This window comes from Manihot esculenta, chromosome 1 (genome assembly GCF_001659605.2).
Source record: "Manihot esculenta cultivar AM560-2 chromosome 1, M.esculenta_v8, whole genome shotgun sequence".
In the NCBI taxonomy this organism is placed as follows: domain Eukaryota; kingdom Viridiplantae; phylum Streptophyta; class Magnoliopsida; order Malpighiales; family Euphorbiaceae; genus Manihot; species Manihot esculenta.
Genome location: NC_035161.2, coordinates 34,091,472 through 34,633,380, shown reverse-complemented (window position 1 = coordinate 34,633,380; position 541,909 = coordinate 34,091,472). Strand labels below are relative to the sequence as shown.

General features: G+C 34.5%; 65 protein-coding genes, 3 long non-coding RNA genes, 1 other non-coding gene and 1 pseudogene across 147 annotated transcripts; 38 read left to right on the top strand and 32 right to left on the bottom strand.

The window, feature by feature from the left end:
- The first annotated feature begins 3,918 nt into the window (after nt 1–3,918).
- LOC110620987 (phosphoinositide phospholipase C 4) lies at nt 3,919–7,889 on the top strand. Its single transcript, XM_021764955.2, has 9 exons — nt 3,919–4,947; nt 5,118–5,314; nt 5,660–5,795; nt 5,882–6,124; nt 6,218–6,426; nt 6,535–6,652; nt 6,911–7,063; nt 7,147–7,233; nt 7,424–7,889. Exons 1-9 carry the CDS (start codon nt 4,630–4,632, stop codon nt 7,715–7,717), a joined length of 1,755 nt encoding a protein of 584 aa, XP_021620647.1. The 5' UTR covers nt 3,919–4,629; the 3' UTR covers nt 7,718–7,889.
- Nucleotides 7,890–11,175: 3,286 nt separating this feature from the next.
- LOC122721874 lies at nt 11,176–11,282 on the bottom strand. The gene has a single exon (XR_006348655.1). It is a non-coding gene; the product is annotated as a small nucleolar RNA R71 (small nucleolar RNA).
- A 5,985-nt stretch (nt 11,283–17,267) lies between these two features.
- Nucleotides 17,268–20,096, bottom strand: LOC110621390 (putative serine/threonine-protein kinase-like protein CCR3). The gene has a single exon (XM_021765673.2). It carries the CDS (start codon nt 19,942–19,944, stop codon nt 17,548–17,550), a length of 2,397 nt encoding a protein of 798 aa, XP_021621365.1. The 5' UTR covers nt 19,945–20,096; the 3' UTR covers nt 17,268–17,547.
- A 3,037-nt stretch (nt 20,097–23,133) lies between these two features.
- LOC110613547 (zinc finger CCCH domain-containing protein 66) lies at nt 23,134–26,385 on the top strand. Its single transcript, XM_021754777.2, has 2 exons — nt 23,134–23,384; nt 23,925–26,385. Exon 2 carries the CDS (start codon nt 23,968–23,970, stop codon nt 26,074–26,076), a length of 2,109 nt encoding a protein of 702 aa, XP_021610469.1. The 5' UTR covers nt 23,134–23,384; nt 23,925–23,967; the 3' UTR covers nt 26,077–26,385.
- Nucleotides 26,386–29,108: 2,723 nt separating this feature from the next.
- On the bottom strand, nt 29,109–31,604 carry LOC110619524 (omega-3 fatty acid desaturase, chloroplastic). The gene is made up of 8 exons (XM_021763036.2): nt 31,062–31,604; nt 30,880–30,969; nt 30,725–30,791; nt 30,548–30,640; nt 30,138–30,323; nt 29,968–30,048; nt 29,716–29,853; nt 29,109–29,609 (listed from the first exon to the last, which is right to left on the bottom strand). The coding sequence occupies exons 1-8, from the start codon at nt 31,337–31,339 to the stop codon at nt 29,418–29,420; spliced, it is 1,125 nt and encodes a 374-aa protein (XP_021618728.1). The 5' UTR covers nt 31,340–31,604; the 3' UTR covers nt 29,109–29,417.
- An 8,665-nt stretch (nt 31,605–40,269) lies between these two features.
- Nucleotides 40,270–70,589, bottom strand: LOC122724655. The gene is made up of 9 exons (XM_043960316.1): nt 70,482–70,589; nt 69,857–69,949; nt 69,573–69,644; nt 69,350–69,432; nt 45,103–45,757; nt 42,009–42,172; nt 41,371–41,924; nt 41,160–41,232; nt 40,270–40,705 (listed from the first exon to the last, which is right to left on the bottom strand). Exons 1-9 carry the CDS (start codon nt 70,587–70,589, stop codon nt 40,270–40,272), a joined length of 2,238 nt encoding a protein of 745 aa, XP_043816251.1.
- LOC110613473 (omega-3 fatty acid desaturase, endoplasmic reticulum-like) lies at nt 69,446–72,683 on the bottom strand. Its single transcript, XM_021754660.2, has 8 exons — nt 72,141–72,683; nt 71,965–72,054; nt 71,810–71,876; nt 71,626–71,718; nt 71,331–71,516; nt 71,171–71,251; nt 70,942–71,079; nt 69,446–70,830 (listed from the first exon to the last, which is right to left on the bottom strand). Exons 1-8 carry the CDS (start codon nt 72,416–72,418, stop codon nt 70,639–70,641), a joined length of 1,125 nt encoding a protein of 374 aa, XP_021610352.1. The 5' UTR covers nt 72,419–72,683; the 3' UTR covers nt 69,446–70,638.
- A 2,107-nt stretch (nt 72,684–74,790) lies between these two features.
- LOC110613306 (U-box domain-containing protein 44) lies at nt 74,791–92,550 on the bottom strand. Of its 3 annotated transcripts, XR_006351754.1 has the most exons (6): nt 91,860–92,550; nt 90,995–91,783; nt 90,067–90,373; nt 89,379–89,843; nt 75,138–76,444; nt 74,791–74,910 (listed from the first exon to the last, which is right to left on the bottom strand). XR_006351754.1 is itself a non-coding variant. In XM_021754401.2 (5 exons), the coding sequence occupies exons 1-5, from the start codon at nt 92,292–92,294 to the stop codon at nt 75,333–75,335; spliced, it is 3,108 nt and encodes a 1,035-aa protein (XP_021610093.1). In that variant the 5' UTR covers nt 92,295–92,550; the 3' UTR covers nt 74,791–75,332. The 3 variants fall into 3 exon arrangements, 2 of the variants coding, with proteins under 2 accessions (XP_021610093.1, XP_043815149.1); XM_021754401.2 differs by having other exon boundaries at nt 74,791–76,444; XM_043959214.1 differs by having other exon boundaries at nt 74,791–76,444; nt 90,995–91,776; nt 91,860–91,993.
- Nucleotides 92,551–93,903: 1,353 nt separating this feature from the next.
- LOC110613130 (selT-like protein) lies at nt 93,904–95,806 on the top strand. The gene is made up of 4 exons (XM_021754133.1): nt 93,904–94,250; nt 94,324–94,394; nt 94,787–95,105; nt 95,460–95,806. Exons 1-4 carry the CDS (start codon nt 94,056–94,058, stop codon nt 95,562–95,564), a joined length of 690 nt encoding a protein of 229 aa, XP_021609825.1. The 5' UTR covers nt 93,904–94,055; the 3' UTR covers nt 95,565–95,806.
- Nucleotides 95,807–97,581: 1,775 nt separating this feature from the next.
- Nucleotides 97,582–101,668, bottom strand: LOC110613200 (PHD finger-like domain-containing protein 5A). Of its 2 annotated transcripts, XR_002487584.2 has the most exons (3): nt 101,523–101,668; nt 98,454–99,729; nt 97,582–97,875 (listed from the first exon to the last, which is right to left on the bottom strand). XR_002487584.2 is itself a non-coding variant. In XM_021754251.1 (2 exons), exon 2 carries the CDS (start codon nt 99,691–99,693, stop codon nt 99,361–99,363), a length of 333 nt encoding a protein of 110 aa, XP_021609943.1. In that variant the 5' UTR covers nt 99,694–99,729; nt 101,523–101,582; the 3' UTR covers nt 99,109–99,360. The 2 variants fall into 2 exon arrangements, 1 of the variants encoding a protein (XP_021609943.1); XM_021754251.1 differs by lacking the exon at nt 97,582–97,875 and having other exon boundaries at nt 99,109–99,729; nt 101,523–101,582.
- A 366-nt stretch (nt 101,669–102,034) lies between these two features.
- On the top strand, nt 102,035–104,798 carry LOC110612786 (probable inactive receptor kinase At5g58300). Its single transcript, XM_021753625.2, has 3 exons — nt 102,035–103,317; nt 103,420–103,809; nt 103,901–104,798. Exons 1-3 carry the CDS (start codon nt 102,468–102,470, stop codon nt 104,485–104,487), a joined length of 1,827 nt encoding a protein of 608 aa, XP_021609317.1. The 5' UTR covers nt 102,035–102,467; the 3' UTR covers nt 104,488–104,798.
- Nucleotides 104,799–105,391: 593 nt separating this feature from the next.
- LOC110613054 (probable aquaporin TIP3-2) lies at nt 105,392–106,349 on the top strand. The gene is made up of 3 exons (XM_021754012.2): nt 105,392–105,524; nt 105,625–105,875; nt 105,950–106,349. Exons 1-3 carry the CDS (start codon nt 105,392–105,394, stop codon nt 106,340–106,342), a joined length of 777 nt encoding a protein of 258 aa, XP_021609704.1. The 3' UTR covers nt 106,343–106,349.
- Nucleotides 106,350–106,481: 132 nt separating this feature from the next.
- LOC110612867 (acyl-carrier-protein phosphodiesterase PptH) lies at nt 106,482–119,187 on the bottom strand. The gene is given in 7 exon segments (XM_021753738.2): nt 106,482–106,901; nt 106,903–107,062; nt 108,038–108,214; nt 109,379–109,542; nt 117,561–117,614; nt 117,733–117,852; nt 118,029–119,187. Coding segments are annotated over 7 exon segments (1,197 nt in total). The 5' UTR covers nt 118,434–119,187; the 3' UTR covers nt 106,482–106,784.
- Nucleotides 119,188–120,172: 985 nt separating this feature from the next.
- LOC110628129 (alpha-galactosidase) lies at nt 120,173–123,147 on the top strand. 2 transcript variants are annotated; one of them, XM_043959196.1, is made up of 15 exons: nt 120,173–120,468; nt 120,569–120,627; nt 120,717–120,773; nt 120,877–120,911; nt 120,999–121,102; nt 121,294–121,369; nt 121,557–121,615; nt 121,734–121,799; nt 121,888–121,971; nt 122,088–122,152; nt 122,252–122,334; nt 122,406–122,496; nt 122,571–122,596; nt 122,698–122,838; nt 122,946–123,147. In XM_043959196.1, the coding sequence occupies exons 1-15, from the start codon at nt 120,281–120,283 to the stop codon at nt 123,051–123,053; spliced, it is 1,242 nt and encodes a 413-aa protein (XP_043815131.1). In that variant the 5' UTR covers nt 120,173–120,280; the 3' UTR covers nt 123,054–123,147. The 2 variants fall into 2 exon arrangements, with proteins under 2 accessions (XP_043815131.1, XP_021630332.1); XM_021774640.2 differs by having other exon boundaries at nt 120,175–120,468; nt 122,571–122,620.
- A 1,581-nt stretch (nt 123,148–124,728) lies between these two features.
- Nucleotides 124,729–127,719, bottom strand: LOC122724391. Its single transcript, XR_006351744.1, has 2 exons — nt 127,587–127,719; nt 124,729–125,006 (listed from the first exon to the last, which is right to left on the bottom strand). It is a non-coding gene; the product is annotated as an uncharacterized LOC122724391 (long non-coding RNA).
- Nucleotides 124,999–127,742, top strand: LOC110620902 (pentatricopeptide repeat-containing protein At4g33990). The gene is made up of 2 exons (XM_021764852.2): nt 124,999–127,404; nt 127,607–127,742. The coding sequence occupies exon 1, from the start codon at nt 125,066–125,068 to the stop codon at nt 126,989–126,991; it is 1,926 nt and encodes a 641-aa protein (XP_021620544.1). The 5' UTR covers nt 124,999–125,065; the 3' UTR covers nt 126,992–127,404; nt 127,607–127,742.
- A 7,369-nt stretch (nt 127,743–135,111) lies between these two features.
- Nucleotides 135,112–141,638, bottom strand: LOC110612619. The gene is made up of 7 exons (XM_021753418.2): nt 141,138–141,638; nt 140,832–141,070; nt 139,476–140,157; nt 138,791–139,151; nt 137,857–137,951; nt 136,440–136,634; nt 135,112–135,866 (listed from the first exon to the last, which is right to left on the bottom strand). The coding sequence occupies exons 1-7, from the start codon at nt 141,339–141,341 to the stop codon at nt 135,285–135,287; spliced, it is 2,358 nt and encodes a 785-aa protein (XP_021609110.1). The 5' UTR covers nt 141,342–141,638; the 3' UTR covers nt 135,112–135,284.
- Nucleotides 141,639–143,242: 1,604 nt separating this feature from the next.
- Nucleotides 143,243–157,094, bottom strand: LOC110618962. 6 transcript variants are annotated; one of them, XM_021762235.2, is made up of 8 exons: nt 156,740–157,094; nt 156,282–156,454; nt 149,235–149,455; nt 148,907–149,153; nt 148,115–148,200; nt 147,301–147,392; nt 143,610–143,871; nt 143,243–143,526 (listed from the first exon to the last, which is right to left on the bottom strand). In XM_021762235.2, the coding sequence occupies exons 2-8, from the start codon at nt 156,384–156,386 to the stop codon at nt 143,505–143,507; spliced, it is 1,035 nt and encodes a 344-aa protein (XP_021617927.1). In that variant the 5' UTR covers nt 156,387–156,454; nt 156,740–157,094; the 3' UTR covers nt 143,243–143,504. The 6 variants fall into 6 exon arrangements, with proteins under 6 accessions (XP_021617927.1, XP_021617931.1, XP_021617933.1 ...); XM_021762239.2 differs by having other exon boundaries at nt 156,282–156,447; XM_021762241.2 differs by lacking the exon at nt 156,282–156,454.
- Nucleotides 157,095–188,680: 31,586 nt separating this feature from the next.
- Nucleotides 188,681–192,816, top strand: LOC110612032 (ABC transporter G family member 11). Its single transcript, XM_021752708.2, has 10 exons — nt 188,681–189,354; nt 189,535–189,824; nt 189,971–190,142; nt 190,236–190,358; nt 190,460–190,588; nt 190,708–190,902; nt 191,416–191,502; nt 191,622–191,894; nt 191,991–192,098; nt 192,185–192,816. The coding sequence occupies exons 1-10, from the start codon at nt 189,001–189,003 to the stop codon at nt 192,536–192,538; spliced, it is 2,085 nt and encodes a 694-aa protein (XP_021608400.1). The 5' UTR covers nt 188,681–189,000; the 3' UTR covers nt 192,539–192,816.
- Nucleotides 192,817–192,892: 76 nt separating this feature from the next.
- Nucleotides 192,893–196,627, bottom strand: LOC110612114 (histone deacetylase 8). 8 transcript variants are annotated; one of them, XM_043959159.1, is made up of 5 exons: nt 196,227–196,627; nt 194,982–195,562; nt 193,754–193,868; nt 193,563–193,648; nt 192,893–193,033 (listed from the first exon to the last, which is right to left on the bottom strand). In XM_043959159.1, exons 1-4 carry the CDS (start codon nt 196,480–196,482, stop codon nt 193,566–193,568), a joined length of 1,035 nt encoding a protein of 344 aa, XP_043815094.1. In that variant the 5' UTR covers nt 196,483–196,627; the 3' UTR covers nt 192,893–193,033; nt 193,563–193,565. The 8 variants fall into 8 exon arrangements, with proteins under 8 accessions (XP_043815094.1, XP_021608951.1, XP_021609042.1 ...); XM_021753259.2 differs by having other exon boundaries at nt 192,893–193,217; nt 193,559–193,648; nt 196,227–196,626; XM_021753350.2 differs by having other exon boundaries at nt 193,559–193,648; nt 196,227–196,626.
- A 1,069-nt stretch (nt 196,628–197,696) lies between these two features.
- LOC110611905 (protein transport protein SEC23) lies at nt 197,697–205,959 on the top strand. 2 transcript variants are annotated; one of them, XM_021752584.2, is made up of 12 exons: nt 197,697–198,598; nt 198,703–198,876; nt 199,276–199,437; nt 200,236–200,378; nt 200,704–200,779; nt 200,869–201,044; nt 201,146–201,227; nt 203,209–203,286; nt 203,512–203,673; nt 203,769–204,032; nt 204,693–204,797; nt 205,683–205,959. In XM_021752584.2, exons 1-12 carry the CDS (start codon nt 197,876–197,878, stop codon nt 205,821–205,823), a joined length of 2,286 nt encoding a protein of 761 aa, XP_021608276.1. In that variant the 5' UTR covers nt 197,697–197,875; the 3' UTR covers nt 205,824–205,959. The 2 variants fall into 2 exon arrangements, with proteins under 2 accessions (XP_021608276.1, XP_021608198.1); XM_021752506.2 differs by having other exon boundaries at nt 204,690–204,797.
- A 1,696-nt stretch (nt 205,960–207,655) lies between these two features.
- LOC110611552 (N-acylphosphatidylethanolamine synthase) lies at nt 207,656–215,387 on the top strand. 13 transcript variants are annotated; one of them, XR_006351724.1, is made up of 7 exons: nt 207,656–207,979; nt 208,077–208,204; nt 209,623–209,708; nt 211,133–211,270; nt 213,678–214,106; nt 214,399–214,505; nt 215,077–215,387. XR_006351724.1 is itself a non-coding variant. In XM_043959125.1 (7 exons), the coding sequence occupies exons 1-6, from the start codon at nt 207,783–207,785 to the stop codon at nt 214,457–214,459; spliced, it is 813 nt and encodes a 270-aa protein (XP_043815060.1). In that variant the 5' UTR covers nt 207,656–207,782; the 3' UTR covers nt 214,460–214,505; nt 215,077–215,387. The 13 variants fall into 13 exon arrangements, 7 of the variants coding, with proteins under 7 accessions (XP_043815060.1, XP_021607817.1, XP_021607908.1 ...); XR_006351723.1 differs by having other exon boundaries at nt 215,058–215,387; XM_043959125.1 differs by having other exon boundaries at nt 213,678–213,880.
- Nucleotides 215,388–217,204: 1,817 nt separating this feature from the next.
- On the top strand, nt 217,205–228,352 carry LOC110611440 (kinesin-like protein KIN-14E). 3 transcript variants are annotated; one of them, XM_021751888.2, is made up of 24 exons: nt 217,205–217,387; nt 217,758–217,897; nt 218,067–218,139; nt 218,296–218,427; nt 218,512–218,750; nt 218,987–219,314; nt 220,323–220,422; nt 220,513–220,694; nt 220,825–220,940; nt 221,114–221,216; nt 222,195–222,347; nt 222,461–222,607; nt 222,718–222,921; nt 224,087–224,251; nt 224,331–224,435; nt 224,532–224,672; nt 224,757–224,951; nt 225,055–225,181; nt 226,129–226,331; nt 226,461–226,643; nt 226,762–226,857; nt 227,009–227,206; nt 227,342–227,613; nt 227,898–228,352. In XM_021751888.2, the coding sequence occupies exons 2-24, from the start codon at nt 217,788–217,790 to the stop codon at nt 228,088–228,090; spliced, it is 3,765 nt and encodes a 1,254-aa protein (XP_021607580.1). In that variant the 5' UTR covers nt 217,205–217,387; nt 217,758–217,787; the 3' UTR covers nt 228,091–228,352. The 3 variants fall into 3 exon arrangements, with proteins under 3 accessions (XP_021607580.1, XP_021607517.2, XP_043815036.1); XM_021751825.2 differs by having other exon boundaries at nt 217,205–217,497; XM_043959101.1 differs by lacking the exons at nt 217,205–217,387; nt 217,758–217,897; nt 218,067–218,139; nt 218,296–218,427; nt 218,512–218,750 and adding an exon at nt 218,789–218,899.
- A 658-nt stretch (nt 228,353–229,010) lies between these two features.
- LOC110611303 (2-oxoglutarate-dependent dioxygenase DAO) lies at nt 229,011–230,322 on the top strand. Its single transcript, XM_021751578.2, has 3 exons — nt 229,011–229,423; nt 229,502–229,820; nt 229,922–230,322. Exons 1-3 carry the CDS (start codon nt 229,092–229,094, stop codon nt 230,174–230,176), a joined length of 906 nt encoding a protein of 301 aa, XP_021607270.1. The 5' UTR covers nt 229,011–229,091; the 3' UTR covers nt 230,177–230,322.
- Nucleotides 230,323–231,833: 1,511 nt separating this feature from the next.
- LOC110611372 lies at nt 231,834–233,677 on the top strand. Its single transcript, XM_021751701.2, has 4 exons — nt 231,834–232,083; nt 232,232–232,399; nt 232,546–232,729; nt 233,026–233,677. The coding sequence occupies exons 2-4, from the start codon at nt 232,391–232,393 to the stop codon at nt 233,481–233,483; spliced, it is 651 nt and encodes a 216-aa protein (XP_021607393.1). The 5' UTR covers nt 231,834–232,083; nt 232,232–232,390; the 3' UTR covers nt 233,484–233,677.
- Nucleotides 233,678–234,322: 645 nt separating this feature from the next.
- Nucleotides 234,323–238,395, bottom strand: LOC110611228 (subtilisin-like serine-protease S). The gene is made up of 11 exons (XM_021751453.2): nt 237,987–238,395; nt 237,803–237,900; nt 237,607–237,704; nt 237,362–237,520; nt 237,017–237,128; nt 236,375–236,903; nt 236,205–236,299; nt 235,872–236,114; nt 235,659–235,773; nt 235,371–235,557; nt 234,323–235,119 (listed from the first exon to the last, which is right to left on the bottom strand). The coding sequence occupies exons 1-11, from the start codon at nt 238,083–238,085 to the stop codon at nt 234,557–234,559; spliced, it is 2,298 nt and encodes a 765-aa protein (XP_021607145.1). The 5' UTR covers nt 238,086–238,395; the 3' UTR covers nt 234,323–234,556.
- A 1,756-nt stretch (nt 238,396–240,151) lies between these two features.
- LOC110629694 lies at nt 240,152–242,921 on the top strand. 2 transcript variants are annotated; one of them, XR_002490271.2, is made up of 3 exons: nt 240,168–240,712; nt 240,796–240,865; nt 240,971–242,921. It is a non-coding gene; the product is annotated as an uncharacterized LOC110629694 (long non-coding RNA). The 2 variants fall into 2 exon arrangements; XR_002490270.2 differs by having other exon boundaries at nt 240,152–240,712; nt 240,796–242,921.
- A 3,792-nt stretch (nt 242,922–246,713) lies between these two features.
- On the top strand, nt 246,714–250,645 carry LOC110611102 (diacylglycerol O-acyltransferase 2). 2 transcript variants are annotated; one of them, XM_021751268.2, is made up of 9 exons: nt 246,715–246,992; nt 247,068–247,142; nt 247,225–247,310; nt 247,672–247,778; nt 247,861–248,016; nt 248,774–248,860; nt 249,204–249,301; nt 249,615–249,702; nt 250,027–250,645. In XM_021751268.2, the coding sequence occupies exons 1-9, from the start codon at nt 246,805–246,807 to the stop codon at nt 250,126–250,128; spliced, it is 987 nt and encodes a 328-aa protein (XP_021606960.1). In that variant the 5' UTR covers nt 246,715–246,804; the 3' UTR covers nt 250,129–250,645. The 2 variants fall into 2 exon arrangements, with proteins under 2 accessions (XP_021607029.1, XP_021606960.1); XM_021751337.2 differs by lacking the exon at nt 248,774–248,860 and having other exon boundaries at nt 246,714–246,992.
- Nucleotides 250,646–252,542: 1,897 nt separating this feature from the next.
- LOC110629253 (diacylglycerol O-acyltransferase 2) lies at nt 252,543–255,633 on the top strand. 2 transcript variants are annotated; one of them, XM_043959074.1, is made up of 9 exons: nt 252,543–252,826; nt 252,947–252,970; nt 253,044–253,129; nt 253,457–253,563; nt 253,656–253,811; nt 253,957–254,043; nt 254,722–254,819; nt 254,956–255,043; nt 255,376–255,633. In XM_043959074.1, the coding sequence occupies exons 1-9, from the start codon at nt 252,642–252,644 to the stop codon at nt 255,475–255,477; spliced, it is 933 nt and encodes a 310-aa protein (XP_043815009.1). In that variant the 5' UTR covers nt 252,543–252,641; the 3' UTR covers nt 255,478–255,633. The 2 variants fall into 2 exon arrangements, with proteins under 2 accessions (XP_043815009.1, XP_021631860.1); XM_021776168.2 differs by having other exon boundaries at nt 252,546–252,826; nt 252,896–252,970.
- A 1,788-nt stretch (nt 255,634–257,421) lies between these two features.
- On the bottom strand, nt 257,422–262,096 carry LOC110623654 (protein PIN-LIKES 3). The gene is made up of 10 exons (XM_021768660.2): nt 261,501–262,096; nt 260,870–260,949; nt 260,641–260,765; nt 260,053–260,174; nt 259,720–259,959; nt 258,669–258,758; nt 258,307–258,407; nt 258,142–258,194; nt 257,856–258,041; nt 257,422–257,767 (listed from the first exon to the last, which is right to left on the bottom strand). The coding sequence occupies exons 1-10, from the start codon at nt 261,633–261,635 to the stop codon at nt 257,643–257,645; spliced, it is 1,257 nt and encodes a 418-aa protein (XP_021624352.1). The 5' UTR covers nt 261,636–262,096; the 3' UTR covers nt 257,422–257,642.
- Nucleotides 262,097–263,171: 1,075 nt separating this feature from the next.
- LOC110610966 (AT-rich interactive domain-containing protein 6) lies at nt 263,172–272,988 on the top strand. Of its 2 annotated transcripts, none has more exons than XM_021751083.2 (13): nt 263,172–263,353; nt 263,641–264,925; nt 265,019–265,058; nt 267,046–267,098; nt 268,237–268,282; nt 269,622–269,714; nt 270,952–271,059; nt 271,165–271,216; nt 271,319–271,394; nt 271,510–271,576; nt 271,664–271,714; nt 272,301–272,393; nt 272,488–272,988. In XM_021751083.2, the coding sequence occupies exons 2-13, from the start codon at nt 263,649–263,651 to the stop codon at nt 272,587–272,589; spliced, it is 2,058 nt and encodes a 685-aa protein (XP_021606775.1). In that variant the 5' UTR covers nt 263,172–263,353; nt 263,641–263,648; the 3' UTR covers nt 272,590–272,988. The 2 variants fall into 2 exon arrangements, with proteins under 2 accessions (XP_021606775.1, XP_021606854.1); XM_021751162.2 differs by having other exon boundaries at nt 272,276–272,393.
- Nucleotides 272,989–273,564: 576 nt separating this feature from the next.
- Nucleotides 273,565–277,312, bottom strand: LOC110610248 (annotated as a pseudogene).
- A 2,957-nt stretch (nt 277,313–280,269) lies between these two features.
- LOC110610874 (thioredoxin reductase NTRB) lies at nt 280,270–284,092 on the top strand. The gene is made up of 2 exons (XM_021750979.2): nt 280,270–281,417; nt 283,729–284,092. The coding sequence occupies exons 1-2, from the start codon at nt 280,379–280,381 to the stop codon at nt 283,797–283,799; spliced, it is 1,110 nt and encodes a 369-aa protein (XP_021606671.1). The 5' UTR covers nt 280,270–280,378; the 3' UTR covers nt 283,800–284,092.
- A 786-nt stretch (nt 284,093–284,878) lies between these two features.
- On the bottom strand, nt 284,879–288,061 carry LOC110610776 (3-hydroxy-3-methylglutaryl-coenzyme A reductase 3). The gene is made up of 4 exons (XM_021750882.2): nt 286,962–288,061; nt 286,350–286,531; nt 285,875–286,221; nt 284,879–285,503 (listed from the first exon to the last, which is right to left on the bottom strand). Exons 1-4 carry the CDS (start codon nt 287,936–287,938, stop codon nt 285,243–285,245), a joined length of 1,767 nt encoding a protein of 588 aa, XP_021606574.1. The 5' UTR covers nt 287,939–288,061; the 3' UTR covers nt 284,879–285,242.
- Nucleotides 288,062–291,711: 3,650 nt separating this feature from the next.
- LOC110610235 (AT-hook motif nuclear-localized protein 10) lies at nt 291,712–297,170 on the top strand. 2 transcript variants are annotated; one of them, XM_043959061.1, is made up of 6 exons: nt 291,712–291,846; nt 292,221–292,757; nt 293,345–293,394; nt 295,070–295,201; nt 296,365–296,523; nt 296,718–297,169. In XM_043959061.1, the coding sequence occupies exons 2-6, from the start codon at nt 292,250–292,252 to the stop codon at nt 296,937–296,939; spliced, it is 1,071 nt and encodes a 356-aa protein (XP_043814996.1). In that variant the 5' UTR covers nt 291,712–291,846; nt 292,221–292,249; the 3' UTR covers nt 296,940–297,169. The 2 variants fall into 2 exon arrangements, with proteins under 2 accessions (XP_043814996.1, XP_043814995.1); XM_043959060.1 differs by having other exon boundaries at nt 291,729–291,846; nt 292,272–292,757; nt 296,718–297,170.
- Nucleotides 297,171–297,425: 255 nt separating this feature from the next.
- Nucleotides 297,426–305,368, bottom strand: LOC110610639 (RNA polymerase I-specific transcription initiation factor RRN3). Of its 2 annotated transcripts, XM_021750695.2 has the most exons (15): nt 305,017–305,368; nt 304,142–304,225; nt 303,976–304,047; nt 303,823–303,894; nt 303,479–303,739; nt 302,611–302,718; nt 302,425–302,535; nt 301,911–302,033; nt 301,745–301,813; nt 301,373–301,476; nt 300,226–300,309; nt 299,990–300,077; nt 298,787–298,906; nt 298,438–298,622; nt 297,426–297,979 (listed from the first exon to the last, which is right to left on the bottom strand). In XM_021750695.2, exons 1-15 carry the CDS (start codon nt 305,131–305,133, stop codon nt 297,679–297,681), a joined length of 1,899 nt encoding a protein of 632 aa, XP_021606387.1. In that variant the 5' UTR covers nt 305,134–305,368; the 3' UTR covers nt 297,426–297,678. The 2 variants fall into 2 exon arrangements, with proteins under 2 accessions (XP_021606387.1, XP_021606460.1); XM_021750768.2 differs by lacking the exon at nt 301,911–302,033.
- Nucleotides 305,369–313,028: 7,660 nt separating this feature from the next.
- Nucleotides 313,029–316,461, top strand: LOC110610560 (plant intracellular Ras-group-related LRR protein 4). The gene is made up of 5 exons (XM_021750576.2): nt 313,029–313,451; nt 313,745–314,481; nt 314,698–315,611; nt 315,701–315,888; nt 315,979–316,461. The coding sequence occupies exons 2-4, from the start codon at nt 313,836–313,838 to the stop codon at nt 315,854–315,856; spliced, it is 1,716 nt and encodes a 571-aa protein (XP_021606268.1). The 5' UTR covers nt 313,029–313,451; nt 313,745–313,835; the 3' UTR covers nt 315,857–315,888; nt 315,979–316,461.
- Nucleotides 316,462–319,632: 3,171 nt separating this feature from the next.
- LOC110610427 (eukaryotic translation initiation factor 6-2) lies at nt 319,633–322,372 on the top strand. 2 transcript variants are annotated; one of them, XM_021750455.2, is made up of 8 exons: nt 319,633–319,761; nt 319,868–319,890; nt 319,992–320,088; nt 320,175–320,260; nt 320,358–320,402; nt 320,970–321,100; nt 321,687–321,797; nt 321,899–322,372. In XM_021750455.2, the coding sequence occupies exons 2-8, from the start codon at nt 319,881–319,883 to the stop codon at nt 322,154–322,156; spliced, it is 738 nt and encodes a 245-aa protein (XP_021606147.1). In that variant the 5' UTR covers nt 319,633–319,761; nt 319,868–319,880; the 3' UTR covers nt 322,157–322,372. The 2 variants fall into 2 exon arrangements, with proteins under 2 accessions (XP_021606147.1, XP_021606071.1); XM_021750379.2 differs by having other exon boundaries at nt 319,636–319,761; nt 319,857–319,890.
- Nucleotides 322,373–324,437: 2,065 nt separating this feature from the next.
- Nucleotides 324,438–328,315, top strand: LOC110610159. Its single transcript, XM_021750070.2, has 6 exons — nt 324,438–324,728; nt 325,044–325,104; nt 325,190–325,325; nt 325,468–325,795; nt 326,699–326,827; nt 326,927–328,315. The coding sequence occupies exons 1-6, from the start codon at nt 324,638–324,640 to the stop codon at nt 327,394–327,396; spliced, it is 1,215 nt and encodes a 404-aa protein (XP_021605762.1). The 5' UTR covers nt 324,438–324,637; the 3' UTR covers nt 327,397–328,315.
- Nucleotides 328,316–329,519: 1,204 nt separating this feature from the next.
- Nucleotides 329,520–330,696, bottom strand: LOC110610270 (RING-H2 finger protein ATL8). Its single transcript, XM_021750152.2, has one exon. The coding sequence runs from the start codon at nt 330,321–330,323 to the stop codon at nt 329,715–329,717; it is 609 nt and encodes a 202-aa protein (XP_021605844.1). The 5' UTR covers nt 330,324–330,696; the 3' UTR covers nt 329,520–329,714.
- A 1,714-nt stretch (nt 330,697–332,410) lies between these two features.
- On the bottom strand, nt 332,411–337,762 carry LOC110610061 (MLO-like protein 10). Its single transcript, XM_021749966.2, has 15 exons — nt 337,203–337,762; nt 336,615–336,672; nt 336,193–336,401; nt 335,158–335,274; nt 334,820–334,880; nt 334,640–334,728; nt 334,388–334,462; nt 334,224–334,312; nt 334,038–334,087; nt 333,896–333,936; nt 333,647–333,820; nt 333,355–333,390; nt 333,188–333,255; nt 333,005–333,065; nt 332,411–332,913 (listed from the first exon to the last, which is right to left on the bottom strand). Exons 1-15 carry the CDS (start codon nt 337,386–337,388, stop codon nt 332,512–332,514), a joined length of 1,716 nt encoding a protein of 571 aa, XP_021605658.1. The 5' UTR covers nt 337,389–337,762; the 3' UTR covers nt 332,411–332,511.
- Nucleotides 337,763–339,744: 1,982 nt separating this feature from the next.
- On the bottom strand, nt 339,745–343,080 carry LOC110627473 (MLO protein homolog 1). The gene is made up of 14 exons (XM_021773805.2): nt 342,757–343,080; nt 342,619–342,676; nt 342,272–342,501; nt 342,056–342,172; nt 341,894–341,954; nt 341,704–341,789; nt 341,510–341,584; nt 341,226–341,314; nt 341,092–341,141; nt 340,971–341,011; nt 340,720–340,893; nt 340,606–340,641; nt 340,387–340,515; nt 339,745–340,292 (listed from the first exon to the last, which is right to left on the bottom strand). The coding sequence occupies exons 1-14, from the start codon at nt 342,883–342,885 to the stop codon at nt 339,897–339,899; spliced, it is 1,671 nt and encodes a 556-aa protein (XP_021629497.1). The 5' UTR covers nt 342,886–343,080; the 3' UTR covers nt 339,745–339,896.
- Nucleotides 343,081–348,017: 4,937 nt separating this feature from the next.
- On the top strand, nt 348,018–353,004 carry LOC110609865 (protein PIN-LIKES 7). 3 transcript variants are annotated; one of them, XM_021749796.2, is made up of 11 exons: nt 348,018–348,175; nt 350,419–350,729; nt 350,820–350,899; nt 351,126–351,250; nt 351,369–351,487; nt 351,588–351,806; nt 351,895–352,011; nt 352,100–352,200; nt 352,285–352,337; nt 352,539–352,625; nt 352,727–353,004. In XM_021749796.2, exons 2-11 carry the CDS (start codon nt 350,595–350,597, stop codon nt 352,849–352,851), a joined length of 1,161 nt encoding a protein of 386 aa, XP_021605488.1. In that variant the 5' UTR covers nt 348,018–348,175; nt 350,419–350,594; the 3' UTR covers nt 352,852–353,004. The 3 variants fall into 3 exon arrangements, with proteins under 3 accessions (XP_021605488.1, XP_021605416.1, XP_021605555.1); XM_021749724.2 differs by having other exon boundaries at nt 352,440–352,625; XM_021749863.2 differs by lacking the exons at nt 348,018–348,175; nt 350,820–350,899 and having other exon boundaries at nt 350,592–350,729; nt 352,440–352,625.
- Nucleotides 353,005–354,196: 1,192 nt separating this feature from the next.
- Nucleotides 354,197–364,345, bottom strand: LOC110610219 (exosome complex exonuclease RRP44 homolog A). The gene is made up of 24 exons (XM_021750079.2): nt 364,120–364,345; nt 363,893–364,030; nt 363,656–363,813; nt 363,495–363,550; nt 363,183–363,305; nt 362,902–363,032; nt 362,560–362,800; nt 362,131–362,284; nt 361,518–361,758; nt 361,205–361,361; nt 361,016–361,084; nt 360,661–360,786; nt 360,492–360,544; nt 359,516–359,622; nt 358,603–358,657; nt 358,381–358,480; nt 357,853–357,964; nt 357,012–357,132; nt 356,559–356,618; nt 356,370–356,475; nt 356,191–356,286; nt 355,736–355,817; nt 355,555–355,620; nt 354,197–354,560 (listed from the first exon to the last, which is right to left on the bottom strand). Exons 1-24 carry the CDS (start codon nt 364,171–364,173, stop codon nt 354,362–354,364), a joined length of 2,805 nt encoding a protein of 934 aa, XP_021605771.2. The 5' UTR covers nt 364,174–364,345; the 3' UTR covers nt 354,197–354,361.
- A 1,625-nt stretch (nt 364,346–365,970) lies between these two features.
- Nucleotides 365,971–372,718, top strand: LOC110609724 (serine/threonine-protein kinase/endoribonuclease IRE1a). Of its 3 annotated transcripts, none has more exons than XM_021749539.2 (7): nt 365,971–366,448; nt 366,863–367,097; nt 367,273–368,765; nt 370,377–370,549; nt 370,836–371,082; nt 371,282–371,585; nt 372,435–372,718. In XM_021749539.2, exons 1-7 carry the CDS (start codon nt 366,273–366,275, stop codon nt 372,564–372,566), a joined length of 2,760 nt encoding a protein of 919 aa, XP_021605231.1. In that variant the 5' UTR covers nt 365,971–366,272; the 3' UTR covers nt 372,567–372,718. The 3 variants fall into 3 exon arrangements, with proteins under 3 accessions (XP_021605231.1, XP_043814931.1, XP_021605313.1); XM_043958996.1 differs by having other exon boundaries at nt 366,314–366,448; nt 366,928–367,097; XM_021749621.2 differs by having other exon boundaries at nt 366,325–366,448; nt 366,823–367,097.
- A 1,299-nt stretch (nt 372,719–374,017) lies between these two features.
- On the bottom strand, nt 374,018–377,955 carry LOC110622272 (glutamate receptor 3.6). The gene is made up of 6 exons (XM_021766737.2): nt 377,367–377,955; nt 375,885–377,233; nt 375,508–375,785; nt 375,259–375,290; nt 374,755–375,161; nt 374,018–374,563 (listed from the first exon to the last, which is right to left on the bottom strand). Exons 1-6 carry the CDS (start codon nt 377,656–377,658, stop codon nt 374,099–374,101), a joined length of 2,823 nt encoding a protein of 940 aa, XP_021622429.1. The 5' UTR covers nt 377,659–377,955; the 3' UTR covers nt 374,018–374,098.
- Nucleotides 377,956–382,017: 4,062 nt separating this feature from the next.
- Nucleotides 382,018–385,344, top strand: LOC110631124 (probable protein phosphatase 2C 47). The gene is made up of 4 exons (XM_021778849.2): nt 382,018–382,858; nt 383,503–383,697; nt 384,015–384,220; nt 384,371–385,344. Exons 1-4 carry the CDS (start codon nt 382,661–382,663, stop codon nt 384,927–384,929), a joined length of 1,158 nt encoding a protein of 385 aa, XP_021634541.1. The 5' UTR covers nt 382,018–382,660; the 3' UTR covers nt 384,930–385,344.
- A 248-nt stretch (nt 385,345–385,592) lies between these two features.
- LOC110619622 (pentatricopeptide repeat-containing protein At2g17525, mitochondrial) lies at nt 385,593–388,167 on the top strand. Its single transcript, XM_021763142.2, has one exon. It carries the CDS (start codon nt 386,191–386,193, stop codon nt 388,084–388,086), a length of 1,896 nt encoding a protein of 631 aa, XP_021618834.1. The 5' UTR covers nt 385,593–386,190; the 3' UTR covers nt 388,087–388,167.
- A 3,408-nt stretch (nt 388,168–391,575) lies between these two features.
- Nucleotides 391,576–393,400, top strand: LOC110609516 (amino acid transporter AVT3B). Its single transcript, XM_021749168.2, has one exon. The coding sequence runs from the start codon at nt 391,789–391,791 to the stop codon at nt 393,067–393,069; it is 1,281 nt and encodes a 426-aa protein (XP_021604860.1). The 5' UTR covers nt 391,576–391,788; the 3' UTR covers nt 393,070–393,400.
- A 147-nt stretch (nt 393,401–393,547) lies between these two features.
- LOC110609390 (epidermal growth factor receptor substrate 15) lies at nt 393,548–402,527 on the bottom strand. The gene is made up of 13 exons (XM_021748974.2): nt 402,170–402,527; nt 400,136–401,267; nt 399,409–399,627; nt 399,103–399,320; nt 398,799–398,873; nt 398,476–398,547; nt 398,287–398,385; nt 398,054–398,125; nt 397,865–397,979; nt 396,037–396,105; nt 395,507–395,846; nt 395,318–395,435; nt 393,548–394,981 (listed from the first exon to the last, which is right to left on the bottom strand). Exons 1-13 carry the CDS (start codon nt 402,296–402,298, stop codon nt 393,896–393,898), a joined length of 3,744 nt encoding a protein of 1,247 aa, XP_021604666.1. The 5' UTR covers nt 402,299–402,527; the 3' UTR covers nt 393,548–393,895.
- A 3,257-nt stretch (nt 402,528–405,784) lies between these two features.
- Nucleotides 405,785–408,941, top strand: LOC110622709 (SRSF protein kinase 1). Its single transcript, XM_021767314.2, has 4 exons — nt 405,785–406,242; nt 406,978–407,760; nt 408,112–408,159; nt 408,242–408,941. The coding sequence occupies exons 1-4, from the start codon at nt 406,057–406,059 to the stop codon at nt 408,560–408,562; spliced, it is 1,338 nt and encodes a 445-aa protein (XP_021623006.1). The 5' UTR covers nt 405,785–406,056; the 3' UTR covers nt 408,563–408,941.
- Nucleotides 408,942–413,833: 4,892 nt separating this feature from the next.
- On the bottom strand, nt 413,834–416,271 carry LOC110609268. Of its 2 annotated transcripts, XM_021748855.2 has the most exons (3): nt 416,133–416,261; nt 415,772–415,841; nt 413,834–415,434 (listed from the first exon to the last, which is right to left on the bottom strand). In XM_021748855.2, exon 3 carries the CDS (start codon nt 415,356–415,358, stop codon nt 414,159–414,161), a length of 1,200 nt encoding a protein of 399 aa, XP_021604547.1. In that variant the 5' UTR covers nt 415,359–415,434; nt 415,772–415,841; nt 416,133–416,261; the 3' UTR covers nt 413,834–414,158. The 2 variants fall into 2 exon arrangements, with proteins under 2 accessions (XP_021604547.1, XP_021604461.1); XM_021748769.2 differs by lacking the exon at nt 415,772–415,841 and having other exon boundaries at nt 416,133–416,271.
- A 10,180-nt stretch (nt 416,272–426,451) lies between these two features.
- On the top strand, nt 426,452–432,923 carry LOC110619207. 12 transcript variants are annotated; one of them, XR_006351679.1, is made up of 4 exons: nt 426,452–426,573; nt 427,013–427,112; nt 427,428–427,648; nt 427,893–432,923. It is a non-coding gene; the product is annotated as an uncharacterized LOC110619207 (long non-coding RNA). The 12 variants fall into 12 exon arrangements; XR_002488618.2 differs by having other exon boundaries at nt 427,013–427,115; XR_006351677.1 differs by having other exon boundaries at nt 427,013–427,115; nt 427,411–427,648.
- Nucleotides 432,924–439,800: 6,877 nt separating this feature from the next.
- On the bottom strand, nt 439,801–445,346 carry LOC110608984. Of its 4 annotated transcripts, XM_021748465.2 has the most exons (7): nt 444,374–444,619; nt 443,640–443,703; nt 443,266–443,469; nt 442,985–443,061; nt 441,154–442,866; nt 440,905–441,073; nt 439,801–440,620 (listed from the first exon to the last, which is right to left on the bottom strand). In XM_021748465.2, the coding sequence occupies exons 3-7, from the start codon at nt 443,345–443,347 to the stop codon at nt 439,986–439,988; spliced, it is 2,676 nt and encodes an 891-aa protein (XP_021604157.1). In that variant the 5' UTR covers nt 443,348–443,469; nt 443,640–443,703; nt 444,374–444,619; the 3' UTR covers nt 439,801–439,985. The 4 variants fall into 4 exon arrangements, with proteins under 4 accessions (XP_021604157.1, XP_043814874.1, XP_021604006.1 ...); XM_043958939.1 differs by lacking the exons at nt 443,640–443,703; nt 444,374–444,619 and adding an exon at nt 444,949–445,346; XM_021748314.2 differs by lacking the exon at nt 443,640–443,703.
- A 2,250-nt stretch (nt 445,347–447,596) lies between these two features.
- LOC110619455 (cancer-related nucleoside-triphosphatase) lies at nt 447,597–449,882 on the bottom strand. Its single transcript, XM_021762917.2, has 6 exons — nt 449,753–449,882; nt 449,569–449,656; nt 449,389–449,479; nt 448,463–448,547; nt 448,215–448,371; nt 447,597–447,927 (listed from the first exon to the last, which is right to left on the bottom strand). Exons 1-6 carry the CDS (start codon nt 449,792–449,794, stop codon nt 447,812–447,814), a joined length of 579 nt encoding a protein of 192 aa, XP_021618609.1. The 5' UTR covers nt 449,795–449,882; the 3' UTR covers nt 447,597–447,811.
- Nucleotides 449,883–452,159: 2,277 nt separating this feature from the next.
- On the bottom strand, nt 452,160–453,583 carry LOC110626205 (HMG1/2-like protein). The gene is made up of 7 exons (XM_021771989.2): nt 453,439–453,583; nt 453,272–453,326; nt 453,079–453,180; nt 452,930–452,987; nt 452,755–452,799; nt 452,567–452,647; nt 452,160–452,441 (listed from the first exon to the last, which is right to left on the bottom strand). Exons 2-7 carry the CDS (start codon nt 453,316–453,318, stop codon nt 452,361–452,363), a joined length of 414 nt encoding a protein of 137 aa, XP_021627681.1. The 5' UTR covers nt 453,319–453,326; nt 453,439–453,583; the 3' UTR covers nt 452,160–452,360.
- A 702-nt stretch (nt 453,584–454,285) lies between these two features.
- LOC110608770 (heterogeneous nuclear ribonucleoprotein H) lies at nt 454,286–457,407 on the top strand. 4 transcript variants are annotated; one of them, XM_021748087.2, is made up of 3 exons: nt 454,286–454,453; nt 455,105–455,163; nt 456,450–457,407. In XM_021748087.2, the coding sequence occupies exons 1-3, from the start codon at nt 454,311–454,313 to the stop codon at nt 457,136–457,138; spliced, it is 891 nt and encodes a 296-aa protein (XP_021603779.1). In that variant the 5' UTR covers nt 454,286–454,310; the 3' UTR covers nt 457,139–457,407. The 4 variants fall into 4 exon arrangements, with proteins under 4 accessions (XP_021603779.1, XP_021603874.1, XP_021603833.1 ...); XM_021748182.2 differs by having other exon boundaries at nt 454,315–454,453; nt 456,361–457,407; XM_021748141.2 differs by having other exon boundaries at nt 454,320–454,457; nt 456,361–457,407.
- Nucleotides 457,408–459,401: 1,994 nt separating this feature from the next.
- On the top strand, nt 459,402–464,732 carry LOC110608597 (rab escort protein 1). The gene is made up of 9 exons (XM_021747894.2): nt 459,402–460,227; nt 460,641–460,763; nt 461,006–461,105; nt 461,449–461,487; nt 461,598–461,841; nt 461,934–462,009; nt 462,927–463,119; nt 464,017–464,097; nt 464,360–464,732. Exons 1-9 carry the CDS (start codon nt 459,488–459,490, stop codon nt 464,438–464,440), a joined length of 1,677 nt encoding a protein of 558 aa, XP_021603586.1. The 5' UTR covers nt 459,402–459,487; the 3' UTR covers nt 464,441–464,732.
- Nucleotides 464,733–468,112: 3,380 nt separating this feature from the next.
- On the top strand, nt 468,113–471,642 carry LOC110608687 (probable serine/threonine-protein kinase PIX13). The gene is made up of 6 exons (XM_021747995.2): nt 468,113–468,459; nt 468,562–468,899; nt 469,501–469,636; nt 469,748–469,890; nt 470,657–470,780; nt 471,081–471,642. Exons 1-6 carry the CDS (start codon nt 468,375–468,377, stop codon nt 471,500–471,502), a joined length of 1,248 nt encoding a protein of 415 aa, XP_021603687.1. The 5' UTR covers nt 468,113–468,374; the 3' UTR covers nt 471,503–471,642.
- Nucleotides 471,643–472,799: 1,157 nt separating this feature from the next.
- On the bottom strand, nt 472,800–475,622 carry LOC110608508 (4-hydroxy-tetrahydrodipicolinate synthase, chloroplastic). The gene is made up of 3 exons (XM_021747790.2): nt 475,194–475,622; nt 475,005–475,088; nt 472,800–473,945 (listed from the first exon to the last, which is right to left on the bottom strand). Exons 1-3 carry the CDS (start codon nt 475,277–475,279, stop codon nt 473,018–473,020), a joined length of 1,098 nt encoding a protein of 365 aa, XP_021603482.1. The 5' UTR covers nt 475,280–475,622; the 3' UTR covers nt 472,800–473,017.
- A 6,507-nt stretch (nt 475,623–482,129) lies between these two features.
- On the top strand, nt 482,130–485,673 carry LOC110606505 (aspartic proteinase Asp1). Of its 4 annotated transcripts, none has more exons than XM_043958902.1 (9): nt 482,130–482,308; nt 482,486–482,691; nt 482,854–482,971; nt 483,055–483,278; nt 483,967–484,191; nt 484,283–484,421; nt 484,814–485,011; nt 485,128–485,200; nt 485,301–485,673. In XM_043958902.1, exons 2-9 carry the CDS (start codon nt 482,501–482,503, stop codon nt 485,411–485,413), a joined length of 1,281 nt encoding a protein of 426 aa, XP_043814837.1. In that variant the 5' UTR covers nt 482,130–482,308; nt 482,486–482,500; the 3' UTR covers nt 485,414–485,673. The 4 variants fall into 4 exon arrangements, with proteins under 4 accessions (XP_043814837.1, XP_021602089.1, XP_021602692.1 ...); XM_021746397.2 differs by having other exon boundaries at nt 482,134–482,308; nt 482,581–482,691; XM_021747000.2 differs by having other exon boundaries at nt 482,134–482,308; nt 482,562–482,691.
- Nucleotides 485,674–486,118: 445 nt separating this feature from the next.
- Nucleotides 486,119–488,199, top strand: LOC110608371 (dehydrodolichyl diphosphate synthase CPT3). The gene is made up of 2 exons (XM_021747686.2): nt 486,119–486,435; nt 486,881–488,199. Exon 2 carries the CDS (start codon nt 486,915–486,917, stop codon nt 488,028–488,030), a length of 1,116 nt encoding a protein of 371 aa, XP_021603378.1. The 5' UTR covers nt 486,119–486,435; nt 486,881–486,914; the 3' UTR covers nt 488,031–488,199.
- Nucleotides 488,200–488,946: 747 nt separating this feature from the next.
- On the top strand, nt 488,947–490,515 carry LOC110605691 (disease resistance response protein 206). The gene has a single exon (XM_021744692.2). It carries the CDS (start codon nt 489,786–489,788, stop codon nt 490,341–490,343), a length of 558 nt encoding a protein of 185 aa, XP_021600384.1. The 5' UTR covers nt 488,947–489,785; the 3' UTR covers nt 490,344–490,515.
- A 144-nt stretch (nt 490,516–490,659) lies between these two features.
- Nucleotides 490,660–499,990, bottom strand: LOC110604931 (phosphoinositide phosphatase SAC6). 3 transcript variants are annotated; one of them, XM_021743570.2, is made up of 21 exons: nt 499,689–499,990; nt 499,423–499,596; nt 499,261–499,344; nt 498,858–498,985; nt 498,674–498,765; nt 498,130–498,187; nt 497,790–497,846; nt 497,672–497,705; nt 497,492–497,572; nt 496,685–496,791; nt 495,893–495,979; nt 495,715–495,792; nt 495,354–495,424; nt 495,167–495,265; nt 494,897–494,996; nt 494,592–494,700; nt 494,365–494,437; nt 493,389–493,482; nt 492,772–492,864; nt 492,328–492,394; nt 490,660–491,126 (listed from the first exon to the last, which is right to left on the bottom strand). In XM_021743570.2, exons 2-21 carry the CDS (start codon nt 499,568–499,570, stop codon nt 490,996–490,998), a joined length of 1,791 nt encoding a protein of 596 aa, XP_021599262.2. In that variant the 5' UTR covers nt 499,571–499,596; nt 499,689–499,990; the 3' UTR covers nt 490,660–490,995. The 3 variants fall into 3 exon arrangements, with proteins under 3 accessions (XP_021599262.2, XP_043814829.1, XP_043814831.1); XM_043958894.1 differs by having other exon boundaries at nt 490,660–491,081; XM_043958896.1 differs by lacking the exon at nt 495,167–495,265.
- Nucleotides 499,991–500,161: 171 nt separating this feature from the next.
- Nucleotides 500,162–503,696, bottom strand: LOC110621051 (catalase-2-like). The gene is given in 9 exon segments (XM_021765081.2): nt 500,162–500,562; nt 500,764–500,857; nt 500,947–501,014; nt 501,242–501,331; nt 501,449–502,209; nt 502,212–502,224; nt 502,740–503,017; nt 503,103–503,199; nt 503,298–503,696. Coding segments are annotated over 9 exon segments (1,476 nt in total). The 5' UTR covers nt 503,313–503,696; the 3' UTR covers nt 500,162–500,502.
- A 1,777-nt stretch (nt 503,697–505,473) lies between these two features.
- On the bottom strand, nt 505,474–512,200 carry LOC110603092 (ubiquitin domain-containing protein DSK2a). Of its 3 annotated transcripts, XM_021741822.2 has the most exons (9): nt 511,719–512,198; nt 509,285–510,040; nt 508,575–508,786; nt 508,382–508,495; nt 508,074–508,132; nt 507,861–507,889; nt 506,639–506,728; nt 506,414–506,554; nt 505,474–506,054 (listed from the first exon to the last, which is right to left on the bottom strand). In XM_021741822.2, the coding sequence occupies exons 1-9, from the start codon at nt 511,954–511,956 to the stop codon at nt 506,050–506,052; spliced, it is 1,644 nt and encodes a 547-aa protein (XP_021597514.1). In that variant the 5' UTR covers nt 511,957–512,198; the 3' UTR covers nt 505,474–506,049. The 3 variants fall into 3 exon arrangements, with proteins under 3 accessions (XP_021597514.1, XP_021598253.1, XP_021596733.1); XM_021742561.2 differs by lacking the exon at nt 505,474–506,054 and having other exon boundaries at nt 506,125–506,554; nt 508,575–508,783; nt 511,719–512,200; XM_021741041.2 differs by lacking the exon at nt 505,474–506,054 and having other exon boundaries at nt 506,125–506,554; nt 511,719–512,197.
- Nucleotides 512,201–513,732: 1,532 nt separating this feature from the next.
- On the top strand, nt 513,733–521,794 carry LOC110601729. Of its 3 annotated transcripts, none has more exons than XM_021740054.2 (16): nt 513,733–513,978; nt 514,097–514,172; nt 514,280–514,393; nt 514,668–514,765; nt 514,898–514,981; nt 515,131–515,261; nt 515,444–515,516; nt 515,616–515,661; nt 515,741–515,850; nt 516,060–516,167; nt 516,272–516,328; nt 517,464–517,525; nt 519,429–519,741; nt 519,922–520,760; nt 520,877–520,987; nt 521,480–521,794. In XM_021740054.2, exons 1-14 carry the CDS (start codon nt 513,913–513,915, stop codon nt 520,672–520,674), a joined length of 2,091 nt encoding a protein of 696 aa, XP_021595746.1. In that variant the 5' UTR covers nt 513,733–513,912; the 3' UTR covers nt 520,675–520,760; nt 520,877–520,987; nt 521,480–521,794. The 3 variants fall into 3 exon arrangements, with proteins under 3 accessions (XP_021595746.1, XP_043814824.1, XP_021595081.1); XM_043958889.1 differs by having other exon boundaries at nt 521,359–521,794; XM_021739389.2 differs by lacking the exon at nt 521,480–521,794 and having other exon boundaries at nt 520,877–521,212.
- A 1,144-nt stretch (nt 521,795–522,938) lies between these two features.
- Nucleotides 522,939–525,925, top strand: LOC110622928 (G2/mitotic-specific cyclin-2). Of its 3 annotated transcripts, none has more exons than XR_006351635.1 (11): nt 522,939–523,215; nt 523,318–523,450; nt 523,575–523,631; nt 523,898–523,943; nt 524,049–524,198; nt 524,297–524,422; nt 524,560–524,649; nt 524,729–524,950; nt 525,044–525,142; nt 525,234–525,433; nt 525,530–525,925. XR_006351635.1 is itself a non-coding variant. In XM_021767682.2 (11 exons), the coding sequence occupies exons 1-11, from the start codon at nt 523,161–523,163 to the stop codon at nt 525,672–525,674; spliced, it is 1,299 nt and encodes a 432-aa protein (XP_021623374.1). In that variant the 5' UTR covers nt 522,941–523,160; the 3' UTR covers nt 525,675–525,925. The 3 variants fall into 3 exon arrangements, 2 of the variants coding, with proteins under 2 accessions (XP_021623374.1, XP_021623366.1); XM_021767682.2 differs by having other exon boundaries at nt 522,941–523,215; nt 524,052–524,198; nt 525,255–525,433; XM_021767674.2 differs by having other exon boundaries at nt 522,941–523,215; nt 525,255–525,433.
- Nucleotides 525,926–526,308: 383 nt separating this feature from the next.
- Nucleotides 526,309–527,876, top strand: LOC110600099 (phosphoserine aminotransferase 2, chloroplastic). The gene has a single exon (XM_021737215.2). The coding sequence runs from the start codon at nt 526,431–526,433 to the stop codon at nt 527,706–527,708; it is 1,278 nt and encodes a 425-aa protein (XP_021592907.1). The 5' UTR covers nt 526,309–526,430; the 3' UTR covers nt 527,709–527,876.
- Nucleotides 527,877–529,056: 1,180 nt separating this feature from the next.
- On the bottom strand, nt 529,057–540,644 carry LOC110629538 (protein GRIP). 8 transcript variants are annotated; one of them, XM_043958862.1, is made up of 22 exons: nt 540,422–540,643; nt 539,504–540,062; nt 539,013–539,128; nt 538,076–538,245; nt 537,214–537,307; nt 536,715–536,801; nt 536,529–536,609; nt 536,155–536,280; nt 535,459–535,567; nt 535,291–535,370; nt 534,416–534,544; nt 534,227–534,327; nt 532,068–532,201; nt 531,845–531,942; nt 531,631–531,750; nt 531,496–531,538; nt 531,304–531,362; nt 530,556–530,627; nt 530,422–530,469; nt 529,998–530,103; nt 529,806–529,864; nt 529,057–529,462 (listed from the first exon to the last, which is right to left on the bottom strand). In XM_043958862.1, exons 2-22 carry the CDS (start codon nt 539,973–539,975, stop codon nt 529,352–529,354), a joined length of 2,415 nt encoding a protein of 804 aa, XP_043814797.1. In that variant the 5' UTR covers nt 539,976–540,062; nt 540,422–540,643; the 3' UTR covers nt 529,057–529,351. The 8 variants fall into 8 exon arrangements, 7 of the variants coding, with proteins under 7 accessions (XP_043814797.1, XP_021633403.1, XP_021632627.1 ...); XM_021777711.2 differs by having other exon boundaries at nt 539,504–540,024; XM_021776935.2 differs by having other exon boundaries at nt 539,504–540,643.
- Nucleotides 540,645–541,909: the final 1,265 nt, after the last annotated feature.

Here is a 541,909-nt window from a genome sequence, read left to right as displayed (position 1 = left end):
GGGCAGTCGGTTTACGATCCTCACCGACAATGTTGCAACCAGCTACTTCCAGAAGCAGAAGAAGCTGACCCCGAAGCAAGCAAGGTGGCAGGACTTCTTGGCAGAATTTGATTATGCCTTGGAGTACAAACCTGGGAAGGCCAACATGGTAGCAGATGCATTGAGTCGAAAGGCAGAATTTTCCTCCATAAGCAGCATGGAAAGTAACCTGCTGGAGCGCATAAGGGAAGGTATGTCCCATGATACTTTTGCTAAACACCTTCTTCTTTTGGCTAAGGAGGGAAAAACCAGAAGATTTTGGGAACACGACGGGCTGATTTATGCTGTTGGAAATCGGGTGTTCATTCCTCGTTGGGGAAATCTTCGGAGGGAGCTGATGAAGGAGTGCCATGACTCCTTGTGGGCTGGCCATCCTGGCATACAACGGACTCTGGCTTTGCTGGAAAGATCATACTACTGGCCAAGGATGGAAGAGGACGTGGAAGGATACGTGAGGACCTGCTTAGTGTGCCAGCAGGATAAGGTCGAGCAAAAACAGCCTGCGGGTTTGCTGGAACCCCTTCCCATCCCAGAAAGGCCATGGGAGTGCGTCACAATGGACTTCATATCAGCCTTGCCAAAATCTGAAGGATGTGGATCCATAATTGTGGTCGTGGACAAATTGTCAAAGTATGGAACCTTCATTCCTGCCCCACGAGATTGCACAGCCGATGAAGCAGCCCGCTTGTTTTTCAAGCATGTGGTGAAATACTGGGGCCTTCCTCGAAGCATCATCAGTGACCGAGACCCACGGTTCACTGGAAAGTTCTGGCGGGAACTATTTAAAATGATGGGTTCAGAACTGCATTTTTCAACCTCTTTTCATCCACAAACAGATGGGCAAACAGAGCGGGTGAATGCATTGCTGGAGCTCTACTTAAGACACTTTGTGAGTGCTAATCAGAAGAATTGGGTAAAGCTGCTGGACGTCGCTCAATTCTCCTACAACCTGCAAAGGAGTGAGTCCACACAGCAAAGTGCGTTTGAACTAGCTACTGGACAGCAACCATTGACTCCCAATGCAATTGCTTCAGGATATACTGGAGTAAGTCCTTCAGCGTACAAATGGGCTAAAGGTTGGCAGGAACAACTTGATGTTGCAAAAGTGCACCTCGACAAGGCAGCTAAGAAAATGAAGAAGTGGGCAGACAAGAAAAGAAGGCCATTAGAGTTTCAACTGGGCGATCTTGTCATGGTGAAGCTGCCACCCCAGCAATTCAAAGCTTATAGACAGGTTTACAAAGGGCTGGTAAGGAAATATGAGGGGCCTTTTCCTATCACCAAGAAGGTGGGAAACGTATCCTATCAGGTTGAACTGCCACCACAGTTGAAGATTCATCCTGTTTTTCATGTAAGTTTTCTTAAACCTTACCATGGGGACCAGGAGGATCCAAACAGGAGTCAATCGCATAGAGCACCACCAGCAATGGTAACCTCGTTTGATCGTGAAGTAGAGGAAATTATGGCTGATCGGATAATTAGACAACGGGGGATTCCAAGTTACACCGAGTTCCTGATAAAGTGGAAAGGATTGCCAGAAACAGAAATGAGTTGGGAGAAGGAGGCTGAACTATGGCAGTTCAAGCAAAAGATCGATGCCTACAAGGCAAAAGAAGCTTGACGAGGGCGTCAAGGATTTTGGTGGGGGAGATTGTCAACCTCCAAATTTCACCCCACAAAAATTTTGAAAGGAGGAAGACCGAAGTAGCCATAGGCGAGTGGCAGGCTGGTTGGCCGCTGGAATGCTGGTTGGCCGCTGGACGCTGGTTGGCCGCTGGACGCTGGTTGGCCGCAGGACGCTGGTTGGCCGCAGGATGCCGGTAGGCCGCTGAGGAACGATGGGCCGCTGGGAAAAAGCATCGCGGGATAGGCTGGGCGCGCAAGTCACTGGGCATGCGGATTGGGCTGCCAGGCGCAGGCGCTGGTCATCAACGGGCTGGACCTGAGGGAGTCCACCCAACAGGTTGCTGGGCCGTTCTCTGTGGTTGGCCTACGGATCTAATAAGACTGCCAGGCAGAGGGAACATTCCAGAACTGGGGAAGCTTGTCCAGCACACCTCTGCCAGACTGGGGGAAGATTCCAGAACACCCCAGCTGACAGGGAAATCTCCAGAGGCCTGAAACACTGCTGCCTTTGTCTATAAATAGGTGTGCCACGAAATTGTAAAGATGGAAGTAGATTATTTACCTTGTGAAAGCTCTTGTAAATTGTACAGCCACTCTAGTAAAATACACATTTCTCCTTCTGCAATTCTCTTCTTCTTTGCTAGTGTGATTGTTCCCATTTGTCCATTACTTTGCTGGTTTGTTGGATAGGCTTACTTGTGTGGGTTTTGGGGAGAACAACCTCACAAGTGCTGCACGTTGACAAGCTGTGAGTTCTTGTGGCGTGACATTAGGCTCTTAAAAGGAATAAGAAAGAAGAGGATTGGGCTGTAATCACTTTGGGTGCGTCATATGCCAACGAAGGCGAAGCGACGAGATGTTGGGGCTCGTCTCAAAAGATGAATGACGATTAAGGCTGCAAGGCCAGGGACACTGGACCGCAGGTAACTAACGTGGGTTTACTTGAAGTATAGAGCCTTTAATTGAAAAAAGAATTTTATATTCAACGTTCAACTGAAAATCTCTAAGCTATATAATTTTTATATATTTTAAAAATTAAATATCATATGAGAATGAATTTAACAATCATTATACTAAATTTTGTGCATTTAGTATATATACTTTAATTAATTATACACAAATTTTGATTTAACTATTTAATTTAATGTATTAATTTTTTTCTTATATAAGGTTGATTTCATATTAAACCCATTAAAATCATTATAAAATTGATTTTAAGTAAATACTATAATAAATGGATTATGTTTTTATGCATGACCTAAATAGAAAACCTTTTAGTTTAAATAGAAGAATTTTCAGTTTGATATAGTCAAAACATATAATTTTTTAAACGTTGAGTTATGGGAGCTAAAACACATATTTGTTAACTTTTGACAATAATTCAGAGGAAAAAAAAGGGTTTTTATCATTTGGTTTAATTTTAATTAAAATAAAGGGTTAAAACTTGTTATTTTTAAAATTTTAAAAATAAAAAAAATAATTTTAATTTAATAATTGAATTTAAAATGAGTTATTTTTTTAATAAAATTAAAATTAATTTTAAATCAATTATGATAAACTAAGATCCGGCGAGTTTATCAAATGTGAACCCGTGATTTGATGTAATGGGCGGATCAATAAACTATAATCAGTTTGATGAGAGGATAATACTTTTGAGATTTCATTTAGGTGCTTCCGTACTCAATTTTAAGAAAAGTGTTTGCAAAATGTGAAGAAAAAGTTATGAGTCTACCGAAATGTCTAGTGAAGACTTTTCGAGGTCCAAATTAAATATGGGATCAGTGTTAAGAGAAATAAAATAGAGAGAAAAAAAGAAGAGAAAGTTATGGAGAAAAAAAAATGGGATCTAGGGTTTTATGGGCGACTGAATAATAAATACTGAGCTAATTAGTTCGTACATACTGCGCGCGCATTTATAATATTTGGTGCTATATTATGAAAATGGATATTTTTATTCAACTTAATCAGCTCATGTCCGACTGTGAATTTTTTTTTATTATTGAAGTCGATTATTATATTTGCATTCAAAATCTCATTGTAATATGAAATTTAAAAAAGTCTATTCATTATTTCCGAATTTAAAAAATAAAATTTATCGATGTTTAAAAAAATCGATAAATGTGTAACGCATTATCAATAGACTAAACTTTTTTATCATCCATTTTGACATAATAAAAAATCTATATCATAGTTTTATCGGATTTTATTTATTATATATTACCCAACTTAATAAGGTCATGTCCAATTCACATGACCGTAAATTTTTCTGATTATTGAGTTTGATCATGTCTATATTCAAAATCTCTTTGTGATATGATATTTGAAAGAGTCTATCCATCATCTCTGAATTTAAAAAAAATTGATCAATCATTGAAGAAGTTAGCATGTCTATACAGCGTTATCAATAGGTTAGACTTTTTTTATCATCCAATTTGACAAAATGGAAAACCTATGTCATGGCCTTACTGGGTCTCATTTATTATATGTTACCAAATTTTTTGAACCGGCATTGCCCGATTCTACGACCCAATGAAGAAAGAAAGTGGCCAAGTGAAAAGTCATAACTTCCCTAACAAAAAGAAGTTGGAATAAAACACGAAAAAACAATTCAATGTATTTTTTATTTAATTTACTTTTTTTAAAAAATGTCTTATCACACTTGCCGTGCCAATGCGAAAGTGAATTTCGAAAAGTTTTAGTTTTTCTTCTTTTACAGAGGCAGAAAAGAATCTCGAAAAGTTTTGAGGATCAAACACAGCAACATCCTTGTTTTGTTATGTATGAATGGAGACAGATGGAGAATCAGAATCATATGCCATTCTCTGTACTATTCTTATTATTCCTTAAGTAACCAAGAAAAGAGCGGGAAAATCAAGCGTTCAACCTTAAAGATATTCCACCATCTCTCTCCCCTAGCCTTCAATTTCTCTCCTCCTTACTTCACTCTCTCAACTCTCTCTGCAAATGGGTAACTACAGATTGTGTATGTGCTTCATTAGGAAGTTCAAAGTCGTTGAGGCCGGTCCTCCTCCCGACATTAAGGATCACTTTAAGAAGTACACCGACAGCGCCACCCACATGACGGCTGAGCAGCTTCGGACTTTTTTGGTGGATGTGCAGGGTGACTCCACTGCTTCCATCGCCGATGCTGAGAAGATAATCGAGCAGGTTTTGCACAAGAGGCATCACATTGCCAAGTTTACCGGACACACTCTCACTCTTGATGATTTTCACCATTATTTGTTCTCTGCAGATCTCAATCCTCCTGTTCGAGAAAACCAGGTATCTCTCTCGAATTTTCTGCTTGTGCGTGGGTCAATTTCTGTCTAATAATTAAAAAAAATGGCTTTTGTACTTTCAACAAATGAGTTGACAATGATTATTAATTTAAACCCCATTTTGAACAACAGAAGTGTTCAACGCCTGTTAACAATTTTTTTCTGCCGTTTCAGGTTCACCAGGATATGACAAAACCATTATCCCACTATTTCATATATACTGGCCATAATTCCTACCTGACAGGAAACCAACTCAGCAGCGATTGCAGTGATGTCCCCATCATAAATGCATTGAAGAGAGGCGTAAGAGTGATAGAGCTTGATATATGGCCAAATTCTACCAAGGATGATATACATGTTCTACACGGAAGGTATTGAAATTAAGTTCAAGTGTTGTCTCTTTTTCCCAACTTGTCTTTAATCACTGTTGAACAACAGTTTTCTCTTCTGCATTTGCTGTTTTTGCTGCTTGAATTCTCATCTGGGCTTTGTGTTTGGACAATCCATAATTTGGGATCATCCTCTTCGATAAAGAAACTTATGCATTTAGCTTAATGATCGACCTGGCGTGCTATCTTCTACTATTGATTTGACTAAAATGTTTCAATTTCCAATTGTTATTTGTGTGAACTGTGAACTTGTTATTTGTTAACATCCATTTTCATTTGGCGTTGTGGCTTTTGGCTGACATCTGACATCTATACACTTGAACTTAGGACACTGACAACTCCGGTGGAGTTCATTAGGTGCTTGAAATCCATAAAAGAACATGCCTTTTCATTCTCTCCATATCCTGTCATAGTAACTCTAGAAGACCACCTTACCCCAGATCTTCAAGCTAAAGCTGCTCAGGTAAGCTTTTGCCTCGCCATCTGAATTTAATCTGACAATTTTTCTTAAAATTACAATTTAGTAGCCACAAATTTTTTGCGTTTTAGATGGTTATGGAGACATTTGGGAACATGCTGTATTATCCTGAATCCGAATGTTTAGAAGAGTTCCCTTCTCCAGAAGATTTGAAGCATCGCATAATCGTTTCAACCAAACCTCCCAAAAAATATCACAAGTCTAAAAATGTCAAGCGCAAGGGAAATGAATATCAGAAGGATAAGGATTCTGATGATGATGCTTGGGGAAAGGAGCCGTCAGACGTTGTATCTGATCAAGAAGACAGCGTCTCGGTGCGTTGATAAATGAATTGCACCTCCTTACAGTAAGTGAATATATACTTCCTGCGGTCTAATTTTTATACATCGTGTGCTTTTTGCTTGCAGATTGAGAGTGATACTAGTGAAGATAGTGATGATGAGTCAAACCATGTAGGAGTAGATGCATACAAGCGTCTAATTGCGATTCATGCTGGTAAGCCCAAGGGCGGCTTGAAGGAGGCACTAAAAGTTGATTCCTGTAAAGTTAGACGCCTTAGTTTGAGTGAGAAAGCACTGGAAAAAGCCACTGAAAAACATGGAGTAGATATTATTAGGTAATTATCCATGTCGAACTTCTGGTGCAAGATGCTAAATTGTCTGCTTATAATGATTCGTTTAATATTTCCAACTGCTAAATCTATCACCTCAATCTCCGTGTAAAGGTTCACCCAGAAAAATTTCTTAAGAGTGTATCCAAAAGGCACTAGGTTTAACTCTTCCAACTACAACCCACTTATTGCTTGGATGCATGGAGCTCAAATGGTTGCATTCAATATGCAGGTTCGCTTCAATTTTCTTTCATTAGTTGCTGAGATTTAAGTCATTTTAAGTGACTTGCTTTTTGTGGTATGCCTAATATGGAAAAGAAAACTCTCTAAACTTTGTGATATTGAGATATATGATGCTAGCAGTTCAATTGAGCAATGTTCTTTTCCCTTTTCATTTTCCCCATTTGACTGAGTTAAAACATTTACGACAAGTGGTTTCAGGAAAAGTTTCGAGTTTGAGATCCAAATATTCTCTCTTTCTCAATCACAGGGATATGGTAGAGCTCTTTGGATGATGCATGGGATGTTTAGGGCCAATGGAGGTTGCGGTTATGTGAAGAAACCTGATTTTTTTATGAAACTGGGGTCACGTGGTGAAGTATTCAATCCTAGAGGCAAATTGCCTGTAAAGAAAACTTTAAAGGTGACTGCTGTGCATGAAACAACTGCCTTCCTCTATCCTTTACTGGACATCTTTAAAAACTGAGTGTAGTTGTTACTTAACAGGTGAAAGTGTACATGGGAGATGGTTGGCATTTGGATTTTAAACCGACACACTTCGATTTGTATTCCCCACCAGATTTCTACACCAGGGTGGGTGGATTAATAAATTGTTTTATGCTTGGTATAGCTTTCAATTCATTACTTTACTTGTTCTTCTTCCATGTTCTGTCAACAAACTGCCACAAAACAAGAGTTGAAACTTTCTTTGCGAACTGTCATCGTAATAGCTGAGAATAAGGGAACTTTCATGCACATATACACCTGTTATTTCATATGGCAGGTAGGCATTGCAGGAGTGCCAGATGATATGAAAATGGAGAAAACTAAGACAAAAGAGGACAATTGGACGCCTGTTTGGGGTGAAGAATATACATTTCCATTGACTGTTCCTGAAATAGCTTTACTTAGAATTGAAGTTCATGAGTACGATATGTCTGAGAAAGATGATTTTGCTGGCCAAACTTGTTTCCCTGTTTCTGAAGTTAGACCAGGGATCCGTGCTGTCCCCCTTTTTGATCGCAAAGGGAAGAAGTTGAACTCATCGAGGCTTCTCATGCACTTTGAGTTTGTCTAAATCTGACATGACATTTCAGTACAGATATCTAACTCAGTTGAATTCTTCCAAGATTATGATGTCCATGCATTTGCTGTTTGATATATTTCTTTGTTAAACTTTTTTTTTTTCCTAGAATTTCCTGAGAATTTGTTATAAACCTATTGACTTGTAAAGGATTTTGTGTTTCTTTTCCTCATTTGTAATGCTCCATCATTCAATTGTCTTTCATACTTGTTCACACTTGCGAGTAACCGAAGGTGCTTTCCCTTTGCAACTGAAAGGAAATTCGTCTAATTGCACGTCTCAGCTTGAGCTAGCATGAAATTGAAAATGCTACAAGAACAAATGGAGCTGACATTGTCAGGTAACTATGATCATTCCTCTAATTACAATGCTGTAATGTGCTGGTTACTCCTTGAAGTGTCCAAATTGACATCAAAACCTCCAAAATTTTGTTGTACTTGTTTTTTTAGTCCAAAATTTTTAATCTTCTTGTGCTATCCTCTGACTTCTGATTACTAATCCTCACTACAAAAAGGAAAAAAGAAAATACTACAGATATCATTCTAGGCCTTTTCCTCTATAAGATGTTTAATGAACATCTTCTAACAAGAAGATTCAGATGGCTGTTCACGACATGAATTGCATTCGCACTCCACGTTATATGGCTTTTATTTACTGCTCTTTTCTTCCCTCCTTAATATGGGAAACATCGCTGAGTTATGCATGGAAAGTTTAAAGCCAATATTGGTTGCTGTGGTTATGTGAAAGAACCTGATGCTCATTGCAACTTCGTCCAAACGATATTGTCTTTTATCCCTCTGAGCAATTACCTGTAAAAAGAATTTCTAAGGTTTTCGAACTTTTTCTATCATGTTGACAGGTGAAATTCATCAAGAGGGAGGATTTGCATTTTCACCTGACACATTTTGATCTATATATTAAACCCACCAGAATCCTTGGTCAAATTAAGAATATCTATGGCAATCTGTTTACGAAGTTTGTAATCTGCATAGAGAGTTAGTACGTGTGGTTGGAATCAGATTTTGAGAAATGAGCTACTTGATATTTTTCTTATTACGTGCATTTACACTACGGTCCATATTCATCCTCAGCAAGAATTGCCCTATTGTTTTTCACATGCTGGCATTGTAGACTTCCCTCTGAATGTGGAACATGTACAGTTGATCAAGCATAATTTAGCCACATTTTTATCATATCTCTTACTGTTTATTTACACATTTTTCTAGCTTAATTTGTGTTTTTGTTATGTTTTTACAGAAAAGGAAGAAATTGAAAAGTTGGAGAAAAAGTGAAGAAAAAGCTGGAAAAGTGATTGGGTCAAAGTGATTTGCCCAAATCACTCGCAGGAACTGGCCAAGTCATTCGCAGAGTCAGAGGCAAAAACTGGACTGAATCCCAGAGAGCGATTGGGGCAGATTGAGCAAGTGACTTGCCCAAGTCACTCGCAGAAACTGCCCAAGTCACATTGACAGCAGAAGTTGACAGCAGAGGCGGGAAAAGAGCAGAAAATCCAAATTCAAAGAAAAGAAGTCCAAGTCCACTTCAAACACCACAAGATCAGTCCCAAGAGCCACGCCCTTCACTTAGAGAGTTCCATTCTCAATCAAATACAAAATCCAAAGAGGAATCAAAGACTACAAAGAAGACCAAATCAAATTGAGATTCCAAAACCCTAATCAAATTGGAATTGGGATTCTCCAGCTATATAAGGGCAACATCCAAACCAGCATCCTATCATCATCTTTCAGCATCTGCCATCCTCGGAAATTCTCCAGCAACACAGCAGAAACTTTCTTTTTCTTTTCTTCTTTATTTTTGTGTATTTTAGTCACCATGAGTGGCTAAATTCATTATTTTCTAGTTGAAATTGGAAAATTCAGATTTGTGATGAATTGGGAGATTTAAATCTCCATTGTTAAACTTCTAGTTATTTTCAATATTTATGCAATTTGATCTTTCTATAATTGTTGCTTTGCTTTTAGAATCAATTTAGGCCTATTGCTTTTAATTGCTTGAGTAACAATTGTTTGAATAATTTAAGTCCGTAATTGCTTATATTATTTGAACACAAATTTAATCAAGTTGCATGATCTAAACTTGACCACGCGGTTGGCAAGGTTAGAATTAGGTTTCTCTAAATCTTAATGCAGTTAACAGTTGTTCGATGCCAAAGGCCCCAAGGACGTTCCTTGGCAACTTGTTAACTAGTGTTTGATTAGCGAACGTTTCCTAATCAAACTAGAACTAAGGAGGAATTTGGATTGTGAGAAGCGTCTTCCACATCCTAAACTAATTTATTGAGATAAATAGGAGTATTAAAGAATCAATGATCAATTCTAAACAATCTGAAATATATCCATACTTCAACTAGAAGCTTTTCTCTTATTGATTTACTCATCTTTAATTTATTGCTTTCTTTTGCTATTTAGTTTTAATTCATCAAATCAAACCCCCCTCGTTTAATTACTTGTTATTACTTGCCTTAGTCATCAATAGGAAAATTCGTAGTGTCAAATCCCTGTGGTTCGACCCTATTGCTACTATCTACAAGTTAATTGTTGATTGTTTAATAGGTTTATTTTTGACGGCTTCGACAACCGTTATCAAAAACTTGGCGCCGTTGCCGGGGATTTGATCTAACTAACATATTTTCCTTTTATGACCAGGGCTGATCGTAAAGAAGCTCTTCTTTACGATCCAGAAATTGAACGTATTGCCAAGAGCTTGAGAAAGCAAGCAAACTTGAGGAACCAAGCCTTAAAACCATCTGCATCAGCATCGGAAACAAAACTGGTGTCCACCATTCAATCTGCTGCATAAGTTACTGAGGAACCCGCTGTTGCATTTGCTGAATAAAGTTGCTGAACCAATTGTTGAAACTGCTGTACATGCTGCACTTTTTGAATCTGTTGCTGCACAAGCTGCTGCACTCAGAACCAGCCCCTAAAATTGCACCAAAACCAGCCCAAAAACCAGAAATTTTTGCCAACAAAATCCCAGAACCAGCCCCTGAAACAGCAACTACTCTTGAACCAGCTGCTGTCCTTGCTGAATTTGAAGCTAAAAATGTTGAGGCAAGAGCTCCAATGGCACAAGAAAGAACTCTTCGTGAATTAGCAACACCCTTGGATGATCAAGCACTATGGTGCATCACTTACCCACCTTTGGCAGCCCCTTTTGAGCTCAAAACCGGATTAATTCATCTTCTTCCAAAATTCAAAGGTCTTAAAAATGAGGATCCACACAAGCACCTCAAAGAATTTCACATTGTGTGCTCAACAATGCGGCCTCAAGGTATTTCCGAAGAGCATGTTAAATTAAGAGCTTTTCCCTTTTCTCTTGATGATTTTGCCAAAGAATGGTTGTTCTATTTACCACCTGGATCCATCACTTCATGGGATGGGATGGTGAGAGTCTTCTTGAGAAAATACTTCCCAACCTCAAAAGCTATTGGCATCAGAAGAGAGATTAGTTGCATCAAGCAAAAGGATTATGAAGAGCTATATGAATATTGGGAAAGATTCAATCGATTGTGCATAAGCTGCCCTCAACATGACATCTCTGATAAGTCACTCATTGAATACTTCTATGGAGGTTTGCTACCTTCAGAAAGAAAGTTCATAGACGCAGCATGTGGAGGATCAATTGAAGACAAGTCACCTCAAGCCATAAGGGATTTAATTTCCACCATGGCAGCAGCCTCACAGCAATTTGGAGACCAAGAACAGCCACCAAGAAGGGTGAATGAGGTGAGTACATCCACTTTAGCATCCCAAATTTCTGATCTCACCAATGTTGTCCATAGCCTTGTTGTGGGTCAAGCCCAACAAATCCAGCAGATTCAGCAGCCCAAACCATGTGGAATATGTGCAAACTTGAGCCACCCTACTGACCTATGTCCCTCCCTTCAAGAAGAGGACCAACAAGTAGGAGGATTTAATGGGCAAAGAAGTTATGCAAGGGCCAATCAATATCCAAACTACCAGCAAATAAATCCAATTCAAGCTGCACCTCAAAAGTCCAATGCACCCTTTGAAGAGATCGTGAAGTCCTTAGCACGCACCGTGCAAAATCTTGAGCAACAAATGGGACAAATGGCTTCATCCTTGAGTAAGCTTGAATCACAAGGAAAGCTACCTTCCCAAACTGAGATAAATCCAAGGCAAAATGCTAGTGCCATCACATTGAGGAGTGGAAAAGAGCTGCAAGACAGTAGGGCTGAAAAATTGCAAAAACAGGCCATGGAAAAAAATCTGCCAGAAGGTGATCAGCCCAAATCACCCAGTCGATCTGCCCAAATCACTGACCCAATCGCTAGGCAGACTGAGCTGCCCAGCAGTAGTGATCTGTCCAAATCAATGACCCAGGCAGAATTCAGCCCCAAACAGACCAAGGCAGATCAGCAACTAGAAGAAAAATTTAAGGTACCTCCTCCCTTTCCCAAGAGATTTGCAAGATCACAAAAAGAAAAAGAAAAGAAAGAAACACTTGCAACCTTTCACAAAGTGGAGATCAACATACCTTTGCTTGATGTTGTCAAACAAATACCAAGGGACACCAGCCAGGAAGATGAGGAAAATAGGAAAAATTTGAAAGAAACGGAAGAGACAGCATGCTGCACAGACTGGTCCAGAGGTGATTTGCCCAAATCACTTGTACAGATAGAATCTGATTTGCCCAAATCACTTGAACAGGTAGAAATCAGATCAACAATGCAGACAGATTTTGATTTGCCCAAATCATCAGTTCAAGCAGAATTCGATTTGCCCAAGTTCAGTACTAGATTGCAGCCACCTTTTATGGAGAAATATGAATTGGAGTTCAAAGTGCTGCCCAATCACCTCAAAATTTCAAACATAGGGGCTAGAGGCACACCTCACTTGAAAGAGGAGAAATTAATCATGCTATTTCATGAGTACATGAAAGAAATAGGATGGATTATAACCAAAATGAAAGGTGTGCTACACTTCTTACTTAATTCTGTGGGAATCCTTTTCCCTCCCCCTATTACTTGAGCCTTGATCAAGTCAGAAAAGTCCAGCCCGCGACTTTAAACTAGGGCGCTACTGGGAGGCAACCCAGCAGAGGTGATTTGCGCAAATCAATGGAAAAATCAGCAGAACTTAACTACAGCAGAGGTGATTTGGCCAAGTGATTTGCCCAAATCACTGCCCAAATCAGCAGAACCTCCAGCAGCTGATCAATCTGCAGAATCTCGCCTTGACAGAATGGAGGCCCGAACCATACACATGGAAGGCATGCTGCAGCTGCTGGTTCAACACTTCATACCTGCAGACCACCATCACAGCTGATTTGGCCACTGATTTGGCCAAATCACCACCCTAGGGAGTCCCTTTCTCTCTTATTTTTCTCTTTATATGTTTTGCATTGGCCATGAGCGTGTGTTCAGGATGAAGACAGCTAATCAGACAGCATCCTGCCCCAACAGAAGAACCAGCAGATGTGAATCACTTCCTGCCCACAGAACAGCAAAGACAGTGATTTGGCTGGGTGATTTGCCCAAATCACTGAGGCAATTTGCCCAAATCACCCCAGGCCAGGAAGTCCCTTTCCCTTTCCTTCTTAATTTATATGTATATATGTTCACACATTGGGGACAATGTTTGCAATAGGTGTGGGGGGTGTTTGAAGAACATTTTGCACAGTCTTCACTTGCACAGTCCTCACCATGTTTAGTTTTCTTTTACATTCTTTTTGTTTCTTTTTGCATTAGTCTTACCTCTTTCACACACCAGAAAATTTTTTCTTCCACACATATGCACACACACACAGAATTTTGTTTTTTTTTTTTAGCCTATTGCTCTACTCAGCATAGATGACTAAGCCAAAAGAGTTCCTTACCTCATGACCCCATTAAATTATCCAACCCTTTAAACCTAAATTGAACCATGCACAGTGTGTAGCCCTTACTTAGGAAGTTCTTTTTCTTGAATTGAGTCCTTGAAACTACTGTGGCCAATAGGAAAGGAAAATAAAATACATGCAATAAAAAGTTAGTGTAATTCTCTTAAGTTGATTTGCCCAAATTGTTATAAAAAGGAAAAAGAAAAAGAAAAACTCAGCAAATCAAAAAGCACAAAACACAACCTGTTCCTATGATCTAAGGCTATGAACTGAGCTAACAGTCACTTGGACAAGTGACCAACTGAGTAACCGGAGGTGTATTACCCATGTGCACCGTCGCGTAAAAAGGTTGGTGACTTTTTCAGGCATCAAAAATAAAGTTCCGATGGCCTAAGATTATGAACAGAGCTAGTAGCCACTTGGAAAAGTGACCAACTGAGTAACCGGGGGTGTATCACCCATATGCACCATCGCGTAAAAAGGTTGGTGATTTTTTCAGGCAAAGTTAAATAAAAAAAAAAAGTGCTGATAATTAAAAATGCTTAAAATAGGGCAAGTCACTCTTAAGGGATTGCATTAAACCTAATATAAAAGAATAAGCATGATCAAATAAAAAACTTTCCCTTGGCCATGGTGTGTGATAGGAAACAAGGAAAGAAGGGGGGTAACCTTAGTACATGCATCCTACACTGTAGTGTTTCAAATTAGGAGTCTAGGGGGGCTGATTAAGTGGTACTTAGGATCAAAAGAAAAAGGGGCTTGATTGACTAAATTGTTTGTTGCTTGAGGACAAGCAAAAAGCTAGGTGTGGGGGTATTTGATCAAGCATAATTTAGCCACATTTTTATCATATCTCTTACTGTTTATTTACACATTTTTCTAGCTTAATTTGTGTTTTTGTTATGTTTTTACAGAAAAGGAAGAAATTGAAAAGTTGGAGAAAAAGTGAAGAAAAAGCTGGAAAAGTGATTGGGTCAAAGTGATTTGCCCAAATCACTCGCAGGAACTGGCCAAGTCATTCGCAGAGTCAGAGGCAAAAACTGGACTGAATCCCAGAGAGCGATTGGGGCAGATTGAGCAAGTGACTTGCCCAAGTCACTCGCAGAAACTGCCCAAGTCACCTTGACAGCAGAAGTTGACAGCAGAGGCGGGAAAAGAGCAGAAAATCCAAATTCAAAGAAAAGAAGTCCAAGTCCACTTCAAACACCACAAGATCGGTCCCAAGAGCCACGCCCTTCACTTAGAGAGTTCCATTCTCAATCAAATACAAAATCCAAAGAGGAATCAAAGACTACAAAGAAGACCAAATCAAATTGAGATTCCAAAACCCTAATCAAATTGGAATTGGGATTCTCCAGCTATATAAGGGCAACATCCAAACCAGCATCCTATCATCATCTTTCAGCATCTGCCATCCTCGGAAATTCTCCAGCAACACAGCAGAAACTTTCTTTTTCTTTTCTTCTTTATTTTTGTGTATTTTAGTCACCATGAGTGGCTAAATTCATTATTTTCTAGTTGAAATTGGAAAATTCAGATTTGTGATGAATTGGGAGATTTAAATCTCCATTGTTAAACTTCTAGTTATTTTCAATATTTATGCAATTTGATCTTTCTATAATTGTTGCTTTGCTTTTAGAATCAATTTAGGCCTATTGCTTTTAATTGCTTGAGTAACAATTGTTTGAATAATTTAAGTCCGTAATTGCTTATATTATTTGAACACAAATTTAATCAAGTTGCATGATTTAAACTTGACCACGCGGTTGGCAAGGTTAGAATTAGGTTTCTCTAAATCTTAATGCAGTTAACAGTTGTTCGATGCCAAAGGCCCCAAGGACGTTCCTTGGCAACTTGTTAACTAGTGTTTGATTAGCGAACGTTTCCTAATCAAACTAGAACTAAGGAGGAATTTGGATTGTGAGAAGCGTCTTCCACATCCTAAACTAATTTATTGAGATAAATAGGAGTATTAAAGAATCAATGATCAATTCTAAACAATCTGAAATATATCCATACTTCAACTAGAAGCTTTTCTCTTATTGATTTACTCATCTTTAATTTATTGCTTTCTTTTGCTATTTAGTTTTAATTCATCAAATCAAACCCCCCTCGTTTAATTACTTGTTATTACTTGCCTTAGTCATCAATAGGAAAATTCGTAGTGTCAAATCCCTGTGGTTCGACCCTATTGCCACTATCTACAAGTTAATTGTTGATTGTTTAATAGGTTTATTTTTTACGGTTTCGACAACCGTTATCAACAGTGTAAACGACATGGCAGGAACTATGAGTTACATTGGAAATTTTATTAGTTAACATGTCTAATCAACGTTGGTACCACGTCAGCATTATATTGCAAGCAAATAGGATAAAGGCATGGGTATAAAATGTAATTATATATATATATATATATATATTAAAAAGAAAGCTATTACTTGGTTGATAAGCTAGAGGAAATGGAAAATTAATAATGCCTTCAATTTACCATTTGTATTATCAACAGCCTAGTGCCAGAAGTGCAAGCAAGATACTGGCAGGGCAACAAGACAAGAACATTGGATAATCATCCTAGCTTTGACAATAATTCAATAATTTATATGTTGAAAAACATCCTCTTCTAGAAACTATAATCGTGAAGCTACAGAAGTTGATACCTTAAAAAAACACTCTAAAATAATTTTTTATTTGTTCCAAATTGATTAATCTAAATTGTTTAGTAAGTTTCAAGTAATTATACGTGCACTGCGCTTATCACACCAATGTTACATTACTTACTGAATTTACGAGCAACAGTGAACTCCGGAACTCTGTGTTGTATCATGAAAAAGTTGATCAGATAGGAAGTGATGATTAGATTGAAGGAAATTTATCAAGTCTCAGCTTCTGTTGTTGCACAACAACTTAGCACCTAATGCAGATTCGTTGCCACTTGCCACCACAAAGTAATCAGAAGAATCCATAGAATTTGTTTATTTTGAAGTCAAATACGCAGAGTTGGCATCTGGATCTGGGTCCCTTCCACCTGTTAATCATATATGATATCCCAGTCTTAGCTTCTATTCTTTTCTTTTCTTTTTTTTTTTTCTCTCTCTCTCTCTCTAATTTAGACATCACATGCTCTACTTAACTGGACAAGCAAATAACAATATTAAATTTCCATGTCCACCAGATAGTTTAGACTTTTCAGAATGCTCCCACAAATAACACAGCCTGTAACGCAGATCATATGATATTGAAATATGACAAGGCAGGATGCCACCCTTTGAAGTTTTGGCCCTCACCGCCTGGCCTGCCCTTCTGCCAAGTAACTTCAAATTCTTTTGCCTTTATTTGTGTCTATATGAAGGGTCCCACGTGTTTCTCTCACTCCCGCCATTGCAGGTATATTATGGTTGAATAATATAGTAAATTAAACCCTTCAAAGTAATGCAGAAACCTAAGACAGATCTAAATCCATTTTGTGATAACCAAAGGACACAGGTTGTTTCATTGAAACTCAGCCACTCTATTATGAACCCATGTGATTCAGATCCCACTAAAGCGTTTAATTATTTTTCTTGGAAACAAAATAAATTTCCCTGCTCTTATGTCTCCCAGCAAATTTTGAACTTTGCTAATTAATTATCCATTGCAAGGCCCTGACAACTTGGAAAGTAAAAAAGAAAAAAAAAATTGGTAAAGTGAACTGATAAAGAAAGCAAATTCAATAAAGAAAAAGGAACTGCTCCAATATCCAAAGTGAATGCCTATTAACACTACAAACAAGATAATTGGGACCATCATGTTAGTGACAAGTAATTTTTGCAGTTCTTTACACTTGTACAAAGAATAACAACTGTGTAGGATACTACCCTAGCTATACGGAGAAAGAGAAAATGTTAGAAAACAACTTACAGATAAACAAATAGAAAGTGAATTTTTTCTTTCTTTCCTTCTTTTTCCATAGTGTGGAAATTTCAGTTTGATGGAGTGGAGAAGCTAGCTGGGGTCACATCACAAAGAGCCAATGCTCTCTCCAAAGCAGAAACAACATCAACAATATCAGGCCTCTCCTTTCCCTCCAAGTTTACACAATGCATTGCAGTGTAGGCCATCAACTCCACTGCCTCGGCCTCAAGCATCTCTGGTGGACAAACCCTTTTATCCAGAACCTTTTTCAGTTGCCCTGCTGATATGAATTGTGTTGCATACTCCACAAGTCCCATTGGCCCTGCACCTTCTTCTTCACTCTTGAACACAGCTCTCTTTCCAGTCAAAAGCTCTAATAATACTACTCCTAGACCATAAACATCGCTTTTTGCTGTTAATACATTTAATACATAGTACTCAGGATCAATATATCCTACTGTTCCAACTGCCTTTGTTGACATGAACTCTTGGTCAAATTCTGGCCCCATCAATGATAAACCAAAATCAGATACTCTAGCAGTCCAATTTGCATCTATAAGTATGTTGGAGGTTTTTATATCTCTGTGAATTATCGGTGGTACCGCATAGTTGTGCAGATAGTTGATTCCCCTGGCGGCGTCCAGTGCAATTTTAATCCTCATTTTCCAGGAATTCAAAATGCTGCTGTTCTGTTCAACGTTTTGGCTGTAATGCAAATGATTGTGCAGTGCCCCATTGCTCATGTACTCATAAACCAGCAACCTCTCATCCTTTTCGTCGCAGAAACCTACTAGCTCCACTAAATGCTTGTGGTGAAGCCTTGATAATAACGCTATTTCTGAATCAAATGCACTTTCTTTGTCTTGGAATTTCTTTATCTTTGTTCCAGTTTCTCCTCTTTTGATTGCTACTTCGCGACCATTTGCAAGTTTGCCTTTGTAAACGATGCCAAAGCTCCCAGCACCAATCTTGTTTTCCATTGAGAAATTGTTCGTAGCAGCAGCAAGCTCTGATAGGGAAAATTTCTGAGTCTTGTCTGTATGCTTGGAAGATGATCCACTTCTCTGCCGCCCCAATCTTCTCGAGCTACAATGCTTAGCAGAGAATGTTCTTAAAGACGGGGTAGTGGAAGCATTATGAGCCGTAGCAGCAGTATTCTCATTCAGGCTGGCATTTATACTTGAGGGCTGAACAGAATTATGATGTAAAACCCTGTGTAAGCAATAAATAATAGAGGAGATGCCTGCAAAGACACCTACAGATCCGACAATCACAAAAGCCAGAGGAAGATTATTTTTGTCCCTTGATGGAGAGAGTGGCTGTACTTGTTGAGATGGTGGTGATTTTCTTGGGAGCAAAGGCACAGCAATTGGAAGTTCAGTCTGGCAGGATTTGCAGATATTCCCATACCCATCACACAAGGATTCAGAATTCGGATACACACCACATGTACCACAAGAAGACTGAACACAAGGACCAGGAATTATCATTCCCAGTGCAAGTTCATTTCCATGGTGAAGCACGTTAGACCATCCAAGACCCCAGCAAATAATCGATAAATTCCTCGTTGTAAGCCCACATGTGAAATCCAAACCAGCAACAATCAACTCAAACGGAAAATTTTTCAATATGTTGCTATTAAGTTGAAATTTATTTGCCCCACCCCAGCATGATAATAATCCATCGCTTTGCTTGATAGCACAGCTAAAATCTGATCCTAAAGCAAGACCTGAAAATGCAAAACCCGAACTAAAAGGAACATCCAATTGACCAGCGCTGTTGCTCCCTTTGCACACCAAAAATCCACTGGTAGTCAATCCACAAGCATGAGACTCTCCGGCAACCAAGTTTAGCATTGTTAAATTGCCAAACTGTGTTTGAATCTCATCTCCAACATCATTATTACCCCAACAATAAACTCTACTGTTGTTCCTCAAAATTCCACACGTAAAGCCACTCCCAGATGTGAGAGTACTAAACCTTAAATCCACCCCAGGTGATGGAAAAGGAGACCTACCTCTGCCTTTGCCTCTCCAGCACTTAGCTATGCCAGAGTTGACCTCTCTTGCGCAAACCTGATTATCTCCAACAGTTAGATCAGTTAGCTGAATGCTGTTACTGCAGTAGATGCGCTTGGGTTGAAAGCTTGAGTTGGTTGCAGCTAAGGTCTCCCAGCATAAAACACTGAAGCCTCCAGAGAGGAGGCCACAGAAGAAGGTCTGTCCTCCAGAGATAGATTCAAAGGAAACATTGGGTTGTATATAAATGATTTGGCCATTTTGGTAGCATTGTATTCTTTGGGTGGCCTCACCGGCGATGATGCCACAGACAGTAGCAGTGCTATAAGTGACGGCAATAGTGGAGGCAGAGCCAAGGCCGTCAACCACAGCAGCAGCATAGAGAAGGGAGGTGATAATGGCAATGATGATAAAGACATTGGTGAGATGGGAAAGATTGAGTGTCATTTGAGAGATTGGAATTGGGCAGAAAGCAAATGCAGAGGCCTCTCTGGCTTTCTCTTCTTCATTGAAAGCTGAAGAAATGAATGAACGAGAAGAGAGCTGAAGCACAAGAAGGGAGAGAATAATAATAAGACGGAGAGACTATAAACGAAAAGGAGTAAGGCGTGGAGCGTGTGGTCCCTTGGAATGGGTTATGCTGTTGAATGGTATACGATAGGTCGTTTTAACCTATAACTTACCTTTATTTGCTGGTTAAAGTTAAGGTAAGATTTGTTAAAATGTAAGGTGACAGATGATAAGATGAAATATATTTAATTTTTTATCTTTATTTTTTTAAAAAATAGAGTAAATGATAGTTTAATAATTTTGTATTATTTAATTGAGATATATGAAAAAATTTATAAATATTTTATTATGTAAAAAGATTTTTTTAAAAAATCTTATTAGAAAACCGGTAAAGTATTTTTGAAAATATTTACTCACTCATAATAATTAAATTCTTTAACTCTATCTAATAAATAAAAATAAGGAGTTTTTAATATTTAAATAAGTCAAAATTTAAAATAAATCTTGCTTGAAGGAAAAAAAAAGGTTTCCCATGCTTGAACCGCATCAAATCAAAGGCTTCCTTCAATTGAAAGTTGGAACGATTTTAGTCCGCAGCGGCACATGGATTAGGTGAAAGAGAATTTCTTAACGCTTTGATCTATGGGTTCTGGCCTCTGAAATGATACTTTACAGTCGCAGGTACTTGCTGCTCTGTAATCAAATTCTTACTCAACATGAGATGAATATTAAATGGTAATTAACAGTTATAATAAAATAATTAAATATGCACATGATATTATAAAAATTCGCGAAATAATAACATATAAAAATGTAAATATTAATTAGATCCATGATTAAAGTTAAAAAAATAAAAATAAGAAATATTCACAGACAGTAGTAGATTGCACTTAAATAAATTTTAAAGTTTTACTTTTTCAATCCGGTTAATTTTAAAAAAAAAATTTAAAAAAATTAAATTTTCTTATAAGTAAAATTGTAAATAAATCAATTTTGTGAACTGTTTAAAATTTTGTGTAATAAAAATTTGATTTATTTTATAAATAAGTAAAATTTATTTTTTTATAAATGAGTTGAATTCATTTTTAATTTTAATTAATAAATAAAATAAATTTAAATTTATATATATTTAACTCATTAAAATTTAAATTTTTTTTTTATTATAATTTACAAATTGAGTCATAAATTTTTCTTATTTAATTAAGTTTATTTTTTTAAACTAAAAAAATTAGCGTTATTAATTAATTAAGTTACTAATGAAATTTCGCTCGACAATTTAAAATATATATATAATATAATATTTGGCCAAAAAATTTATTAGAACCTCCTGCGATAATTTTCAGTTATAATTGCACCTGACTAGGCCCATACGCCAAGGAAGAGGAGAATAGGCTATTTTCACAACAAAGCACAAACTTTTAGGCCCCAAGAACCAAATCTGGCTGCCACCCAAAACATTGAAGTTCAACTAGCGTCCATGGTCTTTCCAGAAACGAATGATTCTATCTCCATTTTTGTCCAAGGAATCAGTGTCCTCTTCATCACCCTCTGTAAACTTCCTCTCATGCCAGTCTATACATACAACAATTGCAAGAATTAAGAGGAAGATGCACTTGAAGGGGGCAGTAGGAGGACCAAAACCAACATTTAAGCCAAAATTTGGTAGCAGAAAGTGACAAGAATAACGCCGACCAACTTCCCAAATGCGTCTTTAGTGTTTCAAAAATATGATTTATTATTATTATTATTTTACCATACCAGGAAGTATTTAAAATCCAAGGCAGTCAGTTGAGGTACAGCATAAATGACCAAGCGAAGCTCACCCAGAAATCAGATTTTCTCAGAACTTCTGTTGTTTTTCAAATTCCTAGCTACTCTTTGGGAGGTTTTGCAATATCCAGATCCTGCACAGGGCATCTTCTTTTTCCCTACCAAATATTCATGTCATGAATTCAAATTGATGTATTTACTTTGTTTCAGATCACGTCTTAAATTAAGAATTGTTTGAGGGAATTGAATTTCACTTTAAGTTCAATAGGATTCCACACATAACCTGATAATGATTTTGACATGCAGGATTGTTCAATCTGTGGATATTTGCTCCCGATCAAATTTCTTCAACTTCTCATCGATTCCATCTGATTATTAGGTTATGAACTGATAGCATCAATTGCATGATCCCAAGCAGCATTCAGCGAGAGAAAAACTACGCTGCTTATTCTATCAAATTTCCTTCTCATTTCTACTGACTACCGAATGGGAATAGCAAAGCTTCGAAGAAAAATCACACGAACAAAAAGGTAGGAGAATAAACTGCCGTGTGTCTGATCTCGGGGTTCAGTCCCAATTCAGCAGTTACGGATTCGATTTCAATTTCAATTGGGCTGGGCTGAACTTAATTTAGCTGAGCCCATTAATTTGGATCCACGGCCCTGGCCTATTAGCAAATAGCCCTGCGATTGCGCATAATTCTTATATTTTGTGTAATTCTTATATATAATATCACTTTTATATGATTTTATATAAATGTGTCTTGAAAATTTATCTCATAGCATATAAAATATTTTTTTATATATTTTTGTCAATATAGATAATAATTATTGCAATATAAAAATAGATGAAAAATTTTATTAATAAAACAAAAATTATGTGGGGGAGATCGTTTCCTCAGCAGAGAGCAGAATGAAAACTTGACTACATTATTTTAAATAAAAAATTAACGTGCAATTTTTAATATATCAAGAATTAAATATAATTTACTCCGAAAAATGGTTTTTAATCAAAAGACGGATGGTGGATATAGCAAAATTCAAGGACCAATAAGATAAATTCATTTTTTGTATATAAAAAAAACCTGGCGTACGATGACGGCGTAGCTACGTCCACGTCATCCACCAGAGACCAAAAACGCGTAAAGCGTGATGATCCGGAATCTCGATACAGTCGTCTTTGGTGAGGCCGTTTCCACACAGAAATCGAAATGTGGCGTCTCATTACTCGATCGCGGTTAGATATTTGAATATAGTGGGCCCCTGACCTTCATTTAAATTTGAATTTGCTTGTGCATTTCATTTGCATTTGCCTTTTGGTTTTATTTTTCCTTTTTTCCGCGATGGAAAGAATAAAAAAGTTTTAAAAAACAATAATAATAAAATAAAGTACTTCCATAGGAGGAGCCATGGAAGTAGCTCCATAGGGCTGTCTTTTTGAACCCCCACAAAAGAACGCATTAAAAGAGAAGCCAAAATTCCCTCTCTCTCCCTCATTCCATCTCTGGTTCAAAGCGAATGATAAAACTCGAGAACTGTAATAAGGCAGAACTTAATAGTTCTGGGTTTAGTTTTTTCCCTGGTGCTCTCATTTTTGCATTTAAAAAGGTTTGTTCTTTCTGATCTTTTCGATGTTTGCTGGAATTTATTTTTCTTGGCTTCGTTTCGGTGATGATGTTCTGTTAGGTTGATTTTAAAAAGTAGGTAAATAAGGGAACTTTAGCTGTGGGTTGTGGTGCTTGGCTTGATATTTATGGAAAGTGGAAACTATGAACTGTGAGATACAGAACTTTTATTTGCTTTTTAGTATTAATTTTATCCTCAAGAATCAGACACAGGATGGGCTAGATGACGCAGTTATGTTTGTTAGGATTGCAACCAGTTTCTGTTTCCTATGTTTATTTTAGTTCTGCAAAATCTTGTTTTGTGGTTGATTGTTTAAGGGCACATAATTCTTCTGCAAGATAAATGGTTTTAGGTTTGTGGTAGTTTTGTTGCAACTTCTTCAAGTTGAAACCGGCCTTTTGATTTGTATTCCCTTAAACAAATTACTTGTATTAAACAAACCCGTATTGTTTTTTCTTTCGTCTGTTTAAATGTTTGAAATTGAAAGTGTGATTTTGAATGTTCTTCGTTACAACTTTGTAGAAAAAAGGGAGTTCGAACAAGGTCTGAGAAGAGAAGTATTTCAATGTGCAGTGGATCAAAGAAGAAACCAACTCATACAGGTGTCTTCATGGGGAATGAATTTCAAAAAGATGGGTATTGCAGTGATCTCTCTGTTTTGCTTGAATTGTCTGCCTCGAATGATCTGATTGGATTTAAGAGAGAAATCCAAGGAGGCCGTGAGGTTGATGAGCCTGGCTTATGGTATGGGGGAAGAATTGGCTCAAAAAAGATGGGGTTTGAGGAGAGGACTCCCCTCATGATTGCTGCCTTATTTGGAAGCAAGGATGTCTTGAGTTATATCTTGGAAATGGGCCATGTTGATGTTAATCGGTGTTGTGGGTCTGATGGCGCCACAGCCCTTCACTGCGCTGTTGCAGGTGGTTCTGCATCTTCTGTTGAGGTTGTCAAGCTCTTGCTTGCTGCCTCTGCTGATCCTAACGCTGTTGATGCCAATGGAAATTGTGCTAGTGATTTGCTTGTTCCAGTTGCTTGTTTCAGTTTTAATTTGAGGAGACAGGCACTAGAGCTTGTGCTAAAGGGTGGCTGTACTAGTGATGAATCTTGTGTTTTGGCTGATCAGAATCCTGATGAAATAGATGTGCAACAGCAGCAGGAAGTTTCAACTCCAAGATTATTTAAAGATGGGACTGACAAGAAAGAATATCCTGTCGATCTCACTCTTCCTGATATCAATTATGGTATATATGGTACTGATGAATTTAGAATGTATACATTTAAGGTGAAGCCTTGCTCAAGGGCATATTCCCATGATTGGACAGAATGCCCATTTGTTCATCCTGGTGAGAATGCAAGGCGGCGAGATCCAAGGAAATACCATTATAGTTGTGTCCCATGCCCTGAGTTCCGGAAGGGTTCATGCAGGCAAGGTGATGCTTGTGAATATGCACATGGTATTTTTGAGTGCTGGCTTCACCCTGCCCAATATCGAACACGTCTCTGCAAAGATGAGACTAATTGCTCAAGAAGGGTTTGTTTCTTTGCTCACAAGCCTGAAGAGCTTCGACCCTTGTATGCCTCAACAGGTTCAGCTGTGCCTTCACCAAGATCTCTCTCAGCCAACGGTTCAGCACTAGACATGGGTTCTATCAGTCCACTTGCCCTCGGTTCTCCATCTGTCATGATACCACCTACATCAACCCCACCCGTGACTCCTACTGGGTCCTTATCTCCTCTGGGTAGTTGGCCCAGTCAGTCTAATATTGTGCCCCTTAACTTGCAGCTTCCTGGTAGTAGGCTGAAATCTGCACTGAGTGCTAGAGATATGGATATGGATGCAGAGTTGTTTGCGCTTGATAGTCACCATTGCCGGCAACAACTGATGGATGAGATTTCTGGTCTCCCCTCACCTTCCAGTTGGAACAATGGTTTGTCCACTGCTTCAGCTTTTGCTATCTTTGGTGATCGAACTACGGAGTTGACTAGGCTTGGAGGAGTGAAGCCAACTAATCTTGAGGGTATTTTTGGATCTCTTGATCCTACAATTTTGCCTCAATTGCAAGGACTCCCAGGGGATGCCACTGCATCGCAATTACAGTCTCCAACAGAGATTCGGATGCGCCAGAACATTAACCAGCTGCTTCGCTCAAGCTACCCTACCAACTTCCCATCTTCTCCTGTGAGGACACCATCTTTCAGGATTGACTCATCTGGTGCAGCAGCAGCAGCAGTTTTGAATTCAAGGGCTGCCTTTGCAAATCGGAGCCAGAGTTTCATTGAGAGAAGTGCTGTGAACCGTCATACTGGGTTTTCTTCACCAACTTCTTCAGCAACTATACTGCCTTCTAATCTTTCAGACTGGGGTTCACCTGATGGCAAATTAGAATGGGGCATGCAAGGACAAGGGCTTGATAAACTGCGAAAGTCTGCTTCCTTTGGCATTCGAAGCAATGGCAGCAGTTTGGCAGTAGCTGCAGTCTCAGAGCCTGCAACTGTTGACAAGCTAGATGTGTCATGGGTTCAGTCCTTGGTAAAGGATACCCCTCCTCAGCATTCTGGGCACTTCAGCTTTGAGGAACAGCAACAGCAATGCCTTATTAACACTGGAGGTTCAGAAATGCTTCCAGCTTGGGTAGAGCAATTATACATTGAGCAGGAGCAGATGGTGGCTTAAAACAACAGTAGCCCCCAGTTGGCTCCTAATTAACATTTTAACTAGTAGTAATTTTTTCTTATTTTTTTCAATATTTACTAGCTTAATATATATCTAGGCGGAAAGTAATTGAGAAAGAAAAGAAAAAAGGTCCAAGAAGAAGAACAAAAAAAAGAAAAGCTGGGCAGGATGAAGGGTTATCTGCTCATGGTGTTATTAGGTAATGATAAACAATAGATTCTTTCTATTTACTGGGTATAAATATATTCTTATGAGGCATATTTTTGTGCTGATGAGAGAATCCAATGCAAAATATCTAATTTCATTTTACCAGATGGCCTATTTTCTGGATTATCTTCACTTTGGAGGTTGTATGCGTCATATGTATTAAAAATGCTGTTTACATTAATTACTGAATAAATATATTCCAATTTTCAAAATGTTCTTCATGTCATTATGCTTATGGATGTATTTGAGTGGTTTCAGTTAGAAAAGACTGAATGCAGGCTTTGGCATGCAGCTCTCTATATAAAAGAGATGCCAGCTTCCAATGACTTCTGTGCTTTTTTTTTTTTTTTTTTTTTCTTGCTTACTTTTAATGTTGTGTCAATTTTTGCCGACGTATGAGCTTTTTGAGTTCTGCAAAATACTTTCGGCACTCAAAAGGAGAATATTAATTGGCTCCGTCTCCATGATTCTTGAATGGGGAAGATCGTTGAGCACTGAGGAAAAAGGTACTTATCATGCATCTTTTAGTTCAACTTTCTTAGTAGTGGTGCGAGCACTAAATTAAAGAAAAAAGAATATTTTTTTTCCCGTTTCTTGCTGATGCGGAAAGCAAAAACAAGAAGAAAAAGAAGATTTTGTGCATCCCATTAGAACTTCAGTTTGAGGTGGCCGGCGGCTCTGTCTCTACTGAAGATACTCTAAGCAAATGTTGCTTCCATACTTATATTGGATTATTTTACAGTCGAGAAACGAAACATTCTCTTGGTCTGCTGCTTGCCGAAGTTATTAAGTTTATCCCCATTCAGAAGCCGCCTCCTATTTGCATATTGCTATGCAAATTGCAAAGCGAGAAAGGTGATCATCTAGTTTTAATAGATGGGTCTTCTTTTGTGCTTGATGCTCTTATTATTTTTATTTATTTTTTTCACATTAAGAATCGTTTACTTATTTTCATAAGTTATGGTTGTGTGTGTTGGTTTCTTATTTGTGATTTTTGAGATGAAATTGAAATTAAGGGTAGGATTTGGTATGGGATTAAGATAAGATTAATGACTAATGATGCATTCTTTACCTTTAAAAAATATCTATTAACTCATTAATTTTTCTCACATTTGGTATAATAAAATGATAAATAAAAAAAGAATTAGAAGGTTAAAATTTAATCAATGGCATAATATTATTCTAGATGCTACATTAGATGGAAGGTAATACAATAAATACGTATTAATTTGATGATATTTTAAATTAGTGTAAATTTTAACTCAAAATCAATTATAGTTAAATGAAATTAAATTCCCTTTTAATTTATAATAGTGTATATAGCAAGATTTATAAGAGAGAAAGAAACGGACGGTAAGAGAAAATGGAAAGAGAAACATAAGAGAATGAAAAAAAGCCAAAAAGGTTAAATTTAGCTGTAAACTATACAGAGAGACATTAAAAATATTAAATTTTATTTTTTAATCTTAATTTATCTCTAAATTATTATTAAAAGACTAAATAAAATTATTATTTATTAGAATTTTAAATTTTGAGTTGCTCTCTATTTAATTTATTCAATAGTATTTATATATATTTTTAAAGATAATTTAAAATATTTTTAAAATAAAAAATTAAATTTATTATTTTTAATATCATCATATAATTTGGAGGTAAATTTAATTTTTTGTCAAAAAAAAAAAGTCAAAATGAATAAGACATGAGAGAGAGAAAAAAAAAAAGGGGGCAATTAGGGTCTTTTAAAAGGGTAATTTTAGAATATAAATTTTAGTTTTTAAATTTTCTATAACAAATGGAAGATGTCATAAATCTTAATTTCATGATTAAATAAATTAGAAGGATGATGTTGTAAAAAGGAAAAAATAAAAAAAAGTTGAGATTTGATACATGTGCTTGTGCTTGTGGTAGGTGGGGAAAAACTGAAAAGAATAAAAGGAAGAGTAGGTAATAGCGGGCTCTGTCCTTGAATTACGGCAAAGTTTGAGAATAGTTCATTCACCACGGGCTGACAAGTCGAGTTTTTGCAATTTCTTATCTTTCGCTCATATTATACTCACAATCTCAGAAAAAAAAATAAAAAAAGCACAAAATCATCCCAATGGATAAAAAATAAAATTAAAGATTTAAAAAGAAAAAAGAAACAGAAAAACATGGAATCTTTGTAACTAGGGCTTGTGTCTCTGGGATTCAAACTCCAATGCGACATTGAAATGAGAAAGAATGGCCCGATAATCTTAGCATTTCAATAGAATTTCAGTGGGTCTAAGTTGCCTAAGGTCTGGCAGACTGGCACCTCTCCCCTTGCAATGGGCTCCACAAATTTGGGAAATGTTGGTAAATCTTGCGAGGGTTTAAATTGGAGGGCATACAGATTTTGGGAACATGATTAGACAGCAAGACACCTAGGATTTTGGGAAAGCCAAAAAGAATTTTACCTTTAACCGGCAACAACCCAACTTAGAACCCTAGCTCGACAAGCCTCTATACAAATAAAATCAACTCTGGATTAAAAATCCGCCTTAATTGAATTTGAGTCTAATTTCGATTGAGTTTAAAATCATTTTTTAAAATCTTTTAAAAAGTACAAAATTTTAATAAAAATGATTCAATCATATTTTTATTCATTTGCCCAAGAACCAGGTTCTTCCCTTGAATAAAGGAACTTTGGGCAAATGAGCTGTAACTGGAAGGGAGCTGGCATGTGGGTGTCCAAGTTGATCATGTGCCGTGCCTGCAAAGCAATGGGTTGCAGCAGCAGAATTTCTGCCCTGCAAATTTTACAATTTGGGATTCCATCGTAAAAAAGACGCAAACTTACAATTTCAGCAGGAAAAGCCTGACATCATTTAATAAATAACCATACATTATTACCAAACCCCATTACTTTATAATTTCCTCCAACAGATGCTACAAGTATCCTATTGAGAGCATCTCTTCTACTTAGAAGAGGATCCAATTGTTTAGGAAATAAAACACAAGACTGAACCCACAAAAGAAAACAAAAAGAAGTCATACGATCAAATCTTTCAATGACAAGACCATTGCTTAGGCCTAATTTCATTGAAGAAGATGGTGATTATGACTTGGGGCGAACTGTGATCTCCTTGTTCTTGGCGATGCTCTAATAGAAAGAATCAGTTTAACTTGCTTTTAGCAGATTTATAAAAATTGGGATCGGTCTGATAGTAGAGAACCCCTCCAACGTCACTCACATAGTGATCTTCTCTAAAGCTTTTTACTAGATTTTTGAACAAGTGAAATGGGAATGGCCCAGATTTCTTGGGCTCTCGATAATACTTTCCAAGAACTGGCTTAGCTGCCTTTGTCTGCATTCCAGAGAATCAAATCATAAAAAACTCTGCTCCCAATTGTCTTTATTTACATTGAAAAATCTTCTCTCTTGCATAAAATTAATAGAGAAAGTTTGATTACCGCTTCTATTAAATGATAGTGTGGGATCTGAGGAAACAGATGATGTATAACATGTGTCCCAATATCATGGTGGATGTTGTTGATCCATCCATAATCGCGATCAACTGTTGTAAGCCCTCCACGCAAATAATTCCATTCCTGTCAAAATATTTATGCACAGGGGTGTGACGAAAACAATCCCTGATTGCTTGTACCTGGCAAAATTTCCTTTTCATAGGATTATGTACTTAAAAAGACTGGTTAGATTAGTACCTCTCCCCTGTACCATGGAAGTTTCTGCTCATGCCCATGGTGATGCAGATATGTAACGAAGTCCAGCCACATGACAAAAATCTGCAATAAGTAACAGTAGATTGTCATATTCAGAGGATAGGCAATCCAAATTCCAAAACGGACGCACAGAAACATTAATTGTAACTCACGATATATGGAACTCCGTATAGCTTAATCACTTGGACGGGGCCAAAAACGAAGCTTGAATAAAGGAGTAGAAGAAGCATTATTGTCCAACACACGGTTGAAGTTAACACTTGTTTCCTCTCTTCAGGGGCGAACAAATTACTGGAGGGATTAAAGTGCGAACCTTCTTTCCCTGGACTTCTCCACCACTGCAGCGCAGTTCAGCACCCAAAAAACAACATTAAGCCTTCTATTAAAGCCAATCTATATTCCCCTAACAAAATGATTCAGAACGCTTTAAATCTTAATCCCAGTAAGTTTTATCTATAATTTCACAATCTATTTAGATTCATCTGAACCACGGGCCGATAGTACCACCACAATGTCCAGATTCCGGCACACCATTAGACATTCCATGTAATTATGTTCTTACCAGATATAAAGGGTATGCAAGCAACGGGAGAGGCACAGTGTATCTCATAATCCGAGTACTTGATTCTAATTTCTTGTAGATCTTCTCTGGCAACTGAAAAAAAGAGAGAAAGGACACTAATCATTATATATTTGCTTAAACCAAGAAGTGAATAAGATGTTAAATGATGAAACTTGCCGGAACCCAGGATTCATCCTTCTCCACATTTCCATGGTTCTGATGGTGAGTCCTGTGGCTGATTCTCCTGCAAAATTATGCAGAGTTTAGAGCTAAGGCATAGTAACAGCAACAAAATCATAAAGAAAAAGAAAGAGCAAATCAGGAAAGCTCACCATCCATGATAAGGTACAAGAATTGAAGAATGCAAGATATGCCCCACCACATTATTTAGCAAGGGACTATCCGAAAAGCTTCCATGGCCACTACAGATCCATAACAAGCCAATTAGTTGAATGCAGATTGCCAAGCAAGAAGAAATAAGATTTGCAATCAGAAAAAAAGTAGTAGTTAATACCAGTCATGGCCAAGAACAAATATAGCCCAGAACATTGTCCCCTGAGCAAACCAGTAAAGCAGCAATACAGGCCAAGAATTGAAGTAGAGTGCAGCTGCAGCAAGAGCGAAAATGACAACAACGTCCCTTAAAACATAGCTGAAAGAACTCCATGGATTCTTGACCCAACAGTGCTTAGGAATGGCAGCTCGGATCTCACCAATCTTGAAAGGAGGGGGAGTTCTAGGGTCGAAATCATCAATGGGATGTACGCCATTAACGAAATCTTTGGTGCTCATTAGATTGGAATAGAAGACAAGATTGGTTTAGGCTTAAAAGGAAACAGATGGAGGGGACAGTGAGCAGGCGGTGGAGTATAGGGGAGAAAAAATAGGGCAGCAGGCGCCCAGATTTATAATGCAATGCTGCAGTGTACGCTCTTCCCCAAGTATGAGACTCCAAGTTGCGAGCCAAAGCCTAGGGCTTTGAAAACAAAAAACTTGGAAATATTCACATACATGAAAAGCACATTTTTTGCATTCACATTGGCATTTCAATGTCACCTGAGTATTCGACTTCTTAATTAGAAACCACAGCAGCAGAATCGGATGCTGATTTTGTCAAAAGATGAATTGCTCAGTTGCTTCTAAATTTTCAATTTTATGTAAATATTATATCAAATTTATTAGCTTTATTTTAATTTATATATTCATTATATATGAATTTTTAGTATACATATTTAATTTTATAATTATTAAATCCATTCTTGTACCAAACTAAAATTATAGTTGATGCATTTATTTCCAACCAAATTTAGCGCAAGCACACATGGGCGGATTTAGGGTTCGGTGGGGGCAATGGGGCACTTGCCCCCACTTGTCCTTGAAATACTTTCTGTATAAATGAAGTATTTTAGTGTTGTCACACTCAATTTTTCAAATTTGCCCTCATAGTTTAGTAAATTTATTAACTTTGTCACGCTAAATTTATTAAATTTGCCCCTATAGCTTATTAAATTTATTAATTTTATTTTTTAAATTAATTTAATATTTAAGTTACTTATTTAATGTACTTAGATTAAAAATAAATAATAATTTTAATTTTGATAAAGTATTATTCAAACTTAAGAAATAAATAAAATTACACTAAATTAAATTAATATAATACATATTTTTTAAAATTTAATCTCATTAATAATATTTTATACTATTAAATTAAAAAAGGGAAAATTATTTTTTAGTCCTTCAGGTTTAACGTAATTAACACTTCTGTCTCTCTATTTTGGCGACCCAACACTTAAGTCCCTCACTTTCTCTTCCATCCAAATTCGCAGTCCTTCCATCCAAAATAGCCGTTTGGGACACGTGAATTGACAAAATTAACCCTCACTAAACCCAAACCCAAATACCCCTCCTTCTTCTTCTCCTTCTTCTTCCTACCATTTTCTACAACTTCTTCTTTTCTTCTTCTTTCTCCTTCTTCTTCTTCTTCTTCTTCTTCTGCAACTTCTTCTTCTTCTTCTGCAACTTCTTCTTCTTCTTCTTCTTCTTCTTCTTCTTCTTCTTCTTCTTCTTCTTCTTCTTCTTCTTCTTCTTCTTCTGCAACTTCTTCTTCTTCTTCTGCAACTTCTTCTTCTTCTTCTTCTGCAACTTCTTCTTCTTCTGCAACTTCTTCTTCTTCTGCAACTTCTTCTTCTTCTTCTTCTGCAACTTCTTCTTCTTCTTCTGCAACTTCTTCTTCTTCTTCTGCAACTTCTTCTTCTTCTTCTTCTTCTTCTTCTTCTGCAACTTCTTCTTCTTCTTCTTCTGCAACTTCTTCTTCTTCTTCTTCTTCTTCTTCTGCAACTTCTTCTTCTTCTGCAACTTCTTCTTCTTCTTCTTCTTCTTCTTCTTCTTCTGCAACTTCTTCTTCTTCTTCTGCAACTTCTTCTTCTTCTTCTTCTTCTTCTTCTTCTGCAACTTCTTCTTCTTCTTCTGCAACTTCTTCTTCTTCTTCTTCTTCTTCTTCTTCTGCAACTTCTTCTTCTTCTTCTTCTTCTTCTTCTTCTGCAACTTCTTCTTCTTCTTCTTCTTCTTCTTCTTCTTCTGCAACTTCTTCTTCTTCTTCTTCTTCTTCTTCTGCAACTTCTTCTTCTTCTGCAACTTCTTCTTCTTCTGCAACTTCTTCTTCTTCTGCAACTTCTTCTTCTTCTTCTTCTTCTTCTTCTGCAACTTCTTCTTCTTCTGCAACTTCTTCTTCTTCTGCAACTTCTTCTTCTTCTTCTTCTTCTTCTTCTGCAACTTCTTCTTCTTCTGCAACTTCTTCTTCTTCTGCAACTTCTTCTTCTTCTTCTTCTTTTGACTCTTTGACCAAACGGTTTAAATGGACAGAAGAGAAAGTGAGGGACCTAAGTGTTGGGTCGCCAAAATAGAGGGACAGAAGTGTTAATTTCTTCTTCTTCTGCAACCGAAGAAAGCATGAAAGAGAAAAAAAAAAAAAGGAATTTAACATTAAGATAAGGGTATTTCTGGAAAAAATATTATCACCTCTCACTTTTGACTCTTTGACCAAACGGTTTAAATGGACAGAAGAGAAAGTGAGGGATTTAAGTGTTGGGTCGCCAAAATAGAGGGACAGAAGTGTTAATTTCTTCTTCTTCTTCTTCTTCTGCAACCGAAGAAAGCATGAAAGAGAAAAAAAAAAAAAGGAATTTAACATTAAGATAAGGGTATTTCTGGAAAAAATTATCACCTCTCACTTTTGACTCTTTGACCAAACGGTTTAAATGGACAGAAGAGAAAGTGAGGGACTTAAGTGTTGGGTCGCCAAAATAGAGGGACAGAAGTGTTAATTACGTTAAATCTGAGGGACTAAGAAGTAATTTTCCCATTAAAAAAATAAAATATATGTACTGTTCTCTGCTCCCTAAATTTTCTGGATCTCTCTGCATATATATATTTAAAATTTTGCTATAAGACAAATAAAAAAACAGAAAAAGGGTTTGAAAAAAATAATCTGTTTTGAAATAATATGGACGCGGTCATGGTTGCCCATCTTATAGACCATTCAAAAAAATAATAAAAAAATAAATCAAAACCATACCACAGATCATATAATAAATTAAGGGTCAATTTACATTATAATTTTAAATAAAATAAAACGAATAATTTAATTTATACTTTTTAATTAGTATATAAATTAATTTTCAAATTTTTATTTAAATTAAAGGTTGAAAATTTATATAATGAATAAAATATTTAATATAAATATTTTGATATAAATTAAAAATTAAAAAATTTAGTGGTTAAGGGTTTTATTCAACCCTATGGAAATAGATTTAGAATTGCCTATAAAAATAGATTTAGAATTCTTTTTTCTATTTTGGTTCAGATTTTATACATTAAATAAAATATTTTAATTAATTTTTCCATTTCAAAAAAAAAGTATAATTAATTTTTATAATTAATAATAAATTTAACAGAATAAATATTTTATTAATAAAATAAAAAATTTAAAAACTAACCTATTTACTAATTAAAAGTATAAGTTAAATTTATTTGAACATTAAGGTATAATTCAAAAACAAGTTAAATGAATTAAATTTCAAAAAAAAATCAATTAAATATTTTTACATTGAATCATTATTAAAACAGTTACAAAAATATATAGATTCTCTTTCGAAAACGTGTCTTTTTATTTCTTTGTACGATGTACCTAATTAGGTGTTTTTTTTCCTTTTTCAAAATTAAAATTAGAAATATCAGCAATCAAAACTGGCTGGCTCTTCAAATATTTCCTTTTTTTTTTTCGAAATTAAAAATCAGAAATCAAAACTAGCATGCTTTTCAAATATTTTCCTTTTTTTCCAAAATTAAAAATAAAAACGTCTTTAAAATAATATATATAAAATCAAACACGTACGGTAATCATGTCAGGCACGTGTTGATTATTAAGGAAACCACAGCCGGCGCCAAGGTTGAGGTGTGAGGTGTCATCCGCCTCTTCTCCAAGTTGCCCATTCGTTTCGGTTTCTCCATTTTAATATTTGATTTTTCTCTTTTTTAATGATAATTGTTTGTTTTCTTTTTCAATTTCAACCATATTTGTTAATATTGATTTATTGAATTTCATTTTAATCGGTAAATTTACCTGAATTTATAATTAAAATATATTAAACAATTATCTGACCAAATTTGATCCATCTCTCCACTTGATTAATTTCATAGCTAAACTTTAATAATACTAATTAAAATAAGTATAATTATAAAAAAATAAAATAAAAACTAATATGAGCTATATAGTATAAAAGTAATTCCTAAATTGATTTTGCAATGAATCTTCTGAAATTTTCGTATATATTAAATATAGAAAGTTGTGATCTCACTTAAAACTTTGGATTCAATCCAAAAAGAAGGCAAAAATGGGATAAACCTTAAAATGCCAATATGAATTAATTATTACTTAATAATTTTTAATTTGATTGGTTGTTTATTTATATTTAAGTTTAAGTTCATTAAAATTTTAAATATAATTATTACTTATATTTATATGTAAAATTTATTTAATTATATTTTTATCATAACATAGTGTGAAATAGACTTTATAAGACAATGAAAATCGAGCATTGCAATCATAATATAATGTAAAATGAGAATTTTAAATTATTATGCAATTAGATAAGGTAGTATCAACGCATCCGTAATTAAGAAATTTTTATTAATTAAAAAATTAAAATATAATAAATAAAATTAACAACCATAAACTAACATTAATATCAGTTTATATAATAAATAATTTGAAGTTTTAGCTATTTTAATTTGTACCGATTGACGACCAAAGTAAATCCTAATAGGTGAAATAATTAATATAATTCAATATTAAATAATTATTAAATAGTGTAATTATATTAATTAATATGACATAATTTTCGAAGAAATTATGATTAAAAAATTTAATTTTGATATATAAAGATAAAAATTAATTGGTTGGCTATAATCAAATTCATATTAAATTGTAATCTTTTGAAAGTGGCAAGGATTGTTCAAATTAAATTAATTATTAAATTAAATTATTTTATTTTAAATAATAATAATAATTAATATAATTATGTACAATGATATACGCTTTACTCATTATTAATATAGTGTTATAATTAATATAATTAAAAAAAATAAATTAATATCGATGATTATTTTGATAAATGATTTAACATTTTTTTTCTTTTAAATTATATTGAGAATTGAATTTTTATAAATAAAATAAATATTTATTAAAAATATTTTATTTTTTAATTGTTCTATTCGGATTATATAAAAAAAAACTACTTTTGATAATTATTATTTTGAAATTTTTTTATTTTTAAATTATTGAAAATTATAAAAAATAAGAATAATTATAAAATTTCATTGATGAATAGTTAATAATTTAATTATTAAATTTTAAACAATTTTTTTAAGACTTTGATTGGCAAATTTCATTTTTTTTTATTTTTATATTGATTCTGTATGAGATTATTATATTTTTTTTATATTTATAATGACAATTTATTAATAATTTTTAAAATATTTATCATGAATAAATATTAGAAATAATAATTTTAATTATATATTTTTATTATAATTAAATGAAAATAACTATAAATAAATAAAAATAAAATAAAAATAAATAAAATTTAATTTAATTAAAAAATCTCCAAATGATGTCACATATGAATCCCTTGAAAAATGACTAGCTATGCATATAAATAAAAATAATATTGTAATGTAAAATAAAATTTTAAAATATAACTTTTGTTATATAAAAAATTATTATTTCATTAAAATAATTATATTTTAATAAAAATTAAATAAAATAATATAAATTCGCCTTTTTCTTTTAGCAACTTTATGTTTTTAAAAAGCTTATGAATTTTGAATTTTAACATTTAAACCATTACATAGGTTTTTTTAAAGTAAAACTACTAGTTCTAGTAATAAAATTTCATCAAACAAAAAGAGATATTATCCCAAAGAGAGACCGTCATATTTAATAGATTCTCTAGCCAAAGTATGAACAGGTAGAGTAGCATACCGACGAACCCATCTAACAGAAATATCAATTTTAGAATCTAACAAAGATTTACAATCATTCAAAATCAAACTAAGTTCAAAAAAGTCTAAATGTGGAGACTGAAGAGTTTGAACCACTTGTAAACAGTCCATAAAAATGCAGTCATTAAAAAGCAAAAATTATGTCGCAAAGAGCAAACAGTATTTGAGAGCTAAAGTTTCAATAATTATCGGCGTACCATTACCTTCCGAAAAACCAGAAACACCACATTGAAATATACTCTCAGAGTTTTCCACAAAAAAACCGTAACCAATTAAATCTTGAACTTGAAACAAAACTCCATCAACTTGACAAAGCCAACTGAAATTGTCCAAGCATGAAGATGACGCACGAATTTAGAGAGGAATGGCTTCAGGATCACGAGCAGGGTTGGAAGAATAAAACTAGTTCCTAACCTGATATAAAGTAGCAGTTGTATTTCCATGCAAAGCACCAGCACGTTGAGCAGCTTCCCAATCCAAGATATGATGCATGACATATTCCACAAGGTGAGCTGCTGAATTTTACACCTGATTCCATAATAATGAGTTCCTTTTTGACCATAATCTCCATGCATAGACCATAAAGGTTTTTTGAACCTTGTCTTAGGATTTTAAAATCTGCAGTAAAAAATTAAAAAAATTATCATTAGGCTGCAAATCTCCCACTCTCCCTAGCCTCCAAACTTCTTTGGACACAGGACAATGCAACAAAATATGATTGACACTTTCATCTTATGGCACCAAGAACATTTAGCATCCACATCCATACCCATTTGCCTTAAGTTATCCCTTGTAGGTAATATATTTCTACAAGCTCTTCAATAGATATCCTTCACTTTTGGAGGGACCAAAACATTCCACAAACTAGTTCATAACTCACCCCCACTTTTTTTTTATTATTAAAGGTTAGCTTTCATTCAGAAATTTTGTGCATAAAATAAAACGTGCATTTTGAAGTTTTAGCTAATTTAATTTGTACCAATTGACGACCAAAGTAAATCCTAATAGGTGAAATAATTAATATAATTCAATATTAAATAATTATTAAATAGTTTAATTATATTAATTAATATGACATAATTTTCGAAGAAATTATGATAAAAAATTTAATTTTGATATATAAAGATAAAAATTAATTGGTTGGCTATAATCAAATTCATATTAAATTGTAATATTTTGAAAGTGGCAAGAATTGTTCAAATTAAATTAATTATTAAATTATTTTATTTTATTTTAAATAATAATAATAATTAATATAATTATGTACAATGATGTACGTTTACTCATTATTAATATAGTGTTATAATTAATGTAATTAAAAAAATAAATTAATGTCGATGATTATTTTGATAAATGATTTAACATTTTTTTCTTTTAAATTATGTTGAAAATTGAATTTTTATAAATAAAATAAATATTTATTAAAAATATTTTATTTTTTAATTGTTCTATTCGGATAATATAAAAAAAAACTACTTTTGATAATTATTATTTTAAAATTTTTTTATTTTTAAATTATTGAAAATTATAAAAATAAGAATAATTATAAAATTTCATTGATGAATAGTTAATAATTTAATTATTACATTTTAAACAATTTTTTTAAGACTTTGATTGGCAAATTTCATTTTTTTTTTTAATTTTTATATTGATTCTGTATGAGATTATTATATTTTTTATATTTGTAATGATAATTTATTAATAATTTTTAAAATATTTATCATGAATAAATATTAGAAATAATAATTTTAATTATATATTTTTATTATAATTAAATGAAAATAACTATAAATAAATAAAAATAAAATAAAATAAAAATAAATAAAATTTAATTTAATTAAAAAATCTCCAAATGATGTTGTCACATATGAATCCCTTGAAAAATGACCAGCTATGCATATAAATAAAAATAATATTGTAATGTAAAATAAAATTTTAAAATATAACTTTTGTTATATAAAAAATATTATTTCATTAAAATAATTATTTTTTAATAATAATTAAATAAAATAATATAAATTCGCCTTTTTCTTTTAGCAACTTTATGTTTTTAAAAAGCTTGTGAATTTTGAATTTTAAATTTTTTCTAAATTTTTTATATTTAAACCATTAGATAGATTTTTTTTTAAGTAAAACTACTAATTGTATTAATAAAATTTCATTAAACAAAGAGGGATATTATCCAAAAGAGAAAGACGATCATATTTTATAGATTCTCTAGCCAAAGTATGAACAGGTAAAGTAGCATACCGACGAACCCATCTAACAGAAATATCAATTTTAGAGTCTAACAAAGATTTACAATCATTCAAAATCAAACTAAGTTCAAAAAAGTCTAAATGTGGAGACGGAAGAGCTTGAACCACTTACAAACAGTCCATAAAAACGCAGTCATTAAAAAGCAAAAATTCTGTCGCAAAGAGCAAACAGTATTGGAGAGCTAAAGTTTCAACAATTATCGGCGTACCATTACCTTCCGAAAAACCAGAAACACCACATTGAAATATATTCTCAGAGTTTTTCACAAAAAAACTGTAGCCAATTAAATCTTGAACTTGAAACAAAACTCCATCAACTTGACAAAGCCAACTGAAATTGTCCAAACTTGAAGATGACGCACGAATTTAGAGAGGAATGGCTTCAGGATCACGAGCAGGGTTGGAAGAATAAAACAAGTTCCTACCCTGATATAAAGTAGCAGTTATATTTCTATGCAAAGCACCAGCTCGTTGAGCAACTTCCCAATCCAAGATATGATGCATGACAACTTTCACGATGTGAGCTGTTGAATTTTGCACCTGGTTCCATAATAATAAATTCCTTGCTGACCATAATCTCCATGCACAAACCATTACAAAAGTTTTTTGAACCTTGTTTTAAGATTTTAAAATCTGCAGTAAAAAATTAAAAAAATTATCATTAGGCTGCAAATCTCCCACTCCCCCTAAACTCCAAACTTCTTTGGACACAGGACAATGCAACAAAATATGATTGACACTTTCATCTTCATGGCACCAAGGACATTTAGCATCCACATCCATACCCATTTGCCTTAAGTTATCCTTTATAGGCAATATATTTCTACAAGCTCTTCAACAGATATCCTTCACTTTTGGAGGGACCGAAACATTCCATAAACTAGTCCACAACCCACCCCCACATTAAAAGATTATCTTCCTAGCAAGTCCATACACACGAAGTATGCGGACTTCACCTCTTTTATCAAAGTGCCACAAGAAGGAATATTTCTTATTGGTAATACTAATAGGAATACTAATACTAGCCCTGATATCTCTTGAAGAAAAAAGCTTCATTAAAAGAGCAATGTTCCAAACTCTTCCATTGCCTTCAAAAAGATTATAAACACGCAAATGTGGTTCAATAAAATCGGGGTCATCATCCGCAAAAAAGGTAACCTCCTTAGGAATCCAAGGAGCTAAAACCACTAAAATCTTCTCTCCATTGCCCACCCTCCACCTTGTACCCTTTCGAATCAACTCCCTTGATGTCATCACGTTTTTCCAAACAAAGCCAGTACCATTACTTACATTGGTGGAAAATAAATCACCATTTGGGAAGTACTTTGCTTTAAACACTCTATAACAAAGAGTATTAGGATTTGTTAAGAACCTCCACAGTTGCTTGCCAATTAAAGACAAATTAAAGCTCCTAAAGTCCCGAAACCCCATACCTCCCTTCTTCTTCCTACTACACATCCTCTCCCACGCTAGCCAATTAATACCCCTCGCCCTTCTCTTTTACCTCCCACCAAACGCCATTGACCATTCTATGCAATTCATTCAAAATAGTAATAGAAATCAAAAAAATATTCATGCAATATGCAGGTATAGCCTGCAACATAGATTTTATGAGAACCTCCCTGCCTGCTCTAAATAGGAATTTGCTGCTCCATGAATTAATCCTCTTCCACATTCTTTCTTTCAAAAAACCAAAAATTGTTGTTTTGTTCCTCCCAATAAGAGAAGGTAACCCCAGGTAGGCACTATGACTCAATAATGAATGAACATCCAGGATATTACTGATATTATACCTTACAGAGGAGACCATATTGGGACTGAAGAAAATGCTAGATTTGTTAAAGTTCACCACTTGTCCAGAAGCAGCTGCATGCATAGGTATTAAGAATATATTTAATATTATTTGCTTCTTTCGGTCTAGCATTAATAAATAATAGAGAATCATTTGTAAAAAATAAATATGAGATCTTTGAGCATGTAACACCTGCCCTACAGCCCTGCAACCAGCCCCTAGATTCAGCATCTTTAAGTAGTAATGATAAGCCTTCCGCACACACCAAATAGAGATACGGGGAAATAGGATCCCCTGTCGAAGACCTCTACCAGGCACAATAGGACCAATCCAATCACCATTGAAATTGATATTGTAAGAAACTTTCGAAAAGTATATAGTCAACCACCTAATCCATTGAGTAGAAAAACTAAATTGTTCCAACTTGCCTTTTAGAAACTCCCACTGTACCATATCATAAGCCTTAGAAATATCAATTTTAAGTGCATAATTACCATCATTTATGCCCTTATTAATTTTCATATTGTGAATCATTTCAAACGCAATTATAACATTATTGGTAATCGACCGATGAGGGATAAAGGCAGACTGATTCTCAGAGGTAATCATAGAAAGGACCCTTTTAAATCTGTTCGCCAAAGCTTTAGCCACAATGTTATATAACACATTACATAACGCAATTGGACAAAAGTCTTTAACAGTTTCAGGGCTATCCACTTTAGGGATCAAAACAATCAATGTTTCAGTAAGAGAAGAAGGAAAAGTACTTTGTTGAAGTCATAGGCAACAACCATCGGAAACATCATTGCCAATTAAGTGCTAAAATCTTTAGTAAAATGCAGGATTTGACCCATCCAGCCCCGGTGCCTTGTCTGGATGCATCTGAAAAAGAGCAGCTCTAAATTCCTCATTCGAAAAGGGAGCACAAAGATCAACATTATCGACATCATTAATTAAGGCCAGTGCCAACTCAAAAACCCATTCACAATTCATAGAACCACCATAAAAAATAGACTGGAAATAATGCAGAACATGATTTTTAAATTTCTGCTCATCCTCAATCTAGGTACCTGACGACTCTTTTAATTTAGTAATACGGTTCATTCTTCGTCTACCATTAATTTGTGCATGAAAAAATTTTGTATTCCGATCCCCATTTTTAAGCCAAAAGCTGTAACGACCCCAAAATGGACCACCATTGGCGCTAGGATTCAGGTCGGCTTAAGGCCGCCAGAACCCGTAGCAAACCTGCTATACTCTCTGTGTACCTGTAAATCTCATACATGATCATACATTTTCTGTGAAAATAAAAATTCTTTTCTGAACCAAGGCTTAATCTGTGCATGCACTATCTCTGTACTCTGTACTCTGTACTCTGTACTCTGTACTCTGTACTTTGTACTCTGTACCCCTGACTAGAGCTTGCTCTAGATGGGTTAACTCATACCTGTTAAGCCTGGTTTCACACATACGCTGTAAAATATATACATATACATATCATGTACATAATAAAAGATTTACAACATAAACATCACTAAGTCAAGCACAATTCTAACTGTTTACACAACTGTTACATCTCTTTACTAGTACATGTCCACTAACTATTACACAACTTTTCTCTTTTCCTGAACTCTGCTGGATTTTCCCTGTACATTGTACACTGAACCTGCAAGACTGGGGTTAAGGGAGTGGGATGAGCTCTATAGCCCAGTGAGTAGAACAGTAAAACATATCATTAAAACATGACCTGATGGAATGCATCATAACACAGACAATCCACATCAAGGGTAAACCTGTCACCAAATAGTCCCAGTATCTCATACCAGGGCGTAGTCAAAGGCACCTGGATTTCCTGTCTCATATATGTATATGTGTCTATAACACCTGTACTTACCATTGCCAGGGCGTAGTCAAAGGCTCCTGGACTTTACTATACCTGCCAGGGCATAGTCAAAGGCTCCTGAACTTATCTCAGTGACTATTGGATCATTCAGCATTCACCCACATCAACAAATAACGATGCAATGCAACCTCCTGTAGTAACCTGCCAGTCCCAGAAAGCTTTTAATCTCAGTCACTGTGGTGGGTCTGGGCCAGTTAGCTACAGCCGCTATCTTCTTGGGGTCTACCTCAATCCCTTCTGCTGATACCACATGTCCCAAGAAGGAAATGCTCCTCAACCAAAACTCACACTTCGAGAACTTGGCATATAAACCATGCTCTCTCAGTGTCTGCAGAACTATCCGCAGATACTGGACATGCTCCTCTGCATCTCTGGAATACACTAAGATGTCATCGATAAAAACAATAACAAAGTGATCCAGAAACTCGCTGAACACTCGGTTCATGAGATCCATGAATGCTGTAGGGGCATTAGTCAACCCGAACGACATCACTAAGAACTCATAATGCCCATATCTGGTCCTGAAAGTTGTCTTTGGCACATTTGCCTCTCTGACTCTCAACTGATGATATCCAGATCTCAGATCTATTTTCGAGAAACAACCTGCTCCAGCTAGCTGGTCGAATAGATCATCAATCCGAGGTAAAGGATACCTGTTCTTGGTAGTGACCTTGTTCAACTGTCTGTAGTCGATACAAAGTCTGAGGGATCCATCCTTCTTTCTGACAAAGAGCACTGGAGCACCCTAAGGTGAGGTACTAGGGCGGATGAAACCCTTATCTACCAAATCCTGCAACTGTTCTTTCAACTCCTTTAACTCTGCTGGCGCCATCCTGTAGGGAGGAATAGAGATAGGTCTGGTCTCAGGTAGCAATTCAATTTCAAACTCTATCTCCCTACCAGGTAGTAGTCCTGGAAGTTCGTCTGGGAATACATCTAGAAACTCTCGGACTACTGGTACTGTGGTTGGTTCCCTAACCTGACCATCTAGCTCTCTTACATGAGCTAGAAACCCCTGACAACCCCTCCTAAGCAAACGACGAGCCTGAAGGGCTGAAATCAAACCTCTGGGTGTACCCCTCCTGTCTCCTCTGAAGACACACTCTGACCCATCCTGGTCTCTGAGACTAACTAACTTCTCTCTACAGTCCAAGGTCGCACCATATGCAGATAACCAATCCATCCCTAGAATGACATCAAAATCTGTCAAGTCTAGAACCACAAGGTCAGCTGGAAGGCATCTACCCTCTATGAACACTGGACTGAAACGACAGACTGACACTGCCACTGATGGGTCACACTTGGGTCCACTGACCCAGAGAGGATACTCTAACTCAGAAATCATCAAACCCAACCTCTCTATGGCTCTCGAAGCAATAAAGGAATGAGAAGCACCGGGATCCATCAAAGCATACACATCTGAACACCCAATGATGAGATTACCTGACACCACTGTGTTCGACGTGTTAGCCTCCTCCTGTGTCAAAGTGAAAATCCGTGCTGGGGCTACCAGATTTCCACCTCGGGAACCTGCTGCTGAAGTAGAGGCTGCCCCTCTCCCTCTACCTCTGCCACTACTCTGAGGTACGGCTGGAGCTGCTGGCTGTACTACACTGCCTGAACTCATCTGCTAGGATGGTGCAAAAGTCACCTGAGGACAATCCCGAGCAAAATGCCCTTCCTGTCCACACCTAAAACAGGCTGAAGATCCCAACTGACAAGCTCCCTTATGTGGTCTCCCACATCTTCTACATACTGGACTGCTTGCGCCATAGCTTGAGCCACTACCCATTCCCAGACCTGACTTGACTTTACTCCAGAACTTACTCTTTGTTCCTTTTGCTCTATCCCATCTCTTGCTGCCTGACGTTCCTGAACTGGGGGCCTTAGAACCTGAAGCCTGTGCCCTTAACTGTCTCTGAATATTGGCACTTGCTTCCATTTTCCTGGCGGCATCCACAATAGAGTGGAAACTCTCCTTTTCTGCTGGAAGAATCAAGGAAGAATACCTGGGATGCAATCTCATAGTATATCTCCTTGCCTTCTTCTGATCAGTATCATAAAAGCACTTTGCCTGCTGTTTAAGTCTAGCTTCTTCCTGCTCAAGAAGACAATTCCAATCTTCCTTTAAAGAGGCATGAGAAACATTACTGGGCCCATTATCCAATAATCTCTGTATAGTTTTATTTTTTTGCCAAAACTCTCTATTTCTGCTCCTACCCCACAACGAAAGAGCAGAAACTAAATCATCATGTTTTATCAAAAGGTTGTGTGGTATAAAATTAACCCAAGCTCCTTTAACAACCTCAGCCAAACCCTCATTACATAACCATGGATTATCAAATCGAAATCTCCTTCTATCTCCCCTATTATCCTTAGGAGCTGTATTAATCACCAATGGTTTGTGATCCGATCTAGGAATATGAACAATCGAGCAGACAACATTAGTGAATTTACGAGTCCAGTCCTCAGTAGCAAGGGCTCTATCAAGCTTCTCTCTAATCAGATTATTCGACTCTCTACCCTTCTCCCATGTGAAGAAAGAGCCAACAATGGGTATTTGAATAAAATTATTATCCTCAAGCGCCTGTCTAAACCCCTGTATAAAATAATCTGGCAAAGTTGCTCCTCCTTCCTTCTCGTCTCTCAAGCATAAATCATTAAAGTCTCCCGAACAAAGCCACAGAAGAGAACTTCTACAAGATAAAGCTCGAATAAGGTTTCAAGACTGACATCGTTGTTGCGATTTCGAAAACCCATAATAATTAGTAAACCTCCATTGAACATTACCTTCCGAAACAACCGAATCAATAAAATTTGAAGAAAAGCTAACAACAGAAATCGACACATGACTCTTCCACATTAACGAAATGTCTCCTCCCAATCCTTGTCTATTGACTGAGAAGCAACCATCAAAATATAAAAAACTATGAAAAAATTCCATACGAGAACTAAGAGCTTTTATTTCCATCAAAAATAAAATGTCCGGCTTGAAACTAGTAACCAAATCTTTCAATGCATTAACTGTCCGAGGATTGTCGAGTTCTCAATAGTTCTAACACAGAACGATCATTGCTTTCGGCTATCCCGACCTTTGACACAGATTGTCTTCCATGGAGGAATGGAAAAGAAAAAATTAGGTTTAAAAAAGAGAAAAATGCGATAGTATCGAGTCACAGAGAGACCACAGAGGGAGAGATAAACCATTACATAGTTTATAATTTTATATATATTTTACTTGTTATTTTTATTTAATTTTTAATATTAATATATATTAGGGAGATTTTTTTTTTCTTAGAAATGAACAATTCATTGATATAGATAACCGATTGATTTATTTATTTATTTTAAATAAAGGAAAGTGAATACACTTTTCTTTAAAAAATGTAATCTCTTTATTTTTTATTTATATTTTATTTCCCATTCGTTTTTTCCACCCTCCACATTTTGTTTAAGTAAGGTATTAAAAATGTAATATTTCCTGCCTTAACACATTTTTTGCTCGTTTAAAATACCAAAAAAATCATTAAAAAAAATAAAATACAACCTTTCAGCTCCTTCATCTCAATAGGTAATTGAATTTTAGAGTATTAAATCCAACCAATTCAATTTAATTTTAATTAATAAAATTAATTAAATTATAATATCAAATTGATTTAGATATTTTATTCAATTTACTTAATTTTTTAAGTTTTTCGTTAATTTTATATAATATTATTTAGATTTTTTTATTTATATTATTAAAATGTAAAATCTTAAATAAATTACTTTTATTTTATTTTAACTTTTTTAATTTATATAAAATTAAAATTAACCATATTTTTATGCATGTAATATAATTTACAGTAATTTTGCAATCATATTATTTAAACTTTTCGCAATTATTGCAAGTATAATAACTTTTTAATTTTTATAAAATTAATATTAACCACATTTTTAAAATAAGTTAAAATAATGTGCATAAATTATTTTATTATTTTATTTTTAACTTTTTAAATTTCTACAACTTTAGAATTGGAGTTATGATTTTTAATTTTAACTTTTTTTTAATATTTCTATTATGAAAAATATAGTTTGTAAAATTTAAAAGTATTTAATTTGTAAAATTAATTAGATTTTTTTAATTGTTTTTAAATGGGATTAGAAGAGTAAAATTTTGAGATCTCTCATATTTACTCAGATATATTACCACCATATTAAATATCTGCGTGTTTTATTTTTATTCTTTAAATAATTATAATTTATAAAATTTAAAATTTAAATATTAAATAATTAAATTTTTATAAAATTTATGGATTAAAGTCGATAAAAATATTAATATGTGAATTGATTTTTCTATAAAAATTATAGTTAAAAATTAATTATTAATTATGATTATAAATCTAAATAATTAGTATTATAACGGTAAATTTAAATCCAAACTTATCACAACTAACCTCTTAACAAACTAACCGAATTTTTCACGTCCACTTCGATTAGTTAGGCATGTTATACATGTTTTGATGCATTATTTTGTTAACTTAACTTTTCTATAATTATTTTATTTTGATTTTATTTATTCTTACTTTAATTTTATTATTATATTAAATTTATTAATTCGTCAGATAATAATTATTGATAAAAGGAAAATTATAGAACCCTTTCAATAGGGAAGAGCAGATTTCGGTCTAAACCGAAAAATCGAACCGAACCGATTGATTTCGGTTTATCGGTTCGGTTAGTCAGAATGATCGGTTTAGTTCGGTTAATATATTTAAAATTATTCGATTTTCGGTTCGGTTCGGTTTAAACATGTTAAATAACCGATCAAACCGATTTAGTGGTTAGGTCCAAGCCCATGCCCGAACCCGAGCCCTCACCCGGACCTCTCCTATCCTACCCAACCCAGCACCCCAACAACCCCCTCCATCCCTTTTGGCCCCAGCCCCTAGGCGTTCAAGCTCCAATCTCCCTATGCTCCGATTCTCTTCTCTCCCCCCAGAACCCCTATTCTCCCGATTCTCTTCTCTCCCCCCAGAACCCCCTCCATCCCTTTCAGCCCCAGCCCCCAGGCGTTCAAGCTCCAATCTCCTGATTCTCCGATTCTCTTCTCTCCCCCCAGAACCCCTATTCTCCGATTCTCTTCTCTCCCCCCAGAACCCCTATTCTCCCGATTCTTTTCTCTCCCCCAGAATCCTCCCCCTGGCCTCTCCAGTCTCCACACTCTCATAGTCGAATCCCTAACAAATCAATCATCAAATCCCATTAATCTCTTTCTCTTTCACGTCGATCGTCGACCATCAACCTCTTTCCTGTCGATTTTGCTGAGTGTCGCCGCCGACTGTCTACTGTCCTCTTTCAGTGATCTCTTCGGTTGGCTTATTAATTTGAGGTAGGTCTGTCCTCCTCATTCTAAATGTGAAGTTTCTATTTTTTTTTTTTATTCTTGTGTGGTGTTGTAAAATTAGGTTCAATATATAAATTTTAAGCTTTTTCTGTAGGGGTTTAGCAACTTCAGTGGTTGGTGATTGAACTGTTTTATGATGCATGTGATTTTCATTTTTATTTTTATTTTCTGACAACCAATAATGCTTAAACTTCTTTGAGATTGAGAAGGTATTTTAATGGATCATGGAATATGGATGCACCTTTTCTGTTGTGTTTATGTGCAGCTTTGTGTTATAAGTTGTTTGGGTTCTTCATTTTGGTTGAAATTAGAAATAAAAAATTTTAAAAAAAATTTGCAGATTTCGGTTTGAACCGAACCGAACCGAACCGATTTTTATCGGTTCGATTATATTTTCAAAATCAGTTTTTTCGGTTTTTAAAATTTTAATAATTTAGTTTTCGGTTTTATCGGTTCGGTTCGATTCGGAACCGAACCGACCGATTGCACATCCCTACCTTTCAAGCTGATCTTTTCCAATTTTCTTAAGCCATGTAGGGAGAGACACTTAGCAATTTATTTATTTCACAGCATATAGTGTGGATTCAAAAATTTTATAAAATAAAGAAATTCCTTAGTATCAAATATAACTTATTCGTGGTGGTCGGTACTCTCACGTGACCAAATCTCAATTGGTTAAAAAAAATCAAAATTATCATTATAAAAAAATAAAGGAAAGAGAAATTTATGATTTAGTCGCTAAGTATTTTCATACTATTAATAAGTTAGTTGCTATATTTTTAAAAATTTATTAAAATATTTTTATTTTTGTTTTGTCAATGAAATAGTCTTTGTATTCTTTTTTCTGTTAAAATTAAATAAAGAATGAGAGATAAAATTTTTAAAATCTAATTTTATCCTCAAATAAAATTTCTTATTTAGTTTTTAGATATTGCTATTATTAACAAGTCAGTCCCTATATTTTTAGAAATATATTAAAATATCCTTATATTTTCTCATATTTATTAAAATATCCTTATCTTTTTTTATATCTATTAAAATGTCTTTATCATTTCTTTTCATTAACAAAATAGTCCCTCCTCCTCCTTAAAAAAGAAGAAAAAGATGATGAAAGAGAAGAAGAAGAAGATGATGAAGATGATAATGAAGAAGAAGAAGATAATGAAGAAGAAAATGATAATGAAGAAGAAAAAGAAAAAGAAAAAGAAGAAGAATCTCATTCTCCTCTTTCTCATCTTCCTCTTTCTCTTTAAAAAAAAGAATAAAAAGAAAAATTTAAAATTTAAAAAAAAAAAAAAGAAAAAAGAAAAAGAAGAACCAAAGAAGAAGAAGAGGAGGAGGAAGAATCAATGAAAAACAAGGAGGAAAAGGAGGAGGGAAAAAAATAGAAAAATTTGGTCTTTTCATATATTTGTAATGATAAAAATAGACGAAAAGACTATTTCGTTAACAGAGAAAAAATATAAGAACGTTTTAATAAATTTTTAAAAAATAACAATTGACTTGTTAATAATGATAATATACAGAGACTAAATTGTAAATCTCTATGAAAAAAATTATACTTTTGTTTTTATGTTTTTAAAAGTATATGTTTTTAGAAGTACAGTTTAGTAGTTATAGCAGTAAAAATATATTTAATTTTTATTTAAATAATACAAAAATTCATTTCATTTGCAATAATAAATTTATATATTTAAATTAAACATATATATGCAGTTTCTCTTTCATATTTAATATTTAATTAATATTTAATATTTTTTAAAAATAAATAAATTATTTGATTTATCTTTTCAAAAAAGTTGACCAGTTAAAAGAATTGTGACTAAGAAAGAATAAAAATGTTAAAAATAAAATAAATAAAAGGCAAAAAATGTTTATAATGACAAAAATTTAGAGAGAAAATTATTAATTATTGTAATAAAATCAAATTTAATAATATAATAATACAAAATATTTGTTATTATTATTAGAGTTTACATAAATTAAATTTTATAATCTTATTTGTATTTAAATCATAATGGAAATAAATTATATAAGGAGTAAACTATAAATATTATTTTATATGTTTACTCATTAAATTAGATTAATTAATAATTTCATAATTAAAATGTAAATGATGGTTTTAGTAATCCATGGTCCATCCCTCTTTATTCTTTTTATATTTATTATAAAGTTATATTTTAAAATAACAATTTTTTACTTAAATTGATAATTTTTTATAATTTTTTATTTTTTTAGAATCTTATTTCCAATACTATTTCAATAAAGAGAACTATGATTTTTAACTTTATATAAGTAAACTTTATATAAATACTAAAATTAAATTAAATAATAAAAATATAGAAAATTTATTGTTAGTAGAAAATCAAATTTAGTTATTTATTATTTATTGTAATAAAAATAAATTATAAATGATAGTTATTTATTAATTATTATAATTAAAATCAAATTTAGTTTTTATGCATTTTTAATAAGAATTTCTTATTTTTTTAATTAATTACTTTTATACAAGTTCATTTTATATTGTAATAAAAAAATTAATTAAATAGAATTTAAGTATTAAAAAATTATTTAACCAGTTTGGATTTAAATATAAAACTAATTTTATCTTATTAAATTAATTTCCATCAAATTTATACTATTTATCCTTTTAATTTCATATTGTAAAACATTATAAATGGTATGATTAGATACAATACTTTTATTTATATAACTACATCCATACTTCTTATATAATTAAATTATTAGGTATATGTTTTTTTTTTTGAAAAATATTATAATACAAGTATAAAATAGAGGCAAAATAAATAATATATTAACAATTAATTTTATCTTCATATAATAAAAATATTAAAATCAATACTTTTTTTACATAAAATTATTGAATTTAAATTTAGTCATTTATAATGTAAAAAGTATGAATAATTTTTTATTATTAATTATTTTATTTATAATTTTTTAATGTAATAAAATATTATTATTTGTAAAGCTATACTTTTATTAAAAAATGTTAATAATTATTTATTTTAATAGTATTATAATTTTAATAACGGAGATTTATCATTTAATTTCTAGACATTGCTATTATTTTTATATTTTTATAAATTTATTAAAACATTTTTATCTTTTATTTTTTATCAACATAATAGTTATTTTATCTATCATCCCCTTCTTCTTCTTTGGTTCTTCTTATTCTTTGATTCTTCTTCGATTTTTTTTTATTATTCTTCTTTAAGAAAGAGAAGGAGGTGATTTTTCTTTATCATCATTTCTTTTTATTTTTTTTCTTCATTTTTCTTCTTTTTTATCATCATCATCTTCTTTTTTTTTTTATTCTTTTTGAAAAACGAAGAGACTATTTTATTGATAAAAAAATAATAAATATGCTTTAATAGATTTCTGAAAGGGAAAATTACTTTGTAATTCCTGAGGTTTAACGTAATTAACACTTCTATCCCTCTATTTTGGCGACCCAACACTTAAGTCCCTCACTTTCTTTTTTGTCCAACTTCGTAGTCCTTCCATCCAAAATAACCGTTTGGAACACGTGAATTGACAAAATTAATCATCTTCTTCTTCTTCTTCTTCTTCTTCTTCTTCTTCTTCTTCTTCTTCTTCTTCTTTCTTCTTCTTCTTCTTCTTTCTTCTTCTTCCTACTCTTTCTTCTTCTTCTTCTTCTTCCTACTCTTTCTGCAGCAGCTTCTTCTTCTTCTTCTTCTTCTTCTTCTTCTTCTTTCTTCTTCTTCTTCTTCTTCTTCTTCTTTCTTCTTCTTCTTCTTCTTCTTCTTCTTCTTCTTCTTCTTCTTCTTCTTCTTCTGGAATTTCACATTGAAAGAAGGGTATTTTTGAAAAAAATTATCACATCTCACCTTTGACTTTTTGACCAAACGGTTTAAATGGACGGAAGGACTACGAATTTGGACGGAAGAGAAAGTGAGGGACTTAAGTGTTGGGTCGCCAAAATAAAGCGATAAAAGTGTTAATTACGTTAAATCTCAGGGACTAAAAAGTAAATTTTCCTTTCTGAAAATATAAAGAATGACTCGTTAATAATAGTAATAATAAATAACTACATAAAAAATTTTATTTGAGAGTAAAATTATATTTTAAAAATATTATCTCTAATTTTTTAAATCTATTTTTAATGTAAAAATGGCAGAATAACGGTTTCATTGACGAAGATAAAATATAAGAACGTTTTAATAGATTTCTAAAAATGTAAGGACTGACTTGTTAATAATGATAATATTCAGGACTAAAATTTTTTTAAAAAATTATTATAAATAGAAATTAAAAGGTTAAAATTATTTCAAAATAATAAAATAACAATATTAAAATATAAATTTTATACAAATTTATTTTGTCCAATAGAATACTTGTTGTTAAAAATTATTAGTTTCAAATATAAAATATGTCGTTAAAAATTTTAAAGATGCATTATGGCGATAAATTTTTGTTTTTTTTTTTTGTAATATCATCGTTAATTTTATTATTAATAATGAATTCAAGTATACTCACTAAAAACATTATTTTTATGATTTCTTCAAATTTGATGTTTTATTATTTTGGTTAGTTTTAACAATTTTATTTGAGTAGAAATAACTATTAATATAATTAAATCATTAACAATTTAAGTTTTTTTTTTAAATAAAAATTAGATACTGAAAAAGTAAAATTTAAAATTTTTCAGATTTACTTTATGTGTGCAACAATTTAGATTAAATATTAAATATAAGTCTTTATTTGAGTTTAAATAAAACACTAATATAATTATCTAATTAAATTAAAATTTGAAAATAAAAAACATATTAAAATTTAAATGTGTGATTATTATATTTAAATAAAGATAATTTTTGACGAAACTATTATTCCTCTTCTCTATTCTTACAGTTATATATTATAGACATAAATATTAAATAATAAAATTTTCAAATACCAATGATGAAATTAAATTTTATTATAAAAATTTTAATATATATTTTAGAAGTAATCTAAAAAATAAACAATTTCATACATAAAAAGTATAAATCTTATGAAAATTGAATAGAGATGGTAAGTTATTAGAGAACTTGATATTTAAGAATAAATTTTAATATAATTAAAATTCAATAGTAACTTAATAAAACAAATAAAATACATAAACAGACTGCAATTTAATGACGGTCATTTTTACTAATAATTTATTATATATTTGAGTCAAGATATTTATTAATAAATTTTTATTTTATTTTATTTTATTAATAAATTATTTAAATACAAATGTATGCGTTATATTTTATAGCATATATTGGTAGAAATCTACAGTTACACATATAATTTATAATAATATAATTTTAGGGAATTGCTGTATGATGAATATTAAATATTTTTATTTTAATATTTAAATTAAAAAGAAAAAAAAATCAATGTAAGAATTAAAGTAAAATATAAAAAAAGAAAAAAAAAATGAACAATGACGATTGACTTAAAAAAAAAAAAAGTGAGACGTGGTTTATACTCACATGTGACTGAAAGCACATTTTTGAATAAATAAATTTTAATTCAACATTAAAGAAGTAAATAAATTTTTTAACACCACTTTCTAATAAAGAAAAATTATAATTTTGTCAATTTTTTATTTTAAAATTTATATTTAATTGTATTTTAAAATAATATTATATAATATTTTTTAATTTTCTTAATTTGATCGAGGTCAAGAAGAGTGAAAAAGAAAAGAACTGCACAAAGCTATTGCATGGTCTACAATGCAGAGAACCTAGTCCCTGTATCGCACCTACAGTACTTACCTTCAGATGCCACGTAACAAAAGTAAAACCGAAAACGACAAAATTCTCAAAAGAAAAAAAAACAAAAAAGAGAAAGCACGTGCCAAACTTGGACGCATGAAAAATGCACCAACTCTTTTTGGGTTTGGGAGTTGGTACTCACCAAAACTGTACGCAACGCATAACCAAGATCTCGGCTTTCGAGTTTCCAGTAAATTAAATCATTATTACTCCCTCCATTTTTTATATACGTCTAGTCTAGGCGAGTGACGTTTTAGTGATTGAAATATTTTATTAAATATTTTTTTAATGAGTAAAGCATTTTTAAAATATTCATAAACTTTATTATATTTAATAAAAATATAGAATACAAAAATTTAAATATTTATAACAATTTACATTTATATTTAATATTTTAAATGTTATATAATAAAACTAAATATTTTTAATTTATCACTATTTTAACTAAAAAATTAAATTGAATTTAAAAAATTAATAATAAATTATAATATAATTTTTAAAATTTTATATTATTAATAAAATATAATCTTTTAATTTAAATTTTATATTAAAATTAAATATATTTTATATTTATATGTGTATATTTTTTTATATTTGAAAATTTTTATTTTTATTAATAATATTTTAAATAAAATAAAATATTATATATTTTAAATTATAAATTTTTATGTTTTTCCATATTTTAAGTTTTTTATTAATAATTTATTATATTATATAAAAGTAAAAATAAATAATAAATAATGAAATTAATAAAAAAATATTATTATATATCTAGAAACTATTTATTAATCAAATAGAACTTAAAATTTATATTATAATTTATTACTAATTTTTTAAATTTAATTTAATTTAATCAATTTAACTATAATTATAATTAATTGAAAAAATCAATGTTCATATTCATGATGATACTTGAAAAGTAAATTGAATTGCCTCCATCGTCTCCGGAGCCTCACCTGCTTTTGGAGATGAACAAAACATCTTCATGCTAATTCATCAATTAATTTGATATAATTTTAAAAAAATATATAAAATATCATGAAATTTCATTCATTCTCACTCATACTTCAATTTGTGTTAATGTAATACTTGTAATATCATACCTTGTAATACTTGTAGTATCGTACCGTTAATAAACAGAAACAATCGTATAATATTATTAAAAATTATTAATGTAATATGAAAAATATAATAATTAATTAAAAAATATAAAAAATATTATATTATTTCATTTTTATTATAAATTTTGTAATTTAATTTATATTAAATTAATAAATCATAATGTGATTTTCATATTCATATTTATGATGAGACTTAAAAATTATCAAACTACATGATATTACATATATTAATACAAATTAAACATAAACTTTAAAATAAAAACAAATTAAACATACATTTTAAAATAAAATACCGATAAAATTACATTGATATTTTTGTAAATTTAAATAATGTAAATAATTTTTAAAATTTTAATTTACTTAAGAAAAGGGTAAAACCCTTGTCCAATTCATTCGCTTAAATTCACACTTAAGTGAAGTGGAGGTGGATTAATAATTACATAGGTGATCGATTCTTTGTTTTTTTTTTTAATAATATGGGTTGTTTAGATGTTTATTAGAAAACGTATAAATAAAATTTGTTAATTTAATTATATTAATTATTATTTTATTTAATTCATGAAAAATAAAAGTAAAATCTTATTGAAATAAAGGTATATTAACTAGAGACAGCAATGTATTATTTATTATTATGTCATTAATTACTATTATTCGATATATACCACTATGTTTATTTTTCTTTTTTTTTAATCTTATATCGAATTACATGTTTTTTTTTCTTTAAATGATAATTTACTTATTAACTTAATTAATAATATACTTTATTTTTATACATAAAAAAATAACATTAATTATACAAATTTAATAAAAAACGAGTAAGGTGTATTTTTTGAAAATGTGAAATAAAATTTATTGCACGAATTACATAAAATTTATTTCATATCTCCTTGTTCGCTTGTCCGATTGGGAGCTTGGGCAGGCGTAATTAGAAGATGATGGTGTTTAATGAACAGAAAAAAATATATATATATTAAAGTTGTCTTTTTTTAACAAGTTCATTAAACACGTGAATTTTTTTTCATAAATATTGGTTATTATTCTACATGGATTCAATGGTCGGTACACTTTTAATTTTAGAGTTGCAATTCATTTTGAAGAATTCAACCTTTATGATGAAACATTAAAATTTTTCAATTAAAATAAAGTAATTTATTATTATTATTATTAATGATATCTGACATTTAAAAATGAGTTTAAACTCCAAGTATATTTTGATATTTCCTTTCTCTTTTATCTTTTAGCGATACATAATCGCAGTTCAGTATATGTATTTTCATGCTACCGTCACGTTGGTAGTACGTATGGACATATAATGTCATTTTCTCTTTCGTCAAGTAGTTATTTAATTCTCTCTGAGCCACCTAAATAGGATTTCGGGTATTATGAGGTATGTTTTACCATGAGGGGAAATTGGTATTCGGGGCCAGGATTCTAAGGACAGATTCGTGTCCAGCCCAGTTTGTCTAGACCGACCACGATCCCATACATGGCTTAGAGCCGCATATTGAGGCCTCATGGAGCTTATACCTAGTCCTTCTAGCTTGGGCTTGGCCAAGGTCCAGGCGCTTAGAGTCTGACCGTCATCAAGTGTCTCTTTATCCACTCATTAATTATTACACGATTAATGAGAGGGTAAATTTTGAGATTCTAATTATTACCATGTGGCTCTAGAAACATTCTGTCAAAACGCCTCTTCTCTGTTTTTTCCCATTTCAAACTTATGCTTTTGCTTTCGCTCGTTACTCTGCCTCTTACGCTACTTCTACTATCTTGCTCTTTCTCTTCTCTGTAATCTCCAATTTTTCGATCTGAGATATATCTTACTCCTCTCATGGCTTCTACTAGGATTTCTAAGGTGGTCGGTCTGATATATTTTATCATTCCTTCTTTCTTCCACTATTTTTCTCGCGACCTTGCTGATACCACAATCTTCAAAATTGGGGTTCCCTTCCCAATAAGCGTATAGTTCTTCTTAACCCACTGCAGGTAGGCCTGGTATATACTCAACAAGAGCGTAATTTGGTTTTTTTTGTAAAGCAGCACGAGTTCGGTCTTACTTTTTCGTTTACTCCCTTTTTCATCAAGGCCTTTTGTCACTTTAGAGTGATCTTTCCAATGTTATCTCTCAACTCCATCTTATTTATGTGCTGTTTTGAGTCTATTTGCTTGTGTTGGGATTTTGCCCCTTTCCTTGAGTTGTTTTATACCTTCTTCCATTTGGTTAGATCTAACTATGGGTTTTATTATTTTGGTCTCCAAGCTACATTGTCAATATTTACGAGGTATAAGAATTCCATTAAGGGTTGAGCAGAATAGTTTGTTGTCATCGAGCTGAAGGAAAGCTTGGGGATTAACTGGGACATTGACTTTACCTAGGGGGAGATTCCTCGGAGATATAACGAATTCCTTAGGTTAACCCTAATAGATCAAATCTGTCTTCTTCGACTGACTTCTATAAAGAAGAAATATGATGTCGAGAACTGTATATACATGTCTAACCTACGAAACTTCTAGGAAGATGGTACCTTTTGATTTTTTCCCTTTCACGTTCTTCTTTTATTATTTTAGGCTCTAATTGCACTGATTTTTTCTTTTTAGCTTCCGACATGCCAATGGGTACTATTAAGCTCCCCAAGACCTTCAACTTGTCTAGGGAGAGCATGAAGGAGACTTTGGCCGCTTTCAAGGCTAATAAGTTTATCGCCGATGTGACTGGGATGTTTTCCAAGCCGCAACTTCCGCATCGTCAACTCGCCTCTCTTCTCGTACCCCCACACCCTCTTTGGCTTTGGTGCTAGTGTTGGGGGGTTGTCATTCTATAGCCTCCAGGACGTCGGTCCCAACCAAGACACCAGCCTCTTCTAAAGCTCCCTTCGCTCCAAAGGAAATCCCCAAGGAGCCCATGGTGTTTAATGATTCAGTGGATAGCAACTCCGAGGAGGGCATCAGGTCTCCTTCTTTGGACGTTTCCCTATTAGGGCAATGGGGGCTATCACCATGGAGGGCCGAACTGCTAAGCGCACTAGGACTTTAGAGCCCATGGAGGCGGTTCCTTCCCCTCCTGCTGATAAGGGAAAGAAGGTGGTGTAGGACCTATCTTCTGCCCCAGATAACGACTTGCTAAATGCCGCCGAGGACAGTGCTAAGTCAACACCAGCTTTCGTGACCCTTGTCCAATTTAAATAATGTAAATAATTTTTAAAATTATAATTTATTTAAGGAAAGAGTAAAACCCTTGTCCAATTCATTCGCTTAAATTCACAATTAAGTGAAGTGGAGGTGGATTAATAATTACATAAGTGATCGATTTTTTTTTTTTTTTTAATAATATGGGCTGTTTAGATGGTTATTAGAAAACGTATAAAAAAAATTTGTTCCTTTAATTATATTAATTATTATTTTGTTTAATTCATGAAAAATAAAAGTAAAATCTTATTGAAATAAAGGTATATTAACTAGAGACAACAATGTATTATTTATTATTATGTCATTAATTACTATTATTCGATATATACCACTATGTTTATTTTTCTTTTTTTTTTAATCTTATATCAAATTATATGTTTTTTTTTTCTTTAAATGATAATTTACTTATTAACTTAATTAATAATATACTTTATTTTTATAGATAAAAAAATAACATTAATTATACAAATTTAATAAAAAACGAGTAAGGTGTATTTTATGAAAATGTGAAATAAAATTTATTGCACGAATTACATAAAATTTATTTCATATCCCCTTGTTCGCTTGTCCCGTTGGGAGCTTAGGAAGGCGTAATTAGAAGATGATGGTGTTTAATGATCAGAAAAAACAAATATTAAAGTTGTCTTTTTTAACAAGTTCAATTAACACGTGAATTTTTTTTATAAACATTGGTTGTTATTCTACATGGATTCAATGGTCGGTACACTTTTAATTCGAGACTTGCAATTCATTTTGTAGAATTCAACCTTTATGATGAAACATAAAAATTTTTCAATTAAAATAAAATAATTTATTATTATTATTATTATTATTATTAATGAGGTATGAGATTTAAACTCCAAGTATATTTTGGTATGTTTGATTTCTATTTTTCTTACGTATCTTTTTATTTTTTATCTTTTTATTTTTTAGCGATGTATAATCGTTGTTCCGTACATGTACTCTTTTGCCACCGTCACGCTGGCAGTACATATGACATTTTCTCTTTCATTAGATGGTTATTTTATTCTCTCTGCACTATTTAGACACGATTTCAGACATCACGGGATCTATTTTGCCATGAGGGGGAATGGGTGCATGTACCCTTTTTCTCTTCTGTCATATCATGCTCTTCCTCTGTCTCTGTCATCTTGAGCAAATTGGCTGGTTGTTAAGGTTTCATCCTACCTTATGTACTTTTCAGCTCTCTTCATTAATTATAATAAGGTAGTGGGTGGCTTTCTGCATAGCGATCCAAAGAATTTCGAAGAGGTCGTACATTTCTGTATGGCCTCAACAGCCCTTCATTCATCCAGTTCGGGTATCTGCAAAACTTCCGAGTTGAACCTAACAACATATTCTCTCAGAAATTCATTACTCCTTTGTCGGACGGTCTCTAAGTAGCTCATCTTTCTCTCCGCACGAACCCCAGCAATGAATCTGCTGATAAATACGTTGGCCAAGTCTATAAAATTCCTTATGCTCCCTGACTCCAAGTTGTTAAACCACGCCTGAGCTGGTTATGTTAGGGTGGTCGAAAAGACCTGGCACATTAAGGTGTCCGAATGAGTTTACAACTCCATAAATGTCTTATAGTTTAAAATATACTCTCGGGGTTTTCCATCCCGTCATAGGCTGCTAAGGTTGGCATCATGAACTGCTTCAGTATTGTCTCTTGTTGAATCCGTTGTACAAACGGTGATGAAGTTTGCAGCAGGGGACTATTATTATCTCGGGCCCCTAGCTCCATCAACAGTTGCTCCTTCAACCTTTCTAACTTCTGATCTACATTAGTGTTTTCCTTTCTAGACCTCTTTTCTAGGCGATAACATCTTTTTAGCTCTTCACTTTCTGACCTCTCCGCGGGCTCAAAAGAGTAGCTCTCTGCCCATCATTTTCAATGAGCTCCCTCGCTATCCTACCTCTTGCTCGGGCTGCTGGCTCATTTCTTCGACTTGCCTCCCCATCTCCACCTTCTATCCTTCTACTACTTTGTTGAGGGATTTGGTAGTTCAATGTGGGTTAGGACCTATTAAGATTGAGTCCTTCTGCTATGGGTGGTATGCTCAATGGAGTACTAAGCCCTCTTTGCTGTAATATTTGGCTTAGCTAGTGGACAATATTTTGTAACTGGAGAGCCATGCTTTATACTTCTTGGTCGGACAAGGAGGTTCGATGGAGGGTCTCGGTTGAGCTTGGCAAAGGATTGAGCAACAAGGGTGGTTGATTTACTTGGATTGGGCTAGAGAATGAGAACTGTGAACCTTCCTGAGTCGAGCTCAAGTCATTTGAGGTGATTCCTGTATAGTTTTCGCCGTGATTGGCCTTGTGGATCTTAGTGGGTGAATAGGAATAAAAACTCTGGTGATGAAAAGATCTCCTTCGTCCCCACAGGCGGCGCCAATTAATGTCTGAGATCCAAGAATGGGTTTAACCTCCGAGTATATTTCGGTAAGCTTGGTTTCTATTTTCCTTGCGTATTCCTTTACTCCCTTTCTTTTTTGTCTTTTAGCGATGCATAACCGTCGTTTCGTACCTGTACCTTCCCGCCACCGTCACGTTGGCAGAACGTACGGATATACGACGTCATTATTTTATTCATCAGGCGGCTTGTAACGCCCCGGAAATCAGTTAGAGTTTCAGGAGGGGGATCTGGTATTGCTCAAGGTGTCTCCAATGAAGGGAGTGGTTCGCTTCGGGAAGAAAGGTAAACTAGCCCCACGATACATCGGACCCTTTGAAATCTTGCAAAAGATTGGGAATGTGTCGTACAAGCTGGATTTACCTGCTTCGATGGAGAGAATCCATCCGGTTTTCCATGTTTCAATGTTGAGGAAGTTTGTGTCAGATCCGAGCAAGGTTCTTAGTGAGCCTGATGTGGAGGTCCAAGAGGATCTCACCTATGTTGAACAGCCAGTACGGATCATAGACACCCAGATCAGAAAGTTAAGAAACAAGGAAATCCCGATGGTGAAAGTCCTGTGGAACCACCACAACTTGCAAGAATGCACTTGGGAGACACGGGAGTCCATGCTCCAGCAATATCCCCACCTCTTTTAAGGTTAGTCCCCATGTGTTATATGTATGTTATGTTATTTTACTATGCATGTACTAGTTGAGGAACATTCGGGGACGAATGTTCTTAAGGGGGGGAGAATGTAATACCCGGCTAGACTCCGGTATCGGAATTCCTACCGTCCGGTGGAATTTCGGATGTCGGGAACTTCTAGAAGGGTAAAGACATGTTTTATAAAATGTTTTCATGAATTTTAATGTTCTAAGTATGAAAATTTAATGAGTTTTTGCATGAAAATAGCATTGGAGGAAAACCCAGGTTCGGCCGCCGAAAGTCAAGTTCGGCCGCCGAACATGCATGCGTTTTGGAGGCACGTTAGGCCCCCGAAAGCATGAGTGAGGGCAGTCCAGGTTCGGCCGCCGAAAGTCAAGTTCGGCCGCCGAACATTTGCATGGATGCGGAGGCACATTCGGCCCCCGAACGTGGCCTGGCCAGCCACCTATAAAAGGGGCACTTAGCCGAAATGGGCGAGCTTTCTCCCATTTTCGGCCACAGCAAGCTTCCGACCTCCCTTTTTCAACTCTTGTGTTCTTCCTCCAAATCTCTACCATTTTTCTTGCGTTTTAAGCTTGCATTGAAGGTTTTGAGCTTTTAAACCAAGTTTTGGAGCTTTGGGAACTCAGGAGCTCATTTGCTTGGATCTCCGAGTTTAGGTCGTCTCTCTCTCGATCTTCAAGAGGTAAGAGCCGATCTTAAGCCCCATGTATGTTTTAAGTAAGTTTTAAGTGATTTTATGGGGTAGAATGGCATGTATAGGGTTGTATGAGTTTTTAAGTAAATGTTAGGTTTTATGTGATTTATGAACAATGTGACATGTTTGAGTATGTTTGAAGTGTTGTAGTTGGGGTATTTGATGTTTTGAGGCCCCTAGGAACTTGTATGCATGATTTGGTTGAGATATATGCATGAGTGGTGAGTTTGGAGGCAAAAATGCACAAAGGAACCGAGTTTCTGCCCTTTGGCAGAAACCAGGTTCGGCAGCCGAAGGCACTTTCGGCCGCCGAACATGGTTGGGGAGGCAGGCCTTTCGGCTGCCGAAGTTGCCCCCGAAAAGAGACTTTCGTCTCTGTCTGGGACTTTCGGCCGCCGAAGGTGCCGCCGAACCTACCTGAGTTTCGTCTCTGTCCAGGACTTTCGGCCGCCGAAGGTGCCGCCGAAAGTGCCCTGTTCAGCCACTTCATGCATATCTCTATGTGATATTTTTAGGATGTTTTAGGGGGTTTTTGGGGAATATATTAGAGTTATGTTTATGCATGTTTGGTCCCTCATTGGAGTCCACCTGTGTAGGTTCGGACCCGAGGAACCAAGGACCCCAGCAGTGAGCCAGCTGCTGCAGAGTTTGTCAGAGTCAGCCAGAGGTGAGTGGAACTAAGCTTAACCTTTTAAATTAAGAAATGAAATGCTTTTATCATGCTCCATGCATCATGATCATATTATAGGTTGTTTGCATTAGAATTCACGACTATGCCGCATTGTATTGTTGTGATAGATGATAGTGGATGGACATTAGGATGATTCATTAGCCTTCTATATACGAAGTCCTGTGGTGCCCATAATAGGGCCGGGCAATACGAAGACCTGTGGTGCCCATAATAGGGCCGGGCAATAACTCCGAGTACGAAGTCCTGTGGTGCCCATAATAGGGCCGGGCAATACGAAGTCCTGTGGTGCCCATAATAGGGCCGGGCATGGAGTTGAGGGATTTTTGAATCAGTCCATCCGTGATGTGATTTATTTGTGCAGTGACGCATTTCATGATAGCATATTTTAAATATTTTTTTTACAGTTCTACTCACTGGGCATCTAGCTCACCCCTCTCCCCTAACCCCCAGGTTTGCAGGTACGGGATAGATAGAGAAGGCAAGACGAGAAAAAGTCATATGTATGTAATAGTTAGTTTGTGGACATGACAATTGTATTATGGTGAAATGTAAAAATATTCAGGATTTTATGTAATGAGGTTATTGAGGATAGAGTTGTGCTTGACCATAAAATATTGTTAATCCCTTTGTATATACATGATCTTATGTTATGATGTTTATGTAAACTAACTCAACACAGGTTGTTTGCCTTTAAGGCCTGATGAGATCCCACAGAGGGACTATGTTATGTATATGATCAGAGTATGCACAGGTTGAGTTAGTTGATGACAGTATGTATGAAGGAAAGTTTTAATTTTTATGCATGTTGTTGATCATGTATGGGATTATACAGGTTTACAGGTTACATGTCAGGCTTGCTACGGGTCCCGGCGGCCTTAAGTCTACCCGGATCCTAGCGCCGGTAGCGGTCCGGATTTCCGGGGCGTTACACGGCTATTTAATTCTCTCTATGCCACCTGGACACGATCTCGGACATTACGGGGTCTGTGTTACCATGAGGGGGAATGGGTATTCGGGGCTAGCCCGATTTGTCTAAACTGACCCTAATCCCATACGTGGCTTAGAGCCGCATATTAGGCCCTCCTGGAGCTTAGGCCCAGTCCTTCTATCTCCGACTTCGCCAAGGTCTGGGCGCTTGGAGCCCGACTATCATCAATTAGTATTTTAATATTAAAATACTAATTTAAAAATAGTTGTAATACCTAGCTAAATTCTAATATCGAAATTTCAATTTTTCGACGAAATCTTCATTGAAATTCATAATCTTGAAATTCAGAATCTCGAAATCATAATTTTTAGTTGGGTAAAACAAATTTTTATAAAATGAATTTGAAGCATTTTTAAAATATATTAAAAAAATATATGATTTCCAAATTATCAAGGTTTGGCCGCCGAACCTCTCATATTCGACCGCTGAACACTAACTGGCAGACCCAGCTATAAAAGACCTCCAACCCGATTTTGAGAAATTGTTCTCTCTTCTTCCGAAAAAAAGAGGTAAGTCTAAGACCTTTCGATGATTTTTGTTTAAATTTTCTTCAAATCTTCTAGAAATTCATGAGTTTTACTTTCCGTCTTGAAGAATCGAGTCTTGTTTTTCGAGTTATAGCTTTTGGGATCTTCGGAACTCATTTCTTGTAACATCCAAAAAAAATAAAATAAAATAAAAATAAATAAAAAATAAATAAATGAATAAATAATAATAAAAAAAAGAATAAGAAAGAAAAAAAGGGAGAAAGAAAAAAAAAAGAAGATAAATTAAATTTTAATTTAAAGACAAATGACACTTTGCTAGCCACTTAATCAAATAAATTAAAAAAAAAAAACAAGAAGAAGAAGAAAAGACTAGAAGAAGAACCCATCTTCTTCAATTCTCCTTCATTTGCCGTGAACCAAAAAAAAAAATTTCATTCTCCATCTTTTCTCTTCTACACCAAATTTCTTCAAATTTCCACTTCCAATCAATTATCAATTTTCTCCCAACACCTTTTCAAAGTAGAATTTGAAAAAAAAAAAGATAAATTAAAGAGAAAATTCAAGGTTGAGGGAGAGCGAATAATAACAAAGTGTTGAAAATTTTAAAGGTATGTTAAGAGTTTTGATATAGGAATATTTTTTTATCATTTTTATGTGAATATTTATGAAGAATATTGCATTAATATGATTTATTTGTTTATTTTTCATGAAGAAGAAGTGAAAGGGAAGAGTGAAAACTCTAAAAGGAAAGGAAATGAAGATTAGAAAATTTTAAGCTTATGAAAGGTTTTGGAAGGTTTAAGGTTTGTCCTCAACTTTATTTGAATAAATTCAATAATTTGTTAATTAGGTTTTATTTGAAAATTTTATTACCTTAGTAGAACTAGATCAAGTGAATAATATTTTAGTTATATAGTATGATTAAAGTTTAAAGAAGTGATAAATTTGATAAATAGAAAATTTTGAAATTAATATATAATTTGAGCAAAACTCAAGTTATGGATCAAGTGGAATGTCTCTACTTTTTTTGATAGAGATGTAATTTGGCTAAGATATAATAATAAAAAAAAATAATTATTAGTCTAAATAAGGAATATTGTGTTAAATGTTGTAAATTAGTTAAATTAGGGTTGAAAGAAAGTTATTGAATAGAAATAAAAATTAAAAGAAAAAGAAAAATGAGATAAAGTATATCGTGATAAATAGAAAAAAAAATAAATTAGAAAAAAAAATAAAAATAATAAAAGTTAATTAATTAAGGATTAAATTATGAATTTATAATTTATGTAGTTGAATTAAATTAATAGATTTACATTATATGACAATGTTTAAAAGCAGAATTGTAATATGATAAAGTATTAGGGTTTGAATAATTGAAAGTTACACTGTATTGAAAGTTACACTATATTGAAAGTTTTTGTCCCCATGTTTAAATGTATAAATTATTTAAAGTCTGGTCTCGGTAAGTTTGGTGGGAATTGTGAGTTAGTTTAAGGGTGTGGTATGCCATATACAAATATTGAAGTATTGCACTACAGTTACACTGATTGGTACACTACAGGTACGGCTAATATACTCTACCGCTACAGTTATAGACTGTTTTGAGTCATACAATTATTTGACATTTTGTGCCCTATAGATATAGCTTTCTTATCTGACTTAAGAGTCATTTAAATTTATAGGGGCCAAAAAGAAAATAAAAATAATAAATAAAAGTATTAAGAGAAAATAAAACTTTTTACATGATGAAGAAAAAGAAAAAGACTATGAAATTAAAATCTATATATATGTGTGAAATAATAATATGATTTAAAATTATTTCAAATTATTAGCTATATAGTTTATTGTCATTTGTTCGACTTATGGTTGATAAATGAATTTTGATTTAAATGTTTTATTTAAAAAAAAATGGTTGAGCACCACTAAGCAGTTTGCTTAGCGCGTAAGAATTTATTTTTCCTCGTACAGATTGTAGATCCAATGAGCAGTAGATCAAGATCTGCATCAATCCGACCAGAGTTACATCATTAACTATCTTGGGTATATTTTGTAAATTTTATATAAATTTAATTTTGAAAATATGGTATGTACATAAAGATTTAGAGATAAAGTTGTATATGGTTTGAATTAGATATATTTGAAGATTTTAATTTTGGTGTAAATATAGGTTATTAGTATAAGTTTTTGTGTTGAGATTAATGAGATAGTTATGAAGTGTTTAATCTAGTTGAAATTATGTTGATATTGAAAGAAGTTTGGAGCTTAAGGTTGAAGTTTATAGAAGTGTGATTTTACTATTCATAGGTTAAATTAAGTTCATATTTCAGGGAAAATTTTGTCGGATTTTCGGTTTTAAAAAAAAAAAATCATGATTTACGTGATATAAATTAAAGTAAAAATAAGAGAACTGTTATAAAATGTAATGTCTACGGCTCGATTAATTAAATAATCGGATAGGGGGTGTATACCTTTTTTTCTCTGAAATTTTTCTATTATTGTTGTGATTATGTGTTCTTCAAGAGGTGAGCTTGTTTTCTCAAAACTCGTAGCTTTTGAGCTCTTTATGGTTGTGTAGCTTGGGTTCTGGTTTTAGAAAGCATGTAAGGATTATGTCTTTTTCTTCTTTTGTGATTAAATCTTGCATGTCTATGTGAAGAGTGGTTTGCATATTGGTGTTTAGGTATATCTAGAGTTATTTTAAATCTTCTAGTCAATGTTGGATGTTTTTGGTTGTTTGTGAATTGTTACATATGAGTTTTGTTGCGTTTTGGTGGTTGTGGATTCAGACAGAATTGGATTTTATATTGCAGAAAAATTCAGGTTTCACCACTAACCTACCTCCGAAGGTTTGATATTCAGATGTATAAGGAAACTTTAAACCATCGAATTTGCTGACGAAAGTCACCTATCAAGTAATTTTCAACTCATTTTCAGCGCATTTAATGAGAGTTCTACCATGAATTTTATATTTTTCAGTTATGATGTATGTACATATCGAATTTTAATTTATGAAATGAAAATATTTTTATATATTTGTATGATATGTATGAGACTATATTAAATATAACAGAATATACAGTAGTGGATTTCGATAACTTTAAGTTGATCTAAATTCTAATATCGATAGCGTTCCAATTTTTAAATTGTTACAATGATGTTACATATGTAATTATACGAAATTATTTAAGAAGTAAAATTCGATTTGAATTACGGAATGAATCAAACTTAAAATAGAAAATAATCAAATTTGAATTTCACTAAACTTTCATTTCCAATTTTAATTATTTAAGGCTGAAGGGAAGAAATTTCATTTCATTTTATCTTTTCTCCTTTCCATCTATGAAAAAAAGCTTTCGTGCGCATTCGTTCCCTGTAAGATACGTATACAAAGCCACATACGTTTACATATTTTAAATTTAATTTTATTTATTAAATGTTACCGTTGAGGACAAAAAAGAGAGCACATAAATATAATTTAATAATAAATATAAATATAATTTAAGAAAATTTATTATGTAACTAAGATAATATTAATATTAAATGTATTTGATTAATTTTAATTAATTTACAATTAAAACTAACATTTGTTAAGTAACTAACTAATTTAATTCCAACTAGGCAAGTTTGTAATGCACTCTAAATAGTGCCTTGTAGTTCAAAGACAATTTTGTAAAATTTTATAAACTTTTCGATTATATTCATTTTAAAAATATTAAATTTTAATAAATATTAAAAATAAAATAAAATTGTAATAATTCATTTGTATGTATTATAATATAAAAAAATAATTTTAGAATAATAAAATTTATAAAGTGGATAAAATAATATTTAAATTAGTCAATAAATAATTATACTTGAAAATAAAAATTTTTATTTCGATCTCATAAACAAAAATTTAATAACCATTACATTACATTGTAAAAGGTATTTTGGTTGAATTTATAAATTATAAGTAAAAAAAAATGGGTAGATAACATATATTTTCAGCACGTGATCTCTTAATAACATATTTAAATTTGAATTAAAAAATTTCAGCACGTGAATGACTTCTGGTACCATTTTAATTTAGCCAAGTCAGTTGAGTTGGCTGTCTATATGATTATAGATGATATATGTTATGGTAGATGTTAAAAGAATCATAAGAAAAAGAGAAGTCATAAAATACTAGTCATTTAAAAATGAAGAAGAGAATGTTGTGCGCAAAAGTATATAAACATGAAAATTATACATAAATATAGAAATTGTGCTAATATATTTTATATAGAATGGATATATAAAAATATATAAAATTAATAAATTAAAATTATTATAATAATTAATATAATAATATATAATAATTTAAATTTAATAATTTGATTATTCTATATTTATGATAATTGATTTAAAGATTAGGTTTAGCCTGATGGTAAGTGCATCCTAATAAATTTGAGAGATCTCGGATTCAATCTCCCACTTTCCATTTCAAAAAAAAAAAAAAACTATTACTTTTTATAATTTAATGGTAACACTTATTCATCTTTTATCAATATATTTTTAAAATTTAATTTTATATAGATATATAGATATAAATTATAATTAATATATTATATTAAAAAATTATAAAAAATTAAAAATTATATGTAAGTTGTAATAATAAAGATAATAAATTATATTTATTTTTTATTAAAAAAATAAATTATATTTATTTTAAAAATATTAATAATATTATTAAATATAAAAATATAACTTAAAAATAAAATATATGTGCTACTTGACATATACATACTTAAATTTAAGTGTGCCAGGTGATACAATCATGAACATTTGTCAATTTTTTAAAAAATATTTTACAACCAGCTTAGAATTTAAAAAAAAAAATTAAAGTAAATTATTTACCGTAAGTCCATAGACAAAGCATCTACAATTAAAGGAGAGGCATTGTGATCCCAACTCCTAGGACTTGTCAAAGAATGGATTGCCTGTGCAAGAAAATGGAAAATGTTTGTAGAATTGACAAACATGTTAAAATAAAACAGTAGGAATCTCTTATTCAAGAGATTTACAAGTAAGACCAAAAGAAGATGGCAGGGATGGAAAGGAAGTAAAGAGAAGAATCCACAAAAGCCACATCTGATTCCACAATAACACGCTGCCATTGGGGCTCTTGTCCATGAGAATACTTCACAAACCCCTGCAACTTCAAAAATATTTGGAGAGAAAGTTCCCAATACTAGAAAAGAATGAGCTGCAATGAAATTGCCTCTATGATCTGGAGCTTACATATCAATTCCTGTATGAGAATCATGGACATTTGTGGCAATGTCTACATTGATCTTCAGAAAACATTGCAGTGGACGGGACCAGAGAGAGAGCAGCAGCAAGTGTAGAGGAAGAATCAGATACCTTTGACAATAATTGTACATGACGCCAGTTCTTCAAGTATTCAGAAGCAACTAGCACAACTTGCATTAGAGAAGTTACCGCAGAATCCCATGCCTTTTACTTTCTATGAAACCTCACACTACAGCAAAGACATAGCAACAAAGCACAAGAATATGGTAGGATTTTTTATGAACCTCTTAAATTTATGATTCCATATCCTGGAATGAGAGATTACCAAAAACTGGAGGTGTATATAAAATTAATTATTTTGATCGATGGTAAAACCCAAGACGCCTTCATCAAGGCTCTTCATGGAGTAGAAGCCCAAAACCCTTCGAATCCACAAATGCTTGCACAGAGCTCTTTTCTTCTTTTCCCAGAAAAAAATAAAAAAAATTGAAAATCATGCATAGTTAATAATTATTTTTGGATTCATGGGTGGCATGCTTCTTCGACACTTGATATTTTGAGTGTCTAATAATTATGTGATACATTTATTTCGAACAAGTATGACATGTCAGCATTTATTTCGACACTTGATTTTTATTTTATTGCAAATCCGAAAAAAAACTCAGTTGCACGAGCCTACTCCACCACATAACACATTAGCTAATACACGCCACTTAAATTTACTCTAAAAATATACCTGACGATACATTTGGCAGCAAAACATGTTGGGTCTTTCAACAAATTGAAATACAATATCTTCATCTTTCTTTTTCCCCAGCATTCGAATCGAGGATCCAAATACCATTTGTTTAGGAAATAATTAGGTTATGACTATGACCTAAAAACAAAAGAAATCAGTTTAACTTGGCTTTTGAAAGTTTATACAGCTGGGTGTCAGTCTGATAGTAAACAATGTCTCCAATGTCGCTCACGTAGTGATCTTCATTTATGCTTTTTACTAGACTTGTGAATAAGTGAAACGGAAATGGTCCTGATTTCTTAGGCTCTCGATAGTATTTTCCCAGCACTGGCTTAGCTGCCTTTGTCTGCAATGCAAAGGATCAAATTATACAAACTGCTCACAGCTTTTTAAATTCACAAACCAATTATTATTATTATTTTTCTCATGGGTACAAGAAAAAAGAGATTATGTTTACCGCTTCTACTAGGTGATAGTGTGGGATTTGAGGAAAGAGATGATGTATAACATGTGTGCCAATGTCATGGTGGATGTTATTGAACCATCCATAATCCCTATCAACTGTTGTCAGCCCTCCACGCAAGTAGCTCCATTCCTGTCAAATAAATTCATGGAGATCATCATCAGCGTCTCCTTATTTAATTTTCCTTGGCAAAATTCCCTTTCTTTCAGCATTTCAGATATACCTTGCTTCGGTACCAGGGAAGTTTCTGCTCATACCCATGGTGATGCAAGTATGTAACAAAGTCCAGCCACATGATAAATATCTACAGAAAAGACAATAAAAATTATTATTGAGAGGATTAAAAGTCAAAATCCCGAAAATAGAATTAAAGTTGAACTCACCAAATAGGGAACACCATAGAGTTTAAGAACTATTGCAGAGCCAAAAACAGAGCATGAATAGCAGAGCAGAAGAACCATCGCAGTCCAACACATGCTTGATGTTAACACATCTCCCCTCTCATTAGGGGCAAACAAATCGCTGTAGGGATTGAAGTGTGAACCTTCTTTGCCTGGACTTCTTGTCCACTGAAATGCAATCCATAAAGTTATTTCGAGCTATCAATAGATCCATTATAATTGTGTAGTTGGCTAACAGTTGCATGTAATGAACTTGGGGTTGTGATGCAGGTCTTACCAGATAGATGGGGTATGCAAACATGGGAAGAGGGATAGTGTATCTCATAATCCGAGTACTGAAGTCTAAATTCTTATAGATCTTCTCTGGCAACTGAAAGATAGAAACAGAGAGATAGAGAGTCTGATCATTGTTATATTTGCTTAAACCAAGCAATGAAGAGATGTTAAATTAAGAAACTTGCCGGAACCCAAGATTCATCCTTCTCCACATTTCCATGATTCTGATGGTGAGTCCTGTGGCTGATTCTCCTGCAAAATTATGCAGAGTTTAGAGCTAAGGGATAGTAACAGCAACATAATCATATAGAAAAAGAAAGAGTAAATCAGGAAAGCTCACCATCCATGATAAGGTACAAGAATTGCAGAATGCAAGAGATGCCCCACCACATTATTTAGCAAGGAACTATCCGAAAAGCTTCCATGGCCACTACAGATCCAAAACGAGCCAATTAATTGAATGCAGATTGCCAAACAAGAAGCAACCAGAAAAAAGAAAGCAGAAGTAGTTAATACCAGTCATGGCCAAGAACAAAGATAGCCCAGAACATTGTCCCCTGAGCAGTCCAGTAGAGCGGCCACACAGCCCAAGAATCGAAGAAGAACGCAGCTCCGGCAAGAGCAAATATGACGACAACGTCTCTGAAAACATAGCTAAGAGACCTCCACGGATTCTTGACCCAACAATGCTTAGGAATGGCAGCTCGGATCTCAGAAATCTTAAACGGAGGTGGATTACTAGGCTGAAAATCACATCCAGCATCAACAGCATTGAAGTTATGATGGTTGTTCATTGGTTGAAAACGAAAAACGCCCAAGCTGTGAAATGGTTTCGTGCGGAGTCGGAGGCTATATTGATGGTGAGGAGAGCTGTAGGAAGGGGCATGAGAAGGAGAAATGGTCAGACACGTGATGTCCACGTGGCAACAATCCCCGCACTTGGCGCCAATGAGTTTCTCGCTGTGTTGCCTGAATCTTTTATTAGTTTTGGTTAGATGTAATTGTTTATACGTTGCTTTTAGAAAAAGAACAAGAAAAAATGAACAAGAGTTGTGGTCGGAAGAGTTAAAAATTCTTTTTTTTTTTTTTTTAATCCTCAATTCTAATAAAATCTTTTAAATTGTGTTTGATAAAAGAAAAATAAAATAACGAGAGAAAATTTAATGATTGAGAGATAAAATAATTTGTTATAGTTGTATTTAGATAAAAGCAGAAAAATATTAAAAGGAAAGTAAGTTTGTAAATAATAAAATTACAATTATATTCTTAAATTTTTCAAAACAATTTATAAACATAGAGATATTTTAGTCATTTAAAAGAATTTCTTTTCACTTCTCCTTCAATTTGAAAAGAAAATTGTAGATGGAATATAAATTTTATTTTGTTTCCAAAATTTTCTTTTTTCCTCAATTTTTCTCTTAGCCAAACATAAAAAGATAGAAAATAAATTTATTTTCCTCACTAATTTTCCTTCTCTCTTATTTTTCCTCAATTTAAACATAATGGAAAAGACAGAGAGTGACTACCACAACAGTGATTTACTATAATCAATAAATCTTAATATTTAATTTAATTATTGCAATTGATATATAAATAATGAACAAAAGTATATATATTATATTATATTTATTTAATTTTATTATACAATAGTTTAATATATAAAATATAATTATTAAAAATTTTATTTTTATGCATATATATATATGTTTATCATATAAAAATAAATATTATAATTAGTTTAACTATTATCTATAATATTTTATATCTATTTATCATTTATTATAAATTATGAATAATTTATTAATATATAAAATTAATTTAGAAAAAAAAATTAATAAATTAAAATAAATTAAAATAAAATCGAACGATATATGAATTAGTGAGAAAAGCTCAAAAAATTAGAGCTCATACAAAATCCATAAATAAGCACCCTATTAGCTATTTATTGAAAATATTTTCCAAGCAAATTAATTAATTTATTTAAAATATCTACTAATTAAATAGATTTTATAACACAATTATTATATATAATAATTTTATCACCGCTTTTGATTATAACAATCATTAAAAGAAAATATTTAATTAAACATAATCTATCATAAATTTAAAATATAAATAAATGGATCATTTCTTAATATGACGAACTGCCTCTACCAAAACTTACCCGATCTTAGTAAATAATTCCATTTTTCAGTCCTACCACGAAAGGCTTCCACTTTGTTATATGTTAAACGGAAAGTTAACAGAAAACAACCCAAACAAACCTTTTTTTTTTTAAAAAAAAAAAAAAAATTAAGTTTAAGTAAGCTGACTTTTGATTAAATAAGATCTTAAATTTTATATTTGAGTGGAAATAAGTATTGATTTAATTCATGTAAAAAATATTGATTTAATTAAATACTTTTCACTGATAAAATATTATTTTTTTAATTTAAATATTAAAAATTGGGTACTGTTTTTATTCCGTTGCATCCCATGAGGGTTTTAAAATATATTATTAAGAAGATAAAATTGAGGGCTTCATTTCACAAAAGTGTTAAATTTAGATCGCTTAAACTTTATTGGAAAATTTAATAGCTTATTTGATTTTTTTTTTTTTTTGGTAAAAGTTAACATGTCTACGAAACGGGTGTAAGATCAATTTCATTTATTTTTAACTTTTAATTTAAGCTCAATTTACACTAAACATAAAATTTTTGAATTTTTCTTGATTTAGATTTAGAAAAAAGTTAAAATTTATAATTGTTCAACCACACTACTTAATTTTTTTTATTAATTATTTAGTTTACTTTTAGACTAAGTTAAAATTTCTAGATTAATTTAGATAAAAAAATTGAAGGTAGGGTGAAGTTGGTCAAATTAGACATCAATCACCTACAAAACTTATACGACTTTAATTTATCTAGCTTCACGCAATTCTTACTACTTGTCTGTTCTCTTGAATCTTCTCCTCTCTACTTCCCTGGAGCTCATGCAACTTTGCAATAAACAACGGCAACCTCATGGATTACTGATTTTCATTAGTCATCACTTGCGTCACGCTCTTAAACTTCCCACCAATGCGTTCCTCTTTTTTACTGTCACAAGCACCACTGAAGTAAGGATCCCATTGAAACATAACTTCCAATTCAATTGCAGTAACAAATAGAGAAATGACGACGCATACCTTCCAACAGGATAACTCGAGAGGCATTTTGACGACGCATACCTTCTAAAGTGCAACCAATCATGTTACTTAGCCCTTACCCTGCATCATGGAAGCTTCGCGAATCTCTCTTATAGTGGTCTAGCAAAAACCAAGTACATCAATTCCAAAGATGCACAATGACTTCAACTGTTCTCATATAAAACGAATGATATAAATCAGGCCACTCTGATCGCTTACTTATTGCATCAAAAACCCATCGCTTAATCAATTGGACAACATAATATAGTGACCAGGATAAAGAGACTAGCCTAATAAACTTACGCTCTACTCTTCGTCTAACTAAGGGCAAAGCAAAGGAGATTTACTTTTAATGCCTGTCATTTTTAATCTTTGACCTGGGCATCAGAGGATCCCTGCGTGTGCTTGATCATGCACCAAATGTCTCAGATGTCATCTTTCTTGTTTTGCAGGTCCCCTCTAAGACCAGAGCGTGGGACCTCCTCATCTGTGGAACCATATTTTGGCTTCATTGATTTGCAGCATTCATTAACAGTTGTCGATTATCTTCCTGAATGAGCTTGGCTTGTGCTCTTTCCACTAATACAGGATAACTGTTTGAGATTTATAAGAGCATCCTGAGCATGCCTCTTAGTGTTTGCATTACCATGCTTGAAGGCTTCCACCAAAGCCCTAACAAGAGACTGATTAAGGGAATGCCGATGAGAGCATCCTTCCACCCTCAGTATTCTATCTATCATCCAAATTGCCTTCTCTTGGAGATCCCCAGGTCGAACTTCTGTGAAAAGAACAATCACAGCATCAACAACACCTTGTTGTTCAAGCTCATCAATAGCTCTTTTACAACTGTTTGCAGTATCTGGCACAAGAGTTGAAAGTGTTTCAACTGCAGCAATTTGAACATTAGTATCCTTGTCAGTTAGAAGGTCTACCAGGGGTTTGATACAATTGCTCTTTAGCAAGCATAGCTGACTAGTTTCATCACATGGAACACTGTGAAATGGACAAGTGGAAGGTTTAGGAGGACCACTCCCACACATGAAGATCCAAGAAGCACAAAGTCCATGGCGAGGTGGTGGTTCTGATCTATCACATGTAAGCATCTTGCAGGCTTCTGATAAGTTTTTCAATCCGAGAGAAGATAGCTGTTTTGCTCTTGGTTTTGAAGGAAAACAAAGCTGCTCACAGAAAATGGTCATAAGATGATACTCTCTGACCATACCAAGGGTTTGCTGATCAAGGTTCTTCGTGAAGTGGAGTAAGAGGCCGAGAATCCCTTCAATCATGCTTGGTGCTGGCCTTGATATTCTTCCATTGGTACCCCGGTGCAGGTTTTTGAGTAAAAGAACTGCCCATCTGACGAAACTAGCTCCCAGGAGTGCTTTCACTTCATCCTCAGATAGGGGAAGGTTAGCCAGTATGCTTGCAGCATCGGATCTCTCACCATCTGTAGATGTGTCATCCAACAGTTTTTCTTTCAACAAAGGAAGCTTATTACATGGTTTTAGCTCATGTAATAATTGTTGACCAAATCTTCCTGAGAGTAAACTTGTAATCCTAAAAGCATTTATCCTGAGTTCAACCTCAGGATGCTCAAGAAATGGTATAATGGTTTTGATGCCATCAGCAAACTTTATATGAGCTGTAACTGACTCTGCAAAAATGAGAATTCTTCCTTAGCTAAAGTACCATATTTACTTGGGTTGTATTTAACAACATGCATTGGAATGGAAGAAATCAAGAATTTAATTGAATGAAAAAACTAATTTTTGTTCAATTCCTATATTTGTTTGCAAAAATGAAAAATAGTGATGATGTAATGACGATTTTTCTTCTTATCTATTCAGAGGGGGCCAAAAAAGCGGTGGTAGCAGGAAGGAGGAAGGTGGTGTTGAGGGTTATACCGCTATAGTCTTGGTAGAAGTGAAAAATAAACAATAAGGCAACAAGATTACATATAATTTTGCATATAGAATACACAACATTAGTAAAAGCAATGATGACCGCATAAGGGTATTATATTGCTCTTTTTTTTTTTTTTCTGACCAGCCAAACAAACTAATCAGATATTGAACAGTGGTTACTGGTTACATTACAACTTTGATCATGCCTACCAAAGATGGCATGATAATTTTCTGGTTATGCATGTCACTGCAGGATTCCAAACCTTAAAATAGAAAAATCATATTTATTGAATTAATCAATCACTATTTAATACCTATAATACGAAATTACTGAACCCATTTAATGTTGAAGTTGTAAATATGAATATAGTGAACCAAAAACCAAGCAAGAAAAAAACAGAATGCAATGAAGGAAGACCTAAACCATCACTTCAAGTCTCCCCTGCGGCCCCCCTTTTATGTTTTCCTACCTTCTTGGTATTACAAATGTGCAGTAGCCTTCCAACATCGTCAACCACACATTATTTGCTTCGGTTTCCATAAAACAAATGGCTCATGACATATCAAAGTAACTGATACAAACCTGTATGAACTATGAAGCAAAGAACCCTTCTCTTGAATGAACTCATGTAATAGATGTGATTGACAGGACAGAGTGATCAAGTATAATTTAGCCACATTTTTATCATAATTATTATTGCTTATTTACACATTTTTCAGTTTAATTTATGGTTTTTATCTTGTTTTTACAGAAAAGGAAGAAATTGAAAAATGGGAGAAAAAGTGCAGAAAATTTACAAAAGGATGATTTGCCCAGTGATTTGCCCAAGATCACCAGATAATCTGCTCCAATCACTGCCCAGATCAAGCTAAAGCAGAAACCCGGAGGCAACAGGCAGTAGTGATATGGCAAGTGATTTGCCCAAGAAACGCGAGGATCACTGGCCAAATCACTTGCAGAGACATAGAGGACTGACTCACAGAGAAGCGATCTGGTCAGCGATTTGCCCAATCACTTGAAGAAACTGGTCAAATCGCAGGGCAAATCACTTCGACAGCAGAAAATACAGCAGAGCGGGAAATTGTTCAGGAAACCGAATTTCAAGTTTTCAGAAGTCCAAATCCAACTCAATCACTACCAAAACAATTTCAAGAGCCACGAAAGAGTTTCTCACCTAAGGAATTCCAGTTGCAATTAAATTCAACATCAAAAGAGGAGTCACAAGCCAAATTAAAAAGGGGTTTCAAAACCCTAGAAGGATGGAACTCTTCAACTATAAAAGGGCAACCTCCAAACCAGCAAAGGCATCTTCTGCTGAGGAATTGAACTCGCCAGAAACTCTCCAGCATCTTCCTTTTTCTTTTCCTTTCATCTTTTTGTGTATTTAGTCCACCATGAGTGGCTAAACTCTTTTCTTTTCTAGTTGAAGTTGGTGAATTTCAGATTTGTGTGATGAATTGGGAGATTTAAAATCTCCATTGTTAAACTTCTATTTCTTTTCAATATTTATGCAATTTGAGCTTTCCATAATTATTACTTTGCTTTTAGAATCAATAAGGGCCCATTGTTTTTAAATTGCTTAAGTAATATTATTTGAATGATTTAGGTCCGTAATTGCCTAGGTTGTTCAAATACACATTTAATCAAATTGCATGATCTAGACTTGACCACGCGGTTGGCAAGGTTAGAATTAGGTTTCTCTAAGTCTTAATGCAGTTAACAGTTGTTCGATGCTATAATGCCCCAAGGACGTTCCTTGGCAACTTGTTAACTAGTGTTTGATTAGCGAACGTTTCCTAATCAAACTAGAACTAAGGAGGAATTTGGATTGTGAGAAGCGTCTTCCACATCCAAAACTAATTTATTGAGATAAATAGGAGTATTAAAGAATCAATGATCAATTCTAAACAATCTGAAATAAGATCCATACTTCAACTAGAAGCTTTCCTCTTATTGATTTACTCATCTTTAAATTATTGCTTTCTTTTGTTATTTAGTGTTAATCCATCAACTCAAAACCCTCCTCTCTTAATTATTTGTTATTTACTTATCTTGGTTATTATTAGGAAGATCTTTAGTGTCAATTCCCTGTGGTTCGACCCTATTGCCACTATCTACAAGTTTATTGTTGATTGTTTAATAGGTTTATTTTTGACGGCTTCGACAACCGCCTATCAAAAATTGGCGCCGTTGCCGGGGACTTGATTTAAACTAACGTATTTTCCCTTTATGACCAGGTCTGGCCGTAAAGACACTCTTCTTTACGATCCGGAGATTGAAAAACTGCCAAGAGCTTAAGGAAGCAAGCAAATTTGAGGAACCAAGCCTCAAGACCATCTTCATCAACAACACCATCTCACAGACCACCTACTGCCCCTGCTGAAGAAATTTCTGCACCAGCAGAAACTTCCACCACCGTACCTGCTACAGCAGAATTTTTACCAGAAACTGAATTTCTGGTCATGGCAGAAAATCCAGCAATGGCAGCACCACCTGCTGCACATGAAGAAGCTGAAAATCAAGCAAGAAACGTGCCCATTCAAGCACCTCAGCCACGGGAAAGAACTCTCGGAGAGTTAGCTGAACCAACAGGAGATCAAGCACCCTTATGCATTGAATATCCCCTATTGACAGCACCATTCGAGCTAAGGACAGGTCTGATTCATCTCCTTCCTAAATTCAGAGGCCTAGAAAATGAAGATCCTCACAAGCATTTGAAGGCATTCCACGTTGTGTGCTCAACTATGAGACCTCAAGGCATTCCAGAAGATGATATCAAGCTTAGAGCCTTCCCTTTTTCCCTTGAAGACTAAGCCAAAGAATGGCTATTCTACTTGCCACCCGGATCCATCACATCATGGGCTGATATGGTAAGAGCATTCTTGAGAAAATTCTTTCCAACCTCAAAAGCCATAGGCATCCGTCGAGAAATAAGTGGCATAAAGCAAAAGCACTCTGAAGGCTTGTATGAGTATTGGGAGAGGTTCAAAAAGTTGTGCACAAGCTGCCCTCGGCAGGATATTTCTGACCAATCTCTCATTGAGTACTTCTATGGAGGTTTGCTACCCTCAGAGAGAAAATTTATTGACGCAGCCTGTGGAGGAACAATTGAAAAAAAATCACCTCGAGAGATGAGGGACTTAATTTCCTCCATGGCTGCAGCTTCTCAACAATTTGGAGACCAAGAGCTGCCAACAAGGAATGTAAATGAGGTGAGTAATTCCATTTTATCATCCCAACTTTCTGAACTCACCAATGCTGTCCGAAGCCTTGTTGTGAGTCAAACCCAACAAGTTCAGCAGATTCAGCAGCCCAAGACATGTGGAATATGTGCCAACAACCACCCAACTGATCTATGTCCTTCCCTTCAAGAGGAGGACCAGCAAGTCAATGCTGTTGGAGGCTTCAATGGGCAAAGAAGGTATGATCCCTATGCAAATACTTATAATCCAGGTTGGAGGGACCATCCAAATTTCAGTTATGCAAGGGGACAGCAATATCCAAGCTACCAGCAAAGGAACCAAGCTCAAGCTGCACCTCAGAACCCCAATGCATCGCTTGAAGAGATTGTGAAAAATTTGGCAAATACTGTGCAGAATCTTGAGAAACAAATGGGTCAAATGGCTTCATCCTTAAACAAAATTGAATCACAAGGAAAGCTACCTTCTCAAACTGAGATAAATCCAAGGCAAAATGCTAGTGCCATCACATTGAGGAGTGGAAAGGAGTTGCAAGACAATAGGGCTGAAAAAGTGCAAAAACAGGGCATGGAAGAAATTCTGCCAGAAAGTGATCAGGGCAGTGATTTGCCCAGTTTGCTCGTAGAAACTGACCCGATCGCTGGGCAAACTAAGCTGTCCAGCAGTGATTTGCCCAATTCTCCAGAGAAGGCAGACAGTGATTTGCCCAAATCAACAGACCAGGCAGAATCCAGTCAAAGGCAGAAACAGCAACCTATGGAGAAATTCAAGGTACCTCCTCCCTTCCCAAAGAGATTTGCAAGGTCCCAAAGGAGAAAGAGGAAAAAGAGATATTTGAGACACTCCGCAAAGTGGAAATCAACATTCCCCTACTTGATGCTGTAAAGCAAATCCCAAGGTATGCCAAGTTTTTCAAAGAGCTATGCACCAACCGAAGGAAACTTGCTGAACGTGAAAAGGTAAGTGTGGGGGAGTGTGTTTCAGCTGTCATCCAAAGGAAACTACCAGTCAAATGCAAAGATAGAGGAATGTTTGCGGTTTCATGCAAAATAGGCAATGTGGGAATAAAGAAGGCCATGTGTGACCTTGGAGCTTCAATAAATGTCATGCCTCTGTCTATTTTTAACTTGTTGAATGCAGGTACACTCAAGGGCACCAGCATTATAATCCAATTGGCTGACCGATCCATTGTCTACCCCAAGGGAGTGCTAGAAGATGTGTTGGTACAAGTGGACCAATTAGTCTTTCCAGCAGATTTTTATGTTATTGACATGGAGGAAGACAAGAGCAAGACCACCTCTGATATCTTACTTGGGAGACCATTCTTGAGCACAGCAAGAACAAAAATTGATGTGCATGATGGCACATTGACTATGGAGTTTGAAGGGGAAGTTATCAAATTTAATGTTTATGATGCCATGAAATTCCCCAATGATGTTTCTCATGTTTATGGACTTGATGTTATTGATAATTTAAGTCAAGAAGTTTTTGATTTTGATCAAGAAAACTTACTTTATGAAAGTCTTTGCAGGAGAGGAGAAGTGGACAGCAACATCTCTGAAGCAGACAAAACAGCAGACTGTTGTAACTTGCTGGATGTGGGTGATTTGCCCAGTGATTTGCCCAGAACACCAGAAAATCTGCTCAAATCACCGCTCAAATCGGACAGTAGGCAGACAGAAAACCAGCAGACAGAAAAGGCACTAGAACTAAAACCCTTGCCTAACCACCTCAAATATGCCTACTTGGGAGCTGGAAATACACTTCCAGTAATCATCTCCAACCAGCTCAGCCAAGAAGAAGAGGAAAAGCTCCTAGATGTGTTGAGGAAACACAAGAAGGCAATTGGGTGGACATTGGAGGACATAAAGGGTATCTCACCCTCAACATGCATGCATCGGATACTTATGGAGGATGAGTGCAAACCTGTTCGTGAGGCACAAAGAAGGCTGAATCCACCTATGATGGAGGTTGTAAAGAAGGAGATTGTGAAGCTCCTAGACATTGGGGTAATCTACCCCATTTCTGACAGTAAGTGGGTGAGTCCCATCCATGTGGTACCAAAGAAGACCGGGATTACCATTGTCCCTAATTCTGAAGGAGAGCTAGTACCCACTCGTGTACAAAATGGGTGGAGAGTTTGCATGGACTACAGGAAGCTCAACACAGCCACAAGGAAGGACCACTTTCCCTTGCCCTTCATGGACCAAATGCTTGAGAGACTTGCTGGAAAAAGCCATTACTGCCTCCTTGATGGATATTCTGGATTTTATCAAATCCCCGTTGCACCAGAAGACCAAGAGAAGCCCACTTTCACATGCCCATTTGGCACATTCGCATTTAGGAGGATGCCCTTCGGTCTTTGCAATGCACCAGCCACCTTCCAAAGGTGCATGATGAGCATTTTTTCTGACTATGTGGAGAAAATCATTGAAGTCTTCATGGATGACTTTACGGTGTATGGCAACTCATTCCATGAATGCCTAGCCAACTTGGAGAAGATACTTCAAAGGTGTTTGGAGACAAACTTGGTTCTCAACTATGAGAAGTGCCACTTCATGGTCAGCCATGGCTTAATCTTAGGCCATATTGTTTCAGCAAAAGGGATTGAGGTGGACAAAGCCAAAATCGACACCATCAAAAATCTGCCCTACCCAACCAGCATTAGGGAGATTCGATCATTCCTTGGACATGCTGGTTTTTACAGGAGGTTTATCAAGGATTTCTCTAAAATAACTCAGCCTCTTTGCAGATTGTTACAGCAGGATGTACCCTTCAACTTTGATGACAGCTGCAAATCAGCCTTTGATTTGATCAAATCACTCCTAATTTCTGCCCCAGTCATCCAGCCACCTGATTGGACCCTTCCATTTGAGATCATGTGTGATGCCAGCAACTTTGCTGTAGGTGCAGTATTGGGACAGCATATAGGTAACTCTCCTCATGTCATTCACTATGCCTCACGCACCCTAGATGCTGCACAATGCAATTATTCCACCACGGAAAAAGAGTTGCTGGCTGTTGTGTTTGCATTGGAGAAGTTTAGACCCTACCTACTTGGTACAAAGGTGATTATATACTCAGATCATGCTGCACTAAGGTATCTAATCAAGAAAAAGGAGTCCAAACCTAGGCTGGTGAGATGGATATTGCTGTTACAAGAGTTTGACTTGGAGATCCGTGACAAGAAAGGCAAGGAGAACCTTGTGGCTGATCACCTCAGCAGAATTCTGACCGAGATGGAGACATGCCCCATCAATGAGACCTTCCCTGATGAGCACCTCTTTGCTGTCCAAGAAGAGGAACCATGGTATGCTGATATTGTTAATTTCCTTGCCATAGGTGATTTGCCCACTGATTTGCCCAAACACATAAGAGACAAGATCAAGAAAGAGGCAAGGTATTATGTGTGGGATGAGCCTTACCTATGGAAGCATTGTGCAGACCAAGTCATAAGGAGATGCATCCCAAACCATGAGATCACATCTGTCCTAACTTTCTGCCACTCTTACAGCTGTGGAGGTCACTTTGGGCCACGCAAGACAGCCTTGAAAGTCCTTGAAAGTGGATTATTTTGGCCTAACATATTTAGAGATGCTTATTTATTTTGTAGGTCATGTGCAAGATGCCAACAAACGGGAAACCTTGGCAAAAGAAGTGAAATGCCACAAGCACCCATTATGGTGTGTGAAATCTTTGACATATGGGGCATTGACTTCATGGGACCATTCCCACCTTCCTTTGGCAACACCTACATACTACTTGCTGTGGATTATGTGTCCAAGTGGATTGAGGCCAAAGCAACAAGAGCTGATGATGCAAAAACAGTGGGTGATTTTGTAAAATCCCACATTTTCTCAAGATTTGGACTGCCCAAAGCCATAATCAGTGACCGAAGCACCCATTTTTGCAACAAGGTAGTAGAAACTCTCCTCAAGAAGCACCATGTCATCCATAGAACATCTACTGCCTATCATCCTCAAACAAATGGGCTGGCTGAAGTATCAAATAGGGAGATCAAGTCCATCTTGGAGAAAACGGTCTGCCCAAATCGCAAAGACTGGAGTACACGCCTCAATGATGCCTTATGGGCATATAGAACAGCATATAAAACTCCAATTGGGATGTCTCCATATAGGCTGATTTATGGGAAAGCATGCCATCTACCTGTGGAACTTGAACATAAAGCCTATTGGGCTGTGAAGAGCTGTAATCTTGATGAAAAAGAAGCTGGAGTTAACAGAAAATTACAGATTCAAGAGCTTGAGGAGATCCGGCGTGATGCCTATGAAGCTTCATGGGATTACAAAACAAAGACTAAAGCCTTCCATGATAAGAATATCTCCAGAAAACACTTCCAGGTTGGTGATAAAGTCTTGCTTTTTGATTCCAGATTCAAATTATTCCCTGGGAAGCTTCGGTCTAGGTGGATTGGACCATTCTTAGTTGAACATATCTATCCACATGGAGCTATTGACATTAGGAGCTCACAAACTAGCAAAGTTTTCAAAGTTAATGGGCATCGTTTGAAGAGATTCTATGAAGGTTTTACTGTCCATGTTGTGGAGGAGGTTCCCTTGGATCCCCCTTCCCAAGACTGCTGAGCAAGACACTGAAGTCCAGCCCAAGACAGAAAACAGGGCGCTACTGGGAGGCAGCCCAGAGACAGTGATTTGCCCAGTGATTTGCCCACTGCTTACCCAAATCGCTGGGCAAATCGACTGAATGTACCATAGTCACAAGTGATCGGGGCAGTGATTTGCCCAATTGCCCAGATAATTTGACCAAGATCACCGGTCCAATCGTAAAATCAAGCACATCATCAGAAAAGGGCGTGAACAGTACCAGCCCAGCAACTGCAAAGGAGAAGCGATCTGGCCAAGTGATTTGCCCACTGCTTACCCAAATCACTGGTCAAATCACCCTGTCAAGAATCCAGAGGGCCAGCAATAAATGATCAGGGCAGATCACATACCCTAATTACTTTAAATAGTCTTTTCTTTTATTTTTAATTTTTACGCTAAACTACTGTTTTTATCTCTTCTACTTCTTCAAGCTTTCCCCTCTCCGACCACCACTCACCCACCGGCGAACTCAAGACCACCATGGTCCGAATCAAGATGAAGGCCACCGGCGGACCGTTCATGTGGAAGAAACTAGGGCTACCAAAACCCATCCCCTCCGACAGTGATGACGAGGCGCGGGACACACCTCCACCAGCCACCACTTTCTCCGGCCACAAACGGCCAAGAACACAGTCGCCACCAAGATCAGAGCTGGAACCCACCATTGCCATACATCCCGCAGGACACAAAGAAAGTGGTACGCCCACTGATTCCACTGATGCGCCCACGGACTTACCAAGCGCTATGGCCAGCGATGTGCCTAGCGATTTGCCCACTGCTCCCACCATTGATGTGCCTACTGATGCGCCAACTGATTCCACCAGCGCTGTGCCCAGCAATGTGCCAAGCGCTATGCCCAGTGATGTGCCTAGCGATGCGCCTACTGATTTCACCAGCGCTATGCCCAGCGATGTGCCCACCGATGCGCCCATGGACTTACCAAGTGATGTGCCTAGCGACGTGCCCAGCGACACACCCAGTGATATGCCCAGCAATTTGCCCAGCGATTTGCCCAGGCCAGCATACCCAGATCACATCGTCAAATCACTGACATTCAACAAACTTTCTGAGCGCACCAGGCTGCTTAAAGTTTCATCCCTACCATATCACCCAGGTAAGTATATCCACCATGCCACCCTTGGAGCACTGAGACTCCATTCCCAGGTACGTTCTCTAATTTCTGCTATTGGCTGGGACACATTTTTCCTCCTGCGCATGCCCTCCTTCCTTGAACTCACACAAGAGTTCTTCACCACGTTCTATTTTGATAAACCTGCCATGCATAACATACACACACCAGGCACTATTGGATTTAGGTTATTGGGGAAGCGATTTCGCTTATCCCTGCAGGAATTCGGCATAGCCATGGGCTGTGAATGCCCTCAGTCCACCTGGGACTTCCCTGCTGAGTTTGATCCAAGCTCTGTGTACTTGGAATTAAGTGACAATCCACCAGACTCCTACTCACCAACAAGGTCCAAGGACCTTTACCTCAAGAACCCCAGCCTGAAATACCTCCACAGATTCCTGGCTTACACATTTTCTGGGAGGAAGGATGCCTCCAACATCCTGACCAGAACTGAGTTATATATTCTTTGGTGTATGCACACACATAGGAAAATACATCTGGGATACTGGGTTGCCACCCAACTATCTAGCATCATTCAGTATAACAGGCCACTGATTTTTGGACCCTTGATCACTGCCATTGCAGTGAATCTCAAATTATTGCACCCAGCATATACTGACCTTTCCCCCACCCCCAAAACAACCCCCTTGGACCTACGCACATTGGATGATATGGGGTTGCTTTGTAAGGTGGGGGATGTTTTTTCCATTGCACCTGCAGGTCCAGTAACGCCACGCCATGAGCGTGTTTTCAGAAGGAAGAAAGCCACCATAAGCACCACCACCCAGCAGCCAGCCACTATAGCAGATACTGCAGATCAGGCAACACAAGCAATAGGGCAGGAACCAGCAAATGAGCCACCTCCAGCAGCCCACCAACAGGATGCTCCTCAGCCACCTGAAGACGAAGCCCCCAACCAGACAGTAGAGGCTAGTCTCAGAAGGATTGAAGATCGAATGCAAAGGATGGAGCACTTGTTGGACCTGCTGGTGGACCATTTTCTGCCCCAGCACCGTGACAGATAGCGATCTGCCCAGTGATTTGCCCAGTGCTTGCCCAAGTCACTGGTCAAATCACTCACAGGCCAGGGAGTCCCTTTCCCTTTTCTCCTTCATTTTTCTATATGTTTATTCACACATTGAGGACAATATGTGGGATAGGTGTGGGGGTACTAGAGAGTATTTATTCACTGATCACACCACATTTTTACCTTTTTGATTTCTTTTTGTTTCTTTTTGTTTCTTTTTGCATTATTTTTACCCCTTTTTGCACACACCAGAATTTTTCACACTCCTAGCACACACACAGAATTTTGTAGCTAATTGCTTTACTCAACATAGTTAACAAGGTTGAAAGAGTGCCCTTATCTCATGACCCCATTGATTTGCCACCCCTTTAAGCCTAAATTGAATCATTCACAGTATGTTACCTTCACTTAGGGAGTTTTTCTCTTGAATTGAATCCTTAAATTTGCTAAGGTCAAGGGAAATAAAAATACAAATACATGCAAACACAAAGTTAGTGTAACTCCCTATGAGCTGATTTGTCCAAATTATCATGAAAAACCAGCACAAAGCACTAATCACAAACTTGTTCCAATGGTCTAAGACTATGAACTGAGCCTAATAGCCACTTGGAGCAGTAACTGACTAAGTAACCGGGGGTGTATCACCCATGTACACAATCGCGTAAAAAGGTCAGTAACTTTTTCAAGCAAATAAGTTTCGATGGTCTAGACTATGAACAGAGCTAGTAGCCACTTGAACAAGTGACTAACTGAGTAACCGGGGGTGTATCACCCATGTACACAATTGCGTAAAAAGGTTAGTGACTTTTTCAGGCAAGGATAAGAATAAGTGCTGCTGAAAATAAAAACAAAAATAAAAAGAAATAGAGAAGAGAAAAGGGGCAAGTCACTCCTAGGGGTTGCATTAAAACTGACATAAAGGATTAAGCATAATTGATTCAAAAACCTTTCTCTTGACCATGGTAGGTGAAAGGAAACAAGGAAAGGAGAGGATGACCTTAGTGCATGTACTCTATACTGTGATAATTCAGATTAGGAGTCTAGGGGGGGCTGATTAAATGGTACTTAGGCTCTAAGGAAAAAGGGGACTTGATTGGCTAAGTTATTTGTTGCTTGAGGACAAGCAAAAAGCTAGGTGTGGGGGTATTTGATCAAGTATAATTTAGCCACATTTTTATCATAATTATTATTGCTTATTTACACATTTTTCAGTTTAATTTATGATTTTTATCTTGTTTTTACAGAAAAGGAAGAAATTGGAAAATGGGAGAAAAAGTGCAGAAAATTTACAAAAGGATGATTTGCCCAGTGATTTGCCCAAGATCACCAGATAATCTGCTCCAATCACTGCCCAGATCAAGCTGAAACAGAAACCCGGAGGCAACAGGCAGTAGTGATATGGCAAGTGATTTGCCCAAGAAACGCGAGGATCACTGGCCAAATCACTCGCCAAATCACTCGCAGAGACATAGAGGACTGACTCACAGAGAAGCGATCTGGTCAGCGATTTGCCCAATCACTTGAAGAAACTGGTCAAATCGCAGGGCAAATCACTTTGACAGCAGAAAATACAGCAGAGCGGGAAATTGTTCAGGAAACCGAATTTCAAGTTTTCAGAAGTCCAAATCCAACTCAATTACTACCAAAACAATTTCAAGAGCCACGAAAGAGTTTCTCACCTAAGGAATTCCAGTTGCAATTAAATTCAACATCAAAAGAGGAGTCACAAGCCAAATTAAAAAGGGGTTTCAAAACCCTAGAAGGATGGAACTCTTCAACTATAAAAGGGCAACCTCCAAACCAGCAAAGGCATCTTCTGCTGAGGAATTGAACTCGCCAGAAACTCTCCAGCATCTTCCTTTTTCTTTTCCTTTCATCTTTTTGTGTATTTAGTCCACCATGAGTGGCTAAACTCTTTTCTTTTCTAGTTGAAGTTGGTGAATTTCAGATTTGTGTGATGAATTGGGAGATTTAAAATCTCCATTGTTAAACTTCTATTTCTTTTCAATATTTATGCAATTTGAGCTTTCCATAATTATTACTTTGCTTTTAGAATCAATAAGGGCTCATTGTTTTTAAATTGCTTAAGTAATATTATTTGAATGATTTAGGTCCGTAATTGCCTAGGTTGTTCAAATACACATTTAATCAAATTGCATGATCTAGACTTGACCACGCGATTGGCAAGGTTAGAATTAGGTTTCTCTAAGTCTTAATGCAGTTAACAGTTGTTCGATGCTATAATGCCCCAAGGACGTTCCTTGGCAACTTGTTAACTAGTGTTTGATTAGCGAACGTTTCCTAATCAAACTAGAACTAAGGAGGAATTTGGATTGTGAGAAGCGTCTTCCACATCCAAAACTAATTTATTGAGATAAATAGGAGTATTAAAGAATCAATGATCAATTCTAAACAATCTGAAATAAGATCCATACTTCAACTAGAAGCTTTCCTCTTATTGATTTACTCATCTTTAAATTATTGCTTTCTTTTGTTATTTAGTGTTAATCCATCAACTCAAAACCCCCCTCTCTTAATTATTTGTTATTTACTTATCTTGGTTATTATTAGGAAGATCTTTAGTGTCAATTCCCTGTGGTTCGACCCTATTGCCACTATCTACAAGTTTATTGTTGATTGTTTAATAGGTTTATTTTTGACGGCTTCGACAACCGCCTATCACAGAGTTAAGAAGGAATTACCTGCAGCTTGCGGAGAAGATGCAATACCACAAAGGATGCGAAGCACAGAAACTTGACAATGAGGGGAGGCAACAGATAAGAGCCCCAAAAGACTGAATATGAAAGATTCTGATTGCAATGAGTTCCCTTTGCTGTCAGCATATGCTAATTCCCAGTGCCCAGGATTTGATACTATGTTAGCCATTGTCGCAGAAGCCAATTCCTCAAGTTCTGGTGGATCTTTCTGATTTTCAAAAAGAATGTCCGTAAGAGCTGGAAGTACAGCAGAATCAACAAGGATGGTTGCATTATCATCCAAACTTGATAGGTTATACAATGCTTGCAAACTAGGTGCCCTTCCTTCAGGCTTAGACAGTAATTCAACTAGTATTTTAGCACTTTGCCGTGCTATTTGTTCTTTACTGCCATTTGTTAATGTCATCCTTCCCACAATAGATGCCATCTCTATTTTAACATCATCAGAACCTATTCACAAGACAATCCGTTATTCCAATGCAAGTTACAACAACAAAACACAGCCATAGACTCTGCAAAATCAATAAAATTTGGTGCATTACTAATTTCCTTCGTGGTAAATCCTGTCTCTGTGTGAAACAAACTTCCATAGTTTAATTTTCTCTGTTTGCTTCTTCCCCATAATTAAAGAAGATGCTTAAAGATAGACACAGAAACTAATACAAGTCATTACCTTCACATAGCCTAGTAAGCAAAGGTTCAAATCTTCCAGCTGCTGCCAAAGGCTGAATGTTATCTTCCAGCCTCTCCATCCTTTTCAACACCTCTTCTGCAAGCTTTGACAATGCAGGAAATTCCAGGTTTCCTGCCATGCTTGAAAGAAGAACCAATGCCCCCTTTTCGGATGCAATTTTAATACAATAAGCTTCATCACTGGTGAACTCAAGTAATAACTTCACAGCATACTCTCTTTCTTTCTCAGAACTCCCTATTAGGCCATGTATAGCCAGTCTAGTGACACCCCCTTCAAGCATAATTTTCTGGAAATGGTTAACACATTTCCATCAGCAAATATGATGGCAGCAAAGTTACACGGAAGTATGATCTACTAATACAACCATATATCTAAAAGTAGTAGTAATTAATGGATCCAATTTCATACTCAGAATAAAATTTGTATGCACTTATTTAAACATAAAAACAGTTGTTAAGTTTCATCACCCTTTTGTAAATTGTTTCTTTACAGAGCACAAGGGTGTTTACCACTTGAGACAGGAAAACTTGTTCTTCATCTGAAAATCAGAAGTAGTTTTCCAATGCCTATTCAAGAAATTCCAAAAACGACACTTTATTTCTATAAAGAATACTCTTTTTTTTTTTTGGGAAAAGAAAATAGTTGACACTTTTTCAGGAAATCGCAATGTTGAAATTGGCCGTGCAGAAAATATTTCAAAGGATGTAACTATTTTTCTTTGAAGAAAGCATGCATGCCTTTGAAATTCTTTTTCCTCTATAATGAAATTTAGCACTCATCTCTATAGCATAGCACTTCACGAATAGTATGAAATTATAAATTAAGTAGAAAACTTCTCTCAAGCGTATTTCCAGGATATTTAGGATTGAATGATTTAAAATGGACGGCATGTATCCAGTAAACAGACCTTGCTTTCTTCATCTTTCGTCATACTGAGCAAAGCCGAAAGAGATTTAGCTCTCAAATTCGTGCCAATACTCTTGGAAGAGTTCTTTAGCAACTTAATAATTAGCACCACTGCACCAGAACTCCTAACTCGATATCTATTTGAAGGATGCTCCTCCGAGATCTTGTAAATATTATCTAGTGCTCGTTCAATGCAATCCACCTGGACGGGCTCCCTACTGAGATCCTCCACTGCAGATTTAACGCGAACCTCAATAATTCTATTAGTCCACTCCTCAATAGCCCCCGCCAGCCCAATATTGGGCTTCACCTCCAGGGACTTCAAAACCTGCCCAGTGACTGGACAAGTTGGCTCACGACCGTCCTCTATGCAGCGGTGGAACCAATGGTTGATGGCTTTGCGCTCATAAGTCTGAGAAGATTCCAACACCACAGGCTCCTTCATAACTTCCTTAGTCAAAGGACAAAGAAAATTCTTAAGCGGAGAAATGTAAGCATCGTCTTCATTATGAAGGTCCAATTTCAAAGTAGCAATGTCAGGCTCATTAGACCAGTTCTCCAGAATTCTCTCCAAAGAAACAAGAATTCTCCTTTCTAATACAGAATTGGAGAGTGCCAGATCGCATTTTAACAGCCTCACTTGCTCTGCCAGTTGTGCATTATTTTCAGAATCAATGCCTAAAGCTCGAGCTAAATCCATGACAATAGCGCTTTGTACAGCCTTGGTTGTTTGCTTCCCTTGCGCTTCTTTTTCCAATATACGATGCACTCGCTCCTCATTCTCTGTCACCTAAAGCTTGATGCAATTACTTTTTAGCACTTAAACACACACACACAGAGTACATATAAACATCAAGAGCGCTTACTCTGAAGTGAGCTTGTTTCATATCTCGAGAAAGATCGGCTGTTTTCTTGCGGAGATCAGAGACGTCGTCGGGGAGGGAGGATTCTATTAGTGCTAGCCATGCGCCGATTGCAGTGGTGCGGTCCTGGAGAGAGGCGCGCAGCGAGTGGCAGTTAACCAAGACGAAGATCTTGCACCTCTTCCTGTAAAGCGACACAGTTTCCGCAGCCTGGGAGAGATCAATGGAGATGCCTTTGAGTGCAGTCCGTACGGAGGCAGGAAGGTCCTGCGGCGAGAACGACCGAAGAAGATGGTTGAAAAGGAGCTGGAGACGGCGAGCGTAGCCGGAGAACAGGCGAGAGTTTTCAAAGGAATCGGGGTCGGTGAAGGAGCAGAGGCCGGTAAGGGAGAGGTGGATGGAGTCAATGGCCGCCGATATTGGTGGTGATGACATCATGTGGCGGTAACGGAGAGATTGTGAGATTGAACAATAAGCATAAGTGTATAGGAATTTGGAGAAGAATAGTTGATTAGAAGTAGGAAATGGCAAATTTGGTCGGCGTTGTTACGCTCTGATCATTGAGACTTTGTAGACGGAGTCAAACATTGACTTTGGCGCCTAATTGTAACCAGATGATTGCCCGTCACCGCCAGCCGCCAAGCTCAGATCCGAATGGCTTTCAGTTTTAACCCGGAACCTTTCACGCCCGTAGACCAAAACCAAGCCAGGTTCTGCATTGAAAATTTTAACGGTTCTTTTAAAAAAAATAATTTCGTTTTAGAAATAACACCAAATTTTCTGTAAAAGAAAAAAAAATGTTATTTCACAATTTTAAATTTATTAATTTACCCAAAAAAAAGTTTCTCCTGTAAAAAAATTGTTTATTATTATTACTAAATTATTATTATTGAGAAAAGTATTGTTTAAAAGAATGTTGTAAATAATTTTTTTTTAAAAAATTATTGTTTAATTATTTTAATATAGTGACATTAATTAATTAATTCATGTATTTTTAAAAATATATTAAATATGGAGAATAAATTAAGGAGAATAAATTAAGGAAAATAAAAAAATAATTTTTTTTAACATATAGATATATTAAATTGAAATAGTTCAAAAAATAAGTTTTGACTTATACCTATAGCACTAAAAAATCAAGTCTACCCATAAGTTTTCGTAAACCCAATCCATAAAAATAAAATTTGCAAATACACTAAATTTGACTCAAAAGCACTACATCTATTCAAATATATCAATTTTTAATATGTCTATGGATCACATTATATCAATAAATCTTACTTAACACAGTATTACTGTGATGATATAATCAATTGTATAATTATATAAGCACAAAAAAAATTTAATAAACCTCACTGATATAATATTATTTCGACAATACAATCAAATTATAAAAATATAAAAAGAATTAACAAACATCACAAAGGAAATCTAGAACAATAAATTAAATAAGATAAAAGGAAGTAAATATAATAAAATATATCAAATTGAATACCAAAATTTAATTTTATTATATCATTACAAGTACAACCATGCAATTAAAAATTTTTGAATGAATCTATATTAACAACCGGTGAATAAAAGGATGGCTTATAACGGTTTCAATCTAATATAATTATATAGTTGTTTTAAGGAGATATCTCATAGTTTCAGCCCTAAAGGTAAAGTTTAAGTTCAAACATTGTTGAAGGACTATCACTATAAGAAGAGACAAAACAACAAGCTTAAATAAAAAAAAATGTAAATCAAATGGATCCTAAACACACAAATCCCACTCTTGAAAGCATAGATTTCATGAGATAAAAAATAAAATTATATTAAAGAGAAATAAAAAAGAAAATGAAAAAAATGAAAAATAAGAATCTTAGATTTTGTATTTTATTTTTGAAAGTTAGAAATAAAATAATAATTTACTATTCGTAAAAATATGTTTTTATATTTTCTACTCAATATTTAAATATGAGAAAAAAAATATTTTCCGCATGCTTTCATTTTAATATTTTATTTCATTTCATCCATAAGAGTGGGAAAGCAGCCAAACGAAGCCATGCATTGGACGATTTTTATACGCTTTAATTAATTAGATAAAGAGATAGACTTGTTAGGGGAAAGAAAAAAAAAAGAAAAGAAAAGGGACCTTGGCAGTTGGTTCCTTGCACTGAACCTCTCCCTCTTTCCCCCCTCTCTGTGTTCGGGGCAATGGATCGGGTCCAGCTTCTATTGCTAGGCTTACCGCTCTTCCTCTTGTTCACTGACCTCATCAACCTCTTTACCCCACCGCCTCCGAAGCCTTCTCCTCATCACCATCGCCATCGCCATCGCCACCGCCACCACGAACACCATCAGCCTACGCCACCACCGGTTGCCCATGAAACCCTAGGGATTCCGGCTCAGGTAAAAACTAAGCCAATTTTTTCTTTCTTTCCTTTCGAAAGTTTTGTTTACTTTCTCTGCGTCTATATTGCAGCAACAAGTTGTTGGAGGCATTGGTCTCGGCAATACGATCACGATTGACTTTTGCTCTTCTTGTTCTTACAAGTATGCTCCGATCATCTATTTTTTCAATTTATTGTATTTTTTTCAAATCCCAATTTTGTGAATTCATATATATGTATGAGAGTCGACTGGATGGAATTTAGCGAGCCATTTTTTTCTTCAAAATCGTTTTCTGGTGATTTTATGGAAAACTTTACTTCGGTTAGTGTTTTGATTGAATAAGATGGTTCTGAATGGTGAATGCTCTTAATTGGTGGCTGAATTCCGTATAATGCTAAGTGAATTTGTAACTCAGGTTTAATTGAGCTATTAATTGGAATCCTAATTTTTAGGGCAGAGTGCAGGGAACTCTTTAACATTCCTGATTAGGATCAAAATATGAGAATTCATTTGTCTAAGGTTAAGCACTGTAACATTCATCTTGCTGTCTGCAGGGGAACTGCTGTGACAATGAAAAAGATGTTGGAAACCCAATTTCCTGGAATTGACGTTTTGTTGGCAAATTATCCCCCATCCCTACCCAAGCGCCTGTTGGCCAAGTTGGTCCCTGTCGTTCAGATAGGAGTTATTGGAATCGTGATGGCTGGTGAGCAGATTTTTCCAGTGCTGGGCATCATGACACCACCTCCTTGGTACTATTCTTTACGTGCTAATAAATTTGGGACAATGGCATCTACTTGGCTACTTGGCAACGCACTGCAGTCCTTCCTCCAAAGCTCTGGAGCTTTTGAAGTTTACTGCAACGATGAATTGGTTGGTGACCTATACGTTGGCATTCATCCTTTTAATTTTCTTTTATTGTACATATTTATTGTTGGATTATATGAAACTCTACTAGTTTGATCGTTTTGCGGCACAGTTGTGCTGTTCTGTTCTTCTCTTTGCAAGCTTATTGCATTTTTGCTTTCTCAGTTTTGATTATATTATTGTCTATGGTAATTGTTATTTATAATCCACAGGTTTGCAAATCCATTGAGCATTTGAAATCTTGTTTTAATTCATGATGCCTCAGTTTAAAGCCTGATGTGTATTTTATTGAAACAAATATATCAAATCATTTGCATGTCAATGTCTTCATGTATAATTTATTTGGTTTGTCCATTGCAGGTTTTCTCTAAACTGAAGGAGGGGAGATTTCCTGGAGAGATTGAATTAAAAGACCTTGTTGGCAAAAGGTTGGTTAATTCTAGAGTTGCAGATATGTGGACGTAGTGTACTGCCCAAGTATCCCGAGTCTTGAGACTGTCGTTATGACAGTTGCAATTTAGGTTGCCTAACACTGGGTAGAATTGCTGGAGCATGGTTGCTTTCGGTGCATGTAAATTTGAACTTACATGTGTTTGTCACCTATATGAACATTTTTGAGAACTTGACTGTGGGTTTCAGCTTCAATGCCTATATTACATGCATGGCATTGGGAATTTGAGAATTATTGGCTGCTTTTTGATGGGAAATTGTGATTGACCCAAAATAAATACTGTAATAGAAAAATAAATATAGAAATAAATTATTTTGCTCACTATGAGAGAGTAAAATATTATATAAAACATTTAATATCCCTTTGAGTAATAAAGTTCTTGGTGTTTAAGCCATATTAAAAAAAAAATGTTACACGAGAAAAATTCATTATGCAACATCAATTAATTGTGTTAATAAAATATTTACAAATTAAAATTTTATTAATTTACTATATTATTAAAAAATTAAAAAAATATACAATCACTGATTATTTTCCTTGCTCTAAAAACAAACGCTGATATATCTATATATATCATAGCACACGCACTCAATTCATTTTAAACTTTCTATATGACTTTAGATAGATATTATATAAAAGAATCTAAATGTATATGATAATCTATATTTATATTTAACCTTTTAAATTTAAAATGATTAAAGCATATTTTTTCAATTTTGTTATAATTATAATTAAAAAATTAAATTAAATTAATATAAATTAATAATAAATTATAATATAATCCCTAAAATTTTATTTAAATAATGAAATAGTTTTTAAATAGATATTTTTAGTATAACAATGTCATTTTTTTTATTAATCTCATTATTTACTCCCTATTTTCATTTTTAAGAAAAAAATTTTATTATTTAAAACATATAATATTTTATTTTATTTAGATATTATTAATAGAATGTAAAATTTTTTCAATATAAAAAATATATATAATTTATAATATTGAGTATAAATATTCAGTAAAATATTTTAATATTATTTATATGTAATATTTTATATAATAGAAATTTATTTTTAATATATATTTATTTAATATAATATATTAAATTTTAATATAAAATTTAAATTAAAGAATGATATATTTTATTAATAATATAATTAATTTACTATTAATTTATACAAATTTAATTTAATTTTTTTAATAAATTAAAAAATTTTAATTTTATTATTTGAATTTAGAATATTGGATATAAATGTAAATTATTATAAATGTTTAAATTTTTTTTATTTAATATTTTTATTTTAAATTAGTTTAAATTTTAAAAGTTGTAGAATTAAAATGAATTTTATTTTTTTAATTATAAATGAAAGTAACGATATTCATTTAAATTGAATTGCAGTAGTTATGTTTTGATTTCTTATCTATTATTTTATGAATACATATTTTCTAAACGAATGATAATGAAAGGTAGAACGTTAAAAGTCCATCTTATTTGCTAAATTTGTACTCCCAAAGTAAAAAAAATAAAATAAAATTTCTTTCTCTTGGAAAAACCCTCTGTAAAAGATACTAGTAAAACTTGGGCATGATGAGCTCCGTACGCTTTACACCAAAAGCTGAATTTTTTACCAATAATCGCTTAGAGACCCATTAATAGCTTAACAGTGACATAACTACACCCAGATCGGATTTTTATATAATAAAATTGACTATTAATATTTTGATTTGCCCAATTGTAACCGACCGAACGAATGATATAGAATTAAAGAATACCCCATTCCCTACAAATGCATGATCCACCAGCCGTTACATCCAATTTCACAAGAAACAAACAAATTGCCTATCTTACACCTGCAAGATATCAGGTACACTATTCTACACAGGAAATTCATTTTATTCTCTTCCAAAAATTATATTAAGACTCCATTATTAATATAAGCATTGAAAGGGCTGGCATTAAACTCCGACCATCTTACTATTTTTTTTTTCTTATAAAATAAGCCAACAGATCAGAGATGATGGAGATTGATCAAAAATGAAAAAAACAAACATATTATTGTACAGTTGTAATTGAGCGAGTTATTATGCAGAACATCTCCATGCTGAAAGGAAACGTGACATTATTTATGAAATAGAGAATAGGTTATTAATAATATTGAGAGGAAGAATATTATTATTATTTATGAAAACACAGAGCTAGGGTTTCTTGCCAGCACCGGAGTTGTCTCGTGAAGGAGGATCATGCCCCTGATTTGCCTTCGGCCCATTGTAATCATTAAGCGTCACTTTCAGAGATCTTCCCCCAATCCCTAGCATTGCCATCTCATTCTCTGCATAATACATATGACAAGTAGATTAAGATGCTGTCTGTTGTAAATTATAACTCAGTTTAATTAATTTATAAGTAAGATAATATTTTCTTTAGTTAAATATATTTAAAATAAATCAATTCATAATTAAAATAATTTATATTTTTTATTTACTTATTTTATCTTACAGTATTTTCATGTTAAAATTCACAGCTACCTAAGAATCTTATATATTTTTTTATTCATTTTGACATATTAACAACTATTAAAAAATAAATTATAAGTGAGTTTACTTAACACTCCATTACTTATTTTTAAATTTATTCATAAATTAAAAAGTTATATCTGAAACAAAAATTAAAAATAAATAATGAAGTTAGATATTCCCAAATTACTGAGAAAAAGTAACTATTATTTTCAGTCGAGTATGTATAATGAGAATATATTTATAGAGAGAGAGAGAAAGTAAAGAGGTAGATCCTTTAATAATAGTCTTTTTCCAATTCTTTTTGGTTATTATTATTGTGAATCTAATTTTCCCAAAAAGATTTTCACAAATTTGCATTTCCAAAAAAGAAAAAGAAGAAATGAAAACATACCTGAGCCGGAAATGGTGTAACGACCATCACACAGCACCGCAAAAACAAGCACGAGACACAAACACAGGCCAACTCTGAGGCCCATCTCTCTCCCTCAGTTTCCCTCAGATGTTGTCGAAACTTAAAAACTGGAGTCCCTTGATGACAGAGTGAAGGGACAGCCATCTGTCATTTATATATAGGGAGCTCAATTTTGTAGAAGTGACACGTGGCAGATGATCAATTGCAATAAGAGAGTTGACTACTGTGCCAAGTGGGTGCATATGGCATGCCATATTGCCATTCTCTTTCCTTGGATCTCTTATTTCTTTCCACAGACTTATGAGTGCTTTCCCAGCTGTCCAGTTTGGGTCAACGGGGTCGCTTTCAATAGGTTGAGAAGAAAATGGCCAACACTTGTTTTATAAGTTCCAACTTCTAAAACCCTGCTTTTCTAGAATACATTATTAGGTTCTGACTTGCGCTGTGCACGTTCCAGTTCTATCTCAAGTCTCACCATAATTAATCAGCTAATAATATCCGATTTAAAATGAGAAAGTATCGAAATTCTTTTCTGAAGCATACAATAAAAAAAAAAAACTTATTGTATTGGGCTTTGGCCTTTTTTAATGAATCTGGTGATCTTTGACCCAAAAATAAAAAGAAAAGCATACAATGAAAAAACAATCAGCGCACCATGGGGATGACACTTTTTGCCATTCATTTTGCATCCAACAGGTACTTCAAGGTTCCAACTTTTAACTACATAACGTAACAAAAATACACGCGATCCTCACAACACAGTTTCATGATGACCACATGCAACATCTTTAGGTACAAAGTACAAACTTCAAATTATTTAGGACCGTTAAGATTGGTTTCATCCGTGGTTTGCAACATGGACAGCAGGGACGTAAACTACAGCTCTTCACCTTTTCTTAAAACCATATTTCTTGCGTTCATAAAACAAATCTGTTTTAGCGCTCCCCAAATTAACAATTTTTGGACACCCATCCCTATCTTTCTCCTGTTGTGTGCACTCTTTGCAATAGTAGGCATCGGATATACCAACCCCTCCGCAGATAACGCATCGACCTTGGAAGGATCCATAATTGCACTCATCACAAATTCGCACCAGTGTGCAAGGACGCACATAAGAATCACATATTACACATTTCCCATCATCTTTCTCACAAAGTCGTCCTATTGCAATTCCTGGCTGCTTCCGGCACATAATCAAATCTGGATGATGCTTTGCCATGCTTCAAGGCCCTAGTTTCTACCCTATGCTTATAACCTGTAAATATGGCCATGAAACCAATTAATATTAAAACTTTCTCAATCAGGATCCTGAGATTAAATACACACACACAAAAAAAATAGGGTGTATCCAAAATGCAACAGCTGAGCAGAATTAAGAGATAGTTATCATCTGAAGCAGAATTGCAATGGTCAGTGGACACAGTACAGACCCTCACATAAAATGATAATAATAATTAAATAGACACTCCAATGCCAAAGCAGACGCCAAAAAAGAAGGAATTGTTATCCAATCATGTCCATAAATAGGTTAACCTGCTACATTTTTTTCAAGTTTCTTTCACATTGATGAGGTTCATGCAAGAGGCTCAATTTCTAGGATCAAGCTTAAAGGACAATCTAAAACCTAATGTTGTCTAGTCCAACATCAAGGACTTGCACAAGTGTCCTTTTTTGCACAAATAGGACTTGTACAAAATGGCATTATCAGTTTTCTTATTCCGTTCGCAGCAATTATCTATCAAGTTTATGCAAACCAAATAGAAAAATACATGCATAGGTACGTATAAAAATGAACACAAATAATAGAATCTTTGAAAAATACATCTAAAATTTGTAATAAAATTAAATGTAGGAAAATTTAAGCTGTTTAGAATGCTAGACAGATCATCAACAAAGCACTAGCAACTAGCAAGTACAGTACTGAACTAGAAAATCTTGAGAAGGAAATAGAAAATTTAACAGCATCTAATTATTTAGTATAGCGACCTTATTCTGCACAGAACCGAGAATACAAGGAAAAATAAGTGCGAAAAAGTGATGAAAAGCTGCAAGTTTGCAAACAAATCAAGAATAAATTTGATAAAAATAAAAATGTACATGGCGAGGAAATCCAGTAAGATCCCACTGAGAAAATTGTTACGTTAGGACAAAAAGGTGAAAGACAAACTCTATTCTAGTCCTCTCCATTGTTGGTTACACATATTACAAGTTCACACTTCCAATTAAAGGTTGAATACCAATTTAAGCTACATCCAAAATCAGGTTATAGTGAAGAGCATAAAGATAAAACCTGAAAACAATACACTAACTGACAAGAGAAAAAAAAAATCATGTACCTTAAATAAAGTAGCTACTCATTTTTATTATATAATATACTTTAATTGCTGTCACTTTTATATCATCTGTTCAGAGGCCACCTAATTTAACCATTAAGCTGCCAAAGTATCACTCACATGGAAACTAATGAATTTTCCCTTCTCAAGCTGTTAATTTGGTGTTATTTGCAGAATTTGAAACATATTGCGATAAATTTATTCCATTGTTGCATTAATATTCACTAAAAGGAGACACAGCAAGTAATAAATCGATAATTCCTATAATCAAAACTCAAATTGCTCTAAAACACAAGGTGAATTAAGCAGAAATCCATAAATCTCGACAAGAAAATTGAATCTGAAACTTCAAAAGTAATCATGCTATCAAACATGCCAAAAAAGATTTAGGAATTTGACCAATGGATAGAGATTCTCAAAACACAGTTTCATGCTAATTAAAATCCAGCAAGACACATTACTATTTACTAGGGCACTTGTGCATAGATATTCTCATATTACCATAACCAAATTTAATAGAATAAAATACACTAATACGAAGAAAACCTCAAAATAACTAGATCACACAACGTACAGAAACTATAAAAAGAAGCAAACACCAACTTTAATTAAGGGAAAAAGAAACCCTAAAACGGCGCAAGAAAAAAAATTATGTTAAAGAAAAGGTGCAGCAACAGAATTATAGGATCGAATTAGAAAGCAATAAAGGAGTAACCTGAGGCGACGGCGATGGCGAGGGGTTGAAGTTTCGACACTGCTCTCCGCACCTTTAGGTTGGGGAGGACGCAACGCAATAAAAAGGGCGGTTGAGGGGAAAGCCAATTTATATGTGCAAATATGACAGCCCATTTCAATTTTCCTCCCATTTTCTTCTGCTCTTGTGGCCCAATAACTATTTGGGCTTTACAATTAAATTAAAAAAAACAATTATTTAATCTCTTAAATTTAATAAAATTCATTAATAATTTATTAACTTAAAAAACATATTAAAATATTAAAAAATTCATTAATCATTTTTAAAATTTTTTTATTAATTAATCTCTTAATTTTATAAAATTTAAATTAATTAATCGTCCAATTAATAGCATTTTATACTTTTCTCATTATTTAATAATTAAAATTTAAAAAAATTAATTAAAACTTTTTAATAAAATAAAATACTTTCAAAAAATATTTAAAAATTTTTCAATAAACTTTTAATTTATTTAAAGGTAAAAAGTGTCCAACCAATAATAACCGATAATAATAATAATTTATCAAAAAGGTGATCAGCATATATACGATCTTGGTTTAATAATATTAAGAGAAGTGATAACGAATCATATATGCCGAGCCCTTTTGACATTCCTTGCTTTCCCCCCGTCCTTCCATTATCAGCCCAACCCAGTCCATCAGTCTATGAAAAGTAACGCAACATATTAAAAGCTGGCATACAGCTTACACATCCTTTGTGGTCTCCGATTTTGTCCTCAACATTCAATCTCGAATCTCAGCAAGTTTCCTTGCATACTTCGTCAAAACTGTAATCCTAACAATAAGCAAAGAAAAGGAATAATGTGGATGAAAGTTTACTCATCAGATCAATCACTTCCAGCTTCCAATATCACCACACATATCCCAGTATGTCTCTTTTCTTTGTCCAAACTTATCGCTCTTCATCATGACTCTTATTCTGTACATATTTCTTGCAGCAGCACTGCTTCTGCATGTTCCATTTTCAACCTTTGTTATTTCCATCAACATTGATGTTTTTCGCACTGAAGAACGAGATGCATTGTTGCAGCTAAGGGATTCTATGACTTCCTCTTTAGACTTGCATTCAAATTGGACTGGGCCACCTTGTATTGCAAATTTTAGCAGATGGGTTGGTGTTGTTTGTTCTGATTGGCATGTAATTCATCTTGTTCTTGAAGGAATCCAACTTTCAGGCCCTCTCCCTCCTGCATTCCTGCACAACGTTTCTTTATTGACTAAACTCAGTTTCAGAAACAATTCAGTCTCTGGACCGCTTCCTAATCTCAACAATCTTGTTCTCTTGGAATCTGTGCTCCTTTCATACAACAGGTTTACTGGTTCAATTCCACCTGAGTACATTGAATTGCCAAATCTGAAAGAGCTAGAGTTTCAGCAGAATTATTTAGAGGGTCAAATTCCGCCATTTGATCAACACAACTTGACAGATTTCAACGTTTCTTACAATTATTTCCAAGGTTCAATTCCTCGAACAGAGACTCTTCGAAGGTTCCCAGAGAGCTCCTACGGTCATAACTTGGATCTTTGTGGTTTTCCATTAGAGCCGTGCTCAGCTCCATCTCCTGCTCCTGCCATTATTTCACCACCTCCTCCCCCTCCAATAAGACCAAGGCAGGACGAGAGAAAGAAACTCGAAATTTGGATCGTTGTTTTAATTGCTGCACTGGCTGCTTTCGTTCCATTGCTGGTAGTGTTTGTTCTCGTGTGTTGTTACAAGAAGGTGCACGGAAAAGAAACAGCAAAAGAACCACAATCAGGTAATATACACACATTTCAAATTTTTAATGCTCCACTTAAATTTGGCACTCTTGAGTTGTTTAAAAATATATTTTCATTTTCTCTGCTCTGACAACAAACAGGGGTTGGCCCTGGAGGATGGACAGAGAAGAAATTGTCACATTCTCAGAGCTCAAAGGATCCAGAAAGAAGGGTAGAGTTGGAATTTTTTGACAGGAATATACCAGTGTTTGATTTGGATGATTTGCTAAGAGCATCTGCAGAAGTGTTAGGCAAGGGGAAACATGGCACTACCTACAAAGCAAACTTAGAATCTGGTGAAGTTGTTGCCGTTAAGAGTCTTAAAAACATAAACGGCTTGATCAAGAAAGAATTTATCCAGCAAATGCAGCTTCTGGGAAAGCTGAGGCATGAAAATCTGGTGCAGATTATTTCATTTTACAACTCCAAAGAGGAAAAGCTTGTTGTCTATGAATTTGTACCTACTGGCAATCTGTTTGAGCTATTGCATGGTCAGTTGAAGTTGTCTGTCCTTTTTGTTTCTTGTCCTCAACAAAAATTAAAGAAGTCTTACTGATCTATATGTGTATATGCGTGTGCTAGAGAATAGAGGGATTGGAAGAGTTCCTCTGAATTGGGCTGCGAGGTTGACTATAATCAAGGATATAGCCAAGGGTCTGGAATTCCTCCACCGATCCTTGCCTTCTCACAAGGTTCCTCATGCCAATCTCAAAGCATCTAATGTGTTAATCCATCAAGATGGCCAAAGCTACTGCGCCAAGCTCACAAACTATGGCTTCTTGCCGCTGCTACCTTCTCGGAAGTTGTCTCAGAGGCTAGCCATTGGCAGGTCGCCGGAATTCTCTCAAGGGAAGAAACTCACACATAAAACTGATGTATATTGCTTTGGCATTATCCTGCTAGAGGTCATTACTGGTAGGATTCCGGGGGAGGGTTCACCCGGAAATGATGAGATAGTGGAGGATCTTTCCGACTGGGTTCGGACGGTGGTTAACAATGATTGGTCTACTGATATATTAGATGTAGAGATATTGACAACAAGAGAAGGCCATGATGAGATGTTGAAGCTTATAGAGATGGCTCTCCAGTGTACAGATGTGACGCCAAAGACACGGCCAAAAATGAGTGAAATATTGAGAAGGTTAGAAGAGATTGAGCTCAGAAATTGATAAATTATATTTACAGCACAAAGATAATGCAGAACTCAAATTGGGTTAAATTGATTTCTTTTCACAAGTGCTAGGAAATTAATGAATCATTTTCATCTGCATCTCTCTGAAAGTCACCCAACCAGATTAATACGCACATACACTCTCGATAAATTTTAGAATAACACACTAATTTCATACATCTGTGTTATATAAAATGGCAAATCAGCTATCAAAATAGATTTCTAAAATCTTATTTTTACTTTACATCTGTTTCATGCATTAATTCTATATGAACAACGCACGACAAGTTTAACGGTATAATAGTGATTTCATGAAAATAGCAATTCAATAAAAATTAAATAGAAAATAATTATCAAGTAATTTCTTTTCTTTAAAAGAATACTTGCACATATCTACCTGTCAAGTTCTAATAGTTTGGCGTTTTATAACAAAAATCGCCGTTTTAGTCGATAATTTTAAGCAAAATAGGGATAAGAGAACATAGCTCGTAGTTCCTAAATGAGATTAGGTTGAAGTTGTTCCTGTATCCGAACTACGTTCATTCTTATCAGAACTCGTAATTTGAAGCAAAATGGGGATAAGAGAACAAATAAACCGCTCCAGTTGGAATGAAAAGCGAATATACGTGTCAACCTTGATTCATTACCATCTCCCAAGTGTCCACAACATTCCAACTCCTGTTTGGCTAGTTTAGGCTGTAACGCCTACACTTCTCATCCATGCAAGAACCCTACCTCTCCCTTCCTTTCATCTCTCTTTCTATATTTTCCTTTCTAAACAAAGCTCTCGCCAATTTCGAAATCCTTACTTGTAGGGCTTCGTGTGACATCCTCGTAGTCTCACTGTCTGGGAATATTCAAGTTAATTAAGCACAACAGCCAATTAGTTTAGCTAGACAGCCATGTCTACTCGAAGATATGCATTTGGGAGGCCAGACGAGGCAACCCATCCTGACTCCATCAGAGCTGCATTAGCTGAATTTGTCTCCACTCTCATCTTCGTCTTCGCTGGTGAAGGCTCCGTCCTCGCTCTCGGTACATGTTCATTCCATCTCTTTAATTCGAGCAGCTTTCTTTTCTTTCTATAAAGAAAAAAGAAAAGGGGTCTATTTGGTTTGGTGATCTTCCTGTGCAGATAAATTGTACAAGGAAACTGGACCTCCAGCTTCAGGGCTGGTGATGATTGCGCTTGCACATGCATTGGCACTGTTTTCTGCTGTTTCAGCCAGCATCAACGTATCAGGTGGCCATGTCAATCCTGCTGTTACCTTTGGAGCTCTCGTTGGAGGAAGGATCTCAGTGCTCCGCGCTTTCTATTACTGGGTTGCTCAGCTTCTTGGCGCTATTGTCGCTTCTCTCTTGTTGAGGCTGGTCACTAATGGCATGGTATGAAATACATTCAGATCTTGTAAATACATTCAGAATTTACTGGTAGTGTAATGTTAATCGTTGTTTTGCAGAGACCAGTGGGATTTTATGTTGCGTCAGGGGTTGGAGAGGTGCATGGCCTTATACTGGAAATGGTAATGACATTTGGACTAGTTTACACAGTGTACGCTACAGCCGTTGATCCCAAAAGGGGAAGCTTGGGGATCATTGCCCCCTTAGCCATCGGGTTCATTGTTGGGGCCAACATTTTAGTTGGGGGTCCTTTTGATGGAGCATCAATGAATCCAGCAAGAGCATTTGGGCCTGCACTAGTTGGGTGGAGATGGAGGAACCACTGGATCTACTGGCTAGGTCCTTTCATTGGAGCGGGCTTAGCGGGGCTCATATACGAGTACTTGGTCATTCCAACAGAGCCATTACCACACCATACTCATCATCAACCTTTGGCTCCTGAAGATTACTAGTTTATTAATTTACACGCCCATATGCTTGTGTTTGCCAACAATTGTCTTCTCTGTCGTTGTATCTATACTTTGTGCTGGTCTCTTCAACCTTGTGTGTTGTGTCTTAACATGTGCTAGCGACTTTGGTTGTGGATAATGGTGAAAAATAAAAAAGTATGCCCCGACTCCGTTTACTTTCTTCGTGCTTCCCATATTTTTTTCAGTTTCTAGAATACAGTCTCTCTAATAAAATACGTTGTCCATGAGGAGATTTCAAGCATGACAAAACATAACTAAATGCAGGATAGTGCTCAGAAATATTCTGATCATGCCCAAATCGCATCTTAAAGTGAGCCGAGAAGGGGATAATTTCTAATTTGGCTTTGTTTGCACTAGTATTCATGCCAATGTCAACTCGTGTACGCTGCTACACCGAGACGTGGTGAATATACACTGCAGCTGCTCAACGGTTGGACGCATCAATTGACAAATGGAGCGAGAAAAACCTGCCAGAGATAAAATCCGAGTTGTTATAATCGGTTATAGAATCTGGCAACCCACGGAGCGAGTTCAGTGTTATGAGGTGCTCTCGGATTGGCTGCATAATAATCAGACCAATAACAAGGTGAGAGTCTATCAGTCAAGTTCCCATCAGAATAGATACAAAATGGCAGCCAGGCTTCACCCCCGTTCATCCTCCTCTTCCTTTCCCTGGGGTATGCCAGTGGTGCCTGTACATACCTGCACCACGCACGAGACATGAGTTTCTCAATTTTAGTATGAGATACATCCATGTTTATGGCAATTATTTTCTTCGATTATCTGAAGTACTCAACTATACAATCTTTCTGAAAAATTGAAAATTTGGGTGGTCCTGGTTTACTGCAGGCAGCAAAGAAGAATCCCATATCAAACAAAATCATATGAACATTTGATTGTACTATCATTTTCAAACAAATAGGGAAAAATAGCTCCACCCCATACATTGAATAGAAGATGATAATAGCAACTCCATGAAATTAAACATCAATTCACCGATCAAGGCCCACAGGAAACCTACTATCCTGAGCCCAAGCCCATAATCTACAACACAAGGCTTTTGCACAAATAACACAACTGATACAAAACTTTTTGTTTCCAAATTCTATTGGTGTTTGTTACTCTCCGATCTCCATTCCTTGTACAGGACATAAATTAGTGGAGCAAGTCAAGTATTATACTCTAGTTATTGTTGCTTATTACTTTCTCAAATGCACATGATATTTTCACAAGTGTAACTGGTAAGTAACAAAAAAATACATGAACTTTTAACAAGTTCAATAAGTAGCAAAAAATAATTTTAACAAAATGTTTACTCAATATTTACCCATCCTTTAAATCTTATACTACATGTGAGTAACAATCTTAATGTATTAAAACTTAACGTGTCACATTATCTGTACAAGGCAAAGTAAACAGAATCAAATACAATACTGTTTTAACAAAATTAATTATGCAATCTGAAAGTCATCCATGGATGTTGGGACTTGAGTTAGACATATCCAAGTTTGGTTTCTTCAAATATTCAAATTTTAATTGTGTATGCAAGCTTAGTTCATAAGTTTGCTCATTTTTATAGACTAACCATGGGCTTTTATGGCTACAGGCACCAAACAACAAAGAGTGATTTATTGGTTCTTTTATGCATGCAAGGTTGCAACAAGGTGATACGTTTACCTGATACCATCCAGCATAGCATCCCAGCAAAAATGGGTATGGCCAAACACATGGCATGCAGATGCATTCCCCTTGGTTCCATGTATTGATCTTATGCGAGCCTCAAGATAATCAGAACCAATGACTTTTGGGAGGTTTGGATAGAATAGCATTCTCTTCTCTGGACAGAGCTCTTGCCTAGGTTAAGAAAAAGACAAACAAGCATGAATACAGTGGATATACTTCTTTAAGAAAATGTGGTTGGTTTGACATCATTTTATATACCTTTTGTCAATGTGTTTGGATGCTAAGAACATAAATAAAAGATTCCACAATTCATTTTCATTTGATCACTGTAACTTAGATTAAGTAGATCTTTTATATTATGACACCAGCAAAAAGAAAGATGCAAAACACATAAAGCACTGGTCATATATAACCAAACCAAAACAAAATTAGAATTAGATTGAGATTTATATTTTTCATTTAATTAGGTGACGATTTTCCTACTCATAATTAGGATTTGTAGGAGAAGAGTGAGTAAAAAAGAGAGTGTAAGAGAGAGGGGGAAGGTATCTCCATCAAAACTAATTTGGTCTGTGTGCCCTGTTCAAGAAAAGGGCCAAATTGCTTTCTGTGTAACACTTGAAACCAAGCCAAGCCAAAAGTATTTGTGAGCCACGTGCAGTGTGCAACGCATAATTGCAAAAGCCCAATTATTGTGGCAAGATCTCCAATAAGAGCCACTGAAGTTGTGCTGGCTTGTAAAGTGTGGTTATAGTGCATGCCTGTATAACGTGAATTCTCAAATGAGAGTTGTTTTTTGTTGCAATCCAGATTGTTCACAAAAGATCCCAATAATTTTCACAAGGTGCTTCCTTGGCATTTTTAAACTTTAATGCTAACAAGTGATTCAAAGTGATTTTTATTTGTGACAAGCACTTTTGAGATTTCTTTACCATATAAGCAGTGGAACAGCAAGGTATTTTGTTTAGCAGAGCCTTTGCTTTTCTCTTCCTCGGTTTCAAGCACAATGCATTATGCTTTTTTTTTTTGTACTATTTATTTAGGTTGTGAGCATAAAATAAAGGAATTATAAATTGAGGTATGTTACCAGTAAGGAGAAAATGAAAGCAGAACTTTTTTTTTTCAAAGTTAAATTTACATTGATAGTAAAGTTAATCAGCAACGGATGAATAATACAATTACCATGAGCAAAACAAAATGAAATGCACAAGAAATGGATTAGAATTGTTTGCCAACACTGTAAATAACCATATTAGTCAATGAACTTGAGAAAAATTATAACTAATGCATCATCAGACTACAAAATCATGCTTCCAAAGGAGTGGAATAACTGACCTGGGAACAAAGTGTGAGAATGTGATTACTTGGCAACAAGTCTTCTGGATAACCATGATTTCATCCTCATTTTCTTCATTCATTGCATCAAAATAGAGAGCAAGGGAGGTATCTCTGCTCGAAAGTTCCTGTGGCCACTTGCATGCACGAAAATCCTTGCATGCCTACAATAGAAAATTTTCGACTGTGTTAAAGATGTATATACCTTGATGGAATTTAATCACCAGATTAATGAATAACCCTAAAGGCCACACAAAAATGATATTATCATAGAGTCAAAAAAGATTGATCATTGACACAAGTTTCAGGCAGAATCCACCTGTTAAAACTTGGAAGTTATGGATCTCTCTAATATTCAAACATCCTACTTGATACTGCATAACAATCGTCTAATATAAGTTATGAGCTGTTACCACTGAACAGATCCATGCGACAAGTATCTTATAAATGGGTAACGCGGTCCCACCCATGGTTTTAAATCGCGGCCGCGGCCGCGGTCGCGGTCGCGTGCGACAAGTATCTTATAAATGGGTAACGCGGTCCCACCCATGGTTTTAAAATCGCGGTCGCGGCCACGTTCGCGGTCGCGTTCGGTGTGACCGCGACAGCGGTCCATGCGACAAGTATTTTATAAATGGGTAATGCGGTCCCACCCATGGTTTTAAATCGCGTTCGCGGTCGCGTGCCACAAGTATCTTATAAATGGGTAACGCGGTCCCACCCATGGTTTTAAATCGCGGTCGCGGCCACGTTCGCAGTCGCGGTCGCGGTAGCGTTCGCGGTCGATAACGCGGTCGATAACGCGGTCCCACCCATGGTTTTAAATCCCGGTCGCGGCCACGTTCGCGGTCGCGGTCGCGGTCGCGTTCGGTGTGACCGCGACCGCGGTCCATGCGACAAGTATCTTATAAATGGGTACCGCTGTCCCACCCATAGTTTTAAATTGCGGTTGCGTTCGCGGTCGCGGTCGCGGTCGCGGTCCATGCGACAAATATCTTATAAATGGGTAACGCGGTCCCACCCATGGTTTTAAATCGCGGTCGCGGTCGCGTGCCACAAGTATCTTATAAATGGGTAACGCGGTCCCACCCATGGTTTTAAATCGCGGTCGTGGCCACGTTCGCAGTCGCGGTCGCGGTCGGTAACGCGGTCCCACCCATGGTTTTAAATCGCGGTCGCGTCCACGTTCGCGTTCGGTGTGACCGCGACCGCGGTCCATGCGACAAGTATCTTATAAATGGGTAACGCGGTCCCACCCATGGATTTAAATCGCGGTCGCGGTCGCGGTCCATGCGACAAGTATCTTATAAATGGGTAACGCGGTCCCACCCATGGATTTAAATCGCGGTCGCGGTCGCGGTCCATGCGACAAGTATCTTATAAATGGGTAACGCGGTCCCACCCATGGTTTTAAATCGCGTTCGTGGTCGCGGTCGCGGTCGCGTTCGCGGTGGCGTTCGCTGTCGCGTTCGCGGTCGCGTTCGGTGTGACCGCGACCGCGGTCCATGCGACAAGTATCTTATAAATGGGTAACGCGGTCCCACCCATGGTTTTAAATCGCGGTCGCGGTCGCAGTCGCGGTCCATGCGACAAGTATCTTATAAATGGGTAACGCAGTCCCACCCATGGTTTTTAATCGCGGTCGCGGCCACGGTCGCGGCCGCGGTCGCAGTCGCGTTCGCGGTCCATGCGACAAGTATCTTATAAATGGGTAACGCGGTCCCACCCATGGTTTTAAATCGCGGTCGCGGTCGCGGTCGCGGTCGTAGTCGCAAGTATCGGAAACAAGACCTGTAATGGCCATAACGTAACGGTAGCAGTCTGGCGCTACACAAATTTTTTAAAAAAATCTGCAAAGTTCATAAATAAAATGATATTGATTAGATTTAATTTAGAATAATGTATACAAATGCATAAGAAAACATAAATATGTAAAATATAAATTATTTAACTTAAGTTAAACATCATATAGTTTAAAATTAGAAAAATTAACATAATCTTTGTAGATCGAATAAACTAATAGCTCAAAATACAATTTTAACTCAAAACTAACACTTTAATCCACAAAAACTTATAAAAAAAGGGAAAAAAACAACGATTAAAAACTAAAATAGATAAAATTTAACTAACTTTTTAGAAGAAATAAACTTGGAAATAGAGTAGTTTATAATGGATCTAAGTTTATACGAAAAATATGCAAGGAAGATTGAAATTTGAAAGAGAAAGGAAAGAGAAAACTTAAAAAATGTAGTCTTTAAAACTGCTGAAAAGTGTAGAAACTAAAGAAAATTAGATTAGGGAGTAGAAAATAAAGGATATAAAAAAATTTTAATTATTGGTAACGGCCATTACCGTTATGTAACGGTCGTTACGCCTGCAAATCAGGAGGGGCCGTTGTATAACGGGATAACGGGTAACGGCCCCCCCCAAAATCCGTTACATAACGGCCGTTACGTTACGTAACGGCCGTTATTTAAAACCATGGTCCCACCAAAAAAAAGTAAGACCCGGACGGCCTAACACCCAATTCATCATCAAGACTCGCCCTGTCCTCTCCTGAATAGGGTGAGTCTCAACACAAAGTTATCGTTGTCAAGCACAGTCCAGTGTATCCTCATTACGCTTGTAATGGTAGAATCACTAGGGGTGAGCAATCGGTCGGTTTCGTTCAATTCGAATACTGTTCATCCCTAGGGATCACTGACTTATTAGCTGGCGATATTCCTTATTAAGCAGTCGGACACATTATTGTTGGATTATCAGAAAATACTATATTTATCTCCATCTTCTTACCATATAAAAAATCTTCTTACAAAATAAAAAGAAAACAATCACAGAGGCAAAGATACATTATTCTCTAACACAAATACTCTTAAGTTCTATATTTGCCTCATTCTCCCTCTTAAGTTCTATATTTGCCTCATTCTCCCTCTTAAGTTCTATATTTGCCTCATTCTCCAGATTAATGACTTGAGTATCGGAGTAGCTGCCGTAGACGCCCACCATCTCACTTTCTCTGTCTTGCAGGATTAGCCAATTATAGCACAACTCCATTCTGGCCACATCATCATTTTAGTTTCAGCAACATCATTTGATTCCACTACCGAGAGATCCATTGAATTTTCTCTATTCATTTGGATTAAAACCGGTCTCTTATCCCTTTTCTCTTAAAAAGACATCTCTTTTATCTTTAGAATGGTCGACAATTCACGAGCTACTGCTAAGGTTGCTATTGATGAGGATGCTATCATTTCTTCCATATGTGGCAGTGGATAAAACACACCCTCTATGGTCAACAAGGCAGATTTCAACAATCTGAGCATTGAACAAATGCTCCAGTACGTCAGAAAGTTGCAGGTTATTTTCGAGTAATACAAAGCTCGGGAAGAGACATCACTCATGGCTCTTAGGGAGAGGGAGGAAGTTTCCATAGGGGCCTCAAGGACTTGGACAAAGGCAATCCAGACTCAGTCCAAAGGGAAAGACAAGTCGAAGGAAGAGAAGCCATCATATGATATTCCTAAGGACGCTGGCTGGAAGCTGGTACGGGCTTTCCAAAGGTGCCAAAAAACATGGAAAGAGGATAAAAGGATGGATCAGAAGTAAGGCTAAAAGCCGGAAAAATAAGGGTATAATGGAAACCACAGAAGTTATCCGGTCTCCCGAGTAAGGAATGGCTGAGGTAATATACTCCATTGAACAACTCACGAATGCATATTCTAATGTGGATTAAAAAATTTCATGAAAACCACAGACATTCAATGGAGGAGTGCCAGCAATTGAAAGACGATATCGAAAGGTTAGTAGGGAACGACACACTATGAAAGTTCATCAGAAAGCGTAGAAAAGATAGAAGGCCCAAGCTCGAAATAACAATTTCCGAAACTACCTCTGACAGTGAACTTGTGGGGGGTTATTCGTGTGATTGCAGGAGAACCGAATGTTAATAAGGGTGACAATAAGAACAATACCATAGATGTCCGGTTCCTGAGTCAAACTCCAAGTTTTGAAATTAATTAAGTCAGATGACTGAATCTTTTATTTGATCCTTAGAGAAATATTTGTGATTTATGGAAATGTTATAAAATTAGAATGCATTCTTCAAGCTTCATTTTTAATAGGAAAATCAGAATCATTAGATAGATAAAGCGTGGAGACAAGAACAAAGGCCATAAGGCAATTGCTAGGCTATCCGGGCATAGGTCCCGCATATAATCTGGGCGTTAGTCTGCAGAAATAAATTCATAAAAGGTCACAATTGTTATTCCTGCTTCACAAAAAGTTTTTATGGCATTTAATGTCAGACCACAAAGCGAGTATAAGTCAGGTTGACCTACCGAGTGCTAATCCTGCTTTATAAAAAGTTTTTAAAGCATTTAATGTCAGGTTGACCTAACGGGTGATAGTCTCGCTTCACAAAAAATTTTTAGGGCATTTAATGGCAGGCCGAAAGGCAGGTATACGTCAGGCCGAACCACCGGGTGTTAGTCCCGCTTCACAAAAAAATTGTAAGTCATTTCATACCAGGCCGCAGGGAGGTATACACCAAGCCGTGTATTAGTCCCCTATGAAAAGTTCTATGGCATTTGATGCCCAAAGTCACAGGGCGAGTATAAGCTAAGCCGAAAGAACGAGCGATGGTCCTGTAATTGAGACAACAAGGTCAGGCCATTAGGCGGGTACCAGCCAGACTAGGCAAGAGGGTAATAGTCCCATATAAAGATTTTTTCAAAGCTATTTCATGCCGAAAGGCGAGTAACTACCAAGCTGCAGGCCCAGGTGCCGGTCCCACTTTTATGAAACAGGATGGGCTATTTTATGATCAATCGAGATATTATGATTGGGTATTGACCCCTTAGCAATTTTTATCAATTATTCAAGCCTGGTTCGACAGGTTAATAGAAGGGGATTGCGAGTGAGTACCGATCATACAAAACACAAATACTAAAGATATGACAAAATATTTTTCATTAAAATTCTTGAAAGGTTACAAAGAAGGAGAAATGACTTTAGAAGTCTCTATTAAATTGGCATCCCCTACATCTATTATATTTTCCACAGGGTCCTAATCAATGTCATCAACTCTTCCCTCCACATGCTCGTCCTCTTCTTCTTCGTCCTCTGGAAAGATGTCGTTTATCCAGGCAAAGTCCTCAAAAGGGAACCACTTCATTAGCTCATTCTTCATAGAATCTTAGTCCTCGACGAACATCTCTCCTCTCCGAACCACCGTTTCTTGAAGCTCGGGTTCTAGTTCGGCAATTCCGTTGGAGGCAGCTTGATTCTCCTCAACTTGCAATTACAACTCCTAGACTTAGTGTTGAAGCATGGCCACTTGATTCTCAGCACTTTTAGCATGATTCTCAAGGGCAACACGGGAAGCATTGGCCTCACCAAGATCTGTCTAGAGTTTATCCACCGATTTGAGAGTCTTTTTCATGGTACCCTCCACCTTATCAACTCGAGTTTTCAGCCTCGAGCATTCCTCTACTAGAAGCCTTATGTCTGTTTCCTGAGCTCCAAATTCCCGTCTCAGAACTTTGTTACGCTCCTTGGCTACGAAGACACAGAGGGCACTCAGCAGTGCAGAGTGTATGACATTATCAAAAAGATCATCCGACTCAAGTTCATTCAGGCGACGACGGTCCCCGGACCTTAAGGCGTTCTTGGTTAATAGGGCGGCCAGGGAGGGATCATTAAGAAGACAAAGCGCCCAGGTCAGTGCCCAAGCCAGGTGTTGGATGCTAGAAAGCCATGAGGAGTCAACCCCCATATTTGCAAGAACAGGCTCGATAGGAGCATGGATGGTAGCAGAAGGCTCGAAAATAGGGGCAGACTCAATTGCGCTCATGGCAGAAGACTAGGGCTACAGATGAGCCGACTCTTCTGCCATAGGTGGGGGAGGATAAGGAAGTATGATTACTTCTTCTGTTTGGGGGGCACGCTTGGAAGGAGATCGGTTGTCCCGGCGGCAACTTTGCCCTTACGGGCTACACGCGCCGCCTCAGCAAATCTGATTTTGGATCCGGCTATATCTGCATAAATCGAAAAGCAAGTAAGGCAGTTGGAAATCTAAAAACAAGTAGAAAGAAAAGTACCATGATCTCTAATCAAGGAAGTGCTCTCCCTAAGACTCGAAAGTCTAGGCGGGTGAGCACCCCAAGTCTGGCTCGCCTGCAGATGACTTTGCCAAGACAAAACGACATTCCTCGCTGTCTGGGTGATATCAATTTTCTCCAGAGAACTAACCATGATAAAAAAGGAGGCTAAAGCCCTATCCTTCTTCCTCCTTGGTGGGGCCCCATCCTTCCTTAGTTCCACCCAAAAGTTTTAGCTCGTTTGGAGACGACAAATCCCCTCGAACATCCAATGTCGGAAAATAAAAAAACTTGTTTTTCCACCACTTCAATGAGAAAGGCATCCGGTCGAACATTGTATGGCGCTTGCGTCCTCTAAAAAAACTAGAACTTCTCATTTTTGCAGGTACATTGATGTGGTTATTAAGACAAACGAACCGGAAGACCACTAGAATTCTCCAGCTATTAGGATGCAGTTGGGTAATTGAAAACTTGTGAAACCGAAGGACATTAATAAAAAACAGGTCTATAAGGAACCGAAGTCTCGCCTTTAGCTGCTCCTCAAAAACTATAATAGTATACTCTACAGGAATCAAGACGTTCACATGAATGCGAGTAGAAGGGGCAAAGACACAAAATGTCTCTCGAGAGATTTGGTAGGTATCATAAAGGCAATCTACATCTTGCTCTGATAAGACGGATGGGATCTCACTAATTAAGCTACCTTTGTTTTATGGAGCCTACCTCAATGGAACGATAGGGGCTGGGGCTGTGGCATGGATGGGATCGTCGAAGGAAGAGCTTAAGGCAGAATCTCCACTAGAGGTAAGAAAAGAGGAGATATTCAAATTCATCCTAAGAGGAAAAAGAAAATAGAAATTACCGTGGAAGCAAGGGAGTGTGATAAAAAAAAACGATCGGGTCTTTCGAAAGGCAAAGATTGCAGTTGAGAGCAAAAGTGATACTTGAAGAAGAAGAAGGGTTCTTAAAAGACAATTCTGACGGCAGACTTTAAATGTGACTCAAAAAACGAAGTAGCCATCATTAAAAAGCTAGGCAGGCAAAGCAATGTGAGCCAAGAAAAAACCGATATCCGTAAGCCACGTGCCCTAGATCATAAGAAAAACTATCAAATTCAAATCTGAAGAATCGAAGATCAAGACCTTTGATACTACATAACAAACGTCTAAGATAAGCCATAAGCTGTCGCCACAAATTAGGTCCACGTGACAAGGATCTAATAAATGGGTAATGCGGTTCCACCTGAGAAATAGAACATCTGAATACCATAACACTCGGTTCATCATCAAGATTCGCCCTCCCATGAATAGAGCGAGTCTCAATACAAAGTTACCGTTATCGAGTACAGTCCAGTGTATCCCCCTTACAGCTGTAATCATAGCATCTCCGACTTATTAACTGACGATATCTCATATTAAGCAACTGGCCACATTATCGCTGGATTAATAGAAAATATTATACTTATCCCCATCTTCTTACAATATAAAAGGAGAACAATCACAGGGACAAAGATACTCTATTCTCTAACACAAATACTCTCAAATTCAAATTCTATATTAGCCTCGTTCTTCAGATTACTGACTTGAATGTCAGACCTTCTCTGCCTTGCAGGATTAGCTAATCATAGCACAACTCTATTTTGCCCACATCATCATTTTGTTTTGAGCAACATCACTGCCAAATTCCAAAAAAATATTATGAAATGAAAGAAATCCTAAACTGTATTTTTAGGCAGAAAATTCAAATGGTGCTCATTCCAAACTGTAATTATACTTTCTGCTAAGTTCCAAAAAAATATTATGAAATGAAAGAAGGATAAACTGTATTTTTAGGCAGAAAATTCAAATGGTGCTCATTCCAAACTGTAATTATACTTTCTGCAATTATTCTAAGATATCCAAACTCATGACTCACTTCAAATTATAAGATTTATCACTGACACCAAAAATAAACTTAGAGGCTAGAGCTAGAAATCAAAACAGAACATCAAAGGTCCTATTTATAACAAAAGTTTAAATGTGAAGCATGTTGTCATTGTAAATAAAGTTTTGAAAACCTTACGAGGAGAAAGGAAAGTGAATCACCATCTCTAAAGACGGAATTCTGATGCCAGTGATGTCCTGCTCTCTATCAAAACTCTGAAAAGCAAGGGTGTCAATTCAGTACAAAAAGAAAAGAAAAATAATGATCAGCTTTCAAAATCTTGATTTGGTCACTAGAAATAAGATGAAAAATAAAGAACTAAAGATCAATTACCTCATGGTACCAAGAAAACAAAGGTATGATTCCCAAGCCCTCAATAGCCATTGGTTTAGTCTCAACTCCAAGTTGTCTACATGCATCAAGCAATTTATTCAACTTTTCAAGAGAATCAAGCTGGAAAAAAAAAGGCAACAATATGGATTCAGACAACAACTTCAATTAACTGAAATTATGTACTATCAGATCTCATGGTGGAAAGCTGGTATTGAAGTGACACAACATTACAACAATTTATGAATAAATGTATACACATAACAGCATAAGGCAGAAGAACAGGCAAGTATTCTTACACAATAATCTTGCTCCCAACGACACCAGAGATCATGATTTCCAGGTACAAAGAAGACGTGTTGAAATCTCTCCTTCAAAAGGGACATAGTGGAGAAAAAGTTGTTGCATGTCTCAGCAACATCACCAGCAACGAGAAGAATATCTCTCTTGTGCCTCTTACATGACAAGCTCTTGACCCATTTGAGGTTCTCTGGGTAGTCAGAGTGCAAGTCAGAAACTACAAAAACCCGGAACCCAAAAGAATCTCCAAAAGTGGAAGGCAAAATCTGAGGCCGCGTGATGCGATTGCGAGGCTTCCTTATGTCTCTCAAAGCAATTGCGCGTCTGGGAAGATAATTCGAACGGCTAGGCTGCTGCTGAGATAAGCTCAGGCAACAGGGGAGGGATCCTAATTCGCGCAACATTTAATCAGGCCGCCGGTAGGATGAACATGTGAAAAGGTCAGACAACTGATACCCAGGAGAAAAAAAAATGCCCTTTTATGTAGCAGAGAACAAGAACCAGATGGTAAGAAATTGAAAGTTCAGACAAGTGAATCTTCCGGGGAATTGGCTCTTTACAAAAAGAAAATGTCATCAATTTCTAAACTAAAAACTAACTCTTGTAAAACTTCAGACTCATCCTTCCAGAACTAAAAGCTTAAAATCAACTGTATCAGATGTTAATTCGAGAATCTACCCAAAAAAAAAAAAAAAAAAAAAAAAGCCAGAAATCCAGGGACGGACGGACCAAACTGCTCCTGCAGCTATCAAGGCAAGAGAATAATTTGAGATTAGTGCACTCAAAAGCCCATTTAGGACTAGGCTCGCCTAATTAGGCTGTGGATACAGCGATTTCAGGGGCCCAATTTAGGACTAGGCTCGCCCAACTCTGTTTGATCGTACGAATAGGACCAGAAAGCGACTTAAAAAGGTTGAAAGAAGATTCACCGAGAGAGCGCCGTTGCCCAACGCTCCTCTTCCACCAAAAAGAACCGGCAACTCATAGGAGATCTTACAACTACGAGCCCCATCCAAAAACTCAATAAAAGAGAGAGCAAAGAGTAACAGAAATGCTGATGGAAAAAGAAGCAGAAGCAAACTCATACCAAACCATGGGAGAGGTGGAAAAAACTTATTCGACGTAGTAGAGCTTCGGCAATTTCATTCTCGTGTAGCGTTTTGTGATTGGGATACCAATGAAGACAATTGTGGCATTGTGAACGTTTTTGATATGGTCAGTCTCCAGCTTCTAAAGCATAAATCATTCGTCACACACAGCCTTGTCTGAGAGTCCAAAACGAACCACCTGAAAAAAACGACACATGCAAGAATAAATCCAATAATAAAAACACAAAAAAAAAATAGATTTACGGATAACTTACAATCCAAAGGGAAAGCCAAAGCTTCCTCTACCTAGAAGGGGCAGAAGAAGCCATCAGAGCACAGTAAAAATGTAAATCGGATAAATTATATTGTAATGTATTTCACTAACCATCACATAACTAATAGCCATACATAATAAAAGGAATAATTATAATCGAAATGTGGTATTGAATATTATATTTCTAATTGCTTTTTAATTTTAATTTACACATTTTCATATTTCATAGTGAAAAAATAAGATTAATTTAATATATAGAAGTTTTCTATCATCTTGTTTTATATCCTTAACGTTAAATATAGTTAACCAAATAATAAGTCCGCATATTGCTGAATGAACCAAAGAAATACATACAAATCAGGCTTCGTAATGCCAGTAGCTTTGAAATTTTATGGTTGGATTACCATCCAACACTATTAAAAAAATAAAATAATACATGTTTTGACAGTAACATTAAAATTTTAATTTTTAATTTTAATAAAAGTGAAAGAATCAGATACGATCATGAGATACCATCATTGATTCAAAATATATTATTTAATTAGATGCGTATTTTCTACCTGTGAAAGAAAGAACAGTGCAAGAATACAATTTAAACAAAAAAAAAATTATAATAAAATAGGACACTATCACGGGATAATAGCTGGCTGGCTTGGTACGGCATGGTGGGTTTGATATAAACTCCAAAAACAACAATCAAATAATTAATTAATTAATTAAAAGCTGTAGGCTAGCGGACGAGTGGAAGAATTCGTCATTGTTTCATTTGCTTTCCACTTTTCCCTCTATATATATACTCTGTGCTTCAAATGATTCATAAACCAAAACTTTCTTCTTTGATTTGCTTCACTTTCCTTTCTTAGTACATAAAATCAAGTTAAGTTTATGCATGGCTTTGGCTTGTTCTTCTTGGACTCTGATGGTGGCGAAGCTCTTCTTCTTCATCATCTTGCTTGTACTCTTGGATGCTGAGTCTACTGTTACTGCTGCTCCTAGTTCTACCATGGACGACTCTTTACCGCAGCACTATGGGAGGAAAGTTTTGGCAAATGGACTCGGTCTCACACCACCCATGGGGTACTGCATGCTCTTTCTTCTTTTCTGTGTCATTATATATATTAAAAAGAAAAATCTCACCTTGTTTATATTATGTTGAAATGGCGTACGTGTGGATCAGATGGAATAGCTGGAACCACTTTAGCTGTAATATTGAAGACAAATTGATTAGAGAAACTGGTAATTAATTAATTAATTAATTAATTAAAAGTTCTATATCATTCTTCTTTGATATTCAAATATTATTTTATTTTATATTATCATGGCAGCGGATGCAATGGTGTCCTCTGGACTTGCTGCACTAGGATACCACTACGTAAACTTGGGTGAGTAATTTAAATTAAACCAACTTTTAATTAATTTTATGTATTAAATATGAAAAGAAATTCCCTAACAATCTTTTATCTTCTTCAACCCACTGATCTTTAGATGATTGCTGGGCTGAACTGAACAGAGACTCACAGGTTGTGATTCTGTAAATAACATTGATCGGTCTGTGTTGATATTAGTGTTTAATATTAATGGAGTATTTTGATGGATTTCTTGAACAGGGAAACTTGGTTCCTAAAGCTTCAGCATTTCCGTCTGGAATAAAGGCACTGGCAGATTATGTTCATGAGAAAGGCTTAAAATTAGGGATTTACTCTGATGCCGGGTATAATATCATTAATTACTTTCTATATAGCATATAATTTATAATTTATCAGGTTTAATGGTAGTATTTATTTAAAAACTGTAAAATTTTGAATTTTAAAATCTTAGTTAAAACCAAATTAATAATAATAATAAAATTATTCAAGCCACGCACTGGCAGCTATTTAATTTCTTGTTATTTTACTGTTGAAGTTATCAGACATGCAGTCGAACCATGCCCGGATCATTGGGCTACGAGGAACAAGATGCAAAAACCTTCGCTTCTTGGGTAAGTATAACCTCCACAAGCACATAATTTTTTTTTTTAATTGGTCATAATTGTTTATACATGGAAATTTTGACAATTTAATAAACAGTAGAAAATAAATATTGCACAATTTTTTTCAACATAAAATAGATATGCCTAATCAATTATAAATAGATAGCATTTTTTTTAATCATATTTTGATTTGCAGGGAATAGACTACTTGAAGTATGATAATTGCAACAATGATGGTTCGAGTCCAAAAGTGAGGTATTTATTTCCCATTTCATACTTGCAATAAAACACAGAGCCTGTTATTATATTTTGTGAATTTTTTTTTTTTTTGCTAATTATGAAAAGTACGTATGTTATACATAATACATTACAGATATCCAGTTATGAGCAAGGCATTATTAAACTCAGGAAGGCCAATTTTCTTTTCTCTATGCGAATGGTAATTAATTTAAGGCAATTGATTAAACTATCATCAAGCAATCATTTGTTGAAGTTTTGAAATGTTTGTGATTCTAAATTTTTTTCAGGGGAGAAGAAGATCCTGCAACTTGGGCGTCAGCCATTGGAAATAGCTGGAGAACAACAGGAGACATTTCTGATAAGTGGGAGAGGTGTCTTGATATTAATTTTATAAGTTAACTAATCATTGATAATGGCGACAGATTAATGAAATATTATTAGTATTATTTTTTGTAGTAACTATAAGAATTATATATGTTGGAAACAGCATGATATCTCGCGCAGATGAAAACGATAAATGGGCATCACATGCCGGACCTGGAGGCTGGAATGGTAACTAAAATAGTACACATCTCTTCTAAACCAAATATCAAATACTTGGAGATCATAATCATATATAGTAATAAACATAATATACATGATCAAAAACAGATCCAGACATGCTTGAAGTTGGAAATGGAGGCATGACGACGGAGGAGTACCGATCCCATTTCAGCATTTGGGCATTAGCTAAGGTGATCTTCTCTTGAATTAATTACGTAAATATATATAGTTTTTCAGATGAGATATCTGTGTCTATGTATAGGCTCCTCTTCTAATTGGGTGTGATGTTCGATCCATGAGCAATGAAACATATGAAATATTAAGCAACAAAGAAGTGATTGCCGTTAATCAAGGTATGCAAGTATATTGTTTGAGTTAAATTAATTGCTTAAAATGAATAATACTAATTAATTAACTACATTGACAGATAAACTTGGAGTGCAAGGGAAAAAGGTTAGACAAGATGGGGACCTAGAGGTAGAGGTTGATGATATTAATAATTGAGTTAATGTTATTGATGTTCGTTAATTTACTTTGCATATACGTACGTAAAGGTATGGGGTGGCCCTGTGAGTGATGGGAGAGTAGCAGTAGTGCTGTGGAATAGAGGCTCTTCAAAAGCCACAGTTACAGCATACTGGTCTGACATTGGTCTTCAACCAACTGCAGTTGTGGATGCTCGTGACCTATGGGAGGTGAGAATTCAGATACTAATTTAGTAGGTATAGGATATCATGATTGATCATATAATTTTTTTTTTTTTAAAAAAAGAGAATTAATTATATATGTTAAAACTGCGCAGCACAAAACTCAGGCGTCAGTCAAAGGCCAGATATCTGCTGATTTGGAATCTCATGCTTGTAAAATGTATGTCTTAACACCCCAAAAGCATGCAGGGACACAAAATTAAAAACCTCACTTAACTGTGCAATTGCCTGCTTCTTTGACTCCAAAATTTAAAACACAAATAAGTACTATTTATTCAGAGTTTATATTTATTTCTGTTTAATTAAAAGTTTGTTGTGTGTAATATAATTATTGACTTATTATATTTTTTTTTTTCAAAATTACAAAGTTTCATTAATAATAAATAAGTATAGCTCAAATTGAAGGCCCATTGAGAACTCTATTTAAAGAGACTTATACAGAAAAATCCAAGCTCAAGGAAAAGATCAGAAGCCCAAATCCGGCCCATACTAACCAAAGCCTCTTCAGACCCTATAACCCTAAGAAATCAAGTCCCAATCCAACTATAGAACCCGACATCATTATGCATGAGACCTTGAAAGCACCGCAAGTGGCAACTCTCGTCGCAATAAGCATAATCCAAGAAGCCCTTATCTACAGAACTCAACTCATCACAACCATGAAAAAAAAAAACTTCAAAAACTTCTCAAGGAAGATTAGAGGAGGGAGCCATTTACTAGAACTCAAAAATCTAGCCATATACTATGAGGACGAGAAACACTTGTTCGGCTGAAAATAGGTAAGTTTAAAAGAATTAAAAAAAAAAAAATAGCAATAAACATGTATTGGTGGAACGCATAGCTCATAAGGATCAGATCAATCCAATAGTAGTTGGTGTTATAAGTGATTACGAATATAATTCACTATTAAAGTATTAGAAATTGATAAATTTGCTAGATAATAATCACTCGAATGCTAAAAAAAAATATGCAGAGACATAGATTAAAATCAATCACAACAAAAGAAAAGTTAAATTAAAATAATTTTTTTCGCTCTTTGAGTTGTGATTTTTCATCGAAAGAATGAATAAATTAAAAAAAAATAGAAAGAAAATCCACCCAAATAATAGGGAAAGGAGACTCATCAAATGAAAAAAGTAAAATTTTCATATTTAAATGGGTAAAAAAAAACGATCAAATATAATGAAGAGTAAAAGACACTTTGAAAAAAGAGAATAAAGAGATAATGTGATTTATATAATATTTAAAGTTTTTCATATTTAAAAGGATAAGAGAAGCGGAATTGAGAATAAAAAAATACACTCCGAAAAAAGAGAAAATATCAAAAAAATATTGTATAATATTTGACTTTTAAACTTATCTTTACGATAGTATTATCAAATTGATGAACGTACCATAGTTATAATTAAAATCCGTAAGGTGAGTTAATGCTTGCATAATCAAAATAAGTTTTTTCTTTTTTTTTTTAAAAAATTAATTATTATAAAGCTTTGAAAGGCTATTGCAACACGCTCTTCTACTGTAGCTGTGGGCTACCTCGCTCAATTCAGAAGACAGCAAATAATCAAATGTCTGCACTGCAGGAGGAGAGTCTAACAGATGAGAATCAAATGGAAATGAAAACGCATAATTTGCCAACCAATTCTCTCAATTAAGTTCTATGCATATTCACTCACAATTACAATTACATATACATTGTAATAGCGTTTACCTTTCTTATTTTAGATATATAATTACTTTTTTTAGTAAATCATATAATATTATTAAAATTATATATGATATTTTAAAATATAAAAAAATAAATTGATTATGATAATTTCTAACAATCTCAAATTTTCAATCTGTACTTGGATTTGAATCTTATTAATCATAGACAAGTAAATAACAATATAATTATTTATATAATGAATTAACTCTGTATTTCTTTTAAATACAATTAACTCTTGCTAGAGCACGAATTTCAAATTTCATAAGGGACTGCAATATCAAGTACGGAACACTCCACCGGATTACTCCATAACTTCTCCTTTGACTGCCCAGTTCAGTGAGGGCCCACCCTGTAAAATCTATCGTGTCTGAGGACGCTCGAGTTGAATTTGCCTCTGGCTTGGCTTCTGAAAACTAGGTTCGGTGCCTCCATCTTTCTGAAGTACGGCCTGAAAACCATGGGAGAAACACGGAGTATAAGACCGTGACATATACTAAAAAAAAACAAATGAAAAAGCCCCACACTTTACGTTTGAACTCGAAGACACCACTCTACTTATGGAACCTCAAGATTCTCAACTCCACCAATGATGGTCTCTTCTCTGAAACACTCTACCTCTATTATTCCATGCAACAGAGTGGCGTTCATGGCAATGGCTTCACGTTTCCTTTCGTCCTAAAAGCCTGTTCTCATATCAACTCCATACTCCACGGTACTATGGTTCATGCCCATGTACTTCAGTTGGGGTTTCACCACCATGTGTTTGTGCAGACAGCTCTTCTTGATATGTATTCTAAATGCTACGATCTCCAGTCATCAAGGAAAGTGTTCGATAAAATGCCTGTGAGAACTTCTGTTTCTTGGAACTCCATCATTTCTGCTTATTGTCGTTGTTCTTTGGTTGATGAGGCCACCTCTCTATTACACGAAATGCGGGTTCTTGATTTCAGACCTACCTCCACTACTTTTCTTAGTTTTCTTGCCATTTGCGATCTTCAACAAGGCTTATTAATCAAATGCTGCGCATATAAGTTTGGACTTTTATCTAGTCGTGAAATTTCTTTAACTAATGCTTTCATGAAGATGTATGTTAAGTATGGTCAGGTTCATGAAGCTCGCGCTATTTTTGATATGATGCATGAGAAGTCAGTCATTTCTTGGACGACAGTTATCGACGGTTATGTCGCTATTGGCAATGTCTCTGAAGCATTCAGTTTGTTTAATCGAATGAGAACAAGCGTTAAACCAGATTTTATAGTCTTCATGAGCCTTATTTCAGGTTGTGCTCAAGAGCGGAATTTGTTGTTTGCTTCATCAATTCATTCTCTCAGCCTTAAAGGCGGATTTGATAATGGGGATCCGATTGACAGCTTTCTTGTGAAAATGTATGCAAACTGTGGAGACCTTGTGTCAGCTCGAAGAGTATTTGATATGACACGTGAAAAAAGTGTCTTCTTGTGGACCTCTATGATTAGAGGGTATACTCACTTGGGTTATCCTGTTGAAGCTTTGGAACTTTTTAAGGCGTTGTTAGATATGGCTATTAAACCAGATGAAGAAACCGTGGCTACTGTCCTTTTAGCTTGTGCTGATTTGGGGTCACTCGAAATGGGCGAAGGGATTGAAAAGTACATTTTGTCAAACGGGTTACACTCAAATCTACAAGTCCAGACCTCTTTGATACACATGCTCTGTAGGTGTGGGAATTTAGAGAAGGCAAAGGCAGTATTTGACAGAATATCAACAAAAGATTTAGCTGCTTGGAGTTCCATGATAAATGGTTATGCCATCCATGGTATGGGCCAAGAAGCTCTCAGTCTCTTTCACAAAATGCTAAAAACAGAACTGATAAAGCCAGATGAGGTTATTTACACAATAATATTACTGGCTTGCAGCCATTCAGGATTGGTTGAAGATGGGTTGAAAATTTTTCAAAGCATGCAAATAGATTTTGGAATTGAACCCAGTATAGAACATTATACCTGCTTGGTAGATCTTCTTGGTAGAGCTGGTCAACTTGAATTGGCATTGAAAACAATCAATGAGTTGCCTGTCAAAGTACAAGCGGAGGCATGGGCTCCATTTCTCAGTGCATGCAGAAAATACGGCAAGCTTGAGCTGGGAGAGTTTGCTGCTAGAAAGCTGTTTGATTTGAATCCTGGACGCGTTGGCAATTATATTTTAATGTCTAATCTATATGCACAAGCAGGTAAATGGAAGGAGGCTGCAGTGACGAGACGGTTGGTGGATGAAAGAGGATTGGTTAAAGAATCAGGTTGGAGCTACATAGAGATCAATGCTTCTGTCCATGTTTTCCTTGCTGGAGATCGATCACACTATAAGTCAGGTGAAATCTATAACAAATTGGAGGAACTAAATGGTAAACTTTTAGAAGCTGGTTATATTCCAGAAACAGATGATGCGATTGCATGACTTGGAAAAGTAGGAGAAGGAGGAAGCATTAAAAGTACATAGTGAGAGACTGGCTATAGCATTTGGTCTCATCAGCACTGAGGCAGGTACAACTCTGAGGATTATAAAAAACCTACGAACTTGTGATGATTGTCATTCTGCCTTGAAATGTATCTCGAAAGTTACAGGAACGCATATTATTGTGAGAGATGGTCACCGCTTCCACCATTTTGAATCTGGTTCCTGTTCATGTAAGGATTTCGGGTGATTTTTACTCCCTTCTGCCAATTGTTACCTTCTGGCCGAAATGATCTCAATATCAATCGAGGACTTCAACTATGAAGAGATGTCAAGCGTTTGTTGGAATTTCACTTTGGCTGAGAAGGATGATTCTTTTGCTTATTAAGAATAAACTATTTTTCTATATTGCTGAGGTAAATATTTCTCTAACTACAACTTTATGCTAACATTTTTATATAACCTTTAAATACCTGATGGATAGGTGATAAAATGGCAAGAAAAATATTTTGAAAATCTGATGCTCAGATATTTGATTCTATAAAGGTTTAGCTTTTGGATAAAGCTAATGATTCACGGAATGAAGATTTGGTCATACCTGTTTCGTTGCTTTTTCAGGTCTTGATGCTGCATTCCTAGTTTCTTTCAGGTAGGCAGTAGCCACTAAGCATACGGAGCAAGATGGCCAGTGTATATTGAGTTTCACAGGTGGATGCCTACTAACTTCAAATCAAGACAAAATAACATTTGGCCGTAAAACCCGTGTTCATTGTTGTGAGTTTTGTATGATATGATCTAGAATCTGTCAAAGTAACAAGTAGGTCAAAGCATTCATTTAGGAAGCCCGTATTAGAACTGTTCTGATTTATGAGGTTATTTGAAGCAAGGCAAACTGACCCAACATGAGCTAGAGAGAGTGCTTCTTTGCAAGGAAGGAGTTGGAGCTTTCATTTGGTGTTCAAAATCCACTAGTTCGATTAAATCCGTATTTGCGCCGGTCAAGCCCATTAAGAGAGGTAAAGTGCTCCTTCCAAGTTTTTAAAGATACTCCGCATCTAGAGTTCGAATTCAAGATCCAGAACTCTGATTAAAAGAGAAAGATTCGCACCATCCCTGGAGGAACGGAGCTCCCATCTCACTCACCCTTGGAGAACGGAGCACCTTATCTTAAATTGGTCCAGGAACAGAGAAAATGGAGGAATAAGTAATTTACTGTGTGTAGGGATAAATGAACCAAGGATGCTGTTAAAAATTTCTGGAAATGGGATTATATACATGACTACTAGCTCACCAGAACTTCACAAAAGGATCTTCTAGGATGGGAGGGAATTCAAAATTTAGCAGCAGTGATGAAGTTTGTTGGCAAGAAATTGGTCCGGAAGTTGTGGCACAGGACCCTCGATGCTCGTAGATGATCCGAGTAATGCTAATAATGGAAGCTCTGCTTACAAATTCAGTTTAGGGTTTTTGAAACAGATTAGGGACTCAAGCGGCAGATTGCCTCTGTACCTTCTGCAATATTCAAATATTCAGTGATACTCAAGCTGTGATTGCTTACTGCAATTGCTAAATTCCATTATGCTTCATGCACAGCACCGGGATACATTTTTCAACAGGGGAGCATGTATCTTGCACAACCTGTGCTCAATGAGATGAAGTTAGGCAATTCAAAAATAGAGAGATGCATTTAAAAATTATTGAAATTGCTTTTGCATTTTAAATTTTAAGGTTTCAAAAATCCAAAATTCAATACAAGCTGAAATCCTAGGGTTTCTTGGTACTGCTTTTCCACTTAGCATGTTAGATTGGTTAGTAAAGTGAAAAATGCCATTTAGAATCTATCAACTTCGAGATTTATTTATTCTTCAATTAAGCTTACAAACTTTTCAATGTTAAGAAAATTAATATTAGGCAGAAAAAAAAATATATTAATGGCAGTTCAGAAAATATTGATAAAAAGAAATACGCAACACTATGACTAAAACATAAAATATGCACAATTTTACTTCCTCGGTTGGGGTAACTGATGCGGTAAGAAAATAGAGTTATGATGTGATTGTCTAGACTTATAAAAAAGAGAACGTGCAGTGATGAGTACCTACAACAGTTATTTCAATACTCAAATCAATATATTGAAGTCAAATCAATATATTGAAGAATAGGGCGAATGTAATAGATTGTTTAGAACTTGAATAGTATAAGAATATCATACATTTGGCTAGGATCGCGTCACCTACTTATCATATCCTTGCTATATGGACCTATTATGTGGTGACAACTCGTAACTTGCTTTGGGTGATTGTTATGCAGTATCAGAGGTCCTCTCGCTAGTTTTCGATTCTTCAGGTTCGAAGATGACGATTTGTCTTTCCGGTTTGAGACACATGGCACAATTTGGCTGCTATTTACTGTTTACGTCGTTTTGCCTTCCTTTGGTTATGATGGTTACTTTATTTCTCGAGTCATATTCAAAGATTTATTGGGTATGCCACTGTGTAAGAATCCTCTTTTCTCTTCTTTTGTTTACAACTTATCCTCTGGAAGAAATGAATGGGAGTACTTTCTTTTCTTCTCTTGAGGATGAGTAGATTTGTTTGGAGGATATCATCATGGTCTATGAAGAGCAGCTGAAGGTGGGTTTTCACAAAGATACAAGCATACTGTCCATCTTTGTGTATTGGCTGAGGACTGCAACTAGCCCGATTATAATGGGGTTGGATTGCGCAAAATTGATTCTGAAGGCCAGGCCAAGAAAATAGTTGGAGAAATGATCCCCTTCATGCGGTTTTTTCTAGACAAACGATGTCTTTCTGAAGGATGAGGTCAAGCGAAAGGCTAAGGAGAACCCCACTAACTGAGTCTATGCTAATGACGTAATAAATGTCTAGAAAATTATGTTGTAATAGAGACTTGTGAGAGATACTGAAGTCCTCCTTCTTCCCTTGTGAGCTTTTATAATGTAGATATATATTTTGCATATCTATTCTTAGGTGTTTGTTTATTTCATATGTGCCCTTGTTACTACAAATGATTTGAATAATTTTTAACAATTGACCAAGGGGCTATCGCCTAACTAAACCATAAATCTAGTGACCACCTTTTTTTGCCCAAAGGAGGGGGTTGATGCACGTTCACTTTGTAGGACATAACGTCCGATTAATAGACATAAAACAATTTAGAGACTTTTTGCAAAACAATATTAATATCTGGGCATGTGGCTTGGCAGATTCTCACATTCCAATTACGAAATGCTTTGGAAATTTTACAATATGGGACTTTCACTCGGTCGCGTGTCTTGAGGCTTGGTCGTAAGACTCGCCTTATCCACATTAATCTTTGATTGACACCTTCGTTTTTTTGGAGGTTGGTATACTAGCCTTGTGGTCTGGTATAGATGACTTGATTAGTGGGATCAACACCTAGATTATAGTCTTGGCGGAATCTGCCTTGTGATCTAGCATGGTGGAATCTGCCTTGTGGACTTGTTCAGTGGGACTAACTTCCAGATTGTGGTTTGGCGGAACCTATCTTGTGACTTAGCCTAGTGGTATCTGCCTTGTGGCCTTGTTTGGGGCCAACTTATAGGACCCTAGGCGAATGACTTTCGAGACCCTACACGGTCCTTTCCAGTTTTTGCCTAACTTACTAAGCCTGGCACTGCCACCTGTTACATCTGTTCTTTTAAGGACTAGGTCCTCCACATTAAAAGTGCGCGATTTGACCTTACTGTTGAACATTCTAAATATTTTATTTCTGTAAATCGTCATTTTGATTGCGGCATTTTCTCATAGGTATTCGGCTCGATCCAAATTGAATTGCATTTTTTCGGATTTTTTAAGATCTCATGATGTTGTGTTCTAAAACTGCTTACTTTGATTTCCACGGGATGACTGGCTTAGCCCCATATACAAGAGAAAATGACGTTTCTCCTTACTGTCCTAAGGGTTATCCTGTATGTCCACAGTATGTGAGGTAACTTTTTGAGCTAGTTGCCCTTGATTTGGTCGAACCTTTTCTTTAGCCCTTATAGGATGGTCCTGTTTGTCACCTCGACCATTTCGTTAGTCTGGGGTGATAGGCTTAGTTGAATCTCAATTGAATCTCCCATTTCTTATAGAAATCTTTAAACTTGGAGCTTGCAAACTGAGTTTCATTATCAGTGATCACTATCTTTAGGATTTTGAATCAAGTAAAGATGTTTTTGCTGATAAAAGAGATCGCTTGTTGGGTTGTAATGGACTACACTGCCTCAACCTCAACCCACTTGTTGAAATGATCACTACCATGATTACGAACTTTCTCGATCCGGTTACCTTAGGGAATGGGCCAAGGATGTCTATCCCCCACTGAAAGAAAGGCCAGGGGCTTCTACTTGTTGCTTGCATTTCTCCTGGGGTCCTTAGGATATTTGCATGTACTTGACATTTTTTGACACTTCTAGACAAGCTGCTTTGCATCTTGCATTATCATCGGCCAGTAATACCCTTGTCTGAATGCTTTCTAAGCAATTATCTGAACTTTATGGCTCCTGCAATCACCTTCATGGATATTCTTTAAGATTTCTTGACCTTCCTCCGGATAACATAATGTAACCATGACTATGTTAAGGACCTCATGTATAACCAACCATCAATTAGTGTATATTTAGAGGATTTTCTAATTACCTGCTTGGTCGATAAATTATCGGCGAGAAGATTAGTTTGTGTTAAAAATTTGTATACAAGCATCATTCATGATTCCCCTTCTTCTATGGAAAAAGACTCCTCCACGTCCGTTGCTGGAGTGTGCAATTCCTCAAACTGAAATGGCTGAGTCAAATGCTCCTCACCCGCCACCACCATCTTGCTTAGGAAATCTACCTCTTCGTTATTGCCTCTAGCCACCTAGCGAAACTCGCAACTGCCCTACCCATCTTTGATCCTCTCCATTGGGATCCAAATTTTTTTCTCGTATTTGACAAGATTCATTTCTCAGACTTTAAATTGTCTCTGATATTGATTAACAATGAACTGTGAGTCACTAAAAACCTGTGAATTTCTGTATACCTAATTCCTTGATGATTCTCAATGCCATTATGACAGTCTCATACTCGACTATATTGTTGGTAGCATTGAAGGTGAGTTTTGTTGTATTACTAAAGCTTTATACCGGTATGAGATTGCAACAGGATCCTAATTCCAAAACTCCCAGAACTGCATGCTCCATCTATCCAAACCTTCATTTCTTTCGTGGTTGATTTAGGGGATTCTGAAGGCTCTAACGGCGGAGTCATTTCTACGATAAAATCAGCTACTGCCTAGGCTTTCATGGCCTTTCTTGGCATACTAGATATTAAAGGCCGAGAATATTACAACCCATGTGGATAATCGTTCTAACAATTCTAGTCTATGTAGAACCTTTCGCAGAGGATAATCCGTCCCGATTTCGATGGTGTATAACTCAAAGTATGGGCATAGATTTGTGGCTGACATTAGGACTCCAAACACTAACTTTTTAAAAGGAGGATAGTTTAGCTTTGCCCCCTTTAAGACTTGGCTAGCATAATAGACCGGACTTTGGTTCCCATTATTTGTGTAGACGAGTACTGAGCAAATTGTTTCTTGCATTACAGATAAGTATAGAAATAAAACATTGCTCTCAATAAGCGAACTTAGCAATGGAGGAGATGATAAAAAGGTTTTCAAACTTTCAAACGTCTCTGCATATTCTTCCCTCTATACAAACTTACCTTTGCCTTTTAAGGCTTTGAAGAATGAGAGACATCTTTTGGCTGAGCATAATATGAATCGACTCAGGGCAGTGACTCACCCATTCAACGTCTGTACTTAATTAATGGTTTTAGGTGCTTCTATATTTTGGATTGCGCTGATTTTCTCTAGGTTTGCTTTTATACCTCTTTCTAAAATTATATACCCCAGAAATTTCTCAGCTTTTACCCCGAAGGTGTACTTTTTAAGGTTCAGCTTCATACCTGCCTTGTCCAGTACGTCAAAGACTTTTTGGACATCTTCTGGATGGTCTTCCAAGGATTGACTCTTTGCCATCATGTCATCTACGTAAACTTCGACTGTTGATCCCACCATGTCCCTTTGATAAGTCGCCCCTGCATTTTTTAATCCAAACGACATCACCCTGTAGTAGAAAACTCCTTGATCTGTTATGAATGCAGTCTTTTCTGCGTTCTCGGTGTCCATCATGATTTGGTGGTAACCTGAAATGGCACTAAGGAAGGAAACCATTGCGTGACTTGAAGTTGAGTCTACTAACCTGTCGATGGATGGCAATAGGTAATGATCTTTCAGACAAGTTTTATTCAAGTCAATAAAATCTACGCACATTCTCCATTTCCTTAGCTTTCTTTATCAGGACCGCATTGGCAAACCATGTGAGGTATTGGACTTTATTATCCCTGCACTCAAAAGCTTCTTAACTTCTTCTTTGATCACTTGTTGCCTCTCCGGTGCGAACCTTTTTTCCTTTTATTGAACCCACTTGACGGCTTTATCAATAGATAGCTTATGCGTGATGAGAGTCGAGCTCACCCCCGTTACATCTTTTAGAGACCAAGCAAAAGTGGTTACTCGGCTCTTTAACAACTTTATTAATCAAATCATTATTTCACAGGTTAACGCAGTATCGAACCATACTATTTGTTCCTTACTCTACTCCTCTACCGGGTCTGCTGGCTTTGACTTCATGTGAGATTCCGAATTTTCCAGCAAATCGATAGGTATTGTTGTTTTTTCAAGATTTTTTTGCTAGGTGTCCGTAACATTCTTTGGCCAACCTTGGATTGCCTCGGACTACATCTATTCCCCCTGGAGCTGGTAGCTTAAGACACATAGCACTCATGTTAATAATAATATCGTGCCAGTTTAGAACTGGGCGGCCGAATATCACATTGTACGCAAATGAGATATCTACCACTGCAAATTCTACATATAATTCTCGTTTATACTTTTCGTCATCCAGCACTAGGGGGAGATTGATGGTGCCCAATACTGCCACAGTCTTATCTCCTAATCCTATTAACAGATAGGAGACTTTGACAATACTATTTTTATCTAAGCCTAACTTGTTAAAAATATTTAATATGAGAAGATTAATAGAGCTACCTGTATCCACCAATACTCGCATTACTTCGTACCTATTCAGGAGGATTTTAACGATCAATGGGTCGTTTTGAAAGAATTCAATCGCTTTGTCTGCGGGCCGAATCTTACCTCCTGCTTGGCCCATGGTTCTTATTCGACTGACAGAACATCTTATGGTACACATTTATTTTTTGCTTTGCCCTTACCAAGTTCTTCTGCAATGACATGTACGATTCCGGCTATTTTAAGAGATAAAGAGGAGAGATTCCTTTTTTAGAGAGAAAAGGAACAAGAGACCGGTGTTAATTCAAATAGATAGAGAGAATTTAATGGATTTTTCGATAATGGAACTAAATAATGCGACCGAAAAATAGAGTTGTGTTATGATTGGCTAGATCTGTAAGAAAAAGAATGTGAGGTGATGAGTGTCCATGACAGCCACTCTAATACTTAGGTATAAGGCGAATATAATGGATTGCTTATAACTTGAGTAGTGTAAGAATAACGTACCTTTACTTATGTGATTCTTTTTTCTTTTATATTGTAAAATAGAGATAAATATAATATTTTTTTTATAATCCGATGATAATGTAGCCGGCTGTTTGATAAAAATATGGCCTGCTAATAGATCGTTGATCCGCGATTATAGACGTAATAAAAATACGCTGGATGGTGTCTGATAATAGTAATATTGTATTGAAATTTGACTTATCCAAGAGTGGACGAGTCTTGATAAAAAACCGAATATCCGAATCTTTTTTTTCTCGGATGATATCGTATTTTCTACTTGTCATATTTTTATTACGTGAACCTATTCACTACTTATCATATTTTTGTCACATGAGTCTGTTCTACGGCCAGTCTTGAATGATTATTATACAGTAACAATATCTATAATAATTTTGACAATGATTCTCAAGATTTTTTTAGCTCCTTTCAACAAAATTCTATTTTTATTTATTTTGTTAAATTAATCTTCGGCATCCTTAAGCTGGAAAACCCATAAAATTAACAGTATCTCACGAGGAATGGGAGCTCAATAGGGCTTTGCCAATTCTATATCAAAAATAAGTTTAGCAGCTAAAATATTATACATAATCATCTATTGAATTTGATGGCTGATGGGTGTCTCCAGTCCTGTATCTATAAATGGAATTGGCTACTAATTCTCTACACGTCCAGGTCTCCTCGTTTTTGGCAGTTCATGGTCCTCGTATCTTCTCAACAAAGTTCCTGCCCTTTTCTTCGATATGACGTCTCTTCTCTTCAAGTTTGTCTCCCATTTTCTTTCCCAAATCTAGCATCCTTGCTCTTCTGCCCATCCTCTTCGGTCTTAAATCATGTTCTTCCGCGGTATGATTATGTTTTTCGGCAATTGTAAGAGACCTAGATGGTGATTGACGCTCTGACATACAACCTCTACTTTGTTGGGAAATTTCTCGTGGTTCAAAGTTTGCTAATAAAGGACTAGTTAGTTCCTGCAATGAGCTTTCCAAGGCATTGGAAGAATCAGAAACCGATTGATGCGCGCACTCAGTGTTCTTTAAGTGCTTGCTTTCTGGATCATAATTGGAGGCTCTCCCATGAGAGTCTTCCTTGGGTTTTGCTTCATGAGATTGGCAGCCAAGAGAGTCGCATGCAGCGGCATGATCACTACTGGCTTCTCGATTAAGCCACATAAAAGGAGCAGCTGCCCGAGGTAGCCAGTCATTCTTTTCAGCCAACAACCAGGGAATGCATAAGCTTTCACAGTTAGGAAGCACCATAGTTTCTCTGATGGAAGCCTGCGCCAGTGACATCACATTTAGTGGAACCACTGAACATAACCATTAATCCTACTCTATTTCCAAGAAAATGCGAAACAAACAAATTCTTCCAATGAAAAATCTCATCGTACTCCATGTATGCAATCTAGGCATCAATTACATACTTGCTTAGACAAAAATATTGTCTCCCTTGCTCTTACAATGTAGAAAAGAGGACCTTTAACCCACCTGACTACCCCCCTCCCCCCCCCCCAACACACACACAAAAAAAAAGGGCCACTCTTTTCTCTTTTTTGGATGGGATGGGGGGTTGCAGTTGCAGTTGGGAGGATTAGAGTACATAGATGGTCAAAGGGTTCCAACAAGACACTGGTTCCATTAGCACACGTGCATAAAGGGTGTGACTGTGTGGTTGGGATGTTCTGCATCAGTTTCTTGGATCAAGCGTAGAATGAATGAGTGAAGGAATGAAGGATATGCTCAGAAAAGTCATGCAACTTAGTAATGCATGTTATGGGTGCATATACAACTCTTCCTTTGTTAAGAAAAAGGTGAGACAAACAATATCAAGTTAAAAAAGAAAGTTCATACCTTAAACCGGTTGATCAAGAACAAAGCAATATGTGCACAAGTAATCTTGTGTTCCCCAACAGATGACTCCAAGTCAAACTCTATATCAGGCATAGATGTGAATCCATACCATAACTGATCAGAAGGAGGTGGCTTTATATGTAAACGCAGCCTTCCACGAAGGGACGCAACCCTTATGGACAAAGACAGGGGTACCTAAATTGAAACTTCATTAGTTAGGGAAAAACAAATGAACGTTTATGTACTCACCAGAAGGACCATCTAACACTTACAACATTGAGTTTTTTTTTTGTTTTGTTTTTTTTTTGTCTGAGATAACATTGAGGTTAAACAACCACAATTTCAATCTTCTACCAATTCTTCTTAAGGTGTTCGCCTTACATTACCATTTCAAGTTTTCTATTATTTTGTTTTCTTTTTAATGTTTTCTACTTCTTCTTTTTTTTTTTTTTGCTTTAGAGTATGGCTTTGGTATAATGGTAAATTACTCCAGTTGTCACTTCGAGGTCATGCGTTCAGGTCATATAAACAGTCTTTCTGCAAAGGAGGGTAAGGCTGTGTATATCAATTTTCCTAGAGCCCAAGGTAAAACAAGGGAAATCCTTAAGAATCAGAATTAATTTTCACTTGTATTATTAACGTAATCGAAAGCCACTATGGCCCTGCTATTTACAGTTGCCAATTCTTGCAATCAATTCCAGTTACCACTCAAGAATCACCTAGGCCCCAACTCAAACGCTCACCAATTGTATGAATCACACAAAATCAAAATATTTAAATGCCCTCTAACAAAAGTTATAGATCAAAATGATCCATTGAATTAGTTGCAAACTAGTGATCGAAATCCGGCTTAATGCATAAATATGCATCTGAACTTTATTGATTTGGTAGCTTTTCGCCCCATACTTTTTTGTTCCTATGTCAAACCTCTACTGGATTTTTGGTCCCATTAGACACCTAAACTATCACAAAACCCGAGCACTCACTGCACAATTTATTTATTCATGACTATTTCCCTATATTTACATTTTTCTCTCCTTTTCTTTTTTCTTTTTTTTTTTTTTTTGATACTTTGAACGAAATAGTTAAAAGTATAGTTAAAAGTAAATAAATTAAAAAAATCCCTAGAAGTGAGCAAAAGTTATGGAAGAAAAAACATGTAAAGCAATTAAAAGTTAAGGTGTGAATTTATCTGTTAGGCCATTGACTTCCTAATAAATATTAATTTATAAAGAATTCAAAGGTTATTGTTTCAATTTTTTCATGTGACTGAACCATCTAGCAAGGATATTTTTCATCATATTGCATCACATCTACAAATATTTTGTACCATTTATAACATACACAACACACACGCACACATTCGTCCAGGTCTGTGACTCTGTGTTGACAGATATGTATAATGCAGCAGACAAACCTGCGAAACCTGTTTTGCAATAGAATTAAGAATGGACTTCCACCTAGACACATTAGCTGATGCAGACAAATAACTTGTGGAGTCTTTTAACCCATCTGCAACAAGGAAAAATCAGCTGCGATAGGTATTATCCATCATCAGTTTCTGTTAAATAAGTTGATAATGCAGTATAATTGCTCCTGCCTAACTAACAATAAAATAACTGGCTAATTGAATTACTTCCCTCATTGTTGCACAAAGTGAATACAAGAAATTTTACACCTTTCCATTAGAATTAGTTTTATCTTTGCTACTCTACAGTTGTTTTCAGCATAGGTCTGCATGTCATCACTGCAAATATATATTCCTATTTCATTTCAATTTCAAGATCAAAATTACACTGGACTTGGAGTATTGCATAATCATGCATGTCATTTGCTCTATCTTCAATAGGATAAATGGGCAATCATTCGGTCTTTGTAAGTACTGTTTCTTCGTATGATAATGCTATATGAGGATCATGTATATTTTTAGTCAATGCAGAACACTGATTCACTATAGAACACAAACTTGCAAATCAGTGAGGACTTTCAAAAGGTTTTGCCTCATTTAGCATTTCTTCACAGTAGCAATGAGAAGATCCTAGAATAGTTCTAAGCTCTACACATCCATACACGAGCATTCATGGTCATTTTAACTCCTACTACCTAACTTCTGCAGCCTCCAGTAAAAACAATTTTAAATAGAATTTAATTAACATTTTAGTGGATGGCTTTTCACAATCATAGTGGTGAAACAAATTTCACCAGCACAGAATCCCATAATGGAGCACTGCTAATGTATGGATTAAAATATTATTACAGGGACTGAATTTTATTCCATGTCTCAGTATTTAATCACTGGAAAGGATGCATATGAGGAGCATATGTAACCAAATAAATATAGCTTTACTTACCAAGTTTATGATTTTCTTCATTCCTCCTATCTTGTGAATCAGCAGACCCTTCAGGAAGATTCAGCTGTTCTCCAAAATATTCAAATCCTTCCAGGAGGTCTGCAGAGACATCCCCAACAGAGCTCGACTCTGAGTTTGTATCGACCATATCCTTTTGGAGATTCTGAACTTCCAGTCTCGTTTCAATATCTAGCACCAGCCCTCCACAATATTCAACCTCAACTTCCAATGCCCATACCTCATTCATGTCCATAGGAAGTACTCTTATACCATGGATATAAGGCGGTAGACTCCCAAGGCCTATATCCGTACATACAACTTCACCAATGTAATTGGGTGTCCTCATATTGGACAATTTTCTCTGTTATAAGGGAAAAAAAAGAAATTAAAAATGTGCCAGTATCTGAATATATATGTATCCACAATCTACATATAATGATGCAAAATATTTGGTCCTACATGCTTAGATATTCCAGTATGAGAAAAATTTAAAAGCTAAGCAGGTCAACATTTACTAGTTGTTATCCTTTCATGCATCTTAATATCACATTGAAGTTTATATGATGGACGACTCCCCAAAGTGCTGCAGAATACTAGAAATACAATTTAGTGAATCTCCTCTTTTTCTTGGAATGTTGCAAGCATTTATGCATACAAATAAACAACATATTGGGAAATAATGCACCTGAATCCATGCTTGCACTGAACTCTTTATCTTAGCATCGCTTTTGGCATCAAAAAAAATCCGAGAAAAAAGCAAATTCCAACAGAGTGTTCCTTCATCAGTATTGAACTTGTCATCAGAATCAACTTCAGAAACAACAGAAATAGGGTTTTGGCTTGCTGAGCAAGAAAAGGTGGATGATGGAATTACTGCCATATTTTCCTCGGAACATAGTACTGCCTTTGATGTTGGAGCAGTTTTTGCCGAGCTAGTACTCAAAATTGGATCTTGGAAAGACTGATTCTTGTCATTAATCTTTTTCTCTTCATGGCCTGGTGAGGAAGTTCCCCTATTCTCTACGCTGGTCTTTGAAGCCTTTCTTGCAAGCTTTTTCAAAAGCAAGCGAAACTTTGATGCAGAAACATCAAGCTTACTCACCCTATCTAGTGGCTCGGCATTGAATCCCGCTGAGGGTTTCATAAATGAAGGGTATCCTGTGTTTAAGGATGCCAAATAACAGTGGAACTCTTCTCTCAACCTGGTGAACCAGTTAAGTCTTTCTTTGTCATCACATGAAGCAAGCCGGAGGGCTTTACACCACGACTCTTTCTCCCAAGATGTCTCAAGATAAAGGTAAACTGTTTTACTTGCATTATATATCACAGAAGCCTTGCTTTCTACTTTTATGGGAAATCTTTTGGCCCTGTAATGCCATAAAAAGTTGCCCAACGATAAAGATAAATACTGCAAAGATTCTATCACTTTCAATTCATGTAAAACCCCAACCCCCTTGGCTTTATAGTGAAGAAAGTATTGAGAATAAATATTAATTAAAAGAAGAAGTTTCCAATATAATTGAACAGCTCTCAGAGAAGGGAAAGTGCAGGGGAGGTATCTTAATAGTGGCCCAGCATCAGTGGACATAGAAAGTTTAATAAGACGCTTCAGGGTTAGAAGAATTGATCAAAAGGTGAGTTTTTGTTCGGAAGTGGAATGCAGTTGCCGCAACAATGCTCCATAAATGAAAGCGCCAGTTAGAATTCTGAGGCAAAATGTTAGTTTGGCCTCATTTCTAAGTGAAGGAGATTACCACCCTCAACAGTTTCGTTTTCCAAGGAAATAAACAAAGAGTGCAAAGAAAAAATGAGGAAGAAGTGAAGGAGCTCTTAACTCCCTCAAACAGGATATACGGTATGAGGAACATTTGAAGCAGCAAAAAAAGCTAAGGGATGAATATTCTGGCATGAATACAAAACCAAAGTCCAAGAAACATAAAGGAGGAAGCAAAGGCCACTCAGAAAGATTAGACTGCAATTTAAGTCCCATAACATAATAGCACAAAAAAAAAAAAAAAAGAATGGGGCAAAGCTGTTTTACCATTTTCTCGAAGAAAGCTCTGTAGCGGAAACAGCTTCTACAATGCAACCCTTTAATGGAAAAGCTGCATGTGGGGAACCATCTAAATTTGTCAAAATAAGAAATCGATCCTTGATTTTTGCATATTTCTTAACAGGATTAACCTCAAAGACATCCTTTTTCTTCTTTTGCTCTTTTGGCATTTTGTCTCCCGCCCAATTTCTGGGAACTTTATCTGGTTCTAGAACCCAGACAACTCCCTAGTCACAAAAGCAAATTAGCAAGTGAAAAAGAAAAGGTAGAAAAAGGAAATTTAAAGATACAAACCTTCTTGTTATACAAGTAATCGAGGGATTGTTGGGGATCAAGATCTTTATGAGAAGAATCAGAAGATAATTGGGCTTCTTGCTGTCGAATCTTGCGATTCAATCGTTTAAAGAAGACATAGACACCCAAAGCTTCCAACGCAACAACGGCAAGCGCCCCAACGGAAAATCCAGTAACAAATACAAGTAACCACCGCATCAGCATGTTCCCCCCTTCCTTCTTTTCAATGAATTAAACAAATTTTGTTGCACAACCTTGTCTGTTTAATCAGATCAACTTAGCTCCGAAGCTTGGCACATTAATCGAAGGAGGAGGAATTCTTGAACATTGATCAGGCAATTGTTCTACTTAACTTGTTGGATAAGTAAGTAATCAAAATTCCTCCATTAAATGATCTGAAGAGTGAAGAATAAGATCCTTATTCTGCTTTATAAAATTGGAAAGTGATGCTTCAGAGTTCAGAGTGAGACTCCACTGGTGGAAAAGGAGAGTTACCCATCTACTTAACGCGTGATTTTGTTGCGGGTTAGGAACCGTAACTCAACCGCGACAAAATTCTATCAACCTTTGGACCGCCACGTGCTTACTCCCAATTACCCCATCAGTTTTCATTCATTTTTCCTAATATTATTTTATTAAAAATTCAATAATTTCTTTAACTAAAATTTACTAATATTTAATTAATTAACAAAATGAAAATATTTTTATGGAAATTTTATTCTAGCAACAATTATTTTCAATAAATGAAGAAAAACATTCTATAAATGTATACATATTTCTAATAAAATTATAATAGAAAAGTATATATAGAATTATAAATAGATTGTTAGTTGTAATTTAATTAAATTTTTTAATTATTTTTCTTTATCCAATTCAATGAGTTATTCAATTTATCTTCATTATCTACTTTTTAAAATTAAAAAGAATAATTATCATTGAAGAAAAATAAATTGTAGATGAATTAGACATTTGCAATAACAAGGAAGGGGCAATTTAGTAAAACGACACTCAAACCCCACATGTTTTCTCCCCATTTTCGCATTGATTTTTATGGGGCCGGGCCGGGTCACTTCCCCCATTCATGAACAGAGGGTAAATCCTGACAATCTTTCTTTTTTAAGAAAAAAAAAATATATTAAAAAAAATAAAGCAATTATCTCCTACAATCTATTTTTTTATTACATTTATTTGCTCAGTCATAATAAAAAAAAAAAAAAAGTAACTTCAACATTTTTCAATTTTATTAAATTTTCTTTAAAAATTATCGATACATATCGTATTAAATTTTATAATAATGTTACATCAAATATCAAATAATGAAGCAAATTATGTGATGAGATTAAGCTGATTTAAAGGTAACATTTTTATTTGCTGCAATTTGAAACCTGATAATATAATCAATGTTGCAGATAAAAAAATAGAAATTAATTATTTAATTTCTATAGTAGAATAAAATTTATTTTTTTATTTTAAAAATGCATTAAAATTTATTTGATATTTTAAAAGTTCAATATTTTTATTAATTTTAAAATGTTTTAAAATGTTTTAAATATAGAGAAATCAATTAGTAAATTTTTTAAAAATTTAAAGAATTAATTAATAAAATTTTTAAAATTATAAAAATTAAATAATAAATATTTAATGATTAAAATTAAGAGAAAAATTAATAAATAAATTTATAAAAATATCAAAAATATTTTAATATATTTTTTAAAAATAAAAAATCAACTGATAAATATTTACCATGAGATTCAATAGTAATTTTTTTTTTTTTAAAAAGAAAAAGATAACACTAAAAAATTTAATCTGCCATCCATATTCCTTAATCGGCTCGTACTTCCGAGTTGTGTATATAATGAATAATATTTTGTGAATATTCTACATTCTTCATTACAAAATACCATTAATGCTATAATGCAACAAGCAAAGGACAAATTTTTTTTTTTTTTTTATCACCACTTTATCGATGAAGTGTGTTGTAAACCTACGCAAAACTTCACCGACACCTTTTGCAGGAGGAATCCCCCCCGCCTCTCTTGGAACTGATCTTGCAAAATGTGAATTAGTTCTATACAATTACTAAGGAAGGATTATCTAAAAAAGAGAAAAAAAAAAAGAGCATGTTCCACTAAACTGAAACATTCCGTTTACAGGTTAACAGAGTCTTACAGACAATAAGTAAATGCACTCTTTTTCTTTCCCCTCTTATTCTTCCCCACAGTCCATTACATATATATTCAAAAAAAAAAAAAAAAAAAAAGAGCCTACCATGTCAAAGCTTTCTGGAACAAGCCACTTGCTATAACGGGTTTCCAATTCGTCATTTCAGGGCTACACAATTTACATTTGACTCAGCAAAACGCATCATCACTGGGTAATTTCCTCGGAACTGCCAACCACAGCATTAGCACAACACTGGAGAAAGGAAAAAGCCTGAAGGAAAAACAAGTTAAAGGGTACACCACAGGTTACATGGGAGTGTGATAGACAAAAAAGTTGTAATCGGGATGGTGGAAGTCGAGCTGCTTCAACCAGGAATCTGCAGCGTTACGAAGATAGATCATTCTTTCAAAGTCGGACGTTACTGGATTTACCCAAACACCACCTTGCATCTTGTAAGTAGCCATCCCGAACGGAGGAAGCGAAATTCCAGTACTGTTTTTTCCCTTGGATTTAACGCTTGTTGCAGCCAAAGGATCTACCATGACACCATGCTCATATTCATTCTCACAATCTGCATAATCAAGCCAAGAACCACTGAAAGACTTCAAAGAACCAGTGCCATTTACTCTCTCTTATAAATAAATAGATGATGCATATTGATAGATCCACAAGGTAATTAATAAAATGCAAAACTTCATGTTAGTAGTTTAAGCGACAAAAAGATATATCAGCGACCACAATATAGGTTTACCTCTCTCTCCTTTGGGCTTTCTGATCAATCTTCCACATCAATGGACTTCCTGATCCCTTTACACTTGGACAAATTATTTTAAAATATACTGGTTGAAACTTTGTCCTAAAATGGTGCCACCTGCACCTTTCCACTAATGTTATCCATTTTGTAGATGTTCCTTTCTTGTCTATCCATGCACGAAGCATCTTAATTTATATTATTATCTAACCCCACTAATCAATAATTCATGGATCATGGCATATCATCTCAAGTATCCTTGCTCAATTCATCCAAGAATATAACAAAATACTCAAGGACAAAAGGAAATTCTACTTGTGAGATAATTATAGTTGAAAATTTGTCATCGTCACTTCTAAAAGTCCTCACTTTTTGTAACTAATTTTTCCATCCATAAAAGCATTTACAAGTTGGATAAAAACTTACCCTTTTTCTCAGTATCCATAATAGAATTTTACCAGGCACTTTATTATCTGCCTTCTGTAGGTCAGTGTTATGGACTCATTTGTTGGAAAGCTTTACCAGCGGCACAGGACTCTCGGCATGCAGGATTAAGAAGCTGGTTGTTCATTCACATCTTATCAAGATGGTTGCTTATCTACATCCTATCTTCATTATCTTATCTCTTCTTTTAGGATCAGAATCAACTTTATCTGTTTATTTCATTTTATCTAGTAGGAAAATCATTTGTTTTAGAACTTTGTTACTGCTCATAAAAATCTCTTACCTACTAATAGGAAAAATAGTCTACAAAGTGAATCTCCATAGCACAAGAGTAATTTATACATATTGTGATGTCCCTCGATGTGCCCAATCACTCTTAGGAAGCTACAGTAACTCACAAATAGAATGCCCCGATAATCTGTGCATGTTCAAACTTCACTCTTAATAAATAATATGGATAGCAAGCAAATGATGTTTACCTAGGGAAATATATTGTCCATGATCATGGTAAAATTAAAGCAAAATATAGTTCTACTAACAACTTTAAGTCAGGGGAGATGATTTTGAATTTTTGGTAACTATAAAAATGAAATTGGTGAAATGGGGGAATCAATATTGATATACAATTACAGTAATGGAAACAAAAGCAGAAGCAATGCAACAAAGATGGTGGTGGTGACTGGTGATGGACTGATTGCTCTACAAGAATGGGTGCAGAATGGAATAGGTGAATGTAGCCTACGTAATAAGCTTGGTGAAAGATTTAATGGTAAAAATGGTGGTGCAGTAGCTAAGAATGCATTTTGGTTGTAGAAACAGTGGGTGCAATGGGATGACAATGTTAGTAATTGTGATAAGCAGGAATTTATTTGAGGGAAGGGTATTCCTTTAATAAGGAGAAGGGATGCTCATTCAATACTTCTTTCATTTGTTCACTGATCTTTTGTTTTGAATGAGAAGCATTAAGCATATTCAAACAACTGGTGATTACGCCCACAGTTTATTCCTAAAGGTTTCAGTCCTTCATTTGTTTATGACAACCCAGTGTTACCTAAAACGTTACCCCTCCCCCCCCCCTCTCCAAATGGTGTTCCAGAACATACGATTCACAACGTGAGAAATGCTGATCCAAAATATTTTCTCTTTGATTTCTTGATTTTGTTTAAATAGGAAATTAGTTAGTGATTGGAGATATTCAGTTAGCCTAAAAACTTTAAATCTTTATCTACAAAATTACAAACTCCGTCCCATAATATCCTTACTAGTTTTTTAAGTCATTTAATACTAACATGTGAAAAAAGCATGAAAGGGTATTTTAGATAAACTATTATAAATTTTCTAAATTTAAGGCTATTAATTTGTCTTAGTGATTTGGGTGTATAAATATTAAACATGTAATGTGGTACAAAGATAGTACTTAATTAGAATAAACTTCTTTTTATTTTGAACTTTCATATTTATCTACTATTTAATTTTCAAATTTTAAGTTTAAAACTATAGAATGATAATATTTTATCGAATTTTACAATAGAGATTATAACCTATTTATACATGAGAGACGATATCTAAACAGAAAAGAAAATCAAATCTATGATTATAGAATCCTAAGATTAAGCAACTGATCAATCTATCAATATTTACTTTCTATATTAACATATTTACTTTCTATAACCTATAACACTCCTCTCAAGTTGGAGCATAAATATTAATCATGCCCAACTTGTTACGTATATAATCAATTTCAGGCATAAGGACAACCAACCCAAAACAATCAAAATAAACAAAGGATCAAAAGAACAGAACCCGTGAACGGTACTTGTGAACAGTACCCGATGAACCGTGCCCGATGAAGCCAGATGTCTCCAAATATTACCCTTTATGGGTAACCCAAATGAACAGAGCCCTAAATCTCCAAATGTTACCCTTTATGGGTAACCCCGATGAACAGAACTCTAAATCTCCAAATGTTACCCTTTATGGATAACTCAAATGAACAGAGCTCTAAGTCAGGGCATCTCAAAATGAACAGAGCTCTAAGTCAGGGCATCTCAAAATGAACAGAGCTCTAAGTCAGGGCATCTCAAAATGAACAGAGCTCTAAGTCAGGGCATCTCAAAATGAACAGAGCTCTAAGTCAGGGCATCTCAAAATGAACAGAGCCCTAAGTCTCCAAATGTTATTGGTAACCCAAATGAACAGAGCCATAAGTCTCCAAATGTTACCCTTTATGAGTAACCCAAAATAAACAGAGCTCTAAATCTCCAAATGTTACCCTTTATGGATAACCCAAATGAACAGAGCCCTAAGTCTCTAAAAGAATTCAAATCTCTATGGTGAGATTCTGATACCATATAGAAGGATAATATTTGTTGTATTTCAAAATAGAGATTACAACCTACTTATATGTGAGAGACGGAATCTAAACAAGAAGGAAAATCAAGTCCATAATTATACAATTCTAAGATTAAGCAACTGATCCATCTATCAATATTTACTTCCTATATTAACATATTTACTTCCTATAACCTGTAACAAAAACAAATAGGTCTTACTCATTGTTAGGCCTGTAATCAACAATTCAAAACCAAGGGAAGCTGTAAAAGACAATGATGGCAGTCCAAAAAGAAAGTATGCTGCTCCAAGAAAGAAATGAATCCAACTATAATAAATTATGGACAACTACCTTAAAATGACGAGCCTAAAAAGGATTATCATTAAAATTTAAAGTTTTTGAAATTCATCAATTAATCAGTCAAAACCAAAGAACTGTCAAAAAATATGAGAGGTAACAGAAAATCAAAATACCTTGGAAAGATGATGACAATGTATGATAAGTGAGGAAACATGTTGATAGGTCCTTATCATTTCTTTGAGAAGGAATATGATAAATAGGGTACCTGATCAACAATGAAGGAATGCAACTGTTATTTATGAACTTAAGGAAATATATTAAACTTCATTCAAAATAACATAAATTAAAATTAAAAACCAGGAAAGTAAAGCAAATGTTGACCAAGAGAACAGAAATTCTTTTGATGTTAACTGATGTGGTCAGCGTTGCAAGAACCTGTTGATGCGGCGCTGTCATGTACTTGTTAACTCACAGGAATAAACAGGAAGGAGTTTTTGTTGGGATAATGCTTTTACAGTGTTTGGATCAAATGAATGTGGAAGTCATCTTAAAGCCCAAGCTTATTTAAAGGAAAGCCCACTGAGATGACCATCACATAAAACTGCCATGTCTTCCTCACTATTAACTTATTCGACTTCCTTACATCCTGTATTATTGAGGTATTATTGCTTGCACAAATGTCAACAGAATCGGTGTGCATAATGTAAAGTTTCAGCAGGACATAAGGATGCTTACTTTTTTTGGACATACGTTGTCAACAGTGGGGCTTAGACAATCTTATTCACCTTTTAACTATTATATCTAAAATGTATAATGGGGCTTAGACAAATGAAGACTGCATTTCCAGGTTGGTCAAAAGCAACCCAACATAAGATGCATACATGCCTAAAATTCCTACAAATTCCAATCACATAATACAACCAGTGACAATAATAAGAAGATAAATAAACTTGATTAACACATGAGAATATAACTAATCAGCATTACCAAGCAACAGCCATAAAACTTGCTGGAGAAAGATCCACATTCTTGAGTGTCATCAGTCCCGGATGATTTTTAGCTAATTCAGTTATCTGACAATGAAGATTTAGACAAAACAAGTTAAAAATTGATATAATATTTTTAAAATGAACTGGTGATATATAACAGTAAAGAAATGGAGCACATAAATAAGCAATGCTCTCAAAATTCTACTAATTCTCAATGTTCCAAATATGTTAAAGCTCTAGGAAAAATACCTAAATTGCACTGGTATTTATAGAATAACAACTAAACCGACTACTTCGAGGACTATAAATCACAAAAAAAAAAAGGAAAAAAAACAAGAGCTTTTATACTTTCCTAGCCACAGTACAATTCCAATTAATAGAAGCCTAAACTTCCTTCATTGTACCATAAATTCTTAATTAAATATATTAATTTCGCAACTAAAACTTAAAATAACAAAATCCTAAATACCACATAATTGCCTTTTTTAGTAATTTCATAGGTTTGCTCTGATGGACTCAAATAAAAAAGTTTAGGATTTCAAAAATTACATTGATTAGAGCATGCACTTAGCGGACTTATTATTGGATTATGTTGTTCAATGTGAATAAAATTCCCATATTACACTTCTTAAGTTGGTTGGCGCTATTCTAACCAAGAAACAAGCAAGTGTAAGGCTTTCTTTAGCCCTACATCCTACTAGCTCACGCTATGTGTGGGCCCTTATTTAGTCCAAGAGTCTACTGATTCACACAATGTCAATAAAACAAATCAAAAGGAAAAGACATTCACCTTTTCCATGAGTGGAACCCTCCAGCATGGAGAAGATATCTCACAGTAATGTAGGTAAAGATAACCAAACCTATCTTTTGTCAGCAAAGAACCCTCATGGTCAATGCTTAAATCCTCAGAAATCGTATCCCAAGTCCGGTTGGAGTTATTGCTCAGTGATCTAGACAGTTCATCACTTGTACTGTCATCACTCCAACAATCGCTTTCAAAATCCACTGCATCAGTTAATTCTCTTGGATTCAGGTTTCTACAAGAAGAAAAGCATATGAGAAGCAACAAACGAGTCCATTTTTGGTACATAAATAAAAGACCAAGAAACATCACATACCTGGAAGTCAGAGATGACTTATTACTGTAGATCTGAATGGCAGATAGATATGGGACATAATATTGCATGACACTCTCGCCTTTATTCAGCAATACTTGGGTGCCAGCTCCATATGCACTCCATTCACCGTAGCAATCCCACAGATCTCTCAAAGTAAAATATTCAACTATATCCTTCCTACCAGGTGGCTGCCATTCACTGTTTAGATCATGGACACAGCTCTGCGATTTTTTTTTTTTTAAGAGAAGGATGCTGTCAATAAACCTTATGATTTGAAAAGGCGAAAGGAACACGTAGAAGGAGTATTTCCTAGTAGATGAAAATTTTTTCACCAAAAATCTGAAATAATTATTTTCAGTTCCTAGAAACTTGTAATGTGGTTAACCAGAAGGTCATGTAACTTGATGCAACAAATCTAATAAAAAGGAGAACAAATATTCTACAGGCAACTTAGGAAAGAGGGATTTAGATATTTTTTTGAAAAATATAGCAGCTGCTATCCACTGCCGTATTGGATTTGGTCAAAAGCACTTCAAGGTATACAGTCACTTACTATGGAGCTTTAAATTGAGTAATTATCTGATTCTTAGAAGGACCTAATTGAGAAAATAGCCTTAAGTTCTTTGATACTCCGACTCTTCATTTTGCCATGCCATACCCATGTCAATACAACACTTCATGGGATGTGTCCGATACATATTCATGCACTCAATTACGAGTGCATACTTAGTAAAATATTTGTGCATAGTTAATAAAACATTATTTTCTCTCAAGATGAAAAGCATGTATTTGGATAGAAACAGTATTTAGTTGTATTTTGGATGATGTATATAGTTATATTTGGTCATCTACTTAGACTATAATTATTACCATATAACTATATTTTTTTATTCTAATTTATTTTATATAATATAGCATATCCAAGTATCCGTGTCTAAATTGAGATCCATATTCCTATATTTTCTATTTACGAAGTTAATAAGTCATTTCTAACACCAATATCCAAGTCCCAAGTAACATAGTCAAAAGGCTAGCTCAAGTTGCTCACTAAAAGAAAAAAAACATTAAGACAACAAACCTTGTTGGTCCTAGACTTAGGAACCTTGGACAAGATTATGTTATGAATAGGGGATACTAGAAGGAGATAAGCTGACTGTAATAGGCATGAAGTGGCAGAGCAGTCATTCTGTTACAGCTAAAAAATAGGAATTAGTATAAATAGGAGGGTTTGTCCTTGTATTGGCTATTCCAAAAGTTAATACAAATGCGGAATCCCACCTTTCTCCATTCTGCTATTCCTTCTCTCTTTTCTTTCTCTATCTCCTCTCTAATTTCTATTATTTTCTGTGAGAAAGAACCTGGTTCTTGGAGTCTATCAGTTTCATAACAGATGGTATCAGAGCCAACGATCTGGAGGCCTAAATTCCAGGTTTTTCTTCTATTTTTATTCCTATCTCTTTCTTTCTAAGATTTCTTTCTCCTTTTCCCTCATTTTGTTCTTCCTTCTCTCCCTCTAACTTCTTCCCTCACCCCTGAAATTTCTTTCCTTTCTTTTCTGTTTCTCTTCTTTTCTGTATCAAGTCTTATCGCTTTCTTCTTGGCAGAATCTGTCCTCCTTCTTCTTGAAATCCAAATTTCTTCGGCTCTTCATCCTACAATTCTTTTCCTGTCCTTCTTGAATATCTTCCTTCTTTTCTTGAATTTCAAAGAAATTCAAGAAATATCAAGATTATGATCATTTTCCCTCCTTAATTCTCTCTGATTTCTCATATTTCCTCTGTCTCTTTGTATCTTTATCTCTGTCTTCCTATTTCTTCTATCTTCTTTGATCCTTTCTCATACTTCTGTTTCTCTTCTCAACTAATTTCTCTCTCACATCTATCTCTTATGGTTTATATTCCATTTCTTGCTTCATGTCTGGTTCAGATCTATTTCTTGTCCCAGTTGACAAATTCTAGAAAATATTAAGGAAATATCTGATTCTTTTTCTCTCATATTCCTTTCTTCCTCAAATTTCTGGTTCCTTCTTGAAATTCTTTCATTATTTCCTTGAATTTCATGGGACTGAATCAATTTCCAGTTCTTTGGAATTGAAATTATGGCTAGTACAATGATGGTAAGGGTAGCACATCGGAAGAACAAATCAAGATTCTCCAAGAAAAGGTGCAGAAGAATGCTGAAGAGATGAATGGACTAAAAAGGAAAATCAGGCAGTGCACCAAAGACAACGATGCATTAAGGGAGGAATTGTGAGCTTTCACGAAAACTATGGGGACTACTTTGGAAGAAGAAATAAGGCAGCCCACCAATGACAATGATGCATTAAGAGAGGAATTGCGAGCTTTTATGGCTATTACGATGAGTAATAAGTGCAAGGAAATCTGTAGCAGTGAAGAAGGGATGCTCAAAATTGAAAACAGAGGAATGGAATATGGAGAATCTGAGGGCAGAGAACTATCACCCATTTCAAGGGAATTCTTTAATTCAAGGGAATCAAGATAGTTCTGGAAACTCTTGGCATACTGTTGGTACTAATCAAATATTGCCTAAGAATGAATTAGTTACTTTTTGGGGCAAAGAACCTAATGAGGTCAATGGTGCAAAGGATGAGAATATTCACGGTTTTGAACATGAAAACATCTCTGGAGCTTCCTTCCATTGTAAATTCAAGATATCAAGAAGTGGAGCTTGGAAATATTTCCGAAGAAAAACAGGGGAAGAGCTTGAGACTTGCTAATTGCAAGACTTGGAAGAAGGTGTCTTCTCCAAAGACAAAAGTTGGGTCTTGTTCTCTAACTGATGAAAATACTAAACATAGTCTTCTTGTTGTTGGATTTGTGAAGTTTTTGAAATTATGAATGGTGTTTTTATTGAGAATATTTCAAATCAAGAAGACCATGTGGAAGTTTATGAAGAAGATGGCTACAGAAAAGTGTTGAAATTCTGGGAATAGTAAAATTGTGTTAGGATCATGTAGGCATATAATACTCGACAAGAATGCATTTGAAATGAGGAGGCAAAAGAAGAAAGTGCTATTCTTGTCAAGGGATGATAGAAGAAAGTGCTATTCTTGACAAGGGAGGATTTCTGCATTAAAATGTTGAAAAATACCAATAAGAGTGACAATAATGCCTTTATTTCCAATTTTCTGTTCATAAATTGGGGCAGCTGGTCAGTTCCTCTACTCATTCTTGAGGACAAGAATGGTTTCAAGAGGTGGGGAATGTTACGAATAGGGGATACTAGAAGGAGATAAGCTTGCTGTAATAGGCATGAAGTGGCAGAGCAGTCATTCTGTTACAAGAACAAATAGGAATTAGTATAAATAGGAGGGTTTGTCCTTGTATTGGATATTCCAAAAGTTAATACAAATGCAGAATAACACCTTTCTCTATTCTTCTACTCCTTCTCTCCTTTCTTTCTCTATCTCCTCTCTAATTTCTGTTCTTTTCTACGAGAAAGAACCTAGTTCCATAACAGATTATTAACCTTAACTAATTGACCTTGAGAAACTGGAAGGCTTAGATCTAAAAGAACACTTTAAAAGTAAAAGAAGAATAAAAATTGTCAATAGAATGCCCTCTTATAGGCTCACAAGTTGTAGTCCTATACTAGAGGTAGGATGATAACTAGAGATAATAACGATCCTTATGAAAAGAGTCTTTCTTTGCCTGAAATAAAAAATAAAAAATAAGCACCTACAAAGTTTTTAATAATGATAGGGATAGAGAAAAGTTTGTACCCCAGGAAAGAGTCTCACAATAAAAATACATTAAATGACCATTTGGTTGAGTGGTTTGAGAGCGAAATATAATGAAATTTATGAAATTATCAACATCTAAAGAACTATTAAATAATGTTTGCCAAATACAAATGTATGACTTGCTTGAATTAGTTAAGTGGACAAAAAAATTGTGAACTTTAGCATGATAAACAAATAAAACAATCTAAGATACGTATCATAAACATAAACTGCATAGATATTAGGTAAAAATTTTAGATTAGCTTATGTCTTCTAAGTTTTCAGCAAATTAGGACACAACAAGCTACTTGTCTTGTTTTATGTTTGATAATCATGGGATTAGAATGAAATTCATAAAAATGATAATAATAGTATAATACTCTTGTCAGGTCTTTCACTTGGAAAAAAAGTAATTTGATGTATTTAAATTCATATCATTCAAAATATCATACACAGCTATTATTTTGGGAAAAAAATAGAAACTAAAAGCACTAGGAAAGAGATTTTCTTTTACTTGCTTCACTAATAAGGAAGTAAAGTATAAAATTTTAAAGATTGTTTTCCTCGCCATTTTCACTAATATGGAAGTAAAATAAAAAAAAGTTGAGATGTTTTCCTTAGATGTTAGATTAAACACAGGAAAGAGAATAATGCTCCTTAGACTTTCACATGGTGCACATGGTTATCTCATGTCGCATGTAACTCCAAATCCCACCTTTCCCACCGAGTCATAGAACTTCATTCATTTACTTCATTAATTCTTACTTAGTTTATCCTTGCTTTACAAATGGAGGAAACAAGTACTGGTTTCCATATTTGTCATGGCAAAAATCTCCTCTTGGCTTCTACTTGACAAGACTAACTTTCTTGTCCAAGGTTGAGGTTAGACAAATTTTAAGTCTACATGTTTTCGTGATTGCGATAGTGGAATTGCACTAAGACATGAAAAATCTCTTTCACTTGTCATAATTGCACATAAATGCGCAACTTCGAATAGATGTTTCATTAATTTAATCCCATAAATGAAACAAAATGAGAGGGAAAAAAGGGCCTCGACACATGACAAGGATCACCTTTTGCCTTGTCATAATTGTGCATAACCGAACAATTTCGAAATAAATGTTTCACTGGTTAGTCCTACGGATGAAACAATGGAACCCCTACCAGAATGAGAGAAAAAAAAATAAAAGAAAAAGGTTCTGACTAAAAACTACTATGAGAAATGACAAGAACCGCTTCTTGTCCAGTCATAATTATGCATAAAAGTGCAATTTGAAAATAAAAGTCTCACTAATTTACTCCAAAAAATGAAAGAAGAGAACTTTTACTAAAATCAGGGGACCAAAAAGAGGTTTTAAGACAAGAAAAAAAGATCCTTTTAGCCTTGTCATAACTGTGCATAAAAGTGCAACTTGGAAACAAAAATTCCTTTAGTATAGTCCATGGATAAAAAAGGTATCCTCTACTAAAATGCAATGTTTGGAACAAAGGCTCTGATGTGCAACAAGAATCTCTATTTGATCAAAATTGTGTATAAAAATGCAATTTGGAAATAATAGTTTCATTAGTTTAGTCCCACATATGAAGCAAGGAAGAGTTTACTATAATTTGAGGACCAAAAGAAGGGACTCTGGGACACAGTAGGAGTGCCTTCTGTCCGTTATATTTGTGCATGAAAGTGCAATTGGGAAAAACAAGTTATTAGTTCAGTTCCACAGATGAAACAAGGGAGTTTCTACTTTCTACTAAAATGAAAGGACTGAAAACAGGGTGTGCAATTGGGAAAAACAAGTTATTAGTTCAGTTCCACAGATGAAACAAGGGAGTTTCTACTTTCTACTAAAATGAAAGGACTGAAAACGGGGTTACGAGACACAACACAGATTTGTCTTTTCGTAATAGCACGTGAAAGAGCATAGTCTGATGCAATAGATGAAAGAAAGAATCTCCTAAGATAATAGGATTGAATGTGGAAAAAAAAGGTTCTAGACGCGACAAAAATACCTTTTTGTCTTCTAATAACTACAGATAAAAGTGAGTGCAATTTGGAAATACAAGTTTCATTAATTTAGTCCATGAAACAAGGAAGTCTACTAAAACAAGAAGACCAGGAAAAAGAAAAGCTCCGATACACGACAAGAGTCCCATTTGCTTGTCATAATTGTACATAAAATTACATGTGACGCATTATACTCTGGACACCAAAAGCACCCTAATACTTATACCTCCTAAGTTTTACATGCATGCAACACAAAAATATATATAAAGTCAACACTAAATGTCAATGACAACATATAAATATATACACACACACAAGTAGAGCAAGCCCCATCCTCATCTCAAATCCAGGGTATTTTAAAAATCCCAGGTACTTATAACCATACCATTTATGGCTAATTCGTCATTAGTCAAAGCTACTCCTAAAATTATTTGCAGATATTTAATATTATTGCTCATTTAGCATTCAAGGTAAAGAGAGAATTTATGAGAACCAAATAAATTACCACTGCGTATCTAAGTAAAACGCAAGCAAAAAAAATTGAAAGAAATATCCCCATTTAGTCCCAAGAATCCAAATTGGAAAAGAAATAACATAATGGAATATACACATGGAAATATCCAGCACTGGATAGAGATGAGCACATTTACATTGTGTTTGTACGAACAAATATCGGATCTCAAGTTCTCGGCTATACTTGACAAGTTTAATAAAATAAGAAAATTTTTGAAAAGTAAACCTGACAGCTAAGGACTTGACAACAAACGATGAAATGAATAATATGTAAAGGATGAACTGCAACACATGGCTCCGAAACCATGAAAAAACAAAGAAACGATAAGGACATAGCAACATCTTCAGAGGATATTCGCAGCATCCCATGAATAAAAATAGAAAAGGCCCATAGTACTTGACAAACTAAAGCCACGTCGAGCCCACCCCATATCGCATAATCCATATCAGCACGATAATTAGCAATACCACCGTCCCAAAAGTAATTAGCTTTCTATTTTTATAAAAATTATTTCTTTTTAAAGCAAATGCTTTAAAAAAAAAAACAAAAAAAAAAAATAACAGAAGGAAAAATCTGCAAGTGCATAATATAAGACCGGCTTTGAATTCTCAATTTTATTTTTCTCTCTCTTAAAAGCAAGCCTATAAAAGGGAGAATATGCAGTAAATAACAATAATTTTAAGCCAAAAAATAAAAGGAACAAATTCAGTCGGAAACAAAGAATAGTAAGAAGAAGAAGATAATGACGATGCAGAAAATTAAGGAAACAAAAAAAAAAACGCAATGGAGTACCCGAGGAAGGATTCTGGGAGGAACAACCGGAGTCACGCATTGAAGAAGGCGTTCCAGATTTGACTGCGGGTTTCTGGAAGACAGTAACGGAGACCACGAAGACATCGCCGTTCTCCTTTTTCTTCTTCACCAAACAGGAAGTTTTGTAACTCGCACTAAAATCACTCTTTTCCCTTTCAAAACAAATGCAAGCCCAATCAACCAACCCACATACAAACAGATTCACTTTCAAAACATCCTAGTTGTTTTTTTGTTATCATCCATATAAAATAATAATCCTAATTTGGCTAGTTTTAACTTTCTCTGTTCGTAATTATACACTTGCCAAAACAGGGAAACTCATAAAAAAAAAATTAAAAAAAAAAAAAGGTGCAAATTTGCTTACAGAAATAAATACATCAGCATCAAATAAGGCAAGGAGACCAAGGAGGAGAAGAAGAGAGTGGTACTAGACTCACCTTCACCGAATGCTTCCGTTTCAGTCCTTATCAGACTGTGCAACAGTAGTACTCACTCAAATGAAAGCTTCTATCTGCTTAAAGCAGAGAGGAGAGATTTGAGCGAAAAAGCAGTAACGCTTGAATCCAAGGTGAGATCATCATGAGCAAAAGAGTCCAGAAACAGAAAGCGACAAAGGCAATTCATATTTGTTTTGCTTTGGGGGAAAATGAAACCAACTGCAGAAGCAGACAGAATCAGAGGTAGAGAGAAAGTCTACAAAATACAGTGAGCGCCGTGTCGGGGCCTTGGGCGTTCGCTTCGCCGCGTGTTGTGACGGAAATATCACTGTTTCTCTTTTTTATTTGGCTTTTCTTCATTCACGCCTATAGAAATTAGAATTCGATTCGAATTCTATTTTAAATTAAATAATTAAATGTTTTCAGAAAAAAAAAAAAAAAAGAGTTAATTTTTTATGTATATAAAATGAAAGATTTGAATAAATTATATAAAATGATTTTTGTTAAATTATTTTAAAGTAAATGTACTTATTTTTATTTTAATAACAACATAATCTTGTTAAATATCTTAAATAAATTGAAAAGTAAATACATCATATCATGTTTTCTTAAAAAGTTATCATTTTTGAATCAAAATAATTCAATTCTATCAAATTTAAATTTTCGAACATACTAATTTAGTGCAATTAGGTCTTATAGCATTAATGGTAAATTCATTTAGTATAATATTTTATATTATTATTTTAAAAAATTATTATTTAATTTTTATAATATTGAGAAATCTATTAATTGATCTATTAATATTTTAATTATTAAATATAAAAAAAATATAAAATATTTCAACGGGCAAACTGGAGAATTATGGCTGATTTGAGTTATTTTTTTTTAAATAAATGGATAAATTATAATATTTGATCAAAGTTATAGGTCCTGTCAAACTGGATAAGAGATATTCGAGTTAATTGAGTTTTTATTTTTTAATTAATTTTTAAAATTTCAAATTCGAGAATCATCTATATATGAAAAAATAATAGCTATAATTATTTTATTTAAAGTAAAGAAAAATCAATTGATAAACAAATTAAACTTTATAAGCTTTTCCCATATTTGTGATATTTACCTTTTTTATAGAATAATCATTTTATTGAAAATATTAAATTAACATGAGCACAATTATATTTCATAAAATATATCGATATTTTTAAATTAATATTAATAAAAAAGTGTTAAATTAATTAATTTTAAAACGAAAATATTTTATATTATTCATAAATATATTATAGCTTTATGCTTTTGTTGAATATCTAGTTTTTTTATTTAATTTACTTTATTTTATAATTTCCCTCAGCTATTTTCTTTAAAAAAATGTATTATTTGAACAATTACGAAACAAAGTGTATAATGCTTGTTAAGTTTATTTTTTTAAGTTAGAAAATTATATTATATATTTTTAATTATTATTATTATTTTTACATTAGTTTAATATATTCCAATAAAAAATTCAACAAAATTTAAAATTTTGAACAAGATAATGGCACTTATTCAAAACAATAATAAAAAAGAGCATCCATTACTATATCATGATCATGTGATATTCGAGGAAAATGAATTTTAAATATGAAAAATGAAAAAAAAAAAAAAGGATAACAATAATACAAATAGTTTTCTCTTATTTTTTCTTCAATTTCTCTCTTATCCTCATTTTTTTTTCAATTTTCTTTGAATTTCTCATCAATATTTTCTTTTCTTTTATATTTTCTTAAATTTATATCAGTTTAGATTATTTTTTAATTATTTTCTCCAACCTACAGTTATTGATAAATCTGGTGTGTTACTCATGTAAAGGAAATAATCATTGTTTTATATGATTGGTTTATGAAGATCGTCGCGTCGCAATTTAAAATTTATTTTGTGTATTTTTATTATATTATTTTATTAGTTATATATAATTATAATAAAAGCCCTTTATTTTTTATTATTATTAAATATAAAATAGACGATACATTCAAAAATAAAATAAAATAATTATCAAAACCATAATAAATGTATTGTATTTATGAGTAATAAAACATTTTTTTGGTTGAAAATGGAATTGTCTTTTTATAATATTAATAATATTTCTATGAATTTAAGCGGCCATTCGGTTTGCTCAATAGAGGCATGCTGGTACTTGGTAGGGCTTCAAGTTTATCTCATACATTTCTTCTTTCTCCCCAATTTTTTCCTTTTTCAACCCATCTAATAACGAGTAGATATTTAAATATTATAAAAAAAATGTCAATGGGTTAGGTATTTTGAGTATCTTTAATTAGACGAATCTAAATAATTATAATTAAATTTAAGTTTAAAAAAAATAATATTTATATATTTTTATTTAAAATTAAACATTTATATAAAAATATTGAATTTTGTAAATATCTTATTCATATATATTATTATGCATATTTTTTTGAAATAAATAAATTATTTTAACGGTTAAAAGTATAAATCAATAATTATATGATTATTTAAAATTTTTTAAGCTCAAAAAAGTATTTAAACTATTAAAATAAACTTAACCCCTCTATTTAAAATCAAAACTTAAATAAGAGTTTAATTTAATTTATTTGTTTAAATAGAAATGTAACGACCCCGAAATGGACCGTCACCGGCGCTAGGATTCAGGTCGGCTTAAGGCCGCCAGAACCCGTAGCAAGCCTGCTATACTCTCTGTGTACCTGTAAATCTTATACATGATCATACATTTTCTTGTGAAAATAAAACTCTTTTCTGCACCAAGGCTCAACCTGTGCATGCACTATCACTGTACTCAGTACTCTGTACCCAGGTTCTAGATCTTCCCTTACCTCTATAAACAGGAAGATGCACGTACTGACAAGGGAACTTCTCGTCAAACTCTCAAAACCTCAAAAACGTAGCTTGAGTTCTCTCAACTTTCAACACCTTTGCAAACACCTCAACCTTCTGTGTGATCAACCAAAACATGTACAGATGAGTCATAAGAGACGTGGCCTATTCCATGGCAAGAATCTAAGGCCAACATCTGTCAAAATACATGACTCAGCTGGCTGGCCAGCTCACCTTCGGCTGTCCAATCGCATGCAAAATCATGCAACATTCGGGGGCCGAACTTAAACTTCGGAAGCCAAACCTTGAGCACTTTCGGCGGCCGAACTTACCTTCGGCGGCCGAACTTGCCTCAACTGCCTTAGGTCATTTCAACTCAAAACTCACTTCCATTAGACTTAAAACATCAACACAAATCACACCACGTAGTAAAACATAAATCCGACCTGTTTTATAGAATTCCGATACCCCGGATTCCACCAGACAACAGGAATTTCGGTGCCGGACTCTAGCCGGGTATTACAAGAAAGTATTCATTATATATTAAAATAAAATCACATATAATTTTATAAGAATTTATTTAAAATTTTTATTATAAAATTATTTATACTAAACAAAAAGAAAATATAAAATATGCTATATTTTTCTTCAATTCAATTTATAGAGCATGGAGTTCTGATAGGCTACATATATTATATATATGATTTGCAATATGATAGATAGTTTTAAGTAAATTAATTATTTATTTATTAAAGGATTCAAAAATATTCTTTACAGATTTATTGCTTTCCCTTATTTTGTCATAATTGTTTTAATTATAAATTAATATAACATTATGGTAATTATTTTGAAATTTCATTGAGCAGCGAGATAATATACATATATATATAAAAAAATTAAAAGCGTTTGATATATTTTAAAATTTAAATGTTTTATTTAATATTTTAAAAATTAAAGAACTTATATATTATCTAATGATATATTTTTAAAATTTAAAAGTTTATTTAATATTTTTTTAATAGTTAAATATCTTATTTAGACAATTAAAAAGAAATTAAGAGGATACGAGATATTTTTTTTTAACCATACAAAAATACATATCATCAAAACGGCTGGTCCTTTTAATTTACGTTGCGACTTCTGTTTTCCCCAAAATATGTAAAGACAAAAAACGAGAAAAATGAAAATTGAAAAGGGTATCCTTATCTAGATATGGAAGAAATAAAAGCAAATAATTATATAAGTGAAAATTTTGCATTTTAAATTAATTGTTTTCATTATTTCATTTATTTATTATTTTATTTTAAAATATTTATTCTTATATTTTTTGATGTTGCTAAAATCAAATTGATGATATAGTCGAAATCAACCTGTACTATAATTGAATAAATCTGTGAGAAAGAGAATGTAAGATGGTGAGTACTACGGCAGCCAATTCGATGTTTAAGTTAGTAATCTAGAAAATGAAACGAATATAAAGAACTTGAGAGTATTTGTATTAGAAAATAGCGTATTTTTACTTATGTAATCGTTCTCCTTTTATACTGTGAGAATATGAAGATAAATATAATATTTCTTGATAATACAGTAATGATGTGGTCGGCTCATTGGTAGGTGATCTTCACCGGCTAATTGGTAAGCAATCCCATGATCGTAGGTGTAAAGGGATCTGCTGGATTGTAGCTATTTAATGTTAACTTTCTTATGGAGTCTTGTTCTAAAGTTGAAAGGGAGAGTCTCTCCGTCTTGGATCTAACCTACCTTGAGACAGATCTCAAGTGCCCGGGTCTTCCTTTCTACGGGTAGGACCGCGTATAGAATTATCAAATCCTTATCACGTGGCCTTATCTTATGGTGACAGCTCACTACCTACTTTAGGCGAGTCTTATGTAGCATCAGAGATTCCCCCGCTGGTCTTCAATTCTTTATATTTAAAAGTGACAATTGTCTTTATGATTTGGGGCATATGGCTTGTTTGTTTGGGTTATGCGCATGATATTCTTACCTTCTTCTTACTTGCCCCAAAGGCCAGTCAAGTCCAAGATCTTATATGACAAAAACTTATCCAAGTGATATAGTAATACTTTGACGAGTTTACGGGCTTTCTCTAGCCCTGAAGATCACCCGAGCATCTTCTAGCCCTTATGACCCTTGGGTTTTTCCAGCCTTATCGAGTTTCCTTGCATTTTTCAGCCCTGGCGTACTTTCAAGCATTTTCTTACCCCGACTAGTCTTGATGTGCTTCTGGACACTCTCTACCCTTTATAGCCATAATGCGCTTTTCGGTCTTTTACAGCCCTGACGGTCTTACGTGTATTTTTACAAAGAGCTTTCAAGAATTTTCTTAGCTCTAACATACTCCATTGCTTTGTACAGCCCTGACGGGCTTCCTTGCATGTTTTTCAATCCTAGCGAGCTTCCGAGCATTTTCTTAGCTCTACATACTCGGCTTTTTACAGCCTAATGGGCTTTCTTGTATTTTTCCAGCTTAGCGAGCTTCCGAACATTTTCTCAACTCTGACGTACTCCTTAGATTTTTATAGCCCTAGCGGCTTCCTGGCCTTTTATAGCCCTAATGGGCTTTTCGGTCTTTTACAGCCCTAACGGGCTTACGTGTATTTTTTCAACCCTGACGAGTTTCCAAGCATTTTCTTGCCATGGCCAACCTTGACGAGCTTTTAGTCATTTATCTCCTTGTAAAAAGTTTTAAATTTTCGGAAGTAATTATAAGAATAGCGACACATGCCTGTGATTCTCTGGGTGAGATTGGACCAATGCTTTCAGTCGCGTGGCTTGGCTCATACCCGCCTTATGGTATGGGCATCGAATGCCTTAAAAGTTTCTTGTGAAGCGAGAATAACTTTTGGTAGGTTGACCTGGCATATACCCACCTTGCAGCTTGATATCAAATGACTTAAAAAATTTCATCAAATGTGACTAACACACGATAGGTTGGCCTAGTGTATATCCGCCTTGCAGCCCGGCATTAAATACCTTAGAATCTTTTTGTGAGGTGGGACTAACACCCGATTGATCGCCCTGATTGTGAAATGGGACTAACACCCGATAGGTCGGCCTGGCTTATACCCATTTTGCAGCCCGACATTAAATGCCTTAGAATCTTATTGTGAAATGGGACTAACACCCGATTGGTCGGCCTGGCATATACCTGCCTTGTCGTCCAGCATTAAATGTTTTAGAAACTTTTTGTGGAGTGAGACTAACACCCTCTAGGTCGTTGGTCTGGCGTATACTCGCCTTGCAGCCCGACATTAAAATGCCTTAAATTTTTTTTGTGAAACGGAATTAACACCCGGTAGGTCGGCCTGGCTTATATCTTTCTTATGTCCTGATATTAAATGCCTTAGAATTTTTTTATAAAGAGAGACTAACACCCGGTAGGTCGGCCTGACTTATACCCACATTGCGGTCCGGCATTAGATATCTTGTTGTGCGGGACCCATACTCGGATAACCTTATGGCCTTTTATGAATATTTGTTTCCGCGGACCAACACCCGGATTATATGTGTAACAGCCCGGCCCTTTTCCACCGGCGCTGTTACCACTCACAGCCCGGACTGGCTCCAGCGCTGTGAGCAGCTCTTAACATCCTCTCACCCTCACGGGCTCTTGAGGCAGGATTTGTCCCTCGGGGGAGCCATTACGGCCCACCCTAGCCCAAGGGTTTTGGCTTATGGCACTTTTCCACCATAAGTCGCCTCCCCCACTACTCGAACCCTTGACCTCCCACTTTAAGGGAATAGTCTGGTGAGAGTGAGTACCATTTGTTCCACTGGAACAAATGGTACTCACTCTCACCAGACTATTCCCTTAAAGTGGGAGGTCAAGGGTTCGAGTAGTGGGGGAGGCGACTTATGGTGGAAAAGTGCCATAAGCCAAAACCCTTGGGCTAGGGTGGGCCGTAATGGCTCCCCCGAGGGACAAATCCTGCCTCAAGAGCCCGTGAGGGTGAGAGGATGTTAAGAGCTGCTCACAGCGCTGGAGCCAGTCCGGGCTGTGAGTGGTAACAGCGCCGGTGGAAAAGGGCCGGGCTGTTACATAAAAAAAAGGCGCCTTTTTATGTAACAGCCCGGCCCTTTTCCACCGGCACTGTTACCACTCACAGCCCGGACTGGCTCCAGCGCTGTGAGCAGCTCTTAACATCCTCTCACCCTCACGGGTTTTTGAGGCAGGATTTGTCCCTCGGGGGAGCCATTACGGCCCACCCTGGCCCAAGGGTTTTGGCTTATGGCACTTTTCCACCATAAGTCGCCTCCCCCACTACTCGAACCCTTGACCTCCCACTTTAAGGGAATAGTCTGGTGAGAGTGAGTACCATTTGTTCCACTATCTGTAACAGCCCGCTTACCGGACCATCACCGGCACTAGGATCCAGATCGGCTTAAGGCCGCCGGGACCCGTAGTAAGCCTACTGTCAACTCTGTGTACCTGATAAATCCCATACATGATCACACTTAAACTTAAAACTGTTACTTACTCTTCTCTTTTTTTTTTTTTTCTTTCTTTGCTTGACTATCTTTTCTTTTCTTGAAACTTTTCTCATCCACTAAGCCTGGACTATGCATGCTCTGTCTGTATGCACTCGAAGAGTGATACCTGCTATGGTACCATACAGTAACTATAGAGATAGAAAGACTACCATGCACCAAGCCTAGCACATCATAACAACATTATCTCAATCATCCATAACATAAAAGGATCATGTGCAAAGGGATAACAAGCACTAGGGCCAAGCACAATACCATAACTCACTATATAACTTGCTCGTTACATAAACTCTGTACTGTACATCATTATCATGTCCACTTTGCTATACTATTACATATGCCTTTTACCCTTGCTATCTCTTTCTCTTTCTCTTCTCTGAGGCCCTGAAAAATGGGGTTAGGGAGAGGGATGAGCTGCTAAAGCCCAGTGAGCGGAATCTATAAAAAATCACATTTAAAACATGCTATCATATGATGCATCACTGCACAAACATTTCACATCTCGGATTGGACATGATCCCAAAACTCCCTCTGTCAGTGCCCGGCTCCCAAAGGAGCTCACACAGGTCTTTCACTAACTACTCATGGTGCCCGACCCTATAAGGGCTCTCACAGGACTCATCCAAGGTAAATGCCCGGCCCCAAAGGAGCTCACACAGGACATACAATAATGACAGACTTATGGGCTATTGAGATCGCCTCGGTCCAATCCACATATACAAGTAATAATGCAATGCATCAACTTGATGAATACTAATGCAAAGCATCCTACATACACATGGCATAATGATGCATGAATCATGCTAAAACAATTCTTAACTTTTAAAATAAAGTTCTGTTCCACTCACCTCTGTCAACTGCTGAGCAGTCTCTGTAACTCTAACTCTGTGGGCCTCCTTGGTCTCTCGGGTCCGTACCTACACAGGTGGACTCAAATGAGGACCAAACTTACTTAAACATAACTCTTCATATCTCCCCAAAACCCCTCTAAAACATCATAGGCATGCATGGAAAAATGGGCAAAAGAAGGCTGGACAGAGCACCTTCGGCGGCACTTTCGGCGGCCGAAATCCCTCTCCAGAGACGAAACTCATGCATGTTCGGCGGCACCTTCGGCGGCCGAAAGCCTCGTCCAGAGACGAAACTCATGCACTTTCGGCGGCCGAACTTCCTCTTTCGGCGGCCGAAAGTCTCTTTCTCACCCAAAAGCCTAGCTTTCGGGGGCAAGGTTTGGCAGCCGAAACTGCCTCCACAAGGGGTTCGGCGGCCGAACCTTGCTTCGGCGGCCGAACCTGGATTCTCCAGAAAGGCAGAATCCGAGCACAACTTATGCTCTCAGCCTCCAAAATCCTATCAAACACCCATAACATGCATACCAACACTTCTCAACTAACACACAACATATCTCATGCATATAGGGGCCTAAAAACTAGCTCAAACCCCAAAAACAACAACAACACTCATACTAACTCATATGATTAACATATGCTCAAACTCATGCTTATACCCCAAAACATGCCATAAACCTCTCCAAAACTTCTAAAACTTGCTTTAAACATAAGGGGAGGTGAGGATCCATGCTTACCTCTTGAAGAACTAGAGGATTGATGATCCAAGCTTGGAGATGGGGAAAAACTCACTCAAACTCTCCAAGTACTCAACTTTGCTTTCAAAACTCTAAAACAAAGCTCAAATCAAGTGAAAACATGCAAGATTTGAGGAAAACATGAAAAATCACACCAAGGAGAGCTTGAACCTACCTTTGACCCAAAAACAGAGTGTTTAACACTCAAGTCTCGGGCAAAGGGCTTTTGTAGTGACCAACCGACTCTTCCTTCGGCGGCCTAACGTGCATGCAAAACCATGCAACTTTCGGCGGCCGAACTTCACCTTCGGCGGCCGACCCTGGCTTTTGTCCCCTTTGCCTTTTCATTTCAAAACTCAATTTTTTCTTAACGCAAAACATGCAAACATGATAAAAACACTTAAAAACATCTTAAAAACCTTTCTTATACCCTTAGGGCAAGCTCCGACATCCTCGAATCCCGACTTCCAACGGAAAATCCGCCGGAACGTAGGAATTCCGATACCGGGGTCTAGCCGGGTATTACATTCTCCCCCCCTTAAGAACATTCGTCCTCGAATGTTCCTCTCTAACTCAAAACAAAGTACAAACAGAACAGAACATAAAGCACATAACACTCACCTCAAAAGAGATGGGGGTACTGTTGGAGCATAGACTCCCGTGTCTCCCAGGTGCACTCTTCGATGTTATGGTGGTTCCAGAGGACTTTCACCATCGGGATCTCCTTGTTCCTTAGCTTTCTGATCTGGGTGTCAATGATCCGCACTGGCTGCTCTACATAGGTGAGATCTCCTAGGATCTCCACATCTGGTTCGCTAAGAACCTTACTCGGATCTGACACAAACTTCCTTAGCATCGAAACATGGAAGACTGGATGGATTCTTTCCATAGACATAGGCAAATCTAGCTTATACGACACATTCCCGACCTTCTGCAAAATCTCGAAAGGCCCGATGTACCGTGGAGCTAGCTTACCTTTCCTCCCAAAACGAACCACCCCTTTCATTGGAGACACCTTCAGCAAGACCAGATCCCCCTCCTCAAACTCTATGTGCTTCCTGCGAACATCTGCATAGCTCTTCTGCCGGCTAACAGCAGTCTTGAGTCTCTCTCTGATAATGGGCACCACTCTATTCGTGATCTCTACTAACTCAGGCCCTGCTAGGGACCTTTCTCCAACCTCTTCCCAACAAACTGGTGACCTGCACTTCCTCCCATACAGAGCTTCATATGGGGCCATCCCTATGCTAGCATGATGACTATTGTTGTAGGCAAACTCCACTAAGGGTAGATGCTGCCTCCAAGATCCGCCAAAATCTAGCACACACATGCGAAGCATATCTTCTATGGTTTGGATGGTCCTCTCTGACTGTCCGTCAGTCTGTGGATGGAAAGCAGTGCTAAAGTCTAATCTTGTGCCCATAGCCTCTTGCAGACTTCGCCAAAACCTGGAGGTAAACTGGGGTCCTCTGTCAGACACTATAGAAATAGGCGCCCCATGCAACCTCACAACTTCCTCAAGATACACCTGCGCTAGCTTGTCCACAGAGTAGCCACTCCTGACAGGAATGAAGTGAGCAGATTTAGTCAGTCTATCCACAATCACCCATATGGAGTCTAGTCTGTTGGACGTCGCCGGTAACCCCACTACAAAATCCATCGCTATGTTCTCCCATTTCCATTCTGGAATCGGCAGTGGGTTAAGCATTCCAGCCGGCTTCTGGTGCTCTAGCTTCACCCTTTGACATATCTCGCAGGCTGACACAAACTGTGCCACTTCTCTCTTCATTGCTGGCCACCAATAAACTTTCTTCAGATCTTGATACATCTTGGTGGCTCCAGGGTGAATGCTATATCTCGCATTATGAGCTTCTCTCATAATGTCTCCTTTCAAACTAATATCGTCTGGTACACATAGTCTATGCCCGTAGCGGAGAATCCCTTGGTCGTCGAATCTGAACTCTTCGCTCTTGCCTGACTGAACAGTCCTGGCAATCTTGACCAACTCTGGATCCTCATGTTGTTTCTGAGCCACCTGCTCCAGAAACACGGGTGTAACTTTCATCTGTGCAATCAAAGCACCTGTACCAGTTAACTCTAACTGTAGCCCTTCCTCAACTAATCTGTAGAAGTCCTTCACCACCGGCCTCCTCTCTGCTGTAATGTGAGATAAACTGCCTAGTGATTTCCGGCTCAAGGCATCGGCTACAACATTTGCCTTTCCCGGATGATACTGGATCCTGCAATCATAATCACTAAGCAATTCCACCCACCGTCTCTGCCTCAAGTTTAACTCTCTCTGACTCAGGATGTGCTGTAGGCTCTTATGATCTGTAAAGATCTCACATTTCACCCCATAGAGGTAATGCCTCCACATCTTGAGTGCAAAGATAACAGCTGCCATCTCAAGATCGTGTGTCGGATAGTTCAGCTCGTGCTTCTTCAGCTGTCTAGAAGCATAAGCTATTACTCTGTCATTCTGCATTAACACACAACCTAATCCCACTCGGGACGCATCACAGAACACTGTGAAGTCTTCATCACTAGTAGGCAGAGCTAACACCGGTGCTGAAGTTAATCTTCTCTTTAACTCTTCAAAGCTCTCTTCACACTGGTCAGACCATGTGAATCTCTGGTTCTTTCTGGTTAATCTGGTCATAGGAGCCGCTATCTTGGAGAAGTCCTGAACGAACCTCCTATAGTAGCCTGCCAAACCCAAGAAACTCTTGACCTCTGTCACTGTGGTGGGTCTAGGCCAATTGGCTACAGCTTCTATCTTCTTGGGGTCCACTGCTATACCTTGATCTGACACTACATGCCCCAAGAATGAAATGCTCCTTAGCCAGAACTCACACTTGGAGAACTTGGCATATAAACCATGCTCTCTCAAGGTCTGCAGGACTATCCTCAGATGATGGGCATGCTCCTCTGCATTCCTGGAATACACCAAGATATCATCTATAAAGACAATAACAAAGTGATCCAGGTACTCTCTGAAAACTCGGTTCATGAGATCCATGAATGCTGCAGGGGCGTTAGTCAACCCGAACGACATCACTAAGAACTCATAATGCCCATATCTGGTCCTGAAAGCTGTCTTAGGTACATCCTCTTCCCTGATTCTCAGCTGATGATAGCCCGATCTCAGATCTATCTTAGAAAAACAACCTGCTCCTGATAGCTGGTCGAATAGATCATCGATCCTGGGTAGAGGATACTTATTCTTGGTAGTGACTTTGTTCAACTGCCTGTAGTCGATACAAAGTCTCAGGGATCCATCCTTCTTTCTGACAAACAACACTGGAGCACCCCAGGGTGAGGTACTCGGACGGATGAAACCCTTGTCTACCAACTCCTGTAGCTGCTCTTTCAACTCCTTAAGCTCTGCTGGTGCCATCCTGTAGGGAGGAATAGAGATCGGTCTGGTACCAGGCACTAACTCAATCTCGAACTCTATTTCCCTATCAGGTGGTAGTCCTGGAAGCTCATCTGGAAACACATCTGGGAACTCTCTGACTACGGGCACTGAACTGGGGTCTCTAACCTGACTGTCTAGCTCTCTCACATGAGCTAGATACCCCTGACATCCCCTCCTGAGCAACCTACGAGCCTGTAGGGCTGATATCAGACCTCTAGGCGTGCCCCTCCTGTCTCCTCTGAAGACAAACTCAGATCCATCCTCATCTCTGAACTTAACTACCTTGTCTCTGCAGTCCAAGGTAGCACCATATGCAGATAGCCAATCCATCCCTAGAATGACGTCAAAATCTGTCAACTCTAGAACCACAAGGTCAGCTGGAAGGCATCTACCATCTAGAAACACTGGACTATGTCGACAGACTGTCTCTGCCAACGATGGATCACACTTAGGGCCACTGACCCATAGGGGACACTCTCACGCAGACGTCATCAAACCCACTCTCTCTATGGCTCTGGGAGCAACAAAGGAATGTGAAGCACCAGGGTCTAACAAAGCATACACCTCAGAACACCCAATGAGAAGGTTACCTGACACCACGGTGTTAGAAGTGTTTGCCTCCTGCTGTGTCATCGTGAAAATCCGCGCCGGAGCTGACGGACCTCCACCTCTGGGACCTGCAGATGAAGAGGCTGACCCTCTCCCTCTGCCTCTGCCCTGCGTCATAACTGAACCTGGTGGCTGTGGCATGCTAGCTGGAGCTGTCTGCTGGGATGGTGCCGTGAAAGCTGCCTGAGGGCACTCACGAGCCATGTGTCCCTCCTGGCCGCACCTGTAACATCCTGTAATCCCAAAGCGACAAACTCCTCTGTGCGCTTTACCGCACCGACCACACACTGGAACCTCTGAGCCTGAACTCATGCCACTGCCTAATCCCAGACCTGCTTTAATCTTATTCCAGAACTTATTCTTCCTCGACTTCTGCGTGGAACCACTCCACTTCTTACCACTGGAAGTTGCTGCACCCTGTGAAGAGGGATCTGACTTACCCCTACCTGGGGTCTTAGAACCTGAGGACTGTGCCGGCTGCTGTTTCACTGTACCCTGTATAATGGCACTCGCCTCCATTCTCCGTGCTAAATCCACCACGGTGTGGAAACTCTCCCTCTCGGCTGCATGGATCAAAGAGGAATACCTAGAATGCAGTTTCATAGCATACCTCCTAGCCTTTTTCTGTTCAGTATCATAGGCCTGTCCTGCATACCGCAGCAACTCTATAAACCTATCAGTAAACTCATCAATACTCATATCCTCTGTCTGCTTGAGCTGCTCAAACTCTATCAGCTTTAGCTCTTTCGAACTATCTGGGAATGCCCATCCAGCAAACTCATTAGCAAACTCCTCCCAAGACATGTTATCCAACCTAGGGTCCACATAGACGCCAAACCATTCCTTCGCCTTCTTACATTTTAAAGTGAACCCTGCCATCTGAATGGCTCTGGTATCATCTGCCCCTAACTCATCTGCTATCATCTTGACTGCTTTGATGTACTCAAACGGATCATCTCCGGATTGATACTTAGGAGCATCTAACTTTAGGTAATCAGTCATCTTTACCTTGCTCCTCACAGATGGGCCAGGTTGAGGTGTTTGGATAACTGGGGCTTCTGGTTGTACCACTGGTAGTGGTGGTGGAGGTGCAGAACTCTCTGGTGTAGAGTATGCTGGACTGGGGTAAAAAGGTGAGGGTGGATACATGGGATATGGTGGATATGGGGGGTAATACGGTGGATAAGGCATATATGTGGGATATGGGTGAAAACTAGGATAATCCGACGTCCCTCCCATCGAATATCCTGGGCCCTGTGGGTAGGGCTGATAGTGGGGTGGATAACCATACCCCGAGGCCTGACCGCCTCCCTGTGATGATCCCACATCCTCCTCTGTCATGCCAACACCTAACCCTCCATCCCTTCTGGGATCCACTTCCATCTCTTCCCTTGTATCACTAGATCTTCTTCTCTGTTCTGTTTCCCTCCTGCCTTCATCAAAAGACCTTCTAGGGTCCCTTGATGATCTTTCTCTACCTGCCCTTTGGGACATAGCTCTTGGCAAAGCAGGGGGACGCCCTTCCATACCCTCATTCTCGGGCGGAGCTCCAGTCAATCTAGCTGATCGACGGGTTCCTCTCATCTTAGCTTCTGAAAACATAACATAAACTTTAACATCATATGATCCATGTAACAACATGAACCCTCAACTCATAGCATAGCATATCATAGCACATCATTCAATGCACATGCATAAAATCATGGCATTACACATCAAGACAGGACTCAACATCCTATCCTAGTGGACATGATCTTCCTATTGTGCTTGCCCTCTAACACAACCTCTTTCCGATGTGAGATATCTCTAATCCCTAAGCATCTTAGCTCAGCACACCGTACTCTAGAGGCCCTATGCTCTGATACCAATCTGTAACAGCCCGCTTACCGGACCATCACCGGCACTAGGATCCAGATCGGCTTAAGGCCGCCGGGACCCGTAGTAAGCCTACTGTCAACTCTGTGTACCTGATAAATCCCATACATGATCACACTTAAACTTAAAACTGTTACTTACTCTTCTCTTTTTTTTTTTTTTTTCTTTCTTTGCTTGACTATCTTTTCTTTTCTTGAAACTTTTCTCATCCACTAAGCCTGGACTATGCATGCTCTGTCTGTATGCACTCGAAGAGTGATACCTGCTATGGTACCATACAGTAACTACAGAGATAGAAAGACTACCATGCACCAAGCCTAGCACATCATAACAACATTATCTCAATCATCCATAACATAAAAGGATCATGTGCAAAGGGATAACAAGCACTAGGGCCAAGCACAATACCATAACTCACTATATAACTTGCTCGTTACATAAACTTTGTACTGTACATCATTATCATGTCCACTTTGCTATACTATTACATATGCCTTTTACCCTTGCTATCTCTTTCTCTTTCTCTTCTCTGAGGCCCTGAAAAATGGGGTTAGGGAGAGGGATGAGCTGCTAAAGCCCAGTGAGCGGAATCTATAAAAAATCACATTTAAAACATGCTATCATATGATGCATCACTGCACAAACATTTCACATCTCGGATTGGACATGATCCCAAAACTCCCTCTGTCAGTGCCCGGCTCCCAAAGGAGCTCACACAGGTCTTTCACTAACTACTCATGGTGCCCGACCCTATAAGGGCTCTCACAGGACTCATCCAAGGTAAATGCCCGGCCCCAAAGGAGCTCACACAGGACATACAATAATGACAGACTTATGGGCTATTGAGATCGCCTCGGTCCAATCCACATATACAAGTAATAATGCAATGCATCAACTTGATGAATACTAATGCAAAGCATCCTACATACACATGGCATAATGATGCATGAATCATGCTAAAACAATTCTTAACTTTTAAAATAAAGTTCTGTTCCACTCACCTCTGTCAACTGCTGAGCAGTCTCTGTAACTCTAACTCTGTGGGCCTCCTTGGTCTCTCGGGTCCGTACCTACACAGGTGGACTCAAATGAGGACCAAACTTACTTAAACATAACTCTTCATATCTCCCCAAAACCCCTCTAAAACATCATAGGCATGCATGGAAAAATGGGCAAAAGAAGGCTGGACAGAGCACCTTCGGCGGCACTTTCGGCGGCCGAAATCCCTCTCCAGAGACGAAACTCATGCATGTTCGGTGGCACCTTCGGCGGCCGAAAGCCTCGTCCAAAGACGAAACTCATGCACTTTCGGCGGCCGAACTTCCTCTTTCGGCGGCCGAAAGTCTCTTTCTCACCCAAAAGCCTAGCTTTCGGGGGCAAGGTTTGGCAGCCGAAACTGCCTCCACAAGGGGTTCGGCGGCCGAACCTTGCTTCGGCGGCCGAACCTGGATTCTCCAGAAAGGCAGAATCCGAGCACAACTTATGCTCTCAGCCTCTAAAATCCTATCAAACACCCATAACATGCATACCAACACTTCTCAACTAACACACAACATATCTCATGCATATAGGGGCCTAAAAACTAGCTCAAACCCCAAAAACAACAACAACACTCATACTAACTCATATGATTAACATATGCTCAAACTCATGCTTATACCCCAAAACATGCCATAAACCTCTCCAAAACTTCTAAAACTTGCTTTAAACATAAGGGGAGGTGAGGATCCATGCTTACCTCTTGAAGAACTAGAGGATTGATGATCCAAGCTTGGAGATGGGGAAAAACTCACTCAAACTCTCCAAGTACTCAACTTTGCTTTCAAAACTCTAAAACAAAGCTCAAATCAAGTGAAAACATGCAAGATTTGAGGAAAACATGAAAAATCACACCAAGGAGAGCTTGAACCTACCTTTGACCCAAAAACAGAGTGTTTAACACTCAAGTCTCGGGCAAAGGGCTTTTGTAGTGACCAACCGACTCTTCCTTCGGCGGCCTAACGTGCATGCAAAACCATGCAACTTTCGGCGGCCGAACTTCACCTTCGGCGGCCGACCCTGGCTTTTGTCCCCTTGGCCTTTTCATTTCAAAACTCAATTTTTTCTTAACGCAAAACATGCAAACATGATAAAAACACTTAAAAACATCTTAAAAACCTTTCTTATACCCTTAGGGCAAGCTCCGACATCCTCGAATCCCGACTTCCAACGGAAAATCCGCCGGAACGTAGGAATTCCGATACCGGGGTCTAGCCGGGTATTACAATATGCGAGACCCATGTTCAGATAGCCTTGTAGCCTTTTATAAATACTTGTTTCTGTGGACCAATACTCATATTATATGCTGGACCTATGCCCTGATTATATGCGACACCTATACTCGTATGGTCTTGTGGCATTTGTTCTTGTCTCTAGACTTTCATCCATCTAATGATTCTAATTTTCTTATCAAAAAATAAGTTTTAAGAATGCATCCTAATTTTATAACTTTTTCATAAATCGCAAATATTTCTCTAAGGATAAAATAAAAGACTTGATCGTCTGACTTGACTAATTTCAAAACTCGGACTCTAGAGCTGGACATCTGTGATATTCTCCTTATTGTCACCCCTATTAACACTCAGTTCTCCTACAATCACATGAATAAATACCCACAAGTTCATTATCAAGGGTAATTTCAGGAATTGTTACCTCGAGCTCGGGCCTCCTATCTTTTCTACTATTTCTAATGAACTTCCGAAGTGTGTCGTTCCCTACTAACCTTTCGATCTCGTCTTTCAATTGTCGGCACTCCTCCATTACATATCTATGGTCTTCATAAAAATGGCAATATCTGATCCTGTCTCGTTTTTCGGCTTTCGTAGAGTTGAGTTTGAGAGGCCATCTGATCTTCTTATCATTTTTCCTAATCTACATTAGAATATGCATTTGTGAGTTATTCAATGGGGTATATTCCTTATACTTACTTCGGTCATTCCTTCCCTAAGAGACTATATATCTTTTGTGGTCTCCTTCATACTCTGACTTCTCCGACTTTTGATCTTGCTTTTGACCCATCCTTTTGTCCTCTTTCCATCCTTCCCGGCATATTTGAGCAGTCTGTACCCACTTCCAACCAGCGTCCTTCCCTTTGGACTGCATCTGGTTTGCCCCTGTCTGAGTCCTTGAGGTATCTACGGGGACATCCTCCCTTTCTCTGAGAGCCATAAGTGATGCCTTTTCCCAAACTTTGTACTGCTTGACAATAATCTGCAACCTTCGGACATACTAGAATATTTGCGTAATGCTCAGATTGTTGGGATCTGTTTCATTTACCATAGGAGATGTGTTTTGTTTACTGCCAAGAGTGGAAGAAATGATAGCCTCCTCATTAGTAGTGACCTTAGCAATAGCTTGTAAATTGTTGGCCATTTCGAGAGATAAAAGAGAGATTTCTTTTTAAGAGAGCATAGATGAGAGACAAATTTTAATCCAAATGAATAGAGAGAATTTAATGGATTTCCCGACAATGGAACCAAATGATGTCGCTGAAACCAAATTGATGACGTAGCTGAAATGAAGCTGTGTTGCGATTGGCGAAACCTACGAGAAAGAGAATGTGGGGTGGTGGGTGCTCACGACAGCCACTCTATCGCTCAAATCAGTAATCTAGAGAATGAGGCGAATATAGAAAACTTGAGAGTATTTGTGTTAGAGAATATCGTATCTTTACCTCTGTAATTGTTCTTTTACACTATTAGAAAATGGAGATAAATATAGTATTTTCTGGTAATTCGGCGACAATGTGGTCGACTCGTAAATAGTGAATCTTCACCGAAATTTCCGTGAACGTAGCCATGAAGAGGAACTACTAGATTGTAACTATTTAACGATAACTTTCTTATGAAATCTTGCTTTGAAATTGAGAGGATGAGTCTGTTCGTCTTGAGTCTGGCCTACCCTGAAACCGACTTGAAGTGTTCGGGTCTTTCTTTCTACGGATAGAATAGTGTATATAATTATCAAATTCTTGCCATGTCACTTTATCTTATAGTCGAGAAAGATCTCTTGTTCTTATTATAAGATCGTAATTGGATCCGCATATGTTTGGTAAAAAGAAGCGTTGTGTCTGGACTGTGAGAGCTCTCAGCCACATGGATAGTTCAATGTGCTCATCAGCGCCTGACCCTGACAGCTTTCTATCTATTTTGAATGAGTTTTAGATATTTTCAATATTGCATTATTAAATTTTTGTTATCAATTAAAATTTTAAATAATTATAATTTTAAGTCTTGATATATAATTTAATGTAATACATATTTCAAAAAATATATAAAGGACATTTTAAAATAAGTTGATGGGTAAATTATTTTTATATGATTTTAAATTGGTTGTTATGTAGTAATTTTAAATTATTATATTTTTATTTTAACAATGCAAATTAGATTGCATTTTGTATGGCTCAAACGGCTAAAAGAGTACAAAACAGCATAGAACACGAGACCCATTACAAAGTCCAACTAAAGTTGACTTCAATCCAATCAGAGTAAATCAGACCAAACCAATAGAAAGAATCAAACCAAAATACCAAGAAAAAACAAACCACCGACTCAGCCAAATGGATCACCGTCGAAGACAAGAACTCCACCGACTTTTACACTGTCAGGCCGAACGGAGCCGCATCGAAATCCAAGAGGAACGTCTGAAACAGGAAAGATCCACCGCACCAAAACATCCATAGAACCCAGAATCCAGATCGTCAAGCTAAGCAACAAAAAAGCATAACCAGGAGGTGACAGAGGAAGAGCCCATGGCAAACACTGGCCGAAGGAAGATGAACCACCGGACGCATCGACGACTCCCTGTGAATCCACCGTCAACAACATGCAAAGCCCTCCCAGCAAAACAAAAGCATGTTCTCACAACCCCAGCAACAGGATCATCACCATATCGAAGAAACAACCCTCAAGCTAGCAAAATCGGCGACCTGGAAATGAAGCCAAAACAAGACCATATACAAACCCATAAATGCCGACAATTAGAAGCGATGAGGGAGACCACCGTCAAACTCCAATAAAAAATATACAAAAATATACATCTCGACCGAGAGAACTGCCCTTTAGGTAGGAAACGACACCAAGAAAGATTATACGGTCACCAAGGCTGAAAAATCAAAAGACTCTGCGGATTAAGAGAACACCCAAAGCATAGCCTCGATACTCGGCTTCTCGCTTCTTCACCTTTCTCTCTTCAAAATTATTATAATCAAAACCCTTAATTTTGTGCACAAAGATTTTTTAATTTTAATGATATAAAAATGTTTAAAAATATTATAAATAATGGAGAATTTTAGTATTTTAGAGTAATTAATTCATTTAATGCTTCAATCAAAATTATATTAGAAATATCAAATATAGATTGATTTTGCAGTTATATATTCATAATTGCTTTAAATTGCAAACATAATAATTATTAGAAGAAAAATAATTTCAGAATCCACTTTTTGTGATACTATTTAGTAATTGAAAATTGAATATATTTAGATAAAAATTGATTTAATATAATAAAATAATTTTAAATAAAACATATAAAAAATAAGAGTACAATAAATAGGATACATCACATGGCAACTCTTTAAATCTTATAAGGTGATTGAGTTAAATATTTAAGATAGCTAACGTAGTTTTCACACCCAACATTTGTGCGGTATTTATTTGGTAAAATCACAAATCAAACTATTGTTTAGGTTAAATTGCTGCATTATGAAAAATTGTTAAATCGGAAGAATTTATTATCAATAAATAGTTTGATATAACATTATTGATAACTATACACTTATTTTAATAATACAACAGATTATATAATGTAATTATTAATATTCGTTTTACATATAACAACAAATACTATTTGATTAATTTAATTCGTAAAAATATTTAAATGAGTATTATCTTATTTATTCTAGTCAAAGTAAAATAGTAATACATATTCTATAGTTACTTGTCCTTTTATTTGTAATTGTCAGATAATGACTAAATTTAGTTGGCTTTTTCCGATCATTTAGTGATTGATTTGTTCGAGTATACAATTTAGTTTTTACTTTTACTCTACAGACGGTGGTTATAGTAGTTTGGACTTTATGAGCAAACCAAAACTCTATAGTATAGAAGTATGAAAATAGAAATTAGGGATTTAGTTGTTAATGTTCTACCTTACATTTAATGGGATAAGCTACCTATCGAAAGTTTTATACTAAATGTTGATACTGCATTATTTTTACACCATAGTGAATTGTATTTTAAAGGTGAATTTATTGCAGCATGACATCAACGGATTCTTAGTAATTTTAACCTTTTTATGGCTAAAGCATGACTTTTAGAAAAGTTTTAAGTTGGCTTAGTGATGGTGGTTAATTTTCGGTAATTGTGAATCAGACATTCAACTTTTAGTTCGGGTTATAACAAATTCCAATTATCAAGATTTGCCATTATTTAGTAATCTAATTTTTTATTATAAATCTTTGATTTTAGGGATAAATTCTATTTTTATTAATTTTATTCATATGACTACTTATAGTATAGTTTATGTAATTACTCGAGTTAGCAATACTATTTCGAATCTGATTGATATTTTTCTCCCATCTTTTAATTATATTTTTAAGTTAATTATTTTTGAAACTTTCTTTATTAAAAAAATGACTTATAAAAAAATTATTAAATATTTAATATAAATAATCTATTATTAGCTAATAATAACATACATCAATTATATGATTAAAAAAAACATATATCAATTATAAATGCATGCATATTAAAAAATTATTTTTTAGTAAAGAAAATTTTACCCTTAAAAAATGGATTTCTGTCGAAAAAATATATTAGCGATAAAAAATATCTAATTGCATTTCGTCATAATAGACTTTAACACTAAAAATTTTATACAACAGAAAAAAAAAATTTTATAGCAAAAGTATGCATTGTTGGTCGTTAAATGTTCAATTGTAACTGTATTTTAGAGATAATTGCTACAACAATATTTTTATAATTAAAAATTAAATAATTGCTACAATAATACTTTTATAATTAAAAATTAAAAATTTATATTCTCATAAAATTGTAGCAAAAAAATCCTCTCACTATAAATTTTTGTTCTATAATTTTGCAGCCATATAATATGATATTTTTTTTTATAAATAATAAGTTCAATTTTAAATTTACTTAAACTTAATTATTTATATAGTTTAAAATATTTTATTTCTTTTTTACTTTATCGCTACATGTAATTAACATATAAAAAAAAAATCAATAGGCATAATGGAAAGCTTTCCATATATATCACGTAAAAAGTATTTGTTATATTTAATCTAAAAATATTCTCTTGTACGATCAAAATAAATTAGCTCTAAACAAAATGAAAAAAAAAAAGGATAAACTGTAATTTAGTCCTTCTGTTTTAGTAAAAAAAACCTTTCGTCCCTCTGTTTTAAAAAATCTTTAATTTAGTCACTGTGATTTTTAAAAATTATGCGTTTAGTCCCTCTTATTAGATTTTCAATTAAATCACCGTTAATTTTAATTAAAAGACTAAAATACTCATTCTCTCTCCTTCCTCTTCCTCTTCTTCTTCTTCTCCTTCTCGATCTTCTCCTTCTCTATCTTCTTCTTCTCCTCCCGTTAGGTTTTCTTGCTTTGTTTGACATCTTTTCTTTCTGCTGCTATAGATCTAGATTTATTAATTGTTATCTGTAAGTTCTTTTGCTGCACAAGTGTAATAGCTTCTTGATAATTTTATTCTTTCTGGGTTTTTGGGTTTATATCTAAAAAAGGGAGAAACAATGGAAACTGAGGCACCAAGCTGGGCAGATCAATGGAGTGCAGGAGGTATTGGTGCTATGGCAGAAGAGGACACTAGCAGCAAGAAAGACACCAGCAATAACAAGAAGTCAGATGCCAAATCAGGATTAAATAAAGCCAAAGCAGCCGCAATGATGGGAGCTCAAAGGATCAAGAGTGGAGCATCAAACAGCTTCAAATGGGTCAAAAATAAATGCCAGAAAAAGGGCTCTCCTAAATGAGCACATAATAAAACTTGTTCAGCACTTGACATATCACTGCCTGTTCTTGAGACATTTTTTGCCTGTTCTCTTATGGTCAATTGCTTGCATCATATTTTTATGTGGATCATTAGTTCTCTTTTCGCTGGATCTCTCATAAAGGCTGTAATAAAAAGCTCAACTCAGACAAACTAACTGAATCCTTAAAACGGATAGGCCAATCTCATATCAAGCTTCTGGTCAAAGGAGGAGGAGGAGGAGGAGGAGGAGGAGGAGGAGGAGGAGGAGGAGGAGGAGGAGGAGGAGGAGGAGGAGGAGGAGAAAGAATTGGCATTTTAGTCTTTTTAACTAAAATTAACAGTGATTTAACTGAAAATCTAACGGGAAGGACTAAACGCATAATTTTTAAAAATTACATTGACTAAATTAAAGGTTTTTTAAAACAGAGGGACGGAAAATTATTTTTCACTAAATTAGAGGGACTAAATTACAGTTTATCCAAAAAAAATTAATAAATATAATTATATGTATTCAATAGATGAGATTCATTCTAAAAATAAAATAAATGATTTAAAATTAAACGTATGACAGATTTATTCGTATATCTAAAATAAATAAAATAACAAGTTAAACAAAACTCGTAATTTGGAAAGATTTTAAATCCATTTTCCTAACAAATTTCTTATAATTTTAATTTGATTTATCAGGGGGGAGAAGGTGAGAGGGTGAGGCAAGTACGGGTGGCGTGAGAAGCCATTCCACCTCAAACGTCCAGCTTTAAATTCAGCAGTTGGCTATTTAGGCACCGTGTATATTTGATACACACGTATTCCCTTACTTTGCGTATGCAAAAAATAAACATGATATAATGGTTTTTCGTTTACTCAAATAACTAATTTTAGCAGTTGCATTGCATGTGAGAATTCAAGCTGCATTTTAGGATGGCTCAACACTAAATCCTACTTAGATATGTATGATTTTTGTCCTATCATAATTTTTGTCTATATTATTTTTTTATATATTAAAAAAATAATTTTTTATTAATTTTTAATTATAATTATTTTAAAATATTAAATTTTATTAAATACTACAAAATATTTTGAGAAATTTTTTAAAAATAAAATTATAATAATTAATTTATATGTTAGCATAGTATAAAACAATTCAACTAAGAATTTATTATTTTTTGTCTAGAAATGTCCAAATTTAGTATAGTATAAAAAATAAAGTGGATAATAATTTTAAAAAATATATATAAATGGATAAAAAATTATAAGGTGAATAGAATATAATTTAAATTAAATTCAAATAATTAACAAAAAATTATTAAATATCCCATGTCAGTTCTTTAAAATAAAAATTTATTTTAGAGTTATTTTTTGAATATAAAATTTTAAATAGTTATCTTTTTTAACTCACCAAACTAATAGTGTTATACGATAATTATTTAAAATGAATCATAAGTTGTCACACTATAAAATAAGGTTATGTGGTAAGAGTCGGATAAGTGGATGCTCGGTTTCATTCAAGGAAAAAAAATCCAAAAACCATTACATTTGATTTTTTATCAAGACTCGCCCTTTTCTAAAGAGGTCAAGTTTTCCCATAAAGTTATCTTTAGTGGGCACAATCCATCAGACTCTCGTTATGCCTGTAATCATGGGATCACCGATCAGATAAATCAATGAGATCCCTTATCAAATAGCCGGTCACATCATCACTAAATTATCAATAAATGCTATATTTAACTCTATCTTCTTACAGTATAACATCCAACGATCACAGAGATAAAGGTACGCAATTCCTATACAACTATTCTTAAGTTCAAAGTATTACATTATACTTGCCTATTCTCTAGTTTACAGACTTGAGCATAAGAGTAGCTGCCGTAGGCACCCACCACCTCACGTTCTCTTTCTTGCAGGCTTAGCCAATTACAACACAACTCTCTTTTTGGCTGCATCATTTGATTTTGTTACTAAAAAATTCATTGAATCCTTTCTATTCATTTGGATTAAAGTCGATCTCTTACCCCTTTTTCTCTTAGAAAAAATCTCTTTTCCTTCTCTCGAAATGGCTGATAGTTCACGAGCTGCTGCTAAGATTGCTACCAATGAGGGCGCTATCATTTCTTTCAACCTTGGCAGTGGACAAAACACGCCTTAAATGGTCAATGAAGTAAACCTCAATAATCTTAACAACAAGCAAATGATCCAATACATCCAAAAGTTGCAAGTTACTCTCGAGCAGTATAAGACTCGGGGGAGGCGTCAATCATAGCTCCCAAGGAAAGGGAGAAAGCCTCCCTTAGGACTCGAACAGGGGCGATCAAGCGGCAGTCCAAAGGGAAGGCCGAGTTCCAAGAAGATGAATTAGATGATGCACCGAAAGGTGTCTACTAGAAACTGGTACGAGCTGTTTAAAGGTACCAGAAAGAGCAAGAGGAGAATTTTGGTCTAGATGATGCCTCGCCTCTATTAGAAGAAATCTTAGAAGAATCATTCCCAACCAAGTTTCAGCTGCCTAACTTGGACAAATATGATAGAACAACAGATCCTAGAAGTCACTTGGCTATCTTTAGGACAACCATGCAGTTTCAGGATGTCAACGACTTCGTATTGTGCCGAGTGTTTTCGTCAACACTCACAGGTTTAGCTTAGAAATGGTACCAACATCTTAGCCCATGTTAATTTAGAACTTTACATAGTTCGCTACGTTATTTAAATCTAGATTTATTACTTGTATACTTCCTAAAAAATTTTCTCTGACTTGCAAAAGATTCACTAAGGAGAGGGTGAGTCTTTATAGAATTTTATCTCATGGTTCAATACTGAAGCAATACAGGTGAAGGAGTTAAATCACAAGATAGCGTGTGAAGCATTAAAGAAAAGAACATGCAATGTCAAGTTCATGGATTCTTTAATAAAAAACCCAGCTGCAACTTATCAACAGTTGATAGAAAAAGTCCAGAAGTATATAAGGCCGGATGACGAAGTTCAAGCACTAAGAGAGGATAAGAGGGCAAACTAAAAATAAAATCAAAAGCTGGAGAAGCAAGGATATGAAGGAGACCACAAAAGTTACATCATCTTCCGAAGGAGGGATGACTAAAGTAAGTATAAGAATTATAATCCATTAAATAACTCATGGATATGTATTCTAATATGAATAAAGAAAAATGACAATGAGGTCAAGTGGCCACCAAAACTCAATCCCGAGAAAGTGGAAAGACGAGACATGACCAAGTACTGCATTTTCATGAAGACCACAGTCATACAACAGAGGAATGTTGAAAATTGAAAGATGAGATCAAGAGACTGATAAGGGACGAGACTCTTTGGAAGTTTGCCAAAAAAGGGAGGAAAGAGAGGAGACCTGAACCCGAGGCAACAACTCCTAAAACCACTATAACAGGGAGCCTATGGGGATTATCCATTAATTGCAGAAGGTTCTAGTAATGATTAGGAAAGCAAAGCACAAATATAACAGCCGATCTGGTAAGCTCGACAAAAACTAGAAGGGACTATTTTGGGTCTCGAAGATTATTCGCCAAAGGGTCCTATATGCTAACTAAATTAAATGGCCGAGTCATGGAATATTTGTAATCTGAGGAAATTTTATTAATAATAGTTAATGATATATTTTTTCATATATTGTATTCTTCATTGACAAGGAACGATAGAGTTACATTCCTCAAAAAAGATAAGGAGCATTCATGGCAGGCCACAAGACGGGTTTCGACAGGCCACTGGGTGTTGGTCCCACCAATCAAGGTCATAAGAAGGGTTCTGCCAAAACCATAATTCGAGCATTGGTCCTACTAATCAAGTCCACAAGGCGGGTTCCGCTAGACCAAAATCCGAGCATTAGTCCCATTAATCAAGACCACAAGGCAAGTTATGCCAGGCCAGGTCATAAGATGGGTTCTGCCAGACTATAATCCGGACATTGGTCCCACTAATCAAATCCACAAGGTGGATTCTGTCATGCCGGGCTAGAAGACCGAGTGTTAATTCCATATAAATTTTTGACGCATTTGAGGCCTAAGCCATAAAAAGTTCTTAAAGTATGCCCAGATCAAAAGGCAGGTATATGCTAGCCGGACCAACTGGGAGTTAGTCCCACTTTATAAGAAGCTTCCAAGGCATTTCATACCTAGGTCACAAGGCGGGCATTGATCCCACTGACAAAGGTATTTGTGCCAGGCCAAAAGGGCGAGTGTTAATCCCATATAAAAGCTTATAAGGCGTCTGACGTCCAGGCCGTAAGGCGAGTATCCGCCAAGCCACATATCCGAGTGTTAGTCATATTTTACAAAAAGAATGAGTTTTTTTATGGCCAGCTATTAAATAAATGATAGGGTGTTGTGATCGGGTGTTGATCCCTTAGTGATTTTTATAAATTATTCAAGTCTAGATGGGTAATAAATGAAAGAGGGTCACAGACGAGTACCGATCATACAAAGCACCAAAGATCATAAAGATATGAGAAAAGATATATATTTCATTAAAAGCTCAGAGAATTACAAAAGAGGATGGATGACTTCAGGAGTCTCTATCATATCAGCATTCCCTACATCTATTATATTTTCTACGGGAGTTTGATCGATATCATCAATTCTCTCCTCCTCATGCTCATCCTCGCTCTCTTCCTCCTCTGGAAGGATGTCATCTGTCCAAGCAAAGTTCTCAGAAGAAAACCGCTTCACCAGCTCCTTCTTGACTGAGTCTTGGCCTTCGACGAACATCTCCCCTTCTCGAGTCATCGTCTCTTAAAGCTTAGCCTCTAAATCAACAATTCTGTTGGAGGCAGCCCGATTCTCCTCAACCTGAGACTGCAACTCCTGCACTTAGCATTGAAGCATGGCTATTTGGTCCTCGACACTCCTAGCCCGATTCTCAAGGGCAAGTTTGGAAGCGTTAGCCTTACCTAGATTTGCCTGGAGTTTGTCTATTGACTCCAGAATCTCTTTTATTATGCCTTCCACTTTGTCAACCCGAGCCTTCAGACTCGAGCATTCTTTTTCCAAGAGTTTTCTATTCATTTTTTGAGCACCAAACTCCCAACTTAGGACCTTATTACGCTTCTTGGCCATATAGTCACAGAGGGCACTCTTCAAGGCAGAATTCATGACATTATCGAAAAGCTCATTAGTCTCAACCTCGTTCAGACGACGACTGTCTCCAGGCCTTAAAGCATTCTTGGTTAACATGATGGCCAGGCTGAGATCTTCAAGGAGAGAGGCGTTCATGTTAGCTCCAGTGCCAACTATTGAATGCTAGGAGGCCACGATGAATCAACCCCCACGCTTGCAAGAATGGGCTCAGTAGAAGTGGAGACCGCAGCAGAAGGCACAAGAATTAGGACAGATGCAGAGGTACCCATTATAGAAGACTTGGGCTGTGAGGGAGCCAACTCTTCTATTGTAGGTTGGGGAGGAGAAGGAAGAAGTCTGATAATTTCTTCTGCCCAGCGAGCACGCTTAAGAAGGGGATCGAATGCCCAAATGGTAGTTTTGCCTTTATAGCTGGCACACGCCGCTTCAGCAGATTTGCTTCTTGAATCGGTCATATCTGCATAAAATTGAAAAGTAAGTAAGTAAGATAGTTTGAAATTTAAAAGCAGTCAGAAAGAAAAATACCTTAATCTTTATCCAAGAAAGTGCTCTCCCCAAGGTCGGGAAGGTTGGTCCAATGAGGACTCCAAGTCTGGCTCACCTGGAGATGACTTTACCAAGACAAAACGACATTCCTCACCACCTTAATAATGTCCATTTTTTGAGGGAACCTAGCCATTGTCAAGAGAAAGGCTAAAGTCTCATCCTCATCCCTTCTCGGTTGGACCCCATCGTTCCTCAGCCCCACCCATAGGTTCCAGCTTGTTTGAAAGTGTCTAAAACCCCTAGATGTCTGGTGACAAAGGATAAAAAACTTATTCTTCTACTGCTTTAATGAAGAAGGTATCTAGTCAAACATCGTTTGGTATTTTTGCCTGCTAAAAAACTAGAACTCTTCAGTTCTCCGAGTATCCAGTTGGTACAGCTGGGAGAAAAGGACCACACTTGGCTCAATGTTATTATTAGAACAAACAAACTGGAAGGCCACCGAGATTCTCCAGCTATTGGGATGCAGTTGGGCGACTGAAAGTTTGTGAAGCCAAAGGACTGCAGTGAAAAATGGATCCATAGAGAATCGAAGACCCGCCTTCAGTTGCTCTTCATAAACTACGATAGTATCCTCTGCAAGGATCTGGTCATCTGCATAGACACCCAAGGAGGGGGCAAAGACGTGGAAGGTTTCGAGAAATCTGGTACTTGTCGTGAAGGCAATCTAAATCTTGCTCCATTAGGATGGAAGAAATGTCACTGATGAGACTACCTTTGCTTTCATGAGCTGCCCTCAGCGGAATGATAGGAGTTAAAGGGCGGATGGGACAGTCGGAGGAGGAGCTCGAGGAGAAACTTTCACTAGGAGTAAGGGAAGAAGAAGAAGTACTCCTATTCATCTTAAAAGAAAACGAAAAACAAAAATTACCGTAAAAACAAGGGAGTATAAATGAGAAAGGAGCAATCGAGTCTTTTTAGAAGCAAAGATTGCAGTTGTGAGTAAAAGTGATATCTGGAGAAGAAAAGGGGTTCTTATAAGACGATTTTGACGGCAGGCTTTAAATACGGCTCAAGAAACGGGCAGTCATCATTGAAGAGTTAGATAAGCAAAACGGTGTGAACATGGAAGGCCAATCTCAATGGGCTACGTGCTTCAAATCATAAGAACAATTGTCTCCTTCGAATCTAAAGAATCGAAGACTGACGAGGGACCTTTGATGCTACATAAGAATCGCTCAAAATGAGTTATGAGTTATCACCACAAAATAAGACCACGTGGCAAGCGTCTGATAAGCGGATGCATAGTCCTGTCCAAGAAAAAGAAGACTCGGACACCGTTACATTCGATTCTTCATCAAGACTCGCCCTCCGCTGAAGAGGTCGAGCATTCACATGAAGTTACCATTAGCAGGCAAAATCCAACAGACTCTCGTTATACCTGTAATCACGGGATTATCGGCCAGATAAATCAGTGAGATCCCTTATCAAATAGCCGAGCACATCATCGTCGGATTATCAGGAAATACTATATTTAACTTCATCCTCTTACAATATAAAATCTAACGATAACAGAGATGAAGGTACACAATTCCTACACAACTACTCTTAAATTCAAAACATTACATTACATTACATTACATTCATTTATTTTACAATTTACTGATTTGAGTGTCGGAGTGACTACTATGAGCACCCACCACCTTATATTCTCTTTCTTGTAGGTCTAACCAATTACAATATATCTCTCTTTTCGGTCTCATCATTAACTACATGCTTAATTTCACCCATATTTGTTTTAAAAAAATTGTATAACAAATTTAAAATTTTCAGTTTAACTTTAATTTAGTCAACCCAATGAATATTAACAAGTGCTACCATCGCACTCGCTATATATGAGTGATTAGTGTAATTTAGTAGTGCTACTTATAATATATGGAATAAAAAAGAAAGATATAAAAATGATTTTTTTTTATACCATCCTATATCTAAAATTTATTAGTTCATTTAATCTAAATTTGCATTAAATAAATCCATTAAAGAGAAAAACTCCTATAAATTTTAAAAATACTCTATAATAAGAGTTCAACTTAAAAAATCTGATTTAGGAAAAAATAATTTGTGTTTTTTTATCTTATCAATTAATTAAGAAAAAAAATAAAATAAACATTAATTGATTTTTGTAATTTTTAATATACATGTTAAAAAATATATATAAATTATCATATTAACTATAAAATCCTAATCTATATCATTAAAAATTATATAAATTATCATTATATAAACATATGTTTTAGGCGGTCTAAATAATAGAAATTTTTGTATATCAAATAGTTTCCTTTTGTGGTTCTTTTGCGGCTCGATACTCTCGCTTTTTCCTTTTTCTTAAATCTAATTTCTTCTTTCCTCTTCCCATAAAAGACGATCTGCGTCAATTGACTATCGGTGAAGAAGAAGATGTTATTGTCCCTATTAAGAGCTTCAGAGATATTCCGATCGTCACTTATGATTTCTATATATTGGGGATATTTCTCACATAAAATTTAATCAATTTTCAGAATATGCAGACCTTTTTGGCATATTTATGGCGGCAATTCTCGGACAGTTATTGCATTGAAAGATTTGGTTCCTAGTTACAAACCGGACATTTTATTTTTGATGGAAACAAAAGCTCTTAGTTCTCATATAGAATTTTTCATAATTTTTCACATTTTAATGGTTGCTTCCCAGTCAATAGACAAGAATTGGGAGGAGGCCTTTCGTTAATACGGAAGAGTCATTGGTCTGTTTCTGTGGTTGATTTTTCTTCAAATTTTATTGATTCGGTCGGAAGGTAATGTTCAATAGATGTTTACTAATTATTATGGGTTTCCGGAATCGCAACAACGACGTTAGCCTTGAAATCTTATTCAAGTTTTATCTCGTATAAGCTCTCTTCCGTGATTTTGTTCGGGAGAATTTAATGATTTATGCTTGAGAGATGAGAAAGAAGGAGGAGTATCTTTGCCAAATTGTCTTATGCAGAGATTTAGACAGGCACTTGAGGAGTATTTTTACCAATTGATTATAAATTTTTGTTAAACTCTAGAACTGATATTTTTTTAAATAGGTTCATCGTAATACTACTCTAACTACTCATATTTTGACTAAACAATTTATTAGGCATAATCGTCTTTCTGTTTGAGATGATATCTCTTTTTGTTTGATAATTTTATTAATATAGTAATTAGTTTTGCTTTAAAAAAAATTAATAAATTAATAAATTAATAGTGAATTTCACTATATTTTAGATAATATATATATTTTTTAATTTTAATTTATATGTCAGCATCACATTGAACACACTTGGATGCGTGGAAGAATTTCTGGCAAACGATGAAGTGTCATGTGTGAAAGCTCAAGGCAGCGGCGAGTTGATGAGGTTCGGCCTTGTAATAAATGCCTCTACCAACAGGCAACATCCTCCACAACTCCAATTAATTCACAATCATCTCAACTCTCCTTTATTTCTTCCCATCTGCATTACACTTTTCAGATTCAATCTGAGCCACCCACAATAACCAAGCAGAAGAAGAAGAAGAAAATTATTTTGCTCTTGGAGTTGAGGCTCTTTCTGCATGGGATTCTCCTAACCTAATACAATTCACTCGGTCAACACATACATTACCCGTTTCTCCATTCTCATCTATTTCTCGCCGTCTCATCCTATCATATATCAAGCTTCCCTTTCATGTTCTCTTTTACAAAAATCTAAGGCAAGCAACTCAGCAGCAATCACGTAATTATAATGGAGATAGAGGCAAGCAGACCACCAGCAGCAGCAGCAAATGGATTGAGTCCTCTAAGCGAGACTCTGTGGAGAGAAAAGGCCATTACAGAATTCGATGGGGATGTGTCGGCGAGGCTTACATGGAAGGATCTGACTGTGATGGTGACTCTTAGCAATGGAGAGACGCAAAACGTTTTGGAAGGACTCACTGGCTATGCTGAGCCCGGAACACTCACTGCTCTCATGGGGCCTTCTGGCTCCGGCAAATCCACTCTGCTCGATGCTCTCTCTAGTCGCCTTGCGGCTAATGCTTTCCTTTCTGGTTCCATTCTCCTTAATGGTCGCAAAACCAAGCTCTCCTTCGGAACTGCTGTGAGTAGCACTGCTTAATTCTTTAGCTGCCCATCTTCACAAATTATATATACTCGTATGTTTGCATGTAATCTTGAATTTCGCATCAAATAAAAGTTCTGCTATATACTTCATGCCATGACTCTTCGCTTCTCTGTTTTTTTATTGCCATAATTTTGTATGCTTTATACAAACATATAGGCGTATGTCACGCAAGATGACAACTTGATCGGCACTCTAACGGTGAGGGAAACAATCTGGTATTCAGCTCGACTACGACTCCCTGATAAGATGCCTCGCTCGGAGAAGCGGGCTTTGGTTGAGAGAACCATTATAGAGATGGGTCTTCAAGATTGTGCAGATACTGTAATTGGAAATTGGCATTTGCGTGGGATCAGCGGAGGGGAGAAAAGAAGGGTCAGTATAGCTCTTGAAATCCTAATGAGGCCTAGATTGCTCTTCCTTGATGAACCAACCAGCGGACTTGACAGGTTAACCTCACAGATCGAAGTTGCTCTGTACAATTGATTAATGAATTAATAGTGATTCTATCCAAAAACAACTGCAACATTTGTCTTTTCTTGTGTCTCATTGTACGCTGTTTTAATTATCTTATCTCGTCCTTATGGTATGGCAGTGCTTCGGCTTTCTTTGTAACTCAGACATTACGTGGCCTGTCTAGAGATGGAAGGACTGTCATTGCTTCGATTCACCAGCCTAGTAGTGAAGTTTTTGAGCTCTTTGATAGATTGTACTTGCTTTCTGGAGGCAAAACTGTTTATTTTGGTCAGGCTTCAGAGGCCTACGAGGCAAGAAATCCCTGCTTTTAAACCCCATTTTCACCTAATTCACCACACAAGAAATGAAACTTATAAGATTATTTAATTAATTGGTGTTAACAGTTCTTTGCACAAGCTGGTTTTCCCTGTCCTGCTCTGAGGAACCCATCTGATCATTTCCTGAGATGCATCAATTCTGACTTTGACAAAGTAAAGGCTACTTTGAAGGGGTCCATGAAATTGCGGGTATCACAGCTTCCCTTCCATCTAGCTTGATTAAGTTAGTGGCAATGGTTCTTATTTCTTGAACCAAAAAAATTCCTAATTCTTCTTGGTTTTCTATTTAGTTTGAGTCAAGTGATGATCCTTTGGACAAGATAACAACAGCTGAAGCCATAAGAACTCTACTTGACCACTACAGAACTTCCCAGAACTATTATGCAGCAAGACAAAAAGTTGAGGAGATATCCAAAGTTGTGAGTGGTTTTTATTGATGCTGCAGCTTTCAGTCTACTTGTGAGCTTTAGGTATTTTTCTGAGTCCAGTTTTATCCATTTATGGATATAATTTGTGTATTCTTAATTGTATGTTTCAGAAAGGAACTGTTATAGATTCAGGGGGAAGCCAGGCTAGTTTCTTGATGCAGGCCTTTACTTTAACCAGGCGTTCATTCATCAATATGTCAAGGGACTTTGGGTATTACTGGCTAAGGCTTGTGATTTACATCGTAGTCACCATCTGCATTGGAACCATCTACTTGAATGTGGGGACAGGTTACAATTCAATTCTGGTACTGTTTCTATCCTCTGCTCCCATGTGCTAACTCAAGTTTGTGGTTCTGATATGAATCTGAAAGATTGCTTTGTTAGATATTTTCATGCAATTCTTTTTAAACAATCACTTTTTTTTTGCTAAGTTTTTGTTTTATAAAAAAAATAAATTAATTATTAAATTTTTACGAAATTCTTAATTCTAAGCGTGAGGAGAAGGTAACACCTTGGAATAGTAAAGCTACATTAGTGTTGGATTTTCCCTTTTCTTAAAAAATATATTTATTCATGATCAGATATCTGGAGAAGTTGGTTCAACACTCTAATCCAAAATGCGTGTTAAAAATAGTGTGAAATTAAAGATGCATTTTTAGATTAAGAGTGTTTAATAAAAATATAAAAGTACATATAAAATTTATTTAATTTTATAAAATAATCATTTGTGAAATGAATTCTTGTATTGGATATTTCAAGGAAGCATTATTTTGACCTTTTTCTTTTTTACCTTTTATTTGGTAAATTTCCTTGAGCAGGCTAGAGGATCATGTGCCTCCTTTGTGTTTGGTTTTGTCACTTTCATGTCAATTGGCGGGTTTCCTTCTTTTGTAGAAGATATGAAAGTGAGTATTTTCTCTTCTTCTTTATGATAAAAGACTAAATACTAAAGAGCCGACACAGATATTTAAGAATTACTAAGAGAAGCAACAATTGGATTAATCTTTCTAAAACATAATTGCAGGTATTCCAAAGAGAGAGAATGAATGGTCATTATGGTGTCACTGCCTTTGTGATTAGCAACACAATCTCTGCAATGCCATTCCTGATAATGATCACCTTCATCTCTGGAACTATTTGTTACTTCATGGTCAACCTTCACCCAGGTTTCGAACATTATTTATTCTTCGTGTTGTGCCTTTATGCAAGTGTCACAGTGGTTGAGAGCTTGATGATGGCTATAGCTAGCATTGTCCCCAACTTCCTCATGGGTATCATCATCGGTGCTGGAATTCAGGTTTGTTGATGATCCAGTAATTTACTGTGTTGCAGCTCATGAAAATCTTCCTTTCTCAATGTTCAATCGGTTCATGTAATTTTCCCCACGTTTCAGGGAATATTCATGCTAGTGTCAGGGTACTTCAGGCTTCCAAATGATATACCAAAGCCTGTTTGGCGTTATCCAATGTCGTACCTTAGTTTCCATTTCTGGGCTCTACAGGTGATTAACCCATTTCTAAGCCTGCACTGCACATGCTCATGCTACTGTGTTTCATCAATTATTGAAATGGCTTATGTATTTTTCAGGGGCAATATCAGAATGATCTGAGAGGCTTATGGTTCGACAACCAGACACCAGATCTTCCCAAGATTCCTGGTGAGTACATACTGGAAAATGTATTCCAGATAGACGTGCACCGATCAAAATGGGTGGATCTCAGTGTCATCTTCAGCATGATCGTAGCATACCGCATCATCTTTTTTATAATGATCAAGATAAGTGAGGATGTCACACCTTGGATTAGAGGTTATATAGCAAGGAGAAGAATGCAGCAGAAGAATGGGACTCAAAATACAACAGTAGCTCCTGATGGTCTCACCCATTCTCCTTCTTTAAGGACTTACATCGCAAATCGTCCTACTGGAACTGGCAAAAGGTAGATCAAAGAGATGCTTTGATATGGTAGGGCTTTCTGCTCAAAGAGATGTTATTGACACTAAATTTCAAGTTATATTCCGATCTATGGAAAAAAAAAAAACAGGAAAAAAAATCATTTGTATAAAACAGAACAAGAAGGTTATGATCAAGACCTTTTATTTCTCATACATGTTCCTCGGTCAATCAGGGGAACATAAGGGATACTTAATCATTCTCCCAAAACAGAGATTGGAAATACAATCTAAATTATTCTAGTGATCATGAACTTCTTTTTGTTTTAGAACTGAAAACTCCCAAATTTTTGGAGAACCAGTAACTTCTCATTCAAATACATATTTTAATGTTATACATGAAGATACTACACAGTTAAAAGTTTCACATTTTATAGCAGCTCATTAAACTTTCGCCCTTACATTCACATTGACCTGGGAAATTTCAGTTCCAGCATTATGTTCCTAAGAAGCTATAATAGTCTTGAACACCTATCATTCATCTTTCTGCATTAAGGTGAACCTGAGATATGAGTTCAACAAGTACCAATTGCAAAAGTACCAACAATCAATGCAAGGGTATGGCTACTGGCTAGACAAGGCAACAAATTATTGAAAATCGCGTATATTTGTCAGTATGCATGTCTGGCAATGAATTGATGTAGCATCATCACAGACCTCCAGTTAATGGCTGCAAAATAATCTCACTTGGAAAGATGGATATAGAAATTGAGAATATGTAGAGATAATAAGGTAAATAAGAGAATAAGAATTGAATAAAAAAGACTGAAGAGAGCTTGCTTTTGCAACCAAGGTAATCATGAACCCTAGTCATTGGGACATGGCCTAAGTCGTATAATTTGATTCAAGTGGTAAATGTGGTGAGGAGCTTTGTTAACTTTATTTTTTGAGTAAATTATAGGTGAGGTCATTAAAAGAAAGAATAATGTTCATGATGAAAACACTTAAAATGTGATTAAAATATAGATTGAAAGAAATCACAACTAAAGAAATGAGAATTGAAGAAAGTACCTACAAATCAAGCTTCCTTTAAAAATGGAACGGACTCTTTCTGGAATTTTTGGATGGATTCAACAACTTTCATGGCAAAAGCCTCGTCCTCTGGATAATATGCAATGGGATCAGATAAAAGAGGCTGTGGAAGGCTGAGCACACCTTCAAGGGTTGCATGAAGACAATAAGCTGAGTAAGTAATGTGATATCCACCTTCTTGGACAATAAGAAGACGTCCACCGCAGTGTGCATTTGCCAGACTACGAACCATCCGCCCTATCGCTCTATATCCATCCAGCGTCAAGCATTGCCTTCCATTTGGATCAAACTAGAGCAGCAGAAATTTACCCCATAAGCAATTTATATAAACAAGTAGGTTATTGCATGGAGAGACAGCGTGAAAAGGCAGGAGGGGGAGGGGGAGGAGGAGACAAATATGTCACATCACTTTCTTACATTAGAAGTTGGCAAATTTTAGTTTAAACACAAGATAGCAATCAGTAAAAAAAGAAGAGAAACAACAGACTTAAAAAAGTCCATAATCTAAGTACAGTTACATCCGTGAATGAAAGATGTTGAATGGCTTCACTATAGCATTAAGTAAAGGGCATTAAACGTATTAAAGCCTCAAAAAAGGATTCTTGGAAGTCATACATCTAAGACAACCGGCTTAAAATCTGGCTTTATTTTCTCATATATCTATATTTCAATCAGTCATTCCCGGTGCTTCACTTCATTCAGCATCCATAACAAAATGGGGAAAGAAGAAGGAAAGTGGAAAAGGAGAAATACTCAGGCTGCTTGTTTTTAGAAAATATTTCCTTGGAAAATATTTTGTGCATTTTCTAGCACTTGGGGCATTCATAAACACTGGTAAATGAAAAATTTTTTTCTGATCAAAGGGAAAACTAAACCATTTTTAAGGAAAATAACTTTTTTAAGTCATTTCCTGGATTTTGAAAACCTTATTAACACCACCAAACTTTGTTTGTATACATAAATTTATTAACATTTTTATTTTATAACATTGCAATAAATAATGGAAAATGAGTTATTTTCTTAGAAAATATTAAAGTTATTTTCCGCGAAGAACAGAGACTAATGATCAATCTTAGGTATCTACCACATAAAAGCTGCACCTTTTTCCTATTTTGATGTCTACTGGAGCTGTTAATGTATTTCAGTGAAACATGTCATTTTCGCCTTAGCACTTCAATCTTCCTTTCAAGTTTCAACAGTTTATCCATCCCTATTTCGTGTTCAAGGAAAATAAATAATTAAGCACAGATATTTCTATACATGTATGTTTGTACTTTTTACGTATAATCAGCCATAAATAGCCAAATTTTGAAACAAATATGCATGTGATTGCACCTAACCCTTGCCTTATATCATATTCATTATATGAGAAAAAACTGAAACTAAGAATAAATGAACTTACAGCACTTGAATCTTGACCAACAACCATAACCAGCATATCAGGTTTAAACTTGTTTATTGCTGGCATAACCAATTCAGACATGGCATACTCATATCCCTTGTCACCCGTCCCATTGGGAAGAGGTATATTCAAATTATAGCCAAAACCATCTCTTTCACCAAGCTCATCAACAGATCCATTTTGTGGATGAGATGGACCCCATGAACCATGATTCATATGCAGGGACATTGTAAGTACCCTATCAGACTGATAGAACCCCTCAGCAGTTCCATTGCCATAATGAACATCTATGTCAACAACTGCAACTTTTTGGCACCCTGAATCTAAGGCCAATTGAATAGCAAGACCTGCATTGTTAAGGAAACAATATCCATCTGCTTGTGTTGGTTGAGCATGATGACCTGGAGGTCTAACTAAAGCATAAGCAAGTTTTCCATGCCCATCAAGAATATGCTTCATTGCTGATAATGTAGTACCAGCAGCAAGAAGAGAAGCATTCCATGAACCGGGACTTAAGAAAGTCCCACAACATATCATCTTCCCCCCTTCTTTGTCTGCTTTGACTAGTTCATTTATGTACTCTGCAAATTTTATTTGCATTCAGGAAAAAGAATGAGGCAGGTTATACCAATCTAAACTTATAATTAAACATATAGTTATCTTCACAGGTATTAAGAAAATGCAGTTGATTTAGTTAAAACAACAAAGCTTATATTGTGTTTTCTAATATCCTTCTACTCATATTGCTCAATCTACTAAATTAATACCGGAACTAATAAATGCATATTAAATAGGGTATAATTTAGGAAGATAATAAACAAATTATCATTTTAAAAAAGGAAAATGGCCAACAATTTGGGAAAGATGAAAAAGGAAAGTAAGTCTATCTTTCTGCGACGGAGAGAGTATATTTTTCAAAGTGAAAATCACAAGACTGTGGTGAATTGAACAAACTGATAATTCATGGGCCATAATTAACATGTCTGCTGATATTTCATGGGTTTATGGAAAAAAAATGTCTATGATTATTAAGATATATTTTGCCCTCGCTCAATCTCTATTACAGAAGACATAAAATTCCCAATCTTTATCCAGTAATTGAAAACTATTAAGCTGGAATCAAGGCTGCAACTATTGTACAAAATTGATGAAGAAATTCAATGTCGAGAACTTGCATACAGAAACAACTATAAAAAATGAAGTAAAACAAGTGATAATTAGAGGTGTACTAATAATATTACCAACCTGGGGTGTGGAAAGAAAGCAATTCGGAAAGTTGAGCTGGTCTGCCAAGATGCCAAGAAATATATGGAGAAATGGGTCCTCTCTTAAGGATGGAAACCATGTTCTTGATTCTGTTTGCATTCTCTGGGTGCATTTCTAACACATCTAAGAAACCCGGGTCCAATCCTGTATCGAACACGCCCTTCCCAGTATCGTGTTTCAGCATGCCCTCGTGCCAGAACACGTCTATGCGCTCTGTGGCCGAAGCAACAGCCATAGCAGGAAGCACAGTAGTAAGAATAGAGCAGGTAAAGATTCGGATAGCTGGTAATGCTTTACCAAAACTCTATGATTGCTGTATTTGATCGGAGCTCCGACGCTTGTAATGATTATAACGGTAGGTGCCCGGAAATTATCCTTCCGTAAATATTATTTTTTTTAATACCAAAATCTCAATTAAAATTTATTTTAAATTACTGAAATTCCTAACTACATCGAATAACAATATCCGTATTCATCTAATTTTATACATTTTAATTAATAATTTATATAAATATATTTTTATTAATAATTTTCACTTAAAAAATATAAAATTTTAATTATTATATGACAATATATTAAAATTAATAAATATGATTATAAAATAAATATTTTTATTAAATTAATTATTTATATAAATACATTAAGTAATAAGTATATATAAAATTTAATCTAAATTCGTTATGTGTATTAATTTTAAAATTTAAATTTATCTCAATTTTATTTTATTAAAAAATGGGTCGAATTTGTACCAAAAATATTATACTTGTTGCAGCCCTAATTGTTATGCTGGATTTTGGGGTTTACTGTTCCGTCAACTCGTTGGATAGGTTAGGTTGAGATCTTATCTGTATTTCCAGTCTTTCTCGCTTCCATTCCTTGGGCTTTCTGTAAGCATGTTAGAGCTTTACTTGTGATGATTTGTAATAGTTTGCAATTTATGTTAAATGTTTTAATAATATTAATTTATATTTTTTATTGTCACGGTATATTTAACAATTATTTTATATTAAATATTTTTACTCTAAATTATTATATAAATAATTAATTATTAATAATTAATATCTAATTAATTACTATTTAAACTGTTAATATATTCAACATTTTAAAACTACAAAGTTTTAATTAGATTTAAAATAATAAGTTCACAAATTAATTAATTTTAATTAAACGAATTAGTTCATAATTTTATTTTCATATGTCAATTCTCATTTATTAATTCACTCAACCAATAAAAAAACATTAAGTTGTTTTATTAAATTTTAATAAATTGATATAAAGAATTTTAAATCTAATTAATTTATTAAATAAGCTTAAAAATTAAGATGCTTATTTTATTTAGAAAACAAATATTTTTTCCATTTACGGCCTACCCAATTTCACAATTTTTTTTTAATGTTTTTTTTTTTCCAATTTTAAAAGGGAATTATATATAATCGAAAATAGGGAAACAAGAAAAACATAAAAATCAGAGACGGGAACCAGAGACTGCCAAGTCCGGCAGCAAGGGAATGGAGTAGTTGACAAATTCACCCGTTGTTAATTTCACTGGCGCCCTCTCTTATGTATCACTTTGATTTTCATTTTGAATTCAGTTGAACTTCATATTCAATTCAGTCGAATTCGAAAAAATGACGGAATTCCTGGACCTCGAAGCGCAGGACGGAGTGAGAATGTCATGGAATGTGCTCCCAGGTACCAAGCAAGAGGCCAGCAACTGTGTAGTCCCTGTCTCTGCCATTTACACTCCGATCAAGCCCTTCCCCAACACTCCCGTCCTCCCCTACGCTCCCCTCCGTTGCCGCACTTGCCGCTCCGTGCTTAACCCTTTTTCCATCGTCGATTTTGCCGCCAAGATCTGGATCTGCCCCTTCTGCTTCCAACGCAACCACTTCCCGCCTCACTACGCCTCCATTAGCGACGACAACCTCCCTGCCGAGCTCTTCCCGCAGTACACCACCATCGAGTATGAGTCTTCCGGAGACAAGAGCTCGTCCTCCTCGGTTTTCATGTTCGTGGTGGACACTTGCATCATCGAGGAAGAGATGGCCTTCCTCAAGTCTGCCTTGTCCCAGGCCATTGGCCTTCTCCCGGACAATTCCCTTGTTGGCCTCATCACTTTTGGGACCTTAGTCCACGTTCACGAGCTAGGCTTCGGCCAGACCCCCAAAACCTACGTCTTCAAGGGCGCCAAGGACGTGTCTAAGGACCAGCTTCTCGACCAGATGGGTTTTTTTCTCAAGAAGCCCAAACCCCCAACTGGCGTTATTGCAGGCGCCAGGGATGGTCTTTCTTCCGAAAGTATTTCCCGCTTCCTCTTGCCTGCTTCTGAGTGTGAATTTACTATCAATTCGGTAAGTTTGCATATGCCTCTCTCATTTGGGAAATCAAAATCTCAATTTCTCGTCTTCTATACTTGTTCTTTAATTTAACTTTTTGAAAAAAAAATGAATTTAAGGTATTGGAAGAGCTGCAGAAAGATCCTTGGACAGTTCCATCCGATCAACGGGCTACCAGGTGTACCAGTACTGCTCTCAGTGTAGCTGCCAGCTTGTTAGGGGCCTGTGTTCCTGGGTCTGGAGCTCGAATTATGGCTTTCATTGGTGGTCCATCCACAGAAGGACCTGGTGCTGTAAGTGCTTTGCTTTTCTCTACTCGGCAACAGATTATCCTATGCATTGCACATTGATTATATTCTTTTATGGAGCTTGTGACTGATGATCTGGAGGCTTGATACTGTCACTGTGTCCAAACTTGAGCGTCGTGATGCTTTGCTTGGCTATGTCATAGTATAAATTAATTGTTTTCGCTTGATGGTTTACTTCTGAACATGAGAAACTCTTTGCACTTTACTTCTCTTTCCTTATACTTCTAGGCACTTCAACTGGCATTGAACTCCGAACTGAATTTCCTGTTGAAAGAGGGAGATTGTCTTTTTTTTTTTTTTCCTTTACTTTCCCCCCTTCTCTTGTTTGTCTTTTCTTATTGATTTATAATGGTGGGAACTGAATTATTTCTGCATATTTTCTAGATCGTGTCAAAGAATCTCTCTGAACCAATTCGTTCTCATAAGGACCTGGATAAAGATACTGCTCCCTATTATCATAAAGCTGTGAAATTCTATGAAGGACTTGCAAAGCAGCTTGTGCATCAAGGCCATGTACTTGATCTTTTTGCATGTGCCCTTGACCAGGTAAATTCTACTTGTAAATCAAGGATATATGCTTACTACAGAAAATCTGGCATCTGATTGTGAATGATGAGTTAACCTAAGAGTTTCATTTAATAGTTTAGAAAATTTATAAATAATAATTTTTTGTTTTTTTTTTTCAAGCTATAAGCAAATAAAATAACCATCTGAAAGTAATTATATCTGTTGAGTGCCTTTGTAAATAAACTCTCTGGTTCCTGTTTAGTTAAATTTCTCGTTGTAGCTTGTGATTGGAACAGCAATTATAGTGTATGTGGTTTACTGTGAGGCCAATTAAGGCAACCAATACGATAGGTAAATCTCTATCTAAAGTTCCCATTATAATTAGAGATTGGGGAACTGAGTTCCTGTTATCAATTAATTAATTAATTAATTAATATTATAATTTTTAGGCTAGTTTAATAATACATGATATTACCTAGTAGTTTTTTGTCCATTCAAAAATTTAACCCCCCCCCCCCCAACCATAGGTTTTTATATATTGCAGATAGATAGGTTACAGTTCCACAGGACTAGCCAGTTGTACAGGTGGAGGATGGGGGAGGAAGAACTGGAGACTCTCTTTTTTTCCTTTTCAATTGGTGCACTGGGCGCTAATTGGATAGGGTTAAATTGTTTTTTTGTCCAGTCATGTTTAATACATTGGTCCAAGACCTTCGTTAGGTTTCACAATCAATATGCTGCTTTTAATTTGAAGTATTAAGGCTTTTAGCTCCATCTTCATACAGGAAATATTACTTGAAAATCAATTCTCTTTTGCTTGTCTCTACTTCTTCCTAGGTGGGGGTTGCTGAACTTAAAGTTGCAGTTGAAAAAACTGGTGGGCTTGTTGTGCTTGCAGAAAGTTTTGGCCATTCAGTATTTAAGGACTCACTTAAACATGTTTTCCAATCGGGTGACTATGACCTTGGACTATCATCAAAGTAAGAGTTCTTTCTATATTTTGCTTAATCTTAAATGCTCTTAACTCTCTCATCATGCATCAAAATTTCAGTTTTACTTAAAGCTTTCTTTGATTTGTGGTGTATCACCACTGGAGATTTTTCATTCAACTGTTTTTTTATTATGCTCTGTCAACTATCTTGTCTGGTACTTTTGGCATTTCTATGATTAATTTTTGTGCTATCTTCTTCTGAAATTTATTATTATAGCTAACACTTTCCTCATGCATTCTTTTAAATATATATTTGTTGTTGCGCTTGATTGCCATGTTAGAATGTTAATATTTCTCCCCTACTGTGCATATAGTGGTATATTTGAGATAAACTGCTCAAAGGATATCAAAGTTCAAGGTATAATTGGCCCTTGTGCGTCACTTGAAAAGGTATATCTATTGGGTTTTGAATCCTCTTTCCTCCTCTCTTTTCGTTCATTACTTTATTTCATCATTTACTTGTCAATGACTTTATGCAGAAAGGTCCTTTGTGCTCTGATAATGTCATCGGTCAGGGGAATACCAGTGCTTGGAAGATGTGTGGACTAGACAAAGCTACAACTTTATGTATAATATTTGAAATTGTGAAGAAGGACAGTCCAGATTCTTCTGTTCAACCCACAAGCAATCAGTATTACTTCCAATTTTTGACCTAGTATGAACTCCAATCTTATACTTTTTCATGTAGTTCTTTCCTTTTTTTCATTTTGATGGAGTTGGGAAAACATTTGGCTTATAATCGACTTTTTGTTTCAGTTATCAGCACAGCAGCGGTCAAATGAGACTCCGTGTTACAACCCTTTCTAGAAGATGGGTTGCTGGATCTGGAAGCATTCAGGCAAGCTCACCCTTCCTCTTGTATGTGTTGCATTGCTATTTACCAAGAGGTCACTTGGGGTTTCAAAAGCATTTAAAAAGGTGCTGTACTTTACATAGATGTGAAACATTCTGTTTGATGATCTGAGGAGAAACAGTATCAAGAGGAAAGAAGGCAGGAGGAACTTTAGGCATGACTTAGTTCAATAAAAAATAATAATCGTTAGTTGATAATTGTGGCTAGTGGATGTGGATGGTAACATGTGAATGTTAATTGTTTAATAAAATAATTTTGGGGTATTTGGTTCCAGTTTCGTCATGCTTCTAACTAAGAATTAGAAACTGAACCAATCATTTTGTTCTTTGATTTTAGGAACCAATTTTGAAACCAAACTTCGGTTTCAATTCCAATTTAGTTCTAAGTAATTTCCGAACAGGTCTGATTCTGGTTTCGGTTCTATTTTGATTTTAATTTCAGTTGATATCTTAGTTTTACACATAAAATTACAACATTCTTATGTTAATTTTAAAATAATAAACAATTTTAAATTTTTAACATGAAAGCAATAATACAAATAAGAGTACTAACATTAAAATAATAGTAATATTGTGATGCAAATCATAATCACAGAGAATTTAGTTCTCTTGCTTTAAAGATTTCTCAATCGTTTATTCTGGTGTTGCGTCATATTAGTATAAAAAATAGATTATATATAATTCTTAGTAAGAACTTTATATTATCTTCTCTATATTTCTTATTTATGTAGTTTCTAATTATAATATACATATATAATTAACATCTAAAAGATATAATACAATTGTATGCATGATTCAATCATATAATTAAGGAATATTATATAATTTAATGCATTTATGGCTGAAATTATTTTCAAAAGTGTGAAAAATAAAAGAGAATTTTAAATCTGTATACAACTATAATTAATGATAAATTAGATTATATATTTTTGTGCAATTTTAAATGCATATAAATATAGATGAAATTCTATTAAAAATTAGAAAATATATCTAAAATCATATGTATAAAATCAGGTTCTTTGATTAGGTGTGGTTCGTGATGGTTCCAGTTCAATTCATGATGAATAACCTGAAACGAACCAAAGCAGTATATGAGTCAATCCGGTTTTTGCAGAAACGGTTCTTGTTCAGTGTCAGTATGGTATAGTACAGTTCCTCGTGGGTTTTGAACCCCCAGGAAGCTTTCACAGCCCTAACAACAATTATTAGTTGCTGACTTTATTGGTGTCATCTTCAAGGGTCTGTTTAACATTATTGATGCTATTATTGAGAAAAGCATTAGAAGAAGTTTGTTAAGAGACATTAAAAAAAAAATTTAAAGGACATATGTTAGTTGGAAGAACTTTAAGGCAACAAAACTATTTTTTCCAACTGCCTGTTTCAATAACATCTGAAAGGTTGCTTTTCTAATTCAACCTCGGTCCACGCCGGTATAAATTCAATGTATAACTGCTTCTGTTAAATCAATTATCATTTCGTTTATTTGGACTCCAAATTCTTTTTTTTTTGTTTCCTATTTAGGCTATATTCACTTGCATTAATTTAAATTTAAGTCCAACTATTTTGAACTGATTTTAAATAATAGTTCTTTTTTTATCATTTGCAAAACAAAATGGCATTGTTGAAAATAAAAATTACAAATAATCATTTATAAGTTTCCTAAACTTGAATTTTTAAATATTTCTTTTGATAGCTTAAGAAAATAAATAAAGTCTGCACCCAGTTATGCATGTCAATGTTGTGTATGGTAACTTCAGTTTCCATAGTCATGTACTCTCATTTGTGGAGATAAAATAATAAATAATAGATAGCATCCACACATGCTTATTTGGGCTGCTAAATCCTAGTAAACTGGGGGATAAGTTAGATTATGCAAAATGGTATGAAATCTTGTTTGTATTTATTTATTTATTTTTACTGTCCACACATTGTCTTCATGCTTTTGAATCTATTTTAAAATGCTTTAGGATTTAATTGCTGGTTTTGACCAAGAAGCAGCTGCTGTAGCCATGGCACGCCTAGTCTCTTTCAAAATGGAAATTGAGGTAACTAGCGATCTTTTGTGGTTTTTTAATTGTTCAATGCTTTAACATTTTTATTGATGGCTGAAATATTTTGGATAGACTTGTCAACTTCTCTCTCTGTCTCTCACACATGTATGCATGCGTAAGCACACAATTATAACTGAACAAAGTTACATGGACAAATTTAGATTGATGATGCATGGAAGGGGTCCTTGTAAATTATGCAAGATGCTACTTGTCATGCAGGCTGAGTTTGACCCAATAAGATGGCTTGATAAATCTTTGATACATATGTGTTCACGGTTTGGAGATTACCAGAAGGACAACCCATCTTCTTTCAGCTTGTCTCCTCGGTTTTCAATATTCCCTCAGTTCATGTTTAATTTACGGCGTTCGCAATTCGTTCAGGTATATTAATATTATCTGTTAAGGGCGTCGGTATCAATTTTTTTGTAGTCCAATTGAAATCCCCTTGTGTTCTGATTGTAATAAAATTAATACAGGTCTTCAACAACAGCCCAGATGAGACAGCGTACTTCAGGATCATACTGAACAGGGAAAATGTAGCCAATTCTGTTGTAATGATACAACCTTCACTGATATCTTACTCATTTCATTCAGGGCCAGAACCAGCTCTCCTTGATGTGGCTGCCATTGCAGCTGATAGGATACTGCTTTTGGACTCTTATTTTACTGTTGTTATTTTTCATGGTGCAACTATTGCGCAATGGAGAAAAGCTGGCTACCACAATCAACCAGAACATCAGGTAATTTGTTAATTTCTGAACAAAGAGAGGGAAAGGAGAGAGAAAAACACCTTTCTCTTTGTTTTAGGTCTGATATAACAGTGTTCATTTTTAACTGTGCAATCATAGCCTCTCATGAGCATCACATGCTATTCTCTCTTTTGCTTTTTTATTGCCATGGGACAAATAAATAGGTAGCCCATGTTTGACTAGCCAAGCAGACAAATGATCCTACATCTTTTTCTCTCTCCCACTTTTTTATTTGTATATTATAATACAAGTGTTTCACATTTTTCTCCTGTTCATCTCATATGAGTTTGCTTGCTTTTCTAATTGTAATTGGAAGATTATACTAGAGTCAACAACTAGTTGGGGTCAGCTATAATCATTAGTCATCTCTATTTTAGATCAATTCCTCATTTATATTAAAAATTTATATCTTTTAGATTTAATGTTAGAAGGCATTGTCCCCTAATATGAGACAGCCATACATGTCAATGCATAATAAAATCACCTCTAACCTGCATGTGCGTACTGATTATTAATGCCCATAAAGTCTATAGAGTTGGATTTTGGGTCCATTATCTTCCTTTTTGCAGTACAATGCCTTCATCAGTGAAACTGACATAATTTGTCGCCTTAATCCTCAGGTCTAATGTGCTTTTGCTTTTGCTCTAGCAGGCATTTGCCCAGTTGTTGCAAGCACCTCGTGATGATGCAGATGTGATAATCAAGGAAAGGTTTCCGGTTCCTCGTTTAGTCATTTGTGATCAACATGGTTCACAGGTTATTTACTATCACACTTGCCTGTTTTTTGGTTAAACAATACATGAACATACAACTGTTGTAGCATAGTTTGCACACTTCTTTTTTCTTACTACTGGATGTAAGAATGACCTGACATTCACCTAAGGATGTCCCACTTGTTACTGGAAATAGGCAGGACACTAATAAATCATATATTAATTTAATAAACTATGTTAAGTTTTGTGTTTGTGTAATTTACCAAATTTTACTATATCAAAAATTAATTTATATGTATGTACGTTAAAATTTGCTGGTTAATAATGTATAGTCGAGAAAACAATAATATTAAGTAATAGATTGTGTTCAATATGGATGAAATTTTATGTAGTTATTCTAAAATCTGTAATTTTTTTGAGTTGGAGATGGATGAATTAAAGCCAGCAAGCCACTCCAGTCCTGTTACCTTAGGCTTAGCAGAAAATTTTCATCCTTATTGAGGCAGGATCAAATTGCCATCTCTAAATGGAAGTTTAGCCATGCATAATAATTTACATTATTTAGTACATAGCAACTGACCAAGATTGCCAAACTTACTTCTCTAACTTCATTAGGGGGTTTTCATAAACTCAGCTTGCAAAATCAAAATTTTGATTTTTTCAAAACATTACTTGATATACATCAAGATTGCAGATATATCCAATTCCGTGTCCTTTTGTTTATGGTAGCGGTATCTTTTTGGATCATTAACAATGTTAAATTTCACTTATATTAGTTCTCAACGACTCGTTGTGTTTGGATGAATTAATTACTTTTCCCCCCTTCTAACCCATATGATTTGCCGAGGCATATTCCTGTTGGAATGCATTGTCACTTGCCTCAATGTGTCGCTGGGTAGTGCCAACTAACTTAATACTGTTAATGCAGGCCCGTTTTCTTCTAGCAAAGTTGAACCCTTCTGCTACATACAATACTGATTCCCCTCTTCCGGGCGGAGATGTCTTGTTTACAGATGATGTAAGCTTTGAGGTCTTCTTAGATCATCTCCAGAGACTAGCAGTTCAATAAAAACATGCATTGCAATTTTGTAAACTTAATTTTGACATTTTTTGTACAGAAATTATACAATTTATTTTAGGCTTTCTTGTGATTTGGAATAATTGTTGAAAAAAATGAAATAAAATCGTGTAGTGCTTATAATTTACTTTGCGTGAAAAACGCTTATTATGGATTAGTGCTTATAGGCTTTCTTAGCAGGTTTTTGAGATGATTCTATTAGGACATTTACTGGCAATAATCGGAGTTGTAAATTTTGAATGATTCAATTATTTGATCATGTAATGTATTGTGACATAAATGAAAAGGCCAGAGGATGAAAATTCAATTTCTTTCGCGGTTTTTTTTATTTTTATTTATTTATTTATTTATTTTTTATCTCTTTTGACAATGTTCACATGATTTTTTTTTGAATTGGCTGGGGATATTATGAAGCGGCCAGCTCATGAATGTTTGGAGTGAGGGTTTTTATTCCAGGCGAGGCTCGATTGGCATATATATATATATTAAAAAATGAAGAGAATTTAGTTGAGTTGATTTCGATTTATCATCGAATCGTCTCTATCATTTCAGGTGAGGGAATTCAATTTGGTTTTATTGCATACTGAATCAGAATAAAATTTAGTATGCTCAAAGTTTAAATTTGCTTCGACTAAGGCATTAACATTTGGAGTAGGTTTTTGAATGCAAGGTTGATATGTTTGAGAACAAGGAACCTCCAAGATGTTTGTTTATTTTCCAATCTACTGGATTGATAAACAAATAATATTGTTTATATTATATGATTTATCTTCATTATATTTCTTTAAATTCATCATAAACTCTATTATTCTTCTCTTTGTTCTTCTGCAGACTATCATTTTCGTCCACCTCAATTTTTCTCACGCCCGCTATTTCATACCTTCTCTAAGTTATTAAATCTTCACTTATTATAGCTTCCTCCTAAATTTTATGGTGATTAAAAAGCTTACATTACTTTATTTTAACTTACAAAAAGCCTCATCCAACATCCTTACGCACTTAATTCCTTACACTCCTAATTCCTAAACCTAATATCAAAGTAAGAAATTATGTATTATTAACTCTCTAATTTATTACGCAAATTATACAAGATATATTCTATAAAATGATAATTAATATTGCATTTCATAAACAATATTAGTTAATAATTTCTTTTTTCTAGAAAATTTGCAACTGCTTATATGGATAATAATTATTACTAATTTGCTATTCATGATTTCAGACTTGGTTTTTAAAAAAATAAATTAAGTTCTTAAGAAATTATTAATTTATTGTTTATTTTGAGTTCATAAGTTTGCAGATTTTGCTTTTCTTTTTCTTTTTTAAAAGATCCTCTTGACCTACATACTATAGTTTTTCAATGTTAATGTCGATGGCTGCTTTTGGAAGGGCTCTATTTTAGTAGACATAAGTAATTATGGGGTCTTTGAGTCAATCAAACCAATGAGGACGGACTCTCAAGACTAGAGATGCCACAAGGCAACAGTTTTCAATCAATTGTAACCCTGGAAGACGATGTATGAGTGTGATTCTTTTGGACTGCAAATTGCTCTCATCTGCTTTGTATGGCGTTTGATGGAAGTACTCGCGGTCTCTAATGTTTCAGATTGTCGTTTCTTGCTCTAAGCCCATGAATTGGCCAGGCGATGAATGCGGTGCTTGGGGCCTGGCCTGAGGGCTCCATAACCTTAAATTTCCTGGGTTATTGTTCTCGGGTCCAAGCCTTGCCTCTATATTGTTTTGGGCTGGCTGTAATCCTTAGGCCTAGGTAGGGTTATTACGATGGATTTGTAGCTATTATCTGCTCTTTTAATCATCTAATGAAATTCACCCTCCAAAAGGGAAAATAATAATTGGAAGGAAAAAGAAAAACTCTGAACTCAGAAGTCAAGCATGATGTCTGTTTTATTTAGGACCCAGGGCCGGGATTGTGAATAAGTGGGGCGAGAAATGGAATGGACAGGAAGACGGAAGCTCATGGGAGGGATTCCAAGGAAGATGGTGTTCATGGCTGTAGGGGGATTCGCTAAGGCAGTGGCCAATCTTCTCAACACCACCTCTGTTCATAATGCGGATACGCTTATTCACCTTGTTCGATCTCGACCCTCTGGGGTACCCCTCATCACTGTTAGCAATCACAAGTCCACGTAACATGTCATAGCATAACATTCCATTTTCTTTCTTCTTTCTTTCTTTATAGCTGTTCTTCTGTTTTTTAATTTTATTTTTCTTTCTTTTTCATAGCTTGGATGATCCTGTCATGTGGGGATTCCCTGGTTTTCCATCATTTGATACAAATTTGGCTCGATGGGTACTGGCTGCAGAAGACATTTGTTTCAAAAATCCCCTGCTGTCTTATTTCTTCCGCCTTGGTATTTTCTTCAAATGTTCTATTAGCCTCTTTTCATTTTAATTTTTTAAGGGTTCAGATTACTTCTTTTTATCTGGTATAAGCATGAAAAAATCAGCTGAAGGTCACCCCATAATTCGGAATGCTTAGGCTACTAATTCAAGCTGGCTATTGCTCATATTTCTTGAAAATCACTTGAACTACAATCTTCTGTTAGATTGACAATTTTGATGGCTTTTATAGCTCTAGAAATTTAGGAAGAGGATTACGCATATGGTTATTCTTCTGTCATTTTCATTTCACTTGTGGAACTCCCTTTTTTTTTTCTTTTTACCTAGCCAGTTGCTAAATTGGACTGATCAATATATTGTTTTCCCATAAAACTCCACCAGAAGCATGCAAAGATTCGTTTAGGAATTTAGCAATAGTTGCGGTTGGGATTTGAATGAGTATTGGCGTTGTCTACGGTGGAGTTGGTCTCTAAAAGACGCTCTTTTCTCAAATTCAGATCATATTGATGGAGCTACATTCCCATATTAACTTTGTAAAAGGATCAAGAACATGGACACTTGGGAATCAGATAAAACGATAGAATTTCAAAACAATCAGATTAGGGTAACAGTGGTGTGTTGATGAGGATAACCCGGTTGTAACTGGACTATAGGCTTTATAAATGGCCAATAAATATATGGTAAATACTACAATAGATATCAGGATGGACTCAAGTTTGTTGTTTCTTTAGAAGAGGCTGATATGAAGATCGTAATTCTATTTGGTTTAGCTGTAATTCTGCCAAATTTGCTATGTAGAGAAAATTTGAGGTTTCAAACCATTGTGAAGCGTTTTAGGACCCTCTTGATGAGAGCTTGGGGCTAAACCAGCAAGCTGGGAAAACAGTATTCAGATGAGGTGGTTCCATTTGGGCAGGTTGCAAAAGGTAGAAAACCTAAAGAACTCAACCTGCAAACTGCTTTAGATCTGATTTCCAGGTTAATCATCATTCATCTAGATCCAGACAAAGGGTTGTAAAACATTTTCTTATGGCATGTTGGTTATGCTAGGTTCTTTCTCTAAATTGCAATGTTTTGAATGATGCATTAGAAAAAAAAAAAGCTTAACTTCTTTCTCCTTTTTTCTTTTTGTTTTATCTTGAATATGTTACTTATGCTTGATGTATCTCTTTGATCTTTTATGGGCGAAATGAAATAAAGTTTCACAATCACTCGTTTGCCAAAGGATAAATAGTAGTAGTGATTTTGGTTGATCTTCTTGTTTGATGTATGGAAATTATGTCAACTGGCGTGGATGTTGTTCCCCTTCTATTAAGTAGCGCTCACTTGGAATTCCTAGCTATCATAATGATGATTATCTAGCTTTTGTTTGAAACATAATCAATAATATTAACTTTGACCTTTGTTTCTGAAATTGGAAATTGTGCAGGGAAATGTATACCTATTACTAGGGGTGCTGGAATTTACCAAGAACACATGAACGAAGCTCTTGAATGCTTGAGCAATGGAGCATGGGTATTAGTTCCGAGTATTGTACCATTTTCTTCAATGATTGAAGAAGCCTCCTTTTATATGAAGTTTCTTCTGAACATAGTCAAAATGATCAATGATTTGCATTGCTTTAATTTGTGCATTTTTTTTTCTGTTTCCTTAATGAACTTCTTGGGCCTAATATTAGTGATAACTTATCAGTGATGCATCCAATGGTCTAGGAGCTGGTTGCTGTTGAGGAAACCTCAAACTTTTTAAGTTTACTTTTTCTCATTTTTAGATTAGTGACTTACATTATGGTATCTTGGTTTTAGGAATATATTTCTTAGCTGCCCTCCCACCCACTTCTCATGTTGGTGTTCTACTTTAAATAATTTTCTCAGCATTTCCAATCTATCATCTCTTAACCATTTTCTTGAAATCTATGGTCACAAAAGAATAGCTGAAGTTTTTTCCTGAATATTTATTTAGGAGAAAGTAAAAGATCAAAAGGGTTCCATATTTAGGGAATAGGACATGGGACATAGGTTAGTCTTATTAGGCAAATACATACAACTTAGGTTCATCTGTTTAGAAGGGAGTGTATGAGTTCACTTGATTCCATAGCCTTGTTTTCGTTGCCTTTCCTTAATTAATTTCAATCTGCCTTCTCTTTTATTTTTTAATAATGAGTTATGGGCTTATGGCTCAATGGAATTTTGTTAGAGAATGTTTCGTTCTATAAATAAGTGAACTTTTGTTAAATGTTGTTTGGGAATTGATTGGACTTTTTCTATGCACCTCCCTCTCTCTCTTGCTGATATCAGTGTTTAAGAGCCACTTTTCTGAAATCTGTACGAGTGAATATTCCAAAGTAGTTTGATGACCAGCTGCTGCATTTTTTGAATAAATAGAATCAGAAAGGTTCTGGACTTTTTGTAAGTGACCTAGAGATAATGCTGACATACTTATAGGAACTACTACATTAGACATGCTTGCTCCTAAGTCCTAATTCTATCAGATTTTAGACCATATAGTACTCTTACTGTTGTACAAGAGATACAAGGAACAATAATTTTTGCTTAGTCAGTGTCCTTGTTTTGTTAATAAAACTCTGAAGAATTTGTCTCATGATATGATTGCCTTCTTTTGAGATTACAATCCCTTTTAGCAATTGTCAGCACAATTTCAATGAGTGCTTGGCCAGCTTGAACCTGAGTATACTAGTGGCTATTTAATTACTTGGAAAATGTTTGAGATTCACCAGTTCCGATAGATGTGTTTGTGCTTTCTCACAAATTATTATCAATGCATGCATTATGTAGTTAATTTTTGTGAGTGGTTACCCTTTGTTCCATGAGTCAATTCTATGACCATCTGATTCTTCATTTAATTTCTTCCTCTTCAAAAAGATAAATCACATTTTACTTCTTGTTCTGATGGTGTCTTTTTATATCCCTAATGGGCAGCTTCATACATTTCCAGAAGGAAAAGTTTTGCAAGAGGATGCACCAATAAGACGATTAAAATGGGGAACTGCGAGTCTCATTGTCCGTTCCCCTATAACTCCAATAGTCTTGCCCATTGTTCATCAAGGTCTTGAGAAGGTAACTTTATCTTTCTATCTAAATTTATGGGATATTAAGATTTCCTCTCCTTTTGCATTTTGTGAAACTATATAGTTTTGTTTGCAAGTCATGAATGCACCGATTTCACTGTAAAAGCTCATTTGCTGTCTTGGTTGAGCTAGTCTGTACTTCATTAACCATTACCATTATTTTCCATGCATAGATTATTCAGGCATTGCTCCTAAGTGCTCGCCTGGAGATTTGTCTTATTGTTTGACCCAGAGGTTGAACAATGATGCGGTGAGTGAACCCTGAATGGGTTACTCAATATAGTACTTATGAGTTGGGACCAAAAGTACTCCTGATTGAGCTAATGTTTTGAATGTTTGTGTTGCGGACCTTGTGGTTGACCTTGTTTTCAGTTTTCTTAATATGGTTTTTATAGTTACTGGAGTGCATTTAATTCTTTCATCTCTGTGACTTGTAAACACTGTTTGAGAGGAAAACCGAAAACATGTTCAACATAAAATTTATGTATCTATTCTTAAGCCATGAGCAAAGAAAAATAGCTGATAAGATGATAGAGAAGTGTTTGGCTTGGATTATAGAGACTAGATATTAACATAGGGTTTTGTCACAGCACTAGTCCAGTCCATTCTGTTTAAGCAAATAAAATTGAGTAATAAATTATTTTGATCCTTGTTTTCTCAATTCTCATTGATTTAGCATCTCATACTTTCACATTCTTTAGCCTGTTATCACCAAGCTCAACTTTTAATCAATTTGGAATGGGATGTGCAACTTGTTCATGCAAGACAGTAAAGAAGACAATTTCATGGTTTATGATCTGTAACTGAGGTCAGATGAGTACTTGGTGATGATTAACTGTTAACAAAAGAAAATAAGCTAGTCAAATCATTAGCATCAGTGGTTGAAAGGAAGCCAAGCTTAACATGATAAGTATACTTCAATAAAAAAATTAGTTAGGAAAATAAATCAATGAGATCTACCCCTGCTACAGTAGCATCATTGGTATTGTTAATGTTTCTTGGAATGTTGAATTCTATTTAAGGAGAGAAACCCAATATTTATGTTTGTTCAACAATCCAGCAAGTGTAAACTTTAAATTAAAATAAAAAAAAAATACATGCATTTTTGCATCCTAAGAGCTTGTTTGGTATAAATGATTTTGGAAGCCAATTTTAAGGAAAATTAATAATAATGGTTACTAGATATTCATTTCATACTATTGTATATTTTATGGCCCTTGTCCAATTTAGATTAATTTAAAGTTTTATTTAAGTTTTATAATCTTTATTGTTTTTTCCATTTTGTTGATAGAAATAAACTGTATGCAAATAATTAGAATATTTTATAAATACATTTCATTTTTGGATTTATAACTATTTTATAAATTATACAAATAAATTATATTAATCTTCATTATTTGAAGTTTGAAAATATATTATTAATTGTAAATAATGCATAAATGGGATTTACATAGTTTCTTTACATCACGTTTGTTAAATAATTTTTTATTAGACTATTTAAAATTATATATAATTTAAATAATTTTTTAAGGTGTGTATTGACTTGATATCTTGCATATTTAGTTCAATTCTTGATTTATTGTTTATTTTAAATTTTGCTAATTATTTAATATAGTTCACAGAATCCATGGCTAAAAGAACTGAGTGCATTATTTAAAACCTTGATTAAGAGAACTGAAAAGGGGTAGGATGGTATTGTTTATTGTGTAAAGTAGTTCATTTTCATTATTTTGGCAAGTAAATCTAGCCAAATGCATATAATTGAAACAAATTTCTCCATTCAAATGATTGAAAAAATAATTTGAAAGTCCAAAAAGTTTCTGACATCAACAATATAATTATCACACTGATGTTCAGTGTTCCTTGTCTGTCTTTGATTGTTAGATTTGTATTTAACTTGTTGATTTGAAAATTAACTTTTCTTAAACGTTAACTTTTCTCTCAAATTCGTGCCAGTGCCTAGATTCAAAAACCTTTGCACCCCCTTTTGTAATCTCTATGGCCATAGGCAATTGTAACATGATTCCAAGATTCTCCTTGAGGCTCTTGCTAGTGCTAGCTAGATCTGGAAAAATCCTATCTCATTAGCACTTTAAGCATGCCAAACACTTTGTTTAGATGAAGATATTATTTTGGCTACTATGATTTTTGGAGGTATGTAAAATGAAAGCTCTAGAATCTAGATGCTCAACCATGCATACCTACAATATCGTAGTTCTTCCATATTTGAGATATGCCTAAACCTATTATTCATGTTTAAGTGAAATTAAAGATATGCTATTATTATATTTAAGTTGCTGATATGTTGAATCATATGGGTGATTTTATTTTTATCCTCACTGGCCAGTTTTCATTGTATATGTTATCTCATTTTACAACATGATTTATAATCACAGGTGATGCCTGAGAATTATTGGTTTGGTAAAAGGCCTCTTTTTCCACTATGTAACAAAAGAATTAACATAGTTGTTGGTGAGCCAATAGAATTCGACCTTCCGACAATGAGGCAAATGGCAATCTCCATGTCTCGTAATTTGCATTTTCCTGGCAAAGGATGGCCCAGCATTTCCCGTTATGGACTGGATGAAGCAGCACAGAGGTGTCTTTACGTGGCTATTTCAGAGCAAATTCAAATTGTCTTGGAAAATTTAAGATGTTTGGGTAAAAGTTCTGTGAAGTAAAGAGGCTGAATTCCTTGCCTCTTGAAAATTAGAGAATTTGGCATGTCCTTTCCTATCAAGCCCGTGAAGCAGTGGAGAAAATACATTCGCAATTTAGATAAATTCCAGAACTGATAAAGACAATTTTGCTGATGTTCTGGAGAGGTTTGGTTGGTTATGATATTTCGATCTCTTATTGAATTTGATTAATTTATTTAGACCTCCTTTCATTGAGTACTTTATTGGTAAATGTGGCCAAAGTCAATAAACACCATGAGCATAGATTTGATAATGTCAGTGATAACTACAAAGTACAGAGAGTCACTTTAAGTCCTTAAATCTTATTGGCAATTTGAACTTTACACTGTAAATGCATGATTGCTTATGTAAGGTCTGCTATATATACTCAAGCTACACCAATAAATAAAATTCCAAGATAATCCTCTTGGGATTTCAGGTCAACGAGTCAATATGATACGACACATTGTTTTGGAACTTTAAAGGGACGAGTCCTCTGATTGTGGCAATAGTCAGAAGGTCCTCATGGATGGAAGCTACAATCAGGTATTTCTTCCCATCTGCATTTTATTTGTTCTTGGCCGGGTCTTCGTATTGTATTCTCTTTTTGAAAATATGTGTATTTCCAGGAACAAAGTCTGCCCATTAATTGGTTATGTTAAGATGTTTCACATCAGTCTTTTGGCAAGTTATGACTTATGAGTTGCCCGCAAAGAAGTAATTTTCTTGGTTTTCTCACAGGACTTCTATAATTTATTTAAGTTCTGGTCATGGTTATTCCTATTGTCTTGGGACAACAAGAGGATTGTTTTCAATGTTGTTAGCTCCATTATATTATTGTTTACTCTTAAATTTGCACATTCTTTATGCTTTCTTCATGTATGTGTTGTATCTCAAGCAGACCTGTGGCTTATCAAATGATCTAATAAGTTCTCTGAAATTTGATTGGAATCTGCATTGTATTTAAAATATCATGCCAGAAACTGCATGCCATTTGGAGCAAGAAAAAGAAATGAGTGAAGTGCTCACTTGTGTAGTCAAAGTCTGCAGAATATAACCTGTGCTTTTTATATTGAAAAGCTGATTCTAAGTTTGCAGGATTTGATGGTCGTGGTAGCCTATTCTTTCTACTTCGGTCTTTCGATTTTGCGAGCCCATTTGATTTGGATGACAGAGAGATGTGATTTGATATGGTAGCTCAGGACAATGATAAAGATGGAACTTGGTGGTTTATGTTAGGAAATAATGATAAAGGGTTTGTAACCAAAATAGTTTTATGTTCATTGTCTTGCGGTAGTTGCAATGGGTGTCAAAAAGTTAAAAGTGGTTCCATTGAGTAGTTAAAATTCATTGGTAGCATTGCCCAACTTTACCATGTCTGTCTTAAATGCTACAGCTCCTTAAGACTGGGAGTTTATGTTGGTTGTCTCTGGATATGGCTCTTTTATATATATATATATATAGGATATTGATAGGGATAAAATAGAAATAAAATGGATGGTGAGTGATTTTGCCTTTTATGAAGAACAAAAGCTTTGAACCATTTCTTTGAGAATTTAGTTTGGATTATTTTTAAAGTCTAATCTGAACCAATAATAAAAAAGAAAAGAAGGGAAAAAGCTTAAATGAAATCACACGTTTGCTTTGGTGGGCAGCAGTGAAAGCCATCTTGAAATTATTATTCATTGATTGATCAGAGACTTTTTCTTGGAAAGAAGCCGGCATCGGCGGGGCCGGCGATCCAGCAAGCCTTTATGAATGGTCACGCAGCACAAACGTGTAAAACAAATAATAATTGTATAAATATGGGCTGCTTTCTAAGCAAAGCATACTCACACTGTCCAAGTACTAGGGACAAAGATTACGGGAGTGGGGCCCAGGATATTCCCTCACATATCATCCCACTGGGCTCTGATCTGATCTGAGACTAATTCTTGCGTCTTTTGGTCTGGAATTATTCAAATTACTACTAATCTGCTTTGTATTTATCGAAATTTCGCTGCTTTCTATCTACGGTTGATTTTTTATTTAATGCTGTGAGTGATAACTGCTTTTACCCAATTTGAAGAAATAAAGTCGTCATTAATACTATTAGTAAAAAAGTATAGTATTTAATAATTAATTTAAAAAATAAAATATAATAAAGTTTTTTCAACCAATAAAGTAGAGAATGTTAGATAATTTTTTGATAAAAAATATTTTGAAATAAATTATTATTTTCAATTCTTCAAACGTAAAATTTCGTTTTTCAAACTATTTTGTTGAAAGAAATTATGTGAACTCAAATTAAGAACATAAACTTTAAAAATATAAGCTTAATTTATTAAAAAGAAAAGTAAACCAAAGATAATTAAGAGATAGATGGGAATTATACTAAATCCAATAAAATTCATAATGCACATATATAATAAGAATGAAAAACTAAATGGTGCAATATAAATTTAAAATTTAAAGACACTTCTTTAACCAGAGCAAATGTGTATTGGAATGTAAATGGTAGAATATTTGTATTCCAATTTGAATTTTATTTATACGAATAATATTTAAAATTGTATCACATTCAATTAAAAAATATTTTAAATTTAATTATTATTATTATTATTATTATTATTAAAAATAAAATTTAAATTCGTTTAATTTTATATATTTTAATTAATAATTTACATAAAAATAATTTTTTATTAATAATTTTCATTTAAAAATTTAATATTTTTAAAAAATATTTAAATTTTAATTTTTAAATATATATATAAAAAATATAATAAAATATATTTTTTATATTAACTTAATTATTTATACAAACATTTTAAATAATAAATATAAATAAAATTTAAACTCATAATTAATATTATTTTTTAAATTTAATTATAATTATTTAAATATATTTTATTAAAATTTGATCAGATCCGCTGCCTAACACGTTGACATCACTAAATGTACAGTTTTTTTTTAACATTAAAAAATTGAAAGAAATAAGTAGCACACTTTAGTCCCCACCAAACTGTTAAAAAATTGGTGTAACTAATCATAAAAAAAAGGACTGTAATAAGTGAAAAAAAAAAAAGATACAATGTATAAATAATGATCTGGTTTCTTTTTGTCTTGTTGCTGTATAGAAAAAGAGGGAATCAGGTAAATACATTATAATCAGATAATATTGAAGCAAGAGCCAGCCAAGAGGAAAATAAAAAATAAAAATAAAAATAAAAATAAAAATAAAATTACAAGTGTAGTGTCTGAGAAGAGGGTGTTTTGAAATTTGAAGTGTTTTTGAAAGAGCAAAGACGAAAGCACCCATTTATAACACTCTCGTGAATCTTACCTCCATTCTTCTCTTTCTTCACACTTTCTTTCTGTCATGAGTAAGAGACTCCCTCCTCCCTCTTCTTAATCGCTTCAGATCTCTCAGTCTCTGCCTCTGCTTAAAGGTCCTTCTCTTTTCCTTTTTTATGCATTTCTCATTCTTATCTCTTCATCTTCCTCCGCTGCTCGATCTATGAATTTTACTTCCATTCCCCCCATCTTCACTCTAATGTCTGTATGTCTGCGTTCTCTGTGTTTAGATCTCTTTCTCGTTTTGTTATTACTCTTAATTTCAGTATCTGTATTCGATTTTATCCTCTTCATTTTATTTGTCGTTAATTTAACCCAATTTTTTTATTAGTGTTTATCGGAAATAGTTGAGGAGCTCAGGGATTTCATTTCAGAAAGAAGAATAACATAATTCTATTTGGAATATCCCGTTTTGTTTTGGTTTGTTCAATAGTGGACTTGACTGAAATTAAATTTGATGTGCAGCAATCTGTTGCTCAGAGTGTAAGATCGAGTATGTCTTCCTTTGGTTCCAGCTTTGGAAACGAAGACACTCCTTTGCACACTTCTGCTTCTATCTCTAATGGGGATGGATATGACAGTGATGGCTCCAATTTTGCAACACCGTGAGTCTAATATTGCCATTGTTTAGGCTTCTTCTTCTTATTATCTGTTATTTGCATGCTACATTTTAGTCAAAATTATGAAAAGCAAGTTCAAGGTGGATTTTTTTGGGACGTGTGCAAGTCTGTCTAACATCTAACTATTTCTGTTGCTTTTGCTTGCACCTTGCAGCACACAAGCCACACTTTCAGTTGCTATTCCTGCAGAACTTGCTGGTGCTATTCCTTTGATTGATAAATTCCAGGTAACTTGATGAGTTGTCTCTTGACTTTCTGTTATTGTAACATCTGAAATTAAAAAAAAAAAAAAAGAACAGCTAAGGTTTTTTATTGAACTTATAGCTAGTAATTCTGGCCATGTCATTTATGTTTCCATAACTTCCATATAATTGTCCTTTTAGGTCGAGGGATTCTTAAGGATGATGCAGAAACAGATTCAATCCACTGGAAAACGTGGGTTTTTCCTGAAAAAATCTGTAGGCCCTCAAGTTCGGGAAAAATTCACATTTGAGGATATGCTCTGTTTCCAAAAGGTGAAACATTATGCTGTTTTTCATGACAATTTGTTTTCTTGTGTATGCCAAACTCTTGAAAACCTAACTTAGAGCTTTTTGCAGGATCCTATACCAACTTCATTGCTTAAAATTAATAGTGATCTGATAAGTCGAGCAACTAAATTGTTTCAAATAATTCTGAAGTACATGGGAGTTGATTCATCTGATCGAGTAGCCCCAGTCAGTTTGGATGAACGGATTGAACTAGTTGGAAGATTGTACAAGCATACACTAAAACGTGCAGAGCTTCGAGATGAACTTTTTGCTCAGATTTCAAAGCAAACCAGGAATAATCCTGACAGGCATGTGTATTTTTATTTGGTATATATGTGTATGCTTTAGCACTTTTTTCTTTTGTGGGCCGGGTAAGTTTGGAACTTAAGACTGATACCAACCTGCATTAATCCCTGGGGTTAATGCCCAAGTGCATGTCTATTCAATTTTTTTAAAGGTGGACACATAATGACTTGTATCAGATCTTTGACTAAGTCCATTTCTTTCCTGATGCCAACTAGCTCTGTTGATCTTTACATTACAGGCAATACTTGATTAAAGCATGGGAGCTAATGTATTTATGTGCGTCCTCCATGCCTCCTAGCAAGGATATTGGTGGATATTTATCTGAGTATGTTCACAATGTAGCATACAGTGTCAGTACTGATTCCGAGGTTCAAGTCCTTGCAGTAAATACATTGAATGCTTTGAAGCGTTCTGTTAAGGCTGGTCCCAGGCATACAATACCAGGTCGAGAGGAAATTGAAGCTCTTCTAACTGGTCGAAAGCTCACAACCATAGTGTTCTTTCTGGATGAAACTTTTGAAGAAATCACATATGACATGGCAACAACAGTGTCTGATGCGGTTGAGGTACTTCAAAATCTTCAGAACTTCATTCTTGTTGCATCATGCATTGCATATCTTTATGTTTCTGTTCTTCTGGGTTAAATGTAGTAATGCAAACAATCTAACCCCAAGTAGGCAGCAATAAGGGAAGAACTAGGTAGGTTTTGAATCCAATTTATTTTTGTTTTAGAAAAGTGGATACAAAAAATAATTGCTTCATGGTCTAAGGAAAAATAGCATCTTGATGGTTATGTTACATCAATCTCATTGCAGTAAGCAAAACAAATTATGATGAAATTGGTAAAAGTAGTTGAAACTATATCAGAAATTAGCCGGTTTTGTGCATTGTTGAAAGAATCCAAACAAAATTGTTACTCATTGGCTAAATGATGGATCCCTTTTGGTAAGGAAATAGCAGACCCTTATTATGGTCCTCTTTGAATGCTTCTTGTATGTAACTTGCATCTGTAAAGGAAGGAGTCGCCTGCCTAAACATTTTAGAGCTCCAATTCAATGACAGCTTGTCATGTGGATACCCCAAGTCCAAACTATTGAGAATCTGATAATTTTTTTTTCTATATATGGAAATTTTTAAGCTATTTTTAACATCCATGGTTGATTGTTGGCCCACACGAGCAGGCCTAAATCTTTATCTGATTGTTAGGCTAGTAGTCCACATGGTCCTAGGTCATGAAGATGGTATTAGAGCAACAATAAATATAACGATGTGCATATTATCTGGTTAGATCTTGACAAACTGGTGGGTCAATCATTCTTTCGCTGATATTTTTTCTTTAATATTTTTAAAATAAAGAAATACAAAAAGCCATTATAATTGGTTGGAGAGACATTACCTGGTTAGAAATTCCTATAATTGTGTGGAAGTCTTGAGTCAATGTTCCCACCACTGTTCAGCTGGCCTAATTGGAATTCTGGACTAAACTGAAAGCTTTGGCATATGTTTTATTTTAGTATCGTTTTCCTTTGAGCTTTTCAAAGGATTTTATATCAATGTATTTCGTACCATTTCAGGAACTTGCTGGTATAATAAAGTTGTCAGCATATTCTAGCTTCAGTCTGTTTGAGTGCCGCAAAGTTGTTACTGGTTCCAAGTCACCTGATCCTGGGAATGGTAGTTTTCTTTGATGTTATTGATTTTTTTTATGCTCCTCTGGACAAAGATTTAAAAGGATGGTTATCTAATGCATTTGTTCTTGCATAGAGGAGTACATAGGATTAGATGATAACAAATATATCGGGGATTTGTTGGCGGAATTCAAGGCAGCCAAGGATCGGAGTAAGGGAGAAATCTTGCATTGCAAACTAACATTTAAGAAAAAGCTATTTCGGGAGTCGGATGAAGCTGTAACGGACCCAATGTTTGTGCAATTATCATATGTTCAAGTATGTGAGCCGGTTTTTAAGTATTATTCAATTTTTATCCTATAGTTTGAAATGATTTTTGTGCTCCTTTCCAAAACTTAAATTAATTTCTAACTTTTGAATTTACTGATGCATGGCTATCTTTGTGCAGTTGCAGCATGACTATATTTTGGGCAATTATCCTGTTGGAAGAGATGATGCTGCGCAGTTGTCTGCATTGCAAATTTTGGTCGAGATTGGATTTGTTGGTAGCCCTGAATCATGCACGTTCGTATTTCTATTCCTTTGTCAAACTAGCTAAAGTTGGCTGTTTCAATTTCCAATTTTGTGCCAACTTTGTTTTGGTTTCATAGTTGCTAAGATAAAGTGTTAATTAAGTGTTGCATTGCATCTCTTCTTACTGTTTCATTGAATTTTGATGTTGAGTTAACATTCTGCAGCGATTGGACTTCCTTGCTTGAGCGGTTCCTACCTAGACAAATTGCAATCACCCGTGGAAAGCGAGAATGGGAGTTGGATATTCTTTCTCGATACCGTTCAATGGTTGGAACCAAATCTAGAAATTCCTTTTTCGTGATGTCATGACTCATGATATTTTCTTGCCTCAAAATATTTTGGCATTCTGGTTTTTCTGAACATTGATGTCAATCTGCTGACAATTTGCTAATATTTCTTAGGGATACAGTGATCAGTAAAACATATGATTATGAAAATGTTTCTTCTTGAGTTGTGTATAAATTCTTTTGCATTCTTGTTGGAAATTTACTATTTTTTCACTTGTTATTTTGTTTCACAATTATAATTTGACACTTGCTATGTTTTCTTGACAACGCCTTTCATTTCTTTTGTTTGAGAGTTTCCACAAAATCAGTACTAGTAATGAGGAGGTCTATATTTATACACTTCATATCAGAATAATACTATTAAAACCCACTTTTTTTGGGCTTTAAGTTAGCAACAAATCTTTATCTCCCCTCATATTCGGTCAAATCTGGCCAAACTGATCCAAGGAGTTGTGTTCAGTAAGATGTCCAAATCCCATAACTACCCATCTGAATTAATATTCTATTATTTATTTTACTGCTATGTTATGTTTCCCATCCATTCTAGATTAAGGACTGTGGTTTATTGCCACAAAGCAATAAGCTCTAGAATGTGCCATGTAAGGTATAAAGTATTGCAATTAACCAGCTTCTAGTGATATGGCTTCTTCTCCAATTTGCTTCATTGTAGTTATTAATTCAACATACATAATCCTTCAATGTTTTTAATGTTTATTTATATGTAAGAAACAAAATAAATGAGTTCATATTTCACACTTTTTTCTTATTATTGTTTTTCTATACTGCCTAGTTTTTTACTTTTACTGCAAAGCCTAGCTTACTGAATTTGTTTCCTGGTCTTTTGTTTGCTAAATTTAGATGAATATCCCTCATTTTTCTATTCGCTTCTTTTCTTGTGCATCAATATTCATATTTGATGAGATGTTTCTTTTAATATCTAAGTTTTGTTGCCATGTAGGAACATCTTTCAAAAGATGATGCAAGACAACAATTTTTGAGAATATTGAGGACACTTCCTTATGGGAATTCAGTGTTCTTTAGTGTCCGTAAGATTGATGATCCTATTGGACTTTTGCCAGGACGGATTATTTTGGGCATCAATAAGCGAGGGGTGAGATTTAAAACTTCAACATTTTACTTTCATGAGCCCATGCTTTCATTAAGAATGTTCTACGTTAGGTTTTTTCACATTCTGGATCAGTTTGTTTATTCATTTTCCTATAGGTGCATTTTTTCCGCCCAGTTCCAAAAGAATATTTGCATTCAGCAGAGCTAAGAGACATAATGCAATTTGGTAGTAGCAATACTGCTGTTTTCTTTAAGATGCGAGTTGCAGGTGTTCTTCACATTTTTCAATTTGAGACCAAGCAGGTCAAACAACTCTAAATACTGTCCTATTTGTTGATTCCTCATAGCTTGAATTTATATGCTTTATGACCATATTGTATTCTTTGGTTTAGTTAAAATTTTCTTCTTTTCAGGGAGAAGAAATTTGTGTGGCTCTTCAGACACATATAAATGATGTCATGTTGCGCCGTTATTCTAAAGCTCGGTCTGCTGCAAGTGGCATAGTAAATGGAGATCTTTCTAATAGTTTTAAGCCTCCTCTCAATGTGGAAGTGTATGAGAAACGTGTACAGGAATTGTCCAAAAGTATTGAGGAGTCTCAAAGGAATACTGATCGGGTAACTAATGAGTAATGATAGCTATTAATTATGTACAACAAACATTGATAGCATGCTTTGTTTGTATATTGGTGATGATGGAGTTTCCATGCTGTGAATGTGTTTGCATCACCATTATTGAATTATATGGCATTGTGGTTTGTTGTCTGTGTTGGGATGACACTGTGAATCTCCCAAAGCTATTAGTCATGAAGAAAAAGGAAATCAGTTTTTTTTGTGTGTATTGATTTTCTATTCTTTCTTTTTTTAAAAAAAAAAATTTAAAACTTTAATTTAGGATTTTTTGTTTTAATTAGAAAACATAGACATAAAGTTGAATTTTCTGTTCTAATTATGTACAGGGTTTTGTTGCTTAGGAATTTATTCCATATTTAGGTTAATTTGGTTTTTTTACTGGGCTGAGGAATTTTCTTATTTGTTTCTCTAAATAAAGATATATCCTTTTAGGAATTTTTTCTTGAATAATTTAGTATATGTGGGGTGAACTTGACTTAGGTTTCTATGTATCAACGTGTAGGAGAGGAGGTCAAAAGATCAAGTATTTTATTTCATTTAAATTCTAATTTCGTGGAAATTAATTTTGGTAAAAGGATAATGGTGTCTTGATTGAGGATGCACAAAAATTGAGGTGTCATGCGCTGAACTCAATGGACATTTGTTAGAGATGCTTTTGTACTTTTCATAGTAGCAGAGTAAAAAAAATTGAGCCATGATTTAGGGCACAGGTTAAAATAGAAATTACATTTACTGAGAAGATAGGAAAAGGAACATAAAGTTTTATAGGATAAGAAAAAAAGATGCATGTGCTTTATTAGATGGTAAACATATTAAAGAAATAAAGATGAATGAAGTTGTCTATGTATTCATTGTCATGTTTCTTTGTTTCTGCCTATTGTTGTTTTTCCTTTACCTTTTTTTTAGTTACTAAAAGAATTTGATATGTTATTGGATTAGTATTTTGCGACCCTGCATGGACTGTGCCTTTGATAGTTAGCTTGTATCAGTATGCTTGGTTATTATTATTATTTATTTTTTCATTTTGGCTAGGGCCAAGGTGTTGATTAATTGTGAAGCAGCTTTAAACTGAGATACTTTCTAGGATTTGATATTTGTAGTTGCCTGCAAACTTGGGTATGAGTTTAATAGTTTAAACATGTTTATCCAGTTATCAGAAGAATTGCATGAGAAGCAAATGCAAGAAGTAAAATTGCAAGAGGAATTGGAAGGCCTGAAAGATACTTTGAGATTTGAAAAGCAAAAGTTAGCAGAAGTCAGTTCTGATCGGGATAGACTTAGATCAATATGTGCTGAAAAGGATACAGCTCTTGAAGTTAGTACAAACAATTTTGCAGCATTATCCCTGTTGTTAATCATTTTATCTATCTTTAGTAGCGATATTTTATATACAGGCTGCTTTATTGGAGAAGAGAAACATGGAAATGAGATTGGCCACTCTTGGTAACCTAGCTGCGGAGAATAATGCCAAAAAAGATTTGGTTGGGACTAATAATCAGGTAGAATTGTTTAGTTTGTTGCTGCAGTTTTAAAATCAGATTTGGACTTCAGTTTGTTTTGTGATTTAAAATGATTTTGAACTGTGCATAAAACAGGTACCACACAAGCTTCAAGATGAATTGAAACTGCGCAATGAAGAGTTACATATTACCAAAGAAAATATGAAAAGATTGGCAGATGAAAAAGTATCTCTAGAACAGAAGATATCTAGGCTTGAGAAAAAGAAAGCTGAAGAGGTTTTCATAAATTCTTACATTCTCTTAATCAATTTATTGCTGGTTTCACAGAATGATTTGATTTTCTTGTTGGTCATAATGCAGATGGAATTTCTTGAGCAAAACTTGGAACAAGAACGCAAGATGTTAAAGCAACGAGTGATTGAACTTGAAAAGAAGTTGGAAGGGGTTACACGAGAATTAGCTGCTGCTGAATCAACACTTGCAATTAGGGAAGCCGATTTGGCTACCTTACAAAATAATATGAAGGAATTAGAAGAGCTTAGAGAAATGAAAGAGGTATAAGTTATGTGTTTTTGCTGAATGATTACATTTTTTTAGTTTAGTTTCACAGAAACTAGTTTCTCAAAATTCTTGTTCTTTTATTCTTTGATTCTTTCAGGACATAGATAGGAAGAATGAGCAAACTGCTGCCATATTGAAAATGCAAGGAGCTCAACTTGCTGAGCTTGAAGTACTTTATAAGGAAGAACAAGTTTTGAGGAAGCGCTACTATAATACCATAGAAGGTTATTGAAAATTATTCTCCTATATCCTATTGGAAATTATTCTAATAGTTTACTATTAAACTGAACTGATCCTCAGTTTGAACCGAGGCTTAGACCTGAAAGATTAAACTACTTGGAATTGATTTTGGATTTTAAAGTTCATATCTAACATCATTTGGAAATCTTATCATAACCCGAAAATAGTTAAATATTTTATTACCGGTTTGATAGGGTTGTCATTTGTTTGTCCTTTCTTAATTTTAATAAATAATAATGACAATAACTTTTTTTTTTGGCAATAATAATAATAATAATAATAATAATATAATTGGTAAACCATGACATTGTCTTCAAATATATATTTAATAGTGATGTTTAGGCTGAGATGCTTAACTAGCTAAGGGATGCATGTCTAGCTATAAGTAGCCAATATTAGAATGATGTATAGTAGTGATTGTCCAACCAAAACTGAATGTTTTAAAAACGAAAGGTAGCCAAACGAAAACGCCATGCTTTGGTTCAGTAAATATGGTTTGGGTTCATTTATTGGAAATAAATTCAAGAATACCTCACACAAATCGTACTATGTCATCCAATAACATTTACAAGTAATATTAAAAAAAATCTAGTCAAGATACCAACTTGAAGCAAACCAAAAGGTAACTAAATAAATATTAATGTGTACAGTATTTGATTAAAAAGTAATTAGATTAACGAAACATTCTTCAACATCTATAAGCACAAGTAGGGAAGAAAAATGAAATAATAGGTAATGTAGATAGGAGAGAAGAGAAGCAGTCGATGCATAGGAAGTTCTAATCAAATACAGCATCACTTTCATAAAATGGCTAAACTAGCCACTGTTCCTTGTCATATTAATCATTGTCATTGTGTCACTGATTTTCTTTCCCAACTTGAATATATCTATATGTTGTTTTAACTAACACATGCTCCACCAATGTATTTAGATATGAAAGGGAAGATCAGGGTTTTCTGTCGCTTGAGACCTTTGAGTGAGAAAGAAATTGTTGAAAAGGAAAGAGGCATAATTACAAGCACAGATGAATTTACAGTTGAACATCAATGGAAAGATGATAAAGCAAAACAACATGTATATGATCGTGTATTTGATGGCAATGCCACCCAAGATGATGTATTTGAGGACACAAGGGTAAGTTTTATTTTTTTATTTATTAGCAGATGAATTTTTTGTCTAGCTTGGTTTAAGGTTTTTGTATAGCTTGTTTATGGTTCTTCAACCAACTCATAATTCATTCTTTTCCTGGACTTTTCATGTTAGTATTTGGTTCAATCTGCTGTGGATGGGTATAATGTTTGCATATTTGCCTATGGCCAAACTGGTTCTGGGAAGACATTTACAATATATGGCGCTGAAAATAATCCTGGACTAACACCACGAGCGACTGCAGAACTTTTTAAAATATTAAGGCGTGATAGCAAGAAGTTCTCATTTTCATTAAAGGTAAGTTTTAACGGTAATTGCCAGATATTGACAATTAATACAAGCCAAACAAATATTTACCTTTTTCTTTTTTTCATGTTTTTGGTCTTTTATGGTCTTCTTGACATCAAATATGCAGGCATATATGGTGGAGTTGTACCAAGATACGCTTGTGGACCTTCTATTGCCAAAGAATGTGAAACCATTAAAGTTGGATATTAAAAAAGATTCAAAGGTGATTGTTCTTTCATAAGGTGTTTGCTAAAATAAGCTTTTAAAGTTAGTTGTAGATGTATTTACTTCTTATTGATGCTTGTTTTAGAGTACATTTAAAGAGTTTTGTTAACATTACTTTTATGTTATGTGTATCAATTTGTGATGTTTAGGGAATGGTATCCATAGACAATGTGACAATTATTTCAATCTCAACATTGGAGGAGTTACAAGGTATAATTCAAAGAGGATCTGAAAGGAGGCATACTTCTGGTACTCAAATGAATGAAGAAAGTTCAAGGTCTCATCTGATACTTTCAATTGTTATTGAAAGCACCAATCTTCAAACCCAATCTGTTGCTAAGGGAAAGGTATTCATGACATACTATCCTTGTCAATGATATCATGTTTTATTTTATTCTCATGTTGTAGTTTCTTTTATTTGATTTGATTTCGTACATAGTTTAATTTATATTCGAGTATGGTGACTTTTATACAATATGCAGTTAAGTTTTGTGGACCTTGCTGGTTCAGAGAGAGTAAAAAAATCAGGCTCTTCAGGTAGTCAACTTAAGGAGGCTCAAAGTATCAACAAATCTTTGTCAGCATTGGGAGATGTAATTAGTGCTTTATCTTCTGGAGGTCAACACATACCTTACAGAAACCATAAGCTAACAATGTTAATGAGTGATTCTCTTGGTGGTAATGCAAAGACGCTTATGTTTGTGAATGTATCACCAGCTGAATCAAATTTGGATGAGACTTACAATTCCCTAATGTAAGTTTTTATTTCAAAATATATGTTTAAATTGTTTTTTCATGTCTGTTTGTCATTGTTATTGCATAAGAGTTCCATAGTTTCTGCAAATTTATTTTTTTATCATATGCTCTTTTTGATAGATTTTATAGGTAATGACATTTTCATTTTATCGGTATGATAAAATATACTAGAAAATATAATTTACTTCTAAACTTGTATACAATTTGATTTAGTTGTTGATAACTTCTTATACCTTTGAGATTATTTTGGTAGTGATAACATCTCAACTCGTGTCATTTCAGGTATGCATCAAGAGTTAGATCAATTGTGAATGATCCAAGCAAAAATGTCTCATCAAAAGAAATAGCTCGATTGAAAAAGTTGATAGCATATTGGAAAGAGCAAGCAGGTAGGAGAGGAGATGATGAAGAATACGAAGAGATCCAAGAGGAAAGACTCATGAAAGATAGAACAGATGGACGTCATTCAATGTAGAGGCTATTTTTTTGTGCCTTTGGAGGCGAAACTGTGCCTAGAACTTGCAAAATTTTGTTAACAAATGGTTTGTCACATCAATTGTGGAAATGAACATGGTAGATTGGTTAGATAATTTGATATGTATGGAAGGGGTTTCAATGATTTCATTGTAATATTACAAGAAAATCTAGGTTGTATAGTTAGAACGGTGTGTATATATTACTTTCATTATTATGTTGAATACACTCGAATGAAATGAAAATTTAGTGAATTTGTGAAATCTGTTTCGATGTGACATGGAGAGATCTTGTTCTAATGTCTACTATGCATCACTAGAAGTTTATTTAAAGATATGTCAAGCGATTATTAAAGCTTCTTTGATGATGCTCGAGTTTAATTCTTTCGGAGCAAAAATGAAGAAACGACATACATCTTGAAGCCAGCACAGCGAGCTCAAGGGATTTGATTTGATTTACCCAATGAGTAAAAGGCCAAATTAATGAATAGGTGAAAAATGATTTATTAAACTGAAATCTAATGGAATCGACTCTTATCACATTTGATTAATGTATATTAATTTAGTAATTTAACATAGATTTAAGATATTTCATAAAAAAAAATTATCCTAATTAAAGTTTTAAAAAATTAATAAATAATAAAAAAATTAAATAACTTAATATAATACATTTGCTATAATGGATCTAAACGGTTGCTGGAAGGTCAATTTCCTGCTTTTATTTCAAGCTAGAAGTGTAAAAAGCATGAATTCATCATCTCTACACAAATACATTATGTTTTGTCTTTTATGTTTGATTACCTCAATCTTGACAATTTCGTTTAGTGACGGGGATACACACTATGAATGTAACCATATAAAACGAAAGCTTGTCGCCTTGTGGGGCCATTTTAATTCTACTGGGCATATATATAATACTGCAAAATTAAGTGGCTTTGGCAAGAGACGACCATTTGAAGAAGAAGAAGAAGAAGAAGCGTGATCAAATTTCTACATTACAAAGATGGAGAAAGGTGGTGTTCCAACGATAGATCTGCAAGATTTTCCAGGGCAGTTTGAGCGGCTAAGGAAAGCATGCGAGGAGTTGGGTTGTTTCAGAATTGTGAACCACAATATACCCTTACCTCTAATGTCGGAAATGAAGAACGTAGTGAGATCTCTGCTAGACCTTCCCATGGAAATCAAGAAGCGCAACACAGATGTAATATCAGGCAGCGGCTATATGGCACCCTCTCAGGTCAATCCTCTTTACGAGGCCTTGGGCCTTTTTGACATGGGCTCCTCCCAAGCTGTGGATACCTTCTGCTCCCAGTTGGATGCCTCTCCTCATCACAGGTACCCTCATAATTTCTTCTTCCATAGAATTAAGCTCTACTTTTCAAAATTTTCATTGTCAATTTTAATCGTTACCAGAGAGGTCATAGAAATGTATGCAAAAGCAATTTATGAGCTGGCCATGGATTTAGCTAAAAAATTGGCTCAAAGCATGGGATTGATGAGAAGCGATTTGTTTGAGGGATGGCCTTGCCAATTTAGGATCAACAAGTACAACTTCACTCCTGAAGCTGTAGGTTCCCTTGGAGTTCAGATACACACAGATTCTGGATTCTTAACTATACTTCAAGATGATGAAAATGTTGGTGGACTTGAAGTTATGGATAAATCTGGTGCTTTTGTGGCTGTGGATCCGGAGCCTGGCACCCTTCTTGTCAATCTTGGAGATATTGCTACGGTAGCTTTACTTACACATATACAACTGATTTTATAAAATATATATATAATCAATTAATCTTGGAGGTGTTTGATGAAATGCTTACTTACATATGACCAAAGGTGTGGAGCAATGGAAGGCTGCGTACTGTGAAGCATCGAGTACAATGCAAAGAAGCAACAATGCGGATTTCAATTGCGACATTCTTGTTGGGACCAAAAGGGACAGCACTGGAAGCTCCGGCAGAATTTGTGGACTCCGAACACCCACGTCTCTACACCGCTTTCACTTTTGAAGATTATAGAAAGCTCCGACTATCCACAAAATTGCATTCTGGAGAAGCTCTTGAACTCGTACGCATCCAGCCATCAAATTAATAAAATAAGCGTGGGACTTGCTAATTCAACATAGGGACGTGCTTAATCCTCTAAAAAGTATTGCATCTGGTTTGTTGTTTCCAACGGAATGCATCCAAACTCTAATGGCTTGACTGTTCAGTCTCAATTTCAATATAAATTCGGTAATCGGTATGCATCCTTTTCCCATGATTATGATGTTTGCTTTTCTTTTCTTTTTTCTTATCTGGAACTTTGGTATCTCAAATACCCGAGAATCAATTGGGTGACCCAAATCTACACGTGCACGCCCACGCCTCCAAATAGTGGTCAACACAATCTGAAAACAGTCAAATTTTGAAGAAGAGAAAAAAAATAAGAATTAGTAATTATTGGAGAAATTCTGAAATTTATAGGATATAGGACTTAATTTAATTAATATGATTGGGTCTCAATTTTGAACCAACTAATTCAAAATCTAAATTGGCAAGTGGTAATGGTATTTTATATATTAAATATATTTCAATTAAATAAAAAATAAGTTAATCCCCTACGTCCATAATTAGTTAGTTAATAACTATACCGTTCGCGTACTGCCGATTACCGCAAAATAATAATAAGAAGAAGAAGGAGAAGGAGGAGGAGGAGGTTAGGGAGCAATTTTTTTTTCTTTTTATGAATTTAATTTAATCTTTATAGCTAAATAGAATTATAATTATTTTAATTAAAATAATTTTAATATGTATTTATTATAAAATAATATTTTAATTTAGCATATTTTATTTAAGTTTTAAATATAAAATCATAATTTCTTTTTAAATTTAAGGGGTTATTTAAATGATAAATTATATTTTATATTTTAAATTTTAATATAGTTAATGAATAATTTTATATATTTATAAATTAAATTTTATATAATTAAATATCTGTTCAAATTAAAAATCTTTTGATTTATAATTTTGATAATCAATCTGACAAAAAGTAATAAACATTTTAAATACTTAAAACATATTCACTAATACTTAAATTATTTTTAATATAAATAAAAAATTTTATATCATGTAAATTATAGTTTTATCTCTAAATTTTAATATAATTAACGAATTAATTTTTATATTTTTAAAATTAAATTTTTAAATTTTTTTATATTCAATTCGTTTAAAATTATCGATTTTCTATTCGTTATAAATATTACTTTAAAATTAATATATGTTTAATTTTTTTAAAGTATCATTTTTTAAATATTTTTTATAAAAATTTATTATTTATTTAAAAGTTATTTAGTAAATAGTTTATAAGTATTTTTTAAAAAATTTTAAAATTATAAATATTGATGCATTTTAATAAATAAAAAAATAAGAATATTAAAAATTAATTAAATAAAATTTAGTAGATTAATTTTTTTAAATAAAAAATAAAAGATTAAAATATTTAAATAGATGAATTGATTATAGAAATTTAAGTATATAAAATTAAAAATATAGAAATTTATCAATTAATTATATTAAAATTTAAAAAATTTAAGGGTAATTTATTTATTTTAAAAAATAATATTTACATAATTTTAATGATAGAAATGGATGAATAGATCGTTAATTTGGACGGGAAATTTAAATATTTAATTTTTAAAATATAGAAATCTATGCTAAAAATCAGGGTAATTTATCCTTATTTAAACTTTTGTGCCTTCTATTTTTAGCTGGCTTTTGTAGATACAGAAGCGGAAGCCATCAAACTCAGGTTCTTCTAGCTTCTCTAACCTCTCGGTCTCTCCTCTCTCTTCTCCCTCTCTCTGTCACCTTGTCATCTAAAATCTTGCTAACCCTAACACCACTGCCTCAAACGTTTCTCTTCCACCTGACGTGAAGCTAGAGCATAACCGAGAGAAAAAACAAGGGAAAATACTTGAAGCTCTGAGGACACATCTATTCCATGCGCGTTCAAATCGAGTAGGCTTTCTTCTCCTTGTATAAATTTTCTAATCAGTCTTCAAAATTTTTAATTTTTCTTCTATCTGTCATTCCAATGATCCTTAACTTCAATATTTTACTTTGATTTCTTATAATCGTTGAATTGGTTGGTGTTTAACAATTTTAGGTATTCCTTTTGATTGCTTGCTTGGCATAGTTATTTTCAATATCATATCTCGAATAGGATTATGAGTGACTTCACCAATAAGATGAAGAACTAATTGATGAATAAGATTAGGGCATATCTTCATTATTGATATTCTGAGTCCAGAAGATAGGGTTTGCGATGGTTTGGGTAAGCTCTTTCTCGAGGAAGGTGCCCTCCTCTCTTTATCTTTTTTCCTTTGTCTGTCTCCCACCCGATTTTGTCATACAGACCCGTACTTAGGGAAACTTCAGACATACCCATTTAATTTTCCCATTTAATTTTTCCGGTGCTAGTGGACGGGGCCTGCTCGTTTCTCCCGTGTACTATTATTGGGCCGGCTTCCTTCTTGCTGCTCGGGCTTGCAAACGATCCAGCCTATCATTCAGGCTATACTTCGGCCGAAGCCGCTGGTAGACCGACCTAGGAGCCTTTCGATCTCAAGGCCTGATCTCCTTTTGTGGGCCCGACTCAATCTAAGTGAGTGTGAGGTATAGTGGTTATCAATTATTAACATCATACTGATGTCTTCAGTGCTAACGATCTTTATGAGTTCCTGTATGAAGCCTCCGTTATTTATGAAAATATTGTATACGCATTCACCTGATATGTTTAAATAGATGCTATTGATATGTGCCTATATCTTTCTGATACTAATTGACCGTAGCCTTTTGGCCACTGAGAAATAGTTAGAAAAGTTCTCTAAAACCTCGAAAAAAACCCTTAGTAACTTCCTCCAAACAAAGTTTTAAGCTTTTGTGCTTTTGATCTTGCAGTACTGCTGGTGAAAAATACGCAAGATTCAAGGATGCCACCATCAGGGGAAATTGCAAACTCCAAGCCACGCAAAAAGAAATCCTCAACCTCTAGAGTTTCCTTCATCCCATTACAAGGTAATAACATCCAGCAGGCACAGGGCCCGCTGAGAACAAGCCAGAAGGTATCCAAAAGGAGCTTGAAGAACAAGGGCTCTCCACTGATTCAGCAACAGGAAAGATCAAATTCAGATTCATTGCCTGACTCATCTACATCAGAAAATGAATATCGTGCGCTCAGACGGAAGTATTTGCTGTTGGAGGAAGAAAGCTTTGGTCTGGGGAGAGAATTGAAAACGGTGGAAGAGGACGTTAAGACACTTGAAGATGAGAAACTTGCATTGTTAGACCAACTGGTTGTGTTAGAAGGTCTACTTGATCCTTCAGAAGTGCATTGTCATGAGTTTGTATCACTGTGATTCATTATATCTGCCCCTGGCTGTTGGTGACTATTGATTGGTGCACTTGCAAGTTATATGGTTGCATGGCATACTTCAATGAAGTTACATTATGTAATTAATCGCTAGCTCTGAAAGGTTGAACAAGATGACGTAATTTCTCCCGTTTCTATTCTTTTAACAGTAAAAACGTAAGGAATTGTTTAAACATGTTACATTAGAGCATCATCTGCTATATGCAGCACTAAAATCTGCAGATTCTATATTGCTTTTGCCATTAATAAGCTTATTAAGTATTGTCTCTTACAAGCAATTTTGCGAGGTTCTGATTTAATGGGAGGAGTTCATGAAGAGCACAATTACACAGAAAGGGGTGCATTGCCCTCCGAAAAGTTGAGACCTCGTAATCTACGAAATAGTTTCTGGTAATCATCTACGAAGAGAGATTTCAAGCGAGAATCGGTTACATATTTGATCGCAACAGAGGATCATCCATTACTTTGCATTTTACTTTGGGCCTGCCTAGAAACTGTAATACACATATCAAGGAATTGCAACGTAGTGCACCCGAACCAAACCGGTATCGGGCTGATAACTAATGAGTTATCAAGTTCCTTGCTTCGGGTCGGATCCCCCAGATTAACTAGAGTTTTCCTCGGCTTATTGAGTTAAGCTTGTAATGGAGGCCTGAGGTTTTTTTTCCCCCTAGGCTTTGATCCAAAGGCGTATTTTTCTTGCATCTTATGTTTTGAGCCAGATTTGTAATCTGTTTTTTTTTTTATAAAAATGATAATGCTATCTTTGGCAAAAGAAATATTCATATATTACTGAAATATAATCTAGCCACGAAGGAAAAAGTGTTAACAATTAAAACAATGGAAAATTTATTCTTTAACTTATATATATATTCCCATATTTTATTATCCGCTATAACAAAATAATCTTCGAATAAATTCAGCAGCTTGTGTGATCCAAGAATATAATGGCCGTCACCGTCGATTTACAATGTCAGTTATATTTTTGCATTAATATTTCATTTTGTAGGCTGTGGATCTCAAACCTCCTTGACCAACATATATACAAACGAAGCCACATCATCTCATCAACCCCATAGTTGAAGATGCAACCCGAACAACTATAGGGCTAGTGACCCTTGTCATTCTATTTCTCCATGTCAAAAACCCAAATGTATAGCCCTTTGATGGAGCTGCAACCTTCAAATTCACAGTGAACTTAATCTTCTGGCCGTAGCTGTTGAAGACTAGCCGCTTCGGCACAACAGTGACATTGATTCCAACAGGATTAGACACTACAGCTTTATAAATGCTTCTTGGTTTGCCAACATTCGTCACTGTTCGAGTTATAGAGATGTTGCCTTTAAGATTCGGCACAGTGATGGAAGGATAATTGAGGTCGGAAGCTGTTGTCAAAGTCTGATTACATGTGCTATTGTCTCTCGTAACCAAATGCAGCGATCTCTCATCGTAACCAATTGAACAGAGAAAAGCTTTATAGTCTGTTGGCTGTGCATCATATATGAGACCGGGATCAAGGACACTTGTTGGATCAATAAATCCTGATCCATAATCAAAAGCGTTACCTCTTCTTCCACTAGGATCCACTGTAATGGGATTGAGGTTTTTGTCGAGGATGGTAGCTGCAATTTCCATTAGTAATCAATGTTTGTTAGAAGGTTGTTGAGCAAAAGATATATACTTATTCTGTCTCAGGATGAGAACAACGTCTGGGTAAATAAATGGGTTCATGGCCCAAGGTGGAGCATCACATGACGCAAAAAAAAAAAAAGGGCAACCCAGGACAAGCTGTTTGCTCGAGTAAAATTCATTCAGTTGTAATCCCTCTGAGCATGTCTTAAAATTATGAGTAGTCTACTGTAGGAGAATTTACCAGTAGTCATGATTGCAGATTTGATGGCAGATGGAGACCAAGAAGGATTAACTGCTTTGATCAAGGCTGCAATTCCTGTTACATGTGGGCAGGCCATGGAAGTTCCAGAAAGAATGTTGAAATGCATTTTCCCAACTGCAGGAGACCATGCTGCGAGGATGTTAAGTCCAGGAGCTGTGACATCAGGCTACAAAGCAGAAAGTAAAAAATGAAAACAAATAAATGGTCAAACATGAAAAGAGGTTGTACTAATAATTACAAATTCAAGCTACCGGGTTGATAGCATACCTTCAAAATTTCAGGGGTTAAAGCATTGGGTCCTTTGGAAGAAAATGCTGCAATCCGTGGTGCAGGCTGAGAACCCAAAACCGTCTTTGCACGGGATATTTTTGCTATTGGTTTTCTGTTCAGAAAGGTAGAATGGCCCTCATCACGAAATTGGATAAATTTGAACAAGAAGATAAAAGACTGAGTTCCCCATTGTGAGAAATGAAAACAAACCGTGTGCCATTAATATAAGATAGGATCTTGTTCCCTATCTCCTTTCCAACAATGGCAGAGGGAATTAGAAAGGGAATGGCAACATCTTGATCTGCCTCATCAATAAGGACCATCCCAACTCCACCAGCTTCTTTGACAACTGTACTCTTTGCCAGCTTAGATTCTGTTGAACTCTCAGCATGTCGACAGACAAGGACTTTCCCTCTGGCTTTAGTACTATTCAAGGAACTCTCTAAGCAATAACTACATCAACAAGAAAGTAAAACATAAATTAAGGTTTCCTCATGCACTGAAATGCAAATTGCAATGGCTTTCAAGTACCTGTTGCTTCACCTGGATTGGTAAGGAGTGAAGTATCCAGCATAGGCTTCAGAGGCAGAGATGATTCTTGCAGAAGCATTCATTTCAAAGAGACTGAGACTTTCACCCTATTTAATGACTTTGAACAAATGAGGCTTTGTCCTTTACAGGAAAACTTTTGAATGAGAAGAAAGTAGCATTACCGAAAAATTAGCAGCATTTCCTAATATGATATCAGATGCAAAGTCCCTATCTGTTGAACTGGCAGCAACTGTAATCATCCATGGGGCGAGATTTGTTGCAGAACCTTGGTTTCCTTCATTTCCGGCTGAAGCAACTACCAACACTCCACGAGCAGCAGCGTGAAATGATCCAATAGAGATGGCATCATTGAAATAATCTCCCTGAGGGGCATCTGGACCCAGAGACAAAGACAATATATGAACCCCGTCTCTAATCGCATCATCGAAGGCAGCTAGTAAATCAACATCATAGCAACCGGAGTCCCAACAAGTTTTGTACACTGCAATTCTGGCCATTGGTGCACCACCTCTAGCTCCCCCAGTTGCCAACCCCTTGTAATTCATATTTGACACATAACGACCTGCAGCAGTTGAGGCTGTGTGGCTGCCATGACCAGAGCTGTCCCTTGGAGATCTAAATGACAATATTTTGTCTGAATCTTCTTCAGCTTCATAGCCACTCATATAGTATCTTGCTCCAATCACTTTCCTATGTTATAAATTTTAAGTGACACTAAGTATTGCCCAGTAATAATTGTCTATGTCATTGAGCCATCCATTTAAGAAAGAAGGGGAAACAATAGCGTTTAGTATGAAATGAACCTGTTGCAATATGAGGCATTGAATGCTTCTCCTGATTGGCACCGCCCCTTCCATCTGGCTGGCACTGGGGGCATGTCATCATCGCTAAAACTTGGAGATTCAGGCCAGATTCCTGATTCAGATGGGGTAATTAGAATGAATATACTTCTTTTCTCTTTTTTCCCCCCTTTGAAGTACATTTGTATGATGTATCGCATCATAAGGCAATTAATGACGAAATTATGGAATTTCAAGGATCCATATCAATATCAAGTTGGCATTTAAAGGAAATATACATGTATGATTGGCATTGAATTGAGAAATGAAAATTGCATTGGGGAGTAAAAACTAAAAGGGCGTTCTCACCTGTATCTATGAAACCAATAATAATGTTAACTTGGTTCTTAGTAGAATATCCAGGAATCTCCATTGTTTCTTCACCCAAGAGACCCATGAAATCCCAAGAGTGAGTGGTGTGAAGCCTTCGTTTCAAATTGGGAAACACAGAGACCACTCCAGGCATCTCTGTTGCAAAAAAGTATATATTACATTTTAAATTGAACAAGCACTCCAAAAATACCAAACAAAAAGTAAACTATTGAATTAGTTACTAGAAATCTGGGAAGCTTGTTCGTCCGTTAACTTGGCAGCAAATCCCCTGAAGCCATGTTTGTAGCTATAAAGGTGAGAGGCCCGCGCTTGTTCAATGCTATTATATGAGCAAGCACAAAAATGGCAATCAATATAAGGAGACGGAGTAGTTAATTAGCAAGTAGACAAAAGAGAACAGAGAGCAAAAGAGGAGACCTGCCACCGTGAACAGCGGCGAGTATTTGGTGGTTTTGGGCAAGAATGTGGTCTGGGTGGTCTCCAATATTTTTGCTTCCCATATAAACAACATAAGCCTGCAATGGAAAAACAGAATGACAAACACAAGGCCAGGGACTTACAACAATTATCAAACACTTACAAAACAATAAGATGGATGGACCTTAGAAGAAAAGCAAAATCCAAACTGTCCAACAAAAACACAAAGCAATAGCAGATTGAAGATGCAAAGCCACCGACAACTACAGAGTGAAGCACCCATCTCGACTTTCCCTAGTGTGCTGTAAATGTTACTGAGAAGGAGGAGAAGGAGGAGGAAGAGTTGGGCTTCTTTTTTTTTTTTTTTCTGGTTGTAAAATTAGTACGCCATGGAAGAGAGAGAAGAGAAAACGGTGTACAGAGGGAATTATAATTGGTCTGCAGAGAAGAGAAATATATGTGAATGTGATGTTGGAGTGATGGGATGGGAATGGGAATGAGAATGAGGTATTATTATTATTTTTTTTATTATTTATTAATAATAATAATAATAACAAAATTAGTGACCAATTATTCATGAAGGATACATGGTGAGATGCTCCTTTGATAAGAAAAAGAAAGCTTTGCTTTTAGAGCAAACTAACAAGGTGGCCAGCCGCTGTCTCCTCCTCTCTATTCCCAACTCACCCAGATCGCCCTCTATTTCTGGACTCACTTTCATTAAATGGAATAATAACAATGGACCATCCCTAATCCAGCTGGCTAACGACACGCTGAGTAATTATTTCTTTTAAATTAATGATCTGGAGAAAAAAAAAAAAAAAAAAACCTCACTATTGTTTTTTCTATGATACAATAAGTTGTCATTAATAGAATCTATTAGACGAGGAATAATAAATAAATCATGAATTAATACTGAAAACATGCACATATTCTTCTTGTTTTCATAATTTCGGATGACTAGGAAGATTCCCATCTACTGATTAGATTTTAGGTAATTAATGGCATCCAGGTCCAATTTATTAGAACTAAGAATTGTAATTTATTTGCAAATCGCCTTTGTAAGTTCCACATGGGATCTAGATTAGGGTTGATTCATTACCCAAGATTTTATCATTATAGATTATAATTAACAATTATATGCAAATATGGTGGATTCTAATTGGCAGAAGATATTTTCTGCTTCTTTTGTATTTTAGCATCATTTTGGGCACGTGGAACCCCAACCCTTAGTTTGTATGATTCAGGCACAGCATATGACAAATTATTCTGATATTGATATTCATGTTTCCTTCAACTTAGCTCATCAATTATATTAAAGTAAAAATTGTCAACAAGTTGAGATATCTTATAAAAATGAAGCAAGAAGAATTATGAAAAGATTCCGGTAATTAAGATCTCTAGATAATAGTGCAAAATTGAAAAATTGGGTGCAGAAAAATGAAGTGAGGGCTGTAGATAACGGCTAGTAACTAAGTCTTGTTTTGATGTCAAAATGGGAAAGTAATGAAACAGGAAGAAGGGTAGAAATAGTGAATGCATCCGTATGATTAAGTGACGGAATATTAATCTGTGATATAAGTAATAATAACAGTAATGATGAATGATAAAATTTTTAAAGTATGATGGAGATGGGAGAGGGCAAATCGAGTGCGTTAGTTGACTAAGAGCATCTCCCAATCAATTTCGGTGCAAAAAGGAAACCCATCCATCCATCCATTTTCAAGCTTCTTTATCCGCCATAACTTGAAGGATTATGTTTGCTAATTACTTTGATTATCATCATTATGATAGCATGCGCTTTCGTTTCACACTAACCTAACTCTCACTTCTCTTTCGTTTTCTTCTTGTTTCTCATCTTTTAATCCAACCAACTTCCCTACCCACCCACATCTACGATCTCTCTCTAACCGATCAAAATTAGGTTTCCCAATTTTTCTAATAGATCTGCAATTAGTTTTCTCCATCATTATATTGTTTTTTTATAGAATTAAGCGGTAAGCTGACATGTGGCTGAGCAGCGCATCATTAGCTCCAGACTACCGTTCTTCTCATTGGTTTAGCACCTTTTTTTTGGATGTTTAATGTCGGGACTCGGGAGAAAATGAAGAGTAATTAAAAAAGAAAGATGAAGATAAAAGGATAAAAAGATGAAAAGATAAAAAGATAAAAAGATAAAAAGAAAAATATAATTTTTTTTTCTCTTTATATGGTTATTATACTCGTACAAATTAAGGTTTAAAGAATAAAATATTTAAATATATACAACAGTAATTTTTTTCCGATTTGAAAAAAAAATAAATACAAAGAATTGAAAAATATTATATTTTTTTTCTATTTATCATTTATTTAATGTTAAAATTAGAGAAATCATTTTTTTTTATTTTCTATTTTCTCTGTTTCCCTCGATACGAAATAATCTGATACATTTGTAGTTGTTAGATGGAAGATACTGAATCTTGATCAACCCCCAGGGAGAACTTATGGGTGCAGCAACTTTTTTCTCATAGGTTTCTAGTGGTTGCAGCAACTCAAGGTTCTGCATACTCCAGCAAACCCGGACAAATCAGCCTCTCTTGAGCTAGACCAGATTCCGATGAGCCCCCTCCTTGGGCTCGGGATGAAGAGAGTCAATGCCAACGGCAACGCCAACTCTGCAAAGTAGAATATCGAGATTCCCTACCTTGTTTACTTACTTGCCTCAGAAATCAACACAATTGCTGCAATAAGCTTCTTTTTCATTTCTACCCTATAAACCAAGAAAATTAAAATATCAAAATTGTAAATTGGTTCACTGATTAGATTTGAATTGAACGAATGCTGATAGGTTCTGGGTTTGAGTATGTGAATCAGAGCATCTTCTATGATCCATTGCTCGGGTTCTTTGCCTTCACCAGCATCCCAACTTCTGTGAGTTGGGATTTTGTTTTCCTATCTGCTCTTGTTTTAATTAGAAGATATATCTACTTTTTTCACAATTTTGTTCTCCGCAGGAATTTTGTGGTTCAAGTCTGTTAAAATTAGAAGCTGAAAAACAAGACAGGAGAGGTGGATATCTTTAAGGTCAAGAACCCCTGACGCTTCTTGCTTTTCTCTTTGTTGGAATACGAGTAATCTCTTCTCAATTACTGATACAATGTTGCTTCTTCTATTGTTACATTTCTGAAGTTCACCTGTGAATACCACAACGAGCTCAGAGAACAATCTGCATTTCTATGTAAAGAATGTTAAAATATGAAATAAATACATTAATTTTACTTATCAATTGTTTCAAACAATACATTTCAAATGAATTTTATGATTTTGAAAAGTAATCCAAACACATGAATTTTCTTATAAGTTCATCTGAATTGAATTCTATAATGATTCTGGACAATGAGATATAACTAGGTTAATATGCTGAGTAAGCTCAAGTTTTTCAGTGTCGTGTGTAAAAGAGCAGCATTATTTGTCTGTAGAATGTGCTTGACAGAACGGATGGCACTATCAAGCAATCTTGATAAATTGCAACTTTATATAGTATCTAGGCAAAAATTTCCTCATGGCAGAGTTATTTGTCTGTGTCATTATTGCCTGAAGCATAGCCTGTGTAGGTGAATTACCAACAAAGTTGATGGATTAATACTGATAATATGCAACTTGGTGACTTGAGATGACATGGAGGATGGCAGTGAAAAGACTTACCAGCCTCGTAACTATTTGAAAAGATATAGTCCTAAACCAAATGAAATGGAGCAGATAGATTCATATAGCCAGTTCCAAGTAGTTCATGATTGATTGAGTTGAATTTATTATAGAGCACTCTGATTCTCAAGAAAACGAGATTAAAGTCTTAGCAAATGTAGACAAGGTCTAGATTATGATTAGGACGTTGTAGAATCTATATAAAGTCCTAGTTTTGCATTTATACAAACAGGTGCTGCTCAGTCTTTTGTGAAGTCCAGGATGCACATGCAAAGATGTAGATGAGCTGGAATCAGGAAGTAGGTCTCCCCCTCTCTCTCATCTAATTTTTTTATCCAATAAATCCTTTTAAGAAATAATCTTATGACAGGTGAATTAAAAATTTTTTAGTTAAAATTAATTAAAATAATAGTTAAAATATAGATAAATATAAAAAATAAATTTATTATCTAAAATTTTAAAATTAAAATGCGTTTAATAAATGAAATTGGTAAACTTTGTTTTATCATATTTAGAGGACAATCGATTTAGGAATTAGGATGGCTTTTCATCCTGTGAGGTTTGATTGCTTTGGAATCTTTAGGAATTAGGTGCAATTACCTGGTCCTTTTTATCTCATTTTTCCCCTTTTTCCTTTTACTTTCTTTTCTTTTTCTGACACATTCAGATGTGAATACTGGAAAGTACTTTCAGAATTTATGCATTAGACGGCCTTTTTCTTTTTTGATGAATAGACTGTCATTTTTTTTACCCCATTTTGAAAATACCGTTTCTTCTTCTTTTTTTTTTTCGAAAAATTGAATTTCATTGAAAGTTAAATAGGTATAAAGCCAAATATAAATATGTGCTGAGAAAAGGGTGCGTTTTTGTTGATGACAAAGAATCAGGGTGCTTATGATTTTGTCTGTAAAAGTTAGGGACCATATATATATAATATCCCTGGTCATGGAATGGATGATTCAGAGTTTGAAAGTAATAGATTCCACACAAGGGTATCTTAAAAAGAAATTTACATGGCTGTAAATTATTCTGACGGCTTCAGACCAACTTGTCATGAACAGCAACCAGTTATCTAGTTTGACAGGTGAGCGTCACGGTTTTTTTATTGTTATCTTGCTGTCAGACTAATTAAGTTTGTAAGCCTTTCTTTTTTTTTCTCCCAACAGAAATGAAGATTTATTTCTTTGACGAAAATGGTACAATAATTTGGACTTTGGACATATTATTTTCAGTAAATTATTGGAAGTATGTTATGTTCTAAGTTAGCGTAAGATGGAATTTTGAAGAATCAAAGACTTGGAAGACAATTAATTTTGTTTGCTTAGCGGGATACTTTTGATAAATTGTTTGACAAGTTATTTAACAATTTTTCATTTAATTAATAAGAGAAAATTTTCATGGCGTGCAGTGCCGGTGACTAAAATTTTTGCTGTTACTTCACTCTGTTGATGTTTTTTTTCTTCTTTTTTTTGAGAAAGCCTTTCTTTACTTGTTGAATTGTGCATATTCAAGCAAAGTTGAGTTGAGTAACACACTTGTGGATTATACTTATAGGACATCTAAATATGCAAAAAGGCTGACTTACGACATGAAGCTCTTAAAGAAGATAGGTTTTCTTAAGCACAACTGTCCTATGCCTCAAGTTATCACAATCCAGTGACTTAGAAACACAAGAATGAATCGGTGAGCATGATGGTCTTGTGATGAAGCTGGACATGGCTGCAACTCCAGCTAGCATCGACAATTGTATTCTCTAATAAGACAAAAACAATAACTATAAACTCCAAGTAGTCATAGACTTGGTTGTCCACCCGTGATCCCATCGGTGCATAGTGATGCTTAACTCCTTGCCACATGAGTTCTTTCCCCTTCATAATTCGGAGGTCAATTTGCCAACCCTTTTGCACGGTTGTCAATTAAATGAGAAAAACTAAAGCAAGAGTTAAAAGGATATAACATAAAAAGAAGAAAGCAAGTCATATCTGGAAGAAAAAGATTGTATTGGATAGAGATAGTTCGCATTGTAAACATTTTGGAGACAGTCCTAATCTTTCTTTATTGGACGTGAGCATGGCTTTTGCGCATTCATATGTCCAAGGTAAGTGATAAAAAAGGTGCCCCAGGCGGCCACTCGAGCAGTGTCCCACGTATATTGGGCAGTTACATCAGAGTCCCCTGAAACGAATTTAAACACACCGCAAAAAGAAAAAGGACTGGACGAATATGGTATTTTATTGTCTTTCTTTGTATTTCAAAATGCAATTCATGATGGGCGAAGGCCTAAGCCCAATACGAGATCCAATTAAAGATATAAAAGTCTAAAGGTGCGACCATGGACTGTAGCAAATAATCCAATTTCAGCTCTAAACCCAAATCAATCTGAAGTTTTAAGGCCCAAAACACTAAATGCCAACCACCCAGTTTGGAAAGGAATGAGATTGAAGAGAAAACCACGCAAAGCTCCAGAAGCACTATAAAGAGCTCAGCTCATCCATTGCACTCTAGCTGAGCTAAGTAAAGATGCAGCAAAGCCATGAAAATTCAATTAATTCTTGTGCAGTTGTGCATCAATTTTAATTTTATTTGAAATGATTTTTTAAAATTAAATATGAAAATTAATACAAAGGAATTAATTAAATTAAATATTTACAAATTTTTTTATTTCATTTCATATATATGAGAATAAGTGGAATATTTTTGCTGGAGTTAACTATGGCCCACGGAAGAATTGAGAAGCACAAAGGTACAGATAATAGAAGAATGGAGAGGAGAGAAAGCGGTGATCAGTGAGCAGCTTCAGCTGGAGTAAAACGGAAATGGTGGAGACGAAGAACAATGATCCAGACATCACCATATTCAATTCCAGAGAGATAAACCCAACTAACATTTTTCATTCGATCTGTGGATAATTTTTACAAAATGCACTGCAGTCGGGTCTACTTTCACTTGATTGTTGCCATTTGATCTCAAATTTACTCGTTTCTTTTTTTTCTGTTATTTGCATTAGAAAAAACTACTTAAATATTTCATCAAAGAGCTTAAACATGCGACTTTTTCCATTTAGAGTTCATTTGAATTTCTTGGCAGCGGCATAGTGGACTCTGAGAATTTGTTGTTTTGTGGTATAATAATCAATTTAAAATCTCATTTATGCTTTTGACAATTTCTCCTTTCAGATCTCCATTTCCCTATAAACATCCAATTCACGCTGTGGTGGGTAAAACCAATTGAGCTGAAGAAAAATCCACGGCCTACCGTGGAAGAGGTATGCATGCCGCTATACTGTATTAGCTACAATCATCCAAATTGAACTTATATATTAGAAGAAGTGAATATATACTACTTGGTTGCAACTGAAGTTTGCTTGTAACATAGTAAAACTATGGGGGCAAGAGTTGTTTTCACATTCTTTAGTGAAAATAATGTGGTGTCTTGTGAAGATGCCAGGCCATCCAAATTTGAACCAGAACCTGAATGAACAGCAATCGAGGGAACTGGTTCGCTATTCGTAGTGGTTTACATGGGTTAATTCTGGTTTTCAGTGAAAAGGGGTTGGAGACCTGAACTGAAACGGCATATAGATCGAGTCCCGGTTTTCCCTGTCTGACGTGGAATGCTACTCATATGCTGCCTTGAGCAGCAGAGAAATGGCCTATTTCATTGGGAGGTCAATTTATTAGAAATAACTTAACCGAGTTAGGGAAGTAACTTAATTCTCATACAGTGAAGTGACCGTGGCTAGCCAAACCAGCAGAATTTTAACTCTTACTATAAACTTGAAGTTGCTGAATTGAGTTATGTCCAACTAAAGAAATGTGGCCATCTATATTTGAGCTGCTTGCGTTCTGCTTTGGGAAAAAAAAATTATATTTATATTTTGTGTGTTGAAAAATTAGCTACTTTCAACAAAGGCAAAATCAACGCCCACAACAGCCACGTAGAGGGATACAAGATGTATAATGTGTTAGGTCGAGATCTCATGGCGAGATTTCTTTAGGAGTATAAAACAGCGAGATCTATTACACCAAGATGACGCCGTTATTGAGGCTTCATCGAGGGCCCGAGGCCATGGTGGTCCTGTGAATGTGATGCTACTTCTAATCAAGCTCACTAAACATCAAGGCAATGGTAATAACTAATAACATCAAGTCTTTCTAAGTCTCTCCCAACTTCTCCAACCATCTCTTTTGTATTTTATTTTATTTTATTTTATTTTTATATGGTCCTATATAATAACATCAATCCACCAACCTCAAACCAACATTGAAAATAAAATTTAACACGTTATAATAAAAAAAAACTCCGATAATAATAATAATAATAATAATAATAATAATAATAATAAAGAGATGGTTGGCAGTTCACAAAGCATTGTGTACCAGCGAGTATGAGTTGTCGTGTTGCGTGCTCACTCGTAGTAGTAAGCAATAAATGTTGGCAGCTGAAAAATCGAAGAAAGCACGTTCGGTGTCGTCACGTGCTTTCTTTAACATCGATGATCTTAAGAACAATCGAATGACAAGACCCATCTCGTCGTTCAAAATCTTTGATTTGCTTATTTGTTTGAAAGTTAATGAAATCAGAGACCGAGAATGTTTCTGAGAAGCGGTTCGACGATGAGAATGATACGTAAACGGTCGGCGGTGAAAAGCTTAGCAGCTATAATTCCCTTCTTCGATGTCAATATTTGCTTGGCTTTATCACTTGACAACACTAAACTGGAGGAGCTTCATTGTGGAAGCACACAATTGAGAGTGGCGGATCTGAGATTCAGATGAGGAAGAGGCAGTGCGAGCATTTGGGTTTTCTTTTGTTTTTGGAGGACTGGTCAGCTTGCAAACCCGATCAAGAAAGTTTGGGCATAGATTTATAAAAATAAAAAGGGAAAAATTACTATCAACCCTTTAAATTTTAAGAAATTTACTAATACATTATTATTTTAAAATTATTTTATTAAAATATTTTTTATTTTATAAAATCAAAATTTTAGTTTTTTAATCAATTTATTTTACATTAAAAGAAATTAAATAATATAAATATTTCAAATTATATAACTAAATAACACATATATTAAAATTATAAAATTAAATACTATAAATATTAAAAGAAATTAATATTTTTTTAACAAAATAATTAAAGCATGCATGGAGACTAGTTAGAAAATAAATAAATAAAAAAAAGAAAAATACTGGTGAATAAAAAAACTACTTAGGAGTTAAATAGGGGGCAGGGTCTGGAAGAGCGGTCAACACCGAAAGGTTATTGTGGTCTGACTGCAAATTTCTGTTAGAGAGAGAGAGAGAGAGAGAGAAATAGGGATGGTGGAGAAGGAGATGAATGGTAATAATAATAATCAAGAGGTGACCATATTCAATTCCAGAGAAATAAACCCAAGTTCCCTATTTCATTCAATCGTAGCCTTAGGGCTATGGATGGGCGGCATCCATTTCAATTTCCTCTTATTCTTCATCCCGCTTCTCTTCTTGCCTTTCTCCAAATTCCTACTGTAAGTCTCTTCTTCTTCTAAAGTAAATTCAGTTTTTTTTAACAAATCCAATTAACGACAAATCATCTTTTTCAGCTTTTTTGGGTTGCAATTGGTATTGATGTTCATTCCGGTCAACGAAAACAGCAACTTGGGCCGACGCTTGGCCAGGTACCTAATTTTGCTCATCTTTGTTAAACTTTTACTTGCTACAAATTAATCATTCTTTTTTTTTTTTTTTTTCTAAACTCAGGTATTTAGCTAAGCATGTTTCCAGTCATTTTCCCGTCTTTCTTCATGTTGAAGACATCAATGCCTTTCATGCTGATCGTGCTTATGGTTGGTTTCTCTGCATTTCTCACTTTAGCTTTTCCTTGTATATTACCATTTTACTTGAATTAAATTCTGAAACTTCCTCGACTGCTCTATATCTAGTCCTCGCTTTATCTCAAAAGGGTAGACGTTTTTCCCTCCTTTTTGTACTTAATAGGATTGTATAAGCTGTAAAACTGCTTTCATTGTTTAGCTTCTTTTACCTCGGGCTTAGATCTTTCTGCTGGTTTTTTTTTTATTTGAAAAAAAAAAAACCTTTCTCATCATACAGGCCAGGCAATTGATGCTATTGTTTGCTATAGAGCTATAAGTTCTAAATATGCATTTATGCTGATGACATCTGTTATTTATTTCTTTTCACCTGCAGTGTTTGGTTATGAGCCACATTCAGTTTTTCCTATTGGTATGGGTATACTTTCAGAATCTGTGGGTTTAATGCCTCTTCCTAAAATAAAGATCCTTGCAAGTAGCGCCGTAAGACTCTCTAATCCTCAGTTCCTGTGGCCTTGCCCTTGTATATTTAATTAGGCCTTAATCGACCTTTCTCAATGATTAGGTGTTCATCACTCCATTTATAAGGCACATATGGACATGGTGTGGTCTTACCCCTGCAACTAAGCAGAATTTTACATCCCTCTTGAAAGCTGGTTATAGTTGTGTCTTGGTGCCTGGTGGAGTCCAAGAGACATGTTATATGAAGCATGGCACTGAGGTCTCTTAACTTTTTTCCAGATGCACTTTACCTTTTTCTTTTTTCCTCTATAATTTACTTTTCTTCTTGTTGTATTCACTTGGCTTTGCAAATTTTGGGATTATTTCTGCCTGATCCCGCTGACCTACACTGGTGTATGTGATGTTTTGTTGGTGTCCTAATTATCTGCATAACCATGCAAGTGCTGCTATGTTATTATTAGTTAGATTCCTGCTTTGGGTTGTTGAATTTTGAAAGTTGCAAGTATTTCTAGAATCTGTTTGGTTGCAGGAAAAAGAGAGCAAGAATGGAATGAAACTCAGATAATAAGTATTTCCGTTCTGGATTTCTGACTGCTGCTCCCTTTACTTTAATTGGCCAAACATAACACCCAAAGCATGAAAAGAAGACTTGTTAAATCAAAGAAGGTGCTAAAGTTTTTCTCATTTGGCTTCTCTTTCTTCCGATATTAATTGGTGGGGGAAGCTTAACAGTGAGTCGTGACATTTTTTCCATGGAATTTTGGTGATAAGTTCATTTAATTACTCTTTTCTTTTTGTTTGGTTTTCCTCCAATATAACCACCTAGATTCCCTTCTTCCTCCATTCTCCTTTTCAAGTTTCATCCCTATTTACATGGTAAAGGACAGCTAACATTATATATCCCTGGTATAAGAATTTATTAAGCCCAAGAACTGAAATGGTCTGGTATCATATGCTATTGCTAACCATAATCAGTTAAGCAGCTTGGTTGTTTATCCTGCGTGTTCATTTTGCAGATTGCTTTTCTTAAAAGCAGAAGAGGATTTATCCGAATTGCTATGGAGACTGGCAAACCATTGGTTCCAGTTTTCTGCTTTGGTCAAGTATTGGCTAATCCCTTTTCCTTTTCTTTTTCTTGTGTGTAGGTAACATGTGTAACAGGTTTTCTTTCCTAATTGTAATGCAATGTGTTTTGCTTATGGTTTATTTTTCGTAAAATTGGTACCAATTGGAGTTTCTTATACTTCATCATTGAATGCATAATGGCGACAAAAATGTTGCAATTTAATGGATAAATTTGTTGGCTTTTCCATCAAGCTCGATGTATACGATATTACTATTTCATTATTGGAACTATTATTACATAAATTTACATCCTTTTTGCCATTATACATTTTGGATCACTCAAATTAGTAAATATTAACTGTTTTCTTATTCTTGCTGCAGTCACATGTGTTCAACTGGTGGAAACCTGAAGGGAAGTTATTCATAAAAATTGCAAGAACAATTAAGTTTGCCCCGATTATCTTCTGGGGAATTCTTGGGTAAATATTAATATGGAGAAATTTTGTAAGACACTGTAGTTAGGCCTACTTTTGGTTTGATTACCTTGTGATTTGAAATTGGCAATCTGTCCCATTCCCTTAATTAGCTCCTCCTTTCCCTGTTCGAATTAGGAGGTCCTATTAAAAGAATTATTTAAAATTTTGCCCAAAGAGTTCAAAATTATGTAATTCTTTTTTTTAGCATTCATATTGGATTGTTGTAGAGGCCTAGTTGGAATTAAAAAGGTTGTTTTTTGGTGTAAGAATCTGCTTAATACTTCGTTTATACTTTGTAATATTTGTTCCTTTCCAGATCTCCATTTCCCTATCAACATCCAATTCATGTTGTGGTGGGTAAACCAATTGAGGTGAGGAAAAATCCGCAGCCTACCATGGAAGAGGTATGCTTACCGCTTCATTGTGTGGGTTCTGTATTAGCTAGGATCATCCACATTGAACTTGTCCAGTAAGAGTGCATGTATTGTGTACTTTTTGGTTATAACTGAAGTTGTGGAATTCCTTGCTTGTAACATAGTTAATTAGACTTCCTGCTGTACATGCATATATAACCCTCCTTGCTTTGTCTAAAGTGCATTATAGGGCTGTGCAAAAACAATTAGTTCTATATCGAAAAGCTAAAGGAAACTCATGAGAATTTAAACCCAAAATCTCTTTCATATGTTCAACACTTACTGTATTTCATTTCTATTTGACTGTTTTTGCAGGTGGTGGAAGTACAAAATCAGTTCATTACAGCACTTAAAGATCTCTTCGAGAGGCATAAATCACGGGTTGGCTATCCAGATCTTAAACTTGAAATCATGTGATACTTGCATATGATATGTTGTATTCATTATTTAAGAAGGGAAATGAAATATAGAGCAGGTGATAAAGCATCATTTGTGGCATGAAAATTTTGGTTGTTAGTGATGTCAGAGTCGAAAATGCCTGCTGATGAATTAACTGGAAGTTGAAACTAATTAGGCACCCCTTGATGCTGGTCGTCTCAACTATGATCAGCAAAGTTTTGCAAATGAGCAGCAGCTTTTATTTTGTGGGATCATCTTCTATTCTTTTTGCTAGGAAAAACATAATCAGCCATTGATGATATTGGGGCCAAAGTATTATTGTTCAGATGTACTGGAAGCTAAGAATTAGCCAGTCATTCCTCGTGGGGTTGGTGCTGTAATTGAGCAAAGAGTCATTAATGTTAAATCTCGACAAAAAGTCACCTTAAGTTTTAGATTATCTGAAGGGGATTCTTATAAATTGAGCAATAGTCGACAAGTTGTTGCTCACAATATGAACATTTCGAAATGACCCTGCGATTGATGATTTTGCATCTATATGTTACAACGTTATCAAGGTTTAATCAGACAAAAAGGAACCAGAAAGTTCCATTCTCATGGTGTTCAGTACCGTGAGAATTCCCTCTGTGGTGCTATCAGTATTATGGTTATTCCAATTCGATCAAGAAGTTTTCAGATAAGGGTCATGGTTCTATTGAGAATTAGTTCAGAATAGGAAAACAATCCGTATTTTCTAAAAGATTAATACATATGTGATTAAAAAAAAATTATTCAAATGCAAAGGAGAAAGTAAGAAGTAGCTTAATGAGTGAATGAAAAAAACATGTTTTTTTTTTTTATCTATGGGTTTTTGCACAAAATTACCGAACTTGTTGATAGAGTGTCGTCTTGTTCTTTGAAATTAATGTTGAATAATTATATTTCGATCTTAAAGCATAAGATAATTTTTATTATTTAAATTAATTAAAATTTTAAAACTTGTCATATACCTAAAGACAATTTTTTAAAAATTATTAAAATAATTATGGCATTGTTTTTCACGTGGATGGTGACACCTACCTAAAGACAATTTTTAAAAAAAAATTACTAAAATATTAGGCATTGTTGTTAACGTGGATAGCAATTCAAAATTTTAATTAAATAAATTAAATTATTATTATATTAAATTATTAAATAAGATGTGCAATTTTTTGTTTTTGAAAAAGTTAGATGATAATGGAGTAATAATATATTTTAGCTATTAAACTTTTAATTTTTTTTAATATATTTAGTTTATTTGCATTATTTAAATAATTTAACTGATGAAAATTAATATAGTATAATCTTTATTTTTATCTTTATATATGTTAAAGCTTTTTGATTGGATAGAGATTTTTCAAGACTAAAAACACAATATTAATTAATTATTAATTATAGTTTGAAAAACTGAATTCATTGTTTCTATAAATACTTTGAAAACTATTTTCATTCCTTCTATATTTATAGAAACATTGATAATATATAATAAATTGTATTATTGAATTTTTTTTGTTATAAATTAAACGAGAATAAAAATGAGATAAATATAAGAAAAAAAGATAAATATAGAGAAATGAGAGAGTTTATATTGAAATATGTATCCATAAGTTTTGCGTGGAATCTCTATTTATAAACTTTTCAAATATAAATATAATTTACATGAGTAATAACTTTAGGGGGTTATTGATAATACTTTTCTTAGTATTGTGTTTGGATGAGAGGAAAATAAAAGAGTAAGAAAAATTTAAAAGAAAATTAAAATTATTTTATTTCTTATTTTGTTTGGATTGAAGAAAAATAAATGAGAAAATAAAATAAAAAGTAAAAAGTAATAATTTAAAATTACTAGTCATTTTCTTTCTAAATTGAAGAGAAAATCAACGAAAGATGAATATAATTATCTTTCTATTTCTATAATTATTTATTTTACTATCAATATAAAGAGTAAAATAATTTCTTATTTTTATTATTTATTTCTTTACTTCTCATAAAATTTTCTTTCCATCTTTATTTATAAAACTGAACGAATTGAATAAAAAAATTAATTTAAATTAAATTGATTTAATTAAATTTTTTAATAAATTTTTTATTTTTTAACTTTAAAATTTAATTAAAATATTTTAATAAATATAATTTTTATATATTTTCAAACTATATAGTATTAGTAATTAATTGATTTAATTTGATTTTATTAAAATTATATTAAATTAAAATAATTAATTTTATTAAAACTGAATAATCTAAAAATTTAATTAAAATTTTAAATTAATTTAATTGGATGAATTATTGCGATTCCAACAGAATCTGCAGGCATAATCTGCCTCGTAATACTTACAAATTTCTAACAAACAAAAATCAATAAAAAAATAACGGATATGAATAAAGCTGTACGCACGTTTTAAAGACAAAGCTAGTTTTTATTTTTTTAATGTGCACGTTTTAATAAAGTTAGATACAGGTGTCCGGAACAGCGGTAAACAGTAAACAGTGATTCTTGTCTGCAAAATTTTTGGATGTTGGAGAAGATGAATGGTAATAATGATAATCAAGAGGTGACCATATTCAATTCCAGAGAAATATGCCCAACTTCCCTATTTCATTCAATCCTAGCCTTCACGATATGGACGGCCGGCATCCATCTCAATTTCCTCTTGTTCTTCATTCCTCTTCTCTTCTTGCCTTTTTCCAAATTCCTACTGTAAGTCTTCTCTTCTTCTTGTAAATTAAATTCACTTCTTTTTTTTAACAAGAAATTATACGTTCTCAGCTTTTTTGGATTTCAATTGCTGTTGATGTTCATTCCGATCGACGAAACCAGCAACTTTGGCCGGCGCTTGGCCAGGTACCTACTTCTGCTCATCTTTGTTAAACTTTTTACTTGCTACTAACTGATCATGCTTTTTCTCTACACTCAGGTATTTAGTTAAGCATATGGCCAGTCATTTTCCCGTCTTTCTTCATGTTGAAGACATCAATGCCTTTCATTCTGCTCGTGCTTATGGTTCGTTGCTCTGCTTTCTGACTTCAGCTTTTCCCTGTTCATAACCATTTACTTGAATCATATAAATTCAGTTCTGAAACTTCCTCGACATCTAGTTCTCAATTTATCTCAAAGGGTTGATTTTTTTCACTCTTTTTTGTACTTAATAGGATTGTATAGGTTGTAAATATCTTTCGTTGTTTAGCTTCTGTTACCTCGGGCTTTGATGTTTCTGCTGGTTGTCTTTTTTTGCCCCTTTTTGGGAAAAAGTTACCTTTCTAGTCATGTAGGCCAAGCAATTTGTCAACGTTTTTGGTACTCAACAGTGTTATTTCGTTTCTGGTGCAGTGTTTGGTTATGAGCCACATTCAATTATTCCCTCTGGTCTGGGAATATTTTCAGACTCTATGGGTTTGATGCCTCTTCCAAAAATAAAGATCCTTGCAAGCAGCGCCGTAAGACTTTGTAATCCTTAGTTCTTGTGGCCTTGCCCTTGTATATTTTAATAAGGTCTTCATCGAGCTTGTGTCTTTTTGCCAATGATTAGGTGTTCATCACTCCATTTCTAAGGCATTTATGGACATGGTGTGGTGTTAGAGCTGCAACGAAGGAAAATTTTACATCCCTCTTGGAAGCTGGGTATAGTTGTGTCTTGGTGCCTGGTGGAACCCAAGAAACATGTTATACCAAGCATGATAATGAGGTCTTACGCCTTACTCTCTACACAATTTTTTTTTTCTTTTTCTTGTTGTATTCACTTGGCTTTGCAAGTTTTGGACTTGGGATTTCTGCCTGATCCAACTGACCGTCACTGGTATAGTCTAAAATCAAGCATGTTGATTTTGCAGATTGCTTTTCTTAAAAGCAGAAGAGGATTTATCCGAATAGCTATGGAGACTGGCAAACCATTGGTTCCAGTTTTCTGCTTTGGTCAAGTATTTCTTCTTTCCTTTTTCTTGTGTGTATGCTACATGCGAAGCACGTTTCCTTATTGTAATGATTTAAAGCTAAACCCTAGAAAAAGTGGTACTATCTTTATTTAGCATTACATTTTTAAAATTTTTATAAATTTTTGAAATTTTTTTCCTATTTTTCTTTATTACTATTGGATAAATTGAGATTTTATTAAGTTGAAAATTTATTTATTATTATGAAATCTAAATTCATTAACTACATCTATATCCATACAAAAAATAATAAGCTATATTACGTTTTGTATATTTTTCCTCTATAAATAATACTATTATTTTTTATTTATTTTTTAAATAAAATCTTTTTAATTTTCTAATCATTAAATAAATAATTTTTTAGAAAAAAATCTTATCCTTATTAATATTCAATTACGTAAAAGAAATATAAATAAATTAGAATTGTTATGAATATTAATAAGTTAGATTAAATTAAAAAGGATAAAATTGTAAAAGAATGAAATGTTTAGAGATTTTTTTTTTTTAAATGAGGATAGGAGATTGGGGAGTAAAATTTGAGATCTTAAATTAGGCTAAATATGCGAGTCCATATTTATATATTTTTATTTGTTGAATATAAAAGAGGAATAAAATAAATATATTTTAAATTAATAAAATTGAAGATTTTTCTTATTGTTGGTGCAGTCAGGTGTGTTCAACTGGTGGAAACCTGGTGGCAAGTTATTCGTAAAAATTGCGAGAACTATTAAGTTTGCCCCTTTTTTCTTCTGGGGAATTCTTGGGTAAATATCATTATGTAATTCTTTTCATTAGCATTCGGATTGAATTGTTGTAGCCGCCTAGTGGGAATTAGAAAGATTTGTTGTATGTTTGGTATGAGAATCTGATTTATACTTTGTAATATTTGTTCATTTCCAGGTCTCCAATTCCCTATCAACGTCCAATTCATGTTGTGGTGGGTAAACCAATTGAGGTGAGGAAAAATCCGCAGCCTAAAATGGAAGAGGTATGCTTGCAGCTTCATTGCGTGGGTTTAGTGTATTAGCTAGCATCATCCGGAACTTAGCAGATTCAGAAATTTTACGAAATAAAATTAATTTCATGATGGTACTAAAACAAATATTCAAATTCAATGACGTGGATGAAAATTACCCATACTTTTTGCTATAACTGAAGTTGCGGAATCCTAATGAGATTTCCTGCTCTACATGCATTTATAGCTCTCCTTTACAGGGCTGTGCAAAAACAATTAGTTCTATAGCGAAAAGCTAAAGGAAACTCATGAAAATTTAAACCCAAAATCTCTTTTATATGATTTCTATTTGACTGTTTTTACAGGTTGTGGAAGTACAAAATCAGTTCATTACAGCACTTCAAGATCTCTTCGAGAGGCATAAAGCACAGGTTGGCTATCCAGATTTGAAACTTGAAATCATGTGATACTTGCATTTCATGTTTTATATTCATCATTTAGGCTTTGTTTGGATGGTGTTTTGTCATTATTTCATTAATATTTTGTTTTCTATGATATTGTTTTTATAATATATTGTGTTGTACAACATTTTCAAAAATTACATAGTTAATCATAGTTTTATATCCATTATTTGTTTAATTTGATTGTGTAGTATTGCTCTAAATAATAATTAAATTACTTAAATATCTTCATTCATTTTTTTCATACAATTTAATCATTAATTTTTATTTTTAATAATTTAATATATATTTTATATTTATTTCAATTCACAAACAGCTGGCCAATTTTTTTTAAGAAGTATTTAATATATTAAATATTTAATGATAATAGGATATTTAGATGATATATTAATGAGGGTGATTATTAAACCGAAGAAATTGATTTAATTAGTTAAAGTAAATAATTACGGTAAAAATAAATTGGTCTTATACGAGATAAAATAAGAAATAAATTTATTATAACAATGCAAAACCACCACTTTAGTGTTTAAATAATTTATAAATTTTTATAGAATCATGTAATTTAATCATAAAAAATCATAGTCTTTCCGATAATGATTATTTATAGAACAATACATTATATAACTATGAAAAACATCATCCAAACAAGGCATTCTTAAAATGAAATGTGTGACAATTAAGGATATTATCTTTAAATTAAGAAAAATATTATTTTTTTAAGGAGGGATTAAGTGTCTACTTAATTCAAGGATATGTCATCCTAACTTCAAGAATATATATCTTGGTAATTGTTCTTATAATTATTCTCCTTCACCTTCTTCCCTTCCCTTCCTTTCCCTTTCCTTTCCTTTCCTTTACTTTCCTTTCCTTCTTTTTCTTATAACAAAAACTTAACACCATCATTTGTGGCATGAAAATTTTAGTTATTGGTGATGTCACAGTAAGAAAATGTCTGCTTCTGAATTAACTGGAAGTTGCAACTATTTTGGGCACCCTTTCATACCATTCGACTGGCTAATGATCAGCAACGTTATGCAAATTAGCAGCAGTTTTTAGATTGTAGGATCATCTTCTTTTTTACTTTGATATTTAGTTCGTTGCAATCTTTTTTCTTTTTTGTGTTTTTGCTTGTAAAAACATGACCAGCCATTAATGGTATTAGGCTAAAATATTATTGTTCAGATGGATTGGACACTAAGAATTAGCGGCCGGAGCTTGCAAAACCTCCTTTTTGTTTTAATTAGAAAAAAAAAATCAATAATATTAAATATTGACGAAATTTACCATAAGTTTCAGATTATTTGAAGGGGGATTCTTATAATTGAGCAATAATCAACAAGTTACTGCTCATACGATTTGAACATTTCAATATTACCCTGTATGGTATCGACTGATGATTTGCGGAGGTTCTAAACTCCATATCTCAAATCACTTTCCTCCACGTGGAATAAAAAATTTTATAAAAATTTAATTTAATCCAATTAGTTTATTTTTTAAAAACAATTTTATTTAAAATTCAATTCTTTTCTAATTTAAAAATTTTCATTTAAAAAAAATAAAAATCTAACAAAATTCATTTAGAATTTTCTTTTTCTTGTAAGAATATGATGTGCCCTTCTTTAATTACTACTTCTTGTGCCTAAATCGGTCTGCCTTTGCCAATTGTCTATATTTTCTTGTCCATTTTCTGTTCATCTTACCGTTATTGTTACTTGAGATAAGTTGTTATGATTTATGAATAACTAAAAATACATTATTTTCATCCAATTTTCTATGCCTTTATTTCTTTCTTGTGACCAAGTAATTGATTGAAATTTAGCAAATAGATGGTACTTGCATTTTTAATGCCAGAAGATAGGTTTGATTAGCTTCAAAGCCAATATTCCATCAAAATATAAAGCAAATAGAAAAGAAAGGGGAAAAAACTTGAGAATTTCCATTGAAGACGACTGCCCCACACTGTACATGCATGCCAGTGCCATTTGCATTTATATAAATTGCTTGGACATTTCTGGTAAATTTGGCAAAAGGAATACATACATATTTATATTTATATTAAATTCTAGAAGATGGAACACATGGAAATTTCTTATGCCTAACCAAAAGCTGCAATTGACATCAAACAACTTGAAGATAGGGATATAACAATGCAGCTCCAGATTGTCAATATTCTACCCCACAAGCCACATAAACAATGTTGACCAGAGCGTTAGTGAAATTGAGGCCAATGCATAAGTCCATAGCAGAATCACTGAGCATTCACTCTCTCCAGTTCCAAACAACTGGGTCATCGTACCTGCAAATTTCAGAATCCATGTTCAAGTTCGTTTTGAAAGCTCAATTTTGCAGATAAATAATTCTCAGAATCGCTTGGAATATCGTACCTATGTTCATTGCTGGAGGAAGTGCATATTGAAGCAAAAGAACAAATTGATACAGTGGATTTGACTGCACCAATCCCAAGCGCACTGCAGACTTAACAATCACTACCCCAAATATTGGTAATAAAATATACCGAACCACTATGATCCCTATGATGACTGAGCGCTGGACCTCAGAGCCTTTTAGACCTGAAAAGCATCCGGTTCGCGTTAGTCATATAAACTTTGACTGCATGAGAATCAAAAAAGTTAAAATGGACTTGCCAAAATCAGAGCAATTAGTAATTACCTTTAAGAAGATTTGCCCCCACTACCAAGGTTACAGTTGGAATGGCAGCCTCTCTGCGGACACACAACAAAAAGGAATCCTAGGGAAACATGTTAAGTAGCAGAAACTTAAAGCTGTAGTTTATATTGGTTGGAAATCTCTATAGCATCATGACAGGATACTAACCCAAGCAAAGATGCAGAATCCTGAACCACATGAAGAGGTGCATTATCACCAATTAGAGCTTTTCGGAACTGAGGTATGACACCAACAACAAATCCAACCAGCTAGAAAATAGAATATCCAAGTATGTTAGTCTAGAAACTTCAGATGAGTTCAACATGAACAAAATACTGAAGAAAAAAAGACTGGCAAAAGATGCTAATATGGTATCTAAACTTTGTAGTTTGTATGATTTGCGCAGCAGTTATTATGAAAATCTAATATGCATAATCTCCTTTAGGGTTTTAAGCCATGATATCATATATAAAATAGAAGGCCTTTTCTAGCTATAACTGATTTCAATTATAGACAATAGATTAGCATACCGCTCCAGATGTTGAAGGTGCAAGCAATCTTCTAAAGTTGATTTTTGTAAAAACCTGTAAGCTCTGCTTAATCCTTTCCAAAAATGATCCCTGTCACGAAATTTGCATCAAGAATATGATGATCTCTCAACATTACAATCTGCTCAAGGAAATGAAGAGAAGTCAAATCTAGCAAAAAAACTATGAGAGAACACCCATAGGTTTGGCAGTAAGTGCACTCCCAACTTGGGCAAGTTCCCAAGTTTGAGCTCCTTTCCCCTCCTTTGTAGTAAAAATAATAATATTACTATTAATAATAAGCTTACCTAAGAACTTCAAAATGAACATGACAAAGCCGAAAATTATAAGAGAAAAAAAAAATATAAGCCAGTAGATCAATAGTTATACATGTTTGAAGGTTTGCAGCGTAATATTGTACAGATCCCCTCAGAAAGTGAGAGGAGGAGGGCAAGTAGGATAATATACTCATATTCATATCCAATTTAAACCAAAATGTAAACCTTGCTAGTGAAGGTTTCAGACATTAATTTTCATCACACATCTAAAACAATTAATATTACTGGAAGAAAAATGAAAATTATCAAAATACACGCTTTAAGCACCTCAAACCACTGGCTCTTACCCTTGTAACCATGTGAAACTGTCTCTAAGCATCCCACTTATTTACTAGTTCAGATTTGGGTGTTCCCTGTGCTGTGCCTCCAGTCAGAAGTTGGTTTGTGAAATGAAAATTATAAGAAGATCTATCTATTTTGATTTCTAAAGTATTCAAGATTCATGAGTGCAAGCCTGTCGAAAATTGAATTGGTGTGCAGTTTATTTGTGCATGTAATTTCTCTCCAAAGATATGCTCAAGACTTATCCATGGCACTGAAATAAAGAGACCTAGGTGAGAGGTCAAGCACATAATAACAGTAATATATCAAAATAGACGATTATAAAATCTTTGATTTTCACAAATCTTAATGAAACTATTGCAAACAACATATCAGTAAGTTGGTCTCAAAGCACAAGACAAACAAAGAAGTGAAACACAGACATTTTATACTACCTCTGCCTTCCGCTTAGACATTGCGCAATCAAGTTCAAAGTGATCTATATGGTCCTCATTTGGTGAGTGGCCTTGTAAAGGAAGCAGGGGCCCTGTGGAAACTTTTGAAAGATTTTCAGGTGTTTCTCTAGGAGACTTTGCAACTTTAGCAAAGGCCTCCACTTTGGGCACTTCACAGTCCTTGCTTGAATATATGCGCATGATGTTATACACATAAGACCACATGTAGATAGCACCAATCTGAAATTTCGATGGTAAAAATTTAACTCTACATATACATCAAATGAGACAGTCAAGTTAGAAATAAAAAATATATATTCAAGAAAATCATACTGCCATGGAGAGGGAAACATATGCCAATCCATGTGTATAACAGACATCAACATCACCAAATGGACCACCTCTTTCTTTACATACAGCAGGAATGAATATCAGAGGCATGTTCCCCAGATTTCCTGTTCACATCAGCATCACCATTATGTACTACAATTTTTTTTTCCTAGTCAGAGATCAAGCAGAAAAAATCATAGCTGCTGCAAACACATGGTTAATTCTGAGAACTGGGATATGATGTGACAAAAATGCAACTGTTCATATGGTTTGCCATCCCAGGAAGGGAGACCAACTAGCTAACATAAGTACAGATTGCAGAACCTCAATGAGATGGGAAGAACGGATGTTTGGAAACCTCAAAAATCAATTCTATATCATAATAACCTTTACTTAGATTGACTCACACTGTAAGAGCATATTAGGGCGTTATGGCAATAACTTTAAATCTTTATGCCTATGTCAATGAATTCACTGATTCATAACTAGCCGTATTGCAAGACATATTGATGCTTAAAACTTGCATAAATACATTAACAAGGAAGAAAGGAAGAAAAAGAAGAAAAAGAAAAAAGAAAAGAAAGAACCCACCTGCAGAACAGCATCCTAACACAAGCCCCCTCAGACCGTTAGGAGCTTTGGTACTTTTAATAAGTAGCCATCCAAGTACGGAGCCAATGATAAATGTGAGAAGAATATTGAATGGCATGAACCACCTAAATGATTTAACCCAAGCTCATTATCAACTCTCAGGAAAAAAGATGACGCCAAACTGAAAATGGACACTCCCGAGCAAAAATTCTGCATAAAACAAACTCACAATATGCCCATGCTTCTGAGTGTAATATATTTTGCCAGATTGCTACCAACAAGGGCCGGATTGAAGACAAAAAACACAACCTGATTAGATTGGAAGGTAAGGGTGCTGAGTTAGCCTCCTTGATTATCATAATTATACATAAATGTTTGTGTCATAAGAACGAGAAAGACCAACAAAAAGTTAATTTTGCCACCTAAAGTTGAGATTTGTGCCCCACTCTACTTCCTTATAGAAAGCTCAGATACAACTTTCTTCATCTATGATAACGGGGTATACGACCACATACCCCTACATTTATCTTTGAAAAACATTAATTGGCCACCACTTTTAAATTTATTAAACATGATTTAACCAAAACTTGAAGTCTTCGAACTCAAATAATTTTTTTTTTACGCATATATACTTTTTTTGGGTCAAAATGCATAATCACGTCAATCTTAATTACTTGATCCATTTTTGGACTGGCAAGGCAGCTAAATTTTAGAGAAATGAGAAACCGATCAGAAGAGTATAATCCATACTTGCATGCATTAGCTAATTATTAGGCAGGCATGGACAGTACCAGATTACTGTGCAATGTCAGCAGAGCGAATAAAAGCAAAGGCAGAGCATTGTAAAAGATGAAACTTACATTATTCAAATGCTTTCGTGCATCAACTCCCAAAATATCGAAACGATCAATTGCGAGAAATGAGCCAAGAGCAGTAATCAGCAGTACTTTCAAAACAGGCATTAGTGAGGCAATGAAGAGATCCACAACCCCCATAGAAAAAAACTTTACCTAGGTCTCAAAATCTCTCTATTTCCCCCCTAAAAAGCCAAAAAGGTAGAAGAGAAAGATTAGAATGCCACGTTACTTGCAGGAAGCCAGGCCAAGGCCATCAAAACAGTGCAAGGATTAAGAGCAAATAAGCCAACAAGAAGAGAGAAAATGCACAAACACAGAGAGATTGAGAGTGAATTAGAAAGTAAAGTTAAGCTAGAGGCCCCAAATCAATCGAGAGAGAGAGCTTAATTAGTGTTAAATAACTTTTATGATTCTTCTGCCTAAAAGAAAAATCTGAGTGTTGCAGCAACGTTTATGTTTGCAAATGGCAGATTGTATATTAAAAATGGAAAAATCAGAGAATCCAACAAATTAATTTTGCTTTTGGGCTTTTGTAATCATAATCAACATCGTCTGGGAGGCAGCAGCAACTGCAATTGCAAAGTAAAATATGCCTTGAATTTATTGGCTCTCACAATTTCGATCTAGCCTCATCACAAAGAAATGACTCTTTAACAGCAACTCCTGTCCTCCCGTTTCGACACTTGGACTCTTCTGCTTTAGCCACGAATTCAATTATAACTGACATGCCACCTCATGTTATTTTACACTCACGCTCACAATATTTAACTAATAAAGAAATTAGAAAAATACGCATCTATACCCCGAAACACTTGCAGCTTGTTTGGAAAATTTCCTAGAGGGAAGCAATATTTAAATAAAAATAAACGCGAAGGGAAATGAAAAAAAAAAGTAAGTAAATAATATTTTTCTTTTATTATTTTTATCTTTTTATTTAAATAAATATAAAATAAAAAGAAAAAACTTATTTTTTATTGTTTATATATATATATATATTAAAACAAGGGTACATTTATTCTTTATTTTTTAAAAATTAGAGGGAAAATAATTAAATGAGAATAAAAGTTATATTTCTTTTCTTTATGTTTTTTTTACCTGAAAAAGATTTTTTTAAAAATAAATAAAATTATAAGAAATTTATATAAAATAATACAATTTTTTTTGTATAGTAATTATTTTATGAAAATTATTAAATAAAAAAAAACCACATTTTCTATAAACATAAAAATTGTGACACTCAAAAATATAAATGTATAATAAATTTACATAAACAAGCAAATAAAATATTATTTTAATTATAATAATGTTATTAATTTTTTTTATTATTAATGAATCTTGTATATAATTCTCATTAAACTGAATCTGTACAGACCTCGTTAAAAAAAAAAACACGTGTTTGAAGTGAGGATGCCATATGATTCTGATTCTCATTAGGCCTACCAAACAAAATCAAAAACCCAAGTAATAGTGGCCCAAAAGGAAAGCCGATGGACCCACTGGATTTGACATCCGATATTATATGGGCAATATTGAGAAGAAGAGGCTTCGCATGTTCCGACATCGTTTTGGTGAATCATCAAACAATCATACGCGTGGCGGTGGCGTGGCGTTTTTTCATGTCGTGGCAATGGGCAAGAAACAACGAGAAAATAATTATTTATTGGTGAAAATATACAAAATGAAATAAATGTTGCCGAAACGGAAAAAAGCGGTTGAATTAGCAGCACTAAATTAGGATGGACGATCAATCGGAGACAGAAAGGAGATGCTATTAGGGTTCATCTTCTTCTTCTTCTTCATTGAAACCTAAGCTTCTTTCCTCCTACTGGAATCGTCTTTTTTCCTTTCCTGTGCAGGTTAGCCTCTCATTCTTTTCAAATTTTCGATATACAGTTACTTCTTAATAAAGCTATCAGATTCACCTCTGCAACATTTCTGCATTTTTTAAGCATTATTATTCACCTAACTCAGACGAAAAATTAGGGTTTCAACTCAAGGAATAACAACATCATCAGCTAGGGTTATTTCTGATTTTCAACTGTTGCTTCATTGGACGCTCTAACTTCTGTTTATTTATTTATAAGCGTTGGAGTTTTACCTTTTTGTTTTTTTACTTTTTCCCTTCCATCTGTTGAGCGTTTAGAAATTAGAATGGGCAATGCCACAGAAAATGAGGATGAATCTGCTCGGCCGCTGCTTCATCCTCCAGCCAGTGACATGCCAATTGAATCACAGCTTGTTCCAGCAGAACAACTTGACCATGCTTCTCCTACCCATCCCGTCCCCATGGACCAAGATGAACCCTCTGCTATCCCCCATGTTAATAATGTGGAATTGAAGTCCAGTCCACAACATTCTCACTCTGAGACACCCTCCAGTGATAATGGCTTGGAATTGAAGTCTAATCTTCAAAAACCTCAGACTGAGGCCGCCCTCACTGATGACATGGTGACCGATCCTCCACAATCTCAGTGTCATGCCGCTGCAAATGATAACAGTGCTGAGTTCAAGGCCAATATTCAACAACCTCAGGCCGTGACAGATGCCAATGATAACAGTAAAGAGTTGAGGACCAATATTGAACAACCTCAGGCTGAAACAGTTCTCCATGGTGACAATATGGAGTTGAAGACTAGTCCCCAAAACCCTCAGGCTGAGGCGGCCCCTAATGCTAATGATGTGAACTTGAGATCCAGTCCTAAACAACATCATACTGAATCAGTCGAAAGTGATGATAGAAGTGTGGAATTGAAAACCAGCCCTCAAGTGGAGGCAGCCCCTAATGATAATGATGTGAACCTGCGGTCAAGCCCAAAGCAGCATCAGACTGGAGCAGCTGCTAGTGATAAAAGTGTGGAGTTGAAATCCGTTTCACATGAACATTCACAAGGTTCTCCTTACCCAATTCCTTTAGATGATGAAAGGGGTTTGCTCAAGCCTGGTACTGAACCTATTGCAGAGAGAAGACCTGAAGCCAATGAAACGTCTGATTACAAATCTAAAACATGCAGTATTGTTGGCACCACCATTTCAACATGTCATCTTGAAACTTATAAATCGACTCCAGATGCTAAGGTTGAACCTTCTGAAGCATCAGAAAATAAATCAGGACATCATGCTGGCACCCTTACTATAGAGGAAAATGAACCTGCTACACCTCATGCAGGATCTTCAAGCATCAAAACTGAACGTGAGAACAAGAGAGAATCGAAGAACGTAAAGGATAAAACAGATATTGCTACACCTGAAAGTAATGGCAACTCAAGCTCAAAGTACTCATTTCTTTTGGATGATGATCATGATGGTAATGAGTCAGGAGCAGAGGAGGAGCAATGGGCATTTATGAAGGAACTTGAAAATTTCTTTAGGGAGAGGAGCATGGAGTTCAAACCTCCTAAATTCTATGGAGAGGGATTAAATTGTCTGAAGTAAGCTTTTAGTGATTTTCAATGTTTTTCCTTTTATATTATCTTTTCTAAAAACAACTAGTTAGGCTAATAATGTTTGCATTTGGTGATAAGGTTGTGGAGAGCTGTTATGAGATTGGGTGGCTATGATAAGGTAAGCATTGTTTGCCTCCAAATCAAATGAATATTTCCATTTTCACAGGCATCTTTAATGAAATGTTAGAATATTAGTTATACTTGGTTTGGGCTGCTGAAGCTAAAAACTTGATTATGTTGGAGTTAGAGCAGAGTATCCCACTGATACAATTGTGCATGAACAACACTAGCACATGCATGTGTGTGCACACGCTCACAAGCAACCAAGTGCACAGGTACAGTGCTTGCAGCCTCACACACAAAAGGCCGAAGTTGATTAGAAGAACTTAAGCTTCCGTTTGGGAAGGGATTTTTTAAAGTAATGGAAGGTTTTTTAAGGTTTAAAAACCGTGGATATGTGTTTGGGAGAAGGTAAGTTTTTAAAGTAAGGTTTTTGGAGGTTGTTTTCTCTTGAAAACCTCCAAATACTTTAAAAAATCTTCTTTTCTGCCCAAACAGGAAAAAAATTTTCAAATCTAAAAACCATGAAAAATCTCACCTCATAAAACCATACTTTAGAAAACCTTACTTTACCCTACTTCTTCCAAAACAGTGTAAGTCACATATTTAGGCCTAAAGATAATAACTAAAAAATCCCAATACTTTGCACAGTCATCTCAATTTGCTGATCATTTTGATTTTGGCAATTTTATCCAGTTCAATGAGTGAGAATGGAATAGGCCAAAAAAAGGTTGTTCTCTTTCAAAATATTACTTTTATTACTTTCTAAAAGAATAATAATTTTTGTCAATTATTGGAAATTTTTATATAAATATTTTGAAGTTAATATTGTGCGCTGAACAGGATTTCAAAGAAGTTAAAAAGGTATATTTTCTGCCAGTTAAGTAAGCTAGGCAGGGTTATGCAAAAATTTTCATTTATCTCACTAAATTGGGAAAACTTGGCATCAGTCCACCATAATAAGGTTGAAACTAAAACTGTTGGAATTTGAAGGATTTGCTAAAGCTTTAGGCATGTGCCAATGTTTTTACTCTTTTAATTACTAGGCCATTAATTTGTAATTGACTAGACAACAATAGAGAGGTTGGATGTGAGTTTAATAGAAGTAGAGGCATTCTCTACGATCACATTGTCAGGAATTCTAGTAAGTTCTTTAAAAAAATGAGCAAACCATATGCACCTAAGTGAAACATAATGTTAGGATTTAGGAACCCTAATAGAGAGTTGAACTAGTAAATAAGGATTAGAGGAGAAATATAAGAGGATAGAGGCAGAATAGAGAGAATAGAGTAAGAGGAGAGAGAAGAAGAGAATAGATTGAGAGAATAAGAGAGAAATATAGAGAGAGAAAGAGAGAGAGAGAGAGAGAGAGAGAGATTATTTCTTGTAATTCTGGAATAGTTCATACAAGACTCTTCTCCACCTTATATAGCGGCTTAGTAACTGCTGTAACTACTTCTGGTTACATTATAACAGGATAACTGCTATCTCAACTACTTTCCCACCAGTTACAACTAATTCTTAACTGCCAACTATTCCTTCTATCCTGGTACCATTTCCTATAGTACGTGACACAGAGTGAGCAATCTTCAATTAGCTTTTGCAAGTTAGAATATTGTTGTAAATTTGCAATTCCGTATTTTCCTTAATTGATAACTGGAAATTATTTTGGTGCTGTAAGTACCACTCATAACATGGAAATGAAGTTAGTAATTTTAATTCACTCATTAGCTTTCTAGGAAAAGGAGAAACGAGAAAAGGGATCTTAAGAATGGTACAAATTTTTCTGCTTTCTTTTGCTTGAAGAAACTTTTCATTGTTGCTGTGCTGTTTAATATTAATATCTGTATCTATGTAGGCATCTTCTATAAATGAATCTTTACAATAAAGTGATACAATTCACTCTCTCTTTTCTTTTGGAAATTTATTTTGGTTATATATTATTTAAGGCCTGCAGTATTCTGCATGAGGTTGTTTCATTTGAAATTTTAATTTTCTTGGACCATGTTTCTAATATGCTCATAAGTTTTCTTTTGATGGAGTAGGTGACTTCATGCAAGTTGTGGCGGCAAGTGGGAGAATCCTTCAAACCCCCAAAGTAAGCAACTGTGTGTGTTCTGGTTACTAATAAGTTTGATGAACCAATACACATTATATTATTGGTATATGCTGCTTCTTTGTTTATTATTTTATATTCTTGAAGATTGATACGCTTATAGAGATATTGGATCCTACAGCTGAAAATTAAAAATAATGGAGTAGACAGCCACCAAAACTATTATATATTACATGTATTATTTGTATGCCCCAAAAACTTCATTTGAAAACATTGATACACACGGCTAATTGCTAGAAATTTGAACCTTGCCAAAATATCCTTAATCCTCGAAAAGAAAATATTACCACAATTAATGTGAAAGTAGATGAACGCTTCTAAACAAGAATATTATGCAGTCCAAATCCTTGCCCTCAATTTTAGCATATTTAGAAGATTCTGTGGTTAATTGTGCTCTAGAGCAAGCCTCTTGCTTCCCACATCAACAACGGGTCAGAACTTTGAAATTCATGTAGACCTCCTCAATGTTGCCTTGCCATGTGTGCATGTTTGGAATTGCTAGTGAGTAGTGGGTGCTAAATCACTAAAGGAATTTTTTTTTTTAAGAAAAAAAAGAAAAAAGAAAAACCCTCGTTTGGTTTAGTAAATTCCTCTAAATTTCAAATGTTTGCAATATTAGTCATTGAGTTTCATCAAAGCTGGTTGAAATTGGCCAAAATGATTTTTTTTTTCCTTATGCTTTGGTTAGACAATAGAGAAATATTGTTAAAAGTAATTTCTTATTTTAATTGCAATTTCTTTTTGCACCTAAAGTGAAATTCATATACTTAATATTCTCAGTATACATGACAATAAAGAAGAGATTAGAGGAGCAACTTGATGAAAGTAATAAAGTGGGAAAATGGGAATATTTACTCATATATGCACACCCGTGTGTATTCAAACAATTCAAATATCATTTGGCCTAAAACACTTCCGCAGGGAATGCTTAGGCAATCCAGCAACTGATTTTCATATCCAGGCACAGTACATGATTATGGTCTTTTCTTGAGACATAGTATTAGTCACTAATAAAATGATGGAAATACCATATTGCTACATGTTTACCATCTGATGCTTGAAATTTTCTGCCTACATATTTAACATTTTGTAACATTTTGTGCTCTTCTTTTCTATGCAGGACATGTACAACTGTCTCATGGACATTTCGAGGGTTTTATGAGAAGGTGATTTTGGATGGAAAATGTTCATATTTTCTGTTTGCTTTTAATTTGTTGTTCCTTTATAGGTGATTTATGTAAACGTTTGGCATAAGTTTGAACCCCCCCCACACACACATACATTCAATGCATTTTATTGTATGAAGTCATGCATACAACATCGAGTTAGTGTCTTGTTTTCCTCTTAGTTGTAAATTTGTAATCATAATGAGAAATATAAGATGTGAATATATGACACCAAACAAAGTGAAAGGGAAAGTTTATAGAACTGTGTTTAGGCCAGTAGCCAGCAATATTGTTATGGGAGTGAATGTTGAGCATTTAAGGTACCACACATCCACAAGATGAGTGTGGCCAAGAGTACATGCAGCACAAATTGGGGATAAAATGAGGGTGTCAAGATGATTTATTATGTACAACATGGAGAATCAAATGTTTTTAAAGGGAAATGTAATAAATTAATGTAAGGACTTGGGAGTGACAAGGGAAAAGGGGGAACGTAAAATGAAGTGGAGAAAAGTAATATCAAAAGATTTATAACTTTTAAATATTAAATTATTAATGCAGAAGTCTGCAATAGAGCTGAATGGCTAAAATATCCATATAATCGACTTCAACTAGTTCAGGATTAAAGTTTAATTGTAATGAGAAATGTAAGATACTTAAAGCCAGATTTAAGTTGAGCAGTGAAACAAAAGATATATTTGATGTTAGATTTGCTTGAAATTTTTATATAGAGAAACTGCTAAAGATGAAGATGTGCTTTAGAAACTAGAAAAATAAGGAAAAGAGTAGTGAGCTGTCAGTGTGGAAAAATGGGAATAGGAGGGAAAAGAGATGTTCTCCATTAAAAACCAGAGAAATGGAGTGAGGGGGAGAGAGAGAGGACAGGAGAAAGGAAAAATGATAGTTGTAAAGTATTTAGAAGGAGGTTAGAAGAGGATAATTTTACAGAACTACAAAAGTGAAAAAGATAATATGAGCCATCACGAGTAGATCCATGGTGAAGAGCTTATGTTCATTAAATTATATCCTGCATGTGTATTGTGTTGCACATTGACAACATAAAGAAATATGCATGAAAATCAACATTTTGGTGGCTAACTGCATGAATTATAAATTAACTATTTAAATTATGTGAAATGAAATTGGAAAGTTAAATTGCTCAATTATTTTTCTTCTATAATTTTGAGCATTCTTTACAAAATTTGAAATTTCCATGTACCCTTTTGAATTCTCCTTTAGCTGCAACTATATGCTAATAGTGCAGATTTGTTTCCTATGCTGAAATTTGTGCTTATATGATCTCACAGATATTGATGACTCGGTATGTTTTATTTTCTAGGCACTTCTTGATTATGAAAGACATAAAACATGTGGCGGTGAGCTTAGCATACCCCTTGCTTCCAATTCAGAGCCCATGAATGTTGACAATCAGGTAAAATTTGAATTTCACATATTGCACCTACTAAATAGTGTTCAATTTGGTATTAGGACTTGTGGGGGCCCCCTCCTTCTCTCTCTCTGCTCTTTTGCAGCATGTTTAATGCTGTGAAGTCTTTGTTAGTGGTTTCACTAGTACAACACACATAATGATCAATATAGCTCTCCCAACAGCATCAAATTTTGGGCTGGGTTTGATAAGCACAAATTGAATCTTCCTACCTAACATCTTTGTCTCAAAAGTTTTACAATAATATGATGTTTAAAGAGCTTTAGTGGTTAAATCTTATCATAAGATTCTGTTTCACATAATATGCATTTTTTTGTGCATTTTCTGATATTTAGAGCACTTGGGAGAATTGTTCAAGTCATTTTCAAGGATTTTGACCTCCCAATTTCAGAAGGCAATAGTTTTCTGGACTTCGACAAATTTATTAAAATGGAAGAACCTATAAAGAAATAACATAGAAGTACCCATTAGTCTATCAAACACAGCTGCCTGCTGGTGACAATCACAATTTATTTTTTGTGAGTAATTTTCTTTCACATCCAACTATAAATAGGTCCAAACATTTAAAAGAGAACTAATATCTCAATGTACTCCAAATGTTAGAATCTAGCAGACAATTTTGCGCCCTGTGAGCTTAACACTGATTTTTGTGAAAGCATTTTCTATGAAAATGACTTATTTTCTATTGTTTGATTGCGATCCTGAAATTTATTGGAAAATATTTTCTAGCATTTAAAATGTTCTGTAAAATTCGTATAAACTTTTTTTTCCAAAAACAAAAGAATCGATTATATGGAAATATTTGAATTTTCAATGACTACTTATTTTTCTCTCTTAACATAGAGACAAATTACATAAGCAATGGAAAATTTTGTCAAACTTTTGGAAATTAGGTTTGCTTTTCTTTTGGCTAAGAAAGAAATCTCTTTGTTGATGCCTAAAATGTCAAAAATGACAACGCTTTCCAGTGGAAGACATGGGAGCTTAATTTACTTTATGATAATCAAACAACAAAAAATAGTCGATTTCTTAAAAAATGATTTCCTTAGAAATATTTTTCATAGACTAGCGACTTTTTGCATAAGAAATGGAGCCAAAATTTATTAAGTTTGACAAGGTGGTCTTGTTAAATGTCTTAACAATAGGATTGCAAGTCTTCTTTCCCTTTTTCCAAAAATCATCACCTTTACAAGTATTCTTTATTTTTGCTGATATGATTTAGCCACCTGGATCGGGTAGAGCCCGAAGAGATGCTGCAGCACGTGCAATGCAGGGTTGGCACTCACAACGTCTGCTTGGTAATGGAGAAGTTAGTGATCCTATCATTAAGGTCTGTTGAAAGTAGTATTTTGTGGTGTTCACTAATTTGTTTTCTCATGCCTATTCTTGTAATGGAACATATTTGTATAGAAAATAAGGTCTCCTTATTTTGTAGGATAAGAATTCTCCATCTTTACAAAAGCGTGAAAAACAGCTTAAAAGCCTTAGTAAGTAACAGGGTTATTACTTTCTTATGATATATTATTGCTTTTTCTTGTAAAAGCTTAAACCAGTTTCCAATTGAACCTTCATGATAACTCATAACTCAGGTTTACTCAAACGCAAGAAACCATCTTACATGGAACATGCTGTCAAAGCTGCACGCACCAAAACATCTAAACCACAGTTAAGATTCTGTGCCTAGTGGTTTTAAAGATTTATTTAAGTTGAAAATTATGTCAAACATATTTCGCAAATTGGTATTGATTGAATATTGTTAATGCTGGTGCTATTATATTAGATTGGATGTAGAGGTGATTGACCTTGGACCTCCAGCAGATTGGGTGAAGGTCAATGTACAGAGAACGGTAAGTTCCTGCATCTCCATTTGAATTGAAAGCACTAGTAAAACCTTTATAAATTCTTAGTTCAATTGAAATTATATGTATCTACAGAAAGATTGCTTTGAGGTATATGCTTTGGTGCCAGGGCTTCTTCGTGAAGAGGTAAGTACCTTAAATCAGCTTTAAGTTTCTTACCTTACCAATGTGTTCAGTTATTTCACTTTTGGAAGGTATCCTAGTGTCATTTAGAATCATCAAACAGTTACCACCTGATTATAATTGCTATTGTGAGGTCGAACTAGAGGTTGCTAGGCCATTTCTACTTTCTAGGTGCTTAATGCTTTAGTCAATTACTTAATGTTCTCTAGCGTATACCTATTTGGTGCCGCCATTTCAACTTTTGGCAGTCTGAAGGACATCAGCTTTTGTTATAGCTATGTACGATAATGGAGTCAAATGAATGGCAAACTCATTATGCATGAGCTTGTGAACCTTAGCCGTAAGTACGCTCCTAAGACAGTTAATGTTCTGTTTGCTTAGCTATTACACCTGTGAATCCATTCCCCACAATGTTTTATGAGAATGTGCATTATGGATAATGGAATGCAGCCAATGAGATTAATTGTTGGATTAGAAGATTGGTTAAAGCAAAGTTTATTTACCAAATTATGCATGTAAGTACGGCAGTTGCTATAATCTCGGTTTGTGCATCCCTGTGTCCAGCTAAAAACATTGCTTTCAAACTCAGGTTCGTGTTCAATCAGATCCAGCAGGGCGACTGGTCATCAGTGGTGAGCCTGAGCATCCTGAAAATCCTTGGGGTGTTACCCCCTTCAGAAAGGTACTTTGTCCTAAGAATAGGCATCATGGACCTGGGTTTTGGCCATTTCCTCATCAAGTAGGCATTACTAGCTCATTTTCTTTTGTCTTGCCAGGTGGTTAGCTTACCCTCGAGGATTGACCCACATCAAACTTCAGCTGTGGTCACCCTGCATGGACAACTATTTGTTCGTGTCCCATATGAGCAGTCAGAGTAGATAGGAGTTTAATTTAACAAATGTCTTGTGTCCATTCCCCCCCCAGAATCCCACATTTTCAGTTTTGAACTCTGATGCATGCGACTTCTAATAGATGGTAGATTATTAAAGTTTCTTAATGTTTAGCTAGGAGGCTTTTCATATATAGCTCTTTCGTTTTCCATTTACTTTTTCTTACGCCTTTGTTAGGCAGCTGTTTCCATGTTACTCGCATATGGTAGACTTTGTAGGCTAATGTTTTTTTACAATTAGTTTTCTTCCACATGTTATTACCATTTCAAATGAGTCACAAAACGTGTAATGGATGTCGGTTTGCAACGAGTCCAATTGTAGCCCGTAATGGATGTGGTTTTGTATCATGGTTATTAAAGCGTACTTTCTACCTGTTTAAACCTAAAATTTGGAAATGTGAAACATTCTTCAGATTTAAGTTCTTAAAATATTACAAATATCTGGAAAAAGTTTTGGTTGAAGGCATTTGCTTGTGAAGCAACTCTTCCTCATCCACGTTCTCCATTTTGCGGCTGTAAAATGCCTCTTAACCCCCCCCCCCCCCCCCCCCCCCCGGGGGCGGTGTTTCACATATCCAGGTTCAACCTCCACACCCTTGAAAGAATAGGGGAATGTTGCTCATGCGAAGTCTTCATAAAATGAAATAAAATGAAACAACAGTGATGCAAGTGTAACTATGGCCAAAAGTAACAAAAAGAACAAGCTCCTATGAAATCGGTTCTTTTTAACCAAGTTTTATATCTGAACAGGCCCTGCGAAAGCGCCCATCACGAAGACATACACAATAGAAATAACATCTGATTATAAGTTCTCGTAAAGGCACCTAGCAACAGAACTACTTGAAACAAGCAAGTAATTGATACAAAATCATGGACAGATAGGCATTCACAACAAAAATAACATAAAAAAATTGAAAACTTTGCTGATTTTCTTACAAAACCTGTAACGGTCTTTATGTAGCATTTACCATCGAAGCGAGTCCAATTCTTCATCATAATCAATCACATCTTCATAGTCATAAAATAGGCGTTCACCTGTAAAAGTAATGCAAGTATTAAAGAACATGTACTTAAGCAGGGCGGAAAAATCAATGCCTTAAACCAGTAGATACTGTAAGCATGCTAAGTCCATTTTTCAAACCATCCTTGGTAATTTGTCAAAGGGATTAGTGTTGAAGATAATCAATTCAAACAAGATTATTAGACTGCCTTTCCTTTCTGTGAGCTTGGAGTGATAAGTGTTGTTGGAGAGATAAGGCAGTGGAGAGATAACTCATAAATATTTGAGGAGATGTATTTAGTGATAAGAAATTTAAGTTACACTTGGTTTTTGTATTTAGTGGTTATCAGCTAAGATTAGTTACAGACTACTCTATTTATGGAATGTATCTGTCATCTAAGTCATTAAGCCAGAAATAAAAAAGAACAAAATCGTTTTCTCTCTACTTCTTCAAGAATCAGTTTCAATAAGGAAACCAAGGTTCTCATTTTTTTCCTCCAAACAATCGCAAGAAGAAAAAAAGAAACCATAAACCATTTACCAAATTGTGTTCTAACCATTCCAAAACTAACTTTCCTATCGTTTGTGCCAGATATTTCATTCATTAAAATCATCTTCATTCAGCAATATTTCTTTTTCTTTTTCTCCTAACTTTAAAGAATGAGTACTCTTTCTCTCAATGTTAGTTTCATTTGAATGTACAACAATGGAAACATAGACATCAACTATTTTCAGGTCTAATAATAGGCCTGAGGTGAACTATATGCACAGGACACAAACACACATGTAAACTACACTATTCAAATATGAAATATTTAACACATGAACAAAACACCATATCTAAGCCAAAGGATGCAAAACTTTTATCTTCCCATATAAAATATCAAGGGGTAAATATGGAATCAGAGAAGAGTACAGTATCAGAAAGGATAATTCAAGGAAACCTGAAATTGTGGGTAGTCTGGAGCACTAAACACCGTTATTAGCCTTCCAGACTCCACGACATGATCTATGGTCTACCCTTCATCCACTCCTGCAAGACCAGACCTCTTTTCTCTCGCATCGGGACCTTCATGGGATCTGATTATTAGCTACACCAACAACAGCAACAAAACATGATTGTGATATCAGCATTCTAACAGTTCTACACCAGCTTGTTCACAATGTTAATAGCTGAAATCTTGATAATGTAAATATAGACACAAACTACATTTTTTCACAACTCAAATTTATACACAATAAAGGATTTTTTTTCTCAATTATTGTATAAAATTTGGCAAAGATCTTCACAAGTATATTCAGAATAATCAATACAATATTACAATGTCAACTTGGAAGGGTACACTGAATGGCGCATGCAGGAGGGGCCGAGGGGGATCATGGTGGGGCAGAGAGATCTCAAAATTATTAAATTCTGAAAATTGAAAATTTTAATTAAGAGAGCATGAATGTTCTGAAAGTTTTTATATACTTAAAAACTCTTGTTAAGTATCCACAGAAATTTGCAAGCAACCAAAACCATCCAATAGCATGCCAAAGTTGACAGATATTATAGAACAACTACCTCAGCTTAAAAGAAAATCCAAATATGGCACCACCTTTAGCTGAAACTTTTTCAAAAATTCTTCAATCCTATCTGGCCCCCACAATTAGACCAATGCCTCTTTCTTTATCTGGAGAAAGTCCAGGTTGCATTGTTGGATCAGTCCATAAAACATCACCAGGAATCAGGTTCAAACCTTCCCATGGAGGGTCTAGAACTGATCTTCGAGCCTTGGACAATTCCTCAAAACAACCAAGTGATAGGGGGGTGGACTCAGGATGAAATATGATTCTTCGGTTCTTCTTTCCTTTGGATCTCTTTGATTGGGTGACAGAGACACTGCGGACCCATGAGCGGTATATACACGGCCAGCTATAATAGAGGCTAAGAGAAGCCCTTCAAAGATCCCAAGCACTTCCTATATACATGCGTACCTTTATCATTATACTTTGCCAGAACTTCCTTCTCAAAGCCATAAACAGATGTGCCACGGAGGAGATACACCCTTTGAGGCAAAAAGACCCGGCAAAACATTCTCGTAGATATTCTTTGGTTATCAAGAAAAGCCAAAGATCAAGTTTTAAGCACAAAATAAGCATTAGCATCCTGAAGATAACAATTCTCAGACCAAAAAAAAAAAACATTAATGAGGTCCACAAGTTAACAAAGAATTAAGTAAAGTTTACACTAAGCAATTGAATAAATTAAATTAGAAACCCAAAAGGCTGCTTGAATAAAGCTAGTATTATCAAGAACCGTAGTGCCTTAGCAAAATGATCCACAAAATAAACATGAAGGGATGTTTTTGTTGCAAAAGATAGAATCCTGTGTCCTAACAATTGTTCCGAGTTCTCCGTTGTTTGTTTAAAAAATGGCGTCGAAGTAATTAGTCCTGTAACATCTAATTAACTAAAAAAATTTCGGTGCCACTTGGGATCGCTGTAATAAAAAGAAAGGTTAGAAAAATTGAAGTCAACTCATATGGCTAGATCTTCTTTCAATTGCAAAAATAATCTTTAAAAATTTCCTTTCATATCCTCAATGAATTGAAATGTTCAAAAGAATATTTATCGCCCCAGATCAATTTTAGATTATAGTATTAGTAAGATTCCAGAAACAATTTCTAGCTTGCTTTCAAACTCATCCAATAGGAAATGCAAATTAATAGCTTATTATATAATTGCTTGAGCTATGATGCTTAATTTTTATTGCATAAAATATCGTCCAGGTATTGGATTCATGCACTTCTAATTCTCCAGAAAAGCAATTTAGAAAAAGGATAGAAGCGGTTAGAGAGTGCATAGATCATTAGTCCATACATGGTGATAAATGAATTAATAATAGAGGGAAAAGCATCCAAATCCCTTGACAAGTCCGGAGCTGACAGAAATGAAATCTTGAGAGAGAAGCAGTGTCAAAAGATACCATCCAAGCTAAGAAGAGCAAGAAGGTCTCGAATCCAATCGAGAGAGCTCTTGACATCGGGAGGCCAAGAGAGAGGAATATCAACAGGCGGTGAAGACGTGGTAATGGTGGAGGAAGAGGAGCAGCAAGCAATGGTGGCTGCTTCATCTGTGGAATAGTAGGCGTTGATTGGATTTGGATCTGGTGGGCAACCAGGTTGGAAAGAATCTGATGACATGTAAATAAAATAATAAAGCCTAAAACCCTAACAAATAATGCAGTAGGGGAGATAGCAAAGCAGGACAGGAGAGTGATGAGTTTGCTGAAATTCTTTTATTATTATTAATTGGAGAGCTAACCCTCGAGGAAGCCGAGCATAATAAAACAGCAGAAATTTAGATTAAAGGCAGAATAGTAGTTTTGGTGGGTGAAGGGCGAAGTGACCCATCGGCCCTGTGTGGGCTTACGCCTGTCCAGCGTAAACTGCTTGTGCTTGATTTCTTAGACGCGTATGTGTCGTTAAACTTGAAACACAAGCGCAAGTAGGCGCAGGATTTTGTTTTCTCTTGTTACCAAGCACCAGCTGCTACCTACCTAACAAAACATTCAAAAAAAATGCTGCACCTACAGCAGTTGCTGACCAAATTAGCCATTTCTTCTATTTCAAATCTCTGTCTTAATCTCCTTCTTATTCTTCATTTCTCATGCAATTTCTTCAAGCATGTGGGCCAGTCAGTGTCCCATATTTATAAATAGCAGTAAAAATCTAATCCCACATGAAACCCATCTTAATTATTTTTACATGTATTATTCTTTATTTGTTTTATTCTGACACTAATTTCTCTTAGCATAACAACAAAAGTAGTAATTAAAACATGCCTGCCAGCCTACAAATGCTCCAACATAAAAAAACATGGTGAATTATTTATATTATCTAATCATGGAACAAATACAAATCCAAGCTAGCTACCATTAGTTTTGCTTCTTCTTCATGGAATACAGAAAATACCCACCACACAGTTTCCTTCCAAAAAAGGTAAGCCACTCTCTCATGAAAAGAAGACATTTCACAGGTCAAATACTGTTAAACCCATATTTGATTTAAATAGATAGTAAAAATTAGCTTTCTAGAAAATAATTTTCCTCTCCGCAATTTAAGAAGAAAAGCGCTCTGATTTCTAAAAATAATTCTAATTAAATAAATAAAATAGAAAATTTTAAATTTTTTAGTTAAATTACTTGAAATCATAAGGCTTAGACTAATGAATTTGCAGCTTAATTGCTAAATATATTGGGAAGTTAAGAGTTGTTGGTCCTGGAATCACTCATTGATTTATACACCAATTTGGCATTTATTCTAAGCCTACTTTAATTCACTCACCTAATACGAAAAGCGACACTTGCATTTCTTTTCTTTGTCTGCTATGGCCCTACCACTTTAATTATATATTTCTACATTTATTATATAATTATACTTGTGAATCAATGAGCTAGAGCTTAATTATTTTCTAAGATTATGATATATTCATAAAAAAATTCAGGGTCAAAAAAAAATAAAAATAAAAATAAAAAACCCAATGAGACCGTCCAAACAAATAAAACCAGCCATTTTCCAAGTTTCCACACACACCTCGCCCTTCCTTCGTCACCTTCCCCTTCCAAAAAGTCCTCCTTCAACCATATTTATATATAAGCACTCAGAATTCAAAGACGCCCACTTCTTTTAGAATGAGTCATAAGGTGATGGGTTACTCCAAGATTGGGAGGAGATGCCATGGAGCAGGCAGAGGCTTCAGGCTGAACCCAAAAAGATTCTCAGTTCAAAGGCTACGTGCCAGGTTCTTCCACTTGTTCAAGCTCTTGAGTAGATGGAAATCTTCATATGGTCAAGCTCTACAATCTTTAAAGAGAGGTATGGTGACTATAAATAATTACAGTTTGAGGAGAAACAGCAGCACCAACAGCAGGAGGGGATTGGTGGTGGAGGTTTCCAGCCACAACTACGGTCTTGGCGACTGCAGAATGATAACGTTCCGCCGTTCCAATTCTTTCTACTCTGAAGCCATTGCAGATTGCTTGGAGTTCATCAAGAGATCCTCCATTTCTATGGAGCAGAAACAAGACAGTCCAAGATAGGCCATATAAAAATCATACAAAGTACTATGATTTTTGTATAAAAGGGTCTCTGCTGTCTGTTTTTGGATTTCAGTTGTTTTTTTCCTCTCTCTTAGATTTTTGCTTGCCTCCAATCTTTGAAGAGTGCTTGATCTTGTGTATATATGTAATCCAGCCATGGATTTTCTTGAGAAAAAAGGAAAATGTTTGAGAGATTTATATATTAATTAATTATAACTTTTACTATTGGTGTTATGATATTATCCTTGAGGTGCTAATATTGGGAAGGTTCACAGTAGGTATGGAAATGAAGATTCTAAAGCTTGTATTACCACCTAATCCCATTGCCATTATTTGACTAGAAAAAAGGGGAGATGGTCAAGGCTAAAAAGCAAAGCTTTTGTTGAAATTTAGAACAAGGTGCCATTAATATTTTTGAACTTTATTAAAAGCTAACAAGTTATGCCTTCATGATGATGCTCATCTTTTAATTATTTTACTGGAACATAAAGCAGGGTATCTCTGTACTCTATATTCAATAATCACGTTGTTGCCTGCACTAATTACATCCTTTTTGCTAATCTCTTTCACAGTATTGGGCTAAGCTCACAGCAGCATAGCGTCAGAGTTGGCCCAAAATTGTAGGCCTTGTTCAAGAACTTAGATGCAATGCCCAAAGATCAGGCTGTTTCTGATAGAGATGAGCAGCTTTTGATTATAATTGAATGATTGAATGAATTTAATTTTTTTCGATTTTATTTCCAATTGCTGACTCCTAATTTTGGAGTTGTGGGTCATTAGCTAATTGGGCAAAAGAAATTTCCACTTAGAAATTTTGTCATGAGAAATGTAGCCATCATGTTATGTGAATAGGAAGGGAGACAATAAACAGAACAATATGAAGTTTATTTTCCGCCACTTTCTCGAGAATATGATGCCCAAAATAGAGTGTTAACTAGGTCATACCAAAACCAAATTCTGTGGCAGTTTGAGCTTTTGCTCCCAGGACTTGATGCTGGTACAAGCAAAATTCAAAAAGTTATTTTTTTGGTTCACTTATTTTTATAATTAAAATTAAAAAAAAAAGGATTTTTCACTTTATAATATATTCTTTTTATTAATTTATGGTTTTCCAAGCAGTAATGGCTTAGTTTATTGAAAATTCAACTTCTTAATTAAGTTGTCATAAATAATATATGAATTATTTTTCAATTTCCGAAATTGAAATGTGGCAACTTATGCTCCGTTCAGATGTAGATGCAGAATCTAGTGGGCCCATGACGGACGTACATGGACCGGGCCGAAATTTTCGTCCCTTGAATAATAATGATAAATTACAATAGTCGAATTATCAATTATTTTTTATGAAAAAATTGTTATTGGATACATTAGTAATTTTTAAGTTTTAAAAAATATATTAAAAATATTTTTAAAATTATAAATAATTAATAGATGTTTTTATAAAATTAAAAAATTAATTAATGGGTTTTCTAATTTTTTAAATAAGAGGCGAAGAGAAGGAAGAATAAGAGGAATTTTAGATAAGAGGAAAAGTGAGAGAAGGTACGTTATGCTCTCTATGAGATGATTTGTTTCCATTTTTTACTGTACACGAATTGGAGGAAACCAAACCCGTTTTCGCGCCAAAGCGCGTGTGAATAGAACAGAAAAGCGAGGCCTCAGCATAGATAAAGACGGGGCGAAGACAGGGGAGTCATGAATCGAACCCCTAGTAGGCTTAGAAGCCTTCTCAAAAGAGCACGCAGCTTTATTGGACTCGCCGCCACCACCACTTCTCTCGCTGCGTCGTCTCTTTCTACCTCCTCCGCTCCTAAGGTAACCACATCCACCGCCATGGAAGACCTCAAGACCCGTCTCTGCATCATCGGCAGTGGCCCTGCCGCCCACACTGCCGCTATCTATGCTGCCCGTGCTGAGCTCAAGCCTATTCTTTTTGAAGGCTGGATGGCCAATGACATCGCCCCTGGTGGCCAGCTTACTACCACCTCAGAGGTCGAGAACTTCCCCGGTTTCCCTGACGGGATTCAGGGTGGCGAACTTATGGACCGATGCCGCGCTCAATCCGTCCGCTTCGGTACCCAGATCTACACCGAAACCGTTAACAAGGTCGATTTCTCTTCCAATCCCTTCAAGGTGTTCACTGACTCCAAGGCCGTCCTCGCTGATTCTGTCATCGTTGCAACCGGCGCCGTCGCCAAGCGCCTTAACTTCCCGGGCTCGGATACTTTCTGGAATCGAGGCGTTTCGGCCTGCGCGGTATGCGATGGGGCCGCCCCAATTTTTAGGGACAAGCCTCTAGCCGTGATTGGCGGAGGGGATTCGGCCATGGAAGAAGCCACTTTTCTCACCAAATATGGTTCCAAAGTTTATATAATTCACAGGAGGGATACTTTTAGAGCATCCAAGATTATGCAGAATAGGGCCTTAAGCAATCCAAAGATCGAGGTCATTTGGAATTCGGTGGTGGTGGAGGCTAACGGAGACCGCCTATTGGGTGGGCTGAAAGTGAAGAACATCGAGACTGGACAAGTTTGTGATTTGAAGGTGTCCGGATTGTTCTTTGCCATTGGGCATGAGCCTGCTACCAAGTTCTTGGATGGGCAGCTCCAACTCGACTCCGATGGTTACGTTGTGACCAAACCAGGCACCACTCAGACCAGCGTGCGTGGTGTTTTTGCAGCTGGAGATGTCCAGGACAAGAAGTACAGGCAGGCTGTTACTGCTGCCGGCACTGGTTTGTCTCTCTTCTTCTCTCACTTGTGCCCTTTTAAATTTCGTTACCCAAGTCCTAATAGCCCGCTAAATGGTGATTCAATATAGATTCTACATATTCGATAACTATTTGCTCCTCAACACTTGACTTGAATGGCTTGAGTATCAGCAATATGGATCCCCTAATTCCAGCTTAAGGGGAGGTTCGCAAACCCATACATATAACACCCGAGATTACTTCTAAAACCAACGGGCAACGCATCATTGTCAATCCCCTTTAAACTGCGTGTCTTCGTTCAGGGAACTTTCATAGGTTTGCAAGATCATTCATATAACACCCAAGATCATCCCCTAGAACTGATGTTGAATGCATCAATAGCTTAGATCCTTCAAATGGCAGCCTAAACATAATACTGTATTAATATGTTGCAGCACCACAAATCTTGAGCTAGGCTGGACAAAAGCATTTTTTAAAATATTGTTAGATGGTTAAAGATGTCAGCTTGATCTTCCTTCATTGTCGTAATATGCTTAGGTGAATAAATAAGAAAGCAATCTCATTCGGTCGTCCTTGTGTTACTGTTTAATTTTAATAATAAAACCATTCATTATACTCAAATGTGCTATATGGGATCAACTATATTTCTTCTTTTTTATTGTGATTTTTGGTAGATTTTGAAGTTTATGTTTTACTATATACATGGTACACCTCATTAGACTTTGAGAACAGGTTGAAGGCTTTAATGGCTTTAATGGGATTACTACATCCTTCTAAAAATTGTGTTGATACGTTTTTTTTTCACTCACTCTTTCAGTGGCTTATCTGTTTAAACCATTTCATTCTCCTTTATTTAGTGTTACTTTCTTCTGGTTTTTGCATTATGGTAAAGTTGCTCCCCTTCCCAGAAGGATAAATAAACACAAAATTTTTCTGTAAACTAATTGTGGTTCCATAATTTTTAAGCCAAACTTCATAGGAGGCTAATCTTTTCCCTGTTTGCTGTTTATCTGGTAGCTTGGACACACATGCTTGTTTTTGCTTTGGATTAATCTATATTGCATTTCACCTTTTCTTTCTTTTCTTATCATATTAGATTCCGTTGCAAGTTTGCGACACTTATTCATGGTAGGTCAAGCTCCTGCCAGTTTACATTGAACCCTCATTTGAAGACTATGGTCCTAATTGTCTGTGGCTAGCTTGAATAGGTCCTCGTGGGAGTATCTATAAATTTGAGAAGAGTAACTTCATTTTTGCCATATTCTTTTGGCCCCTTAACCATGATTTTTTCCTACTTGTTTATCAGTCCAAGATTGAGTTTGTTTGGTATTTGGTTTATGATGCATGGAAGTCTAACTACCATCAGGTTTTGAGAATGCTTTAAATCAAGCTTAAACAATATCCTGGGATCAATGCTTTAAACCAATCTTAAACAATATCCTGGGATCAAACTGTCAGATACATAATTAGGCCTGTTGTTTGAGCTTAATGTCTTTTGGGTATTGTTTTCTGGGGCATGAATAAATTGATCCTGCTTGAGGTAAAGAAGCTTTAACCAATTCTTGACATGATGGGCTGAGATCAAATGTCAATACATAATTAAGCATGCCTCATTCATACTGTCATCCTGTTTAGAAAGCAATTTTTACCAGTATTCGATATTTTCTAAGTGTTTTGTTGTTGACCACATTTGACACAAAACGCCGTTGTATATTACACCCAATTTGCCTGATGTCCATGTATATCATTTGGGATAATTTGCAAAATTTGAAAATGTATTGGCATCATATGAAAAAATTAGTGTAGTATATTGAGTATAATCTGGTTAAAAGTGCACAATTACTACAGGCTCTACCAATTTTAACATTCTTTTGTTGATTGTTCTGCCATCTGAAATTCCAAGTTTCCAACCATCATTGTCAGAAAAAAAGATGCCAAATGTTTGTTGTTCTCTGCATTTATGGTGTATGCAGGCATATCTGCTTTTCCTAGAACTGACTTTCTCTCTCTCTCTCTCTCTCTCTCTCTCTCTCTCTCTCTCTCTCTCTCTAACCTTTCCCTATTGATTATATTGCAAGCATCCTTCTTTTTGTCTGTCAACTGTATCTTTTTAATCAAGGGCTTGTGTCTTGTTTAATTTGTTGTTGTTTCACAACCATCTTAGGTTGATTCTTATTCTGATTAACTTGAAATATATTTCTTCGGCATACAAAACTGAAAAAATGCTTTCAATATCATCAGTTGAGAAATGTCCCAAAAAGAAAGAGGAGAATTGTATCCAATCTTAGGTTGATTGTTGTTCTGATTAACTTACTTTTGCTTCACGATGTTGCAGGTTGCATGGCAGCCTTGGAAGCAGAACATTACTTGCAAGAGATTGGTTCGCAGGAAGGTAAGAGCGATTGACTATCTAGGATATAAGAGGTAAATTGGAGGTAGTCAGTGATAAGTGATTTTTTAACAACAAAGGTATGAAAGGACATCACTGGATGTGTTGCAGCTATTTAGTTGGATTATAGACAATTTTCAACATTTGGTTACAAAATGAACTTGATTTGAAAAAATGTTTGCTCATTTTATCAATTCAATTTGAAATGGAATTTCTGGGATTTGCTTTTGTGAAGGCCTTATCTTTCCTCTGATTTTGTATGTACTTTCTTAAGGAATGGTGAAAAATTTACATCTTGGTGCCGACTTGTATTGAATGGTATTGGACCCAAACGCACAGTGCAGTGGCCCATGGCCATTGATCGATTTATAAATGTTCTGAATAACGTGAAAATTTAATTTGCTCCTGTGGTGAATGAATGGCAGATTTTTTTTTTTTTTTTTAATGTTAATTTGAGCTGGAGCTATGCTGCTGAATTGCACCTTGTTGATGAATCTGGTTTTTGGCATGCTTGGTGGTGTACGTTGTAGAATAGCAGTCCAATTGAACCGAGGATGATGCTATTTGTGCCAATTTGCAAAGATGGAGTATAATAGAACCAGAAATAAATGATAAGGCGACCAGTAGGGGATTAAGAACATTGTCCCCCGTACGTACGTTCTGAGTCTAGAAAATCACGTTTACCGATTCTGCTATATGCAATCGTTAAATTGGTTTTTTCGTATATAACCAGATTTTGCATCAACTATTAAAATTGTATGTGTACATGTGTATGTATATTGAAAGTGGACTCTCTTATTAGTCTGATATTAAAAGTGAACCTTGCAAAAAGGTTATGACTTTGCTGATGTCTTCGGGCTTCAGTTAGTATGAAGATGTTAAGGTTATTAGACTGATCAAAACAAGAATCTGAGCTCACAAATGTAAGTATTGTGATTACTTATAATAAGCATTCATCAATATGATGATGGGCTAGGAAGAGGATGGATTCACAGCATACATATGCAGAGATGCACCATATAAATGGTACGTATTTAAACAAAGAGTGCAAATAGTCAGTTTGATTTTGAACTGAAACAAATGTGAAAATTTTGAACCATTCAAGTTTCGAGATGTATAAATCGAACTAAACTGAAGTTACACACATGAACAAATCATACTGACCCAGTTCATTCTGTTAGATTCCATAGTTTAGGGTGACATGAAATCAGGCGCAAGTAAAAAACAAATATATGGCACACCACGTAAAACCCCATATCTAACAATTGTAGGCTTGATAAGAGATCTTGGAAGGAGATCCACCAGCTTCACATGGCTTTGGAAAGAGCAGGCTCTATCTATTTTTACTTGTCCTTCACATGGACTTTGTCTTTGTTTGTCCCCACCAACCAACAGTTGCCGACCACTGTTATCCTTGATAAGTAATTTATTTCTAGTTTTCGTCATCTCTACTAAACAAATTAAGCAGTTGTATTACTCTTCAGGAAGTTAATTCGGATGTCTTTGCTAGATCTGTTGTACTTCAAGTGGCTCTTAACCAGCTGCCCAGCTGCAAGAGCAGACATAAGAGATAGCTCACCTGCCAGAACTGAACCAGCGACAATAGTAGCCAGTAGCCTTGAGTTAGACCCTGGGGAATCTTTGCTTGCACCCTTTACCCCAAGAAGGTTCAGGCAAGCTGATTGAGATGCAAGTTGAGTGCCACCTCCAACTGTACCCACCTGAACAAGTACCAAAAATAAAGAATTCTGACTTATGTTGTTTCAAGGCATCTTCATGCGATGTTAAATTTTACTTCGTTTTCTATATTTTAAATCTTAGATATCCTCCAAAGTAATATTCCCTTTTTAAGGAATCGTTGGCATCTTACATCTGGCCTTGCCAAAAGTTTATATATTTTTCCCTTTCAACTTGCTCTTGAATGAGCCAATAAATAAATAAATAACTCCCTCTTAAGTAATTCTGTGGCCATATTCATGTAAAATGCATATATCAAATTATTGTGGATGAATAACAAAATAAGTTATTACTTCTACTAGATGGTGAAGAAAATGAATTAATGAATAATCTAAGGCGGAGAAAGTTTAATAACCTCAATGGAAGGCATGGACACTGAGATGTGAAGGTCCTTGCCACCATTAACAGCTTCCATCATAGTAATGCAGTGAGAGCTCTCCACGTTCTGAGCAGGATCCTGTCCAGTAGCTATGTACACTGCAGTTACTACATTGCTAGCGTGGGCGTTAAACCCACCAAGAGAACCTGCCACGGCTGATCCAGTTAGGTTCTTAAGCATGTTAAGCTCCACCAAGGCGGCCACATTGGTTTTCAATACCTTCTTAACCACTTCTTCCTTTATGATTGCCTCACAAACAACGGACTTCCCACGACCTTCTATCCAGTTTACTGCTGCTGGCTTCTTGTCCGAACAGAAGTTCCCTGAAAAGTTCATAACATGGTTGGAAAATTTTCTTCGTTCTCATATGCTAAATAAATTTAAATTGATTAAACTAGACATCTTATCGTATGGGTGTAGCTAAGGAGAGTAGAAGACAAGAGGATTTTACCGGAGATGCCGATGACATCCATATCAGGAAAATCATTCTGGAGATAATCGAGGACGTTTTGGACTCCTTTGGAGACCATGTTCATTCCCATAGCATCACCTGTGCTGCAGTTAAACCTCATAAAAAGATTTTTTCCTGCTATTGCACATTGGACACCTTGTAGCTTTGCGAATCTGCTTGACCTGCACAATATTTGTAAAAATTAATCAATAAAAAAAAATAAAAACTCTTGTTCTTCTAATGCTAAATGCAAACATATACTAACTAGTAACTTGATGATCTTGGTAAGTACAATAGGTTCACACAAAATATAAAATAAAAAAATCCATCAACATCGCAATCACCAAACAAATAAATGCCAAAAGCAAAGCAAAAAACCAAGTCAAACAAAAAGCGAAGCAGGATAACATGTCCATATATACATGACTCCGAAATTATACATTAACCAGCTAATCAATGCCTAAAGGGAGGGGGGGATGGGAAAAACGAATACGAAATCATTTTTTATGAAAAAGAAAATGTAAATTAGGCTCGTACGACCATCCTCATCCTAAAGAATAACGCTACTACTTGTGAACAGAAAGAAAAAGTAAAGAGGGAAAAAGATCGAACTTGTTGAAAACAACGGCAACGGTGTCGAAATTGTCAGGATCCTCCATAAAAAATTTCAAGTCGGCGGCCCTCTTGGCGGTGGCAAACCTGACTACGGGAGCTCTGGTCATTCCATCCCTGATCAACGCGGAGGTAGCCCCTCCAGATGCGTAAATAGCCTTACACCCTCTATTTGTACTGGCCACCAGGCAACCCTCCGTCGTGGCCATTGGCACACTATATTCCTTTCCATCCAGCAACAATGGCCCAGCAATTCCCACCGGAATCTGCACGTACCCGATTGGCATCTCGCAGCACTGCCCCAATATGGACTCGTAATCGAACCCATCTAAAGGCAGTCCCTCCAATGATCTCTTCGAGATCCTCTGGACCGCCACTCGGCGAATTAAAGCAGCCCTCCTACAGTCCCCAAGTTTTGATTCGAGTGCGTAGGAAGGAATGGAACCAGAGACTACTGATTTGATAATTTGCTCGTCATCATCAGAAAATGAACTACTGGTGGTCGTAGTTGCGATAATGGGCGCATGAATTTTGGCGGGCGGGAAGCAGTCAAGTGAGGCAGAGCAAGGCCCCGGAGGCATATTATCTTCCTTAACTATAATGTTATTATCATCATATTCTTCGTCAACAATGTTGGAAGCTTTAGAAAAGAAGTGGACGAAGCTAATGCCAAAGAAACCAAGAAGATAGATGACGGAAGCCACCAAGCAAAGTAAAGCAGCGATCTCAGGGAAGCTGAGTATGTGAAGAGGAGTGGAGTTATGGATCTTTTCTCGCCATCTGTGGATGAGGAAATAGGCTACGGAGAAGAAGAGCGCGAAAAAGAGAGAATTAGCGAGGTAGAGGGAGAGAGGGAGAAAATAATCGGAAGGCTTTAGAGGAGGAAGATGGTGGCCAAGGCGGAACGAGTTGAGAAGTTCGTCAGAAGAGTTCTTACGGAGGAGGTAGCTGGCCAGTCGCCGGCGAACTTTGTCCATAAATATAGAAAGTCGGAAAATAAAAAATAAATAAATAAACAGAAGAGAAGCGCGGACGATGAGCTCTCGGCAGTTTGAGTCGTTTTTCAGTATTTGTTTTATAAAGAGCGAGGAGAGAGAAGGGTGGCGACTACACACACGTACGGCGTGCTTTCCTGTTTTGCGGTTTTAAACTCTCTTGTATCTTTAATTTTCTTTTTAACACGCAACAATTTTGTTCCACTTCATTTCATTAATTCTCTGTTAAAAATTAATAAATTTTAGAACAAACTATAATTTAATTTTTATAATATTAAAATGTGACACAATTTTAACTCTATAATATTTTTATACCAAATGCAAAAAATTTGATATAATATGCAAAAACTATATCAGCATTTCAATAAGATCTTAACAATGCAAAAAGTTTCAATCAAATAAGTATTATTTTCTATGTGAATTATAATTATTTTTATGAAAAATAAATTATAGTATGAAAATATTTTTCATTATTTAAAAAGTATTGATATTAATAAACTAGAAAAATGCTGTTGTACAAGAATTCAGCACACCAACAATTTTGAATTGTTTAATGAGTGGGTCCACCTTGATTTGATTGGGACCCATTCATCCAACTAGCCCTATTAATTATTTCATGTATTGAATACATGTACGAATTTTATACTGAATAGCATTCACTCCAATAAATTATATAAATATATATAATAACATTAATATGATTCACAAAATAAGGTAAATTTCTTAATAGTATCTTTAGTTATAAATAAATTATTTTCTATTAACCAATATATTTAAATGCTACATAGATTATAATACACTATCGAAAATATAATTTTTAATAAAAATAATAATAATAATAATAACAATATATTTCTCACATAAAACGTGACTCGGTTGATCATTATATAATGAGTAATCTTTTAAATATTTAAATTTATATTTATTGAATAAATTCACAAATAAAGAAAAACATTTATGCTATATATTTTATTTATATGCACACGTGAATTAATTTCATATAAATTTTAATATGAGATCCAGCTCATATCTCATTCATTAATCTTTGAGTTTTTATTTAAACACGTGAGATAATAATGATCATATACTACTTTTTTATTATTATATAACAAAGCAGCAAAAGAGCTTTCACCACTACCCCTTCAAAAAGATTGTTTGCTTTTGCTTTTTTTTTTTATAAAAAAAAAATAAGTTGCATGTTGCTTTATGAGAATATAGGTAAGAATTGTTAATGAAATGAGATACACGAGATATAAATTTTATCTCGCATGAAAAATAATTTAATATTTATTTAATTAAAATATATATAAATTTAAATGGTAAAGAATAATTTGAATGCCTTTAAATAAAAAATTTTCCCAGCCACGACATTTTTCACCTAGTTTTCTATTTAGTGGATAATTTTTTTTTTCTAGAGTACTGCCATGCAATAAATAACTCGGTTAAATAAATATTTTCAATGTAAAATATGGAAATTTATTTAACAGTTTTATAAAAAAAAAAAAAAAAGATAAAAGACTGCTCAAAATAAATAACTTCTAAAAATTAAGGTTTTTCATTCTTTTGGTATATATATATATATATATATATTGAATTATGAAATTTGCAAAATAATATTTATGCATATATATATTTTAAGTTAATATAAATTTAAATTGGACAACAATTACTATGAATGCATAAATCTTAACTATAATTTAGATACGAATCTAACTATTATAAGAAATATCATTATATTTATAAAAGATGAGTAAATCATCATGTTTTATATCTTTTCCACAAATCATTTTCCAATCTTATCGGAAGATTACACAAAAACGAGAAATGCTTCAATGAATATCATATCATACCATAAAAAAGAGCTCATAGGTGATCGACAGCCACCAGCTTCAGATTGATTGTTGAACGTTCGAAGAAAGTTGTTAATGAATCTTGATATATATTCTCAGTAATATACAATTAAAAAAAAGGTATTTTTGAAATATTCAAAATTCAATTTTATTTGTAATATTGTAATGTTTAAAACCTTACGTAAATAAAATAATTTGTTAATAATATTTAAATTTAATTTTTTTTTATTATGCTGTTTGAGCATTTAAAGTGCTACGAAAAAAAATAAATCGGAGAGGAGATTCAATCCCACATCTTTGAGAAATGCCATGGCCAATGCAACTACCTTAGGCTAAGCTTTGAAGCCTAAGCTTTGAAATTTCAATTCAAATCAAGTCCGTCCCTATTCTAACGACACTTGATATTCGACAGATAGTAGATTTCCAGATAGACCCACAATGACACGATCACCAAACGAGACAGAAAGCAAACTACTTAGGGGTATAAATGGAAAACTATGTAAGAAACAAGACTCGCAGGTTGCGTCAAGTCTACGGCTCCATAAAAATCGCTCCCTCTCTACTTCCCCCGCAACGAACCAGCCTCTGTCCTCGGCAACACTACACCATCATGAGTGACGGCCTCACTTAGGAAACTTTTTGAAAATTTAATGGAATATTTATATAATTTTTATTAATTAAAAAAATTAACATTCAGTTTCTAAATTTTTAAAAGAATATATTAATTTTTTATAAATTGACAAAATTAAATGATAATAATTTTATTATTTCATAAAAATTTAAAATACTATAAATACCACTAAACAAATAAAAAATAAGTTTAATAATTTAAGATTATATTTTAAATTTTAAAAAATTTAAATATAATTAAAATATTAAAATTAAAAATATTTTTTAATATATAAACGTTTAAACAACTAATATTAAAAAATTTTAAAAATTTATATTTAATATTTAACACGATCAAATTAATTTAATTTATAAAATTTTATGTATACAATATTCTTTTAGTTTTTTTTATTTAAAATTAAATTTTATTTTAAAAATTTATTTATATAAATAAATATTTTTTATAAATTAAATAAAATTAAAACTATCACTAAAAAAAATAAAATTCAACCCCGATTTAAATTTTTACATCCGTCGTTCACCATCATCTGTACTACTACCGCCACCATTCCACCGTCGTACGGCACCCACATACTCTTCTTCGTCATCTTTTCCGAATATCCATTTTACTAATATATTATATATAAAAGAAATCTTCTCCTTCTATCCCTCTCTCTCCACTACGCACCACCGCTAGGCTCTTTCAACGTCTCTTTTCTTTTATTTTCTTTTCTTTTCTTTTCTTTTTTTTCTGTTTTTGACCTGGCATTGGCACCAGAACTTCTTACTCGAGGTTTCAATGAGGGTTTCTACATTTCTTCAGAGAATGAGAAGGTCTAGCAGTGCAATTTTCTTCCAGAGTTGGATTATTAATATTAACTATTTTTAAGCAAATTATAAAATTTCAATAATTAAAGTAAAATTTAAAAAAAAAATCAAAGGAATAGAACAACCATTTCTTGACTTCTGTTTTAAGTGAACTGAACTTTTACTTAATTAATAAATGTAATAATTGAATTTTTTTTTCTGTGGGAAATGAATTTATATTAAAAAAAAAAAAAAAAAAAAAAAAACAGATAGAGAACTTTGTAAATTACTCAACTCACGCGCTTTTAAGGCCGTTTATTGGATTCAGTTTACGACGCCATGATGATCAGTGACTATGCTTCGGTCTATCTAATTGGAGCGTGGCGTCCGATCGCGTCGGCATCTGCAGGCCATTGTCATTTTTCCATGCGACAGATAATTCAGCCTGCTTTTATTTTTTTTTTTTTTAAGCACATCCTGTTTTTTAAAAGTAAATAAAAATAAAAGAAAAAGAGAATTAAAAATTTTTTAAAAAAATTACGAAAACCCTAGTTTCTGAGTTATTTTTCCTTGGCGCTTCGAAGCTTGCATCGACCTTCATGTACAAAATCCAATTTCCTATTGGTAAGCATTTTTCATTTTTCGGAATTGCTTTCTTTTTATTTTTTTGAAGATTATTTAATAACAGAAAAAGTTTTTTTTTTGTTTAAAAAAAATTCTAGCTCAATTTTATATTCAGTAATAAGACAAGATAAAAAATGCTATCAGAAATTCAGAAGGAACGTTAGTTTCATTCCAGAATTTTAACAAAAATAAATAGAAGTGGATTTCAAAATTTTTCTTTGCAAAAAAATGCCGGGGATTTGGAAAAAATTGCAGAAAATTAAGATGTATGCTCTGAATCGATTTCCCGAAACACACAAAAGAATGGAAATTTGGATTGATAATTGGAAATGATGTTTTAAAGAAAATTGGGTTTATGATAGTCGATTTGTTAGGGTTTTAGAGGTATACGCTGATGAGGTAGATGATGATGATTGGGATCCAAGAAAAATGTCAGGAAAGAGAATCATATGGTGGAGGCGGTGAAAGGAATCAGAGCCCAACCATAACCCCAACATCAAATATGAACTTGGCATTCAGAGCAGATGGGGTTACTGACGTTTACAAGCCCATCATGCCTATTACTAACGATGATACACTTCATCATGTTCAATCAATCCCGCCGCACCACCATGAGATGATGCTAATGGGTTGTGGCGGGATCGGCATAGGTGTTGGTGGTGATGGACTTGACATGAATACTGCGGAACCAATCAAGAGGAAACGCGGGCGGCCAAGGAAATACTCTCCACCCCATGGTAATGTCAACCTCAACCTAACATCTCCGTTGTCCCACCACCACCAGCACCATGAGCCCCACCAGTCTCCTCTTCTTCATTCTGGATTCCAGTCACCTTCTTCCCCATCATCAACTTCAAAGAAAGCAAGGGGCAGACCTCCTGGTTCTGGCCGCAAAAACCAACTTACTCTTGGTATGTCAGTTTGATTGATCAATTGCTTGTTACAGTATGATTTTACTATCGGCTGTGTTCCTCGAAGGTTGAAGCCGAGGATTTTGATTTTGTTATTTATTTTGTTGGGTTTGCTGGATTCTACTGTGTTCATTGCTCAAATGACAAATTTGCCCCTTATTACATCAATCCTCTCCCGTCACCCCCCCCCCCCCCCCTCCTTTTTTTTCTTTATATATATATATATATATTATCTATGTTACTTTTCTTGACTGCTTTTAAAGAAAGGATTTGTTTTTGAAAATGGGAAGGAAAACAATTCCTTGTTTTCTGCTGAATTATTGTTTTAATAGAAATATAATTTATAATTGGAATTATATATTAACAAAACTGAGAAGGCCAATTAAACCAGTTTTGACCGAGTGGTTAGAGGGGACTTGCTATTTCTTTTTCCTTTTACATTTTAATGTGATGCAGAAGTAATAGTTCATATTAGGTCATGTACCCATGATTAAACAAACAAGCACAAAATGGAATTTAATTTAACGTTTTCTCATATATTCGCCTTCTAGTGATGATTTGTTCTTCCTTCAAATATTGATTTCCAGGATCAGGAGTTGGATTTGCACCACATGTTATAACAGTGAAGGCTGGAGAGGTGATTTATTATCACTTAGTTTCTCTCTCTTCGTGAAAATTATCTTTTCAACAGTATATATCTATATCAGAATTTATAATGTTAAACTGAGTTTTGTTTTTGGCAAGGCATTCGATGATCGTTAGAAACTTAATAAAGTTATCTGCATCGTGTTTAACTCGTTCAAGGTTCCTAGAGTGAAATATTTCTCCTTTTCTAGGGGAGAATAGCTTTTATTTTTATCTACTGCAAACTTCGTTATGGAATATTGTGTCAAGACAAGTTCACAATGGGTTAGAAGTTTCATTCGATAAAGTACTTCTGGAATAGAAACATTCAAATAGTACAAAGCTTTTAGCCTTGAAATTTTCATTCCTCATAACATTTAATAATGCTGGTATGGTTTCCTGAAATGTTTTATAATACAGCTTAATGTGTTCGGCTTACATTATTTTACTGGATTATTATGTACTTGCAACTCATACTGCAATACAGGGGAAGATTCATTATTCCTGATTTCCTGTCTTCCTCTTTTTTCTCTCTTTCTTTTTTGTTGATTAAGATATGTTTGTTAAAGGGTGATGCCAATGAACCTAAAACATGATGTGCCTGATAACCAAAATAAGCGTCTCCATAAATTGTAGATGCAATTAATGCAGCACATGGTAGCATTTCTAGCATGGTTTCAATTATTTATATATTTTTTATCCTCCCGTTGGTGAGAAAAATTTGTTCCTGTAACCGCCATTACCTCTATTATATAACACGGAAAATGCCATTATTTACTATTAAGTAACAGTAACAACCGTTACTTTTTTTTTCAAGGCCACGTGGGAATAACTAACTCATTTTGTTTTTTCTAAATTGGAAAGTTTTATACTGTTGTATCTCATTTTTCTCAAATTTCCATGAAAAATTAGCTATCTATTGATAAATGTCTCACTTATTTTCTCTTAAAACTATCTTTCTAATTCTACAAATTTATACCTTATAAAACTTGTGTTATTTATCTTTATTTCTGACTTCTTTTTACTTATTTGTTAAAGAAAATAATGTTGGATGCCACATTCTTGTTGTCAAATTTAGAATATGAAAAATTATTCTTTACTATCTATATCATTTACATTGTTATTTTGGTTATAGATTAATTATTGTTAAAGATGTTTAACAACGATGGATTAAATGTTTTTATTTGATGTATTAATACTTGGATATTCTCATACCTTTATATATCACTTCATTTTATGAGTTTTGCAATTTTTTAAAATTTGCACAGCGATAAGCCGTTACTGTTATGTTACAGCCATTTACGCCATCTGTGACTATAATTGCGAACATGGCCGCTATTTAAATCCATGATTTCTAGTCAAACACTATAAGCATGGTCTAGCATTTTTATGGCTGGGCCATCACAATATTATTTGACACGTTTACGAACTTGTAAATTTATATTCCATTTCTTTTTTTTCTGACAATTTGGAGACAGCAATTGAGATGGCTACTACTCACCTCTTTATTCTACTTGACTCATCTGCTAATACAAATCGATGCGAGTTAAACAACAAAATGCCGTTAGGTTATCGCAAATAAGGAGCATCTTTTGTGCATTTATTTTCTTGCTATTTGAATGTTTTACTAGTATGGTTTCTTCTTTTCTCATGAACAGTTTTATTTGATTTTAAATTTATCCTCTCAGGATGTGTTATTGAAGATAATGTCATTCTCCCAAAATGGCCCAAGAGGTGTCTGCATTTTGTCAGCAAATGGTGCTGTATCCAATGTAACACTTCATCAACCTGCAACATCAGGTGGAACTGTAACATATGAGGTGTGATCTAAGTTTTGGTTGCTTTATTTTGTATATCCATTTACAGTCACAGAAAACAAATTTGCTCCATTTTCTCTTGCAGAACTTTTTTTTTTGGGTTGTAGTAGGAGGTGGTGGTGGTGGTGGTGGTGGTGTAGGAGGCTAGAAAATGTTGTTTACAGAGATTGATGATCTTTATGAGTTTGGAGGAGGGGGAATCATTAGCTAAAGTTGAGTAACTAATTGAAGTCAATAGTTGCAGGGAAGAAATAATTGAACACTAGTTGCAGTAATGGACTCTCTCTCTTGCGCATGTGTGTGTATTCATTGTTTTTTGTTGTGTTGTGGTTGAGTAAGGAATCACAACCACCAAATAATCAGATTTTCTCAGTTAATATATTCTATTAAAAGTACAATATGTAGACCCATAAAACAGCGAAATTGCATATATGTAGGAAAACAAAATAATAATAGTAGTAATAATAATATTGAATTTTAATCTAACATATATCCTCAGCTGCTGAGAGTCTTGTTCACGAAGGAATTGATAAATGATGAAGGGAAACCTGTTAAAACCACGAGAAAAGAGCATCTTTCTATCTCTATGCCAGCAGAGCTTGATTTTCCTTCATGTTAATTCTTAAACTGGACTATTATTAGCCCCTGAGTGGCTTGCCAAAGATGTTCTTCCTAGAATGCTTTCTTCTAGTTGTTAGTGCATAACTGGAAATTCCTATACATGGGTCACAAATTCTGGCTATTTCTCATCTGGTGGTGGATCTAAAGTAGTTGGAACTTGTCTGGTACTGATACTTACAAACTTGAATTATGGAAACCAAAAGAAAAAATATAGATTGGTAAATGCTAATATCGGCTAATGTTGACATATCAGTTATTACACTAGCAACTGGCACATATCGTGTTCTTTCGTGACTGGTCATATTGTTATCATTGTTATAATGCAATTTGTTCTGCCAGGACAACATAACCTGCATCTTGTAAATGTTGTCATTTGCACACATCAATGACTTTGTTGAATTGGATCAGCTAATTTTTTAAGCTATTGTCCTCATTATTAGATTAAAGTTCATGTTTTGTTCAGAGTTCAGACAGGTTTGTGGGGAATTTCATTCTTAAATATTCTGTATTAATCATGCTACACTCCTATTATTTTTTGTGGGCAGGGACGATTTGAGATTTTGTCACTATCTGGTTCATTTCTCCCTTCGGAGAGTAGTGGTCAGCGCGGTAGAACAGGTGGCTTAAGTGTTTTACTAGCCGGGCCTGATGGTCGTGTTCTAGGTGGAGTGGCAGTTCTCCTCACAGCAGCATCTTCTGTTCAGGTTCTTTTATCTTCTGGTCTTCATTATTTCATTTGTGCTGAATCAAACAGTGTTGCACAAGCACTGAGGTTTCAGAAATTGATTCTTTTTATTTCTTCCCTTTTCCTTTTCCTCAGTATTTTGAAAATATGTATTTTTTATTCCCTTACTACCATTTATGGGACTTGCATATTGATGCAATGGTGTATTTGCAGGTTATTGTTGGTAGTTTTATTTCGGAAGATTGGAAAGAATCAAGTCTGGGGATTAACCAACCTGAAACCTTGTATGCTCCAGGCGCATCAATAGCAGGAAGCCCTACGTCCCGTGGAACTTTTAGTGAATCGTCTGTTGGGCTTGGAAGCCCTCCTAACCACAGCACTGGAGGCTGCAACAACAGCACTCTCCTGGGCATGCCGAATGTGCCATGGAAATAGACAAGACTCCCTCCTATAATTTGTTCTTTTGTGTGAGCCTCGACACTCAGAGAGAAGCTGATACCATAGAATGTCTCCTCTTGCGATCCGTAGACAGTGTTGTTCAACTTATACCACAGAATACCTACCCTTGGAGCTTGGTAGGCTATCCTTTTTGCATAGAATCAGGTGTTCTATTTTATATTTTTATATTTTTTTATATTTCCGAATAATGTATGTTTTCTGTAAAAAATATACATATATATAAATTTTAAAGCTTATGCTTCTAGAATTTTAAATATTTTTCATTGAAATTCAAATTCTTTCATTATTTGAAAATTATACATATATAGTTATTTATATTCTTACAGGATGTTTAACTTTATTCGAAAAATAAACTGTTAGCTTTTTTTTTTTTTTTTTGGCCAAGGTTTGCAAACAAAGTAGAAAGAAAATCAATTAAAAGAGGTCAGGAGAGATTAAAATATTCTATGGAACAGTCAAACGTCAATGTAATATACACCTTTGATTTATCATGTTAGTTTAGAAATTAGATTCACTGAAGTTGGAAATCTGAAATTCCTAAATGGTAAATGTGCAAACTACAACCCAACTCAATATACAACAGCTTCGAAGCAAAAGTTGAACCATATACCGTACGATGAATCAACTAGTGAAAGCCAGATTTGTTAAAGCCCAAAAACATATCAGCAGAATATTGTTAGCATGAAGAATGGTCTCTACCATCTAAACTTGGGCATCACAAAGATTCAGGAGTCGTAGAGGGTCTTATTCTTGAGGGCATTTTCATTTGTTCACCTCCAAATCTATAAGTGAACCCATTCTTAGGAGTGATTGACATCTTGTTCATTGCATGGTCAAATTCATCAAGCTCAAGATATTGCTCATCTAAACTTCCTGTCCTTCCTTCTTCCATGGAACTCTCCCCATTCTCTGCAACAAAATCCTCAGCAATATCTGCATCGCTGCTATCGTCCTCATCACTACCATAAGTAGTTCTGACATGCTTCCAGTACACGAAATTTGGCCGTATGTAACCTCTAAAAAGAATTATCAAAAGAAAAGACAGGGGGAGGACCTGTCAGCAAAATACTCGGAATCTGTATCATCACCATGCTTAATAAATCAGCTCATTGCAGCTACATTTATAATACCAGTCAAAACCATAGCGTAGACCAGTTGCATGGTATTAAGGTTTGAATTTAAAATTTTGACAGTATGTTCTGCACAATGAACTTAATGCCACAAAATGCTATAGAACATGAATGAATTGAACGCCTTACCTTGTAGAAGTTTTCTCATTCTAAATCACACAAATGAATTCAGCAACTAATGCAAGTTTACCATCTTGGCCAACAGAAAACCGAAGCAAAATAATGATTCCATTCTTTCTCTATGCAACTCAATATTGAACAGGACTAATTATTGTCAAATGGACAAGCAAAAATGCATCCTCACACCCTCTTCCTCAGTTCATGCCAAAGCTAAGAATGCAAACCTGTCACTTTTTTTCAGCAAACATGGGTCAAATGGGAAGAACATGTCCAGTCTCTCCAGTCCACCAAAGTCCTTAGAAAAATCCGATTCTAACATATCTTCAAAAATGAATGTTTCAGATGTGGTGAACAAATAAGCAGCTTTTGCCTGTTTGAGAAACTCTTCTACTATGGATGGCAGGCAAACCTGTTCATGAAGAATAATGATTAACCATATTCTTCCATGTTAAGACCAACAAAGAAAGAAGAGATGTCCTAGATTTTTTAAGCGGTTCTTCCCCATCACACCCTCTTTTTATTCCCCACTTGTCAATTCCTAAAATTTGAAACCATACTGCAAATAGATCTCACCTTAAGAGGATCCAATTTATGCTTCAAAACAGGCTCTAGAGGCATGAGCAGAAGCTGAGATTTGAACCTAGGAACATCCATAAGCGACTTCATACGAAAGCAGAGCACATACATTATGGCCTGCAGTACAGAATTTGACCATCAAGAAACAAGTTTGGCAACAATGCCAGAATTTTGAGTAGAAATACAATCAACTGAAGAAATTAGGAACTTCAAATTAGCGTGCATACTACAGAGTAGGGGGAGACGTCACATATTCAATACCACCAGCACAAAATGTCGGCCAAGAGCAAAAGAGGCAATGCAAATAAATATGTAGCACTAAACTCTTTACAATTTACAAACCTCTTTATTTCAGAGTAAAAGATTCTGCCAGGACAAGGCATGTTAGAAACTAAACAAGTGACCATTGAATTACATTGGACGTGATGTTCACCATAATTGCCAAGCAGATGAGCACTATATGTCTATATCCTGAACAAATACCAGAACCTGATAATACTGGGGAGAAGGTAAATGCAGGGATCCAACAAAAAATTTTAAAAAAACAAAACAAAACTAGTACTACTTAAAATGTCTCTCTCTTTCTCTCTTCTGCAGATCAGAAAAAAGGCTTGGAAGAGAATGAATAAAGAAATATTTCAGTTTTAAACAATTCAATGTGATGGTCTGCAAATTGCAATAACAGCAAAGATGAAGGTTGCAACATCAGTGCAGCAGTTTCACATGTCATGTCAATGTAGAAGTCCGTAGAAACGAAATTTACCTATCGCAATGAATGAAGACAAGAAATGGTTGCATTACCAGCATACAGAGAGGTAGGAGCAGTGGCCATACCAAGTAATATGTTGGCACTTGCAGTACCAATAATAATTTGGTGGCAGGGCAATGCTGCACTTGGCAGCATTAGATTAAGGCCATCACAACAGCACCAAAGCAAAGCATTTTGAGCAGTAGCAATAGCGACACTAGTAGCAGATATGTAACTAATTGTGATGAAAGGTATAGCAATAACAAAAGTATTCCTTTAAGTTAACCATTTAATGATGTTGTATACATAGAAAATAATGTGGAAAAAAGCACATCTATAAGAATGTATGTACAAAGTGCATTTTCAGATCGAAAAAATCCATGCTCTTAGTCTTTGTGGTTGCGTAAAAAAATAAGATGATTAGCGAGAAAAATTATTGCTATCAAAGATACCTGACATCCAGAGTAGAAAACTCGATGTGCTTTTGGGTTCATGTCACTACCCTGAGTTTCACAATATTCTAAACACCAGTCCACCAGCCTGAAACACCATAGAACAATGTAATCCACATCAAATGGGATACTCATTAATTTTTTCTATTATACCAACTTCATGCAACAGCATCCACCTCAAGTTACAAGTTGATATTCAAGACAAATAAAAGAAGAGTAAAAACATTCTTCAGAACCTTTTCAATGTGCTAGCAACAAAAGCAGGAGACAAAAACTTTGCACGAGCCAAGTAACTAGCAAGATAAGCCACAGCACTCATCCTGCATAGCAAAAAAAAAAAGGGCAAAGAACCATAATTTAGCATGGGAACTAGAGTGAATATTATTTTACGAGGGAAAAGTTTCTGTCCAAATTAAGTGTCACTATTCAAATGTCCTTGAAAATATGAATGAACAATAGCCAAATAAAAGCATTTGTTAATAGGATAAAGCTATTCCCAAAACCAAACTGACTAATTAATGATATATGATATTATAAATTAAGAAAAATAAGTGACCTAGTGCACAGAGCATCCCAAGTTATGGCTCTAAGTAGGGCTGACGCACAAAGCCTTACTCCTGCTTTGCAAAAGGCTGTTTTTATGGTTGTGGCTCAAAAACATGACCTCTCGGTCACAAATAAAGTACTACTACACCAAAATCACCCTCATTATCGATATTATTAAATTGGTTCAACAAAAATGCGCATCCATACGTACCTTCTACCATAACTGTCATTAAAATTGCCATGAAACTATTTTTCTAGTTAAAACCTTAATTTCTCAAAAGCCATCTCTCAACTTCAATGCACCTGATGCTGTTCCAATTAAATACATACTTTTCACCACCCAACTTTTATTTCAAAAACGAAAAAGAAAGTCCGACTTGGGTTCAAATTCTAGGTCCACAACTATCAACTAAAATTAATTGGGGGAAAAAAATTCTCAAGAAACTTGTTGTAACAATTCAAATGCAAAAATGAAAAAAACTATAGAAATGAAGACAAGACACAATTTGGCCCAAAACTCATCCATTACCCATTTGAAATGTAGAAGTCCGCAAATGAATAAAAATTATTGATGACTGTGTTTATTGACCATTTTTGTTATTTTGTCATATTTATTCATTATATTTGCATTGGAACACTGAAAGAAATTGAAAGAGAGATAAAAATCAGTTGATGATAAGATTGAAAAGAAAAGAGAAGAAGAAAAGAACATTCAGTGATGAAAATAAACATGAGTTATCTTCATCTAGTTAGTTAACAACATTCATAAAGTTGTCTATTCACCCAAATTGTTTGTGGAAATAGCTCCATCCTTGTTAATATAAAAAATCATTTTACCTGGTAACTGGATTGTCACTGCAGCTAAACCTATCTGCAAGTGTTTTGGCAAATTTCACACCACATTTTTCAGGATCCAGAGCACAGGCATAGAACATGACAAACTGCATGCAAAAGGTAGTAATTAAATAAGGAGAAAGTTGGGCAACACCTCACTAGATTCAATCTTCTTCAAATGAATGCACATGACAGTTCTCATATACATCCCTTCATTGAGCCTAAGCACTATGATCAGGCTACTTGCTATGCTTACCAGAAGGCTACACACATTACATGATCCTCCCCCACCAACACAAAGCACACAGTCTTGCACTAGGAGTCCCTTTTTAACAGCTCCAGTTCATTTACCCATATGCGAGATAGATGAATTACCTGAGCAAACTTTGATTTATATGTGTTTAGAATAGTTAGCATGAAGGAATCCAGAAGAGTTTCAAACACCTACAAAATAAAAATGACTGATCAATTAAATAAAAAGTCACACGCTTACAACATAAAGATGACTCAGAATTTGAACAAAGGTGGCTTCAGAAAATACCTCACCCAAACGTTTATTGTTTGCACACGATTCAAGATGCTCAAAAGTTAGCACCATCAAGCTATCTAATAGATCAGCAACAATGTTTTTACCTAAACTCTTATGATTTAAAGTTCTTGGAAGCTGCAAAAAGGACAATGCACTAGATGCTTTACAAACAAATTCATAAAGGGAAGAAAAATTAAAAACTTGAGATCAACGCAAACTGAAAAAAATGAACGATAGCATGCACCTGCAAACATTCGTATTACTGTCCTATGCTAAAAGCTTGTCAAGAATTATTTATAAGTTACACGCCTGGTTTCCAAAAGAAAGTTGCATTCCAAAAAGTCTATTTATACACAGAAAGTTTTATGTATGTTACATATTAGCACTCAATTTTTTGGACTACAATGCACAGGGTTTGCCTCAGGTGAAGTTGGGAGGTATATTCCTCCCAGCTATTTTTTGTATGAATCAGAAAATTGGATGCAAGAAATAGATTTAGCCCCACCATGAAATTTGCAAATCATACCTCGCCATAATCATTCTCATCATCATCAACCTCATCTGCATCTTCTAGCTCAATTGCAAAAATGCCTTTACAAGAGTCATCTCGTAGAATGTCATCCCAACCAATAGCAACCTTTATGGGTAGAACATACAATTAAAATGAAATGAAAGGAATTTGTTCAAGAATATATTAATTAGGTCCACTTACATCCAACTCAGTCAGCAAATCAACCACAGCCATAAGCATCCTGCTTCCAACAAATTCTCTGATTGCACCACTCTCTAATCTTAAAATGTTCTCCACATAGATCTCAGTCTGCAAAAGCAAGTAAATGAGTCTCCATATTAGAAGATCAACCACAACCTGTAAGCAATTATAGAAGTATCATAGTAGATTTATGGATGACCTATACATGGGAAATTGCAGCAGCACTAACACACTGGATTAAATAATAGAAAGAAAACCAGGGCATAAATTAAACTTGCACTCGCAAGACAGGTTTATTTTACCCAACCCAAGAGAAATTATGAAACAGTACCCTGTATCATTTTTTGACAATAATGCATATATTTACCTTGTGTCCAAGTGTGAGGAACAGCATATAAATTAGTTGGGAAAACTAACGCAACTAATATGAATGGGAATTGCTCATAAATTCCCACAGATAATAGCTTGACTAGCATTCCAATAGTCAATACAAGGCTATCTAAATTTCAATTACAATCATTTTACAGAACTCATGCAAGCAATACAATGAACATTAAGTTCCTGACAACAATAACTTCAAAATGAATAGAGACTACTAAATACGGCATAGAAAAATGATTAACATATGAAATGGAATACAGAGACATCAGGTACTAGCACTTTTCGTGCAGATGGTAAAAGGAATAATTGGGAATAGTCCCAGAAAGAATGAAGGGATCTTTGATTGCAAATAATATATGCATGCCTTAATTAAGAATTCTATAATCAGGCACTTCTAAAGTGACAAGGAATCCACTACTTAAGAATAAAGTTGTCTAATCTAATGATAACTGTAAACACATCATTCAAAAGAGTAAACCAAACTCACTCGATACATCAGATGATCCTTCTCGAGATCCTTCTTAAAGGTTGTTGGCATCCTGTGCACAACTACTGATGATAATCTTGAGGCTGCCATAGGTATCAAGTCAACAATATCTTCCAAAGCTGTATGTACCCGGGAAAGAACTTGTTCCTTTTTGGCCTGACCACGCGGCTGCTTTAGTGTATATACTAAATACATTGGTGGCATGAAATTGCTTACAAGCATATCCAAGCATGAATCAACATATTTTCCGTTTGAAGCAGCCTGTAAAAATAAATATGAAAAATAAACAGCAAATAACTTGTACTCTAGAAAATACAGCTGCAATGAATCAATAAACTACGTACCAAGGCAATAATCAGCTCAAGCAAAGCATCCATCACATCAGGTCCATACTTCCACAAGCTCATTCCAAAAATCTGATGGATAGTTCATTACTAGAATATACCAATAATTTAAATTAATTAATTTAAGAGTTAATTCAAATGATACCAACTCACAGAATTAAGAAGGGAATCATGATGAACATTGTCAATATAAGAAACTGCCCCAGATAACGCCTTTAGACTTGTCTGCGAAGTGAATGCAAAGAAAATCATAAGGTCTATCAAAAGCAATAAAGTCGCTATCAATATAACAGGTATAACATCAAAGCAAGATACATACCACAAGAAGGGCCACCTCATCAGGGGCAAGGCGTTCTGAATGATGCATGACACCAACAAGCTGATGATAACTGTCACTGTCTCCCTAATCCAGCAGAAGTCAACATCATATGTTTGGCATGAGATCAAAGGGTAATACATTGCAAGGATAATAGTTAACTTCATTTAGTTATAATTAGTTTTGGATTAAAATTTACACTAGATTAATATATAACCCTTAATAAGTGCATATTCACCTCCCCTAGTGCAACATCCAGAATGACATCATATGAGGTTAAATGGGTTAAACTTTAACCTTTTTTTCTCATTTTGTTGTACCAAACATGAGAAAGGTTAATGGGTTAATAGTTAACCTCATTTTGAATATTGAAAAAGAAAATTAGCTATTACTTCATAAAAAGAATGCACCATTATCCATTAAACTTATTTTGTTAATCCTGTACCAAATGTATCCTAAATATGATGAAAATATAAAGATCACTCACAGGACAATCATCATTTGTCCTTGTATCAGAATAGCATACAGACCCTCATAACCAAAGTTTGGCATCCAGAGGGTAACAATGCCGCAAAATAAGATATAGACAAGCAATTGCATACATATACATGCACATAGTGTGTGTAAACCAGAAATCATTTATTAGTTATTACTGTAAATTCGTATTTACATTTTCTCCCTGAACATCCATACTAATACCCAGTTATCAGTATACAGAATCACTGCTATGGAGCAGTAAGCAGGGTAACTTTGCCTGTTAAATACCTTCTTGAAACCACAAGCACCTGTGGCCGAGTGGTCTATCTATCTGCCCTAACATTAATGTATAAATTCAACGATTCATACACACGAAGAGCGCAGACGACCACGATGCTTACCGTTTGCACAGAGATAAGAGCATCTCTGACATGACAAACCAGCTCAGAATCACTGAAATTGACATCCTCCATTTCTTGAAACTCTCCGTTATATTGATAAGCCATTTCCACGCCCATATAGCTAAGGGTCCTTCGCTTTCTGTTCTTCTGTTGGGTTGTCCAATGTCAAGGACTGCTATATGGCGATAAGTGGTCGGAGGACTGAGGTAGAAAGAGAATCGGCCGAGTAGACGAACGAAATTGCAGGAGCTGGGTTGGGCGGCTGTCTCTCTTCCTCCTACTTCGCAGTTTGGTTTGTGTTGTCGGCTGCGAAGAAGAGACAGAAGAGGGGCATTGCCAAGCCAGTGATTTTACTTCGGCAAAAAGGTAAATTCACAATTAATTTGTTATCAAATAAAATTCTAACTTTTAGATTTAAAATAAATAAATTACGGTTTAATAAAATCTTCTTTTTAATAATAAAACTAATTTTACATTTTTTTATCATTTTTAATTAAAAAATTTTAAAAACATAAAATAATGAATAATTTCAAAATTATAAGTGCTTAGAAAAATATTTTGTTATGAAAAATACTTTTTCGAATCATTTTTTATTTTAATCTTAAAGTGTTTAGAATTATACTTAATCGAAAAATATTGGCTTTTATTTTATAGATTCCAGCTTTTGTCTATTAAAAGTTTGTTTAATGGAAACTTTTTGCATACAATTCAGCCTATAAAATTGTTTTGTTGATTTAATCAGTGAAAAATTTTATAATTTTAAATTAATATGTGGATTTTATCTTTTAATTAAACGAGATGTATATATTTGTATGTGTGAAAAACTACCCTTAGTTCATAATTTCCCTCATTTCATTTAGCCACATGCGAGCTATTAAATATTCGATTTATTAAATTTTATGGATATGTTAATTAAAAAATCGATGAATTGATTTATTTAATAATATTATAAACTGATATTTAGTCTGAATTATTATAATAATAACTGAAGGTATATCATACATTTAATAAATCAATATACAAATTTTATATTTTTTTTTTAAATCTCCAATTCATAAGACTTTTAGGTACTTAGTAAAAGTAAAATTGATAAGATGGGAGTTAACTAATTAATCACACTCGTTTATAAAATAATTTATTTAAAAGATTTGCTAATTTATTTTATCCGGTAAAATTTAATATTACTATATTTCATAATGATTGTCATGCGTTAGTTATTATTTATTTATTTATTTATAATTATTTTTTTAAAAATTACAATATAATTGAATTAAATAAAAGTATAATTATAAATTTGAAAGAATAATGAATTTCAATTTTGTTGTTTTTCTCTTGATAAATTAGTTGGTATCAGTATAATCATATTTATTGATAATATTGTCTTATACCAAATACAAAATCACCAATATTCAATCGTTAATATATTTAATTTTAAATTATGTTTAAATATGATAATACAATTATTTTATTAATATTACTATGTTTCATATATATTTAAATTAAATAAGCAGGTGGTATCAAATAAATGTGTGATATTATATATCATCATTCACATTTTTTGATATAATTAATTCTGATTGGAATTTAAATTTGTAATCTCTCACTCCTACAACTTTGATAGAGGGCCCCTTCAGTTGAGCCTGCAGTTTCAAGATTTGGCACTGCAAGGCCCATTTGATCGTGAGCGGATTTTGTCTTATTTTTAAGACTCGGGTTAAAAGTAAGGGTTTTGTCAAGATCAGACTGAAACATGTCTATCGATTTCAGGGCTTTCTTCATAATACCCTCAATTTTAGTAATCAATGCCTTTAATCTTAAACATTCTCCAGCCAATAGTCTATTGTCTGTCTCATTTGCACTAAATTCTCGCCTCAAGACTTTAAATTGCTCATTGGCTACGTAAATACAAATGACACCTTCAAGTGCATAATGTATGATATTAACAAAGAGTTCGCCTGTCTCAACCTCATTCAAGTGGCGGCGATCTATGGGTCTTAGGGCGCTTTTGATTAGCAAGGAGCGAAGGCATTGAATTCCTGCAAGATATGAAGAACCATTAAGGAGCGAAGGCGTCCGGTTTAGCACCAAGGCCAAGCGTTGAATTCCTGCAGGACATGAAGACTCAACTCCCGCGCTCGTAGGAGCAGGTACAAAAGGGAAAAGGGACATCAGTAGGGAGTTCAAGAGCCGAGGCAGAAGCAGAAGCATCCGAGGATAAAGATTCGGGTTGAAAGGGTGTTGACTCCTCAGTCGCAGGCTAGGGAAGGGGAGGAGGAAGCACAATCATCACTTTCAAAGGGCGAGCACACTTAGCAGGGGACTAGTAACCCCAGCAGCAATAGCCTTACCCTTAAGAGCAACACTTACCGCTTCAGCAAATCTACTTGACCCAGCCATATTTGCAAATAAAATAAAAAGTAAATAAGAAATACAGTTTGAAAAATAAAGAAGATGGAAAGAAAAGTACCATGATCCCGAGCCAGGGGTACTTTCGGGAAGGCCGAGAAGCTTGGGCGAGTGAGGACCACGGATCTGGTTTGCCAGTAGATGACTCTTTCAAGATAAAATGGTGTTCCTCACTGTCTGGGTAATGTCAATTTTCCTTCAAGATTTAGCTATCGCCAAGAGAAAGGTTAAAGTTTCATTTTTCTCTCTCCTCGGATGAAACTCATCATTCTTCAACTCCACCCAATAATATTAGCTAGTTTAAAGATGCCCAAAATCTCTCGGCGTCCGATGATGGAGGATAAAAAATTTATTCTTCTACTGCTTCAAAGAGGAAGGTATCCGGTCGAAAATGTTCAAGTACTTTCGACTACTAAAATACTAGAACTCCTCATTTTTATGGGTACCCATTTGGTATAGTTCGGAGAAAAGCGCTACACTTAGCTCAATGTGGTTGTTAAGGCACACAAACCAAAAAAGCCACTAAGATTCTCCAGCCACTGAAATAAAGTTGAGCAATCGAAAGCTTGTAAAATCGAAGGACCTCCACGAAGAAAGGGTTTAGGGGGAAGCGGAGGCTCACCTTCAACTGCTCTTTGAAGACAATGATAATGTCCCCGGTAAGGATCGAGTCATTAGCACGAATGCAGGGAGAAAGAGCAAAAAATCGGAAAGACTTAGAGCAAAAATTCGGAAAGACTTTAAAGGAATATGGTAAGTATCGTGCGAACAATCTACGTCGCGCTCCGAGAAGGCAGACGAGATATTACTTTAGACCACCCTCATTCTCTGGAGCCTTTCTCAATGGGACAATAGGAGCGGGCTGTAACAGCCCGACCCTTTCACCGGCACTGTTACCGTTCACGGCCCGGGGCTATCCCTCGCCTGACCTCGTGCCACCTCGGGCTTTCCACTGGCGTCGTGAACAGCTCTTAACATCCATTCACCCTCACGGGTTCCTGGCAGGATTTGTCCCTTTGGGTTCTCGCATCGCATCCTTCCCCAAGTGGATTTGGCCCAAATTTCCCTTTGGAAATTAGGTCGCCTCCCCTACTACTCGAACCCTTGACCTCCCACTTTAAGGGAATAGTCTGGTGAGAGTGAGTACCAATTGTTCCCCGGCCCTTTCACCGGCACTGTTACCGTTCACGGACCAGGGCTATCCCTCGACTGGCCTCGTGCCACCTCGGGCTTTCTACTGGCGTCGTGAACAGCTCTTAACATCCATTCACCCTCACGGGTTCCTGGCAGGATTTGTCCCTTTGGGTTCTCGCATCGCATCCTTCCCCAAGTGGATTTGGCCCAAATTTCCCTTTGGAAATTAGGTCGCCTCCCCCACTACTCGAACCCTTGACCTCCCACTTTAAGGGAATAGTCTGGTGAGAGTGAGTACCAATTGTTCCCCGGCCCTTTCACCGGCACTGTTACCGTTCACGGCCCAGGGCTATCCCTCGCCTGGCCTCGTGCCACCTCGGGCTTTCCACTGGGGGAGGCGACCTAATTTCCAAAGGGAAATTTGGGCCAAATCCACTTGGGGAAGGATGCGATGCGAGAACCCAAGGGGACAAATCCTGCCAGGAACCCGTGAGGGTGAATGGATGTTAAGAGCTGTTCACGACGCCAGTGGAAAGCCCGAGGTGGCACGAGGTCAGGTGAGGGATAGCCCTGGGCCGTGAACGGTAACAGTGCCGGTGAAAGGGCCGGGCTGTTACACGGGCGCTCGTGGGACCATCAAAGGAGGAGCTAAAAATAGAGCCCTGCTAGGGGAAGAAGAGATGTTCCTATTCATGTTGAAGAAGAAGGAAAATATAATTACCGTAAGAGAAGTATGACTGTAAGGAACATAAATGAGAAAGAAGCTATGGAGCAAATTTCTCTAAAAAGTTATAGAAACGAGCAAAAGTAGTGTTCGAGGAAGACGAAAAGCTTTTTATAGGACGATTTTGACAACGAGCTTTAAATGCGACACGATAAATATTGCAGTTATTATTGAAATGCTAGATAGGCAAAACGGCATGAGCAGCAAGAAACCAATCTTGAGAGATCACGTGCCCCATACCTCGATGAGAGATATCTCTTTCGAATATGGAGAATCAAAAACTAGCAGGAGACTTCTGATATTACATAATATCCGTCCACAGTAAGTTGTAAGCTATTACTACTAGGTAGGGACACGTGGCCAGGATCAGACACGCAGGAAACACATACCAGTATGTGAAAGAGAATATCTAGATACTTTAACACTCGAGCCATCGTCAAAAGACTCGCCTTCTCCTAACAAGGCGAGTCTCGACATGAAGTTTCCGTTATTATGCCTGTGATCGCGGGATTCTCACCTATTAGTTAGTGATGTCCCATATCAAGCAGATGACCACATTACTGTTGGATTATCCAAAAAATACTATATTCATCTCTATCTCTTACAATGTAAAAGTAGAAGAATCACAGTGACAAATAGACATTATTCTAAAATACTAAAACTCTGAGTAGTTCATTACATTTTTTTTACTCATGGAAATACTAACTTGAGTGTCGAAATAACTGCCATAGACACTCATCACCACCTCGCTTTCATATCTTGCAGGTTCTAACCAATCATATCAGAGTTTCATTCTGATCACGTCATCTAGGGGTAAGTATTCGGTCAGTTTGGTTCAAAATCGAACCGAACTAAATAAATCGAAAGCCAAAATTTTAGTATTTATAAAAACCGAATCGAACTGATTTTGATCAGAAATCGAATCAAACTGAATCGGTCTGATTCAGTTCTATTAGGTTCGATTTTGATTGGTTTCGATTTTTAATAATTTTTTTATTTTTTACACTTTATTTTTATTATTTTAAAATTTAATTAAAATATTTTAATATTAATATGATTTAATTTCTCTATATTATTGAAAATAACATATTATTATCACTAATCGGTTCGGTTCAGTTTTTTCGATTTTTTTCTGATCAAAACCGAACTGAACTGAAATAACCAAAATTTCTAAAATTAAAAATCAAACCGAATCGAATTGAATAAAAAATCGAACCAAAATTTTAAATTAATTCTGTTTGGTCGATTTTTTCGATTTGAACCGAATACTGCTCACCCCTAATGTCATCAATTTAATCTCAGCAATATCAATAAATAGAATAAATTAGCACATATTATTTATTATAAATTTATTTATATAAATGTTATGTAGTGAGTTTTTTATTATAATTTATATAAATAAATATTATAATTAATATATTAAAATTTCTAAAACTGAAAAAAATGTTCAATAAGTGAGTATTTATACTGATTAGAAAAACTGAAAAATTGAAATAATCTTATATTTGTGGAATGGATGAAGCAAAAATTATGGCATAACAATTGCTGCGGTTATATATCAAGGCATCAAATAAGGGTCTCTCTTTAGATCCTATAACAAGCCTTTGGTGATATTTCATGGAGTGCAGACTCGTTAGGCACAATGGAGTTTGAAGAGCGCTCTCCTTCACCGTGATTGGCAGTTTTTTCATTATGATGAAACTTCCCTTGTCCTAAGAGCTAAAAATTGAAGTGGTGAGAGGTTCAGTGTTTTTTATAGATGATTCGCTTACAGTGATAGCGCCTTTTTTTCCTTCCCTTCACCGACCTTTTATGTTTGGCGAGCTTTAGTTTATGGTCTAAACGTATTTTTCTTTGCATTCTTGATTTCAGTAACGAAAATCTCATCCCAACCGGTTATAGTGTTCCCCATGTTGTCGATGTTTCAAGGGAGAATTGAAGATTCCATTAACCGTCAACAGACGAGGCTTAGGTATTTGAATATTACTATTTGGTTTGGGTTTGTACTCCTGATCTTGTTAATGAAATTTTATTGGCCTCCGATAAAAAATAAAAATAAAAAAAAAAAACAAACGGGTTTCAGCTTGACCAACCAAGAAGAGAAGGGTCGCGCCTGCCAATGCATCCAACAGACGATGCGCCAGCCTCAGCCCTCGGTCAATGGGTAGAAATCCAAGGAGGTAGGTGCAGCACACCAACCCCCAGCACCGAAATCCAACAGCCGGTTTCAAGTTATTCCCATTCCCCATTCCCATGGCCCCACAATTTTGGAATCGCAGCCCTATTATGAAAGTATCTTCATGCATGCTTTTTTTTTGGACAAATAATTTTAGCATTAATTCATTGGATTATTGATCAATATTTCATTTTGACAGCCTATACTCCTGCTCTGTCTTTAAACATTATCTCCGTAAAATCATCTCTTCCCCACGTGCTAATTAAATAATTAATTAAATCGAAACTTAATTGACTTTTTTCGCAAGCAAAATTAAACTTGCACTTTAAAAATTAAATCTAATAATTGGTCATTAAATTTACAAGATTGTTACTTTGCCATTTATATAAATAAAGAGCAAAAGTGTTTTATGCATATATATATATAATAAGTAGTGGTTAAAAATATAATAAATAATGGTTGATTGGTCATTATATTGTTATATTATTGATTAAAATATAATAAATAATGGTTAATTAATAATATCAATTAATATAATAAATATTTTTTTAATTAATAAAATAAAATATATGATAGTCACATAAAAGTAATCGTAACTAGGATTCTTAATATGGATAACGAAGAAAGCATCCAAGTTTTCATCTCTCACTATCACCATCACCAAACATGAAGTAGCCTATTCGTTGTTGGCAAAAGGTCTTAACTCACAAGTACAAAAACATTACATGACATTGTCTTTCGGTAATTTTCCCTTCCCTTATTTTTATAGGAATTGTTGAATTATTATTAAAAATACTTGTATTTGAAAAATCTTTAAACTTCTAAATTTTAATTATAGTTTAATATTTTAATTATTAAATTTTAACGCAATAAATAATCTTATTAAAATTAATTTTTCAATAACATCAAGAAAGCAATTACCGATTTTTTCTTATCGATTAATGAATTTGACCTTCCATTAAAAAAAAAAAAAAAAAAAAAAAACTCTCAATTCACTCCGGTTTTCTATTTCAGCGTAAAACGGTTATGGCGTGGTTTTGATGCACGGCCAGCGGGGCCAACTGGTTACAGTTGGATTGAGACATTAGTTTCATTAAAAAAATTCTCTCCACCATCTAAATAAAAGTAAGTTTTTTTTTAAATATTTTTATTTAATTATTAATATATAGTTATATTTTAACATATATATTTTGTTTGAAAATATATTTTAACATATATTAAAAATAAAGTTATCGACACTTTAAAAAGCATTATTCATTTTCTAAAAAAATATATTTCATTCTATTTTTTATTTACTTTACATTTTATATTGCTTTTCTTTTTCAAACGTAACTTTGTTTATTATCTTTACAAATATGTCATTATTGAATATATATTAAAAAGGTAAATTTATCATTATTTTTTAAATATAATTTAATGAAATTAATTTTACCGGCCTCTTTTTACTCTTGCTTCTACAGACCTCCTTATCCACCCTGGCACTTTTTATTTGCCTTTGACCGTTTTGCCCTCCTGGCCGCCACCGAATTGTATGCTCTCTGCTCTCCGCCATTCCACGTGGGGATAAATGTGGAAAAATATAAACGGAAAGCGGAATAAAACCAGAGGAGGGTGAGAAGGAAGAACTATCCTTTTCCGTTTGATAACCGATCAGTCATAATCAGTTTCAAAATTTTTTTCTTTCTATTTTTGTCAAATTTTCTTTGCAAAGGAAAATATATTAAGATCAGAATCCGCCAAAGTGAAGGAGAAGAACTAGACGCAGCAGCAGCAGCAAAGAGTATCATGGCAATAGGTGGATTTCAAAGAAGACGCTGTAGGAGACTCTGGATTTCAGGCCAATCTCCTTATTCACTTCCTAATCACCTTACTTGAAACCTTAGTCCTTATATCTATCTCTCCCAATTTTCTGTTTATTTTCTTTAATTAGCCTTGGCTGATTCTGTTTGGTTTATGCAAAATTCATCTACTTCCAGATCAGGCAAACCAAGAGAGGTTAGTTCATTTAGTTCCTCGAAATCTGATTGCTTAATTGCTCTTACTGTGTGTTTTCATTTGTAATTTTGCTGCTGATATTTTCTCTCTTCAATATCGTCCTTTTTTGTTCTTTTCTGTGTAATTATTGTTGTCTAGTGAAGATACTCTTGGATCCTATGCTATCTGCTTTGTAACTGGGATTCTAGAAACTCGTAGAAGTAGATTCTCACTTTTTAAAAAAAATTAATTTTAGCTTTGGTTAACTTTTGTTGGTCTGCTGGATTATCTTACTCTTTGTTGCTCTATTGCAGAAAAAAAAAACAGTGATTTCAAATTATCTATTAATTTGGTTTTGGAATACTCTGCTCTTTACTTGATTGAGGAATTTCAAAACAAGGGAATATGGATACGGCGTCTTGTATTCGATCCACCGATCAGGCTGTGGAAGAGATCATGAGAATTCACAGATCGTTACCGACGAGACCTGGGATGGACGAGGTGGAAGCCGCTAGGGCATTGATTATAAACGTTGACAAAGAAGAACAGGCTAGAATTGAATCCATTTCCAGGCAAACTAAGAGCCTTGATGTACCCGAAGAGTTCTTTACCATCTTGCAGGAGATGCAGAAGAATTTGGTTTATTTCCAGAGCAAGGAGCAAAAGAGGGAGGCTTTGAAATTGCTCGATCTCGAAAATGTTCACTCTCTGTTTGATGAATATATCCAGAGAGCTTCTAAATGCTTGCCTTCTTCATCTTCTTCTCCTTCGTCTTCTTCCTCCTCCAATTATGCTAACGGCTCTGCTTCTACAGTTTCCAGCAGCGGTTTCTCTAGGGTTAGTGCGCCAATTTCCGTTGACAAATCATCTATTACTGCTTCCTCAAACTTGTATTATTCTGATCAAAACCCTGTGAGGACTACGGAATTGTTTACCCGGGATGATAGTTATGTAAAGAAGACCAAGTCATCATTTTATTCAGATGGAATCGGTGTTCCGTCAATGCCCCAGATTGTGGATTCAACTCTAAAAATTACCCTAAATACTCCAGGTGTGCTTCATTTCTTCAATACTTTATTTGCCGCTTCTCATAATATATATATATGTTGTTTTGCATTCTTACATAGTTCAAATTGCTTTATGAGCATGATGGGATTCTTTTGAATTACATGGAATTAGATACTCTGATGATTTCATTGCGGAGTTTATGTTATTCATGTGCGGTTGGTGTTTTAATCTGATATGGTTCCATCCTACAAATTGGTAGGTCAAGATGGTGACAAGTTGTCTTTAATAAAACTTGCCAGTTTAATTGAAGTCTCTGCCAAGAAAGGCACTAGAGATCTCAATCTCCAAAACAAATTGATGGATCAGATTGAATGGGTACCTGACTCAATAGGAAAGCTGTCAAACTTGGTTTCTCTAGATTTGTCTGAGAACAGGATAGTGGCGCTGCCATCTACTATTGGAGGCCTTTCATCCTTGACAAAGCTGGACTTACATTCTAACAGAATTGCTCAACTCCCAGAATCTATTGGAGATCTTCTTAGCCTAGTCTTCTTGGACCTGAGAGCTAACCAGTTATCATCTCTGCCAGCTACATTTAGCAGATTGGTACGACTCGAGGAACTTGATTTGAGCTCAAATCAGCTCTCTTTGCTCCCTGAATCTATTGGTTCACTCATTAGTTTGAAGACACTAAATGTGGAGACCAATAATATTGAAGAAATTCCACATACCATTGGTCGATGTTCTTCACTAAGGGAGCTTCGTGCTGATTATAACAGGCTTAAGGCACTTCCAGAAGCTGTAGGAAAGATAGAAACCTTGGAGGTTCTGTCTGTGCGCTATAACAACATCAAGCAGCTACCTACAACAATGTCGTCTCTATTGAACTTGAAGGAGCTTGATGTGAGTTTCAATGAGCTTGAATCGGTACCTGAGAGCTTGTGTTTTGCTACCTCGCTAATCAAGATAAATGTAGGAAACAATTTTGCTGATCTGCAGTCCCTACCAAGATCAATTGGTAACCTTGAGAATCTTGAAGAGTTGGATATTAGCAATAACCAGATACGAGTACTTCCAGATTCTTTCAGGATGCTAACCCGATTACGTATCCTACGTGTAGAAGAAAATCCATTGGAGGTGCCACCAAGACATATTGCTGAAAAAGGTGCTCAGGTAAAGTCTCTCCACCAATATTTAAGTGGAATATGATTTACTCCATATCAGTGCTGATTTGTTTCCTTGTTTGCTTTGTCATGTCTCAGGCTGTTGTTCAATACATGGCTGAGATTGTTGAAAGGAGGAATGTGAAAACACAGCCCATAAAGCAGAAGAAGAGTTGGGCTCAGATCTGCTGCTTTTCGAGGTCTAACAAAAGGAAACACAATGACATGGGAGTCATGGACTATGTGAAAGCTTGAATTGATGGAATATGACATGACCTTTATGTTGGGTAAGTTGCCAGATAATCTTAATCCTGTCCGATTTTTAATATAGTTAGAATCACTAATAATTTGCTGAGGTCTTTACATGCTTTTTGCAGTCAGCTGGGTTTAGACAATGGTTAGGCTGGATTATATGAAAGAAGGGCGGGGAGGTGGAGGTTGGTCAGCAGAAGTGAAATAAGTAGCAGCTATTAGTAAGGCGAATTTTGATGAACTCGTGCTGCAGCAGGCTCATGTATTTTTGTATTATGTTGTGTTTCTTACAGGGTTTAGCTGTTTATAAAGCAGAAATCTCGGTGCAGAAAAAATCTCTCCATGAAATGGGACTCGGTTTGTAAAACATGGCTCTTACACTTGTTCCTTAAATTGTAGATGTACTTTTTTTTCTTTTTTTCTTTTTTTATAATATAATTGGTTTCAATTTTACGCCATTTGTATGTGTTCTTTAATGTAATGAGGTGTATAATTCAACCGGCAGAAGGGGGAAGGGAGGAATGTATTGTTCCTTGAGTCCGTCAATGTTGTATCAAGTTTGACTTGACTTTTTTCACCACTTCAATAGAATCTCTTTCCTTTACACAGATATTTATATTGAATAGAATTTCGCATCTGTTCTGGGTTCCATCTTATTCATGGTTGAAATTGCGTAATATTTAGTGATTATATTTTCTATCTATACAGAAGGTGGGAGTTTCCCATGCAGACGGGTAACTTTCTCCACCGCTCATTCAAACTATGAAAAAGCAATTGATGTAAGCAATGACATTACATGGCCTAGAAGCTGATCATTAGTTTTTCGTTTGTTAATTATTATGCTGCACCAACCTCTATGATATATATATATATAATAAGGAGAATGAGTTTTTGTTAATTTATTGATTTATTTTCTTTGTTTCCATGCAGCTCGAATCTTATATTCCCTCAAGAAAATGGGATCCATTTTTGTTTTAGTTTTTTCGTGTTTCATTAAAGGGTTAAACAGGGGTTACCATCTCATTGAGAGCATATTTTGTTGCAGAATATTGTACGAAGTAAGAATGACATTGTTTGAAGACAAAAACCGCTGATTAGTCAGTTCACGGTTAAACCTCTTCTATAGGACTAGCCATTGCTATTTGATTTGTTAGGAAAAGGAATTGCAATCAGTGGCAAGTGGCAAAAACCTCGATGTTATAAGCGCCGCAAAAGCCATCATAAACCCACGATAGTTATTTTGGAAGTCCCATCTCCCCCGCAAGAAAACCCAGACGCTCAAATGACAAATAGAAATTTGTATTTTTTATATATATATATAAAAAATCATCGGAAAATAAAAGGAAAAATGAGAAATCCTAATTTGAGATGGAAAAATAGATGCAGTTGTCCATATTTTTATATCGTATTTGTATATACTATTAGTACATGTGAAACTCGAGAAGGGTGCATGCACATGTATATATGATCTGAAGACCTAACAGTAGATAATTTAACAGTAACCAAATGAAAGCCAGGTAACAAGGTGCAGTGCTCGTAACACGACAATAGTTTTGATACTGGAGAAACAAATCAAATGATAGTGCAACTAATTGCTCAAGTTAAGGCAAATTTAAGCGCTGTTTTGCAAGTCAAAAGTAGGGAACCTTTCTACTCAAGACTGTAGAGACTTGTGGCATAGTCATTTGCAATGATTCTACAGCATATGTTTTTGGGGCTGATGCTTTTGCTCGTTTAAGCCATTCTTTTGACTTTTCTACGCAACTTTCATCTGCTCTGCTCTATTATTTACCAGGCAAGAAACAAAGAAAGAAAAGCGACGAATTTTGAAGAGGCCCTCAGGCATGCATAGATAAGCTTTCAGTTTAAACTCGGAATTGATTTAGCTTAAACTTAAGATAATCAGACTAAAATTGATTAAAATCAACGTAATTAGTTTCGGATCCTGATTCAAACAAAAGATAATTTTTCATATTACTATTTTACAAAAGAAAGAAAAAGATCTGAATTTATCAAATTAAACTGTGGCATATAAGAAAAATATCTTCGCTGGGCAACAATCATAGATTTTCCTGCAAAACAAACTCACCTCCCTCTTTCACCTGAAGCATGGTCTATTAATAGTATTTTGAATTGATTTACATAAAAGGGTAATTAATAAGTAGTATCTCACTTTGGTAAATCCATATTTAAAGTCCCCAAATAAGAAAATAGTTCTAATTTAAAGGATCCCATTATCTATTTGAAGGGAATAAAATCAACAAATAAATTATCATTTATTTATAAAAAATAAATAATCAGATTGAATTTATATATTCATAGCATAAAATTATAATAAAATTCATATAAAACCATATGTATTACACCTCGAACTATATATACTTGTTATATACAAGAATTGCTCAGCATTTATTATTATTATTAATGATGAATCTAATGTCATGCATATCTTTAAAATTTTTAGAAGATAGAGTGTAATGATGGCCCGAAACGAACACATTTTATTGGCTAGTTACTTTTTCTTTTTGAAAATTTTTTAAACTATTAAATAATTTTAGAGTGTTATATCTAACCAATAATAATTTGATATAATAATAATATTGTAATAATAAAATTAATAAATTTAAATTTAATCTTAAATTACCTTGTATGTCATACACATACTTTTGCTTATATGGATTTCAACAATTAATTTTAGACAACATAATAATTCGTTATAATTTGTTTTTTCAAAATTATAATATTAATTTGATAAGAAAATCAATTTTTAAGAACAAAATTTTTCTACGCTTACAAATTTAATAGGATAATAAATATATCAAAATAAATATTTTACTCTTTTAATATCATGTATCTATTTAAAAAAAACATAATTTTTTCTTTTTTTTAATTGGATTTTTATTGTTCAACGTAAAATTGGGCACGCCGACACTTGGGGTCCAAGAAAAATAAAGCCATTGGTGCACAAAAGCAGGCTAACATTATGAGTCTTCTTCAAGGACCCCACCTAACAAATAATCGTTTATTGGTAATTTTTGTTTTGCCTTTCGCGAATGGGTAAAATAAAATCAATTTCCCCTCAATTCTGTTTTGAGAGGAAATTCGTGCATCAGTGATTTCTATAGAAAAATTGATTCACTGTATCTCATATTTGTCTTATAAATATATATCACGTAAATTAATTTTATTGATATAGTTATTAAATTTTATTTGCACATATTGTTATTACTGAATTAATTATTTTATTATTTTTTTCTTTAATTTTTATTATAAATTTTATTGTGTTTAGCAGTTTTAAAATACAAATTTTTTACTGATAAAAAAATTATTTATAAATAAAAACTTTTTCATAGTAAGATTCTGCACTTTGACTCTTGGGAGCCAAGGAACGAAAGCCATGGTCCAGAACCGGCCCCCATCCGAGTCTTATCCAAACTGCAAATATATAACAAGCATAAGTCTTTTCGGGAGAAAAAAAAAAATAAGGACCATAAAATTAAATTTTAATACAAGATTTGTTATAAATACTATTATTTAATATGCATTAAAAATAAGTTATTAATTTTAAAACTAATAAAAGATATATTAATAAAAATAATATAAAATTATTATTTTTAATTATATTAACTGAAATATTTTAATTTATGTAAAAAATAAAAACTTCCTTTTTTTAAAAAAATAATGGAGCATAATTCTAATGTTTATTTTTCATATTTTAATTAATTAATAAGTGCTTTTGTTAATAACACAATAACGATGACGCCAAAAATAACCTAATTCCGTTTGATATGAACTGATTATAAAACCCTATTCGGCAAAATATCTATGTAAATTATTATTCCAACCATAATCAAAGGAGGTTCTCGCTAGCCCTTATCCTTCTCTCTCTCTCTACAGCCGACAAGGAGGTATTTCTCTTGTTCTTCAATGTTCTTCTATTGGGATTAAGCCCAATTTGTTCTTTGCTGAATAGTTACCTATTTCTCTGTTTGTTTATTGTTAGGATTATCTCAGATTCCTTCCGATCATGGCGACTAGTAAGTGCCTTTTCCTGGCCTTGTTATTTTTAATTTTTGTATTTTGGATGATGTAAAGAATCATATATGGGGTTTGATTTTTGTGTATTGATTGTGTGAAGGGCTTATGTTTGAGAACTCATGTGAAGTTGGAGTATTTTCCAAGCTCACCAATGCTTATTGCTTGGTTGCCATTGGAGGCTCTGAAAGCTTCTATAGGTTTCTCCTTTATTTCATTTCCAACATCTCTTATGATTTTTTTTTTCTCAAAGTACTGAATATTTATTGGCTCTTTTTGTATGAAGCACATTCGAAGCTGAGTTAGCGGACGTTATTCCTGTAGTTAAAACTTCCATTGGGGGAACTAGGATTATTGGCCGTCTTTGCGCTGGTATGCTTTTCTTTTCATCTTATGAGTAATTGTTTTCAACTTTATCTATTGCTCTAAAAGAGCTTGTCATTTTATTCTTTTGGCTCTTCCACTGCAGGAAACAAAAATGGGCTTCTCTTGCCCCACACCACCACCGACCAAGGTTAGCATTTGCATCCTTGAAATTATCATCTGAGTTGCTCACGACTTCTAGTATGGTTTCGTTACATTCAAAACAAATATTATGATGAAATTGAGAGTTTTTAACAAACCGCAAAAGGTCAAAATTGCTAATTATGAAACCACTGCCTGGATAATCCTTGAGATTTTCTGTGATTAACCTATAAAATAAACATTAAGGTAACACTATCATGATTGCATGTGTATTCTGATTTGAAATATATAGTTAGCATTATCTCATAGTATGAACCGATTGTTGTTAAATGTGGGGTTATTCCTAGTGTGGTTGAGCATGAGGCTTCAACCATTTTTCTTTTAGAATTTGAATTAAATGTGAAATCTGTGTTCTGAGATTTTTTGTGGAACATCAAGGAAAGATTTTAGTTCACCCTGTTCTTTGTTTGAGCTCATGGTCACAGTATTAAATTATTAAATCTGGATTTTGTATATCATTTCTCATTAACGTTAATATTTATATTTCCCATCTAATATTATTTCCTCTTTCACCTGCAAATTTTTAATATTTCTTTTTCCCTTCTTGTTATTGAAGAACTTCAACATTTGAGGAACAGTCTACCTGATAATGTTGTGGTTCAGCGCATTGAGGAGAGATTATCTGCCTTGGGAAATTGTATAGCCTGCAATGACCATGTTGCTCTGACACATACAGATCTTGACAGGGTATGGATTCAGTTTTCCCTGTCTGTTGATTGTGTTTGTGATGGCAATGAACAAATAAATGTGATTTGGTTACTTTCTGCAGTTGTTTGCATGTCTTTTATTCTTTTATTATCGAGTTTATTTCCTTCTCTGAAAATTACTTTTGCAAAACTGTTATCCATTGATTGTATTTTCTTTTTTATTTTTATTTGTAATTTTATTTTGTTCAACTCAAAGAAGTTATTGTTTGCTCACATCTGCATCTTGAGTTAATTGAGGATGCTACAAGCTATGTCATTTGAATGAAGAGTAGAGGAATGATAAATTTATTTGTATGATTAGAAAAAGCAAAGCGAGTATAAGTAACTATATTCATGGACAAAGCTTCCACTTTTCAAATACCACTTTAGTTTTCCCCCATTGTTTTCCGAGGCAAGAATGGAAGTTGCTTGTTGGATTCCTATAAGAATGGAGTGTGAAATTACCAGATTGCTTGAGTACTTGGTTTTATGGTCATGGCATTTTTGCCTTTATCATTTTTTTTCCGGGTTACTGTGAATATCTTCTAGATCCTAATACAAGTACATATCATGTGCTATTTCAATAGGAAACAGAGGAAATGATTGCAGATGTTCTTGGTGTAGAAGTTTTTAGGCAGACAATTGCTGGTAATATTCTTGTGGGCAGCTACTGTACCTTGTCTAATAGAGGTGGCTTGGTAAGAATTCATTTGCTTTCCTTAGCTGATGATTGACTTATCTGCTGTGGAGTGACTAAGCATGCTTACCATTTTGATCCTTTAACTCTTTGTCGGAACAGGTTCATCCTCATACCTCCATTGAAGACCTGGATGAACTTTCTACCCTCCTTCAGGTGCCTTTGGTGGCTGGGACTGTAAACCGTGGCAGTGAAGTGATAGCTGCTGGCATGACTGTGAATGACTGGACAGCATTCTGTGGGTCAGATACTACAGCTACTGAGCTCTCTGTAATTGAGAGTGTTTTCAAGCTGAGGGAAGCTCAGCCTAGTGCCATAGTTGAAGAAATGAGGAAATCATTAATTGACAGCTATGTGTAAGCCATTAATGTTGTTCTGTTGTGCAAGGTATGAATGGTACCTGATGTTATCTTATAATGCTGAAGAGATCAATATTTCTCTATATGTGTTTGATTATTTGGTGATAACATGTTATATCCTGAACTGAAAAAGGATCAAGTTTTGAAATTGATTGGTTCTGTAATAGGTATTCAATTTCATGCTATGCTTGAAATCAGATTTAATGGGGTTGGATGAGCACGGGCCTATCTGTTACATGAATATTTCTTGCAGACTATGAAGAATGAGTATTTTGTTAGGTATGTTGATTTTGATGTCGAAAAGGGAATAAATTTTATAATTTATTTCCATTTTCTCTTCGAATTGATGGAATGGGAAAGAGGGAGGAGAGTTGTTAAATTATAAATATATCTATGTATTTATTATACATTTTTTTGTATGTTTAAGGTTAAAATTATAATTTTACTATTTAAAAAAAACTCTTCTTCCAACATCGTCATCTAATATCTAAACAGATCAATAAAAAATTCTTCTTCTTTCTAATCACTATTTTCTCTTCTTATTTTCCTTTCTTTCATCTAAATATACATTACCAACTGTTGCCAGAGGGCAAGATGAATTTAGACTTTATTCAAGAATGTCTACGCGGTTTTAAAGAAAACGAAAGGGTTGCATATGATAAACGAACCTCTCTAAGCTCTCGCACATCCTGTAAAGACCAAGAAAAATCATATTAAGAAACGTGATCTACATGTGCAATATCCTCGACCCTGTATTTCAGGAGACTGACAATTTGGAAATGAAAGCCTTTCGTTCTCCGGCGACGGTAACAATTGCAAGTGCTTACTTGACCCTCGGTTTTAGACCCTTTTTGATGCCTTGTACTCTGATAATACCCTCTGGATAATTGGAAGGATTTTGTACTTTTTGTGGTGCGAGAAGGATTTTCATAAATGGTAATGGTAAGCACGCCGACATCGTCTCTAGAACTAGAATACGTCGCATTGTTGTCATACTGCTGGAGGACATCGCTGCTGCATAAGAAGACTAGAATCCCCTGGTTGTGTTCCTATTTGGATTCTGTTGGCTGGTGATTCAGGTAGCCTTGGCTTTGATCCGAGGTCAGCCCGATTGGAATCTCAGGGAATATGAGTTCGTCTGATTTAAGCAAGACCTGACTGTCGGGCATAGTCGATGGTGATGTATTGGTGAGGCTGTCTCTAATGCTGGGTCTAAACTCTTTGCGCTTACAGGCTGGTGGAGTCGTATCGTATTGAATTCCAGTTTCAGCTTTGGTAGTGGAGAGAAAAACAAAACTTTTTTTTTTTTTTTCAGATTTATAAAAAAAATTTAAAATAATGGTAAATTATTATCTAATCCTTTAATTATATTAAAAATAACACATATATCTTTTAGTTTTAACAATTAATTGTTTAGGCAAGTGTTTGTGACATAACTTTCATATCACTCTATCCAACTTACGCTTAAGAATTTGAAACAATTCAATTTTTTTTTTGTTAATATTATTTGTTTAAAATGAGAAAATTCAATTTATTAACTGAAAAGGATTTATTTTAAAAGTAATTAAAATTATAAACGATTTTGTAAGAATTTATTTAATTTTTTTTTTTATAAAATGTATAGTTTCTATCAAATTGTTTATGAATTAGCTTTGAAATAACCAAAATATTATAGAAATTAAATGCATGAAGGAATTTAAGTTATGTCAATCAAAATACATGGATGAAATTGTTAATCTCAATTTTAGATACCAGTTTAGTCTATCAATTTAAATTTATTAGCCTACCATCTCTATTTTTTAAAATATTATACAAAAATACTTCATAATATTTTTTTTTCATTTATCTGAAAACTAATACATGACAATAACATAGTTTAAAAACAAGAAATGAAAAAAAAAAATTAATAATATACATTTGATGTGGTGTTTTTTTATTTTTCAATTTCTTGTTTATACTATATGAATACCACATATGAATTTTGCCATATAAACAAACTGAAATTGTTTTAAAATATGTATAGTTTTTATGTGATGCTTTCAAAGATGATATAATTTTTGTGTATACTAATTTAAACATATTTTAATTGTTTTAAGATTTTTTTTAAATAAAAATAAATATATTATTTTATATTAAATTAATTAAACAAAAAATAAAATAAATATTTTCTTTTTTCAAATTAGTAATAATTTATCCATATAATATAAAAAAATTGTTTCTTATTATTAATTCATCCGAAAAAGACTTGCTGAAAAAGAACTCCAAACGAAGGATTATGGTGATATGGCAAAATGTGATTGGTGGGAGGATGAAGTCGCAGCTAGAGACTGGTCAGAGGTGATCCCTGCTGCGTTTCCACGTTTCTCTCACTCTTCCACCAGGAGCCTAGGGTTTAGAAAATATCAGAAATCGAAATCTACATTTGATTTTACGGTTCAATTTGAGAAAAATTTGGGGGAAAAATAAACAATTGGGCGAAGAAATGGAATCGCCCGATCTCACAGCTCTTGAGAACCGTCCCGGCATCTTCATGATCGGATCCTCCAACGTCGGCAAACGCGCTCTTCTCTCCCGTAACTCCCCCCCTCTCTCTCGATTGTTTCGAGTGATCGAGTTTGATATATCCAAAGGAAGCTCCTTTAATTGACAGCTCTGATAACGTCTTTATCACTTCAAATTATGTTTCTTTCATTTTAGTTGCACGCTTTCAAGTGATAAACTTCGCTTTTCTGACTTAAATCCAAAAGAATCATCGGGAATTATGGTTAATGTGTAACACATTGCAATTTATTTTATTTGTTTTACTTGAGTTCTAAATCGTGATATAATTACTCAACGAGTAAGAAATCCTGGAACTTTTAGCAGTTTAAATTGTGCTCTGGTTGTAGGATTACTGTCTGTGGATTTCGAAGATGCTTCTGATTCATCATTTGAAGTACTCTCGCATGGGTGTGTCCACTATGCCTTGTCTGTCCACAAATTAAGTTTTTGATTGGGCTAGTCTAATTTGTGTTCCTTTTTCTTTCCTTATCAGTTGGACTATCAATACAAAGTATTACACAGCAGACGTTTCTGTATGGATGGCTCATCTTCATGATAAATTCTCCATCCGGACCCTCCCAGTTTATAGCCGCCTGGCTGCCTTAGTGATGGTCGTTGACTTGAGTGATGTTAGCCTCTTATTGATACTTACGTTGCTTTATTAATTGAGGATGCTTCACCATTTGGGCTAGCTCTGAATCTGCAGTAGTATCAGTTGCATTCCAGCATGAATTGACACAATCTGTCCTTCTTTTGATTGATTATATGCAGTTATCATCTCTCGTTGCACTTCAGAATTGGGTATCTCGTACTGATATTCAGAGGTTTGAAATATTATTATGCATTGGAAACAAAGTGGATCTCATTCCAGGTCATCCAGTTCATGCTGAATACAGAAAACGCCTGGAGAAACTTGAAGATTATTCTGCTGATCCTCATTCAGAATTCTATGAGTTTGGGATTTCTGAAACTGAAGGAAGTAGTCTTTTGGGTGGTGAGGATCCTGCAATGGAGATCAGGAAGTCTTGTCTTGAGTGGTGCACTGAGCACAACATCGAGTACATTGAAGCCTGTGCCTCCAATGCTGATTTTGACAAATGTAAGACCTATATTTTACCTTTAGCTTGGAGATAGCGCACAAATGCTCACCAATTTGCATAAAGTTTTCTTAAAAATCATTCATAAAGAGGGGAACCAGAAACTTATGCCCTGGTGCACTTTCCTCAGTGAGCAAATGGACCCCACCACCTTCATCCCAAATCAAAGAGATAAAAGTTGCTAAAACGCCTTAAATCAAATATTTAAAAGTTATTTTTCTGTTTGGTGGTACCCTGGAAGGATTGCAGGGATTAGTGCTGCTGGGAAACTCGACACCCATTGTTGTTGTTATTTGGTTTTAGATGAAGTTGATGAATTCCTTTCATTTAACTTTGAAGAATAATTTTTTCATTAAAAAAAATTAATTAATGGTAATTGGCCTTGTTTTTGGCTAAAGGTCCAATTTATTTAAAGGACTTGCAACTTAAGCACTTAATTGTTACACAAAATTTAAATAGGGACTAACTTGTAGATTTTGGTAAAGCTCAGGAACTTAGTTGGAAATTACCCTACCATATAAATATAGTTTCTTTCCCTCCAACTTGACTAATATATTCAAAATTAACAAATGGAAATAAATCACATCATCGTTAAGGCTAACTTTGTGTACATCTGTATTTAGAATGAGAAATATTTTGGTTAGTGCTTTATAGTCTCTAAGGCCATTAATCATGTTCAAGTTCTAAAGAAGACAAAGGTCATTAGAGACATTTTGCCCAGCTGATGAATTGTGCTTTGAAACAAGAGTTAGTAAGATCTTTAATCTTATGTACAGTTGTAGAAAATGAATATGACTTTGTATGAGTTAGGCTATGATATGGGAAATAAGAGGCATTTTAATCAATATATAATTGATATACTTGTTTACTTTAGTATCCACAAGATAATAAGGCTGTTCTTTCAGGTTTATCAACTGATGGTGATTCACAAGGAGTTGAGCGTCTCTTTGGTGCGCTTTCTGTTCATATGTGGCCTGGATTGATCCTAAAATCTGGGAATAGCATAACTGTGCCAACATTACGTGATAAAGAAGGTTTTGTATGACATATTTTAGTTTGTTTTCTAATCCATCAATTGGGTTGCTAAACAAAATCATGAAATGGGTTGCTAAATTTTTTCGCATGCTTTGCAGAGTTATCAGAAGAAGAGTCTGATTATGAATTTGAATATGAACTTCTATCTGTTGGTTCAGCTGAACCATTGGACGACACAAATGGGGGATGGGTCTCTGCAAATGGTACTAGTTCTGCATCAGATATGGCAGGACCTGTTGATCAGAATAATCATATTACAGAACATGATGGAGATAATTGGGAAAAGTTTGACAATGAAAAGCTGCAGCCCTCAACATCGATGGTAGAGTTGCAGGATAATAAGGGAGTGGTGCCCAAACTAGCAGATCCTAGCAAGAACACTGAAATAAATGAGGTCACACCTTTTGACTTTGAGGATATAGAGCACTTAATGTCTGAGATTGGAAATATACGCGACAACTTGAGGTTTATGCCTGATTTTCAAAGGAGAGAAATGGCTGCAGAACTGACCATGAAAATGGCTACGATGTTTGGTGGCGGTAGTGATGATGAAGATGCGTTTGATTGATAAAAACGGAAATCAGTATGACAGTCAAATGGATTAATAATCTTTATAGCCCTCAAAACCCAGTCAATAATTTTAGATGGCAGTGATAACTTCAATCTTCAACCAGGGCAAAAGTGATGAGCTTGTGGAAATTGTAAGTTATGTCACCAAGTTCTTCTGTTTAACTGAAGTGGTTTGATGAGGAAGGATGCATGTTGTTTTGTGCATGATCAGTTACACTGGAGATGCCAATTGCGAAAAACTTGAGCATGTGTTGTTAATGGCGGAAATATTAGCTGCTTTTGCATATGGAACAGATTCGTTATGCTCGTTTTTGTTTGCATAGTCAAATTAACTGACTATGCACTGTGTTAGCTACAAGCGAGTGACGTGGTGCTGGATTTCTTTTACTGGGTTTGCTAACTGTGTATGATATTTATGATTCAGTGCGCATGTTGGGTGCTTTTCAGGTTGGACTTTTATTGACTGAAGAAAGCTCAGCTGAAGTAACTGATTTCTGGTATCTTGGATTTACATTTGCATATCTTACCTAGAGCAACGGGGATTTATTATATTAGGGACTGCACTTTAGTTTGAAAGTTGCCTTTACTTTTTACCCCCTTTCAAATGAAAAGACAGCCTGTCACAGAGACTGGCAATTTGCAGGAGAAGATGATATGTTGAGATGGGTTAGTTTATGGGCAAGGTTGGCAAATTAGCACTAAACGGAATCATCAATGGTTAAAAAAAGCCACGAGATACATGCTGAAGGGGACTAGCACAACGGAATTCCCTTTATGACTATATTAAGTTATACTTTTGACATTTCACGCTGATGTACGTCCTTTTAATGCTGTTCTAATCATGCTCAATTGGGACCTAAAAGGGGCGAAAAATATCGGCTGGTAAATAAGATATTTGGTAGATTTTTTTTTTGCTACTCCTCTTTCCAGCAGGGATAACCTTGGATTGGTTGGACACTCACGTGAACTTTCAGCAAAAGCTAAAGTATTAACCGCTAATCTCTCTGTAGGATAAAACACAATCAGTGTTCTCTTCACTGAGGCCATCTGGAAGATCACCCTGTTGGACTCATTACATTGGACAAATGTGACACCCAGTGGCGAAGCATCTACTTTTTCTAGCAAGTTTCCTTTCTTTTTTCGCCCTTTTTGTATTTATTATTTCTATCATCACTTTTAGGTATAGCTATTTAGTTAGTGTAGTCGTAGCGGGGTTGGGGGGGCAAATGCACATGTTCACAAAAATTCCCATTCATGTCTATCACTTTTCTAGAGCCTCCAATTCCAAATCATAACATATGGAGAAATTTTTTGTCGAGCAAAAAAAATTCCGAGTCTACTTGGTTTAGAATGGAAAGGGAAATCTGAGGAGGAATAGTGAATGATAAGTTTCAATAATTGTTAGGATCTAACTAGTCCTTGGGAATAAATACTGGACGCACACTAAATAATCTCAAAGTGGGAAATTTTTTGAAGCATCCTGCAACTGCTTTTTCATTCTTTCGCCTTCACTGTGTCTCGAGGACTCAACAAAAACAACACATATATGGTATATTTGCCCTTCTTTTTCTTTTTGTTTTTCTTCTGAAAATAAGTAACTATATTGCACCAACAACAAAGACATCAGATAACAACTATAGCATGAAAAAAAAAATTCCTAGCTAGAGTACGGGAATGTCTGTTTGCTTGTTTTGGTAACCATTGCAAAGAGAAATCACTTCCCTGATTTAGCAGCTCAGGACAATCTGTCAAGAGCATTTCCCATTCGAAAGCATCTCCATCCCTGGACTGACCAGTGAAACAATTCCAACAGAGTTTACTTCCACAGGCACTATCTAGTGAACCTGTGATCCAACAACCATAACAGAACTTTACTTAATCCATCTGCATCTGCAATTTTAGGATCATATCCCTGACCACATATCCACCCACCAGACCCTGCTGTTACAAACATACCTACATCATCCCTGACCACATATCCAAAACCACTATGACCCGTATCAGCAAAGATTGCTCCATCTTTCATTTTTCTTAGATATGCATCTTCTAGTTAGAAAAAAATACAAAAACAACAGTAAATTAGTTGTGATGCTGAAAAGAAGGTGCCTTTTGTGCTAGAAATTGAAGAGAAAAAGGAAATGTTACTCTTCATTTAGAAGAAAAAAGAAAAACGTTACTTATATTCGCACACTCTGAAACCTGCAAATTCCTATTAGCTGTAGCATCTAGCTAGGAAAATGCATACCAAACCTGGAACGAGCTATACAATAGAGAAATGGGAAAATACTAGCTACGGTTTTTGTGGGTTCTTCTTCGTCAAGGCAAGAACCCACCACCAAGACTATGCCTTTGATCGATATTGTTATTACTAACATTACAGTTATCTACCCTGGACTTGGAATCTGCCTCTGCCTCGTCTCCGCCGCTCATGGAGGCAGAAGAAGGCAAGCGGCCACATTTCTGACATCTTGCCATCCCCAGGATCTGACGGCAGGAAGGACACGAGGATTGGGACCCCAACCACGTGTCGATACACCCAACATGGAACCCATGCCCACACTGTGGCAAAATCCTGATCTCATCTTTCTCCCCAAACTCACCTAAGCAGATTGCGCACTCGGTCGAAGCAAACTTACAAGAACCTGTGGCCGACACGTCTCCGTAAATGAACTTGGGGAGTGATTGGAGAATCTTCTTCTTCAACCCCTTATTATCAGGGGCTTGAGACGGAGAACGAGAAACACTGCCTCTGCTGCGGCGGAGCCAAGCACAACGAGCCACCGAAATAAGTCCCACAGCGCAAATCAATGCGCATAAAAGAGCTGCGAGTATGACAACAAAGTCAGACTCGACGTTGGCAGGCACAGGTGGGTCGGCGGCAGGGGAAGAGTTAAAGCCCGTAAGCATTCTTGAAAAGCGAGACATGGGTAATGGTCATATAACATAAACTAGAGAGTAGAGAAGAGAAAGTGGGTATGTGGAGAGATTCTTGAAATAGGTATTATATATATAGAAATGAAGAATTGGGGAAGGTTGGTAAGCAGTTGCATGATGTTGATGGTGGGAAAAGTCTTAATCGGAATTGAGAAAGAAGAAGAAGAAGATGATGATAAAGAAAGAAAGGAAGCATCAAAGCTTGTACTAATAGGGGACAGGCTGCGCTCCTCTCCTCTCCTCTTTCTCTTCTGCCTATGATGGACATGTAAATGGACCACTCAGTCTCTTGTTATTTTGGATTCAAGTTGGCCCTTTTTCAGTTTCACCCTTCTCATTATTTTCACACTTCATTTTCTTGTATAGATCATTGAGGGGCCAACTCCCTGTGACCCTTATGCTTTATCTTAAGATTGTCCAATTATCATACCCTTACTCTATTTTTAAAAATATTTTAAATTCGATTTTAATTTTAATTTATTTAGCATACTCACCCCTGACTATAAAAAATATTCCAAATTATAGATATTTTTCTTATATGTTATAATTTATTTAGTATGGTAATACTATATTTTTTGTTAATTAAATTGTTTTGTGTAATTTTAGTGTGAGTGGAAGATAGTTTTGTTTTAGTAGGATGGATGGGTGTGTTGGTGGAATGGGTTTCGTGAGTGCTTATTAGATATCTTCCAATTGAGTCCTCATTTTTTCTTTCAACCTTAACAAAAAAAAATCTCAACTCAAACACAAGTTGAGTTAACGCCACTTGGATTAAGAAGATATAAATCAAATTAGTGGGAGAGTTTCCATACACTCTGCAAATCTAAAATTTCTCTTCCTTAATTCTACACTTGGTGAGAAAGAAGAGTAAGTTATTGTTGATTTGGGCAGACTATCAAACACATTCATGTCATGTGCAATGGATTCTAAGCCTTACTCCGTATTGTAATCATGACTCAGAGAGTCATAAGTCTTTTTTTTTTTTTTTAAATGAAAAGTTTTTTAAAAAATATTATTTTGTTATTTTAAAGGTTTTACCGATAATAATCAATTATTTTTTGTATTATTTAATTTAATAATATTTAAAAAAAAGAATAATTAATAATTTGAACATATATAATACAAAACTAATAAAAGAGGTAAGAAACAAAACGAAAATGAGCCAAAAGGTTGCGTATATAAAAAGGAAAACGGAAAGACTCAGTTCAACGTATGTATTTAATTTAATAATTATAATGTTGAAAGGTTAGGAGATAGGTAGGAATTGAGGATAGTGACTCACTCAACTTTTCATCCATCCCAAAAAAATTAAAAAAAAAAATTGCAAGAGAGAAATATCGACCCTTGGTTAATAGGCATGCCCACATAAATTTTTCTTTTTTTTATATTATATTTTTAAAATTTATTTAAATATAAGAATATTGAATTATCACTTGTTTGCTATTCCAACTTAGTTAAATGTTTATTTTAACTTTTAAAAAAATTATATAATTATTGCCTATACTTTAAGTAAACAAATATGTTCTTTGGATAAAGCACAAGTAAAATTAATTTTTTAATCTTCCTTATTTTAAAAAATTTATAAGTTAATCTTTATTTTTCTTAAATCATCAATTATTATTTTAAATAGTTTCACATTTATTAATTAAATAATTAAAAACTAAATAACAGTTTAAAAATTCAAATAAATTAATATATTTCAAAAAATAATTTCACTAAATTATAAAACCGAAATAATAATTTCTCCGACCGATGGGCCATGGGCTGCCAATAAAATAATATAACAAAGCATTGAAAAGAAATCAAATTGATGAATTTACGTACCTAACCCGTCTTTACACGTGTCTTGCTGTAATTGCGTATTTATAAAGTATATAGCAACATTATGTACTTTTCATTGTTTGCTAGATATAAATCATTTGTGATTTTTAATGCTTTTTTTTCATCTTCATTTTAAAATTTCTAATTATTTTCATTTAAATTGCTTCTGCAGAAAAAACAGAGAGTTCCAAATAAAGGCTTTGAGCATGAATCTCCCAAGAACTGATGATCCTAAATCCAGTAAATATGGACAAGCAGAAAAAATGGCTGCAGTACTTAGCCAATTGCATTCCAACAACTCTACTGTTCTCAGACCTACATGTACAAAGCATTACCATGGCAGGAAAAATTTGGCTCTTCATGTTTGTTTTGTCACAGCAGGCTTGGCAAAAGAGAAATCATCTTCATTGCTTGTTTCTTCGTTGTGATGGGGCTCGCTTAATTCAGAAGCTTCATCATCTTGACTGGTTCTTACAATCAAGTTGGCTGTGGATGATGTGGGTGACAATGTCTCAGCTTCCATATCAGACATTTCTTGGTCCTCGTAGGCGTAAGATGATCGCGTTGAGTGTCCGGTGGTTTTGAAACGGTGCAGTGTGTGTACAGAAGAGTTTATTGTGGAGGGGCTTGCATTTCCACCTAAGGTTCTAGTGGGAGACTTCCCTCCCTTCTTATGCCTCTTTTTCACAGCCATGTGCCACTTCTTAAGGGCCTTGCTTGTTTGTTCATCAAACACTGATTTTTTCATATGTGAACCCATCTGAGAGAGTTCATCAATGGTGTTCGTCAGTCGTCATTACGTAAATGAGACAGCACAGAAAAGAAAATTTTGAAGTAGTAGATTGCAGTACCTGAGTTACAAGAGCATACAGTGGAAGTGTAATGTAGCTGCAGAGAACTAAGACCCCAGCCCTGCAAGGCCCCCGGCAAAAAATTCAACCCAGCAGTTCAAAGTAAAACAAAGATTAGATGCCTAAAACCTACATTCTCAATGGCAGTGCAAAACAAGAAAAGCAAGGGGGAAAGTTGCTTACCCTATAGAAACCTTTACTATAGCAAGCTTGAAATTGGCATGGAAGCAAGATTTTAACCCGAATGAGTACTGCATACAAATGAAATGAATTTATTATAAAGAATTCAAGGAGTGTTACATGGTTCTCAACAGAGGATTTAATGAGATTGATGAGAATAATCCCATTACCCATATCCACAGGAAATATGTTATCTGAAAAGCATTCTGCAGATGCCATGAAATAAGTCACACAAAATGATTAGATTAGATTCTCTTTGGCAGGAAAACAAATCATAGGACAGTAAAGAGATCATTTAGAGAGGTCCTAGAGTTTACACTTTTAAAATGCAGAGGCAATAAAATAAACAAACAATGCTAAATCAGAATGATGAAGAGATCTTTATATGTACAGTTCTATAACTACCCCATTATACAGGCAAAGATATATCAAGTATCTGAGAAAGAGAAGGCCATACAATACCTGAAATAAAGCAAAATGGATAAGATAAAGAACTAAATGAGGGCGGCCAAACCAAAAATATTTGTCCGAGCCTTGCACAAGAGGCATTCCTTGTACCACTGCGTGTCTTTCTGCAATTTCAAGAGCCATCTTTGTCAGAACAGATTGAAGCTCTGTCCCAACAGCTAAGATTATCTGCAACCAATTAAGTGGTCAGAAAATTGATTTTCCTCTTGATATGTACAAGAATAATTGCAGCAGGGTTCTTACAATCACAGGGATCGTCGAAGCCCAAAATAATGCCTGCCATCCTAGAAAGAAAACCAACAGATTAGACAGTATAATCTCTCAAATTCAACTGATAAGTGATCATTCGTTGCAAAATATTTTCAAAAAATAAGAAGTTGATTACCTTTCACATTTAGGAGCAGGAAAATGACAAAGGATGCCCACAAAACTGGACTGTCAAATATATGCAAAGGTTAGGTTCACTAACATATATATTCATTATTGAAGAACATGATTAATACAGATAAATTGTAAAAACTTGAGCATAACATGATGAGAAGGCATCAAATTAGTACATGGTGATGCTTACCTTACTCCCACGACAACCTTGAAATCATCCTCTAATGACCTTTTGATGTATTTTCGGAAGTTAAATTTGCTTCCAGGAGCAAAATGGACCTAAAAATATAGCAGTGTCAAAATGAAGTGGCCTACCCAACACCAGAGAATGTAACTTTGCATTTGAAAACTCACTGTGATAAATCCATTCCGCAACGTCAAATAATCAGCCTTGCTAACAGACCTATAAAATTGTCGGAAGAAGCATCCCTGCAACAAATTGATATTTATATATAAAAACAGATGTGGCATCAAACTGAAAGCATAAAATACAACTAGAGTCCTGATGAGTACAAAACTGTAGTAATAGAAGAGTACTCTATACTATTTTTCCAAAGAAAAAAACTTGAAAATAAACATGTGCTAATTAAGTGAACTGTATCTTACAATATAAAAGAAGAAAGGAATTCTAGTCCAGAAACTAGTATGTGCTCTCACGAAAGAGGTCTCATGAGTAAGCCTGAATCTTGAAGGATCTGCACATAAAAGTATACCCAATTTAGCATCCGCAGATGACATTTAAAGTCATTGAATTCAGGCTATAGCACAAAGAGGGTAACAATATACCATTTGAAAACTCATAATCGTGGGAAGAAGTCTCCTGCTCCCATTCCTTCCAACCACGAATCTGCATGAAGCAACTTCAGTAGGTAGCTAAATATCAAGTTTTACGAGACTTCACATGCAAAGTTCACTTAGTATGCTAAAATTAATAGGCAGGACGCTGGCTGTCAACATACTCGTCTATTTTGATATAAACCAAACAACTGTTTCTAGCTAATTTGCTATCCTAAACCTGAATTGGTTTTCTTTTCTTGCAATGAAAATATATACAATACCGTCTATTTTTGAATGAATAAGATGCATGTTATAGGCTTTATTGATATTAACAGACATTTCGTTACCTTTAGTCTTCCAAGCATCATTGTGGTGAAACTATATAACACATGGAAAACTGCTAAGAAGAAAATGAGGATGTGTAATTGATGCAATCCATCAACTGTTATAAGTGGTTCATACCCCTGTAAAATAGAGATACATTAGTTATCACTTGGGCAAGATAGGGTTCTATGTTACTAGCTCATACATTGATGAAGAAAACTTCCAAGATATGCTAAAGCGATGTGGCTAAACTTGACCAGAAAATCAATTCCTACATTCCAGCAGGAAATTAAATCCGCATTTCAACATATGTGAAAGAAATGTGCTTTTTGAAATTTTTAATACAACTATTTATGAGTCTAAATCAGACTGAAAAGAAAAGCTATTTCAAGGTTAAGTTGTGGGGAAATAAATTATGAAAGCAATTGTGAGGAGTCAAAACCATCCATTTAAGGATAAGAACTTCTAATTTAAGCCACACTATGTTACGTTCTTATGTATTTGTCCAAAACAGCAATTGAATAGTTTCATTTTGCAAGACACTGAAAGCAAAACTGAGGAACAACTGAATAGAAGTGGTTAAGTTACACAAAAGATGGTATTAAGCACAAACTAACTACTCCATGATTATGAACGTGTGTGTGTGTATAAATCTGCTTGTCTAGGAAATAGGAATATTAATTGAATGTTAATGAGAAAAATGTAGCAAACAAGATTGATTAATCAGGGCATGCTCAGTTGAGTTTGCTGGTCCGACCATTGAAAAAAAAAACATAGAAGTATGGACTTTCTCATAATTCAGTTTTGTTTTGTCTGGAATTCACTAACCTTCATCCACTAGCCAAAAAAATGTTAGGAAAGAGGAGGAAAAATCCTCTTTGCTTTGATTCCAGTAAAATATTCCTCAGATGCGTCTTTTTATAGTAAGAACGAAATAGAGGCTAGTGATATCGTTCTCTATATCGTTCATATTTACTACAAGTCGACTGCTAGACCAAAGTCTCAAGTGCCAATCAAACTCAGTTACCAAGAAACGAATTAGCAATATATACACTCACCGTTTTGCATTTACTAGTGGTTTCAGCACCTGCTAGAAATCTACGTTCATACCCCAAAAGCCTCCGGCGACGTTCTTCAGTTTGGTCATTTTTACCATCAGATCGACATGGCAACATAGTGTCTGCAACCTTCTGGGAAATACATATTTTGATAATGTATGTCTGCCCAAAAGTTAGGAGCAGTGAAATGAATCCTAGAATCATTAGCTCTGCAATCACCATATCACTGTCAGATTTTCCAATCCCACAAACAAACATTTAAAAAAGGCCTACTAAATTTCAACATTGTTTATTCTGTTTAAAAATTATCATCATGAGTATCAAACACATTTCTCTTCAATGATAATCTTTGCCAAACTCCATTGGGTAGGCTTCACAGTACTATTGGCCTGATAGCCAAGTATCATAAAAATTGTTCTTACCAGATTTAACCTTCTCCAAGGCTTCAAATAGAGCTCTCTTGTGCCTTTCCGTCAGCCACTGAATTGAAAACTCATAAATTTAGAACAAAGATTAATGACCAACAGATCAAGCTCACAATTTGAAACAAGGCATGATAATTTCCCATTAATTTAACCCGGCATGATAAGTTCAATTGAAGGCTAAAGTTTATAGCACGGAGTAGCAGGAGAAATTAAGAACGGGCTAATCCCATCGTAATGCGGTGAATTATTGATAAATGAATGTCTAATCAAATAAGTGTGGGCAGTGAGAGAGCATTCTAAATTTTTTTAAATCTGTCCGTTAATTTCCTGTATACTGAATTGAAGAAGCAGACAGCATTAATGGTTCAGACCTCCCAACCACCCAAAAAGATTGAAGGATAATGACACAATTAAGGAAAGGAATAAAGAACTAAGCCCAGAAACGTATTAAAGAGAAGCAAAAACAAAAACCCATGTGGGCTGAACACCAATACTACCAAGAAGATGAAAAAAAGAAGGCAGAAAATCGAGAGAGAGAGAAAGAAAAACAAGAAAAGAGCATCGAAGGGAATATTTTGCGCATACCGTTCCCAATTTGTGAAGAACCTTTTCTACGAGAATAGATATGATAATCATAACAGCACAAACACTAGCCACAGCCCATGTGGGTGTCTGATCAAGCTTCCTCTGCGTGCTGTCACTACTTGCAGCCATAACCAGCAGTCCTCGACCACACAGAACACACAAATACAACCAAAAAAGCAACTTCATTTCCGTTCCAAAGAAGAGAGGAGCAAAGAAATAAAGGAAAACGGATTAAGAAGGGATTTTTTCAAGTGAATCTGAAAGAAAGAAGATCGGTGGGTGCCTCTAATATCTCAAGAAAGGCAGAGTTCCGCAAGAGCTAGCGGTAGCAGAAGCAGGCAAGACGAGCAGGTCGGTGAAGTAAACTAAATAGTTTCTACTTGAATAAATAATGGAACCCTTGTCATTAATTCACGCGTAGAAATTGTTTAATCCTTGTTCTTTCCTAGTGAGCAGTGGCAGCTACTGATTTTTGGTGTCAGATACGCCCAAGTCAATGGATTTTTAACATTTTATATGATGATGGTAGAGGATCGGCCAATACCGGATAGAGTCTTTTCTGGAAGGCCGCGTGTTACACTTGCAAATTGGAATTAGGCTACGAAATGCCCATTAATTGAGGAGGAAATTGCAACCTGTAATTTAGCTGCTTTTTCTTGTTGTCTGAAAACTTACATGGGATTTTAGTTGTGATTTCTGTTTTTTAAGGACGCACTGATTTTATCCTAAATTAAAATATGCAAATAAATTGGATTAATATATTAATTCTTTATTTAGATATCACTGCAAAATTTAAAAGGAAAAAAAAAGAGGGATTTATTTCCTCCCATCTCCACTACACTTTCCTTTTGGACCCCATCGTAACCATTCAGAACTGAAAGTCTTGGATCCGTTTCATACAGAAAAAATAATAAACTGAACTCTTTTAATTTTTCAACTTTAGGTTGATTCGCGTAACAGCATTCTTAATTAATACGATTCGGTTTGATTCTTAAGTCCGACTTCAAATTTTAGTCTCAATTTTGATATTAATGAGAAGGAACTGTCAATTGCCAAACGCATTATAATTTAGTAGCCAATGCTTAATTTTGAAATTGAGTAATTTATGAAGCAGTCCTCCCAAATGTTGATATCTTCAACAACAACTTTCAACGACCCAAGTCAAGTGGTTGTTTCTTTTTTATATTTAATGTTAAAAGCTGTTTATTTCTTAAACAACGTTAAATTATTGGGTACATTAAAAAATATTTATGATAGCTCTAATGCTGAAATATAATGATGTCAGATTCATTCAACAACGACTGCATGTTAACTTAGGCCTCGATACAACCTTAATATTTCAGGTTAATTAAATTTGGACAGATCTTTTCTACCTAGTTGGGATAAAATAAATATATTTTTAAGAAACATTTTTCATTATTTTATTTTTAGAGATTTCAAGATGTTACTTTTTATTCTTTTCTATCTCATAATTTTTTATTAATTTTATTTTTTATATTAAATTTTTTTATTAAAATTATAATAATTAATTTATATATTAATATAGTGTAAAAAATAAATAATAAAATTAAAAAATAGATAAAAATTATAAGAGGAATGATAATAATAAATTTTAATTTCAAAATGTGAAACAGTGGGCACGCACGTGTCTTGAAGTTGAAGCCGGAGCAGAAAAGCTTCACACCCCATATGTAAAACTTCGCAAACATGTTTCTTGTCAGCCATATGAGTTGCGAATTGCTCATTTAGGGGTAAGGCTGCTACGAATCTATCCCCTGTATTCATTTTTTTTTTAGTAGGAAGAGTATGATTCAAGTAGATTCAAATAAGGCTTTTTTTTAATTAAAAAAAAGCTTAATATTTTATTATAATTAATACTAATAAATTTTATTCTAATTCTGAATCTAATTAACAAATCTATCGTTACATACTACTTTTATAAATACAGTAAATAATAGATTTCAAGTGTATTTTAATAAATTTAATCTGATTTATTTCTCACTTATTTCCTTTGTTTCTTCTCTTTTATTCTCCGATGATGGATTAATTGTCGTCCTTTATTTATACCTTTTGTTTTATATCTTTTATTATAGTCATGTCGATCGTACGTATTCATTCGACGTCACGTATATACCATCTTAAATGTTATGAGATAATCTTATGACCAAAGGAATGAGTATAATCATACCTCTTGTGTATAATTTCAAATTTGGTCCGACTCATCAATAGTAAAATTTAAATTTATATGTAAAACAGACCTATTTATTGAATCTCAGTAGAATATAATAGTTTCAGTACAGTTTAGTCAATATCGAAATGATTACTGTTGAGACTACCTAAAACTAAAAAAATGAAAAATTAAATTTTATTAGTATTTACTCATTCATGAATTTTTATTTATCATTTTTTTTTCAAAATAAATTATCATTTAAAAATATTAAAGAATGCTAATTTTTTTTTATCTTTTTATCTCTAAAATATCGAATGGCTATTTTAAAATTTTATAAAATATATCTTTATCATTTTGTATTTTCTCCGTTAATTATTCCAAATTCCAAGAGAAAGTTATTGAAACTGAAATAAATACGTGAGACAAATGATAATTTAGTCAAACTGAATGTGTGGGATAATATTTGGTTGGAATTAATTGCTTTTTAATTGCAATTTTAAGGTTTACCTACTATGTTATGCATTTCAGTGATTAGCAAAGGAGAAATCATCATTATGGCTCTCTACAATTCCTCTAGGATGATTTTCTCTTCTGGGTTCATGGGCATCCCTGGAAGTGGAGGATGGAGAAGGACCTTCAGTTTCTGACATCTCTGTTTCAGAATGGCAAGAAGCTCTAGGAGAGGTCACAACACTTTCCAGCTCTACAGAGTAGTTGTTTTTATACTTGTGAAGTAAATGCATAGGTGAAGTGCCTCTGCTTGGGGTACTTGTCTGATCTGGACTCATAAACCCAGTTGAAACTTCTGCTGTTGCAGTTGGTTTCCTCAGCTTGTTTCTCTCCCTTGCTGCCTTCTGCCATTTTTTCAAAGCTTTTGCTGTTTGCTCTTCAAAGATTGCCTTCTTCATGTGAGATCCCATCTGCAAGAAATTGCAATATTCATATGTTATCAGCTAGGTTCTTCTCTGTTGTATCCTGTTAATTTTTTCTGGAAAATGATGTAAGATGCTCAACCTGAGTGACTAGAGCATAGAGAGGGAAGGTGATATAGCTACACAAGAATTGAAGGGCTACACCTAGAATGACCCTCGTCAAAATTTCTGGTAAGTTCTCATGAAAGCATGACTTCAATCCAAACTCATACTGCATCACAGAAATTATGCTTAATCAGAAAACTCAAAGAAATTTCTTCCACATATGATTGAGAAACGTAAGATTAGTTAACACAAATACCCATATCCACAAGAAGTAAGCCATCTGGAATGCATTCTGCAAAAGTTAAGAACTAATTCCCATTATAATATAAACTAAGAATATAACCAAACTTAGAAATATTAATGAAATTACCTGGAATAAGGTGAAATGGATCAAGAAAAGGATAATGTCAGGGCGATTGAACCAGAAGTACTTGTTGCTAGGCTCCACCACAGGGGCTCCTTTCACCACACTTGTTTTATCTTGGATATGCTGAGCCATCTCCATTATAATAATTTCCAGCTTTGTTCCAACAATGACAACTATCTGTTTCACAAGTAGATTTTCTCACTAATTGGGTTACAGAATTGATATATATATTTTGCATAAGTTGAAAGTCTTACTAATAAGGGTATGAATTGAATCCACAGAAGTGTATACAGTCCTGCGCAGGAAAGGAGTCAATGCAACTAATACCAATGGAAGTTCTCAGTAATTGGAAATAGAAGGAGAGAGAGGCTCTACCATTAACATTTAGAAGCTGAAATACAATGGAGCATGTCCACAATGGTATGCTGATAAATGAACGGCCTAGATTAGAAGCTATATACAATGGAGAATGCATACAAAGAAAGAGAGAGAGAGAGAGAGAGAGCAACCTAATGCCGACGACCACCTTGAAATCATCTTCCATTGATCTCTTGATGTATTTATGGAAGTTGAATTTGCTGTTTGGAGCAAAATGAGCCTGAAATTTTTTGCCAATCCAATATTAGAAAGTTGCTTATGTGATAACTACAGGGCATATATGGATGAATTAGGCCATGGCTTTTAGCTTGGTAACATGGAAAAATAATTTATCCCAATAAGTTACAGCATTTGGGGATCATCGTGATGAATTATTAAATGTAAATGAGTAACCAGATCGCAAAATCAAACTTACATTAATGAATCCGTGTCGCATTGTCAGATAATCAACCTTTGTTACAGAAGCAAAGAACTGCCTGAAAAATGCCACCTGCATGAAATTTGAGTTTTTCATTTTTAACATTTTCATAAGAAAGAATTGAGAAAAGGATATATAATGAGGAAAATACATCAAAAGAAAATAAAGAAAAACTGCAGAATAAATCTTACAATCCATCTAAGACCTGGTGTTGTGGAGAAGCCTGTATGCCTCCTAACAAAAGATGTCTGTCTTGTGAACCTAAACCTGGAAGGATCTACAGCACCAAAAAAAGAAAAGAAGAGAAAAAAATTGAAATCCTACCCTAATTCTTGATTGAATTTGAAACATTCGAATCTAGAAGTAAAAATGCTAAATTACCATTATTAAATTCATACTCCAAAGAAGTTGTTTCCGCTTCCCACTTTTTCCATTTCTTCATCTGCTTGTTACATTCACACAACCTTTTAAGCTACAGAACTTAGATCCTACACTTGAAATTGTTTTTTCTCATAAAATATGCATTAGAAAGAAATGGATTACCTTGGCCTTTGCCAGAGCAATGGTGACTACACTATAGAGCACATGAAACACAGCAAGCATAAATATGAAGATGTGTAATTGGTGCACCCCAGACTGTGAAACCAATGCTACTTTATCCTGCATCCATAAAAAAAAAAAATCTTTCATGGTGAATTAATCTTTAGGTGATTCCCACTAGATTGCTATTAAGACTTAGTTGAATTGAATACTCTGTACATGTTTAGAGCAATAATCATCCCCAGATGCCGGAGCCAGAACTCGGCGCCACATAGCATCTCCAGCATACCATAATAATTTTCTTCCATCATTGTCTTTTTCATCGTCATTCTTAGCTCCATTTTTGCATGGAAGCATGATGTTGCCAGCTTTCTCAGGGATGCATATCTTAGAGATGGGCTTTGTACCTATTGTTATAAGTAGAGATATGAAGCCCAGCAGCATAAGTTCTGCATTGGATATGTTAAACCTTCAAATTAATACATAGCTTCAAGTCACAGAAAACCCAGAAAAAGGAAACTAAAACAAAAAAAAAAATTTGAAGTTTGTGAGAGAGTAAGAGAGACCAGATTTAATCTTCTCTAGAGCCTCAGACATGGCTTTCTTTTGCCGCTTTTGAAACCACTGTCAGGAATTAACAAACTATGATTAAAAATATAAATAAAAGCAATTGATCAAACAGAATTACTAGAAAAAATTTTTACCTGAGCAAGGGAATGGATACCATGTTCAATAATGACAGAGATGATAACAAACACAGCACAAACAAGAGCAACAGCCCAAGTGGGAGTCTCCTTCAAAGAACGTTCACCATATCCTACTCCACCTGCCATTGCTATACCTCTACTTCTTCCCTCTCACTGCAGGACTCAGCACTAAGTAGTAAAGCTTCAGTGTCCTTGATTGAAGCATAAGTTTCTTTAATTAAAGCTGTACATATAAATGCAGGCCGGCTTTTGCATAGGCCAAAAGGGGAAAAATTAATTAGGTGTAGAAAAGGAGTTTCTACTTGTTAGCTTTTTGATTGTATATTTAGTATGGATAATAGTGGTTGGGTTTAAGGAATATGGAGAATGTGTCACCAGCCTTTCCCTGTCATTTCGTGTTGTTTAATGCTTAGCTCTCGTGTACTTCCAATGAATTTTGTGCATAAAAAACATGGTTTAGCAGCAAGTGCTCGTCTGCTTTTGCTTGAGCTATCATCTTAGACTTGGTCTTTCATTTCCCAGAAAGCACATTTAGACATGATTTAGAAAAACAGGTCCAACTTCGCAGCCAGCACTAGATCAAGAGAAAGGTCCAAGGCCCAGATATGAAGCCGTAGTCTAGGAGCCATCCAATAGGCCCATTTGAAAGCACCGTAAGCCGACATCACCATTCAGCAATTTTGCTTGAGCCATAGGTTGGCAATCATGCAAAACTCCCAAGCTGAGCATTCCAGCAGCTCAATCCTAAAGTAGCAACCTTGAAACACAAAAGGAAGCAAAGGATTGCGTCAAGGATCAGCAAGATTATGAACATGATTCATGTTGGAGCAGATCGTCTCAGTACCCGCAAGGGGCAGAGGTAATATGACTCTTAGACGTCTCACTCGTGCATTTTGGGATCCTCATATCCGGCAAGCCACTACTAGCAGCCGCTGTCTGCATTGGTTACTAGATTTTATGATGGCAAGCCAAAAACTGAGTTTTTCCTACAACATGTAATAATCAAAGAACCCACAAGAAAAGAGTAGAACGCACAAAGAAACTAAACTAAAAAAAATCCGACAACTAAGTTAAGCAGCAGAACAGATATCCTTGGATCCTCAAGCGCATTTCTAAAAACAACAACAAAAAAAAAAAAAAAAGGTTTCATTTTGGATTCGCAGATCGTATTTATGCCTACATAATTTTAAGAAAGTTTCAATATTTAACAAACTAATACTTTAAGAAAAAATTAAAACATAATTTAATTTATTATATAAATACATAAATTTAATAAATAAAATAAAAACCATCTATATTCCTTTTTTATATTGAATAATATATTTATTTATTAGTAGGTCAACTCATTATAGGACACAATTATTAAAAGATTATAAAAATATAGACACGATTTTAACGCGAATACTAATAAGCTCTGTTGCAATTCTTCATTTTTCATTTGTCAACGATACGTATAGACTCAACTCTAGCACTTGATACTTGTACCAATAATTGCAAACGTTAGGTGAAGGATGAGCTGACCTCCCCCAGAGGCAAGGAAAAGCTGATGGAACGAATAAAATCAAGGGCCTGGTGCCCCAGACATGAAACCACAAGTAAAAGATTGGTTGGGCTATAAAAGCAAGGGCTCCTAAGTCTACTGTCGTTGATATCAATCTTCCATGTTGCCGACCTAAAAAAGATTCTTCATATTTTTTTTATTATTTGATCTTTTATATTATATAAAAATTCATCAATTATTTTCTTAATTTTAAAAAATATATTAAAATAGTATTAATAGTTTTTAAAAATTAAATAATAAAATACTTTCTAAGAGAAGGCTTTTATGAGAAAAAGTGTCGGAGAAATACGAAAGAGGATTGCTAGTAGGAGGTTAAATTTTTTTAGTGAATAGAATTTTAACTTTTGAATTTAAGAAAATCAATACTAAAATCATAACATATCAAAATCAAAGACAGTAAAAAAAACAACCAAATAAAAAAAAATTAAAACATTAAAAAACAAATAATAATAATAATTGGCAAGAACCAAAATCAAACAAAACCTGCTGATGCTGAAATCCCCGTGATCCATGGATGATTAGGCTACATCCATCCGAGTCAGACTCTAAATAATTGTCATCAATGCCACGTTACTACTACTAATAATACACATATATAGTCAATATTTTGTCCTTTCATAGGAAAAAAATTAAATATATTAATTATTATATTATTTCAAAAATAATTTAATTTACTTATAACATTTTTCGCATTATTTTATGCATCAAAAAATTTAAAACATGTAAATATTTCTAGAGTAAGTAGACAAACGGATTAGCTTATAAGCTAATCGAATTAGTTAAGATTATAAATTTAAAAATTATTATAAATAAACGAATTAGCTTATTTCTAAATCTGATTTAATATGCTGAACAGTGAGTAGACTTCGCAATTCCTGCCTTTGAATTTGGACAAGAATCTATCTTTGACCAATGGAAAAAAGAAAAAAAAAAAAAAAAAAAAAGAGAAGAAGAAGGAGGAGAAGAAGAATTTGGATGAGAAGATAAAGCTGGGGGCTGGTGGGGATGAATGCTGATCTTTAATCCAGCCAGTCCTTCAATCCCTTGCCACTTGATAGTTGATAGTGAGTTTGAAATAAATTAAATATATATATATATAAAATCCTTTTTATGCTTTTACTAGCTAGGGCATTTTTTTATTGACTTTGAAAGCTAAATTTATTAATAAATTTACATATAAAAAGTTTAGTAACATTAATTTTTTTAATTAAAAAGATATTTTTTATGAATATTTAGTCTCAACATTGATTTTAAATTTAAAATTTAATAGAGACTATTTTATTTTTTAATGAATATAAATTTAGATTAATGAAAAATGAGTTCATTGAGACTGATTTCAAAAGAGATGGACACCTTGTGATTTAAAGAGTGGGCCTGACTAACTGCATTATTGATTCCAAGTTGGGCCCACTCTCTGCCTTACCTAGTGGAGAAAAAATAAAACATGTTGTTATCGATGAAGTTCAGTCAATTACTTTTAAGGTTGATGGGGCAAAAAGATCAATCATTTGCTGTAAATGCCCGATTAACTTGGAATCAACGGTAAGGAATTATATAATATGTTTATGTGAATTTTTATAATTTTTAATAAATTTTAATTCACATCATAATCATAAAAATTTATTTATTTTATCTAATATTTCTTAATAATGTGAAATTGAAAATTATAAAAATTCAAATCCACATGACAAATATCCAAATTGGGCCCACTCCTTGCTTTAGTCATTGCAAGAGAAAAACATTGTTATTATTAATGAGGTCCAGCAAATTTCTTTCTAATGATTATAAATTTAAGCCATATTTGGATTGAAGAAATTATGGAAGGAAAATAATTTCCTTTTTCTATATATGAATTGAAGAAAAATTAAAATTTTGGTTCAAAAATTACTATTAATTTTTTTTCTCTTAAATTTGAAGAGAAATTAATGAAAAATAAATAAAATTATAAATGACACCTTATTTGCAAACTTTGTTGGAGGCAAAGGAAAATAAAAAAGATAAAATAAGAGAGTAAAATAAAAATTACAAAAAATTATTTTCTTCTCTGAAAAAATAAAAGAGAAAAAATTTCTTAAATAATTAAATATCGATTTTGCGCTTATACATGTAATTAAAATAAGAAATTATAATTTCATTTATTCTTCATCCACTTTCCCTCTAAATTAAAGATACAAAATTTTCATTTCTTTATTATTTTTCTCCGATTCAAATATGGTCTATGTAATTATTTATTTTAATTATAAATAAAAGGAGCAAAATAGATATAATGATATTTAAAAATAAGTTATTTTTCTTTTTTATTTTCCTTTTTATATCTAAATAAATAGGATAATTTTTTTATTATTTTTATTTTATTTTCCTTCCCCTCCAAAAAAGTTTTCAAATAGGATTATAACAGGAGAAAATTACTATTTAATTTATATAATATGAAAAAAATTTTAATTAATTTTTTAATTTTAAAAAATATTTTAAAATATCCTCGACGTTTTAAAAAATCTATTAAATAATTTTTTTATTAATTTTTTCATTAAATATTTTATTTTTTAATCTCTAATTAAAAAAAATTATTAAATTTATTATTTAGTCTTTTCGTATTAAATGTATTTAAATTTTTTTTATAATATTTAACTATTACAACTAATAAAGGGATTGATTAATAAATTTTTAAAATATTAAAAATATTTTAATATTTATTTTAAAATTAAAAAATTAATTAATAAATTTTTTATATGAAAATTAAATAATAATTCTATATATATATAAATAAAAGATGAGGTCAAAATCAAATCGGAGAGGCATTGGGCAATCTTGGACTTGGTTGCTAAATGCTAAATTATGGGTTGACAAATTATTGCAGGAAAATTGATTATCTAGTTTATGTAGATTAATAAGTTTAATTTTTTTAAAAAAAAATATACTACATATTTTTTTAACATAGCTAATATTTTTATTTTAAACTATTGACTATTTAGCATTCCGATAACAAGAAGAATTATTAGTATTTAAAATGACTAATTTCTAATGAAAATTTATAATTTTAAAATATAATTATTTAATCTCATAATTTTAAAAATTATTATTTAGTTTATAAAATTTTATAATAATAACAATTATTTGATTTATTATAATTTAAAAATAATAATTTTTTAGTCTCTATAATTAATAGAAGAAACTGAACAATTAATGGTCTAAAAAATATAAATTATTTAGTATATTTAAAAAATAAAAAAACAATTCATTAATTTCATTAAATTGGGGATTAAAAAGGTAATTCTGTCATTATTATATATAAAAGCAAAGTAGTAGAGAAGGCCCCACGCGAAATCAGCCAGCTTCCTTCTTGTCTGGGACTGTGACATGCAATAATTCTGGATCACCGTATTATTGTTGAGAGATTATTCGGTGTTTCGTGTGTCCTATGTTATCGGGTGGTACACCAACAAAAAAAAAGATTTATTAAATTAATATTATTATTAAAAATTATGCTTATAAAAAAAATTTTTAATTTAAATTATCTCGTCACCATCTTATTGTAATGAGATATAACCGGTAGTACTTAATAATTTTTCATTATTGTCTGTCCTACAGATTCAGCAACGCGTAGTTCTCTAATTAGTCACATTATTTTAATGCTAATTTATTTTTATTTTTGTACTTAAATAAATAAAACGATAAAAACTCACAGTTGTTTGATATAAATAGAAGAGGAGATTAAAGCCAACAGATCATACATACATGTACAGATAAAGAGTGCTTCCTTTGGTCGGCGATGAGGTCTCTCGTCTTCTCCGAGTCTCTCTCTTTGACTCGCTTTTTGTCTCCCATCATCGCCGGCAGATTTTTATACTCCTGCAGGTTCGATATACAATTTCTGTTTTCATTTTCATGGATTTCCTTCTTTTTTCGTTATTTTTTCTTAAAATAGAAAGGGAATTGATGACTGATGTTTTATTTCTGCGTTTCAATGTTAATGTTATTTCGTTTTCGTTATCGTCGGAATGTGTAACGGTAAGATCGATGAAGAAAGATGATGGTACAGATCATGCTCATCCATGCCTTTTTTTTTTTTTTTTTAATTTTTAATTATTATTCATGGATTTATAGTAAAAAATCCTAGTTTTATTCATCTTTGTTTTGTTTGATTATGCTTACACATATAATGAGTACATATTAACTTTATTCATATAAAGAGTATTATTTAAAATTTTTTTAATCATATATTAAATAGTTTATAAATTATTGTAAAAGTTACAAAACTTAGGTTTATATAAGTACTTAGGGGTGAGAGTATTCGGTTCAAATCGAAAAAATTGATTGAATCGAATTGATTTAAAATTTTGATTCGATTTTTTATACATGTCAGTTCGATTCAATTTTTAATTTAAAAAATTTCAATTATTTCAATTCGATTTGATTTTAAACCGAACCGATCGAATGCTCACCACGCTTATTAAGTAGATGGAGAAACTTTATCAACAAACTCTCTCTGATTAATATTACTTTATTTTATTGTATATAAAATAAGACAAAATCAAAATGACTCCTTTTCATGTTAACGGAAAAACTACCATATAGGGAAAAAATGGTTATAGTGGCTGCTTAAAATAATAATTAATAAAAAAAGAAAATTATTATTTAATTTTTACTGTAGAAAGAAAATTTTTAGTAATTTTTTTAGTTTTAAAATATATATTAAAATATTTTGAAGTTTTAAAAAATTTACTAATTAATTTCTATTAAATATTATAAAATAATTTAAAATATTTTTAATAAAGAAATTTAAAATATTTTTGATATAAAAAATTAATTAATAAGTTTTTTAAAAATTTAAGAGATTAATTAATAAATTTTTTAAAATTTTAAAAATTGAATAGTAAAATATTTAATTGTTAAAATTAATGGAAGAATTAATTAATATATTTTTAAAATATTAAGAATATTTTAATATATTTTTTAAAATTTAGAGATATACTAATAAATTTTAAATAGGTAATAATTTTTTAATAATAAAGGTAAAAAAATAAAAGAGAAAAGATTAAATGTATTCTCATAGATTTATTTGACTTTGTCCACCAATATTACCTATCATCACTTTCCATTCCTATCTTTTTTTTTCTTTTTCTTTTTCTTTTGCTCCTCCTTCTTGCATCCATATTATTAATCATAAACAGAAATTAACCCCTAATTTTATGTTAAATTCTATTAATTTCCATTAGAAAAAGAAAGTCATATTTAGATAAAATAACGAGATCTTTCTACATAATATATTTGGAGGATTCGAGTAGGTGGGTTGGTTCAGTCTTGTCCCCTTTGCCAGTTGGTCATCTATCGGTCCACTATTCTTACATGTGTTGCGCATGTGTCTGAGTTGCATCTAATTTTTCTCTTTATTTTAATGAAAAATAAATGTTAAAATTTACTAATAGTAAGAATGCTTAAAAGAAATAGTGTTTGCAACTGGGTATCTGAAATCAGCAATGAATAAAAAATTTTAGTAGGCAACTTTAAAATGATTAGGGGGCTAATCAAAAGCCTACTTGCATACATATCTCATATATATATAATATTTTACTTTATTTTTTAAATAATATTAAAAAGAGAAAGATGGAGAAGGTATGAGATTCCAATCAAAAGCCCAGATGCAAAAAGCAACATTTCTTTTCAGTTGCTGTGTCTAAATTCAAATCAAGTCCCTACACCTTATCCCACTTTGTATGACTCTCCACTCAGTACATCATAATACTGACAAAAATTGTGGTTTCCTTCATGGATCTTTCCTCTCCCATTTTCATATTTCACAACATGTTACCCAAATCTTAACTTTTTTTTAGCTTTTTTTCCCTTTTCTTTCTTTTAGAATTTTTGTTTTTTATTTATTTATTTTGAAACAGAAGAGCTAGAATGATGTTGGATTTGTTTTGGAGAAATGTTGCATATTCCTGCAAAGAAAAACATCTCTTGCATGGGGCTGTCAAGTAATTTTAGCATAAACTTCCCTTCCCCCCCCAATTTTTGCAGTTGTAGCTTTTTGAACGATTGTCCTAACTTTGCTTCTCTTTTGTTTGTCAATCTGTCTGTTCTGTGATGCTCCTTCCTAGGATTTTCCTTCTCTTCTACTGAAGACATTAGTACACATTGTAAGTTTTCAAGTAGATAACACAGGCACAGAAAAAGAAGAAAAGGAGATAGCAACAAACAAACGAAATCAGAGCAGGAAAGAATATCCATTTCCGAAACAGAGCTGAAAAAAAGGAAAAAAAATAAAAAAGACAAGATGGGTTTCTGGACACTGTTTGAGGCGGCATCTATGCCAATTTTACAAGTCCTGCTAATCAGTATATTGGGAGCTTTCATGGCTACTAATTACTGTAATCTTCTTACAACGGATGCTCGAAGATCCTTAAACAAGGTACCATTATCTCAACTGGACCTGCTTCGAATAAATTCTGTTGCATTTTTTTTCTTTCTTCAAATGTCAGATTTCTTTTTGCCAACGCAGATTGTGTTCATGGTGTTTACACCTTCCCTTATGTTTGCTAGTCTGGCAAAAACTGTGACACTCCAGGACATCATCTCATGGTAGGCTAAATTAACATCATCCGATTTATTGTAACACAATCCAGAATTCCTTGAGACACCCTTTTACACAAAAATAACAATAACAATAATAATGTAATTAATGAATAATATGGAGATAATGGTCGCAATGCAGAACTGGACTCTTTATCCACTACTGGGTTGATGCATTCCATTAAGCTGGAAATTTGATTTAAACGTAATTATATGGTTGATCATTTTGCTTCAGGTGGTTTATGCCTGTTAATATTGGACTCACCTTCTTGATTGGAGGGATTCTTGGGTGGATACTTGTTAAGCTTCTGAAACCTCAGCCTCATCTTGAAGGGCTTGTTATTGCTACATGTTCATCAGGTAACTCAATTGGCGGCTCTCTTTTTCTCTCTTTTTGTTACTCCTTGCATCTGTTCCATTTTAATTCATGTAGATTCAAATCCTGGTATTTATGTACTCTGATGCTTTATCAAATCAGGAAACTTGGGAAATCTTCTCCTGATAATTGTTCCTGCAATCTGCACTGAGGATGGAAGCCCATTTGATAAAGCCACTTGCAGCTCTCTTGGACTCTCATATGCTTCTTTTTCTATGGCGGTATCATGCTAAAAACAACTGTTGATTGATTAGCTAAAAGATTCAATCTTTCTGAATGTATGATCCCATCATTTTTTTAATCTTTTTTTTACTACTGCAGCTTGGTGGTTTCTACATCTGGACTTACACTTACCATCTGATACGGTCTTCAGCTGCGAAATTGGAAGCAATTGAAGCTGCTGATGAGGTTTCAAAAGCACCTAACAATGATTTAGAAGCTAATCAGGAAACTCACCTTCTCACGGGAGAAGGTCAAGAACATGGAGCAATATCTGTGGAATCAACCAAGTCCATTGATGGTGATACAGAAACCCAAGCTGTAAGTGCATGTCCTCTGCAGACTGCAGGTTTGATTTCCTTGTATATGCAAATTGTCAATTACCCATAATAATGGACTTCTGTTTCAGATTATTTCCCAAGCACCACTCCATGAACAAGGAAAAGAGGGATCATCCTGGAGTAGATTTGTAGGGATTCTTCATCAGATTGTGGAGGAGCTCTTGGCACCCCCCACAATTGCTGCAGTGAGTTTTGTCAACTTCTTTTATTGATTGACAGGACCTGAAATAGTTGCTACAGAAGATTACTAATGAATTTTATTTTCACATATAGATATTCGGATTCATCTTCGGAGCAGTGACATTCCTGAGAAAGCTGATAATTGGTGACACTGCTCCCTTGCATGTGATCCAAGACTCAATCACATTACTTGGGTATGCATTATAATCTTTTAGCTCATAATTGGTCTGGAACAGGCCATCTGAAAATGAGGAAATACTTTTATTTTTTCTTTGTAGGGAAGGAACAATTCCTTGTATCACGCTCATACTTGGAGGCAACCTCATTCAAGGTAACAACTAGACCTGCATATCTTGTTCTTCAATGCTAAAGCAATAAAATGGAATGGAATTTAAATTTGTTTTTATAAATTCTCAAAAAAAAAAAAAAAAAGGATTAAAATCATCAAGAATCAAGCCATGGATCATAATTGCTGTGATTGTGGTTCGATATGGGATACTTCCTGCAATTGGACTTTGGGTTGTAAAAGCAGCTGGGAAACTTGGGTTCCTCTCATCAGACCCTCTCTACTACTATGTGCTGATGATTCAATATACCTTGCCACCTGCCATGAATATTGGTAAGGATTTATCACATAAAAAAAAAACCTCCATGCATGAAAAATAATTAAAGATGAGAATTGACCTTTTTGTTTTGTTAAAAAAAAAAAATGAAATGCAGGTACTATGACTCAGCTTTTTAATGTGGGTCAAGAAGAGTGTTCAGTCCTCTTCCTGTGGACATACTTGGCTGCAGCCCTGGCTCTTACTGTCTGGTCAACAGTCTTCATGTGGATTTTGTCCTAAGCAAACCCATAAAAAGAAAACCACTATCAGCGTAGAACAAGCGATTATATAATAGAAATAACCTTGAGAATTCCAAATTAATTGGGATTTTCTTTTTAATTTTTGTTTCATTTTATTTCCTGCATTAATAATATTATTGTTGACTTTTGGTGATGATGGTTTGAGAAAAAGTTGATTGTATAGGGCTATATATGTTACAGGGCTTGCTTGATCGCTATAACAGTTCTGGTGTCTAGTAAAGAAGATTGCGAAAATATGAAGAAAAAGAAAAATCGGACGTGTGGAATGAGATTGAGGTGAGCTTCTTCATAAATGGACGTGATGCTAAACCTCCAATTCCATGACTCATCCCTCTTCAGACTTTCACATATTATGAGAAAATGACTCCTAATTTAATTCTCTCGTGTTGATTTAAATCATAAATCAAATTATTCAATTTTTTATTAAAAAAAAGTAACTTATTTTTTTTTTACAACAAAAAGTTGAAGCATTTAGCAATAGACTTTTTAATAACTTGTGGTAAGATGTGTAATTTATAATAATTATATTATATTTATTACAAAATTGAAGACAGTACACATGAATTTTTCTAATAAAGAAAAATTATTAAGCATTTATAACCGCACCATACACCAAAATCATAAAACTACACAATTAAATCAAGTTATTCATAAATTCAGCAAAAAGGTTTTAGCTTGATTTTTTTTCCAAGTTAACTGAACGTCCTAACGAAATTTAATAAATCACATTCGTTTTGTGAAAAATAATTTATGCTTTTAAAGAAATTATTAAAAAATGGTTTTTTTTTATATTTTTTTATAGTACTTAAAAATAAAAAAATTACTAAAAATTGTTGGTCCTTTTTTAATTTGTAACATTATAAAATCTTGAATCACCCCAGGCTGCTAGTGACTAGTAATATCTGCAGTTGTCAAAAGCGCGACCAACGAACTAATGGCGGATGTTGATGTTATACATACATAAAATGACTAGAAGATGAAAAAAAAAAAAAAAAAAAAAACCTTTTTGCACTATTTTTTTTTATTGATTATACTTTTATGAGTATTCCAAATGGTTTAAATACAAATACAAAAAAAAAAAAAAAAAAAAAAAAAAAGCTGAAAAACAAGCGACTCCCAGGAAATAAAAACTATACAATCTATTACCGTTTTGCCCTAGACATCTTACGATCCGCAAACTAGAAAAGTAGTGCAAATTGAAATTGAACCCAACAGACCACCGCACTTGATGATGAAATGAAATTTTCTTCTCGATTCTCCAACCAACGCAAAGTTAGAAAACATTTAAGATTTTTTTTTTTCAAAAAAAAAAAAGCTAAAAAATATATTACCGTACTCGTTAAACATTAAAAATTAATATAAGAAAATATATTATGTTACAGAATTGGCAAACCCTATCCTACCCTCAGAAATTCAAACTAAAGCAGTGTGATAAGTTTAACGGAATCAAAATAAGATTTCTTCTGCAGAGAGATCAAGCTACACACAATTTATAGAAGCGTAAGTTGGAGTTTAGGCCGGTTAGGCTGAGGCTCCACAACCTCCAAGTGAATTTTAACTGCCTGCAAAATACCATAAGAAAGACTCCCATCCATCTTCTTGATTTTTTGTTGCTGCTCATCCACAAACCATTCCCCACCTCCTTTCTCGCCCCTTGGTGTCAAGTACACTGGTCCTTCTATACCATACCTGTACAAAATCACCGTCAGTTCCCTCCATAATGCATTTAAACATCGTGCATGCTGTTTCAGATAAATAAGATGCATGAAGCAGTCGAAGAAGAATTCAAGGAAAAATTGAAGATCCAAGGAGTTGAGATTTTGTTCTAAGTTTGACTCGGTGCCTATTTGGTACTTCAGTCTTTTCCAGTCATGTTAGCTATACATTTATCAAAATAACTTTTTAAACTGAAATCAAAAGAATCTGGATACTAGTAAGTTATTGGTTTCAATTTGGTTTTAAGAGTCAAAAAGTTAATTCTGTACTTCTATCTTTCCTGGAAACAGGCAGAGATAGGGGCTAATAATTTGGTCTGTTTTATTTGTCTTTACCGTGTTTCTCATTTAGGCAGCTAAGTTCAATTAAGGTAAAAATCTGCAAGAGTTTTGTTCTCTATTTGTGTCTTAAGTTCATAAAGAATGACATAGAGAAGTCTACAGCTAAACATTTTGGGAGGTCATGATCACCCTCTCCTTGGTAAGACCAACTAATCCATGGGGCAATAATCTAGGTTTCACCAGTTAATTTCAATTAAATCTTTTGCACCTTTGCAACTTCAGTTCAGAATTGTATATATTCCACGTATCAATAAATTTATTGTCTTCCAAATTGCCCATCCTTAGTTCTTACATCCATAATAACATAATTGCCTAGGCCTCAGAAATCCTGTGCTCAATCCCTTTAATTTCAGACATAAACAACCAACAGCCCTGAATCATAACTCAATCCCACCAAATAAAATCCTAACCCTGATATTCTACCAAACTAAATGCTTCACTGTAAAACAAATATTAGGCATCTATATATAGTGTCATTTGAGATGGACAGTATTTCAAAAATAAATGGTAAGCACCAGTCAAAGCTTAAATAAAAAGGAAAATAACTGCAGCTGATATTACATAAAAGTGTGGTAAAAGGCTAAATGATTAATTAAAAAAAATCAGGAAAAAGCAAACGGGCATACTTGGGCACAAATACTATGAAGCCGTTGGACCTTATCTTCACTATTCTGGCCTCTGTGTCTATGGGCCTACAACAACAAAAAGGGGGGGGGGGGGAGGGGAGGAGAGAGAGAAAGAGAGAGATTAGACAATTGTGTATTTGTGTATATGAAAGTGAAATAATTTAGTGGAAACATCATATACCTTTTTCTGAAGTATATGAGAGTATGAAGCTCTACAGAGCCTCGACTTGCCATCTGAGCATTCCTATGCCGGTAATTTAAGTCTAAAAGAAATTTTCAACAAGCAAAGTTACTCTCAGTTCAATGCATACATGTGAAATGGACGATATAACAACCAAGTAATAGCCTACTGTCCATCAAATACAGTTCAAAATACATCAATTGGTCAACAAAATAATTGAAGGGTGAATTTTAAATTGGAGATGCTTAAAACATTGTGTGGAAGGCCAGTGGAAACAGAAATCTTAAAAGAGCATTGACTGGAGTAACTGAGAGAATATTAGTTATTGTAAAATTGCTCAGTATGAGTTTCAACTTCCAACTATGGAAATAAAAACAAACTGAACCTTAAATACTTGCCGAACATTTATTTCGTTGTAACAACAGAGGTTAACAGGAAAGTAGCATGTTGCTTACTGTCAGCAATACTAGTTTGCTGCGGTCTGTCTCTGAATATTGTTGGAAGTTTGTATATCTCTAAAGACGCAGCAAGCAACCTATGAACAATGACATCTGCAATAAAAGAGAGCTCCAAACTCAAATTCCATTATCTTTTTCACCAGGAGAAACTCAAAAAGGCTAAAACTGTTACTAACCAGCATATCTTCTAATAGGTGATGTGAAATGAGTATATAGAGGTGCTGCAAGACCATAATGATGAAACTCTGGGGGGCTGAGATCCCCACTACAAAAATACACTGCCTGGTTACAATCAAAGTCACAAATACACATTAGAAACTCAGCATATGAAGTATTTCTTAACTTAAACTCTCAAGTGAAATTACCTGTGTCATACATCTCGTTGCCATTATACGGATAAGTTTGTTGAAATACGGATCATCACTCTGACAAACATAAATTTTGCAAGAAACTAATCAAGATGAGAAAACAAGTAAATATAGCAGCAGCCAAATGCACATGAAGTTCAAATGGCCTAAAAATCACAATGTTTCCGGTAAGAATTGGAAGCCAACTGACTCCTTAAAATTGCATGTGTGCATTATGCAAGTCAATAAAGACATAAATTTTTCTAAAATATATTGCAAACCTGAAAAACAAAAATAGCAGTCCACAAACAACAGTTCAACATCTAAATAAGCCAAGAACCAGCTTGCTGGTATCATAACTTGATGCATATCTTGTAAAAGGTTTTCTTAAATCAGTAAACAATAAGTGAATAGTTGCATCAACTAACAGCAAAAGATAAATATTGAAATACAATGTCAAAAGAGCCTCACCACAGCATGGTCAAGTGAATCTGCTAGTGCTTTTGATGATGAGATATCTAAGTTCAGACCAACAGAAGCAGCAGTACGCAGCAAAGGTTCAAGCATATCCTTGGTTGGAGTAGGATGACGCCTGTAACAAAGCCCAGGAAACACAAATGAGACAGTTCAGCTATAGCAAAGTTGAAACCAATAAGACAACCGTGGATGATGATACTTAGAAGGGCACAACTAACTATAGAAAGGAGAATAAAGATGTTCCAACAGTTCCAGTGTCTCACTAAAATACTACAACTGCATTATACATAGGTATCCAAAGAAAACCCACTATAAAAATACATTTTTGTGCAAAAAAAAAAGTTCCACATACAACATACATCCCATAATTATCCTAAATAGATGAGGAAAGAAATATGTTTGTTGGAAGTGATATTTTCTGAACTTGAAAATTGCATGTTTAGACCAGACCCATAGGAAATAGTAAATGAAATGACGAGACAAATCAGGAGATATCTGAGGATAATACAGCTATTCTTGTGTAGCCTTCCAAAATGAACCAAAAAGTGCTGTTGCACCACTTTTCTTGCAGAAAGAATCCAAGTACAACAGTCAGAATACCACAGCATTTTCTCATGAGCATAGCTATTTTAGACCTATTCATCACCTTGCCAACTAACAACCCAAAAAGCTTTCTTCAAAAGCCTTGGTAGATTGGACCAGAAAAGCATGAGCAGTTATTCTTTGATTGCTTATAGGCCATTCCATGACCTTTAGGGGTAAAGGTATAAATCATAAGAATGAAATTGCGGAAGAACAAGAGATACCAAAAAAAATAAATAATTCAATACTCAACCTTAATAGTGAACACCCTGGAAAATGTTTAAGAATTTGTTCGGCTACAGAAACATTAGCAGCAAGCATAAACTCCTCAACCATTTGGTTTGCTTCTCGAATCTGATACATACCTAACGAAATAACTCATGGATTATACACTTAACAATGACAGAAAGATTTTTTTGTTTAAAACAAAATCAACATATAATGTTCATGTACATGATTATTTATGACAACACAAAACAAAAAGACTGCTACTTGGGGCTTTTTGTGCTCAAGGTAACTATGAGCAAAGAAATTAGAGATCCATAAGCAAACTTGATTATGGAAATGTGGAGCAGCAGAAGAAAAACTAGACAAAACAATCCTATGAAGAAGCAATGTGCTGCAGGAATCCTAGAACAAACTGACTTAAAATTTACTCATATTAATAAGAAAGTGGCATATATCCTTAACAAAAGTGAACTTCCATTTGAAGATTTTGAATTAACAGTATTGATTCCATTCCAGTTAAGAGAGCAAATGACTTGCTGTTTAGATAACATACCAATGTCAAGAGGATCATGAGTTTCCGTATCAATCTGGAACTTGACTTCAGCAGATGCAAGGGTTAGTGCGCCTCTCTCAATTCTCCTCTGCCTCATTGTCTGCAGAATCATATGTAACCAGAAATTTATCAGAGAAAAACAGTCTGCAAAATGCAGATTGATTCCTTTTCATACACACCAGTGAACAAAAATAATTAAAACAAGCCTTCACGCAAGCACACCTTTGCCAAAGTGTTCATATTTCTCAAATCTTTAGTTACTGGATCCATCAATCGGCTGAAAATAGCATAAGAACAATTAGAACCAACACCACAAGCAAACAATACACTTTCATGGAAAAACATTTAAGTCTAAAATTTCTAAAGCCACAAATTCAACTGGCTTGCACACTTTGCACCTCTTGGAAGAAAGCACAGACATCAATTTGAAAATCTGCCTAGATGTTTGCAAACCAATATTAACGCTTTGTCGACATTAAAGCAAGAAAAGGCACTGTAGGCTCATTTATTTATTTTTCAGACTTTAAGGAGGCCGTTTTACAGGTGAAGGCCTTGACCAAACCAGTGTAGATTGCTTAAAGTTTCTTGTTGAATGTATCTGAGATACTGTTCCTCCGGGTGTTGTCCCTGGATTAATAGGTATTTATCAAAGATGAGTACTAAAATGCCTGGTTTGACAAAAATTATTGGTCACTAGTATCAAACCAATATTTTAATTAATTCTAAAAAGAGCTATTCAATCAAGCATGACAGTGGCACATCACTGTAGAGTTCCAGATATACACTTCAAAGTTTCACAACTTCACTTTTCCCCAGATTCCGATAAGCACCTACAACTAGCAAATATTAATACACTTCAAAGAAACCTCATAGACATTTAATGACTATCCTAAATATCTCTGTCTAAGCAACTTATGTCCTGCACTTTTTCAATAGGACCATGTCAACTCTAAATCCAACTTGTGGATTGACAATCTTCTAGAAAAATTAACAGTGGCTTTTTCATCATTGACAACCATGTCAATGTGTCACTTCTTATGAAGACAGACAGCACCATTATCATAAAAGAACATAATGTGACATTTTGTTGAACAAAAGGTCCAGGACAAACTATTCAACTAATATTGGGAGGTACCTGTCATCCATCCTAGCCTGTGCTTCAACGTAAGATAATGCTGCACAAGATTTGATGACACTTTTTATGTATCTTGTAGAAATAATCTCCGCCTCCGGGGTCATTTCCTGCAACATGAATTAACAATTTAAGCAAAAATCCAAATAATATTCCTAGATGCACATTCCATCAGAGATGGTATGTAGCACATATTAGAGATAAAATGAGAGAGGATCATTGAGATGGTTTGCTCACGTCTAAGATAGAGTGCAAAATACACCAGAGTGGAACCGTGCAGTTAATTGGAGTGAAAAGAGAAAGGGAAAGTCTTAAGATAACATGGAGAAAAGTGGTATCGAACAATTTACATCTTGAATGTTAATGCAGACTTGACACCTAACACAAAGTTGAATAGCAACAAAGGATCAATATAACCAAAACTAACTAGTTTGTGAATAAGGCTTAGCAGTTGTTATTTTGTGTTCCATCTTGCATTGATGCATATGCATAGGTGTCCATACTATATAGAACTAAATTAGACAAAAGCAGGGAAAAGCTTGGTCAGAAATCCTTCTTCAACGTCTTCGGGAGTGTGTGTGTGCATGACAGAGAAAGCAAGCAATAAAGTAGACGAGGTAATTAATTAGATCAATTAGTAACTAAGATCAAATATTTCATATTATGATTACGTCTCATTTCTCAGAGACAGTATCACAGGTCATGGGAAATTGGGTCCAAACAAAACTAAACCGGTGGCTGCATCCAGCCAAATTCAAACTAGTTTGGGATGGAAGCTCACTCAACTACTTGATGATATTCATAAACTTTTAGCTGTTTCCACATTCCATAAAGAGTATCCACAAACTGGATAATTGTAAATTCATAGAGTTTAGGTTTGGTTTAGCTAATTTATCATCAAAGAAATGACACTACAATAAAAGGAAGTGGAAATGCTACTACAGCTGCCTTCATAACGGATAAGCATCAAAGAACATACCCAAATTACAGAAAACGCTAGCCTTTCCACGTCAGCTCGAAGAGAGCATATATCTACAAAGTAAAACTTGTTACTAAGTGACCTTTAGTTCCAAATAAAACCAGTACATCAACAAAGAGGCTTTCCAGCATCAAATAAAATATGCCCAGGTAGGAAAGGGGAAAAGTACCTTCTGTTAGTGGTTTTGGAAGCATGTCAATACGACGCTCAACAAGGTACACAGATGTGCCTCTTTGAGTAGCCTCATCATCAAGCGGAGTGCCCGGATGAACAAAGTTTGTCACATCAGCAATATCTAAATTAATAATAATAAAGAAAAACAAAGAAGATTCTTGTTTGCACTTAACAACTAAAAAGCAAGGCACCCACTGAGAAAATTAGTTGAGTCAGTCAATACTCATTAGGTAAATGGGACTTCTAGGAGCAGTTAAAATGAATTGATCATTGCTTTTTCTACGCTTTGATTACTTTGTGTGTTTGTGAGTGTTCTCAGCTAAAATTAAAGTCAGCATGCAAGAGGATACGGACTCCAACTTCAAAATTTCCATTTGGAAGCATCATACAGTGTAGTGCATCATCAATATCCTTGCATCCTGCATATGTGAATTGTGCCATAAGCACATATAAATGAGAAAACATGCAGTAATTCCATTATTTAGTAAAGAAGGAAATTCCATGCTGTACAGACAAAAAAATGTAATTGGATCATGCACCTGGAGGATCAACACTAAAGACACGCAAATGCCGTAGGTCTGTCCTAATAGGATTCACCAAATCTTGTTCAGAAACTGACCATGGTAATGGTGGCAAGCATGCCAAAACTTGAGCAGAAAATGGTCTTGCATCTATATCATTCTCTATCAAGACGACCTATAGCATCAATAAGATAAAATGGCTCAGGAACTATGTTCACAAGTCCCTACTATCAACAGCAGCAATTTTAAAAATAAAAACAGCTCCCCCAGTCCCCTTCCAGTCTTACAAAAACATGCACCTACACAACCATATGAAATAATTACTACGAACCTCAGTTTCAGTATCTCTATCACCTATCTCTCCTATACTTCGTACATAATGACCAGAAGGATACCGTGACTGACGGTCCCAAGAATCAACCGCCACAATAATTCTTTTGTCCAGAAGATTTTCAAGCTGTCGGGTTTGGATTCGAATCTTAGGAATTCTTCGATCTTTGGAGACAAATAGAGCATAGACAAGACCACCACTTCCTGCTGGCATAGGCATTGGCTCCAAAGATCCACAATAACTGAAAATAATTATTTAAATTTATAAAAAAAAAAACTAAATATGCTATAGAAAATACTGCTTTTGCCACAGATTGTAAAACAATATTTTATAAGCATATCAGATTGCAACTAATGCACCATAGAAATGAAAGATGATGAAGGAAAGGATATTATATGGCTAACTAACCTTGATTCCAGATGCATGGCATTTAAAGAATTCTATCATAAAGCATAAAAGACAGATATGCATCTTGCTTCAAGCATGCTAATTAATATAGCACCACGATATCAACATGGAAGAGCTTGTTGAATGGTTCTATGAGAGAAATGAATGCAACTTTTTCCTGTAACAAACTGATAATGCAAGATGCATATGCAGAAACAGTACTTACGAATGCCAATTACGCTTAATGATGCCAATAACACGACCACATGGACGACCGGAGATAGGATTTGTGTCGCTAGCAGAACCTGATACTGAGTTTGTAGTTCTAGGGGCATCATCTGCACTGCTTGGAACTAGATGAACTTCTTCATTATCATCATCTACAAGGAAGAAATAAACTAGCTAAGCAACTCAATAGTGCAATGCACAATAACATAACAAATACAGATTGATCTAATCACAAGTCAATTGGGATGAAATTTTTTTCTGCATTCAAATTCAACTATTAGCATAAATAATAAGCTGCAAGGGGAATAGTAACCTTTGCAATTCAGAAAGGTAAGTGCATCATTTCAAGAGGAAAGGTCAGTCAACCAACACACCTTCCCCAATTCCCATGAGAAAAGGGAGAAGAAAAGAATGATAGCTGGCATACCTTCATCTGCTATAGACAAAGATTCATCCTCACGCCACTGGTCTTGGGGAAGAATTTCCACTGCCACTATATCGCCATCGAAAGCCCTATTCATATTTCCACGCCCATAAACGACTATTTCATCACCGATGCTCTCACTTCCAACATATGCTTCAAATGGATTATAACGATTAACACGGAGTTTTCCCTGATGATATATTCCGCTGGTCAAACCAGCAGTAATCTCGGACATGGGCTTATGCTGAACAAAGAAAAGAGTGCAGGCAATTTTGTGAATTGCAAATTTCTTTCACACCAAACAAACCAAAAAGCTTTAAGGGAAAACAAACTGTAGAGCAATACCTCGGGATAAACAACCTTCCTCTTTGAAGGTCTCAAATCTTCAACTTCCTCCATGATTATATCTTCAGAAGCAGGCTGAGCAAGGAGGTCAAGCAAAGCTGGTTGACCCAATGATTTCACATAAGACTCAACTGAAAGAAAACAATCAATTACAAGTAAGCTTTGTGCAGATAAGTAATTCCCTCAAACTATTGCAATAATAAATAATTAATAGTCAAATCTTCTGGACATCAAACTCATTCAGGAGGTGGCTGGGTTACATCGAAAGTTATTATACATACTCGTCTCTGCAGAAACTCCCTCTTCAGTAGCCTTCTTCTTATTCTCCCTATCATTAGTGATAAGTAGAACCTTGACTGCATCTCCAAGATGACTCTGATACCATCTGGTAGCAACCCTAATTGCTGAATCACACAATTCTCAGATCTCACAATGAAAAATAGATATGCATTGGAATCATGTTGTGTACATTAAAGCAGAGACTACATAACATGAAGAGGCAGTATGGTACAAATATCTACAAGTAGCAACCATTATATTGCATGAAAAAGCATAATCAGCATTATTGAATTTTTTTTTAAAAAAAGGCACACCTCTATCATTCCGATCGTTGGGGCTTTCTCCAGTCATGTTCTGAACATATGTATCCCTATGAAGTACGCAACAAGTAAAATGATTAGATTAATTCCTGAAAACCCAATCAACATGGAAAACAGAGCATCAAAAACACGCACTGGCTACAGAGACAACAGACCTGTGGAATTCATTGGAGAAAACAAAAAATTTCCTAGCAGGATTGCTGCAGAGGGCACGAATTCTATTATAAACAGCAGTATTCTTGTTCTTAACCTCTTGCAGTACAACTGATAACACAACCACGTCTTCAATAGCGGGATTCTCAAGCAAATCAATCTGAAAGCGACGCCAGCATCGGTTCAACCACCAACAACCAAACAAATAACAAAAGACGATTAAAAATACAAAAAATTACCTGATTGAGAACAACATTAGTGTCAAGAACGAGGATAGTTGAAGCAGAAGCAGTGAAGCGAGCAGCAGAGGTATCGCATACTTTACAAAATGAAGCTCCACAATAAATGTCATCTCTTAGATATACTTCTCTTACGAGCTGCAAAAATAAAAATAAATAAAAATATATATATATATAAAAATTAGGGTTTATGAGAGAGGGGGGAAGGGGGTGAATTAAGAGGAAACCTTTTGAACTTTGCCTCCTCGAGTCTTCTTACTGAAGGTTTTACTGTGCAACATGTCGAGCAGAAAATGATTGGCGCAGCTATATAATGATCTTCTTCTTCTTCTTCTTCCTCCTCTTGTAGCTAAGCGATGCCTACTTCTGCAATGTAACACCACTAAGAGCTGCTGCGTTTCTCTGCCACAGTACGGGCTGCGAGCGGGGAAGGGTTTCTTTTCTACTATAATTAATTAATTTTTCAAGATCATCTACTTATTCCAATAAAAAAATTAAAATCTAGCCGTGCTCCAGTTAGAGGCGTGTTCGATTGCAGCCAATTTTGATTTGGAATTTCCTATTTAATCATTCACTTTGTTATTTATTATAATTTGATTTCTCTATTTTAAAAATTATATTATTATTATTTAAAAAAATTATATTATTGTTTAATTCCTAACATAATAATTATAGAAAAAATTTATTCAACCAGACTTACGGAAATTCATAGTACAAAATAATTAAGTAAAGTAAAATTTATATAAAATTTTATTAATTTATTCTACAAATTTATGTCGACAGTAATTACATAAAAAATCTCTAACATTTAAATTGTCAAAATTATAAATTCCTAAGTCAAAATTTTCTTGTTAATCAAAATTATTTCCTTAATTTAATGAAAGAAAAAAAATTTGTTATACACAAACTATTTCCATCCCTTTAATTCCCGTAAATCATATATTCCTTTCTTTTTCTTCTTAATTTTCCAATTGCTTCGTGCCTTTTGCTCCCATGAATGTCCACATCCACGTCATCTAATGTCGCCTGATCATGCAGTTCCATGTATAGTTTATGATAAATTATATTTTAATTTTTAAATTTTAATATAATTAATAAATTAATTTTTATATTTTTAAAATTAAATATTTAATTTTTTTATTATTAGTTTATTTAAATTAAATATTGTTTTTTTATAATTTTATTTATTAATAATTTAAAAAATAAATAAATATTTAATCATTTGAATTTTATTTTTTATAATAATGAAATACTTTAACTTTAATAATTTATAAAAATTTAATTTTTATAGTTTTAATATTTATAATAATTTAATTTTTTAATTTGAGTCAATTTTTTCAATTGTGGAAATTTTACTAAAACTTAAAAGCTATAGTGTAATTACTCGAAATAAAATACATTAATACAAAATAGTCGTTATTTGTTTTTTTATTTAAAAAAACAATTTATATTTAGAAAATATTTTTAATATAAAATATATTTTATTATTTAATTTTAATTTAAAAATAAAATATATTAATAAATTTTTATATATAAAATTTGATAATATTTTTAAAATATAAAAAATAAGAAATTATTTTTTTAAAAATATTTTTTATTAATTTAATTTTTTTAAATATTATAAAAAATATTATTTTAGAAAATATTTTTCGGAAACTAAGTGAAGCTTTGAAGTACTGAATAATTAATGAAAAACAAATGTATAACTTCATTATAACTTAATCATTAGTATTTGAAACAATTTGACTTCTAAATTTATATATATATATATATTAGATTTATGAGTGATTAATAATAAATTTAAATAAACGACTGTAATTAATATAATAAAAATATTAAAAATTATATATATTTTTTAAAAAATGATATATTATATTTTTTAATGGATATTTAATGAAAATATCACATAATATTATTCATTAAGAATATTTAATTTTTTTTAATATTTAACGATTAAAATTATAAAAAATATTAATAAATATTTTAAAATATAAAATATTTTAATATATTTTTTAAAATAAATAACTCTACTGATGAATTTTATCATATGTATTAATTTTTCCTTTTAAAAATCGAACCAAGTACCCCGGTTCAACCGGATGTGGAGCCAAGTCCAACTTTCGGGGTAGCAGCGCCGACGAGGAGATCCCAAGATTTGCATGGTCCAGACAAGCTTCGAATCTTAAATTCGATGCTTGTTTTAGTTCTTTTAGGTTTCCAATTTCTCAATCTTATCACTAAACTTTGAGATTTGAAAAGTTACGGCCCCTTTTGTCTCTCCGGCATCTGCCTTAACAACCAAAACGGCTCTGCAAAAGAAGTCCCTCTTTTTATATTATCATATCTATGAAGTTCTGAATTCATTTCTTCAGTACACCAAATGAAAATCCATTTTCTCCGTGTTGTCTGCTTCTTCTTAGTGTTATTTTATGGTTTTCTAGACTCATGCGTCTACGGATTCAACTCCGAGAGTAGGGAGATTGTGCATTCGAGTCCTCCATGGAGTGATTTCAAGTCCTCTACTCGAGCTGGAGCCCGGTCTTTGAAATCAACATCGTGAGTATCGACTCCTCCTTGCATGTTAGTTTTTAAAATTTTTGTCTATTTTTGGGGGGATTAGCTGTGCTCTAGTTTAGGATTCTATTGGATTTTGTTTACAGTATTAGATTATTATTATTATTATTGTTATTTTATTTTTCTCATTCATTTGATCAAAATATTTAACATGGTGGGAGTGGGTGGTCTAATTTTGAACGACTAGCGAGTTTATCCATTTTATGGGTTTGCTTAATCCTATTACGCTTGGAGCTTTGCTTGCTATTACAGAATGTACGATGAGCTTACCCTAACTAATGCTTCCCACCTGATACATTATTTTGTTTTCGTGCAAAAATTTTTCATGAAATTTGCCTGCGATTGACTGTTTTAAGAGTTGCATGAATTATACTGCAACTTCTCCTTACCTTGCAGTTACTTTGAAGATTCTACAGAATTAGTTGCGTTCCTGAATGGAACAATTGCTTCCATGGATACAGCTTCTGGGAAGGTTTTTTGGTCATTTTCAACTGGAGCCCCAATATACTCATCATATGAAGCTCCTTTCGATCATGATAAGGATAAAGAGAACGGCTCTGGGCCAACTACTGGATTCTCTGTCGATTATGAAGATGACTGGCAGCTGTATTTACGTGGAACTACTGGAGTGGTATGCCTTAAATCTAAGAAGCTTATTACATAGACAACATTGTGTTTAGTATTGACTGATGGTGGTTTTCTTCCCCCGTAAAGATTATGCTGCTAGTTTTCTTCTGCTTTGAACTTTTACTATTTTCCCATGCTGTTTGCGTAAACCTTAACCATTGATATGTTTGCACTAACAGAAATTTAAAATGAATATTGAAGATTTCATCAAAATTACACCACATATATCAGACGATGGATCAGTTACACTTGGATCTAAGACAACTACAGTGTTTGTGGTTGATGCTAAGACTGGAAGACTTGTCCATACTTATAAGTTACTTGATTCTCCATCGACATTGCAAAGAGATGAAGGGAGTGCTTTGCACGATGACAATAAAAATAATAAGGATCTGGTAATGTCGGGCTCTTCAAGTGCTGCTCAAGTCATGTACATCACAAGGACAGATTACACACTGCAAAATTTTGGTTCAAATTCAGACAATGTTTCTTGGAATATGAAAGTGGCCATGATTGAGGCTGCTTTCCTCTGTAAAGATGTTGAGAGCTCAGCAGCCACATTGAACTCTGCCTATGACCTCATTTCTGAAAGTCGAAGTGATTTTAATATGCCTTTGTCATGTCATTCTAGAAGAATGGTAGTTCGAAGACAGGGTAAGCCAGAGTCTGGTTTTGGGGCTGCTCGAAGTGATGAGAAGCTTCCATTGCCTGCTTCAAATCTAATGCTTCCTTCAGATTCTGGCATTGAAAAATCATTAGATGCTCATCATGAAGAACAGATGCTCACAGGGTTTGCTCCAAATCCTATGCTTTCGTTGGAACCCAAAGTTGATAAACTGTCAAATTTTCTTCCCAATAATGAGAATGAAAGAATGCTTGCTTTGCCTTATGATTCTGTGGTGGTTGATGTTCATGATGCAAGATTGCCTTATGAAAATGTGTTGAGGTCATCAGCTTTTGTTTTGATTGTGATCATTATTCTGTTGGGCTATATCTTTTATCCTCATGATCTAGCAGGTAAAGAAAAGATTGCTTCAGAGAAGCTGTCCAGTAGTGGTAGTTTAAAAATTTCACCTTCTAAAAGGAAGAAAAGCAAGAAATCAGGAAAGAAAAATGCCAGTGTTGATACAAAGGATGCAGATGTGTCATCTGAAAATGGGGATGGATCTGCACTCGGTGAGGGTGATGACACAACATTCTTGGACCTTAATAAACTTGTTGATTGTGGTGCTGATGGACGTAGAATTGGTAAGTTATTTGTATCAAATACTGAAATAGCTAAGGGCAGCAATGGTACCATTATCCTTGAAGGTGTGTATGAAGGTCGAGTTGTTGCTGTGAAACGCCTTGTTCAAACTCATCATGATGTTGCATTTAAAGAAATTCAGAATCTCATTGCATCAGACAGACATCCAAATATTGTTCGATGGTATGGGGTGGAGTATGATAAAGATTTTGTCTACCTTTCTTTGGAGCGTTGTACATGCAGCTTAGATGATTTGATTCAGATATTTTCTGGTTCCTCTGTAAGCCAAATCTCTGGTGAGGACCATGCTACAAGAGCTGAAATTGAGTATAAACTTCGGCTGGATAAGGTGAAGGTTATTATGCAGGACCTTAATTTGTGGCAAGAAAATGGCCATCCATCACCTCTTCTATTAGCACTAATGAGGTAAGAAAAATATGTTCCGAATTCAATTGCACTTTATGCTTTTAAAAAAAAAAATTACTAGTGTCTCTGATGTGCATGTTTTGTACCTTATATTTCTGTCTGGTTGGCTGGTCATAATATGATAATCTTATCATTATGGCTAGTAGCTTTTTGTGCCTTTTTGTAGATTGCATAATTTTTATTTAAATATTAATATGTAGTTTTTGGTTTTTCCAACAAAATAAATTTTCTGGCGGTGGACTTAAACAGGTCAGAGCTAATGTCACACCTTGCTGTCTGCGTCCCTAAGTAGCTGAATATACATATTATTTCTTAATCAGCATGCATATTATGAAATCAGAACAGAGTTTTTTTTTTCTTTTTTTCCTTTTTTAATTCTGTGTTGCATTTCAATTATAATTTTTAATGTTTCATAGCATTTTTCTTTGATCTTTTTCTTTCGCAAGCAAGGTCAATATCCAGAAGGGTTTTGAGTGATGTCATTGTAATGGTCTTCTGTCTAATGGTTCTGTTTGTCAAAGATTCATCTTAGAGAATGTGTTGTAACCAACTTCTATGAGATTTGTTCCATGGTAATGGGATTGTCACCGACTCACCGCATGCTTGGAAGACATTCATGACTATGTTGTCTTATCATAGAAGAGATAATTTTCAGAAATGCTCGAGAATGCCTCCATGTGGGCTTCTCATACGGCTTCAAGTGAATGTCTGTTTGCTTCCTCATGGCTTCCAGTAGGTGCAGCCAGGCTTGGTTGATCAATCTCATGCCAATGGTTATGCCTATCTGTGGCCAGATCTCTCTTCTTGGCCAGCTTGAGTTCAATGCAAGGTGGGAAATCAAAGGGGATTTGGACGGTCTTCAGTGTACCACTGTACCTTTCTCCAGTTATTTGCCAGTCAAAATTTTGTATCTTATACATAATATAAAGATAAAGATTGATAATTGGATGGGGTTTCCCAGTGAGTGCAATACACAAAATAAGCTATATGGAGTCAAACAACACTTGAATTATTGTAAGAGAAAGAACAGCAGTGGTAGAAGAATATAGAATAGCTTTACAACACCTTATTTGTTAATACACTGTCTTAGAGTAGAGCATTGGTGAAATGTCCATAGAATTTATAAGTTTCATTGCTTCAAGTTATGGCACTTCATGCTTTCTAATCATTTGTCAAATTTTCAAGTGGAATCATTTGAGCAAAACCCTTTTCTGGTATTTCTTGCTAGCACATGGCTACAATGTGATTTCCTGCAAGGTTGTTTGATTCTTGAGTTTCAGTCTGCTGTTTTTTCTATTAATGCTGATTGATTTTCTTAAATGAATTGCTTAATACATTTAATCAAATAGTTTAGAAGATTAAGAAAATTTTTATTGAAATAAATTTTACTTTGTGGCATGGGCATTTTTCTTTTATCTTTGCAGGATCACAAAAGATAATGATGTCTTTAGGGTAAAAACTACAGGTGCTAATTTTAATAGAAAAAAGCAACAGCAAACCTCTAGATGTTATAGATGAAAACCTCTTTCAAGTTTAATGGACCTAGGTACTGCAGTAGTTGCATGGCCTTGAGCATCTTTTGATCATTTTTACATTTAATCTGTCAAACAGGGATGTGGTTTCTGGGCTTGTGCATTTACATGAGTTGGGTATAATTCATCGAGACTTGAAGCCTCAAAATGTATTACTACTTAAGGAAAGATCTTTATGTGCGAAGCTTTCTGATATGGGAATCAGCAAGCGCCTTTTTGGCGATTTGTCTTCATTGGGTTATAATGCTACTGGTAAGTGATGTTAATTGGTTAATATTTTAGTGTTATTATTTTTATCTGGTTAATTTATGTTTGCTACATGATAAGCATTTGGGGTCAGTGTCCCATCATGTCAAACATTTCTTGTCATTATCCTAGTTCACCAGTCTTGTGCATTAGTCCCCACTATTTTGTTTGTCAAGTCATGATAGAAATTAATGATCCAAGGGGAGGTGTCTGACTTTGTTGATTATCCTAATCCTAAGTTATCGTCATGTGAAACCTTCAATACCCTGGTAGTTGACTGCTTAATTTGCAGGCTGTGGCAGTTCTGGTTGGCAAGCACCAGAGCAGCTTCTTCATGGACGCCAAACACGCGCAGTTGATTTGTTTAGTTTGGGTTGTGTCCTCTTTTTCTGTATTACTGGCGGCAGACATCCATTTGGTGATCGTCTTGAACGTGATATCAATATTGTCAAAAACAAAATGGATCTTTTCTTAGTTGAATACATACCAGAAGCTGAGGATCTCATTTCCCGTTTATTAAACCCTGACCCTGAATTGAGGTACAATAATTACTTCATTTTCAAATTTTGTGAATGTTGATATTTGTAGCAAATGGCAAAGATTGCAGCTAGCCTGCTATAGTGAAATAAAATTACCCAAAAAAAAACTTGTATTATAATCTTATAGCATGAGAAGCTATATCCTCTATAGTTATTCTGAAGTATATTCATTGATAATTTCTCTTTGATTTGTTGTTAGGCCAAAGGCATTAGAAGTGCTGCACCATCCAATGTTTTGGAGTTCTGAAATGAGACTGTCATTTCTTCGCGATACTAGTGACAGGGTAGAATTAGAGGATAGAGAGTCTGATTCTGATCTCTTGACAGCATTAGAAAGTACTGCACCAACTGCACTTGGTGGAAAATGGAATGAAAAGATGGAACCTGCATTTATCAGTAACATTGGACATTACAGGCGGTACAAGTTTGACAGCGTTCGGGACTTGTTGCGAGTCTTGCGAAACAAGTTGAATCATTATAGAGAACTACCCAAAGGAATTCAGGTTTGTTTCTCAAACCAATAAACACGTTAAACTATGAGTCGCGTGGGTAATTTTTTGAGGATTGAGTCATAAAATAAATTTTATAATGCAAGCAAGCTAGACCGAATATTTTGTGAAAGAAAAGAAAAAGGGTATCATCCCTTGAGAGCTATAAACCTGATAAATTTCTCAATTTTTATTCTTTTCCAACAGTTGTTTGAGTTGTGTTGCAATTAATTTTATCACAATTAATATGTTATGAAATCCTCACAATATTCAACTTACCAAGAGCACCTAACTAGGATGTTTGACGAAGGCTCCAGTGTAGGTGGTAGGTAGGTGTGGCATTTGATGGTTGTATACAGATTATCACTGCTTTGTTAATGAATCTATATCAGACTCTCAGCACTGTTGCTGCTGTACTTCACCGACTGCCATGTTAGCCAGTTAGTCTCCATTAATTTGATCTGAATAACATATACTATTGTACCACAGGCTTTGATTTTAAGGGTGGATAGAGAGAGAGGGGGGAGACAAGAAAAGTTCGATGGTTGATGAATCACCTTGATGAAAATTTTAACGTCAAGTGCTCCCTTTGTAGTAGGCATGAACCATTTTGGAAACCGTAGCCTAGATTCAGTTTGACACTACTACTCATTGCTAACTCCTCTGAGTGTCGCAAAAGCATGATGATCTAATTTGACTTATGTTTCTGTTTGAGTCTATATTTGTTTTAGTTTCGAGATACAGTAGAATTTAGTGGCAGGAAACTTACCTGGTTGTGCACTTGGGTTTATTTCATTAGTCTGTCCTTTTAACTCATGTTCAAGTATACCTAACGTGACATTCTATTTTGAGTGGATACTTCAGGAGCTTGTTGGACCAGTTCCAGAAGGATATGATGGCTATTTTAGGAGTCGATTTCCGAAGCTGTTGATTGAAGTATACAAAGTTGTGAACATATTCTGTAGAGAAGAGGATTGCTTTCACAAGTATTTTTAACTTTGGCATCTTCTGATGTCCTGAAAAAAATGAATGTAATTATAACCAATGTATAATCGTAATTACAGCTGTAATCTTAGTGTATAATACTCACACTTGTTAACGCAACTTACTACTCTCTTTAAGATGACCTTCGCACATTTTTCTTTCTTTACTAAGTCTCAATTTGTTTCCTTGAAAATATTTTTTTGGTATTTTTTGGTATTTGAAACACTTAAAAAATTACTCAAATAAAAAAAATTAAAATATTAAAAAAAAAACTTTATTTTTAAATTTTTTTTTTGCACTTTGAGAATTTTATTAATATTTTTATATAAAAATTTTTAATATATTATTATTTTTTAAATTAAAATTGAATAATAAAAAATTAGTTATTTTATTAAAAATATTTGTTTATAAAAAATATTTAAAAAAAAAATAATTTTACAGAAAATATTTTTTTATTTTTTACGGACAAATAGAATCGTTTGTAAAATCTGACTTGGAATTTCTAAATGAACTAAAAGTACAATTTTGCACTGGTTTGAAATATACATAAAGACAACAAGCTTCTTCAAATACCCAATAGATTGTTGTCGCCCATTGATCCTCGTGACTTAGATACTCTCTTCTTCGGTTTGTACTTGAGTGTTTTTGGTTCTTTTTCAGGTTTTGTACTTAAAGGTTTTTTGGGTTTTTTTTTTCCAAGTTTTGTACTCATGTTTTTTGGTTCTTTTTCAGCAGCCATCATCGTGAAATTATTTCTTTTTGAGAATCGTCTGACTTTTTTCATTTTATAACTGTCGTTTTCTCTAAAATTTTGATTTTAGTCCTTAATTTTATTGGGTTAGTTGTTGGATGGATTTACCTAACATATTTAATTTTATTGTACGTTGGATTCAGACCCTTTAATAAATAAACCTGTTGGCTTTGAACAAAAAAATAGCTTAAATATAAAAATTCTGCGGCTTCGCTAATCAAACATTTACACTCAGGGGAATAAAATTTGAATTTAATATAATTATAGCAAACTAATTTTAATTTAATTAGAATTAGATTTTGGTAAAAATATAAGTTTGATTTATTAAATTTAAATTCATTAAATTTTAATTTAGTTAAATAAAAAAAAAAATTACCTTCTACTTTTTTTTTAAAAGGAAATCAATGCCCATTTCAACAATTATATAATTCCTGCTGCTAGCCAATGGGATCCTTTCTTGACCTCAAATATTCAATACCTGTGATGAGAGGATACCCTAGTGTATTTTGTTTAGGTACTATTTACCGCCATTCTGCTGGTTTTGTAAGATAAGTATTAGCTAGTGGTTTACCCTTCTCCTTATGTTGCTTCTTCCATCCTTCCCCAAACTTAAAAAGAAAAACAACTGCATTATTTAAGATAGTTGTGATTATTTGTTGAAGGTGAGCAAGAGCAACTGACATTTATATTCTACAAAATTTCATAGCATGACTGCAGAAAAGCCTCCAGCATTTAATTATAATTCCAATCCTGAAAGCTTAATGCTAAAGCAACAAGAAAAATACATATATATCTAGACTTCCAAGGCAACAATAGAACTCTCAACGTAATCACTATTTCTTGAAGTGTTTGCATCTATGATTCTGCTTGAAGCCTTTGGAGCCATTCGCCTTCTTTTTGGCCTGCTTTTGACATCGTCTTCCATTTCATCAAGAAACGAAAGAAATGTCTGAAGATGTGCAGATGGTGAGCTTCGTGATGTAGATCCCTCAAGTTCCTCGGAACAGTGCTTGGCAAATTCCCTGATTATCTTTATTACATATGCAATCAGTGCTAAAACGAAAGCTATACCACAGAAAAGAAATAGGACCCAGAAGCTTTTCAGATGAAGCCGGTTTGCATCTTCTTTTGCACCTTCTAATCTGCAAGGGCTACCCAGAAGCCATTTGTCATGCATTCTTTGAAGTTCTCCACCTTCTGATAGTTTCAGGATCGCAGCTGACATGTCTACTGCTAGCGGAGAGTCTCTTGGAAAGGCCTGAAGACAATTGAAAAACATAAAGAATCCCGTTATAAAATGCTTGACACATGAATCTGAGGTAAGAATGTATAGAGGTTCTTCTCAGGTGACAACAGGAATGTATCTTAATTCTTAACAAGGTATTCAAGAAAACTAGTAAAACCTATGTTGGAAAAGTTCCTAGTAGAAGGGTTTAAGGATACACATACAAATCCCCAGCCATTTTTGCTGAATTCTTGACCAACAATACTGAATTCACATTGAGATGAGAGAAAGAGTTCTATGTATGCTCTTTCATCAACAACAGCAGCAACACCACCTTTCTGAGGACCATCTTGCAAGGCTTTAGAACAGTCGTCTGCAGAGTTGAGAGGAATAAGTCTAGACTTATCTATTTTATATTCATTGACTAAGTAACGTCCTGCAAATGAACCTCGCTGGTAGCCAATGGGATCATTGCTAGATACCAAACTTTCTATTCCTTTAATAGAAGAAGAAAGCTGTTCTACTGTGAGAATTGAGGTCAAACTTGCAATGTAGCTTGAATTGAGAACAAGAACTACGAATAGCCAGATGATTAGCACCAGGCGACCAAGGGTGCTCATTGTCTTTTCTTCTGCATATATTAGGAAAACAAGTGCTCAATTAGTATCCATGGATATACGCTAGGTTCCCAAGATAACCAGAGAAGAGTACTTAACCATGTCACTTACTATGGGAAAAAAACAAGGTAGAAAAGCTAAACCTGCAGTACATGAGCACAAATGTAAGCTGCTTGAATATTCGTGTATGGAGGATATTTGAGACTTAGTTTGACGGAATATTATATTATCCATAATCACATGCTAAAAAAAGTTTTGAAGTTTAGATGGTAAACTATGATTGGTCAACCTACTGTTGTATGTTAATATGCAAGATGAGGAATGAATGAACTATTGACAAGTTAAAATGCACTTGCTTACCATAGAATAGTTACAATTTGTCTTCTAGGAGGTCCTCGGAAATCACCATTGATCCTGTGCTCCAAAATCCATATCACCACACCCGTAACAAGGAAGAAAACTGCAGTTACAAGCCACATCATTGGAGTGAATGGCCTCAAGAATGCCCAGGCACTAGAGTTTAACTTCCTGACAGGGGCAACAACAACTAGGCCAGATTCGATATATGGCTGTGTGAAATCCACCATCCTTGCTCGATCAGTCGTGATTGAAATGTCGCCTATTGCAGCATCAAATACCTATAGGCATATAGAGCAAGAAAAACGATCATACAATTAGTAAAAAGAGCATACAACTTTCTACAGAAGTTTAAAGATAGCTTTCGTTTTCATACTCACACCAACTGAGATCAATCGCAGAAGCTCAGTGGTATTTGGGTTATTATGACCGTCCCCAAATGCTACAAAGTCAAATGGCACAGCATAAGACAATAAGTTCAAGGCAGCTGTAAACACGTCAATGCAATAGCCACTGAACATATTATTGGCTTCTACTGAGACAAACTCGTGATAAAAGACTCGATTTGGGACTCCAATTCTCAGACGCCTTCCATTGTGAGCAAAAACCCACCCTCGAGGCTTCACTACTGTTTGTCCAGGCCAGATTACACTGTACAGTTGTTGACGTGAGTTTGGATTACTAGGTGTCTTTTTATAAATCTCTTCTGGAATTTCTACTGATAATCCTGAATGATTAGACCAATAACCAATCCTCCTAAATACTGTGCCAATAACATTGATCACTTCATATGCAGGATGTATGAGGTTCTCATCAGAAAACTTGATTGATCCTGTTACACCTGTGAAGTTAACCTGTAAAATACTCTTAAGCAACAAATTTCCTCCATCAAAGATTCTTAAAGCATCTGCATGTAGGTTCTTCCTCTGTAGTTCTGATAACCCTGGATCATATGAAAATGAAAGGTTTCCTTTCTGATTCAAAAATGCATCGATTGCATAAGCAAGAAGCCAGACAGTGTCATAAGCATATAGACCATAAGAATTTAACCCAAAAGTGCCGCCAGCTGCTTTTCTGCTAGCCAAATTGCTCCACCCAGAAACAAATTTGCTTTTTTCTTTTGTATTTGGTGTGTGCATTCGCAAAGTAATAACCCCTTGAATATCATCCATGTCTTCTGTAGCGAGTGGAGAATTGGTGTCTATTTTCGCAGAAAGCCAATCAGTAACTATCCACACATACTCAGCACTCATCATCTCCATATGCCGAGCCTGTTTAAGCACCTGCAGACCCTTATCTGGGTAAGCATGAACAACAATAACCCTAGACTCCATTAAAGCTACCTTGTATAATACATCTGATATCTCACTTGGCTGGTTCACATTGGGACTGAAAGGAGCTTTGTATGATATCTTGCAACGTCTCTCAGCTAGTTTGTCTTCTAATGCTGCAATTCCATTCCTCCCATGATCATCGTCTACATAGATTGCTGTTACTGCCCTCCATCCATAGTAGTCTACTATATCTGCAATTGCAGCCATTTGGAATATATCACTGTGTGTTGTTCTAACAAAGAATGGGTACTGAAGTGAAGATAGTGTGGGGTCTGTTGCTGCAAATGATAATAAGGGCACTCGAAGCTCATTGGCAATGTGAGATAGGAAATGAGCAGTGACAGAAAACTGGGGGCCAATTATGGCCACTACCTCACTCCCCATCAAGCTTAAAGCTGTTGCAAGAAATGAAATTTCAAAATAAGAAATCATGCATACAAGAATCTAGAAAATTTTGATAACAGAACTACAAAATTATAACAAATAAAGAAATAATTATATCCCCTGCTACTTATAAGGACTCATTACCCTCAAGCATGCTCATATATCCACTATAATTTGTGTCCCTCATGGTAAGTTGCATCTTAGTTGTACCAAGAACAGACTGGTTCCTATTCACATCTTCCACTGCAGCTTCTATAGCAACTTTTGCAACTTTGCCAATGGAAGAATCTAAAGACAGAAGAGCCCCAATGTTCACAACTTCTGGTCTTGCTTCAACAATGCTGCTGACAACATTTGAAGAGAACCCACTATAGACAACCATTAAAACCACAAGCAAAACCTTGTGCATGATCCATTGGCCGAACACAAATCCCATAATCTCACTGCTCTGCACAGAAAATAAAACAAACAACTTCCAGTTAAAAAAAAAAGGAAGAAATTATAGAGGAAAGAGCTTCAAATTGATGCTACATCAAGTGAAATGTTGAGATCAAACAAGCCATATACAAGAACTCAAAGCAAGATGAGCGGTGCTCAAAGAATCAAAATCTAATGCAAATATGTAAGGCCTAACATCCACCGAAAACACAGGACAGAAATGCAAGAGTCTTGCGATTTGCTCAAAAGATATTCTACATGATATGGTACGTGTACAAAATTTCAATTTCAAATCTCAATTAAATTTAGGTTTGAATTGCACTCAATTAAAAAATTGTAATAATAAATCTAAAAATTAAAAACTTTAGAATTAAAATGCTAATTAACTTTTTTAATAAAAAATGTTAAAAAATAAATTTAAAATTAAATGTTTAAATGCAAAAGTACTTAAAAAATTGTAGCAAAAACACTCACAAATTACAGTAAAAACACTTACAGTGCAATGAAATCTAACTTTGATAATAAAAATAAATCATTCACAAATTTAAAGATAGAAAAGAAAAATAAAAAGAAAAAAAACCCAAATGAAATTGCAAATGGAAAAGAGAAAAATATAAATGAAATTGCAAAATAGAAAATGCTAACTCTAAGTTTCAAAATCTAGAATAATAATTAAGAAACGGTAATAGAGATAACGAGGAAAAAAAATCCTACTTGAATGGTAAGAGCAGGATAGATAGTGTGAGGGAGACACAATGAAAATAAAAAGAAAGAAAAGAAAAAGCAAAGAGTTAAGGAAAAGTGGGAAGAGTAATAAATTTATGCTCAGATAAGTAGATTGGAGTGGTTAATTCAAATAATGCATATGCATGGGGGAGTCAATGGCTGGTTGGTACTTGGTAAATATGGTACTTTCTGAGTTCCCAAAAACAAACAAAGCAAAAAACTAAACCCGTTTTATTGAATAACAATAAATTAAAAATGTCAAATCAGCTTTTATTTTCACGTGATTTTATTTTTGGTAGGCATGGTTCTCAAAATTAGAAATATATATCAAATGGTAGAATGTGATTTAAAATTAATTAAACTCAATTTATATATGTTCGAAAAGATTTAATTAATAATATATAACGTTGAATATTAATAATATATACCTAACTATATTGGTATAAATAGACACAGATTCGGACTCACTCCCTTAATTCTTTAAAAAAAAAAGCAACATAGACGTTAAATTAATCCAAATTGGAAATATGCTTTTGAATTCACATAACGTGAGAATAGAAAAGGACTCACAGATGCAGCAGTTACTGGCTTTAGTCTCTGGCTCTGAGCTTGAATGGTGACTATGGATTACACCAAAGAATTAACTGTTTAATAAAATAAAATAAAAAGCTAGGAAATGTTGATCAGATTACTAAAAAATCTGGTAAGATATTTTCATTTCATGTATAGTGAAGAGAGTGAATTCCTTAGAACAATCTTCTTTGAATTTATAAGGGATGAAAAGGGGATAGGTGGCAGTAGTAGACAACTCCCCTCGACTCAAGTCTTGAGTGCCGCATTATAACAAATGGATTTGAATTCAGCTCCTCGTGTTTTCTCAACTGCTCAATATTCAGTCAGAAAAAGGAACTCCATATGATAAAGGAACAAAAAGGCAGACTTGGTGGGCGTGGCAGATATTTATAAATATAAGCACATTAGGAAGTTGGGGGAAGAAGCTGAAAGTGGTAAAAGTTGGGAACCACTGAATGAAAAATTCATGTATGCAGTGATTGAAAAATGGTGGGCGTGAATTTCGTGGGTTGTAAGTAACTAAGAATGGTCATTACAGTACAATACAGTCCAATCACAACCATTTTTCATGGAAGCCATTACCATGTAAAGAAGCCACCAAATTTGCACTTTTTACTTTTTGCTCTTTTTAGTATTCTATCAGGAACAGAAGATTGTGGTACTTCACACGATATATATAATTTTTTTTTTCAATTTTTAGTAATTAATTACTTTTCTATTTATATATTCTTTTGAATTTTAATTGAGGAATTCCATTAATTAATAGTCATCACATTCAACAGTTACAGATAAATATCTTATATTGAAAAAGTATCAAAATTACGAAAGGAAAACATACCTCCCAAACTCTTATACGGGTATAATTTTTTTTTTCCTTGCCTTGAGTAGGCAAAAAGCCCTGATTACAGAACTTGCAGACTTCATACTTAAACCAGATGCGACTAATTGCAGAAGTTCAGTGTTATTTGGGTTATTATGCCTATCCCCAAATGCGTACGACACAGCATAAGACAATAAGTTCAGGGCAGCAATAAACACGTCAATGCAGTAGCCGCGGGACTCGTTAGTGCCGTGTGACGCAAATTCTCGATAAGAGACTCGATTTGGGACTTCAATTCTCAAACGCCTGCCATTGTTAGCAAAAACCCACCCTCGAAGCTTCGTTACTGTTTGTCCAGGCCGGATTACACTGTACAGCTGTTGACTTGTATTTGAATTACGAGGTGGCTCTGTGTAAAGCTTTTCTACAGGCTCAACTAGTAATCCAGAATAATTCGACCAATAATCAATCCTCTATATCATGATCCAAACACATTGATCACTTCATATGCAGGATGAATGAGATTCCTATCAGAAAACTCTATTGAGCCTGTTAAACCAGTGAAATTAACCTGTAAGATGTTCTGAATCAACTGATTTCCTCCATTGAAGAATTCTAAAGAATCCGCATGTAGATTCCCTCTCTGTACTGCTGATAAACCGATCATTTGTGATATTCTTATAATAGAGTTTACGTGAATTAGAGTTTTTTTCCTTTTATTTTTGCTGTTTTTATTATTCAGACTCGTATATACATGCGTCAAGAAAGTTCTCTCCACGCTAGACCTAGACGCCATTTAATTTCACATATGGAGAGTGTTGCGAAATGATTGGGCTGAGGCTATTTTTCATGTCACGTCACTGATTTTGCGAGATCCGGGCTTGCAGACAGCCCCATCTATTTTCTGAATATGAAACAGGATCGAAAATGTTGGGCTGATCTAAAGAAACGGGCTTCTGAAATTTTGGGCCAATTTTATTTTTTTGGGCTCAGCCTCTCTTAACACGCATAAAATCCAGCGGTGATTCCTCCCGATTAGAAAACGCATCAATTCCATAAGCAAGCAGCCAGACAGTGTCACAGGAGTAAGTATGCTCTACCTACAAACAAATTTCCTTTCCTGTGGTGAAACTGGTGTGTACATCCGCAATTAAAAAAAAAAAAAAAAAAAAAGAGAGATTTATCATCTTTTATTTTCTTTTTCTATTATTATCTTTTTGAAAAAAATTCTTTTAATTAATTTTTTAAAAATAATTTTATTACTTGATATAAAAGAATTTAATTATTTTATTTAAAAAAAATTAAATTAATACATAATTTTTATTCTTAAATTATCATATGTTACATATGCTATATATGAAATAAATATTAATATTATCAAATACGCTTATACTGTTAAATGATTATTGTATTTTTTTAAAATTATTATATTTAATGTTTTTATCTTAATGAAACTAATTATTTATTTTTATTATAAATTTAAATTTAGATTTTTATTAGTTAATATATTTAAGGGAAGAGAATATCACTATTATATAAAATAAAGAATTTCAAGTTTAGAAAACATAATTACTTTTTTTTACATTATATGAAATAAAGGAAATTCAAATAAAATAATTAAAGGGATGAAGCAATAAATATAAAATATAAAAAATACCTAAAAATATTATTCTATAATAAATGGATTGAATTTTTCCATTTATTTGAGGAAAATAATTTATATATATGTAATATTTTCTATAAAAAATATTTTTTAAAAAATAAATTAATTTTTATTGTTTGATTAGATTTTGAAAATAATAATATTAATAAATGTATATAAATATATCTACGCATAGTAAGCTAATAACATCCTTCAGAATATAACTTTTTTTTTAAAAAAATTATGATTTTATTTAAATAATAATTTTAATTTTTTATTTATTAAGAAAAATATTTTAAACTGATTAAATTTTTTTTAATATTTTAGACATAAAAATTAAAAATATTTTTTAAATATTTTTATAGAATAAATAGAGGTTTTTAAATAAATTTCTAATATTATAATTAAATAATAAAAAATAAATATTTCTTAAAAAATATTTTCCATATAAATAGAGGCTAAGACCTGGTATATTATAAAATTAAAAAATGTAAAAAAAAAAAAAAAAACTAATTAAATGATTAAACAGACCATATGAATTTCAATTTATAAACATCTGCGAGGCGGGAGGAAGAAGCATGAAACCAGCGTTAGAACACGAAGCCACCTTTGTGTTTGCGAAACCACGTACGTGTCAGTATCCCGTCTTCCTTTCGATTCCCTACAATGGCGACCGCAAAACCTGCAATCCACACTCACCCAGCCACATGCTATAAACCTTCTCTTTCCTCTCAATGGTCCTTACTTCCCTACTTCTATGCTATGGCTTTACCTTTAAGCCTCGTCTCTTTTCTTTCTTTAACATGGATTGAACAGCAATCAACGCTTCTCCAATCTTTCATTTCTTCTCCCCTTTTTTTTGGGACTTCTTGTCTGGTTTTTCTTCCTGAATCTTGATTTGAAGGGAAGTTCCAATGGTGGGGTCGGTCCCTTACGCAACAGAAGAAATGGAGTGCTGTAATTTTCCTGGTTGGAAAAGAGCTTGTTATGTCTCACAAATTCTTGATTAGGGTTCATCTTAATCTTGGATCCTGTGCTTTGGCTTGAATATTTGGTGACAGCTAATTTTTGCTGTCTGGGACCTTGGGATTTATCTATTTAAGATTGCTTCTCTTTAAGCTATGGAAGTGTCCAGCTAAGTGCAGTTGTTTCTGTTTCATCATTTCATTTCATCTTTTTTTTTTCCCTTTTTCTTTTGTTCTTTTGCTTTTGGGATTGAGAATGGATTAAGCTTCGACAATGGCTTCAGCTACTGATGTTTCACGCCAGATACCAGCATGGGAGGTTGGATGTAATTCGAGTAATGGCAGTTTGCCTGTCGTGGGGAATGAACATAATGATGCTTCTGAGAATTTGAGCCAATCGACAACCGGCAAACCTCCAAGAAACCTCTCTTGCATTAGGCATTGCAGCAGCACAGCAATTCTGCATAATCCTGTGAGTTCTAATCGCCTTCTGATCCTACCCACCTGTCCATTATATGTTTCTTTTTTATGTTTCCTGGTTGTGAGTTAATTTTGTTTCCTATTCCATTATGCAATTTGGCTTCATTAATCAAGATCTAAGCTGAGAGTTATTCAAGTGAATCTCCAATGAGTTAATGTGGGTGAGGAAAAAGAGGAAAGAACAATGTTGTCTTCATCCAAGAAATTTGAATCTAATTTCTGCAGTTCGATATTAGTTTCTTTCCTCCTCAGAAATAATGTATACCTGTTTACAATTGTTGGAAAAATAGGAAGTTAATCCGTCCTGGTTTTCTGAAAGATCCTGCTAAGATGAAGATATGTTTTCTTCTTTTTTTTTTTTTTAACAGAACTCGCTATACATACAGAAACCAATGTATTGCAATTAATTTTGAGGAGCTTTTGCGTTTATCTTAAGCCTCCAATCAACCAGTTTGCATGTATGCAATTTTGTCTGTGTTTAAGCTTGTACTTGGGAATGTCTTTGACTGGTTAGGATATTCAATGCAAAAGTTATTAATAGGTGCAAAGTTTTGATCAGTTGATTGAATATTGTTGTATAATCCGTGAGAAAAGACTTGGATTTCATTCAATTATCCACTATCTTCATTTGTATAGGAATTAGATGTCGGAATTGTCGGCTTGAAGTCGCCATCTACTGAGAACTCTGGATATCTACCTATATTTCGCTCAGGAAGTTGTTCTGATAAAGGACCAAAGCAGTACATGGAGGATGAGTACATAAGGGTGGACAATCTACATCAATATCTTTCTACAGCTGTAAACTGCCCTGTTTCTGGAGCATTTTATGGGGTGTGTGAGTTGCCAATAGCTTAAGATACTTAAATTATCCAGAAATACATATATATATTCTTCAATTATTCAGAAATACATATAAATTCTTACTCGAGAAGTTCCATAAATGGAGTTTTACATCCTTGAGAATAGCGTAATGAATTTTCCCACATAGGACATTAACCTTTTCTTTCTTTTTAAGAATTACTTAGTTTGATATAAGTTCCTACCAGCAAGCAGAAAATGAAAACCATCAATGTATAATTTCTCATACATTTGTCTTGTAAATGATTCATTGGTTGAGCTGTTGCGTAAATTTCAGTTTATTTGTTCAGGTGTTTGATGGGCATGGTGGCACTGATGCAGCATCATTTACCAGAAAGAACATACTTAAATTTATTGTTGAAGATTCACAGTTTCCATCTGGCACAAAAAAAGCAATTAAGAGTGCCTTTGTGAAGGCTGATCATGCCCTTGCTGATAGTAAATCTGTTGATAGTTCCTCTGGCACTACTGCTTTAACTGCCCTTATCTTGGGAAGGTGAGAAACTAAGAGTTTGTGTCTACCCGTTAATTTTGCTTGTAAATCTATTCTTGAGTTTCAGTGATAGGGTTATTAAAGCTGCACTAATGCTAGTTTTTATTAAGTCATACTTTGTTGCAATTATTTGTTTGATCTGCACTCTTCTAGGACCATGCTTATCGCGAATGCTGGTGATTCTAGAGCTGTTTTGGGCAAACGGGGAAGGGCAGTTGAACTATCAAAAGACCACAAACCTAACTGCACCTCTGAGCGGCTAAGAATTGAGAGACTAGGAGGTGTGATCTATGATGGCTACCTTGATGGCCAATTATCTGTGGCTCGTGCTCTTGGGGATTGGCACATTAAGGGTGCTGAAGGTTCAAAGAGTCCCTTGAGTGCTGAGCCCGAGTTTGAAGAGATTAACCTGACAGAAGAAGATGAGTTTTTGATAATTGGCTGTGATGGCCTGTGGGATGTGATGAGCAGCCAGTTTGCAGTTACAATTGTGAGGAAGGAACTTATGATTCATAATGATCCTGAGCAGTGTTCAAAAGCACTTGTCAAGGAGGCAATCCGGCGCAATTCCTGTGACAATCTGACAGTGGTAGTGGTCTGTTTCTCTCCTGATCCACCTCCTAAGATTGAAATGCCTAGATCCCATAAAAGAAGGAGCATATCAGCTGAGGGGCTGGATCTTCTCAAGGGTGTGTTGGATAATGCCATTTGAGCAAAAACTGCTTGCAACTCGTAAAAAAGGGGAGAAAATTGGAACTTTCACAGTTGGCTAGGGACTTTTCCAAGTCAAGTCTGCTAGTATGCTACCTGCTGCAGCTGGAAATGCTGATTTCTCGAACCTAAATATCCTGTATATTTGAGGTAATTTGCATAGTTAATTAGGGTTACTTTTTTTCTTTTTTTTTAAAAAAGACGCTTTCTAGTGTCTATGTAGTTGTAGTCATTTTGGTGGCATGCGAGGTGAGCTCTTGGTTTGGCCCTGCAGTCTGCACATGAGAAGAAGATCGATGTGTCTATTGCAAATAACGTGTTGAGAGTAGCAATTACACCAATTTAATTGTAGAATAAGTTTGTAGAAAAACTTAATTGAGCAAGGGTATTTTTCTTCTTTTTTTTTTATATATTTAAAGGGAATAGCTATGAAATATATATTTTACTTACTGAGTTATTTGTAAACTCTTTTCCTTTCAATGGAATGACAAGTCGATTTTATTTGTCTACGTGGATGGACTCTATTAGTGTATAGTTATTTAGAAGGTTAATATTACCCATGTCATTGCCTTCTCTTCTCACCGTGATTCAAAAGTCACTGTTTCTTCAATTAACTTGCTAAACAAATTGAGCATGAAAATTAACGTCTATGCACAACGACTTTTTAAGACTTGTTATTTTGTTTAAGAGACAGACGTGATATGGCACGACACAACTACAAATTGAAATAATGGGGTCGGAAAATCCTGGGGATCAGAGCCAGTTGCAACAGCAGTAGCACCCATGCCTCAGATTCCAGAATCACCAGTTACAAATCCAAAGTAAATGTCCAGCCGCCCACCTTGTAATCAACCCTGCCAGCCAAATTCTGCTCGAGGCCCTCAGCTTCTTGACGCCCTTCTCCAGGTCCTGAGGCTCCTCGGCTCTAACCCACATCTCTTGTGGAATAATCCCACTACATCCCATTATCTTCATGCAACTTCTCTCACCGGATCTGCCGTAATCCTTCAAAATTATCATTCTTATAAGTGCTCCAACATCCTATTTTTGTTTCACCAGATCGTGGCTGATGCAACTATAAATGCTGATAAAACCAGCTTATGCAAGCTTAAGCTATGTGACTAAAAATCCAAAATAAATTTATCAACTGTTTCCTATGTGGTTGGCAAGTTGGTATCGGTTTTTAGACTGTAGGCGATTCAACCATTCGCCCGTTCGTGCCCCCCAAATTTCCTCTGCGCAATAACTTACTCGTTAAATCCATGCCCGACCTCTGCCCTCTTTCAAAATTAACAACAGCTTATCCCAGATTACTTCTCATCTTCCTAGCCAGACGCTTCTCCTCCTCATCATCATCAACGCCACCCCTTTCGGTCCCATCTCATCAACACATATCCTATCTAATTTTAGACCAAAAGTCTGCATCCCAGGCTATCCAGACCTTCAAATGGGCCGCACAACTCCCCAACTTCACTCATTCACACTCCACATATCGGGCTCTGATTCACAAGCTATGTACTTTCCGTCGTTTTGATACCGTCAAGCAACTGCTCGACGAAATGCCCCACTCAATCGGCTCTGTACCAGATGAAGACATTTTTGTCACTATAGTTCGAGGCCTTGGCCGGGCTCGTATGATTCGTGATGTTATGCAGATACCTGATTTGGTTTCTAAGTTTGGCAATAACTCATCTTTGAAAGTATTTAATTCGATACTTGATGTTCTTGTTAAGGAGGACATTGATCTGGCTAGGGAGTTTTATAGAAAGAAAATGATGGGGAGTGGCGTTCAAGGTGATGATTATACTTTTGGGATTTTAATGAAGGGTCTTTGCTTGACTAATAGAATTGCAGATGGCTTCAAGCTTTTGCAGGTTATGAAGTCCAGAGGCATAAAGCCGAATGCTGTTATATACAATACTCTTCTTCACGCTCTTTGCAAGAATGGGAAAGTTGGGAGAGCTAGGAGCTTGATGAATGAGATAGAGGAGCCTAATGATGTGACTTTCAATGTTTTGATATCTGGGTACTGTAAAGAAGATAATGTAGTACAAGCTCTGACATTGCTAGAAAAGAGTTTCAGCTTTGGGTTCGTGCCCGATGTTGTTACAGTGACTAAGGTTGTGGAAATTCTTTGCAATGCAGGCCGTATGATGGAATCAGTTGAGATATTAGAGAGAGTCGAGAGCAAGGGAGGTGTGGTTGATGTTGTGGCTTATAACACCCTGATAAGGGGCTTCTGTAGACTAGGGAAGGTGAAAGTTGGGCATCGCTTCTTGAAGGAGATGGAGAGAAAAGGATGCCTTCCTAATGTGGACACATACAATATATTGATATCTGGTTTCTGTGAGTCTGGGATGCTGGATATGGCTCTTGACATGTTTAATGATATGAAAACGGATGGGATCAGTTGGAATTTTAATACATATGATACACTAATCAAGGGTATGTTTTCATGGGGTAGCATTAAAGATGGGTTTAAGATCCTAGAATTGATGGAAGAGTCTAAAGGTGCTTCTGGGGGTCGTATTAGTCCTTATAATAGTGTGTTATATGGTCTTTACAAGAACAATATGTGGGATGAGGCACTTGAGTTTCTAATAAAGATGGAAAATTTATTTCCTGGAGCTGTTGATAGGAGCTTGAGGTTATTAGGCTTCTGCGAGAAGGGTGAGATTGCAAATGCAAAGATGGTTTTTGATCAAATAACTAGTGAAGGTGGAATTCCAAACGTCCTTCTGTATGATTGCTTAATTCATGGATTCTGTCAAGAAGGGTTTCTGCGGGAAGCGTTTGAGCTCATGAATGAGATGATTGGTCACGGTTATTTTCCTGTTGCATCAACATTTAATGCTCTTATTAGTGGATTTTCTGGGCAAGGAAAAGAAGGGAGTGCTTTGAAGCTTGTTGATGACATGATTGGAAGAGGTTGCATGCCTGATATAGGAAGTTACGGTCCTCTGATTGATGCTTTGTGTAGGAAGGGGAGCTTTCAGAAGGCTTTCAATCTCTTCTTACAAATGGTAGAAAAAGGTGCAACTCCAGATTATTTGACATGGAACTCATTGCTTCTTTGTCTTAGTCAACAATCTATCTGGTTAGAGAACTGGAATATAATCCATGTCGGTGATAAAGTGGAATGGATAATAAAGACATGATTTATTAGCTAATAGAATTGCCTTGATAACAATATGTTTGAATTTCCTTAATCGACAATGACATCAGAATTATCATGTTGATGTTCGGAGTTCTTGAAATCTATAAAAGAGGCTTTTTGCAAAATTAGGGGTAGGGGTGGGGAAGAATTATTTGTGGATTTAGAGTTGGAGAGAAATTATTTGTGGATTTGGGGTTTGACTGCCAGGTGGCGGCCGAAAAGAGAGTCTGGCGCCTATTTGACGAGCGCCAGAGCCTGGCGCCTATTTGACGAGCGCCAGAGCCTGGCGCCTATTTGACAGATGTCAGAGTTTGGCGTCATTCTAAATGGCGCCAGCCATTATTTTATATTAATTAATATATGAGTGTATAAATATTTAAAATTATTGATTAAAAAAATATTTAAAATTATAAAAATTAAATTTATTTTTATTGGACTGAGTAGTACATAATCACAGAATAATATTAATGTCATAATATTTTGGAGAGTTATGAAATATATTATTATATAATTTGATAACCGCCGGACTTTTCTCACTCTAGGGGAAGCTAAACCCGAAAAAGTGAAATAGGTCTAAGGTTTCAGAAATTCACTTCATTTAGCCGGTCCAGCATCTTCGATTCTGACCACACGAGGCAGATCGGGCTGCGCAAGTCTGGGTCCAGTACGAGGAGTCCAGCCCGTTGATGTGACTTGAAGAAGTACAGCAAGCCTAGTCAATTCGCAACTCTGCCCGCATGCGCGTTGAAGGAATTAAATGGCCGCCTGACGTGAAGAGGGGTCCTGACACTTCCGTATTAGCGATCTAAGCACCTGTGGTTGTAATCAGATAATATTAGATATTTTTATAATAATAAATATTTTTTATAATTTTAATATATTAATATTTAATAAATTTTATTATTAATTTTTAAATAAAAAATTACTCTAATATATAATTTCATAATTATAAAATTAATATTATATTAATATTAGATATATAAAAACAATTGGGTTATAATTAGCTATATAAAAATAATTTATTTAATGATTAAATTTTTTATTATTTTAATAAATTAATATCGTAATATTATTGTTAAATAATATCAGTAATTTTTTAATTATATAATAATATTATTTTATAATTTTATAAATTATTAAAATTTTATAAAAAAGATAAATAAAAATAAATAAATAAATAATGGTCTGGCGTCACTCTAAGCGACGCTAGGCCATTTTAAAAAAAAAGAATGGCTGGTGCCATTCAGGCTGTGGCGCCTGTCAAATAGAAACTAGATTCTTTTTTCAGCTACCACCTGACAGTTCAATTTTAAATTCACAAATAATTTTTCTGCGGCTCTAAATCACGAATAATTTTTTTTCCGTCCCTAATTTTGCAAAAAGCCCTTATAAAAGCCTGATTTTTATGCTGGGATTTAATTGATGCTGTTAATTTGCTGCACTGATCAACCAAATGAAACACTCAGTTCGCTGGGTAAAATCTTGGGACATTTGGTGTAAATCACAAGGTTTGATGCCAGTGTCATCTTATTTTGGTTCGTATAATTTGTAGAAGATTCTGGTGAAGACCAGAGCTAATATTGAAAAGCACAGCTATAAGGTCTACTGGATCAAACAAGAAACTGAAATTCAAACAGAATAGGAGCAGGACCAGGACCAGGACCGTACTGTATGTTATAATCTGTATTTATTACTGATATAACAGAAAATTCTAATATAAAGATAAGGTATACAATTCTTGATGTTTTTCCCTTTTCTTTTTCTCTTTGTTTTGTTGTTGTAACAATGAAAATTCTAGAACACAAACAATGTCAGTGAATGCGACGTTGTAGTGGATTGAGGGGGAAAAAACAAAAGAACTCTAGCTTCTTTTCTTGGAGGTTTCCTTTGCTGGTCGGTTGTCGTTTGGTGATGGAGCAGAGTCGTAAATGATAAGGAGAATGAAAAATCAAAATAAAATGGGCAATATCAGAGAAGGATGGAAGGTGATCATGTGGGGAAAACTACAGATATGGGCCTACCAGCTTTTTCATGAAAGTATCTCATCTGGGTTTCCCCTTTTTTTTGGGGAAAATAAAAATTGGTGGAGCAGAACGATCCCCTCATCCACCAGAGACGTTGACATGTAAATGCATTTTTGAAGTTTGATGCAGGCGGCCCCAGTCTCCAATCCCTGGCCTTTATCTCCATAACATTATCAGCACAATCACGTTTTCATACAATGGGAAGATTTCACAACTCATGGTGAATCTAATCTTTCCCATTGTTTATCTTTTGACTTTTTGGGCAACAAATGTATGGTCAGATATATGGGAATAGCTAGCAGCCTTTACATAAGCCAATGTCGTTTCCTTCATGTTTCCTTTTTGATTGAGGAAAAAAAAAATATTAAATATAAATCTAAAAATTATTTAGATTAATTTTAATTATGATGTAATCAATGGATGAGAAAATTTACAAACTATGGTTGTGATGTTTATTGAATTGTAAGGTTGGATTGTATTAGACTTGTCAAATTTGTTCCTAATGCTTTTTATATGCTTTTTTTATATTCAAATGTGTAGTTGATAAATTTTATATCTGTGTATTTTACAAAAAAAATTCCAAATCAATTTGAATACTGACATCTATATTGAATTAAGACTTGAATTATTAGCCAACGAATACTGACATCATATCATCAATAAAGTTTGTGTACCACACTCGATCATTTCCGTTTCAAGACAAGAACACACACCTCTTATCTCTCCGGAATTTGATTCAACTAGCTAATTGCTTGCTTTTTATTTTATTGGTTGATAAATATAATAATTAAAAAATATATAATAAAAAATTTTCAATCAGTAATTGACGGTTATTTAAAAAGGTAAAAATGATTGTTGTTGTATTTCTAATGAGCCTATGTATCGTGGGAGAATTGAAAAAGCATAATTCCAATCGCAAAAGCATTTTTTTTTAAAATTTTCTTTTCTGCATACACGCAATTATCTTTTTTCTTTTGTCGCAAATATCACTTGAAAAAAAAAAACATTTTAGAATGAAAAATCAATTATGACGTGATATAGATGTGATGTGATAGTTAGCAGATGTCGTTTTGATAATCCAAAGATAATTTATGGCCAAGCCCGCAATTGCTTATCACCCTAAAGCTTGGAGGAGCAGTCACCGTCAGATCAAGTAATCCAGGAACCAATCTGTGCCTAACCTCTTTTTTTTATATATATAAAAAAAGAAGAAAATAATAATAACATTATATATTAAAATTATTTCAAAATAACATGTTAAATAATAAAAATAATTTAATTCAAATATCACATGTCTAAGCTTTCATAATTTATTTATTAATTATTATAACTAATATATCTAGATGTCTATTATTATATTTAAAATTGTAATATCTTATATATATTTTAAATAAATATATGCTGAATGAAATAGTATATATAAATTATTATTTTTGCTCCAATAGAAAATAAAAATAAAAATAAAAATAAAATCACGAGTCCAGCAGAAAAGAAGATATCAATTTTGCAGTTGAATGGTCTCTTCCTTCATATTCAAATAAATATATGTATTCTGTCCAGCTAAGGAAGATAGATATTTAGATATATTATCTCTTCTTCATTTCATTTCTGAAAGCCAGCGACTCTGCAGACCCACCTCTATATCCTCTCTTCTCAACGCAGATTTCAAATCAGGAAGCATGGGATTTGATAAAGAAGCAAGCTCATCCTCGCATGTGCTTCATGTACCATCATTTCCGAGAGAAGACACCCCACTTCTAGGCAAGAAAACGCCACTCTCCTCCACATTTAAGACCTTTGCCAACCTCCTCGTAGCCATAGTTGGAGCAGGTGTTCTGGGCCTCCCTTACACCTTCAAGAAAACAGGATGGGTTATGGGTTCTATGATGCTCTTCTCTGTTGCTTTTCTTACTTGCTACTGTATGATTCTCCTCGTCCGCACTCGCCGCAAGCTTGAATCCCTTCGAGGCTTTTCCAAGGTAGCCTCATTCGGTGATCTGGGTTTTGCTGTTTGTGGCCCCGTTGGTCGTTTTGCTGTGGATGCCATGATCGTCCTTGCACATGCCGGGTTTTGTGTTAGCTATCTCATCTTTATCGCAAACACTTTTGCCTATGCCTTCAATCGTCAATCAAATGAAAAAATTCTGGGTTTTTTAAGTCCCAAGTCTTTGTATTTATGGGGTTGTTTCCCTTTTCAATTGGGCTTGAATTCGATTCCAACGCTGACCCATTTGGCTCCGCTGAGTATTTTTGCTGATGTGGCTCAGCTTGGAGCTATGGGTGTGGTGATGGTGGAGGATGTTGTCGCCTTCTCAAAAAATAAGCCTCCGCTGGAGGCTTTTGGAGGGTTTTCTGTTTTCTTTTATGGTTTGGGTGTGGCTGTATATGCCTTTGAAGGGATTGGCATGGTATTGCCACTAGAATCTGAGGCCAAGGACAAGGATAAGTTTGGAAAAGTGCTGGGATTGTGTATGGCATTCATTTCTTTGTTGTATGGAGTGTTTGGAATTCTGGGTTACTTTGCCTTTGGTGAAGCAACCAAAGATATCATCACTACTAACTTGGGGCCAGGATTGGTGAGCAATCTTGTTCAGTTTGGTTTGAGTGTGAACCTCTTCTTTACTTTTCCATTGATGATGAACCCAGTTTATGAGGCGGTGGAGAGGCGATTCTGCGATTCTAGATATTGTCTGTGGCTTAGATGGGTGGTAGTTTTTGCAGTGACCATGGTGGCAATGTCAATACCCAATTTTGCAGATTTCTTGTCTCTGGTGGGGAGCAGTGTGTGTTGCACTCTTGCGTTTGTGTTGCCTGCTTTGTTTCACTTGATGGTGTTCAAGGAAGAGTTGGATTGGAGTGGTTTGGTTATTGATTCGGCCATTGTAGTTTTTGGGGTGGTGGTTGCAGTCGCCGGAACCTGGTTTTCTCTACTGGAGATATTCGGGCCCAAGTCTTCTTAAAGTGACGAGATTTTGAAATCCCCTTCTGCCCTTTCTCGTTTTGTCATCTTCACTTGAGAATCCTATTCTTCGTTGGTTGGAAAGCTTTAGCAAATTGTGCAATATTGAAACGTTTATAAAGCATTTGCATAACTGCAAGTACTAAAATGTCGTGTCTTAGCCTTTTTTTATGCATAACTTGAACATGTTATAGGCGCTCCTTTTTCCATCCTCGAGAATCTGTATGCGGCCAAACATGCATTTTCTTACAGAAACAGAACAATATCTCAATTCTTTGTTTTATATGTATGTAACAGTATTTCAATATGAATTACATATTCGAATTTGTCCAGATAACAAAAGTCGAACCAGCAAATAATCATTAAGGAATTTTGTCTCGAGATCTGCAAAATTAAGGATATGCTAGAATGCTCATTCTTCATCATACAATGTAAAGAAAAAATAAAAATAAAAAGTCCGCCGCAACTACGGTATCAAATTTCGCTGAAAACTAATTCAATTTGATTTCCATATCACAAGTAGTGTTTAGAAGTATACGTTCACAAGTTGAAAAAAAAAAATACAAATAATCCACATGTCCTGATCAAAAAATTACAACAGAAAACTTAACACACAAGTAATTCAATTTTAAACCCAAAAAAAAAAAACAGCAGAACTAAACAAGCTAATTGTTCAATCAATAATTCACCATCGCACGCACTATGTACTCATGGAAGAACCAGGACGCCAAACCTACAAGACCAAACCTCATGGAGGCAAGAAGATAAAGAAAAAGGCTTCACACGCAAGGAAAGCACCCAGTGATATGATATGCTTTTATATCCAGCTAAAACGCTTTCCAGTTATCAGAACTTTTTCTTGGAGTTTCACCCTCAATTGATATCTTAAACGGCCCAGCAGAGCCAAATGGATCAGACTCGTCAAAGGATGAGAACCGACTGCTATCAGTCTCTCTAGACCCACGTACTGAATCAAACCTGTCAAGGGAATTGCCAGAGGACTGGAATAATCCACTATCATTGGCATTAAATGAATCAAACCTCGAGAACCCTTGACCGTGGTCAGAGTCTCTGGTTTCTCTGAATGAATCAAAACTAGAAGGAAACGCATGACTGTTATCAGAGTCTCTAAATGAATCAAACCTTGATGGGAACCCGTGACTATTATCAGACTCCCTAAACGAATCAAACCGTGAGAACCCATGACTCTGATCAGAATCTCTGAATGAATCAAACCTTGAGAACCCATGACCTTGATCAGAATCTCTGGATTCTCTAAATGAATCAAACCTTGATGGAAACCCATAACCTTGATCAGAGTCCCTAGTGCTGTTCATGGAATCAAATCTTCCAAGAGAATGGCGTGGGGATTGAAATAATCCACTGTCGTGCATATTAAATGAATCAAACCTAGAGAAGCTGTCAAAGGAGTGGTCCTCCGACCCTTCGTTAAACTTTCGTGGAGAATTCCCAAAATTATAGGCAGGGGTGCCGGGAACAGAATCTGCAAAGCCAAATGAGCTCCTTCCCTGGTTATAGGCTGGGGTGCTGGGAACAGAATCTGCAAATCCAAAGGAGCTCTTCCCCTGGTTATAGGCTGGGGTGCTGGGAACAGAATCTGCAAAGCCAAAGGAGCTCTTCCCCTGGTTAGAGGCTGGGGTGCTGGGAACAGAATCTGCAAACATAAATGTGCTCTTTCCCTGGTTATATGCAGGGGTGCTGGGAACAGAATCTGCAAACAAGCTTCTCCCCTGATCATATGCAGGGGTGCTCGGAACAGAATCTGCAAAAAGCGAGGTGCTCTTCCCCTGGTACATATTATCAACACGTGAGGACCCTGTTTTTATCGGATTTAGAGCAAACTCACCAAAACCAAATAGAGAACTTTCACTTTGCTTATCATGATCCAAATCCTGCAAGAGAAGTTTTAAAATAGTTTAGCCTATATATGCAAAGGCAAAGCCATGCAGAACAGAAGTTACAAAAAAAAAAAAAGAAGAAGAAGAAGAAGAAATCAAGACAGCAAAGCCCACCCAAACCACACAAAAAGTCGAAACAAACAAATTACAAAGGCCAATCTCCACAAATAAAGGACCATAACTTGAATACGAGTACATGTACATGTGTGGACACAAAGAGACTCCATTCTCTAACTTTGGCTTAAAAAGCATTTAGAAATTCTAAATACTGACCAATTATTCTCCTTGTCAAAGTAAATTAAAGAGAAAAGGCTTGTTCAGTTCACATACCTTGCCACTAACAGAATCAAAGCCCCAAACGGATTCTGTATCATAGTGAGTATCAAATGTACCCCAGCCAGGTTCATCACTGTTTTTATCCCCAGAAATTTCAGTACCACCCATGTCACTGCATGATTATGATGCTTTTAAGGTCAGAAATCCAAATGAAGCACTAAAAACTAAAAGTGTGAAATGAACCTGTGGATTTCTTTAGCATGGGGTGAACTATCAGCACCAATACCCTCCTTGAATGGAGAATCTCGGAATTCATGTGATGGGCTCTCTGCCGGACTTCTTCCAGCAGGACTCTCGGGTGGACTTCTTGCTGTGCCATTCTCACTATGGTCATGATTTGATTCTTTCTCTTGAATTGGTTCACCTAGACTTGCATCTTTCTTTGACTTTACCGCAGCCTTTGAGGGGGAAGCACTTGAATCCTCATTCATGGGAGTGGTCATATTTTGAACTAAGGATTTCTGTTTTGGAGGGGCAACAATATTTTGCACATCCAGAGTAAGCTCTTTGACAAAAGTGAAACCTGCAAATGGTTAGAAGACGACTGCTTGTTACAGGTTACCACCAACAACTTTCAGATTTGCAAAACAGAAAGCACTGGCTGAAAAAAAATATCTCAATCGAGGGATAAAAAGGTCTATGATTGGATAAATCTACTCAGAAGTTCATTGAAAATGAACTAAAACATCCAGTAGGCTAACCGTTCAACATACCTTCATCTTCAAATTTATCCCAATTTTCATCCCAGTCGGCTGCTCCTTCTTGGATTCCAGGTTGCCAGCCTTAAGAAAGATCACAGAAGATACAATAAGAAACAATCTGAGGAAAAAAAAAAAAAAAGAAAAGAAAAAGAAAAACTAAGGCTTTCAAACCCTGCCTGGTTATTGAACTGGTGAAAGCAAAATGCTTGAAGGGTTTAAAGTTCCACTAGGGTCAAACCAGGACTTAACCAAAATAGTATTAGATAAATATTAATTATATATTTAAAATTATCACTCTCTCAAAAAAATAATAACAGTGCATTATTACAAATAATAATTGATATACTTAATAAATAATTATTAAAATAAAGCTAGTTAAATTTTAATACATAACTTTTTTCTAAAACAATAAATTTTAGATTTTAAACAATAATATTTTAATAATTAACTAAATATTGGGGTTAATGGATTCATAACCCAGATCCCAATTTTTTTTAATGAAGAAGAAAACGTTTCTTAACCACACAGACTGGCCAATGGTCAGGGTCCTGGTTAACCCAGTCCAACTGAGCAGTCCAAACGGAAAAAAAAAAGTGCATGGATGAGTTTCCTTATTCCTAAATAACACCCTAAAACAAAATTATGAAATAAGCCTAACAGAAAACAATTACTAAATGGGAAAAAAAAGAACACATTTGTATGAAGTGGTTTACAGAATAAAAATTGAACACAATTATCTAAAATGTCGTCAATAAAACTCAAAAAAAAAGAGAGAACTGCGACAGCTTTTCATTGCTCAGTTGCTGAAAAGAAAGCTAAAACAACCATTACAATCTATTTCTTCATTTAGATGGGTTGTTTATCATGAAAGGAAAATTAGCACCAAATGAACAGCCAGATAAAATCTATCAATGATCTGATCAATATTCTGGTATCATCACTACAAAAATTAACTAATACCAAATATTACTTCCACATCTCATTTCTTTATCGTAAAAACAACTAAGGATCACTCTCAAGGCCACAATCACATGCTTCAAATCATTTCTTCAAGGAGCAGCAAAATATCACACAACAATAAACAATCAGAATCCTAAATTACATCAGAATGCAATCTTCTGATTCAACATTATCACCATACTTTTGAGAATCCATCTAAAGAAAAATGCCCCCCTCATATAGGTACTCATTGTGCACAGGCTTTTAGTATGATGCAATGAATCCATTATTTGGGCTCACCACAAGTTAAAAGTTTCTCCTTTGACTTGGCGTGGAGCCTTGACCATAATACAAGGACATGATAGGAGCAGCATATCATTTTCTAGGTGGCATTGCCAGAATTGCTAAAATATAGGCACCCTCTTACCAGGAATTATGCCTTAGGATAATGGTCACAGTGATTTTCAAGACATTTATGAATTACATTTCTAGACACCAGATAAATCAATAATTTACCAGAAGTTTCTCTATCAAATTTGAGATCAAGTCATGAGAGAGATAAGATACTTCTATTTCTTATGCCTTTCCAAACAAGATCAATGCATTATGTAAGCATGTGAAGACATGAAACCAATTTTAGAAAACAGTTTATAACAGTTTGAATATATGTTGTGTTAAAAGTGGGGTAAAGTGATCCAAAGATCATGACAACATCACGTTTCACTAGAGATACCAAATAGCACATTTTGCCGAGTGAAAGACAAAACAATAAAGTTTGGCCAAATTCTTAGAAAGCGAACCTTTCTTTTTATAGAAACTAATAAACAAAGTTAAATAATTCAATTAAGAAAGATGCACACTAGTATTTTCAAAATGAGCACTGATAAGGTCATGGAGATACCAAAGGGGAGCTCAACCAGTGACATTGGCTTAGAACGCAATCCATACTGTTTACAGCGTTCATTCACACTTTTTGCTAGTTCCTCAAGACTTGAATGGATAATCTCAGCTCGCTCCTGCAAAAACAAGAAATACAGGAATTTGTAACAAGTTACATATTTCTCCACAAATCAACTGTATTTGAATGTACCTTGAGAGAACCATCTGCAGTGCCTCCTTGTTCCAGTTTAACAATTGCCCGATACAATTCCATTTTCTTCTCCTGCAAAGTGGTTAATTACTATTTAGTTTAACTGAAATTTAAAAAAAAAAAAAATTGAAAGAAGCTGTTCATACTTCATACCACAAGCAACCACAGATAACTTTAAACCAGACACCCAAAAAAATAGAGTTCGATGAGAGGCAGCCAAATTTCATAAATACCTGAATATCACGAAATGTGGCCTCTTCAATTGTTAATTTAGAGGCTACATCCCCAGTCTGCTTGTATTTCTCCTCATATTTCTTGGCTAATGCCTCAACCTGATATTCAGGTTGCTCAAGATAATCTTCTACACAGCAAACTTTGAAATAGAAAATATAAAGCAAATATGCACAATGAAAAGAAGATACCTCATGTTTATCAGCAGCCACCCTTTCTGTTACCTCATTTAGTCGATTGTCGCATCGGCTTTTATATAAAATCTAACACCAATTAAAAAAATATTACTGTATTAGCAATGTATCGCATCTAACACTTAAAAAATAAAATAGAAATATTTTACTCCTGTCCGCACATCCAATCTATGGTCAAAAAAGACATTAAATATGACAATAACAAAGAACCAGCATAAATATTTTGCAAAAACACATGCATTTTACTCACTAGATAATGGAATAGCCATAAAAGGAATACTAAATACCAATTGCAAAACAGAAAGTGGGAGGACACTCACAAGTTCCTGCATCTTAACACGATAGAACTCAATTTTCTGTCTAGAATCTGCAATTTCCTTTTCCAATTCTTCAACCTTCGGCCAAAAAAATGGATTATAGTTAACATATAAATATATACTAGAGTTTTCAATTCAACACAGAAGCTTAAACAGATATAACTTGATAAAGTTCAAAATTATACTGTAGTTATAATCAAAAATCAAAATCCCTTCATTTAATAAAATCTATATAGAAAACATTACCAAAAGAATGATACAAAATAATGCTCATGCATATCAAGTGCGCAAAAATATTGAGAAGTACCTTTTTATCAGCCTGTGAAGCCTCTTGGAACTTTGAGTTCAAGGAATCCTGCTCCTCCTCGCTAAGCTGATCAACAAGATGCTTTTCCAGAACAGGAACTTTGAGCTTTTGCTGAGAGGGCTGTTTTTCATCAGCATGATGAACAGGAGGCCTTGGTGGCCTTGCTGCAGCAGCAGGTGCTGACCGTGGACCCATCATAACTTGTGGCGGTCGAGGACCTATGACATTATAATTTCCTTTTTAGAAGGCATAACTGCAACGAGTGTAAGAAGAAAAAAAACAAAGATGACATAAGAAAAACAATACCAGAAGCAGGCCGCCAAGCTCCACTGCCATGTGAAGCTGTAGGGTGGCTTGTAGCAGACAACAAAATCTCATCAGACATTACAGAGCTTGGAAGTGTAGTAGGAAGAGGACGGCCTTCTCTATAACGCTCCATCAAATAGAGAGCTGTGCAGAACTCCCTCAAAGAAAGCATACTGTCGTTATCTTGATCAGATAAATCCCAAACCTGTTTTAAGACCTCTGAAACACCAAGGATAATATTATGCGACTGTCATGAGATATGAGAATGCAACAGTTTCCACTAAAGAAATTCTGAAATAAAAAGCTGTCATGCCTGTGGGAACTATAGGTAAATCTTCAACGTGTATGATTGGAAAATTCACACAATGGTACTGTGCCAGCTAATTAGTTTTAGATATGCTGGCATCACCACCAATCATCAAAATTTATTGCAGAAAAATCAGATATAACAGTAAGTTTGGAATTAATATGTTATTCTGCTGAAGTTCTTAATTCAGCCCAAATAATGTACATTTTCAAAGTAGCAATATGACACCCAAGTTCCATCAATGGAATTAGTAAATCTTACAAATAGCTGCAACAAAAAAAATTATCAATCTATTCTCAAAAAGGTTGTATACTCAGCTCTATTATCTATCTCAGATAATGTTTTACCATCAATAAACTCATCTGGTGCTACACAGTTGAACTTGAATGAAAAGGAACAAAAGAATGTGTGGTAGTCTACCTCTTGGAAGCCTCCAACTTAGGAAGAGATTGCGTGCCTCCTCACCAGTAATTTTTCCATCTCTATCTGTGTCTACCTGCACAAATACTTTCATATACTTCTGAATACCAGACTGAGTCATCTTTGGCCATGGAGGCTGAGATTGACTTGAATCCGAATTCCCAGCTCCAACAGGAAATCCAGACGAAGTGACAGCAGAACTTTGAGCTGCAACAGGCTGGCTCTGCCTTCCTGTTGATTGCCCACCAACAGGTTGCTGAGAGAAAGTGCTAGGCAAACTTTCAAGAGTGCTTGGCTTGTTTGGAGGTTGAGACCCAACATAAGAAGGAACAGTTCCAGACGAGGCAGGTAATGTACTTGTAGATGATGCAGCTGAGGCAGAACTTTCTGCTGGTTGAGCAGGAGTTGCAGAAAATACATCTCCAAAAAGTGATTCAGCGGCGAATCCATTCCCTGAAAATTTAGAATCCTTTGTTGCTGATTGGTTGGAGGCCACAGCAGGCTCTTGAGGTATTGGAAAAGGTGTCTGCCCAGGGGTCAATTGTGGTCTAGGCTGGACAGGAGGCATCAATCCTGATGCTGTTTGCCCAAATCCATCCTGACTTGGAGGAGGAGTAACCCCCCTACTTTGATTTTGGCTGGTTGGGACACCTATAACTCCACCTCCACCAGCCAAATCAGTTGAGATATTTGAATTTGGAGGGCGAGGAGGAGCCATGGTACTAACCCTGGGCACAGCTTGGCTTGCAGGAAGTAATTGTGGATGGGACACAGAGCTGGGAGGCATAGCCTGGGGTGGCCTCACAAATTGATTTTGCTGAGATGAGAAAAACTGCTGGTTTGTGCTTGCATTTCCAGTCATCTGTGGTGGTCTGATACCAAAGTTTTGTGATGCCACTGATGTGGCACCAGCCATCTGAGGAGCAGGTGTTGCTGCTTTAGGAGCAGGTGTGGCTGCCAGGTTTATCTGAGGAGCAGGAATTTTAGCTGAAGCAGGACCATATAAAGCTGCCTTCACTATATCTGGAGTCAGCTCCCGCTTACTTTGTGCCACAGTAACAAGCTTAAGAGCATTATAGAACTCTTGACGACCCAGGAAACCAGCTTTTCTCTGATCAGCATGCATCCAGACCTGAGTAGAACAGATGGAATGATTCTGTGAGTTTAATGCAGCAAGATCCAAAAACATGAATTTTTCTGGGGGAAAAAAAAGGAAAATGTGCTTTCTTTCTTCCTTTCAAATAAATTAAAAAATTTTCCTTCAGAACCTTTTTGACATGCATCTACCATATTGTTAGAACCTTAGTGATCTTAATTACCAGTAAATAATAGAGAATAAGAGTGATACAGCAACACAGAATACAGAGTTAAGTTATAACAAAATCCTAAGTCAACAGAAGTGCAATTGCATATTCTATCCCGGAAAGACGTCTGAATCTTTAACTCAAACAGCAAGACACGTTATGACTGAAGGACATGAAAATTAAATACATAATATCACCACATCAGCACTCCATTCAACTCCAATTCTGGCAGATTGCAATCCAAACTACAAGTTACTCTTAGAAGCAACTTTCAAATAGTGCAAATTGAAGGTAACATCATATATTGCATTGTAACCCAACAATTTTAGACTGAAACACTAGAAGTCTTTCAGGATCGTCTAAAGTTATGCATCTCTTTTCCACATTTGCACACTATGTACTTCTATGGACACCTTATCTCAAAAAACTGCGATAGAATTGTGAAGGTTGGTGTGCATCAAATAGATGCAAACAAGTGGTCTCATCAAGCGAGGCAACATCAGAAAAGCTTAAAAATAGCACATTACTCAAAATAAAAAATAAGAATTATCCTTGTAGTATTTGTTTAGGGATTGGTAACTCCAATTAAGGCTATATATTGAATCTGACTGAAAGTCCCAAACAATCTGATCTATACCTCCTAACCTAAAAGCATAAAGCTCCAGAGTTTTGGAAGAGAAAACCGGAGAATTGAGAAACGGAAGAAGAAGAATGAGATGAAGACAAGTACCTGCGCAAGGACTTGTTTGGGTAAACCGGAACCTTGAAAGAAAGCAACGGCTTCAGCTCCACTGATCTGACCGTCGCAGTCCAAATCTGCTCTCTTGAAATATGCATCAAACAGATCTGTATTCGCCATTTCCAATCAAATCCAATCCAATCCAATCCAGCCCTCAATTACTGGATGAGTTTTTCCTCTCGCTATCTCGAGGATCGACAGCCTAGCTTTTTATTAATTTTTATTAGGGGTGTTATTATCAAGTATCGATTGCGCAAACCCCAGGCGAGAAAAGAGAAGCGAGAGAGAGAGAGAGAAACATAGAGAGAGAGCATCCAGGAAAAGGAAGAAAAAAAAAAAAAACTCAAGCCCACCAGCAGGCCCGCTCTTCCATGCGTGGCTAAAAGAGAGTGGTTGTCGGTTGGACATTACAACGGTGTCGTTTAATATTTGAGAAACAAAAATGAAGAGTAAACAACTGCCAGCTGAGAAAATTACTGCTCGGCATTTACTCATCCGTCCAGGAAAACGACACCGTCTTCAGCAGCCAAACCACGGTCAAATTAACTCTCAAGTCAAAGCCTCCAAATACTTACAGGATTACAGCTTTTTTTTCCCCCGAACAGAATTACAGTTTAATAGGATCAGGGAAGAGTTGCGAAATCATGATTTATAGCACGCCTGAATAAGGTTAAAGGAAAATACGTACTAATATTAATTTTAATTTTTTAATTTTTAATTATATATAAAATATGGAGATTTAAAATTAAAAAATAATTTTATAAATATTATGTGATGATCTGAAATTCAGAAAATAGAATTTTATAATGGATTTGTGAATCTGGGAAAAATTTAGGCCTTTTAAGAAGAGAATATTTATCTGTTTTCATTGTCTATCATGACGTGTAATTGCCTGAGTGACGTGTAATTGCCTGACTTTCTTTGGGCCACCTGTTTCTGCCATATTGATATAATCGTAGAAGGATATCAGATTCTTGCCCCATGCGTAACGTCCTCTTATTTCTTATTTCTCCGGGCGCGCATGTGGATGGACGATGGACCCACAAAGCAGATGGGTCGATCTCCTTCCTGATTTGGAGCTATACCCGGAGATTGAATTAAAGTTGAACTCAGGTAGGATCTGTTTGATAAGCCGTGTGTACTGGATCGACCTGATTGAGGAAGCTAATTGAAGCTCGGTCTTAAAACTGAGCGGACCGGACCTAGTTATGTGAGAGACTTGAAGGCCTCTAGATAATAGGCTATTATCATGGGTCCGGCCCCAAACCATAAATCCAGTTATTATCATTATGTATAATTAATAATTAAAAAATTAATATTCATATTAAAATTTATATAAATATAATTCTATTTTTTAGTTATATAAAATTTTAAATTTTAATCTCAAGTTAAATAAATCCTACCCTAATATAATAGTATTGTTTAATGATAACAAATTACTTTTTGTAGTTTGAAGTATTAAATTTTAGTAAACAAAAAATTGGAAAAAATGCAAATAAATTTTATAATTACAAAAGAAATCATAATTTTATTACTAAAAGTACATTTTATTATGTCAATATTCATTTTAAAGTTTGGAGTTTTAATTGACAAAAATATTAAATTGAGTTTATTTGAATTTTGATAAAATATTCATGAATAGATTTAGACTTTTTTATTTTAATTTAAATTTGGAATAATTAAAATATATATACATATATATTTTGGTTAATCGTATATTTTAAAGTATCATTTTATTAATAGGAGTGATGAAATTTTAAAATATAACAAAGATTTCACTCTTTCTTTAATTGCACAGTTCGATAGTCCATTCTTTCACGAACATTTTTATCATAATAATGGTTTTGAACTTTTTATTATTTTAGGTTATTTGAAAAAATAAATTAAAATATTTATTTTGCAACAATAAATAAAATAAAACTCTTGAATATGCCCTATATGCTCCTAAACAATATCCCCATCTTGTAGTCTCGTTAATAGTGTGGTGGGAGTTATGCATCAAACATATAATTTTCATAAGTTTTTACAAGACTCCATCTATTAATAACTAGAGTTATATTTAGTAATATCATAATATAATATAATGTAATTAAATTATTTATTAAATTTTAATAAACAAAATTAAATATAGGAAAATAGCGTAAGATTTCCAACTAAACTATAGTTGCCGCAGAAATTAAAAATTTTAAATAAGATACGAAAATCATTCCCACCTATACTAAAATGGCATAACCCAACTTTGGATTGAGGACCAGAATTTTTAAAAAAATGTATTTAAGAAAAGAAGAAGAACTAAAAAAATATAGTACGAAAAAAGAAAAGGGTAGGAAAAGGTGAAGTAATGGAATAACAGATAAGAATAATTATTTTATTATTTAATATATATTTTACATTAAATTATTATAAAATATGTATTATATTTAATTAATTATTAATATAAACATATTACAAATCGTACAATACAAAATTAACATGATTATTATTTTGAAAATGCAAAGTTGTCAGAGGCTCCGTTTGTTTAAAAAAATATTTAAAAAAAATATTTTTATATTTTATAATATTAAATATTCAAAAGATTTAATTAACAATAAAAAAATAAATAATTTTTAGCATTTTAATATTTTTATTAAGATTTTTATATATAAATTTTTCAATAAATTTTATTTTTTAAATTAAAAATAAATAACGAAGAATAAGTTATTTTATCAAAAAATATTTTTTTTATAAAAAGTATTTCATATAAAAAATATTTTTTAAATATAAATTATTTTTGAAAAATAAAATTACGCTTAATTCAAATTTATAATTGCATCACTGGCTTTCCTTGCAGCTTGATCCATCAGCTCCTATGAGTTGTTTTTATTCTATAAAAAACATGAAACTCCCTTTTCGCTTACACTCTATTTGAAGGAAGATAGGTTTTTTAAAATGTAATTTTGTAAAATAAGATTTTCTTGATTTTTAAAATTTAATAATTTTTTATTTAGTAAGAGAAAGAAATAATTTGATTCATAAAAAAATTAGAGAAATTATTACTTGACATTTTATTTATTTATTTTGTTTATTTTGCAACTGATCCATGAGCTGTAAAGTCGTAGAGTCATCCTTGTTGACACTGGATGCAGCTTGCAACCACACCGTTGCCCTGCCTACAGATCTTCAAACCAGTTTCATGCTGGGCTCATCCTTCTGTCCACAATTTTTTTTTTTTTGTTTGTCTGAGAGTCCACTATTAATTTAATAAGAAAGCCAACTTGTATCGGAAGTTTTATTCTTTTTATTCTCGTAGCTCACGTGACAACTCAAATTAAATCATTATTTTTTTTACAGTGAGAATTTCTATCATTATTAACAAAAAACTATTTTTATTATGTGATTTGTATTGCATTTTAAGTATTAATATTAATAAAAAAAACATAGGGAACGACCAAACAACTAATGATGAGGCAGGTGGGTAAGGCGCGTCAACCAAATGGAAGCTTGCGCATAGAAACATTTTGACAAGTCTTGACCACCTAAAATCCAACCCATGCAAGAGGCAGAGGGCAAAATTGTAAAAACTCCCCTACCTTTTAAAAAAGGTACAAAATCCCACACGACGAAAGTAGCGAAGAAAAAAGAGAAAAAAGTGGAGAGAGCCTCCAACTCTTTGTATTGAAGGCCACACAATCTGAGACTCTTCTCCTTCTGTTTCTCCTCTTATTCAGCTTCATTTCCTTTAACTCACATACCCTAATTACCAATCTTCTCCTGCTTTCCTTCTATTCTCATTCAGAGAATGGCTGGTACATTATTCTGATCAAATCAATTTAATCGGAGACCAGATTCGCATCGCGCTTTGAGTCGCCGTTGATACACACAAAGAGGAATATAGAACAATGTCGTGTTCGTCTTCGTCGGCGTCTGAGTCAGAGGACGATGAGGGAATTGACTCTTACAGGAAAGGTGGTTATCATGCTGTTAGAGTCGGCGATCAGTTTTCTGGCGGCCGTTATATAGCACAGAGGAAGCTTGGCTGGGGCCATTTCTCCACCGTCTGGCTCGTTTATGATACTCGATCGTCTGTACGTAGCCGTTATAGATTGTTGCTTTGTACTCATTATTTTTTTTTCTTATCATTTTATCATAATGAATAACTGCCGCTCCTTTCTAAATCTATTGTTTTCGTTTTTTTATGAAGAAATTGCTGCTTTTTTTTTTTGAATTAATGTCAAAATGTTTTGCTCTTATTGGTTTCTATGTTTGCATAGGTTATTGTTCGATGAGATCAATACGTGAGTCGATGCTATTCTGACTTGTAGCGTGAATATCGACAAAGGATCCTTCTTGGTTTTCTAATGTTTCCTTAGTAATTCACACGTGTCCTGCTGGTGCGGAATTATGTGTTTTTGCTTTTTATAGGTGTCAGACGTGGTGAAATTGATTTTTGAACCATTTGGGTTTGATGCCTATAGATTTACTATAATAATATTAATTACATATATATAAATCCATGGGATAAAAGAAAATGTTTCGTGCACGTCTTGACATTTATTCTTTTGGCTAAATTGGGAAAAAAATACTTGTTTCAATTTCATCTATTTGGGGTCGCGACATTTTTTACTTCGTTAGCGTCAGTAATACAATTGTTTCCTCTGCAATACCCAATCAAAAATTGGCAAACTACTGACTGTTACCATTGCCTGTCACTTCAAAGACTTACTCTTTTGCTGTTTTTTAGTGGCTCCCTCAAGCTGGGAGTAAAATATCTGAAGCTCTTATTTTCTTTAATTCTGAATTTATTTCTTTTCGCTTTCCAGAATTATGTTGCACTTAAAATCCAGAAAAGCGCAGTACAATTCGCTGAAGCTGCTCTTCACGAAATTGAAGTCCTCTCAGCTATAGCTCATGGTGATCCCTCCAATTCCAAATGTGTTGTGCGACTGATTGACCACTTCAAGCATGCAGGGCCGAATGGGCAGCATCACTGCATGGTCCTTGAATTTCTTGGTGACAGCTTGCTCCGGCTGATCAGACATAGTCGTTACAAAGGTCTACCATTGAATAAAGTTAGAGAGATATGCAAATGCATTTTAATAGGCCTGGATTACTTGCATCGGGAACTTGGTTTGATCCACACTGACCTAAAACCCGAAAATATTCTTCTCTATTCCACAATTGATCCTGCCAAGGATCCTATTAGATCTGGGCTCACACCAATTCTTCAAAGGCCTGAAGGTAGCCTTAATGGTGGATCTACAATGAATCTCATTGAAAAGAAACTAAAAAGGAGAGCAAAGAGGGCAGTTGCTAAGATTGCAGAAAGAAGAGGTTCAACGGGAGGAGCTGGGAGAAAACCAGGGAAATGCTTAGATGGGGTTGATGTCAGGTGCAAGGTTGTTGATTTGGGAAATGCATGTTGGGCTGATAAGCAGTTTACAGGAGAGATTCAGACCAGGCAGTATAGAGCTCCTGAAGTCATTCTGCAGTCTGGATATTCCTTGTCTGCTGATATGTGGTCATTTGGTTGCACTGCTTTTGAGCTTGCTACTGGTGACATGATGTTTGCTCCTAAGGCTGGACAGGGATTTTGTGAGGATGAGGTAGAATCTATGCTCTAGAATTGTCAGACATCATTATTATTCTAATAATTTTATTTTTAATGTGATTTATATATGATACGGTATTGGTAGTAGAAAATAGCAATTAGGGGAAGACTATGGTTAAGGAAAGTGGGAAAGAAAAGAAAACTGTTACTGGAGACACTATTACGGTAAAATGACGTTTGTTTAATTTATGCTATTTCTCTTCCTCATTTTATTCATCTTTGCTGCAAAATTGACAAATACATTATTTTTCACTGCTCTTTGTATGCCAATTTCTTGTCACCAGCCATATTTGTGTCGCAACACCAAATCTCTGAGCTTGTATTTACATGTTTCTGTTGGTTTCAGGATCACCTTGCTCTAATGATGGAACTCCTTGGGAAGATGCCCCGAAAGGTATGCTCATACTATTTTAATGGCTTCCGATATTTATTCAATCATTTGCCTTCCATTTATCCCTTATTTCTTGCATAAGCAGATAGCTGTTGGAGGAGCTCGATCCAAGGATCTCTTCAATAGGTATGGGGACCTAAAAAGGATTCGAAGACTGAAGTTTCGGCCACTTGATCGCTTGCTCGTTGATAAATACAAATTTTCTGATAATGAAGCTCGGGAGTTTGCAGAATTTCTTTTTCCCCTTCTCGATTTTGCACCAGAGAAGCGGCCCACTGCTCAGCAGTGCCTGCAACACACCTGGCTTAATCTCTGTAGTTCTGCTCAGACTGAGATGAAAAACGAAGGTGATATAGCAAAGTTGCATGTAGGGATGAGCAACCTCCAAATAAAGGGGGGCAAGTGAAGAAGGGATCCAGGGTGTTTGCACCATTGTCAAATCCCTCCCTCCACCTATACATATGGATATTAATTGTTTTCTTTTTGTTACATTTGTAATAAGATTTTTTTTTATTAATATTGATTAACTAAAATGTAAAATAGTAATTGAAGTAGTGGCTGATGCCCTAACCAGTAGAGAATACACATGCTTTTTCCACATATGTAATTGATTTTGACTTTCATATATCAGTGAAGATTGTGTCACACCATAAAGGGAATATCCCCTGTTTGAAAAGAATCATCAATTTGATTGAATTTTCTTAAATAGATCTTTCGATTGGTTTGCTTCTTTTTGGATAGTACCATTTATGAGATTGAGGCATTTATAGCTGGTTATTGAACTTGCATTAATTGATTTTCATTTTATTACATGTTTTTGGTGCTCTGATAACATCATGTGTATTGTGTAGTGGGTCTGCTGCATTCATTTCTTGACAAATTTTAATTTCCATGTTTTTTTATATGTTAAATAATTTTAAGATTTTATATATATGGTGTTACCGTTCATCTGCAATATCAGGACAAGTACATAAACTATAATATTATGGTTTAGCTTTCCAGAAGGCTAAATTCTGGATTACTAGGATGAAAGGTTGAAAATTCAAGCAGTTCCCACTCCTTCCTTTGGTCTTTTATAAACCCTTTACAGTTATTGAGAGAATCAGGATTCCGGAGTCTTTGGTTTTGCTTATTTGTTCTTGAGGTCATCCTCCTGGTCCCCATCCAGGGAGAGCTGCATTTAGCTGAGTTTTTATTGTTGTTTAGTTGCAGAGTTTGGAGCTTCATGGTGAGGACATGCATGTGGATCTAACTCGTGTTGTGGTTTTGTTGCTCTGCAAGGGGTTATAGAGGAGTCCAGATCCCTGATCTCTTTGTGTAGAGCTTGCGTCTGGTGTAGATAGCACTAACTGGTGGCATCTCGTTTAACAAATATTTGCCCCAAACCTCTGATAGTTTCCAGCCATTTTCTATTAGCTATGACCTATGAGCTTTTGTTCTTTTGGTCTATCGTCTGCAGCTTTTGTCCCCTCGGAGTGGTCGAAGACGCTGGCGCAATGTTGCTTTGCGTAGGTCTTCTGCTCCTTAGCCAGATAGCATATATGGGTCGGGGGTTATTGATATCATGCGTTACCAAGACACCAACCAATGATTATTTTTTATTTCAAACTCACCCATAACCGAGTTTGTATAGCTTAGGGGTTTTTTTGGTTATTGGACATATAGGCTTTGCTGTTATAGTTGGGCTCTAAATGTCCTCTTCATTTTATTGCCTCAAGCCTATTGGATTTGATATCTGTTGTAAGTTCTAATGCAAATTTATTATTATTTTTTCTGTGAAAAAGAAAATGCCGTGGTTGCCTCTTGCCTGTCCTAATGAAGCTACTGTTCCCTCCTCCATAGTGATGGCTCATGCCCATCTGATGAATTATGCCCCGAATCATCAGCACCGGGGTTCGTTCAATCATAAAACACTAATCTTTTCAAGGTTCGTGTTGCCTTCACCCTACACTACATCCAACACTTATTTTTAAAAAAAAAAGATATTAATCTCCATTACTTTCTTCAAATTTTTTTCTTATTTTCTGTTATGTTATATATATTTTTTTTCATGGGAGTAATTTTAGTATTATGATAGATCAGCATTCAGTAGCTTTATATTATATATTTTTTTGTTTATGGGAGAGAATTTGATATTATTCGATCACAAATGAATAAATCAAAAATTAAAATTTTAATATTTATAAAAATTAAATTGAATTAATTTTGAATAGAAATCGAATCCAATTAAATAAATCTGATTCGATTCAGATTAGTTTGATCGATTATACTTTTATTTTTTACATTTTATTTTTTAATATTTTAAAATTTAATCGAAATATTTTAATTTCAATAATATATCAATATTATTAAAAATAATATATTATTATTGCTTTAATTTTTTATTAAAATTATAGGAATTTAAAATATTAAAATAATTAAAATTTTTAAAATTAAAAATTAAATTAAAATTTTAAATTAATTCAATTCAATAAATTTTTTGATTTAAATTAAATATTACTTACTCTAATTTAATCTATACATTAACTAGCAACGTATTAATGTTAATTGATAATGTTATTATCGATTTGTATATACTAATGATATTAATAATATCAAAACACATAAATTATACAGTGTATAGTAATTTACCCATTGATATTTTTATTAAATTCAGATTTCATCTGTAGATGATAAACAAGCTTTACATTCTCGCGCAATGCTAAGTATGTTAATTTTTTTCTTATTTTTCATATTAATATATATAATAAATAGAAAAATATTTATCACAAAAATATATCTAATTTATTTTATAACAATATAAAATATTATATTTACATCATATAAAACAAAAGTTATTAACTGTTGGTAGAGGTATAAACGAATAAAACTGTTCATGAGCTATTCAAGATTCGACTCAATAAAAACTCAATCGAGTTCAGCTTATTTTATAAACGAACCGAGTTTGAGCTCACCTTTTAAGTTCGTTTATTAGTATTCAGCTCGTTTAAACTCACAAATTCGGCTCGTTTTTAAATTTATAAGCAAGCTCATGAACAACAAACTTATGAATATATTCGTTTATCAAGTTCGTAAATAAGTTCATTTACAAAGACTTATAAATAGATTTAATAATATATTTATTTATAAATTATTAAATAAAATCATGAGTTATATCATTTAATTTTTAAAAATTTATATTAATGTTATATTTTATAAATGTATAATTATATTATTTTTTATAAATAATTTACTATTTAAAATTATATTACAATAATAATAAAAAATATATTTTATAAATTACAATAATTTATAATTTAATTTTAAATTTAAAATAAAGAAGTTAATGATATATATATATGAGAATAACAATAAATATTAAGTAATAATTTTAGAAAGAATTAAGTAATAATATAAATATTTTTAACAAAAATAAATTATAAATATTATATCAATGATCATATAAGTGATGTTATCATAAATTTTTTTATTTTTTAATATTTTTTTTTATTTTTAAACTCTTAAAATATTAAATAATAATAAACTAAATAAGTATTTGAGTAATTACACTATTACTCTGTATTTCTTTGCGATTATATCTTTTCAAGTAAATACTATTTTTATACATTTAAAAAATATTTTTATTAAATTTTCACAATCGACTATTGTTATTATATATATTTTTTATGTGCTTTTTATAATTATTCTCGTACGTAATATTATTTTAATTTTATAAATTAAATTATTAATATAATATAATTCGATTATATCGATATAATATAATATAATATTATATATAATTGTGTAATTAAGTCGATTATACTTCTACTAATATATTCATTTCATACCATAGTTTATATATGTATTATAATAGTAATTTTTATATTGTATATAATAATTTAATATAAATAATGTATTTGGATTAAAATTAAAAAAATATACTATTAATAATATATTATATTAAAAATTTTAATATAAAGATATTTTTTGATACTAAGTAATTTTAATCAAATTAAACTTCGTAAAATATATAAATAATAAAATGATAATATATGAATAATTAATGATAATATATTAATAAATTTTATATAAAAATGTATATTAATATTAACAATAAAATTATATAAATTTAATCTCTCTCACTTTTATAGGCCGTTTGTATGTAAATTTATATATTTATTATATAATTTTTCATATAATATAAATATTTAAATAAATAATTATTAAATTTAATATTATATTGTTAATTTTATATTAAATGCATTTTATATAATTAATTTTTTTTATCTTTATAGACTATTTGTATATAGATTTATATATTTAGTATATATATTTCAATTAATTTTTCATGTAATATAAATATTTAAATAAATAATTATTAAATTTACTAGTATATCGTTAATTTTATATTAAATACATTTTATATAATTAATTAAAAGTGTATAATTAGTATTTTGAATAATGAATAATATTTGATGTTATACATAAATAAATAAATATTTAAATATTAAAATCTAAATAATAAAAATATAAAAAAATTTAAATATTAAAATCTAAATAATAAAAAAAAATTGTTGATGGAATAGAACCTAAAATATTAGAAAAATCACCTTTAATTAACCACTACACCACAAATCCATTTTAGTTAAATTATTACGCGTTCTTTTACCTACGAAATATTGAAAATTACTGAAATAATATCTATTTTCTATTTTGCATCGAAAATTTATAGATATAGAGGGGTGAAACTATTCTATAAAAATTTGATTTGAGTTGACGTTAATTAAATTATATTTGATTTTATTAAAGTCCTTTCTAATTTTTAGTTTAAAATTTCAATATTTAAAAATTTAAATTAATTAGATTTTGTTAACGAGTTTTTAAATTGAATTTTCGAACTCGAGTTTAAATTAGACTCGTTATTATTTTAAATGAATTTTTCACGAGTCTAATCTCGAATCAAACTCGATTATAATATTTAATTTTCGAGTCGAGTTCGAACTAAATATTAAAATTCGAGTTCAAAATCAAATTTATAAAAATTTTAAATAAACAAGTCTAAACTTTACAAAGTTTTAAATAAATAAGTCTAAACTTTATAAAATTAGCTCGACTCTTCCATTACATCCTTATGTTTCCATTACACCCTTATGTTTCCGTATTCGTTAGATCACTGTAGAGAGTATGAAACACATACCACATTATTGTTATTTGTTATTACGGTCATCATCATATTCTAAACTAATTATTTAAGACAGTTGAAATTTTATTAATTAGAAGGTTTATTATAAAATTTGTTCAAATGCTTTTATCTGTAAGTTAATCTTTTACCGAGTTAGCACCTATTAAAAACAGATCTAACCTTACCTGGAAAAGTTTTTTTTTTTTTTTTTTTCTTAAAGTCCATAAATTAGATTGACTAAACATTTGTTAATACGGAAAGATTGGAAGCCGAAAGAAAAAAAAGGGTTACAAGAGGCCGTAGGAGAGAGAAATTGTCAAGTATTGCAATGCTTCTCTGCTTCTGAATGCAGTTCCAGCTGCAGAACATATATTGCAGGCATAGATTTTGCATCTTTCGATCCGAAAGATTTTCAAATCTACAAAAATACCATGCAAAGCTTCCACTTCAAATACCATCAACTTGCCAAAAATAGAGACAATATATGAAAAAAGCAGGATCAATATGCAAAAAGACTGAACAGAAATTGTGTAATTTTTAATGAAACACTCGAAGCTTTGATGTCATCTACAGCAACCTTTGAACGGTGTTTGAGAAATTTCCATTTTCGTTCAAAGGGAGGGAGAGGGAAGGCAAGGACTTGAACCTAATTGCCAGCAAGCAATTCAACTTCTAAAATTTACAATTTTTTGTTTCTCAGCTCAAGTTCATTACAAAACCAAAGATGAACCGTTCCTATATATATAAAAAAAAAGGTAAAAAAAAAAGAAGAGCATCACGAATCTACCTCAGCTATCAACTTCTATCACTGGCGTGACCTGTTATCAGAAGGATTTGACAATTATGACTGAATCACTTTATTCTGCTTAACACTAGCGGGAGATTTGAACTCCTGACATTTCCGCATAGGTGGAACATCAATTGCCATTGGATTATTGGCTGAAGGCTCCATAGAAAACAATGGCTTATTGCGAGTTGTAGGATTGGCCATGTTCTTGTCAGCCAATGGGGAACTTCTGGGAAAAATATCATCCTTGGGTTTTGCTTGATCCCTAGAGCTACAAATGCTTAATGGCAACTTCCTTAGTTTCAGTCTTCCCCTCCTTTTGCCAGGCGAACTTGCATCTCCCCATACTTTATCCTTGGAGTGACTTGATTCTGCTTCCCCATTATCCATCTCTAGTTGGGCAGCCTTTTCAAATTTGGATGTCTTCTCATCTGCTGTACTTGTGCATGCCTCATCATCGATGGAGCCTTCAGAATCCAATTCACCTGCTATAGCATGTCCATTGCACATGGGAGACAGGTTTCCTCCAAACACTACACTTCCATTTGAAACCCTAGTTCTTTCAGAAGTTGGGGAGCTTTTAGGCTTCTTATTTTTATGACCCTTCAAATCAGAACTCGAAGAGTTCTTTGAAATTCTAGGAGAGCTGTTTATAACCCTGTGCAACTTACGAGCTAACTCTTCATCATCCCTATAGTTCTCAATAGGTTGATGCTTTTTGTACAAAAGTTGAACCTGTACATGCTTCTTCAGCTTATTCTTTTTTAAGCACCTCTCCTTGCTAGCTGCCTCTCCAGGAAAGGATGCAACTAACGCTAATGCACTTTTCGCAGCTGTCACAGCTTTTGTTGCAATAATAGCCTTCTCCTGAGCTGCAGCTCTTGCAGCTTCTGCGGCCTTAACAGCAGCCTCAGCTGCTGATTTTGAGGCCTCTACAATTTGATCAGGCGAAAGATTATGATTATTATTAAAATGAGAAGTCAACAGATTATTGAGGCGGGCTTGAAATTCACTTGAAGATGGAGAACAAGGAGTTGGCGAAGGGGGAGATGGGAACAAAGGTGATGGAGATAGAGTTGGGGCAGGAGAAGAAGGAGATGCTGCGGATGAGGATGAAGATGAAGCAACTGCAACAGGGGCCAAAGCAGCATCACCATCAGAACTCTGTTTCTTGAATCCTGCAAGCAGGCGCTTCCTAGGAGGCAAAAGGACGTCAGCATCCAAGTGATTAATGTCACATATATTAGCCTCCATTACTCCTCTTCTAAATCAAATATTACAGTGTAGAATTCTGTATCAGATTGATGCCATCTCTCTAACTGCATTCATTCTAAAACAATAAAAAGAAGATTAGAAATTCAGTGTCAAAACCTATCACCAAACCCTAAATCAGGAAAAAAAAAAACAGCACAAATTCAAACCCAACTGTTCTAGCAAACAAAATTAGTTGAATCCCTCTCTGAAATCAGATCATAATTTTCAGCCACGTGCAACATTTGTTTATCAATAAGAAAATATATACATATACCATAAATAAATCTACCAAAACCCTATGTATTCTTATTCTTTCGATTTTTTTTTACTAAATCTGATACAAACAACCAGCTAACACACAATTTTATAGTTGGGCAGATAAAACAGAACTATCAAACATAAAATGCAAATACCTGCAAGGTTTCCCATTTTGGTCTTTCACGGGAACCTAACAGAGTTATCATTGAAATTCAATGAACCAAGCTGGCAAAAGGCAAGAGCAGTGAAATTAAAAACAGACAACATCCAAAAAAAGAACCATACACCTCTGCAATCAAGTCTGGTAACACAATTCCCCGATTGAATGAGAATCACGATCAAAAACAGGGAATCAGAGCAAAACAAACATCAATCAACAATGGAAGAAGCTCGATTTATTTGAATTATACCAATCCAACAAAAGTAAAAGGCATTTACGTGGATTTAAAGAGGCGCATGCATAAATAGGGAAACATAGATATGAGAATAAGTGAATTAAAATTGAATTCTAAGTACCTGATCACTTCATTTTCCGGTGGAAGAGAAAAACGGCGACTTGAAAAATTAGGGTTTTTTTAATTTTTATTTTTTCTTGTTGAGGTTGCAGAAGAAAGGAAGAAAGAGAGATAAGAGAAGAAAATCCAGGTGGAGAGGAATATCAGAAGATGTTCTTATATAATAATAATGACATTTAAATACAAATTTTTTTATAAAAAAATATATTAAGTTAATGTAAAAAAATAATTACATTTTATAAATATATATAAATGATCACATTTAAATACAAATTTTTTTATAAAAAATATATTAAATAATGTAAAAAATAATTACATTTGATAAACATGTATAAATTATAATTTTAAAAATAACAAAAATAAATATAAATTCAAATTAATAATTAGTTTTTTTGTTATTTATGTTTTAGTAAAGTCATTTTATTTATTATTATTAAAAAATTAAAAATATTTACTAAATTAATAATTATTTTCATAAAGTAGCTTGTGTTAATTTTTTACAATAAAATTATTTTATTTGAAAATAAAATCCACCTATATTTTATATACGAACACGCAAAAAATTTGTTAGATCTAGCTCTAGAACCCCCAAGACGCTAATCCCTCACAGCCATTTTATTAAATATTTTTTTTTATTACACAGCTAAAATGTAAAGTAAATTTGTTTTTTAGGTAAAAAATAATTAAAAAAAGCTGAAACTGAAGTAAGTTTAGTAATTGTTTTTTAAAATTTTTTATAAAAAAAATTAATTCATTATATTAATGAAATTTTATCAAATAAAAAATATATCCAATAGATTTTTTGATCAAAATATGAACGGTTAGAATGGTTAGAGTAGTATTTTAATTATTTTTTAAAATTTTTTATAAAAAAAATTTATTTATTATATTAATAAAATTTTATCAAATAAAAAGTATATCTAATAAATTCTCCAACAAAAATATAAACAGTTAGTATAATATTACGATAAATTCATCTAACAGATATAATATCAGTTTTAAAATCTAACAAAAATTTATAATCATTCAAAATTAAAAATTAAATCTCTACACAAGATAATTTGATAAAAATGCTCTTCAAGTGTTTGTCTAAATTCTTACATAAGATAATTTAGTAAAAATAATTCTCATTTTTTTTCATTTCTCGAGCATAAATCATTAAATTCTTCCGAACAAAATCATTGAAGAGAGCTTCTATGAGATAAAACTCGAATAAGGTTCCAAAACTAACGTCGTCGTTGCGATTCTGGAAACTCATAATAACTAATAAATCTTCATTGAATATTATATTCCGAAAATAACCGAATTAATAAAATTTGAAAAAAAGCCAACCACATAACTCATAACTCTTTCACATTAACAAAAGACATATTCTCAATCTTTATTTATTAACTGAGAAACAACCATCAAAATATAAAAAATTATGAAAAAAATTACATATGAGAACTAAAATATTTTATTTCCATAAAAAATAAAATATCCGACTTGTAATTAGAAACAAATTTTTCAATACAATAACTGTCCAAGTATTGTCGCCAAATATCTGTCAAAAAGATCTGCATATTTTAAAAATTGATTAGATTGTATGTGAAAATTATTTTCACGGCACAGAAATTATAAGTGATGATCAAAATATCTCTGAAACTCTTAATAGAGATAATATTATATTATTTTTTATTGATAATCAATTGACATATTGTCTTTCACGAAAAAAATAAATTAAATTTAAAAAAGAGGAAAAAATGAAAGTATCGAGTGACAAAGGAACGCAGAAAAATTTGTATTTTTATCTTTTTTAATTATTTTTTAAAATTTTTAACATATTTATTTAATTATGCCGAATAAATTAATTGTATCGTATATTATTAATATGACATAATAATTATATTAAAATATAATAAAATTATAATAAATTATAATTTTTAATTATTTAAATTTCACACGTAAGTGAAAAAATATGATTAATTAACTTTTATTCTGAATTAAATAAAAATTTTAATTAATAAAGAAAAGAGAATTACGACACCTTACATCTTATAAAATAAAATTATTTGAAATAATATAATTTATGCTTCTTATTTTTAAATGGTTTTCATGTACTTAATATTAAATTAAATTAATAAATAAATTCATATAAAAACTAAATTATGCAACGAGAGATTTATATTTTTTTAAGTATATATAAATTTATTTATGTGGATATATTTGGAGATTTTTTTTTTAGAAAAAGGATCTACTTGATTAACATAATATAGATCTTATTGAAATAATAATGTATAAGAATTTATTTTAATAATAAATACATATAAAAATTTAATGATCAATTAATGGTAGTTTTAATTAAGATTTGAAAGGATGCTTTTATTAAATAATAAAAAATGAAAAAGAAAGCTTTCAATCTTGTAGATTAACTTCTACAGCTAATATAAAACATATACTCTTATTCTATACAAATTTCATTTATGTTATTTAAATTTTAAAAAAATGTTCCTACATTAATAAAATTATATCGTAATCTATTTATATAGTTAATATGAAAATATCAAAGTCTTACTCAGAAATAATAACGGTTTTAAAAATATTAATTATTTTAATAATTGATAAATATTTTAATAATTATTATGTACTATCGATTTAGTTTGATAATAAGTGTATCTGAATAAATTTAATAAATTTTAAGTTTTATTCTGTTAGTTTTTAATTTATATTTTTAAAAAATATATAATTATTATGTCGAACGGAATTAAAATACTAATTATAGTATATAAAAATTTATAAGAAAAGTACAAAACCAAATAATACCATATAAAAAAATTAAATTAAATTAAATTTATTTAGATTTTAATAAAAAAATTGAGTAGCTTACAAACTAGCTACTCGTGATTAATGTATAGGTATTAGAGTATTTTTAGAGTGGTAAATTCTTGAATTTAAATTTCAGGTGAATTTATTAATTATTTTATATTAAAGAAAATCGAGATTTATAAATCTTTGAGAGAAGGTGATCCATCCCACGTGTGGCCCCAGCAACGCCCGTCATCTCAAATGGTGGCCGTCTACCTCGTCAGTCTACCTCGTCAGAACATCTCAGTGTGTGTCTATCTACCAGAGCCCAAACACTCGGGAGCCCGCCTTTTGCGTTTTCACAGAGTTGCGAAAGACTAAAGTTGAGCGCATGCGGATTCTGAGGAAAACTTTTACTTCTGGCAAAACTCTAACAAAATGTAGTTTCATTATTGATTTATTTTTTTTTGAAATTTCCATAACTAACCAGAGCAATTTTGTTCGATTATTAAGCAATCGGCGGGTAAATTTACAGCAGGTGCTTCATTTGGATGCTGGTGCTTATGTACAGATTATCCTAAAAATATGCTTTGATTTGTCAATGTTTTTTTTTATTATGATTTTTAATTTTTATTTACTGTTTTTTCTAATTCGTCAATTATCTTTATAATTTTTAATGGAATTTGTTATGCTTATGATCGAATACATTCTCATCATATCAAAGAAAAGAGGAGAATAAAGCATAACTATAAGATGCAACATTTTAAGTTGTTTTTTACTGTGACAATGCTTGGCTACCCATTTTTACCAAAAGTATTTTTCCATTATAATTTACATTTTCAAGTTATGTGTTTCTTTAAAGTTTGTTATAATTCTTTTAGCATTTTTTTTAATTATTTTTATTGGAATGATCACAAAAAGTACACAGGTAATTTTTTAAATAAAATAATTTGTGATAAAATAATCACAGTTTTATTTCATCAGTAAAATAAATTTTTTAAAAAATTTTTTAATTTAACCGTCGAATATTATTATTATTAACAAATCAAACTATATTTTTAAAAATTTATTAAAACGTCTTTTTTTTTCATCAACGAAATATTCGTTCCGTTAAAAATAAATAAAAAATGAGAAATAAAATTTTTAAAATTTAATTTTATTCTCAAATAAAATCTCTTATTTAATCTTTTGATATTTCTATTATTAACAAGTCAGTTCCTATATTTTTAGAAATCTATTAAAATGTCCTTATTTTTTCTTAAATCTATTAAAATATTCTTATTGTTTCTTTTTGTCAACGAAATAGTCCTTCATTCTCCTAAAAAAAAAGAAAAAAAAGAAAATGATGATGACGGAGAAAAAGTGGATGATGAAGAAGAAGAAGAAGAATAAGAAGAACGAAAAATCTCCTCCTCCTTAAAGAAGAATAAAAAGAATAATCAAAGAATTAAAGAAGAATTAAAGAAAAATAAAAGAGGAAGAACAAAAAGAAGAACAAAAAAATAACAGAGGAGGAAGAATCAATAAATAAGAAGAAGTATAATGAGAATAAGAAAATGATGACGACGAAGAAGAATAATCTCCACCTCTTCTTCCTTAAATAAGAAGAATAAAAAGAAAAATCGAAGAAGAATAAAAAAAGAATAAGAAGAATCAAAAAAGAAAACGAGGAAGAATCAATGAAGAATAAAAATGAGGAGGAAATGAAGGAGTAATTTGATTTTTTTGCTATATTTTTAATGATAAAAATATACAAAAAGATTAGTTTGTTGACGGAAATAAAAGATAAGAACGTTTTAATAGATTTTAAAAAATGCAAAAACTGATTTGTTAATAATGACAATATATAGGGACTAAATTATAAATCTCTTATTTTTTTTTATTTAGCATTAATGTTGATATAACACTTAAAAATTAATTAAAAATTATTTAATTAAATTATATTTTAATTCTTAAATTTTTATAAAATATATAATTTAGTTCAAATATTTATAAATTTAATTATAAAATTTTATTTTATAATAAAATACTCCTAATTATAATTCATCTTTGTATTATTACAAATTAATCTCTAAATATTATAATTATTTACAAATAAGTACTTAAATATTCTTTTCAAATTAATCTCACATGTTTATCATATTTAATATCTTAAAATAAAGTAATAAAATAAAAATTAAATCAAGGATATTGGCACAATATGTATTTAAATTTAAGTCTAGTTTAATTTTTCCATTCTCAATAATTTTTTTTGTTAATTAAGACAGAAAAAATATTAAATTTTTTATTTTATTTTTATTTTATTATTTTTTTATATATAAGATATTAAAATTTAATAAGTGGAGAGATTAATTTATAAATATAAAAATTTTATTAATAATTATAATATTTGGAAACTAATCTATAAAAGTATAGACATTAATTTCAACTAAAAATATAAAATTTAAATTAAATAAATATTTTATTAATCAAACAAAATATAATGGATTATATTTAAAAATTTAACAACTAAAATGTAGTTTTTATTAAATATCATAAAGTAAATTATAATTTATTAGTGATATTTAATGATGTTGGAGAAAAAATTTCACTTAACTAATTGCGTGAAAATACATTATTATTTTTTACGAATTAAAATATATGATTATTTTTTACAAATTAAAATATATAATTCTATTTTAAAATTACGCTAAACTACATAATAATTTTTTTTATAATTATCCCATTTTTTATTTATGTTTTTGAACATTTTCAAAGTTTCAATTATGGACAATGCACTGTTGTTTTTGTTTTCATTTACCTTTTCACTAGATTTCAATGGATCAATTGATTTATTTTTTAAAATCACAAAAATTAAATAATAAAATATTTAATAGTAAATAGGCTAACAAATATTTTAAAATATAACAAATATTTTAATATATTTTTTTAAAATAAAAAAATTAATTAATGGTTTCTCATATTATTAAGATTTAAGTAGTATTTTTTTAAAAAAATAATTATATCTTGCTGTTAATGTGGACCTATTTTTTCAGTCTTGAAGTTGTATTGAATTTTAGGTCTGTGTTTATCTTATGAATGTTTATTTTTGGAAAAGAAAAGGTGAAAACGGATATATTTGGAAAAAATATAAAATTGAGAATTTAATAGATAATAAATTTAGTGCACAGTAGAATCTTAAAAATATTGGAAAACAAGTTTGGATTTCAATAACGGTCTATTTTTACTGAAAATCTGAGTACTTTTTTCTAGGGATGGCAACGGATCGGGTATTTTCGGGTATCCGATCTGACCGAATCCTAATAGAACGGATTTGGGTAGTTATAATCGGATTTGAGACGGGTTCGGATTTTAAAAATAATACCCATTGCGGGTTCGGATCGGATTCGGGTTTTATATACAGGATACCCACTACCCGAACCCGTTTATATAAATAATTAATTTAATATAAAAAATATATATATATATATATATTTTTTTTAAAAGGAGGGATAGAGCCCTTTAATTTATTATACGATCATGAAAAATATTCATACAGTCAGCATCCAAGAGGAGCTTAATACTAGATGAAAGCAAATCAATAAAACTCATACCAAAAACTCCACCATGCGCACTATTCGCAAGATAATCAGCTACCATATTAGTTTCCCTATATATTTGCACGACCTTAACCTCCCATTCCCGCCGGATAAGAGCTCTGCAATTAATAACTAAAGACTGCAGTCTATATAAACACCACTGCCTTGACCTTGAAGAAGCTGAACAGCAATTTGAGAATCAGTTTGAATAACAATTTTCCGCCATCCCCTACTCCAAGCCACATTCAAAGCATGATATATGGCCCATAATTCTGCCTCAACCACACCACAAACTCCCAACACACAACGAAAACCAAGTAGCCATTTACCAAAACTGTCTCGAAAAGAACCCGCACAGGTTGCAGCTCCTGAATTTTGACGCACACTACCATCTGTGTTGATTGTAATCCACCCTATAGCTGCTGGTGTCCAGGCCACTCTAATCACTCGACATTGACGTTGAATAGAAGAAGGAAAATAACCATTCCATGCTTGATATATTTCCTTAGCCTTGCCCAAGATTAGGCGAGAAACTGATCTTTGGACTCCAAGATTGAAGGACCGTTCATTGCGAAATTTCCAAGCCCACCAAACTGTAACCATAAAAACTACAGGCCAGGGAAGCTCACCAATACAAAAAGAGCTTTTAAGACACCAAGACAACCATTCCCGGATATCAACGAAGCCAAAAAAGGTTTGGACTTCACTAGCAGGTAATAAATTAAGCCAGCAACTCTTAATAAAGTTGCAATCTCTTAAAACATGTAGCACCGACTCAGACTGAGTACCACATCTCATACACAAGTCTGAATTAATCCATCCTCTCCGAAATCGCTGAACATTGACCATAATTTTCTCATGGGCAACTTCCCATAGAAAAACCCGCATCCTCTGCGTGCCAGGTGCTTTCCAAATAAGCTTCCATAATGGTAAGGCAACTGGTAAACCACATTTCTCCACTAGAAGAGAGTACCCCGTTTTAACTGAATACTGTCCACTAATGGAATGTCTCCATATTATTCCATCCCTTGAGTTAGCATCATCATGTAGGCAAATGGGGAGTAAAAATGCTAAAACGAAATCAGGTAGCCATAAAGACAACCGATTCCAATCCCATCCATATCCAGGGATCCAATAATATCTCACAACCACCTCTAATTCCAAAGGATCAATAGGAGCAGAAACCAATCGGAAAAGAGGTCCAACCGAAAGCCAATCACCTTGCCAAAACTTAACATCAGTACCACTACGAACGTCAATAGAAACACCACTAGAAACTAATTGGAGGCCCCAGCATAAAGCCTTCCAATTCATAGAGGCACCAGGAGGTACTCGAAGATTCCAAGAAATTCTACCATTATTATATTTCCAAAGAAGACATGAGATCCATAAGTCAGATGGGTTCATAAATGCCCGCCAACATAATTTACCCATCATAGCTTGATTCATTAATCCAAAATTCCGAATGCCCAACCCACCATTTTGCTTTGGATATAGCAAAGTTTGCCAATTAATCAAATGAACAGCAGAATCCCCACTGTTACCATGCCAAATAAAATTACGACAAAGCCGCTCCATTTCCTTACAAATAGACACCGGCAATTTAATAGATTGCATAGTATAAATAGGAATAGAGTTCAAGACTGATTGGACCAGCGTTATTCTCCCTGCTCTAGAAAGTGCACCCGCCTTCCAACCAGCAAGCCGGCTTCGCATATCATCAACCAATCCACGAAATTGTACTTGAGATACTCTACCATGAAGAGATGGTACACCCAAATAACGCCCAAGGTCAGAGACCAAAGGAATTCCTGATTTAGCGGATAAACGAGAGGCTGTAGATGTACTCACATTCGGAGAAACAAAAAGGCTTGACTTTAAAAAATTCACCTTTTGTCCAGAAGCATTACAAAAGACAGTCAAACAATTAATAATAATATCCAGCTGTTTTTCCGTAGCTTCAGCAAACAATACCATATCGTCGGCGAACATGAGATGTGAAATCAACGGACCATTGTTGGAAATAGGAAGTGGATGCCACTCCCCTTGTTCCACCGAATGTTTAATAATATTGGAAAGTTGCTCCACACAAAGCACAAAAAGATAGGATGATAAATGTTTAATAATATTTAAAAATTTAAATTTAAATATTTTTTAGAAATATTAAATTTTTTAAATAAAAATTATTAATAAAAAATATATTTTATATAAATTATTAATTAAAATATATAAGATTAAACGGGTTCGGGTTTTATTCGAATAATAATAATCGGGTTTGGAACGGATTCGAATAATTTAAATTAATTTTTAATCGGGTTCAGATATTACTAATATAAATTGGGTTCGGATTCGGGTAGTTTAATTTTCGCGGGTACCCTACCCGTTTACATCCCTACTTTTTCCTCTTGTTTTTATATGTTCTTTGAGAGCCCGCACTGTTCGTTCTTTCTGCCCCATCCGAATAGGAAGACCTCCTCCAATTACTCGAGAGTGGGTTTTCACATTTGGGTGGCTTTTTTATTAATTTTTTTTATTTTAAAATTTACAAATCTGATGTTTTTCTTTATTTTAGAGTTTGTAGATCTAACGTTCTAACGAAATGTTATCTTTAGATTTGTGTCTTCCGATGATAGTTGTGCTCTTTTTGGTGGTTTTGTTGCTTATATAGGTAAATTGTTGCTTTTCATCGGTCAAGATTTATTGTTTATCCCCCTACTTGCTTTGTTTGGTATTTTTCATTCAAAATTGGCGGTTTTCTCGTCCAAACACTAATGAGGAACTGTTAGATGGTGGTTTATGGAGATTTGCCTTGGAAAACGTGATTGAACACTGTAGAACACACCATCCTCATCCTCGCAAGTGATATTTTGATATGTGAGAGTTTTTTTTGATTGAGAATTTGTCTTTCGCTTATTATGGATATCTATATGTTCGTTTTTACAATTTGTTTGCTTTCTCCTGTCAGCGCCTTTTGGATCTTTTTTGGCCTTGTAAGGCTAGTATGGTTTTTGGAGAAAGCTTTTAGACTTATCGGCATTCAGCGTTCAATGGTTTTGGCCGGGTGACCGGCAACTTCCAAATTGATAGGTAGATCTAAAGAGGTTTATCTAGATCTCTTCCCGGATCAAAGATGAAAAACGGGTTTTTAGGGCTCCTTCTTGATGGGCTTCAGTTGTCTCAGAGTTTGTATTTCTTGGGCTTTTAAGGGGCTTTGTGTTCTATTTGGATGGACCTTATGCAATTTAGGTCTCAGACATTTGTTCTGATGAATATAGGCAGTAATTTAATTATTGAATATATAACTCACATTTCAACAATAATAATTATAAATGTTTTAGAATAAATATATTATTTAATAAAAAAATAAGAGCACATATAAAATAATTAAAAATAATATATTTATTATAAATTTTTTATAATTATTAATATAAAATAAAATTTATTAGTGTTATATTATATTACTATTATTTTTAAAATTAAATATATCATTTAATTATAATTAAGTAATTAATTAATATTATTTTTATACATATAATTAATTTATTTTTAAAAAATAAAATATTAAATTTAATATTTTATCTTGAATTTTTATATTTTAATTTTAAAGATTGGTTAAAATTATATCCAATTGAAATATTGGACTAAATTTATTTAAAATTTTAAATATTTAAATTAAAATATAAAATAATATAAATATTGATTTTTTATTATTTAATTATTAATTTATATAAAAATTAATAATAATAATAATTATAATATACAAACTAAACTATTAATTATTATATATATTATTAAATTTAATCATTTATAAATTAATTAAAATTAAAAAAATTAAATTAATTAAATTAAAATGCAAATACCGGCTTTTTATCATGAATATATTATCTTTTGAAAAAAAAAAAAAAACTCTTTAAAAAAATAATTTAATAATAGAATAGAGATGCATTAACAACGGTAATATAAAAAAGTATGGCCCACCATCACCTGCAGACACAGGTAGAGAAACGACGGACGAACAATTAGCCATATACGTATCCAAAGCTGAAAAGGTTCCGCAGACGACAACAAAATTCTCCGCAGGTCTGTTTTCTTTTCTTTCCTTAAACCCCTAGCCTAACTCTGCTCGCTCTCTTCTTTTTAGGGTTTTTTTTAATTTCTTGTCGATTTTTATCGGTAATTACTGTTCTTTTTCCGTCGTGTCTGTAACTCAACTCGTCTCTTTGATGAACTTATCACATTGTAATCTTTCAATCGGTGTTGTTCTTCTATTCAATTGTGCTTCTGCTTTGATTTTCTTTTCTTCTTCTTTGGATTTCTGCATCTGCTTCTGGTTTTGTTATCGTTCTCATTATGCTGGTTGGGCTTTCGGTTTTGCCACCGAAACGTTGTCGTTTCCATTGTTAGCACTCAGAAATTCCAAAGCCTAATGCACACGTGCATATCTTAAAAAATTGAAATGTTTTTCATGGGAGAGTTGCTGAAATTTTGGCGGGTATATGATGATTGTTTTTCTCTGTAGGGATTGCAGTGTTTTGATACAGTTGTGGGGATAATGCTGGACGATAGCTTTTTCTTCGCGGAAATTTGGTTGTACTGATGATATGATGGAGTGGAAATCTGTGGTTGTATTTTGTTTTATTTAGATTTCGCTTTAGTTACTTTTCTTCTCTTGATACTCCTAAGTGGTAGTAAAATTGTTAGGAATTAGTTTGAATGTGCAAACACAATAGTCTATTGTTGATGTAGGCATTTGGATATACTAAATTTCATTGAACAGCTTGCATTTGTGGGATTATCTGAATGATGAAGTATCTCACAAATTGCACTGGCATCTGGATGTTTGTAGATGAACAAATTATTTTTATAAAATAATTTTCTAGTATTATGTTTGTTATTGAAGTTCTAATAGTTGTATAGTTCTTGGCTTCTTGCAGTATGAATAAACGTGCATAACTGAGAAAGATGCTTGCAAAGGGGTACATGTCACGGCAGCTCTTTGGCCAGACACCAAACTAGCCTTTCTCAAAATTTGCAAATCTGTCTCAGTTCAGAGAAAATGCTTAAATTGGTAACCCAAAAAATGACCTGACTAGCCTGAGTGACTGGCGCAAAACCCCAGAATCAGTTGCTTTCGTGATTTAGTTAGAGAGGAAATGTAAGTTTTCTGAGTTTGCCTTGAGAAAAGTAACTGTAGGTTTAGAGGAAAAGATTGATTTTTTATTGATTGTGAATGAATGTTTATATACACAGTTTGAGAGCGAAGTAACAGAAAATCAACAAACTAACAAACTGAAATTTTCTACATCATTCTAGAAGTATCTGGGAAAAGTTGCACTCAAAAATAAAATGCCGTCGTTTTCTTCCCTTTGATTTTCGTGCTTCTGACTTTTCTTCTGCAGCGTAGTTTTGTATGGAATCAGCTTTTATCTCTTCAGCCCCCTTGCAAGATGGAGATGTCCTAATTTTGGGTAATTCCATCTTGGAGAGGAGATTTTGGAATTGCACCTGGCCGAGGTGCTTGGTGAACAGATCAGCAATCTGGTGGCGGGATGGTACATGCACCGTTGAAATAAAGTCTTTGGGGAGTTGATCACGGACAAGGTGGCAGTCGATGTCCAGATGCTTCGTTCTTTCGTGGAATATGGGTTGGCTGCTATATGTTGAGTTGCTTGGTTATTGCAGTGCAAAGGGATGGGGAGCTCTGGCTGTATATGGAACTCCTTTAACAGATAAGTGATCCATCGAAGTAATCGCCATGCTTTTATATTCGGCTTCTGCGGAAGATCTGCTAATTGTTGTCCTTCATGGACTTAGGTACGGGTGTTAAGTTGATATTAGTTGCTTTTTAATTTAATTCTTGAGTTCATTTTATCTTAGCATTTTATGCTTTTAAAGATAACGTTCAGTTGTATGTTCCTGCTTTCATTTCAAGTTCTTCATGCAGTTTATTTTTAGTTTATGGATGTTATACAAAGTACTTACCTTTTGTATGGAATTGCATTGTACTTTATTGGTTGCTGTGGTTAATGATTTACATTTTTTTTTTCTATTTTTTTTGCAAATAGAGTTGATAATTGAGATTTGCTCTACCTGATTCCCTACTTTCCATCTTGTAATTATTGACTAAGGGCAAGAGAATTCTCTTGGATGTTCATTTGTTTGTTGTATTATTTCGGTGAAGTATGTGTTTCATAATTTGGGTTTACATTTTTATTCGCTTGTTTAATGTGATTTAGTTGGCTTCCATTTTCCATCTTTATCGATTTGAGTACTTCTGCACTCTTTATTTTTCTTTAATTTATTTTTTGCGTTTGCTTTATTTTCAAAAGACATTCCCTTTAAAACTTCTTACTTTTGCAACTTCAGTTTAACATTGCTCTTCTTCTACGGTTTACTCTGTCAATGTGTTTTTTTAATTTTAATTTTTATTTGCAGTTCTTCTAATTCTTCAATTATGATTGTCAACGAGATTTCTATTTGCTTTTATTTCTCCTTCTCTCCTTTTTTATCAGTGTAATTTTTAGTGGAATTTGCTATGGTTATGATTGAATGCATTCTCATCCTGTATGAGAATGAGGCGACATTTTAAGTTATTTTTACTGTGACATAGCTGGGCTACTCATTTTTGCCAAAAGTATTTTTCCCTTATGATTTATTTTTTGAAACATTTTCAAGTTTCAATTCTGGGCAGTGCCTCAGTATTTTTGTTTTCATTTACCTTTTGGTTGTATTCTTTTCCTAGACCAAAATTTTTATTGCAATTCATTTCATTTGTTTTATTTGATTAAATAACAATATTTTCCATGTTTAAACATGGTTGAACTAGTGAAGTATATGTTTGGAACATGGACTTTGGTCTCTAAATCACTCTTAAAAGCTAGCTCGCGGAAGGGGGTTACCTAAGTCCATATGGAAGGGTTCCACGTGGGATACTCATCACACCCTTCTAACACTAGGAGCATCAAAATATTTATGGATGCTCAACATTGATGGGAGATAAGAAAATGGACTTATGTCTTAACTCAACCCAAAAAGCTAGCTTAAGAGATTTCCTTTTTTGCATCTTATTTTCTCTCTTTTTTTCAAATATTATGTTGTTTTAAATTATTTTAATTTTTAAGAATCCTTTCCGTATTTTTTTATACTGGTTTTAAATTGTTTTTGTTGTTTGGGAAGTTTCAAATGATTTGGAAATGCTTGTTCGCATTCGTCGAATGTGCATCAATCTTGTAAAAATGGTTTTCCCTTTCCATCTTTCCCTTATGATTTATTTTTTGAAACATTTTCAAGTTTCCATTCTGGGCAGTGGCTCACTATTTTTGTTTTCATTTACCTTTTGGTTGTATTCTTTTCCTAGACCAAAATTTTTATTGCAATTCTTTTCATTTGTTTTATTTGATTAAATAACAATGTTTTCCTTGTTTAAACGTGGTTGAACTAGTGAAGTATGTGTTTGGAACATGGACTTTGGTCTCTAAATCACTCTTAAAAGCTAGCTCACGGGAGGGGGTTACCTAAGTCCATATGGAAGGGTTCCACGTGGGATACTCATCACACCATTCTAACACTAGGAGCATCAAAATATTTATGGATGCTCAACATTGATGGGAGATAAGAAAATGGACTTATGTCTTAACTCAACCCAAATAGCTAGCTTAAGAGAGTGAATTGCCCAGGTTTGTACATATGGCCTGTTATTCACATACTTAACTAACACAAATGCTTAACATTACGGATAAGTTAGTTGTTTAATCTGATCAGTAATTGAAGTCATTTCCTTTTTTGCATCTTATTTTCTCTCTCTTTTTTTTTTCAAATATTATGTTGTTTTAAATTATTTTAATTTTTAGGAATCCTTTCTGTATTTTTTTATACCGGTTTTAAATTTTTTTTGTTTTTTGGGAAGGGAAAGATGGAAAGGGAAAGCCATTTTTACAAGATTGATCATTTGAAACTTATGATTTATGTTTTGAAACATTTTCAAGTTTCAATTCTGGGCAGTGCCTCACTATTTTTGTTTTCATTTACCTTTTGGTTGTATTCTTTTCCCAGACCAAAATTTTTATTGCAATTCTTTTCATTTGTTTTCTTTGATTAAATAACAACATTTTCCATGTTTAAACATGGTTGAACTGGTGAAGTATGTGTTTAGAACATGGACTTTGGTCTCTAAATCACTCTTAAAAGCTAGCTCACGGGAGGGGGTTACCTAAGTCCATATGGAAGGGTTCCACGTGGGATACTCATCACACCCTTCTAACACTAGGGGCATCAAAATATTTATGGATGCTCAACATTGATGGGAGATAAGAAAATGGACTTATGTCTTAACTCAACCCAAAAAGCAAAGTAATTGAAGTCATTTCCTTTTTTGCATCTTATATGTTGTGCTTCAAATGGTTGAGAAAATTGCTATCCTTCATGGACTTAAATCCTAGTGTTAAGCATTGGTTATGATATGAAGGGTTGCATCGTCATAGAGAGGCCAGGCCTGATCAATACTTTTTTTGTATGCTTATTCTGTAAACAACATCAAATTACTGCTGCAATTTGGATGTTTCATTTGCTTGCTGTATTATTTTGGTGAAGTATGTGTTTCATAATTTGGGTTTAGATTTTTATTCGCTTGTTTTATATGATTTAGTTGGCTTCCATCTCTATCGATCTGAGTACTTCTGCACTCTTTCTAATTTATTTTTTTTTCCTTTTTTTTCAAGAGGCATTTACTTTAAAACTTCTTACTTTTGCAACTTCAGTTTGGCATTGCTCTTCTTCTACGAAGGTGAATGTTTTTGCTCTTCTTCTACGAAGGTGAATGTTTTTTTTTATTATTATTTTTAATTTTCAATTTTTTTCTCCTTTATGATTTACATTTTCAAGTTATGTTTTCTTTGATGTTTGTTGTCTTTCTTTTAGCATATTTTTTTAATTACTTTTTGAAACATTTTCAACTTTCAATTCAGGGCAGTGCCTCACTATTTATTCTTCTGAGCAGAGTGGCGACTTTTTTTATTTTTAAATCCTCTGCATTGTGATACTTCATTAGCACTTACCATTTGCTTCTGTATGTTGTGCTTCAATTGGTTGAGAAAATTGTTTTCCTTCATGGACTTAAATACGCAGGAGCAAACTGTTGATTTTTCATTGCTGGTCTTACATGGATTTAAGTGCCAGTGTTAAGCTGATTTCAGTTGCATAGGAAGATATTCAGTTATATGGTCGTGCTTTTATTTCAAGTTCTTGTATATCACTTTCAATTATGGATGTAATACAAAGCTTGTTATTTCTTTTTTTTTTTCGGAAATGAAGGTGATAATTGAAATTTGCTCAACTTGTTTTTCTGTTTTCATCTTGGATCTAGGGGAGTAATTATTGATTTATGGCAAGGGAGTTCTCTTGAATTTTGATATATAATTTAATTTTACAATTTTGTTTGAGAAATTGGCTATGATCTCGGTCAAGGATGTCAAATTGGATTATTGCTTTTCCCGGATATACTTTAATGTGTTAATGAATTCATTGACTCATTACTTGATACCATGAAAGAAGCATTTGATGAAATGAAATGATATTTTCTATAATCTGTTCTTTTAATGTTGTGTTTTACTGGTAGATAATATAAGGTGTTTTACAAAACATATTTTCTGATTGCATCTGTTGTCCAGGTAACTGTATGTTTAGGATTAATGTACTTCTCTCTTGTTTAGGTTTTCCTTTGTGGATTTTGTTTTGCATTGGAATATAAATTTTTCTAGTTAATTGGTTCATGATGATCTACATTTTTTCTCTGGCAATGAAAGATGATTGAGATATGCCCTACATACATGTTCCGATGTTTTCCATATTCTGTTGAAGGGATGGTTGATTCAGGGAAAAGGAGCTCTAGACCCATGATTTACTATTTTGTGATTTTGTTATGGTGGTAGATTTCGAGAATTGGCCTTAAATTTTTAAGGGAGCATCATTGCAGGGGACAGGCCTTATTAACAACAATTGTGCAGTCCTGCAGCGATGGAGCAGCACGGGGAGGGGAGAAGGCGCTGGGATGGGAGGCGAAGAGGGGGAGGGGGAGGCATGGTACGGGACGCGGGGCCACGTGCCGGATGAAAAGGGGAGGGGCGGGGCGGGGGCGAGGGCGAGGACGAGGTGGGGGAAAGATATGTGTAATTTGATGGCGAGGGACACAACGGGTGAAATCATATCAGCACAGACCAAGTACTTGTTTCCCCTTTCTTTTGGCTCCAATGTGTTGAGACGAGTAATTTATGATCATGTTCTTAAAATAAATACTAGCCTCAAATGCCACAAGGAATTGAATTTGAACTGAGAGAGATGCTGTTTGCGTAGTGTTTTCTCCTTTTTGCATCGATCTGCTAATATCTGAAACGTGGAGCTTTGCTTGCTAAGAAGTGATGTTCTGTTGGTAATTTCTTATTTTCCTTGTTACATGCATCATAAATGGCCATTATTTGTTCTATATTCCGTGGTATTTGCATTGAATTTCATATGCAAATTAAGTTGACTTATTCATTGGTTTTAAATGAAGTGGGATGATTGTAAGTGGCTGAGGTGGAGTGTGTGCATGTCTCCTGATTTTCTGTTTAGATTCATTCATCTTTGCTCATTACAGGGTCAACTTCTGTTACATTGTGGTATCTTTATATCTGTATAAAGAAGTTGGGTTATGGAGAGGATAACGAGTGGCATATTTAGGTTCATGTGGGATCGTACAGCACTAGAATCATCAAGTCGGGTTGAGGATCACCCGATACTATGTGAAGAGGAACAACATGATAATGAGCAGCCTCACCTAAAAAGCCTTAAAAATAAGTAAGAATAAATTGAGTAACTCACTTTTTATAAAAATAGATAATTACTATAGAAAAAGATATTTAGATAATAAAAATAAATTACTGTTATTACTTACTTTTTATAAAAATAGATAATTACTATATAAAAAGATATTTAGATATGTAAAAAATTTTTACTATTGTAATAGTGCAAGTGTTTTTTTGAAATTATATCTGATATAATCTAACTAATAAATGTTTAGATATAAATAATTAAAATATAATAAAAAGTAAAATGGTATTTGTAAAACTTTCAAACATTATAAACTCTGAACCATCAAATTATTAAATTTGAATTATTATAATTTACTATATATTATGATAATTTCATGATTCTATATGAAAATTTTTTAAAATAAGTAATGAGTTGTCATCCTAAGACAGGTTACATGGCAATGGCTTGATAAGTTGGTAAACAGTCTCACCAATATAAAGAAAGATTTGGATGTCGGGCTCCTCATGAAGACTCGGACGACTATTATGTTCAGAGTCAGGAAAAAGATCGGTCGCAGGATAAGTCAATCTCAAGTTGGATAGACTCACCCTCTCAATGTTTAGACGAGTCTTTGTAAGAAAGTTATCATTAACAATTATAATTTAGCAAATCCTCTTTACGTCTGCGATCATGAGATTTCCTACTAATTAGCCGAAGAAGATCCCTTACCAGCAAGTCGACCACATCATCACAACACAGTCCCGTTTTGATAACGTCATAATTTTATTTTCAGCAATATCATTTGATTTCGTTACCGAAAAATCTATTGAATTCTCTCTATTTATTTGGATTAAAATTGGTTTTTCATCCCTTTTATCTCTTGAAATGATTAACAACTCACGAGCTGCTACTAAGGTTGTTACCAATAAGGATGCTATCATTTCTTCCACTTCTAACACTGAACAAAACACGACCTTTATGGTCAACAAAGCAAATTTCAACAATAGGATTATTGAACAAATACACCAGTACACCAGAACGTTGCAAGTTATTTTCGAGCAATATAAAATTCGGGAAGAGACATCACTCATAGCTCCCAGGGAAAGGGAAGAAGTCTCCGAAAATATTCCATGGACTCAGAAAGTGGCAATCCAAACATAATCCAAAGGGAAAGATGAGTTCAAGGAAGGAAAGCCTTCAGATGATGTTCTCAAGGGCGCTGGTTGGAAGCTAGGATGGGCTGCCCAAAGGTGCCAAGAAGGATGGCAAGAGGACAAAAGGATGGGTCAAAAGTAAGGCCAAAAGCTGGAGAAACAAGAATATGAGGGAGACCACAGAAGTTATCCGGTCTTCCGAGGAAGGAATGACGAAGGTAAGTATAAGAAATATACCTCACTGAATGATTCAGGAACGCATATCTTTATGTGGATTAAGAATTTGATAAGAGGATCAGGTGGTCTCTCGAACTCAACCTTAAGAAAGCTGGAAAATAAGATAGGACCAGGCATTGTCATTTTCATGAACACCACAGACATGTGATGGAGTAGTGTCAGCAATTGAAAGACGAGATCGAAAAGTTAGTAAGAAACGACACACTTCAAAAGTTCATTAGAAAGAGTAGAAAAGATAGGAAGTCCGAACTCGAGGTAACAATTCTCAAAATTACTCCTGATAATAAACCTATGGGAGATCATCCATGTGATTGGAGAACCGAGTATTAAATAGAGGTGATAATAAGGAGAATATCACAGACATCCAGCTCCTGAGTCAAACTCCGAGTTTTGAAATTGATCAAATTAGACGACCAAGTCTTTTCTTTTATCTTTTAAGAAAAATATTTGCGGTTTATAGAAATATAATAAAACTAATATGCATTCTTCAAACTTTTTTTTATAGGAAAATCAGAATTGTTGGATGAATGAAAATGTGGAGATAAGAACAAAACCCATAAGACAATCGTCAGACCATTCGAGTATGGGTTTGCATTATAATTTGGGTGCTGGTCCGCAGGAACAAATTCATAAAAAGTCACAAGGCGATCTTGGTATAGGTCCTGAAAATAATTCGGGCATGGGTCTCGCATTATAATCCAGGCGCTGGTCTACAAATTTATAAAAGATCACAAGACCATCCAGATATGGGTCCCAAAGATAATTCGAACATGGTTCCCGTATTATAATACGGGCGCTGGTCCGCGGAAATAAATTCATAAAATGCCACAAGACCATTCGGGCATCAAAAATAATCCGGGTGCTGGTCCATAGAAACAAATTCATAAAGTCACAAGATTATCTGGGCATTTAATGTCAGGCTTGAAAGTGGGTACACGGCAGGCCGACCTACCAGATGTTAGTCGCACAAGAAGTTTCTAAGACATTTGATACCAGGCCTGAAGGCAGGTACACGCTAGGCCGACCTTTCGGATGTTAGTCCCGCATCACGAGAAGATTTTAAGGCATTTGATGCCAAGTCCGAAGGCAGGTATAAGCCAAATCAACCTTCCGAATGTTACTCTCACTTCATGAGAAGATTCTAAGACATTTAATGCTAGGCCTGAAGGCGGGTACACGCCAATCCGACCTATTGGGTGATAGTCTCACTTCACGAGAATTTCTAAGACATTTGATGCTAGGCGTGAAGGCGAATACAGGCCCGGCCGACTTACCGGGTGTTAGTCCCACTTCACAAAAAAGATTCTAAGGCATTTGATGCTCGAAAACTCGCAAAGGCATTTAGTGCCAAAAGTTCGTCAGGACTGTAAAATGTCAAGAAGTCTGTCAGAGCTGTATAGAGTTAGAAAATACCCGGAAGCTCTCAAAAGCAAAAATACTCAGAAAATGCTTAAAGAGTCTAGAAGATACAAAAATGCTCGGAAAACGCTTCAAGGCAAAAATGTTCAGAAAGAGCACAAAGGCAAAACTGCTCGGAAGACATGTTTCAAGGCAAAAATGTCCAGAAGGAGCACAAAGGCAAAAATGCTCGGAACTTCAAGCAAAAATGCTCGAAAGATGTTTCAAGGCAAAAATGCTCGGAAGGAGTATAAAGGTAAAAATATTCGGAAGACGCTTAAAAGTAAAAATGCTCGGAGAACGCTTAAAGCTCAGAAGAGGCACAAGAGTAAAAGTGCTCAGATAGCCCCGAAGTTGACTAGAGGGAAATATGCTCAGACGAAGGTCCAAGGCAAAAGGCCCAAAATATTACCAAGGCCATCGAGGCAAGAAAATGCATGGACTCTCATCAGGGCAAGAAAAGGCCAAGGAGCTCGCAAGAGCTAGAAAATGCTGGGAAGCTCGATAAGATTTGAATCAAAACTCATCAATTTATTATTTTTAATTATCATAGCCACAAAGCACTTATCATTTATATGAGCTGGAGCAAGCAAAGCGATGCGAGTATTGAATACCAATATAAATAAGCCACGTGTTCTAGACCATTAAGACAATAGTCACCTTCGAATCTAAAAAATTAAAGACCAGTGGGGGGCTTTCTAATGCTACATGAGAATTTTTTAAAGTAAGTCATGAACTATCACCATAAGATAAGGCCACGTGGCAAGTGTTTAATAAGTTGATAAACTGTCTTACCCGTAAAAGGGAAGATTTGGATGCTCGACTCCTGATAAAGGCTCAAACGACCATTATGCTTGAAGTTAGGAGAAAAGGCTCGGTCACAGGACAGGTCAACCTCAGGTCGGACAGACTCTGCCTCTTAACGTCTAGATGAGTCTTCATAAGGAAGTTACTGTTAACAACTATAATCCAGCAAATCTCCTTTGCGCCTACAATCATGGGATTTTTTATCAATTATCCGGAGAAGATCTTTTATCAGCGAGCCGGCCATATTATCATCGCATTATCAGGAAATACTATATTTATCTCCGTTTTCTTACAGTATATAAAGAGAATGATCCTAAAGACCAAGGCACGCTATTTTTCCACACAAGCATTTTCAAGTTCTTCATTCACCATCTTCTCTAATTTACTGACTTGAGTGTAGGAGTGACTCTTGTAAGTTTAGCCAATCACAGCACAGTTTCATTCTGGCCACGTCATCATTTTATTTTTAGCAACATCACTTCACTTTCTACAGAGATGGTTATTTATATGTCCATTCTATATAAAATCCTCAAACATAATTTTCTTTACACGATTCTATCTCCTTCATTTTCAATTGACTCATATTTAATTTTTTTTTTATTGTTCTCTTGTATCTAGGGGTGAGCAGTATTCGGTTTAAACCGAAATAACCGACCGAACCGATTAATTTCAAAATTTTGGTTCGGTTTTATTTTTTTTTTCGGTTTGGTTCGGTTTGAAATTTTTAAAAAATCGGTGATTTCTGTTCGGTTCGGTTTTAGACGTAAAAATTTCGATTAGACCGAACCGAAATCACCTATACTACGTCGTTTTAATAGTTCCCTATTTCCCTTCCCTTCCCTTCCCTTCCCTTCCCTTTTCTGCCCTAAATCTAAAACAAATTTCTATCTCTTCGTGCCTGCCGCCAGTGCTCCATCTCTGTGCTCTACTCCATCTGCTCCATCTCTCATCTCTGTGCTTTGCTCCATCTGCTCCATCTCTCATCTCTGTGCTCTGCTCATCTCTGTGCTCTGCTCCATCTCTCATCTCTCATCTCTGTGCTCTGTTCCATCTCTCATCTCGCCGCGAGATTCTCGCGCCTGTGCCTCCACTCTCCTCTCGATTGGACTGATTCACCATCGGCGTCGGCCGTTGCTCTCTATCGGCTCTCCACGGGTTGTCAGACAGTCGACAATCTCTCATCTCTATGCTCTGCTCCATCTCTCATCTTGCCGCGAGATTCTCGCACCTGTGCCTCCACTCTCCTCTCGACTGAACTTATTCACCATCGGCGTTGGTCGTTGCTCTCTATCGGCTCTCCACGCGTCGTCGGACAGTCGGCAAGTGCTTATTCCATAGCCCTCAGTCGGCAAGTGTTATTTTGGCAAGTGTTATTTGCTATTGATTGTTGAATTTGTATACGTTTGATTGTTGAATTTGTGTGTTGAATGTTTGATTGTTGAATTTGTGTACTGTTAATTGTTCTTTTTACTCTTTTTTAGATTGAATTTTAGAACACTAAAAATCAATCTAAAAAGAGTAAAAAGAATAATGAAAAGTTTGAAAATCGGTTTAACTGATCGAACCAACCGAACCGAACCGAACCAAATCGGTTTGATTTGGTTATCTCTCTTATTCGGTTCGGTTCGATTTATGTAAAATACTGCAATTCAATTTTTAGTTATTTCGGTTCGGTTCAGTTTTGAACCGAACCGACCGAATGCTCACCCCTACTTGTATCTAATATGGATGTATGACTACACAATTCTTACCGGTCAACCCAACCCTCTTAAATAGATAGAAGTTGGACGATAGTTATTCAATTATTGGGACTCTTTGATTCAAATGATTCTCCTCTCCAACCGCCATAATTACAATAATTAATTCACCCACTATTAAAGTTTAATAAATTTTATTTTTTAAAAAATATAGGTTTTTGAATGAAATCTGTTATTGTATATTACTAATATATAGTACTAAAATTTTTAATTTTTTTATACAATTAATTAATTTTTGAGATCTTTAAATTTCTTATGCATATTAATTAAATTTTTAATTTTCCTTCATAGTTATCTTTTTTTATTTTGTAGTAATAGATTACATATTTAATTAATAGTTTTTTTTATATTATTTTGAATCCCATATTTTATATTATAATCTATTATCTATCAATTAATAGTGTTAAATTCAAAATTTAGATATAAAAGAAAAAAAAATTATTTCTCTTAATAAATAAAAGAAATTAATATAAAAAATATATTATTTTATAAAATAACTATTATATATTACAGTAATATAAAATATTTTCATACCACGACTCATGTGGGGCGCAAACAGACTAGTTTATATATATTGCAATCTAAAGCTTGCTGATATAGATGGCTCTTCCACAATGCCACCTTCTATTCTTCGAGTCCTTTAAAGCATGCAGAAGTAAAAACCTCGTTCACTGGAAATTAACTCGGAACTGTCCTTTTCAAGAGATTTCAATAGCTATGAGGCTAATGTTGATGAGTAACAAATAGCTTCCCCCCCCCCCCAACCACCAAAATTATTGCGGAATATATTTGCTGATGTATTCACTGTAAGTCATTCTCCGTCAACTAATCATTCTGAATGTCGGCAGATTCAATTACTGTGTTCACATTGAGATGATGTGGGATGCTTCATAATTCATATTTCAAGGTAGGTAGCTTTCTTGATTAGATTAGAAAATTTACATATTTTTTGGCTTCACCAGGTCCATATTTAAAGTTCTCTGATAAAATATCTTTTTAAAAATGCTATTTTTCCTGTTATACTAGCTCTAGTGGCCCTTGGGGGATTTTTTTTATATGTAAATTATTGCACCGAGAAATTAATATAAATTAATTAATTATTTTCTATACAGTTATCATTAAACTTTTGGACTATGGAGTGGTTGTTTCTGTTGTGCTGTCTCATCATTGCTCAGTCCAAAACATATATTTATATATACACATGAACAATAAATCTCCTACTTCAGCAATCACCTAGAAGATCTGGCAATCCCCAAGTTCAGGATATAGCCATGTACATATTCGTATACTTACTGTCTATCTAATATCATCTAACAAGTGACCCTGCTGATCCACAAGACTAATTCAAACACAACTACAACTGAATATCTTTCACTATTTCCTCTATTAGATCTCCCACTATCATACATTCCATCTCTTTTCCCAAATCGTTTACCTCATCGTCGATCAAGCTCAACCAAGGAGTGCATTCCAGATTCCTGCCGACCAAACTATCTAGTGAGTGGTAGGCTTTGTCATCTGGGAGATATAAATACACGCGGATCATCTCCCATACACATTCCAATAGTTTCCTTCCGCGTAGAGGTGGCACCATGGAGGAACTTATAATCTTTCTTCTGAATTTGGACATGGTCACAGGGGGTCCAAGTACAGTTGAAAGTGCTTCATTCAATAAATGGTATAACAATTTGTGATCTAGCTTCTTCTCATTGTCATCTCTATTAGTATTTTGATCATCTTTGGCCAAGTTTCTTTGAGATTCTTCAACTTTTTCAAACACTAAGTTGCTGATAGGCTTTCCAAGTGGATCCCATCTTGAAAAACATTTATCACATGATCCATCATATAATCCAGAAGCAACAAGCAAATCTCTTATGTAAGCTTCGTGTTTATCCTCCACATCTACCACTATGAACTCACTCCGTTCCTCTTCAATCGTCGAGTCTTCTGGCTCATTAGACTCAAGTTGACTTAGTTGCCTTCGCAGTTCTGCATAATCAACAAATAGGAAGAGCTGCTTTGTCATTTACTGAGCCTCAGTGTCTCAGTCTGCAAGATCTTACATGCTAATTACAAGTAATTTCGAATCAGTCCAAATACCATGACAAGCCAATAAGATTCTACAGCATGTCACTGAGGCATAACATGAGCATAAAACAAGGAAAAAACAATTCAGATAGTTCATCTAAACATCCAAAAGTGTTTGCCAAAATCAAGTCACAGCTCATGAGTTAAATAAATTCATGCATGCAAAGAGAAAATTGTTTATATACCATTCAGATTAGAGCTGATCTCTCTAAACAGCTGTGGCATTGTACTATCTTCCCCCAGAGTGACATCAGATGTTGATACTGGGCTGAGATAATCCACTGGCCTCCAGAACTCTTCTTGAGTACTGCTGCACACAGATGCAGGGCTTGGGGGCACCTCAGTTGAGTTCTCCTAAGACCGGACAATTAAAGACTAAGTCGTTTGGACAAAAAAAGGAGATTAAAAAAATCAACTGATGAATTGAGCAGTACCATCACATGTATTTCGCCAAAGTTCCTAACAACTGTTGGCCCGCTCATGATATCCTTTACAAAATCCTGCTCAAAACCTTGTAATTCCACCATTGATTGCAGCTTTTTGCCAAATAGCCTTCCCCTAAGAGCGAAACTGTACCTGAAGTTGGAAACTTTTTCTTTGATATTAAATCTTTCGTTCTTCAGTTTTTTTGATTCCATTGTCACATTTTCAAGAGATTCATGCTTCCTCCTGATATGAGCACCAGTTAAAACGTGGCGGTCCTCGAGAAGAAGCTTACCAAATGATGTTCCTGATACAGGAGCCGATAAAGATCGAATTAGGTTCCTAGGAGACAATTCTCTATGAAGCACTCCATCATCATCTCCATGCCTGAAGGATCTAGTTTGCACTTCTTGATCATCTTTCACAATTTCCCAGTAGCTCGGCAAAGTTCCAGCTGGTGAAGTATCTTCCACTTCTTCTAGTCTGATTTTCTCTTTATCTAAGAGAGATAATGCAGAGCTGCCTCTAACAACTAAAGGAACAGCTGGAGAATGTGTTTCTCTCTTGTGTACATTCCTCAGTCTATCTGACAAGAATCTCCTAGTATCCCTGTTGATGAACTCAGGAGAACCTGGTCCACTGAACTGAATCTCACTTCTATATGATCGTGTTGATTCTGATCGGAGCAGATTCATTCCAAGGTCCCGTGTAACACTATCTCTGACATGTTTTGCTATATGCCGAGCAATTTGTTTTGGATCTGATGGCTTTTCACGAAAAGGGGTCTCAATTCCACTTCCTCTAACTACAGAACCCCTTTTAAGTGTTTTCCCTTGCAGTTCACATTTCAGTCTTTCCTTCACCTCCTCAAGGAAATCTTCTATACTACCTCTGTCCTCTAAAGTACCCGGGGAACTAGTCCAAGACTCTTCAAAGTCGCAAATTCTATTAGGACCAGGTTTCAAGATCACAATCCTTGAGGAGGCAGGAGATTTATCCATTTTCTGATAGTAATTTATTGAGTGCTCATAGTTTCTATTTATGCTTCTGTTTCTTGAAGAAAATGATTGCTTTTGTTCATCTGGGAAGATTTCCAGCTTATGTCTATGATGCCAGTTAGATGTTTCCAATGACCTTGCATTTAATGCAGGACCCTTATGTTCTATAGGCTCTTCACTTGTTGAAATTAGAGGATTTGTATTGAGTAACATTTTCTGCCTGTTGGTGTTTTCCTGAGCAAGCAACTGACAAGGATTGCTGCTGAGTTCAACCACCTTTGAACACTCCTTAAACCTGGCGGCTTGCCAAGCTTCAAATTCCTTTTTGAACTTCTGTAGCTCCTCCTCTTGAGGATGTTCTCGAGGCCTTGGTTTTCCTAGTTTCTGGCCATTACTCCATCTGTCAACATCTCTTTCTTTAGAAGGGTAAAGTGAATCAAATTCCATATGCCTGGAAGAATTCGGAAGGGAAGAGAAATGATTGACTGAGCTCCTCTCATTTTTCTCCCTTCTCGAGTGCTTTGTTATTACGCCTTCTTTCTTTTTATCAATTGGCTGAACTACAGATGTTGTATCCAATGGTAACATGTCTACACCCATCAACCGGGCCACAATACTTGGAGCATTTTTTCTGGTGTTAGATTGTTTGGAAATTTCCTCATTAATCAAACTTTTCACTGAACCCTCAATTGGATAATAGCTCTTTTCGGACCAGTCTTCTTCACCCTGATGAGTGTAATAGAAAATTTGTAGCTAAGTTCATATGAATGCATAAACAAGGAGAACAAATCATAAAATTAGAAAAAGAAAACAAGATCTAAGGTATGCGATTCAGAATAATTACATGTACATCCCCTGCAACACAACAGCTCTGAGAAGTTTCCACCTGCAGCTCCAAGCTATTTCGAGGAGCTTCTAATCCTGCACAGTAGTTGAATGTGCATTACTTATCAAGCTGGACAAAAGAATGGAACTAGTTGGCATAATTGCAGTTAATCACTCATCTATCGTGCAAGGGGACTTTCGTTGATTTCTTTATGATTCAGAATTGAAAGATAGTTAATCAATGGGTGCTCTGTTTTCCCATATGAATGCAAGAAAATGATAATTGATGATTATAGTTACCATCAGCATGTTGCTTATGTGCAAGAATTTTCCTAGCCATGCTGCTCTGATTGAAATTAAGAAAATGGAAAAATCCTCCCATGCAAGCTCAAATGGTCTACCAAAAGCCTGTCATTTCCTCAGCATTCATCTGCTTCACCCCATTAAAAGCCAGAAACAAATTGACTTTATCCAATTAATATCACGGACGTATTTTGTTATAACCTGCAAGGCCAAATGCAAAATTCATTCCAACATGAAGAGTAAAAGAAAATAAAAAGAAAACCCGAATAGACAAAGATCTATGTGCCACTGCCAATCTGCAAATGGTTATAAGCTCATCAAAGATAAAGAATAATCCATTCCTTTTAACAACTTGATTTGCAGATAATAACCTCTAATTTGTGTGTTTGGTTTAGATTTCTCTTTCACCATGAGCAAATTGATAGAGAATTCGCCCTGAAATTAGGGAAATTTAGTATGAAGAATTCACTTGAGGGGATTTGCAGCAAATCTGTGAGTTTTTAAGTATTGAAGAAAACTTCATGCAGACATACATGGGCAAGACAATCTTACTTCGAACCGCGGAAGATTTATAGTTACTACCATGAAAAGATCTAGAAAGAATCATACCAATCACAAGATCTAAATCGTTATCTTTGGCATTAGAATTCAGCGAGTTCAGAAGCTGAAGCTCAATCTGAATTCTTTAAAAAGTATCAGAATGCAGGCACATGATCTCGAAAGAAATTTCTTGAGAATAAAACAGAGAAAGTTCCTTGCGTTTCACATATTGCCGATCAGCAAACAGAGCAAAACGTCAGTGCTCTGTTTTTGCTAGCTGAGAAAAACCTTAAAGACATGAAATTCCTAATATTTCTAACTGGAAAAAGGATCAAAACCTGCACTAAACTGAGCCTGACACAAAAGAAAATGGCTCAGTTGCAGTCACTTTCAATTATTATCTTCACAGTTTCATGATAAAAGGCAACTGACAAGAAAATACAGAAATTTTGGAACCTTTTTATTTTCCCTTTTGCTGTTCCTGTACAGCACTACAGTAGGCTTGAAGCACCAAACAAGGAATACCCAAAATAGCAAAACGAAAAAGAATCATCTTCCAACGTACCTTTAGGAGAAATGGCAACTACCCATATGCAGCTTAATGAAGAAAGTGGAGAAACAACAATTGAAAACCTGTTTCTTGAACTGAAACTAACAAGAAACAAATTGGAAGTGGAGAGGCAGAGAAAATCGTGGTTAAGGAACAGAAGCGAGAGTTCGAAATGAGAAAAAGTGAAAATCTCAAAGATGAAGTTTGTGTAGGAGACCAAAAGAAGATAATAATTAACAATTAAGAAAAGTAATAAAGGCCATTGCCATTACCTGGAATAAATGACTGGAAAGTGAAACTTCCATTCCATGTGATATAGTTTTTTTTTTTTACTTTATTCTGTAATTATACCCTTCTTTTTATATATTATTATTGTATTGATTGAAATATTTATTTGCATGTCCCCATTTTTACAGAATAATTATTGGGTTTGGATAGATCATGACTCCACAACCTTGACCTTAGAACAGGTGGCTTACGTCGTCGTAATCTTCTAATGTACATGTCAATGATGATGCTAGGGTGGTGTTTATTCCGGCGGTAAGTTTTAAATTTAAATTGTAATGGTAATTAATAAGAAAAAAGAGTACTGGATGGCAGCGACGAACAGCTCATGGACAGGCGATTATGCGCACGACGTCTCCATTTGGCGGCACATTAGACGGGACATAAAGGTGCCTCTCGTTCGCTGGCTGCCTCATTTCTTTATTTTATAGAAGCTCATGCATGTGTGTGTGTGCCTGCTTGCCATCTGCAATCTGCTGCGTATCTTTTAAGAGCCACAGAGAATGTGTCAGATACGACTTTTTATTTTTTTATTTCTTATCACAGAGCCCCTGTTTTTGGCCTATTTTTCCAACTTCTTCAGCAAGTTTTTTGACCCCAGAAACTCAACTGAGATGATCGATTACCGATTGACCCGTATGAACGGTTTACATTTTACCAAACTATAATATGATTGCAGCCAGCTACATATGGCTGTTCTTTTGAAATATCCCTTCCTTCGTATGATATAAAACAGAGCAGTCGCTTAATGAAATTGTTTAAAGCGATGTTCCCTATAAAAGGGAGAGGAAAAGAAAAGTCAAGTTGATGATACAACTCATGATAAGGATAAATGGTAGAACAAGCTTTAGTTGTAAAGCGACTCTTTATCTAATGATGGAGAGATAAGGTATAGGTACATGGAATTTGATACCTTCAACATAATTTTATAAGAGATAAACAACAACAACTGCAACTGGAGAAGTAAAATATGACTTAGAATGATGGAGCAGTGAGAGTGAGTGCTGCTGTCTGGGCCTCCCTCTGTTGCTGTTGGGACCAAAGAGTAGACAACTTTTGCACTAGAACCACGTGGTCTGGGACTTGTGACAAGTTTTTGGTTGGTAAAGTTGCAGTCTGGCTATTATTTTTGGGGCGGCTTCTTTGTTGTTTGGGAGTCTGGTGGACCAACTCGGTCCTTAATTCATACCCAAGCTTTTTGTAGGGGAATAATAAATCTTGAGCCTCAATGTTTGTTCTGTGATGTTGGGTGTATGGATATTTGCAATTTCCTATGTACTAGTTGAACTTGGGCTTTTGCATGTCATGTGTCACGTGATCCTAATCAAATATTCTTATCTAATTAACTAATTTATTTAAAATAAAATAAAAAAAAGATGATATCAAATACCAAGTTAACCCAGTCAAAGTTAACAACGATTAAATATACATTCGATCAATAATAATTGCAATTCATGGACTCATTTACTAATAAATCTATATATCCATTCATCCAACGATTAAAGAGTCGATGCTTGAAATAGGAATGCGGAGCAATATCAGTATGTAATATCTCTATGGCCATAGCAGTAGGTGCTGCTGCTACTGCCAAGGTAGTAGCTACAATGGCCAGAGAGGTTACTTTTTGGAGGCTTTTGCACTAGTTGAGGGTTGTCTGCTGGTGTACATGGGCATGTTAATCACTTCATTAGGGACGTTGTCTTTGAGGGACATTAAGGACTGGGCATTTAAATTAAATGTCTGAAAATTTTGATGCTACTGGTGATTTCCAGTTAGATGAATCTTGGACACTCCCATCTATACATTTAAAATTTTCTGAATATTAATTATGAGAACTAAGTTTAAAAATAAAAATATGGACAACTTGTTTGTGATTCGATAAAAAAATTTTGAAGGGATGGATTAGATTCCCAATAGAAAACTTCTAATTCAGAAATATTTGATGTATTCCAGTATGGAAATATAACATCCAAGCCCAGATGTGTTGTTGGGCCTGGCGTCATCTAAGCTTGTAGTTACATACATAACTCCTTTGGATAATTAAGTAGAATTAACAAATTACGGAGACAAATAAAACCATTTTTATCTATATATTATATTATATATAAAAATGAGAAAAGAAAATAACAATGGGATTGCATGCCCTACCTAATTGGATTTGGTAATTATTTTTTTTATTTTGATTAGCTGAAAAATAATATGAGAGCTTAATGTTATTTAAGATTCTTTGATTTTCTTAATTAATCAGATCAATTTTCTATTTAAATTCAAATTATATTATACAATACATATTTAAATTAAAATTTCAATTTATATAAATTCTAAATTTTTACTATTGTATGTAGTTAATTTTACTTACTAATAGAAATTTTATGAAAATAACAAAAATGCTTCATACAAAAAAAAAGAAATATTAAAAAAAATCATTGAGATTTTATTTTCCTTGCATGGCATCATGCTTGGAGACCTCATTCCCATTACTTTTGCATTGGGAAAAAAAAAATGAAAGGTCCTTAGGTTTTTATAGATGGGTTAATTACAGTTTGGGAAATTCTCGCAAAACCATATTTACAACTGGTGGTAGCTTGTTGCAATCACAATCTAATGACAGAAAGAAAGTTGCTGGTGACACTCAGACGCTCCTCTATATATAAACTCAATCTGGGATGCAAGTAGGACAAGTTTCCTAGAGCATCACTAAAATGGCTTCATTTTTCTGAGACTTGCATTGACATGGAGAATTGGAGATCATTTCAAACCTAGCAATCAAAGCAAACATAAACATGAGTATTTTCTCCTCCTCAAAGAAACAGGGCACATTTATGTCTGATGACTGTCAGATGTAGGGGTTGTCCCTAATTACTAAAGATCTCAGTGAAGATGGCATTTGCTGAATCAAGCATAACTGTTGCAAAATTGATAAACAGGTTGAGTTTTGGAGATGAGGTAGCAGTTATACCAAACGACCTTTATGGTCTCTTTTTGTAAATAGTTATACGAACCACTTGACGAATAATGTAATTTGAACTCTTCACCAAGTCTGTAGCAATATGAGATGACAAGATTAAAGTGAAAAAGAAAAGATATTCTATCAATAGAACACCATGATGATATTTGTCCTACAAGCCTCTCCAACTAGACTTACAAGTTTCACAATGGATGCAGCATCTAAAGCTTCCGCAGTGAATCTACCAGCTGCCTATAGATCTGTTCTTTAACAGCATCCCTGTTATTTGGGCTTAAGGTGAAAATAGTAGCCCCTGGATGATTCCTCAACCTCGCAACTGCAGTAATTTACAAGGCTTTGTCACAATAAAAATTTAGTACAAAAACTGCAAGAATTATCATTAAGGTTACATCCTCGCCTAAGGTTACATCCTGTTTCAAGTTTGCATTAGCATTAAGCCATTTACAAGAACTGCAAGAATTTCTCAAACTATAACCTCCTCTCATACCACATTGGTTCTCTTGTGAAACAGACACTTTTCTACCAACAAATAAGTGTACAAAATGATGGAACAAGTAATTATAAGTGTTTAGAAATAAAGGCAATTGTATTAGGAACATGTACCTCCAGGTATATCACGGCCAAATTTAGGAACAGGGATTGAAGCCAAAACTGGGACATTTGACTCTAAAACTTTTAGAACAGCAGGGAAAAATGATGAACTATACAACTCCATTTTTCCAACTTCATCAATGATGAAGAGATCAGCATCTTCTTTGACCTAATAACCAAAAAAAAAAAAAAATCTTATTGCTCATATATATGTGTGTGTGTGTGTGTATTAAGATAATCAATATTCAAAACTGGCTGACCTGCAACTCAGGTAATGCCAGCGACTCAAATGATGCTAAGTCAACTTTATATTTCCCAACAGTAGGCCATCTCAAGGACTCTGGCCTGAGATAATTAGTGTCAGATTCAAGCAATAAGAAGCAATAGAGCATTAAGAAAAGAAAAAAACAAGTTTGAAACTACAGAAAATAGGGCATGGCAGTAGGTACCAGTTTGCACAGCAAAGTGTAAAGGGAAGGTTAACTCAACAAATATTAAGAAATTTCTTTTAACAAAAGGGCAAACAATGTATGCACACCCATCTTAATTTCAATATAATCGATTTTTTTAACATTTGGACTCCACATGCATGAAATAGAAACAAAATGCTAAAACTAACAACAGTGACAACTAAGCCTTAATCCTAGTAGGGGTCAGCCATATATATATGTACTTTTTTTTGTTATTCAGCTCTATTTGAAACCAATTCCACATCAGAAACAAAATGCTAATATGAATTTTAGAAAAATTGAAAACATATTCATGTTCATTGAAGAAATTAAATTACAGAGAAAAGTTACAATGTCTATTCCACTTGGGAAATACATTTCTTAAGCACAGCATTCCCATTATCGTATTCACTAACTACATCAATTTTAAAAGAAAATCTAAAATCGGTTGTCTTAGAACCATTAAGACTATAAAATATGCAAGAAATTGAAATGAGACACTCCTCGAAATGTACAGATCATTTTATGCAATTTTAACATCTTTCAGAAAATATCAACATTCAATAGATTACTTGAACTCGAATTCAAGAAGATAAATAAGTAATAACTAATAATTAGATTCTATCAAAATCATGAAGCCAAAAATTTTACTTTTTCCCACCTGCCTGTTAATGCAAGCCTAGCAACACAATACTACTGAACCAATTAGAAAACTAAAAAGGGGGAAAGTGAGTTACGTAGAAATGCTGGATGAGGCGAGCGGAGCTTTTCGACCGTCCAAAGTGACGACTTCGAAGCCGACCCTTTCACTTCCTTCCCTAATCTCACCTAAATTCAGCAAAACCACTAGTCATCATCTACAAATCTATCACATCTGATAAGGGAGAGAGAGAGAGAGTGAGATTGAAAGAGCATACGAGTGTAGAAACCCTGAATCTCCAAGTTTGGGTTTGAGGTTTTAAGGCTCTCAAAGACTCGCATAATAAGAGTGGTTTTGCCCACACCCTTCAATATGAAATTGATACAAAAGGAGAGAAGAGTAAAAAAATGAAGAAATTGAAATTGGTAAATATTGAAGGAGTCTGATCGGAGAAAACTTACAGGAGGGCCAGTCACCAGCAAGCATTTCCCAGGAGCTGCCATTTCCCTCAACTCGAAACTCCACTCTTCGCCATTTCGCACAAGGGGTAATTTTAGATTAAAGCCAACGATAATGATATTTCAATTTAAGGCCATGACCCTTTTAATAAATTTTTTGAATAGTTTGTTTACAAGTTATTGTTAAGAAAATATTAAAATTTATTTTGAAATTAAATTTCGTATTTTAATAGTAAAATTATAAAATAATAAGATAAATTTGTAATTTAATTATTGTAATTCAATAAAATTTTACACATTAATTCATATTAAATAGAAATGGGTAATTCAGTTTTTATAATTAAAAAAAAAAGGTAATTTCGAAATACAGTTAGCTCTTTTTATTCAGTTCTTCATTTAGTTCATATAATTTAATTATATATAAAATAAATTAATTTTTAAATAAATAAGACAATAATCTATATTTTGATCAAATAATATAATGTTTGTTAGAAATATTGTTTAGAAAAATATTTTTTAAATTTATAAAATTCAATGCTAAATATAATTTTAAATTCAAGTTCAGTTTAATCTCATCAAGATCTCCCACGAAACTCAATTAAAGTAAGCTTTTGAAAAAATGTTTTTCAAAGCAAGATTTTTTATTGTTTTAAAATTGTTATGATATTCTATTGCCTGGAAGAGAAATGAAAAGGTTCGATTATTTTAATATTTTAATGGATCAAATTGACAGATTGAAAATAAGAGTTTAAAATATTTTACAAAATCCCAATTTTACTTTGAAATACCATGATCGTTCTTCATTGGTGGATTTACAAAATTAATTGAAACAGGATTAGATGAGATTTTTAATTATAATTCTACGATTCGTTAATATTTTATAAATAATTTATTTATTAGTGATTAAATTGTAGGGTAAAATCGCCATTTGCTTTATCCGAGTCAAATTAAGTTTGTGCTTAAAACTAGACTATTTAGATAGCACCTCTTTTCACACTTAAAATTAGGCTATTTTGATAGTAACTCTTTTTAATCATATTTTATATAATTTTTTTTATTTTAATTGATTGACATCTTATATTATATATACACCCATTTTAGATTGTCTAAAGTCAAGAACAAATCTAATTATTCATGTTAAGTTTGAATCTATAAGAGTAACAAATTACCATAATACTTACCTCATAAAGATAATTTAATCCACTTAGTTTTGGTTAGCCCACATATAATTGATATCTTAACAAATTTTAATTTAAAAAAATAATTTATATTGACTTAATTTTAGGAATTATTTAAAAAACTATATAGCAAAACAGATATCCATATATTCACATATACATAAATATGAAATGTGAAAATAAATATGTCACTCATAGATCAATATATCTATAACTAAGAACTAAAACCTATTATAAAATAGTTTTTGTCTTGGAGTTGAATCAAAACAGCCTTCTTCTTCGACCAATGACTATTGGACCAAGATAAATTAACTACAGTGCACTATCATATACTCAAAACTTTAATTTTAAATATTCATCTAATTCATTATATTTTATTTTTAAAATTTTAAATTTTAATTGTGTTTTAGTTCTCTCGCCACCGATTTAGATTACCATAGAAACTAATTATTTATTTTGAAACAGTAAAGATCATGATTTAAAAAAAAAAAAAGCTTTATCCTGTGTTGCACAAAACATGTGTTTTTTTTAATCCATAGATTGGGGAAGGGGAAGATTCAAACCTGGCATAGCCAGGTGACTGTATTATGCATTTGCCAACCCAACTAATGGGCGGCAGGCGCTAAGATCAGCTTATAATATGGTTCAAGAGGTTCAGTATTCTAACAATTTGTGAAGCCTTTGCAACACTAAATATCTAATCTAATCTTCAGTTTATATCATTTTTTGGTAGACATTAACCAGTCACATCAAGCTATTAATGATAATTTTTTCATATATGAAAACCACCATCAGAAATGAAATTCTAACTTAACAGTGCAAAATCACGCCCATCTATATATAACCTCAAAGGCAAAAATCATTGCTTGCTACGTAAATTTCTCGCATACAATTGCTGAAAATTGAGAACAAGCAATCATAGGAAGCTTAACATAGTGGAATGCAATTATAGGAACTAACTGCAAATAAGCATAACCCAAGAATCATGGGTCCATAACACTGCACACCCATGCTAAAAAAAATAAAAAATGGTTCAAAGAAACGCGCTTCCTATAGCCAATAGATCTCAGTCCATAGATCAAGAACCTATACTGATTAGGGATACCAGAAACAAAAATTTCATGAGCATTTTCCTTCATCACGGCCATGGAATATAATTGCTAAGAAATAAACACCAACAAATTGAAGAATACACACAGAAAGGACAAAATTTAAAAAGAAAATGAAGCACATGATAGAAAAAGCATATATATTAAACTTAAAATAAACAATTAAGGAGATTTAAGTACACGGCCGTGTGAGCTCCAGGAAGATTCCGAAAGGCTGGATCTCCATTTTTGTCCTAAACTAGACTAACTACTGAAACAGAGGAACCATTTAAATATAGATAGAAGTTTTACATCATTCAATTGCTTCTTCTACTGTCAATCAAATTACTCATTATCTTCTTCCTCCTCATCATTCACTTCAGATTTAGACTTGTCTGATTCTTCATCGGCATTTCCTCCACCAGCCTATTATATCATAATAAAAGAATCATGTCAACGAGATTGCAAAGCAACTATTTAATGAATAAAACGATGAAGGGTTTAAGAAAACATTTGAATTGGAGAAGCTTAAAGAAACAACCAAGTAGTACCATTCTTTTATTGTAAGCAGCCATGTTTTTGTTGTATTCATTCTTTCTTTTCTCTGCTTTTGCTACATAAGGAGCTTTCTCCTGATATTATTTAAAATGGAAAATAATACAAACCACATCATTCCAATAACCAGAAATCTCAGATAGAAAAACAAATAAAATCACCAAAAAGGCCCTTAAATACTCACAGCCTCTGACATAGATTTCCACTTATCTCCAGCAGCCTTTCCCACCTGATTCGTTTCAAAAACAAATTACACCGATTTAAAAAATAATAATAATGATAATAAAAACAAAAATTGTCATTTTCAACATTATTGAAAAAAAAAAAAAGAAGCAAAACAGAATTAGAATGATACTCACAACAGAAACAGATTTGTTGTTAGGATGCTTCTCCTTGTACTCCTGCCTAAATTCCTCCCTATTATATATATAAAAAAAGAAATTAAAATCAATTGAAAAAGATAAATTGATGTGGAGAATGACATAAGACTTGAGAAAAAATCCATTACATGAAAACGAAGAAAGCACTTGCAGGCCGCTTGGGCTTGTTGGGGTCCTTCCCCGTCTTCTTCAACCCTTTTTGGCCACCGCCTGCACCATTTACCTTCAGCCTAACAACAAACCCAAAATTCAAAATCAAATTTATTGAAAGAAATGAAAATCGGCTTTGTTTCGTACGATCCAGAAACCAAAAGTACTCACTTAGCATCGAACTTGCTGGTGTTAGCGTTGGATTTCCCACCTTTCATGGCTAAACCTGTGAGAAATCAAAAGAGAAAGAACAAAAAAACAAACGAACAGGTTAAAAACCAGCGAAAATGATAGGAATCGTTCGGCGTAGGCGCCGCAAAGGCTTTCTTCGAGTTTACCTTACGGATTTCGGAGGCAAAAAAGGAGGGAGGAGGGGCAGAGAATGAAGAGACGCCGAGAAGGAGGCCTTTGAAAAATGCTTTTTGCCTTTTCGGCCGAGATAGGGATTTATTATTTTAAAATAAATAAATGAGAAATTCAAGTCTCTGGATTTGGGCGGGATTTCAAATATATTTTGCCACGTCATCGGTCCCTGCGCGCGCGTTCCTTCTCTCTATTGGTTCACATCTCTTGAAACCTTATTTGCTTTGGCTGTTTCCATGGACACGTGTTATTTTTAATGTGATGTAACGAAAATAGCCTTGGAGCACAACTATTATAGGTTTGGTAATAGGACTATAGAGCAGGTTCGTTGATTAATAACTTGGCCTCGAGGTTAAATGTGTAAAAGCATAGCCCTCTCTCAAAGGACACATTCGATTGGACCGAGGAAAACAATTCTAAAATTCAATTAAATTAAATTTTTATAAAATTATTGATTCTAAATAAAGAAAAAATCTATTAATTACAATAATAATTTACTTATAGAGAAATATGAATATATAGTATATTATATAAAAAATATAAAATAAAATTTTATTACTTTAATAAAATTTTATTACTTTAATATAAAATAAAAAACTTGAACTTAAATTTTTTTTAGCTTAATTAAAAATAACAATTCAATATTTTATTAAATTATGGAGTAGTGTATGTAAAACTCTTTTTTTATTTTTAATTCACGCCATCCAGTATGTTTTAATTGTAATACACGTATTCTTAATTTGTAAATAATTAGCAAAGTAACCAAGAACCAAACAAGGCGTAAGGGTAAGTAATTTATTTGATTGCCGTTGGAATTGATTGCTTTAGAAGGTGCCGTGCCAAGTCTATGCGTCCATTTTGCCCAAAGACTAAAACCCTATCCTCTTTTTTTCTTTCACTAGGAATCGCGATTGCAGCCCCTCTCTCTTCCCGCTCTTGGTCCTCCCCTCCTCACTTTGTTGTTTCAAGCGTCAATCCTGAAATTTCTGCGTAGGTATCGCTCTCTCTCTCTCTCTCTCTCTCCCATTTCGTTCTCTCTATACCCTCTATGTTTATGTTGTCAAACACAGGAGAAGAAAAATCAGCTGGATTTCGTTTTCAGAAGACGATTTCATTTCAATAAGTTTGTTGATTTCCCTTATTGTTTTATGGGTTGTTAATATTTGATTTTGTAGGATTTTATTATTTGATTTTACGGTGTTATTGTTGCTGATTTGGGTTTTTCAATATTTGAATTTGTGGATGTTTGTTATTGACTTTATTGGGTTTTCAATATTGATTTTGTGGTGCTCTGATTATTGATTTTACGAGGATTAGGATAACGTGGAGGATTTACTTGTATGTTCGGAAAGTTTTTTGGCGTTAATATTGGAGATTTATGAGTTTTTAATACAGATTTTAAGAGTAAATTATTTCCTTGTAGTAGATTAATGATTTAAGAGTATATTATTTATTGTGTGCAATTGTAAACTTTGTGATTAAGAGGGAGTCCGTTGAATTAATTTTGAGTTTCGGTTTTGCGCTTGCTCGGAATTTATGGGCAGATTTGTTGTTGTTGTCCTTTGTATGAACCCTAGCTAGGATTTTAATATCTTAATTTCTACATTTCTTAGAATTTTTCGAATCTCTCTAATTTCTCAGGTTATCAGACGAGACTGCTGAACATTTCAAAGACCCAAAACCATGTACGGACCCAGAGGGTAAGTATATAAAACTTGTTATTTCTTTTTTCTTTTCCTTCTTTGTTTGTAATTTGCTTCTGATTTGATGTTGATGCTGCTGCTGCTGCTGCTGTTGCTGTTGTGCGGGTTTGTGAATACAGAATTGTGTAACAAATGAATTTCAATTGTTAAGCAAACGACACAAATTTGGCTTTTCTTTTCTTCTTTTATCATTTTTGATATTTGCTATTTGAAGACATTGAAATTTTCTAGAACATTTATTATTTGTACATATTTTAGGACCAATGAATTTGGAAAAGAACAAACTGATTTTTTTCCCACACAGCTCAGGAATACTTAAAAGCAATCAAAAAGTTATTGAGAGATTTTTTAAAAAAAATGTGAAAAACCTGATAGCAGTTGACAGAAACTAGAGAAAATATTTTTGCTATTCTCCAAAACGGGTATCAAATTCTTCTTTGTGTTCTTATGAAATCTCTTTAGCAAGACAGTTCAAAAAACTTTTTATACAGGTCACTGATTAACTGTTTTTGAGGACTATTTATTATTCTAAGATTCTAATGTTCACTATTATAGTAGTCAGTCATAAAGAATTTTTTAAACCACTTTGATATGATTTTCCTATGTAACTGAAAAAGCAGTATGTTTTGTTTCTTATAGGGAAATATCTCTATGAGCAATTATATTAGGGTGATTGATTTGAGCACTGCTTTTCTAGTTTTTTTTTTTGGGCAAATATTTAGTGCTATGTTTCCTGTCAACTATAATCTTGTGTAGTGTTGGGATACTTTCTTCTTGTGCCTTGTAGTGTTAAATGGTGGAACTAAAATGTATACACGAGGAATCTTGTATATGGCATGAATTAATGTTATATCAGCTGTGCTTGGTTATGCATCTTGATTTCTGATGGATAAAAATAAATCTGCAGAAGTAATCGTGGACATGATATATACATGACATTATTTGTTGATCCTTTCTCATTATAGTCAGTTGGTTGAAACTTTGTTACTGCCATTGGTGATTATGTGCTATTCTCTTGCTTTGCATTTGGGGCTTTTCATAGTTCCTTTTAGGAGGGATGTTAAATGTTATACCTCCTTTTTCTTAAAGAAAAATTAGGAATATAAGGTGTCAGGGAAGTGTGGGTTGGGTTTGGTTTTATTAACAGGTTGAGTGGGGATTTTTTTTTTCTTTTTTGGGTATGGATAAATGAAGGGCAATGTTGGGAAGCGGGGGGGTTTCGGATGGGTACGAGGTCGGCTCAAAGAGACAAAGAATGATGGAATCAAATCCCTACTTCGCAGTGAGCAGTGGTCCTAGTGGCTTTCAACCCTACAGCTATGGTGGTGGATTTCAGCCCCCTGCCTTTCCTGTGGTTCGTCTGAGAGGACTTCCTTTCAACTGCACTGATATAGACATCATCAAGTTCTTTGCTGGACTGGACATTGTGGATGTGCTGCTGGTCAATAAGAATGGACGGTTCACAGGAGAGGCCTTTGTGGTCTTTGCAGGGTCCATGCAGGTTGAGTTTGCTTTACAGAGAGACCGGCAGAACATGGGGCGTAGGTATGTGGAAGTTTTTAGGTGCAAGAGACAGGATTATTACAATGCTATTGCTGCAGAGGTGAATTATGAAGGAATCTATGACACTGATTATCATGGAAGTCCTCCACCATCTAAAGCAAAGAGGTTCAGTGATAAGGATCAACTGGAATACACGGACATTTTGAAGATGCGAGGACTGCCATTCTCTGTGAAAAAACCTGAAATAATTGAATTTTTCAAAGAATTCAAGCTCGTTGAAGAGAGGATACACATTGCATGTCGCCCAGACGGGAAAGCTACTGGAGAGGCATATGTAGAGTTTGTTTCTGTTGAAGAAGCTAAACGAGCTATGAGCAAAGATAAGATGACAATTGGGTCAAGGTATGTTGAGTTGTTTCCTTCAACACCTGATGAAGCTAGAAGAGCTGAGTCGAGATCAAGGCAGTGAAGAGCCAAGGTGGCTGGATTGTCCAGTGCTGACTTATGTTAAAAAGTTTTGTGCTCCATCCAGCTGCTGTTCACTTCCATCTTTACATGAATTAGTCGTGATGCTAAAACTTACTCCCTTTTAGGCATTATGCTTAGGATATTCACATGTCTGTTTTTTGAATGTTGTATTTGAGTTTTAATATGGGGACAATTGACGTTGTGATCGTGGTGCTTTGTATACCTTTATCTGCTAACAATTAATTTGCTAGCTGTCTGCTTATAATTCTAGATGAGTACTCCACCAGAAATTATCAGGTTAGAGATGCTATGCTGCTTTCTTTAAGGGCATTGAATTACTTACCAGTTGAAACAGCATAAAGAGAACAAATATCAAAAGATACTGACCCAACTTCATATTTTTCATGAAAAATGCTGTTCTTTATGGACAGAATAAAATCTTGGTGATCCTGACCATCTTTACTAAAGTAGTAGGAAATGCATGATATCTCGAATTTAGATTTTTAGATTTACTTATTATGAGGAAATTTATCAAAGCTATTTATATTATATTATATAATCCATCGATTATATTTGATATTTGCTGTTGCTTTAATTTATTGTAAGTTTTCGTATATTTTAGTTTTTATTCTTTTAATCAATTGCATTTTACAAATCAAACTTTTTAATCATTCTAATTCCGTTCTTATTCTTAAATGGATTAAGTAATATAAATAAAGAAATAACATTAAACAATATAAATAATAATTTTTTACTGTAGCATTTTTTTTATTTAATAGAAGTACACGATAGTTAAATAATTTAATTTTATTGATGATATTTAATTAGTTTTTTAAATAATTAGTTAGTTAATTTTGATAAGTTTGATAAATAATGCATTCTAAAAATAAAACATAGTACTTCGATAAATAATAAGCCTAGAGTCCAAATTTATGCAATAATTCACATTTTTAGCAAAAGCCTAAAATCTTACATCATAAAATTAAATATTTTCAATTAATTATGATTAAAAATTAAAAGTCTAAATTGTATTAAAAAATGACATACTAAATTAAGTGTTTATGTTTAACTGTTATACAATTTAAAATTATACTTATAAAAGTGAATTAATCGTTTGGACTTTTTGTTTAATGGGCTAAATAATTTATTTTTAACTTTTTAGTATGAATTAGCCTTATTCAAATCTACCTTATACGTTTTTATATTTATTATAATACTCATATAATATATATATATAATTTTTTTTATATTATTTAATGTTTAGATATGTTATTTTAATAATTCTATACCATTAATTTTGATTTTAAGTACATTTATTAAAATTTTAAAATATATGAGGTCAGTGCCCCATCAGATGCTTCGATACGTATATGTGTTTGCGATCAAACACATAATGAAAAAAAAAAATAAAAAAAATACAATAATTCAAGTATTTTATAAGTATTTAGATGATATTGAAATTACTAATATTTAAAATTAAAATAATCTCTTTACTATTTTTTTAAAATTATTAATTTATGATTATTATTCTGTATATCTTATAATTTTATTTTTTAAATTTGAACTTATTATATTTTAATATTATGATAATTATTTTAATATTTTTAAAAATAATTAAATTCATTATTTTAATAATCATATATCAAAATTTTATTTTTTAATTATCATATTATATATATATGAATGAAAATCTAAATAATTATAGACAATGATTTTATTATTTAATTTAATGTTAGATTTGTTAAAAAATATTAAAGTTTTGAATGTACATAGTACAACAAGATTAAAACTTTACGGTACTTATTGTTAAAGTATATTTAAATATTTTTTTAAATAAAATTAGTTAATTCAAAAATTAAAAATTTAATCTAATAGTTTAGTATTATGATAATATTGTAATATTTTAACATTTTAAATTAAAATTAAAATTTATTATTTTAATATTCTTATCTAAAAAAATTTTATTTTATTTTTTTGAAATGGAAAAAATTTAATTTTTTTAAAATTTAAATATTACAAAGATTATTAATTTTTAATAATTATTCTATGTAATTACCTAATAAAATTAATTAATCTTAAAAATAAAAAAATTAATTTTAGAAGATAAATATCTATAATTGTTTTATATGATATGTGAAATAATCTATTAATTTAAAATTATTTAAATAATAAAATCATTAACATAATCCGCAATTCTAATATTTCCCTATTCTCACTTTTATATATATAAAATATAAAATATATGTATATATATATAGATTAAGCGGGTAGCGGATCAGCAGCAACGGTTCATCTATCTCGCCGTGGCTGTTGGCTACTATCCCGTAAGGACTCCATCTCGCGCGCCGCCATGAGTGAACCTCCGTCCTATCCCCCAATTGATCCCACCACCTTCGACCTTGTCGTCGTCGGAACCGGCTTACCACAATCCGTGATCGCCGCCGCAGCCTCTGCTTCAGGAAAATCCGTACTTCACGTCGACCACAACAAATTCTACGGATCCCACTTCTCATCTCTCTCCATCTTGGAACTCACCTCTTTCCTCAATAACAATTCTACTTCCCTACAGCCGATGTCCTCCTCTACCATCGAAACCGGCTGCGACGATTACTCCGTCGTAAATCTCGCCATCCGCCCTCTCTATTCAGACGTCGAGATTTCCTCACTTTCCGCTAACCCTTTGGAAGAACACTCTAATAAATTCAATCTCGATGTGTCGGGACCTCGGGTTTTATTTTGTGCGGATAGGTTCATTGATCTTTTGATAAAGTCTGCGGCAAGTCAGTACGTGGAGTTCAAGAGCGTAGATGCAAGCTTCGTGGGCGATGAGAGTGGGAAGCTGTGGAATGTGCCGGATTCCAGGGCTGCTATATTTAAAGACAAGAGCTTGAGCTTGATGGAGAAGAATCGATTGATGAGGTTCTTTAAGCTGGTGCAAGGACAATTGGCTGCTTCATCTGGTAGAGATGGAGAAAATGGGAATCAAGGGGAGGAAGTAGAATCAGAGACTGCGGGAATCTCAGAGGAGGATTTGGAGAGTCCATTTGTTGATTTCTTGACAAATATGAAATTGCCATCCAAGATTAAATCGTACAGACTGCTGCATCTTTATCTATCTGTTAGTGAGAGTTCTTTTTCTAGCTGTTGCCTTTTTCACCTTATTCTTTTTCCTAATGCTCAACGGATTTTAGTGAAAATTGCTGTTTTTCTTACTTCCATTTTTGGTTTATTTCTCGAATTTAGTATAGTAATTTCCCTATTCGATGAGAACTTTACTAATACATTCCAATCCTAATTTCTGAATCCGAATGTCTGCAGTTATTTTCAACTATCTATGTCTTTCTATTTGTTTTTGCCTTATTGGTTATCCATTTTCACTTGCTCCCCTGGCTATGAACTTTTGTTCAACATATCTGTGTTTCTCATTGATTAGCTGTTACTTTTTGTTTGTGGCCATTTATAATGCGCTTCCTTGACATATTTTATCCCTTTGTCCTCTGCAGGATTATCCTATATGCTATAGCCATGGCAGATTATGACCAGGACAACAAAGAGGAATGTAAAGATCTACTCAAGACAAAAGATGGAATAGCTCGCTTGGCTCTGTATCAATCGTCAGTTGGCAGGTGAGCTGAGGTCATTTACCCTCGGGTTTTTAAATTTGAGTAGTTTGTATGGTTCTGCACTTGCTACTGGTGTGATTTGCTGGCAGAAATGCAGATTGTCTAACTTGTTGACCATATCATATCTCCCACTTGGTGTATCCCAAGAGAAGCATAGGTTAAAAACACATGCACTGGGGTTCTTATAGTAGCTATTCAAATTAAGTTACTGCTACTGTTTCTTGATTGTTATTTATCCGTGTTAGGTTGACAAATGCACCTGGGGCTTTTATTTATCCTATTTATGGTCAAGGGGAACTGCCACCAGCCTTCTGTCGCCGTGCTGCAGTCAAAGGAAGCATTTATGTAAGTTCTAGTTAATGTTGCTATTTTTTTTTCTTTCTCCTTTGATGAAAAATTGACTCAAATCTTAGTTAACAGCGGCTTTTATTGGCAATAAAATGAAATTATTCTCTCTAATCTCAGTATCTTTTGTAGATCTCATTGCTTCTTTTTGCCTTTGGATTCAATGGTATATCAAAACTGCATAACTGTCTTATTGCTTATTGCTTTCCATCCTTCTGCTAATGGGGAAAATCAATGAATTTGAAGACAGTGCAAATTAAACTATGGAATTTTGTTTATGAAAATGTACTGCTGTAGGTTTGTAAAGCTAATTGCTTCTTTGTTTGGAACTTCTGTTATACAGGTTTTGCGAATGCCAGTGATTGCTTTGCTTATGGACAAGGTGATAAAATATGCTAATGACTTGCTTAAAATTTAACGTATAGATATATTATATTGGGGTAGCTGCTTTTGAAACACAAATCTCTTATACTTTGCTTCAAACTTTTTCAGAGTAATGGCATGTACAAAGGCATAAGATTGGCTTCTGGCCAGGACATATTTAGCCAGAAGCTTGTTCTGGATCCATCCTTAACAGTTCCGTCACCCTCAGCTTCTCCATTGGGTTCTTTCCATGAAAGTTTCCTTTTTCTATGCATGGGAGATGTTAAACAGAAGGTGGCTAGGGGAATATGCATTATGAGAAGTTCCTTGAAGCCAGACATATCAAATTTCCTGGTTGTATATCCTCCCCAATGTAAGATTAATATCCAGTTTTACTTTGTAGTTTGTTTCAGTTTAAATAGAAGAAACGTCTTTTTTTAATTAAAAAAAAATCTCTTTTTTTAGCATTGTATTCTGAGCAGATTACATCAATTCGAGCTCTCCAGATTAGTGGCAACTTAGCTGTTTGTCCTCCGGATATGTAAGTTTGCATTTACTGCTTGAGAACGTACATATTATTGTATCTTTGTGTTTCTCTTGAGTGTCTGTTTATAGAGTTAATTGTCTAGTATGGTTACATATGCTGTGGTTTTTTATACTCCAAAAGAAACCCTCCTGCTGAAGTAGAAAATTCATAGGGTTCAAAACTTATGTTGAAGACCAAATGACTATGGAACTTTTTACAAATATATATCATTTTAATCATAAGCTTTAGTTAGGTTGACAATTGTATACCCCCTGTTAGTCTGTTTGTCAAAGTTGTTGTAAACTTTTTAAATAGGACAAAAACAAGAGATATGGGACTCACTTTGTAGAGTATGGCTGAGAAGAAGTTAACATGGGATGAATTCCATATTTCATAGAATATTTGACTTGGAAGTGGAAATCATATTTTGCAATAGTCTATTTCACTTTGTAGAGTATGGCTTTGGAAATGGAGTTTAGCTCTTCAGCATTTTATAGAACTATTTTTCCTTTTTTGAGAAGAAGTCCTAAAGCATTTATATACTTATTACTTACTAAAGGAATTAAGATTCCAAACTGCTTCATTGTTTTGATAAACTTGTTATGGTACTGGATTCCTACTTTGAAGTCATTTGAATATGCTGCCTCATCCAAAAGATTGTGAGTTTTAAGAAATGCCTAATTCATCTCTTCCTTCTAGACCTTTCTGAGACTAGCATTGTGACATATGAAAAGATGGTATTGCTATAGTACTTATCCTTATTGACACTCAAAAATTTTTTTTCCCGAGTTAATACAATAAGAGCAGACCAGATGAGATCCTCTATTTTGCTATGACACCCTCCTCTTTGTCTTTTCAAGGGAACTGTGGATAGACCGATAGACTTGACAACTTCTGTTCTTTTTTTAACCTTTTTATTTCTTTCATTTCAGGTTTGTGCTGTATCTTTCAGCTTTGTGTGATAATGCCCATCAGGGAAAGAAGTTACTAAATGCAGCTATAAATTCCCTTTTCACTTGTCCTGATCCTGTGACTCGTGAAAACAGTTCTGTAGATAGAATTGAGAACACAGAACTAAAGCCCACTCTGCTTTGGAGTGCATTGTATATTCAGGAGCTTACAACGGTTTGCTTCTTGACTTTTATTGGTTCAGATTTTCCTTGGAATGTATTGATCATGATATATGTGTATGTGTGTCTTAAGTGTCTTTGTGTGTGTTGGGTTGCGTAGCCGCCAGGATTACAGTTGCTAGTTAGTCGAAAATTGTTTTTTCTTTTTGTCCTGGGTATTTGTCAACACCAGCCACTTGCGTCTATTGTTTCATTTGTCTAATTGTCCATCCTCCTAATTTATATGATTCTTGAACTCTCCAGTCACAGACTGGCTTCTCACTTACCTTATCATTCTCAACTTGTTTTTTTTTATCTTTTTATTATTTCTGAGCTCGATGAAAAGGAAATCAATGGTTTAATTGAAATCAAATTTTTAACTTCGGCTCTCTGTTAAGTGTTTCAAGTGCAACTTGCTGATTGTTGCTGGTTCCTAGTTTTAACATCTTAGGCTTTGTAAAATAATTTGATAACCTAGAACTTTAATTATTTATGTTGCACTCATTTTACCATTTTCTTCATCTTTTGGCATGTGTCTATGTGGTTGGAGCTCTCAGTCTTTCAGGGTTGGTGTGTGTCTTATGTGTGTGCTTTTTTGTTTTTTGTTTTTTTCTTTTGGAGGGGGTGGGGGACTAATGCTTCAATTTTTTTCAGTGCCTCTAGTAATTATTGGGATTCATCTACCGATTTGTATTGATTATTGGTTGATTCTTAACTTATCTTTACAAAATTATTTTGAGGCCAACATGATAGCAGAACTTTTGTGGAATACATTATTGCATATTAATTGCATAGTTCTTACATCTGAGTTGTTTCTGCATTTAAACTTGCTGGAGTCCAGGAAGAGATTATAGATCTGGATGCATTGAAAATGATATGGGCTTGACTAAGATTCCATCTGGCTATATGTCAGGGTCAATTTGATTCGATCAGCTCCACTCCCATGCCCAGTGGAAATCTGGACTACAATGATGTCTTAGATTCAGCTATGAAGGTATTTTTATTTTCTGAGCTTTATAATGAATGCTAGGTTTCATATGATTTTGTCATGTTGCATATTTTGTTTAAGAGGAAACTAATGAAAATGACTAAACAAATGAGTGCACGCACTTTGTGTTTTTTGTAAGGTTGTTTCCATCTGACACGCATGATTATTATGTGTTTATTTAATAAATTTTGTTTATTGAGATTGAAAGTTGTCTAAGTTTAATATGTTCACTGCGGATAACAATTTGACTGCTTCATGCACTTCACAGCTGTTTCAGAAGATGTATCCAAATGAAGAGTTTTTTCCAGATACAGCGGAGCACGATGATGGCGTCAGCTTAGAGACATAGAGGACTCGCTTTACCTGTGCCCTTTTAATGTTAAGAGTCCATTTATCTTCCTATACTGTCTGCAACTGCAAGAATGGTTTGGCATTACCATTTGCTAAATGCATTCCTGAATTAGGTGAGAAACTTCAGAGGGGTTAGCATTTGCTTTTTAAGTTGCTGGATTGCACCACCCAAGCCCCAGTTTTTGTTGTAAAGTATAAAAGGAGCTGATTTGGAAGACTTCAAAAATACGCAACATATTTGTTCGCCAACTTAACTGTTTTAATCTTTCCAAGTGCTTTAATTTCTTCAACGTTATTTCCTTGGTTTAGATTTTGTTTTAGGTTTTTTTTTGTTTTTTTTTTTGCCAAAAAAAATCATTGATGAAGAAAGTCTTAAGGCCCACGTGAAGAGAGTCCTTAACATTCTAGCCTAGATCTATAAGAAGATAATTTTATTCAACTACAATGTAAATAACCCCACAGTTACAGACAAGCAGAGAGAGAAAAATATTATGCTATTTTTTTAATTTATGCATCTGCAGGATTGAATTGTCTTTCCATTTTTCTTCCCATTTTCCCTTCTTTATTTTTTGGGTGATCGAAAGAAAAAGGAGGAGAACGTGGAGGTGTTGATGTGGCGTTTTTGTTGACACAGACAGTTGTGTGTAGGTGCATTGCAAAAGCACATGGAAGGAAGACCATAGACGAGGTGGAAGTTGCAGGTCCACCAAGTGGTTTATGGGCATTGAATTTCTATGCAAATGCAGGTTTTTATTTATTAGCAAATAGATTTAATCTCAAGAGGAAAAAAAAAGCCAAAAAAACTCTCACCGTTTTGTAATAAATTTGGCCGGCTAAAATTTTCTTATGAACAAGTTAAAATGAGTATTTTAGTTTAATTATTTACATATTTATCAAAATCATTGACTCTTTTAGCAAACTTTAAATTCTAATTATTGATTAAATTTACTATTTATATAAAAATATCTTAAGATATATATATAAAAAAATGATGATAAATTTTCAATCTTTCTGAATTAGCCCTTAAGTAGAAAGACCCCAAAATTATCTCATAATTAATATAGATGTTTTTTTTTTTTTCTTTTACAAATATTATATAATATAATTGTTGTTGCTTACTACATGAAATTATAGCTTTTTGCAAGATATATTTTCTCTTTGTAAGCTTATTAAAAAATAAAAAATCTAATCAGTAGGCATCAATTATCGGCCACCAGAATTTTTTTAATAAATTTTGCGAGACTTTTATTAATTCTAATACGGTAACAAATCACAAATATAAGTTGGTGTATATCTTTCCATACTACTAAATCTATGAGATGATGTAAGCTTTAACTAACCTATGATTTACATTATTCGTATTTCGTCTCACAAAATAAAAATAAAAATCTCTCAATTTAAATGAAAGTGATTTACAATTATCAATCAAGGTGGAATAATTTTTATAGTGAGGATCAACAATGGTCGAACACAAGACTAAGCGTCTAATTTCATCGGCACATATGACCAACCCTCTTCATTTATCAACTGAGAGCTTCTTGTATTGCCATTATTTCAATCACACAAGGTTCTAAATTACCAAGAATTGACACTTGTAAAGCACCCACAAAGGAACCATTACAATCCCTAGCCACAACACCAAAACCTCCATAAACACAATCAAAGTAAGCTCCATCAAAATTCACCTTTAAAGTTCCGACTGGAGGTTTGCACCAAGAAGAAGCAGCCAAGGATGCTTCATTTATAGGCTGAGCAGAAGTCCGGGTTCAAAGTTTAAAATTAAAGCATTGTACACAAAATTTAAGTAAAAAAAAAATAAATCAAGAATTGTGATCAGTGACTACTCAATCAAAAGTGGAAGAATCGCAATGAAATAAGGAAGAGCATAGACTAAAGTAAAGGACTAAGGAAATGGGACATTGAATCTGACATCTTCCCTCTGATAAAAGAAAAAGAAAAAAAACTGGGATTTTTTAAAATCGAAACTAAATGACTTTATGATCAGAGTAAGATAAAATAGTAAAAGTATACTAAAAAAATCAGTGGAGATGATAAAACAATAGGAGAAAATGAGATGACAAAGGAAAAGGAGAGATGACTTATCATTATAAAGAAGCAAACTCTTTTCCTAGTTTAGTTTGAGATGAAAATGACATGACAAAATACTAAAACAATACTGTTTGCCACTGTTTAATATTTTGTAAAAATATTTTTAATAAACTCATCAACCAATTGAATCTTATATAATTGATTTAGTTTGAAAATGATTTAAATATTACTGAATTAAAATTACCCAACTTACTATCAATTTGTTATCTTAAATCTTAGTCAATAGTTTTTTTCTTTTTAAAATAAACTTAAGTCGTTTTCAGTATCTAACCAATGGAATACTAAATAACTTTATAATAATATATTTAAATATTTTTTTTTAAAAAGTAAATGGAGGCTAAATCAAGAAAAAATAATACAACTAAACAACGGTAATAGCCGCCAACGTCCTAATTCAAATGGCGTAATCAAACTGCGTTACTTCCGTGTATTAGTTAATTATTGGCAAAAAGGACTCATTAGTCATAATGAATAAGTGTTCTTTCATTTCTAAATTATATTAAAATTTAATATATATATATATATATATTTCTTTATTTATAAAATTCAAAAATCTCTAAGACTTATAAATATTCTTTAATGTAATAAATAAAAATTATTGGTACTCACAGTCAAATCTGTTGATAAGTGTATTTTTTAGAGATTTCAGATTTTACTCTCCCAATTTTTAATTACTCTTTTAAAAAAAAAACTCTATTAAATAAAATATCAATCTATCTAATTTTCCATCAATTTTTTATTCAAATTAAAATACTTTTTAAAATTATATTATTGTTTAATTTTTAAATTAAATCAAAACTAATACTTATATATTGTTATTTTTAAAAAATAAATAGTTTATTTTTCAATATTTTATTTAATAAATTTAAAAAAATACATTACTTTTAAATATGATATAGAATTTAATTATAGGTTTTTTATAATTAATTCTAAACTCATAAATTTGTGAAATGATTTTAGTATTTTCTTAATAATTTCAATTACAAATATATTAAAATCAATTTATAGCATGTACTGTGTATTTAAAAAAGGATTTTTTGATTTTTTTTAACATGCCATATGGTAATTGCATTAAAAGTTGAATTAAGTAAAAAAATTAAAGACCCAAGCCTAACACAAATAAGCCCAATTCAATCTGACCGCTCCAACCCACCCAACTTGGTTAGAACTCAATCCACTCACTGCCATCCACCATAGCAAATGGAAGCGTGCTCAACTCAATGGGAGAGGGCTCCATGTCATATTCTTATTCCCATTCGATTTCTCTTAAAAAAAGAGTAATTCATATGTAACTTTTCATAACATTAGCAGTATAAAATTATTTTAAAATTAAAATTTAAAATATGAAATTAAATTAACTAAATTAAAAAAATTTAATTTATTTTGATTTTTAAAAATGTAATATACTCTAAATGGAATGTAAAACCTGTGACACAGCCATGCAAGGAACACCCATGTGGACGTTGCTAAATTGCGGCAGTGAGTTTATCGTTAGAAGAAAAATCTTTGGTCCAAATTGGAAAAATATGAAACCAGAGAAGTGGGTTCTTCGTAGTGTAGCTGCGACCCAAAAAAAAAAAAAAACAAAGGCTGAAAGCTTTCATTTTTACTCCCACCAGCAGAATAAAAGAAAGCGAACGCCTTCCAAAAGCTAAAAGCTACAAAACCCACTTTTTCTCTTTCCCCTCTCTTCACCTCTTCTCTTGTTCGTGCCTCAGATGCTCCAACCCCCGTTATATACTTCAGCCATCAGCATGTTTTCTTGATCTAACAAGTGTTTGTTGTAGCGTCTAAGAGAAAAAGACAACTAGAAAAAAGTCAACATGGGCAATTGCTTTGGATCTCCCTCTCAGGATGCTAATCCTAGCTCCTCTTTCACCACCACTACTACCAATCCTCCAACTCCAGGTTTCTTTCTTTGTGTTCTCTTAGTTTTGGGTCTTCAAGAGTTTGAGTTAATTGTTTGCTTTGCGTGCTGATCTGTTGAATTTTGTTCTTTTTGTGCTAAAGGTTCATCAAATTACACCACCACCATGGATTTTTCTGCCACGAGCAGTAGTGCAGGTAAAAGTCAATTCTCTGCTGCAGTAAGTGAAGCGAATGAAGAGGCAAATCCGAACGGTCAAATATTGGAAGCACCACACTTGAAGGAGTTCACCTTTGCTGATTTAAAGAGTGCTACGAAGAATTTCAGACCAGACACTTTGTTGGGTGAAGGTGGTTTTGGTAAAGTCTTCAAAGGATGGATAGATGAAAAAACTTTTGCTCCCTCCAGAAGTGCCATTGGTATGGTGGTTGCTGTCAAGAAACTAAATTCAGAAAGTGTCCAAGGGTTCCAAGAGTGGCAGGTCTTCATTATTTTCTAATTTAAATTCTACTATTATCCTTTAAAAATGGAATTAGTAAGCATTTATTGATAAATCAGTTCGTGTTTTTCCAATATCTTCGTTTTGTTGAGTCTGTGACTGAAAAGAAGGAAGAGGGGAAGGGGGGGAAGCAAGTGCATCGTTGTTGACTCGAGCATTTTCCGAAATGGGTCCCACTTGTAGTGACACTTTTGTATACTATTGACTGGAATTCCACTATTGTAATAATTGAATGAACATGCCTTGCCCATATGGTCACGTTCTTACAGATGGCGAGTTGGAGACAAGGTGCCATTCTCTTGAGGTTACCTTTGCAGTCATATCTTTATAGCTATGAGATAGCTTTTCAGGAAGAAAGAGTGATCGTAATTACAAATTAAATAAACTATAATCACACACTAGTTCATGGGAGAGTGAAGGAGAAGACAGCCTTAGCCAGGGTTTGAAACCTTTTGTTCCTGCAATGTATGCAGGTGCTCAACCATTGGGCAACAGTCTAATAACTTGGTGTTTAATTAAATCTGTGCAATATTGGCCCTTATTAATTATGCTAGCTACCTGTTTTTCTTTTTTAATGATGCAGTCAGAGGTGAACTTTCTAGGAAGGCTGTCACATCCCAACCTGGTTAAATTGTTGGGATACTGTTGGGAGGATAAAGAGCTACTCCTTGTGTATGAGTTCATGCAGAAGGGAAGCTTGGAGAATCATCTTTTCAGAAGTAAGAATTGATGGAAAAGAGTTTAAAAAAGAAGGCGGGGGGGGGGGGGGGCTAGGATTTTCAAGTGTCAGGTAAGTTATATTGATAGTTGAACTGTTTATTTTTTTGCAGGGAATCCTGCCATTGAACCCTTGTCTTGGGACTTAAGGCTCAAGATAGCCATTGGAGCAGCTCGAGGTCTTGCATTTCTTCATACGTCAGATAAGAAGGTCATTTACAGAGATTTCAAGGCGTCAAATATACTGCTTGATGGGGTTAGTTTACATATGATCTATTATTTTTTCAAAAGAAATCTGAGGCCTAATTTGAATTCCTCTATTTGTTTCTTGAAAAGATGAAATAATTAGAGACTAGCTTTAGAAGTATGGAAGCCATATTGACTGTGGCTTGAACTTTTATGATTCACAATTTCCTTTTTTTCTATATGTTGCTGCTACCAAATGGTGCTCATTACTAAAATTTAAGGAACACTGATAGTTTGAGGATGACAAAAATAGAAGGAAACATGCTATTTAGTAATAGTGGAACACTCTTGCATTGAATAGGATTAGTACACTTGTGATTCCAAACTTCCATTTCCATCAAGTTCTTGAAGCTGCTAAATGAAGCATCTGGATAAGTTTGACTGACAATAATAGTTTAAAGAGGATAGACAAATAATTGCTATTTCAGAACAAATGACAATTTGCTGTTGAAATTCCATTTCATGGATTCTGTTCTCCCTTCTCTTTCATATGATATTTAGTGAGAGCTTGAGTCTATAATAAAGCTGGGCTTTTGATTTTTGCATTTTTGTACTAACTGTACCAAATTTAGTAAACCTCCAAAAAGAAATGAAGGTGCCTTCCTTTTAATGTACTTTGAAGTTTAAACAGGAAGAGAAATAAAAAAAAGAACATGGAGTTTGAAAGTTCTCTTTATAGTTGTCGGAATTTATTACTCATTGTATATCTCTATCATATGTTGGATATTATAGTGGCCCTGCATTTTTCTTTTTCTTCTTTTGTTTTCCTTCTACAGAATTACAATGCAAAAATATCAGATTTTGGCCTGGCAAAATTGGGGCCTTCAGCTGGTGACTCGCATGTGACAACCAGGGTTATGGGGACATATGGCTATGCTGCTCCAGAGTACATTGCAACAGGTGTAAATACTATAAGTGGAAAAATGTGAAACCTCAAATCTATTTGCAGTCAGCGTTGTAAACCTATATATATTGAAGAAATGAACATTTTCACTATTGTAAATGATCTTAAGGATATCTTTGGCAGTTGACCACTGAGAATCAGGAATTCTGATTACATACTTGAACGCAGGGCTTGATCGACAAGAAAAAAAAAAGGAACAGAATATTTAAAATGCTGCTTAAATAAGCTTTTGTCGTTCAGAACATATACATAGCTATAGAATCTGCTGACATGGTGTTCTTTTCATGTTTAATCAGGTCATTTATATGTGAAGAGTGATGTGTATGGCTTCGGCGTGGTGCTGCTTGAAATAATGACAGGCTTAAGGGCACTTGACACAAAGCGTCCAAATGGGGAGCAAAATTTGGTTGAGTGGTTGAGACCAGTTCTCTCACTGAAAAGGAAGTTAAAAAACATCATGGATATAAGAATAGAAGGTCAATACTCTTCCAAGGCAATGTTACAAGCTGCACAACTTACTTTAAAATGCCTAGAGTCAGATCCTAAAAGCCGTCCCTCCATGAAAGAAGTTCTGGAGGAATTGGAACAGATAGAGGCAATCAAGGACAAAGAGAAACCCAAGGGAACTAAAAGTGCTTCTGGTTCCTCCCGTTCTTCAACTTCGCACCGATCAGCTCATCATCGTTCCCCACTCCACTTCAGACAACGGGGCAAATAAAAACAAGCACAATGCCATTGTGGGGGAAGGTATAAACAAATGTCGGATCCAACAAGTTATGTGTTTTGACAAAATCATTTGTACTGTTATTTTTTTATTTATTTGAACTTGTGATTAAATGATCCATAATTTTTTTTTAGTGATTTTCTGCCAGTTTATAGCAAATTTTTTCATAGTTGCCATTGATGCTCAAAGAGATGATTAGTGCTGTACTGTAACTCAGAATAAGAAGCATGATTTTCTAAAGTAATTGTGGATATACTCTGGAAAAAAAAAAAACTTCTAGTCATCTTGTGTTGGTTTTTGTTATCTATCTGTTGAAATTGTCAGGGAAAGATAACCAGGCAAGGCCATTCCAAAGAACATCTGAAGCTTGCCGGGAATTTGGTTGAATAGATGTCATTGTCTTGATGACATAAAATTCAAAAACTGAAAACCACTTTGATGACTAAAAGAGATAATCCAACTGTCTTCCAGCTAATTGGTTTGTATAATTTGTCAAACTTCCGTCCTTCACACTCCCATTAATTTATTATCATCAGTCAATCATTCATCTCCATTATCTCTAAATGTTTGTCAATAAGCAGACACCAAATCATCAGAAATACGAAATATTCATCAAATTCCCAACAAAGAAGAAAAATAATAATAAATAAAATTAAAGTATCCAAATATTGTGATTTGACTTATTTCTGAATATTATTATAATGTTTATGGACCCCACATGTGGAAACTACAAGTTATGAAAGACAACGTGTATTTTCATTTTTCAGCTTATATAATATTAATAAGAATCACCATTCAGAAAAATTAAAAAAGACTTGCGTCTGAACTTCAGATAAAACTCGTGTATGCCGGCGGATTGCTTCACACACACGTATATATATTAATGGTCTCATTGATTCTAAGTAAAAGTGAATTTAATTGTTTTAATTTCACGATTTTATTAGTACCAATTTTAACAAGCAGTTCAATGATACATATTACAATTGTACTGTTTTCATTAAGACAAATGAATCTTGCAAAAAAGAGAAATCTAATTAGGCATGCTGTTTCCACTCCATTTTTCACATCAAGAAATGGGAGATCATAAAATGATATCACATCCTCAGCAGAAGAAATTGGGACACTTGAAGTCATAGAACAGAATTTCAGTTTTTCAAAAGTTCAAACAGACACTTGCATTCCAACAGGGCTATATCTTTTATTTGAAATCCCTTCACAGGCTGAGCATTATCATTTAAGCTAGGAGTACGAATGCATTGTTAACAAATATTTCTCTATCACGACAACACGATTTGCAAGCAACCACACCTAATGGTACTTTTAGCATTAAAAGCGTGACTACATTTAGCACAACATCAGCAACTAGCCAGACTACATTTCCATCTCCATGCTTAACAAGGTATCAACTATCAAAAGCCCTTATTTGTAAATTGCAACTCAACAATGCACACACAGACTGCTAGTCATGGAAAACGCTCTGCGCTAAAGATCCTGGACAACAAAAACTGACTAATACCGACCTACCAATATGAAGTCATTGTCATCGAGAACCAGAACATCTTTCTCTCCCACAAATTTCTCCCGCCCGATTGACTTGACCAGATTCACAAATTCTACCCTCTTTGGCAGAGGAAGAGGTACATATGGTAGCCTGAAAACTGGTCTCACAACTCCAAGCTGTGCAAGAGCAGTGTTCAATGCAATGGGGTTCGGCTCCTGGAAAAGCCACTCTATGAGAGGCATTAGTTTTGTATTCAGTGCAGGGTCCTTCCCCTCAAACATGAGTTTTCTCATTAACCCTGGGACTAAGTTGCTAGTAACAGAAATGACTCCAGTGGCCCCATGGTTCCACCTGGCATCATGGCATTGATCATCATTCCCACTCCACACTACAATTCCTTGCTCGGTGTACTGTTCCACCCGATCATTACCCATGCATTCCTTAACACCAGCCAAGTTAGGACTCTGTGCTATAGTGTTTATCACACGTGGAGGAATATCTTGGCCAGTTCGTGAAGGCACATTGTAAATAATAGTGGGTCCCATAGGTAGCACGCTTTCGAAGTGAGAAACCAGGCCCTCCAAGGAGGTTTTACCATAGTAAGGATTGATGTGAAGAGCAGCATGCATTCCAACTGCAAAGCCTTGCTCTGTGGCATGAATTGCTTCCCTTGTAGAGTTGCTTCCAGTGTTTCCAATCACCTTGATTGAACCACCAAAACAGTTAACTGTGTGGCCAATAAGCATTATGTGTTCATCCCAGCTCATCAACTGACCTTCACCAGTCGTTCCACCAACAATCACACCTTCAACACCATTAACAATCTGCACATTGACCAAGGCATCATATGCTTCCAGATCAAATCTACCATCAGGTAAATATGGGGTTTTGATGGCTGTTATCAATCTAAGGGATTTTATATCCTCTGATGATGTCCTGCAAACATTAAAAGAGCAAATTTAATTGTCTGTGGCATCAATTCGTGCACCAAACAGGCATTTTATCAACCATAAGCCCTTAGCAGTCAGCACTCAGCTAACAGAAAAGCAACATTAACCCAGCCAAATAACAGTAAACAAGCATGATTTACTCTACTGATCCATTACCATATAAAAGACATCAACAAGCTAGCAAAATTCAATTATCTTGCAGTTGATCAGGATATTACAGATGAGTGGTTCCACCAAACTTTTTGGCACTCATCATTGACCCTAGAATCTTTTAAAAGAATCATACACCATTTAATTCATCAGCTATTTGAACCAAGCATACACAGAGTTCAGGTTCTTATCTGATATATTACGGATTATGCATTTTCAGTGTGTGCCCCCTACATGGTTCGTATGTTATTGAGGTCCCTGTCAATTAAACCACAATTAAAGATAGAGATATTTTTTATGCCTTTTAAGCCTAGTAGTAAAATCAAAGTATTTGGTCATCTATATTTTTCTGTTAGCAAGCTATAACTTAAATTCATTCTGATTCACTAATGAAAACAGTCATTAGCAAAATATCCAACACCAGCAAAAAAAGTTCTAGAAGGAATTCCCTTAAAATGTACCATTATCACTAACATTATTTGTCTGGCCAGTAGCTACCCCTCATTTTACTCCATTGAATATTCTGGGTCATATTTATCTAGTCTCATTTAAGGTTTGAATAAATGAAGCAAACTCTTTGTCAAGAACCTAGATAAAGATCAGACTCTCAACCACAAAAAATAACACAAACACTGATAAGTTTCCTATTCAGGCGCCCTACATGATACAGACCGAAAGCATTTTCTTGAGCTCTAGCACTGGAAATCACAAATCTGTCTAATTGCACACTTGAAATACTCATCCACGATAACTCTAGAATACACAAAACGATCTTACATCACAAAAACTACCAAAACTATATTATATCACATAAGCAATAGTCACCTATAACTCTGAACAAAAAAAAATAGTTCAATTAAAATGAGACTGCTTCATGAACTCTTTGATAGTATACCTATTTTTAACTTCAAAACTGCGCATTGGGAGATGAAAATTGGGTATTACAGCAGCTTGAGGAGATCTCCATTTTGCACTCCTCCTGTTCCAAAAAATAAAGGAAGCACCTCCAGAGAAGAACAAGGAAAAAAATATTGCCAACGAAACAGATAAAACAATATTATTAATTTTAAAAAACAGATTAAACCTCTTGTAGCAATCGTTAGAGACAGGAAGGGGAAGCTGGTAAGCGGAATCCCTCAAGCACACACTACTGCCACTCAAAGCAGCCATCTCTTATTTATCTCTTCCGCTACCGAAACACTGAACAATAAACCGGAAAGCTTTCCTGAACTATAGCAAAAAATGATAAAGATTGTGACTGTTTTAGTGAATGGTGATGGTGATAATGGTGGAAATTGTAGGGATAATTGCGGTGGAGGTAGTTTGCAAGAAACTGTAGAAGCAGAACGATGGTGGTGGAGCAACGTCTGTGGTTATTGGAGTCAATGACGTCAGATTTCCGACCAATGGGCGGCTGCGGTGGCGGCTGCGACGACAAGATATTGCTCTCTACTTATGATTTTTCTGTGTTCTGTTGCTCTAGGGTTGTATTTATTGATGGCGGGTGGCTCTTTTCCATTTGGCCAGCTGGTTTGGAATTTGAAGGATTCTAAATTCTAAAATCTTCTTTTTTTCAACACTGTAAAAACTTTATTTTAAAGGTTTTTTTTTTTTTCGGAAACCGATTTTGAAAAAAGGGTTTTTTTTTTAATTAAACTTAAAACTAAGACATTGCATTTATATTTCATAAAAATTTAAATTTTTTCTATTAAAATTTTTATTAAAAATAAAAAAATTTATTTCTTTACTTTGTAAAATTTTCATTTTTTTTAAAAAAATCATACATGATTTCATTTAAATTTTATTTTATAAAATAAATTTTAAAAATAAAATCATACATATTTAAATTTTTTACATATAAAATAAAAATTTAATTTTTATTAATGTTGAACTTATTGTAATCTATCCATTGACAATTAGTCACTTATTAAAAAAAATAATTTTATTTTTATCTGAAAAATATTTTATCAAATGAGTTAACCTTATTAATATATTGCATTGAAGAAAAACCCCAAATTCTCTGACGACTTAATTTTTTCTCCTCGATGTGTAAAATATTTCATACGACATAGAAAAGTCCAAATCAGACTATATGCAATAATGAAATATTTAAGTTTTAATTTATAATATAAAAATTTCTCCCTAATATTCAGTAATCGATTTTCATGTTGTAATATTTACTAAATTAAAAAAAAAATATTTTCATAAATTGATATCTTTGATGTGGAGTGGAGTAAAATTTATAAAATATGATTTTATAAGAAGAGGATTTTTTTAGTTTTAAAATTTAAAAAAAGTTATTATTTGAAAAAAAAAAGTTTAGGAAAATATTTGAAAGTTTTTCAAATAAAATTTTATCAAACTCATTAATTTAGTGGGTTAAAATGACTCTATAGAAAATTCTTATTTGGAATGATCTTTGGATCCCCATATTGAGGCATTATGCTTATCCAGACTTTCTATTTGTCCAACTCATGTGGTTGCTGTTCTTATTAATCATAGGTCTCTAGATTGGAATCAAACGTTAGTTTGTTGTTTATTTGATCCACAATATACTCAGACAATTCTTTCAATCCATGTGAGTACTTTAGGGATACCAGACATGTAATACCCGGCTAGACTCCGGTATCGGAATTCCTACCGTCCGGTGGAATCTCGGATGTCGGAAGCCTCTAGTAGGGTAGAAACATGTTTTCATAAAATGTTTTAAGGTTTTTCATGGTTTTAAGTATGAAATTGAATGAGTTTTTGCATGAAAAAGTCCTTGGAGGAAAACCCAGGTTCGGCCGCCGAAGGTCAAGTTCGGCTGCCGAACATGCATGCGTTTTGGAGGCACGTTAGGCCCCCGAAAGCATGAGTGAGGGGAAGTCAAGGTTCGGCCGCCGAACCTCATGTTCGGCCGCCGAACATTTGCATGGATACGGAAGCACATTCGGCCCCCGAACGTGGTCTGGCTAGCCACTATAAAAGGGTCCCTTAGCCGAAAATGGGCGAGCTTTTTCTCCCCATTTCGGCCAAGGTGAGCATTCCGCCATCCTTCCCCAATCTTGAGTTTTTCCTTCCTTTTTCCATGATCTTTACAAGTTTATAACTTTGTTTTTGAAGATCTTTGAGCTTAGAACGAGTTTTGGAGCTTGGAGACCAAAGGTTGGAACTTCTCCCATCTCCAAGTTTAGATCTCCTCAACCCTCGATCTTCAAGAGGTAAGAGTCGATCTTAAGCTCAATGTATGATTTAAACAAGTTTTATATGAAGTTTTAAGGGGTAGAATGCATGTTAGGGTATATGTTGAACCTATGGGTTTTTGATGACTTTTTGAACAATGTAGCTTGATTGGGTGTGATTGAAGTGTTGTAGATGGGGTATATGCATGTTTAAGGCCCCTAGGAACTTGTATGCATGCTTTGGTTGAAAAATATGCATGTTTGGAAGGTTTGGAGGCGAAATGTGCTAAGGGAGCCAAGTTTCTGCCCTTTGGCAGAAACCAGGTTCGGCAGCCGAAGGTACTTTCGGCCGCCGAACATGGCTGGGGAGGCAGGCCTTTCGGCTGCCGAAGTTGCCCCCGAAAAGAGACTTTCGTCTCTGTCTGGCACTTTCGGCCGCCGAAGGTGCCGCCGAACCTACCTGAGTTTCGTCTCTGTCCAGGACTTTCGGCCGCCGAAGGTGCCGCCGAAAGTGTCCTGTTCAGCCATTTCATGCATATCTCTATGAGATTATTTCATGATGTTTTAGGGGGTTTTTGGGGAATATTCTAGAGTTATGTTCAGGTATGTTTGGTCCCTCATTTGAGTCCACCTGTGTAGGTTCGGACCCGAGGAACCGAGGACCCCAGCAGTGAGTTCAGCTGCTTCGGTGTTGTCAGAGTCAGCCAGAGGTGAGTGGAACTAAAACTAAATCTTTTAAATTAAATGCTTTATCATGTTTCATGCATCATGATTATGCAATAGGATGATTGCATTAGTTTTCACGAATATGCCGCATTACATAAATTGTTGTTGATGTGGGTGAATGTTGGATGACCCAATTAGTCCAAGACAGGAAGACCAGGACCCCATGCTACGGCCTGGCACAGAGTAAGAAAGACCAGGCCCCAGTCTACAGGCCTGGCACAGAGTAAGGAAAGACCGGGATTCCATCCTATGGTCTAACACGGTTATGGGACTTGAAGACCAGGAGCCAGAGGAGGCCCTGGGAAAATGGTAAGTAATGTATGTTATGACAGGAAGACCAGGCCCCATTCTACAGGCCTGGCACAGAGTTAACTTGGACTAATTGGTGACGAGTTCACCCAACCCTTATGTGAATTGTTTGTGTTATGATGCATTTCATTAAAGCATAGTGTTAAAATGTTTTATAGTTCAGCTCACTGGGCTTTTAGCTCACCCCTCTCCCCTTACCCCCAGGCTTGCAGGTACAGTATAGTGCGGGAGTCTGGATAGAGTAAAGAAGCCATGTTTATGTAATAGCTAGCAATGGACATGATCAAATTGTAATGCAAAAGTACAGTATAGTTATGTAATGAGTTTTATGGATGTTAGTATGTGCTTGACCATAGAATGTTGTATCCCTTTTTATACATGATCTTAGAGATTTTGATGATGTTTATGTAAACCAGCTCAACACAGGTTATGTTACCCTTTGAGGGCACAGATGAGATCCCACAGAGGGATCAATGTTATGTCAATGATTATGCACAGGTTGAGTCTGGTTGATGTTCATGGAAAGAAAAGTTTTAATTTTTATGCATGTTGTTGATCATGTATGGGATTATACAGGTTTACAGGTTTTATGTCAGGCTTGCTACGGGTCCCGGCGGCCTTAAGTCGACCCGGATTCTAGCGCCGGTAGCGGTCCGATTTTCGGGTCGTTACAAGACATATTAGTTTAGTACTTCACAAAATATGGATAATATAGTATGAAGTCTGGTTATCACATGCCTATGAAGTTGGTTTCTACTCCTGCTACTTTATTACATTTTCTTCTTTCTTTCTTTTTTTTCATTTGGGTGCGGAAAGGAATTTCGTCTCTTAATATTTATCTTAAGCATCCATTTTTCTTTTGGCGAATTCTTCATAATACTTTACTCATTTTATTTAACTTGATTAGGCGTTATATGTTAAATAACTCTAACAATAAGATTTACTAGTTTCAGCTCAAAACAATTGAATATAAGTTGTTTTGGTATGATCATGCTTGAGAAACATGGCTTCTCAATCCTTGTGTGTACATGTCTGTTCCAATGGGCTTTTCAAAATTTTTGTATTGGTGAACTGTCTTACAGGGACGTACTCAGTTGAATTTCAATGGTGCTAGACTCTTGACTCTCGTTATCCTACACTATAATATATAGGGTAAGAACAAAATCATTGTGTTTTAATTCAATCTCATGGTCCTTTAACTACTACTTAATGTATTTCTTTTATTTTTTTCTTTAACTTGTGCTTAATGGAGATCTTTATGATCATTCTCCTTCATGTAACCACCATAATATTTTTTAGACTATTTGTAGTCGTCTACGTTTTGGTACTTTGAATTTTAATTATGATGGAATATAGTTGGATCAGTTTTTTCAACTGCTATAACTGTTAAAAATATTATTGAGATTACAGTTCATGAAATTAGCAAGAGAATTTAAAGTTTCTTTACCATTTCAGGTGACGGTCGAATGTTACTAACAATAATTACTTTAGCAGTTGAGACTGATTTTCAATTTATTATTTATGAGATAGATTTTATTGTATTATATAAGACCATTGCCACTTATGATGCTTCTTTACAGTGAAATTTTAGCAAACAGTGGTAGCTATTAGGAAGGTTCAATCTTGTATACTAGATGTCACCTTCTCGTAGGTACCATGATTAGCTAATTCTTTTGTTGATATCATAGCTAAATTGTGTCTAAGAGAAATGTTAGTATTCTCTTCAAAGCTTTCTTGACTTATTATATTTTTCTAATTGCAACCAGCCGTCTTATAATACAATTTTTCATTGCATGTGAATAAAAAAAAATATTTTAAACTTTTTTATTTCAAAAATTTTATTTTATTCAAAATTTTTATAAATATAGTAAAACCTCCCATTGTCATAAAAAATCTATATCCAATCTATTAATACTTATGTTTTAAATTATTGAAATGTTTATAAAAATAAAACAGGATATAAAGCAATTAGGGAGAAAATTAATTATAAATAATTATTTTAATTAATAAAACATTTCAAGTATCAAATGGACAAAAAATAAAATAAATTTTTTAATTTGAAAGCGTGACATTAAGAAAAAAATATATTTTTTTAAAATAGAGATTGAAAATTAAAAAAATAGAATATAAGATTTCTCGCATTTATTAATATACTCTTATCAATAATTTAATTCTGTGATTTTATAAAAAAAAATAACTTAAAAATTTATTTTATTATATATAAATATTTTTATTAAAATAAAGAAAGAAGAATAAAAAGAAGAACAGAGAGTTCTTCTTCGTAACAATCGAGAAAGGTACAATTCCGTAAATAACCTAAAACTAGCGGTTGAAAGTAAAATAAAATTTATATTGCTTAATAAAGTTTAAATACTCCACTGCTACATGCTTTTCAAGTCCAGGATCATTTATGTAATTTACCCAGCATGCATGTGATTGTGAATGTGGCTAAATTAATTAGATATATTAAAAATATTACAAGTTTACAAATGTTTATATTTATAATCTAAACTTTTAATTTTAAATTTATTATAATTATATTAACTTTTTTAATTAATTTAAACCATATTTAAATTAATTTATATAATACATAGTCATTATTTTTACCATATTAATAACTTAATTCATTTAAATTAAATTTTGATAAGACCTTAAATGTCAGGTAATAAATTCTAATGATAGAAATAGAAAAACTATTAAACTTAAATTGTATTATTAGAATAATTAGTTAAAAAAATGCTAACTTAATCTCCAATTAATTAAAAAAAGTGTTAGTTTATCCGTAGTCGCTTGATACACCATTCGATTATAAGCAAATTACTAAAGGTTGTATTTAAAAGTATAACTTATATTTCATATAGGGTTATACACATAAAAATAAAATTAAAATAAAAATGACCAATAATAATATTTTAATATTTTTAAACAGTAATAATTGAATTATAAAAAATCTAAATAAGAAATCGTATATATTTTAAAATAAAACATATAATATGATAAATAAATAAAAATTAAATCACTTTCGAACAGTGTTTATGGAGTTTTTAACATTTTAGTTTAAAGTATTCGTTAAAATCAACATATTTACCTAAATAAAATCAATTTTTAAATGGTAAAAGTATAAGTTTAAATGGTTAATTTATTTAAAAATAATAAAATATGTTAATTTAATTTTATTAAAATTAATTTAAAAAATTATTATAATTATAATAAATTTAAAAATTAAAAATTTAGATTTAAATATGAAAAACTATAAAATTATTATTTTTTTAGTTAATAGTATAATTAATTAATCTTTTACCAAAGTTATTTTTTTTCTTTATATCTTAAAAGCTAATGTTTTCTTATATTTAAATAAATTTTTTTTAAAATTTATAAATAAACTATTTTTAAAAGTATAATGAAAAAAAATCTCAATTTTATCTTTTTTTATTCATTTCACTTAAACTATTAATATTATTAATAAGATTTTTAACTAATTTAATTAAAAAATAAAAATATGCATAAAATATATAAATATTTTTTAAAATAAAAATAAAAAATTTAAAATATATTAAATTTACTCAAATATATTTAATATCAGATTAAATTTATTACATTTGTGAATAACATGCATAAAATATTAATTGCTTCTTAAAAAAAAACTGTATTAATTGACAAGAGGAAAATATGTTTCACATTAGTTGGTCTTCTTCACATTTTTCCAAAATATTTATATTGATTGTTTTATAAATTTACAAAAAGAATATTAATTATTTTTGAAGGGAAAATCATAATTGATCGTTAGCTGCGAAATTTCCCTGGTGGCCTGCTTCTGTGTTTTAAAATTATAGGCTACTTGACCCAGTTATCTATAATTCGAGGCTGACGCTTGGCTGGGCGGGCAACTCTGCCAAGTCTTGAGGATATATGGATAGATGGGAGCACTGGGGCTGAGACGGTGTTTGCTATCAAGAAATTGAACCCAGAAGATATTATTTAAACATTTTAAGAATCTCAGGTTTGATTTTATTATTATCCTTCTTCAATGGGTTTGTTCTGTTCAGAACAAATTGGCTATCTATTTTTTTTTTCCTCCATTCAGTCATTTTAACAAACACAGCATTGAATAGTATATTGGATTGCACTGTGTACTAAAATTCTAAACGTTTGGTTATTCATTTGATATGAGAGATAGAGATGGAAAAAAGGGATGGTAGGTTTTTCCATGATTGCGTTGTTGGTCCTGCTAGGTCTCATTTTGGGGTCTTCAGCTGCTTCTTGTGATGACAGGCAGAAAATGTGGACAAAGGCAATGCTCTCAGGAGAAATGATGTCGTCAATGATGCTCAATAGAGCTGGATCCATTGTCTTTCCACTTCATGGGAATGTTTATCCTGCTGGGTATGTACATAAGATACATCAGTGGTTTATTATCCTTGTTTAACTATTTGCCCCTTTATTATATAAGAAGTCCAAGGAGATTTGTAGTGGTGATCATAGTATAATTGCGCGGAGCACATTTATTATCTCTTTTCTAAGGTTATGGAGTTCAATTTTTTGCAGATATTATAATGTTACTCTAAATATAGGGCAACCATCAAAACCCTACTTTCTTGATATAGACACAGGAAGTGACCTCACATGGCTCCAGTGTGATGCTCCCTGTCGCCGATGCACTGAGGTAAACTCATTGTCACTCGGATTATTATTTAGAATTGTGTATCTATTGGGATTACGCTTTAATGTTAACAGTGGTATTTGCAGGCACCTCATCCTCTTTATAAACCCAGTAATAACCTAGTGACTTGCAAGGATCCTCTCTGTGCATCTTTGCAGCCACCTGGTGACCACCAATGTCAAGACACAGAGCAGTGTGACTATGTGGTTGAGTATGCAGATGGTGGTTCATCCCTTGGTGTTCTTGTCAAGGATGTCTTTCTCCTCAACTTCACAAATGGAAAGCGGCTTAATCCTCTTCTTGCTTTTGGGTAATTGTCTTGCTTTCTTTGTCTTAGTTTTACTGGACTTGTGCAGTTTTCTTTTTTCTTTTCCCCTTTCTAACTTGCAGTATATATATATTTTTTAATTTCTTAGATAGTCTCATCGAAGAATTTGGATGAGAATGACAATTATCCTTTTATGCAAGTCTAGAGATCCGTGTAATTCAGGAATTGAAAAAAATTGAGGGTAAATGAGTTCTGATTAGCAATAGAATGTCTTCTTTGGTCCCCACCCTCCCTCCCTTTCCCTTATGGAAATAGACATAATTGTTAGCTGGGGAGGGGAACTGGGGCACCACATCAAGGTGCTTAAGTCTCATGGCTAAAGCATAATGGCCAAACTCCTAGTCCTCAAACTGGGGGAGCAAGGGGATTGGAATCCAAGATGAGAGACTAATCACAATGGGCTTCATTAACAACTAGGACTTTAAAGCTGCTTTAGTGTTTTCTATTATGTTATACATTAGAGAAGGCTTGGTTTTATTTATTTGTTTTTGTTGAAGTGAAATCTTAGCTTGTAGGTTTAGAATAGCCGTTTTTAACATCTTGAAAAACATATTGGTAATTGCATCCGTCTCTTTTATGCTCATATGCACAAGAGTTAAAAATGGAAATTATTCTTAATGTCACTTTACTCGAGTTTTTACTAGTTTTACATTTCCCTTTTGTTTTACAGGTGTGGATATGATCAGCTTCCAGGTAGATCTCATCATCCCTTGGATGGAATACTCGGCCTTGGCAGGGGAATATCTAGCATCCCATCGCAGCTAAGTAGCCAAGGTTTGGTGCAAAATGTGATTGGCCACTGTTTAAGTGGGCGTGGTGGAGGATTTCTCTTCTTTGGTGAGGATACCTATGACTCTTCTCGAATAACTTGGACACCAATGTCAAGTGATCTTTGGTAATTACACCTTGTGGATTTCCTTTCATTTTTTCGAAAGTCTAGCTTTGTTTTTCTCATTTATATTTAAGCAACTCATCTCTTGTGCCAGCAAATACTACTCACCTGGATTCGCAGAATTATTATTTGATGGGAAATCTACTGGGATAAGAAATTTACGTACAGTTTTTGACAGTGGGAGCTCTTATACTTACCTGAATTCACAGGCATATCAAGGATTATTATTTTCAGTGAGTAGGAGACAATTTCATTTTGCATGCCAAAAATAGCTCTCAGAAAATTAACATAACTACACTCTGGATTTTTAAACTATATGCAAAATTTTTATCTATACCTTTTATCAGAATTTTGTTTTTGTACTGGAAAAAGATACTTCTTTTCTGTGCATGAATAGCTTTCTTTTCTCTCACTGACAATTGACACACACAAATAAATTTTTTTACATGAACAGTGAAATTCATGTGTCAGACAGGAAAAAAGGGGGGGGGGGTTCTTCATTGCCTCCTGTGCATGATAAAAACAAATTTCACTGTCAATTTAGTTTGAAACAAGAATTATTTATATTATCGAACCATCCTCAAGACCTAATACCTTGTATCATGGTTGGCATATTTATTTATAGTTGAAGAAAGAATTATCAGGAATGCCCTTAGTTGAAACAGCAGATCAAACACTACCACTTTGTTGGAAAGGGAAGAAACCTTTTAAAAGTATTCAGGATGTCAAGAAATTTTTCAAGACCTTTACACTGAGCTTCAGAAGCAATGGGAAGACTAAAACAAAGTTTGACTTCACCCCAGAAGCGTATCTGATCATATCAGTAAGTCAATCCTTTAACCGTTTGTTTCCCACCTTTTATTTTGCAATTTTGTGCCAAGTGCAATTAGAAGGAACACTTCCTATGTGGGTGCTAACGATACTGTTTGTGTTTGCCAGTCCAAGGGAAATGCTTGCTTGGGAATTCTAAATGGTTCAGAAGTGGGGCTGCGCGATCTAAATGTCATTGGAGGTAAGAAAAGAATAATCTTTTTATAATCTGAAGCATATCTTAATAATTGAGAAATATCAGCTCTACTTCTGAACTGATATCTTCCTCATTTTTCTGCTAGATATATCAATGCAAGACAGACTGGTGATTTACAACAATGAGAAGCAAGTGATTGGATGGGCCTCTGCAAACTGTGATCAGCTTCCCAAGTCCAAAAGCAATTTTATTTGGTAACGGTGACACTCCTGGTGATCTCAACATCATAGGGTCCTATCACAGAAACCATCCGTGTATGTTTGTAAAGAAAGCTGTACCGAGTCATGTATGCATGCATATATAGATGTATGACTATAAGCTATTCAACGGAGATTCCCACACAACTGTATTTGGGGATACATGCAATTTGAAGTTTACAAAAGTACAATGTATTGAAGTTCAAAATTTTGCGAATGCATCTACAGATATTTTGTTTTGGGCCAAGACTAGCCCAAGTATAATTTATGTTAAAATTATTATAAGAATGATTTCAATTTCAAATAAATAAAAAATTCACAAAAATCTCAATCAATGATCTTAATAAAATTCAAAAGCATGAATTACTATTTCTGCCAAAATTTGCCTTGTAATTTTAATCAAGTAATATATATATGATGATCAGAGTTTTTTTATTTTTATTTTTTATCGATACCCTTTTTTTAATAGCTTAAGAATCGTGCAATTCAGTAATTCTATTTTTTTTTTCAATTAAAGCCTTTTCTAGATAATGTTAAAAATTTATACATGATTTTCTTAAATAAAAAAAAATACAGCTCTTTGTAGAAGCTTTTTCATTTCCTTGGTTCTTTTACCTTTTAGAAAAAGAAAAAAAAAAATGAAGGTAATAATTTTGCAAGTCTATATCAAATTCTCAGTATATAAGCGATGACCAAAGCATCATTTTAGTTAGAGGGTCAACTACGGATGCTTCTTTTTAATTTATTTAAGCATTTTTAATGTATTTATCACCCTTCACCACACATTTTCTTTCAAAATATTGTCGACGCCCGCTTTCCCTTCCCCGAGTTGCAGCTGTATAAACACCAAAATACAGCCGCTGCAACACCCAACGTCGTTTCTCCTGTCGCTTGCTGTTAACGCGTTCTCACTCAGGCACGCTGCACTTGTCCTCGGTGCTGCTCCTCGTCCAGCTGCTCGCCCTCCTTGCCGCTAGTCTTCGTCATCAGTCGCGCCGCTGGTCCTCGTCCTCAGTCACGCCGGTATTAAATCAATGTTCCAACTGCCGATCTGTGTATATTGTTTTACACTGCTAGTTAGATTTCCATAGGAAATTTGAAATGATAGTTCACTACAATTTAAAGCAATTATTTTTAAGATGGATTTATGAGATTTATGTGTTGATATTTCTCATATCGATTTGTATTTCTGGAAATTTGGAACGTGTTTGTTGAAATTTAAGCTTTATTGAATGTGTTTGTTGAAATAGATTTCTGAGATTTGTGTGTTTGATGTTTCTGTAAGTGAGCTCTTTCACGTTGGAGCAATTTCCTGATTTCCATCTGACTATGCCCATATTTTCTTATGACCACTTTCATACTATCATTCGATTACTTCCATGATGCATAAGTTCTTTATTAAATAACCACCGAGTTTTGAGAAACTGACTCCACTGGTATCAATTGTTTCTTTTTTCCTCTTTAACAGCTCAGATTGGCACTGGCAATTTTGGTTTTAATAAATGGGAAAAAGTAGTAGACTAAGTGAGATGTTTGGCAATTTGGGTAGTTTCCTTAGAATATGCATTTTTCGTGTTCTATCAATGGGACCCATTCCCAATCATTTTGCCTTCATAATGGATGGGAATCGGAGGTATGCTAAGAAGAAGAACATGAAAGAAGGGGCTGGTCATAGGGCTGGATTTTTAGCTCTTATTTCCTTACTTAAGTACTGCTATGAATTGGGAGTGAAGTATGTAACTATTTATGCTTTTAGCATTGATAATTTTAAAAGGAGTCCTGATGAGGTTAAGGACCTGATGGATCTGTTGCTAGAAAAGATTGAGGAGTTGCTGAGTGATGAAAGCATTGTGAATCAATATGGAGTCAGAATATATTTTATAGGAAATTTGATGCTTTTGAGTGAACCCGTGAGGATTGCAGCAGAAAAGGTTATGAAGGCGACTGCCAACAACACCAATTATACCCTTCTAATCTGCATAGCCTACACTTCACGTGATGAGATTGTACATGCTGTTCAAGTTTCATGTAAAAATAAAGAGGAGGAAATTCAATCATTGAGCTTTTGTAAAGTAAATAATGATGCCATTGATGAAGTGGAGGATAATAAAAAGTTTAATGGTGTCGTCCCATTTGGTTATTTAGATTCCCAGAAAGACAAGACAGATGAATCTCAAGCAACAAGGGCAAATGTGACCTCCAGTTGTATAACTACAGGAGTTGAAGAGGATGGCAATAAAAATAACATGACTTTGCGTGCTGTCCAAGGATCCTATGTAGATACATGGTATAACTATCAAGCAATGACGGAGAATAGAATGGGCAATGGAGCATCTGCATCCAAAGAATGTGGGGATATGCAGGGAGAGTGTTCTATAATAAAGCTAGTTGACATTGAGAAGCATATGTACATGGCAGTAGCTCCGAAACCTGACATCCTTATTCGAAGTTCTGGAGAGACCCGCCTGAGCAACTTTCTACTTTGGCAAGCTAGTGAGTGTCTGTTGTATTCTCCAGATGCTTTGTGGCCAGAAGTTGGTTTATGGCACTTGCTGTGGGCAGTATTAAACTTCCAAAGAAACCATTCTTATTTGGAAAAGAAAAGGCGGCAGTTGTAACTTTGTTTTTTTTTTGAGAAGCAGCTGTAACGAATTTAATGCTGCAGAAAAGTCACGTATCACACGTCATGTGATAATTGAGTACACTAAATTTTTGTGGAAGTTGGTAAGCTCAAGGATGTGATACAGAAAGCTTAAATTTTCAAGCATGGGCTTTTTTTTTAGTTGCAAGGGTGGTGTTTTTTCCTTTTTTTTTTCTTTTTTTTTTTTTTTAAATTTATAATCAGGTTCAATATAGGTCAGTTAACTCGTGAAAATATGAGAAGCTTCTTTTGATGCATTCTCATATTATCATGAAAGATCTTGAATTTGCACTCATACTGTCTAGAATTTAAGCTATCAGAAACCATTTCTATGGATATGCCATGCAAGGGATGCTTTGCAGCGTGTTTACTTGAAGATGTATACCATGAACCACAGAAGGACTATGTGATGCTTGAGAAGACTCGAGTGTCTACTCAAATGGTTACACGCTCTGCAAATTTAACTTATTGCCCTCGTGGCTGAAACACTCTAATTCTACAATCTGTCCACTGGGTTGTGCACGTCATATATTGGGGCTTGAGTTGATGTTGCAGAGCAACTTCAAGTGTAGGTTCCTTAGCCAAAGAGCAGTGAATAGAGGTGCACGGCAAAGGGTCAGGCTTAGAGAACTAAATCAGCTTTAGTTAAATACCATATAGAATGTCTAAAATCATTGACCTCCAATAAAATCACAAATAAATCAACATATATTAAATTAGTTAATTTTTGTAGAATTATAAGTGAACTACTAAAACAACTATAACATACACATAATAGAAGATTTCTCTAAGAGTTTAACAATTTTTATTTTTTTGTTAGGATTTGAAATTTTAAAAAATAGTAATGGTGTATAAAAGAAAATTTATTGAAATAATTTTTAAAGAAATGTGTCATATATTATATGATGGTTGCATTGCATCTCCCCTATTACCTAAATCTTTTGAGCTTGAAAAGTGCATAAAGAAAATTCAATGATACATGAACTAAAACAAAAAAGACATTGATGTCTTAGAAACAATATCATTCTGGGGATAAAAGCGGGCCAAGCTTTCATGCACAATATTAATAAATTTTATTTGTTTATTATATCTATTTATTTTCCCTTTGGGATTCAAGTTATGTAACTAAATCATTTAGAATGTGGTGTGAAAGGAAGAATATTCAATAAAAAATGGTGCTTTCAACCTCCCAAATGGCAGCCAGCCCAGCGCTTCTAGCATTCGTAATGCAAAGAGTTCCTAAAAATCCCATGGTTGAATTCAACTCTTCTCGAAGTTTATTAAAATTTCTGTTGCAGTTTTCTTCAAAAGACGAAGATCAAGGATCAGCCTCAATTGTGCATACTCTTTGGAATCACCAATCAGATTGAGAGAATTATGAATAAACAATTGGAGCAGGTAACGGGTTGCTTTTGACTGCACGCATCGTTTGCTGCATAAATCTCCTTTCAATTGTATCATATACATTGCAGTCATGGGTTTGAAAATGCATTCTCACCTGTTTTGACGTTCACACTTGCATCCACTTTCATCCGTTGTATATTTATATATATCAACGGTAGATTTGTTGTTTGACTGATTCAGCCTGTCTTCTGAAACAAAATAGTCTCTGTTCTCATGTAAATTCCAAATCTCTACAGTTGGTCAACTCTCTTAGAAAGCTCTATAAATGTACCTGTGCACCAGTCGCTTGCTGTTTAATTAACAAGCTCTGCAGCTTAAAGACATAGCCATGGCTCAATCTCTACTCCCCTATGCTCTTGCTGCTTTGCTTTTAGTTCTTTCCCTGGAGGCTGCCTCTGCTGCACAACACCACCCCCACAAACTCAAGTCCCTCCACTTTTCACTTTACCAACATGAAACTATCAACAAAACTGGATATATCATAGTGAATGGTGTTGCAGGAGCAAACCTCAGCCAAACTGCACTGCCTTTTGGTACCTTATTTGTTTTCGAGGATCCCATGACAGTTACCGCCAACCGTACGTCCAAGGTCGTCGGTATTGCAGAAGGAACTTCCATAACCTCTAGCCTCGATGGGCTTACGAGCATTTCTACTGCTAAGATTACTCTAAGTTTGAAGAACCATAAAGGGTCAATTTCCATTGTTGGAGGCACGCATAATGTCAAACCTGCAGATCATCCTGTTGTGGGAGGCACTGGAGATTTCTTGTTTGTACAAGGCTATGTAACATCTTCACCGGTGGATCTCGTCGGCATCACTGTTGTCTACAAGATCGAATTTCACCTGTACTGGCCTCCATATGCAGAGCAAGTTCATCCAGCCTAGAGGGAAAACTCAAAATCCCAATTCAACATGTTCAAATAACGAGCCTACGAATCATGCTCAACATTTTTCATTTTGTTCTATGTTTTCTTCTAGCATGGAAATTGGAGAGAATATCATTACATTATTTATCAAATATCACTCTCCCACTTCCCCTGATTCTTGGTTTTCTTGGTCAAAGCGCAAAGTAATAGATACAATAAAGCAAGCCTCAGAAATCACTACAAACTTCCAATTTCCATATCTTCATATTCAATAAGGATATAAAAGCTGAAACTATTTATTTAATTGTTTTAAATATAAAATTGGCACCAACAGCTGTAAAAAGTCATGATTACTATATTAACTTTTGCCGTAGCAGGTTTAATACAAAAAGGCTCAAGCATTCTTGCAATCCTACCACCTAGATATTTTGAGCTTGAACAATGCAAAACAAAATCCACCGTTACATGAAAGAATAAAAATGAAATAACGTAAAAAAGCAATTGCTGTTCAGGCCAACAAATGCATGAATGGGAATCATTAGACCTCGTGATAGAATTCGAGTATCAAAGCTATGTAGAATACAAAGAAAAATTTATGATAATAAAAAGTAAGCACCATGCCAAGAATTTCACAGGAAAGTCATATATGCCAGAGCATTCTGAACCTATAATCAATGCCGAGGTTTATGCAAACGAGGCCGATTGCAGAAAATCCGTCCATTGGCCCTCACAAATGCTGCAATAGCTACAGTAAGGCCTGCCCATATAGTTGAGAAGATTAAGTGACGAAGATCATATCGAACTGCATAAGAGACAAGTAAAAGAGGATAGTCAATTGCTGGTAAGAAAAGCTGCAGACATATGGTTATAATAGTACCAACCACCTCAATTTTCCTCCTGTTCAAGGCCAACGACAATCTTACTTTTTATGATAGAGGTAATTGACCAAAATACTAAAAGGCAACGTTTGCTCCTCTGAATGGCTAGACTATTCCCTAACTGTTGACCAAGGTACTTTTATCATTATACACGTCCACATACACATTGAAAGGGATAATTCGTACATATATTTATCCAAAATTTTCTAAATGTATGAAAATTTTTTAATTTTTAATAATCAAGCATTGCATTTAATGCACACATTATTTTACTTCAACTTTAGTAAGAATAAAATATTTATTTCGATAATTTTACTCATAATTATATCAAGTAAAGTTTAAACATTAAATATTTATGTCAACAATGAACACACAATGTCATCGACTTAAATTTATAAGGCATATGATCTAGATGAACAGAGATAAATCCAAAAGTTAATTTGATTTTTATAATTCTTAAAATAATCTACAAAAAATACTAACTAATGAAAAAAATGGAGAAAACTCGGTTAAAACCTACATTACACAGCAGTAAACAACCCCATCAAATCTGACCAAGGAAAGAATTTGGGAGTACAGATTGCAGAGAATCTCTCTCTCCATCACTCTGTCTAAGTGCACTTTCAAATATATATGCATGAACATGCACACGCATGCCTGTGGATGTTAATGATCTTTTATTTATCACAAAATAAGACAGTGCATTTTCTTTCCTTTTGTTGATGGTTCACTCTAAGTTGTTCATTAGATGTTCTCAGAGACAATAACCATGTCCCTATGTTTAATTTACTGAACAGAAAAAAGCAAGGAGAATGGAAACTCAACGTTTAAAAATTTTAACCCCACATGTAACTGCCTCCAGGCCACTCACAATTATAGGTGGAGATCATATACGAGATACCTTTCTCAATGTCAAACTAACTATTTTATCCAATCATCAAGTTTCTTCAAGCTGCAATAACAGATTTCCATCTATATGTACGGATGATTTAATAAAGTTGGCTGTTTGCTTTTTGGTCCCGATGTCCTATAGGGTGAATATTGCTACCAACCCTCTTATGTGAATCACACACAAACATACTACAAACTTTGAATATTTTGCTCCATGAGTACTAGTCAGCTCACCTTGCCGAAGTGACATAAGGGTAAAAAAGAACCCAGTCAAGACCAATGATAGCGCCAGCGGAAAAGACTGCAAAGAGAATTTGAAATTATACTGAGTAGGTAGTCTAAGTAATGATATACAGTTATACACAATGAATCAAATTTATAAAACATTAAGAATCTTGTCCACATCCAGACTCAACTTCATGGTTAAAAATGTCAAGGGAAGTTGCAAAGACTATTTTGGGAGAAAGCAAGTAACAGCTCAGATCCATCATCATTGTGAATCCAACTTTATTAATAGCTTAGGATATGCTCGACAATGACATGTAGCAATTCACCACAAATTTGATATTTTATAATTAACATGGATACTGAGAAGACGAAGGCGTAAAATATATTTTAAAAAAAGAATCTTATTTAAAATATATTTTAAAAAAAGAATCTTATTTGACTTTTACTCACAGCTATATTCTCGAGGCCTCCAGTTTGAGATGGAGGGGTCATATCTCGGCTCACAGACATAATGTAATGCCCATGTAAGAGATCAATTGCATCCTTCACATGCACGCAAAAAATGAAAAAGCCAGTCAATAAACCATTGAAAATGTTATAGAAGAGATAATTCTCTTAATAAGACATATATCATTGCAGTTAGATAGCCTTTATCGAAATAATTTTTTTTAAAAGGGAAATACCAAGGAAACCAAGCTCAGGTACAACAAATTGCTATTATAAAACAAATAAATAAAATCATCATCATCCAACAAAAGCAAGGTAATAGTTACAAAAGATTATTATCGACTACTGACTAGCAAAGCTTTACAACAAATAACTGTTTTTATCAAACAAATAAATAACATAGGATCCTCCAAGCAAAGAAAGTTCATAGAATATATTGGCTAGCTAAATTAGCTTATTGAAGCTTCAACAAAAAAAATTATTACCAACTAATAAGCAGAAAACATTCATTTCTTTCACAAATTCACCACACACGCACAAAGGGAAATTTTTTATGACAAATGCTAATATTTCTTCAATAGCCATTTATCTGTAACTTGAATGAAGTGAAGGATGACCACCTGTTTTACACCATCAGAGAAGTTATTGAAGTAATAGCGAGCAAGTGCATTCCAACCATCTTTAAGGATCCCTTGGGCTGTCCGCTGGCCACATCTGCAATGCAAGAGGAGTCAGAAGTAAGAACTTGAAGAAAGCAAAGGACAAGAATAGTAAGCATGTCAATGCAAGCAAATATGGCAAACATCACTCAGATACTGAAGTATATAATAAAGCTTTTAGACCAAAAGCATCAAAAGTAGGGAGTATTGCAATGAGCAGAAAGAGAATATAAAGTGTGTCATTATGAAATAGGCATTAGGCACAATGTATTTGAAAAAGTTAAGACTGCCAAATCTCCACATTTGTTGAGATCAATGAACTAAAGGATGAATGCTGACCTTGCTACCAGTAGGTTTTAGTCTTCTCTACAGTTAAAAAAGCTAGTAGCAGGAAAAAAAATAAAGTACAAAGATTTCAATATATACATAACTATCCAAACACAGAGGAATGGAATAAATTACATGTAAACACAAACATTGAACCATAAGTGCACCTCATGAGCACTGCACTGGTCATCATAGTGTACCAATTACCAAAGGACAATAATGAAAACAATAGGCAAAAGTCTAGAAAAGTACCATGTCCTTTAATGCCTTGACATTAAGTGTACCATATTTTTTTTTAATGCCTTGACAATAAAGGGACAGGAATTGTTTGCATCATTATACTGCTACCAATTTGACAAGTTTCATTAAACTTGTGTTAAAATACTATTTCTATGCATGAAATTACTCGTACAAAAACAGATGTTTTATCAATGATATTTGTAGTGTCTTGTAAAAAGAAAGAAATGAGCACTGTAAAGTCGAGATCTTGTGCATTTGCAAATGCCATTTCAGGAAAATTTCAAAAAACTTCATCCCATTAATCTTCAGTAAGTGTAGCATAAGCATATTTTGCATAAAAAAGCTTATAAATGGATCTGCAGAAGGGTACCTTACAAAATCTCCTTTTAAAGCAGGAGTTCCAGAATATTGAATGCTTATGTCATCCCCATGGTTGGCCCATACTGAAGACAAAAACCGTAGAAACCAAAATGTCAACATTCAAATGTTAGAGAATTGTGTTAATAATAGCAGGTAAGCATAAAGATGATAACGACCTAGTGAATTTTATAAATATTCTTAAAGAGCAAGTAGAAAATATGAATGTACTCAACTTACATATCTTAAAGCTGTCATCAAAATTTGGGTGTGAGTTAATTTTTTCTTCTGCAGCAAAAACACCAATCCTTCTAAGTTGGATTTCCAACATTCTTCGACCAATCATGCTCTGTGTCCATAAATACACATGGGTATAAGAATTAAGAAGGAAAAGATCTATCCATACGATGCCATGGAAAATTTCAGCTCGACATTCTGGAAGCCCAGGAGAATCCAACTTCTTAGTTTGCAAAATATATACTAATTATCTGTTTTGACTCTAATCAAACCCATAAGGAAAAGTATTGTTGTTGAAATTAACCTACCTGGGTAACGTTTGTACGGTCTAAACAATCAATACAGTTGGTCCTTACAACCCCAGTTTGCTCCTTTATTTTCTCACCTTTTTCATTCAACAAAAGGTACCTATCCAGTTATAAAGAAAGTCAGAAATTACCAAAATGTCAAAGCCAAGCTAATCTCGAGAAGTGGATATTGGGACAACCTCTCTCCCTGTCTCTCCTTGTGAGTGAGTGCAACAAAATATATTCAAGTAAAAATAAAATCTAGTTCCAAACCTCTGAACAAAGCCTTACCCGCCTTTCTCAAGGAAATCCGCCATTTGTTCATAAAGGATAGATAGGCGCTCAAAGTGTATATGCCCGCAGATTTTATGAAAATCGAAGTGTATATATCTACAATATTCAGTAGCTCTTTAGCATTAAATGTGACAGCATTTTGAAAAAAAAAAGAGATAAATGGTTATAGGAAAGGAAGTTCTACCTTACATCATCACTACGGATGTGTTGTGTTGCATTCGCAAATTTTTCACTTAAGCGTCCCTCCCCTCCATGCTGATAAGTATGAAAGGCAATCAACAACAAATGGCCCAAAATAGCAACTCCAAATGCATATATACACTCTCAAACAAAGACACATATGACCACTGAAAGAGCTTACACATACAGAATATATGTATATTCTGCACAGCTAACAAGTATGTGCATGCCTTTAATACTCTTCAATGATGTAAATGGAATTGACCAAGCAATTAGGTACATAATATCATTAGAACAAACGAGTCACTGCAATTTGTATAATTAATCAACCAAATATCATTATTATGAGATAATATAGTATGCACCTCATTGACAAGGTCAACTGCTAATACACTTCCATATTTTTTTCTCAAATCTAGAAAATGCCGCTCTGCTACTTGAGGCTGGATGACATGCAAAATTCCAGAAGTCAATTTAGCGGAGAAAAAGGAGCCTGAAAATTGTTTGAACAAAGAATACCATGGAGAAATATACAACACTCACAGCATCCTCGGGTTTGATAATCTCAAACTTAGGCTTGTATGTCAAATCAACTATCTGCTCCCAAAGAAATGGCATTGAACCTCGAATCTAAAAGGGCAACAAAAGAAGAAATAACATGAGCATTGTGAAGTAAATCCACATGTCACACTAATGCACAAGTTAGGCTTTTAAAACACATTCCCTCAATGTCATATAAAAGCTACAATAATAGGAATACATCATGCAACATGAATGCCAGCATCAGACACATACACCCTTATTCAATCTCTTAATGACAGTCATTTGTCCCCAATACCTACTTCAGAATAGTCATGTCACTTTGCTCTTTCCTTTTAGCATTTAGGACCCTTGGTTCATGTACAGTACCATCTAATTTAAGGAAATTCAGAATTATACAATGACTCCATTGCACAAGTTTAGTTATGGATAGAAAATATATTACATATAAATCAACATTTACCTGAACTAATGATGCTGTAAACCCATTCAAATGCACAACTTGCTCCCATCCCATCAATGTCATATAAAAGCTACAATAATAGGAATACATCATGCAACATGAATGCCAAGCATCAGACCTATACACCCTTATTCAATCTCTTAATGACAGTCATTTGTCCCCAATACCTACTTCAGAATAGTCATGTCACTTTGCTCTTTCCTTTTAGTATTTAGGACCCTTGGTTTATGTACAGTACCTTCTAATTTAAGGAAATTCAGAATTATACAATGACTCCATTGCACAAGTTTAGTTATGGATAGAAAATATATTACATATGAATCAACATTTACCTGAACTAATGATGCTGTAAACCCATTCAAATGCACAACTTGCTCAGATTCCACAAAATTGGCAACATACCCATCAGGATCAGCTCCTCTTCTCCACAAGCGAGTGCCTTCAAAGAAATATAAATTCTCATGAAATTTATTAAATGAAAAATTAGCAGACAAATTGGTATTTGATATGCTATTGGGAAGAATGATACAACTAGTTCCTCTCACAATATCTGAAGCATGAAAAAAAGCTTCAAACTTTTCTATTCATGCTTTTCCTTCAGCAGTCACCATGACTTCAAAAAAGTAACACAATAAGACTCAATATTTGATATTAATATTCATTAAATCCATTAGAAACAAAAAAGAGAAACAACACCCTCACATATGAAATTATGTTAAGATGTTCCTTAAGCATTCTTCAAGTTCTCAAAACAATACAAAACTTTAAAGAGAACAAAAAAACAAAGGTCAACATTTCATCTTCATGCAATTAATTAATGAGAGCAAAAGGAGAAACAACCCCCTTATACATAAAGTTACTTTATGATTATTTTTCAATTTTGTTTAACTGCATGCTTAATTTTTTTTCTTTACAGTGAGAACTTTGAATTCCCCATATATTTGTTGTTTCATAATAAATCTAAAAATGCATGTTATACGTGCCCATCACTCCTAGTTAGTGCATTCCTGCTTCAGCCTATATGTTATTGAAGCAATAAATTGGGTAAAAAAAGGACAAACACTTGCAGATTGAACATACATCAGCATTCACGCAAGAACGAAAGACTATTAGAGTATTGAATAGCATGCTTTAATTACCATTTCTCCTAGTACATCTCCTAGCGATCAGAGTAACTTCAATTATATCTTTTCCAATGGCTGCTTGAAAGTTCTGAAAGCCTGATCATCAGTCAAGGATAAAGTCAAATAGAAAAAATACGTGTAATAGCTAAAGTGAACTTGTATTCATGTCAAGCTGCAAAATTTTAACAAGGATATTCCCTTGGACAACAGGAAGTAGGTATGGATCAAGCTGCAAAAAAGAGACAATGTTTAGAACTTGTTAGTAACAAACTCCTAACGCCATAACAAAATAGCAATAAGGGAACAGTTCAACCTTATTATCTATGAGCACTTCCAACATATAATTGTTCCAGAGAAACCTGGGTTCAGCCTGTGAAAAACAATAGATGAGAAGAGAAAACTTCAAAACCATTGAAATTGAATCACAAAATATATTAATATTGAGACTTGCAAATAGCAGGAAAGTAGTATTGTTCACAAAGTCAAGCATAACCACCAGAGTAAGTTAACAAAGAGGAAGGGAAAAAAGAAAAAGAGGAGGAATCTCGTTTAAGAACCAGCAAACTTTCACAATAAAATATTGCAGAAAATAGAAAATGAAAAAGCATGAAGGAAGAAGAAGAAAGGTAATGATTTCAAATGTCAAATATTACCTGTCTCCAAAGTGGAAGTAATTTAGACTCATCACCCAAATCGTGCAGTCGCTGGGCGCTGTAGCAAAAGAGATTGTACAAAAGTTAATAGTTTCACCTTCAACATACTCCATGAAGACATTGATAAATAAGGTTAGTTTTTTGACTTATCGACTTCAATGTTATACATCCATCATAACCTTGGTTCTTTCACCTTTTTTCTTGGGTTGGATAAGTGCAAACCACAGCCAGTGTTACCTAATTCGCTCTCCCCACCCCCCACCCAACTGGCATTCCAGAATGTGAAAATTGCCGATCCAGATTTTGTCCTTTACTCAAAAATTTTATTTAATTTGAATAGATTTTTTCATATTGCACTCTACATTAATTTTAACAATTCAATATTGAATTCAAAGTTTGAAGTTCTGAATGAAGCCATAGATAATTTTTTAATATACATACATATATATATAAGTTCTGCTTTTGCTCAAGGTTTCCACAACGGAAACACAATTAAAAAAAAAAAAAAAAAGATAAAGACAACCAATGTGATTTGATTCTTTACCTCAGGGTCAAATTGGTGTCATATGAGAAATACAGACCATGAGTACGTTCTGCAACTCTGAGCAGTCCAGAGAATTCAGTTTCCACCTTTTTCTGCCAAAGTTGGGGTAACAATTAAAACTGAACCACTTTCTACATATATAACCAGAACCAGTGCATTGGAATCAAAGGAACAGCAGAGTTACCTGTTCTACGGAGGAATTTTTAAGAGAACAATCACAAGGCAAAATCTTCAATGATGTAATTTTGAAGATAGGATGTCCCAAATATGATCCAACACATTCACGTTCCAATATAACAATTAAGTATGACCCTAAAGCATAGTAGAATTTATTATAATGTCAGACCAAAATGCAAATTCAGATCTTAAATAAATTTCTCTTACAGAACAATTTTGCAGAATCAAACATCCATCCTAAAAAAAAGCCACTGATAACACCAACATTCAGATGAATGAAAACACAATATTTGATTGTAAATTGACACAGCGGATGTTTCCTTTTGCACTTATAGATCCAATGAAGTCAAAGCAACAGCATTTGGCCTCGACTAACTAAATTTTGATGGAATCGAAAACGTTTTTGTTACCTGCCACAAGCTTAAGCATCCCAACCACGCCAAAAATAGTCCTTATTTTAGGAACACGAAGAGAGCTGCATTCTGGAACTCCATCTGGAACCCAAAATAAATAAATATGTAACAGTAATCAAATCACGCATAAGCCAACAAAAAAGAAAGGGAAACACAAACCAAGGAGTTTCATGGAGCCATCGACCCGACTGACAGACAACGGAGAACCAGAAGATCCATCAGTAGGTTCAATTACATACTCATCTGGAAATTCCCAGAGACGCATACGTGTATATAGCTTCTGCCCCGACTCTGCTCTCTCCATCATTATTATGTTATCGATAACCCAATTCCCTTCAAAAAAAAAAAAAAGGGAAAAAAACTCTCAATTCAAGTTCAAATACAAGAAGAAGGTAAAGAAGAGAGAATGTGCGAGTTATCTGAACCTTAGTAGAGAGATCAAACAGACGTGGGAATAATGAGATCCAATGAAGACTACAGCTTTAACTTTGAAAATGAAAGAAAAAAACTTTTCAAATATTTGGGTTTGTATGAAAAGTTGGGAAGTTTCAGGTTTCAACAGGTTTTGGGCTTTAGAAAAGGCGAGGGAATTTGCTTGCATTTCGGCCTCTGAAACTGAAATAGTGGTCCGTCATCCACCTTGCTCTTTTTGACATGGTCAATTGCTAACGATTTTGTTGCTTCTTCTCCACCGTTGGATTTGATGACCCTCAGCCTGTAACTCTATCCTGGGCGGCTCCTTATTCTTTTAGTTTGTTTCAATTCATTTCTGAAAGGTAGACTGCCCATTTATAGTAAGTTTTTTTTTTTAATTTAATTTTCGTTGTGGAGTAAAGTTATCTATAAATTTCAAATTTTATTTAGCCATATTATAATGCATTTGATTCGAGTATACTTCATTTGGCCGTAATTTGCAGAAAATTATTTCATTGTTATTTTAGAAATGGTCCATTTAGCGGGAATTGATTGGTTATTAAAAATAATTTTCTTTTTGTTTTTTAAATCTTTTCTCTTTTTTTAGGAAATATATGGTGGGAAATTTAATAAAAACAAAGAAACTTACATTTAACACTTTAGTTACTAATTATCACATCTTATTACAAAGACTCTTCTTAGTATATTTCACAAACAAAACTGCAATGTTTTTTTCTTTAAACTACTGAATCCACATAAAGCTACAGTAATTAGATTGAATAATGTCCCTGTATGATGAATATTTGAGACTTTGTTTATGCTTTTTCACATGGTTGGCCTCATGTTGAGGTGAGAAGCAATCTTCTGTCCCAGATACCTGTCAGCCTGTATCCACCAAAACAAAATTAGACCAAGTATTATGATACAGTGACAGATCATAGAATCAATCGCAAGATCATTTGAAAAGCAAATTAATCAAACACCGAAGCGATTTTTAGTTGTATGGTAGTTAAGTTGATCATCCATCCAAGCAAGAGATAATCTGAATATTAATGTGTGCGCGCGCACGCCAGCTCATAAACTTACCTGAGCCCAGTATGAGATCCAAATACTGCGAATTTCGTGAGTAACCCTTGGGTCGGACAAGGCCTCAACCCAACGTTGAATAAATCGCTCTTTCCTGGAAGAGAATTCATATATAAGTTTAAAGGTGAACAGAAAAAGAAAAACAAAAAAAAAACTGTGAAATTATATGATAATTTAGTATACCTGTCTGGTGAAAAGGAACGGTATCTCTCCCCAGGCTGCTTGAAGTTGTTCTCCTTTGGAATGACACACTATGACAATGACAAAGTGATGATTTAGTAATATACATGTCTAATTGACTAACACAAGTACATAACTGAATGCAAGTTCCAGTTGTGTAGATACAACATTCCAAAAGGATCTCAAAAACATTAGTTCATTGAATCACTTTAGCATTTTGGTCTAAATCATATGAATTGTACTTTCCTTTCTGCTTCTAACCGTTTAAACAATCGAAATAGATAGTACAAAAACAAACCTTATCGCGCTTGCCACTTAGAATAACAGGAGGAGTAGGGTACTTCTCAGCATGACGAACTGGATCATATCTTGAAGGGAAGTAATTAACCTGAAAAACCATCCATCATAAATTCATAATAAATGGTTGCACTAAATAATTAAGATGCAAGCTCATTCTTCTACCCCGAGGTGTGCATGTGTGAATGTTCACACAAAGAGGGCATACCTCCTCATCCCTATGCATAAAATTCATGAAGCCATCATGGTGATCGTTGTGATGAGAACACTTGGGAGCATTTGCAGGAAGCATCAGATAATTTGGTCCAAGACGATGCCTCTGTGTATCAGAGTAGGAGAAGATTCTAGTTTGCAGCAACTTATCATCTGAATAATAGACACCAGGCACCACAATAGAGGGGCAGAATGCAAGCTGCTCATTCTCAGCAAAGAAATTATCTATATTCCTGTTCAAAACCAAGCGACCCACAGGCTGCAAGGGCAAGATGTCTTCAGGCCAAGTCTTGGTCACATCAAGTGGATCAAAATCAAACTTGTTTTCATCATCAGGATCAATTATCTGAATGAAAAGCTTCCACTCAGGGTAGTGTCCGGCTGCAATCGAGTCATAGAGGTCCTGTGTGGCATGACTGTGGTTAGATCCACCAACTCTTATGGCCTCATCTTCCAACAAACTCTTAACCCCACAAGTTGGTTTCCAGTGGAATTTCACATAATGTGCCTTCCCAGACTTTTTGATCAAAGTGTATGTGTTGACACCAAAGCCATCCATGTGCCTGTAATCCTGTGGGATACCAATGTCATCAAAGAGAAAGGTGAACATGTGCAAGCTCTCAGGGTGGTGTGAGAAGAAGTCTAGTATCCTCCAGTTTTCTTGAATGTGTGACTTAGGATTGGGTTTGAGAGCATGGACCATGTCAGGGAATTTCATCCCATCACGGATGAAAAATACAGGGAAATTGTTGCCACCAGGTCAAAGTTACCCTGAAACCAGAATTAATACATTGTTTAGTGAATAACTTCCAATGAAACAATTAATATCCGCTTGCACCGGAACAAAGAAACAGGTGAGAATAGAAGGAAGATAAAGAAACATGAAGCTCAAAGCTTTGTGAAAATTCACTCAAAGAGAAGAAAACTAGTGCCGAATTCAATCAAGGAACATACAGAGGCAACATCAGAGAGAAAGGTGAAATCGTTAACCAGTAAAATACACAAACACCTAGTAGGAATGTTGATAGAATTTCCCTGATGAATTGAAATATTAATCTTCTGAGAAAGTTTATCAATGAGAAAGATGGAGAAAAGGAAAAAGAAAGCAAGTTCTTTTTTGTGTGTGTGTGTGTGTTCCTTTTGCTTTTTCAAAATGAAAAGGGATCTGAAAGCAATTGCTCCTCCTCTAAAGAAAAATTTTCCCAAAAAAGAACTGTTAAAGAAAAAGGAGAAAGAAAGAAATAACGAATCCGTCGAACAAAAAGGGATTCCTGTTAGTGTGTTACCTCTCTGGTGTAAAACTTGACAGCAAAACCTCGAGGATCTCTAAGAGTTTCAGGACTTCCACGCTCATGGATAACAGTAGAAAACCTGACAATAACAGGGGTCTGGACTCCAGGTGCTCGAAGGAAATCAGCACAGGTGAGATGAGAGATATCATGAGTTACTTCAAAGAACCCTTTAGCACTAGCACCTCTAGCATGAACCACACGCTCTGGAATCCGTTCCCTGTCGAAATTTGCTAGCTTCTCCACCAAATGATAATCCTCGAGAAGAATTGGACCTAGCAAAAAACAGCACAATCACCTCCAGTTGAGCCAAACCCAGTCGGTTCTGTACGAAAACAAGAAACTGAAAAATCCATTTACCTCTGGAGCCAACTGTGAGGGAATTGTTATTGTTCCAAACAGGGGCACCAGAGTTTGCGGTGAAGAAAGGAGAATTGTGGGCGCTTGATGGACGAAACTGCACGAAAACAGACAAGAGCTCAAATCAAAAGAATTAAAAAAAGTTGTTTCTATTGAATTAAGAAGAGACATTAAATTCATGAAGATGTTCGAAACCTTGTAAGGATCCATGACGATGAAATTTTAGAGGAAGAGAGAGACACAGACGAGGGGGAATAAGTTGTCGATAAGGAAGAAGAAGGAAGTGCAGGTTGAAGAAAGCTTCGTTTAATGATGATATTTATGTTCTTCTGCTAATTTGAATGGCCGCGTGGCGAGCTAATACTCACTGACTCACCAAAAATATACTATTTTATAATATTTTCACAGGGATTTGTGAGAACACCATGCTTCCAGCTGTTTGCTTTATCTGAGATATTCTGGTTTTTCTGCAAACTGATGAAGAAGATGGAGCCTGGAAAATCAGGCTCGTGAAGATGAAAACATGCGTTGTTCATGGCAAGGGGCGAATGCTTCCAAAGTCGGAAGCAACTTTCGTATTTTCGTAATACTCTTTTTTTTAAAAAAAAAAGAAAAAAAAAACTCTTTTCATATATAACAACGACATTTAACTGAGATCTTTCCAGAAATATTATTTGTGAAAAAAAAATCAAATAATCTCATATAACATTAACTTTTCATTAAAAAAAATTCTCATATAATATTAATATGAAATTATTTTAAGTTGAAAAAAAAGTCAAACCCTATCATTCTAATGCGATTCTTGATAATATTAATAGTTTTAGTAATGTAATTTTTTTAATTTTTAAATATTATTAATTTTATTGATTCCAAATATTAAATATTATTTTTAAAATTAAACATAACTTAAATAGGAAATCAAAATATTAAAAAGAAATTGGAATGTGTGGTATATATGAAAAATTCATATAATTTAATTAAATTTCTTTTTTAAGGTATAAATAATAAAAAAATCATAAACTTTATGCGAATGTCACAAAGAAGCTGGCTAAAGGTTGGTTTATGTACACGTACAAATTGAGTAAATCTTAAAAATTTTAAATTTTACTTTTCCATTTTAAAAAAAATTAATTTTTATTTGGAATTAATAATTAAATTTAATTTACGGATCAAATCAAATCAGCTTTATTTTGATAATTTTGAAAATAGTTTTGATTTTGATTCAATTTTAAAGCAGTTATAAGTTTTTATGATTTCAGTTTTAGTTTTAATTAAATTAATTTTTAAATGGTAATTTAGTTTGAAGAAAAGAAAAATTAAAAGTAAAAAATTTATATAAAATCAAATAAAAAAGTAATGAAATAAATATAAATATTAAATTGAAAATCGAGCAAATAAGAATCGTATACTACGTGTCCATTTACGTAATATAAAAAATAAAATAGTATTATGTTTAATGTAAAAAAATAAATAATATTACATTTAAATGAAAGTAATATTTTTTTACAAGTAAAAAAACCTTAAATTTAATTATTTAATAGTTAACTTGACTATATATTAATTTTAAGTAGTATAAATTTATAAAAAATATTATTTTTAAAATTTAAAATCAAACTGAAATTAAATCCATCCAGCATTTCAAACTGCAGTATTCCAATTTTAATTTCAGCCTTGATTTAGAGAAGAGGTCCATAATAGCTCTAGTTTAAGGTTGCAGTCCAACTCGAACCTTAACTAAAATAAAATATGATTCTTAAAAATCAAACATTAACTAAAATCAAATGGATAAAAAAAAGTCTAAGCATTATATCACCAACATTTTAATTGGAAAAAAGAAAAAGAAAGAAAATTAAGGTTACCCCTCCTGATTGTATCATCGCAGCTCTTGCTGCTGATTTGTAGTAATGAATATTTCATTTTCTTCAAAAAAAAAAAAGGTTACACCACGCTTCATCCGCTTCTTCCCTTCCTCCTCCGCCGTGATGTATTACTTCTCTGTTCCTAAAGGAAGAACCCTCTCAACTACAAAGCCAAACTTCAAGCGGAGGAATGGTTAAACAAGAAGATGAATTGGAAGACACATATATATGTTTTTTTTTTCTTGCTTATCAATCATATGAATATATACCAAGTCAAAATAATTGATTTTATGATATTATATATTTTTTTTCTGAGCAAAAATTTCTATTATAGTAAAGAGTAATAGAACTATAAAATATCAATAATACCTTTTCACAACGAGGAAGATTTTCTATTAAATTTACAGTGTTATTTCTAATTCATATAAATATAATATGAAAAAACTATTATTAGGTTCCTTTTCAATTCATTTTCCTGTTTCATAATTTTTTATTACCAAAACTAAAATATGTATTCAAACTTTATTTAATAAAACTCAAATAATTTGGTATTACAAAATATTTAGACATTTTCATGATGCTTTTCTTTTTTTTAAAAAAAAAAAAAAGAGGCTAATTTTAACAAAATACAAAAATTTAATAATGTAGACATACATATAAAACCGTATTTATTAATTTCTTTCTCGGATGACATTTCATTGGAGGCTGGCTCGGCAGAGTACTGGGACTTCGTAACTTGGAGGTTTTGTGTTTGGGCGAGGGGCCTTTTCTTTGTACTCCTGATTTCAGCATTTTATGGCTCCATCAAATGTGAAACCTTTTATCTTTGGGGAAAGGAAAAAAAAAAAAAAGGTGCGACATTTGCTGTATTCGCTGAATGAAAACTCATCCAACCACTGATGATTGCTTGAAGGTACGGCAAATTATCAAAGAGAAGGGAAATACCAAGGGATCCACCTTAAGGCAGGGCAGCAACTGAAAGTTGGTTTGCTCCTCCCAAATCCCATACTGATCCCAAAAAGTAAGGATGGAACATAAACACGCTGCCTTGCACCTTTTCAACAAGTCTTTCCCTTTTCCTTCCATTTTCAATCTTCTCTTCCACGAAATGGGAACAAATGAACTTAAGATTAGCAGAACGTATATATTTCCAATAAACAATGTAGTAATCCAAAGTTCTTCGAGAAACTTTGCAGTCAATTCATATAACAAATCGTAATATTTAAGTATGTACAAGAGATTCTGGACTGAGATGGAGAGGGAGGGAGAGAAACAAGATCATTCAATGATCATAGACACACCAAGAACGTTCATAGCCCTAACTATCATAACTGAACTTATTTATACCCAAAAAGAGGGCTTGAATACAACTCAGGTCTAGACTGACCAACTTCAGCAGTCCAAACGGACACTAACCAGATAAAATATATATAATATAAATAAATTACTGACCAGAATTTCCCAAAAGTCTCTCTACTGCAGCATGGACATTCCCTGCCGTTGCAATTAGCGCCCGTATGTTCTCTTGCGTGTCGAAGAAACCCATTTCTTGCAGTTGTGACAACTGGGTTGCATAAAGCTCTTCTGGGGGCACTGAGAATAAGTGGAGGAGTAAGTGCAATGCAGACGAAAAGACAAAAAAGGAACACAATGAAAAACAAGGGCAAGAATAGAAACCATTGGGTCTGTTGGGAACAGTGAGGCTGCCAGCACCAAGGCCACCAAACATGTTCATCAACATCTCTAACCCCATGTTGTTAGGTGTTCCTGCAATGATAACAGACAATAAAAACCAAGTCAATGCCTAATCTCTCAAGTTTTCTAGTGTATATATGCATGTGAGCATGCGTGCCTGTAGTGTAGACTGCTGATAAAGATAAGAGTAGGTTGTTTTCCTCTCTCAGGAAGTTGCAGGAGGGGGTATATAAATATGGGGGATAAAAACATTGGTGAAACAACTGCTATTGATATATGAAAAAGTAATTGATGAATGAGACTTTATTTGAACAACATAAGTAGAAGTCTTAAACATAGATTTTATTTCACCCCTAAAAAAGTCTATCCTAATTGCAGTATCTGATAGTATTTATTGAATATACAACAATGACCCCTCAATGCGTGTATACTTGATGCCTCTCTAGGTGAATTAATGCATCCTCACATGCGACAGAAGGAGGCTTCCCAAGGTTTGGATTTGTAACATGCAAGTCACAATGAAGCAACCTTCCTATTGCTCACCTTCCATGAATTATGTCAACTACAAGCATGCATGCTCTTCATACTAAAAGACCAAAAGTTAATAATTCTTTCCAGAAACGCTGATGTATAGAATAACACAAATTCTTATTAAATTACTTTGAAAATCAAAGAGCTCAAAAAGGGCTAAATATCACTAATGGAAAGCCATGGGAACAACAGCATTAAAATGAAGAAATGACAGAATTCATGAAACATATTTTTGGAACTTCTTGTTGAATCCCACATAGGCTGTGGAAAGGGGTAATGTGCCCCCTTATATGAGGCATAGGCAATCCTCCTCCTTGAGCTAGCTTTTGGAGTGAGTTAGGCCTGGTCCAAATTTAACATGGTATCAGAGCCTTCCCATCCGATGTTGGGCGCCCCATAAATATGCCACGCACCAGTAAAAATTCTAGACGTGAGGGGTTGTGTTGAATCCCACATCGGTTGTGGAAAGGGGTAATGTGCCCCTTGTATGAGGCATAGGCAATCCTCCTCCTTGAGCTAGCTTTTGGGGTGAATTAGGCATGGCCCAAATTTAACACTTCTCAACCTCAACTCACTTTTAGACAGCTTAATCATGCACAGAAAAAAGTATAAAACATAGTAGTTTAGCAACAGTAGCCAAAAAAGCAAGTATATTATAGACCGTGTTCAGTACCTGTTCCTACACCAGTCTGACTCGGTTCCCTGCAAGAAAGATTTAACTTAGTAAACCAAAAGAAATCACTAAACAAGTAACCAACAGAAGAACATGAATCGTCCAGAAAAACTTTGAAACGAAACTCATCAGAGGTCTAGATAATTCCTTAAAAAGGTTGACAGAACTTTTCAGAAGATCTAAAAGGAAAAAAAAAATCACTGCATCACTTACTGGTTTGACTGCTGCCGACCAAGCTGAGACAGCAGGGCTTGCTGGAAAGTCAAAAGTTGCTGCATAAAAGAAATCGTAAGGACTTATAGTTAGTGCAACTAACATTATGAGAACCATTTTCCAGTCCCTTATACATAATGCCCGACCAAATGTTACAGATGCTGAGACACCATGATTAGCTTAAACAAAAACAATTTAATATCGAATTGCAAATTGCAAGACTGTGTTTGATAAGAAGGCATGTGCATGAATATGCACATGATGATAGACTAAGATATGAAAGCACAAACAAAAGCAGGTTCTTGCACCTGCATTGTCTCAGGAGAAGTCAATTGACGGAGAAATTCTGGGTTTTGCATCATTTCTCTAAACTGAGAATTTGAATCAAGCATGCTGCGAAATTGAGGATTAGCTCCAAGAATCTGACACAAAATTGATGTCAGGCTGCAAGTAATTTTGATCAGAAGAATTTTAACAAGACAAGACGAGACAAATTATTACCTGGTTCATATACTGAGGATTGGAAAGGAGGCTTTGCATCATTTGTGAAATGCCAGGATTTTGCAACATCTGACTCATTAAATTAGCATCAGGCATTGCACCAAACATGTTGTCAAACTCTGGAAGACCAAGTCCACCTAGTCCAGCAGGTGCCGGTGGCCGAGCATCCCCAGTAGTATTCGGTCGTGTAGTGTTCGTTTGGGCACCAGCTGCTAAATTGCATTTAGTAGTAGAAAAAGCAATCAGTTATTTCTTACTGTTTATATTTTTAAGCAATGAAAATTAAAAAAAAATGAAATAAATAAAACGTTAATAATAAGGAAGAAGGTTAAATACTTCAACAAATACTTTCAAGGTGTAAAAAAAAATAGAAGAAAAAGAAAATTAAAAAGCAATAAAGCTCCACAAGCACTAGGGAAAGGTCTTAAACATGCTGGTACAGGCATCTGCACAAAATCTTCAAGCAAAATATCAGGTTGTGGCATCTCATATTGGCAGATAAATAACAAAAATTTCTGCCTACAAATTATAGCATCAATGAAATGGACTAGAAAGGGAATCTCTTATAGCAAATTACCACCAGTCTAGATAAAAAATAACGAGGTAGAAGAAAAATTGAAGATACAGAGGTTTATATTAAACTGCTTCAGAATATTGAACATCTTTGACCAATAGCTTCAACGCCATAAAAAGACAGATAAAATTCTTACTCCCAGCAGCCGTCCAAGGGTTGGGCAGTGGATTAGTATTTGGAGCAGGAGAACCAGTGGTCGACTGCGAACTAGTAGTTGATGGATTAGTTGACCCAGCAGCAGCTTGGTTCCCTAGAAGAGCAGCAAATGGGTTTGCATTATCACCTCCAGTATTTCCAGCCATAGTTGTTGCATTCAAAAAAGGCTCCTGAACAGTTTCATACATGCGCCTAAGCATGTTGAATCCTTCAGGTGAAGATTCAATGTTACTCATTGCTCTGTCGGTGTTGCGCATCATCTCACGCATGAGTTCAGGATTTCTTGCTGCTTCAAGTGTTTGACGGAGAGTGCTTGGATCATTGAGTATATGAGCTAGCTCAGGATTTCGATCAATGATTTCACGCATTTGAGGGTTGTTCATTATCAAGTTCCGCATGATCTCAGGGTTATTCATTAGGTTCTGAATAACGGGCATATTCATGATTTCCCTCATGATGTTAGGATTCCGAGTCAATTGTTGCTGCACCTGTTCAAACTCTGGAAGTCCAGCTCCAAACATACCACCACTGCCACCCAAGCCATTTAAACCAAGTCCTGGAAATAGTGAAGCTCCAAAACCAGATCCTCCAAGTGCTCCTCCTTCATTGGAACCAACAGCCTGTGCGTTAGCTGAAGCAGCATTTGGAGCTCCAGTATTGCTAGCAGGAGCTGCATTGGCCGCCGCAGTTGGTGCAAAACCGCGAACCAAGTGGACAGTGTGATCTGCCTCCAAGCCTATAAATCACAATAGAAAGAGAGCCACATCCTATGAAATCATGCATTGAAACCAAAAGGTCTTGATAATTGACAATTATATCCTGCGTTACAGATGCTTCCATAAGAAGTTACTTGCTAAATTGAACATCATTTGACGCAAAGGGAATACATTGCAAGCATATGAAATTATGCAAGTATGATATCAATTTTTCATAGTGGAGCTAATGAACAGGGATAATTAGCAAGAACAAACAGAAAACAAGCAAAGATGTATTGTAGTACAATCAGAATCATTTTCTCTCTTTCCATACAGCAAGGTAAAAATAAAAAAAACTGTTACAATAATTGCCTTTTAACATGGCTCAAGGGCGAAAAGAACTATAATAAAAGAAGTGTGACAAATTACATGACTTTAAAATGTACATTACCAATAAGAATGAAACCAAGCAAGCCAATCAATCCTGCATGTATAGAAAGACCCATCCAAAGTTATGAGTAGGTGCATCAGACCAAGTCAATTAAGGCTACTTGTATATGATCTACACTAACCACCCTACAATAAAGCAACTAAGACACTGGGCAGGGAATTTGAGCTTTCTCTTCCTTCTCTATTCATACAGTACTTTACATGACTGGTGCCAAATATTTGTTAACTTCATACATCTCACTTGACTGTACACGTAAATGGAACAGAGGCCATGGATGGCTTCCACAAAGATTTTCAAGTTCCTTCAGTTCATAGGCATCACATAATTGCAACCATATACATTTTAGCATGAAAAGTAAGAGGATCATATCAAAATATGCAGAGAGGAAGTACCGCATAGAGATATGATACAATCCAAATATGGAGTATTTAGTTCAACGCTTGGAAATATAACTCAAGTTCTATTCTATGCAAATACCATGTGGTAGTGCTATGAAGCCAAATGCATCTTCTCTGAGTTCACATTAGGGCAATTTATACAGGGAATAAAGGGAACCACAGCCTATGCTCTTAAGTACCATTGTAGCAATGAGTATGGCATAGTGGCAGGAGCAAGTAGCAACAGAGGCAGCAAACCATGCTGCACTGCTAACTGCATAAAATGGTGAAGGAGGTGACGTTGCAAGGTTGCTTGACACAGGCAAATATTGTAAAGTGGGGTTGTATTGCTTTATGGAGAATTCTAATCTGATTCGTTTCGAGTCAGCTATAGCTTTTAATAACATCCAAGCAGCAATTCATGAAGTTATTGAAGTTTATTCTTGTTCCCCTGCGTTTTCATATATGTTCTCTGATCCTGGTAAACTGCATCTGAGTATGTATCCTCTCGTTATTCCAACTAATACAGGTTGAAAGCAAGCAAATTAAACAAGCATTGCCTCCTCCTTTGGTGGGTATTTCTCTTTTGCAATCGTCCTACACTTGTAGTTTTAGTTTGACTCCCCAAAGTGAAATTTCGTCCCCAATTTCACAAATAATCACAATAAGATGCAAATATAATTCATTACTCAGTAATAATTATAAATAGGTCAAGCAGAAATCTCTAATCCTTTCAATAAAATCAAATGTCGCAGATCATCGTATTTCTGCCAAAAAGTCTATCATTTTTCCAACCGAATAATTCAAAATTACTTAAAAATTCACAGAAAATAAAGTATGAACATATGAGGAAATTAAAAAAAAAAAATCAAATTATAGATTTGGATATACCATAGCTATGCAGGGTCTGGTCGTCCTTCAAGATCCGACCCTTGTAAATCAGCCGCTGTTGATCGGCCGGCACATCGCACTTCCCTGCAAGTACCGCCTTAAACGCTTCAACCGTCGAGGATAGGCTTATCCCAACAGAAAATTTTGATCCATTAGAGCATCTAATATTGACGGTGACTTCATCCCCACCGCCGTTGGATTCGCTAACCTCATCTGCAGCTCCATTGCCTCCTCCCATACTCTCTAGGCAAGCTCTTTAATTAATCCAAAGAAAGGACAGCGAAGCCCAGACCGAAACTGAAACCCTAACCCTAGATTGAGATAATCGCCAAGAAATCCAATACGGAGAGAAAGAGAGTGAGGGATCGCAAGAATCGCGATGCTGAAAAAAAAATTAAGAAAGGAAAAAAAAATAAATTAAAAAAAATAAAACATGGATAATACTTTTTTTAATATTTATATTAGTATTGGGAGTGAGGATCGAAGGTGACTTGACCCAGCTAAATCATTAAGGTATATAGGTTGTGTATTGAGGTGTTTTAGCGCCTGGAAACTCCACGCGCTTTAGGTTCCAGTTTATGTCACTCTCTCCGGCTACTGTGGTGCCATGTGTAAGAGTTGGCGGCAGTGTTTTCCACGATCCATGCTACGCTTGTATAGACGTTTTCATAATTGGGCTTTTACTTCATTTATTACTCCATGTTTAGTGGCTTGGGCCTCTACAGTCCATGTTATTAACCGTGTATATGCCCACTTAAATAATTTATAAAAATAATAATAAATTATAAATTCATGAAGAACCCATTTGTTTTTTTGAAAAAATTACTGTTTTACTCCGATTATTATGGGCAAATTATCCCATAATTTTAAAAAATTAATTAAATTATTATTAATATATTAAAAAAAAAATTTAACCGAAAATTAAAAATTAAAAGAGTAAAATTTAATATCTGTCAAATTTACTCAGATATAATTACTATTAAATTAAATTTACTGAGTGTAATATATTAAAAAATATAATAATTAATTTTTTTATTAATTTTATAAATTAAATATTTTATATGTGATTTAAATACTTCTGATGTTTTAATTTTTATAAAAAATTTATTAATTAGCGTTTTATATTAATAATATTTTATATTTATCGATTAAAATTTATAAAATAATTAATTAACAGACGTTTTAAAATATTAATAATATTTTAATATATTTTTTTAAAATAATAATTTTTTTACCTAAATAATAAATTTTCTATTTTTATTTAAGTATGATACAAATTCAAAACAAAAAAAGATAAATCATATTAATCGTATTAATGATGAAGATCTCTAATTTACATACTATCCATTTGTAATATTCATTTTATAAAACGAGAATAAATTTTTGTAAGACGATACATAATTTTAAATTTTTTAAATTGAGTTATTTGAGTTAAAAATAAATAAATTGATACATGATTTTAAATTTTTTTAAATTGAGATATTTAAGTTAAAAATAAATAAATTATTTATTTATTAAACTAAATTTTAATAAATATTTCTCCTATCTCATAATTTATATATATATTTTTTAAAATTATTATTTATTTTTTAAACTATAATAATATATAAATTAACTATAATAATTATATTTAATCTTATTTTATTTTAAATTTTTGTATCATTTCAACAAATAAAATAATGGATAATATGTTTTTATTTTACTCTACATGATTAATTTTTTGCTCTCACTTTCTCTTATCTATTTATTATTCGCTTTTCCTTCTGTTTGTTATTTCAGTATACAGATAATTAATTTTTGTACAATGTGGGTGAATATTTTATACATATTTAAAATTTAAATACCTGAAAATTACAAATATTTTAAATAAAAACATTAATTATTTTACCTTTGAAAATAAATACGTAAAATATTTATGTTTGGATAAATAATTAAGAAGCCCAAAATATCATCACACGATTCTTTGAGGGGACAAAAAAAAGAAAAAATCCGATTCCGGGCCATTTACCGTGGGCTGTCCGATGACGGTCCCTTCAACAATCTACCTTGGGCTTTAAAGCAGGAAGGGTAATTTCGACTATCAGCAGAGCGGCTGCGTTTTATCATTTACGCGAGCTAAAATTTAGCCCCCCGCAAGATCGCCTCAGATTACTGGAAAGTGTAATGGCGCCCGCGCCATGATTTTCATCTTCTAATGGCGATTTTCCTTAGAGCCAAAAATGGCTTGTTATCTCCTCTCAAATCCCTAACCAACTTACAGGTCATAAACCTGTCTATTTTATTTTCTTATTTGTTTATTGTATTTTGGTTTGGGCAATTCGTCGAACATTATGTGACGTTCATGATAAACTTGTTGATTTTTGGAATTTCATCCATAGAGGTTCAACTCTACTTTAACTGAACAAGCTCGATTATACCCTGGAATGGGGGGCTCTGACTCTGGGTCTCAACGAAGTGAGCACCAACTCTGAATTTTAGCTCTGCATCTTTAACTATTTCATTTTAGTTCAAGAGTGCTTATTTGATCATTATTTGCGACTTCAACTCCAATGCTTGATCAGGTTCCATTATTGACATGTCGAGATGGAAAAAGATAAATGCAGGGCGTGTTGGCGTGACCCGTTCTATGATTCCAGCTTCCCTGTGGGTTGTTTTGAAAACTCTGCGTGGTAAAGGTAATTTTTTTTCCCTAGTCGGTCTCCATGATGTTGGATATGCTTTCTGCGTCTGGAAACTATTTCGTCAGTGAATTAAATGGGCAGCAGTTTTTCTTCAATACCTTTTCATAGCTGAATCGTGCACTATGGCCGGTATGGCTTGCCAATCATTCATTGGAGCCGATATTATTTGATTCTGGTCTTTTGTTAAGTGTGCAAAAATGTCAATCTTGATTGACATGGATGCTTACTTGATTTCTGATCAGATAGCTTATTTTCCTGTGAAATGCAGGATTTCAAGTTTACTTAGTTGGTGGATGTGTGAGAGATTTACTTCTTCATAGAATACCTAAAGATTTTGATGTGGTCACCACAGCTAAACTTAAACAGGTTTTATTCGTCCCTTTTTTTTTCCCTTATATTTTATGTTATTTTCTATTTATTGTTGGTGGATTTCTAATGGTAACGAGTTCATTGTTGGTTGAGTTCAAAATTTTCTCGACTTTTAATATCTTATTACAGGTTAGGAAGCAATTTCATCTTTCTGAGATTGTTGGACGACGATTTCCCATATGCAGGGTGCATATCAAAAGTTCACTTTTTGAGGTTTGAAAGTTTTCATTTACTACTTACTATGGCATAGATGCTTATTCCTATATTTGACTTGTGAATATCAGTGTCAAACATTTGTATTCTTGCAGCCAGTAAGCATATCATAATTTGGCATGTGCTTATTATTATTATTTGGGTGATAGGTATCCAGTTTTGGGACAGTGGCAAAACATGCTAAAGAAAAGGTACGTTTATATCAAATGCCAAGTGGCTGTGATGAAAAGGACTTCATCTGCTGGAGAAATAGCATGCATCGGGACTTCACAATCAACAGGTATAATTTTTTGTTTGTTTTTATTATTTCAGGGACAATCATTTTAAAATTCATGCAATAAGAATGTGAAGAAATATGCTATGATGATTATGTCGTAAAGTACAACAAATATAAGACCTTAACTTTAAGTTCACTTTAATATCATCTAACTTGGTATTTTACATTTAAAATTGTGGGAGCAGTTTATTCTTTGACCCTTTCATGAATCAAATATGTGATTATGCCAATGGTTTAGCAGATTTAAGGTCCTTAAAGGTAATTTCCTCCTTTTCATTTATTAGCAAAATATTTTCCAGTGAATGTTTTATTTCAAGTTTTCTAAGATTTCTCCATTTTAATTTGTGATATTGTCAGCTACGAACCATACTCCCTGCTCACTTGTCATTCCAAGAAGATTGTGGTGGGTACTTAGGATGTGATGGGTGAATATATTGTTTGTTCAACTTAACTAGAATTATATTGCAATCTATATTATTCAGCTAGAATCTTGCGAGGGTTAAGGATTGCTGGCCGTCTGGGACTGTCAATTTCAAAGGAGACTGAAATTGCAATGCTTAAACTTTCATCTTCTCTCATGAGTTTGGACAAGGTACTTACCTGCTGCCTGATTTATTGTCTTGAGATTCTGTATTGTTTTTGTCCTCTATGAATGTGATGTTTCTTTTTTCCTTTCCATTATTTAATGTCTGTTGTCACTGTGGCTATGTTGCATCCTTGTGCTGATTCCTATGGTTGTCTAATTCAAATTCCACTATATTCATCATATTCTCACCAAAATGGAATTTTGTGTCTTTTCAGGGGAGGATAATTATGGAATTGAACTACATGCTATCTTATGGAGCTGCTGAATCTACTATCTGTTTGCTTCAGAGATTCAACCTACTTGGAATTTTTCTTCCATTTCATGTTTGTAGATTTTCAGTGTCCAACTTAATGCATTGCAAGAATTTTCGCCCCTTTGTTATTATCATTAGTTTGTGTTACATCTGACTAGGAAGTCCTGATTGCAGGCAGCATACCTTAATCAACAGGCTGCTGAAATATATCAGAGTTCAACGATGCTGATGGTAAGCTTTGGACAAGAAAGGCATAAGAAGTGAACTGATTTATCAATGATAAAGATGCTATTGTTATGACATGCAAGGATATAGTTGTGATTCAGTAAAAATTAAATTTTCAGAATTTGTTAGTATTATTTTGCTTTAATATGGTAAGATGTTTGAAATACTTGAGAGCATATTTCCAAGATAATTTTTGTTGGAGAAAATAACGCTGTTGTGAAAAAAACATTTTAACTTTATTCAGCAACTTTTGAGTAATGTAATTGAGACACAGTTTCATCCTAAAATATTAATTATCAAGGAAATCACATATATATAAAATATGATTATTTGTCTTCTGAAAAGAAAGTTGGAATAGTTTGTTATTTGGAGAAGCTACATTTTATTTGGATGGAGAAATTTAAAATGGTGATATTTGAATTTGATTATAATCTAGTTGTTTAGGTTCATAACTTCATCTACGGGTATAATTAAGTGTTTGGTATCCTTAGTTTAATTCCAAATCCACCTTAAATAGCCAAATGGTAGAGTGCCTAGCTGTGTACTTGTAATAGAGGACGTTAGGAGTTAAAACCTGGCAACAACCTTCCCCTTTAAAAGTTCAGAAATAACTTGTCATTCATGTTCATGATGTTGAATTCATTTGTAAATTTAATTAATTAAAGAGTGGGTTAACTTTCATTCCAACAATTTAAACTAAAATCATCTTCAAATCCTTCAACCAAACATAGAATTTTGGCATATTAAGATGATAAATTTATGAAAGATTTATGGAACAAGGGCTTCTTAAATTTACCAATATGGTCAAGCTTTGGATCTCCCAAGGGATTGAATTCGCTCTTTTGTTTCAGTCATGGCATTGTTCTTTATCAGCACAACAGCCACTGTGGAGGGATCCATCTATAGCCCTCGTAGGTTCTGAAAACTCTGCCATATCTAGAACAGGAAGTGTCAAATACTTGACTGAAGACTGTCCCTTTCTACTGAGACAATTTTCAAATCAGTAGTATATTGTGTGTTCCTGCTTGTACTGCTTGCATGTCCTTCACAAGGTCACAATTGAATTTGGTCATATTCTGTAATTGATTTGCCTGTGAGATTCCTATTTGTAGAATAATCTCTCTTTCTCCCCCCTCGACAGAAATTGTTCTTCAATTTGGATATGCTGGTTGGTTGTGATCGACCTTGTGACTGCAGTCTATGGTAAGAAATTTGCGATCTTTAATGTTCAGTTATAGTTCAAGTATAAGATGATATCACCATTATAAATTATCATCATGCCTGTCATTTCTTGCGCAATTTGACCACCTTGAAATTTTTTGAGTCTGAAGAAGTTTGGTGTAATGGTGTTTTTTTTAAAACTAGCTTGGAGTAATTCACAAATCCCTCCCTCCCCCAATTAAAACTAAAAGAACCTTAAATGTTTCCTAATTTTCAGACTGAAATGGCCGGATAATTTGATACCTAAATCATTTTTCCGAACATTATACCATTAAAGATTTTCTACCAATGTCACTGTCTAAAAAAGTGCATTCCTAGATTTACTATTAATATTAACCCCCCATCAGAGCATGATGAAGGATTTATAGGAAGATTAGTGGTGTAGCCATAATTAGTCCCATGGCATGCGAGGTTAAATTGGTCTTTGCAAAGTAATTCACCATGAGCCTTGAGGCAACTTTTGAGGCCACAACAAGGGGTTCTAATGGAGAATGCCGAAAGATTAACCAAAGCTTTGGATGTGATATAAGATGTAGGAATTTGCTCCTTGATGAGGATATACGATATTATTTAGCAAACTTGGAAATATGAGTTCATGCAGGATTTTGTTTATTATTCTTTTGTAATTAGCATGGAACCCATAAATTAGCATCCTTCTATGTGGTCTCAAAATTGAATTTGCAAGTTGATCAATATAGTTTTTGCGCATCTTAGATATTTGTTATCTCCCTTTGCTTTTCATGTTAGTTTTTGAAGTATTTCTTGTTATTCTCTCCTTTACTTATGCTCTTCATTTTTCCTATTGTGCATGGTATTAAGTGTATCCAAATTAAATTTGATCCTAACCCTAATCCAATGCCATAGGTATTAAATAATAGTTGGTGGTTTTTGAAAATATAATTAACATTCTGATTTAGGGCCTTAAACTCAAATGCATAATATCCATACTAACATGAAAGTCAAAAGGATTCTGAAGAAAATATATTTCATGTTAGCAATAGTACTTTTGCATATGTTCTTTTCAAATTTGGTTGTATTGACAATTTAAAATTGAAAGGATTGGTCAAAATTGCAAATGTGTGTAAAGATTTGGATTTTTTTTGGGCTCATTAACCCTCTTTTTTCTAGTTCGGAGCTTCTAGCATTACCTCTAACTAATTGGAATTCCTTCTTTCCTATAGATGCATAATCTTGAAACCAGGTTTCAGTGAAGATCTGAATTCCCACATATTAGCCCTAAATATAAAGGGTATAATGTTAAGATTCTTAGATTGTCCAAACATTTCTTATTTATTTTTGTAGCACAACTCCTTTTCTCTGCATAAGTTACTAAATGGGAAGTGTTGCCTTGTAGTTATAAGTTTAGGCATTGGATCAACTTTTTTTAAAAAAATTGTTATCATTTTCATTTTCAAATGCATGATGCATTATAATATGATGATTGTGTTATTTCTCAAAAAAGAGGAAGTTTATTGTGTTACGTTGACGATGGAGGCCCTGGATCAATAAGTCTTGGTGGGTTATAACCAGATTCCTTAATATGTTGACTTCATGATTAGTTCAATAATTTTGCACATATATTCTAGGCAAAAAGCTCTTTTTTAGCCCTTAAAGTGTCGGCTAATGGTCATATAAGGCCTTAATTTTTTTCTTTTTAGGTTCAAATAAACCTTTCAACTATAAATTAGATCAAATAAGTTTTTAAAATTTTAAAGTAGATCAAATAAGTCTTTGAGAGACAAATAAGGCTTTCAAATTTTAAAATGGGCAAGTAATTCAACTTTTAAAAATAAATAATAAGATATTAATGTATAGTGAATAGTTCATATTAATATATAGTATGTAGTCAAGTTCCTCATCTGATCTTGTTTTGTATGTGGAACAGGGTTGGACTACTAGCATTTCACCAAGCGTTAGTCACTAATCCACAAGATGGTTTTGTTGTCTGCGTCTTTGCTTCTGTCCTGTATCATGGAAAGTGGAAGGAAGGTGTTAAATTTGCAAGAGAGAATGCCAAATTGCAAGTTAAATTTATACCTGAGATCTCAGGGATATCTGAATTTAAATCAGATAAAGAACTTGCAAAAGAAGTTAGTCATTTAGCAGCACTGGTTCGAGATTCTGTTGGTGCTTTGATTGATAGAGATATTCTCGTCCATTCCATGTCCAAATACCCAGTTTCCCCTTGTTCTGGTTTGGTAAGTGTGCGTTTGTAATTTAGAATTTATGTGACTTGTGTGCAATTAATCTAACTTTCACTTTCATATTCGAAGGCTTGGGATTGCCATACCAACTTCTACATATTGCTTTGGCTAATTTTGTTGGTTTATATCTTAAAATGATTTATCATGACACGAGACTGGCATTACATGCTTCAGGTATTTGTACCAAAGAAAACAGGAAATTCTGTTGCTCAACTTTTTGATGTGCTGTTGAACGATGTTGAATCTTACAAAAGTGGAAGAGAGAATTTCATGATTGACTACTTTCTACTTGGGAAAGGGAATGAAGATGAGACTAGATTTGTTCTTGGCAAAGTTATTTTGGAAACCTTGGGCAGTGGACTTACTGAAGGAGGAACCAAGGTTGGGAGGGAAGAGCCTATTGCCATTGAACAGAAAAGTGATGCAAAACCTTCTTATTCAGAGAAGCATCAAATTGAAGTCTGGAAGGATAGAAAACGTAAGAAAGAGGTGGCATTGAAAGACAAATTCCTGGAGGAGTCCAAGAAGCATCAGAAACCAGATGAGACAAGTCAATTGCCTGAAGAAGAACTAAATATGATGCGAGAGAATATGTTAGAGGAAAAAAAGCATCATTTGCAAGGCCAGGCAATGAATGATGATAGATACGAAACTGTTCAGGAGAAGTGCCAGGATACGGGTAGAGAACATATTAAGGTGATAAACAAAATGAAGCATCATCTGTTACATGATTATGAGTCTAAGCAGTCAAATGTGTTGTCTGGGGTTAGTAATTTAAGCAACAACGAGAAAATGAAGTGGGAAGAAAAGAAAGATTGCCATCTATTATTGCAAGAGGTGGTAAAGGAGAAGACTGAAAAACTCGAAAAGATATTGGTCAAGGGGAAATGTGGTCAGCCTTCTTTGTCCAGTCTTTTCAGGAGGTGAGAGTATTAGTTGATGTAAAATACATGCATACCATTATGGAGCAGCATTGCTGGTCTTTGTTTTTAGGGAACAGAATTGCCATTAAGGTATGAAATAAATAGTAATCTCTTTTTCTCTCTCTTTCTACCCCTGTGCATAAATGTATGTATGCATGTCATGAATTTTTGCAAAAAATGACATTATCTTCATTTTTCGCTGCCAGGTTCAGTGAAACCAAGAAGCTGATGGCCGCTTGTTTTACTTCAACACCTCCCTTTTAACAAAATGAAATGATTATTCGGTTTTGCAAGTTTGATAGAATTACCATTCTTAGGTGAGCAACTCACCTTAGTTTTAATGTTGTACATTATTGCTAAATTATTAATCAGTTTGTAATTGTGTAAGAGCATGGAATGTCTCACTTGAGCGATTCAGTTGTGAAATAGTTTGAGAGAGGACGCTTGCTGTACACTTTACTAGGAAATGAAACTTATTTGATATATTAGAAAGTCCTTTAATCTAAGATGAATATCAATAATTAGCTTTATATGGTGTGAAATACGTATTTGATTGTATATTTTTTGAATTCCCTTCATCCCATAGTGGTAGGGTCTATTTATTTTTTATTTAGGCTAAAAAAGCATAGTTAATATATGTTTATAAACTTTGCGTAATTTGTTTTTTCTTTTTTCTTTTTTTTATTAGAGCTCTTCCAACTAATTCTCGATGAATTTCATTGTTCCGTGTCATTATTTTTCTTTTGATGAAAATAAGATATGGGCTCAATGCCCATTGCAAGTTAAAACATGGGCTCATTCATGTACAGAGATCTAAATTACAAGAAAGGCAACCTCCCCCCTCAAACCCAATCTCCAGCGCCGAGCAGGCTCTGAAATTGGCCGAGTCACCTAGATCAAGGCACAAGCTGAACAAGGAAAGAACATCAGCCCAGAGCGTCGAAGCCAGAATTGACGGGGGAGCATGTCTATCTATTGATATTTGGGCAAAAGGTAGTGAAAGTATTTCAGAACTTATAAAATTGTAAGTTTCAAAATTCAATTGAAATTTAAATAAAAAATAATTAATAGTCTGGTATACAACAATCATTTGGATTATTGGGTAAATGCCCATTACCATTATCAATCATTGTTCTGACAGCATTTATGGTTGCTGCTCATTTACGAATCATCCTTTTGTGTCATAATGGGTGCAGCTCAAGGAGTGCCAGTGCCACTCTAAAGTTACTAATCATCTCTTACCTTTCGTACTTCAAATTTCAAAAGCCACACTGTTCTTTTAGCCTTGTAAAAGAACTATTTTACCCTTTATAATTGTAATAAAAACAAATAATTATAGGGATAAAAAAGTAATTATATTTATTTTCCATCTTTATTTTCCTTTTTCTTCTTTCATCCAAATAAAATAAAAGAGAAAATATTTTTAAAGCTTACCTGCACATGTTTTTTAACCTCTTTCAACATTTTTGCATTAGAAAGATCTACATTTTACGAAAATACTACCATTAACTTAAAAAATTAAAATTATAAATTAAAAAATGGTTGTAGTACCTAAATATATTATTTCATACACTTTAAAATTTGGATGGTAAGTAATTTAATAAATAATAAGACGTTCATACTTTAATTTGAGATTTTTTTTTTATTGAAGTCTATATAGAACTCATAATGCACGCTATCAATTAAAAAAAAAAGCAGTTAGGAATGTGAAAGAAAATAGATTTACCTTTTACTTTATCTTGAAATTTATTCATTATAATAAATGAGCATTTTCAAAATTCCCACTAAAGTATTAAAATATTTTAACAAAAAAAAATTACTTATGCTTCTCAAGGCATTTTGCTTCTGCTTCATTTTCAAGGATCCCTTTGATGGAAAACATAATAATAACAATAATAATCCAAGTAAAATTGAATTGGCTCTAAAATATATGAAAATAATAATGATAATAAAGACAAACATAACAAACAAAAAGAAGAGAGAAACAGATTCAAAAAAAAAAAAAGAGAAAGTCTTCAAATGCTGAAGTGGCAAGCTCTAATTGGTCCACATAGATGCACAGGTCAACGGACCCTACAAAAGCCCAAGTGGGGAAGAGCGCAGAGGAGCGGGTAACCAAAAGGGCTAAACGAAAAGCAAAATGAAATCAATGAAAAAGCCCAAAAGTAATTTGAAATCAGATGCGGCATGTCACATGCCAACTCACTGAATGACCGTTGTTATGACAACAAACGTTAAGTGTTCGCTAATCCCATGATCTAACGGTCACATTTCAGTAGCCGTTGGATTTGAAAAAAGGGCTGTTTTCCCTATGCCGTTGTTTAACTTGCACTTTTATTTCTCCTCTGTCTGGGTTTTGTAGATTCACTTGTCTTAAATGCACTTTACTCAAAGTTCAGATCTTTAAGATACTGGGTTCTTCAAGGAGGAGGAGGAAGAGGGCGTGATTGTTCCTTCAGATTTTTGGTTTTTTCATTTTGGGTTGAGAAAATGAATGTATCTGATGAGAACAATCCTAACATTGCCAAACCCACACTTTTTCAAGGTAGAAAAGTGAACTTAGGAGCAGCTTGGTTTTATTTCAAGCTGTTAAACCTCAGGATCTGACATGGGTTCTTTTTTTTTTTTTTTTCAATGGATTATATAGGAGAGCTTCGGATGGGTAACAGAAAGTTTGGACAGGAGATTAGACACAACAGAAGAGTTCTAAATGTTTTAAATCAGAAATTTATTGGGGCACAAGCATATCCTTGTGTTGTTAGCAAGAGACGCCTGTCAGAGTAATGTTCTTGATGATAATTATTTAGTTAGTGATTAAGAAGTTTCACAATGATAGTTTGTTCTTCTTTTTTTTCTTTTTATTTTTTGTGAAAAATAATTTTTTTGTTGTTGTTTTTAACTCAGAAATCTTGGAGTCTCTGAAAGAAACCAGCTAGATCCTGTGCATCGACCGATTACAAGGTTAGAACCATAGTGTTCTGTGTTTTTCACTTTTCCTTTCTTTTGTTTTGGAAGAAAGAAAAATGTGGTGGAGACAGAAAACGATGCCTGCATCTTAACTGAGCATTATGATTGAGTCTCGGTTAAGTTTTCACTTTTCCGCTGTTAGAACAGCCTTAGGCATAACAGTTTGTCATTGTTTTCCTCATTTTAGCAAACAAATATTGGAGAATTCTAAATAATTTTCATCAAAAGCTATGTTCAGATTTTGATAGTTCTGTTTCTAGGAAGTTTGCTGCACAATTGTCAAGTACACATCAGCATTGTCCACAGGTACCCTCTGTTCCTTTCTCAGAAAGAAAAGATGGATCAGTACCTGCAATTTCTTCTTTATTGTCCAAGTAGGGCAATGCTAATTTCTTAGAACAAATTGTTCAGCAGGAGACAAAGAGGCAGAAACCATCAGCTCCAAGCGCAAATGGGTTTGGAGACTGTATATTCATAGATGTTGAAGAAGAAAATAAGGCACCTGCAGATCATGCAGAACCAATGTTTTTAGAACAAACAGAAGCAGTCCTTGATGAGATGGTAAATCCCATCCTCCCCCCCTCCTTCTCATTTGGAAACATCTTTATTTTTTTTTTTGAAAAAAAAAAACCCATAATTGACTGTCTGAAATCTGTCAGGAGGAGGTTGAAATGGAGGATATAATTGAAGAGCCCATCTTGGATATTGATGGCTGTGATGCAAAGAATCCTCTTGCTGTTGTTGATTATGTTGAAGACATGTATGCCTACTACAGAAAAAAGGAGGTAAACTGAACTTGAATATAATCATTTCTGTGGCTGATGTTTGAATTGTTATTGCTAACTTTACAAAAATTTAGCAATATGCTTGGAACAAAAATTTCCACCTAAGTTGTTGACTAAATACAGCTCAATCTGTGCAGAGTTTTAGCTGTGTCTCCCCAAACTACATGGAACAACAGTTCGACATCAATGAGAAGATGAGAGCTATACTAATAGACTGGCTTATTGAGGTAAAGAAATCTTTCCCACAAAAAATATTATTAACACATTAGCTTCTTTCTGAATAATCTATCTTGTCTGAATCTGCAGGTGCATGACAAGTTTGAACTCATGAACGAGACATTATTTCTTACAGTTAATCTTATAGATAGGTTTCTATCACAGCAAACAGTGGTAAGAAAGAAGCTTCAATTGGTTGGATTGGTTGCCCTGCTATTAGCATGCAAGTACGAGGAAGTTTCTGTTCCAGTAGTGGGAGATCTAATTCTTATATCAGATAAGGCTTACAACAGGAAAGAAATTCTAGAAATGGTAATCTTTCTTTACATGTTTAGATGCTAGTTTCTGAAACAATACAAGCTAAAGCAAAACCAGTAAACATTTTGTTCCTCCGCATTTCTGCAGGAAAATTTGATGCTCAACAGATTACAGTTCAATATGTCAGTTCCAACTCCATATGTTTTCATGCAAAGGTTCCTCAAGGCTGCTCAATGTGATAAGAAGGTGAGTCAGCGGTATATATATATATATATATATATATTTGTTTAGCTCTTTAGTGAGCAAGTTATATATATATATATATTTTTAAAAGTAGTAATCTGTGTGCTGAAAACAGATTGAGCTGTTGTCCTTTTTCTTGATTGAGCTTTCTATTGTGGAGTATGAAATGCTCAAGTTCCCACCATCTCTGCTGGCGGCTGCAGCAATCTATACTGCTCAGTGCACAATCTATGGATTCAAGCAGTGGAGTAGGACCTGTGAGTGTCACAGCAGCTATTCAGAAGATCAACTTTTGTGAGTATCTCTCTCCAATGACATTTTTTTTTTAAATACACACCAAGGTTTCTTGAAGAAGCACTGATGGAATTAGTTTATTGTGTATACCCACAGAGAATGTTCAAGACTAATGGTTGGTTTCCACCAGAAAGCTGGGACAGGGAAACTCAGTGGAGTACACAGGAAATACAATACATCAAAGTTTGGGTATACTTCAAAATGTGAAGCAGCACATTTTCTATTAGAGAATAAAGAATAGCTGGGAAATTGTGTACAGCTACTACTGACTATTACTTGATTTGGGGTTACACAATAATCAGCAGCAACTTCTGTTGCAACTCACTGGGAATTGATATTGTGAATTTTTCATGTATTGGCTGTTTAATACCTTACAGCCATAGTTGATGCTACGTTCCATTTGAACATAACATCTTCACTGTAATTTTCCTGTTTTTGATGTTCCATTGAAAACAATAATTTTATCACATATCATATGCTTCTTTTCCCCTACTTTAAAACTGTTGGGCTTGTTGATGGGCGTTCTCACTGCTGGCAGCAACCAACAAGAAGCAACAATAAACAAATTACTTACAGTGATTATAACAATAACAATAAATTTATAAATAAATTTTTTGAACCATTAAAAAAAAAACAAATTATTAATCTGCTCTAAAATATACTAAGGTTATTTTGATATGATAAATTTTCTCCTTTATCAGCAAGCCGATGCTCTCAGCAACCCACCTCGCCGCCAGTAGCTTACATGGGTTTTACTTTTTTTTTTTTTTTTGAAAAAAAATTTTAATTAATTAATTAATTAATTTCAACAACTAGCAATAAACGACAGCATTTTGGCCGCCTCCACCAACCCCAAATATATATTCAATTTCCCTTATTTATATCCCTCCCGAAGATTCCGTTCTTCTTGCACCTGAGCTACAGAACACAAGCTCTTCCTCTACTTAAAAGGCAACTCTCTGTTTCTCTTCTTCTTCTTCTGAAAATCTTAACAGCCATGGCATCAAAACTCGCCTCCTCCCCAAACTCTCTCCTTCTCCAAAATCCTATTCGCCAAAACCTGCCCCTCAAACCCGATTCCTCCGCCGCCAACTTTGCTAATTTCGCCACCCAAAACAAGCCCATTTCTATCAGATGTTCAGCCACATCAACAGCTCCAGTCTCCTCAATCCCTGCAACCCAAGATCCCGAAGGCCGTGTCTTCAATTTCGCCGCCGGTCCTGCCATCTTACCTGCCAACGTCCTCAAGAAAGCCCAGGCGGAGCTCTACAACTGGCGCGGATCTGGCATGAGTGTTATGGAGATGAGCCATAGAGGGAAAGAATTTCTCTCTATTATTCAGAAGGCCGAGGCTGATCTCCGTGCTCTGTTGAACATCCCAGAAGATTTCGCCGTACTATTTCTCCAGGGCGGCGCAACCACGCAGTTCGCCATGATCCCGTTGAATCTGTGCAAGCCCGATGACCAGGTTGACTACGTGGTCACTGGGTCGTGGGGGGATAAGGCTTTCAAGGAGGCACAAAAGTTTTGCAAGCCCAAGGTGATTTGGTCCGGAAAATCTGAAAATTATACAAAAATTCCATCTTTTGATGGTTTAGAGCAAAGCCCATATGCTAAATATTTGCATATTTGCGCTAACGAGACCATTCATGGAGTGGAATTCAAGGATTACCCAACTCCCAAAAATGGGATTTTGGTGGCTGACATGTCTTCAAATTTCTGTTCAAAGCCAGTAGACGTTTCCAAGTTTGGTTTGATCTACGCTGGTGCCCAGAAGAATGTAGGGCCATCAGGGGTTACAATCGTGATAATCAAGAAAGATCTGATTGGAAATGCTCAAGAGATCACTCCTGTGATGCTGGACTACAAGATCCATGCAGATAACAATTCACTCTATAACACCCCTCCTTGTTATGGCATTTACACGTGTGGTTTGGTCTTTGAGGATCTTCTGGCACAGGGAGGATTATCAGAGGTTGAAAAGAAGAACACGAAGAAAGCAGAACTGCTTTACCATGCCATTGACGAGAGCAATGGGTTCTATAGTTGCCCAGTTGAAAAATCTGTGAGGTCATTGATGAATGTGCCATTTACACTGGAGAAGTCTGACTTGGAAGCTGAGTTCATCAAAGAAGCTGCTAAGGAGCAGATGGTTCAGCTCAAAGGGCATAGATCAGTGGGAGGAATGCGTGCTAGCATTTACAATGCAATGCCGCTGGCTGGAGTTGAAAAGTTGGTTGCTTTCATGAAAGATTTTCAGGCAAGGCATACTTGAATAAGTGATTGATTTGAGAATCCAATTCTCATTCTGAGTTTTGGTGGCTTGGGTGCAAAGGCCTCTTGATCTTATGAATGATAATATTGTTAGTGATACATTAAAGTTTTGGATTTCTGTTGTTTCTTCTTGGTTTGATTTAATGCAGTATTAAAATTGGTATCTTTAGTTGATTGCATCCTTGACTCATTTGCAGATACACTTGATTTAATTTCATTTTTTGAGCTATAACTTGGACTCTTGCTGGTTTTCCCACTAAACAGAAACAACAGTTGATGAGATATTGAGATTAACCACACAGCGAGTGTTTTGAGTTTGAGTGATGTTGAGAATGGCACACGTGTTAGCCGCACCCTTATTAATACGAGTATTTCACTAATAGTTTAATTTTGATTGCTTCTATTTTTAATTAAACATAATTAAACATAATTAAACTTGCATCTTTCACCGTTTATGCATAAAAATAAAAAACTGCTATTGTGAGACTGGAATTATTATTACTTTCTTTTATCCACCTTTTGCAAATTTCACAAAAATTCAATTGAAATGATTTTTTTTTGAAAAAATCGACTCATTGCCCGAAGAAGACTCTTGCTAAGTCCTTTCATTTTGAGAGTTAAAATAGACAAATTTATTTTTTTATTTAAAAAAAAAATCATTTAAAAACAATACAAATTTTGACAATAATTCATTTACGCCATGAATAGGTAGACGACTAAAAATCAAACTAAATAGATCAACTGATTAAACGGACCCGAGGGGCTGGAGCCAAACATAGCCACCGACCAAAACACGAGTACTTGTTGTAGACTAGTCCGCTGACTCTGAAAACGATGGATGACCATTAATCCAATGCTTAACACACACAAAAGGGTACCTTCTCAAGTTTATCATCATCATGCGCAAATTGTTTGAACCATTGGATCACTCTCATCTATCGGTTCATGTCCACCAAACACCAATACATTGAATGTAACGTGACCTGTACTTTCCTTTTTAGAATCTAAAAAGGTAGAGTTGCATGTAACCATGTGGTCCTAATTCAACAGTATCAGATTGAAGTAACGGCCACACTCAAACGGGCCTGTTAATCCACGCCCAATGTTTAACTAATTGCAAAAGAATTATCGCGCTAGCTAATATTGAAGTGATATAGATGAAAATAATGCTATGCTCTTTTTCCCCTTTGGCTCAGCCTAGGAACGATTTAAGCCTCGAGAAAACTTCAGTTATAAACAATATCACAAAACTTTGTTAAGTAAGGCACTTCTTTTGTTTCTGAATGAACGTTAATGATTATTAGTTTATCAAACAACCTTTTCTTTTTCACCTATAGTGGAAAAGGATATTTGGAAATAAATGCATAAGAAAAGGGCAACCTTCAAGGCAATTCGTCCAAAAAGCCTAAATGAAAGCTGCCAAGACGTTCTTCTGCATGGTTATTATATATCATTCTCATGTGATTTTTCTTTACAATATTTGAACAGTCGCTTCAAAGAAAAGAATTTGAGACAAAAAGAATAAAATACAATAATGTTCCCTCTGCATTGAATCTGCTAGCAAACACCCAACATAGCTATGGCTGGATATCAGTTGCAGACTGTTCTGCAACAAAAGAATCCTTTGGGGTGTCCTTTCTAGCGTTATGAAAATGAGAATCTTGAGAAAAGCGAGAGTGTGGATCCAGAAGTATCACTAGCAGGACCTGGTGGAACATCAGTAGATGTCCTGTATGCTTGTTGACATTTCAGCAACTGAATTCATAGTAAAAGAATAAATAAGACAGTAAAGTTAGGTAAATTCTAGTGCCAGGTACTTGGAAATCAACAAAAGTTTAGAAGTCAGTCCATTGGAACCGAAATTAGCCAATTATTGTACTATGATTGTGAACCTCCAATGGCACATTCAATAAGAGCAATGAACTTGGAACAGTCATCAAATGGCCATTGGAGTCTTGTGCAACGCATGATTCCCAATACATGAGCACGCTCAAAGATATCAAAAAAATGCAAAATTTTGATTCTGTTCATGGTAATTCCTAAATGCAATCCCGATGATCATTTAGAGCAAGACACTAGGTTCCAACAAGAATTTCACCTCTTCAGGACTGAATTGCAGAAGCATTGCAATGACGGGCAAAAGTGCTTCCACTTCACCTTTTCAGAGAAAATTCAACAGGGTAAATGAAAAATATTAGAATTAGAAACATCCCTTGTACCTCAATACTTCAATCAATGAAAGGAAGGGGAAAAATGATCTGCTTTTGTAATTGATTGCCAATATGAATACCTGTTTCAAGTAGTTTCAATATCACATTTTTCAGATATGTCATATCTACCCCCTCCCTTTTCTGTGTTCTTTCCATGTTGCGTAGCTCAGCCTTCAACATGGTTTCCTGTATTCATCACAATAAGTTATTTACATCTTCACATAAAAAGAACTAATTGCAAAAATAGATAAATAAACTCCCTTCTAACCAATCCAGCAGATATTCAAAATGGTTTGATTCCCTGACCCTGTTACTGCAAGCTGGATTCATTTGTCATTTAAAGCTCTATCTAGGGCTATATTCATCTATCTCAACATTATTACTGTAACTATTCTGATTTCATAAAGGGATTTCTCGACAGCAGTATTTTAGGGCTCTAATGGATCAACTTAAGTTATAGAAAATACGGATAAGAGAAAGCACCAGGGATCCCAGCATTTATACCTGTTGGCTGTGAAGACGATTTTCCCGTTCAAGTTCCTCAATTTCCTCCTAAAACAAAAAAATAATTAGAAAAACGTACTCTATGAAAGACTGAAAGCAGTATATTAAAAATCTAAAAAATGGGTATGACAAACTTGAAGTGCTAGAATATGCCGCTGTGATTGTGCCAGCTCTTCCTCTCTCTGAGCTTGTTGCCTGGCCAAAAGCTGAAATTTAAACAAAGTTTATCACAAATCTGCATGGTGATGCCTATTTAACTTTCCTAGTTCAAGCCATAGCCTGAAAACCATTTACAAACTGCTAGCACATAACATTAAACATTAGTGTACACACTATTAAAATGACTTAATAATATTGTAGGATTATCAACAAATCCACCACTGCAAGCTGTCGCTAATGCTTTTCAAGTTAATTTGTTGCAACTTTTTTAACCACAAAAAAACATGCTTGTCAACTTTCAATATGTCAGAAAAGTAAATACATATATTTGCTCCTATTATGCATCTTTTCCTGTGCTGATAAAACATTTGAGAAATGAGTTCCCCAGGATTTACCCATCTTCATCAAGAACAGATAATCTACACAAGTCCCCAAAAAAAAAGCACCAGATTTCATTTTAGAAAAATATTTCAAGTGTGGAAGCATATTGCCATATGCTAGACTGGAATTATGAGGAAAATGCACAAAAAAACCACTGAATTTGGACAGGCCAGCATGTGTTACAACTATACAAAATTTGTGCTTCAGGCATGATTGCAACAAGCTCATGATTTGTAGTTCTCAGTAAATTTTAACTATTTGGTAGTTTTAGGTATCCTGATACATAATACCACCAGCAAGATTATATTATACAATAATCCTGAGGAGAGAGAATGTTTTTACCAAAATTTGCTGTTCTGCAGCAGAAGTGCTTAAATTTGGTGACTCCTGTATTTTCAAGGCTGGCAATACCAGTTCAAATAAAGGATAAGTTAAAAACTCATCAACATCCAATAATGGACTTAAGAATGCCAAAATGGTTCTACTTCTCGCTTACGAAATATATTGGTAAAAGGTAAAGTTCATCTCTCATACCTGTGATGTTATTTTCATTTTGATCCTCCTGGGACAAGGTAGACTAAGGATTATGATGATGCAAAACAATTTCATCAGAAAATTTTAGGTACCTGGCTTAGCTTTAGCAAATTAGGAAAAAGAAGAAAAACATACTTGAGGCCTTGATTGAAGAGAGGAGCGAAGATTCTTATTGTCATCAAGAAGTTTAGAGATTTCTTTATCCTTATCCTCAATCATTCTATCAACAAGGCCACGGAATGAGTCATGCTCTTCCTGCATGTTAAGAATCCAATTAAATCATTAAAGAAGTAGAATTAATTGTTTTTATCCAAGCCAAAAGAAATTCCAAGAAAAAATGGGAAGGCACCTTGAGTTTTTTATACTGTAGTTTGAGCACTTCTAGTTCTTTATGTATATCTTGCCCAGAAGTTGCTTCCTTTTCTGCCTTCAATGCCTCAAATCTCACTGCAAATTGGTCATCAACTCTAAACTTGATGCCAGTCTCAATCCATATATAATTTCAGGGGAAAGGAACAAAAGGAAGAAAATAATAAGAAAAATGGCTATTAAATTAAGCAGGGATAGATTACATTGCCATGATTCTTCCAAATTTTTAAGGTTTGTTTCCCATGCTTCTTTCTCTAATTGGTAGCGAGCATTTGCAGAATCAAGTTTTATTTCTGTGCTCTTGATCTGATGCTTGGAACTGTTGAGAGCCACATCTCTGAAATCATAGTAAATTTTAAAGCTTAAGATAGATGATTTGCACTACTAAAAAATTTGAACATCTGTTTGTAAAAGCACTGTTGAAGTAGAGTATTCTATGAGATAATAATTGCCAACAAGAGAAATAAAAACTATTAAAACATTAACATCTAACACAGCATTGTAAAACGAGAATGTGAATCAATGTACAATTTAAAATTGTGTCAAAAATTACATACAAAAAAAGGGGACAAAATAAAAAAGAGAAAGCATGTATAAGCAGAAAAGAAAGTAGTTAAAAACCCAAAAAAATCCAACTCTTTGATCAAATTTGTAAGGCCAATTGGCTGAAAATACCTCCATGTTTGCGTCATTTTGCATTTTATCCAATACGTTTAAATTTTAATGAATTGGCCCAATATTTACATATGAGTGTAATTTTGACTAATTTTTAAAATTAAAATTAAAGATAACTAATATAATTGTTAAATATGCAGTCCATACCTTCAACAATTATGATTTTATTTTGCAATAATTACTATGAATATTTTAAAGCAGACATATTATTAATACAAAATAGCAGCATATACAAAATACTCAAAGAATAATAAATATAATTGAGTAAAACTTTCATAATTATTGTTGCAAAACAAAATCCATCTACTATTGCAGCTATAGACTACATTTTAACAGTTAAATTATTATTGTTTTTAAAATTAAATGTCAGTTAACTATAGTTAAATATAAATTAATATTATTTTCATATGTGAAATTAGTTTATATTTAAAAATAATAAAATATTACACGTGACTTGCCACCTAAATTCTCACATTTTGATTTTTGAAAATTGACCAACATTACTTTCAAATGCATTCAAATAAAAATATTGAGCCAATTCGTCCAAAATATAAACATTTGGATTAAAATGCAAAATAACATAAACGTCAGATCTTTTGCAGTCAATTAGCCAATTTGTAATTATGGCAAGTCCTTTTTCTTTCCAACTCCTTTTACATTGGTGTTAGTTGTAGCAAAGTTTGGAAGGACATGTGCTAAACATTTACATTTTCTACCATTACTAGGAATTGCTCAATAATACCAATCTTCAAGAATTATTTCATGATCCTCAAAAGCAACCACTATGCACCAATAAAAACTTAAATCAGAGCCCATGGATCCACAACTTAGAGAACAAGCAAAAGGCTGCCACTTACTCCTACTTTTACAAATAAAACCTACTATCCAAGGACAAGCCTCTCTTCTCCATATTATCCATAATAAAAATGTTGTCAAAGGACACAATCTGAGGAAAGAAAACCACCTACAAATAGGTTCCTTGGTTTTCTACTTTTCTCAACTTCCTTGCCAAGAAAAGTTCGCCTATATCCTTTTTAATTTTAACAGGGCGAAAGTGTTATGAGAGCACCAAGTCTGCATAAGAAGAGAAAGGAAAGGGGCAGAAAGAAGAGAAGCAGGGAGGGAAATAGAAGGAGAAGATCGAGGAAGGAGAGAAAAGGGAAAGAGAGAGAAGAGGGGAGCAAGAGAATTAAGAGAGAGTAATTGTTAGTTTTATTGAATTCTGAATTGAATCCCATCAGTTACAATACTATTCCTATTTATACAACATATTTCTCTATACACTTCTATTGCCCTTATAATCATAACAGAAAGCCCCATAAGCTAAATCATACACATGCAAGGAAAAGGAACACCTACTAAGTCTAAGTCACAGACAAACACCTATGCAGGCCTAGAGGGCAGAGCACTGACAACATGCATCTCCAGCAGTAAAGAAGCACCAAAGTTTGTAAACCAGTTGGCTGCAATAGCACTCCCAAGATACAAAGTGGAGACTTGCTAGCACTAACCAACTGCTCATAACCATAATAAGGTGGACTTCTTTGTCCACATCAAAGATTTTGTACCTGAGTCTTATTTATTGCAATTTTACACATACACAGAGGGGGGATAGAGAGAGAGACATTGGCAAAGAGGGGTTGGAATAAAGATAAGCTATCATAAAAGTTTTGAGCAATTGAATTACCTTTCAGCTAGTTCTTTGGCATGATTAGCCAATGCATCCTGAAGATCCTGGACAACCTTATCCCTTTCTGAAGATACCAATGCCAGTTCTCTTTCAGCTTCCTATATAACAGAATAAGTGTCATCAGAAAAGAAAATTTTATACATGAATTCATCCTTACTATAAATTAAAGGCCAAATGGCCATGTACATTTATAGCTTCCTCCAAAGCTTTAAGTTGTTCGGAGTCCCTAGCTGCAGCCAGCTCAGCATCCTTTTTCTGGAGTAGAGCATGAGCACGAACTTTATATGAGGAAAATTCACTTTCAAGGCGGTTAATCTGCAACATATAAATTGAAAGAGGAATATAGCAAAGCAGGATCAGACAAATTTAGATCAATACCACTTCCTATTAAGAGAGTATTGATATTGCAATGTAATGTAATTGCCACTGATGTGAGAGTTTCCAGACTGGCTAATGTCATTAACCACTGGGTTTGCTGCTGACAAATAAATGAGGAGATGTAAATAAAACGCTTATCTAAGAACTTTTCAAAATCAATTGCAAAAAGCAACTGTAGGTTATCAGTATTCCAAAAAAATGTTTGTTAATGCAACCTTCCAATTCAGCAGAAGCACTCTTCGAAATGAAAATCAGCATAAGCTAATTACCATCTCAATTTGAAATATGCCAAAATTGTACTTTTTATGCTAATCACAACTGGCTTCAGCCATGACAAACTGAGTCTTACATTGAAGGTAACCCTGCTCCTAATAGTTCACAGTGTTCTTCATTAATGTTTAGTTTACTGCTTAGAGCATCATTGTCAACAAAGACTTGAAAACTGTATTCCAAGTCTCTGGCTCAAATGGTGGATAGTTCAGTTCTTTTTTGGATATGTAGGTTCAAGATAATAGGACCATTTTGTCTCAGCATGAGCTCTTCTCCAGATCAATTAACATAGCTTTTAAAGGACATTCTTTCATATTTGGAAAAAATTAAAGATAGCACGCCCTCTCTGCTAAGTCAGGCATTGGAAATTTCCTCTCTTACCAACATGGAATTAAGGAAAAACAATGTGATACCTCCTCTTTGGCAGCCACCAGTTCACCATCCTTCTTGTTTAGCATTTGTTTTTGTACAGACACTTCTTGTTCGAGCTGACCTGGCCAACGTTGGAATTGAATGCATAAATACAAAATTAATCAGCATAATAAAGGAGAATGAAAATTAAATAAAGAGTGGACATATACTTCTCATTTTAGCTGCCTCAATTTCAGAACGTATGCAGTTACCCTCAGCAATTTCAAGTTTCATTTTGAGTGCCTGGGAGGCAGCTTCCCAGCTCTCTTTTTCCTTCTCCTGAAAGCACATTACTGATCACACTTGAGAATAAAACCTAAAATATATAGATAGACTAGGTAGCTAAGCACAAAATAAACATGGCAACAAATTGTCCATTATAGTCAGAAGGAATAACAAAAAGGAAAAGCATAAAATGACTTGAGAAGAAAGAATGGATGATATTCTTAAAACAAAAGAACTATTTTTATTCCAATAAATATTTTATTTTTTCTAGATAAATGTTTTTATTATAAGGATTTGGACCTCAGGCATCTCCATGGTGCAGTAGGTGGTGGCCTAATTCAGATTAGTGGCGTCTGGCTAATGTTCTCAGTTCTCAATTCTCACCCTGATGCCCAGCTCTAATGATGTTTTAAGCTGGTCATTTTGAAAGCATAATCTCAAAGATGCATCTGAACAAGACGATAACAGACATAATGGGAAGAAGTAGAACTAACTCGGGGCAAGCTCACGATCTCACTGTAAGTCACAAAGACAAGACTACATAAAGCCCTTCAGTAAATTTACTTGAGCATAAAACATTTTGTGGAACCTATTACTCCATGAAGCTATTCATTTATGCTGTCTAAATGTTAAACTCATACATGCTCCTGTTTTTGCTGAGCAAGCTCTCCTTTTACACTTTCCAAAGCAGCTCTAAGCCGAGCTGCTTCGCCACTTGATGCAGCATCCATCTCTGCAATTCTAGACTCTTTCTCTGCAATCAACACCTGCAAAAGGATCACATTTCTGAGTTGATCTCATCTCCATGAAATTTTTCTCAAGAATGAAACAGCATGTAGCTAAAAATAGTGCCCCTTATGCACCTTAAATTTAGGATGTTATCTGTAAATGGTTATTATGTGCTGAAACGAAAAAAAAAAAAAAAAACAAAAAAGAGAGAGAGAGAGAGAGAGAGAAAGAAGAATGTAAATTTTGCTTCAAATCCTGGAACTGGAGTTAACCATGTGAGGCTCACCTGCAGTGAAGATATAGTTTCAGTAGCCTTAGCCCTATCAGCTAAAGCATCAGCAAGTTGGCCTTCCAAGTTCTCTATATTCTAGGGAACAGAAACAAACTTCAGGTACTCAACTCTTGTAGAATAGACAAGCAAGGAAACTGATATTCATATTTGAAAAAGAGCATGCCTAAAAAAACAGATTACCTTCTGATGTTTAGCAGAGAGCTCAGCTATAGAAGCTTGCCTTTTCTCTTCTGCAGATTGTAGTGATCTTCTCATGTCTTCCAACATCTAACAGTAAAGCAAGTTAATACACAAGATAAGAAAAACAGGAAAAGGTGTAGACTGTATTATTGAAGTTTCTCGAAGAATGGAAAAAACAATTTGCTTGTAACTTTAATGAAATATGTGCTCCAGAAATTTTGTATTCAAAAAATGCATCTAGAAATGATCCCAAACCAATAGACCAAATAACATTAAATTATCTAAAATTTCAAGACTTTGAGAGGTTATAAACTCAAGTCAAAAGGACGTATGATATTAAGTACATTCATGAACAGTAAGAGACACAAAAGTAAGAACAAACGGTTTACCACAAGCATAAAAAGGCCCATACAGAGTTACAGACAAACATATAGGGAGAAAAAGAGATAGAAAGAGCAATGAAAAAGCAAACTTCAAAGAGAAGCACATCATTCAGCACCTGTTCTTTCTCCGAAAGTGTCTGTTGTAATGCCTCAAGAGCATTCTCTTTGGGTTGAAATGATCTGCGCAACTCCTCAATTTTGTCACGGAGTCTGGATATCAGTGACCTTGTTACTATTTGGAACAAAATACAAAATACAAGAAATGAAAACTTTCATTTAATTATTCAACTTTGTACCTTTATCAGCCCATATAATGATGTGAAGAGCATATAATGCATGTGACAAGTTATAAAAGTTTGGCTTATCACGCATAGCTAATTTCTATCAGGCGATAAAGTGACTGCCAGCAATAGTTGTCACCACAGTAGTTCATACTCTGTTTAGATTTTTTTTCCTTGAACGGTTGCAAATGAACATATATTACACTGCCATTTTGCACAAAAGTGTAAGGACAAAATTTTAGTACTCCCTCTCTTTCTCTTTCCAATATTTTTGTATTGTTCTCAGACAAGATCAAATCAATACTACCGCAACAAAGCCTCAATCCCAACTATCTAGAGAAAGGAGAAAAGAAAAATCATGGTTGCAACTGTTGTGCACATAGACCAAAAAAAGTGAAAGTTCAATTCTCCTTTCCTCTGCTTTTCATTAGCAAGTAACCATGGAAGACTGAGTGGGGTGAGGATCTCCTGTGAAAGACTTAATGTAAAATTCAATGGAGATGCAGATCAATCATGCAAAATCAAATTACAAATAATTAGAGTTTTCTCCACCAAATTTATCTTAAAGCTGAGATTCACCAGCTTGTAATCAATGAATAGGCCCACAAGTTGGTTCTAAATTTACAATTTTTCTAAGGAGGGAGGGGATCTAGGAAAATGAATGATTATATCAAATATGCAGAAAGTGGATATTTACTTATTGTTTGCACTCCGTAGTTGTTGCCTCTCAGCATCCATTGCTCTCAATGCATCATTTGCCTGTTGCCTTGTGCGCTCTAGCTCTTGTTGCAATGTTGACTGCAGTGATGATGCTCGCTCAGCAGTATCATTTAGCTCACGAAACCGAGCTTCAAGATCATCTTTTTCCTGAAATGATAATTTCCAATATTTAAACTCAGTTTCTGCACACCTGCATATGTGTCTATCATTTTATTTAAGTAGACAAGGAACCATTAGCCTCCAAAAAAATTAAAAATAAAATAATGTTAACTCACTTCCCCTTATTACACTAAGGCAGCAATTTGAATCAGTTTTCAACCACAAAGATATATCCCTTAGCCTCATTGTTAGTTGTGATGGCACAACCTCCATTTGGCTTTATTTAGTTACATTGAGAGATTTTCCAGGGAAAAAAAAAAATGAAAAGAGAGGGAGAGAGGTAAGGCCATCCCTAAGTGTGAAATTAATATATCCATAGAAGTTTTTCCATGGGCCTTCTGATCAAGAAACAAACAAGATATACTTTCATAGGAAATAGAGACACTCTAAAAGAAGCATTTTCCATTGGATTGATGGAACCTTTGTCATTCAGTTTTCTTCATTTGTTTTTGTCCGCAAAATCAAAACCCAGAGGCCAAGCCAGTTCAATATCAGTATTTCAGAACTGCTCTTAACTGGACATGGAACTAGTCACAATCTTATTAACATCCGCACGTGGAAAATTTATTGCAGCAGATAACTGACGGATGAAGTTCAACATTCAAGCCAACTCAACCATATCTCGCCATTTTGATTTCGAAAGATAACAGTGTATATTGTTCTTTTCTTTTCCTTCCATAAATAATAGTTTAGCACACCAAAAGAATATCATAAACAAATTGTGCAACAAAAGATTAACTAGGGACATAATTTACCTTCTGAACCTCTTGAATACGTTGCTTGGCTCTTTTATGAAGCCTTTGAAATTTGGAATCAAGTTCAGAGTACTTCTCTTCACGCTCTTTTATTTCTTGATCTAACTTCTGTTGAGCTACCCAAAGAAACCATGCTATGTATTCAGAGTTTTGACATAATAATGGATAAAAAGATAGTGCAGTGATTCCTCAAACCACAAAAAAAAAAGAACATGTAGCAAATGCAATAACTCTCTTTTCTTTTTCTTTAAGATTCATAAGGCAAACCAGATACAGAACTCTTCCCTACACATATAAATATCCATCTCTCCAAAATTACAAGTTGTACCCATAGATATCTATAAAATTTCTTTATGTTATCAATAACTTTTACAGTTTAAATTTTAAATACCAGCAACATCAGAAACTAGAGTTCAATAAAGAATCATAATTAAACAAGATGCCTTCGAAACATAGTGTTAAAACCTCCAAATAAACAGACAAAATCTGACCTTCAGCAAGTTTTGCTGAGAGCTCCTGAGCTTTTGCATCTGCTTCAGAGTGTGCCTCACGAAGATGCTTCAAAGCCTCCTCTGCTGCCCTTCGTGTTTGTTTTTCTTCATGAAGTTCTCTACTCAAAGACTCGATTCTCTGGTGGAGTCCCTCTGCAACAGCAGATGCCACTGTTTTTCTATCACTTGCTTCTGTCCTTTGTCGAGATTCATCATCTGCTGACTGGAGATTTTTCAAACCCTCAAATTGAGACTTCAGGAATTCATTTTGAAGCTTTAGCTCAAAAACCATTTGTACAAGCTGCTCATGAGAAGTCTCTGTCAATGGATTGTCATCATGTAATCCATTTTCTTTGGCAAAATTCCCATTACTTCCATGGCGGGTGTCAGACAACTGTTTCTCAGGATTAACAGAAGAACCTTCCATGTGAATATCAGAAATTTCAGCAACCTTGCCTTCCTCCATTGACATTGATGCAATCTTTGGGGATCACACTGCTTCTGAACTTCTGAACTCTTACCTGACAAAAAATAATTGTAACCGGACTCGCGTACTTCACTGCGTGGATCAAAGCCGGAATAGAATAGAGAAGTAAAAGTAGAAATAAATTTGTAGAAACTTCACAAAGGAGACGTATCACATCCAAAGACGTGCGATTCCTGAACTTCTCCAAAGCATAAGCTAACTAACTACGTAACAGATTCACACTGATTATCTCCGCAGCCGAATTACGCAAACTGAAGTCACAACTCCCATTTTCGTAAAATTTGAATTGAAATTGATACGTAACCAAATGACAATTCATAATATCCAAAAAAAACTTCAACATCTAAAGAACAGAGCAGATCCCAACTCGCTCAATACATCAAAGCGATAGAGCAATGCATCAATCTCAAGAGGAATCGCAATGACTATACCTTTGTTGTTACCGTTGAATAGGAGATCTAAAATAACGTTAAATCCCTAATTGTGATTCAGTCTGAATTAGGGAATTCAACGGGGATCATCACTGGAAATATATGATGATTGACGATTGGATCTGACGCTGCCAACCTTGCGCGCAAGAGCCAAATAGAAAACGTTACCGTTTCCGCACGCCCACGCCCTTGCCCTTCTTGTTTGCTGAAAAAGTGCGCATGCACGGTTCTGTTATTTCATATTTAGATATGTTCTGGAAGCCCTTCAGTTTGGAATGTTGGAGTTAGCAAGGGTATTATAGTAATTCAATAAATCATCTTTTTGTACCTTTCCATATGTTAAAAAATAAAATAGACATGACCTTCCAAGCCTGGATGATATAAAATCTACATAAATTACTGAGAGTATACAAGTTTTATTTTTTTCACAAAATTAATTTAAGCTAGATTTTTAAAAAACTCTATAATTTTTTTAAAAAAATGTCTATGTAAAATTTTCTCTTCCTTCTTCCAAAGATTTTACCTGGTGTCGGTCCAAAGAAAGTTCAACATCAAGCTCTGACTTAAAAATTTTCAGTCCATTAAAAAGAGTTGCGAATGTCTCATTAGCCACTGCTATTGGGAATTTTATTGGATTTTCAGTGTTTTAATTCAATAGAATGGCTTCCAAGCAGATGTAGGCCTTCTCTGCTAGAAGCTGTTGCAGCAATGAAACTAGCAGTGGGGAGATAATAGTTGCCCTCTTTTCCAGGGCGATAATAAGCCATTGGTTCTCGAATTATTCCGGCACTCACAGAATTCCTGCTATTGTTAAGCTCTATTGCCTATGGCTTATAGTATTGGGAAGGATTTTAAATTGAGCATGATGCTTCGGCTTCCCTGTATATTGGATTTATAACCGATTTGTTGAAGTTGATCTAAATTCCCAGGCAAATGTAAAGTGCTGAAGTAAAGCAGCGTCGGCTGCTATTGAAGGTCTCTAGTTGCAGCAATGGGGAGAATTTGAGGGTTGCTGTTGGAGGTGGCATGAATCTTACCCAGTCTTTGCCCAAGGCTAATTTCTGTTTGATCATGGGAGTTATTTATATATACTAACTTTTGTATGTTTTTATACTCGTTTTAATATTTCTGATTTATTTTGTAAATAATGAAATTTTAATTTTTATATAATTTATTTTTTATATAATTTTATATAAAAATATAATAAAATTAAAATTTAAGTATATGAATAATAATTTAAATTTAAATAAAAATCAATTTTTAAATAAATTAAAATTTTAAAATAATAAAAATTTTATATTATTTTTAACCAATCAAAATTGATGAGTAATGATTATTAAACTAAATAAGAGTACTTTATAAATTTTCATTATTTTTTTCCTTCTCGCTTTTATATATATCATAGATTATTAATTAAACAATAATATTATTAAAAAAAGAATGATTTTAAAAAGAAAAAAAATAATCTTAATATATTATAAAATTAAT

What these genes read in the sequence shown, in the direction of transcription:
- LOC110608770 (XM_021748087.2), top strand. Translation starts at nt 454,311, where the DNA reads ATGCGTCCATTTTGCCCAAAGACTAAAACCCTATCCTCTTTTTTTCTT. An exon ending in GTCAATCCTGAAATTTCTGC is followed by an intron (nt 454,454 to 455,104) that starts GTAGGTATCGCT and finishes CTAATTTCTCAG; the next exon opens with GTTATCAGACGAGACTGCTG. An exon ending in ACCATGTACGGACCCAGAGG is followed by an intron (nt 455,164 to 456,449) that starts GTAAGTATATAA and finishes CCTACTTCGCAG; the next exon opens with TGAGCAGTGGTCCTAGTGGC.
- LOC110608508 (XM_021747790.2), bottom strand. Translation starts at nt 475,279, where the DNA reads ATGGCTGCTTTGAGTGGCAGTAGTGTGTGCTTGAGGGATTCCGCTTAC. An exon ending in TCTAACGATTGCTACAAGAG is followed by an intron (nt 475,089 to 475,193) that starts GTTTAATCTGTT and finishes TTTTTGGAACAG; the next exon opens with GAGGAGTGCAAAATGGAGAT. An exon ending in AGTTTTGAAGTTAAAAATAG is followed by an intron (nt 473,946 to 475,004) that starts GTATACTATCAA and finishes TAATGTTTGCAG; the next exon opens with GACATCATCAGAGGATATAA.
- LOC110611372 (XM_021751701.2), top strand. An exon ending in GTGGGCCCGACTCAATCTAA is followed by an intron (nt 232,730 to 233,025) that starts GTGAGTGTGAGG and finishes TTGATCTTGCAG; the next exon opens with TACTGCTGGTGAAAAATACG.
- LOC110609724 (XM_021749539.2), top strand. Translation starts at nt 366,273, where the DNA reads ATGAAAATCCATTTTCTCCGTGTTGTCTGCTTCTTCTTAGTGTTATTT. An exon ending in CGGTCTTTGAAATCAACATC is followed by an intron (nt 366,449 to 366,862) that starts GTGAGTATCGAC and finishes CTTACCTTGCAG; the next exon opens with TTACTTTGAAGATTCTACAG. An exon ending in CTTCTATTAGCACTAATGAG is followed by an intron (nt 368,766 to 370,376) that starts GTAAGAAAAATA and finishes TCTGTCAAACAG; the next exon opens with GGATGTGGTTTCTGGGCTTG.
- LOC110603092 (XM_021741041.2), bottom strand. Translation starts at nt 511,956, where the DNA reads ATGGGAGGAGGCAATGGAGCTGCAGATGAGGTTAGCGAATCCAACGGC. An exon ending in CCCTTGGACGGCTGCTGGGA is followed by an intron (nt 508,787 to 509,284) that starts GTAAGAATTTTA and finishes AATGCAATTTAG; the next exon opens with CAGCTGGTGCCCAAACGAAC. An exon ending in TGTTCCCAACAGACCCAATG is followed by an intron (nt 506,555 to 506,638) that starts GTTTCTATTCTT and finishes ACTTATTCTCAG; the next exon opens with TGCCCCCAGAAGAGCTTTAT.
- LOC110610874 (XM_021750979.2), top strand. Translation starts at nt 280,379, where the DNA reads ATGAATCGAACCCCTAGTAGGCTTAGAAGCCTTCTCAAAAGAGCACGC. An exon ending in TGTTACTGCTGCCGGCACTG is followed by an intron (nt 281,418 to 283,728) that starts GTTTGTCTCTCT and finishes ACGATGTTGCAG; the next exon opens with GTTGCATGGCAGCCTTGGAA.
- LOC110631124 (XM_021778849.2), top strand. Translation starts at nt 382,661, where the DNA reads ATGGCTTCAGCTACTGATGTTTCACGCCAGATACCAGCATGGGAGGTT. An exon ending in CAGCAATTCTGCATAATCCT is followed by an intron (nt 382,859 to 383,502) that starts GTGAGTTCTAAT and finishes TCATTTGTATAG; the next exon opens with GAATTAGATGTCGGAATTGT. An exon ending in TTTCTGGAGCATTTTATGGG is followed by an intron (nt 383,698 to 384,014) that starts GTGTGTGAGTTG and finishes TTATTTGTTCAG; the next exon opens with GTGTTTGATGGGCATGGTGG.
- LOC110622928 (XM_021767674.2), top strand. Translation starts at nt 523,161, where the DNA reads ATGAATGTATCTGATGAGAACAATCCTAACATTGCCAAACCCACACTT. An exon ending in AAGCAGTCCTTGATGAGATG is followed by an intron (nt 524,199 to 524,296) that starts GTAAATCCCATC and finishes GAAATCTGTCAG; the next exon opens with GAGGAGGTTGAAATGGAGGA. An exon ending in TAATAGACTGGCTTATTGAG is followed by an intron (nt 524,650 to 524,728) that starts GTAAAGAAATCT and finishes CTGAATCTGCAG; the next exon opens with GTGCATGACAAGTTTGAACT.
- LOC110601729 (XM_021740054.2), top strand. Translation starts at nt 513,913, where the DNA reads ATGGCGATTTTCCTTAGAGCCAAAAATGGCTTGTTATCTCCTCTCAAA. An exon ending in CAGATTTAAGGTCCTTAAAG is followed by an intron (nt 515,517 to 515,615) that starts GTAATTTCCTCC and finishes TGATATTGTCAG; the next exon opens with CTACGAACCATACTCCCTGC. An exon ending in AGAGTTCAACGATGCTGATG is followed by an intron (nt 516,329 to 517,463) that starts GTAAGCTTTGGA and finishes CCCCCTCGACAG; the next exon opens with AAATTGTTCTTCAATTTGGA.
- LOC110612114 (XM_021752828.2), bottom strand. Translation starts at nt 196,482, where the DNA reads ATGGCTGTTGCTTCGGCCACAGAGCGCATAGACGTGTTCTGGCACGAG. An exon ending in GCTTTCTTTCCACACCCCAG is followed by an intron (nt 195,563 to 196,226) that starts GTTGGTAATATT and finishes TAAAATTTGCAG; the next exon opens with AGTACATAAATGAACTAGTC. An exon ending in TTGGTCAAGATTCAAGTGCT is followed by an intron (nt 193,869 to 194,981) that starts GTAAGTTCATTT and finishes CTGCTGCTCTAG; the next exon opens with TTTGATCCAAATGGAAGGCA.
- LOC110619622 (XM_021763142.2), top strand. Translation starts at nt 386,191, where the DNA reads ATGCCCGACCTCTGCCCTCTTTCAAAATTAACAACAGCTTATCCCAGA.
- LOC110610776 (XM_021750882.2), bottom strand. Translation starts at nt 287,938, where the DNA reads ATGGACAAAGTTCGCCGGCGACTGGCCAGCTACCTCCTCCGTAAGAAC. An exon ending in GTTGCCGTTGTTTTCAACAA is followed by an intron (nt 286,532 to 286,961) that starts GTTCGATCTTTT and finishes AATATTGTGCAG; the next exon opens with GTCAAGCAGATTCGCAAAGC. An exon ending in GGATGTCATCGGCATCTCCG is followed by an intron (nt 286,222 to 286,349) that starts GTAAAATCCTCT and finishes TGAACTTTTCAG; the next exon opens with GGAACTTCTGTTCGGACAAG.
- LOC110613130 (XM_021754133.1), top strand. Translation starts at nt 94,056, where the DNA reads ATGGATCGGGTCCAGCTTCTATTGCTAGGCTTACCGCTCTTCCTCTTG. An exon ending in CCCTAGGGATTCCGGCTCAG is followed by an intron (nt 94,251 to 94,323) that starts GTAAAAACTAAG and finishes TCTATATTGCAG; the next exon opens with CAACAAGTTGTTGGAGGCAT. An exon ending in TGCTCTTCTTGTTCTTACAA is followed by an intron (nt 94,395 to 94,786) that starts GTATGCTCCGAT and finishes TGCTGTCTGCAG; the next exon opens with GGGAACTGCTGTGACAATGA.
- LOC110622709 (XM_021767314.2), top strand. Translation starts at nt 406,057, where the DNA reads ATGTCGTGTTCGTCTTCGTCGGCGTCTGAGTCAGAGGACGATGAGGGA. An exon ending in TTTATGATACTCGATCGTCT is followed by an intron (nt 406,243 to 406,977) that starts GTACGTAGCCGT and finishes TTCGCTTTCCAG; the next exon opens with AATTATGTTGCACTTAAAAT. An exon ending in TTGGGAAGATGCCCCGAAAG is followed by an intron (nt 408,160 to 408,241) that starts GTATGCTCATAC and finishes TTGCATAAGCAG; the next exon opens with ATAGCTGTTGGAGGAGCTCG.
- LOC110627473 (XM_021773805.2), bottom strand. Translation starts at nt 342,885, where the DNA reads ATGGCAGGTGGAGTAGGATATGGTGAACGTTCTTTGAAGGAGACTCCC. An exon ending in CTTACTTCTTGTGGATATGG is followed by an intron (nt 340,516 to 340,605) that starts GTATTTGTGTTA and finishes TCTGTGATGCAG; the next exon opens with TATGAGTTTGGATTGAAGTC. An exon ending in TCTATGCTCTAGTCACTCAG is followed by an intron (nt 340,293 to 340,386) that starts GTTGAGCATCTT and finishes AATTTCTTGCAG; the next exon opens with ATGGGATCTCACATGAAGAA.
- LOC110608687 (XM_021747995.2), top strand. Translation starts at nt 468,375, where the DNA reads ATGGGCAATTGCTTTGGATCTCCCTCTCAGGATGCTAATCCTAGCTCC. An exon ending in TACCAATCCTCCAACTCCAG is followed by an intron (nt 468,460 to 468,561) that starts GTTTCTTTCTTT and finishes TTTGTGCTAAAG; the next exon opens with GTTCATCAAATTACACCACC. An exon ending in GGAGAATCATCTTTTCAGAA is followed by an intron (nt 469,637 to 469,747) that starts GTAAGAATTGAT and finishes ATTTTTTTGCAG; the next exon opens with GGAATCCTGCCATTGAACCC.
- LOC110613200 (XM_021754251.1), bottom strand. Translation starts at nt 99,693, where the DNA reads ATGGCAAAGCATCATCCAGATTTGATTATGTGCCGGAAGCAGCCAGGA.
- LOC110609865 (XM_021749724.2), top strand. Translation starts at nt 350,595, where the DNA reads ATGGGTTTCTGGACACTGTTTGAGGCGGCATCTATGCCAATTTTACAA. An exon ending in GACTCAATCACATTACTTGG is followed by an intron (nt 352,201 to 352,284) that starts GTATGCATTATA and finishes TTTTCTTTGTAG; the next exon opens with GGAAGGAACAATTCCTTGTA. An exon ending in TGGAGGCAACCTCATTCAAG is followed by an intron (nt 352,338 to 352,439) that starts GTAACAACTAGA and finishes AAAAAAAAAAAG; the next exon opens with GATTAAAATCATCAAGAATC.
- LOC110609390 (XM_021748974.2), bottom strand. Translation starts at nt 402,298, where the DNA reads ATGGCGAATACAGATCTGTTTGATGCATATTTCAAGAGAGCAGATTTG. An exon ending in GTGTTAAGATGCAGGAACTT is followed by an intron (nt 398,548 to 398,798) that starts GTGAGTGTCCTC and finishes AATTGGTGTTAG; the next exon opens with ATTTTATATAAAAGCCGATG. An exon ending in TGGCTGCTGATAAACATGAG is followed by an intron (nt 398,386 to 398,475) that starts GTATCTTCTTTT and finishes CCTGAATATCAG; the next exon opens with GTTGAGGCATTAGCCAAGAA.
- LOC110613473 (XM_021754660.2), bottom strand. Translation starts at nt 72,418, where the DNA reads ATGAACAACCATCATAACTTCAATGCTGTTGATGCTGGATGTGATTTT. An exon ending in AGGATGAATCTTGGGTTCCG is followed by an intron (nt 71,719 to 71,809) that starts GCAAGTTTCTTA and finishes TCTATCTTTCAG; the next exon opens with TTGCCAGAGAAGATCTATAA. An exon ending in TTCCCTGGTACCGAAGCAAG is followed by an intron (nt 71,080 to 71,170) that starts GTATATCTGAAA and finishes TTTATTTGACAG; the next exon opens with GAATGGAGCTACTTGCGTGG.
- LOC110610966 (XM_021751083.2), top strand. Translation starts at nt 263,649, where the DNA reads ATGGGCAATGCCACAGAAAATGAGGATGAATCTGCTCGGCCGCTGCTT. An exon ending in GATTGGGTGGCTATGATAAG is followed by an intron (nt 265,059 to 267,045) that starts GTAAGCATTGTT and finishes TTGATGGAGTAG; the next exon opens with GTGACTTCATGCAAGTTGTG. An exon ending in CCATGAATGTTGACAATCAG is followed by an intron (nt 269,715 to 270,951) that starts GTAAAATTTGAA and finishes GATATGATTTAG; the next exon opens with CCACCTGGATCGGGTAGAGC.
- LOC110609268 (XM_021748769.2), bottom strand. Translation starts at nt 415,358, where the DNA reads ATGGAGGCTAATATATGTGACATTAATCACTTGGATGCTGACGTCCTT.
- LOC110610270 (XM_021750152.2), bottom strand. Translation starts at nt 330,323, where the DNA reads ATGTCTCGCTTTTCAAGAATGCTTACGGGCTTTAACTCTTCCCCTGCC.
- LOC110604931 (XM_021743570.2), bottom strand. Translation starts at nt 499,570, where the DNA reads ATGATGGAGAGAGCAGAGTCGGGGCAGAAGCTATATACACGTATGCGT. An exon ending in GATTTCCTTGAGAAAGGCGG is followed by an intron (nt 494,997 to 495,166) that starts GTAAGGCTTTGT and finishes ATAACTGGATAG; the next exon opens with GTACCTTTTGTTGAATGAAA. An exon ending in ACCGTACAAACGTTACCCAG is followed by an intron (nt 494,701 to 494,896) that starts GTAGGTTAATTT and finishes TTATGGACACAG; the next exon opens with AGCATGATTGGTCGAAGAAT.
- LOC110629538 (XM_021776935.2), bottom strand. Translation starts at nt 539,975, where the DNA reads ATGTCAATGGAGGAAGGCAAGGTTGCTGAAATTTCTGATATTCACATG. An exon ending in TTTGGAAGAATCATGGCAAT is followed by an intron (nt 531,943 to 532,067) that starts GTAATCTATCCC and finishes ACCAATTTGCAG; the next exon opens with TGAGATTTGAGGCATTGAAG. An exon ending in ATTGAAACTACTTGAAACAG is followed by an intron (nt 529,865 to 529,997) that starts GTATTCATATTG and finishes TTCTCTGAAAAG; the next exon opens with GTGAAGTGGAAGCACTTTTG.
- LOC110618962 (XM_021762230.2), bottom strand. Translation starts at nt 155,933, where the DNA reads ATGGATTATGCGATATGGGGTGGGCTCGACGTGGCTTTAGTTTGTCAA. An exon ending in AAGTCATCTCTGACTTCCAG is followed by an intron (nt 149,154 to 149,234) that starts GTATGTGATGTT and finishes TTCTTCTTGTAG; the next exon opens with AAACCTGAATCCAAGAGAAT. An exon ending in ATTGTCATCATCTTTCCAAG is followed by an intron (nt 143,872 to 147,300) that starts GTATTTTGATTT and finishes TTGATTATGCAG; the next exon opens with ATTGTGAGAATGAATATGAG.
- LOC110610235 (XM_043959060.1), top strand. Translation starts at nt 291,822, where the DNA reads ATGTACAAAATCCAATTTCCTATTG. An exon ending in CAAAAACCAACTTACTCTTG is followed by an intron (nt 292,758 to 293,344) that starts GTATGTCAGTTT and finishes ATTGATTTCCAG; the next exon opens with GATCAGGAGTTGGATTTGCA. An exon ending in CAGCAGCATCTTCTGTTCAG is followed by an intron (nt 296,524 to 296,717) that starts GTTCTTTTATCT and finishes GTGTATTTGCAG; the next exon opens with GTTATTGTTGGTAGTTTTAT.
- LOC110612032 (XM_021752708.2), top strand. Translation starts at nt 189,001, where the DNA reads ATGGAGATAGAGGCAAGCAGACCACCAGCAGCAGCAGCAAATGGATTG. An exon ending in TTGAGGAGATATCCAAAGTT is followed by an intron (nt 190,589 to 190,707) that starts GTGAGTGGTTTT and finishes TGTATGTTTCAG; the next exon opens with AAAGGAACTGTTATAGATTC. An exon ending in TCCATTTCTGGGCTCTACAG is followed by an intron (nt 192,099 to 192,184) that starts GTGATTAACCCA and finishes TGTATTTTTCAG; the next exon opens with GGGCAATATCAGAATGATCT.
- LOC110608984 (XM_043958939.1), bottom strand. Translation starts at nt 443,347, where the DNA reads ATGGGAGGATTTTTCCATTTTCTTAATTTCAATCAGAGCAGCATGGCT. An exon ending in ACATAAGCAACATGCTGATG is followed by an intron (nt 443,062 to 443,265) that starts GTAACTATAATC and finishes ACTACTGTGCAG; the next exon opens with GATTAGAAGCTCCTCGAAAT. An exon ending in GATCAGCTCTAATCTGAATG is followed by an intron (nt 440,621 to 440,904) that starts GTATATAAACAA and finishes TTGATTATGCAG; the next exon opens with AACTGCGAAGGCAACTAAGT.
- LOC110612786 (XM_021753625.2), top strand. Translation starts at nt 102,468, where the DNA reads ATGACTCTTATTCTGTACATATTTCTTGCAGCAGCACTGCTTCTGCAT. An exon ending in AGCAAAAGAACCACAATCAG is followed by an intron (nt 103,318 to 103,419) that starts GTAATATACACA and finishes GACAACAAACAG; the next exon opens with GGGTTGGCCCTGGAGGATGG. An exon ending in TCTGTTTGAGCTATTGCATG is followed by an intron (nt 103,810 to 103,900) that starts GTCAGTTGAAGT and finishes TGCGTGTGCTAG; the next exon opens with AGAATAGAGGGATTGGAAGA.
- LOC110611905 (XM_021752506.2), top strand. Translation starts at nt 197,876, where the DNA reads ATGACGGAATTCCTGGACCTCGAAGCGCAGGACGGAGTGAGAATGTCA. An exon ending in GTGAATTTACTATCAATTCG is followed by an intron (nt 198,599 to 198,702) that starts GTAAGTTTGCAT and finishes AATGAATTTAAG; the next exon opens with GTATTGGAAGAGCTGCAGAA. An exon ending in GGCGTTCGCAATTCGTTCAG is followed by an intron (nt 203,674 to 203,768) that starts GTATATTAATAT and finishes AAATTAATACAG; the next exon opens with GTCTTCAACAACAGCCCAGA.
- LOC110622272 (XM_021766737.2), bottom strand. Translation starts at nt 377,658, where the DNA reads ATGGGATTTGTGTTCGGCCAATGGATCATGCACAAGGTTTTGCTTGTG. An exon ending in TGCGATTGATCTCAGTTGGT is followed by an intron (nt 375,786 to 375,884) that starts GTGAGTATGAAA and finishes ATATGCCTATAG; the next exon opens with GTATTTGATGCTGCAATAGG. An exon ending in CAAATTGTAACTATTCTATG is followed by an intron (nt 375,291 to 375,507) that starts GTAAGCAAGTGC and finishes CATGTACTGCAG; the next exon opens with GTTTAGCTTTTCTACCTTGT.
- LOC110606505 (XM_043958902.1), top strand. Translation starts at nt 482,501, where the DNA reads ATGGTAGGTTTTTCCATGATTGCGTTGTTGGTCCTGCTAGGTCTCATT. An exon ending in GGGAATGTTTATCCTGCTGG is followed by an intron (nt 482,692 to 482,853) that starts GTATGTACATAA and finishes AATTTTTTGCAG; the next exon opens with ATATTATAATGTTACTCTAA. An exon ending in CCTGTCGCCGATGCACTGAG is followed by an intron (nt 482,972 to 483,054) that starts GTAAACTCATTG and finishes TGGTATTTGCAG; the next exon opens with GCACCTCATCCTCTTTATAA.
- LOC110605691 (XM_021744692.2), top strand. Translation starts at nt 489,786, where the DNA reads ATGGCTCAATCTCTACTCCCCTATGCTCTTGCTGCTTTGCTTTTAGTT.
- LOC110619455 (XM_021762917.2), bottom strand. Translation starts at nt 449,794, where the DNA reads ATGGCAGCTCCTGGGAAATGCTTGCTGGTGACTGGCCCTCCT. An exon ending in TGCTGGTGACTGGCCCTCCT is followed by an intron (nt 449,657 to 449,752) that starts GTAAGTTTTCTC and finishes TTCATATTGAAG; the next exon opens with GGTGTGGGCAAAACCACTCT. An exon ending in TGGCATTACCTGAGTTGCAG is followed by an intron (nt 448,372 to 448,462) that starts GTCAGCCAGTTT and finishes TTTGGTTATTAG; the next exon opens with GTCAAAGAAGATGCTGATCT.
- LOC110608371 (XM_021747686.2), top strand. Translation starts at nt 486,915, where the DNA reads ATGGGAAAAAGTAGTAGACTAAGTGAGATGTTTGGCAATTTGGGTAGT.
- LOC110611303 (XM_021751578.2), top strand. Translation starts at nt 229,092, where the DNA reads ATGGAGAAAGGTGGTGTTCCAACGATAGATCTGCAAGATTTTCCAGGG. An exon ending in GATGCCTCTCCTCATCACAG is followed by an intron (nt 229,424 to 229,501) that starts GTACCCTCATAA and finishes AATCGTTACCAG; the next exon opens with AGAGGTCATAGAAATGTATG. An exon ending in ATCTTGGAGATATTGCTACG is followed by an intron (nt 229,821 to 229,921) that starts GTAGCTTTACTT and finishes ATATGACCAAAG; the next exon opens with GTGTGGAGCAATGGAAGGCT.
- LOC110610427 (XM_021750455.2), top strand. An exon ending in CACATACAGATCTTGACAGG is followed by an intron (nt 321,101 to 321,686) that starts GTATGGATTCAG and finishes CTATTTCAATAG; the next exon opens with GAAACAGAGGAAATGATTGC. An exon ending in TGTCTAATAGAGGTGGCTTG is followed by an intron (nt 321,798 to 321,898) that starts GTAAGAATTCAT and finishes TTGTCGGAACAG; the next exon opens with GTTCATCCTCATACCTCCAT.
- LOC110613054 (XM_021754012.2), top strand. Translation starts at nt 105,392, where the DNA reads ATGTCTACTCGAAGATATGCATTTGGGAGGCCAGACGAGGCAACCCAT. An exon ending in AGGCTCCGTCCTCGCTCTCG is followed by an intron (nt 105,525 to 105,624) that starts GTACATGTTCAT and finishes CTTCCTGTGCAG; the next exon opens with ATAAATTGTACAAGGAAACT. An exon ending in GGCTGGTCACTAATGGCATG is followed by an intron (nt 105,876 to 105,949) that starts GTATGAAATACA and finishes GTTGTTTTGCAG; the next exon opens with AGACCAGTGGGATTTTATGT.
- LOC110619524 (XM_021763036.2), bottom strand. Translation starts at nt 31,339, where the DNA reads ATGAGCACCAAAGATTTCGTTAATGGCGTACATCCCATTGATGATTTC. An exon ending in TTGCATACCCTTTATATCTG is followed by an intron (nt 30,324 to 30,547) that starts GTAAGAACATAA and finishes ACTGCGCTGCAG; the next exon opens with TGGTGGAGAAGTCCAGGGAA. An exon ending in ACTATCATTTAATAGAAGCG is followed by an intron (nt 29,610 to 29,715) that starts GTAATCAAACTT and finishes TCTGGAATGCAG; the next exon opens with ACAAAGGCAGCTAAGCCAGT.
- LOC110621390 (XM_021765673.2), bottom strand. Translation starts at nt 19,944, where the DNA reads ATGACACTCAATCTTTCCCATCTCACCAATGTCTTTATCATCATTGCC.
- LOC110623654 (XM_021768660.2), bottom strand. Translation starts at nt 261,635, where the DNA reads ATGGGGGTTGTGGATCTCTTCATTGCCTCACTAATGCCTGTTTTGAAA. An exon ending in CTCAGAAGCATGGGCATATT is followed by an intron (nt 260,766 to 260,869) that starts GTGAGTTTGTTT and finishes TAAATCATTTAG; the next exon opens with GTGGTTCATGCCATTCAATA. An exon ending in CACCTTCAACATCTGGAGCG is followed by an intron (nt 258,408 to 258,668) that starts GTATGCTAATCT and finishes TCTATTTTCTAG; the next exon opens with CTGGTTGGATTTGTTGTTGG.
- LOC110620987 (XM_021764955.2), top strand. Translation starts at nt 4,630, where the DNA reads ATGGGTAACTACAGATTGTGTATGTGCTTCATTAGGAAGTTCAAAGTC. An exon ending in ATACATGTTCTACACGGAAG is followed by an intron (nt 5,315 to 5,659) that starts GTATTGAAATTA and finishes ACTTGAACTTAG; the next exon opens with GACACTGACAACTCCGGTGG. An exon ending in TTCAAGCTAAAGCTGCTCAG is followed by an intron (nt 5,796 to 5,881) that starts GTAAGCTTTTGC and finishes TTTGCGTTTTAG; the next exon opens with ATGGTTATGGAGACATTTGG.
- LOC110609516 (XM_021749168.2), top strand. Translation starts at nt 391,789, where the DNA reads ATGGGATTTGATAAAGAAGCAAGCTCATCCTCGCATGTGCTTCATGTA.
- LOC110610639 (XM_021750695.2), bottom strand. Translation starts at nt 305,133, where the DNA reads ATGGGCGTGGAAATGGCTTATCAATATAACGGAGAGTTTCAAGAAATG. An exon ending in ATGATTCCCTTCTTAATTCT is followed by an intron (nt 303,895 to 303,975) that starts GTGAGTTGGTAT and finishes ACTATCCATCAG; the next exon opens with ATTTTTGGAATGAGCTTGTG. An exon ending in TTGCTGAAAAAAAGTGACAG is followed by an intron (nt 297,980 to 298,437) that starts GTTTGCATTCTT and finishes AATTCTTTTTAG; the next exon opens with AGGTTACATACGGCCAAATT.
- LOC122724655 (XM_043960316.1), bottom strand. Translation starts at nt 70,589, where the DNA reads ATGGTATTTGGATCCTCGATTCGAATGCTGGGGAAAAAGAAAGATGAA. An exon ending in TGGAATCAGATGTGGCTTTT is followed by an intron (nt 69,433 to 69,572) that starts GTGGATTCTTCT and finishes TTTCTTGCACAG; the next exon opens with GCAATCCATTCTTTGACAAG. An exon ending in AATATGGTCTCCTCTGTAAG is followed by an intron (nt 40,706 to 41,159) that starts GTATAATATCAG and finishes TCTTTGTTATAG; the next exon opens with AGTGTTTAAAGCAAAGTACT.
- LOC110611102 (XM_021751268.2), top strand. Translation starts at nt 246,805, where the DNA reads ATGGTGGAGAAGGAGATGAATGGTAATAATAATAATCAAGAGGTGACC. An exon ending in TTGGGCCGACGCTTGGCCAG is followed by an intron (nt 247,143 to 247,224) that starts GTACCTAATTTT and finishes TTCTAAACTCAG; the next exon opens with GTATTTAGCTAAGCATGTTT. An exon ending in TCATGCTGATCGTGCTTATG is followed by an intron (nt 247,311 to 247,671) that starts GTTGGTTTCTCT and finishes TTTCACCTGCAG; the next exon opens with TGTTTGGTTATGAGCCACAT.
- LOC110611552 (XM_021751971.2), top strand. Translation starts at nt 207,783, where the DNA reads ATGGAATGGACAGGAAGACGGAAGCTCATGGGAGGGATTCCAAGGAAG. An exon ending in GTTAGCAATCACAAGTCCAC is followed by an intron (nt 207,980 to 208,076) that starts GTAACATGTCAT and finishes TCTTTTTCATAG; the next exon opens with CTTGGATGATCCTGTCATGT. An exon ending in GTCTTATTTCTTCCGCCTTG is followed by an intron (nt 208,205 to 209,622) that starts GTATTTTCTTCA and finishes GAAATTGTGCAG; the next exon opens with GGAAATGTATACCTATTACT.
- LOC110613306 (XM_021754401.2), bottom strand. Translation starts at nt 92,294, where the DNA reads ATGATGTCATCACCACCAATATCGGCGGCCATTGACTCCATCCACCTC. An exon ending in CGAAAGATGAAGAAAGCAAG is followed by an intron (nt 90,374 to 90,994) that starts GTCTGTTTACTG and finishes AACCATTTCCAG; the next exon opens with AAAATTATGCTTGAAGGGGG. An exon ending in GCTTACTAGGCTATGTGAAG is followed by an intron (nt 89,844 to 90,066) that starts GTAATGACTTGT and finishes TCTTGTGAATAG; the next exon opens with GTTCTGATGATGTTAAAATA.
- LOC110620902 (XM_021764852.2), top strand. Translation starts at nt 125,066, where the DNA reads ATGAAAAAGCCCCACACTTTACGTTTGAACTCGAAGACACCACTCTAC.
- LOC110600099 (XM_021737215.2), top strand. Translation starts at nt 526,431, where the DNA reads ATGGCATCAAAACTCGCCTCCTCCCCAAACTCTCTCCTTCTCCAAAAT.
- LOC110610219 (XM_021750079.2), bottom strand. Translation starts at nt 364,173, where the DNA reads ATGTTGCACAGTAAAACCTTCAGTAAGAAGACTCGAGGAGGCAAAGTT. An exon ending in GGAAGGTTGTTTATCCCGAG is followed by an intron (nt 362,801 to 362,901) that starts GTATTGCTCTAC and finishes TTCTTTGTTCAG; the next exon opens with CATAAGCCCATGTCCGAGAT. An exon ending in CTTTAGTGTTGATCCTCCAG is followed by an intron (nt 361,085 to 361,204) that starts GTGCATGATCCA and finishes TCACATATGCAG; the next exon opens with GATGCAAGGATATTGATGAT.
- LOC110610061 (XM_021749966.2), bottom strand. Translation starts at nt 337,388, where the DNA reads ATGAAGTTGCTTTTTTGGTTGTATTTGTGTGTTCTGTGTGGTCGAGGA. An exon ending in CTTGGAGAAGGTTAAATCTG is followed by an intron (nt 336,402 to 336,614) that starts GTAAGAACAATT and finishes TGGTGATTGCAG; the next exon opens with AGCTAATGATTCTAGGATTC. An exon ending in CTTCGACGATCCCTGTGATT is followed by an intron (nt 333,821 to 333,895) that starts GTAAGAACCCTG and finishes AATTGGTTGCAG; the next exon opens with ATAATCTTAGCTGTTGGGAC.
- LOC110610159 (XM_021750070.2), top strand. Translation starts at nt 324,638, where the DNA reads ATGGAATCGCCCGATCTCACAGCTCTTGAGAACCGTCCCGGCATCTTC. An exon ending in CAATGCTGATTTTGACAAAT is followed by an intron (nt 325,796 to 326,698) that starts GTAAGACCTATA and finishes CTGTTCTTTCAG; the next exon opens with GTTTATCAACTGATGGTGAT. An exon ending in AACATTACGTGATAAAGAAG is followed by an intron (nt 326,828 to 326,926) that starts GTTTTGTATGAC and finishes CATGCTTTGCAG; the next exon opens with AGTTATCAGAAGAAGAGTCT.
- LOC110610560 (XM_021750576.2), top strand. Translation starts at nt 313,836, where the DNA reads ATGGATACGGCGTCTTGTATTCGATCCACCGATCAGGCTGTGGAAGAG. An exon ending in AATTACCCTAAATACTCCAG is followed by an intron (nt 314,482 to 314,697) that starts GTGTGCTTCATT and finishes ACAAATTGGTAG; the next exon opens with GTCAAGATGGTGACAAGTTG. An exon ending in TTGCTGAAAAAGGTGCTCAG is followed by an intron (nt 315,612 to 315,700) that starts GTAAAGTCTCTC and finishes GTCATGTCTCAG; the next exon opens with GCTGTTGTTCAATACATGGC.
- LOC110612619 (XM_021753418.2), bottom strand. Translation starts at nt 141,341, where the DNA reads ATGCTGATGCGGTGGTTACTTGTATTTGTTACTGGATTTTCCGTTGGG. An exon ending in CAGTGCAAGCATGGATTCAG is followed by an intron (nt 139,152 to 139,475) that starts GTGCATTATTTC and finishes CCCTTATAACAG; the next exon opens with AGAAAATTGTCCAATATGAG. An exon ending in TCTTGATCAACCGGTTTAAG is followed by an intron (nt 135,867 to 136,439) that starts GTATGAACTTTC and finishes TCACTGGCGCAG; the next exon opens with GCTTCCATCAGAGAAACTAT.
- LOC110611440 (XM_021751825.2), top strand. Translation starts at nt 217,456, where the DNA reads ATGAATTTTACTTCCATTCCCCCCATCTTCACTCTAATGTCT. An exon ending in TTTCTCGATACCGTTCAATG is followed by an intron (nt 221,217 to 222,194) that starts GTTGGAACCAAA and finishes GTTGCCATGTAG; the next exon opens with GAACATCTTTCAAAAGATGA. An exon ending in TGGTTGGGACTAATAATCAG is followed by an intron (nt 224,436 to 224,531) that starts GTAGAATTGTTT and finishes TGCATAAAACAG; the next exon opens with GTACCACACAAGCTTCAAGA.
- LOC110613547 (XM_021754777.2), top strand. Translation starts at nt 23,968, where the DNA reads ATGTGCAGTGGATCAAAGAAGAAACCAACTCATACAGGTGTCTTCATG.
- LOC110608597 (XM_021747894.2), top strand. Translation starts at nt 459,488, where the DNA reads ATGAGTGAACCTCCGTCCTATCCCCCAATTGATCCCACCACCTTCGAC. An exon ending in TATCAATCGTCAGTTGGCAG is followed by an intron (nt 460,764 to 461,005) that starts GTGAGCTGAGGT and finishes TATCCGTGTTAG; the next exon opens with GTTGACAAATGCACCTGGGG. An exon ending in GCTGTTTGTCCTCCGGATAT is followed by an intron (nt 462,010 to 462,926) that starts GTAAGTTTGCAT and finishes CTTTCATTTCAG; the next exon opens with GTTTGTGCTGTATCTTTCAG.
- LOC110611228 (XM_021751453.2), bottom strand. Translation starts at nt 238,085, where the DNA reads ATGGGTGCTTCACTCTGTAGTTGTCGGTGGCTTTGCATCTTCAATCTG. An exon ending in GCCGCTGTTCACGGTGGCAG is followed by an intron (nt 237,705 to 237,802) that starts GTCTCCTCTTTT and finishes CTCATATAATAG; the next exon opens with CATTGAACAAGCGCGGGCCT. An exon ending in ATCTGCAATCATGACTACTG is followed by an intron (nt 235,120 to 235,370) that starts GTAAATTCTCCT and finishes TGGAAATTGCAG; the next exon opens with CTACCATCCTCGACAAAAAC.
- LOC110628129 (XM_021774640.2), top strand. Translation starts at nt 120,281, where the DNA reads ATGGCTTTGGCTTGTTCTTCTTGGACTCTGATGGTGGCGAAGCTCTTC. An exon ending in GGTCTCACACCACCCATGGG is followed by an intron (nt 120,469 to 120,568) that starts GTACTGCATGCT and finishes CGTGTGGATCAG; the next exon opens with ATGGAATAGCTGGAACCACT. An exon ending in CAAAAACCTTCGCTTCTTGG is followed by an intron (nt 121,370 to 121,556) that starts GTAAGTATAACC and finishes TTTGATTTGCAG; the next exon opens with GGAATAGACTACTTGAAGTA.
- LOC110629253 (XM_021776168.2), top strand. Translation starts at nt 252,642, where the DNA reads ATGTTGGAGAAGATGAATGGTAATAATGATAATCAAGAGGTGACCATA. An exon ending in TTTGGCCGGCGCTTGGCCAG is followed by an intron (nt 252,971 to 253,043) that starts GTACCTACTTCT and finishes CTCTACACTCAG; the next exon opens with GTATTTAGTTAAGCATATGG. An exon ending in CGCAGCCTAAAATGGAAGAG is followed by an intron (nt 255,044 to 255,375) that starts GTATGCTTGCAG and finishes CTGTTTTTACAG; the next exon opens with GTTGTGGAAGTACAAAATCA.
- LOC110626205 (XM_021771989.2), bottom strand. Translation starts at nt 453,318, where the DNA reads ATGAAAGGTGGGAAATCCAACGCTAACACCAGCAAGTTCGATGCTAA. An exon ending in ACCAGCAAGTTCGATGCTAA is followed by an intron (nt 453,181 to 453,271) that starts GTGAGTACTTTT and finishes GTTTGTTGTTAG; the next exon opens with GCTGAAGGTAAATGGTGCAG. An exon ending in GGAAATCTATGTCAGAGGCT is followed by an intron (nt 452,648 to 452,754) that starts GTGAGTATTTAA and finishes AAATAATATCAG; the next exon opens with GAGAAAGCTCCTTATGTAGC.